Below are 576,716 nucleotides of genomic sequence, written 5' to 3'. Positions count from 1 at the left end.
CCTTTCTCTATTTTTCTCCTCCCCTCTGGACTCCTCTGTCTCCATCCTTGTGACCATGTGCCTTCCTGCTGTCTGCTGCCTCCCCTTCCTCATTTCTCTCCTGCACTAACAAAACCCTGATTTTTCTCAGTAAGAAGCAAATCAACCTCAGTTATGGGTGGTTGATAGCTCTTCACTCTGTCAAGTCAATTTGCATTTTTACAAAGGGCTGCATGTTTATATATTTTTAAATTTATTTATTTATTTATTTATTTATTTATTTATTTATTTAGAGAAAGAATGAGTTGGGGGAACACAAGGGGAGGGAGGGGAAGAAGAAGAGAATCCCAAGCAGACTCCTCGCTGTGCACTGAGTTTTGAGCCCAAAGTGAGGCTGGATCCCACAACCCTGGGATCGTGACTGGAACAGAAACCAAGAGTCAGATGCTTAGCTGACTGAGCCACCCAGGTACCCCTAACTTTGCATTTTAAAATAAGCTGTATGGATTTTTAATGAGTGCTGGATCAGGGGTTTAAGAGAAATGACAACTTTCAAGCTTTGCGATACGTAACAGTTAAGGAACTGAAGAAGAAGTCAGGAATTCTTGAAGAAGCTGGATGAAACAATACCTGTGACATGATATGAGCTGGGCTTGGTAAGACAAGTAGGACTGGATCAGGTTGCAAAGAGAGGGTGGGGACTCAATTTTTTTAGCTTTCAATCTTGAAATAATTTTAGATTCACCTAAGAGTTTCAAAGATAGTACAGAGAGTTCCTGTACACCTTTTGCCCAGCTTCTCCTAATGTCAGTATCTTCTTTTTCATTTTATCAAAATGAAATGAGCAATAGTGTAATACCATTAATTAAACTACAGACTATTCAGATTTCAACAGCTTTTCCAATAATGTCCTTTTTCTCTGTTCCAGGATCTAAGCATAAGGTCCTCCCACAGCTCCACCATCTTAACTCCTCCTCTATCTGTTATGGAATTCAGTCCCGCATACTACATTGCATTTAATCATTGCCTGTCTTCTGAGTCTCCTTCAGACTGGTGCAATTATTCCATGTTTTAGAAAGACTCTTTAGCTTTCATAATCCAAGCAATGGTAGGTATTTCTATATTACAAGGCCCATTTTATAGATGAGAACACTGGGGCTTAGAAATAAGAGGTGAATGTTGAGGCTCACATATAACTAGAACTAAGACTGCCCCGGTCTGAGTGCTCAACCTAGGGTCATTCCACCATGCTAAATTTCTAGTTTTTCTTCTCTTGATACTTACTCTGTCCCAACTGTTTTCTCTTATCATTTTTCCCCTGATCTTATCCACTATATGCTTATTTCCTTCCCCTCTAGGGCTTTTCCCTTGCTATATATAAGATGGGTAGGCTACAGATGTTGACGAGGATGCAGAGAAAGGGGAAACCTCGTACACTGTTGGCGGGAATGCAAACTGATACAGCCATTCTGGAAAAACAGTATGGAGGTTCCTCAAAAAGTTGAAAACAGAGTTACAACCCAGCAATTGTACTACTAGGTATTTACCCAAAGGATACAAATGTAGTGATCTGAAGAGATCTGTACCCGCAATGTTTTTACCAGCAGTGTCCAAAGAGCCAAAATGGAAAGAGCCCAAATGCCCATTGACAGATGAATGGATAAAGAAGATATGGTATATATATTTAGATATATATAAATATATAAAATGGAATATTGCTAAGCCATGAAAGAATGAAATCTTACTATTTGCAAGGATCTGGATGCAACTAGAGAGTATATGCTAAGTAAATTAAGTCAGTCAGAGAAAGACAATTATCATATGATTTCACTCATATGTGGAATTTAAGAAACAAAACAAAGGAATATAGAGGAAGGGAAGGAAAAATAAATCAAGTTGAAATCAGAGAGGGAGACAAACCATGAGAGACTCTTAGGAATCTCTATGAGACTAGGAGTCTTAGGAGTCTAGGAGACTCTAGGAAACAAACTGAGGGTTGCTGGAGAGGAGGGGGATTGGGGGGGGGATAAAGTACCTGGGTGATGGGGATTAAGAAGGGAACGTGATGGAATGAGCACTGGGTGTTATACGCAACTGATGAATCACTAAACTCTACCTCTGAAACTAATAATATACTGTATGTTAATTAATTGATTTTAAATTTAAAAATATCCCCTGAAACTACATAAAAAAAAAAAAAAACAAAGATGGGCAGGCAAGGCTGAAGATGAAATAATGTCATCTAGTTTGTCACTTCTATGACCTAGCATAAGGGCAGTCCTGTTTAGTGTCAAACAGCCTGGACTAGCACAAACCCTGGACGAAAGATTGAAGGTGAGGAGGAGATCTGCTTTTCATTGCAGCTGAAAGGAGGACATTTTCCCAAGCCAGAGGAGCCCTCAGGCCAGATGACTTTCAACCATGAAGAGATTTCTTTCACCATTGGTCACATATCCCCTTTTCCCCTCATGCTCTTTTGCCTTTATTAATTTTGGCCCAGAGCTTTCTTTCTTGAGGTGAATAAAAACGAAGGCGCTGCTGCTCCCCACCTGGAATGCTAGACTGTGAGTATGTCCTGGAGGAGGATGGCATATTTCCAAGATGACCATCGGCAGCCAAGGCATTATAGGGCTTTGTACCGTGGGAGGATGTAAATCATGCTTCACACCTGGCCCCGTCTGTTTATTAGGAGTTATTTGCAAGGGTCTCTGCTTACCCTTGCATTCTGCAGTTAATAGCACTTTCCTTCCTGGAACAAATTTCCTCTAAAGCTAAGACTGTACAGAGTCACCATGAGCTTTATTTATGAATGCAGCTCAGACACAAAGCCTGATTCAGGGAACTCATGCGGAAAAGTCTGATTAGCACAATGCTAAATGAACTTAGAGACCTTCACCCCGCCCCAAAGATCGCTTGTTAGAAGCAACAGGGAGTCTATGGACCTGGGAGCAGGGGGTAAATGGATGACATTGCTTTTTGTGCCTGAGGCTACTTCTTTCTATTTTTACATTTTTTTGCTCTCCAGCCTATGATAGGCTTATAATCAGATGCTGATAAAACACTAGGAGAGGTAGATTCTCAAAGAGGATTATAAAATGTGTGTGTGGGGGGGTATGCATGTAGTATGTGCTGGAGAAAAGTGATGGTGAGTAGGAGCAGATCCTCTTGAGAATCAGCCCTTTGAACTAATCCAGTCAAATCCCTTCATTGAGAGAAGGGGAACCGAGGTCTGAAATGGGCCCTGACTTATACGAGGGTCTTTCATCTGCAGAATTGATTACTCCTTCTGGAAATTGTGCTATGATAATATTTAAGAGGCCAAGTTTACTTCAAGCTCAGTCCAGTGAGATAAAGAAAATTGAGCACTTACCAGAATCTAGTAGATGAGCATGGCAAGAGGATGGATATTCTCAATAATATCAGTACCTCGTTCTCTTCCCAAATTGAAGCCTGTATTAATATCCCTATGTAGCAGAGGGTTCAGGGTTCTTCCCAGATTATACCAATAGTTGCTATGACCAGGTCTTATAAATCAAAGCAAAGTGCTTATATCACTAAAATATTGTCTCTGTAATGTACCGACAAGCTCTACTAGGGAAATAAGAATGTCTATTTGGGTCACTGTTGTTTCTATAATATCAAAAATTATTATTGTGGTTCTAGCACTATCTTTTTTTTTTTTTTTTTTATCTTTTGTAGACCACATCACAGTGGCACTTCTGCATGGTTCGCGTGCCTATTTCACCAATGTCTAACTCTTTCAGTATATATTAAATGTCTTGAGTTCATGGATTAAATTTGTTTCTCTTCATTGTATTTCTAACTCCTAGCAGTATGCTTGATCTATTTTATGTACACAATGTAATTTGGTGAGATGAATGTGAAATAGGGTGTGTACATTTCAAGAGAGAAAGTCTATATTTTAAATCTAGCTTTAATAGTAGTTATAAGTCCTTGGGTCAGTCAACAAGCACCTCAATGTTCAGCTTTTCATCCGTAAAATCACAGTAGTGGCAGCCAGCCACCAAATAGCCAGCCACCAAATATTTTCCAGCGCCAACTTGCATGGACCAGGTCCTGTGTTAGGGCCTAGGGACAGTGCTTCACAAACTTGCCCTTGGCCTCAAGGAATTTAGTCTTCTTGGTTATTTTGCATGGTGGCTGTGAAAAATCAAATGGTACCAATCATTCATTCGACAAATATTTATTGGGTACAAACCATGTTCTTGGCATTGTTGTAAGCACTGGGTAGATAGTAAAGAACACAACCAAGTTCTTGATCTCATAGGATTTGTATTTTAATGGGAGAGGCAAGAGCAGGCAGGCATGTATTTTAAAGCAAAAACAAATTAGGAAGTGGCCAAGGGTATTCTTGAGTCATTGTGGCTGAGACTTTCTGGGAGGTGGAATTTGTCTGAAACATTTGGAATCCAAGACCTTTAATGTTTCTTTAAATCCAGACATAGGTGAGTTTTATCATCTGTATGGCCAGTAAAAGAGAGACTTTATATGCGTGTGTGTTGGTCTCATCTGGATAGTGTCTTTTGGTCTTGTCTGGATATTGAGAGCAGAGTTTCAGCAGTGGGGGGCTTTTGCCTCTGCACAATCAAGTTTTCTGGGAATTCAGTCTTTTGTTCATGGGGTTCTGACTTTTATCTGACTTCTATGTATATTTCAGTCTCAGACCTACATACAGAAAAACCACATGAGATAAGAAGGACCCAGGGCCAGAATTACCAAGCGATTTCCTATCTTTCATATCACTCTGTAACAGTGTCTGTGTATACTGTCTATTCAGAGGTTTTTTGGCATCCCAAATTATCAAATATTTTTGTTTTCACTAGCTCCACGGTAGATTTGGCTCAATAGTCTCACTCTCAAGTTAAAAAGTGTACCAATATACAACACTGTCAAGTATAAATAGATAATAAAAAAGTAAATCAGTAAAGAAAACTTTGTGATTGGAAGGTATTCGGTTTATAGGCAAGTTTTTCATTTGTACTAATCCAAATAGAACTTCTTAACCATTTATAGACAAAGAGAGTTGATTTTTTCTCTATATTTTTAGACTAAGAGATGGTGTTTCTTCTTCAAGCAAATGCTCTTAAACTTTTTCCCTTAAACTCATACATGAAACTTGTTGTGGGCTCTCCATTTGGCAAGACAAATAGTCCTGTCCACAAAGGGCCATGTGAAATTAAACTCACCATATAAATATGTGAAACACCCTTCAAGAAACCCAAGAATATAATTCAACCCCTAGGGAATTAGAGGGAGACAAATGGAGTCACATAAACATCTTCAGAAGATGAGTAAAGGAGAGCTTTTTGTTTCCACCGTTGGTGACAATGCTCGACTTAAATCAAAATTGTGTCAAAATAGTCTAGAAAAGCTATATTACCAGGAACTTTATTTATTTGAAAGAGAGAGAGAGAGCACAAGTGAGGGCAGAGGGAGACAGAGAATCCTCAAGCAGATTGCCCAGTGAGTGCAGAGCCCAGCATGGTTTCCATTCTAGGACCTTGAAATGGTGATCTGAGCCAAAAATCAAGAATCAGACACTTAACCGACTGAGTCACTCAGGCACCCCCAAGGGCACATTTTTTTCCTGACTTGTGTTAGGCACTTTATCTTTTTAAAAAAGATTTTTATTTATTTATTCATGAGATACACAGAGAAAGAGGCAGAGACATAGGCAGAGGGAGAAGCAGGCTCCTTATGGGGAGCCTGATGCCAGACTTGATCCCAGGACCTCAGATCACCAACTGAGCCAAAGGCAGACACTCAACCACTGAGCCATCCAGACGTCCCTGTGTTATGTACTTCAGTGAGAATATTATTCAACCAAATTTTGACTGCTAAGCTAAATGAAGAAAGATCTCAAAGAATTCATATTCGATGCTTCCCAAGAACAAGCAGGCAAATTATTTTCCAATTCTAGTTTAAAAGAATTAATGTTCATATTTAAGATAATGATAAAAAAATTGTAGTGATAAAATTAGTTTGTTCATCCTTCGCTAAGTGACCAGACAGCTTCCATGAATAGAATCACCAAACTGTAAGGTGAACCTCAAGTCGACAAAATTGAGACACAACTACAGGATCGTAAAGCCTGTGGAAACATACCACCCAGTCTCTATTCATCAACAACTGAGAGCTCTTCCTACAGATTCCTAAATCTACAGTTAACATGATTATTTTAGGGATCCCTGGGTGGCTCAGCAGTTTAGCGCCTGCCTTTGGCTCAGGGTATGATCCTGGAGTCCCACATCGGACTCCCTGTGAGGAGCCTGCTTCTCCCTCTGCCTGTGTCTCTGCCCCCCACCCCCCCACCCCATGTCTCTCATGAATAAATAAATAAACTCTTAAAAAATAACATGATCATTTTAAGCTTGAGACTAACTTGGTATCTAATATACCTATTTTCTTTTTTTTGAAGAATAAGTTATTTCCAAAATATATTTGAAATTAAGACTTTAAGTGCTTGAGCTGAGTTCTATTTGACTTGTCTTGATTATTTTTCCAGAACATTTTTAGCGTGATCATCTTCACTACACTAAAAGATAACTGATTCACCAATTGTGCAGAAATGGAGGAGGGGAGACCAAGAATAATTTCTGCTGGCCTTTAATGTCCTTCCCCAGAAGGCATTTATGAGAAAAAGACTATAAGGTTTTTAGACACTAGTATATCTTTCAAAGAGGAGACCTTTCCTTTTACTACTCTAGTTTCTTTGCTCCAGCCATTTATATGAACAGAATGGCAGCAAAGTTGAAGGTCAAAATAATTTCAGTAAGAACTTATTATATTTCACAAAAGAATACCCAATTCAAAACTAGGTTTTGGGGGATCCCTGGGTGGCTTAGCAGTTGGGCGTCTGCCTTTGGCCCAGGGCGTGATCCTGGGGTCCCGGGATCAAGTCTCATGTTGGGCTCTGCATGGAACCTGCTTCTTCTCTGCCTGTTTCTCTGCCTCTCTCTCTCTCTCTCTCTCTCTCTCTCTCTGTCTATCATGAATAAATAAATAAAGTCTGGGATCCCTGGGTGGCGCAGCGGTTTAACGCCTGCCTTTGGCCCAGGGCGCGATCCTGGAGACCCGAGATCGAATCCCACGTCGGGCTTCCGGTGCATGGAGCCTGCTTCTCCCTCTGCCTGTGTCTCTGCCTCTCTCTCTCTCTCTCTCTGTGTGACTATCATAAATAAATAAAAATTAAAAAAAAAATAAAGTCTTTAAAAAAAAAACAGAACTAGGTTTTGTTGGGGCACCTGGCTGGCTCAGTCAGAGGAATATGCGAATCTTGATCTGGGGGTCATGAGTTTGAGCCCCACATGGGGTGTAGAGATTACTTAAATAAATAAAACTTATGAGAAAATGCTCTGCATCACCTGCCATCAGGGAAATACAAATCAAAACCACAATGAGATACCACCTCACACCAGTGAGAATGGGGAAAATTAACAAGGCAGGAAACAACAAATGTTGGAGAGGAGGTGGAGAAAGGGGAACCCTCTTGCACTGTTGGTGGGAATGTGAACTGGTGCAGCCACTCTGGAAAACTGTGTGGAGGTTCTTCAAAGAGTTAAAAATAGAGCTACCCTACGACCCAGCAATTGCACTGTTGGAGATTTACCCCAAAGATACAGATGCAGTGAAACGCCGGGACACCTGCACCCCGATGTTTATAGCAGCAATGTCCACAATAGCCAAACTGGAAGGAGCCTCGGTGTCCATCGAAAGATGAATGGATAAAAGAAGCTGTGGTCTATGTATACAATGGAATATTCCTCAGCCATTAGAAACGACAAATACCCACCATTTGCTTCGATATGGAGGGACCTGGAGGGTGTTATGCTGAGTGAAATAAGTCAATCGGAAAAGGACAAACATTATATGGTATCATTCATTTGGGGAATATAAAAATTAGTGAAAGGCAATAAAGGGAAAGGAGAAAAATGAGTGAAAATATCAGTGAGGGTGACAAAACATGAGAGACACCTAACTCTGGTAAATGAACAAGGGGTAGTGGAAGGGGAAGTGGGTGGGGGGGTAGGGGTGACTGGGTGATGGGCAATGAGGGGGCCACTTGGCGGTATGAGCACTGGATGTTATGCTATATGTTGGCAAATTGAACTCCAATAGAAAAATTAAAAAAAAAATAAAGGCAAAAAGAAAAAAAAAGGAAAAAGAAAAAAGAAAAAAGTATTCCTGACCACAGCTATTACCAAAAAAATCCTTTAAATAAAGAGGTATCCTTGGAAAAAAATAAAAAACAAATAAATAATCTTTAAAAAAAATAAATAAAACTGGGGTTTTATTAATTATTTATGCAAAGTAGCACAAGCTAATCTCAGTTAATATGTCAATTAATTAATTATATCAATCAACATAAACTAGGTACTGAAAATATACAGAGAAAAATGACATAGTCCTTGACCTTGTGAAAGTACAATTAGATATGCTATGACATTGGTAAGAGCAAAGTGAAATTTTGGGATAGCATGAGAAGTGAGAAGGAAAAAAAAACCCATTCAGAGGAAGTGTCATTTGAAGAAACAAATAATCGAGTCATCCTTCGTTGGAAATTTTAAGCAGTTCCTCTAGGTTTATCTCACTTGTGGCCACTTCACACCATACAATGGTGGGGAATCTGGGCTAGAACTCCAAAATCCTGGACAATGTCCATGGCTCTTCTGGGAACTGGCTTTTCACTCTTGGAAAAAACTCATTGCTCCGCTTTACATCTTTGTGCATTTTTTGGAGGTTAAGGGAAAAAACCTGACAAGGGACAGTCCTTCCCATTTTTCTTTTTCACTCCCATCTTCACTTCCTATTTCACCATGGATGTGATTTTTATGCTGGCGCCTTCACTGTGTATCAGAGGAAGAGTGGCTATTCTAAATCTCTACTGCTTCTTCTGGATTCCCAGATGCACAATTAGCACTCTGAACATCCCCCTAACTAATGTTCTAACTCCGAACATTAGATTTGTGGCTTGTTTAATGATGGTTTCCACTGCCAGACAGTAAGCTCAGTCAGGGAGTGAAACATGCCTATCATTGTCCCTAGTGCCTGACCCATAGTAGATACCTCATAGGAACGTGTTGGCTGCCTAGCTGAATGGATAAATGGAATGAATTGCAGATGACATTTTAGGGACAATCACTCTTGGACACCGACTGTTCCTGCAGAGAAGTGGAACACTGTAGCAGAGAATGACTCTCATTCTTGTGTGATGCACTTTACGTTCAAATGGCTGATTGCGGCTGGGGAAAGTGTGAAAGTCCAGGAGAGAAAGAAGGAAACAACGCATTATTTCTGTGCCTCGCTGCATTTATAGTTGCACACAATCTTTACGATAACCCAAGAGCTAGGTGTTAGCTCAATTTTATGGCTGAGAAATTTGAGGCTTTGAGAAGTTAAATTTTTTTGCACAAACTCACAGGACAGTGATCTGGGAGATGTGACACCGGGGCGATGCCTGGTGTCTTTCCCAAACTATGTAACTGTGAGATAAGAAAGATAAACTGATATTTAATGCAGTATTATTTATCACTTTTTCCTGGCCATAGGGGGCCATAATGCATACTGATTACATTTCAGCAAATGTGGTTGATTGCCTCCCTAAAGCAATTTATTATGTTTTTTTTTTCTCTCCTGTCTCTTCTCTTTCTCTGATAATACTGTTAGCTAGGATAATTAATTAGCTATGATAGCAAATTAACAGTGCATTAAAGGTTGTGAGAATTTCTACAGAAAATAAACCCACTTAACTTTGTTTAACATGATTTCTAAACTAATAAGACCACAGGATTTTTTTCTAATGAAGAATTTGCTAGTATTTTAGAAGATAGTAGTCCCTCCTAAAAACATTTTATTTTCAGACACTCATCAACACTAGACTTGATAAGTGACAATGAAATTGTCTCCTTAGTTTAAATATCAAAACCTGAATTGATTTCTCATAGCATTGCATTCAGAAAAACCCTTCGCTCGTAGCACACAATTTTGACCCTGGCCAACAAACAGAGCAAAGGTAGATATGCATGACATGCCAAGTGTTTATTTTCATTCCTCTTCCTAGTTCTGTTTATCTGAAGAACAAAAGTAGAGAAACTGACTAGTCAAAAGAGGGACCAACAGCCTCTCCTGGACCCCTTGTCACCTTACTGAATGAAGATGGAGCCACTGACTTCTCCCATTTCACTTATCACCTCTCTTCCTCATCATGAAGGAGTCATCATATCCAAGCAGCTTTATAGTCGATTCCCCAGGCAGAAAGCAAATGGTGAGGGGATGCCAATAGTTGGCAGAGGAATTGGTCTGGAGGCTTCTCCGTGGGGGTGGCTCACTAGAATTTTTAACCACCCAATTGGGGGAGTTGTTTCGTGTGAACCAGTGGTCAGAAACTTAGATCACTGTTCCCAGGATAGGATCTCTCCCTCACCGTCTCTATCTTCTGGATTCCTTACCTTGAAAGTGAGTTAACACGTTTTATTACAGATTGTTTTCTTCTGGGCACTAGCTTAGCCCGCTCTATGCTTAACAAGTTTAACTAATGCACTTTTAGTGCATTATAGTCCCCAGCTAAGCAAATGACTTTTCACATTATCATTCTCACACCCACTGATTCATACTCCTAAGCAATATTTCTAGAGCATTCATTCCTGAACTGGAAGCGGAGCAGAATCATTGCAAAGTCTTTTGGGTAAGAAAAAATGGAGTGGGGGTTGGGAGGGGTCTCTGTGAGTTAAGGTTAGTCCCAGAGTTGAAGGTCTACAACCACAGGAATCTCTAAGATATAAACAAAACAAAGGATGGTTATCATTTTATTTAGCTAAAGTGCAGCCCAAAAGGGACATCACAGATTGTAAACAGATCCTTAATAGTTAAAAAAAAAAATATTTTCCAGTACTCCATCCAAAGACTTGTTTTCCAGAATGTTCTCTCCTCACAGCCATGAGGGAAAAAAATTCTAGATCATCTAAAATTCTTATGAATTTCATGTAGTTTAAACCCTGATTAAAGCCATCCGCTTGATTTGCAATCTTAAACTTATTGTAAGTCAGCTGCTTAAGTGGGTGAACAATTAGAAACTCAGACAAATGACAGTTTACGATCAGGCAAGCTCCTTTATACTCATTTGTATCATATAACCAAAGCCATTTAATTAAGAAAAAGAATATTTTATAATCCAGTTTTATCACTGTAGATACTCCATTTATTATCACACTACTACCTTAGTGAGGTGGAGCCTAAGGGAGAAATAGTCACTAAGGAAAATGGCATGTTTCTTTATGAACAAGAAATTAGAAAACATATTTTCAATATTACTCTTTGCATTTCTACAGAGCAACAGTGGGAAAGTTACAGTTCCTTTTTTATTTTTTGGAATGGAATTTATATGTGATGAATCAGCCTATTACTAAAGTTTCATAGAAGTTTTGGATGGATTTGCAGGGAAATTCTGATAGGATATGATTTTTTAACTTACCAGTAGTGTTACTTTACTTTTCTGGCAAACTTAACCTCATTTATATAGAGACATGCCAAATGCTACTTTTTTATGGGACTTAGGACAGTTACATCAATGCCTCAATGACTATAACACCCTTTGCACCTGCTTCATTGCATTTTTTATTTCTTCCAGTTGTACTCAAACCACTCTCACAGATAACTTGTTTCTTGGGTGCTGTCCTGCAAAGAGCCCCAAACACTATTTTTCGAATATCTTCTTTTTTGTAATCTCTTGAAAATCTTAAGTACATTTTTTTTCAATAATGGGAGGTCATTAAAACTGAGATGCTTTACAGTATTTTTATGATTGATAACGCTTCAAGTTCATTAGTTTATCATACCTTATTTTCGATGACTTCTTTATGGAAAGTATTTTGCTGAGCTGAGAATATCCCAAGCAAAGCAGAAAAATAAACCCATCAAATACCCTGCCACTGAAAAGATGATAACAGATGTTTCTCATCCCTGGATAGCTCTGGGGAGGCAAACTGAAGGGCTTCCCATGTTTCCCAGATGCTGCGTGATATCTCTGGGTTCCCAGGATTCATCCAAATGAGGACACATTGAGATTTGCAAATAGGAATTCCCCAGCTGAGAGACTCAGTGTAGGGGAATAGGGCTAATCAGGGCAAAGGGGATGCTAAGATGTCCTGGGATGTTTTGTGTTTGAATTTAGGTCACTCTCTCTACATTTTCAGTGTGGCCAATAAAGGGGCCAGCTGAGTTCTATCAGCTGCTCTTAATTTTCTCTTTTCCTTTAAAACTTTCCTTATTATTTTAGAAATGATAAGAAAGGGTGAAAAATATCTGAGAGGACAATAGGTGATATCCAAAGTTAAGGGCCTGAATTACCCAGAATTCTTAGTCTTTCTTACCAATGTTATATCTCCACTCAATTCCAATAAATATCATATTTATATATAAGCAGATTGAAAGCATAAATACAAAAAAATGTTGGCTTCTCAATTCTTCACTGTGCTCATGCTGGTATGTGATTCCTCCATGGGTGAATGTCCCCAAATATATGAAGATGGAGTTGTATTATGTAGGCTTCTATTCTAAATGCTTTATACTCATTAAACCATTCAACCCTCACAAGAGCTCTAGGAGATAGACACTATTAATTTTTCCATTACACAAAGACGAATTTAGGCTATAAAGGTTAAGCTACTTATTCACTCACACAGCTAATAAATGGAGGCATCGAGTATTGAAACTGAGCAGTCTAATCTCAGGGGCCAGGCTCTGAAGGTCTATACTGTCCTGCCTGATTCTGGATTGATAATACATCTTCACATATTAGGTTTTCTGTGACATTGAATCAAAATAGAAATATATTAGTTGCAAGTACAAGAAGCCAAGAATGGCTTTCCCAAGACCTAGGTGCTCTCTGTCACAGGTGAATTTAGTCATCTTAGCTAAATAGCAAATAGTCTTCTAAGCCCTGGATTTATCATCTGTGAAACTGGGGTGGAGGAAGGAGACTGGAAAAATATGTAAGTTTCTCTAGCTCTCTAATTTTAAGATTCTTGGATCATGTATTGAACATCTAGATAACTTTGTATGCTGGTGGTTATCCATAAACACCTTTTAATTACTACTTGGAGACCATAGCTGTAATTTACCAAAGCAGCAGAGGAATGGTATATATAAGACCGGTTGTCATGTTTGGTTCAGCCTGTTACATCATCATCTGCACAAAATTAAAAAAAAATAGAAAATGAGTATTAAAATCCATTATGTCATTCTTCGAGGAAATTTGTATCATTGATGTAATCTAAAAAGAACTCTCTCAAACACAAGGTTGTCATAGAGATTATATCCTCCAAACAACCACTTCTCAGCTACTGCTGTTCAGAGCTGTGATTTTGGATTTATCTCATTTGAGGGTCTTGATTAAATGCCAAAGAACAACTGAGAAATATTATTCTCTTGTGAAAGTACTTAGAATTGCCTTCCTCAGAGCACTTTACAATCAGGTCTGTAAAAATCTGCTTCTCGGTTAATCTTAGTACATGTGATAGATTAGAATTTTTCTTTTCAAGTGCCCCCACCTGAAGTGGTTAGAAAAAAAAATTAACACAATAGCACAATCAAATTATGAATATGGTTATATTGACCCACAATCCAAATAATTCACCAAACCCACATATGCAAAAGGGAACTTTTCTTGCCTGAGCTCATTAGCCCCCATTTCTGGTCCTTCACAGAATAACATATTTTTTTAAAACGTATTTGTTCAATCCAGTGCTTTTTGGATAAATTCAAGGTTGCTTCCTCAGATTCAGCCCAGTTCAAAGCTTTCCCTTTGATGTTGCTTTTCTTCTGCTTTACCTCAATACTCAATTCTCAAGAATGAAGCAGAGGGGAAGAGAAGGGAGTCTTTCTTGCAAGCAGGGGACAATTTCTTCATGACAGGCCATACACTTATATACTGAAGGTGGGATTCAATTTCTACTCTTGTCCACTTCGTGTGGATGAGGATACCAATGGTTGCTCTGCCTGGCTATGTCGAGTGGTTACTTCAGTTTTGACAGAGCATTCTCAACATCGTTGATTCTCCTCAGACTTTTCAGTGACGAAACCAACCAGTAATACTCTTCACACCTGCTTGGGAGATCTCACCTCTTTTGCCAGTGTTCCAGGGCCTGTGACCCAAGGCTTATCGTCAACTGATATACATGTACCTTGTCAAGCGAGCACTCTGAAACTCCTCTATTCACTTGTGTGTTGTGGGTATTGGAGGTGTTACTAGATGGACCATGCTACCTTCTCTTTTTTACCCTCTCTCATGTCCCAGGGCCCTGGGATACATCTACTGTGCTCTCTCTCATCATACTTCATCTGTGGAGAAAAATCTTAGCCTCTTCTACCTTGTGGGTTCTTCCAACCTAAAGGGGATATCAGTTGGGTGCTCCCCCACTGCCTTCCTACCTGAGAATCTCATCTTCTAAAAAAATCTCCTTCCTTTACAAATAAAGTATTCTTCCTCCAACTCAGGAAGTCATATATGCTCCATCTGCGAGAAGGAGTGATGGGAAGTGATGGGATGGGGTAAGAGGAATGTGAAGAGCCAGCTCTCCTGGTTTGTCATATCCTCTTTATTTCTTTTTTCCAAGGAATGCATCAAATTCATGATAGCTGAAAAAGAAAACACTGTTTTGGGCTTGAAATTATCAGACCACACAACACGGTGTGCTGTATGGGAATGGTTCTTTCACACCCCTGATGTTTCCTATCACTTGGAGGAAGCTCTGCTAGTGTAACCTTCCTGGTCTCTCCTGCCTTCTCATCTACTGCTCTGGAGGGGAGGAGGGAAGACTTCCTTATGGGTAAGTTAAGGAAGAGGGAAGTAGGCATACTCAGCTCACTTCACCCTTTTTCTTTTCCAGGTAGCCTGCCTACAGAGAACAAGGGTTCGTTTTATTTCCTGCCTGCTCCCAGAGAGGAGGTTATGGTGTTCCAGAATGTTCTGTGTCTGGATGAGGATGCCTGCCTTAATTCTGGCTCAGTATTGGTAAGTCCACTTTCCCAAATATATTAGCCACTGCCTCCCATATCAGTTTTATCAGTAATGAAGGCCATCTTTTGCCATCCCATTGCCTTATTCTTATTTGTTAATTCCTTCAGACCTTGGTCAATGAAGAGATTTATTACTGGCTCTAATTTTAACAAATACTTTATATATCATCCTTTCACTCTGTTAACGTTCTTCTCCCTAGCTGGACCCTGCATCCCACTCCAAATCTGACCCAGAGTGTGAAGAGTTCAAGTCCAGTTCTGGCTATGCTGCATACGAATAGTGTAACCTCAGGCAGCTTATTATTTACTCTCAGTACCCAGGCTGCTTCTTCTAAAGACTATTTGTAGCTAGATAGGTTTTTTTTTTTTAAAGATTTATTTATTTATTCATGAGACACAGAGAGCGAGGCAGAGACATAGGCAGAGGGAGAAGCAGCCTCCCTGTGGGGATCCTGATGTGGGATTTGATCCTAGGACCCTGGGATCACGCCTCGAGCCCAAGGCAGATGTTCAACTGCTGAGCCACCCAGGCACCCCACTAGATGGATTTCTAAGGGCATCCAATTCAGGAGCTTTTGTTTCTTTATGGAGGTATTTCCTCATTTTTAAAAGACTGGGATGTGGATTTATAATGTTCCAACATCACATATCTCAGCCAGAAACCAGGAAGAGAAAAAAAAATGAGTAAGTTGTCTGAGGACTCTATCCAAATTCTTGTTGCACTTTGGGAACCTAAATATTCTTCCTCCTTCTCAGTCTGAGGCAGAGACTGTGAGGACAGAAGAGGTTTTATACGAAAAAGACAGAGAATTTGGGTCACCGGGAACGAAAGGCTGTCTATGTGGGCTGAGCAATGCTATACCCTGATTTATGTGGAGGGGGAATCCATGTCTCTTTCCTAATAGACAAGCACAAACTAATCACCAGGACAGAGGAAAAAAAAGTAGTTAGAATGTTTTGGATAAAAGGAAACTTGGAAGAGACAGGGAAACCTGTTATTGAGAAATTCTCTATAAGAATAACTTTAGATAAATCATCTGATACTGTATTAGTTACCTAACTTCCTTAGAATAAGTTATCGAGGTAGCCCCAAGAGTTCTTTATCAGCCAGGCTAGTCTGGACAGTGAATTATCTGGGTAGCAGTTTAGTTTCTGCTTTAGGGAAATACACTCAACGGAATTAGCTTACTCTACTTTCATGTATTTATTTTGATACAAGTAATTTGAACTAAAAAGTTTAAATAGAAAATTAAAAAATAGAAATTAAAAATTAATCATCATCTTTATCATCCTTTTCCCACTGTCCCTGTATAACTACTGCCTACACCCTGTTCACTTTGCTACTGACTTTATGTGTATACACACACAAGTCCACATGAATACGTATAAGTAAACACACACACATAGTTACTTCTATAGTTACTAGAGTAGAATCATAAATGCACTGCCCGATAACCTGCTTTTTCACTTAACAATATTGAAACCACTTTTCATATCATTTCATTGTGATTTATATCATTACTTTCATAGCTATATTGTTTCCTTTTTTGAATGTACCATAATGTATTTGACCTATTTTTAATTAATAGGCTTTTAGATTGTTTCTAATTTTAACTGGAATGAAGAATGCCAAGTTGGAATCTTTTTAACTACACCTTTGCATAAATACTTGTCTAATCCATTGTTTGAATTAAGTTCTTAGAAGTAGAATTAATGGATGGAAGAGAATGCATATTTTTATAGCTTCTCATACCTGTCACCAAATTGCCCTCCAGAGAAATTGTACTAATCACTACTTTTAACAGGGGAATGTGAGAGCAGACCTGTTTTCCAAATCCTTGCCAACACTGGGTGTTCTCTTCATTTTTAATGCCTCACAATCTGATACATCTCTTCTTTAAATAGTCTTCAAACAGAATCCAGTAATTGACCGCTATAATCTAAACTATAGCTCAGGACTAACAAAGAGTGCCATAAGAATGGTTTTGGAGGAGTTAAAAATCGATAAATATGCAAATTTGTACCCAAATCTGTTGGATTAGTTTGATTTTACAAGAAATTCTGTGGAGCCAATCTCACAGCTGGAAATTCTGTTTTAGACTACAGGGATATTCTGAATTTGAGCTATCGATCAAGATATTAGTTCTGCATGCTACAGGAAAGCAGAACAAAGCTAATGAGCCTAAATATTTCATGACCTCCATGGCAACTCCTAATGAAAGGTTTATATTTGTTTAAATACCACGTATAAAAGTTGTAATTGGAAATAAATTAGTCATGAGTTCGTTATATCAATATTGTGGAGGGAGATTTGGACTGGGAATTGGAACACCTTTATCACTACTTCACTGATTCAAATGACGAAATGGCATTTGACATTTAAGCAATGCAAGTAGATTTAACGTGCCATTAAGATGTGGTCATTGTTAATCTGGTGCCAAGATACTGGCAATGTGATTTGGACTCTGATTCACTTTTGTATGTAACTGGCTGATAGTTATGCGATACCGTTCAAAGATGAGTGAGTTATGTGAAACCTACTTTTCCTGGAAGATGGGTTAAAAAAAAAAAAAGTCTGTTCCCAGGTATCCATCTATAGTGTGTTAATCTTATGAAAACATGCAATTTGATCGTCTACATCTGTCAAGTCTCTTCTAACACCACAAAAGAAGCCTTTTACACATTCTAATCTAATAAATCACTTAATTGAAATAATTGTTTTTGCTTTCAAATTTGATGCAGCATGCTATAGGATCTTATGAAGACAGACATCATAAGTGGTCACACTTAATCATTCTCTATTTCTCTCTATAATGTAAATGACCCAAAATCATCATCGCAGAAATCATACACGGGAGAGGCTGGAGGTGGAGGCCTGCTATGGTGGGAACGCCTGCCCGGCCACGTGAGAGGGCAGCTTACGACTTGGAAAACAGTGATGTGGTCCCTGCCTGCATGTCCACGTGTGAGAAAATAAATCATTAATTTCTAGTTGCAAACAGCAAAAGGAACCTCCTCTCTGGCTCTCAGGGTTTAAAGGAAAACACACAATAGTGATGTAGTGACCTGCCAGCTGAAGTACATTTTTTCATTTATCAAATCATTAGTCATAGCGGTGGAGAGAGCTTGGACTGTTCGGGCACTTAGGTCATCTGGTTTCCCCTCCCTGCTCCTGCTGACATTTACAAAGCCACCCCCTTCTATTGAACTACCCTGTTCCCTGAATGCCGACTTGGTGGGGTCTGGCTGCTGCCTAGTATTAGTTCCTCTGCCTCATGGATCCTTGTTCACTTGATTTCTGATGATCCTGCCACACTCAAATGTTAGAGAAATTCCCATGTCAGAGAGTTGCTCCAATGCCAACAGAGTGATCAGAAATAGATCCATTAAAGAAAACAAACCACCTAGAATAACTCCTGACTTTATTTCTGGATATGCTTTTCACTGTGGCTATGAAGGGAGAGTCTGCATTTCTGCCCCTTTCTTGTGGCGGATTGATGAGCACAGTGGCCTCAGTTGTTCATACCCCCTGTATCCACACCCACCACAGTAAGGTGTCGGACCTCCTTTGAACAGGTGGAATTGAGATGGAAGGGAATACTCAATACTCAGGGGAGGCTTTGTATATCAAAAGTGGGAGGGGAAACTTTTCTGGAAAAGAATTTTAAAAGGAGATAAGTTAAGGTACAAAAGAAATGTGACATGAATTAAGAAAACAGTTTTGACCTTGTCACTCCATTGCTCACAAAATTTCCATCCCTCCACCATTTTTGATGACTTTGGAGGCTGCTGAGGGTGGCTATTATGGATTACGGGAGTGGTAAAAGATTCTGGAATAAGCTAGCAGGGAACTGAAATTTAGATTCAAATAAAATCAAATATGTGTTTCCAACAGAAACAGTCTTTTGTAATTCTGTGGCGTGAACATGACTGTCTGATTGTACAGGGTAAAAAACTTACAAATGGGGATGCCTGGCTGGCTCCAGCGGTTGAGCATCTGCCTTTGGCCCAGGGCATGATCCTGGGGTCCCAGGATCGAGTCCCGCATCGGGCTCCCTGCATGGAGCCTGCTTCTCCCTCTGCCTGTGTCTCTGCCTCTCTCTGTGTCTCTCATGAATAAATAAATAAAATCTTTAAAAAAAAAAAAAAAGAAGCTTACAAATGGGCCAAGGGATTTACCCCTGGTCATCCTGCTAATTAATGACCGTGTGGTGATTTGAATTTGGTGTCCTGATTCCAAGAGCTTCTTTAGTTCTATGACACCAGAGTTGTGTTGTAGCTTTGATGTGTTACTATGTTCTCCTGGGGTGTCACTGAGTCATTCAAATAGACTACGCACTGGGTATTGTTGATAGTAACCATGAGCAGGCATGTGTCCTGCCCTCATTCTTCTATAATGGAAAGAGAACATAATTGGGATCAAAAACAAAAACAAAAAACACCGGGGTTTGAGTCCTGGTTCTATATCTTACCTTCTATTTGATCTTTCCCCAAAACAATGTTGCTGGTAAAATAAAGATGATCCCTCTGTCATATAATCCTTGGTATAACACAAAAGTCAATGAGATCATGTAAATTAAACAAGGTAGTAATTAATAAAGCACTGCACGTTAATAAATTGGATGTTGCCTAGTGTTTTCCTTGATCTGTTATGCACTTTCCTATTCTATGAAGCTTTACCTGAATTCTATCTCTCCCAGCCCCACATTTACCAACCCCAGTAGTATTAACCACTCTTTCCTTATTACCTTTGCTGTACCCAGAACCTGTTTGAATCACAACACCTAAAACTCTTGGTCCAGTTATATACCAAGGAGGGGATGAAACCAAAATATTCCTGTGTCCTCCACACTTAGGAAAATAGAACATATTCAATAAATATTACAGCACAAATGCATGAATGTGTATAATGTAAAGCGTGCTATTATTATTTTGGATCACTCTGTTGAAACTTTCAAGGAAAGGGCAGTTATGGGTCCCTGGAAATTTTCTATAAACTTTAAAATCAGAAAACTGCCTTTCACCTAAATTGAGTACTTCTATTGCATATAGATATTATATTGTAAATAGCTTTTAAGTTGCAATGTAACAACTTTTTTTATGTGTCAAAATTTTTTATGTGTCTGGGAAGAAAATTTCCAGTGTTCATTAAGCTGAGGGACTTAACTCCAAAATAACGAAGCACCCCCAAAAAACACTTACTTAAGCACAGAAGTCAGACATAGTCACTCTGTCAAACAGTTTAAAACTTGGCTAATGATACCTCCAAAACTTAGCTAATTTTTTTTTCTTAAAAAGGTGATATTTGAAGATTAAGATTAGAGACTATGAAGGCAAGTATTTCAATTATTTGAGGCAGGAAAAGAACAATCTTGATAAAATATGACAACTATAAACTTTCCCCTTTCCTTAGTGAGGGGACAAACTTTGTGTCCAGAATCCAGTGATTCAGGGCATCAACTGTAGCAAATTCCTTAAGTGTTATGATTGATCAAAATAGGAAGCTACAACAGGGGTTGCCACTCATGGGGAAAACCTGTCAACTTTCCAAGACTGGTTGTTGGAAAAGAGCCCAGGGCAGCAGCAGGCTCTGGCAACCCTTTATTGCAGCTGGGGCCGCAGCCTTAGAAGCTTGCACAGTAATCAAAAATTAGGATTTTGTTTTCCTTTGAAATATACTCCTGAGATACACATCTTAAGCAACTCTGAGATCCTATGAATAGTTATTCCCATTCCATCCTTGGGATTCTAGGAAATGCTAAGCCACAGGCAGCCTCCTGCAATGGGTGAGCTTTCTTACCTCATTGGAGAGAGACAGGCCCATTAGGTCCTCCCATCGCTAGGCTGATGGCTGAAAGAGGTTGGGGAGCCCTAGGGAGCCCAGGAGTGACTAGTCCTGATTTTGCCTCTTTTCAGCAAAAGAAATGGCTTGCCTACATGTCAGTGCACAGGACTGTGGAGGCAGCCAGATTTGTGTCCAAATCCCAGCTCTGCCATTCCTAGCTGGATGGACTTCACTTTGCCCTTTTAAGGATCCACATCCTTGTGTTTAAAGTAAGGGGAGTACAGATTCTGACCACTTAAAGAGGAACCATGGGAATGAAGTGTGGGATTATTCTAAGTAAAGCTCTTAGCTCGGTGTCTAGCATACAGAAAGCACAGAGTGACAAAGCAGAAGGGAGGGAAAAGGGAACATTTAGGTGAATGAGTAGGACCTGGGTCCTGGGCATGAGACATCCCCCTTGCACACATTGTCAGCCACAACCAACATGCTCATGGTGGATGTTATCTTGGGCTTCCTTAAACATAATCAAGGCAAGCTTGTTCTTCCAAAAACTGCAAGGGAATATCTGAGGGGAGGTAGTATAGGGAGGAATATTGAGAGAGAAGAAAAATATGGGACTGGATATCAAGTCATCTGGATACTAACAAGGATTTGACCATGAAACATTTTGTGAATCTGGAGAAGCTAATTAATTTCTGGGCCTGGGTTTCCACTTCTGTCAATGAGGAGTATGGAATAGTTGACTGCTCTTCAGACTGTATGTTTTGGAGCTGTAGGATCACATGACTGAGTGGAGGTCTCCTGTGGGAGGAGGGGGAGTGAGGAAACAGTGGAGTCTTGCATTTCATGGGAGATCAGGAAAAGGCAGCTTCACTCCGATCTCTTTTCAGTATGGGTGATTCCTATAACATTTCCTTGAAAAATGAATCCTGTCCTTTAAATGATGTTTGAATAGCACTGGACTAATCACTTTTTTTTTTAGTTGAAATAAAAAAAAAGAAATCTTTAATGAGTAGCAGCTACAAAATTTGTGGGGGCTCAGCTCAAGATGAAAGTGTTTTAAACCCCTTGTTTAAAAAACAGTACAAAGGTTTCCCCATGTCTTTTGTAGCCATTCTTCTCCTCTTTCTCTCTTTCCGATGGTGGTTTAAATTTTCTATTTAAGCACAGGGTCCCTTGGGCACAGGGACATTTCAGAGTGAGTCAGACCCTCACAGGCACTCAGGTCCCTACCCTCCTACTCAGGACACAGAGCATGTGCACCTGATCTCACCCCGTGCTACTTAACACTCAGGCTCTGAGGTGGAGGTTGGCAGTGATGGTGGGTCGGGGCGGGGGGATGGGGGAGAGGAGCAGGTGGCTAAGAACATATCCTGGAGAGGCAGGAAGGCAGAGATTAAGGCAGAGATGGAGGCAGAGGGAGGTGATTTTCTTGTGGGCTGAGGCTGCAGGCCCTTGGCGCATGATCCACTATCCTGTCTGATTTGACCTACAACACTTCAATTCAAAGAGAGAATTATTAAGAATTTCAAGATGGTGTTCCTCAGAGCATTAAACCTCAAGGAGGGGCCTTCTAAGTGTGGGGTCTGGTGCAATTGCATAGCTTGCATATCCATGGAGTTGACTTTGGCTTTAATATTGATAAATTGAAGAACTGAAAATGAATCTCAAACTAAGGGGCACCTGGGTGGCTCAGTGGTTGAACGTTTATCTTTGGCTCTGGTTGTGATCTCGGGGTCCTGGGATCAAGTCCCGCATCAGGCTCCCCACAGGGATCCTGCTTCTCCCTTTGCCTATGTCTCTGTCTCTCTCTGTGTCTCTCAAGAATTAATAAATAAAATCTTAAAAAAATCTCAAATTGTTCTAGTGATTTGAGTACATTTTTGCAAATGACTAGACTAAAGACACAGACTATTGGGGTTTCTGAGTACCAGTTGAGTATTACCAGTTGGGAGAAGAGAACAAAATAAAACAAAAAGATTCAGCCCAAAAGGAACACCCCCAAGTCTTAACAGTAAGAACAACTACTATTATCTGAAAAACCACCTAAAGGGTTAATATTAGTATAACTCCCAAAACCCCCATTCTGGCTTCTGTAATCCTCTTTGGTTCTCCCTATAAAAATTTTATTCTTTCCCTTCTTTCTTCAAAATTGTCTCAACTAAGTCCCTTATACTATTTACCCTTGCTCTTGTAGCTTTCTGCTAGCTGGCTACCTTCCTACCGTCTTGTCCTTCTTCTTCATTCTTCTCCTTGAATGAAATAGCCCCAAACCTAGGTTGTCTCACTGTACCCCAGCCCATCCATCCTTCCCTAGGAACACAGAGCAGTTTAACTGCTTTTGATCTGTTGTTCAGTTGTCCCTCATTAATCTCCTGGTTGATAGTCCAACAGTCACTTTTGCCAATATATGCATTTACCTCCAACACTCAAGAAAGAAGGAAAGCCCAAAAGCCTGAAATCCAAATACAGATATTAATGTAGAGGAGGTGATTTTTCAAAATATGGCTTGGTCTAACCAGTGTGCATGCAGCAGTTCATATTTGAGTGCTAGTTAACTGCAAATAGGCTTATCAATCCTGTCCAAATGGAAATTGGCATTTCTTATTATATTATTTCTATATAACAAGCTATATAGAACTCGGAGACTTATTGGCTCTGACTCTAGATATATAGGATAAACAATCACTTCTCCAACCAGTTCCAATTCAAGCCCAGCCACAAGGTTAAAGACTGAATTGCTCATGTGTCCCTCTGTCTGAATCACTAACAGGCCTCATCAGAGTATATGCATATTTAAATTGCATTTGAAGGGTACTTTCTATACTTTCATTTGGATCCACATCATTTGATCTAATTGCAGACCAATCTATTCATTGATAAATAGTCTGGTTTCTACACATAGACTTTAATATAGATATGCATATAGCATTGAAAAATTAAAAGCAAAAAAAGCAAAAAAAATTAAAAGCAGTTCTTTTATTTTTGTTCTTATATTTTATATGAATCTGATTAAATTTTTTTCAATAAGGTGATATAGATATTAATAGAGTTTCATTTTATTGGCATATCTTGAAAAAAGCATGAACATTTATGTAATTTCAAATGGATACACCAAGTGATTCAGATAAATATGCAGAGCAAATAGCTATCCTTTTTAATAATTTGTTTTGTATTATTTTGGATTTTATATATATTTTATATTTTCAGAAATATATCCCATTCATAGTATGTGATGGCTCTGAGCATGTGTGTGTGTTTTCAAAGAGGGCCTTTATTTGCTACTGAAAAGCAAAATGAGAATATCAACAAATATTATTTCACAGTACCTATTAAGGTCTCCACTGGGGCAGCCCGGGTGGCTCAGCAGTTTAGCGCTGCCTTCAGCCCAGGGTGTGATCCTGGAGACCCGGGATCAAGTCCCACGTCGGGCTCCCTGCATGGAACCTGCTTCTCCCTCTGCCTGTGTCTCTGCCTCTCTCTCTATCTGTGTCTCTCATGAATAAATAAATAAAATCTTAAAAAAAAGAAAAGTCTCCACTGGATAGAGAAGACTTAAGATCATATAAATGAAGCCAAACATGCTAGTAGAAGTTTCCTTCTATTTCATAACAATTAGCATATATCTCTTATGAGAAAATGCCTGCTTCGTTTCTGAAACTTGAAGGTTAGCAATACCTGAACACTTGCCAAACGATGAAAAATTATACGCTCTTCTCCGGTAATAAACATCCACACCTCACAATGCTGTCAGGATGCTTTCATGTGTTGGAAATATGAAGAGCAGACCTTGAGAAACTCAAGCACCTTTGCCTCTATCTACAGTAATTAGTCTGAAAAGCATTTCAGATGACACGTGACTTGTGAGAGGACAGATGTAATTTCACTCCTCACTTCGAGAAGTTTACCTGTGTGTGGATGGCTGGGTATGTCATAGTTTATAAACTGCTGCATCTCATGCACAATTAAGCAAGGAAATTGGCTTCTGCTGTGTTTGAAAAGAGATTTATGGCTGCCTACCCCTAACTCATTGGAAGAATCTCCAGCCTGTCCCTTCTCTTGTCCTGCATGGGATGAGCATGGGTCCCTACATACTGGGAACTCTTAGACTCAAAGATGAAAAACTGGCAGGCTGCCTGGATGGCTCAGTTAAGCATCTGCCTTTGGCTCAGGTTGTGATCCCGGGGTCCTGGGATGGAGCCCAACATTAGGCTTCTCTACTCAGTGGGGAGTCTCCTCCCAATCCTCCTGCTCATGCTCTCTCTCTGAAATAAATAAATAAAATCTTTAAAAAGGTAAATAAAGATGAAAAACTGTCAAGGCTACTCTAAGACAAGGCAGTATGACACAGGGATTAAGAGTGTGGACTTTGGTACTACATATGCTTTGTATTCAGCCCCGACCCTGTCCCTTGTAACTGTGGGACAATGACAGTGACTTAACTTCTCTGTGTTTTGGTTTTCTCACCTGTAAAGTGTAGATAATAATAATTCTGCCTCACAGGGATCTTGTTGGTGTTCAGAGGACGGGGCCTGGCAAACGGTAAACCTATAGCCAGTAGCAAGCACAGTTCATAATGCTGTTTACTCTTTACCTTTTTATCTGATCTTGATTGAGCACAAGACATCTCTCAAAAGGAAGAGGAAAGTCACTTTAGTTGCTTGTCTATTGTTCTTATGCTAGTTCTTAATGGCCCAGAATAAACTTTAGGAGCAACTTTACACAAACACCCTTTTTTTGCTTCTAAGTGCTTCCTACAACTGGCAGCATGCACCAAGCAGAAATGAATAAATATTTTACAAAGGGTAGAAATGGTGGCACTTTAGAGTATGTTTCCAATTGTAGGTGCAGCAGTGTCAATCCTAACTTTCATGGGGGATTTCATGGAAATTGAGGCTATCTATTTAAAAGATCAAATATATGAGGGGAAAACCCCCCACACTTTCTTTCCTTATTCTCCTCCAGAGTGCTGCATTTATCCTTTTTGTTTTCACCGCCTCTTTCCTTAATATTTCCTGTATATTACAGGGCTCGGAGAATTATATTTTGCAAGGATTCAAATATAGTTAGTTGGCCATCAAAATCATGTTCATCTTTGAGACTGTGAACCTTGTAACGAAAAATGCAATTTAACCAGAGTTGCACAATGGATGACAAACTTGAATGCACTTTGTATCAGTCAGGATTGCCTGCCGTAAAGGATTTAATCACGGTGACAACTAATGCGAGTTGAGTACCTCCTGGGTCTTGGGCTCTGCTCTGAGTGTGTTGCATATGGGCACTGCTTCAGTCCTCACAACAGCCCTGGCAATGACTTCCCCATTCTGCAGATGAAAGACCTGAGGTTCGGAGAGTTGCCCAAAGCAGCACAGCTACTGATTAAGCTGAGCCAGGGTTACAACCCTGCTATTCTGGTCCCAGATTGTACAGGCCAAACTACTAAGCTTTATGCTACAGAGAATAAAGTACTTCAAGGTATTTTCCAAATTCCTGAAAGGACCAGAAAAGCTGTGCCTCCAGCATCGACTTCTAGGATAACACTGCAGAACTGACTTGCCAAGGTGATGGCTAACTCCAGTCCAGGCAGGAGCTGGAGAGTTGGAAATGATGCCTGCCTTTGGGATAACGATACTCTATGGCAAGAGATGAGTGACCTCTTCTAAAATTATGATCTCCAGAGCGATGCTGTGTTTCCTCTATTGCACAAGTGAAACGAGTGTCTCGCATCCCGCTGCCTCTCTCCGTACTTAATTCCATTTGGAATTCAGTTTCTCTGCCAATCACTGCACCCAATTGGCAGAACTTGAATCACATCTGGAACCCAGCTTTGCAGCCTCTGAGCCTGGAAAACACACCCAAGGAGGATGGAAAAGATGTTAGGCAAGTCAATCTCGAGTATCATGCAAACCCTTTAATAGAATTTCTCCTTTGCTTCAGCATTTTCTCCCTGTTCACATGAAGTATTACTTCAAGTAAAATAAAGTGAATGCTTATCAAACAGAAAGAGGGAAATTTTAGGAGTGATTGAAATAAGATGTTTTATTTCCAGCTACCTTCCTTTAACAAGCTTCGGTGGCAGATAACAGATAAAGATCCTTCAGTCTTGCTAAAAGGGACAGTTTATATTTTTCAAGAAGGAAATAACTGGTGGTGGTAGTGGAGAGGATATCACACCAATGCGCTTTAATTTTTTTCCCTTGAAATGGATGTGAGAGTAAATATGGTAAATAACAATAGAATGTGAACAAGTGAGAAGTGAGCTTATCAGGCAGTTAGATGTGATGTAGATTTTGTACTTTAATCAAAAATGGCACTCAGAGAATGCTTGTCAGTTTGTTCTTTCTCCTCACATTAGGATAAAGTCATTTCCTGTATAAGGACGGAAAAATAACCTTTTCTAGACTCCCTCTTCTGCACATGTTCCTTTCAACATGTCACTTATACCCAACTTCCCTCTCACCCTCAAAGAGCCATGTGTTTGATTATGAGTTCTGAATGGCAAGGAAACCTTTTTAATCAGAGGCATCCTTTCTGGAGCAAAGTGGAACGTTCTTTCTGGCTTTCATTGCATGTCGCCCTCCCCTGGATGCCCCAGGCACACATGGCCTCAGGGAACAGCAGCTAACATAGTGGATCTAGAAGAGAGCAGGAGAGATGACACAAGAAATGGAAGTGGTTGTTCCAGAAAATGCTCAGACCATTCAGGCTTCTTCATGGGGCTCCGTACCCAGCTCCTTGCCCATCCCTGGAGGTAGGGCTGGCTGGCTGGAAAACAGTACCCATCTCTCATCCACATGCCTCCTACCAATACCATGGATCACTTTCTCTCATGTAGTAATAGGGGAGAAAACTTTACTTTGGCTTGGGCTCATCTTCAGAAAGAATCCTTATGATTTTATTTTATTTTATTAAAGTCATCTTTACACCCACCATGGGGCTTAAACTCAGAACCCCGAGGTCAAGAACTGCCAGCCAGGAGCTCCTCCAGAACACTTATGCAACTCTCCTCTTCAATATCCCAAACACTTCCTAAGCTTAATATTTCCAAAACTTAATTGATGGCTTTCTAATACTCTTGAACCTGTTTCTTATCTCATATCCTTGTGGTGACAGAGGGTCCACCCTAGATCTGGCTGCATAACCAGAAGCCTAAGAGTCATTGACATCCGCTTTGCCTTAGCCCACAGTCATAGTCAGTCCACGCCTAGTCCTGTGGATTTCACACCTCCCGGGTCTCTCCTATATTTGCATTTTCCTTCTCAATCTCAAACAAAACTTTATTCTGAACTATGATTATCTTCCACATAAACTTCAGTAGCAGATCCTAAGTGGTTCACTGCATGCTGTCTACTCGCCTCTCTCCAAAATCCATTTGTCACCCACTAGCCAGAGTAGCCTTTCCAAGCAGCATAAATCTGATCAATCGTCTCCTTTGCCTTAAAGCCCTCATCAGTGTCTTCCTGTTGCTTTTAGGGAAATGGAGAGGATTTGGCTCTTGTAAATGTGAAACAATGACATGTGATTAGATTACACTAGCCATCACCCAGTTGTCACTGATGGTCGAGGCTCATTGTCACAGTCTTCCTGTCATTGAACCTCTCTAGCCTCTCTAGCCACAAACTTCCTTCAGTTTTATAAGCTTCCTATACTCACTCATAACATAAGGTCTTAACATATCTTGTTTCATCTCCCTGGAATCTTCTTCGGTCCCCCTTGACTTAATTTTCCTTTACCTTCCCCCAGATGTGAATCCTTTTTTCTCAGAGAAGCCATCAGGAAGTCCAGTCCTTTATGATGTGTGCTCATTGCACCATGGCTCTCTCCATAAAAGACCTTATCATAGCTGGAAACTTGTGTTTGTTTGATTATTTAATTAATGCCTCCATTTACTAGACAATTATCCTTCTAAGGGCAAGGACTAGGCTTTCCCTAGTGCTGGCACTGTTTTTGTATATAGCAGGAATTCAATGAAGTATTTTGAATGAATGAACGTTCAAACAGAGTCCTGGAAATGTGCGGGGTTAGATTTTACAATTCTCATACCTCCCAAACTGTGCCATAACAACTAGTGCCAGATCTAAAACCGTCTACAGAAAACAGAGTAGCTTCAAGTGCTTTTGGTCATCATTATCCCACTTGTCTGAGAGAATTTAGAAGATGTTCAATGACCAATTACAAAGAATATGTTATAATAAGAGCAAATACTCCAACTGTTCTTTGGTTATGTCTGTACAATGCCAAACATCTGCAAGGAAACGTTAAAATTTTGCTCTCCATAAAGTTCTAAGTTTTAAAGTATTTCACATTATGGAGACAGTTATTGCCTGGGTTTTCCAGATTACGTGAACCCAATATTCTCCAATATTTGCGAATATTTCTCCTGCCTAAAATCGTTAGTGACCCTTTCACTATTGACTTTTCATTTGTCCTGTGGTTCTGTGGCTATCGGTTTAATACGCACTTTACAGGCCAGGTATGGCTTTACATCTGATTTTCACAATAGCCCCATCAAAATGCTGTTCCTATTTTGCAAATGAGAAAATTGAGGATCAAGGTTATATAGATACCAAGAGTCAAGGTAGTATTGCATTTAAATATAGTTTATTTCAACACTTTAAAAAAAAACATTTTAAAAAAGATTTTATTTATTTATTTGAGAGAGAGAGTGTGCATGAGTAGGGGCAGAAGGAGAGGAAGAAGCAGATTCACCGCTGAGCAGGATCCCAGATGTGGTGCTTGATAGCAGGACCCCAGGATCATGACCCGAGCTGAAGGGAGACACTTAACTGACTGAGCTACCCAGGCACCCTAGTTTATTCCAATACTTATGTCGGTTTCTTCTGTTTAATACCACCTCTCACCTCTAACTTCCTTTCTGAGGAAGAGAGGAAAAGAAAATAGAGAGAATAATGATAATTCAAGAAAATGAGATATTCTCTACCCCTACCCCATTGCATTTTTTGGCTCAGAGGGTTCATGGAACCAGTAGTTTGTTGTTCAATATTTTTTCTCTCTCTCTTTTTTTAAAGGTTTATTTATTTATTCATGAGAGACACAGAGAAAGAGGTGGAGACATAAGCAAAGGGAGAAGCAGACTCCCTGTGGAGAGCCTGATGCAGGACTTGATCCTGAAACCCCAGGATCACGACGACAAAGGCAGATGCTCAACCACTGAGGCACCCAGGCGTCCCATGTTGTCCAATATTTTCTTAATCACCAAGCTATAAGTTCCAAAAGGGCAGGGAACCATCACTATCCTGAACAAAAGAAGCCCGCCTCAGCACCAGGAATACCAAAGTATTTCCTCTGAAGCTCTCAGGAGTGATTTATGAAAAATATCTCAGTTACAAGTGGATAGTCATCTTATTTACTCTCAGGACTATTCCTCTGAATTATTGGTATCCAAGAACAAATCTTTAAGACTTAAGTATGAGCTTTAACTTCTTTTCTGAGGATAATATACCGCAGTTAATTTTCTTCCAATAATCAGGAAACCCAGGAAACCCAGGTTTTAGCCATAGCATTGACAATAACTTTTCAGAAAAGATTTTATTTATTTAATTTGGGGAAAGTGAGAGAAGGAGAGAGGAGCAGAGGGAAAGAATCTCAAGCAGATGCCATGCTGAATGGGGAGAAGCCTGATGTGGTGCTCGATCTCATGACCCTGAGGTCATGACCTGAGCCAAAACCAAGAGTTGGACACTTAACCGACTGAGCCACCCAGGTGCCCCACTGCTGATAACTTTGGATTAGCAGGACATTAGACTTTGTCTAGTCAGACTCCCTTAAGTTACAAGGGAGGAGAGTGAGTTTCAGAGGAGAAGTCATTCCCATCTCACACAACAAGTCCTATCATTACCACCAAGTCCTTTTTAGCATTAAAATGCTTTCTTCTGCAAATAGTTGGTAGGACACACACCCTTAGCTTCCCACTTACTCTGACCACTATTCCCCAAGAAGCAGACCATTGTAGTCTACAAAATGTGCTTCCTTTATTTTCAGTTCCCACAAGTTCTTCTTTTACAAAGGACCAAATTTATGATGCAGAATAAGCTATCCCAGGCTTTTGGGCTGCATATACTTGTCAAAAAACCAAGTGTCCAACAGGATGTGCCTATGTAACAGAGTCAATTCAACAACAGTTAAGTTGACTCACTGGCAGTTTTTATGACTAGTGTCTCATTTTTCACCTTTCTCTAGACCCCAGAAAATATGTTTTACTAACATTTGCAAGTTTTGCCACACCAGAGGCCAAGAAAAGCCACAGTTTTGACTCCTTTGGCAAAAAACTCCCACCGAGACCCAGGGACCTACTTCAGCTCTCTGGAGGGCTCTCTTCCCCTGAATTGAATGTATTGGCCTCCTGTATACAACAGCTTGAAAACATTACAGATGCACCCAGCCAGGAAAGCGTCCCAAAGACATGTTCCAGCTTTGGATGACAGTGACAAAGGATCCTGAGTGCACCATGGAGACAACCACCTGCAAAACCTTCCTTCTTAAGTGGGGGTCAAAGTTCAGGCCCTCCTGCATTAGAGTAGTGGGTCAGATTTCAAAATCTGGCAATTTCACAAAGTTCAGGCACAAAAAATTCGGGATGTATATTAGCTGTCCATTGTGATGTTGTACTGTGAACTCCTTACAAAGGCCTAACTCTATCTACTTGCAGAGTGGCAGTTTTATCTATTGAAGTGGTCCTTAACTGGGGTGATTGTATCCTCTTGGGGACATTTGGCAATGGCCACAGATATTTTTGGTTATCACATTTGGGGGTAAAGGTGCTATTGGCATTTAATGGATAGAGGCCAGGGAACTGCCGAACACTGTACAAGGGCAGGACAGCCTCCTACAACAATGAATTATCTGGCTTAAAATGCCCTCACTGAGGGATCCCTGGGTGGCTCAGTGGTTTGGCGCCTGCCTTCAGCCCAGAGTATGATCCTAGAGACCCAGGATCGAGTCTCACATCGGGCTCCCTGCATGGAGCCTGCTTCTCCCTCTGCCTATGTCTCTGCCTCTCTCTGTCTCTCTCTCTCTCTGTCTCTCATGAATAAATACATAAAATCTTTAAAAAAAATAAAAAAAATTGTCCTCACTGAGAGTGTTGAGAAACTCTGACATAGAATTAGCCAGACAGACAATAAGTAGACAAGATAACTTGATGGAGTTCATGCCAGTCAGAAGGCCTATGGTGAAGTCCTTGTTCAAGATGTATCAACGTGAATAAGTTGTTGTTGTTTTTAAATCTGTCTCCCTCAGTTTTCTCATCTGTAAAATAGGAGCAGCAATGCATGTGTCCCTAGCACATAGAAAGTTCTCTATAAATGTTATCATTACAATTATTGATCCAAACAGCTTTTTCCTGTTCTACTTTTATTATTTACTGGCAACAAAAAAATGTATCATTTGATCTCGTGTCATGTAAGTTTTAGATACCTTATCTTATTATCTCATACCAATTCTTTGAGTTAGATCTTAGAAAAGGAAAATGAAGTAAAAAAAATACTAAACCACTTACCCAAATTTACGGAATTAATACATAACACAGTCAGGGTTTGAATGTGTTTGCACATTAAGGAGTGATCTCTGATTCATTCTATGGGATAAGTAGACCCCATATTTCTTACGTTTCTTTCTACCAGAGACACTTGGACTAGTTTATATGTTTCCTTCACTGATCTGTGGGATGCTGTGTTCTGTGACATGCACATTCCTGTGCTCTGTGCATCATGTATCCTGAAGGATCACACCATCCTGAGAGGTGGTGAAGGGCCTAGGCCTTCATATCCTGGCTATTTATCTGTTGATCAGAGATATAAATGACAATGATGTAATTGGATTTACATATTTGAAAGGGTGCTCTGGTAGCCTTGAATGACTAATTGTACTAAAGGATAAGTAAGCCTGACTGAGATAGTTAAAATGAGAAGAGTGTCAAAGACAAGGGGTACCCATGCCAGCAAAGGCTATTAGGTAAGAGGGTGCCACCAAACCTTGTGGAAATCATATGTGATCTAGCATGCTTTAGCCGCACAGCTGCCATTTTAGTTCATATTGTAAACAACTGACCTAAGACCTGTGTCCTATTTTCTTAAAAGACAAATGCTAAATCTCCTGCCCCACTGTTAAGAGGAGAAAGAAAAGCTGCAAACTAGGAGAAACTCTTTGCAAATCATATATCTAATAAAGGACCTATATACAAGATATTTTCAAAAGAATTTTTAAAGATTTTATTTACCCATTTTTGAGAGAGAGAGTGAGCACAAACAGGGGGAGGAAGAGAGACGAGTAGACTCTATGCTAAGTGCAGAGCCCAACTTGGGGCTCAATCCCCTGACCCCGAGATCATGACCTGAGCCAATATCAATAGTCAGACACCGAACCAACTGAGCCACCCAGGCACTGCCTACATCCAGGATATTTAAAAAACTTGTGAAATTCTACATTAAAACTAAACCCCCCAAAATGGGCAGAAAAGTTGAATGGAAACTTTGCCAGATATTCAACTGGAAATAAGCACCTGTAAAGATTTTCACCAACATTAGTTATTAGATAAATGCACATTTAAAACAGAACACTGCACATCTACTAGAATAGATAAAATAAAAACACTGACCATACTAAGTGCTAATGAGAGTATGAAAGAACTTGAACTCATATGGACTGTTTATAGCGATGTAAAAAATGGTACAATCACTATGGAAAACAGTTTGACAGTTTCTTAAAAACTCGATGTACACCTCCCATGTGATCCAGCTATTCCGTTCCTAGGAATTTTCCAAAAAGAAATAAAAGCATATGTCCATACAAAGGCACTTACATGAATATACATAAGTTTACTTGTAATAACCTAAACCTGGACGCAATCCAAACGTCCATCAAGTGAATGGGAAAACAAATTATGGTATATGATACAATGGAATACTGCTCAACAGTAAAAATGAATGAATATTTACATATGCAACATGGGTAGATCTCAAAATAATTATGCTAAGAAAGAAGCCAGACAGAGAAAGTTACACACTATCTAATTCTATTTCTATAACATTCTAGGAAATGTCAACTAATCTGTAGTGACAAAAAGCAGATCAGTGATTCCTAGGGAGAAGAAAGAGGGAGGAATTCTCTAAGGTCATAAGGAAATTTTGGGCGGTGATGGATAGATTTCTGATCTTGGTTGTGGTGATAAGCTCATGGGTGCATGCATTTGTCAAAGTGTATCAAATAGTACACTTGAAATATGTGTAGTTTAATGTGTGCTACTTATATCTCAATAAAGCAATTAGAAAGAAATCTGTTCTTGTCCACTATTAAATTATAACTTTATACACACACATTTTTATTTTTATTTTTTAATTTTAATTTTATTTTTTATTATTATTTTTTAAAGATTTTATTTATTCATGAGAGACACAGAGAGAGAGAGAGAGAGAGGTGGAGACATAGGCAGAGGGAGAAGCAGGCTCCATGCAGGGAGCCTGATGTGGGACTCGATCCTGGGACTCCAGGATCATGCCTTGAGCCAAAGGCAGGAGCTTAACCACTGAGTAACCCAGGCGTCCCATACACACACGTTTTTAATGTGCTATGTATCAACATATAGATTACCTATCTCTGACATGTAAAATGAGTCACTTTCTTCCTTTCAATTTTTTAAAAGATGAAACTTTTCTGAGTCAAATTTTTCATGAGACTTCAGTGTCTCTTGCAATACTATTGGCAAAGATTGTTGATGTGCATTTGTTGGATTTCACTTGACATCTTGTTGAAATCTGTTTATATCTCAGGACTAACACAAAATTCAGGCATTTTATTATTTACTTTAATCAGATACAAAAAGTCTGGAGAACAAATCACGGCATAGCTTCATGAAGTAGAAACCAACAGCATGAAACATCCCTGTGCAGCCACGGGTCAGTGGCTAGGACCCTTACACCTCACAGTGTCTCAATAGGGTCACATATTTGCTAAAGCAAAAGACTTAATTCTTTACAAAAAATATTATCTGTGTGAATCAACTGAGAATATTTTCAACACAATTAGAATTATAACATCAATATCCAGTACAGACGATTAAACTCTAGATTTGCAAAACCTGAAAATATGATCAAGAAAGAAATACACCTAAGACTTTTCCAATTTTATTAATACCAACATTGTGTATTTACTAATATCTGTTACTAATATTAATATATTATATATAAATATTATAGTGATATATAATAATATATAATATATGTATTAGGTTTATTGTATCTTATAACTACATTATTATTATCTACTTTATACATTATTAATGTTAGTAAAAATAAATACTATCATGTTAACTATATACTACTAATGATGATGGTTACAGTAATAATTGTTACCATTCTATCATTACCAGTTATAGGGTGCTATTATCCCCTTCATTTTACAAATGAGAAACCATGACTCAGAAAGATTACATATCTCTTCCCAAGCAACAGTTAATAAGTGGTGAAGTTGGGATATGGACCCAAGTCTGTTGTAGAGACCACACCATGGTTTTCAATATGGATCCAATGTGTTTCTTTGTCATCTCATATGAATTTAAATATGCTGAATACAAAGGGAACATTTAAAAGTAATAGAACATGCCAGTGCCAAGTACTACATTTTTTTTTTTTTTACCTTGGTCAGAGGGGAGAACTGAGTCCCATATTTGTCAGGGAAGGTGACATTAACTGTTAAACGCACAATCTTTATTGGCTTAGCACAATAAGCATTTAGTTTTTTTTTTTAATATTTTATTTATTTATTCATGAGAGACACAGAGAGAAAGAGAGGCAGAGACACAAGCAGAGAGAAAAGTAGGCTCCTTGCAGGGAGCCTGATGTGGGACTCAATCCTGGATCTCCAGGGTCACACCCTGGGCTGAAGGCAGCGCTAAACCGCTGAGCCACCCGGGTTGCCCCAGTATTTAGTTTTCACTCACATTATAGAGCAGATCTTGTTGAACCCAGGGGAGCCACTCATATAGTCAGTCAGAGATGTGGGATCCTTCCATTCAGTGGTTCCTCTCATCTCCAATGCCTTTAGATTGACCCTTGTATGCTCTGCATCTGGTTGGTCAATGACAGAAGGAAAAGAGTATAGAGGATTACCTAGGCATCTTTAAGGACCTGACCCAGATATGACATTTACTCACTCCTGCCCAGAAATCAGTCCCATGGCTTCACTGGACTTCAAAGCAGGTGGGAGTTGTGGCCTGTGTTTCTAGAACAAAAATAAAACAGGGTTTGGTGACTCTGTAACAGTATCTCTGCCCCATGTTCCTGTTGCTTTTTCACATAGGGTTGATCAAAGGACATGCAGCTGACATTAAGAAGGACCAGGGCAGGGAGTTTCAAAGTGTGCTCTGAGGATCACTGAATCAGAACTCCTGGGGTAAGTAAGAGTTGGTAATCGACACTTCCCAACTAGCATCCTGTGTGATTCACTCTGCACACTGAATGTGAGGAACCACCATCCTAGGAGTTATCAAGACCTGTGCCAGCAAGAACATGGCTATGGAATAAAATTGTCCATGCCAGTCATGAACGTTTAGATCACCATAAGTTATTCTCACCCCGAAAGATAGTTGATTAAGACAAGTGTAGTGCATCTGTCTCTAGTGTTTGGAGTCTCTACCAGGTCACTACTTCAGAGCTCAGGATGAGATGAGGAGCGGCTAGAGCCAAAAATTTAAAGCTGCTCTCTTTTAACTTCATGCAAGTACAAAATTAGCATATGAAACATTACAAGAACCTTTCAGAAACCAAGAGTGGGATTCTTCTAAAATTTTGTGGCCTAGGTAAAAATTCATGCCTATCTTCATATCCATTCTGATTCACCTAACTCTGCTCCTGATCCTTATCTTCAATTTATGGAATAATTTATTCATGCATGTACCATGTATTAATTAATTCAGCACATATCTACTTATCTATCTATCATCTATCAACTGTCATCTGTCATCTGTTGATCTATCGTCTCTATCATCTATCTATATATCTATCTATCCATCTATATCTATCAACAGGAACTCTACACATGTTTAAAGTTGTATCACATGTGTCTTGTTTTGTAAGTTCGTTCCTCTGGCTATATTTATGTCATTTGAAGTTTTGTGATATTCAAATTTTACACAATCGAGGTGTTCCATTACAAGGAAATGAATGCAAATTATGAGCACAAAAGAAGAAGAAAGTGAATCTTTACCAGAAAAGAAGCCACCATAAGGTACAATATGTAAAAATTGATAAGCGCTATAAACATTCCCCCAGCAGTCCACAGAAATGATATTCTTTGTTAAGTGTCTGACACCTCTACACCTCTACGCATGTTTAAAGTTGTATCGCATGTGTCTTGTTTTGTAAGTTCATTCCTCTGGCTATATTTATGTCATTTGAAAGTAATGGGCAAATATCTTTGGAGAACATTCTTGGTACCATAATATTTCTAGTGTGGTGAAAGAATCAGACAAAACTACACATGAGCATATAGATTAATCAAATAATTGTAAGAAGCATTGAATACTAAGTGTTTGATGTTCAGATAGAAAGTAAGGGATAGGATCTAGAGCAAGTAGTGTGGTCATGAAAGACTTTTTTGAGAAATTTGAGACATGTAAGTGGAGAGTCAAAGCATGAGAAAATAAAAAAATGGATGAAAAGCATGGACGTGGATGTCCAGAAAGTAAGATGTGCATATTTTAAGGTACAGAGGTGGATATCTAGGGAAGGCAGATGGGCTGAACATTGGCCAGTGTGCCTAGAACTTGGTGAGCAAAGCTCAAAGTCACACCAGATGTGGCTAGAAAGTTTGGAGGGAGAGGCAGATCATGCTGGACTTTGAAGACCATTGCCAGGTCTCTCAGTTTTATTTCAGATGCAAAGGAAACTTAGAGGAAGGCGTTAGGCCGGAGAGTGGTGTGATGCAATTTAGTGTTCAAAGAAGACCATGTCTCTTGCCCATCATCAAGTTAATGACTCAGCTTCCCTAAACTTGTTCCTAGCAATTTTTAAGAACTTTAGTTCTCACACCCACACGGCTGTTTCCTCTTTTTGTTACCTTGGTTAGAATATCCTCTGTCCCGGGAGTCTGACATGGGCCAGTCCTGAGGTTCTGCAAGGTTAATGTAAGGAGTCAGGTTCTCCCAGGATCTATGTGTTGATTGCCAGAGGAGGGAAAGCCTGAGAGGATGTGGTCTGGGAGTCAATGATTCAGATTAGAGGTAGAAGATGAGGTCATTGGGTTTGGAGGAGGTTGGAATGATTCCGACCCCATGCATCAGCCCCGTGCATCAGCCCCATGCATCATGTTGGAAACTGTGTTGGGGGGCAGGGGCAGCAGGAGCTGAATGAACTGCTCAAAGGAAGCTCACCATGCCGCACAGAAGCACAACCCATGCACGACCAGCTAGGACTGGGTGACAGAAGGTACAGTGGACAGAGGCAGAAGCAGACCTAAGTTTTGTGATATTCAAATTTTACACAATCAAGGTGTTCCATTACAAGGAAATGAATGCAAATAATGAGCACAAAAGAAGAAGAAAGTGAATCTTTACCAGAAAAGAAGCCACCATAAGTTATAATATGTAAAAATTGATAAGCGCTATAAACATTCCCCCAGCAGTCCACAGAAATGATATTTTTGTTAACTGTCTGACACCTCTATAATTCTTTTTTCTACACTTCTTGGCTACATGCTCCTTGATCATTACCTATTCATAGGACATTTTCGTGATTTTTACAGTAGAGTAGAAAGATAGGTCAGCCTTTGCTTTATTATAACTGATCAAAATTTCATTTTTATTATCAATAGCATGCATAAGACATGCAACTTTAGTTATAAACATACTCATTCTTTGTAGTATCTTCTGGAATTATGCCCTTATAAACACAGAATTATGATAAATTTCACTGTGTGTGATTTACATGTGCGAGACAAAAAGCATATGGAGCATTTATAATTATCTGTGTTACATCATCAAGTATATTTTTGACAGTGGAGGGCTTCTATTTTCTCTAGGCTTTGATGAAACCCAAATCCTCTGCTTGTAATTTTACACATTTAAAAAAAATGGTAGAATTTTCCAGAATTGGCTCCTGAGTGATGCATTTCAAACTCGTTTCTTCTTTCCTTCCAGCCATAGAATTCTAGTTCTGCATGCCGGACGACCCATTAATATCACATTAAGTCATCTGGCCTGGAACTCCATATCACAATACTGTGCCAGCAGATGGGGCAGCAGAAGAATTTCTAGAAGCCATTTCTATGCCGAGTGGCTAGAAATATATTAATCATAACACAGAAATATCTACAAACCACATACTCAATCCAAGCTAGAGTCCTCCAATTCAACTTTCTCTTAGATGGATCCCCCAAATACCCTTAGCCATTGCAACACCACTAGACACAGGGCTATATATGACAGAGCAGCAGAGGAAAGAGACAGCAGGCTTGACTAATTGCAGTTTAAATATATGCTGTAAATATTATGAAATATAGACGCACGGGAACACATTGTTAGGGCCCCGTATGGTGTCCTAGAGCACATCTGCCTCTGGGTGAGAGGGTAAGGCATTTGCTCTCTTTTTGCATAAAATAGATGATTTTTCCATCCTAGGAAGTCTTAAGCAAAACATCATTTTGGAATCTCCAGAATGTCACAACTTTGGGTGAGTTGGGAAATAGTACTCTTGATACAGTTAGTCGCATTTCCCAGAAGTCACGAACAACCAACAGCACAATGTACCACCCTAAAATGATGACTTCATTGGCAAGGTACCTTAGTGTGAATGAGGGATGCAAGTTGGAGGAAGGTGGGTGGCTACCATGGAAGAGCATGAGTCATGAGAAGATTTTATGCAGGGATGAGACTCACTCCAGGGGCTTTCCCAAAAATTATTGGGGAGTGGGCCTTTGTCTTGAACTATGACATATATATTATTTCTGTTAATATAATATCACTAAATTTACACGGGCAATTGAGTAATGCCCACTCCATTTCCAAATCCCAGAGTCAGTCTACACCATGTACCAAATGGATTTAGATAATGATGAGTGCCAGGATATCTCATGCACTATATCCCTGATGTAATCTTTGCCGTAACCCAGATGCTATGTTCTGAATTCAACCACCTCCTAGGAGGCAAATAGACACCTGTCCAATGTTGGCTTTGGCCAAATATCAAACTAAGACCTAAACAAAAGATGAGCAGTCTTATATTTGACCCAGTCCTCATTCTAAGACCTCAAAACTACAAGAACTGCCTCTCAACCAATTTTGTATGTACAGTGACCAAGGAGCATTTGTGTAGCCAATGGAGTTCCATCTGAATCTCCTGGGAAACAGACTAAGTAGAGCCCTTATCCCCAAACCCCTCTCTTTTCTATTCTCCTATCATCTATCAATAGGACTTGGTTCTGGTTCACCCTCTGCTCCTAAAATACAATGTATTTCATATATTGAAAAGGATTCTTCCAAAATTATATTGCAATTAAGTTTGCATGCATTGCTCCATTATTATTTACCAATTGTTCCACTTCAACGCTAGCATTCTGTCACAGATTTGCCCCATTGTCTTTAGCCACTTGCCATTTCATTGGGCAAATCAAATACTAACTTAAATATACATAGAGGATACCTCCTCCTGGCCCCAGAAACACTAATAGAGAACAAGAAAGAAAATAAAAGTGGAAAAAAAATCATAGCAAAGAGTTTATTTTCCTTTGGTCAGAATTTGGATTCATGTTTTCTTTCCCACCAGTCTAGTTCAGCATCTAGTATGGGCCAGTTGCTTTACCTATTTCTTATCACTTGATCATTAGGACAGCCCCCCTAAATAAGCATTATTATTATACCCAGTTCAAATATACAAAAACTAATGCTCAGTGACATTAGGAAAAAGAATTACCCTGAAGATCAGTAATTGTGGATCTGGGATTCTAACTCAAATCCACTCCCTCTGGGACTCTATACATGCTGCAGTCTCCAGATTGTTCTTCAGAGAAAACCCAGTCCTGTTCAGTGTTAGCATTGTTTGTTTTTGTGTATGTGTTTGTTGGCCAAGGGCAGAAAAAACATTTTAAAGGAATTTCAACTAAAAGGCAAGTATATAAAAATGTGCCTGTCTCCTTCTGACCCATATACTGCCAGCAACAAGCTTTGTTCTTTCCCATTTCTTTAAAGAGGACTTTCTTTCTTTTTTTTTTTAAGAGGACTTTCATAAGCAGAAGAGACACATGACAATAAAAATTTTCTAAAAAATACACAATTTTAAGCTACCATTTATTTCTTGAGGACTTACCAAGTACTCTCTGCATTTTAAAATTGCATCCTTCTCATAACGACCCTGTGAAATAAATATGATCCATTACACAGAAGAAAGTCAAGGTTTAAAGGTTAAGTAGTTTTTACAAGATAGCCAAAAAGAAGCTGAAAAAGGGAACTAATGCCTGTCTGACCCCAGAATTCATTCTCTGAAGTATTACGCTAAACTTTCACACATACATGAGAGTGACTCAGGTGTGTCTTTCATACGTACTAATTTTATGCCAGCCTAGAAGTCAAGGATTTCTCTTCAGTATTCATCTCCAAGGCATTGCCTCATGAACTATATAGCCTGACCATGGTCTTTGGAGCCAGAATGCCTGTGTTTAACTCCCAGCGATACCACTTGGTAATGTGTGAACTTGGGCAACTTAATGGATCTCTCTGCCTTGGTTTCTTCATCTGCAAAATGGATGTAGTCCTAGTGCCTACATTATAAGTTATTATTAGGGTTAAATGACTTTAATATGTAGAAAGCAACCCAAAGAGTGTATAATGCATATTAAGAACTCTACTAGTGTTTGTATATACGATGCATAGTAAGTACTAGGTCAATATTTGCACAGAGGATCACCTGGGTGGCTCAGTTGGTTAACTGTCTGCCTTCAGCTTAGGTCATGATCCCAGGATCAAGCCCTGCAATGTGCTCCCTGTTCAGCGGAGAGTCCGTTTCTCCCTCTCCTTCTCACTCTCCCCCTATTTGTGCTCATACACTCTCTCTTTCAAATAAGTAAATAAAATCTTAAAAAATATATTTGCACAGAAGAATAAATGAGACATAGTAAGATCTAACCTCCTATGTTTGTCCTTGCCAGTTCTTGGCATGCCACTGCAGCATGGGCCTCAGTGGTGGCTAAGTTTATGTGGACATACTTGCTCAAGCCGCACTGCCTGTCTTTCATTTTCTGCCCTGGGCCTCCCCTGACACTAGAGTGTAACTCCCCTAGTGGCACCCACCAGGCATCACGCGTGGAGGTGTGAATGAATTGTCTCCCTAGGTAGCAACACTTGACCAAAATGGAATGAGAGGTGCTGAATAAATGCTTACTTTTTCCATTTCTCAGGAGATCCTCCCATTCAGAGGATCATCTCACAGAGGCCTTTGATGTGCATTGTGGGTGTGAGATTTGGAGACGGAAATGATAAAATCCCAATGAATAAATGATCTGAGCCTCTGGAGACTTCATAACAGAAGACAAATTTCCACGCTTGCCCTATGGGAATCTGTTATTCTTGGTGCCAACATGTTTCCCTCTCCATCTCGTGTATAACATGTTGCTAAGTAAAGCAGAACAGCAGAGAAATAAAATCCATTGGATCATATCCCACAGATGGGATCTTGTTTTCCTTGGCCTAATATGACCTTAGTAATTTGCTTCCAGTAAGAAATTGACCCAATTCAAGAAGTACAGTTTAATGCATGAGAAATCAGCAGACATGAACTCTAAATTCATGTCTACGTTTAATCAGTTTTATAACCCTAAGAAGGATACTGAACCACTGTAAGTCCCAATTATTGTTCAATTAAATAAGGGAAGAGAATTATCAATGTGATGAGGACATCTTCTGGTTTTGCAGAAATGTCCTTTCTTCCTGCCTATATGGTAAAATTCTTGAGGTCACAGATAAGTGTCTTGTGTAGTGTTTTGTGTTCTCACTCTAGACTTTTACACAAAAAGTGCTAAATAATTAGTCACCAAATATATGAGTTATTGAGCTATTAATTGGGACTGAGAATTAGGAACAAATTTATTTCCTGTAGGATTTCTTCCTTGACTTGCCAGTCGCAGATAGGGCAAAATGTTTCTCTGCTCTAATCACGCCAAGCTTATTACAACATTTGTTATAAAATATTGGAATACTCTCCGGGTGACTCTGACTTGATAGCCCTTGAAGTATATGAAAGGAAGCTCTGATGTTTAATCATCTATTTGTCTTCTGCCTCTCGAATGTGGTAAATAAAAGAAATATGTGTTGAATCAACACATGAATGAAAGAAAGAATTAGGAAGAGAGAAAACAATTTGATAATTTGGGGTTTATTAATATTATGGCGTTATTTGAAGCTGGAGAGAGTAGTGGGATTAGAAACACAGGAACTAGACCCTTGGGGATGTTCACAGTTGGGAGGGGAAAGAAGGGAGGCATAACAGAGGAGTCGCTGAAGATCAACAGGGAGAACCAGAAAAATGTGAGATCATGCAAATAAAGAAGAAAGTGGCAAACCACTCCCATGGTCTTTCCATTACGATGTATTCATAGGGCCTTAAATAAAGTTTGTATTTAGCATGGATAGAGTACCACTCTAAGTTGCCATTGAACATCAGTTTGAACTTGTACAGACATAGCCACAACCTCAGAGAACCTAAAGCAAGTGAGTCTCTGGAAACATGCAGCTTTGAGTCTGGCATTTCTAATCCTTGCTGTGTGGGCTGAAGCAAATCAGCCTGAATGTGTCTCAGTTTTGTTTGTACGGCAAAAACATCACCATCTCCCTCATTGGGTTGTTTTATGCAATCACTAATAAAACATTATGATAAAGCCCTCTGCAAATATGAAGTGCTATTGAAATGTAGAGCAATACACTGGACATCTTTGTATTCCATCAGACACATCCCAAGAGACATTTCCTTCCTTCCAGAACATGTACACTCAATGAGGTGTCCATCTGGCAAGTTAGACTCTGCCAAGAGTGGAAAGGCAAATTATTATAAGGTAAGCAGCTGAGTGCTAGTGTGCAAAGGTGGTAAAAGACTTGTAGCCCTGCTTGCATTAGGGTTAAGAATAGGGATTAAGATGCCCCAGAACGTGCAATGTACTTGATATTTTCCCCAGGGAGAATGAAGGCAGGGAAAGTTTCTGGCTACCTGGGCCCCTTTGCCTTCCCTCCAAAAACATTACACTTGGCTAATGGAGCTGTAACTTTGTTTTGATTTCCTGAGTGGTCTTGAGTTACCTAATATCTGGCTTGCTTCCCTAAATGGTTGCTTCTTAGATCTCTCCAGTAAAATCATACTTAAACCATTTTCATTAGGAACCGAGTACTACATGATCATAAAGTACCTCATGAAATGCCTTGATTAGCAGAGATCAAAGACTGAGCTTCATTAGTTTTGCTTTCTTTCCCCTCCTACTTTGCCTTTGCGTTAAACTGCGTTAACCTGACTAGCTCCACTCTCCAAAGTTTGCACAATCTGGAAAAGATAACTTCTCCTGAGAAGTCTGGCTTTTCTTTGGAGCACATGGCTTACAGGTTTTCTGTGGCCCAAGGCATAGTCAACAAGCTGTCTATTCCATCTGTTCTGCAGAGAGAAACAGCCCATACTCAGCAAGTAGCCTGACTGTGGTTGTTTCTGCAGTGCTCTCAGGGTTGAGAAAGACTTGGATTAACACCGTGGCCAGAGGTTATGAGCCCATGAGCCTGGCTTTCCTCACCAAACTGAGTCATTTCAAACTCACCCAAGAGTCAGATTGTTAACAAAACTGTCTACTGTCTAACTGTGAGTTCGGGTACACCTCTTGGAGCTTCAAGTTTCTCACATGCAAATTTGGGGTATGAGTGTTGACTTTACAGCCCTGTTGTTAAGACTAAAATGAGACAACGTTTACAAAACACCTACCAGAGCCTAGCACACAAAAAACCGTCAGTAAGTGGTGGCATCTACACATGCCAATTCAATGCACCCTTACAATTCTAGAAAGGAGAAGGGCTAATGCAGAACTCTAACATGCTATTTTCTGGAAGGTGTTTCCAATTGCTCAGCCACAGCAGCCTCCAATTTTCTTTTGGATTAATATCCCAGTAAGGAATGGAAGATGTTTCCTTGGATTAGCTATTTGGAGCCAGGCAAACCTCAAACCTTCCCAACAAACTCATGGAAGAGGATGCCTACTCTTGGTCTAAAAACAAGAGACACAGTGGATAATCTGGCTTTCTGCATTGTGAGGTTGAGTGACATGAAGTAGAGACAAGGTAAGCTTTTTTCTAAATAGGAGACCTATGGTAAAATTTAACCATTTTCGAAATGGAAAAAGCAGACTTTCTTCCTGAGATTCTGGTTGAAGTCTCATTTGACAATGTCAGTTTGTTTTTCTATATCTCTGTTTTTCTTCATGAATTTTTTTGTATTATGATAGTGTAACTTTAAAAAGCAGTAATAATTTTTAAATCACCAACAATTGTCACGAGCAGTTAGTAACACTCACTGAGTGTTTACATTGTGCCAAGCACTATAAAAAAGAAAGACATCTATTTAGACTTAGTTTAATTCATGTGATAAAAGCAAACTAGTCAAGTGGGTCCTCTGGTTCAGTAACCCCCCAGGTTTTAGCATATGTAATATTTGCGTCATCCCTAAAAATTAAATATGATCCTCATTCCCATATTACAGATGGAGTAATTAACCTCAAGGAATTAAATACCTCCCCAAGGTGTCACAGCTATTCAGTAGCAAAACTGGGTTCCCATTCGCATCTCTCTGAATCCAGAGCTCAAGTTCTTTTTTTTTTTTTTTTTTTAAAGGTTTATTTATTTATTCAGAGAGAGAGAGAGAGGAGAGGCAGAGACACAGGCAGAGGGAGAAGCAGGCTCCATACAGGAAGCCTGATGTGGGACTCGATCCCAGGTCTCCAGGATCACACCCCGGACCACAGGCGGCACTAAACCACTGCACCACTGGGGATGCCCCAGAGCTCAAGTTCTTACCTGCTCCACCTAATTATCTCTCAACCATGTTTTTTCATAACTTAATAATTTTTCTTTCCAAATACCACCATGCTAAGGGCTGCAAAGGGATGAGGGGTACATAAGACAAATTTTTAGTCTGAGCTCCCCTCCTAAAAAAAAAGTTCACTTCTCAGGAAAGACATGTTAAGTGGTCTACTCCATCCTTTGTCTCTATCTATCCCCACCCATTTTACACTAGATTTTAATTCCAAATTCATGGCTGAATACAATTTGACTAATCCCTGTAGTGCTTAGTACTCTATACATGAGGGAGGTATTTTTGTTTTATTGGTTGGCTGGATGAATGAGCCCCTTCTGTACTGCCTCCGCCTCCTAGTCCCACTGCATCAAAGACGCTTGTAGAGAAACTGAATAGGAACCTTACCCTCACTCCTCCAATTTCCAATTCCTCTGAACGTATAGAGTGGGGCATAACTGAAGATACATGCTTTGTGGGATACACCCAGTGGAAAACTCCAATGGGGAGAACCAAAACTCACAGAAGTTAATCCATGCTTTTACCCTGGGATTTCAAGACTTTCCCTATAAAGATGTGGCTTGAGCTTGGCTTCCATTTATAAAGTGTAAAACCTCTATATTTTAAACATACTAATGAAATACTACAGGTTTCAATTATTAAGGATCATGGAATACTTTCTGAGGACAATTTTTATATTATATTATATCATAGGCAATAGTTACATATCAATGTGACCAACAGATTTTGCAGTCTTGAGGATAGGATGGTATTTATTTACCTTTGAATATTCAGCTTGTTATAGTGCCTAGCACATGGAGGCCAGTAAACATTTGTTGATTCACTGAGGGAATAACTACATGAATGAAGTTTGTCAATGTATAAATCAGCCGTCTTAAGGATTACTGTGATGGCTATTTTTATGTGTCAATTCAAGTGAGCCATGAAGTGCCCAGATATTTGCTTAAACCTTATTTTGTATATATTTGTGAAGGTGTTTCTGGACGAGATGAACATTTGAGTCAGTTTTACTCTCAAAATATTCCTCAGCCATTAGAAATGACAAATACCCACCATTTGCTTCAATGTGGATGGAACTGGAGGGTATTATGCTGAGTGAAATAAATCAATCGGAGGAGGACAAACATTATATAGTCTCATTCATTTGAGGAATATAAAAAATAGTGAAAGGGAATAAAGGGGAAAGGAGAGAAAATGAGTGGGAAATATCAGAGAGGGAGACAGAACATGAGAGACTCCTAATTCTGGGAAATGAACAAGGGGTTGTGGAAAGGGAGGTGGGTGGGGGATGGGGGTGACTGGGTGACGGGCACTGAGGGGGGCACTTGATGGGATGAGCACTGGGTGTTATGCTATATGTTGGCAAATTGAACTCCAATAAAAAAAAATGGGTAGGCCTCATCCAATTCACTGAAGGCTTGAAAGAAGAAAAGAGATGAGTAAGAAAGAGTTTTCTCTCTTTGTTTAACTGTGTTCAACCTGAGGACATGAGTCTTCTCTTGTAACTCAAGTCATAAGAGCTAACACTCGGGCTCATACTCAGACCAGAATTTAAGCATTGGCTTTCTTGGTTCTCAGGCTCCTCAACCTATACTCACATATAGTAATAGTTTGCCTGGGTCTGGACTTACCTGTCTCTATAGTTGCATGAGCAATCCTTAGTAATAAATCTTTTTCTGTCTCTCTTGGTCTCTCTGTCTCTCTCTCTCTGTCTCTGTCTCTCTCTCTCTCTATATATATATATATATATATATGTATACACATACATACAGTTGATCTTTGCATAACGTGGGTTTGAATTTCAGAGATTCACTTATATGTGGATTTTATTTTATTTTTTAGAGTTGACAGTAAAAGCCACAAAGCATTTATTTATAACTGCCTGCCTGAGTTTTCACAAGATTGAATACAAGGTGACTGGCCCAGAGATCTTACCTGCTGTCCTCTGAGTACCTGCGGAGGCCAGCCAAAGCTTTTAGCAAGCTTCAGGGCAGGACCAGGCAGGGCTGTGCACAGGATGGAGTGGTCCAGTGAGCAATTCCAAGAGAAAATCCAAGTTCTCAGGGCTGCTGGCCTTGGGCACTTCCTAGGGTGGCAAGGACCCTTCCCCTGGTGGTACTGCAGCCTGAAGCTTCCAGAGCCCAGGCACTGATGTGTGTTAGCAGCTGCCGCTGGCCACTGACTGGGGGTACACCTCCACATGAGGAGCAGCTCTATGTACTATGCCTCTCAGCCACCATTACCTCCTGTGGGTCTGCCCTGGGCCTGATGCTGCAGATCCGGGCCACCAGCCTAGGGCCAGGCCAGCTGCCTCCACAGTCTCTGGTCTACCTGGGCACCTACAGGCAGATTTTTTTTTTTCAATAAATACACACACACACAATATTCTAAATGTATTTTTTCTTCATTTTGATTTTCTTAATAACATTTCCCTAGCTCGCTTTATTGTAAGAATACAGTATAATACATATAATAAACAAACTATGTGTCAATCAAGTATTTATGTTACTGATAAGGCTTTTGGCCAATGGTAAGTTATTAGTAGTTCAGTTTTTTTTTTAAATTTTTATTTATTTATGATAGTCACAGAGAGAGAGAGAGAGAGAGAGAGAGGCAGAGACACAGGCAGAGGGAGAAGCAGGCTCCATGCACCAGGAGCCAGACGTGGGATTCGATCCCGGGTCTCCAGGATCGCGCCCTGGGCCAAAGGCAGGTGCTAAACCGCTGTGCCACCCAGGGATCCCCAGTAGTTAAGTTTTTAAGGGGTCAAAAGTTATATACAGATTTTCGATTGTAGGAGAGTGTTGGTGCCCCTGATCTCCACATTTTTCAAGGGTCAACTACTTACAGTATAGTATAGTTATCTATCAGCATGCAGAACTCATTCATCTTGCATAACTGAAATTTTGTACTCTCTGAGCAACAGCTCCTCATTTTGACTTCCCCACGGTCCTTGGCTACTACCATTCTACTCTTTGCTTCTATGAGTCGCCCATGTGACTATTTTAGATTTTTTTTATGTCAGTGGTATCATGTAGCATTTGTCTTTCTGTGTCTGGCTTATTTCACTTAGCATTATGACTTCCATGCTCATCCATGCAGTTGAAAATGGCAAGATTTTCATATTGTCTATCAATCTCACTTCTGGATATGTATCTTAAGGAGGTGGAAACAGGATCCTGAAAGGTATCTGAACTCCCATATTCACTGCATCACTATTCATATTTACTAAGACATGGAATCAACCTAAATGTCTATTTATGAATGAATTCATTAAGGAATGTGGGAGCACCTGGGTGGCTCAGTGGTTGAGCAGCTGTATTTGACTCAGGGTGTGATCCCAGAGTCCTGGGATTGAATCTCACATCAGGCTTCCCATAGGGAGTCTGCTTCTCCCTCTGTCTGTGTTTCTGCCCCTCTCTCTGTGTCTCTCATGAATAAATAAATAACATCTTAAGAAAAAAGAATGTCGTATATACATTAAGTGGAATATTACTCAGCATTTAAAAAGTTTCCTTTCTAAATGAAATTAATTTTTCTTAACCATGTTGTTTAATATTTGAATGAGGTAACCATGCAAATTGCTAGGCCCAGTGCCTGACATTTAGTAGATACTGAGAAGGAATTAGACTTCATTGTGACACTAGTAGGGATTTTCTTTGGAGCTATTCTCAGCTTTTCCCCAAATGTGCTTCTACCAGTTTTGGGAGGGGCAATCATGGAACTTGTATTGTGTGAGGACAGAGATCAGAAATTAATCCTGGAAAGCTGCATATAAATATACATAACATAAATTTATGTAACAAACTATGGTGGCTATTGCAAAGGCAGTGTAACAAAGGGGTTAAGCTTCAGCTCTAGAGTCAGATGATCCAGATCCTTGTTCTAATACCTGTGTGATTTTGTACACATTGCTTAATTTTTCTACATCTCATTTTCCTCACCTGCGAATACAAATAATATTAGTATATACTTCATAGGATTATTTTAACAGTAAGAGTAGGTTCAGTGCTTTCAGCATTTCTGACACATAGGAAGAACTGAGTTAGTGTTTGTGATTATTAGAACAAACACATTTTAGAAAGGAAGAAGCTAAAGTTTAGAAAAGTCAAGCAACTCCCCTAAGATGACACAGCCAGAGAGTAGAAGAATTGAGCCTTATTTTATTTTTTAAAGATTTTATTTATCTAATCATGAGAGACAGAAAGAGAGAGAGAGGCAGAGACACAGGCAGAGGGAGAAGCAGGCTCCTCACAGGGAGCTCAATGCAGGACTTGATCCCCGGAATCTGGGATCATGCCCTGAGCCAAAGGCAGATGTTCAACTGCTGAGCCATCCAGGCATCTCAAGAATTAAGTCTTGAACCCAATTCTATATAATTCCAAAACCTGTGTTCTTTTCCATTATTTGTGTTTCTCAAATTTAAGTAATGGATAGACTCCTTCTGAAAGAAGCAAGAGTTCTGGTTAATATCAATGTTGATTTAAATTATTTTTGTTATAATATTGCTAAAATATATGTAATTCTAAACCTAGATGTAACTTCTTATGCCTATAAATCATTTAAACTATAAAATTTAAACACATTTACTAATTACATGCAAACAAAAGTTGCAACCCAGTCAAACTCAATTTAGTAACATTTATTTAATGTGATGGATGTTGTTTTCTTGAAATTAAAACCACTCACAAAGGAACATGGTACTCACTGTTAAGGTTCAAGTTCTTTTGCAGCCATCATGCCCATACATCTGTGGGCTGTGAGATCAGTCATTTTTTCCGCCACTCTTCTCCATTCCAACTACTGTGAAACCATAACATGATGTCATTTGGCCTTCATTTGGCAGAAATGTACCATTTACATAGTGATTCTGCCTCCATTTTTTTTTTTTTTCACTTTAGTTCAGGATGAAGTAGAACTACTTGGGTACAACAAACTCAAAACAAAAACACTATTGAATTTAGGGACAATTCTTGGTTGTGAGGTTGCCATCAGATGGTCAAAAATATGCTTCTGTACATATTTTTAGATTGCCATTGATATGAAATTCCCAAATTAAAAATTCTCATGGACCCCTGGGAATGTACTCAAGGATCTCCAGAGAACAAAAGATCTTAGTTTAGGAAATTCTGAACTGTTCTCTGTTGGTTTCACTCCTTTCCCCTCCTGTGTGGAAGGAGCATTCATTTCTGCCATAAATAATTTAGAATAATGTTTGAGTCACGCTGAAGTAGAGCTGACTGGAAGGAAGGAAAAAGCAGCAGTGAATTACCTTTTCAAGTTTATGGTCAATGGAAGTTGACAGATATTTTTTTCTGAATATATAGAATTAAAAATATTGAAGAGGGATGATTTTTGTTTATGACTTGCTTTGGTGGTTTTGCAAAACGGAGTCATGATCATAGATGACTATTATTTTACTCTTTTTAAAGGGACCATCAGTGACTAATGCTTATCTGGCATGTTATCATTTATAAAGGGCTTTCTCCAGCTTGATTATCTTCCATCTTCAACCACACCCAGATGAAGAAATTTCTCAAAGCGATAATCATAAATTAGGGAGTTGATATTTAAACCAGGTGTCCTAAATTTGAACTTCCCTACTTTCTGCTATATCACCGCCACCTCCCATGAAGAGTGCATGCTGCTGCATGCATTCTCTTTTGGACACAAACAGGAGAGGAGGTATCTATATCTTTCTGAGTTTCTTCTTCAGAGGCAAGGAGGCTTGAATTTTCACAAAAGTCATAACAAAATGTTAAGAGTATGAAGCTCTGGACTTACATCTTTATCTTTATCACTTACTGGCTCTGTAACTACGGAAAAGTTATGTAAATCCTTCAAGTTGCAGTATCTTCATCTGAAAACTAAGAAAGCCATTCACATTGCATGTGTTTATTTTAAAGGTTAACCAAGAAAATATATTTTAAGGGCTTGCAGCAATACCTGTATGTAGCACTAATAATGTATAACATATAATGCTAACTCTGCGAAACAATCCTTATACGCTTTACATATTAACTCAATTAAGTCTCATGTAACAACCCTTTGGGTTAGATATTATTTTATTCCCATTTGACAGATGGGGAAACTAAGTGAATTTTCTCTTGTAGAAAAGTTTTCATCCTTAAATTGTTGTATTCCTATACTCTGAAGATATTTAAAACAAGTTTTTGTGCCTGCAGTAGAGACTACAGAAGCTAATACAAAGAATACTGGTCTTTTGACAAAGCACTTGTGCAAATTTTGATACTGTATTAAAACTATTTTTTTAAGTTCTGCATAAAACTGAGTATCAAGTATATGTGTTCATCTTAGCAATGGTAATAAATTATTTAACCTCAGTAAAAAAAAAAAAAAGTTCTTGCAAGTTTTGGAGGTGGAATTTGAACCCAGGTTTCTGAACCCAAAATCTGTGCTCCAGCATCTGTGCTTATCTGAGGGCTCTCCACTACTTCTCCATGTTTGCTAACTCTTAATATTCTAACTAGAGAAAGGGGTTCTCTTTATTTATTTTCCCATACTTCTATTTATCTCTATTTCCACGGCCACTTTTGAAATCTTCTAATGCTCCTTCCTGAAATACTGCAACGTCGCTCAAATCTTTTACACAATTATAGTCTTAGCTCCATCTAATCTATTTTTATACATTGCAACCAGTACCAGGTTTAATATGACCATTCCTATTCTTCATTATAACCTCTTAAGGTTAATCATTACCCTCAAAATATTGTCATGATCAGAGCTCTGCTTCCCTTCCCATCTCATCCCCTTCCACCTCTTCCCATTTGACATTCTAGGAATCCAGACTCTTTATAGTTTTCTGAAAATGCCCTTCACTTTTATCATACTCTGAAGCTGTTTTCCTATTAACTTGACTATATTTCTATGAATGGGTAAATTCTTTCTTATCCTTTAGAATTCATTTTAAGCATCCTCTTCTACAAGAAGTCTTTTCTGATATTCTTGCTCATACTTCCTGAATTTCAAAGAAGTATTCTAATTCTCAAAAAAAGGCATCCTCAAATACTGGTACTATCAATTACTATGCAGAACTGTGACATCATGGAGGGTTTTTTTTTTCAGAGTCAGTTTGGGCAAATGCTAACTAGCAACTGAACCAGATATTATCACCAGATTTCCTGCTGGAACAACAGCAGTGTTGAGTGAATCCAGCTCTGGTGGTGTTCATGTATCAAAAAATCTTTGTATAACACTGTGTGATCATCAAAGCTCAGAACAAGTTTTCCCAAGACCTTCCCACCTTTTCTTTCTCCCTCCCAATCCTCATTCCCTTGTTATTAAGTTCATGTTTGTTGAGAAAAAATTGGCTTCTATCTATCTGATTTGTTTACACTTGACTCATCAAAATGTTTGTAAAGAGGTTTGATGTCCAAAAAGCCTCTTGAGCCTCTTGGTGGTTCTCTAAGACATTTTTTTTTTCTTAGAACTGACTGTTTCTGGCCAATTCCAAGTAAATGGGAACTTCAAATAGCTTAAGACTATTAACTATTAAAGGGATCAAAATATATGAATGAACACTCTGGCATATGCTCTCTGGTCCTTAAATTACATATTCATGTGCGAGGAAGGTTTTCAGTTTCTCCCTAAAACTGAAATATGCACAACATGACCTAAGGAACCCTTCTTAAACTATTACACAGTTCCTTGGGCCCTACTGGGATTTTTTTGTCCTTGATGTCACTAACATTTCAAAATCAGAAGGTACCACCTCCCAGGCAATAACCAATCTAAGGATTTCTTCCAGAATGACCTTTGGCTTTCTGCCAGCTAAGGTAAAGCGGGATCCCTCCTGCCGAATCACCTGCATTCCTGCTTCCTGGCTATACCAGGTAGTCTCACCCAGTCTGTGGAAGAGCAAGCAAGCCTCAGAAAAGATAATGCAATCCATGTGTCCCAGCATAAATGTCTCTGTTTTTGCCACATGGCCGTAAGTCATTTACTCAAAGGTTCCAAATTATATTTTAAAAGTTCAACAAATAGTTCATTGTACAACAGACTTGGGCACTTAATTAGAAACTGCAATACTTTGCTCATTGTATGTAATATTAAATGGCCCTTGCCTTCCATTATCCAAATGTTGTAGGTAATTTATCATGTAAGATGTCTTGTGCAGTACACTATGAAAGTACTGCAACTATATACAAGTTACACAATTATGGAATCGTTTGAGAAAAGGGTTTTCAAGAACACTTCCCTAATAGCTCTTCCTGGTCACTTTTTCTAATCCCTACCAAACCACAGGATGTCCTAACTTTAAAGCTTACCACAATGGCAACAAAGCCCCATCTAGTTACTAAACACTCTTGGAGGCTTCCTTCTTGGAATTCATTTTCAGTTCTCTGCCATTGCAAGTCACTAGAGGAAAATCATCTTATTGTTTCAAAGCCAGAGAACAGAAATTGAATTCAATCGCCTCTTTGGATGTGTTGACACCATGACACCCTGATTTATCATTCCTAAACCCTTTTCCTCTCTTGCACCAGTTAGTAACCCTTAGAGGAAGGAAGATATGGCCATATCGTCCCTGACTCTACATATCTGAATGAGAACTAGAAACTTAGTTACCTAATGCCAAACAGCTGGATATGTGAATATATCCTGATGTTTCTCTGCTTTATTCCATTTTCAGCCAGATGTTTGGCATCACAGAGACAACACCTAATGTTTCTAAAAGGAGTTTCAAAAATATTATGACTCTTCGGATTGGGAAGATGGGAAAACAAAGACCGAGTAAGATATAATTGAAATCTATACAATCACGACAGATTTAAATAAGTTGGCTGTAACTCATTCATGAGATCTCAGAATACTAGAAACATCCTTTGAAATTTGAGAGACTTTAAGAAACAAACTAAAGAACAACTGAGTTGAGAATAAACATATGGAACTTGTTACCCCAGAGGTAGGGAATGAAGATACACATTTAAATTCAAAAATATTTATATACATTCACAGATGATCAACAGAGTTATTAAAGGCAGCAAAAATATTTGGGGTACATTGTGAACTTTTGGGTACTGGTGTCAGGGAGGACAATTCTGACTTTTCACACACACTCCTTGGAGTAACTTTCTGTATCCATACACTGGGTTGGTTGAAATCCAGTCTGGCAATTGTTACTTGGATAGTAGCTGCTTATAATTATTTGTCGAATGAATATTAATATGTATAGTGCTTGAAAGCACTAAACTTGAAAGTACATAAACTCTTACATATGCATTCTCATTTTATCCTTATTTTAACGCTTTTATATTGAAAAGGAGCAAAATTCCCAAAAGAACTGAGATGGAGGTAACATGGGGAGACAATGTTATGGCAGAGTAATTATAGTTTTGAGCTCTGCAGTCAGAATCGTCTAGAACTCTGACTGTACAAATCACAGTCTTTATCACTTTAAACAAATTACTTCAACTCTCCAAACCTTAATTTCCTTGTAGGTAAAATGAAAATAATGAAAAGCCTACCTCAAAGGGTTTCTGTGAGAATTAATGAGATAGCCCATAGAAAGCATATTGTCCAGTGCCTGGCACGTAGTAAATATTCAATAAATATAAGCTATTTCAGAGATAAGAGAGTTTATTTGTTATTTACCTAGGTACCTAGTCTAATTAGGTCCCACAAAACATGGCTTCTTAATTATAATACTAAAAAAAATCAAACAGAATTTTTTGGAATCTGAACCCTGTGTTCTTTCCATGTGCCTGGCATAAGCTATTTGGCCAAAGACAAAAGACTGGATTGAGTTGTCCAAGAAGAAAGAACCCTGGCATTTGGTGTCTGAATGAGCTTTCCCATGAAATGACAAATATAAATCATTAAGTATTCTATATTTTAGGGATGCCTGGGTGGCTCAGCAGTTGAGCATCTGCCTTTGGCTCAGGTTATGATCCCGGGGTCCTGGGATCGAGTCCTGCATCAGGCTTCCTGCAGGGAGCCTGCTTCTCCCTCTACCTATGTCTCTGCCTCTCTCTGTGTGTCTCTCATGAATAAATAAATAAAATCTTAAATAAAGTATTGTATATTTTAAATGGAATTCTGTTTGCTTTATGATAAAAAATAATCAATTTATTTTTGATTGATGACAGTCAACCATACGTTTGAATTTGTGAGCTTACCACAATTATCCTGGCAATGTTTGCCATATATTAAATAGATTCTGTCTATAGTTTGAAGTAACAACAAATATTTGCATTTATAGAAGATGTCTTATGATTAGAAGAGGATTAAACAAAATGCTCTGAAGGGAACATTGCAGAAGTGCTCCTTAACATCCATTCGTCCAATGTGGCGAACATTGTTGAGTAAGTTTAGAATGAAGATTAATTCATTTTCTTTCCAAGATGTCTTACAAAATAAGCCAGCTAGTGTATTTGAATAATAGAAAAAGAAGATCTTTTATAATATCCTTTTTAGTAAAATACAATCAACAAAAATATTTTATCTACCACATGATTATTTGAATTAAGGATAGAATGTATTTAGCTTCAGTTGAATTCATATTTCTCTCATTCTAAATAAAAGTAAATCAGATTATTACATAATATGGGGCACACTTATCTCAATTGCTTATCTTTTTTTCACTATACCACCTCCTTCTCCACCACCACAACCACTATGCAGAGTAGGCACCTGGTGGTGCAAACCCAGAGAGTATATAATACAGAGACCAAAGGTGGGAATTGTGCCAGTTAATCGTTGCTGGGTAATTATTACCCCAAAACATTTTGGCTTGCACAACAAAATTTATTATTCCTGACAATTCTGTGAGTTGGATCAGCAATTCTAGTCTGGGCCCACTTAGCAGCTCAGCTGGGGCTGGGTGGTCAGGATGGCATTACTCACAAGTCTGGTTGTTGGTTCACTGTCAGTGGGGTGACAGGCCACATGTCTCTCATTATCCGAGAGCCTCACCCAGATCTATTCACATGGTGATGGTTGCAGGATTCCCAAGAGCAGCGAGGAGAAAGTCCCGATAAACAAATGATTTTCAAGCCTTTATTTGTGTCATATTGTTGATTGTCTCATTGGACAAACAAGTCATCAAGGCAAGCTCAGATAGAGGTGTGGTTAAGTAGACTTTGACTCAGTGGAAGGCTTTGCAAAGTCTCATGGCAAGGACTGTGATATTAAGAAGCATGAAGCACTGAGGTGATATCTTCCACTACCATAGACGATGTCTGACACTACCCCATCAGAACTCTCCACCAGAAGTTGTTCTACACTTCACAAGGAACTTTTACAACCCTTCTTTATTTCATCCTTTCACAAATTTTGAAGGAAAGATCAATGATGAAATAGGCGTTTAAACAAATTAGTTGTATGACTTAGGTCCAGCCATTTACTACTTCATCGTTAGATAGAATTACAACAGCTTCTGTGTCCTGGCATTGCTCAGAGAATTAAACAGAGAAATGATTTTGTGTATATTATTTAGCACAAGCTCAAATTATTGAATTTTAGACTTTTGTTAAACATTTAAAAATGCTATCTGGGAACTTAACACATCCCTATGAGTCACTATAGAATATTCCTAAGAATTTCTTATAACATTTTTGAGCCGAATGATCCATACCTTACTCAAGCTTTTATCCCTTTAAACTTTTAAAAAGTATTTTAGTATAGTTGACACAGAATGTTACATTTCTAATTTTGAGGCAAATTACTTAGAATTTTGGATTTTACCTATGTTGTTTTCCTCACTTGTGAAATACAAATGAAAATAATTATATCTGCCTCCTAAGATTGCTATGAAAATTGCATATAAGTAACCAGAGAAATATCTGGCACATGATAAATACACAACAAATGATTATTGTTGTTATGTCAGGGTACTAGCTGTATAAATACAGAGAGATTAACAATGTTCATTAAACATATCATTACATATATTATAGCCTATTTGAAGAGTAAGACATTTAAAAAGTTAACACATAAATAACTTATAATTGCAAATCATGATTAGTACCATGATAGATAATATTATGAAAAGTAACATAGGGATGAACTTCTGATCGTGGGATGGTGACAGGTCGACAGGTCTCTTCAGCAAAGTACCATTTCAGCTAAGAATTCAACAATCCAAGAAATTTGAGATTTTTCCAGGCAGAAAAATTAAAGGTCGGAGAGATAAAGCAACTTGCTCAAGGTTGTACAATGAGAAGTGGATAATCCGGGAAGTTTCTCTGCAATAATACAACTGCTCTAAATATTATTGGCCCTGGGGACAAATGTTGCCAAACTCTCAGGGAGCTTGATAGCATCTCAAAATGTTAAACTCTTCTCATCTGCTTGTTACCCTTCTATTTACTTTATTTGGGTCATGGAAATTTTAACCTGAAGACTGAAAAAACCTCAACTCAGTCTTTTGAAATTAAAAGTTAGTAATTCTGTGCTTCCTTGTGGCCCATAATCCTGCCACGTAAAATTTTAAAATATTCTTCATATTAAAGGGCAAGGGTTGTCGCAGTGCATACAACTCTAAGTCCCAGCTATACACTGTCTATGCTATCAGAGATACAACTTACATAAAAAGGACACGAGTAGGAATTAAGAAAGTAAGCGGACATGCAAACAGTAAGCATAAGAAAGCAAGAATTATTTTATCCGATGTCAGAAATTTTAAGGCAAAGAGTATTACCAAATTAAATATAGACATCCTATAATGATGATAAAGCCAATTAAACAGAGTCCATAAATGCGTGTATTTAATACCAAAATTTCAACACTGACAGAAAGAAAGAGGGAATAAACAATCCTATAATCATAAATATTTGATTACCCTTTTATCAACAATTGAGAGGATAAAGGAACAAAAACAGAAATTAGAGGAGTGTTTGCGTGGCTCAGTCACTTAAGCACATGCCTTTGGCTCAGGTCATGATCCCAGGACCCGCATCCCCGCTCAGCAAGAAAATTGCTTCTCCCTTTCCCTCTGCTGCTCCCGCTGCTTGTGTTCTCTCTCTCAAATAAATAAATAATATCTTTAAGAAAAAAAAGATATTAGAAAAGATAGAGATAAGATGAACAACATTAATTGGTGCCCTAACTGACAATTATGCAAGAATAAACTCAATTAACTGTCAAATACACCTTTCTTTCCCACTTGCTCAAGGTATACTCGTCAAGATGTTAAAAAAATATGCTTCCAAATGATACTTCAAAACTAGTACCATGTGGGGCCATAGTTTGAGTCTCAATTAAAAAAAATTAATGGCATGCTTTCTTTACACATGAAATTAAATTAGAAGTTATTAATAATAACACATCTAGGAAATAATCCCAAACATATGGCTAATATAAGCATACTTACTAAAAACCTACTACCAAAAAAGAAATCATATATATATAACTCCAGTCTAATCATGAGGAAAATATCAGACAAATCCCATCTGAGAAACATTTTACGAAATACCTGACCTGTACTCCTCAGAACTGTCAAGGTTCTCAAAACAAGGAAAGTCTGAGAAACCATCACAGCCAATAGGATCCCAGGAAGATATGATAATTAAATGTTAATCATATTTGGAACAGAAAGAAAAGCATTATGCAAAAACTAAGGAGATGTGAATAAAGTATTGACGTTAGTTAATACCAAAAATAGTTCCTTAATTGTACCAAATTTACCAACTAATTAGATGTTGATAGTGGCAAAACAGAGTGTGGGGTACATGGGATTCTCTGTATCATCTTCTCGATTTTTCTGTAAGTCAAAAATTCTCCAGAATGTAAGTTTATTAAAAAGAGAAATGACGGGATCCCTGGGTGGCGCAGCGGTTTAGCGCCTGCCTTTGGCCCAGGGCGCGATCCTGGAGACCCAGGATCGAATCCCACGTCGGGCTCCCGGTGTATGGAACCTGCTTCTCCCTCTGCCTATGTCTCTGCCTCTCTCTCTCTCTCTCTCTCTCTCTCTCTCTCTCTATCTCTGTGTGACTATCATAAATAAATAAAAATTTAAAAAAAAAAGAGAAATGAGAAAATAGTTTTAAATAAACAATAATGCAAACAGGTATCAAAATTTGAGGGATATAGCTAAAGCAGTGCTCAGAAAGAAATGGATGTCTTTACATGCTTCCAGTAAAAAGGAATAAAAAAGAATTAAATTGAAGACCTAAGATCACACCTTAAGAAGGTAGGAAAAAAAGAGAACATTCCTCCAAAATAAGAGGAATGAGGGAAGTTATAAAGACGACAGCATAAATCAATGAAAAATAACCATGTTTAATAGATAAAATGAACAAAGCCACCTGGACTCTCACAAATTGTTGGTGGAATATAAAATAGTACAAGCACTTTGGGAAAAAAATCTGACTCTATTAGTGTAAAGTACACACCTACCTCATGACACAGACATTCTACTCCTAAGTCTTAGTCGAGAAAAGTGAAAATAAATATTCACAAAAAGACCTGTACAAACCTTCATAGTGACTTTACTTATTATAGCCCCAAACTGGAAACAGCTTAACTGCCCATCAATAGAATAAAGAGATGCAATCGATAACAATCAAAGAACAACATCCCAATACATGCAGTATATATTTCCATATAGTACCTCTTTCAATGTCCATAACTCTGTGACATATCATTATTCTCCTTACTCCAGATATAAGAAATCTGAGGCACAGAGATGACAATTTGCCCAAAAGTGGATAGGTAGTGAGGGACTGACCCAGGACTCAAACCCTGATGTGGTGTCAAATACTTTGCTCCTAAGCAATATGTTGTGCTTCTCTGGGCTCACCTAAAACAATCAGATCCCTGGAATGACATGTAGCACGAAAAAGTTTTCTTGGAAAACTGTTCTAAAATACTTGCCTCTATACCTTGCTCCTAAGTAATTGTAGATGTAGGGGGAAGATGAGTCTGCAGCATAGGGTCTTACTTGCTCCTAGAAGCACAGACCTATCCAGGCAAGAGAAGGCTGAAGAAAGATCGAAATATTGCCAGTTCTAATGTGGCTGTACCAGACTGGCCCTGGGGAAGAATCTGTGCTGACAGATTGTTAGATTAGATATCAGGAGATACAGATTCTAAGAGCTTTGCTTGTAGGTAGCTGAGAATTAGGGTAGGTCACATCACCTTCTCTGAACTTTGTCAATGATTAAGGAGGCAGAACTTGATGAGCTTCAATCTTTTAAATCAGAAGATTCTAGGGGCACCTGGGTGGCTCAGCAATTGAACATCTGCCTTTGGCTTGGGGTGTGATCCCGGAGTCCTGGCATGGAGTCCTTCATGGGGCTCCCTGCATGGAGCCTGCTTCTCCCTCTGCCTGTGTCTCTGCCTCTCTCTCTCTCTCTGTGTCTCTCATGAATAAATCAATAAATAAATCTTTTAAAAGGCTTTAAATTAGGGATTCTATGTCTCTCTTCCTAACAGATCAAATTCTACTTCTCCTTTCTCATTCTTATTGCTCATTTCTAATAATTGATTATAATAAACTAGCATCTGTAAGGACATGCTTTACATAGAATAATAGATTATTTGCAATTCAATGTCCAAAAAGACTTTTTCCTACTGCAAGGGTTGTAATCATGGCAAGGGGATGCTTATGATATAGTAGCAATAAGGAGAGGCTTCTTGGTGGTAAGACCAACATGGTTCAAGTCCCAGTTTAGAGCTTTCTAGCCACATGAACCTGAGCAGTGCATCTCCCGTCTCTATTTTCTCATCTATACATTAAGAATGTAAGTGCATATCTCCACGACTTCCTGCCTGCTCTGCCTGGACAGCCTTGCCAGATCCTGCCCCTAATCCATCCTTTCCCAAAGTAACTCTTGACTTGCTGCCAAGAAGACCCCCTTAGTAGCCACCTCTCTCTGCTTTAAGTTGCAAGGGCTAGGGGAGACTAGATGAACTCTGGCTTTATTAACACCATGGATGTGATGAGATCGGCTCGTTTAAAGTAGCGAGATTATACTATAAACTCAGCAAGGATAATCAGTCTCTGCTTGTAGCATCACATCTTCAGGAATTAAAAAAAAAAATTTTAATTTTGAAATAAAAGGAAGAGATGGAGACCTGGATGTCCCTCTACTATTTCAAAATCAAGTAGGAAATTTAGTTTATAGGTGGGTTCAAGAAAGGATTCCTATCTTCTTTGGACTATTTAAACAATTTAGCTCATATCCCCTCTTCAATTGCAATTTGTTTGTTCTTCTGTTTAGTGCTTATGTTTGTGGAAGTCCTCCGGGACATCCCTCCCTGTCTCCCTTCCTCCTTCCTTCCCTCCCTTTCTGCCTCTCCTCTTCCTCTTTCTTCCACTGTAGTGTGAACCTTCGAAAAGCAGACCTTGCTTTGTGCCCTACCACTCAGCACAGATTTTGTCATATGATAGGTGTTCAATCACTGTTTGCTCATTTAAATTGATCACTATAAACAAACTCTTTGCAGCTGGTATGGACCAGTGCCTTTTTCATTGGAAGCTCTTCCTGAAAAACACACGGAGCATGGGGAAATGAGCACAGAGTAAGTAATCTAACCTAAAAGGTTGTGAAGCCCCATGACACACCCAGAATGCAACAGTCCAAATATGAATTCAGTCCTTGGCTTATTTTTCTTTTCTTTGTTGGCTTCAATACCGACCTTGAGTCATGGGCCAGACTGTGATACAAACAGGACAATTTTTTGTTGTTCTTGCATTTGCTTTCATATTCCACACTAAAATCCAGAAATGCTTTATTAATGGATCAATAATAATAATAATAATAATAATAATAGGAGAGTATGGTAAAAAATTAAAACAAATATATAAATACATAAATAAACAATAGTATTAAAAAATGCTCTAGGGGCTTACCAGAGTCTTTTAAGAGCTTTCTGACATCCATACTCTTACCCTTAGATTTATGTAGCACAAAAGAGACAATGGTCATGCTGTAAATTAGAGGATTTTAGTATCTATGACCTAAGGATGAATTGAGAAACTTAAGTATTTTAAAATAGAATGAAATTTTGTGAAGGTTACATACACACACACATGCATACATATTTATCCCTACACTATTCAGTGGCAGTAGTCATAGATACTAGTACTATATATCAGTATAATAATAAAACTATATATTGGATACACATTGTCTGCTGGGCATTGTATTCAAGCTTGTGTATTATTTAAACTTCAAATAAATTTATGAGATGGAAATTTGAGGACATTAAATTGACAAAATTGTTCACATATTAAGTAGCATGGCCAGTATTCAAACGCAAAAAGTCCAACTTCAGAGACCCATCTTTATTGCTACAATGTGTTTGGTATATTTAGTATATATAAAAACTTTTTACTCCAAATATTGTAAAATTGCATGTAAATTTAGGAAATTCCCTGTATACATGAATTATGATTACTTTTTAAAAAAGATTTATTTATTTGAGAGAGTGTGCTCAAGTAGAGGGGAAGGGCAATGGGAAAGAATCTCAAGCATACTTCCAGCTGAGCTAAATGCCCCCTTGATGAAGGGCTGGATCCTAGGACCCTGAGATCATGACCTGAGCCAAAAATGAAGAGTCCAATGCTTAGCTGACTGAGTCACCCAGGTGCCTCTAATTACTTATCTTTCACTTTTTAAATTTAAATTAAATTAGCCAACAGATAGTACATCATTAGTTTCAGATGTAGAACTCAATAATTTATCAGTTGTGTATAACACCCAGTGCTAATCACATTATGTGCCTTCCTTAATACCCATCATCCAATTACCCCTTCCCCCCACTCACCTCCTCTCCAGTAACCCTCAGTTTGTTTCCTATAGCTAAGAGTTTTTCATGGTTTGTCTCCCTGATGACTTCTCTTTTTTTTTTTTTTTCCCTGATGACTTCTCATTCAATTTCCCCCTTCCCCTATGATCCTCTGTGCTGTTTCACATACGCCACATATGAGTGAAACCATATGATAATGATCTTTCTCTGAATCATTTATTTTTTAAGCATAACACCCTCCAGTTCCATCCATGTCATTGTAAATGGTAAATATTTTTTTCTTTGTGATAGCTGAGTAATATTCCATTGTTTATACATACCACATCTTCTTTATCTATCTTCATCTATTGATGGATATCTTGTCTCTTTTTATAGTTTGGCTATTGTGGACATTGCTCTATAAACACTGGGGTACATGTGCCCCTTTGGATCATTACATTTGTATCTTTGGGGAAAAAGAGGTGAGGTCACAACTAACACAAGGAGATACAGTTTAAGAACATATTATGAGCAACTATATGCCAACAAATTAGGCAATCTGAAAGAAATGGATGTATTCCTAGAAACTTATAAACTGCCAAAACTGGAAGAGGAAGAAATAGAAAACTTGAACAGACCCATAACCAGCAAGGAAATTGAAGCAGTAATAAAAAATCTCCCAACAAACAAGAGTCAAGTGCTGGAACGCTTCCCAGGGGAATTCTACCAAAGATTTAAAGAAGAACTAATACCTTTTCTTCTGAAGTTGTTTCAAAAAGTAGAAATGGAAGGAAAACTAACAAACTCATTCTATGAGACCAACATTACCTTGATCCCAAAACAAGACAAGGACCTCTCCAAAAAGGAGATTTACAGACCAATATTCCTGATGAACATGGATGCAAAAATTATCACCAAGATACTAGCCAGTAGGATCCAACAGTCTATTAAAAAAGATTATTCACCACAACCAAGTGGAATTTATTCCTGGGCTGCAAAGGTGGTTCAACATTCACAAATCAACCAGTGTAATAAATCATATTAATAAACCATATGATCCATGTAAACCATATGATCCTTTCAGTTGATGCAGAAAAAGCATTTGACAAAGTACAGCATCCTTTCTTGATTAAAACTCTCCATAATGTAGGGATAGAGGAAACATACCTCAATACATAAAAGCCACATACAAAAAGCTCACGGTGAATATCATTCTCAATGGGGAAAACTGAGAGCTTTTCTCCTAAGGTCAGGAACATGACAGGTATGCCATTCTCACCATGGTTGTTCAGCATAGTACTAGAAGTCCTAGCCTCAGCAATCAGACAACAACAAAAATGCGTTCAAATTGTCAAAAAAAAAAAAAAAAAGTCAAACTCTCACTCTTTACAGATGACATGATACTTTATGTAGAAAATCCAAAAGACTCCACCTCAAAATTGCTAGAACTCATAAAGGAATTTAGCAAGGCAGCAGGATATCAAGTCAATGCACGGAAATCTGTTGCATTTCTATACACTAACAATGATACAGAAGAAAGAGAAATTAAGGAATCAATCCCATTTACAATTGCACCAAAAACTGTAAGATGCCTCGGGATAAACCTAACCAAAGACGTAAAGACTCTGTACACTAAAAACTACAAAACACTCATGAAAGAAATTGAGGAAGACATAAAAAGATGGAAAAACATTCCAGGCTCATGCTACCCAGAGCAATCTACACATTCGATGCAATCCCTATCAAAATAACATTGACAATTTTCACAGAGCTGGAACAAATAATCCTAAAATTTGTATGGAACCAGTAAAGACCCTGAATAGCGAGAGGAATGTTGAAAAAGAAAGCCCCTAATTACTTCTTATTTTTTAACAAAAAACTGGGTGGACATTAAAATACGGGGCTTCTTCTGTTTCTTATGTAAATTTGCCAGTGTATGGTTGTCAAAAGCTGAAGCAACCTTGATTTTAGTACGTGGGCAGAGTTAGCCTTGCTGGCCGATGGTGAAGTCTCCATGCTTCTCACTCCCACCTCTGAACTTTTCACATAAAAATAATTCACCTAGACTAATATAATATGCAGAGTCAGATGAAGAGTTTAGAAAAATGTAAACACTGAGAGATTATGATAAACAAAAAGAAAATAGTACTAACCTAGAAAAATAAAATTAATAGGAAGGCAAAACCAAATAGTTTTATTTTCTACCTAGAACTTTTAGGATTAACCTATCCTAAAAACTCTTATCATCTGTAGGTTCCTAAAGAGTGTCTTCAAATGTGGGACATGTACCTTCGGGGAATGCTTAAGATGTTCCATTGGGTTGAAGGAAGAAAATACTAGAACTTCTGGTTGTATTTATTTGTAAACATAAGTCCAGTATTTTACAAATATTTAAAACATAGATGGACAATAGAGGTCTCATTCAGGCCACCAGCAGATGGTCACATACTACTCAAGAAATGTCCAGAGGGAAGAGAAGAAGTCTCAAAATGTGGAGGGATTGGCAGTGGAACTTTCATTTTTCTCTTTTCTCATGTATTGCAATAATTTATAGTTTACTTTTACCTACTTGAGTGCATTTATAAATTATATAAAAATAGTTTTAAAAACTCTAATGCAAATGAAATTTGTAAGTGGCTTAAAATATTCCTATTAAGAAACTGGAAATTGAAGATGTATCAACAATCGTAAGCACAGCAGTATCCAAGAACATGGACAAAGAAGCGAACCCATTCTACTAGGATAAGAATTTTATCTCCCACACCATAAAATAAAAATGTTAACCTGAATATTTAAAATTATTAGGGAGACTATACCAATGATAGATTTGAGTCAATTTTAATTAATTATGAAGCTCCTCTTGAGGGCATATTGTGACTTGATCGTTTTTAAGTCAATAACGGCATGATGCCATCATTACTAAGATATAGCCCTTCGATTTTTCTAACAATGCTTTAAGATGTTTGGAACTAAACTAAGCACTTTTCAAAATTTCTCTCAAGGTCAAATTAATAACAAAGGAAACATTTTTGAGATTCTTTACTAGCCGAAACCTGAAATCATTAGAGAACCAGTTACTTTGCCTGTTGCACAGAAATGTCTGCAGGAAGTAATAGACAACAATGGGGTCAGAAGGGAAAATGTATACCCTTGTCAGGCAAAAGAGTTTTAAGGCTCATAGAACAATCCAATTCTCTCCTCCTGTTCAAATCTATACATCCTTATGAACTAACTTTTTCAGCAATCACAAGCCCTTAAATCCAGTTCTGAAATGATATATAAGTTGAAGAGTCTTGCACTAACTTCTGAGACTGGCCCTTAAAATTCTGTGTTGAATCTTTTAGACTTTACTTCTCTCTTTAAAAAAAAAAAAATTATTTATTTATTTATTTATTTATTTATTTATTTATTTATTTATTTATGAGACACAGAGAGAGGCAGAGGCATAGGCAGAGGGAGAAGCAGGCTCCCTGTGGTGAACCTGATGTGGGACTCTATCTCATGACCCCAAGATCATCACCTGAAGCAAAGGCAGATGTTCAATCACTGAGCCACCCAGGTGCCCCTTTACTTTTCTTTTTAAAAGTGACTTTGGAGGGGCACCTGGGTGGCTCAGTCAGTTATGTGTCTGCCTTCGGCTCAGGTCATGATCCTGGGGTCTTCGGATCCTGGGATTGAGCCCCAGGTCTGGCTCCCTGCTCAGTGGGGAGCCTGCTTCTCCTTTTCTCTCTGCCACTTGTGCTCTTTCTCTCTCTCTCAAATAAATAAAATATTTTAAAAAATAATAAAATGACTGTGGAGGGTCCACATGTGGCTGTGTTGCAATATGAACTCAGCCTTAAGTTACATGAGAGAAAATCGCCCAGAAAGCATACTGACATTGGACTTTAATATGAGCCAGAAATAAAATGTATTATGAGAAGCCAATGAAAAGTCAATGCTGTTACTACAGGGGAGATAGTACTATTCAGATGAATGTAATTGCTAATACTATATTTTAATGACAGCAAAATGCTTTTGTATATTGTTAAGCATAATACAAATTATATTATTTTATTTCATCTTGATGTAATAATTTTTAAATGTCTGTTTTTTCATATCATGTAATGTATATGATATATTTCCAAGTGTATACATATATTTGGGTTGTATGATATTTTTTTCTTGATGAAAAAGCAAGCAATCAAAACCATTTAGAGAGAGTTAACTTGAAATATATGATTAGCTAAGAAATTGTCACCATGAGCTATATAACATTTAATTCACACTCTATTTAAGGGTATCAGTAGGATACCTTCAGACTTGTTATTTTCACAAATCTAATTCATATATCTAGAGCATGAAAGATAAGAAATGAATGTTAGTTGCATCCTGCTTCCATTCGTCTCTTCTGATCTGCACCCAATTTTAGTTGAAATAGGTCACCATAGCCAACTAACAATTTCAAAGAGAGTATTAATACCAAGGGATATACCAGTTAGTATGCATGGCTGAAGATGGTATCCTTTGACACACTGATATTCTTGAAGTTCTGTAATGTATAAGCATTGTGTCTGAGAAATAAAAACAGAAACGATTCCATTTTATGTGAAAAAAATGTTAAAAAATAAGTAAATGTGAATAGATAGATATACATCTCCACATAAATAGATGACTAGATGTACACACGCACAAATATGTATGTGTTCACTTACACACATATTGGGTCTTTACTTTATAGAGTCAGAATTTTTTTTATCCAAGAGACTCATTTATCACTTGAACAAAAAGTAATTGAGGTAAAATTGAAGTGAATCTTAGCTGCAAGGAAAAATGAGGGTCTTGGGTCTCATTTTCCTGAGTTAAATCAAGATCACATGCTTCTTTCCATGGTTTGGTAGAAAATTTTCATCCTTTTCCAGTTACCAAAGCCAAAGAGTCAATTTTCCAGCTCTTAACATCTATGCGTCTTTCAAGAATAGCTGGTAAGCTCACAGAGAGTGCCTGAGGGCTCACTTCAGAATGTATCCATTTTGAAAAGTTTGTGGCTCTTAAAAGTCTAGAATTAAAAGCAGTAGGAAGAGTGGCCTTTGAAATCTTTGCAACTGTTGACAGCTATTAGCTCTCTGGGACTTTCCGGCTACAATAACATCCACCGAGTGCACTTTTGGCCATGTCTCACTAGAAGTTCTCACCTTATCATCTGATCAAAAGTTTGACCTTTTAGGTCACTTTGTGAGAGTTTCAAATATTCTTTTAAAAAGGCAAGGCCAACATTTCCACACAACTCAAGCTAGATGAAAGTGTTTGGGGTAAGTGATGGCTCCCTCTCAACTTCAAGGAAACCCTTCCAACAGTAGTGCTTTGCCTCATTATTTTTTCAAAACAGTGCTATGGACTGAGTATCTGTGTTCCCCCCAAATTCCTGAGTGTAAGCCTTCCTCCCCAGTGCAATAGTATTTGGAAGTAGGACTTTTGGGAGGTAATTAGGTCATTAGTTTGGTGGTCTCATAAATGGGAATAGTGCCCTTGTAAGAAGAGCTATGAGATAGATGATGACACTCTCTGTCATGTAAGGACACAGCAAGAAGGCAGCTGTCTGCAAACCAGAAAGAGGGCTCTCACCAAACACACTGAATCTACTAGCTCCTTGATCTTGAACTCCCCAGACTCCAGAAATAAATGCTTATTATTTAAGCCACCCAACCTATGGTATTTTATTATGGCACCTAAGACAAATGGCAGTCAATCAACCAAGCACTCTTAACATAGCAAGCTACTTGGATACAAACTTTATGTTATAAATGTTGGAAGTTGATAGCACAGTGTTATGAAGTCAGTTTTGTAACTGTCACCTTTACTTCTTAGGAGTGATTCAGTTTGTATCAATAATTGTGGTGAGAGGAACTATACATGTCCTCTCATCTCTCTTGGTCAGTGGAATTGTCTATTCATTAGAGAGATGACGTTTGGGGGGATGTCATCTATTATTACTCAATGTAGAGACCTTTATAATGGTATCTCAAGGCACCAAGGGACAAATGGTCTCTTGGCATAATAAGGTCATGCTTATTCATTCATAAGAATTAGTAACAAGGTTTTCACAGCAAAGTGCATATGACTTTTTTTTATGTCTCTGGATTATTTGGGAGAATTTATGTTGCTTCAGAAGGAAGTGGCAAGATGTGTTTGATTTTAGGTGCTCTATAAAATACCAGATGTAGCCTCATGTGCATGTTCTCATCTCATCTTTGCTTCTAAATAAGTGAGCAGGAGCCAGGAAACCACTAAAAACAGAGTCCATCCCTGGCCCTTATGGAAGAGCTTTTATTAGACCAGGGAGGGAGAGCCCGGAAAGCCACTGACATCTAAGTCTGCAGCATTTATAAGACATGAGAATGGATTAACATGGACTGAGATTTTATTATTTGAATAAGTAAATTCACCCCCCTCTGCTGACCCACACAACAGAAAAAGGAGGAAGATTTGGTTAAAGGGGAGAGAGTACTTCTGCACATGAGGTGGAATGGCACAGGCAAATGTCTCTAAAGTATGTCGCACTCACAACAACCACTCTGAGAGGGTTGTAGCAATAAACCAATATCTCTAAGAAGACAGGGAAAGAAGGAATGGCTGCATGGTTTACATCATGCAGTTTCTCTTCTCTATCTTGAAGGTTTGTTTGAGTGCTTAAAAAAAAAAAAAAAGATTATGATAGGGATTTTAGCTTCTTTGAGTGCCATAACAGAATACCAGAGATTGGGTGGATTAAACAGTGGAAATTTATTTTCTTACAGTTTCGGAGGCTGGAAGTTCACGATCAAGGTGCCCGCAAGGTTGGTTTCACATCTCTTCCACGCTTACAGTAGCTCACCTTCTCACTGTGTGCTCACTTGCAGGTGCACAGAGACAGCTCTCTGGTTTCTCTTCCTCTTCTTACAAGGACACCAGTCCTATGGGGTTAGCGCCCCACCCTCATGACTTCCCTTTGTTAATGATCTCTTTAGAGGCCCCAGCAATACAGTCACCTTGATGGTGAAGATGTCAACATGTGAATTTTGAGGGAACACAATTCAGACCCTAACAGTAGATGTCATGTTAAATAAATTAAAACCTTAGCAGATAAAAGAGTATAATAGCAAATGAAGCCAGGGATTAAGTTACTGTGAATAAATGTATCTAGTAAGATCCTGACTAATTACAGTAACTCAAGGTAACTGCATCTCCCAATGACCAAAACAAAGAGGTAAACATCAGGTATAGAGCTCATGCTAAATTCTTACCTGCTACTCAGGGGAAACAAAGCTTTTCTTAGAGTCAAGTCCTAAAAAATATTCCCATTTCAATTACACTTGTAGAGTTCAAGCAAAAGCCAGTTTAATAACATTGCATCTTACTGTATCCCTCACTGCTAGCTGTGGGAATAAAAGCAAATCAAACATCTGGTAAAAGTATTGCTGTGAAAGGTCCACACACTGTGTGTCAAACTCACAGCTATTGGGTGACACTCCCAATAAGAGAACGGTTCAATAATTGTTATTCATATATCTAAAATAAGTAATAATGAGAAATATAAAATTAATTTCCATTTTTGTCCCTTATTAAAAAGTTACACTAAGGTACGTCTTAACCAAAAGGAAAAATAAAAAAACAGATTCAAACAATATGGATATATTTTTCTTTCTATGTTTATTCTCCATCCAAATGTACAAGGTAATTTTTATTTTACGAATTTGGGAGGGCAGTAGGAAGACTGCAGAGGAACTTGTGACCTGCGTACCCTGTATCTGAGTTGCTTGGGGTTGCATAAAAGGGTGAAGAAGTAAACGCATGGGTAAAGTAATTGCACAAAAGGTCTTGAGCATTGGAAGGAATGACTCTATGGCTCAGCAGCCTCGTTTATAAATCAGAAGCTCCTGCGCTGAAAGATTGGCTTCTAAAAGGGAAATGACCATTTCTGTGTCGGTTTAGTACACAAATTAAAATGTTATACTAATCGCCATATGTCATTGGAACTTCAGTACCCAGTAGATACTGCTCTAGATAGTGACGTTATGCACAAAGGAGGCTTGTGGATGGAATCCAGGAACCCCAGGAAGCTCTCTCTAACCTAAGCCCCCACCACCTCCCTTGCAAACATGTTCACTTCACGTGCCTCATAATCACCAATAGGGAAAAATTAAAGTAGGTTGGGGGCACTAGCTCCAAGGGGCAAGATCAAAATACATGTTTTTATTAGTGAGCATGTGCATTCCTAGCCCTTTAAAAATTTTGACCTCTTTTTTATTTACTTAGTAACTATCGTTTCAAAGTACAGGGAAAACCTCCCCCATAGATAGATCATGGAAAATGTACACAGGGTGTTAGGAGGAGAGCATGTGTTTCTCAAGGTAGAAGAAGGCCCTGATCAGAGAGTATCGACTCCAGGTGATGGGTCCAGGATCTCCTCAGTCAGGTCCCCAACTTTCCCTGCTCTTTGCTCTGCTCATGAAATACCAGGTAGGAGGTAGCCTGTTCAACTTCCTGTCTCCAGAACACATGTTAAGAGGGTTTTTTTTTTTTTTTATTTTGTCTTGTTTTGTTTTTTACAGTTGGAACCTTCTCTGAAATTTTGATATTAAAGGCACTTTGGCTGCCATGTGACCTTTTGGACCACCTCAATATTTTATGATTTAATCGATATGTGTTTTCATCTTGTTGAAGCAGAATGAAACTCCTTTGGGACAGTCCTTTGTCTCACCCTTGTTTAAACTTGCTGTCCTGCCCCTGAAGAAACAGCCTGGCATTGAGAGAAGTGGGAGTGGGGGATGGAATATATTCCAATTCTCATTCAGCTAGTCCAATCATTAGCTATGTGGTTTCTGGCCTTTTATTTAACCCTCCCAAGATATCATTCTATTCCAAGAACACGCGGGGTGTGTGAAAGAGTGGAGTTAGCAGACTCGCTACCAGTGAGTAAGAGGTTTAGAACAAACAGCTGATCCCATTCACATGGGTTTGAGGTTTTAGTGTTCTTGGCCTTGTTTGCAGAAACCTTTCTTCAGAGACGTTCAGCTTTCAATACCTTTAAGAAAATGCCTTGAGAAGATCAAGGGAAAGATCACTTTTAAGCTGAGTGCAAAACCCAAAGCTCACTTAGATATCCTTGGCTTATTCCACTACTGGATAGACTTATGTTCTTGGGCAAAGATGACTGTTTTTCCTGGCTCTCCTTCTCAAATATGCAGACAAATCCTCGATGGCAGCAACACCTAGAGAAGAGTTTATAGCCAACTCTGTTAAAGGGAAGTCGGTAATAGGAGTGCTGTTTGCTGGTGCCAAATGGCATGGTTGTTCTAATATTGGGGAAAAAAGTTCAGCATCTTGGGTTGCTATTGATCACCGTGAGTGATTTCATTCTTTCTTGAATTGAAGTTGTTTGTCGCAATGGTTAGGGTAGGTTTTGACCAGGGTAATTTTGAAAAAAATAATGAATAGTGGCCTTTGTTTATTTGTTTGTATTTTTAAGACCTGCTTTTATAGAGTTGGCATTACAGCTACCAACACACAAAAGAGGTAGTCTGTCAAATGTACTGAAAGAGTTGTTGGAAAAGAGGCAAAATATTAAAATGAAAAAAGAGAAGATGGAGAAGAGGGCAAAAGGGTGTATTTTATATTTGAACTGGTATAACTAGCTGATTATTAATGGTAATTCTGTAAAAACCTTGGTTTGCATTTTTAGGGGCCAGTCTTAGTCTTCTAGTCTTGGTCTTGAAAATCCTCCCCTCCTCCACTCTCATCCCAGCTGTTGTTACCCATTGTAACTGTGAGGCTTCTGAAATACAAGGTTTAATATTTTATAGTAGCTTAAGATTGGGTTTGTTTCTTTCTGTGACTATTATGTTGTCATGGCAAAACTCTTGTGTAACATGAGAACCATAATTTCCATTTCACAAAGAAAATAATGATTCTTCAAGCTGACTTAAAGAGCTCAACAATCAAAACGAACAGCAAAGAACCCATACTTACATATCTCTCAATTGTACTTGATTGGTATACACTAAGGAAGTGGTCATTAATCAATGTCCTATGCTATAGCATGCTCTTATCTCCTTGGCACTTATTATGGAAGCATTTGTTCATTTTTTCATATCACTGGTCCTTTTAACAACATGGAGATCATTTCATTAAGAAATTCAGAACTTTCACCAGGATTTATGGAAAAACACATTCCTTTATGCCCTGGTTTTGAAATTCCTTACTGAACCTGAATTTTTGGAATTTCCACAGCTTAAAGCAACTGTTGTAAAAGAAACTTAGTACACTCCTTGATGTTCAATCTGCTTTGCTTTCTGGATGAATGCAAATTTAATGCTTTTGGTGACAAATTATCTTATTTAGAATTTATACATATTTTTGCCAGAAGTAAAACAAAATAAAAAATATTGCTCTACTGGGTGTTATACTATATGTTGGCACATTGAACTTAAACAAAATATATAAAAAAAGAAAATATTAAAAAAAAGAAAATATTGCCTTTACTATGTGCAAAATAACATAGTTCAAATTTTTTTTTTTTTTTTTTTTGCATGTCCTTTGGAGTATACAGACTCAAAAAGATAGATCCCTTTTTGGAACAGCAATTTATTTTTTTCCCACAATTCCTTAGGCTGAAAGGCAGTCTACTGGTCTTACCTGAACTCTCCTGGGCAGTTGCAATCAGGTAAGCAGTGGATTGATTGGCTGAGAGAGCCAAGCCAGTTTCATTCATATACCTGGGAGATAGTGCTGTCTGCCTGTCAGCTGGGGTACCTTGTTCTCCTCATCTGGATTCCATCCAGAGGACCTCACAAGATAGGTCTTATCCTCTTCTTTGTCCTTCGTCACACTTCCTTTCCTCTTCCAGTTTGCAGTCCTTAATCCTCAGGTGCTCGTGATATTTTTTAGCTTCTGTAATCCATTTGTCATGTGGAAGATGTGGACACTTCCTGCCTTTTCACTTTTTTGTCACACTTGCTAGATTCCTGCTGTTTTCTTTAGCTACTTTTATTCCTTGCCACTTATTCTCACAGCTTTGATCACCTCTGGGACTAGTTTGTATTTCTGGTCTGTGTCTATTCATTCTTTGGAGAGAATCTGCAAAATGGAAAAAAACATGGCAAATTTTCCATAATTAAGTACTGAATTTGCACAGTCCTGATTTGTGTACTATGATTCTTTGCAAAGGACTTTTTTTTTAACTTCTGTGCCTTTTAAAGTGTTCTCTTTTATTTTCTATTTTTGTTTCTTTTTAAGATTTTTTTTGAAGATTTTATTTATTTATTTATGAGAGACACAGAGAGAGGTAGAGACATAGGTAGAGAGACAAGCAGGCTTCCTGCAGGGACGCCGATGTGGGACTCGATCCCGGGGCCCTGGGATCACAACCTGAGCCAGAGGCAGTCACTCAACCGCTGAGCCACCCAGGCATCCCTAATTTTGTTTCTTTTTAAATATCAAATATGTCTCTCTACTTTATTTTTAAATATGTATTTCTTGATGTCAACTAAAAACATCCTACATTTCCATTGTCTTTTTTTCTATATTTTCCCTCTCTCGGTAGGGAAATTAGATGCAATGGTTCACTCCAACAAAAACACAATTGGATCCAAGTGAACACAGTCTCTTAAATCTCCTGCCAAGGAGCCACACTCTCTGCTGCTGCTCATTTAAGCACTTTGACACCCACCTGGGGCTATTGTCACAGGTGTTTATTCTATACGCCATTCAGAATCATGGTGTCCAAGACTAAATGTAATCAACCTACTAAGAAACAAAGGGAAGCACCCAGCAGAAACCATCTGAAAGTCTATTATATCTATCATCATGAAAGCCACATTCCTAATTATTTTGGCTTAGGAAGGGTAAGAGTTGTAGAGCTTTTAAAAAAAGATCATGTCCCTGAACAGTAAATATTATGAAAACCTCAAATCATCAAATAATAAATAGAATTGTTGTAAAAAAAGTCCTCTTATTTTAAGTACAATTGTTCCTAATCACAATAAAGACAATATGAATGAAAATTGCCTCTTTGAATTTACTGTAGTCAGATGTGACTCATATGATTATCTTACCTTGAACATCTTTACTGCTATTTATTTTAAAATTTTTATTGGATGAATTCTGTTCATTATCTCTTAAGTGACATTTATTTTTCAGTTCTCAATGCAAAATTTTATTTGTCTTAATTCATGATTACAATGACATGGAGAATTAAATATAGGACCTTTTCCTTCAAGGTCAGAATAAATTGAGGACCAATAAAAGGGAGAAATTAAGAAACCTGGTTTCCTTTTGGTTTATTACTTGAAAATAGCAAAGTACTCCATCTGTCTGGAGAACTCTCCAAGTAGTTACTGCTACTTATGTTTATTATTTCCATTAACTTTTCCCAAGAAGAACTCTGGGATCTTATAATAATTTTCATATTTTATAAGCAAAGAAAATAAGTGCATTCAAACATGTTGGAAAAGAAATGGATAGTTACTAAGAGTATAAAAGAAAATATTAAAATAAGAAAGACAAATAGAAGAGTTTGAAACTCAGTTGAGTAGTGATTCAGGTTGAACCCTTTCTTGTGGAGATAACTGAAGATCTGAGTAGATACGGTCTCAAGGGTCACCTTAGCCTCTGAATTGAAAACAAAACCCTTTGGTCTCCTGGTGGTTAATTGAACCCTTTCCACACCAGACCACACTGCCTTCCCGGAATTTACATGGCACTTTCATCCTAAGCACTGGCACACTCCAGTGTCCAGGGTTGCCTCCAGGTCCTTAGGTTTGGTGGGTGGTCAGTATTATTTTACAGAGAGAGAAAGAGAGGTTTCATAGGAGTTAAGTGACTTGCAAAGTGTCAAACAAGACTTCTGAAGGCTGATCTAGAAACTCAGGGCACAGCTGAGATATTCTTGAAAAAAAGTGATTCTTACTTATTTTGAAGAAAAATAATTTTGAGGGCAAATAGATGTAAAAGAGCTATGTTCTACATTTACAAGGGATTACAAAACACAGCAATGATGACTTTGCAAATTATTTCTCTAATTTGAAACGTGTGGGGATTTCACATTTTAAAAGACCCTTTTAAATAATTTTCCCCGGGTTTTTGAAAGTTCTGGAAGACTGATACACTTACAAGGATTAATTTACCTTTGCTGATCCTTATTTCTATGATATCTGCTCTGCTCTGCAGAGTGTGGAGTTAAGGAGAAGACACGCTACTTATCCTACAAGAAAATTGGAAAGATCTTAGCTTTGAGATGTAATGTTTCCAGATGGTTGAAATCGAAAGCAGACTTCCTCTTCTTGCCTGTTCAGCCAAAGTTTTACGCAGCAGTAAATAAGCTCTTATTTGCTTGTTGTGCATTTTATTGCAGGATACAGAAGGATTGAGGTGACTGATTTTGGGGAGAATGATTCCCTTCTCTGTATATTTGGAAGGGTAGATACTGCTTCTGCCTTAAAACAGAAATACATAGATCACAATTTTAATTTCAAGAATACTACAGAATTCTGTTGATTCTTTGATTTCATTGTTTTTTTTCCCCTAAGACTTTTCTAAAACTTGCAGAATGCTCTCGATTTCTATTTCACAGACCGAGGCAGAAAAGCACAATGATTTTTCTTGCCCTTAAGCTTTAAATATTAAATTTATTCTCATGTAAGTAAAAGCTCAATACATTGATTTTTTATTCCATATACAACAATAAACAATTTTAGAAAAAATAATGTTCTTGGAAATCTAAATTAGATTTTTTAAATGCCAATTTTCTCATTGATGGCTTTGTGACCATAAAGGAAACAGTTGACAAATGGGTTGGAGAGTTGGTTATCTAGTTTCCAAAGGTAATTTCAGTTTGTTTTCTGGCTTATAATTTCTCTCCCATTTTTGGTATAAAATCATGGTAGAAATGGTGGAAACCATCTCAGCCATGATCTTTGCTGGATAATGTTTCTGGGCCTTCCCCAATAGACTGAACAAAGAGAATATGTGCTGGTTACATAGTGGAATTAATAGAACTAGCTTGTCAAATAACAGTAGTGTAGGTGAAATCTCATTCTATAATATGATGAAATTTAATTATTGTGAGCTATGTTATATGTTCAACCTCTCCCAGTCTATCTTTAAGATTAAAAAAAAAAAGGATGCAATATTCTTGCAGAGTCACCTCACTGCTTTTTTTTTTTTTTAAAAAAAAAAACCTCTATTCCTACTGAAAGTGAGTAATTGTTTTCTTTATCTTCAAATGTGTGAATGATCAAGACTGAATTTTCCAAGATCTGCAGAAGTCAGGTGCTTAATTTAGGATGAAGTGAGAACTCAGCAAGTACTGAGAATGGTGGTTGGAAAGAATATTGGTTATACTCGCTTTGACATAGTTATAAATATCCTCATCCACAGGCAAGTGGGAGGGACAGAGGGCAGGCACTACACACTTGGGATAGAGGGTAGAACACGTGAACACCTCTGGTTCATTTCATGGACATGTGCTGAATGTCTATGGTGTGCTGGATACTGCCCTTGACATCTGCTAAGGGCTGAATGTTTGTATTCCCTGCAAAATCACATGTTGATTCCTAGCCTCTAAGATGATGATATTAAGGAGTGGGGCCTTCAAGATCTGATTAGGATCTCGAATGGGATTATGAAAGAAGCCCTAGAGATATTTCTTTCTTTCTTTTTTTTTTTTTTTTATGATAGTCGCAGAGAGAGAGAGAGAGAGAGAGAGAGGCAGAGACATAGGCAGAGGGAGAAGCAGGCTCCATGCACCCGGAGCCTGACGTGGGATTCAATCCCGGGTCTCCAGGATCGCGCCCTGGGCCAAAGGCAGGCGCCAAACCGCTGCGCCACCCAGGGATCCCCCTAGAGATATTTCTTTCCTCTTTCACCATATGAGAATGCAGTGAAAAAATGCCATGGATGAACAAGGAAGTGAATCCTCATCAGATATCATATCTCCTGGGACCCTTGATCTTGCATTTCTCCGCCTCCAGAATTATGAGAAATAAATTTCTGTAGTTTACTGGGGTTTTGTTTTTGTTTTTGTTTGTTTGTTTTAAGTAAGCTCTGTGCCCAATATGAGGCTTGAATTCACAAACCGGAACCAAGATGTGCATTTTCTACCCACTGAGCCAGCCAGGCAACCCATACATTTCTTTCATTGAAGTGGATGGTATGGTATTTTCTGATAGCAGCCTGAATAGACTAAGACAGCATCTTTATTCAGTGATTAAAAAGACACAGTACATGATCAAGGAATGAAAACCCTAGTTGGTTTGCTTTTAGACCATCTTAGCTTGTGTTTGGGTTTCTTAAAGAAAGGATTCTTAAAGGGGGGTTAAACCCTTAAAGAAGGGTTTCTTAAAGGAGGGCTTCTTGAAAGTAGTACAAACCAAGAGAGAAAAGATGGAAAGAAGTTCAAGCGGAAGGGGCAACGGGAACAGAGGCACAGAATTGTGAAACATAGCACATACATAGGTGACTAGAGGCTATAGGCAACTTTAATTACTACAACCCAAAATCTGGAGGCAAAGTATAAGAAGTAAGTGGTCATAGTCACAAATAATCTCTTTTTCTGTCTCTTTGTGAGATAATAAATGTGATTATGGCAGCGGATGTGCTTGGTTCATCCTGAACGCCCCAGTGTTTTGCAAACACCCGATAATATCTTATTAACAAGCAATCATTTATTGATGTCTAAGTGCATGACCTGAATAAAAGCGGTGTGAATCAGTTCAGAGCAAGGGATCGGTTTTTAAAATATTCAATATGTCAAAATACTGAGCCTTGCCAATCAAAATTAAAAACAACATCCAAGTACCTGTATTCATTAGATCACATGTACTCCAGGACAAGGCATAGCATAGTGTTAAGGATGTAAAGTCAGGAATGATCTTAGCTCAAATCCTGGCACCCTTACTTCCTAGCCATGTGCTCCCAGGCAAGTGATTTGATCCATCTGTGCTTTGGGTTGCTCAAATGCAAAATATAGTACATACCTCATCATGTGGTTCTGAGACTTACAGGAGTTAAATCCCATAAAGCACTTAGAACAAAGCCTGGCAGACAGCACATACTCAATGAAAAGCTCAGATTAAAATCTCATTAAGTTATTAGCAGTGACTGTTTCATTGCAGGGAGGTGACTTGACTTTTAAATTTCAGCAATACCTCTTCTTTCAATCCTCACTCTTTCTCTGAAGGCTGTCACTGTCTTTATTTAACAATCTGCTAAATTCACACAGATAGCCAGCACCAGAGCTGGGTTCTGAGCTGGAATGGTTTCATTCCCCCATAGCATTTTTTACAGAATCTTTTCAAGGGAGAGCTCACAGCTCAAATATGGTGGTAAGGAAGTAGTCAAAAGTCCACTTTTAACTACTTCTGTGAACATATGTTTTGGCAAGTTGCATCAGACTGAAGACCCATTCAACCAGTGCAGAGGTACCTGTTCTTAACTGATGCCAACACCAAGAGCTTTAGGGAAGTTCTACAAACATGTGATTTTTGTTATAGCCCATTAAAGATCTGTCTTCCATAAATTTAGCTAAAATATTTTTATGCCTAAAATGAATTTTCTTTGACCATGAGTTCCACCTTTACTTGAGATTCTAGTATAAGTGGTTTTCATCTGCTTATATCTTCCTCAACTTGGAGAGTTTGGTGTTCATCATGTACTAATCTTTATATCACTTGTCTTGTAGAACATTAGCAAAAGCACAAGCAAAATTTTGGAAAAAATAAATATGAAGGTAGAGAGGACACTTTAGGAGTGAGGATTTTGCAGTTCAGCTTTGGGATAAATACAACAAATTTTAAAAAAAGAATTCCACACTTTAGGGATGCCTTAGAGGGCCTGACCACAATGATGAGCAGAGTCCTGTGGAGGGAGCCTCATAGGGCCGGGCCACTGTGCACCGTGGCCCAGCAAGGAAGGGAAATTGCTCACGGGAATTTCCCAGCTCACTCCTGGCCACTGGATTAAATCGAGGTCCTCCAAATCTTTTTCTGACAAAAGTTACTTTCAATTACTAGGAGGAATAAAGAAAGGATTTAAATAAGATGAGTCAAAACTTCATAAAATGTCTGAAATGAATTGAATATATGGACAAGGAATCCAGCCCTAGAAAATAAATAGGTCCCTTGGGAGAGTCTTCTCTTTTGGTCTGTGAAGAGGGTTGATCCCTGAGGGTTCATTATCTGTCTGCCGAAGAAAGATAGACATTGAGAACAAGCTGTAAGAAACTTGTACAGCAGTTTGGAAGTAATGTTATATTTGTTTCATTTGATTGTAAGAAATGACCATAATGTATGCCTTCAGTTTCTTGTGCTCTTTTTTATTTTGTTTTGTCTTATGAATTTACTTGCTTTTTCATTTTACATTTCTAGTGATCCATTCTTTATTTTATTTTACATAAGTATCAGTCAGGGATGAATAGGTGAATAGGCGAAGGAAAAAAATCGACACCTTTCCATAGATAGTTTGACAAGTACTGTTTTAGATTGAATGTTTTTTTTTTTTTCAACAAAGTGTAGCAAATTTACAATCACCACATTAAAACTCTGGGGGAAGGAAATTTAAAAAATTTCTACCAAGCAAGAGAAGGTAAGTGGAGGTTAATTTTACATTGTCCAGTATTCCCATTTTATTTTTATTTTTTATTTTTTAAAGATTTTATTTATTTATTCTTGAGAGACACAGAGAGAGGCAGAGACACAGGCAGAGGGAGAAGCAGGCTCCCTGCGGGGAGCCCAATGTGGGACTCACGCCCTGAGCCAAAGGCAGATGCTCAACCACTGAGCCACCCAGGTCCCTATCACTGACAATCTTATTAGGTAATATGTTGAATTTATCCTTTTAATTTGATACACATACAATATATATTATAAGTGCTTTGATAGTTGCATTTGTATCTATATCTTCTAATCATAACAATATCACATAATTTTTAACAGCAATTTCTTTGCAAGAAAATTTTTTGGGATTATAGTCGTTCAGTCGAGAGGACGATACAGCATTTTATATTTCTAGTATGTACATCTTCTCGAGGTTAGATTTCCTATATGTTAATTACTTATAATGTTTACACTAAAGCCTTTTGTTTTTCCTGAATTTACTTTCTTCAAAAATACAATAGGTTATGTTTACATTAGAGGAAAAGTTTTTTCATCTTTTCCAGTGTTCTCAATCCCTGAGATATTTCTATTTGGTTCTTGTTAGAAGCTGTGAGGGAAGGAAGTATGGTTCAGTGATTAATTTTTTTAAATAAGTCAAATATATGAAAAATGTTAAACTCCACTTTTACAAAGGAATCTAAAATACCAGCGTTTTCCAATATTAGCAGTACTGAAATCAGACCTGGGCAGGTAGGACCCCTGCCCTGACACACCTAGAGGTTGTGTCCACCCACACACATCATTCTAGATGATGCTCTGGGAATACGGGAGTTTGAGGTTCCCTGCCCCAAAGGTAGAGCCTGATTCCTGGCCTGTGTGACCATCTTCCCTGAGTCTGTAGCCCTGAGGTGACTGCAACAGAAATGTGAGCAACTAAAGGCCCAATGAGTTCCAGGGGCATCTGTGGGGGAAGTGGCAGACACTGATCTGAAGTGTGGTCTGGGATGTCCATATGCCCACAAGACCTAGGAGGTAAGGGACTGAGCTTGGTAGGGATGGTGGTGGAGGAAAAAGGGCCCTGACCTTATAATTTTAGGTACAGAGCTGACTCCAGAGTTTTAGGTACAGAGCCAAAAACAAGACTTCAAAAAATTTGTTTAAAGATATTATTTCTTTATTCATGAGAGACACACAGAGAGAGACAGAGACACAGGCAGAGGGAGAAGCAGGCTCCACGCAGGGAGCCTGACGTGGGACTCGATTCTGGGTCTCCAGGATCATACCCTGGGCTGAAGGCAGCGCTAAACCGCTGAGCCACCCGGGCTGCCAAACTTCAAAATTCTTAATGAACTAACCATTGTACAACATTTTCTAAGGGACCATTTGCAATACTGATAAAAGTCTTAAATTCACATCTCCACTTTTAGGACTTTGTCCCACACATATTCTCTAAATAATGTGCAAGAAAATGCCTTTCTTCACTGAATCACTTATTTCAAATATGATTGCATATTTCCTTTGTTTCAGACACTAACAGGTGTCAAGGATATAGCAGTGAACAAAATACATACATATATACATGAAGTCCCTGTCCTTAAGAGATCACAAGTTAGTGGGGAAAGCAACGTATAAGTAAATAAACTGAGATAAGGACACCTGGGTGGTTCAGTGGTTGAGCATCCGCCTTCGGCTCAGGGTGTGATCCTGGGGTGCTGGGATCCAGTCCTGCATCAGGCTCCCTGCGTGGAGTCTTCTTCTCCCGCTGTCTATGTCTCTGCCTCTCTCTGTGTCTCTCATGAATGAATAAATAAATAAATCTTTAAAAAAATAAAAATAAACTGAGAGAAATATAATTAGATAAATTTATAATAATATAAAAAGGATAAGACTGCAAATTGGAGGACTAAATGGAGACGTTATATGTATATAACATATGTTCATATATACATATGTTTTCATTATAATAATGCAATTCATATATGTTCATTAAAATAATGCTACAGTAGCAAAAAATAACAGGAAACAACTAAAATGTCTGCTCATATGGAATTGGTTGAAAAAATTAGAGTACTGCTAGGTAAATAATGTTTATCATATGGCTGTTAAAAAAATGAAATTAGGTTTTTTTGCAAATGCTGATGAAGAACTATCTCCGATACAGGGAAAACCCCCCCCACAAAATATTGTATATTGTATATTACAATAATATGCTTCATTTATTTAAAATAATCAAAAGAACATATATGCATATATATATGTATATACACATATACAAACACATGCACATGTGTACCTCTGTTTATATATCTTCATGAAAAATTTCTAGATAGCCAGAGCAAGAAAACCAATAGTGGCCTCTTTGGTCAAATGGAGAAGGAAGTATGTTATTCATTAAATATCTTTTTGCCCTGTTTCAACATTTTACCATGTGTATTTATTACTTTTCAACAAATGGTTGTTGTAAAGGCCCAGATTCAGTTAAAAAGGAAGTGTTCTCCTGTAGGCTGAGAGCAGTGGAATTCTGAGCAATGCATGAGCTATGGCAGTGGGGGGGGGGGGGGTGCGGGGGGAATGCTCCCTCTGGGTGAGGGAAGTGTGAACAAGGGAGAGAAAAATCCGGGAGGTCGGTGTGGATGAAACTCCAGTAACTACATTTCCAGAGACACACCTAAAGTGGGTAGAAGCAGCTGAACTAGTTTTGAAACAGGAGTATTTGCTGTAACATCCAACTGAGAGTAAATTAAAATCATCCGAGGTTCCAGGTTGGGAAGCGGGATCATGGCAATGAAAAGTTGTGGTTTGATGATAACAATGTTTGATGGGTTCGAGGGCTGTGGCATTGCCTTCTCAATAAGCTGTGAGCCTGGAATGTAAGACAGAAACAGATGTTCTGGTTCCAAGGTGTTGGTCTAAATTGGGTGAAGCACCAGTGGAGGAAAGGTGAGTGGGACAAGGAGCCTCCAAAGTCTAGAGTCAAGAGTTTTGATACAGGCAGCATCCAAAGGCAGCACTATGGAGGAAGCTGAGATCTCCTCTCTGAAGAGACAGGGTGCAGGAGGCTAGGCAGAGAGAATGAGAGGTCAGGACAGAGCCCCACATACAGAATGGAGGCTAGAAGACAAGTCTGGGGCTTGGGAACCTCTAAGACCTTTGCTCTGAGCCCTCGGCTGGTGCACAAGAGCACCGGTTCCGAGTGTTGGATTCAGCACCAATGTAGGAGCCCACGGCACCTTCCATCTCCTGCAACTCACAGTTGTGCCCCTTTCTCATCTTGGCGCTCAGGTTCCGGTCCAAAGCAGACCAGCCCTTGGGTACCAGTTTAGGGGATTTGGGGCATCTATATTCGGAGAAAATTTGGTATGAGATAAAGCGTTTCCCGAATCAGACTTCTAGGGGTCAGTCACTTCCTGGTTTGAGACCTCAAGCAAGCTATTTATCCTCTCTAAACCTCAGTTTCCTCATCTGCAAAATGGCATAATAATACTACCTACCTCATAGGGTATTTACATTAGCATTAAAGGAAATAATGTACACCAAGTGCCCGGCATGTGGTAAATGCTCATTACATGATGATCGATAATGACGATGATATAGCAGCATTACACAGGTCAGGCCAGGTGTGCATGACATTACTGCATTCGACCTTTCCTTCCAGGTGAGGTGTATCCGTTTCTATCCCTCAGTGATCTGGCAAGAGCAGAAAGTGCTAGAAGTATGGATGAGGGTCATGAAGAGGAAGCCAGCTGGAGTTCTTGCAACTTAGCCATCTAGCTAGTGCAAATGAGCCATAGAATTATTATTCTTAGCTCTTCCCACTGCACCCCTCCCTCCACGTTCTTGTATCCCCAGGCTGGGAAACATCTGTTATATAATCATTCTCATGAATATGGGGTAGTTTATCTGTAGTTGCATACATTATATCCTTATCATCCACAGCCATACAGAGCCCAAAACTAGCTGTGCATCTTATCGTAATTAATCTTACTAATTAGGTTTAGTGTCTACTTCCTTTGTTTCCTGCTTCCCATTCCTTCAGAACTGATGCTGGGAATTTTATACTAGAAAGTTGCAGCTGTGTTCATATGCCATGGAGCTCCAGTTACAGAAGGGACATCCATGGCCGTGTGAGTTGAGTAATAATAACTCCCATGTACATTAATCCTTACTTTGTACTGGAGGTAACTCAAATTTTCTGCCCATTTGAGTGCTCAGTGAATGCTTTCTTGACTGATGTGGTATGAAAGTATTGGGGTGGTTATTTGCTTATGGTGCTTGGGAGTTAGGATATATTTCCTAGAAAGCTTCAATTAGTTGTACATTAGTTTTCTATTGTTATTATAAGAAATTACCACGCACTTAGAGGCTTAAAACAATGCAAATTTATTATTTCAATTTCTGAAGGTCAAGTTCTGGGCAAAGCAAGGATCAGCTAATTCTTTGCTTAGAGTCTTGCAAGCCTGATACCAAGGTATCGGCAGGGCTGTACAACTTTCTGGAATGTCTGCAGGTAAATTCACTCAAACTCATTCCGATTGTTGGAAGAATTCAGTTTCATGTGGTTGTAGGACTGAAGTCCCCATTTTCTTGCTGATTGCCAGCAGGGAGTTCATTCTCATCTTCAAGAAGCTACTTACATTCTTTGGCTCCTGTCCCTCTATCACTATCGTCAAAGTCAGCAATGGTGAATCAAGTCAAACTTCAAATCTCTCTGACCTCCCCTTCTACCACATCTCTCTGCCTGGTCTTCATTTTCACAGCTCAAAAATTTTACTTTTGCTCATTCTCAGTATATTCAAGGTCCAACAAACTAACAAGACCAAAACAGGAGCATAGTAGATTTCAACTCTAACTCAGTGCTAGTGGCTGCCATATATGCTGTGTGGAGAAGAATACTGAGTCTCTAACAAAGTTCAGCAAGACCTAAGCCGTAACAAATACGTAGTGACATTGACTATGTGTACTTGTGTGGATCTACAGGTGGTAGATGGAGAAAGTCTTGGCATATGTGTCATTTGCAATCTAGCACCTAACATATAACTTATCATATCTACAAATTTTTTCATAAATAGATTTAAATGTTTGTTATCTGAGATTTTTTTTATATATATATATATTAGAGCTCCTTAGAAAATGAAATCACAATAAGAAGTTTGCTCCAGTGATGCTGGTCAACTCTAACTGTTCTCTTGGATCTACTGTCAGACTGTTTACCTTGACACATTCTGTCTTGTTGTTTATGCCATGGTGCTAGGATGCTAATACAACCAGCTGAGCAAAGCTGTGTGTTGATGTCTTGGTTGGTGATATTCCCTGGCCCCATTCTTGGAGTTGCATCTGCATTGTAGGCTCTTATTTCCAGTTCCCTATTTCTTTCCAGTTGTATCCTCTTCTCCAAAAGACCACTCACTGGTTCCTTTCCTTTGAGTTCTCTGGGTCTTCAAATATGTTGTTCAGTCATCTATAATGCTCTTCACCCACATTTCATTGTTTGTAATAATTCGTTCAAGAACCAATCTCGAATGTCACCTCTTCAGGAAAATTTGTATATATCATCATAATAATGGTTAATATATTTTAGATAAAAACTAGGTCAGACACCAGTACCTTTAGATGATCTATAGAAATCAATTCTTCTAATGAGTCCATAAGGTGAATATCATCATTCCTATTTTTTAAATGAAGAAACAGACTCAAAGTGATTAACACATTTCCTAAAATGAGTCCAGTTAGTAAGAGCAAAGTCAGGTGGCAAATCCACCTGGGTTCAAATGTGAATCCCTTGTTTTTAATTTATGTCATGATGCTAAAATGCTCTGTGTCTGAGACTCCTTATGTTTAAGTTAAGTCTTTCCTTCATGACCCCATCTCAAGATCACTGCCTACACAAACTTTTTATCATTCCTCTAAGTAGATGAGCCTGGGATTTGAAACATCCTCTTCTCTTATTTACTCTACTCGGGGCACTGTTGTCATTTCTCTCCTTGTATTACCTTGTATTATCTTCTCTTACTCTCTTTGTTTCTGGTGGGCTGCTGTGACCCCTCTGAGGGCTGGACCAGGACTCATTAACTCCCTCTTATTTAAAGGACCTAGCATTCTTCTGATGAATGCCTGCTAAATAACCAAAGAATTGATCAACACTCCTCTGAGTAGATTTTTAGAAAGCCTGACATGAGAATGATTCTGCTTATTTTAGGAGAGTGTAAGAAAAGATGACTAAGTAAGGCATGCACTAGTTACCTTTAATCCCCTTAATTGAGGCTTTAGCTTAAAGTTAAATTCCAAAATGATTAAAAGCGCATTACTGATCTCACACACCATTCCGGCTGTACGTCAATGCTCACCCACTGGGAGTATCAACCTTCCGAAGGGTAAAGCTAATGTTTGAGGGAGGAGCACCACCAGTTAGTGGTGCCAGAAGACTTAGGCCTTGGGGATCTGCATAAAACAACCCGCCCCTTTCTTCACACAGCGATGTTACCACTTGCTAATCAGTCAACAACTGGCCTCTGTGATAGAATTTCTTCTCTGGATTTACACAGTTCATAAAGACAGAACTGTCAGTAGACTTTTTCTTTACTAGACACCGTCTATTTCCATGAAAGTGTTTATTTAGCTTTGGGGACAGGAAATTACTGCAGTCCTAAAGATGGGGAGATAGTGTGATGCTGCAATTTCCTTTTCGTTATATGAGGCAAAATTGAGAAAACATTATACCTCTATATGTTATTTCAAAACCTTTTTGATAGTAAATATCTATATGTTTTTGTCTCTATATCTCCAATGGTTTGCAGAATTCTTTTTATATATGCATAGTAATTTATGAGAGGTTCTTAACTCTGTCCAAAGAAGAGAAGACTCAGCTGAAAGTGATTCAAACGTTGAAGAAATTGTGATCTCACATAGCAGTGTGGTTAATATAAAGGGTCATTTAATTCTGTGGTCCCAGAGAGTCATCAAGGATCCAGGCTGCTAATATCTTTTTGCTTTGTTATTCTCAGCTTGGTACACTTTGTCCTTGGTTTGCCCATCCAAGATCTCAAAGTGAATGCTACTGCTTCCAGTTTCTTATTATCATACAACCAAGTCAGAAAGGAAGAAGGGAGAAGAGGGTGGTGTTGCATCACTGTTAGCTGGTGGAGCAATTTGGTTAATTTCAATAAAGAATGAAACTCTGGCATGCTAACTAGTTATGCAACCCAAGAGCAGTTTGCGTCCTCCAACTTTTTAAAGGGACAAGTGGCATTCAGCCACCCGAGATTGAGCAATATCAGGTCTGTGATGCCCTCAGATGTCCCAGCTGCACGCTACTGACTGGCTCAGTGTACACCTACCCTACCCCAGCAGGCACAGGTAATCCATTAAATCCCATTTGTGATGGGGACCCCAGATTGACGAAATGCATATAAAATATTATTAAAATTTGTTTACTAGTTTCTAATTCACTACAAGTAATACAAGTTTAGTCATGCTTAGAAGGGGAAGAAGTCTCTGGTTTAAAATGTTTACCTGAGGGTAAATCAGTACTTTCAGTATACTGATGGAGGGTGCATTTATTTAGTTATGGCTCCAAAGTTTTAGAAAGTACTAAACAGCCAAAAACTGTTACTATATTTTCTAAACATTTTAATTCTAGATGGAAGTCTTCACTCATAAGCAGGCTGTTTTGACAAGTACCTTTTAAGATCTTAGTATTCATTGTAATAATATTGTGTTAGGTTAATTTATAAAAATGAGCACACATTAAATTTGCTTTAAGTTTATAATATATTAAAGTCAAATAAACGCTGTCACTTTAAATAAACATTGTAAATTTATTCTGTTTTATTTAAAAAATGTTTTTTTAACGTCAATGAATATTTTCTAGCAATGAGCAGCAAGAGACTTCAACTACTTATTAGCCAAGACAAATAATTATCATGATTGGAAGATTAATGAAGATTCACCTCCAGGAGTAAAAGAGGATTTCTGTTTCCCCTAATGTAAATATCTGCTGCATACCTAATGAGTCCTGCTTCTTTGACATAAAGGGGGAGAGTGGGTTGCTACATCTGCCATATATGCATCATTCTTTTTTTTCTTTTATTAATTAAACTCTACCCCCAACATGGGGTTTGAACTCACAACCCAGAGATCAAGGGTCATATGCTCTACTGACTGAGGCAGCCAGGCACCCCATAGTCATTATTCATTTATATACCTCATAATGGTGCAGTATGGAGGATCTGTGTGATAGGCATTGCTAATGCCCACCAACATGTGTGATTCTCCTCTGTTTGGCTACAGATAAGCACAAGATTCCATGCGTATTGAGACCAGGCCATGTGACTCATTTTGCACAATGAAATTAAAGTGTGCATGACTGATACTACTCCTGAGCAAAGAGTGTTTAATTACTACACTAATTGCTAGTGCTCCCAGCCTTCCTTGGCAGTGTAGCAGCTGCTGTGGAAATGGAGGCATGAACAGGAACCATCCCAAGGAAGACAGCTTCTTGGGGGAGTCTTCCAGATATATAGCAGATTACGAGTCAGTGAGAGATAAACCTTCAATGTTTTAGGCCACTGAAGGTATATTTTTACAGCAGCTTAATTAAACTGCTAGAACTAGTTAAGTAGGGTTATCTCCATTTATCTCCATTTTTTTTTTTTCTGGTGAAGGATGTTAGCTGTAAAAATTATGTAACTTAGTTCTACCACTTATCCATCTGTCCTTCAACTTAGACCTCCTTACCTTTCTTTTTTTGTAGCTACAGTAACAGTAATCTTAGTTATTTAAGGGAAAGGTGGCAGCTAGATAGTTTGTTCTAAAGACGTCAGATTCCATAAATATTTATTAAACACCCATTATATTGCATTATGTTGTTACATATACATTATTACATATACACTGTTACATTTTAACTGCACACACACAAAAATCTGTGGAGAGGAAAATATTGAAAAAAACATTGCACAGAAGAAGACTCTAGTTCATAGGGTGGTTAAATAAATTCTTCAAGACCACTCAGCTAGCAAATGGTAGAAATGAAACACAAATCCAGCTTGTTTAGCTGTAATTCAGATATACTTTTCATAATGCTATTCTACAGGCTTAGAAATTCAGTTCAAATAAGAAAAGTAGCCCCAAATGATATGCTATTTTAAAAGACATGATGGGAAAGAGTAAATAATATTAAAGAGTTTAGACAAATATGTTCAAAGCTGGAATGCATGTACTAATGGTTCTTGAAATAATTTTGGTGGTATTAAGGATGCCTGAGAGGCTTAGTGGTTGAGCATCTGCCTTCGGCTCAGGGCATGATCCCAGATCTGGGATCGAGTTCCACTTCAGGCTCTTTGCAGGGAACCTACTTCTCCCTCTGCCTATGTCTCTGCCTCTCTGTCTCTCTGTGTCTCTCATGAATAAATAAATAAAATCTTAAAAAATTTTGGTGGTATTCAACAAGATGTTCACTTGTGCTTCATATCACTAAGTATAACTAAATCACTCAATATTATACAAAAACAAGGGATGAGCACTGGTTGTTATTCTATATGTTGGCAAATTGAACACCAATAAAAATAAATTTATTTAAAAAATAAATAAAAAATAAAATAAAATAGAACTAGAATAAAAAAAAAAAAAAAAAAGACAAGAAGATCTGAGGAGTGGAGAGATGACAACCTGACTAGTGACTTGATACCCAAGGAATGATATGCTGGTGAGCTCCGTGGGTCTTCTTTTTGCCTCATGGGTCCTATACTTGGAACCAAAGAAGGTGGTACTACCGACAATGTTTGTGTCCTCTAAAAACCATACAGTGAAACCCTAACTCCCAATGTGATGATATCAGGAGGTTGGGTCTTTGGGAAATGACAAGGTTGGGGGTGGAGCCCTCATAATGACATTATAAAAGAGACCCCAGAGAGCTCTCCCATCCCTTCCACTAGGTGAGGACACAGTGAGAAGATGGCCATCTGTGAACTCAGAAGCAGATCTTTATCAGACACCTTATTTGCTAGCACTTTGGATTTCCCAGCCCCTGGAATGATAAAAAGTAACACCAATAAAAAATAAATTTATTACATAAAAAAGTAAGGTTATATGGTTTATAAGCCACTTAGTCTATGGTATTCTTTCATGATAGCCTGACCAGACTAACACAGCTATAATCTGGAAATGTCAATGGATACAGACACACACACAAAATCCCCCAAAAGGCTCACTCTCTTTAGTCAAAGAACCGGGGGAAAGTGAGATGAGCAAGATAGAAAAAAACTTTTGGGCAATACTCCCTCTACTCCAGCAAAACACCACAGACAAAAATCTCTGATTCTTCCTCCACCCACATCAGCAAAGGCAAAATGAAGAACAGAGACTTTTATCCTCGTGAGGCCATAATGAGGAATCCCAACACCTCCACCTGTATGGTGGTAGAGATGGTAGTAGGTGGTGTAAATGACTACTAGGGAACCTGAACTTACACCTTCATCCATACTAATTAGGCACCCCTTTACTTAGCCATCAAGATGGTTTCAAATGAAGCCTAGTAAAGGATCAAGACTTTCATTATCACCCAGTATTAATGAGGCACTCACCACCATGGCATCAGTGGAGCCCACGTGGGCATCTGGAACTAACCTCCCAAACCACCAGTAATAAGGAATCCTTTTTCTTATGTGTGAGGCAGAATGAGGAATCTGGATTTCTGTCTGACTCCACCAGGAAGTAACAATGTGGCATCCCTTCCACCTCTGCAGTAGGGGCAATATTATGAAATGCCAGGTAAAACAGAAGGTTTACAGAGATCTAGAGTCTCATAATGTAACATAAAAACTTCTGAATTTCAATTAAAATTTATTTATATTACTAAGAATCAGGAGGCTCTCAAGCTGACTGAGAAAAAGACAATTAGTAAATGCCAATTTAGAGATAACACAATGTTAGGATTATGTGACAAAGATTTGAAAGCCCTCATCATAACACTTTAACAAGCAATTATAAATATCCTTGACATAAATTTTTAAAATTGAAATCTCAGCAAAGGAATAGATTAAATAAAGAACCAAAGGTAAATATAATTAAAATATATAATAACAAAAATAAAAACATCAGTGGATGGGTTCAACAATAAAATAGAGAGGACAGAGGAAAGAATTAGGGGACCAGTAGACAGAACAATAGAAATCATCCAATCTGAACAAAAGAGAGAAAATAGAGTGAAAAGAAAATGAATAGAGCCTTAGAGACCCCGAGACTATAAAAAAGAGATACAGTATTTGTGTCACTAGGGTCTCAGAAGGAAATGCTAAAACAGCACAACTGATAAAGTACTCAGAAATAATGGCCAGAAGTTTCTCGAATTTGGCTTGAGACAAACCTAGAGACTCAAGAAACAAGTTCTAAGCTCGATGAGCCAAAAGAAATCATTCCTAGACACATTATAAAGGACTCTTTGCAAACTAAACACAATTGTGAAAGCGGCCAGAGAAAAGTGGCACCTTTCTTTAGGGGAAAAAAATTAGAATGATAGTCTATTTCTCATCAGAGAGCATAAAGGTCAGGAAAAAGTGGTACAGTATTTTTCTAAGAGCAAAGAATCCTAGATTCAGTGAAAATTCACTTCAGAAATGAAGGGGAAATCAAAACATTCTCAGATGGATGGGAACTAAGGAACTTTGTTATCAATAGACCTGCCTAAAAAGAATGACCAAGGGAAGAGGTCTTCAACAGAAAAAACAAAAACAAAAACAAAATAACCTAGGAAGGAAGAAGAAACACAGTAAGCAAAAATATGTGTGACTACAATAGACTTTTTTTGGTCCTCCTGAATCCCTAAATCATGTTTTCTAAATTATGCCATTTGAAGCAAACACTATAACGCTGCCTGATATGGTTCTGAATATTTGTAGAAGAAATATTTAAGAAAATTATTTTACGAATGGGAGAGAGTAAAGCGTGGTAAGCTTTCCATACTTCACAGGAACAGGTAAAATGAGGAAACAAATAGACTGTGATCAGTCGTATATAATGTAATGTGATGCAATGTAACACTCAGGGCACCCGCAGAAAGCTACAGATTTTAAGTGTAAAATATGCACTAAAAAACACTACAGATAAATCAAAATGAAATTCTAGAGAATGTTCAAGTGACTTATAGGAAAACAGGGAAAAGAAAACAGAGACAAAAAAAAAAAACAAAAAACAAAAAACAAAGAGAACAAACTGAAAACCAAGGTAATATTGAATTACATAGTGAGAAAATCTCTCCCTTTTTCTTTTTCTTTTTTTAAAAATTTCTCCATTTTCAATGCCTCTCAAACTTCTGATCAAATCAGGCAGAAGTCCTAGTCCGATGACAGGAATCTTTAGCACTTCTCTAATATTGCTAACCTTTCCTTCTCTAACCTAGAGAGAGTAGGTCTCAGACTTGGAGATGTGGCTGGTGACAGTATTGGGCCACAACTGTATAACACTGCATTTATTTTTCAGGAACTTTCCTTTATGGTAAAATATGGAAGTTTCTATATATGAATCTTATAAAATATCCTTTTTTCAATAATTGGGAAGAGATCAACCTATGGAAAAATAATAAATACATGATGGTCATATATTCAAAAAAATAAATATTAGGAAGATGGTGTTCAAGTGACCAAAGTTTGAGAACTCATTTTGGTGAAGTGACAAAGCTATTTCCTATCATGTATACATTAATCAAACATTTCTGTACTAAATATTTATTATCTGTATATTATGTGTGTGTATATATATATATATATATATATATACACACACACACTAAAAGAAGTCACCTTTTATTAATTTTTTTATTGAAGTAAAGTTGACATGCTATTTATGTATTTTTAAGCCCACTATAACGTGAGCTCCTTTAAATCAGAAAAGATGTCAATATTGTGTCTTTAGCACTTAGCATTATATTCACCACATAATGTTCTCAATAAGTGTCTGATGAATATCTGATTGAATAGCTCCAAAGGAAAGTATAGAAAAATAAGAGTGGGCAGCGGGTGGCTCAGCGGTCTAGCGCCGCCTTCAGCCCAGGGTGTGATCCTGGAGACCGGAGATCAAGTCCCACGTCGGGCTCCCGGCATGGAGCCTGCTTCTCCCTTTGCATGTGTCTCTGCCTCTCTCTCTGTCTTAAATGAATAAATAAATAAAATCTTAAAAAAAAAAGAAAAAAGAAAAAAGAGTGAACTCAGTTCCTTTGCTATGCTTTGCCGATGGTGGGCCAGGAGGATAAACGTTGCAAATAATTTACATACTTGAATTTTCTCTAAGCATGGGTTTATCTATGCATTGGGGTATTGGGTCTAAAATGAAGGAAGATGGGAATGGATGGTATGATAGCACTTCACCAACATCAACAGGAACAAAAATGTAAGAGAGTGCTTCCTGATATTTCAAATCTAGCTTTTATGAAACTACATTTAGTTGTCAGAAGGATTAAATATTTATCATAGACCTGTGTCCATTTATGTTATAATTTTATCAAGTACTATATACCAGGATCTCACAATTTTTTTTAATTTGGGGGGTTTTAGGTATGAGGTCTCTTCTTGAAGAACAGTGATATTTTATGAAAATTATTATTATCTAAATTGATGAAAAAGAAATTCTGCATGTATGTGTATATATCCGTGTGAATGTATTGTGTATCTAAAACATTAAAGCTCTTCTTTTAATCAGTTCCTTTCTACTTACCTAACAAACTTAAAAAGTGGAGAAAAATCTCTCAGAAGCTGAACTTTTATTATTTCTGGAAATAATAATATTTTCTCTTGCAATGTTAAATTATCTGAGGATATGAATAGCCATTTTTCACAAAGAGAAAAGTAACTTTGTGTGTTAGCGTGTGTGTAAACAGCAAAGTTGAATTTATCGCTTAGATTGTATGGCAGTACTTTCATACTTAAGCAAGTTTGTTAATTTTCTCAGACATAAACAATAATAGAGATTAATTACAAATTTTCCAGATGTGGTCTGAACAGATTTACACTGGAAGTAGGTAAACATCTTGGAGTTAACATCTTATCATGCTACAAATTGCTATTAAGTGTGTGAAATCAGTTCTTTTTCAAAATATCCTGTTTGAAATAATCTTGGCAATATTACCTGTTTAGCAAACTTCTTTTCTATAGATAAATACAAAGGTAGTTTGATCTGTTTCTGTTCAAAAGACCACAGATTTGGAAACTGGTCTCTCTTATTGTAGTGTATTGCATTGTTCTAAGATTTTGCGATGCCTTAGGGAGACACAACAAATAATTTACTTTGGAAGAATAAGAGTTGTATTTTTGAAGAATAAAGCAAGAAGTTAACTTTTACATTTTACTCATCTGTACTTATAAAGAACAATTCCAGTTAATTTTTAAGGAGTGAAATTTTATGATATACTATATATACTATGGAGAAAACATTACACAATGTCCTGAATAGCATATTCTAACAATTTCATATTCTCTTACTTCTAAGAACAATGGCTTGTTTCATGTTTTACTCCAATGGCCATTTCAGAAAAACAAAAGACTGTATTTGTAAGAAATGACATATCAAAACTGGGATAAAGGGAAGAGCATATTCATGAGGAAAGAATGACTCGTTTTAGAGGCATAGTTATTTCTGATGCCCAATAAATCAGAGATAAATATATAGTTTATTTCTTCATTCAATTAATAATTATTGAGAGTCTACTTTGTACGAAGCTCTGTTTTATCAAAGTTACTTTGGTGAGCAACCAAAAAAAAATTCCTCCTCTATACAGGGCTTACACTTTATGGAGAGGAGTCTGATTATAAACAGGGAAAACTGTAAGTTCATGTAAGGTAATAACTATAAGGTGATAGGTAAATCATGAGAAGTACTAGAAAGAAGATAAAAAAAGGGTGATATAATAGCAAGTGATTAGTAGAGAGGAAGTTGCAGTTATATTGGAAGTCAAGGAAGGTTCTATGGTCCAACTGTAGGAATTTAGATCAAGACTTGGTACGTTCGCAGTCCTGAATAGCACAACAAACACGCACACACACACACACACACAAATTTGTTTAAAACACACACACACACACACAAACACATGGGTTACTTTGCAACCATTATTGCAGGCACAATGTTGGCTTTGACCTTAAACATCTACCTTTGTGACTAGTGAGATTCAGGTCCCTGGTAAAGGTTTCAATTCTCTTTGTCTTTTGTCCCCTCAAAAATAAAGTGGAGGCTTGGCCTAGTTCACTGTGGATGTTGAAGTGGACACTGTTTTGGAGTCCATGGAGGATTTAAGCAATTGAGCCACGTAGGTAAGAAAAAATATAAATTCTTCTAAGTTAAATGCGTAGATTCTCTCATAGAAAGAATCATTTCCTAGTGCAACGGTACATCTATATTCTTGCTATTTGTTTTTTAGTTTTTGCTTCTGGATGTTTCTGCAAGTCAGGGTAGTAGTTGCAGTATATGCATATACACATGCATCTATCTATCTATATCTATATATATTACCTGTGTCTATTATATATACCTGTGCCTGATAGATCTAATGTAATATGCATGATATATCAATTTTTTACATTGAGAGATAGTCTGTAAACTCTAGAATTGAAAAAGTTGTAATTTTATTATTTGTTACTTATTTAAATATGTAAATTTAATGTTTACTTACTCCAAATTTATTTATTTATTTTTTTAAATTTTTTAAAAAATTTTTATTTATTTATGATAGTCACACAGAGAGAGAGAGAGAGGCAGAGACATAGGCAGAGGGAGAAGCAGGCTCCATGCACCGGGAGCCAGACGTGGGATTCAATCCCGGGTCTCCAGGATCGCGCCCTGGGCCAAAGGCAGGCGCTAAACCGCTGCGCCACCCAGGGATCCCCAAATTTATTTAAATATATAAATGTTTATATAAAATTTAAACATTTTATATAAAATATATAACTATATAATATATAAATATTTATATAAAATATATTAAAATGTCATATAAATTTATTTTAAATTGATAGCCATAAGTTATTATGTGCCTTTGTCTTTCTCATCTTAATAATTTTAGTTAAAAAATAACTGTTTAAAAATATGACACATAATATATTATTTCTGATATTTATGTTTGAAATGTTTACAATTTTGACAAAAACATATTCAAATATTATGTATTTTAAATATATTCAAATGTGGTATACTTCAAATAAATTAAATTTTACTTTTGATCCTTTTAATCATTATAGTGAATTCACTCCAAATTGTACAAACACAGTGAATGATGTTGCTTAAGTGAAGGTAAGAAAATCAAATTCATGGAATTATTATATAGTAGTTTACAAAATATGTATGTCTTTATTCTATTACTAATCTAAACATCACCAGTCTTTCAACCAGAACACTGAGACATGCAATAATAATTACATTATATTCAATTATCTGATATTTAGCCCACCTGCAATCACATAAACCCTATTGTTCTACATATGTACAATGTAATTCTGTGTTACAAGGACATATTTGGAGGACATAACATAACATGACATAACATAACTTATTCTTTTTAGCTTGTTAGCTGGTCATTTAGACATGAGGTCTATGGGTTACCCTAAGCCCAACGAATGTCTGGGTAGAGGTCTACAATATGTCAGCTATGCACAGGCCTGAGAGCAATGAGAGAAAGATGCTTGGTGTGCTAGAAAAACAGCAAGAAAAGCAGTGTGACTAAAGCCCAGATATTGCTGGGAAGAATAGAAAAGAGGTCAAATGGGAAGCTAATAGAGTGATCCAGAGCAGATAAGGTTGTGGTTGACTCTAGATTGGTAACTGTGTAAGTAGAGGAAGATAGAATTCAAATATACTTAGAAGCATTGTTGACAAGATGCTGAAGATTCCATACAGGATATGAATAAAAGAATCAAGATGGTTCTAAGGTTATTTGTTGAGCAAACAGAAGATAAACTCAAGTAATGCATCCATTTACTGATATGCAATCAGTAATTACTCTGAAGATTGGATTACTACAAAAATGTGTAAAGGTGGATGGCCAGCAATGTAAAAGTGATAACAGTAACAAAAACAACGATGCCTAATGTCTGCACCTATAAAGGATTCATTTAATTGTTTCATTTGATTACCGCCACAATCCTGTAAGGCTATTTACTTTCTAAATTTTACAGAAATTATTATTATTATTATTATTATTATTATTTACAGATTTTATGTATTTATTCATGAGAGACACACAGAGAGAGAGAGATATTGAGAGAGAGAGAGAGAGAGAGAGGCGGAAACACAGGCCGTGGGCGAAGCAGGCTCCATGCAGGGAGCCCGATGTGGGACTTGATCCTGGGACTCTGGGATCATGCCCTGAGCTGAAGGCAGATGCTCAACCACTGGGCCTCCCAGATGTTATTGAAAAGATGTATTGCTTAAGTTTCTTACCTAAGATCCCAAAGGTAGAGACCTAAGAAAGGAGTGGAAAAAAGGAAGACCTAGAACAGAGTCTTGTCTCAGAATTTCCTCCTAATGCCAATTTCAGCAGTTATTTAACTTGAGTCTAGTGCTTCTGATCTCAAGTACTACTCTTTCTACTATGCCACAACCTTATTCCCATGCATGAGGAGTTGATCTCCTGGTCTTTCAGTTCTAAACGTCTGTAGTTTGTATTCTGTACCTTGGATCCAAAAGGTAACAATAAAAACCCATCAATAGAAGTTGCAGAGATTGACTACCCTTCCTATCTGTAGTGAGGAAGTTTCTGCCTTCACCTTAACCTTAGCAGCCCAAGCATTCTATTAACTCATTCATGTTATTATAGAACATTATAGGTTCTATAAGTAACCTTTAAAAACATATTTTTTGAGATTTGATTCTTAAAAATATTAGTCTTCAGGGATTAGGTAGGTCAAGCAGTACCAGCCACTGTCCATTGTTCCCTGACGTAGCATCACTGTCTTCAAATGAGCCTCAATAGATACAATAACAGGTGGCTGTGTTCCCTTATATTTCATGAAGATTTTTTTTAAGATTTTATTTATTTATTCATGAAAGACAGAGAGAGAGAGAGAGAGAGAGAGTCAGAGACACAGGCAGAGGAAGAAGCAGGCTCCCTGCAGGAAGTCTGATGTGGGACTCGATCCCAGGATTCCAGGATCACGACCTGAGCTGAAGGCAGACGGTTAACCACTGAGCCACCCAGAAGTCCCTGAAGATTGTTTTTTTTTTTTTTTTTTTTTTAAATGAAGCATCAGTTTTGTAGTATAGGAAACTGGGTGTACCTTCCAAAAGGCCATCAGAGTATTGTAATTCTTCTTACCAGGTCTTTAATCTCTGAGTAATTGATGCTGTATTTAAATACTTACTGTATATGACAACTAATAAGAGAAGGAGACTAACCACTGGCAAAATCTGATTATTTAAATAATGGCTAAAGTAGTAATTTGTAATGGTATTAAGTGTATTAAAGAAGTCTTAAAGCACAAGTTTTGACTGAAACAGACTAAATGGAAGGCAACTTTATATCTGCTCATCTTTATGTTTTCAGAAATGATAGCTTATATAATATTTTAGGAGTTCCTTCTATTATTGATTTGTGAGAGTTCTTTCCATATTCTGGATATAATCCATTTATACTTTCCAGGGTGCTAATCTTGTACAAATTCTTGAAATTTTTTTAAAGATTTTATTTATTTATTCATGAGAGACACAGAGAGAGGCAGAGACATAGGCAAAGGGAGAAGCAGGCTTCCTGCAGGGAGCCTGATATGGCACTTGATCCTGGGACTCGATCCTGGGACTCCAGGATCATACCCTGAGCTGATGGCAGATACTCAACCACTGAGCCACGCAGGCATCCCATAAATTCTTGAAATTTTGATCTCTAAGTATTTTATGCTTTTTGATGCAATTCTGAATGCATTTTAATAATTTGTTGGCCACTGCTCTGTATATAGACATACATTTGACTTTTTGGTATATTTACCTGGTAATCTGTGGTATTGATAAATTTGCTTTTTTGTTAGCTTTTTTTGTATATATCTAAGGATTTTCTTCACACAATGGTTCTTTCATCTGTGAATAAAGGCCGTTGTAATTCTATCTTTCAATCTGTATGCCTTTTATTTCTTATTTTTTGCCTTGTTACGCTGGCTAGGACCTATGAAATAGCTAAATAGAAGTAGTGCAAACAGATGCTTTGCTTATTCTCAATCTTATATGGGAAAACACTCCATATCTTCCCTGTTAAGTATGATACTAACTTAAGATTTTGTTTTTGTAGAACCCCCTTATATAATTGATGAAGCTTGTTTTATTATTCTTTGCTCAGGTATTTTATAATGGGTAGAAAAGTTTTAAAAATGCTTTTCCTTCATCCATCGAGATGGTCATCTGATATCTTTGAGGGTTTTTACTCCCTATTATTTGGAAAGTTACATTAATTGAATTTTGAATACTTAACAAACTTTGCACTCCTGGAAAACTTGAATTTAATTGTGGTATATTATTCTTTTAAATTATTGCTGCATTTTATATTTTTAAATATTTAATTAACATTTTCAACTATGTTCATAAGATATTAATCTTAGATTTTCTTGTTTATAATATGCTTGTCAGATTTGGTTATCTAAATTTTGGTGGACTTTTAAAATTAGTTCAAAAGTGTTCTTCAGTACTCTATTTTCTGAAATAATTTATCTAGAATTGGTGTTAATCTTCCTTGGGTGTTTGGTAGAGAAACCAATGAAACTCCATGGGACCAAAGTTTTCTTTGGGGAGGAGGTTCATTTAAAAATTCAATTTAAAAAATTCAATTAAAAAATTTTCAATAAAAAATAAGACTATTTATATTTCCTATTTCTTACTGTGCAGTTTGATAAGTTGCGTTTTTCTAAGAATTTGTCTTTTTCATCTAAGTTGTCAAATGTATTAGCATAAAGTTTCTTATACAATTCTCTTATCTTTTAATAACTATAGGATCTGTGGTGATGTCTTTTGTTTCATTGCCAATCAAAGAAATATGTGGCTTCTCTTTGGTTTTTAATGTGTTATTTATTAGGATTTTAAAAATTGTATTAATATTTTCAAAAAAGTAACTTTGACCTTTCAAATTTTTCTTTATTATTTTTTTTTTACTTTCCATTTTATCAATTTCTGCTGCTTTTTAAAATCATATTTCTCAGGGCACCTGGGTGTCTCGGTGGTTGTGTGTCAGCTTTTGGCTCAGGTCATGATCATGGTGTCCGGGGATTGAGTCCTGCATCAATCTCCTTGCAGGGATCCTGTTTCTCCTTCTGCCTATGTCTCTGCCTTTCTCTGTGTGTCTCTCATGAATTAAATAAATAAAATCTTTTTTAAAAATCATATTTTTCACTATTCTTTAGTTTGTATAATCCTTTTGATGTGATTCAGTGGACTTTTCTTCTATAGTGTTCAATTTACTGTAAGCTCGTCCAGTGAATTATTCATTACTGACATTCTGTATTTTCTCACTAGATTGTTTTTTTTTCACTAGATTGTTTTTTATGCAATCTTCTAATCTTTCCAACTACATCACGACTAAATCTAGAATATATTACATGCCTTGTCCAAAAGAGCTAAGAGATAGCTCACATTTATTTAAGCCAGAGGTAGAAATTCTGCTTAATCTCATCAATGTATATTAAATATCAAACAAACTGTAGCTCTTTTCTAATATTATATCTTATACTCAGCTAAGGAAAAAGGTTGGTGGAATAACATTTTACCATATTCATGTATTTTTAGTGTTGAATATACACCAAAATATATTCTAAGTGAAAAGCTGAATCAATTTTTAAAAAAGAACCCAAATGAAATCAAAGGATCATTCAAGGTGTTAAAATGTCTTTAGGCAGTATTTTTTTTTTTTTACAAACATCTGTTTCCAATATGAGATAGTTTAAGAAATAACTCACATGAGAACTAAGAACATTTTTAAAGCTTTTTGTAAAAAACTCGTATATGACCTAAACACATACAGTAAACACTACAAACCAATCCGACTTCAACATAAAGGGTGAGTATTCTCCAAGGAGGAGATGATTGCTTTTAGCACAGGGTATAAATGAATAATGAAATAGAAATTTATTCAGCCTGTATTTAGTGAGTGTATCTCAAACTTTAATCCTTTTGAGAGCCATTTGGAGAATTAATCATGTACATTTCTGGGCATGACTGAGTGGTTCTAGAGTGGCATCTAGGAATATTCACTTTTAACTAGACTTCCAGGTTATTGTATCTTTAACCACATGTCCTTAAGCCATTGAATTGGAGGCAATTAATACTAGATCTAATTTCATAGTTAGAAGAGTTCTATGAGACCAGCAGCACTATCTTGAATTTAAAATAGACCAAACTTATGTAAAGGCCATTAAAAGAGTGAGAAAGAGAGAAAAAAAGTTGTGAGCCCAAGTTTTTTTTTTTTTTTTTTTGTCTGTAATGACCATGGTCTTTTAGTGAACCACATACCCTGCTTTCCAGCCAGGCGTACAACATGCATCTTCTTAGTTTACCAGAAGTCTGAGTCCTCAAACCAATGTAGACCTCTTACAAACTCTTATTTCTTCAAAATACAATATTAAGAGTCATTTAAGTTAAACTTGATAACTTCTTCTACAGTGGTCCCATCCTTTTCCATTATCAAGTGGAAATTTAGACCTTACCTCATAAATATGTACTGGTAAGTTACCATCCTTTCTGTCAAAAATACCTCACTGATATCCACTCATATGCCTTTTCAGTATGTTGTCCACATTGCAGCTAAGTGATCTTTTCAAAATGGAAATTTAATCATGCTTAAAATATTTCAGTGATTTTCTTGGGAGATAACACAGTTCTTAACATGACCAACATAGCCCTGAATAATTTGGTCTCTACTTGTTTCTCTAGCTTCTTCTGTATCAAGATTACTGGCTCTCTCTCTCTCTCTCTCTTTCTCTCTCTACTATAGATCCTTTGGATCTTTGTAGCTCTAAAATATGCCATATTCCTTTCCATCACAGGGTCTTTGCACATGCTATTTCCACAAGCCGAAATTCTCTTCATCTTTATCTAATAAGCTTTCATTTTGGGGGTCTGAACTTAGTTATCCTCTTGGAAAGCTTGTGATCTCCCTGAATAAATCAAATACCCAGTTGTAAGCTTACAAAGCACCCTGCATCTATTCTTACTAATGTCGTCATTTTATATTTACATCTGCTATTGCGAGTCATATCTGTCTCTCAATTAGGTTGTAGACTTTATAAAAGCAGACAAACCTTAATTTTGCTCTGCATTTTCAACATTTATCCCAGTGCTTAGAACACATGAAGCATTCAGATGTTTTATGAAAGATCACACAAATTAATTAATTAGCTTAACAGTGAGTTTCTTGGCAAGAAAGACAATGAAGTTAAAGAAATATGGCTTTGAACATGCTTATTTTAAAAAGAAATTTAAGATTGCCTAGAAAAGAAATACTATAAAACACTATTTTTTTCATAGAAAATTACAACCTAGTCAGAATAATAGAACAAAAATTGTAAAGTATAAAATATTTGTGCCAACAACATTTAGCATTAAAATATAATCTAATTTAAAATATATTTATAAGATGTTGAAGCTATCTCCAAGAATAAAATTCCTATTATTTCCTAGAAAATATGGTGACTCAGGGGAATTAGACGGAAACCAAACAAAATCATCTTTTTGTGATTCAATATTGGATGGATTATTGGAATCTGTGACCAAAATACATCTGTGGATACAAACACAAACTCAGCCTTATTTTTTTCCTTGAGCCAGCCAAGCACTGCTTATAAATCACCCAGAAGCAGCAATAATGGTGTATGTCTTTTCTGAGGACCCACTGTTCATAATGAATTTTCCCTAGTTAGCCCTTAATATATCTATGAAGCAGATTTCTGAATTTTTCTATTTTAAAAATGAAGTAACTGTCATTTTAGTTATTTTGAAGTTGACACATAGTCCAAATAAAGTAAGTAAAGCACCACATACCAAAATATCTTCTGCAAGACATAAGCAACAGGTAAGATGTTAACTGCTGTCCTGTATTTGAAAAAAAAATTAAATTTTGATCCCTGATAAAAATAAGTTTATTTATTTATTTATTTATTTATTTATTTATTTATTTATTTATTTTAAAGATTTTATTTATTTATTCATGAGAGAGAGAGAGAAAGAGAAAGAGAAAGAGAGAGAGAGAGAGAGAGAGAGAGGAAGGGTCCATGCAGGGAGCCTGACGTGGGACTCGATTCTGGGTCTCCAGGATCACATCCTGGGCTAAAAGCAGCGCTAAACCGCTGAGCCGTCCTAATCCCTGATAAAATAAGTTTAAAAAGGAAACTCGATTTCTTTGTTGTGGGGCTTCCCAGAAATGTGTTTAATGTTTTAATATGCATTGTGATCCTCCAAAAAGAATTAAATAGAAACAGAATTTCCTATATTTACTTGGACTCCTAAAATATTAATGTAGTTCAAGAAATATTTCAAGAAATTTTCATGGTTTGTGGAGCACAGTTTGGGAAATTGTGATATTATAATGCATGTGGTTTAAAACCATGTAAACACAGTGTATTTCCTCTGACCTCAAGTCTCACCTCCTTTTGGCATGTTTGGAAAAGGTGTTGGACCAGAGGGGATTGTTTAAATAGAGTTTTAAAGTTGATGGTGGATATATTGAATTCCATAATTTTATAAATAATTTTATGACTTAATTTCCTTTTCTAAAGCCCTGGGAGATTAAAAAGACCTTGACCTCATTGACTAGTAATCAATAGGCACAAAGTTTTATTTTATTTTTTAAAAGACTTTATTTATTTGAGAAAAGGAGAGAGAGAGAGAGAGAGAAGCAGAGGGAGAAGCAGACTCCCTGCTGAGGGGGAAGCCCAGCCTAGGCTTGATCAGGCCCCTTGGGATCATGACTTGAGCCAAAGGCAGGTGCTTAACCTGTTAAGCCACTCAGGCAGCCCTGGGGATAAAATTTTAGTTAAGCAAGATGAATAAGTTCTGGAGACGCACTGTCCAATATTGTTCCTGTAGTCAATAATACTGTATAGTATACTTAAAAATGTTAAGAGAGTAGACTCATATTGTGTTCCTACTGTGATAAAATAAAATAAAATAATATAAAATAAAATAAAATAAAATAAATTGTGAGCTCAAGGTGCATGTAATTTGGAATCAAAACAAGATTTATCTTCAAATACTAAGTTTATATCTATTCATGGCACTGCCTTTCACTGGGAGGCAATTCCACATAATGGTTAAGAACATGAGCTTTGGGTTGTGATTGCTCAGAAATAGGTATATCAACACCAACAAAATGTATAAACTTGTGATTTACATAAACTATCTTAAAATTCATTTTTTTTCCCTCTATACAAAGAGACAAAAAATAGGATTGCCATGAGAATTAAATAAAATAACAAACATAAAAAGGTACAGTGAATGTCCCCAAATAGCCAGTACTACCTGTGGTTGGAGAAATTGTCTTAAAGATAGTTTTTATATGTAAACAAAATATGGAGAATTGAGATATTTATTTCAAAAAGTCAACAAATATTTAGGAAAAAAACATGTTAAAGCATTTTATTTGCAAATTACTTTGATCATTGTCTTTCGTTATTTGTTATTAGAGTTTTTTAACCTTGGTTAAAGAAGCTTACGACCAGATAGATTTTAGGAAGTCCATGACTACTGAATCATAAGCAAATTTTTATATGTATTTATATATAGACATTGTTCCTTTGAGAGAAGTTTGAAGACTGTTTCCGGATTCTTCAGCTCTGAAATTTATTAGTCTCTAACTTATATTCCATCCACATTATTTGTTTTGATACAGATTACATGTGAAGGTCTTTTTGTCCTATGTAAACGAAATCATTTCACAGAGATTTTCAAGGGTGTCAAAATTCCCTGGTCTTTTTCTAGAGCTGTATAAACTTTCAGGTACCACCTTTTGGTAGTTATTGGCTATACAGAAAAACTTAGATGGTATTTTGCAAGTACTTAAATGTCAGGTTGATGATCAAAGAGCCTACCTGCACATGAACACACCCCTGTGCACAAAAGAGTGATTCCAAAATGCCACCGTCTACTTGATTTTTGGTGAAAAAATACTAAAACTATGGATTCAAATGTGTAAATATAAGAAAGAATTTAAGAGGAATAGTTTTTATTAACTAGTTAGCAATAGAGTAAGATTATTTACTCTTATTGTCCATCCTTAAAGTGCATTAGCAAAGTAAATTAAGTAATAGAGTGTGATATTCATTTTGAACTCTGCTTTATGCCAGATGTTAATAATTGTTGTTGCTCAGAAATATCTTACACTGTACCTTGTACCTCACATTAAGACTCTCAGAAACAGTATTTAATAGACTTGTTGACCAGCAGTGCTCTACTAGGTTAGCCAATGAGAGGCATCCAATTGAGATCTGGATAGTGGAAGAGAAATAAGCCGTTAACTTTATGATAACAGCTATCAGTAATCAATTGGTCCATGACAGAAGGTGAATGTGGGGTTCGTTTTCTGGCTTCCTGATTCCTTCTAAGAATCTGTTACTCTGCTGCTATAGGAAACTGAGACCATTGGTGGTCACCTTTCACACTATCCTTGGATTTCCGGAATTCCTGAAAGTGCTCTCACCATCACTGCTCAGGAATCTAATACCATATACTGAATTACATTTTCTAAAGATATCTAGAATGGCTTTTATTTTCCAGAACAAGTTTTGATTATTATAGTTAGCATAATAAAAGTAGAAACTGAAGTGAGAATGAGAGTGAGCATAGCACTAAACTGGAAGCCTTAGAAACCTGGGATCTTGTGTTAATTTTGCTGTTAACTTGCTGAGTGACTCATGATTTTACCTTCCAGGGCTCTGTTTATTCATCTATAGTTTCAGATGATTTCAGGGGTGAATTTTTCCAAACATTGAAGGAAAAGATAACGTTAATCTTATACACTTGTAGCAGATAATTTAGAAAAAAAAAAAAAAAGGAACACTTCTTTTGAATCTTAAAAGAACATTGCAAGAGATGAAAATTCCAAGCTAATTTCTCTCTCATGAATATAGGCAAAAAAAACCTTTAAAAAATCTTAGAAAAATCAAACTTAGTCATATACAAATGGATAGCACAGCACAACAAAATCAGGCTCATTGCATGAAAGTTATAGTGATTTACTGTTTGAAAATAAGTCAATGTAATTTATTGTATTACAGAATGCAAGAGAAAAGAGAGGAAGGGCAAAGGAAGAGAGAGAGAGAGAAACCCAAGCAGACTCTGCACTGATCAGGGAGCCTGACTCCGGGCTCAATCTCATGACCCTGAGATCATGACCTGAGTTGAAACTAATTGTTGGATGCTAAACTGACTAAGCCACCCAAGGGCCCCTACTTATAACCATCTCAGTGAATGTAAAACAATGACAGGAGTTATAATCCACTTATGATTAGAAAGTAATTCCTTAGTCTGTTAAATGACAAGTTAAAAAAATCCAATAGATATTTTCTAGCTAAGTTTTAATGATTTCTTACTGAACTTGTGAGCAAGACAAGAATTATTATCACATCTAGCATACAACATTGTCCTAGGAAGGCAGAGCCAAAGGCCACAGCACCTGGCATAGCTCTTATATATATAGTCAGTTCTCAACTAATACTGAAGAAATGCTCGGTATTGCTATTTATATCAGAAAGGAGGTAAAGAATGAGAAATAACTGCTTTAATTTAGCTGTTGGAGGTATATTAAGGCTGTAGGATGAGAAAATAGTTTTTCCCAGTCACTTTATTAAAAATATAACATTATCTTTATAGCATAAATTTAATTTTAGGTCAAAATGCTTTTAATTTTACAGTTTTAAATAAAAATTCTAAAATAGTTTTTTAAAAGATTGCTGTAAATCACATGAATGAAGGAAAAATGAAAATCTGTACAGTAATATACAGACCATAGTCTGGGAGAAAAGCCATTTGTTGAACATGATCACTTAGCTGACACTGTCATTCAGCTAATACTATCACTCCAAAGTAGGAGCCCAAGATGGCTTGGGGTGGGAATTTTAGGCTGATTGGGGGATATGATTTAACAGAGCAGGACAAAGTTCAGAGGAGAGGTAGGTAAAGGTAGCCTCAATATTGGAATTTTGTAATACCTTTGCTTTAAAAAAGTGTGCGTTTCAGATGACCTGTCTCCAACCAAAGATAATATAGTAAAAGCCTTAATAGTGACACTGTTTATAAACACTAAAAATTTTGAAGATTGAAATAGATAAACCTTTGGTTTAAAAAAGCATGTATAGGGGCACCTAGATGACTCAATCGGTTAAGCATCTGCCTTTGGCTCAAGTCATGATCTCAGGGTCCTGGAATCGAGCCCCACATTGGGCTCTTTGCTCAACAGAGAGCCTGCTTCCCCCTCTCCTGCTCCCCCTGCTTGTGCTCTCAGTCTCTCTGTGTGTCAAATAAATAAATAAATAAATAAAATATTAAAAAAATAAAACAAAAAGCATTGTATATTTGAAAAATGTAGAAACAAACTATAAAATGGAAAATTCACTTATAAATCTATTCTCTCTAATAACTATTATTACCATCATTTCCTTGTGGTATTTTTCAAATATAGTCAGGATTACTGTGTGTTAGTATAAGTGCATAAAAAAAGGAAATGAGTTTGGATGTGACTTCTTCCTTTTACTATGAGTTCACAAAGTGAAGAAAGAGGTACTCACTGGTGTAAACCAGGAAAAATCCATAGGATCAGACATCAAGGTGAAGACAATATAAGTGCAGTGAAGTAGCGTGCACCTCTTGAATGGAAAGTCAATATTATTTTCCGATGAGATTGAATATGCTTTTATTTCAGGTTCTTTCAATATTCAATAATCTTTCAATATTCAGCTCAAATATAACTTCCTTTTGAAAGCTCCATACCTTTCTTCTTCTCCCAGGTCAAATTCCCCTTCCTCTGCACCTTCATGGTATCCTAAACAGTCTCCTATCATAAATTCCATGCTACTTCATTGTACTTTCTCATTCTTTCTGTATCAGCTTAAATACCATTCCTCAGGGAAAATGGTCAGACACCTGTGATGCAGTTAAATCTTCAGTGTACACTCCTATAGCCCCCTAGATTTTGCTTCATAGCAGTTATAATGGTGTATTTATGTACATAATTATCTATTTTATATCCTTTCCCAACCCACCTATAAATTGTAAGGGAAGAAACTATGTCACTACTTTTGATGTTTTTGTTCCTTTGAACCAATGCCTATCATATAACACACATTCAGAAAATATTTGAAAAAGAAAAGAGGGAGAGAAGGAAGGAAGGGAGGGAGGAAGAAAGGAAGGGAGACTCTAAATGGAGTTTGCCACCGAAGAAGATAGGTTGTGTGATCTGGTGGTTGAGGGGGGTGCAGAGCAAGGAGGACAAATTCTTGTAAACGGTCTCTAGTTGAAAAAAACACGCCAATAGATAACAAAAATAAGTAGTGAACTTATCAAAGGTACGGAATAATCCTGCATTCCTCTCTCATTCAAAAAAAAATGCACTGTAGCTGCCTCTGAAGTCATTTACAGTGCACCCATTCCATACATCCATCCTCTGCTGACTTCACAGTTTTGCACACCCCCTCAACATCTGCATCCGTCTTTGTGCAAAATGCTTGTTGTTTTCTTTCAGAATAGGTCATTCATGTTTACAAGAGTTGACCATGCTTTTTATTTATTTATTTTTCTTTAATTTTAATGTCTGGGATCTAATCTGCTTACTTGCACATCACTGAGGCTGGGTTGTGGGCAGACTGGGCTGAACAATAGCTACTGGGATTTCTAAGCCCCACACACAAAAAGCCAAGGTAGTCTGGGGAAGGAAGAAGTATGGATTTCATTTACCTAAGAGGGAAACAACACCAATATTAGCGTTTCTTTTTGCTTATAAAAGGGAGGATATAAAGGTGGTGAAAAATAGTTTTGCCAGTCTATCTTCAAATGGGTCATTGGGAGGCTGGTAGGAATTTTCAAACATAATATAACAAAATCAAGAAACAAAAACGTTCCTTTTCATCTGCACAGAGGCTCTGTTGAAGCTGGAAATACTTGTGGGATATCAGGAATGAAAAATGTCAGCATGCACGCTGCCCAGGCTTGCCTGGTTTATGGCTCCCACCTCGTGGCCGTCATTACTGTCCAGTAAAAGAACCTCTTTGTCCCTGGAGCATTGCTTTTCAAAGACAAGAACCATCCCCAAGCATCCTCTCACTTTCACATATAGGTCATGGCATTCAGAGAAGAATGTGAGGGATGGCCCAAGTGCCAGTTCTTTCAGTCATTGGGACATGAAGATATTTAGCACTGGTTCAGTTAAGCCTTTTTGCTCCTACGAATTTCCTTCCTGAATGGAAAGTCATTTTTCAAGTAAAAAGACCTGAGTTCTTCAGTGGCTAGAAATGCAAGACTTATAAACAAATAAGAGGCCAGAGAGGGGAGAGGTGGCGGGGAGGGACATACAGGAGATGGAGAAAGAGGGACATGTCATTTAAAAGCCTTAACCTAAAGCCTGTATGAGTGGTGTGTGTGTGTGTAGGGGGGAGGGGAGTGTGGGGTGCGGTGTGGGTGTGTGTTTTGAAATCCGCAAGAGGAATGCCAATCCCGTAATTCAGAGCTGAAATGATCCAGATATTGAAATGAGCACATTTCCTGATGTTTTGGTAGATTGAGAAACTTGGTTTATGGAGAGACACAAGATTGACATGGGTACTCTGCCCTTTTCCAGAAATCCCCCCACATGTCCAGCCTCAAGTCCAATCCTAGGGATTGGAGGGAGGATGAGTTTCTGGCACAGCCCTGGAATGCAGTGGTCTATTTCTTAGAGGTAAGAGCGCTGAACCCTGGCTCTCAAAGCAAGTCATTTTCAAGTCCAACTTGGTGGTTCACGTTTGTCAAAATTGTGGCACCAAAGGGGGGACAATTGCTTCTCTTTCTGGATGTCTGCTATGGATGCCAGCCAAGCCAATTTGCTGAAGTCAGATCTAACCAGACTTCCTGTGCCTAAAACCCGCTGAAAATAAGAAGAGTAGGTGATTTTTGAATGAGATCAGTCCTGATTGAAGTGGCTGAGGTGGCATGAATATGTGACATGTAATTGAGGATATGGTCACTATCAAAAGCGAAAACCCAAAAATAAGTTGAAGAGTCAATAAAGAAACCACGTCAGAACAAATGAATAACCCCTAAACACAAGCACTGAACAGCACTGGGCTTCGTTTCCACCTTCGTACCTTTAGACAGATACTTAACTTCTCTGTGACTGAACTTACATGCCTTACCTTCCTTTTTTTTTTTTAATTTTTATTTATTTATGATAGTCACAGAGAGAGAGAGAGAGAGAGAGAGAGAGAGAGGCAGAGACACAGGCAGAGGGAGAAGCAGGCTCCATGCACCGGGAGCCCGACGTGGGATTCGATCCCGGGTCTCCAGGATCGCGCCCTGGGCCAAAGGCAGGCGCCAAACCGCTGCGCCACCCAGGGATCCCCCTTACCTTCCTAAATATCTTGTTTTCTCCCAGAAAACAGAGGCTGTCTTATATTCTTTTGCTCCTTGCAGTGCTTAACAAATTAACAAATGCTATTTGTCAGCTATTGCTCTAAAATAATTGTTCCCAAACCATGTAAGGCGAGGTGCTTTTGTTATTTATATCTAATGCGTTCACATAACTTGTCAATGGCAGAGCAAGTATTCCACTAGGCACTATGTCTTCCCAGCTTGCTCTAACAAATAAGTCATAATAAAACTCATCATTTTCTTATATTGTATTTTTCCCTTACTTGTTTCATCACGATTACTTTTGAAACTACCACGCAACTTCAGAGGTGTAGGCAAAAGATGTAGATGTTGAAATAACTTCAGTCACCTTTTTTTTTATTTTAACCTCTTGCCCTAACTTTGAAAAGATTTCACTTATTCATGCATGAATGCATGCATTGATGGATGGATGGATGGATGGATGGATGGATGGATGGATGGATACGCCAAGCATCTTTTTGTGAAGGAAGTATGCCTTAAATGTTTTTCAAATACAAGTGTTACAGACTTGGAAAGTGGAGGACATATAGGGTTATGTTAAAATGAAAATGGTGTTAAATGGCCCCCATCCTCTGACTGGAGGAGAGAACTATATCTGTAGATCCTAAGATGGTGGAAGGCATTCTGCGTTTAGATGAACAGACCTGCCTGCTCTAATACCAATGGGTTTCCTCAGCTTGTGTAGGTCCACTGAGGGTGGAAGAAAGTAAATTGTAGTTGGAGAAATGATGTGATTCTTACTTTCCTTAGACCCAGAGGCAGGCAGAGGATGGTATCTTGCTCTCAGAAATAGTCTCCTCCATCAAAGCACTAAACAGAATAACTGTGGATGTCTGGTCTAGTTTGGTGTGACTGGAATTTCTTCTATTCCTTGGAAGAAGTATGTAGAGGCCACTTTTAGGCAACAGACTTGAGCAATGGAAACTTGAACAAGGAAAAGGCCCCACAGTGACCACCCAGCTGAGGCAAAGAGGCTCATTAAGCCACCCACCTGGAAGTACCCACAGGTCCTAACTCACCAATGGGTTACTTACAACCAGCCACGGATGGTTCCCAAGATTACCAAAGAGGCAAAATTTCATATGAACATTCTATAGATTCCCATACTACATCCTATTATTATTGCCCCCCATCATGGCCTCATGGCAGTCTCTCCTTTGCTGTCTTGACTGTTGCTCCTTTGCCATGTATTCAGTAAACTTGTATCTCTTTGTTCTGCCTTGGGCGAATCCTTTCACTTGCCTCTGCCACAAGCACCCAACCAGTGGGAAAGCCCACAAAGTAGACATTTCCATGTAAAAACAGCACAGTGTACAGTCAATATGCATAGATTTATATATTCCCACTACTGATGAATAAGTTCTCCCTATTCCATTGCTTTCTGACCTCATAGGCAATTTCTTTCCAGATACTGTCTCCTGTCTTCCTCTTCTCTTGCCTCTTCTCCTTCCAAACCCAGAAATCTTCTTAAGTAGGATTTTCTTCTTTCTTTGACTCTGTGTTTTCACCAGTGATCTCCTGAGCATTACCTCCCTGGCTCAGTCTGATCTGTGGTCTCAACTCCCTGACCTGGTAATAACAGATGGCACCCAGACAGTAAAAATCTGGATAAAGGTAGACCAAGATATGCTCTAAATTTCCTGAAAATGAATAATGAAGACGGTACCATTTTACATTTATATTCCTTGAAAATATTCAACAAATACTGTGCTACCACCATGTTCCAGGTGCTATGCAAGGACCTAGGAAGAAAATGGGGCAGGTAGATATAACCCCAGTTGACAGGAAGCTTAAAGACTAATGTGTTTGATCACTAACATTATCTGGTTATGAGCAACACTTGTTTTGTATTTTACTACCAACACTTTAAAATAATTTTTTTTAAGGTTTCATTTATTTATTCATTCATGAGAGACAGAGAGAGAAAGAGGCAATGACACAGGCAGAAGGAGAACCAGGCTCCCTGTGGGGAGCCACATATGGGACTCAATCTTGGACTCCGGGATCACGATCCGAACTGAAGGCAGATGCCCAACTGCTGAGCCACCCAGACGTTCCTTAAAATAATTTTTTAAAAAGATTTTTTTTATCAAGGGTTGCTGCTATGTAAATGGCAACGAATTTAACAGTATAAAACTTATGGCAGACTTTATTTCTCCTGGTCATTGTAGGGAAATATTGTAAAACTCTTATAAGTCTTTAGGATCTCAAAGAGACCCATGACTTTCTCCTTCGCTCAGCCTATCAATGCCTTACATTAAAATGTTCTTAAAACTGCTTAACGAAAATGTTTCTATTTATAGGTGGGTCAGTAAAGTTTAATTTTAACCAAATCTAATTTTGTAAACCAAACTGAATTCTGGTTATTTTGGGTTTATAAATTTATTTCTAACATAACAGCACAGCTATGGTATTTGCTCAAGTAGCATAAAAAATAGAAACCTACCTAGATTTACCCTGTAAACTATTTGGTTTCCCTTGGGTAATTTCTTGAAAAGAAACAAGTGGACAAAATAAAATGTAGGTAATGAGATATAAAACGTTTAGCTCCTTAACATTAGAGATATTTTCCAATTTTCAAAAGTCTATCTATAGTTATTGTACAGGTTTATGGGGTTAGTCTAAGATTTCTTAGACATTCTTAGTAAATCCAGTTTTTCTGTTAGTGAGAGGTATGGGACACCCTCATATTAACTGACTTTTTTTTTTTTATTGCTTTCTCTCAAGCACAGAGCAGGGTGCCATGCATGCCATGCATGTAGTAGATGTAACCATAGGTGTTAGCTCCCTTTTCCATCTTCTCATTAAAATAGAATTTGGTGGGACACCTGGGTGGCTCAGCAGTTGAGTATCTGTCTTCAGCTCAGGGCATGACCTGGCATCCTGGGATCAAGTCCCACGTTAGGCTCCCCGCAGGGAGCCTGCTTCTCCCTCTCCCTATGTTTCTGTCTCTGTCTCTCTTTCTATGTCTCTCATGAATAAATAAAGAAACTCTTTAAAATAAAATAAAAAATAAAATAAAATAATAAAATAAAATAGAATTTGGTGATGTTATACCTGTATATATCACAATACGATATTAGACATATTTTGTTAATACTGATACTTTTACATTTTTTTCTTTGATTTACTTTATGCTCCTTTTGCCTTTTCTGCTATTTTTATTTTGATAATGTCAATGGTGAGTATCACAAGGAACCCGGTTTCATTGGCCTGGAATAAAAAATTGGAATGGGAGCATAGTCAGGGGAGTAGAGGACAAAGAAATCATTAAAAGGATTGGTTTTCAGTTCCCTCCTCACCCATCTCCTCTGGGTGCTGAAGGAGAAAATGACAGTCTTCTATGACAAGGGTAAATAACTTAATCTCCTACCTTGTCCTGGGATGTTTGAAGTTATGGACTGTATTGTCTATCTTTGACGTCTCCCAAACTTTCCTTCCATATTCCTACTTTGGTTCTTCTGTTCCTTCTTAAATGTCACCCTGGAATCTGTTTCCCATTAAACTGGAGATCTTCTCACTCAATGTGACTTTTACAGCAATACTAAAAGATCAACCATACTCTTTCCAGAATTTGATGCCCAGTGGCTATAATATCTAATTTATTGCTCAAGAATTATGGTTTCTAGGGAAAAAAAATATATGCCTTGGTATTTCCTCACTTCCATATTTTTTGAAAGGAATATGTCCTACGGGAGAGAGAAAAGAGGAGGACTGAATTCAAATTTGGTTCTATCGTGAGTTAACTGGACAAAGGTTAGGCAAGTTACCTAACAGTTTCTTGCATAATTTTCTCAGTAATGCTGCCTTTTTTTGTGTTCCAAGATAAGATTATAAGAATTTAAGGTGGCATATGGCAGTGGTATTTAAAGTGTGGTATGGGCATGCATATATACCTTTGGGACACTTTCATGAGATCCACAAGGACAAAATTATTCTGTTAAGACATGATTTGTCTTTTCCTCTGTCGTTGTCATGTTAGTATACCAAGTGCAAAAATTTCATTAATCTGGTTTTAGATTACACGTTGCAGTTAATTGTTAAGGAAATAGCACCTGTAGAATTTTGATGTAGCATCAAAGAAGAACATCCACAATTACCTAAATAGGCTATGAAAACACTCTTTCCTTTTTCCAACTATATATCTGTATGGGACCAGATTGTTTTCATACACTTTAAACAAAATAATATGTTATATCTGATTGACTATAGAAACAGATATGGGAATTCAGCTCTTTACTTAATCTAGGAATTAAAGAGATTTGCAAAAATGTAAAACAGTGCCACTCTTTTCGCTGAACCTTTTTGCTGTTGTTTATTTTGTAAAACATATTAATTATTAATTAAACAGATTATTTATGTTCACATATATGGATTTATTATTTAAAAGAAATTAATAGATAACATTCTCGAAAATCTCTTTAAATTTTTGAATACAGTAAATATCAATAAATATAACACATATAAACAAAAGATCTTTGCTGTCTTCAAATTTTTTTTGAGAATGTAAAAGAGTCCTGAACAAAAACTTTTGAGAACTACTGATACAGAGAATGATGAGGTATAATTTTATATCATACTCACACACTTGTTAAACAAATATAGAAAATCTGCGCTCATATTTTGCCTTGGAAAACAAGAGAAAAGTTATTTTCCTTCCTTCCTTCCTTCCTTCCTTCCTTCCTTCCTTCCTTCCTTCCTTCCTCCCTTCCTTCTTTACTTCCTTCCTGTCTTTCTAGATCTTTCTAATGTCTTTACTATCTAAAATCTTTCTATTCTTTCTAATATATTTTCTAATGTCAGGCCCCTCAATTAAGAAAGTGTGCAGATGTAAAAAAACATAGTAAGAATTTGCTTTACATTTAAATCTTTATGTGTAAAAACAAAAATCCAGTGAAAAAAATCCATATTTAATGATAATAGGTCAATTAGTTGTATTTAGGAAGAAATTAGAGACAAATCAGGATACTTATTTATCAATCTGATATATAGCATGTAATGATAATGAGATGAAATTGAAAAAACATCTGGAAGAGGAGGAAAAATGACTTACCATCATTGTGATTTTGCCAATTTGGCCAATTTGCTGGGAGAAATAACACAAAAGGCAAAAGATTAAGGCATATTCTATTTGTTTCTCTGGTATGAGTGCTAATCAAGTTAGTTCTGAAATAGCACCACACATTTGTAGAAATAGAGATCAAGAAAGAGGACTTTGGAGAAGAGAGATACAAAAGTCCAAGAATTACAGTAGAGGACATATCAAGGATTATAAAACCAGTCACTAAAACTTGCAGGAAAGTCCTGTTTGTCATATAAATGCAATGAAATGTAGTGAGGAATCTATTGACATTCAGAAATCATGAATATATTCTAATTTCACACACACACACACACACACACACAAACACATCTGAAAATTCCTCCATCTTTACTACTTAATTAATTAATTATTTATTTAGGATTTATTTGTGATCTCTCCCTCTAAATAGATATAATAAAACTGATAAGCATTGTAAAAAAATAAGAAAATAAAACTGGAACCCTTCTTTTTTTTAAGATTTTATTTATTTATTCGTAAAAGTCACAGAGAGAGGCAGAGACATAGGCAGAGGGAGAAGCAGGCTCCCTGTGGGGAGCCCAATGAGGGACTCAATCTCAGGACCCCAGGATCACGACCTGAGCCAAAGGCAGACACTCTTCCACTGAGTCACCCAGGTGACCCAAACAGGAACCCTTCTGCATCAAGGGCACAGAACTTACCAGGATTCTATGACTCAGGTCATCTGTCTATATTACAATAGTGACAACAGTTAACATTGAGCAATTAATATATGTTTCAGGTACTTTACGTATGTTGCTTTGTTTTGTTCTGGTTGCTGACTTAAGCATCAGGTTCAATTATTCCCATTTTGCAGATGAGGAGACTGAAGAACAGGGAGCTCTTAGAGCATGTTCAAGTTTGCATAGTTAGTAAGTGGCAGTCTTGAGCTCTTGGTCACTGGAGGGTACTGCTCCTAAGGATCCTGAATTTGTAGCAGTGGCTGGGAGGCAGTAGTAATGGGTGATACCAGGGCCCTGCCCTCAAGGAACTTATAGTCTCTTGTATCTAGCCAAATAACCAAACAACTAATTCAACTCAGACTGTTATCTAGCTTATAATCAAATTATGAATAATGAACTAAAAACATAAAAGAGAGTAAATAACTCCTTAAAGTAGTCTCTGTATGTAGCTCTAGTATCCAGCGTCAATACTGACTAGATGACAAGGCTATTGAAGAATATTCTTAGAGGTAGACATCTGAATTTGGCCCTTATGAGTCAGTACCATTTCTCCAGAGAGGAAATGGGAGAGACCATTTCATTTGGACATTAAGTAGTATAATAAAAAAAATCCACATTTCTATTATTAATAACCAAAAAATAGTATTCACTGAGTCCTTGCTCTATGTCCAGGGATATACTGAGCATTTTTATGTTTTCGCATCTAACATCCATTGGGACAGATACTATCACACCCTTCCTTAATGGACAGGAACATTGAATGAGACCTGGCAACCTGAGAAATTTATCACAGCTAATAATTGTTTACAGCCTAAGCTGCCTGAATCTGGCACCCATGTCCTTTGCCTCAGTGGCATACATTCTTTTAAGAATGTCACTTTTTCCTGTGGTGTCTTTTTCCCCTGCCTCCCCCCTAGACCTCATCTTCCAGGTCTCACTATCAGGTCAACACAACCTCCTGGCACACACTACTGGGAAAGCCCTGGTTCCCTCTTGTGTTCACTGTACTTGATCTGTACATGTTACTTGTACTTCATCTTGGCTCCCCACAGCCTTCCTACTGCAGGAGCTAGAATGGAAGCAAAGATAGGGAAACCCCAGTGGCAGCAGGAGCAGAGCTGTTTGTAACTGGAAGCCAAACAAGCCACTTAGCTTTGAAGGCACAAGAAAGCCTTCATTTAGATACGAGGCAAAAAAGATCAAAGCTGAGAAGGACAAACATGCCTGTTGTCTGTGGCAGGCAGCAAGTTACCAGAAGGGAGCCCCACATCCTTTACTGCAAAGCAGATGCAGTACATCTGAGAGGGTTACCATAAACCAAATAAATACTGCCGCAGAACCTTCCCTTGAAGTCTCATGGAAACAAAAGCATGGGGCTTTCACCTGAAACAGAGAGGGGCTTGCTCTCTCTGCAGCTGGCACATGGCCTTCTGCCCCATACTGCTTATAGTGTCTTAGATGAACACCGAACATCTACTAATAAAATCACCAAAAAGCACAAAACCATTTTATATATGTCTGAGAGGACAAAACATGATTTAATTTAATGTATCCTCTGGGAAGTGTGATACAATGAGTTCTTTGCAAATCACAAAGGTTTCAGGTTTAGAGAGTGGGCAATTAAGAGAAAGACTTGCTCTGCTTAAGTGAAGCCATCCATGGCTCCTGTAAATGAACACAGGAAAAGGAGGGTGCTTTTCACACTTCTTGTTGAGGAGCTTCCTAAAGGAGGAGGGACACATAAATGCATTGGGCATCTATGCTACGGCAAATGCTATTTTAGATTTTTAAAAAATTATGTTAATTCCATGAGAGTTAACATATGGTGTTATATTAGTTTCAGGTATGTGATGCAATGATTCAACAACTCTATACATTACTCAGTGCTCATCAGGATGAGTGTGCTTTTAATCCCCTTCACCCATTTCACCCAACCCCCTACCCACCGCCCCAATCAGACACATGACAGTATCTGATTGCTATCATAATCCCGTGAATTTGGAATGACTAGATCTATAGATGGAAGACCATAGTGAGTTTTTCCTCAAGGTCATATAATAAATGGCAGAACTGGGGTATGAACTCCTTTCTTCAAAAATACTAGATTTGACTTGAAAAGTTACTTGTAATGATATCTACCAGCTAGGAAACTGAAACTTCAGTAGGGAAATTTATGAAAATGGCCCTAAGTCATTAGCTTTGGGAAGAAAATGTTTCATCTGTTAATTTGAAGGAAAATGAGATGGGTTTAAGAGCTTAACAATTAAAGACTTGTAACAAACAGCATATTGAACGAAAGGAATTTAATCCTCAAACTTCATTTTTAAACACAATTTTGAGTGCATGCCAGAGTTACCAACTCATTCTGACTTGTTCAGGAGTGTCCCAATTAGACCTTTTGTTTTGTGCTGGAGATTCATGGTAAGTAGGAATAGTCTAATTGCTAGTCTATAATTGTTAGAGTCAACAGAGATTAATGAAATAAAATCCAGTGGTGATCAGAGTTACTAAATTAGTTATGTAGTGTATTAACAAGGGGACTTGTGTTTAGGGACAGCTTCCAGTGGAAGTGACATGAATGACAATGTGAAGAATCTATAGTTGTTAGCCAGATATGAAGGGGTCTGTGATGAGGGAGATTCCAGGCAGAGGGAAAAGCATGTGCAAAGACAGGATGACAGAAGGTTAGGGACGTCGGTACCTAGGAGCAAGTAGGGAAAGGAAGGATTCCACAAGGATAGAGTAAAGAAGAACAAAGTGCAGGGGACATTCATAGGTAGGTGGGGCAACCAATTCAGAGGCTAGTAAATTGAATGAAAAGTTTGGGGGATCCCTGGGTGGCGCAGCGGTTTGGCGCCTGCCTTTGGCCCAGGGCGCGGTCCTGGAGACCCGGGATCGAATCCCACGTCGGGCTCCCGGTGCATGGAGCCTGCTTCTCCCTCTGCCTGTGTCTCTGCCTCATTCTCTCTCTCTCTGTGACTATCACAAATAAATTAAAAAAAAAATGTTTGGGGTTTTACCCTAAGAAAAAAGAGAAGCCTTTATGGGGATGGGAAAAAGTGAAAGGAAGGAGTGGAGGTGAGGGTTGACATATTACCGTTTCTATAGTGAAAAAGTCACTGCAGAAAGAATAGAATGGATGAGAAGAGAATATCCAGCAGACAATGCTGCAGACCAGAAGGGAGGCTATAGCAGCTGGCGGGTCAGTGGTTGTAGCAAAAGTTGAAAGAAGAGGATGATTATGTCTATTTCTAGATGGAAAAATGGACTGACCTTGACAATTAATTTGATGTTGAGGTGAAATAGAGAAAAATGTCAAAGATGATGCCTATACTTCTGGTGCCTACAAATTGATGGATAGTAGAAATTTATGTAAGGTTTAGTTTTAATGTCTACTAATTTCTGTTAGTGTTGTAATATAGATGTTCTTTCAGTACTAATATCAGAAATGCATGGATCTTTCCCCTGACAAAGGATCTGTAGTCCCCTGCTGCCACTTGTTGACATTGTGCCTTAATGGTAGAGAGATGTCCTAGGAGGTTGGAAAGATCTTACATGAGATCTTACATGCTCAGTCATCAAGTATATAACTTATAGCACACTTCACATATGGACGATGATAAGTAAAGTTATAAGGGATAATTAATTTTAGAGTTCCCTCAGGCTGAAGATGAGTTGAGAGGAAGATCCACATGAGTTAAAATTTTTTAGAACTAATTCATTTTAACCTGTCTTCATGACTTTATGAGTGATAGGAATTATCCAAGAGCAGACTAGTGGTGGCCAGGGGGAGTGAGGGATGAGCAAAATAAGTGAAGGGGATTAAGAGGTACAAACTTCCAACGACAAAGTGAATAAATCACAGGGGTAAAAAATACAGCATAGGAAATTAGTTCATTATATTGTAATAACATTGTATGGTGACAGATGGTAACTATACTTATCATGATGAGCATTGTGTAATGTATAGAATTAGCTAATCATAATGTTGCACACCTAAAACCAATATAACATTGTATGTCAACTATACTTAAATAATAAAACCTTTTTTAAAGTTAAAAACTACTTTAAAATTATTTTTGCATCATCCCATGGTCAGATTGTAGCTTATAATAAAATCAAATAATAATAATAAGCAATTTATTCATAAATAATATACCTGATTATATAATTAGGTATATTATTTATATACAGCACATTATATGCATATTATATGCTAATGTAATAAAATACATAATAATATATTAAAAGAATACATGTATTAATGTTTAACATACTGTATAATACACAGTACATAATAATATATATCATGCGACAGAATATATAAGCTGATATTATACTTACATTAAAGTAATAAGTCATCCTCACATGCCATATTTTCCTTTCTTTTCTTTTTTTAAATATTTTATTTATTTATTCATGAGAGAGACAGAGAAAGAGAGGCAGAGACATAAACAGAGGGAGAAGCAAGCTCCCTGCAAGGAGCCGGATGCGGAACTCGATCCCAGATCCTGGGATCACACCCTGAGCCAACGGCAGGTGCTCAACCACTGAGTCACCAGGAGTCCCCATATTTTATAGTTTACAAAGTGATTTCACATATATTTTCTCACAGAGTCTTCACTGTGATACAATAAATATCACTGTGCTTCTAACAAAAAAGAGGAAATTGTGGCTGGGACTGGGTGGTCATAGTGAGCCTGAGAGTACAGGATGGGTGATGTAATATCTCTATAATGTGTAGTACATCGTATATGATACAAAATACATCACCTGCGGTAGATTACATTCACATATATTCTCTCAGTGAGTCAGCCCTGGTTTGGAAGTATCACTGTGCCCTTCTAACAGAGGAGGAAATGAGGTGATTTGATAACGTGCCCCAGTTCACTCAGCTAAATTAACCGGGCAGATTTAGGACTGAACCAGCTTTTTAGAAAGGCAGTTCCAGTATTCTTTCTATCACATGACAGCTGCCTTAGATAATTGGCTGGCTTTTGCTGTACAGTTTTTAACCAGCTCCTCAATGGCGGAGTCAGTTATAGGAATATGCATGACATTATCCGATTAAAAATGACTCAACTAATGACATCCAGAAGCAATCAAGAAAACTGAATGTGGCTCACATGTCAGGTTCTGAATGGGGACATTAACAAGTCCAGTAAGCATTTGTGTGGGGTATGTCCTTGGCAAGAGTCAGACTCTCAGGGCTGAACTGCATCGTGTGCAAGTGGTTTTTGTCATTCTTTACCTTTTGAGTAATGCAAGGAGCAGCCTAGCACTCTGGGCTCACAGAACTGGGACTATCTTTGCAGATGGGAAGTGAGGGAGCAAGTGTCCTGGCCTGACAACCAGGCACAGTATACCGTCCTCTGAAAGCGAAGGTCGTTAAGGTTTTAATGACCTCCAAAGAGCCCACCCACCCAGAAGAACAAAGAGTTTTCCATGTTCCCGGGGAGACAGAGAGAGACAGAGGAATGGTGTGAGTGTGTGTAGGGGGTTCCTGTGTCGGGGGTGGGGCTGACATCATTCTCTGACTTCATGGTTTCAGTACAGTTAACCCCAAGAAAGCTGAGAGGTAAGTCAAAGCATTTAGGGAATTCACAGGCAGTGCAGGGGGAAAAAAATAAAAAAAAATTTAACCCTGCTGTTGCTTTCCTCCATCTGGTGCTCACTCTTTGCAGTATCAAAGAGAAAGAAAACAGAGAACAAAGCAAATACTCACACACATATGTAGGTATGTATGTTTTTCCGTATATTTTCCTGACTTCTAAGAATGTAGATAATGCATTTCTTTGGAAAAGGAACTGTAATCTAAGTAACTGTTGCTGATGGCAAATATTAACGTTTAAAAATTTCTTTTTGGGGGGGGAGATGGAGTAAAAATTATCCATAGAAAAAAAGAGAAATTACATCAAATTATTATCCTGCCTCTTAGTTCTGCTGACTTCAATCTATCTTCTCCTCCAGCATGTGTACACACACACACACACACACACACAGGTACACACGCTCACACACAGGCACACAGACTTTAATTTTATTTAGGTAAAAAAGAGGAGGGGAGTTGTTATAATCTGCCTGCCTAATTTGTATCTGCATTTAATTTATGTGATCTCATTTATTGCTCCACTAAGTTTGAGAGGATAAGGTTCCCAGTTCCATGTTACAGATGAGGCTGATCCTGAAGCAGATTAGTGACCTGCTCAGGGTTTCATATGAACAGATGTTTGTCTGGCTCCAAAGCCATCGCACACACTGCCGTCTTTCATGAAACAGCTCAGGCCCGACGTTTCTCCATAGCTACAAATCAGAGAGCCAAAGATGCCTCACTTTAAAAGAATTGTTTTGAACCACAATATGTTTTTTTCTTATTTTCCCCCTTCTTCCCCCTGTCTCGTAAGAATGTAGATAATGCATTTCTTTGGAAAATGGGCTACAATCTGAAAATGTTCACTGATGGGAAACAGTAGAAATGAACTTCTTAAAAAGGGTTTTGAGAAGATTGAGTAAAAAAAAAAATTAAGAGGGAGAGAGAGAAAGAGCATGAGTGTGTGGAGGGGGAGGGGCAGAGGAAGAGAGAGAGAATCTTAAACAGGCTCCATGCCCAGCACAGAGTCCAATGTGGGGCTCAATCTTGTGACCCTGAGATCAGTACCTGAGCCAAAATTAAGAGTTGGTGGCTTAACTGAGCTACCCAGGCGGCCTGAGGAAAAAATCGTTATAAGAAAGAGACATGACATTCATTATGGCCCCTTCTTTGGTCCTGCCTGACTCCATTTCTGTGTTCTATTCAGTAGTTTTGAGGAAATAGTCCTGAGATGTGCTGTATCACCATCACCTGGGAACTTGTGATAAGTGCAGACCATGGGTGCCCCCCAAACACACTGAGTCAGAAACCCTGGAGGTGAGGCCCAGCAATCTATGTATTAACCAGCCCTCCAGGTGACTGAGCTGCCCACTAAACTTTGAGAATTGAAGTACTCAATTGTCTGAATGATCTTTCTAAAATATTATCTATATCACCTCCCTGCTCAAAGTTTGTGTTTGGCTACCCAGCCCTTTTAGAAAATTCTAAACTCTTTAAGTGGTATATGAAACCCTCCCCATAACCTTTTTTGCAGTTACAGAGCTACTTATAGGGCCCTATGTCTATACAAAGTCTAATCCTTCTGTTCAGAATGCTGTTCACTCTTGGATCTGTCAGCTAGAAAACCGCTAGAACTCACCACCTCTATGAAGATTGCTCTGGATTCACTAGGCAAGCAGTGCTACTGAGTGACCTTGTTCCATATCTCCATTATATTTCTTATTATTTTGGTAATTTTATGGGTTTTCCTCCTCATTACTTGAGCTCTTTTAGGGTAGAGAGCAAACTTCATACATCATTATGTCACCAGAGCCTTGCACTGTCTTTAGCACATAGTAGGCAACCAAAAAAGAGTTGTTGCATAAATCAATTGATAATTGAGTCAAAGCCAAGTGGAACACACTAAAAATTCTACCAGAGTATTTATGGTCCTGGTGACATGAAGTAGCATCTAATGCAATTATCAAAGGCTTTTTTTCCATCAAGTATTATGGATCCTCCCTGTTTTCTTCAACATTCCTGATTCTTTTCTATTCCTACCTTTTTAGAAGAATAACCCCCTTTTTACACAATACCTTGGGGTTTGTTATTTGCAGACAAAGGACTTGGTAACACCCACATAAAGAGCTTATTTCTTTGAAACAACTATATATTTTCCCAAATGTCAAATCTCTATTTTAATCATGATGCCCCACATGATGTTCTGTTTTCTTGTAATCTATCACCAAAGTAGAACCATGAGGCTAATTACATGAGGAAAGGGGAGGGCAGGTACTGCCTGGTCCAAAGTTTCCTTTATCAACTTTGAGTTTTAAATTCTTTAGACTCTAAACTACATGAGAAGAGTGACTTCTTTTTTGTTGTGGTTGTTCTTTACTGCTTTGTCTTGGCAAGTAGAAGAGTGTTTAACACATAGTATGTACCTAATGAATTCTTACTGAATGATTAAGTGAGGAGCACGGATACTCTAGATCTCTTTAGCATGACAAAAGTAATAATCACCGGACTTTCTTGAATAAGAAAGGATTTTCTAACACTTCTTCAAATTTCTTTTGAATCTAGCAAAAGGCAGGCTCACTAACCACATTACGGTGCTAGGTGTAGGGGGACGTAGATTATGAAAAATAGGAACTAGAGAGCCCAAAGCCCACCCTTTCTTATTCCAATATAGTGGGAAGTAGAAGGGGAAGAGAACGAAGAGCATCAGGTGATCAGAACTGTATTGCAAGCTTCCTTGTGCAGATCAAAATGGGCAGAGAGAAAGTAGGCTAGACGGTTGGGGGTCGTGCCAACAGGGGAAGAGCTTTAGCTCTACTTCTTTTTGGACATTGAAAGCCTATCTCCTGGCAAACTGTTCTTTCCCAACCTTGAGGTAGCTGCACCAGGTAGGATGATTCACTGTGATTAGGTCAGGGGAGAATTTGAACTTAAATATACAGAGGTACAAAAAATATACAGAGGTACAAAGGGTACCTGGTCACATTGGAGTTATGTGGATCAATGAGTTTGTTACTTTGGGTTTCATTTTGTTTCATTTTTTGTTTGTTTGTGGGGTTTGGGAGTTTTGGTTTTTGTTTGTTGGTGCAAATGTCCCACGCAATGGTTGGGACAGGCTTGTGCTAAAAAAGTTCAAATTCACATTCAGCACGGCATCCAGTGCCTTAACTGGCAAATCTACTGCTGCCAATTTTTATATGTAATGTATTCAGGACTCCTTTGGGGCCTCACCATGAGGGCATGTAAAAGTTATTTAAGAGCTCCCTGGGGATCTTACCAGACGGTATCACAGAGTACTGAAAGTCAAGGTGTGGCCAAGTTTCCAGGAAAGATTGGTAAGTTCTAATCAAGGCAGAGAAGAAAAGATCCCAAGTTATGTCAGTCTCATGAGAAGAAAGTGACAGACACCCTAGGAATGGCAGCAGTTGCCCCTCGGCAGTGTCATCTGTCAGGAGAGAAGACAGCTGAGACTGAGACCAATACAAACCCAAGAATCCAAAGAACTTGTGGAAGCGATGGAAGTGTGCCACTCAGAGCTCTGTTCAAGATAGAACTCTCTATTTAGTTGCAAGGAGAGTAGTCAGCTGACAGCTTCCTTAAAGACTTGAGTATCAGTTTGCCTTTGGAGACCAGAGTACTCTTCCTGGGGAGCCCTTGCAATGACTGAACACAGCAGGGCTTCCAGGGCCTGGCTACTTCTGCCCAACATGAGACCCTTGTAGCAGTGACTCTCTCCTTGAGCGTTTGCTGTTGGATTAGATGGGCCAGGGCCTCTGTCATGTCCGCACGTAGCCTTCCTACCCAGTCCTGCTTCCTTCCCACTTCCTGCACACAGGTACACATCTGCAGTCTGAAGGCCTTCCCCGTCCAGTCCTGCTTCCTTCCTATTTCAGTTTTCACCGGCTCTGTCAGGAAGTAAATCCCTTGAACTCCTATCATTTCCGCATCTGCTTCCCAAAGGTTCCAGCTAACGCAACTGTGTTAGTTTGCTGTGAGGCCATGTAAATTACCCTCCTCCCATAATTTCAGCTGTTTTCTCTGAGAGAAAGAGAAGAAAGCACCGGAACTCTGGTATTTGGTGTATTACCGAAACCACCCCAGCAGAAAAATAGTTAATATTTTTAAATCAGAGTGAGAATACCTAGCTGGAAGAAATTTGTCTCTCCAAGTCAACTACTTAGTAAGATGTGAGCTCACCAAGGAGATCAAACTAGTTGTAGAGAAATAAAGAAGTCACTTTGTCTTCGCATGTTTGATTGTGACATGGAAAAACTTACAACCCTGCACATCAACTTCAGGGTAGAATCAGACTTTTCTGATTAATGAGAGGGGAAAACAGAGATTAGGGAGAGGTGGTAGGAGGCGATGGGTTACAGGGAGGAGAGATAGGTGAGCTTCGCAAACATTTGAAATTTCAGTGTCTGTCAGGGGAGGATGCCCTCTGACCCTTCATTAACTTCAGGGCTAGCTTTCTATCTTGGGAAAACATTGGTCAAGTTAATTTCAAAATCACAGCCTCTACTTTGTCCTGGGAAAATGACCAAAAGTTGTTTCCTAGCAAGTACCTGAAGAGTGGGAGAAGGGGGTGAGCTTCCTGTCAGCTCTTGTGTCAGCTCTTGATCAACTTCCTCATCTACTTAATCTCACAGAAGCATAATACACCTTCCAGGAACACTTGGCTAAAGCAGGGTTTCTCTCAAAAAGTTTTAGGTTGCACTGCTCCCAGAACAAAGGGATTTATGGAAGAAAAATATATCAAATATGCTTTAGAATCAGAGCTCTTTAACCTGCATTTCAGGGGAATTCACAAGTGTAACCTAACTCATCTTTGTTCCCAAAGGCCCTTACAGTAAGTTCCTGCCTGATAGACCTGCTTCAATACTCATAATTTTCTTGGCCACAGTTGTCACAGATTTCTTTCTCTCTTTGAATGATTAATGTATTTATTTTCTTATCATTCATTTTTTTCATTCACTATATATCTCCTTATATTTTACAAGTAATTTTTCTACTTAAGTATCTTATCTCATCAATAAAATATTAAAGTTGTTAAAGAAAAAGATCATATATTTTTCTTCTAGGGTAAATAGCATCTATTAAATGCTTCGAAAGTAGCTGTCAGCTGATTCTGAAAGTTTTCTTGGCACTAAAACAAGTTATTTCAGGAAAATCACAGGCATGAGTGATTAAGTCAGGGTCAAAGGTACATAATGTCATTGGAAGGGGTATATAAATATTTTTCCATTGTGCTCTTATTCCTCAAAGAAGTTTTGAACAATAAGAACAGTAAATGGACTTGAGCCAACTTGGTTATGAATAACTGTCCTAGTGACCAACAATGAATTTTGAGGTAAGTCAGAGCTATCTACTTCACCTATGGCCTTGCTACTAGTTATAATGAGATGAGGTCTCAGTCAAAATTCTGCCATTGATACAGCAAAACACATACAAAACAAGGCTTATAAAGCTGAAACAAAACTACTTATGCAATCTGTTCTGTTGGCTTGAGGAAGTCTCAGCTCACTGTCCTTTTAGGTACTATTTTCACAAATTGCAAGAAAAGTTCACTTGAGGCAGACAGAGCAATATTCTAGAAGCAGACATAACAACATTCCAGAGCCAGGATTGTCACCGTTATAGCTGAGTCAAACAACCAGAATCCTCCAGAATCCAAGGCTGGACATAGGAATCTTTGGGGATTTAGATTAGGACATCTTTTCCAAGGGTGTAGGCTACCAACCCTTCTCGAGTTCTTTTTGTTCATGCATGTGTGGAAAGTGTCTTCTAAATATTTTAGCCAAGATGCACATGTTGAATATTTACATTTCTATAATAAAAATTCACTTTTAACATTAATCATTGTTGTCAAGAATCTGCTGTTTTCACCAATAAATACCCCATTTCTGACATACACCATATTAATTATTAAAGTAGCAGTGATTGATCCAAATACAAGTAACAAAACAGTCACTGCTTCTGGAGGATAAACTTCCCGAGGTCCAGGATCCAGTTCTAGACTGTGCATTCTTGATTAGTACATTCATTGATCATCTCCAGATTGGATATTCTGCATTAAATACTAGAAGCACAGGGGTTACAGGCTAAACAAATAATATATTTGTTTTCCCACATAGTATCTGCTGAAATATTTAAATATAATTTATAGATACTATAGTCAAAACATTAATGAACATTTCTGCTTGGGCTTCTTTTTTTCTTTTGAAACTGGTTTATCTGGAGACCTGGTGTCATCTTCCCACTTGCACCTGCTAGCAAGACACTGTGTCTTTAAAACAATGCTACTTAAAAAATTTTTTGACTTTTGTCATTAGGCTTCCATGTAAGATTTCATCTGAAGAATAGAAAGACTTGATGGAAAAAATGTTGAGATGAATTAGTCTGCTACTCCTGTTCTGTTCTTTCTCGGTGATAAAACTACTACCAAGAGGGTGTAGAGAGAAAATTTGAGGTCTACTATTTAGTTGTAGAGATAGGCCCAGAAAAGCATTTATGGTAGGAAAAATGTTGCATTAAGACCCTGTGACCTCAGTCTAGTAGGAAAGTAGGAAAGGGCCGTGAAGAGTTCAGATGTTGTAGGTGCTTAAGTCAGTCCATTGTATGAATCAAAATTAAAGGTAGTAATTGAACAAAAACATAAGAAATGTGATAGCCAACTCACTAGAGTCCCTATTAGGAGTTACTCTCTCCCACTCCCCACTGTGGTCCTCCATAAAGCTACAAAATCTGAGAACAAACCCTATTGCATCTCAGTTTTTATTTCCTTGAGTTAGTCCTCATGCATATTTTGGCATTAAGCAAAGCCATTCTGATACTATAAAATAAAACAAATGCAAGTAAAGTTAAAGAGCTATTTGAATCACTCAAATAACTTCGTTATTTCTAGATTTCATTTTGAGTTTATCATAAGCTTTCTCAAAGTATTTAAAAAATATGTTCCTAAAAAAATGATTGTAATTTACTCCTTTCCAGGGATTATAGCATTTTTGTATAACTTTGTGATGTTGGTGAATTTTAGCAATACGTAAGTCAGCATATTTTCATGCTTCCTATTTGAATTTTAAAAGAGTATTTAAGGTGGGCATTTTTGAGACCCCTAACACATAACTGACTGTATTGTTTTACATTCCCAACTCTGATGACATGATTGCACAAGGGAGGCGGTAAAAGTGGGAAAGGTCATGGGAATAACGTGGATCCATCTCATCACCAAATTACATCCATGTCTTAAAAAGCCTTGTTCCAAAGTGGATTGGGTTTCCTCTGAGCTACAAAGAAAGAATAAACAAACAGGAATGTTTTTTCAAAAAGAAGGAAAATAATTACCAAGCAGGACCCATTTAATTGCACCACAAATAACACAAATTAATTTACCTCAAGTCAAAAGCATATTTTAGTGATTAAAAAAAAAAATCAAACTTGGGAAACTGCCCAAAGTTTTCCTCCAAAGAGAGTGTTCCACCAAAGTCTAAATTGTGCAAACACACCCTGTCATTATCACCAGTTGGGAACCATGGACAATTCTTAATGCCAAAGAATGAGAAGGCATTTTAGCATCACACACCACCTACGTGTTCAAAGCTATTTGACAAATTCAAAACGGCCCATTTACAAAAAGTGTAGTACATACAGTGCTTGTTTTCATTGCCATCTGTTCCTTTAGATATTTCTCTGAGCTTAAACCTGCCATGCTTGTTGGAGGTAGCTGAACAGGTAAGGGACAGACAAGTCACTCACCTTGTCAGTGACAGATCTTTTGTTTCTCAAGGCTATCGTGTAGTCAGGTTTACCACACCGTTGTCTTCTATAAATACAGTTGATTTTGAATGGTTTTAACTCAACCTAAAAAAAAATAATATAATAGTAGGGCCCCCCAAATCTGCTTTAGCTAACACTCTATTCCAGCGGGGGGAATATCTTATGTACCACTTTGCCCTGTTATGTTAAGTTTCATCCCTCATTATGAAGGCTGCCCCTTTATAAGAACAAATAAAGATTCTAGTTCTCAATTCCTAGAGGTAAATATATGGGCCATGCATCATGAAGCCTGCCTGTAGTTATAAATAAGATGAAAATACAACAGCCTTAGTTTGCAGACTACAAAATCCCAAACTCACCTGATTTTACTAAACTGTCCTCATAATTAAGCTCAGATATTCCTATTATTAATATTTACTAAATTAGATAAACTGTCCTGTCCTTGGCTTCATGTAGTTATCATTGACTTGGGATGAATGAAAAAAGAAATTGTTCTGGTGACTTTTATAAAAATCTGACTTATTAAGCTTTTCAATTTGTCTAAATTTTGATTTTTTTCCTTCATCTATGTTTTCTTTTGTGATGAGATAAAATAATAGACTTTTAGGACTTGAAAGTTTCCATCTTTTATAGAAGACTCTGAAGACTGGAAAGGTTAAGTGAATTATCTGAGGTTACACTCTTAATTAGTGGAACAACCGAGGTCAGGATTTAGGTCTGCTGATTCCCAGTTTAGGATTCTTTCTACACAACCAGATACTTCATATTTCTAATAACCTCAATGTTCTGTTTCATAAAAACTCTGAAACACAGCAGTATTATTAAACAGAGGAAAAAAATCTTTTCTCGTATACCGGAGGTCTTTTATCCCTGCAACTGAAATAATTGTCAAGCTAAAAACGTGATGATGACAGAAGCACAGAAGTAAATATCATATGAGATTGTCTAAAACCTTACTGCATTAGATTAGGTCTACAAAAATGAAGAATGAGGTGTATGTGTATTAAATGAAGACAAAAAATTTTTCTATCCTCAAGAAGTTCCAAGTTAACATAGTCTAATGACTGGACTGTGGGAATTGTGGGAGAGGAGGGAAGAGTAGAGAGAAAGGACAGCTCATTTCCAAATCACGTCCTCCTCTTGCGTGCAAATGGGTGACTCCAGTTAATAAGGAATATCCATCTGCTGTTACTGCTTTGTAGAATAAGGTCCTCCACCCCCTGCATTGGAAATTACAGTTCAAGTATCACATCCTTCTAAACTCTCCTTCCTATGTTTAAATGATTATTGAATGGAGGGCAGGGTCTCTTCCAAAGACACATCCATAACCAGAGGCATTTTAAGAGATAATACTGTCGACCTCCTAAGCTTTCTTTTTATTTATTTTTTAATTTTTTTGCCTAACAAAGGAAAGGAGAAGAGGCTGGGCCCAACTTGCTTTTTAAAGTGTGGTTTCATAAATTTGGCCTTTCCATAACAATGTGAGCTGTTCATTCAGCCTATAAAAATGCCTCATATTAGACAGCTGTTTTGTTTTTGCTGAGCTTTGGAATTGGGGGCATGGTATTTACACTGTGTCCTATTATAAGCTAAATAGGCTCACACCCTGGAAACAGTTACTGCTTAATGAAAATAATATGCTATAACCAAGATTATATTAACATCTGACAAGAAGACCTCCCTTGTACTAAAATGTGTCTGTTCTAATAAAAGTATATGCAGATTTAACCTATTTTTCTGGTTTTACTCATGGGCAGTAAATACAATATAACTTTTCTTTATATGTTTTATCTAAATTCAAGAGAAAAGCTTCTGATGACCTTTGAAAATGTTTCCTACTTTGGTAAGATGCATAGCCCTGAGACTTTAGAGGCAGACAGACCCAAGAGGATTTGAGCTGTGCCATTAAGTTGCTGAATCACCTTGTAAAAACCGCTTAAGTTCTATATGGCTCAATTTTCTCATTTTATAAGTGAAATAAATACACATAACACATGGCATCCTTATGAAATTCCAAGACAATATCGAGGACCTAGTTCCATGCCAGAAAAAGAGCAGGTATTCATTCAGTGTCGTATCATGGTTATCAGCACAGGTCTGGGAGTCAGTCTGAGATCACACCTTTGCTATACTACTTTCTTTTGTGGCTAGGTCTTTGCTCTTATAAGTTAGGCATAATAATAATAGCTATTGGATAGGTTTATCTAGAAAGATTAAATAAGATAATATACATTTGGCACTTAGAATAAAATCTAGTACATAATAACATTCCATTAATAATTCTACAAGTATTTCTTTTTTTTTTTTTAAGATTTACTTATTTATTTGAGAGAGAGAGAGAGCATGTGTCAAGGGGAGGGGCAGAGGGAGAAGCAGACTCTCCCACTGAGCAGAGAACCCAATGTGGGGCTTGATTCCAGTACCCTGGAATCATGACCTGAGCTAAAGGCAGATGCTTGACTGAGTCATCTGGGCGCCCCCAACAAGTATTTTTATTGAGCACCTACTACATGCCAGATTTTTTTTGAAGGTTTGAAAGAGTCAACAGTGAGACAAATGGTCAAAAGTACACAGCCTCATGAGCTAAATTTCCCAGAAAGACATACAATCAACAAAATAAATAAGATTACTATTATGCTTTAAAAGTGAAATGAATGCCAAGGAGATTTTCAAAGAGCGAGGAAATGGGAACAGGATTAAAATTTCAGTTAGTCAGAAAGCACTCAATAAAAAGATATGATTCAAGCAAAGATCTAAATGTTAACAGTTATTATTGTTATTATTATTTTCTGCCTTTCTTACTCCGTAATCTCATAGAATTCAGTCAGAAATTAGACAAGAAAACAAACCATTCAAAGTGGAAGATATCGAATTCAGAAAATTAGGTGCTTATAAAACCATTGAAAGATATTAAAAAAGTGAAATTTAAGTGATGCTACTGCTTTCTTTCAGGAAATTAGGATATTATTGAAATTCTTACAGACCAAAAAAAAAAAAAAAATGAAAAAGAATTTCCTGGAGACCACTGCCTTGACATTAAAATGGTAATTATTAGTGAATCTCATTAAAGCCACTGGCAAAACCTCATATTTGTCTCTTACTGAAGTTCACACACCACCTGTCTCTGGGGGAGGAGTTATATGAATTTTTATCTATTTTCTGCCGTCAAAATCTCCCATATGTATGTATCTCATTAAAGGATTTAAACCAAAATAGTGATGGCAATGGATTCTGGGAGATGTAGTTTCTATATCTCCAGTTTGTGATAACAAAGAATGGCAAACAATGGAATCTGGGTAGGTATCTCTTCAAAAAGGAAAAAAAAAAAAAAGACTGAGAAGCAAGGCTATTTACTGTGTAGCAGGAATGCTAAATTATTTATATTAATTTATTCCCCACAAAGCTATTATTTTCTTAAAAGATTTTGTTTATTTATTTGAGAGACACAAGCATGAGTGGGGGGAGGGGCAGTGGGAGAGGGAGAGAGAATTTCAAGCAGACTCTGCTTTAAGTGCAGAGCCAGATGCGGGGCTCCATCAAGAGTCAGTAGCTTAATTGACTGAGCCACCAGGTGCCCCTATTTATTATAAATAGTGATATATTATCTTCCTCAGTTCAGAGATAAAGAAATTGGAACTTAGAGCGATTCAATAGTTTCTCCAAAGTCACACACCAGTTAAATGCAGAACTGGGATCTATTTCTAGTAAGTATGATTCCAGAACCTGCATTTCTAACCACTCTGCTTTTATTTACCTATACTCTTTATCCCTGGAGAAAAGGGTGAACAATGAGGCTAATTGTATAATGATCCAAAGAATATCAATCATACCTGACTTTATTTGTAACTGACTGAGTTGGAAAGAAGTCATGGAAATAGCAATTTAAAAACAACAAGACTAGTTCTGAGGCAGAATACAGTAAATATTGCTAAGGAGAAGAATGAAGAGATGGGCAGGAATGTCCTATAGCCCCATTTCCACAAATATTTTCAACCATTCCATTTTTGGGGCAAGACCTCTTCTCCAGACTGAGATCTGGAGAGAATTAGAATGTCAGTTCTAGAAGGACTCTTAGAAATCAATTCACCCCAGATGACCACCAAAACCATCAAAATTAAGAGACTGATTCAAAATCACACACAGGCAGAACTGAAGTAAAAAACTTCTAGACCGTGTTTTAGTCTGTTGTTTTAATTATTTAATATCTATGATTTTTTTTTTGTGTCTGGTGGTTAAAACGGTTAAGTAGAAATCTTGTTTGCTATTCTTGGCTCTTCTGTGAACTTGCTGGCAGCTATGTCATGTCTCATTCACTTCATCCAAGGTTTCCAGAAACTCCATGTTACCATATGTGGAATAGGAGTCTCATTAATCTTCATTCAAAATATTAAAAGGATTGGACTGTAAGTTAATTTGTATAAAGTACTTCGAGATTTTTGGATAAAACCCATTGTATAAGCAAAGAAAGGGGACTATGTGCCGTTTCTGAATCATCAACCAATATTTTGAAGAATGACAGATTCTAAATTCAATAATAAATGCAAATGTTGTTCTTTGAAACCTTACAGTCAATTTTGGAACAATTTCAATATCCATGAAATTTCAAAAGTAATCATAAAGTGAGCTTGCCTCCAAAATCTTCCTGTGTAAAAGTAGAAGCATTTTTAAATTACTTCTGGGATATTTCTATCCTGAGGAAACAGCTGGCCATACTCTCCATTTAACTACATATTCCCACGCCATCTTTGGAAAACTAAATGCTGTAATTTACTTCAGCCATATTGTATTAATATTTATTATTCAATGAAGAAGAACAAATAACCACTGAATATTATTTATTCTTTAAGAAACACTATGTTCCTTAAGATTTATAGGTGAGGATCTATTTGTGTGTCTTACTTTGTTTACCAATCTGTGTCAATCCCCAATAACTGAAAATATTTGTTCTGTCAGAGTAAAATCCACATTTTTCCCTGTACTTTTGAATTAAATATTTTAGGGGTGAGATGCCTGGGTGGTTCAATCAGTTAAGTGTTGCCTTCAGCTCAGGTCATGATCCCATTGTCCTGGGATCGAGCCCAGCATTGGGCTCCCTGCTTCTCCCTGTCCTTCTGCTCCTCCCTCTACTTGTGCTCTCTCTCAAGCACTCTCTCTCTCTCTCTCTCTGCCAAATAAATAAATAATTAAAAAAATTTAGGGGCACCTGGGTGGCTCAGTTGGTTAAGCATCCGACTCTTGATTTTGGCTCAGGTCATGATCTCAGGGTTGTGAGATCATTCCCCGTGTGGGGCTTTGTACTGGGTGAAGAGCCTGCTTAGGATTCTCTCTCCCTCCTCCTTTACCCCTTCTCCCTGACATGCATTCTCTCATTTTCTCTTAAAAAAAAAAAAAAGAAATATTTTATTTCGGTTAGATAACATCACTTACCTCATCCCCAATAGAAAGAAATAGCCATTTATTTCCTTTTCTTTGAAGCAAATAATTAATTATATAATGTGAAATTTAGCAAATGCCCACACTGAGAAGCACAGTAAAATTCTTTTTTAAAAAAAATATTTTATTGGGGATCCCTGGGTGGCTCAGAGGTTTAGCGCCTGCCTTTGGCCCAGGGCGTGATCCTGGAGTCCCGGGATCGAGTTCCACTTCGGGCTCCCTGCATGGAGCCTGCTTCTCCCCCTGCCTGTGTCTCTGCCTCTCTCTCTCTCTCTCTGTCTATCATGAATAAATAAAATAAAATCTTAAAAAATATATTTTATTTACTTATTTGAGAGAGAGAGTGAGAGCTCAAGTGACAGGGGCAGGGTCAAAGGGAGAAGGAAAAGCAGACTCCCTACTGAACAGGAACCCTGATGTGGGGCTCCATCCCAGAACCCTGGGACCATGATCTGAGGTGAAGGTAGACCCTGAACTGACTGAGCCACTCAGGGACCCCAGAGGAGCAGAGTAAAATTATTTTTTTAAAGGTTTTATTTATTTATTCATGAGAGAGACAGAGAGAGAGAGACAGAGAGAGAGAGGTAGAGACACAGGCAGAGGGAGAAGCAGGCTGTATGCAGGGAGCCCAATGTGGGACTCGATCCTGGGACTCCAGGATCATGCCCTGGGCTGAAGGCAGGCGCTCAACCACTGAGCCACCCAGGGATGCCTAAAATTCTTAATTAACTAGTCTATTCCTTTCACTAGGCTGTCATGAGAAATATAAAGAACTAAAATGACGTAATTTTTAAACACAGTAACTGAAAAGAAGAGAATGATATTTTTGCTGTCAATACAAATGGCATTTGCCACCTCTTCCAAAACAACTTAGGGTATTTAGCTTATCATAATTAAATCTATCCAAAAATGCACATGAATTAACTGATGGAGATTCTACAGTTTGGGGCTGCTTGTTTCTCCACATCCTGCCATCTGGGTCTTATTTCCACTGTACCACTGAAACTGAGTTGATGAAGCCATCAACAAACTCTTAAACACTAATGTCTTCTTGAAATGAACTTTTTCCTTGGTGTTTTGGATTTTCTCCTAGGTCCTCACTTTATATATTCTCCTAGGGTGATTCCATATATTCATTTCCTATTTTCCATGACTTCAATTATGTTTATGTTTTGAGCCACATGTGTATAGTCCAGATATCTGTGCTGAACATCAGACCTATATATTCAATTTCATATTAGGTATCTCCATTTGGATATCTGATCAAAATCTCATATCCAACATTCCCAAAACTGAACTCGTATTCCTACCCACCACCACAAACTGCATTTTCATCTGTTCTCTGCATTTCAATGAGTGCCATCCATCAATCTTTCAGTTCCTTAAGCCATAACCTTCACAGTCTTCATGATTGCCTTTTTCTCCTTTCCCCAACACCTACAATCAATTACCAAGTCCTCACGATTCTGCCTTTTAAATACTTTTTAAATTATCCATGATATATACGACCTCTATTGTTTAGACCACAGTCACCTCTTGCTTGGATTCTTACAAAGGAATCCCAAATGGACATTCTGTATTCAATTTTATCTTTTTTCCAACTCATTTTTTATGCTGAACTAAAATTACATTATGACTCTATCATTTTTCTCCCTTTGTCTTATATTTCTACCATCCAGCTCTTTGCCAAGGCATATAATAGGAGTTCATTAGTATGTGATTGAAAAAAGAAAGGAAGGGAGAGAAGGAAAAATGACAATTGGGGAAGTCATATTGGTTGTCTTTTTTTTTCCCCAAAAGAAGCTCTGTTCTTTCATCTTTTAAGTCCCAAGAAAAGAAAACAATTGTTTCTGAAATGAGTAGGTACAAAGGTGGACAAAGACAAACTCTATGTATGAGACATCCAACAGTAGGGAGGAAAACAGGAAGGTATATTGTAAAGAAAGGGAACACAAATCTTCCACTCCACTGCACTTGCCCTTTCCCCATGCCAACAGAAACCATTACCCTGAGTGGTACTGAATCCTTCCAGCCCAGACAGAAACCATTTATTCCAAAAAATCATTATGAAAAGGAAAAAACAAAACAAAACTCAAAACCTTAACTAAATTAATAATTCATACTGATATAAAACTGCTAATCTAAGCTTTTTCTTTATTTTTTTATTTTTAAAGGTTAGTTGGTCTAAATTGTGGCATTTTAACTGCAAGGAAGGAGCCCAGTTCTAGGTTTTAGCACTCAAATAAGTCAGAAACTTTCAAAGACATTGAGATGAAGCTTGTGAGTTGAGTGAGTTCACCTAACCAGACTGATATACTACCTGAAGCCTAACATCATCTCCACAAAAGGCTGGCTGAACAGAGAGTGCAGAGTAGTACCACGGCAGGCTGCTGTTCCCATGAGTGGAGAAACATCATTTGCTATTTTTTTTCAAACATGGCAAGAAGGAAGGAAGGAAGGAAGGAAGGAAGGAAGGAAGGAAGGAAGGAAGGGAGGGAGGGAGGGAGGGAGGGAGGGGAGAGGAGGGGAGAAGAGAGGAGGGAAGGGAAGGGAAGGAAAAAGGGAGGAAGAAAGGGGGAGGAGGGAGAGAGGGAAGAAGGAAGGGAGGGAGGGAGGAAAGAAGACAGCAAAATGAGATTTGATTGCATTGTCTTTTTTTTCTTAAAGATTTTTTTAATTTATTCATGAGAGACACAGAGAGAGAGAGAGGCAGAGACACAGGCAGAGAGATGAAACAGGCTCCATGCAAGGAACCCGACATGGGACTCGATCCCGGGACTCCAGGATCACACCCTGGGCTGAAGGCACTCAACCATTGAGCTACCCAGGCGTCCCTGTCCATTGTCTTTTAATGTCTCACTTTTCCTACTGCATTTCTTGTCCCAGAGCAGGAGGACCAGATGTGCAATGATTCACAAGCAACGTGAGGTGACAGTTCCTCCTTGTCTGGAAATACTAAACACATTTCAAAGACACATTTTCAGTTGTGCCAAACCCATTTGAAACCACCCTTTTTAAAAATGACATCTTTTCTTCTTATTAAAAAACTTTTCCCCCTTAGACTCAATGTACCTCAAACTGAGCTCTCTGGGTATTTGAAACTGACAGTATTTTTTAAAAGCAATTTTGCAACTAATGAAAGAAAAGAATGATTTCAATTCTGGAAAAGTCAACTCAACGTACTCCAATATTTAATATCCCTTTATGTCCTTAGTTTTCTCTATTGTGTGTCTCCACACACATTTCAGGATATTTTTTTCAAACGAGCACCAAGTCCTCCTTTGTAAAAAATTACTTTCATTTTTCTGATTATATACTCTATGGAGAACATTAAAGAAATACTCAAATAAAAATGACTCATTTTCCCATTAGCTAGAAATAACTTCACTCTTAGATATTTTCTTCACACGTTTTAATATAGCTAAAGTCATAAAACTGCTACATAATTTTCACCCTTATTGTTTCACCCTTATGATAATTTATATGCCATAAAAATATTTTCAAAAACATTACTTTTATTACTTAGCGATGTTGGATTTTTAGGTATTTTTAAATTTCTTCAGTATTATAAATTATGCAATCATGTATTTCTCTACATTTCTGGAACACAGTGTCACAAATAAATTACTATATCAAAGAATATATATTATATATATTTTGAGGTGTTTGATTCCTCTTTTGAAATAGCCTTTTAAAAAATGGTGAAGTTTACTTTCCCACATGCAATATTTAAGGACAATTATTCCCTTTACAATTTTAAAGGCATCAGGCATTATGTGTTTTACTTTTCAAATCTGATGGACAAAATGGAATATCCTTATTATTCTACTGGCATTTTCCATTATCAGGATTGTTGAAATTTTATATTCATATTTCTCAATATCCACCAACTTGCATATGCACAAGGGTGTGTCCCTTATATGGTAATTTTATTTATCTTTCTGGGTCTGTCCCTAGGGTTTATATTTCTATGAATGTAATCACGATGTCTGATTTGGTTGAGAACTCCACCCTGGGTTTGAACTTAGGCTCAGATGTTCTAAAAAATGCTTCACCAAGAATCAGATTTCCCAACATCACTCAATAGAACCATATCTATTTAGGCTTCTCTGACCTCAGAAATGAGTAGCATTAATTCAGAATGTGTTCTAAAAAGCTATTCTTATGTTATATAAAACCATGGAAGGGGGAAGCCTGAGTTTATTAAGTAATTATTCCCCAAGGAAATGGCAGCCAATGCTGAGCGAGAGATGAGATCACTCTTATTTACTATCTGGCCTGTTGGATCAGTTCACTCTGTTCCTTTAAGGGGCAATAGAATAATGAACTGGAGCATCCTGAAAGACTTCATTTTATAACCATATGTCCTTGTATCTATTACTAAGTATGAGATCAGAAGGCCATATGGACTGACTTGGAGATGATATTTTAAAGAATTATTAAAATGAATCATAGTAAGTGCAGTGGATAAACAAAAAGACATGAAAACTGGGATCATTAATATTTTGATAATGTTTTAGACACAGCTACAGTTGACAGGACACATCAAGGTGCTACAGAAGAAGCAAAGTGTTTTAAAACAGCGAAAGATATGGTATCAGCAAATAAGCAAATGGCAAGGACAAAAAATCCATAGCTTTCAACAGACTCCCCCAAAGATCACAGTTGTCTTAATTCAATACCACTAGACTAGAAAGAATGATCATTAGCATTGCCACCTCATGCAATGCTCGTCTAACACCTCTACCCTATACTTGTAACACCTCATAAGCCAACGTTGGCAATGTCTAACCTTTTTCCAGCTGCAGGAAACTTGCTGGACCCTTCCTCTCCAGAAAAGAGTATCACGTTCCACCCCCTCCAGCATAGGAGCAAGAGATTAAAACACAACAACCAGTCTTTCCAAAAACACTTCTGAGCTTTTGTATTCTGGACTGTTTGCTGACCTCCATCCTGACCCACCAAACCATTCTCAATGGTAAATTGATATAAATGGTAAATACTCATGGTAAATTCCCCTCATTTATTTTTATTATATAACTATGATAGCTTCCATTAATTAATGCACTAAGCAACATGATAAACATTTTTTAAAAAGTATAAATATATTCTCACAACCCATGAAATAGATTGTATTATTATAACAATTATTATTACTAGATATCATTTATTCCACACCTACTTTTTCCAGAGTCGAATGTGTTATAATAACACTTATAATTTTCTCAATAAGTCTACATGATAAATATCAAAGTTATTTCATAAATAATGAAGTTGAGATTCCAATTACATGTGAAGCACTTACTACAGTGCTTGACACCTAGAAAATGCCCCAAAATATGACATTTTATTATTAGCATTATGTATTTTATTATTTATATGAATTTTGATGTCATAGGACATGTTCCTTTCCCCAGAAGGTATACCATATACAAAAAAATGTTTGTATCCATGTGCTCATCTTATTAATAATTCTAATATTATTAATGCTAGTAATATTAAATATTATTAATAAATGATAATAATAACCAATTTTATTACTATGTATGTGCAATATATTATAGTACATTAATAATACATACTATATTAATACTGCATGATATATACTGAAAATGCTATCACTGTTAATACCATTATATACTATCATAATACTGATACTATTAATAAAATAGCTTAGCTTTTTTGAGCATCTACAGTGTGCCAAACAAGGAGCTATATACCTCACTTTAATTTTAAAAAATTCTGTTCAACAAAGTCGTGTGTTACTTCTTGACTTTCAGATGAAGAAATCAAGTGTAAGAAAGATAAATTAATTTGTCCAAAGTTGCATGACTTGTATAATGAGGGCCAGAATCTGAATTTAGGTCATCTGACTTAAAAGCTCTAGGTCTTAATCACTAGCATTTTATAAATTATTTCGTATTTAAATACTTATTTTACATATGAAGAAGTTATGAAGGAAGTAAATTGCCCATGATCACACAACATTTACTGGCCTCGCTGAAACTTGGTACTAATAATTTTATTGTTTGCTTACTATGCCCAGCCACTGTGCAACCATTATCTTATTTATATCCATGTAAGTTAGGTTCCCATATAATCCCCCTTTTTACCTTAAAGAAAACTGAAAATCAGAGAGGTTAAGCTACTTGTCAAGTCCAAGGCTGTAAGAGAAGCTGGACTCCTGAACCTTTGCCTTTAACCACTATTAACTTCCTGGGTTAGCCATCTCTCAATCCAGTACCGTCTCCAGGTTGCCATGATGGTTTCTGCTTCCTCCCCAGAAGCAGTAGTGTGCTGGAGCCCCATCAGACCAACTTGTAAGAGCCAATTTTTAAATATTCAGGATTTTTGTGAGCTGGTGGTCAAACATAGTCATTATTAAAGGTAAAATGTAGCCCAGTTAAATAAATTATGCTAAAAATAAAGGTAAATCCTTTTGTACTTTTGTGATACATTTTATTTGTAATACTATTAATATTAATGATAAAAATTTAAAATATAATATTTTAAATTTAAAAACTATTATTACTATTAATACTTTACTATACTGTATTATATTAATACATTTCCAACTCCTAATTTTTTTTATTACATTTTACTATTAACTAGCCTCTTGAGATTATGCATCTATTCTTTCTACATGGGGGAATACTATATAATGGTATGCTACCGTACATCTTTTCCCAACTCTGCCTTTAGTGATTTCACATAGGTATCTTGAAACTGGCCATGGTCAGACTATTTATATTACTGAAATGGGCAAATGCTTCAAATAGGCATTGTTAAGCATTTACCAGCAGCACTGCTAAACTCATGATTTTTAAAAAGTCACCAAAAAAATGTTTCCTAAGCAATTTAGTTTACATGAAGAAACTTCAAATTTATGTCACACTCATTCAAAACATGGATTAATTGGATTAAGATAAATTAATTGTCTTAGTGGTATTAGTGATACCTTATGAGTGCAAATATTTCAAAGTGACAGTTTCTAGAGAATTTTAGTGGATATTTGAGCTAAGAGGCTTATACATATCTTCATGAAATAAGTCTCTCTCTCATCATGTAAGAAATTTAGTATGAGTCAAAGGATGGAAGGAAGATAATATTCTAAATTTACATAACATACTACATTGTGGACCATCTAATCAACCATTAGTTTCCAATGCTAGATGCCATCTGGAAAAGGGACAAAATATAGTTAAAGAGGATGCTAAACCCACAGGCCAGAGGACAAATCCTGTCAAATGTGAAAGGTGCATAACCTAAGAGGTGCAAACCAGTTCATATGATCCACCTAGTTTAGTAGTATAATGCTTGGTAATTTTGTCTCGTGGGTCACTGGTCCAACCAGCTTCTGCCTGCGAGTAGATGAAAGGTGCTGGCAGGAGCAAGTGATTTAATGCTCTGAATGAAATGAAACAGTGAGCTCAGCTCAGGTCTGCACGGACTCTGCTTCTTCCCATAGTAGTAGGCAATCATTAGTACCCTTGTTGACAGTCTCTGCAGAAAGGCCAAGATCATAGTAGGCCCGGAGACTAAATCACATTTCACCTTGGTGGTCTCTCCAGCACAGAGCTGAAGAGGTGAGAAATTTGTTCTGCCATTTGGTCTCATTAGAGATCTTTAATTTCCAGTAATATGCTTCTTTCTCAAGGACCCTGGAGTCAAGAGTTCAGAGGAGCACTAGAAGGAAACAAAAAATGTTTGTAAAGTCTCTTTGCTCGGTCATTTTTCTTTCGCAACGTTTCTAAGGACACAGTCTTAAATCAAATTCTTTTGGGGACATTTTCAGTAGAGGAAAATTTTGAACAGCTGAATTCTGTTTGAATTTGTAGGATTTATTTTGAAATCATTAAGTTGGAAAGACAATAAATTACAGTGTGGAATTTTATAAGACCTCATAATGGTAGAAAAGTAGAGCTGAGCAAAGTGACCTCTCCCTGCTATTTTAAATATTTAGATCTCTGGTGAAAAGGCCAGGTGGTGTCACAGAACCAGGGACTGGAAACTGCAAAGGACAATAGTGCAAAGGGCTAAGAGGCATGCACCTTAGTTCCAATTTTGCCATAAAAGCATTATGAGCATTATGAGCTTCAGAAAAATAAACATGTTGAACCAAATGGACTTCCATCTCTGACATCCTATGGTGCAGAATTTTTTTAAGCAGAAAAGATATTTCTATACATTTTACCGATGAAATATCTACACATGTTAATATATGTAAAGCACTTGTACAGGTCTGGAGTATAATAAGTGCCATGTAATTTTTTGTTTTCATATTATTTTTGTTATTACTATTATTAAAAATGTTAAATTACCCAAAACACATTATAAAGGAGTTTTAAGAAACTAAAACTCCAGCCCTGGTCTGGACACTTTTTTTTCTATTGAAATATAAAAAATTGAAATGTCATACCTACAAAAAATTGAAATGTCATACCTAATAGGTGTGACATAGTTAATTTCCCAAACAGTGGTTCATGGGAATAATAACCTTTCAAGATGCTTCTTTGTAAAATCATTCCTTATATGAAAAGAAAATTGGGCAGATGCTGCCTTCTTCCTCTTCTTAGATAGTAACAAGTGCATATTAGCTTATTAAAGACTCAGAGTATTCTTGAGGTAAGAAATCTATTCAACCTGGCATAATTTAGCATTCCCAAACTTATTGGTGACAAAACCTCATTAGTGCATAATATCTACATAGCTCTTCCACTGAACCACACAGACCTTTTCCAATTGTAGAGGAATTAAATCTTGGTCTCAGCATTTGAATCTTCCCAGAACCTTAGACAAGCACTTACTAGACAAGCCAGACCCTGTGCTATGATATTTACAGTAATTATCCCAATTAAAACTCTAGAGGTCAGTGGCTTCATGACCAATAAGCAAGGGGAGACGCAGAAGCCCTTAGTAACTCATATAAAATTATACAACCAGGATAGAACTGTCATTTTCAGGACCTCTAAGACATTTGGAATGACTCTAAGTAAATGAAAGAATGAGCAAATGCTTCCTGACTTGGGCTGAAGTGAAGGCTGAGCTTGGACATGGTGCCCACTGAGGGAGCTTTGAGATGCTAAATGATCCAAGAAGGTGGAGCTAAGGAATTGAGACAAGGGAGGGGAAGCCAAGCTATAGAATCCCTGTGTCACAGCCCAAACCACTTAGAGAGGAGGTGAATTCTCCATTTGTGGAATATATAATAAGAGAAATTGCAGATATCACTTTGCCACATTCCTTCTTGTCTTCACTTATGTGTTCTATGTATGTTTGCCCAAAATAGAAGTATAGATTCAATTAACTCCTAGCTAAAAGGCCCTATAATATATTTAGCTAATGGGACATTTGCCATGCTAGGAATGCCACCCATATCAGAAAGGCTGGTTCTCACCCGGTTGTGGTCTCAACAGGTCGGATCTTGCTGATATGGCCTTCTTCTTGCCATAGGTGTTGATGGTTCATCCAGGCACAGAAACTTCTGTGACAGTCATGTGGGGTGATGGAGGAAGGGGGGGAACCTCAGCTCTAAAGTCACTGACAAATTCCAATTGCTTAGCTGGAGTCAGGTTTATAGTTTTTATAGAATTGTTTATGATGATCAGAGGCCATTTATCCATGGTGAATCCAATCACATAATATAGTTAATTTTCTAGTTGTTAACAACAAAGGAGGAAGTGGAAAGTTTAAATGCTAGATTTCATTAGCAGATAAGCTGTGAGATTTCCAAATCATCCTCAGATATGACCATTAGTTACTGTGTAGGAAAGTAAATCCACTTTCTCCAGATATTCTGATTGTTCAAGAGTAATCAGAATACTATCCTGATTTGCAAATATACTGTCAATTATTCTAAATTTTATGACAATTTCCTCCAGGGTAAGAAAGCCATTTGTTTCATCTGGCTCATCAGCTAACAGATAGCAACTTTTACTATATATGGTTTTCTTTATTTGTGTGTGGAGCTTAGTCATGCAGAAAGAATCTTTTGTGATCATTATAAGGTCTTAAGTAAAAGAACTCCATAAGTATTTTAAATGTTGAAATTATGAGTTCTAGTACTTACAGGATCAAGACATGAACAGAACCAGTCGAGAAACACCACCTAAAGTCTTATTTATAAAGCTTATTTATTTATGTCTAGGTACATTACATGTTACACTTGGCCAATATATTTAACATTTTACATACCTCATCTATTCATCGGTAAACTCAGTCTATAAGATACCCAAATATACTTTGATCTAAAATTGTATGCTATTTGAGATTTGTACACAGATTAAAAGAAAAATGCTGTGGATTGCATGCTATCAATGGGTAAATTACCTCATGATGAGAGTTTCTCCACCAGATACAGATTCTCTAAAGTGTAAAAATATAAGAAAGTCAATAGGGATTTAACTCTTGTTTCTTATTCTTTTATTTATTGCAAGAGGGAGAGAAAGAGGGGGGGGCGGATGGGCAGGAGCAGAGGAAGAAGCAGACTTCCTGTTGTGCAGGGAGCTCAATGCAGGACTTGATCTCAGGACTCAGGATCACGACCTGAGCTGAAGGCAGATGCTTAACTGACTGAGCCACCCAGGCACACTGTATATATTGACTTCTATATATTTTTGATCTACTATATGTTTTTTGATAGCTGCACAGTATCCCATAATTCAGATGATCTAAATTTATTCCATAATTTGTTCCTAGTCCATAATTTGGAAGCACTAATTTTTTTGGACATTTTTCTACTTATAGATATTTGTATTGTTTCCAACCTCTTAAAATCAAAAACATGCTGCAATTATTTTTAGAATGTGATAAACTGATTCTGAAGTCCATGTGGGAGAAAAATATGTAAGAATTATCTAAAGGTCTTAAAACACAATAATAGTGATATGGTGAGAGGATTTATTGTTTATTGAAACTTAATATCAAGAACTGAATTCAAAAGCCATAAAATAATCCATTTGCCAAGGAGAACTTAGTCAATGACACAACTCGACTCCAAGTCAAGTCGGGGAGGGGGGGAGTTTTGGATTTACCAGCAATTAATATTAAGGTAATCACTGGAAAAAAAATAAATGAAGCCCCAGTTATGTGTCCATAGACAAATATAAATCCAATAAAGAAGTTTCAATCACAAAAATAAATGTATTAAAAAATAAGTTTCAAACATACATAACTTTGAAGTAAAGGGAAGCTTGATAAGGAAGATGGAAACAAAAATATATAAAGGAAAAATAAAATGCTAGATGAAATCATAAAACAATAAAACAACAACAACAAAAAACCCTTTTTTAATAGGAATAAGCAACTTAATCAAATTGAAAGAACAATTACAGACTGGAAAAAAATATTCACTACACCCACAAAAGTGGTTAATCCCCTTAAGATACACGTGGTTCTTCAAATTAGAAAGAACAATGTATATAGCAAGAAGAGAATTAATATTCAGGGAAATGAAAAAAGCAACAAGAAAATAAAACTTCTGGCCCTTCACATTGGCAAAAATGTAGGATTGTGTTAGTGCCCAGTGCTCATGGTGTTACAAGAGAAACAGTACTCTCATATACCATTTCTCAAAAGCAGTGATGAGTCTGGAAATTGCTGTAATTTTTGGAAAATAAATCTGGCTACATAACTGAAGTGTGCTATCATTTGATCTAACACCCCACTTCTGGGAAATTATTTTTCAGAAAATACTTACAAGTGTATGATTCTTTTCAAATAGGAATTTGGTTTATTGTCTCCTGGATAAAATAACAAACATACAAAAAACTAGGGTTCCTGCACATAACTATGATGTCCTTTTGATGTTTCTGTTTCTTTGTACCAGAAAATCATAGGAGAAAAATTGTTAACAATGGGAGCCTTTGCTCTCCTTACAGATGCTAAGGAAAAAGAAAAGATAACGTGAGGAACTTGGGCAGGAAGCTAAGGGTTTGCAATACAGCAAGGATCATTGGCTGAAGCAGGTACAGAACAAATGAGTGAAATAATTCTGCCCTTCGCTAGTTTGCAACTGCATGAAAGACAGACACGTGTACATATGAGGCAAAGAACTAACAAAATATCACAATAGATTACTTGGAAGAGCAGTCACAGTGCAAATATAAGCAAATTCCAGCAGCAAATCCTCAGCAGTTTAATTTCTTAGTTGACTTTTCAAGAGATACAAAAGCCAATCCAATTTTTGGCCATACTGTATATAACCAGAAAAATAAAGTCACAGTGGTCAGCCACACAGCCTATCAGGGATCCCATGTATTAATTCAATCTTTATTGAGTTAAAAGGAAAAGATAAACACACACACGCGCACACACACACACACACACACACTTCAACAAACCAAAATACCTCCTGATTATTGAATAAAGAAATAGCACTAAATATATTGTAGTGTTTGTCTGAATGAAGCTGATTAAATATGAGTAACTGCTATTTTTCATGCATTTTGGATAAAAAGATGAAAAGAGGGGCACCCAGGTGGCTTGGTTGGTTAAATGTCAGCCTTTGGCACAAGTCATGATCCTGGGGTCCTGGGAAAGAGCCCTGTGTCAGGCTCCCTGCTCAGAGGGGAGCCTGCTTCTCCCTCTTCCCACCCCTCCTTTGCTAATGCTTGCTCTCTCTCTCTCGCTCTCTCTCTCTCAAACAAATAAATAAAATCTTAAAAAAAAGATGAAGAGAATCAATAACTTTTATCATGAAAGAATTGTATCAAAATAGATTCATATATCTACATCCGCTGATGACTTACAAAGGAGAAAACTGGGAGCTGAATTAGAGTGGTAAAGAAAAGGTATAAATCTGCTCCTTTATCTCTACTATGTTATCCCTAATATGTCTGATTCAGCATTTTCGTCCTCTAGATTCTCCTTAGAGATATAAGACAGGGTCCCTTTCTTTGTCAAGAAGCCCACTTTCTGCACATTTCCTCAGTCTTTTACTTGTTTTACTGGTCACAAGTAACAGGAACAAAATGTCTGCTCTTTACTGAGTGTTTATGGGGTCAAGGACAGTGCCAAGCATTTTTATATAAGTGAACTTCTCTCATTTCCACCACTGTGAGGTTTGTATTTTCTGTATTTTATAGATTAAGGAAACCCAGAGGCTCAAAGTTATTAAAAGTGTGGGAAGGATCATATCGCTATCACATGGCAGAGATGGTCCTCAGACCCATGTACTCTCAACTTCAAAGCCCATGTTGTATTAAAGCATGTTGATAGTCTGCCTCAAGACAGAAGAATATAGACCACTCACTTCTCTACTTCATGACATCTTGGCTTATTTTTTCTACCCCTTATGGCTTGGTGGTTAGTTTGCATGACTATTTAACTCAGGAGTTAATGAACTAAAAATTCTCCACTGCTCTTTGCTTTTAGAGGATCTAATGTCAAGAATGCTGTTAGAAGTCAGGAAGGTAAAATAAAAATGAAAATATTTAGAAGTTGGTAAATTACAGGTCCTTAACTTAAAGGAAGATTTGATTTGCCTATTTCTTCCAGAGAAAGACTAAAGACACACAATGCCTGACTGGTTTTGATGTCTATTAGATGGATTTCTCCTGAGAAGTTCAGATAATCTCTGATATTTATATAGTGGCAATCATATCCCTGGCACTTAGCAATGGCCAGAGAGAGATTAGATAAAAGACCCTTAAGAGATTAGTGTAATATAACCCAGACTTTGATGCATCTGTTCTCTGTTGGCCTGTGAAGTCAGGCCCCACATTCCATTTTTCATAGTAAATCCAAGGTAAAATTTTAGGGTCCTATACTATGATTATTTTTTCTAATAAATTGCTCTTAATATCATAGTCTTGGTGCCTGGATCTTCCTTGACATGAAATTTTTAAACATTTAATTCTATTTTATTTTATTAATTCAATATCATAATGTGAAAGCTCTTTAATTATGTACCAAACTATTGAGAAGGACCTCTATCCTAGCCACATACTTAAAGAAAAAAAAAAGGACTAATTAATTTCATCTCCTTATCCTCAGACTCTAGCCACATTTTTTCAAAACACTCCATTTCTCTTCAACCTATTTCGTTTCTCTTCAACTCACAGTAATTGGGGCAAAAGGGATGCTTGGTGATTGGCTGAAAGTGTTGGGATAAAAAGCAAGCCTTTTCACAACACTTTGATTATTTTCACAGATTGGCCAATGCTCCTTTTTAAAGACTGCTACATCTCTTAAAAGCCCCAGACTGATTGCTTGTACTAATCCTAATGTATATCTAAGTATTGGCCTCTTGGCCCAGTTTCTGAGTTTGAAATTGAATGCACATTGAACCCTACCAGGTTCCTTGCTCTTCCACTCCTTCATACATCCATTAACACACACACACACACACACAGGTTGTTTTGGTCAGTATATGTTCCCTAAGGTTCAAAGCATCCCATTAAAATACCCACACACTTTCTTAACCACTACCACCCTTATTGGCATCAAAAGGAATGCACTCCTTCCATACGCTTTTCTTACAAAGATAAATATATATATCAGTTTACAACCAATTTCTCCTTTATAATATTTTTAGTTTTATGTCCAGTTCATTACAATCTCAATCATGTAGCACTTTCTTTCTGAAACAGTGTCCTGAATGAAATATTTCACATGAATCTTGGCATCTAGTAATATTGTAACTTTCAACCTGCTTATTTTTTGAGTGACCCATTTATTTTCATTGTAATTATTATTAACTAGTATTAGTTCAATAAAAGTAAAGTTACTAAGAAGAGTGTGAAATCCTTAAAAGGGGATTATACTGAAATTTTTTTTTCTTCTTTTGACAAAGAAAGCAGGCAAAAAGCTACACTGCCTCCTCTGAGATTTGAACTCAGAACCTTCAGATTATGAGACTGACATGCTGCCTCCTGCACTAAGGAGGCTAACTAGAAGCTCCTTTATCTATGTACAACTCTCTGCTGACCTACGAACAGACAATGGCATTTTCCTTCAAAGACTAAAACCAGTAGAACACTTGAGTCATCAAGTTTCTTTTATTGTCTTGAAAGTTCATTTCAGTTATGGCTCAAATTGTCATTCAAAACCGAAATTGGGGATCCCTGGGTGGCGCAGCGGTTTAGCGCCTGCCTTTGGCCCAGGGCGCGATCCTGGAGACCTGGGATCGAGTCCCACGTCGGGCTCCCGGTGCATGGAGCCTGCTTCTCCCTCTGCCTGTGTCTCTGCCTCTCTCTCTCACTGTGTGTCTATCATAAATAAATAAAATTTAAAAAAATTAAAAAAAAAAACCGAAATTGCTTTAATTATGTTCATGCAATTTTCTAATGTAGAGATTCAATACACCAAGGAAAAGTTAACCAGTGTTTTCATATGACCTTTCTCTTATACTAAGCTTCTTGTTCTCAAAGATCCAGGAAAGGATTGAGACCATAGTCAGAACATTTTTGGAAGAGGATGGCTTGCAAAATGTTTATTGTCCTGATATTTAATGTTACTTAACTGTAAAAAATATAGTTCTATTTTGTTCCTTATCCAGAAACAATAGCATTCTCTTGAAGATCAGTATTTAACTTGCTAACACGGTCTTGGTTGAACAACAATGCCATGCCAGCCAGGTTATATAAAGTAATTTCTGTAGCCTTCTAAACCTACTAGTGGTTTAGGATGCTTTTTCCCTGTACATTTTTCCCTGCTTTCCTCACTGCCTCCTTAAGGTGAAAAGAGAGACTAAGGTGTTTCTAGTCCTAGCAGGTAGGAGAATCGCTAGGTGCAAATCCAGGAAATGGAACAAAGAAACTCAGGCTGGCAGATCTGGGTTGAATGAGGAAAGGAGTTTCTTTTTAACATCCCTGCAGGGCCATATGTGTGTAAGATGGAAGGTCAATGTGAAGTTAACTTCATGGATGAAGGGCATTGATTTAAAAGAGACCATACACTAGTTATTTAATTTTCACACTTACATATCCTCAAGATTCCTCTTTTACTTTACAAAATAGAGCATTAATTGTTTGCCTTTTAACCTATAGCTGCCTGAATTGTCATTTTGAAGATACAGTTTCATATTGTCCAGTGGTATATATGCAGCATTGTCTTTTAAAAAGTTCTGAATTTAAAGTTAATTTGGCAGTAAGTTGGTTTATCAAAATCTATGCTGTCCAGAGGTCAGGTAAGACTTAATTGTTTTGTTTGCTGAAAGAAAAAAAGAAGTATATGACCATATCATTTTATAGAACTCATATATGCTCTGGAATGCCAAAAACAAAACACCAGGAATAGATCACAGAAAAGAAAAAGAAATTCAGATAAGGAACATGACTGAAGATGGACACCCTACCAGGGAGAAGGATGGCACTGTGTTCAGGTGCTTTCTTATTCTGGAGAATAACTGATTTAATAAACTGTGTTATAGATAGAAATCCCAACCATGACACCATCAAATATTTCTATTGTTTGTTGGAGGACCCTGGCAAGGTTGATGGATCAAGTTGTTCAGTTTTCTCTACTGAACTAGAGTGTAAGCTCCTGTAGGTCAGGAATTATAGTAATTTTTTTTTCTCTACATCTCTTTTAGAAGCTACTTAAAAGACACTCCGTGCTCCACAGACCTGTAAAACGGCCCTGCCCAGATCTGCCCTCACTCAATTCCCTAGACACAATCCTGATTGGGGGCAGAGGGCAAATTGGACATCAAAGAGTTGCCAAAGGCTTTTCTGCTGTGGGATCCTGAGGAGCTCTTGGTTCTTTGATCTCTGCTTCCATCTCCTCCCCCACCCTGCCCCCACATGTCCCTCAGGGTCGATCTTCCTTGGCCCCACCCGGTGTCTCTGGTATCCTCAGCGCCTCTCACCGAAGACCCCTGACATTCTGGTCTACATTAAGGAAAAAAACTCAACAAGAGTGCAAACAATCAACCTTCTAATCCAGACAAGCTGCTATCCTTAGCCTTTGGCTCCCTTATCTGAATAGAGAAAACATTTGGTGAAATGAAAAATCAGAAGCTTTTTTCCCTGTCTTCATTTAACATAGAACCCAGATTCTATTGCTAGTGCTTTCTTTGGCTCACCTGCCAAAGAATCAAGTATAAACAGTTCTGGGGAACCAAATCTGAAGTTTATATGTGTCCACCTATGTAATTCTTGAAAAGCAAATTTTAAAAATTAAAATGTAAGTCTATTGTCAATGAATCCATCCTGAAAGTGAAGTATTTCATTAACTGCAATGTAGAAGCAAATGATAGTTTCTTTTAAGAACAAAGTGATAAGGTTATAGTCAAAAAGTATCCAAATGTCAGAATCTCTGATACACTCAAACATGCAATAAGAAAAGTTGGAAATAAACTTCACTTCCATCAAGAAAGGTTTGGTTCAATATGAAATATTGTCTTAAATGTATGAGATGTTTTAGAATCTACTTTAATGAAAGAGAATAATCACTAGCTTTGATGTTATAGATTTCGAAAGCCCAGAGGAAGAGAACTAACCCTTGTGACCTTCTGGGGACTCGACTCTGTATGGGAAGGTCAGTCAGGTCCTGGAATCAGCAGATGGTGTCCACACTGGATTGGTCCCTTAAGTCAAGGCTGGCATATCATATCATTCAAGTCAGTTCTGCTAAATGTACTTGAATAGCCTAATCATCGATATACTTCCCCAAAGATTGGGCATTGATTAGCTCTTTTAAAAAAGATTTTTATTTATGTATTTGAGAGAGAGAGAGAGAGAGAGAGAACAAGCAGTGGGGAGGGGCAGGGGGAGAGAGAACCAGACTCACCACTGGACACAGAGACCAATGTGGGGCTCAATCCCAGGATCCTGAGATCATGACCTGAGCCAAAGGTGGACATTTAATGGACTGAGTCACCCAGGAACCCTTAACTTGATTTTTATTCAGCTGACCTGCACTTCTATGTACCAAGTTCTATGGCAGGTATAAGGAATAATGGATCAAAATTGAAACATATACTACCAAATTGTATTTAAAAGTGTAGTTGCATCCTGTTTTTTTTTCTATTATTATATGAGAATTAAAAGATTCATAGACGTCTCATCATGTAGAACAATCAGTTCTTTCTCTTAAGGAGAAATTGGTTTTCTTAAGAAAGTTTTCAATGGAGCTTTCAGTACTAGGCTTAACTTCTAGGCAGGGAGGTGTTCCGATCAGATAAATAGTATAGTATATTCATCTCTAAATAGTGTAAAGCTCTTTCCTTTGTTCCTTCATAACTGTTCTGGCACCTTGTAGCCATTAGATGTAGATGTTCCTCAAAGTTCTACTTTTGGTCTTCAGATATTGGATAGAGAGATGTTTTTCTTATCCATCCACACTCCATCTATTATTATTTCAAAGCAAATGGCTTCTGGTGTCTCTCTTTCTCAGATTTCTATGTCTACCTCTCTGATGTCATCAATTCATCCCTCAAATAGCACCTCAACTCAAGGCCTACCTTTACTACCTTGTTTAAAATGACAACTATCCCTGCCACTGCACAAATCCTGTTACCATGCTCTATTTTTTCATAATATTTAAATATACCAAATAATCCAAGGATTGCTTACTTTTTACATTCTACCTTTTTCCTGCCCGTTAAACAATGTAAGCTCAAGGAGAGCAGGGATTTTGTCTGGTTTGTCTGATGTATAGCAAATATCTTAGAAAAATTCATGGCATAGAATAGCCCTTCAAAAATATTCTTTGAATATATGAACAAAGCAACTCCAACCCCTGAATCAACTATTTTTAAGTGTCTTACTTCCTTATTAGGCTCAAAGTTTGGTTTCCATATCTGACTACTTTTTCATTTTTCCCAATTATCTCTTGTGAGTCAACAGATGTTGACCATGTTTCCTTAATGATGACTCTCATGTCTTTCTTTTGAATTCTATTCCCACTGCCAAAGCCTCATTGAAAATTTCAATTTTGCTTTCCTGCTTGAACACAACAGCCTTCTAACGGGTTTCCTTTACTCCAGTCTTTCTCTTTTATTACTCATTTTATACATTGCTGTCTTCCTCAAACATAGCCTTGACCATGTGATAGCAGTTCATAGATTACTCCACCAATTATTTATCAAGAGCAAATATGTGCCAGGCAAGGACTAAAAAGACAGAATGTCTCTTCATTCATAGAATTTATCTTCTCAGCTCATTAGCCTTCCATAAATCCTCATGGTCTACAAAGTAAAGTCTGGCTATTTTTAAAAAATGTATTTATTTATTCATGAGAGACACTGAGAGAGAGGCAGAGACATAGGCAGAAAGGAAAAGCAGGCTCCCCATGGAGAGCCTGATGTGGGACTCAATCCCAGGACCCCAGGATCACTCCCGAGTCAAAGACAGATGCTCAACCACTGAGACACCCAGGTATCCTAAAGTCTGGCTATTATGTTGACATGAAGACTCTCCACATCTGATCTCATCAAACCTTCCAATCTTTGTTCCCATTACATCCCTCTATGTATTCACTCACTAGTCAAATCATACCATATATGAGCAATCTTGTTCCATATCTCTGAGTTCACTCTGGCTTATCCCTGGGTAATAAACTCTAAATCCCTCTATCCCATAAGAATCCTACCCATGTCTGATTCCATCATCTCCATGAAATCTTCTCTGATTAATTTGGAAACTATTTTTTCTATATTTCTTCTTGTCTGTTTTTGCCTCTTTAAGGATACATATTATATAGTACTTTGTATGCTATTTATTAATCTACATGTCTTACCTACCACAATAGATTAGAACTTCCTTGAGGTCAGAGGAGACCTGCCTCAATCCCTGCTCAATCTTCTTGAACTTCCACAGCACTTGGTGGCCTGCCTTATACCTAGGCACTCAATAATGTTTATTGAATAGAAGAAACAAAAGATATCTTTTATTTCTTCCACTCTGTTATACTGAATTTAAACTCAATATTAGTTAGAACTATTCACCTTTAAGTAAATATTGCAATATCCTGATCCAGATATCCTGACAGAAATTCTATTAGATGGCTAAGAATCCAAATTTGTAAGTCAAAAAATTTTTGCTTTATTCTGGCTTCATCACCTACTGTGTACTTTTTAAAACAAGATTGATTGATTGATTGATTGATTTGAGAGAGCACACTTGCATGCACAAGCAGGTGGGAGGGGCAGGGAGAGAGAATCTCAAGCAGACTCCTCACTGAGCACAGAGCCCAGTGACATGGGGGTGTCATGACCCTGAGATCATGACCTGAGCCAACATCAAAAGTCAAGTATTTAACCAACTGAGCCACCTAGGTGCCCCACTTACTGTGTGCCTTGAACAGTTATTTTTATCTCTCTGTGCCCCCTTTTCCTCATTAGTAAAGACTGGCAAACAATTAATACCAAACTCTCAGACTTATTTAATACTTAAATGAGGTAATGAATATATGACCATTAGCATAACATCTGACACTTATTTCATGATAGCTATTATTATTACTGCACTAATAGGGTCAGGGTCATCTCTTTAGTCCTCAGACCACTCCTCCTTCTATAGTTGTTACTCCTGATTCCATTATTGTCATACTTTATGCCCTCCCTTCCTGCTTCTTGTCCCCCCAAATGAAGAACCATCCTCTTTTCCCTATTCCAGGCATATGCATCTAGTAGAAAACAGCTCAAACTTCAACCTTATTCATGGAACCATCTTGGTTTCTTTAGCCTATACTGAGTTCACTCTTCTAGCTACCATAAAATTTAGGAAGATATACCATTTCATAAATAGAAATTGTATTAATCACTGTTATTACTATTACCAGTTAATTAATTAATTCCTAGATAAGCTGGCATGAAGCAGAGATTGATCTGTGAAACCACAAATTCCATTTCACTGAAAACAACTGAATGTGTTGTATGCTATATATAAAGTTTCTTATATACATATTTACTTATTTTCTTTTCTTAATTTTTTTCAGTAAGTCCATGAGGTTTCCTATTTGCTTTGTAATGAGAATAAAAGCAAAATTAAAAAAAAAAAACTTGTTATCTTGTGTCTGGCTTTAATTTAAAAATCATTTTGTCAACTGAAGTGTTCAGAAGGACAAAGCAATTTTTTCCTATCAATGGGGTGCAGTAAATCTGTCCTGAAAAATGAAACCTTTCAAATGAGCATTTCCCAAAACTCCCTAAAGTTCATTACTGGTTTAGAATCTTTTTGCTATGTTGGCTAAGAACCTTTGAGACAGGACTCTTTAATGCCAAGATTACTATGGAGATATAGTAACACTTTAGCCTTCAAAATGCCACATTGGTGGTTTTGCACTGTTGAATTGAATAATGCTGAGATGATCTCTACTTGCTTTGTAAATGTCTGAAGCAGACAAAACAGGATATGGAAGAAAGAAACTGGTGTCTTCAATTGTCAAGAGTTGGTTCATCTGTAATGCAATGTTGAATTTGCTCTGTTCAAAAATTCTACATTTCACCCTTACATCCTTGCTGCTTCATCACAGAGGGCACAAAAAAATGCTTTGCAGGCCTGGAAACTGGAGAGGGACCACTTTAAATAGTGCCCAATAAGAACCCTATGATTCTCAACTTTTAGATAAGACACAGAAAGTGTGAGCCAAACAGGCAAAGAGCTTCAATATATCTCTTGACTGGCAAGTGAAAAAGTATCCTGGTTTGAGATATATTCTAAATTATCTCATGTTTTCTTTCATGTTATTCTATTGGTCACAAACTTTGAAAGTACTCTTGAATGCTAATTTCTGAACTCTTCTGTAACTCATTTAAAAAATGGCTTGGATCCTTTTACATATCAGGTAACTAACTAGGTAAATTTTTACCAGAATACCTTTACAATTACACTTGTATCATGAAAACATTTCCAATTATAATCAATTAAAATGAGCGTGGGGTGCCTGGCTGGCTCAGTTGATAGTGTTGGACTCTTGGTTTTGGCTCAGGTCGTGATCTCAGGGTCCTACGACTGAGCCCTGCATGGGCTCTGTGCTCAGTGCAGAGTCTGCCTGAGAGTCTCTCCTTCAGCCTCTTCATCTCCCACCCTCCTCCCCATCAAATAAATGAATAAATAAAATCTTTAAAAAAAAGGAGTTTGGATTGAAATCCATCTCTACCTTCTACTAGGTACCTTACCATAATCAATGTATTTGCCCTATATGGATTCTATTTTCCCTTTTTATTCCCTTTTTATTCCCCTTTATGGCTATTGGAAGACACTGGCAGGAGATTTGGAAATGGGAAGAAGTACAAGCCATGGTATGTTTTTTCTCCACTCCCTCCCTGCTCATGCAGTGACTATGTCCTTTCATGACAACAGCACATGTAGGTCAGAAGCTTTTCCATGGCTTCAGATATCACCAGGTTCTCATAATATTTCTTTCCCCCTCTCAGGCAGCTTCCTTTTATGGTAGTCTCCAGTTGCCCCACACTCCTCATTATTTCCCTAATGTTGTCCAGATTTTATTTTATTTTATTTTATTTTATTTTATTTTATTTTATTTTATTTAAGATTATTTATTTATTTATTTATTTATTTATTTATTTATTTATTTTATGATAGACATAGAGAGAGAGAGAGAGAGAGAGGCAGAGACACAGGAGGAGGGAGAAGCAGGCTCCATGCCAGGAGCCCGACGCGGGAATCGATCCCGGGACTCCAGGATCGTGCCCTGGGCCAAAGGCAAGCGCTAAACCGCTGAGCCACCCAGGGATCCCGTTGTCCAGATTTTAAAAGAAATCACTTCATTAAAGTCCCTTGCTCTGAAAAAATAAAATAAAATAAAATAAAATAAAATAAAATAAAATAAAATAATAAAATTTAAAAAGTCCCTTGCTCTGTTTCTTGCTGGGACTCTGCAATATACTGGACCTGTCTTAATTCCGTTCTTATTTTAATAGCAATGGAAGCCACTGGCCACCATGAATACAGAATGATAGGAGCCAGGCTAAAGGATGTTTAAGGCGGATATATAGGATAGACTCTGAGGAGGGGAGAAGAGGACAACCAAAAATAATTTTAATATAAAAAATAGAATCCTAGCTGACCATTTTTAATGGTCAGAGAAAGAATGGTAAGATATGGTGGTTTATAAAAAGTATGTGTATATGGTCATTCAGATGACCAAATTATATTTCTTGTATGTATCTTGTTTTTATCCACGGTTCCTGGCTCACAGCTCCCTTAGGATTTCCTGGGTGATAAGAGAAATAAGAGCATCTTTGTTATACTATTTGGTCTCTTGTGCTCAGTTCCTGCAAATACTTCAGGGCCAGAAAGGTGAAATGGGTGTCTTGTTATTCAAAACCAACCCTCCCTACCATAATTGGGTTTATGTTAAAAAGGGGACTTTTGAAAAGCACCAAACTGATGGGGACTGGTTGCCAGAAGGACCAATCACCTATAGAAGGTTGAAACATCCAGTCCCATCTCTTTATTTCTGGAAATGAGAGAAGGTCTAGAGGTCAAATCAATCACCAACAGCCAATGAGTTAATCAATCATGCCTGTGTGATGAAACATATATAAAAATCAAAAAAGGAGGGGGTTTGGAGGGCCTCCATGTTAGGGGACCAGAATGCTTCCACATGCCACCATACTGGGCCTCAAGCCCCATAATGACAGAAGCTCCTTTGTTCTGGGCCTTGCACTATGTATCTCTTCATCTAGCTATTGATTCAAATCCATTAATATACATTGTAATAAATCAGTAATCTAGTGAATACATGAGTTTCTTGGTTTTCATGAGTCATTCCAAGTAATTAATTAAACTCAAGGAAGGAGTCATTGGAACCTTCAATTTGTGGCCAGTCTGGCAGAAGCACAGCTAATAGCCTGGGCTTGTGATTGGAATTCAAAGTGGACAGCAGTTGGAGAACTGAGCCTTTTACCAATGGGATCTGATGCTACTTCTGATTAGATAGTGTCAGACCTTAGCTGAATTGAGTAGAATCCTCAAATATCTCACTGGTGTAAGAGAATTGCCTGTTGGTGTGGAGAAGCTTCACACACACACAGATACACACACACACACACACACACACACACACACACACACACGTTGGAATTGGGTCCAGGAACCTAAAATAAGTGATGAGTGGTCATCATTGCCAAATATGGTGAGCAGTGAGAGAAAGAAATAACGAATTCAAAGATGACATTTAGGTATATTAGCCCTTATGCCAGATGTCTGATTTTTACCCCGATACTTACCAATTAAATTAAACCTAAAGAGTTTTTAACCACTCATCAGAATTTCAGTTTGTGCCAGCAGAGTGAGAAGATTGTAGTTTTCACTAACTTTTATTACTTGAGTAGATTCAAGGGAGAAAGAAAGAAACTAAAAAAGTAAAGTCTGGTAAGCTTAGAGAATGAATATCCAGTGATTACAGAACTGATATTTTGAGGTAAAATCCCAACTCCTGGTATCCAAACATCTATTAAATTCTCATTCTCATATTAACAATTTTATGAAGTATGTTGTGTATTTTTATATTTATTTAAATCTTCAAAATTCTTTTCACCATTGTTAAAGAGGAGAAACAAAGGATAATGAAAGTTAAGGTGTGTGTTATATGTATATATGTGTGAGAGAGTGTATTTTATGTTATTTCATATATTTCTGTATGTGTATATATATTTCCGTTTTTTCTTCTGGTTATAAAAGCTTTGCTCAAAGCAGAAATTTTGAAGCCACCGAAAAGCACACACACACACACACACACACATACACACAAACAAAAGTTAGTTAGCCATAATCTCACTCTGAATAGTTTGGCAAATTTTTCTGCATTCTTGTGTCTAGAGAAATATAGAACTCAGGTAATGTGTACACCCATAGACATGCACATGTATTTTACTATATTTGCATAATACATATATTCACATACATGTAAACATATGTGCATATATTCACATAGTTAAAATTATACTGTAACAAAAATTTTGTTGTCATTTTTTTTTTACTATTATTTACTATCATTCCCTGGGTCATTTTTTTTTAATATACAAATTTTATTCTGTGCTAGGCATTGACTTTGGCACTGACTCAATTCTAATTGGTAAATCTGAGAACTGGAAATACACTTATGAACACAAATCTCATATTCTTTCTCATATGTTGCAAGTGCCTTTAGTCTCATGCCTTCCGTCCCACTCCTTAAACCGGTACAGCCTTAATGCCAATATGTTGAACTGCAGGCTTGTTGTTGACCAAAGATGTCTCCACATTATTTAACATTTAGTAACAGTTATTATGGTCCCTTCCCCCATTCCACACATCGCACCACACACACTAAATATCTCAATTTCACTAATTAAAAACTTTGGAGGATTTCTATCACTTTCCCCAGCAGCTTGCTATTATTTAGCCTTTACCTGGAAGTCCATGCCTATATGGTTATGAAGCAGTTCCAAGAGAAAAAAAAGCAGGATGGGGTGCATCTGTGGTCTTTCCCCTTATGACTATTTGCTGCTTAGGATTGACACTCCCAGATTTCATATCCAATGACAAAGTAATCAGAGATGGGTAGGGATATTGAATATGAGATCTGGGATGGGCTCATGCCTGCTGCCTCAAGTTCAACTAATATTTTTTTCTCTTTTTTGGCATTTAGACTCTGGTTCTTCTTCCAAAGGCATTATTATAGGAGTTATATACTTTATTATAGGAATTATTATTACTGTATATAGTAATACAGTTAAGTTTTCTTAGATAATTACAATTGCATATTTCTAATAGGCATAGAGAAGGGAAGTACTTGCACTGCTGGTAAGGCTGGGTAAGGATGGGAGAACAGCAGAAAGGAGGCTTTAAATAAAGATGAGAGAATAAAAGATAAAATCCTGGGTAGCTGTGTCATGTCAACATCATTTCTTTCAAATAAGATGAGACATTTAAAGCACAGCACCTGGAAAATAGTAAGCGCACGGTAAGAGGCATCTATAAATTCTCTCCAACTGATAGCTATTTCTAAAAATGCAAACCCGTTTTTGTCCTATGAACATAGTACAATGTTAGATAAAATATAAAACATTGAAAAAGAATAACATTCATAATCACATCACCTGAAATTTAAAGATGATTGCCACTTGTTTACATTCCCCCTCATTTCTTTTTTTTCAAAAAATAGGCATTCACTTTTGCATGACCTAAAAAAATGTAGATGTGTAACGTGTCCATCCTCTTAATGCCTATTTTAAGTCACAAATATTGACTGTGGGGGGACAGGTGACTGGGTCAGTTAATGACATATATTAGCGTTCAAAATATACCCTAAAGGACCACAGAATGGTATGCACTGAGCAGAGAATATGACAGACCTGTTGTTTATTTGTTTAACTTCCCCATAAGAACATCAGGTTACAGATGTGTGTCTAAAGACTAAGAATATCTCCCCACATTCTAAAACTATCCCTGCCTGTGTGCCCTCCTGTCATACTCAGAGCCAAAATAGGAGTAAAGAATCCTTTCACCTGAGTTGAAACTCAAGCCTGGGTGAAACTGCGAAGAACTGGCAAGGAGAAATAGCTCTGAAATGCAGTGTCACAGCCTTATTTTAGACAAAATATTAACATGTTTTTTTTTTCCCTTTTCAGCAAATGTGCTTAGCAATCCTTGCAAAAGTCAAATGAAATTTGACTAAAGTTAAGAATAGGATAAATTTACCTTTGATTATTAGATGACTGGAGTCTGCTATTTACATATCATTTAAAAACAGGCATTGACATATTTCTTCATGGTTTAACGTAGCATTATGGCTAACTTCATTCTAATACATGCTCTGCCTCTTGTATACTATGTGACTTTGAGCAGGGTGTTTAACCTCATTATGCTTTGGTTGTTGATCTGTAAAATGAGATAAATGAGATAATATTACCTAGCTCATAGGAAGGTGTGGATTAGGTAAAGTAACACATGGATTATAGATACATTATATTTGTATAAAGAGAAAATATATAAGTATGTGTATATGTATATAGAACTTTAGCAGTGTGTGGCACAAGATCAGCACTATCTAAATATTAGGATATATTTTATTGCCATTTTTCTAATTATTGTTCCCTTTATTTAACAAGGGCCCTTCATTCATCCTTTTATCCTTTGAACTATAAAATAAATGAAACTCTCAGTACCATCCAGGAGTTCCCCAGTGATTTTCAGCATCAATCTCCATTTTTCACATTGAGTTAATGACCCCTTTATGCGCTTGTTTTACCCGTATTCCAATTTCGGTGTGACAGTCCCACTGGTTACCAAATAGCTTTAGACCCTGCCTTCTTCCTGGCTGGCAGAGAGCCCGTACTGATCACATAGCTATTCTCCTTTGTACTCAGAGTGCCTCTCCCCGCTCAAGAGTTGAATGGAAGCATGACCATTCTAATTCAATCATGGTTCATTCAGTTGATTAGATTTATAATTGATTTGGTGAATGCCACGTGGCCCAACTCTGCCCAATGAAAACTAAGGAGAAGCCTTGTGGCAGGGGGTAGGGGTAAGAGTGAAGGATGCAGGGGTGTGGGGAGGAAACAGCTTAAGATTTTCCTCCATGATGACAAGGAGCTGTGGGAGACAATGTCTCTCTTCTACACTGTCTTCTGCTGTGAGGCCTAGAACTTACATAATTCAGAAGTTCTCTCTTTTTTTTTTTTTCAAGTTTGTCTCCTCTGCTCTACTAGTAGTTCTCTGAAACCGGAAAGGGTCACATATTCATCTTGGTAACACCACCTTACACTCCCCCATCACAATCTCAAATCTAGTGGGTGATGCACAAATGATCCAAACCTACTCTTTGAAGCATTCGCTGATCCCAATACCATGAATTACTTCCTCCATGTTCCTTATATGTTCTGTTCAATTTGAGCAGTAGAACACCAAAGCAGATCAAGGGCTGCTCTAAAATCAAACTGCATGGGTTTGAAGATGTACTCAGCCAATTATGTCCTCCCATTTTACCTCAGTTTCCTAGTCTGCAAAATGAGGATATATGTAGTAATTATCTTTTAGGACTCATGTGAGGATTAAATGCGTCCAGGATTGTAAAACATTTTAAATAGTGCTTGACATTTAGTAAATACTTATTAAGTCTGAGGAATAATACTTTTATTATTATTATTATATATTATTATTATATGTGATTTTCATAAATGAGTTGCTTATACACCTGTTTTACCCACTAGATTGTGAGGGTAGCTTGATCTGGGATTTTGTTTTCCATTGGCTAGCAGACTGCTTGTTGCACAGTAGGTACTCCGTTAATGTTTCCTCAAGTGAAGCATAAAGGAAGGAAGGAAGGAAGGAAGGAAGGAAGGAAGGAAGGAAGGAAGGAAGGAAAGAAGGAAGGAAGGAAGGAAGGAAGGAGAAATAAAGAAGAAAGAAGGAAAGAAGAAAGAAAGAAAGAAAGAAAGAAAGAAAGAAAGAAAGAAAGAAAGAAAGAAAGAGAAAGAAAGAAAGAAAGAAAGAAAGAAAGAAAGAAAGAGAAGAAAGAAAGAAAGAAAGAAAGAAAGAAAGAAAGAAAGAAAGAAGAAAGAAAGAAAGAAAGAAAGAAAGAAAGAAAGAAAGAAAGAAAGAAAGAAAGAAAGAAAGAAAGAAAAAAGAAAACAGAAGTTGGTATTTTGTGGGTTTTCCTCCTCTGGGGTGAGGGAGAATTTACTAACCTATAAAGTGAATCTAGTTACCTACTTCTACCCATATCTAGAATTCAAAATCTGTCCTGAGCATCCCAAAGAGCTACCAACTGTGAAAGCTGAGCTATGAAGGCCTATCATTTCTACACTGTACAAGTGATGCTTTCAGCTGGACAGTGCCATCATGACACAATGAACTCTATATTAGGGGTGTGCAAAGCCTGTGGACATAGAAAGCCAACTGAGGCTTCTGACAACATCTCTACTGTGTGGTCACACAGCCTGGCTGGAGCCCCAGAGGAGCTGATTATATTGTAGAGACTGGTCTTCCACAGAGCATAGAACTCCCCCTGCCATGCCGGGCTGCACAAAATGATCATATTCATGAGGTCCACACAATATCACTTGTTTGAGCGTCGGAGAGCTCACCCCACACCTGGGTGCTTAAACATTGAGTTCATGGCCTCTTAGACTCTTCATAATGGAAGTATGAGGAACAGCCAGACTCATCTCACAGGAAGTGGTCATTGGAACAGTTCCCCAACACATCAAAATGAGGAGAATGGATTCAACTTGGTAGATTACAGTAACTGATCTGTGTTTTTGCTCTTGTTCAAAATTATTTGGGAAGAGCTGACATCAGATTCTGGAGCTCTGGGCTCATTCAAGGATATGAACAAGCCCATATGTGGTCTACGACTCAAGTGAAAAGACTTCATCTTCGTTGTTCTGATACTAGTGGAAATGATAGCTTCTCCATCGTGCAGATTTTAATTTCTTTGCACAAACCAGAGAAAGCAGTTATATCCTCAGAGAAGCTACTCAGATTTTTGTAGCTTATCTGTAGTCATGTTAACCTCCTTTGTTCTGTCTGCATTCTTTCTGCGATCTTGGCCCTACCAGGCTAATTCCAACCTTCTCCAGTAAAAATAGGTCCCTCGTATGATATTCAATATGATCCAATGTCTCTTTCATCCTCTTTCATAGCCTCCTGTTCTGTTCCTACAGTATACGTGACACTATCTGTAATTACAGTTTGTAATCTGGGTGTTTGTTTGAAGTCTCTCTCTCTCCACATTGCTCTGAGGACCCTCTCTACATAAAGATCCCTGGAAGACTTATTAAAATGCAGACTCCTGGATACTATCCCAGAATTTCAGAATCTTGATTACAGGAGGTTGTCCCCAGCTATTTTTTATTGACACTAAAGTTTGAGAGCTATTTTACAAAAGTTTATGGTTTCTGAGGACAGAGGTCACATCAGTTGTCCTGAGCTCTGATATTCTAGCATGGGACTTTGTGGCTACAGGTGCTTAATAAACCCTTTTTACATGAATGAAACTTAAAATTTGGGTTTCAAAAGGACAGTTATGAGTCCATCCTATTCTAAATGGAGAAACTGAAAGACAAAGAGTTTAATTAGTCTTTAATTCTACAATTATTTAAGCTTGAAAATAGAGTTGCGTTTGATACCTTTTATCACACACACAAAAAAGGCCTAAAAACCTTCTAGGTGGGAACTCCTGCATTTCAACCAAGAAGTTGATACAGTGGCAAAGAAACAGATTTGGCAACCATCTAGACTTGACTGGCACTCACTAGCTATGTGGATTTGCCAACTTATTTGAACTTTCTTAGTTTCAATTTTTTTTTCATCTGTAAAGCAATAGCTATGTTAAAATGTGGTTGTGAGCACACAAATAATTTATAAATAGAGAACTTGCACTATGCTTGGCCTTAAAGAACAGTCAGTGAATGATGGCCCTTGACTGCCTGATTTCCTGGTTCAAGCAAATTGCTTTAAATACAACCAGGGAACACTTTGACCAGCAGTTAGAACCCTCTGCCCTTTTGCCATCATTCTAAGTAATGTTTAGGGACCATGGTAGTTCTTAATTGGAATTTTAAAGGATAACGAATTCAGCCCTGAACTTGAATTAGCAGAACGTGTTTTCTTGATCATGACTATTTTGGGACTATGAGTAGCTTAGCACCAATCAATGTGCCAGAGATCTGACTTGGAAACTGAGGCTGGGCTGAGAAGATCCAATTACAGAGATAGTTTCTCAGTGGGGAGTATGACTTCTGGCTACATCGTGATGATGTACACTTGAACACAATAAGATAACTCATAAAAAGAAAAGCAACTAACAGGCGTATTCAGGACTGCTGGAAACTACAGTTGTACCTGTATTTTAATAGTGCCACAAATATAGAAAATATCCAGCCGTGACAAAGGAAAGAAAATAAATAGTCTTTCTTTCTCCCTTACTTATTACTTTGGAGAAGGCATTCTAATTGTTTTAGCTCTTTACTGGGAGAAGAAAAAAAAAAAAAAAGATGAGACTTGAAAGGCTTAAGAAAGCTTTGGCAACTCCATCTTTTCCAGCTGTGTTAACAAACTTCTGTGAAACAGATGGGTGGCTGGTTAAAACACTCAGAACTGCAAACTCCCTTAATCGATTGACACTTCCCAGTGCTATGAAATCCATAATAAAATTAACCCTCCCATCACTGCTCCAGGAACATTTGGGGTTTGTTATGTCTTTCTCATTTTCACTCCAACTATTAAAAGGAAACTCATTTCAATAGCCCTTATCCTTTCTCTGTGAATTTTTTTTTCTTTGTACATGTGGATGGCAAAGTCTGTGGCAGAACTTTTCTTAAACAACTGAGTCCTGTCACTTTGGAAACAGATGATTTCTGTATCCTCATATACTTTGGATGTTAAATAACACCCGATTCACTATAGATGCTTGCTAAATTACATGGACCTACAATACAGTAGAGAAGTTTCTTTGTTCTTCAGTGATATGTAAATAATACAGAATGTTTATATGGGCTTGATCATTTTCAAGGAACTTCCACACACAATAGTGTCTTTGAGTATGTGGGCATTATATAACAATTTTTATGAATATTCCAGTACGGATGTTGTCAGTGTTAATTCCATACTTCCTGCATTGTTTCATTTGGTGGCATTCCTTGCCTTTCTAACCCTGGCTGGGCACATGGCCGGGGTGAAGGATAGAGTGTGGACAATAGTTCACATGTCATTGTTCGTTCCTAATTATGGGTCTAACTATTCGGCTACACTCTGTGGGACAGGCTTTAGTGTGCGTGAAGTTAAAATGAGACTTGGGTGGTTAATAGGATGATAACCAAATTGAGTGTTGCAGTTTGCCCAGGACTGTCTTAGTTTTAAATATAAAAAATCCAGCATCCTAGGGACCTCCTTAGCTTCAACCAAACTGGAAGAGTTGGTCACCAAAATCCATGGTAGGTAGCATCTTTATTGAATAAAACACAGAAAGGTCATTTTAATGTGGTTATGAGTATTTGTTCCTAAACAGAGCATCAGAAAGTTAAATGTAGAAGAAATGTTCACCTGCACAACTATCAAATGCCTTTTGGTTTGGGTTCATGACTAGAAGGTAAGTTCTCTTAGTCTATTCTACTGGAAAAGTCTTTAACGAGTCTATTTTATTTTCCTACTGTGATTTTAATATATAAAATGAAACACTGAGATATAAGTATCAGGACATTAAAAAGTGACATCTCCAGTATGTCTAGAGCTCCTGACAAAGTTAAAAATAATCACTGAGGTTAACAGTTATCAAAATGAATGCTGTGTTGCAATGTTAAGAAAGGTTCAACCATAGAAGGAGATTTCACTGGGCAGGTTTAGGTGGCATCCTATAACCTTATCTCCCACGCTCTTATCTAATACCAATAATAATACCTAGTACCTTTTTTCTAGTACAGTACTCCTCCTCTTTTTATCCATGCTTCCCCTTTTGGGGGCCTCAGTTATGTGTGGTTGGTTAAGGTCAGCTGTGGTCCAGAAGCAGATGATCCTCCTTCTGAAGAATCATCAGAAGGTCAATAGTAGGGACTCCTGGGTGGCTCAGTGGTTGAGCATCTACCCTTGGCTCAGGGCGTGATCCTCAAGAACCAGGATCGAGTCCCACATTGGGCTCCCTGCATGGAGCCTGCCTCTCCTCTCTCTGCCTGTGTCTCTGCCTCTCTCTCTGTGTCTCTCATGAATAAATAAATAAAATCTTTTTTTTTTAAGGAGGTCAATAGTAGCCTACATCATATAGCCTACATCATTCCCCTCACTTCATCTTACCACATAGGCATTTTATCATCTCACATTATCACAGAAAGAAGAAAAAGAGAGAAAGCACATTCACATAACTTTTATTCCAGTATATTGTTGTAATTGTTCTATTTTATTATTCATTGCTATTAATCTCTTACTGTGCCTAATTTATAAATTAAACTTTATCATAAGTAGGTATGTATGAGAAAAAATATAGTATACACACACACACAAACACACACACATACACACTACAATACCAGTCCCTATATATCCACATATGTATATATAGGGATTGGTACTGTCCGTGGTTTCAGGCAACCACTGGGAGTCTTGATATATCTCTTGCAGATGAGTGAACTACTGTACCTAGCTGTCTATGCTTACTGTTTTTACCCAGTATTAATGTTAATAAAAGTAGTTATTCCCTATTAAACACAAAATGAATGATGTTCAGGACTCCTAGATAATAACATTAGAGCTTCATGTTAATGGATATTCAAAAGACTTTTTCTCTTACCCTTGTAGCATACCTAAAAGGTAAAGGTTATTAATCCTATTTTGTAGGTGAAAAACCTCAGAGATAGTATTTAAACTTTGGTTCAATTACACTCATACTAAAAACAGTGCATATTCGATCCCGAGGTCACTTATGATGAACATAGTTAATTTGTCACCAAAAATCTTCTCATTAGAGAACTTCCTCTCCTCTCCCAGCTATAACTTTATCTGTCAGAATTTGAGAATTGCCAGGTGAGGAGAGACCAAGATTATTTTGGCCATGAAACTTTAAATGGTTTAGAAATGGTCACACTATTTGAAGGACAGGAGTATGTGGTGTTTTAGTGAAACCCTTCAAAAGGAATTCTGATTTTCTTATGAGATGTTGGAAGACTCTCCATATTGATGTGTGTCAGTTCACTCATCCCCTAAATCTCATTTTGTAACAGTGCAGGCTAGCTTGTGCATAATTAGCTCCATTAGCACCATGCCCACAAACTTCCTCATATGCACTAGATTTCAGTCCCAACTCTACATCAGAACAATCTGCGGAAATTTCAAAAACAAAATACAAACACATTCTTAGATCCCATCCCAGGATTCCCAGGCCTATTGATTTGAGAGGTGGCAGTTGTAGTTTCAAAAGAATCATAGGTAGTTCTGATGCATAATTAAAACTGAGGCTTGATGCACGCTTCAAGCAATACATGGCATCTTGTTGGAATAAAAATCTTGAAGTCCATGCTATATTTAGTTGATTAAGTTGAGATGCTGATTTTAAAGGTCACTTGGCCCAATTTCCCAGATGTTAAACATTAGCTGATGACCTCATTTCATTCCTATCATTTTTTGATTTCCATTTCTCTTCATTATCCTAAAATACTTTGGATATTCTATTATAATCTAAAGGTGCTCGCTCATTCTTTTTTTTTTTTTATTTTAAATATTTATTTATTTGAGAGAGAACATGAGCAGGGGGAGGGCAGAGAGAATCCTTAAACAGACTCCCCACTGAGCACAGAGCCCTAAGCAGGGATCCACCCCAGGACCCTGAGATCATGACCTGAACTGAAATCAAGAGTCAGACGCTTAACTGACTGAGCCACCCAGGCACTCCTAGCTCATTCTTGAAATAGGACTTGGTAGCTTTCTCTTTAGCAAAGACTACAGAGAGATTCTCTTCAATGAATGGAAGTGGGAGGAAAGAATATGCTGGAGGCAGTGAGTCTGGGTCCTTGCTCAGCTGTGAGGGCTGAGGCTCAACCAGGAAGGAAAGTTTGCTAACATTCCAGGTTCCTCCTAGAGGCCCTGAGTGGACAGGGAGGGATACCCTCATTTAAATACGTACATTGCCATAAAATACAGTATTCAGAATCTCAGCAGAGAAAGCCCATGTTAGGATTTAAATTAAGAACAGGAGCTTTAACTTAACTCCTGAGTAAAAGCAGAAATTTAGTGGAAGGGTCATCAGGCTCTAACTGTGGGCTAGAGAAATATCTTTTGATGCTATGTAGGTATCAGGCATTAAATCAATCAAAGCAGGGCATAGATCACCAACCCAAAGGCACCACTCTGATAAGATAATGTTAAAGCGAAATAATGAGAATAATAATAATGATAGTAACGCTAAATATTCCCCCTAAATCCTTACTGTGGCAGACCTTGTTCTAAATGTTTTACATGCATTCTATCAGTTTTCCCAATACCCGTATGGAGTGAATATTATTATTATCCCCATTGTACAGATGAGATGTCTGAGCTTCTGAAAATTTGAGGCATTTACCTAAGGCTGCACAGCAGGCAGGAGTCAGAGACAGGATTCAAATACAAATCACTTTAAAAATCTGTAACTTCTATTTTCTTGTTGCTTGCTTTCAAAAGACCATGTTTTATTAATCAGGGATATCAGGGAAAGAGCTCAAAAATGTGCTAGAATGCTAAAAAAAAATTTTCAGTACAAAGGGGCCCCTAAAATCCATCCAAGAAAGAACTATTACTAAAGGATCAGAATGATCTTTCACTGGACATTCTGAAACACAGAGCCGGAAGAGTATATTATACCTAGAGACTTGTATGTTATGAAACTTTCAGTTAATTCACTATTGGTTTATTTGCTAAGCGGCTTCCTACAACTAGCAGCCATCTTCCTCCTAGGCTTTTTTTTTTTTTTTCCCTCCACAAGCAATAGTCCCTCATTTTGAAGAAGTATGTTTTTCAAGTCAGATTTTTATGTCTGTGTAAGATTACTTGAATCAGCTCAGTTCTCTAATAAACAGAATTAATAGTATTGGGATGAGCTTCTAACAAATTCCAAACAGTATGCTGCTCTGCGCTATAACTCTTCTCTGACAGCTCACCAAGATGGTGCATTTAACAGTTCCATAAATTTGTGTAATGGTAAACAAATGACTAATAAATGTCTGGATGTTCAATGAAAACATTCAAATGAACATATTGCAGAAATAAATAAATGGCCATTAAAAGCTTAACAGTGACCGCCATACATGTCAACCCATAGACCGGAAAACATGGTGGTTTGGGAAAATGGACAAATGGACCAATTATTAATGGGGGTGTTTTTAAAAATGGATGTTTATTCAGCAACATAAATAGGGCCTAAATCCAAAGAGGAAGTCTCTCAGCTTCTGGCGATAGCTATCATAATCTTATAATAATTAAATAATAGAGCCACAAAACTCCAGTGAATTTCAACAACTGGTCTATTCTGCCCCTTTAATTCTTCTAGATTATAGTTTTAAAAAAGTGTTCTTTAAAAAAAAAAAAGGGTTCTTTATATCTCTAGGGGAGTCAATTCAAAATCTGCCCTAATAATAAGTTGCACTGCCCTAGAAGTTTAATAAACATTATAGGAGTTTAATAAACATTATAGATCAACTAATAAAATGCCCCTTGCCTTGCTATCATTTGGTTAGCTTTCTCATTTTAGTTTTCTTTCTGTATAACCATCATGTTGCCTCCCCTGTATTCCACACTGTGGCCAGTCCCCCAGATTAGTGTCCCACCCCTGCTTACCAAAGAATTTTTTATAGTCTCCTAACTGATGAATTCCTTTCTTGAATCCTTCTCTTCATTAATCCTTTTCCAAGTTAGCTAGCTCCCTGGGTCAAATGTCTAATCTCAGTCCTCTCTTGCTCAGAAATACTCAATGACTGAGGACAGACTAAGATCCTAAAGTCTTAGCCTGAAATTAAATGCCTTCAATAACTCAGCTCTAAACTATTTTTATATAGTAGTTAGAAGTCTTCAGGTTCCAAGTGATAATCTAATTCAAAATGGCTTAAGACAGAAAAAGAAGAAATAAATAACAAGAAGAAAGGAAGGGAAGAGAGGGAGAGGAGAGAAGGGAAAGAGGGAGAGAGTGAGAGAGAAGAAAGAAAGTTAGGAAGGAGTTAACTTATTAATTCCAATGTTGGCCTCAGCCACAGCCTGATCCAAGTGCTTCAGTGATGTCACTGGATTCTCTCCTGCTCCTTCCTTTGGCTCTGCTTCACTTGTGCTGGCTTCATACACAGGAAGGCTCTCCAAAAGAAGGAAAAAATGGCTCCCAGCACTGCTGGCTTCAGATTCCATCCTATAGCAACCCCAGAAGAAGCGGTGCCTCTTTTAAAATCTTGCCAACAAAAGTCCAAAGTCGTTGGTAGCCTTTTTCTGAATCAATCACTGTTGCCAGGAGGAAGAAATACACTGGACGGTCAGGACCAAATCACTTGCCCAATTTAGGAGACTAGGATTGGACCAGCCCCAACCCCTTCAGAAGGGCTGAGAGTGGGAGAGGCATGGTTCCCCAAAGAAATACTGTTGTTATTATGAAATGAAAGAGATACAGATCTTAGTCAGATAAGAAAAACAGATATCCACTGTATCATTCTGTCCTTCTTTCCCCTAGCTTTACCTCATACTTGTTGTGGGGTCCAGTTAAACAAAAGTACCCATTGTTCCCCACAGATTTCTCCCAGCGTTTCTTCCCCTTATGTTTTCCCAGAAACACTACCAATTCCTCCATGGTAAATCAGGGTTAAAAACAAAAAACAATTCAAATACTAACATGTGACTTGTTAATAGAGTTCCCAAACTACAAGATGCCCAGTTATATTTGAATTTCAGATAAACAAATACCCTTTTTAGTATAAGTATATCCCACACAATATTTGGGACATACTTATACTGAAACGTTATTTATTGTTTAGCTGGAGTTTTTAGTATAAGCATGTCCCATACAGTATTTGGGACATACTTATACTAAAATGTTATTTATTGTTTATCTGAAGTTTAAAAATAACTGAGTGTTCTGTAATTTTATTTGCTAAATCTTAGCACCCTACTCCCTAAGAAAAGACACAGAGTTTTCCAAACCTATCCCCCTCTCAAACACATACCACAAACCATCCCATATAGATGTTGCACAGGATTTGCTTCAAGAGAGGTTGTAGTAATTTATGTTTCATCAACTTAGCAAAAATTCAGCACTCCATTCTATGCAGTCATTTCCTTCCAAGGGTAGTTTTCTTGGCCACTGCCCTATGAAGTGAAATTATTTTCACTGAGGAAAGAGCTCAAAGAAGGAAGATAACACTTTTCTTATAAAAAAAATTATCTAAAAAAATAGAAATTAATGACTTACTTAGCAAACAAAAGCTGGGAGGTATTTCATATACTTGCCCTTGACTTGGTGAGCCTACCTAGGGCTGGTGAAAAATATTTCTAAGACCCAGGAAAAACTTTATTTTATTTATTAAAAAATGATATCTATTGAGCAATGAAAATGTTCATCTCTTCAGTTTATATGACACTGAAAGCAAAGACCTACCAGGTATCTCTTAGCCCTCCATGATATGTCATGTCAAAAGGACCCACTGCAGGCTATTTGCACATGTAATTTAAACCATCCTTTAAATTAGAAGTGTGTGTATGTGTATGTACACATGAGAAAGACTAAGAAATGTCTTTTCAAAATTATCACTAAGAAGATATTTGTTTAAAAAATACTCCAATGTAAACAAACAAACAACAACAACAAAAAACTCCAATGTAAAAAAAAGAAACACCACTCCAATGTGAGGTTTTTCTTTAATATTTTTCACTATGTTATTGAAGCTACTTACTATCACATCTGGAAATGGAAATGTCTGAAAGAAATGTCATTCATTGCAGAGGGCAAGAAGCAGAAACCTGAGATAAATATGCCTCTGTCAAACGGAAGCAGGCAAAATTACTCAAGGAAAGAAACCAGACATCCCCTGGTGTTCTTTCAGGTAATAATTTATAATTGCCAAAGTTTTCGTCAAATAAATAATAAAATAGACATTTGATCCAGTTACACTTACAGGTTTAAATGCAAAAGGAAGAATATGAAACAATTAGATCATAAGAAAAACTATGTTTTTGGTGTCTTCATTTCCTATTTGGGTCAGTAGACTGTCCTTGATAGATAGATATTGGGGAACTCTCTGTAGATCTTTACATGCTCGAGAAGTCCTTTGATTCTAAGAGAAAAACCATGTAGATGGTTGAATCCACTTATGCGATGGGGGCTTAGAAAGTCCTAGTGGGTAGAAGTGCCTGTGATAAGAATTATAAACTGTAGAAGACCCTGTCCTTTCTTCTTTCGTCTTTGCCTTTCTAGACTCTGCATCACCTGCTCCTGACATTGCCTTTCAATTTATTGTTGTGGTTCCTTTTGACTTGGTAATTTGTTGGGGTTCTTTGTGATTACAAATGAGGACACCTAGTAAGCAAGCCTTACATGGGCCACTTTTTAAAATACGTATTCTAATTCATTCATATTTTAATGTTCCTTTACCATTATAGAATACTTTACTAGATGATTTATGCTTTTATTAGTTATCACTTGGAATAAGAAGTAGTTATTTTAAAAAAAAACAAAATCTTGTGTAGAGGGACAGTTAATTTTTGCAAGGAGCTTTCAACATCTGAGATATAAGGTTCTGTTTTCCCAAGAGTCATAGAAGAGGAGGACTAGTCTTCTGCTCTCTATTAATTTTGCACTTTGTGCAAATTTTCCTAATAGACAACAAGGCCCCGTAGGGCAGGGATTATGTCTGCACTGATCAACATTAGCACAGTTCTTGACACAAAGTAGGCACTTAGTAAAAACTTGTTACATGAGAAAATGAATGAATAATATGGAATCCAGAATGGTTTCTTGTAACAAAGTAGATTTAAAGAAATTGGCTTTATATAGGAATAGTTTTAACATAGTCAATAATTATTATTGGATGGATTATCTAAGTTATAAATCAGTCATGATTTATTTTTTACTTCATTTCTCTCATCGGTCCTCTCAGTCCATTTACTTCTAATAGGTATTTCCAAGAGAGAAAACACAAAGCCATACATTTTCTCAATGTGGTTTTAGTATTTACCATCATCGTGTTGCCTTGGAATTTTTTTCTGGAATACTTGAAGCAAACAATTGCTAAAGTACCATTCCATTCTTTAAGTATGACATAAGTTATCATAATCATTACCTTTGTTCTTTTGCATTGTTTTAAAAGGTTTTTTTTTTTTTTGCTAATATGCTTATTTATGCATTGGTACATGTGCACACTTTTTCATTTATAGGAATATTTTAATGAATGGTACTAAGTGATGAAATTAATGCATATTGTTAATTGTTACTTTAGCTGATACAAGTCAAGGTTTTTCCTGACTTGTTTTAGCATTACCATTTTGTTTAAAAAAATTATTAAAGTAGCACTTTGAGAGATTCCACTGCATAAATATGAGCTGTAATACCAAGAGTGCTATCAGAGAAAATAATTTTTATGCCCTGTGGAAATCAGTTAACTTTCTTAATGTAAGCAGAACTGAAGGCTATTTCTAGACCATTAAAAATAGCTTTTACTGTTTCAGTGTGACAGCTATTTTCATTTGTGGGAAAAAAATCTCTGGTAGATGTCAACATTTATTTTGGAGAATTTGAGGGAATATCAAAGTACAACACTAAGCTGTAGAAAAAGCCACTTTGTAAATGCAAATTAAATTTGATCTGGTAACAAGATTTATGCCTCAAAAAACCAATTGGTATATATTATTTATTATATATTGACATGTATTTATTATACACTAGCATATTTTGATTAGTTAGTAGCTGAAATGTATTATGTATCAGTTTTTTGCTTTTAAGAAATGTGTGCTATCTGGCATGAATGCCCAATTACATAAAGCATGGAAGGATGGACTGCCTAGACCATGACTTCACATTTCTTTTTAGTAAAGGAAACATTCCTTAAAAGTTCCAGATTCTAAAACCTCCACATTTGTGTAATGGAGAGAAATAAAAATGAAGCAGGAAAAAAAAACTGAAAGCAAAAACAGTTTATGCTGTTTTATAATAAGCAACACAATAGTGGAAATATTTGAGTCTCACAGACTTGGATTAAATCACTGCTCTCCCATTTATAGATATGTGACAATGGATATACTACTAATCTAAGATTAAGTTTCTCATCTCTAAAATAGAAATATGAATGTCTACCTCACAGAAGATGAAACTGGATAATAAATGCAAAATGTCTGAGTTTGGAAATCATCCTTCATCTTGCCACTCATATTACTTATTGGATTTAATTCTTAGAATGCCCACTTTACCAAAATTAAAAATACTCTTCAGGATAGAGTTTCTATGTAACCCAGAAATTTCAGTCCTAGGCATACACTCAAGATAATAGAAAATATATTTCCACACAAAAACTTATATGTATCTTCATATACTATTTATAATGAGCAAATTGTTAGGGGAAACCCCAAAAATGTCCATTGACTGATAAATGGATTAAAAAATCAGTATCTTTATACAATGGAATATTACATAGTGATAAAAAGGAATGAAATACAGATATATGTCACAATATGGATGAACCTTGAAGACATTGCAGTAAATGAAATAAGACCACGTATTGTACAATTCTATTTATATGAAATCTCCAGAATATGCAAATCTATACAAGCAGAAATTAGATTAGCAGTTGGCAAGGGCTGGGGCAGAAGAGGAATGAGGAATGACTACTAATAGGATCAAGGTTTCTTTTCCAGGTGATGAAAATATTCAGAAATTAGACAGTGGTGATGGATGTACAATTATATGAATATACTAAAAACCAATGAATGATCTGCCTCAAAAGAAGAATTTTATGGTATGTGAATTATATCTTAATAAAGCTGTTATTATAAAAATAGAATGTTCAATGTCATGCCTCATATCTATGAAATCACATATTGTTTCTCCCAGCAAATAATCAATAATTTCTAAATCCTCATTCCAAAAAACAAATTAGCAGATTAAAAAACCATATAACATGTATTTCTAAAATTTTTCTTTAAAGGTTTTTTTTTTTAAGATTTTATTTATTTATTCATGAGAGACACAGAGAGAGGCAGAGACCTAGGCAAAGGAAGAAACAGGCTCCCTGGGGGAAGCCCGATGCAGAACTCTATCCCAGGACCCTGGGATCACGACCTGAGCCAAAGGCAGAGATTCAACCACTGAGCCACCCAGGTGTCCCTAAAATTTTTGTTTATCAACAAACATTGGTCAGTTTTCTTTCCAAAGATACATTCAACAAAGTCATAAGTCATCTCTGAAGTTATACAGATGTCTAAATGCACAGCAAAAATAGACAGAAATAGTTTCTTTGGGGACCCAAAGTCACTTGGTTCACTTTCCCATAAAGATGTTCCGAAATATGAAGATGAGTAAGCTTGTGTCTCCTGAAACACCTTTTTCATTTCTACATTCCATGTATTCTTCTTTTGTCTAAGGACCTGCCACGTATGAAGAATAGGGAGTCTCTGAAAGCATTGGCAAACTGCATCCAACTGAATTGCTATAGTTTCTGCTACCCTATGGCTGAAAAGTTTTGCTCACTAAAACAAAGACGAGAAATGCACCTCCTACTAGATCATTTCCACACCTCTGTGTGGCAGTTGTTCCTGTTTCATATAAAATCTAAAATCTCAGAGATGGTATTACCTGCCCAAAGACACCCAGTAAACTGTGAGGAGTAGCTTCTCCCTGCAGCGTTGTTCTATGGAATTACTTTTAATAGTGTGACTGTGGAAAGAGAGTCATTAGAGAATGTTGGCCAAATGGATGGAATTGAGGGTCAAGCTACCTGGTGTTGAAATTATCTCTGCCGTTTTTTCATTGGGTACTGACGTTCTCCTGCCTCATTTTCATCACCTGTAAAATAGGCCTGATGATGTACTCCTTTCCTAGAATTGTTTAGGAGGATAAAATTAGGTTCATTCATCCAATGAATATTTATTGAATACTTATTATGTACAGTATTTAAGATACTGGGGTGAGTCGTGACCCAAAACAAAGGCTAATATCCTATTCTCATTTTTTCTACAGCCTGAGGGTAAGAGACAATAAAGGAAATACTGTATGTTTGATGTCAGTAGATGCTATTAATAGAGATAATTTAAGCAGGAAAGAGATAAGGCATGCTGAATATTGCAGCATATGAAATGAACTTAACAGGATGACCATCAGAGTAAGAACAGTAAAATTAGAAATATTGAAATCAAAAACAGAAATGTTTATTTCAAATTTGCCATAACATGCTTTACCTGTAAATTCTCAATGCTCTTAATTCCAGGAAAAAAATAAACAAATAAAAATGAAAACACTGTGTAGAGAGATACCTATGAAGCATGAATTGGATTGGTCTCTGCCTTTGACTAGATTGAGAGAAAAATCCTTTCCAGTGAAGTGAACACAGGGCCATTCTTCATAGCACTAGCCCCACTGTGATCTCAGAATATGAGCTCCTTGTCTCTAAAGTTGCCCTTGAGTATTACAAGAGTGGAAGAGAAGATAGACTGAACATTTCCAGGGCAAAGCTCAATTTTCCTGAGAGGAGTCCCCATTGACTCTGTCGATGTTGGGAAAGGAAGTAAGGAGATCTCGTTGACATTTTTCAACCTCTTATATTTTTGAGAGAGTTGTGGGTACTGCTAGGTCAACTCATGACTTCTGCTTTGGATACTACCTATCTGGAAAATGTCATCACAGGATTGTTCTGCAAAGCAGGTGTAATGCAGCTTTCATCTTTCCTTCAGGCATTGGAAGGTAGGAAACCGGAGGAGGGCTGGAGCTTGAAAAAGCAATTAGGACCTCCTGAGCAATGGTTCTTAAACTCAGATGCCCATTGAAAGAACCTGGAAAGCTTTAAAAATACAGTGATGCATGGGCTTCCTCCCAAGATTCTGGTATAATTGGTCTTAGATGTGGCCTAGACATTGGAATTTTTCAGAGCCTCTTAGATGATTCCCTTGTGTAGCCAAGATTGAAAATCACTGATCTAGAATAAAGATTAAAGCAAGTGAACACCTGTGGTAGAAGACAACTCAAATTTTGCTAAAGGATCAAGGGATGTAGGCAGCAAGTAATGCCCAATAAAGCTTTGGGTTAGAGATGGGTAGAGAAGTTCTTGCAAAGTGGTAAAAGAAAAACTGAGAATGGTAATGAGAAACCTGAAGTGCATGGAAATGTAGTGATTCTATCGATGTAAATCTTGCTGTATACATAAAATTACAGTGATTATTGTTCTAATAAATTACTCCTTCTTTAAAGAAAAAGCAATATTGAGTGTTATATTCTCCTGACAACTTTAGCCATGGATGGTAGACTAACACATCCCTCCCCCGAAGATGCTCACATCCTATTCCCTGGGACCTGTGAAGAAGTTACCTTATGGAGCAAAAGGAACTTCGCAGGTGGGATTCTTCTAAGGAGCTTAAAATAGGAAGAACATCCAGGATATCTTGATGGGTCAAATGTAATCACAGGATCTTTCTAAGAAGGAGACAAGAGGGTGAAAGTCAGAAAAAGGAAATGTGACCACGGAAGTGGAGTTTGGTGTGATGCTCTTTGTAGAGAAAGAACATGAGCTCAGAAATTCTGGTGGCCTCTGGAAGCTGGAAAAGGACGAGGAAAAGGAATCTCTGCTGGAGCCCTCAGGAGGAACACAGCCTTGCTGACACCTTGATTTGAGCCTTGTAAGACTCATTTTAGACTTTGATTTCCAAAACTGCAAGATAATACGTTTTGTTTTTGTTTTTAGTTAGTTCATTTATTTTAGAGAGAGCACACACAAGCAGGGGGAGGGAGAGAGGGAAAAGCTGACTCCCACTGAACAGGGAGCCCACCGGATCCCAGGGTTACAACCTGAGCCGAAGGCAGACACTTAACCAACTGAGCCACCGGAGCACCCCACGTTTGTTGTTTTAAGCCACTAAATCTGTGGTAATTTCTTACAGCCGTGATAGGAAAATAATACCCATGTCTTTAGAAATACTAGCTCTTTAGATCACAAAGCTATCTCCACACCTCCAGAAAGCATCCATCTACCAATTGGCAGCTTATTACTGAATCGCAGGCTTAATGTTCAGGAGGAAATAGACAATGGAGTGCTAGCTTAGCCAGGCAACCCTATAAAATGCTGGCAAAACCCCAAACATCCCAATCATTGCAGAAGAGCACAGGACTTGGATTCAGTGCAGCTATTTAGGATAAAATGCACCTGGAAATAAATTCCATTACAATTAACTCATGAGCGATGCCAAATCTCCTGCAGGTATTCAAGCCATACCAAAAGAGCTCTACTTAGAGACTCTCAAACTTGGCTGCACAGTGGAATCCCCCAGGAGCTTTTAAATATCCTTAGGCCTCCGCCACACCCTAGACAAATTAAATCTGAAACTCTGGGGGTGGGACATAGTAATCCTTGTTTTTAACAAATCCTCCCCAGCAGTGGTTCTCGGCATTAATGCACATACTAATCACTTCAAGATCCTGTTAAATTACCCAAGGCTCTGCATTTCTAACAAGTACCCAGGTGATGTCCATGACAGTATCTTTGACAAGGTGATGTAATGTCCTTTTTCCCTCTGTGATGAGACCTTCCCTAGTTAACCAGCAATCCAGGAAGAATTATTTAAGTTTTTTTCTTTTTTCAGGAAGAATTGAAATAGCAGGCTAAGACATTGTGTGAGAGTTGCTAGTGGAAAGGCAGGTATTGCTTATTGCCTAATCTTACAAACATTAGTTTTTAGCTATCAGATATTCATTGCAGCTAAAAGGCAAGAAATTAACAAGAATTTTCTTGTTGTTTAGGGACGCCTGGGTGGCTCAGCGGTTAAGGGCCAGCCTTCGGCACAGGGCGTGATCCTGGAGTCCCGGGATCGAGTCCCCCATCGGGCTCCCTGCATGGAGCCTGCTTCTCCCTCTGCTTGTGTCTCTGCCTCTCTCTGTGTGTGTATCTCTCATGAAATAAATAAAATATTTTGTTTTTTAAAGAGTCTTATATGATGTTGGGGCATATAGCATTGAAGAATCTTCAACTTAATTCTCCTGTTGGCTGGTTCTCTATCCCTCAGTATATATGACAGAGTTTTATTACGTGAGCAAAACCCATTCATTGTGCTCCATGTGACAATACATAGTACAGGAAATCAAAGCTTATACAAATATTAGAGGGGCTAGAGAAGCTGCTTCCTGGGTTCCTGACATCAAGAAACGTGTATTAGATCTATGGGAAAACAAGAGTGATGGTTTCAGTTGCTTGTGGAGCCCCCAGGACTTTGCTGAAAATCTTCAGTGAGTTTCTGGAACTTCAGGAGAGCTTCCCCCTCAGTATCAACTGCCTGCAGCATCAAAGCACCACTGTGCCACTCTGGTCTGCTCTCTGCCCATGCATCACTTGGCAGTTGCAGTCAGGAATAATGGCTTTTTTCCTTATCTACCGTCTAGATCCCATAAGAGCACCTCTCCACTGGCAAAGTCTAACAGAGGAAAGAGATCTGGGAAATGTATCCCCAGGCTTTCCTGTTGGGATACAGAGCAGACTAGAGACAGGTTATGACAAGGCCAGGCTGACAACAGCCTGCCACATTCAGCTCTTCAGTTCAATTCAACAACTGTTTACTTGGATCCTACTTGGGACTAGACTATGTGGAAACAGAAGACGAAGAAGGGGTGGTGCTTCCCCTCTAGGCTCTCCCAGTCTGTTACAGGAGTCAGACATGCACTGATGTTCACTCCTGTTACGATCAAATTCAACTGCTTTAGAGGCTAAGTCAAAAGGATGTGCCTGGTGTTATTTAGGATGTCTGATCTCATTCAGATTTGAATAAGTCAGATCCGGGAAAACCTCTTTCATCAGCCTTTCACTGCCATTCTCCTATTTCTTCAGGAGGACAAGGAAAGGAGTTCACCCAAAATGCTAATACAGAAAGACAGAAAACAAACAAATGTACAAACAAACAAAAAGTATTTAGGCTTATGCCTGGCATAGAATAAAAACGTATAGGAGAAGGGACACAGATGATTCTGCGCCTATAACCTCTGAGCTACGCCGCCTCATGCCACGTAGGGAAAAATTGCAGTGTATGTTTCATGTGCATAGCATTCCTCTTAACAACAAGCACAGAACAAACACACAACTATTCATATATTATAATAAGAGGATTGAGTATATCTTTCTTTCTACTCAAATTTTTATGTAAACTGTGTTGAATTTTTTTCTAAGCATCTTTTTAAGTCACCAAAACCAAATTGGCATGTTTCTTTACTATTTAACTTGGGCCATTTTTACTTCAAAAACAAAATGGGGTTATCATTTAGTGTTTCTTGGACTACACAGCTCATTGTTGGCATTGGAGAAATGCTAACTAACAAGAACTCTGAAATAATCCATCATTATTCTGTTTACATGTGCAATAATGAGAGGGTAGTTTTAGCCAGTGGAACATGAGACACCTTATGAGTGGATACTCAGCTTCTCCTTGAGATAGTGTGAACATTTTGTCTTTTAGGAGGTCAATCTTTTTATTTAAAAATCTCAGGGAGCAGAACAGCCTCAGAAATGTTATTAATTTCCCCCCTAGTAAAGGATCCTGGAATTTAGTATTTCAAGGGGACTTCTGTGCAATGAACCGATTAGCTCCTTAGATTGAAGTTTATACCAGAGCCTCCATGCAGTGGGAATGTTTTCATTTTTCCCACCTGATTGGGAACCTAAGCTGCAAAACACAATAACAGATGTGAAGAGCCACTCGAGAGCATCTTTGAACTGACCAGAGTTAATGTGTCTCCATGATGACTCTTCCTGTTAGCAAATTCAAGACCAGTGGTCCTAGAGTTAAAGAAGTATAAGTTGCTATTAAAAATGAGTGCACCATGGAGAATACATTGGAAAAATATATTGCATTTAATTAAGTATTCCCAGTTATCTAAGCTTCCGATTCACACAATAAAAGTGGCTTTTGGAAGTTCAGCCAGTAACTGAACTGTATTTGGAAAAGTAAATGAAGTCCAAATATCATTTGGAAAGAAGAAAGTATGCCAAAATATTTGCCAATCCAAAGAAGGTAAGGTAGGTAAGTGACACAGGTGGGTACCAATACAAATAGCAAATTGATCATCAAGATGAGATGGGAGAGGTTGAAGAGAGCCTTTGTCTCTTGGGTCTATTTTTTTTTTCTCTAAATAGTTCTTAGAGGTAGATAATGGAAACCCAAACTGGATAAACTGTCATGGTATCTAAGTGCTTGCAAAATCTCAGAGCTTTCTAAAACATGGGCATTCTGAATCATATTTGGAGGCAAGGATACCAACTTTGCAATGAACTTGTAACTAAGAAACAAGATTTAATGAATAAGTACTTTCATCTTCAGTTTCCTGTTTTATTCAGTTTGAAAATATGTTCTGATTTTCATGGTCTATAGACCATCCACACTTCGTAAATACCATATCATTTACCATTTGGCAGTACTTTTTTTTTTCCTTGGCTATTGGTGTTATCTTCACGGCCAATCAATGTTTGTATAAATTTTCTATAAGGACAGGAAGACTGTATTTGTTTTTGTCTCAAAAGCAAAACAGCAGACATTTGGTACCTATCTAAATTCATCCAAATACAAGTCAGAGGTTTTCACAGTGTCGAACTTCCACAATCCAAAGCAAGAAAGGACACAGATGATGTCTGTATGTCTGTCTTCTTCACTCACTCCTCTTAGCTATTTCCTTTGGTTAGCTTCCATAGCATGACAGAGACTAGCATTCCACTTTTCAGATATTGCGATGTTTAGGTAATTGGCCATCATAATAAAACTGACTGAAGCTTTAAATCATGTCTGATTTTCCACTCTGTGAAATAACACAATAACCAGAGGCAGAAATCAGTGCATTGTTATTAGAAAGGAAGATCTAACAAAAAATGGTTTTGATCTGATAATAGAATATATTTGTTGTTGTTTTTTTAAGATTTTATTTATTTATTCATGAGAGACACACAGAGAGAGGCAGAGATACAGGCAGTGGGAGAAGCAGGCTCCCTGTGGGGAGAGCCTGATGCAGGACTCGATCCCAGGACCCCAGGATCACTCCCCGAGCCAAAGGCAGACACAAGTGGTTGACACTGAGCCACCCAGATGTTCCTCCGAATATATTTGTTGATGCTGTCTTGTTGGGTGCCTATAGCAGACATGTCAGTGCAGTGGTTCTCAAATCTGGATGTGTATCAGCATCTCCTGGAGGGCTGTTAAACCATAAGTTGCTCTGTCCCACCCTCAGAATTTCTGATCCAGTATATCTAGGATTTATCTTGAAAATTTGCTTTTGTAACAAGGTTCCATGTACTGCTGATGTTGCTTATCTCAGTACCAAACTCTTGAGAGCTACTGCTCTGGCTGCTGGTGCTCCAAATCCCTTCTTCAAGGCCATTGCACCCAGTCTCTACCTCCATCCCCTGGGTAGCAATGTTGGCTACTGATCACTCCCAGTTGTGATGTTTATTGGAAATTGCTGTCAGCCTCTTCTAAGTTTAGGGCCTCTCCCAGGGCTTGGCATGAAGCAAATTACTGAATAAATGAGAGAAACAAAGTTGCCTCAATTTGAGATAACTTAAAGGGTTATCCCAGTTACAGAGCTGACCATAGAATCAGCAGAGGTCTTAGTTTCAAAATCACATTATGGGTCAGTTTTTCCTTCTGCTTATTCCCACCTTATTTACTTCCTTACAGGTATAGCTCCCAAGACCACTCCCCAACAAATTTTTGCACAAAACTGCCCATCTCAGAATCTGTCTTAGTGGAATACATTATAAAACAATGTCAAATAAGATTTTGCACCAAAGTGATTTGAACTGTTGTTCTAAACATAATCCAAGTGCTCCAGCAAGCACATTGACCTCTATGCTTTCTACCATCATGGGAAATAGTATTTTACCATCTGGTGTGAAAAATACTGTTCAACTCTAAGTTGTCTTACCACGTCCTGTCCTACACCCAGAAGTTTTTTTATGCATTAAAGAAAAGGCGAATTTCATGCAAAAATAAAACTTGCTGAAGAATTTATAGTATCCAAAGGCACTTTTCTCTGCTTAGGTTAGTCCATTTATCTTAAACTGATGGTTAAGAAGTATTCTAGCCTGATATTTCCTACCTGCTAACTCAGGATTCAAAACTGGTAATTGTAGACAAAAATGTTGATTATATTTTTCAAAGTCACAAAACCCTATTAGTTCTTTACTGATCTTCCTGTTTCCCTTACACTATCAAATGTATTTTGGAATAATAGTATTTTACCTGTGGGAATAGACATGGTGATGAGGAAGCAACATAAATTATAGGGAAAATACAATTTAATTTCACTAAAACATATACAAATACAATCTATTAGGCCTCACAATCTTTCCTGGTTTACATCTTTAAAGCTATTTTAAGTGTTCCTCATTTAATATAACTCAAAATAACTGAAAACATACTGTTCTTATAATGAAAAATGAAGAAACAAAAAAAGAACTTTTTTTAAAAGAAAAATTTAAAAATACCCAAGTCTCTTTGAATCTGATTGGAATGGGCAATAATTTACCCACTTATTTTCTTAATAAGTAAATTCCAGCGTAAAACTCCCTTTCTCCAAGATCTCTTTTGAAGTAGCCCCACGCTGGAAACTCCCTGGTTGGCCAAAAGGATGTATGAAAGTGTCAATGTCTTCATATGCTTGTAGGACTTCCAAAATAGACACTTCCTTATCGTGTCAATTATCATGCTAAACTTAAGCTATAGCAAGAATAAGGGAATTCATTCTGAGAAGAAAAGAAATCGACAGAAGCAGTATCTGAGAAAGAAAAGTAAAAACACAAGGCTGTATGAAACAAGAGAATCAGCAAGCAAGGGTATATGGTCAAGTTACCTTGGCTTATCCCATTTTCTTTTGTGAGAATTTATATTAAGTAACTACTAGGCAACTCATATCTGTTGTGAACTAAATCTCAGCAACTCATGAGATTCTGCTGTGTTAAGATGTAGAACCCTCTCTATTCATCACATCTCTAGGTGAAGGTGCTTTTTCAAATGCACATAACAGGAAGGAAGAAGGTCCGGAACATGGTAGAGGTTCAGATGTGATCCTAGATATCATTTTAGCCACATCAAGTGCTTTCTTTTTTACTTTCTGACCGCCCTACATCTCTGCACACGCTTTGCCCTGATTGCATATTTCATAATAGCCAACACTCCATAGGAAGTTCCCATCAATGCAGACTGAAGGAAGCTAGATGCTCTGTATGATTCAGAGGGTACAATTTACAGGAGACAAATACTGGGCTAATTCCTACTTAGGAAACCAGGATGACTGTCCCATTGCTGGCACTGGAAAACTATGAGGAGGCAACCAAAGCTAGAATGATTCAGAATAGGTGACTATCATGATCAGGAGTGTGACATGTATGACTCTACAGCTTGAGTCTCTCTCATTGCTTATGCCAGTCTAAGAGGCAAAGCACCTGTAACACACGAATCACTGAAACCAAGAACAGGTGTCATGTCTCAACTAAAGAGATGTTATATGGGCTTTGTGTATATACCCATTAAGAACAAATCATCTTAAAACTGAATATAATATTTCATAGATTATGGGGTGGCTCAGTCAGTTAAGTGATCTGCCTTCGGCTCAAGTCATGATCCCAGGGTCCTTGGATGGAGCCCTGCATCAGGCTTCCTGCACAGTGGGGAGTCTACTTCTCTCTCTCCCCCTGCCTGCCACCTGTCCCTGCTTGTGCGCAGGCTCGCTCTCTCTCTACCAAATAAATAAAATCTTTAAAAAAATATTTCATAGATTATTTCGATATCCAGTAGATATTTGCTGAGAAGCAATTCCACCTAGCACTGATGACTTTCAAGGAGTTCAGGAAGGGATACCAAACAAGAGTTAAATAATCATATGACAAGGCACAACTGAATGAGAAAATTATAAAAGTGAAGTTGAAATGAGAGCAAAACCTCCCAAGAACAGTTACATCTTAAAGGCAATGCTTGATTTCTGTACTAATCTTTAGTTGTAGTCTTCCCATGTAGTGATACATTCAACACACATTCACCGAGCATTAGTATGTACAGGACACCATGCCTGGTCTAGGGATGTAATGATAGAGTAAAATAAAATGTACTGGAATTAGTGTTTGTTCCCATCTGGGCAAAGTTTAATCTTAACAGTTTGTTAAAATTATGATATATCACCCTTGAATAATGTAGTATACCTAACATGGAATGAGCTATCCTGGAATTATTCCTTATGAAATCTTTAAAACTCCTTCAGTTGTTGGGCAACAGGGAAATTTTAGTAGATATTTATTATCAGTATTCCTTGCCTAAGGAGTTTGTACTATATTGAGTGACCAATTTTCCCAGTCCTGCTAGTCAGAGATTGATAATAATAACAGATACCATTTGCATTTACTCTTTATGCCAGATACCACATTAGATAATGATCTCTTTTAATTTTCCCAGAAAACCTTTGTGGTAAGAATCTTTGTCTTCATTCTCCATCTAAGCTAAGACTTGAGGAAGTTAATTGACTTGTGTAAATTCATATAGTTTGAAAGAGAGGTGGGACACATGTCTAGGTCTGCCTGGTTCTTTGGCAGCTGAGACCCCAGTCCCACAGCACTTGCCTTGTGGCCACCCCAGTCTCCGTCTATACTCTCCATCTGGAATTTGTTGACTTTTATTCCCCTGAACTCAATTCCCACACAACTAGTACTGTCCTAACCCACTGTCTCTGCCTACCAACATCACTCTTTCCTGTAAGTTTTAAGAGTAAAGAGTGGAAATCTCAGCTAGAAGTATGATATTTAAAATACTTAATATGTGTTATAGCTCAGCCCTTGGTTAATCAGAAGTATGCCCGATCAAAATACACTAATAGTAAACAACCAGTGTGGCCCTACTGGCGTAAACACCAGCTGAATATCAACTGTGCCTGGCACACTCATACACTGAGGTTACTTTTTTCCATTCAGACAAAATCTTACATGGACAACCCACCTTGCTTACTTCAGAGAACTGTCATGAGCTATTATGGCTCTCCTGCTGAACACTTCTTACCATATCTTTACCTTTTACCTTATCTTTAATGTATGGAGCTATATTATTTCGGAGGAGGGGAGGAGAGGGTATAATAGCTTTATTTTACCTTTAAATGGACTATCCTACCTAATGGTATGCACACATTGCTCCAGAAACATAAAAATAGCTGAACTGTAAATTAATAGCCTGGACAAAGAGTTTACTAAGCTGCGTGAAACAATGAATGCCTAATAACTAAAAGTTTCAGATTTAAGACCTACACACTGTATAACAAAGAAACAGGGCAACAGCTTTTTTCATACATTAGTTCCTTCATCAGGCCAAAGGAACTTATTCATAATATTGTTAGGAACAGAAATCAGCGAGGGGGAATTTGGATAAAAACATTATATATTGTTAGTATATATTGTTAATATACCATGTACCTGCCACTATACTGAGAAGTTCTTTAAATCTGCCAACAACTCCATTGCACCCATTTTTCAGATGAGGAAACCAAGGTGCTGGAAGACAGCAGAAGCAGGATTTAAGACCAGGGAGTTTTACTCTAAAGCCCATTCTCTCTCATACAGGGACTAAGGACTCATAAAATACGTGGTTTCAAAATGGAAATTCTGGCCAGTACTTTTATTTATTTCTCTTTTAATTTTATTTATTTATGAGAGAGAGAGAGAGAGAGGGGCAGAGAGAGAAGCAGGCTCCATGCAGGGAGCCCGATGTGGGACTCGATCCCAGGTCTCCAGGATCAGGCCCTGGGCTGAAGGCAGCGCTAAACCACTGAGCCACCTGGGCTGCCCCTCTGGCCAGTACTTTAATAGCATTCCTTACAATAAGAAAAAAAATACCTTCTATCTTAAAGGAAAGATTTTTAATCTAGGCCTGGCTATATGTCCAGCCTTGTCTGTGGCCATTCCCCTACTTTGCTATTTATAGTGTACCTATTTCAAATAAACCATGGCTTCTTGTCCTAAATTTCTTTGGCCATATTTCCAATTCTCACTCTAACTACTCTCTGAATGCTATCTCCTCCAGGAGGCTTCCCTGGCTGCCTCCATCAAGGCATATTTTAGGGTTCCCTTCTCCTTGGTCCCATCAGACCTTGTATCAATTTGTTCGTATCTAGCATTCACCATGCTACACCTTATTTTCCATCTCTCTCTCTGTCTTCCCAGTATATCATGTCCTCCTGGAGGGAAAGGACAACTTCTATCTTTATGATTTAGTAGACGGTATTTACAGAATAAATGATTGAACAATCAATTAATTGATTATACCAGTAAGCATTCATTTTGTTAGTAGTAAAAGAAAACACAACTCAAAATAGCCTAAATAAAAAAAGAAATACTTCAGTTTATATAAAAAGAATATAGCAGAAGAACAATCTTGGTTTCATCCAGGAGTTTGTTGATATTATCAGCTTCTTCCAGCAACCTTTTCTTCTTGTGAACACATCCTAAGGCTCAGCTCCCCAGTTGGCTACAGTATGGCTGTCTACAATTTCTAGAGCTTTTTTCCTGTATCCAGGAAAAAAAAATCAATAATATTTTTCCTTAACCCATGGAACACTTGCTAGTTGCACTCTGATGGAAATGATCTAGGTTTCTTAGGACAAGGAAAATATCTTGTCCTGGTTAACTTAACCCTTGTTAGGTGCCCATTCCTGACCTAAGCATTGTCCCAAGAGCGATAGGATTAGCTTATGCACTTAAGACTCACCCTTAGGACTGAGGGTGAATCCATTCTGCCTCAACCCTGTGGTTCCTATATAAAAAGGAAGATGTGACGTAGATGCTGAGGGGCAAAGTCTATGATATGTGTGAATGAATGAATGGGGTTTTCCACTCTGAACAATCACATATGCTTGTTATTCAGCAGTGTAGTAGCATGGCATTCAAAATTATCCATTAGACAAGGAACCTTCTGATGCCAAAATATGATTTCTTACCAGGATACTACCAGTTTCTCTGTAGTTTAGTAAGCTACAGGAATTCTCCATTATCTCCATTTCCCTGATAGATTATCTCTACCCTGAAGCCTTAGCATCTGACCTGAGGATTCCTCTTCGAATCAGAAGAGATCCAAATTTCCCAAGGGGTGTCTGGGACAGAAAGGAAGTTGTTATTAATCAAATGACTCACATGCTGAGTCACAAAACAAGAATCATTTGGGGAAAGGTCGCCCCTTTTGGCTATAACTGCTGAGAGTGTTTCCAGTTAAGTAGACACCCCGAGGCCCTTTTAAGAAGAAGCCAGTACTGGCCAACATTTTCACAGTAGCATCACCAATGACTGGATAATAAAGGCCCACAATCCAAGGATACTTTCACCCTTCTCAGTTTCGTGTTCTCTGGGAAATCTTAGACTGAGATGGGAATTTCCCATGTGCCAGGAACCCAAATTGTCAATGGAAGTTTCAAGGAAAGCCCAGCGATTCTCTAAAGGAATAGCATTTAGAATTTAGAACAGCCCTCCCAGAAACTGGACAGCTAATTATTTCATTTTCTTTCTTCTTCTTAATAATTTACATGTGAATTTATACTACCCTAAAGATAGATGTTTGTTTGTGCCATGATTTAAATATTCTGATATTTAGAATGATAGAAGAAATTTTAGCTTACTGAAAGGTAAAACTTGGGAGATTAAGCTTGAATGAAAGACTGAATGTTGACTATTTTTACTTTTTACCCAGGTTTAGCATTCTACGATATGAGTATTCAATTTTTTCCATTTTAAGCATATCCACCAAGAATCCTCAAAGTGCTTCACGCATTTCATTATTCCTTCCATCCATCCATCCATCCATCCATCCATCCATCTATCCATCCATCCCTCTAGGTTTTCATTTAGTGAACACAAATTTATTAAAGGTCTATTATGTGCCACATACCGGTGGATCCACAGAGAGTACTGTGAACCAGCTGAATTAGCTCCTGACCTCAAGAACCTAGTCTACAGACCTGCTTCTCTTAGACATTCTGTAGGTGAATGCTTCCTTCATTTCATATGAGAAGGGGGCCTGGTGGAGAGGAGAGATCTGTGAGTTTGGAATCTGTGTTGTTGTCATAGCAACCTTAGTTTCTTTTTGGATCAGGTCCAGTACTCAGAGGGTAAAAGTTCCCTTGCATCTCAAGTGCAGGGCCATTTGCACTAACACTTACATTCAGAAGAGTGTATAACACCTAGTAGGTACATAGTAAATAATGAACACAACCACAGAAGTCAAGGCAGAGATAATAAGGTAACTTGCCACGAGTAGCACAGCCCCATTCTCTGCTTAATTTACATCCTTGGCTAGGGCACTTCTTCATGGCTTAGAGCTGTCTCCTACAAAGTGGACTGTCGTTATATAAGCTCAGTTATGGCCTTAATTGTTAGCCTTAATTCATTTCAAAGACCATGCTTCAGCAAGTCAAATTATTTTAACTGTATTCCAGCCACCTTGAACATCTACTTTTGGGTCCCGAAAAAGGAGTCTAATGCTTCTTTTTCAGTTCTTCTTTGCCCCAAATTAAATTGGCTTCCTCCAGGCTTAATCATTGTGTCTACTAGCCTGATACAGACAGACTCAGGAGTTATCCACATTTGAAGATTCAGCTGCACTTGGAAGGGGGAAGAGGGGAGGGAAAAAAAGAGGGATTTTTTTCTCTCCATAGAGCAGGGACCTTTACAATGCACCACAGTGTGTGAACAGAGCTACGTGCTGTGATACCATTTAGCAATAATGGATGGCTTGTGCTGCCCAGACTTAACAGGCCAGTGAGCAACATCAGGCTGCAGATGGAGTGCTCTGAGACTGCCATGCATTAAAAAAGGATGAAAAATAAAATTGTCTATGGCTATTGTCGACATATTTACCCCTTGTTTAGGGGTTCCCATGGCAACAGAAAGCTGTGACCCGCTGGTGGAGGTGGGAAATCTGCACTGAAGATGGTTAAGCTACTTGCTCAGAAATGAACCCTATCGGTGTGCAACCACCCCCTCTAGTGATAACTTGGTGAATGACAAGTCTTTCATAGTTTCCTTTGGCACGTTTTCTCACTGCCATATGTTATGGCTCTTAACTTTAAAAGCATAATATTGTTCTATTAAATTAGCATGACTTATTTTTGAGGAGACTTCTGAAAATCCATTGTTTTGGGTCCTTTAGTTCTTGTTTTCTAAGTTTTTGTTTTATTTCCGTATTTAAAACTAAATCTAGGCAATCCTCAAGCTGTCATCTAGAGCCAAACTCTTCTCCATGACCTTACCTATGTCCCCTGTGTTTGGAAAACCAAATAAAGAAGAAAAAGGACTGACGTGGATCTCTGAGGCCACTGTTCTTTCTCTCTTGGTAGAGGGTCTAGAATATAGTTATAAACTTAGGGATATCTCGGGCACCCTATTGTTTCTCTGCCCTGTCCCCAGTCTCCCTCTCTCCAGCTGTCACTTATGATAACATTAATGCTAAAAACTCTGATCCAGACCACCTAGCAACTCACTATACTTCAGGGGCAGAAGCCTCTACCCAAAATGTGCACACTGAAGGGGCACAGTAGGTTAAAACAATCTTCATCATCACTCATAAACTCCTCAAGAGCCTGGCAGATTTCATGGGAAGACCATACCCTTTCAAGAATTTGCAACTCAGGTGCCACCTCCTCACTTTCTCTCTCCTCTAATACCATTGACATGTGAGTTTGCCAAAGTGTTTTCAAGTCTAACATATATTCCTTGGGAACAAATACTTTGTCTTGAATGTCTGGATTCTTCATTTAGTTTTCATTGTCCAGTTAATTGTATTTTTCCACATGCAATGTGGTAAGGTAATATTTACAAAAACAGACATTAGCCAGTGGGGAATTCATGTTCTGGGTGTGATCCAGATTTCTGGAAGATCAGTCCGGCAAGACATAATACCTGAGACACACAGGAGCTGAGTAAGAAAGAAGGGAAGATATATTATAAAAGATTTCACTACATTGTAGATTCCTACTATGCTCCTATGACATAGATATGATTTTTCCAAACAGGAAAACTAAGCATCAGAAAGGTTAGGTAACAATTTGGATGCACAACATTACCAACTGATGTTAACAGATTGATTCTATTATATCTCATTGACTTTAAAAGAGGAATCCTCAAACGTTCACTGAAGAGAAGCTCCTTTTGAAATTTCTGGTCTTTTGGATCCTTGGGGGAAGAAATGAGGGATTTTCACCGAGCAAGTCACTAATGTTTGAGAAGGGATAATGGTTGCCACATTCACCCTTCTAGTGGAAATCAACCCTAAAAAGTAGCATAAGAAAAGTCAGCAGTAAATATATAGGCAAGGGTTGAAGATTAACTGGTAGGTATTTCTAGCTCTGTGTTTTATGGAACCGCATCCCCATTATATGTTTCCCCAAACATGAGTAGCATGAGCTTTTCTTCAAAAAGAAGAAACTGGGATCTAATATTTGAGAAGAACTGCATGTGAAGATTCAGAATGAGGGTTAAGTTCTGTGACTTAATAATGAAGGGAAAATTTAAGACTGTTTAACTTTGTAAAACCTCATGTTTCCCAAGTACAAACAATCATAGCTCCTGTGTATTTATGAATGCACTACCAGACTGCATCTGTGAAGCTAAGTTTCACGGATGTGAACACTAACCTCAAAGCAAGTACATGGAAGTTTGAGGCAAATAAGGAACATCTTAAGAATTTGGGCTTGGAAGCTATGGACTCTTCAATAAGGAAATCATATGAAGGAAATGAGGTAGGGTAACTAACCACTATAGATCGGATATATTTAAATCATTCATATAAGGATCCTATTTTGCCTCATAAAGTATAATGAGGAGACATAGAAGTTAAATCATCCATTGGCTTTGTTGACTATATTTTACGATTTAATTTAAGTGAGTGAAGCATTTTTACTCTATTTGTTCTCAAAGAGTACATTTCAAAAAATTCAGCATTGGTAATCCCCTCAGTACTTTGATTCAGAAAAGTTTCCATCATGGGACCATTCTTGTTTCCCCATCTTTCCTCTTCCTCTTAATTTTCTCCCCACCCCCACCACCAATCACACAGTATTGGTCTGTTTTATGTCTAGAAGAACGGGCTTAATTTATCTCAATGGTAATTTTTTTTTAATTCACTACTCTTTCCATTCTCTGTATATTTTTTGTTGTCTTTTTATTTCCTGCAAGATTTCCCACTTTGATGGTGGTAAGAACTTTGACAAAATTTTGGTGAGGTTAAAAAAAAGACTTGAATTCCATCTCCCATAATTACTAGATAGAAGACACTGAGCAAGTGACTCACTATCTTTTAATTTCAGCCCCCTTTCCTGTTAAGTGTACTTAATAATGCCTACCTTATAAGTGAAGTTTTTGAAATACATTTTAATATTTATCTTATATGTATATAAAACATAAAGTTCCAAGCATAGCCCCTGGCATGGTAAGTACCTAATTCTTCTCTCAGAACATTAGAAGACTGTTAAGCACTCTACATTCTTTTGCTCTTTGTTTATAACCACTCACTCAAGTGAGTTTAAGAAAATGGAAGCTCTATTTGATGATTCAGGAGACTTCAAGGAACCCAACAAGAATTATGGCCAGCCTCAGTGTAAATAAAAGATAGTTATCAGGCAGCTACTCTTTCTGTCTCTGTGCCTCATGGTTTCAGCTCAGATTACTAGCAGAATATGTTGCATAAAGTACTCATGCCTCTGTTTCACTTCTCTTCTTTGACTGACTGAGGTCTACTGAGATGCCCCAAGACATAAGAGTAGGGTTTTATCTATACAAAATTTCATCACGTTTCCCCAATCCACCATGATAAACCAACAAACTTGAGAAATAATTTTGGTGGATTTTATATGAGATTTCAGTCTACAAGTGGAAGGGAAATTCATGGGCCATAGGTAAACATCTCCTTTGGCAGAGGCAAACGGTTAATTCCAAAGAAAAATTAGATATTTCATATCATCTTTTATTCTTCAAGAAAATTGAAAGTTCTCTGTACTGTATTTAAAAACTCTGGGGACTTTTTTATTTACATGGGGATTGCCAGTATTTGGAGATCTGAATAGAGTGTTTATGTAACAAAAATATGCATCACAAAATCTAGGGATATGTGACACTTGTCCATCATTAATGAAGGTTATCAGGTTGAAGAGCTATAAGCAGGGTGATCAGAAGAAGAGAAGTATAGTATAAGATGCATTGATTACTATCAATCAATAAATCTTCTGTCCTTCTTAACCTCTTCAACCTATGACCCACCCCCACTCCACCCCCATCATGCTTTCTTGTCATGGTCCACAAAGCATATTTAACAAGGACATGGATGCAGTGATCCAGTAAACTTAACCAAAGTCCCCTATTCTTATGTTTTAATCCTTGCTCAGGCATTCTATTTCCAGGTGACCTCTGGCATTTTTGGAAAGGGGATTATAGTACTGATGTATTAAAGAACTGCTAATTCCTCTTTTAAAAGAACTTTGAAACTAGGAGGAAGATAAGTACTTGGCTGTAATAGGCTTGATCCTAATTTATCTTCCACAGATTGACATTTGCTAACAACCTGGATTAAGTCTATAATTAGAGAAATGCAAAAATATTACGTTAGGTTTTGTTTCAGCTCTTCACCTACTCAATTCAACACTTATTGAACATCTACTATAAATGAAGGCACTGTTTTAAGCTTTGATAGTATAAAGATGAGTTTACATCAACCAAGCTGTCAAGTTACTTAGGGTCTCTAAAGGCCCCAGGCAGTAGAGAAATGAATGTGATTGAATATGCGAGAGACCATATAGGTAAAACTGTCAAGGTATAGAACTTACAGAAAGGATCTTGGGCAAGAAAGGAGGTTAGAGACAATATCAAGAAGAAGAACCAAGATTTAGAGAATAAGAATTTGCCAGAAAAAAGTATTGAAGCCAAAGCAGTGATTGGGGAGTGGGGATGTTTTTAGATCTTCCAGAGGAGAGAAGAGTACATTTGAAGACAGTACCATGGAAGAAAGACAGGGTGTATATCCTGGATGTACTTGGGAGGTTGTGAATAAACAAAAGGACAGGCAGGGGATAGATCACAAAAGGCCTTATAAGTCACTTCTTGGAGAGTTAACTTTAATCAGAAGCCAATTGAAAGAACGGAGTCAGTTAGAGGGGATGTTAACACCAAAGTTTTCCAAAAGAGTACAAGAAGAGGAGAGAGGAGTATGAGACAGAAACAGAACATCAATTTTTAAGACTAGGAGATATTTTGAAAATGAAGGAGTTGAAGAATTTCTTATATTAGGGCCTCTATCAGTGAAGAGCCCTTCTACTGCAAATGATTCTCAGCTGAAAGTTTTCCTATACTTTTATTTCTTTCAAGTGATGTTGCTTTTTGAAACTTTTACTATGTTGCATTGATAAATACCTTCTCAGCCAATTGTCTCCAGGGAGCCTGCCCCTTCAATAGAAACAATTATAGATTTATTGTCAGTTATCCTGCTCTGGAACAGTGAGGTTGATAATTAAATTATGAAATAAGATCGATAAGTTGAAACGTTTGGAAAAAAAATCAAAGATGCTTTCCTCTCTCTCCATTTTTCTGCTTGGAAAAAGGAAAGTTCAAATCTAAGAGTAAAAGATTTTAAATTACTATATGCAATGATCTAGGGTCACTCATGGGAGATGATATGGGAAGAAAGGCCATTTTTGGTATTTAGAGTTAGTCAGATCTTTCTTCAGAGGTTGGGAGAAGAAAAGAGAATCCCCAAAGGCTTGCCATTTTACCAATAAAGCTTTCTCTCTAATCCTCAGGGATGTAATTCTGATAAGAGATGCTGTTTCACGGTGATACAGTAAGTGTCTGCATTCATTACAGGTCAGGTTCTCCTGCTACAGAAGGACGTGAGACATGCATCAGATTCCTCCTCCCCATTTCCTGTTAAAAAAAAAGAGGAAAGACTGTATTTCCAGGATAATTCAACTGATTCTTTTTTTTTTCATGGCAACTACAAAGATGATTCTCATCTTTTCTCAAAAAAAAAATAGAATTTGATATTCTGACATTGGTCCAATTTGTTATACATTTTTAAAAATGGATAGTTAGGGGACAGCAGTTTGTATGAGAGAGAATTGTATAAAGATAGTATATTCATAAATAAAAGAGCACGTTAGGACATTCAAGTTAAATAATATAATTTAAACTAAGTACTCTGTGTAAGGAGACAAGGATAACCAAATACTAACTTTATCTTCTTTTTCAGGAGACTTGTTTTTGCGTGCATGATGGAAGTGAAGTTTCCGCCATAATTGTTCACATTCCAGATCAAGATAAGAGACAAACAAATTTGAAGTGGAGAGCAAACAATTTCCTTTTAAGTACATGATGTGGAAGCTGTAGCCACCTCTCCTACTCATTGGCACGAATGAAGGACATAACCATACCCAGCTGCAAGGGAGGCTGGGAATCTACCTTATCCGTGGTTTTGCTTTCTGTGGATTCAAGTATCCCCAGTCAATGGTGGTCCAAAAACAAATGATCATCCCTCCATCCAGTCGTCAGAGGGTCAGTAGTGGCCTCAGGCTCTGTCCCAGTGCCTACGTCATTCCCCTTGTTTCATCTCCCCATGCAGGCATTTTATCATCTCACATCTTCACAAGAAGGATGAGTACAGTACAGTAAGATACTTGGAGAGAGAGAGGGGCCACATTAACATAGCTTTTATTATAGTTTAGTTATAATTGTCCTATTTTATTATGAGTTATTGTTTATTAATTAGTCTCGCTGTGCCTATTTCAAAATTAAACCATTGTAGGTATGTATGTATAGAAAAAAAACAACTATATATAGGCTCCAGTACTATTTGACCATCCAGATAAGAAAAGGCATGGCTAGAGTCTGGAAAATCAGTCCAGCATCTCCCACAGCTTGTGGAATGGTGATTTTTGGTTTGCTTATTTATGTACTTATTTTCTGCTTTTCCCTACTGAAAAGTAAGTATAGTGATGATGTCTAGTGTGAAGATAAAGAAACTTCATTTGAAATGGAGTTGGGAAACCAGTAGGGCTGAGGGTCTTGGAACATATTCCTTGTGGATAAGAGGGGACTAGTGTAGTTGTCAGGCAGGATATCATGTATCCTATTAAAATCTCTGAATACTGAAGAGAAGAATTTATTTGGCGAGGTGGGAGGCTTCTAGAAACTTCTACAATATGGAAGTCAATCTGAAGTTTAAAAAATAGAAAGGAGGGGCACCTGGGTGGCTCAGTTGATTATGTCTGACTCTTGATTTAGGCTCAGGTTATGATCTCAGCATTGTGAGATCGAGCCCCTCGTTGGGTTCTACTCTGGGCATGGAGCCTGCTTGGGATTCTCTCTCTCCCTCCCTAAAAAAAAGAAAAAAATAAAAGGATATATCTGGAAGGATGGCATTTTGATAAAAAGAATTTCAGTGGAAACAGATGGAGAGTGTTCAAGAAACAAGTGAAATATGTGATTGGAGCAAAAGGATTGTGGGCAAAAAATGGTAAGTAGGTTTAAGGAGGAACAGAATCCTTTCTGAGGCCATGGATCATGTGTCTCACTCATTATTTTATCCCCAGGATGCAGCAACATATCTGGCAAAAAGTGTGTATTCAACACATTTGCTATTGAATCTGCCCATTGCAAAGAGATGCAGCTTCCACAAATGCTAGGAATACTGTACTCACCACTAGAGACGTATAATGAAGGCAGGACAAAACATACCCTACAGCTTTGAGCCTATGGTCTCGCCAAGGATAAAGAGACAACAAGCAAATGACAATATACACAAATTCATAATTCCAAACTCTGTGAACAGCACCATGAAGTTAAAGTAGAGGGGACTATGAAGAGTGCAAAAGGTATGTGGCCTAATTGGGAGTATAGGGGAGCCTTCCTTAAAAGAGAAGACTTTGAGCTGAAATGCAGAAGATGGGTTGATGAGAGATGATGGGCAGGTAGGTGCCAGATCAGGAAAGGCATGACTAGAGTCTGGAAAAGCAGTCCAGCATCTCTCACAACTTGTGGAATGGTGATTTTTGGTTTGTTTATGTATTTATTTTCTGCTCCTCCCTACTGGAAAGTAAGTATAGTGATGATCCTAGTGTGAAGATAAGGAAACCTCATTTAAAATGGAGTTGGATGAGCACTGGGTGTTATGCTATATGTTGGCAAATTGAACTCCAATAAAAAAAAAATTAAAAAAAGAATTAAAAAATTTTTAAATAAAAAAAAATGGAGTTGGGAAGCCAGCAGGGGGAGCTCTCAACCTGACCACTTGCCCTCCATTGCAAACTCTACAGGAAGAGACCTACCTTGTGAGCCCATGTGGCTTTACTATGCCAGCAGGAGTAAGAAAAGTTTTCCTCCTCCCCCGGCAACAGTCCAGCCAGTGAAAGACAGTCACAACTCAGCCAATGAGAGTCTAGCATATTCTAAACTGCCAGTTTACCCCAGTGGACTTTTTGTTTATACCCTCTTCCCCACATCCCCCTTTCTCTGTAAAAGAGCACTTCTTTGTTCTCCAGACTTGATTATGGTTTTGCCAAATGCTTGCTTATCCTGAATTGCAATTCTCTGCTATTTCCTAATAAACCCATTTTTGCTGATAAAATAACTGGTAGTTTTATTTTTAAAGCTAACCATAGGTACTTCAGAATGGTAGTTCTATTGAATGAATGAGACATTTTAAGGACGCTGCCAATTATATGACACAATGTCTTCTTTACGTAGACATCCGTGAGAAATTTCTCTGAGTTCTCAGTTCTCAGTGTCAAGGTCAGGTGTGTTTCTCTTTAACAACTAGGGTGCTTTGTTTTGTTTTTAACTTACAGACTCTATCAATGGGGTTGACTTTATGTAAATGTGCGATTTCCTTCAGCCTCATCCTCAGAAAGTTCCCTTACTTTGATTTTAATGCTCTCTGTTTGCTGTTTTGAAATTTTTAATAATTTTATTTTTGAATTTATATTTTGTACATGTAAATGTATATTTTGTGGCTTGGGACAATGCAGCATGCACCAAGCTTGGAGCTTCAGCTCTCGAGCAGTCCCGTCTCCCTCCCACTATCTTCCTGCCTCCCTGGGATGGGCTCTTGGCTTCCCATTGTGTTGCCTTTGGTAGTCTGGCCCAGCTCAATTCCTCCTCCTCAGGCCCAGCCAGACACTGCTGATACAAACTGCTCCACTGCACCCCAGGCACTGTCAAGCCTTTCTCTCCTCTCTCTCTCTCTTTCTCTCTCTCTCTCAGGCCAGTGAACACTATGCATCAGAGAGAGTTTGAGCAGAGGCAGGGGCCATGGGGAGGGAAGGTGTAGGATGATGCAGACCCGGTGGTGCTGCAGGAGACAGCAGTGGTAGTCTCTATGATGATGCTTGTTCTATGTGCTTGGTGGCGCAAGCCTTCTCATACCCAATTCAGGTACTGATCACATCCCACATTCAACTGATTAGAAATCCCTTGGGTGTTCCCCATTCTTGGTGGGTTGAGGCAACAGGCCATTGGAAGGGCAGACTGGCTCCCTTGTCCCCAAAGAGGGCATAGTACATAGGTCTGGTGGGTGCAGGAAGGAGAACGCAGCAGCAGGTGGGCAAATAAGGGGGTGGGCAGGGGGAGGGGGAAACATAACTAGTGCCTGTTGAGAGTCTGCTTTACCAGCCAGTATTCCCATGCCCGAGGGAGTGAGCCATTAAATAACAAATAAAAAACACCATGACAGGTCTAGAGTGAGAGCGTGGAAGAAAGGAAAAAGTTTCATGTTTTATTACATTTAATGGCATTTTTCCTGCTTTTTGAATAAGGGGCCCCACATTTTCATTTTGCACTGGAGCCAGCAAATTATGTAGCTGGCCCTGCCTATAAATCACATACTAAATCATATTTTACTCATTACACTGGCTGCTAGGAAAATCAGAACAAAACTTACAACCAACTTTAGCACAATATCAAAAAATTTATGACATATATTTTGAATAGTGAAATAATCTTCTACTTGTCATTTTTCTTATTTTTCTTGATTTTATTTTCCTATATTTCTTTACGTACCTGAAGGGAAAGGATTGGGTTTTTCATTTATCTTTGAAAACTTTAATCCTTTCTATGTGCTCATCTAGGATAGAAATAATCACTATTTAAATAACAAGCTAATTGTATACTTAACACACTCTTACAGAGTGTTAACTCAATAAAAAGCTGGTTTGATAGGACTTGTGATCAATTCTTTTGGGTGGGAATTTGTCATCATTGCAGTTGGTACTGTTTTCATAGTTTCCTCTTTGTCACATTGATCAATGATGCCATGAATGGAAAATTTCAAATTCCATGTTTTACCCCAGCATCTCACAAAACACATGGTTAGGAGGGATTATAAATATTGGCTTCTTATAATCAAATGGCTACTTACTTTATGTAGTAAAAATGGCAGACAAGGTAATCTTCTTTAAAAAAATGTATAAGGATATTGACTGCTCACTATGATGATGGATTTCTGACTTCATAGTCCCTCAAAGGGATACTCCCCTCAACATTTGGACTGCTCTCTAGAATAATCCATTGACCAATAATTTTTCATTGATCAGCTACTAGATGCAAGGTTTTTCTAGGCATGTTTCTAGGCTTGTTTCCAGGAAGTTTCTAGGAAACTGATGCACAAATCAGAAGCTATCCCTGGCTGCAAGAGAGTTCAGTCCTGGCTGAAGAGAAAGACAGTAAACAAACCAATAAATAAACAATTTCACTATATCTTATAAAGGCAATGAACAGGATTATATGTTACAGGCAAAAACTGGGGGAGTCTGGGACCTTCATTTCATAGAGTGATCTAAGAAGGCCTCTCTGAAAAGGTGATATTTAAGCCAGAACTTTAAGGAATCTAGGAGGAGCTAGTCACACAACACACTGGCAGCAGAGTCTAAGTAGAAGAGGGGAAAAAAGACAGAAAGAAAGGGACGGGTACGGCTAAGGCATAGCAAGAAAAGCTGAGAGTTACCCATGGAGAGTCAGCCAGAAGTTGCCCTCACCTTCCTGCTTTGCCCTCACCTTCTTCTTGCTCTGCCCTCCCATCTCATTAAGGTCTGTAAGCAGCTCTCTCTGGTGGTCATCGCATGCAAACATCATCACAGGACAAAATCCACACCTACAGAACTATTTACAAAAATACCAAGAGAACAATGTTAACCAGGTGGGTAAGGAAACCAGGCAGGAAGAAGTATATACGGGAACAGGAAGTGGTCTCCAATTGGCCTAAGAGGGAGCAAAAGGGCAAGATAAAATCAATTAATGGTGACAAGGGACCAAAAGTATAGATGATTTATCCAACTACTTCTCGATTACCCAAATAATCATTGCAGTCAACATTAGCCTCTGACAAACCACAGCTTGACTCCAGTCTGTGATGAGACTTTAAGATTAAAAGTTGAACATTTCCCATCTCTTCTATATCAGAACGTCCCAAGAAAGAAGGGAAGCATCCCAGTTGTGTCTAAAGCACCCTTAATCAGACTTAATGAAACTCAAACTTATGAGACTCTATTGGCCAGCCCCCAATTCCTCTACTAAGGGTTCCCTCTGTCTGACTGACAGCTATAAGGAGGTTCTAAACAATTCTAAGCAGTTCTACACAATCTTTAACACTCCATATAAGGGACATGTATAGCCATAAATGTGATAATCATTTTATTTTTTATTTATTTATGATAGTCACACACACAGAGAGAGAGAGAGGCAGAGACACAGGCAGAGGGAGAAGCAGGCTCCATGCACCGGGAGCCCGACGTGGGATTCGATCCCGGGTCTCCAGGATCGCGCCCTGGGCCAAAGGCAGGCGCCAAACCGCTGCGCCACCCAGGGATCCCGTGTGATAATCATTTTAAAAGGCGTTCTGAAACTCTCTAAATGAACAAATGTTAGGCGTATGATGATAATGATGGTGGTGATGATGACAATGGTTGTATAATTGTACTCCTTTATCCAAGTGGTAATTTCCTCAAAAAAGCAGTCCTGGTTTTTACTGACAGAATGTCCTGCAAATAAGAATGTTCATTGCAAGAAGCAAAAGCTTCCACGGATTGCAGTAGGTGGCTAGCTTTGTGATTGAACTAACATCATCACATCCTTGCCTTAATTTAACCCCGTTAAATAGAAGAAAACCATGTGAGATCTTTTAGTCGGGGGTGGGGCAGGGGGTGGTGGAAAAAGGCTCCCTGAATGCCCTTTTTAACTCCAGGAACTCAAACCCCTCCAGGTTTCAAGGGTCTCAAGAACCCAGCCATAGTTTGACATTAAGCAAAGTTTTGAATGATTTTGAGGGGAGGAAGGGAGAGGGGAGGGATATATTTTGGGGTCAGATAAATCAAAGCACATTTGGCCAGACACTGCCCCCCTTCATTTCCAAGCACATGTGAATTTCCAGGGAAATTGAATCCATGTGTTCCTGATTCATTTACATTTAACTCTTCAAAATGCTTTGTAAGCCCTCCAAGAAGCCTTCAGTGTATCAAGCCAGGATGTTGGGCTTTGTTAGCTCTACAGGCACCTAATATGCTGAATGAGTGAGACTAGGTTTTAAAGACAGAACGAAGGAAGGTCAAAAGGTTTGCAGATTTGACCCAACATATTCTTCTTAATTCCTGGTTCCCACCGACCCGCCTCTTTCAATGGGGACACAGAAAGAAGCATTCCCCTCTATGGCACCCATCGAGCCGAGAACTGCTGGCTGGGACACCCACTTTCACACAAACCTAAGCCTCTCCGATGGTCAGGCAAGAAGAGCTGACATTTGATAGGAGCCTTGGGCTTCCCAGTGTTAGTTTTCTTTTCCCGTGCTCTACTTGCTTCCTTTTCTGAAGTGGGAAGGCTGCGGCTGCCACCCCTGAATCCTTGATAAGAATTGACGAGGCCCAGGGGAGTGTGGGAAGAGTCTCTGACTTCAGCCGCTTGGCAGAAGTTCCGCAGAGACTTTCTGATCTTCCTCCACATGCTGAAAATCCCTAGAAGTCCTTTGACAGAGAGGAGGTTCAGAAGGGCAGTCTTCCTGTCCTCATTTCTATTGGAAAAAAAAATCATAACAATAAAAGAAAAACAATGAGGGTAGCCACCAGATTACATCCTCAGAAAAAACAGACATAATAAAAAAGGTTGCTTTCTTTGAGCCGGGTAGGAAACAGAGAGCAGTCACCTCCCCCTCCCCACACATCTGAAATGCAGTCATAAGTAGACACACCCTATCTTTAAATTGCACAAATGTTTTGGCAAGAGCCTATGCTTCCTTTTTTTTTAATGTGATAATAGCTCAGATGCCTCGCTCACAAACAAGGCAAGTTTCTACAAAAGAAATTGCTAGAGCTCACGTGTTAGTATTGTGTGCAAGGTACCTCCATCTACCTTTCCTCTGGGTTGCTTCTCCATCTTCGGTATGTTCTGCTGTGTATGCAGAATCTGAGACTGTCTAGTCTCATTCCACCAAAATCTTTAATGGGTCAAACTCTGTTATAAGCTCTCAGAGCAATTTTACATCTGCTTGTGTGATTATGACAATAATGCCCAAGGTCCCTGCTAGCATTTTGTCTTATTGTGGTAGGGCTTGGACCTGCCACCATGCAGATGCTCAAAAATATTTATTGAATGAATTTAGTGAGACCTCACAGTCTGCCAGCCAGGGTGCATTAAATTCTATTTGGTGGTCACAATAAATGTAGGAGGTATATGTTCTTAAGATGCCCATTTTTACAGATGAGTTAGTAAGAAATAGGATTAGGATCCAAGGGCAGGTTTGTCTTGTAAGACTCGTTCCAGATAGGTTTAGTGACTATAAACTTCACTTTCAGTAAGTGAAATTCAATTTACACCATAGAAGGAAGTACCTAACTAAGATCCATGAAAGTCGCCTCACTAATTGGCAGAAAAATTCCTCTTGGTCCTCTTTGTCTAGCACATATTCCCTGAATTCTCCTCTGGAGCTTGCTCAAATCATTTACTTAATTTTTTGAGCGTACTAACATATATTAATTAATGCATATACTGATTAGGTGCATGCCCATAGTTTGCCTAAATTTTGATCTGAGATTCTAAACTCTGAAAGCTAGACATACACAAGGAATATAAAATTTGAGCTCTCATTGTTGGCCAGTTAGGTAAGGGCAGTGAAGCGATTCATAAGCAAATCTAGGACTTCAAGACACCCAAGAAATTTTGCAATCCTCAGTAAATATTCCAACTGGAAGCATTTCAATCTCAAGTTAACCAAATAATTTTTTTTTTCTCTCTGTGTGTGTAAAAATGCTATTGCAAACTGGAAGGCACTGTGCAAATTCCAGTTACAGTTGTATAAGGAGGGAAAGGTCACACTGCTGGTGAAGTCGGCCATGTGACTTCTGCTTTCGTTTCTTTGGATCTATTCATTTCTTGGGGCTCTGGGCTTCCTAGAACACACCAGGATGGTTCTTTTCCTGAAGCCCATTAGGAGTACAGACAGAACCACCTTCAGGCAACACTTTAAAACTTGAGAGAAGAATTACAATCCCTAAAGAGATTTAAGAACACCATGACATGATCACCCTGACAAGATAAGTTTTGGAGCAGAGTATTAGATTTGAAAACATCTTTAAAGCTTTTCCAACAAAGATTTCTATCTCTCAGTAGAGACATTTCACAATCTAGGGCAAAAATATTAATGTTCTGAATGGCTCTATAGCAATGCTTCTCACATTTCCATGTGTTCCATGAATCTCCATAAGATCTTGTTAAAATCCAGAGTCCAGTACACAAGGTCCAAGCTGCAGCCCAAGTTCTGCATTTTATCAAACTTCCAATTCCTGGAGATGATATTGGCACATGGGCCACACTTTGACTAGCCAGGTTCTAGAGATTGGTGCACTACAGCCTTTAGACTTAAGAATTAGCAATCAGGCCTTGAATTTAGACTGTGCGGCTTGAAATTCCTTGTCTGTCACTTACTATGTGATCTTGGCCAAAGAATTGTACTTCTCTTTGTCTATTCCACATCTGAGAATAAAGAAAATATTAGTACTTACTTCATAGATCTTTGGGACCAATTACATAACATATTTTTTGCAACTATACAGTAGGCATCATATCTTACATATAAGTAGACATGTAATAATATTAGCTATTATTACGACTCTCAATTGTGTCCGCAGAGAATGTTGCTTCTTCATAGGATCTCTCCTCTTCAATATTCAAAGGAAAGATCTAGTTTCTCATCTAAAATATAAAAGTTGTGATAATTTTCTTCCCAAATAAAAATAGAACATAGAAAAGGATCTTTAAAGTTCCTGTGGGCAAATACCGTCAAGTGACGAGTTGTGTTTTGTAGACACTTTTATGATAGCTTTTGATGTCTGAGCATTCTCCAAAGTCTATTTGTACATTTGTAGCCACTGCTTTACAATCCATTTTCCTTATTCAATTCCGTATTAAAATGGAACTCATTGTGTTCAAAGCCTCACTGGAAATTCTCACCAAAGTGACATACAACTTGTAGTTTTGATCCCTTTATGATCTGCTAGCAGAAACCAGTCACGCGAGCATGCTCTTACTTCACGGCACTCTATTTTGACTGGGTGTTCTCTTCTGTTACTCAAACAGTGGGAGAGGAGTAGCCTCCAATTTTACTGTTCTATTGGTTTGCTCCCAAATGAAAAACAGTCCTTTTCCCTATTTATCAATATTTATTTCAAAGAGAGCGAGAGGCAGAACAGACATACTCCTAGTCCTCAGCATTAATATATTTTTTAAGTACTTGCTATGTCCCAGGCACTGTTTATTCCTCTAACATCTATTCACATATTAACCCATTTCATCCCCACCATCCCCTAAGAAAAGATTATTTTTACCGCCATTTCAAAGAAAGAAAAACTGAGAGTGCAGGGTTAAGTCATTTTGCCCAAAGCCTGGCAGCACGAATAGAAAAAACTACAACACAGAAAAAAAAATGGGATTCAATCCAGGCGGTCTAGATCCAAAGCTCTCATACTTAATCACTGCTAGATCAAGTTACTTCTCCCACAGCCAGGGCTGGGCCTAAGGTTTGCTGAGTGAGGCGCTTACCTCAGAAGCACAATTGAAGAGGGCACAAAAAAATCAATAATTAAGATATATAATATTTTATTTTATCTTCTTTTATTTTAAGGGTTTTATCTATTTGAGAGAGAGAGAGAGAGTGAGCGAGAGATCGAGAGACTGCACAAAGAGTAGAGGGAGAAGCAGACTCCCCACTGAGCAAGGGGGATTCCATCCCAGGACCCTGAGATCATGACTTGAGCCAAAGGCAGACGCTTCAGCGACTGAGCCCCCCAGGCGCCCCAAGATAAATAATATCTTAATGTGATGATTTTAAAATAAAAAATAACTTTCAAAATCATGCTGAATAAACATTAATTTTTTAAGTAAGATAGTTCTGTGCTGATTCATATTGGAGACCTGAGGAAAGAGGGGAAATAAAAAATATTTTTTTATTAATAAATTAACTTTTTATTGGTGTTCAATTTACCAACATACAGAATAACACGCAGTGCTCATCCCGTCAAGTGTCCCCCTCAGTGCCCGTCACCCATTCACCCCCACCCCCCGCCCTCCTCCCCTCCCACCACCCCTAGTTCGTTTCCCAGAGTTAGGAGTCTTTATGTTCTGTTTCTCTTTCTGATAGGGAAATAAAAAATATTGATCCTCTCTTTAATCAAAATGTTGATACTTTCTTCATTATAGATTTCCTTGCGTGAAGTTTGATATTTTAAAACCTGTCACTAAAATATTATTTATTTCATTGATTGAGATGTTTCTGTGTCCCTTAAATTGCATATCTGAGGTGAAAGCCACACTCATCTCCCCCTAGTCCTGGCTCTGCCCGCCTCTTCTTGCTTGGTTTTAAACACTGCAGGTACAAGAGGGTCTTGAGGATGAAGTCCAGAGGTTGCTTACATTTTTTTCCTACTATAATAACAGCAACTGTGCTGGCCTCCCTCTTTTTTTAAAAGATTATTTATTTATTTATTCATGACAGACACAAAGAGAGAGGCAGAGACATCGAGGAGCCTGATGCAGGACTCAATCCCAGGACCCCAGGATCACAACCTGAGCCAAAGGCAAATGCTCAACCACTGAGCCACCCAGGTGCCCCAAGTCTCCCTGTTCTCCCTTCCTCTCTGTTTTTGATTTTCTTCTCTCACACGATTTTCTTCCCCTCTTCTCCTACTACCTTCCCCTCCCTGACTGGTCCTCTCTTCTCCTTCCCCTGCTTTTGAAGTCTCATGAATTTGTGCCTTACAGCTTCCAGCTCCGCATGGCCTCAACCTTACCATGTGGTAAAGAGACCCTTCCACAATTCAAGGCAATGTTTAGAATCACCCGGCTGCCTTAAAAGCAGGACCACCGTAGTTGTCTTTGTTTCAAGGGGTTTAAATTTTCTCTTCTGAGGATCTGAGGAAGGAGTTAACCTTCTATATAGTTTATACTTCTGAATTAGTATATATTTGATCATTTATCCATGTGACAAAGGAGAATTATCTGGACAAACAGTGACCAGTCCAGATATGCTAAGGAGCCTGAGGCAGCGCTGATCTGTGCTCACCTACAGTGACAAGTTTTGTGGGGAAGGGGGAGGGAGGCTTGAGTAAACCTGGGATTGAAATTAGTAATATATGCCTTTCAAATCTGTGATAGTTCTGAGTAAGTATCACCCTAAAAAATAGAAGGAACATGATTCATCTTTATGGGAACAAGTAGGTAAGAAGTTATATTTGATTACACAGTATTTTGGGGTTCTTTAAAGAAAGAGTCCCTGACTCTTCTAAATGTTTTTCTCTTCTACCACCATGTAAACATGTCCAGGCCAGCCTGCTGGGGGTAAGAGGCCTTACAGAACCAACTAAGTCATCCCAGCTGAGCCACCCTCCCAGTCCCCATCTATTCCCAGATGACCTAGATAACCGGCTTCAAGCACATGGGTCAGCCCAGCCAAGTCCAGTGAGCAGAGCCCAGATGACTGATTTAAATCATTAACCAGATAAATGGTTGCCATCTTAAGCCATGAAATTTTGAAGTGCTTTGTTACTACACAGCATAAGCTAACTGGGTGATACAGAAATATATTCATGGAAGTCTTAGCAGTGTCCTATCATGCCAGAGGCAATGGAGATGTTTTCACAGCTGTGGGAAAACCACTAGCCACTGGCTAATCAAGAGCTGGCTCTATTGTACCTTTCCTGCTGCATAGAGCAAGAGCTTTTTCTAATACACTTCTGGGATCTACTCTAATCATTGGCAACCTCCTTTTTGCAGTCCCTTCCATGTCTGTGACTTCCCTGAAACTGCTTAGTCTGATAATCAGATTCTCTTTTCAAGTTGCAAGATGTCCTGTGGGGAGTGGATCTATCATTTTGAGGGTTAACACTTCTTCTTCTTTTTTTTTTTTTTTTTTTTTTTTTTTTTTTTTTTTTTTTACAGCATCCCTAAGTAAAGCATCAACCACAATCCTCGGAAAACTATGCTTTTAGAAGCTCTGATCTATAGACTGGTGAAATGGAACTCCTCCCAGTTAGTTGAATTGGCGAGTTTAATACCTCACCCTTCTATTTCTTGCTGCTTTTTCAAATTGATTTTTCCTTACCACACCCCCACCCGCACCCCCACCACACAGTTCCCTTAAAACAAGAGGAGAGGTGAAAGATTTAATCTCAGGAAAAGAAAAGAGGAAAGACAAGTAGCATCTATTGAGTTGGTTATATGCTATATTTTCCCAATCTTATTTAAATCCTAAAATGCATGGAAAACACATGCTAAATGGACAAGTATTCTGACATATTTAACTGTATACATATTTATACTTAACTGAAACTATTTGGTGAGATTCTGTGAGGTAAGTAATATATTTTTTTTTCTATTTTAAAGATGAGGATGTTGAAGCATAAATAGATCAAGTAATTATATCATTGCAACAAGACAACTTCTTGAGGAAGAGAAGTTAAGAGATCCTTTTGGGGAGAAAATTGGCTCTGACAGGGAATTTGAACTTTAAGTTGGAAGGATATTTATATAACATGAAGGTGTTACAAAGTGAAGAAACCACTACCTTGAGTTGGTATGTTAAAGTTGTTAAAAGTTTTAAAATATCGTTTTAAGGGGAGATTAAGGAAGTTTATTTTGAATACAGAGAAGTGTAAAAGGGTAAAAAAAAAGGTACTGTTCTTTTCCTTCTTCCTTTCCTTCTTCTTCTTCTTGAAACTATTATTATTAATTTTATAAATCTGAATCACATATATGTGTAATTTGCAAACTCCTATCCCACATCCCTATCTCTCACTCATAACAGATAAATGAACAATGGGTTTCACTTAACAATTACGTGTGCTTTCAAAAAAGTTATTATCTCACAACTTGGATTTTCCTTTTTTGGTCAGGTCCTTTGTTACAAGGGCAAAGACAATAAGTAATAAAAGAGATGAAGTACACCAGAGACATGGATAATCCACCAAAGACACCATTGGTCCCTGCCTAATCAAGAGCTGGCTTTGTGGTCCCCTCCTGCTGGAAAGAGTGAAGACTTTTTCTAATACACGCTGGAATCAGCTCTAATCATTGACATCCTCCTTTTTGCAGCTGGCTCCATCTGTGTGCCTCTCGTGAAACTGCTTACTCTCCCACTCATTCATATCCCAGCTCACAGTTCTCTAACATCCTTTCTGATGTTTGACTATGTGTTTTTGGTACACGCTCTATCCTGTTATTTATAAAAGTGGCCAGTTTCTTGATGTCATTAAATCCTATTTCCTCTATTAAATCCTTCTCCTTTATCCCACACTGCCTTTGTGCTCATAACTACACTTCACATTTGTCATAGAAATGTTTTACTTAGAACTGGGTCTCATTTTGAAGAACAATTAGAAGGTTGCCATGACAGGCTTCTATCCTCTGACTCTCTCAACTTCCTGGCTCTCAGACTTTTTCATTTTTTTCCTTTTGAATTCAATATCATACTGCTAAGTGCTTCCCCATATGAATCCCAGCAACACCACCTTTGTGACTGTTATCAATGTAGTGAGCCTCAATTTACTTATCCAAAAAGTGGGAATATAGCAATGAGTGTGCCTACCTCCCAGAGTTATGGTGGAGATCAAATATATTTGGGTGGTGTAGCCCAGTATCTGGGGCATACTAAACTCCCATAAACACTGATTGTCAGTCTTATTATCTTCATTCTAGGTTCATGAATAGGTCACTGTAGTTAATAATTCCCAAGCTTTTATCAGGACCCAGAAATTCTGACTGTTCAGCATCTGCTATCCGTATGCTTCTGTGTTACCTTCAAATTTTTCCTCTGCCCACATCTATGAAATGATTCATAATAAATGAGGCTTGTAATTATTGACATATTCATATAGATGTCCACAAGTCAAATATAGGACTTTTTTAGGGGGGAAGGGGTTTCCTTCACCATATGTTCAATTTTTCTTCCAAATGTTTGCATCCTGAGAGAAAGATGCTACCCTCAAGAGGTAGAGAAGACGTAGTATCTGCGATGTGGAAGAATGTCTGTGGCAGGCCAAGTGCAATTACAGCCTAGTTTATCTCAAACGGTGATTCCTAAAAGTATCCAGCCTGGCACTCTATTGGAAAGCCATCTTTCAGATGAGGTGGATTTAATAGCTGGCACTGAAAACATCAATAGTACAGATGATGAGCTGGCTCTATGTATTATATAGTCTGTATATACCTTTGTATACAAAAGCAGGGGTGGGTAGAAGGAAAGTAGCAATGAACACACAGCTATGAGTGGAACTTGGCCAAAAATGGCAAAACAATAATATAGTCCTTATCTGGCCATATTTCAGACAAGACTCAAAGACCTGTTTTGCATAATAGATGGCAAAGAGCAACTTCCCCACACTCAGAAACATTTCCTTTATCCTCCTTGTAATAGCTGGGAGCTTAGGCTGTCTAATACAAGCAAAGCTGAAGCTCCCAGGTAACTCCAGTGGAAACTGAGGCTTAGTGAAGCTTAATAAATGGCTGATTATGATCCAATGGGTGTCAGGGATAGAATTAAGTCCAGATATCTTTGGAACCAGAATTACGGCCTTTGCAATTACAACACAAAGAAAAATCATAGGGGCAAGTTGTCTGGTGTGAAGATAGGAAGAATTGTTTGAGAGAATGGTCTGTAAGGAGCATGCTTATCCGATCAGCTCAGCAGCCTTGGTATTTCACAAAGATACATCTGATTGCTGGGCTGAAAATCAATCCATTTTCAGTAAATAAGATTACACAAAAAGATATTTTTTTCATGGATCCATCCTACCCCATGGTGTGAGGCAAAGGTGGAACATACTGTTTTCTGAGATCCTTTTTAAAAGTTGAAATATGGGTCAGGGTGCCTGGGTGACACAGTTGGTTGTGTCTGACTCTTGGTTTCGGCTCTAGTCATGATCTCAGGGTCGTGAGATTGAGCTTGGCATCAAGCCCCATGTCAGACTCCATGCTCAGTGTGGAGTCTGCTATGGGATTATCTTTCACTTCCCTCTGTCCCTGTTGGCTGTGCTCTCTCTCTCTCTAAAATAAATAAACAAATCTTTAAAATAAACAAAAAATAAAAGTTAAAATATGTGAAGAGGCTTTTGATTCAGAATAAATTCACTTAGCTTTCCTCATATATTTGATTTTATTCTACTTTTTACTATATGGTGCTTATTACATTTATTCCATAGAGATTGAAGTTTTATAGATATTTCCAAGGAATAATCTGACAAAATAATTCATCATACAATAGATCATTGTAAAATTGAGAATTATATAGCTAGTGCCAAAATAGGAGGAAAAAGTAGAGGCTACATCTGATTCTCAATTAGGTTCTTACTAGTAATAAAATCTGGTTGGTAATAACAATGAATATATGCTGATAATAGAGAAAGGAGTAAGAAGAGAAGGGGGCAAAGAAAGAGTAAGAAAAAAAGGCTGAAAGAGGAAGAAATGTGTAAAAGAAAAGCGAATTGTAGGTAAGTTTAGGTCAGTGTATTACAAAATTGTTGTGAACACTTCAAAAATATGAATGCACATTTGTACTCACATATACTCCTCAAATCAAAACTCTATCTGATTTCAGTGTCTATGCTCTTCAACATTTTGTTCTACTTTAAGAAAGAACGTAATCATCATTTGGTGGATAAGCCCCAATTTAGAGCAATTTGGGATCCTTGAAGAAAGATGCAGGGAGCTCTGTCATCCACACCTCTTTTATTCCTCTGCCTCTTCTGCTTCCCTCTTAGAAGAGGCCTTGTGATTACATTGGGCCCACACAGATGACCCAGGATAATCTCAAGACCCTTTGATTTATTGATGCAGTCTACTTTTCCATGGAAGGTAGGGTATTCATATATTAGAAGGTGGATGTCTTCGGGGTACCATTATTCTGCCTACCAGGCATGTCTTTCTGCTCTGTAAAATTTGTCCTCTTGATAATTAGTTAGCCACTCACTTGTTACTGATTCTCTTCCCAAGCTCTACATAAAAAGAAACATATGTTCTTTCATTAGCATAAGACATTAGCACAAGATGGAAGGAAAAAAGAAAGAAAGGAATAAAGAAATGGAGACAAGAAGGAAGAGCAGACTTTATATTTTCCCATGTTTGAAATAATGGGTGCTCAAAATTATTAGATATGATGCATTCAGTTATTCTGTAAATAATAAATTCTTATGATGAACAGAATAGTCTCCAAGGCATTGCTCACATCACCAAAAAGGGGCGGGATGGAGGAAGGGAAAAAAATATGATTGCTGTGCCTTTTATAAATTTATCATTCATTTGTATAGACAATGCAGGCATATGAAAACACTCCAGCATAGTGTAATGTGACACACCAGTCAGTGAATCAAAATAGTCTACAGTTTTTGGAGATGGGTGATAAGAGCTTGGTTGTAGAGTAATAGTCATAGGATTTAATTCAGTGATAGTTTCATGGAAGATTTGAATTGGATTTTTTATGCAGCAAATGAGCATGAAATGAGAAGTTACAGAGGTCATTTGCAATAAAAAAAAAATCAGAGTGAAAACACATAACCAAGGAAGAATTGATGGAAAATTTTGGTAAACGTTGCAACTTTGTTGGGGAAGAGCACATGAGCTTTGAGGCATATAGAACATGTATCCAGTTGAGGAAGTGATGAGTTGAGTAAGGAAACAATAAGACTAAAGGAAACAAACTTGGTAGTGTATGAATGGCCATTGTGCATTCTCAGCAGACAAATGAAATAATATGATTTTTGATCCTAATCATCTATCTAGACTTCCCAATATCTGATGAAGATGCATGTAGACTATGTATTCTATAGGCAAAATGGCTATTTTTTAAGTTCTTTTAAAGGCAATTTAGTCAAAGTTAGTGAGTTAAGCAATCTTATTTCTCTTGAGACTGATAATGTTAACCAAGAAGAAAGGAAAACATCAGGAAAGAAAAGCCAATGGGGGTTTAAGTGAAGTATAGATCACTGGCACCTCCTGGTGGCTAAAGTGAAAATCCATCATCAATAGAAACTGGATCATTTCAACAATAGGCAATGTAAAAAAAAAAAACAAGTGCATGTTTGATAAACAAACAAACAAACAACCCTCAGGCTACCGTGGAGGAATATATTGTTGCCGGGGGGATAAGTAGACTCAAAAAAGTCTGTAGTTTTAGATAATTCATAAATGACTGGGCTATTACTTAAGTAAGGTGGTGTGTTAGATTCTATGAAAAAAATAATTGGAATCAAGACTCATTTAGGGTCATAAAAACCAGCAGGAATACCTCAATTTTATAAGCAAGAAGGCTGAGGTTTATAGAGATGAAAGAAAATACCAAAAAATCATATAACTAGTAAAGTGAAGATCCAGGATTTAAACTCTAGTGTATCTGTTTCCAAAACCCTAGTCTTACCCAGTACACAACTACAACTCCATAATACAATAAGAAGGACAAAAAAAGTCCACACCGACTCACGTACTCTGTCTAGGTCCTGAAATTAAGAAAGAAAAGAGAAGTCTTCAAGCATTCAACGTTTTTTAAAGAATAGAACAAATTTTTTATAAAAATATAGTTTCTCAAAAGGTTTACAACAATCTTATTTCTTTGAGATCTCTCTCTATAAAAAGGTATTTATTGTAGTTGGTTTTGAAAGTAGAAGACCCCATTTACTTCTGTAGAGGCACATGAAGCCAATTATCAGTGAAGTAACATTTATGGAGAATCCACTCTGGGCAGAAAATTATGTAATGATATTCTAATGACATATTGTAGCCAATGTATGTACCTATTCTGGGAGTTTATCATCAAACAGAATGAGGGACCATAGGGAAGGTGCTGTAAAAACTTATGCCAGAAACATAACCACATGGACACACACACACACAGACACACACACACCTGTACAGGAAATACCAGCATGTAGTCACTAGCATCATGAGGCTATTGAGCCCTTATAACATGCAGTCCAAACTGAGATGTGCCAAAAGTATAAAAATAAGGGTTTTGAAGACTTACTGTGATAAAAAAGTAAAATATCTCATTAACAATTTTTATATTCAATACAAGCCAAAATGATAATAGTTTAGATATATTGAGTGAAATAAAATATATTATTAAAATTAATTTTATCCATTTCTTTTTACTTTTTCTTATTTTTTAGAGAGAGAGAATTGTGTGGGTGTGCAGGCATGAGCAAGAGTGGGGGAAAGGGGCAGAAGTAGAGAGAGAGAAAGAGAGAGAGAGAGAGAGAGAGAGACTCTTAAGCAGGCTTCACACCCAGCATGGAACCTGACAGGGGGCTCAATCGCATGACCCTGAAATCATGTCCTGAACCAAAATCAAGAGTTAGACTCAACTGACTGAGCCATTCAGGTGCCCCCCTTTTACCTTTTTATTGTGGGTAACAGAAAAATTAAAATTATATATATGAATTGAATTTGTAGGAAGACATTATAGTTCAGCCTGGCAGAACTGTTCTTGACATACTTACTAGAGACGTTTTAGAGATTATTGCCTTGAGCGGCATGATAACAGGTGGATGGGATGTGTTTGGATGCGTCCCAGGTTTTTGTATATCTCCCCTAAACATAGTCCTCTCTAGCCACTGTCAAATTTCTGAATTCAAATTTCACTGAGCAAAAAAACTGTTGCAGATTATTTGTCTATAGGTCTGCATGTTTGGGTTGCTATTATTTATTTTTAGTAAAGCCCTCGTGTTACATTCAAAGGTCAGGATTCAAATGTCAACTCTGCATTCATATCCAATGACATCTCATTCTTCTGTGGCACTTCAATGCAAAAAGAAATATGCTGATACCTATTATTTAAGATCTAAGTCGTTACCAAAATATATTACAAAGCACCCTATAGTCCCTCACCTTGGTCTTAAGCTATGGAAAATCATGAGATTATAGTTCTTGACCTCAAGGAGCTGAAGAGACAAGACACAGACAAATACAGAAGGTGAAAATACACATTATCATACACTGTGAAAAATGAAAAATTCCCAGGGTGGTATGCGAGTTAAAGATTGATGAGATAGTTGATTCATAGGGCTTAACCATAAGGATTTGAATAGAAGAGTGGGGATTGGATGCAGGAAAACCTCAGTGAGTTCACTTCCTTTCCACTAAGTGTGGAAAGCAAAAGACTTACTTTCTTAGAGATTAATTTCCTTACCAGCTACTATGACCCAGTACAGTGTTTGACTGATGGTCAGTAGCTTTCTTGAGTGAACACATGAATATGTCTAGAAAATGGAGGTACTAACTCATATATATTAAAGGTTTTACAGGCATTAAATTCAATGACTTTCTAAATTTTAGATCACAATAAATATGCCAGCTCCTTGTTCAGTATTGAACACCTACTGAGTGTCAGGCACTATTCTAGGTGACATGTATTACTTGGGTTTTGAAGTAAAGGTGGAGCTTAGGCAGTGCGGAGAGAAAAGTGTTCCAGGCAAAGAGAAAGATGTATCCCTTTGTGGATACATCTTTTATCACTTTAATGTGTTAACTGGTCTCCTTGCTTCCAATCCTAACCCCCTTAGAAAAATTTGTGTACATCTTGTTTGTGCCTTGGGGCAGCCGTGCCATGGCCTCTTGGGCACTCCTGGTTGCAGCTGCAGCTGAGGTGGATATTTCTATGAGAGCTCAGACTTGCCTTGTGATGAAATCATTCCTCAAGCACATTCCTCCCTTCTCCATGCTTTCTGCCGGAGTGCCTTCTCTGATGCCACAAGAGTCCAGTGGGTGTGCCCACAAGCGCATCCAAAAATACAGGAGATTTAAGGACCCAGGGACATCTCCCAACCAGTGGAGAACTGGAATCAGTGGATAAATTCTTCTGCTTCCCATCCTTGGATGGCACAATTCAGGGTTATGCTGTTCACTTCTCAGAGGTTTGGGTAGAATCACACTCTTGTTACCTACAGCAGCAACCTCAATAATAATTCTCTCATTTTACTTTTTCTCCTTCCTAGTTCTTCTCCTACTCCTTTATTCCTGCTTCCTGGAATCACTGACCAAATAAACAACTTTTACCCAGCACTGTGTCTCAGGCACTCCATGGGGGGAACCCTAAGAGAACACTGCCAAGACATTGCAATTAGGATATGAAGTGTTGCCATGTTAAGGCACAATTCTAATCTCCCTTCAAGTCCCAAGTGAAATATCACCCCTCAATGAAGTGTTCATAGCCTGCAGCTTCCCAGACTTAATGGTTCCCCAGTATCTCTGTTGCCTTATAAGTGGTGAATTTGCAGATATGGAATCCTTAAATAATGAGAACCAACTGTGTATTTACAGTACATATATATATGTTCAAACCTAGAACATAAAGCAAGAGGATTTTAAACACAAAGGCTATCCATGTTCCTTTTCAGACATGTCCAACAAAGTCACTCTATTACCAGTTTCCATTAGAAATCTAAGCACTACAAAATTTTAGGAATTTTCGAAGGTTTTGTGGAAATATCCAGGAGGTTATATCGATGTACCACATCCGTACCACATAGTCTTTCATCAACTTGCATACTGTCCTTATTTATTCTTCAGCTTCTTTTTAATTCTATTCCCTCTTATTTCAGAGAAGATAAAAATTTCTCTTTTTCTTGGAGACAGGATCTTTCTGATAAACTTGGTCCTGCTCAGGGTCTCCACGTTTCTGACTACTTAGGGGACCATGTGAACAATTCCTTCCCCACAAAATACAGTGATCTCTTCTTGACAGAAATCATTTCTCTTCTGCCTCATTAACGTTGTGTCATTTATTATAATGTTTAAAGCAGCTTTTCATCATGACGCTAACCCACTTATTCTCGGATTCTAGCATCCTACATTTCTGAGACTGGCTCATCTCAGGGTATGTATGCTGGTATCACAAGAGATTATATTTACAGATTTAGCAGCTACTGAGCATCCATAATGTTCAAAAGTCTGTACTAGTTGTTGATGGGGTTGTAAAGCATGAATGTGGCACAAGCCTTGTCCTTGAGCTCATCATCTATTGGGAGAGATACATAAAATAAAGCAATTCTACTAACAAAGCTGATTTTGGCCTAGGAGCATTGTTTCAGTAGTCACAAATATATATACAAATACAAATGAATATATTTGCATTTATATAAAATATAACCTCAATACAAGTATAAGGACTTTCTTTCCCTTGGGTTTATAACCTACAGTAGAATTTTCAGGTCAGAAGGTATATGAACATTTGACTTTATAAGATAATGCCAAATTGATTTTCCAAGTGGTTTCTGGTTGAATATATCAATTTATATACCTATAGCAATTTATCATTTAATTTTGAAATGCATTCTTCAAAATGTTAACTTTATTTTTGTTTTTTTACTTTCAAATATATTCTCCTCCTTATTCAAAATTTCTAGCTATGTCACAAAGAAATGTAAAACAGTTTATAATACTGCCTCTAGTAAATTCAGAAAGTAAATAACATTTTCCTATGCAATAGGAAAAATTATAATTATAATTAATTAAATTAAAATTATACTTAGAAATATAAGAGAACCTATAGAACCCAATATTCCATGGAAGAATGTCAGAAGTTCTTGAATTAAATGCAAAATGTGGGTTCATATGTGCATGGTTCTAGGAAAACACAACTTTCTTTAAATTCTCAAACATGTCTGTGTCCCAGAAAATGTTAAGAATCATGGCTAAAAGCAAAACAAACAATGACTGTACAGAATCCTGGAATAAAGTATTTGAAAAAGAAAAAAACAGGTATAAACTTCCTAGAAATTATACCAGAGGAAGGCACATGATTTGTTATAGAGTTTTCATAGGACAAAAGGAAATATACCAGTCTTTATCTTAATAATTATTCTTCGCTCTGTCATTTAGAAATCACATGAGTTTTTTTATGGCTCTTACTGAAGTTGAACCTTGAAGGATAGTGCAAATTTTAAAAATTAGCTGTTGATAATGCACCAAGTAAAGCCCCTGAGTCAGTAAAATGGAAAGTGATCTATAAAAAGAAGAGAGAAGCTGGAGTGAGCAAGACACAGAAATTATAAAATATTTCTAGCTAAGGAGCATGAGGCAAGAATTAATACACAGCACATGTGAGAGTTTTCTCACCCCGTGTTAGCAATAGGCAATTGGCAAAGGAGGGCCTCATCAATCGGGACTGCATGCTTCGCTAGGAAAAACAGTCACATTTGACCACCCTGGGAGAGGCTTATAAAACTCTTCCAAGCTAGTAAAGGAAAAGACCCAGACAATTAAAACAGGAAGTGCCAGCTGAGGAAAATCTCCACTGGTGTTCCCGAGTACACAGCCTCATAATGAACAGAAGAGTGGATGTTGCGAATCTCCCAAAAATCCTTCTTGGGAAGGGGTGAGCAGGTGGTCCTCATCAGGAGTGTTTGCTGCTTTGGGTTCATGAAAACCCATCAAGCCCCTGAGAGGCTACAGTCTCTTAAAATAAAAATAAAAGTAAGGCAAAGGGTTGGTTTTATGCCTTTGTCAACAGGATAGCGAGTATTTCCTCTGAGATTAAAATACATATATATTTTTTTTACCAGTGTCTCTGATTTCTGTGATATGTGGTTGTTAAAATTTCATGCAGGAGATTTTTCTCAAATGTTCATATCTCCTTACACATGTGTTTGAAGGAGGAGTCTCCCTTAAAATATTTGCTGTTATCAAGTCATAAATACAGAGAACAAACTGGTGGTTGCCAGAGGGGAAGTAGTTGAGGGAATGGGAGAAGTAGGTGAAGGGGATTATGAGGTACAAATTTCCAGTTATAAAATAAATAAGTCATCAGGACAAAACGTACAGCATAGGGTATACAGTCAACAATTTTTTTATGATAAATTTATTTTTTATTGGTGTTCAATTTGCCAACATACAAAATAACACCCAGTGCTCATCCCGTCAAGTGTCCCCCTCAGTGCCCATCACCCAGTCACCCCCACCCGCCGCCCTCCTCCCCTTCCACCACCCCTAGTTCGTTTCCCAGAGTTAGGAGTCTTTATGTTCTGTCTCCCTTTCTGATATTTCCCACGCATTTCTTCTCCCTTCCCTTATATTCCCTTTCACTATTATTTATATTCCCCAAATGAATGAGAACATATAATGTTTGTCCTTCTCCGATTACAGTCAACAATTTTGTAATAACATTGTGCGGTGACAGATGGTAACTACTCATTGTGGTGAACACAGTGTAATGTATAGAATTGTTGAATCACTATCATATATATCTGAAATGAATATAATATTGTATGTCAACTATACTTCAATTAAATATATATATATATATATTTCTGTTATTTCCTGGAATATTTTAGTAGAATGTAAATTAGGTAAAACTTTAAGAAATCTGATTGTGGAATATCTTAATTGCTGTGGAGAGTATAAATAAAAACAATATTTGAGAAGCTTTAGCACAATCTAAACAGTCTCCTTTTACAGAAAAAAAATTGTCTACCTGAGGAAAACAAATATGTCACTTCACATTGTGTGTCACCTCACATTGCTAACATACTTTGTTGCTTGGGTTTTAATCTATCTCTCTGGATCTTAGACCCTCAATCTTGTAATGAATTCTGTGGTCATTTTGATGAGTACTTTTGGGTATTACTGTGCACTCTGGTATGTGAACTCCCACTACTAGAGAAGAATGTTTCTGCACAAAAAGAGAGAAGGCATTAAATTTAATCAGGAAAGTAAGGTGAGAAACCACCCCCATGCTCCAGGCAGTCCTTATACTAGCTTCTTCAAGGACTCATCCCTAAAACCCACCAACAGTAAAAGTGGTTCTCCATTAGCTGTCAAGTGTTTATTTGAGATATCAAGAAAGAAGGGCTGAGGTAAAAATAACTCCTTATCAGAAGTCAGAAATAAATTTTAGTTCTGAGCTTTTCACAAATGGGAGGTGTAATCTTGGGTTTCTGTTGCCTCACCAGCAAAATGAAGGGGTTGGGTTTAGATGGAGTAGGTGTTTGAAAAAATCAGAGATGACACCTTTCTCCAACCTCAATCTAATTTATACTTACTTAAAAAAAAACGCACTGAGAGTCAACTTTCAGTCTACCAAGAGACACAGACCAAATGCTATCCTTTTGTCCTTTATTTTCTACTAAAAACATAGTATAGAAAATTCTATGATTACTGAATCCCTCTACAGTTGTATTTCTGATATTAAGTCATTTTAAAGATATGATTCAAAAAGAATCCCCAGCATCTTTTGTTTTTGTTTTTTTGGGTGTTTTGTTTTGTTTTGTTTTGTTTTTTGAGGGTCAAACAAAGAAGGTTCACTCATAGTCAAATTTGGTCGACATAACATAATCATTTGTTCACTGGGGAGATGGGATAGGGAATTTGATTGTATTCAAAATGATTGATAATATGATATCCAATTACATCTTTTTTCCTCCCAGAGACTGGCTTCTTTTACTCTCTAAACACAGATATTTCAGAGAAACAAGTATGCCAGAATTCTTATGACATAGAGCAAACATAAAGATTGCAGAACGCAGAACATAGCATGTTTTTTTATTCCCCTTTCTCCTTTATAATTTATATAAATTATCTTGGGAAGCATATGTTCCAAACTTTTGATGCACTATACTCTTTAGTGACATTTTAAAAGATTGTTAAGACAAATGACCAAAAGCCTGGGCCAGCAGAAAGAATATTCCTAGAGCTCTGGCCCACTGGAATATATTTATTAGATGAACTTAAAAGACTCTCTGGTTCCATGCATTCAAAATTTCGAACTAGAAAAGAAGAATATACAATTTTTAAAAAATAATTTGGTACATAAATTGTAGTAAGAAGATTTGCCACCTGTTACTAATCAGTGCTACAACCACCTCTAATTTGAGTTACCATATCAATTTACCAATTTTCATTAGCTTCAAGCCAAGAGTATGGTGAAAAAGAGGTTCTATAGTATGTATTAGACCATTATCTCATGGTAGAAAATGATTTCTTAAAATCATAAAGGAAAGATTGACAACGTAAGATACATTGAACTTAAAATCTTTTGATCATCAAGGCAGCATGGAAAAGGTGCCAAAATGAATGGCAAAGCAAGGAAATCCAAAAACCTGCTCCTGTATAAAAGCAATGAGAACACAGACAAAAATGTTCAAAACCAACTTTTTTAGAACTCTGGAAATTAACCAATGATGTCCAAATATTTGAGGAGCACTTCTTCAAGAAAAATGTCTGTCTCTTGGTATGGTAAGAATAGCAAGCCCAGTGGCATCTTAACTTGCTCTATTCTAATACTCATTCTTCAGTTCCAAAGAAGTCTTAAAAAGCAGTAGACAGCAGCTTAGCAGTCACTAGAATGGGAAGAACAGATTTGAACCTCCCCAACAGCAGCATTCTCAGGGAACTGTTGTTATTTGACCCGTTTGATAGTTCCTTGGAAGCCCCTTTGAATACAAAGAACTTTTTCTTCACTTAGATCTCACTCAGTGCAAGCAGCCTCTTCCCTGGAGGTGTTTGTCAAATTGTTTAGCATTGTAGCTGTGTGCATGCCCTGTGCTCATATCCAGAACAGACTCAGGAAAGCTCTGACTCTCACTTCTGATAGGCTCTACAAACACAAGAAGTAAAGGCTAAGTCAGAGGGATAGACTGCCTGCCTCAGAATTGAAGACAAGCCCCCCTACATGCACACCGAGCTTCTTGGTAAAGATTGGGACATTTACTCCTTCTAGGCATTTAAAGACATCTTTGTCCAGTCATTAGCTGACTGCTAAGCTAATTAAGCAGAGACTCCATTGTCCACTTATGACAAAGAATAAAGACTTTGCAATATTAGAAAAATCACTAAACAAACGATAACAGCAGCAGTAAATAGGAATGACAACAAGCTCCAGGGAGGAGTAGACTTATTTCTAGAATTACAGTATTATACTACTTAAAATGTCCAGTTTTCAACAAAAATCATAAGACATACAAAGGACAAAAAGTATGTCCTATACACAGTAGAAACTGTTACTGAGGAAGCCCAGACATTGGATGTACTAGACAAAGATTTTTAAATCTGCTATTTTAAATATGCTTAAAGAACTTAAGAAAACCATGTCTAAAGAAATAAAAGAACAAATGGAAAGGATGTCTCACCAAATAGGGAATATTAATAATTGATTTAATTATAGAAAAAAGAAATTATGGAGTTGAAAAATACAATAAGCATAATGAAAAATTCACTAGAGGGGTTCAACAGCTTATTTGAACCAACAGAATAAAGAATCAGAGAAATGAAATATTAGTCATTTGAGATCATCCAGTTTGAGGAACAGACAGATAAAGGAGCTATGGAACACCATTGAGCATGCCAATAGATGCATATGTGACTCCCAGAAGGAGATGAGAAAAATTAATAGGCAGAATGAATATTTGAATAATGGTTAATATTTCCCAAACTTGAGGAAAAACATGAACCTACCCAAAAAGCTCATCGAACTTCAAATAGGGCTCAAAGAGATCCAAACCTAGACATATCATACATAATCAAATGGTAAAAAAACAAAACCAGAGAGAGAATCTTTAAAACAGCAAGAGGAAAGCAACTCATACAACTGATCCTCAGTAAGATGGGCGCCCCTCTCCTACAGCTGCAAGAGGTTGGATTCTGAAAGAAATGACACAAGCTTGAAAGGGAAGCCTGAGCTCCAAGAAAGAACACAGCTCAGCCAACACATTGATTTCTGTCCTGTGAGGCCCTGAGCAGAGGACACAGCTAACCCCTGCCCAGATTCTTGACTCATGGAAACTGTAAGACAATTACTATATTATTTTAAGCTTCTATGTTTGCAGTAATTTGTTACCAGCACTAGAAAATGAATATAGTGTAGAAATTTGAGGTAGAAGAGGGCAAGAGTTATGTTGGGAAGGAATGCCTAGGGAGGATGGATTGGCTTCTAGACTATTGATTGACACTATTATTTGACTCTGGTGATTTCTACATTGGTGTTCCTTTTATAACTATGTGTTAAATATATTTTCTGTAATTAATCTAAGTAGGCATCCTTAATTAAAAAATAATTTAAAAAAAGATTTTATGTATTTATTCATAAAAGACACACAGAGAGAAGCAGAGACATAGGCAGAGAGAGAAGTAGGCTCCTTGCGAGGTCATCCTTAATTAAAAAAAAATTTAAGTATTTTTAAAATGCATTAAGTCAAAGCTATGATAATCAGTCAACAATTTTCAGTCAACTAATCAGAAAGAATAAGCTTGCTAAACTAAGTAGAAATCAGTAATAGGTTTGATACATCATCCAGAAGAAATTTAAGAATATATACACCCAATCATCATCCACACAAAAAAGGATACTGGTAAAAACAAAGTTCCAAAAAAGAGAAAAGAAATAGAAATGTGACAATTAAGGTGAATGCAACAGTAAAGACAATCCCCTTTCAGGAAATGGCAGAGATTTTCAGATGTTGGTTCTTTTTCAAGACTAACATTGCATCACATCATACCATTCATTTAGAAGAATGGTACTTTTTGAAATGCATGTTGGAGCAGATTTTTATCTCAGGAACAAAAGAAGATTCTAGCCCAATGTCATGAAAAGACAGCATGTTAAATCTAGAGTAGTTGAGCTACCAAAATGAAATTGAATGGCAGGTGTATACTTCCCCGTTTCTATGTGTCTACCTATGTTTGGGTCCCCTCTGTCCCCTTCTCCCCTTGCACCTCATCACTAGAATTCGAGGTCCCTCTCCCACTCCATACCACCACTTCAAAATAGCACCTCAGTATAGTTGGCAACTTGGTATCCAAGTTTGGGTCAATCGAACAAACATACTCTGTGTCAGGCTCTGTGCTAGAAGTGTGTTCAAACATGAAACTGATATCCATTCCCTGAAGTGCTGCTGTTCCAGAGGAGAAGAGAGGCAAAGTGACAGATTATTTTAATATTTATATGAGGAGTTGGAGAGATATAGTGACTTACTAACTCACAGCTGTTTTAATTATTAATATTTGAACATGAAGGATTTTAGAATGAAATGTTTACCGACACCTATTCATGCACCAGGGTGTTTTTCTGATATTGTATGATTCAAGTTCCAAGGCATCTAAAATAGGGAGCTTATCCTTAGAGTCTCATACTTGTCTTTTCAGTGATTTTTGCTTCCCTCAGATAATGTTCCTGCTCATGAATTGCCTACACTTAACAAAGAATCCTGTTAAAATGTTGTTAGAAATTTAGGATGTAAGGAGTCACCTCTAGCTAAGGATTTATGCATATGAACAGGAAATGGCTAAAGCCTAAAAGCTGTTTGAGGAAATAAAATCTCATTATAGCAATAGTTTAATACAGATGAACTCGATAGTTCAACAAATTGTTACACAGGAACTGCTACTTGTCTGGCACTATTCTAGGGTCCAAATATCCCATCTAAGTAGGATATAGCAGTGGCTCTTACAAATGGGTTACAAATGGGTACCTGGGTGTTAGGATAAAAGTGAATACAAAGTGCTATAAGAGCTCAGAATGAGGGCCCTTGAGCTCAGCTTGTGAATGGAAGAAAGGAATGGAAAGCAGGAAGCATAGAGGCAAAAGGCAATAAAGACAGAAATATTAGTTAGAAAAATCACTAGACTAATAATCTATAAGAGCTATGAAGTTTAAGAGCTATAAGCTCTTAGTTAGATATTAGTTAGAATCACTAGATATTAGTTAATCACTAAATATAAGTTAGAAAATCACTAGGCTAATATTCTATAAACTCTATAAGAGCTGTAAGCTATAAGAGCTCAGAAAGAGAGCACTTGAGCTCAGCTTGTGAATGGAAGAAAGGAATGGAAAGCAGGAAACATAGAGGAAAAAGACCATGAAGACAGAAATATTAGTTAGAAAATCACTAGACTAATAACCTGTACATGAATGAAGCTTCATTGAAGTGTAGCTAGGGTCTCAAGTGGAACCAGCCTCTTCTACTATGGAGCATTCACACCTCTCATGTTTATCTCCCCAGCAGGTAGAGATAGAGGGAAAAGACCTTAACTCCATTTAACTAAACAAAGTTCTTCTCACCTCATTCATTCACACATTCCTCATGTAGTGAGAACAAACTTTATGCCAGGTGCTTTCCAGATACAGAGCTTTTGAATCTTGCCATACCAAGGTATCTTTTTCCTAGGTAATCAATGTCAATTTCAAGTTATTTCTCTTATTTGAATTACTAGCAATTTAAAACTTGCAGCTTTGGGAATTCCAAATGTTGTTTAGCTGTCACATGAGGTCACTCTCACCCTTGCAACTTAAATAAAAAATAGGTTTCATCTCCTAAGCCCAGCGTCCTTCCTTGGATCTATCTGACCTTAGGTTTGTTATCCCATTGATCTCTTCCTCTCTCTTTTCTTCTCACTTTCCAAGGACATTTTTCTTTCCCAATCTATCCAGAAGCAATTCAGATGTTGACTGTAGCCCATTTGAATGATTTCTCCATAACATCTTTCAGATAAGAGGGTGGCAGACTTTGCTACTATTTTGATCAATAGGGCAGGGTTATATCACAAAACCAAAAATGTGAAACACTAGACTATTTTGATTATTCTTTGGAAAGTAGTAATGTATTCCAAATTTAGTGGCTTAAGGGAAACATTTTTTTTTTTCAGTTATGCTATTTTAGGCCAGGAATGGAGAAAGGACTAAACTGAGCAGTTTAATCTCTGATCAACATCAACATGGAGTCTTTGGCAGCTGGAGATGGAAGATTTTCTTCCAAGGTGGCTGTTTCATGCAGATATCTGGCTCCTTGAGGCTCCTTGGCCTTTCTACCTATTAGGAGTCACATTCCTCAAGGCCTTTGAGCTTCCCACAGCAAAGTGACCTCAGGGTAGTTGTACTTCTTACATAATGGATGTGTTCTGTGGGAAATCTAAACTTAATATACCTTCCTGAATGATGTCTAGGGAATTGACGATTCACAGGTACTATGTAGGTTTTTGAGGGGCAACCATAGGAGGTACTGACAAAGAATTATGAACACAACAGTGAAGTAAGCCTGATAAAGAATTAAGAAAAACGGAATATCAGAATGGGCTCAAGGTAACTAATGATGCAAATTGAGTTATCTGCTGGCTGTTTACTTAAAGTAGGATGATATGCAGCAACTGTAACTCTGATTCCATATAAATAGAACTGAAAATCCACTACAGTTTTGCAACTACTTTGCTGGCTACCTGCTTCCATTTGGGGTATATATTTTGTTCAATTATAAAATCAGTTAATTCTGTATTTATGAACTGGCATATCCTTTTAGTCCTGATTTCTGTACCAACACCCCCCCCCCTTAATACTTCTAAGAGACAGAAGATAGACACTGCTCGGCCACATAGGGGCTATTCAGGAATTGGCACTTCAGTCACAGGATGGACACATCACTTTGATGAAGAGCAAATAGGGAAGAGATATTATTCTAGCCATCTCAGGAAAAATCAAGCTCCTGCAGAACCATCCATTCTTACCAGAGTTGCTAGTTACTCTTGCCTCTGAAGTTTCTCATTGATTGATATTTCTGGAGAAGGTGTCACCTTTGCTGTCCCCTCCCCTCTCTTTCCTTTCTCCTTTTTCCTTCTCCATCTCCTTCAATCTCAAAATTATCATAGCTTCTTGGACAGGTATGGTTTATTGGCTGATTAATGAGTATTTCTTCATCTCTATCACTGAATCATCTCTGCCACTCCCAGAGGCCTTATCTTTATAAACACTTCCATATACTGCATTTTTTTTTAATGAGAGAGAGCAAGAAGAGCAAGAGAGAGAAAAAGTGGGCAGAGGGAGAGAGAGAATCTTAAGCAGACTCCATGCTGAGTGTGGAGCCAGATGTGGGGCTTGATCTCACAACTCTGAGGTCATGACCTAAGCCAAAACCAAGACCCCATGCTTAACCAACTGAGCCACCTCAGTGCCCCCATTACACTGCAGTCTTTTTTTCTTCTCTAATATTTAATTAATCTATTTACTTGAGAGAGAGAGAGAGAGAGAGAGAGAGAGAGAGAGCGCGCATGAGTAGGGGGAGGGGCAGAGGGAGAAGGAGAACCAGATGGCTCACTGAGCAGGGACCTTAGTATGGGGCTCAATCCCAGGATCCTAAGATCATGACCCAAGTCAAAGGCAGATGCTTAATTGACTGAGTCAACCAATCACTCCTATACTGCATTCTTAAAGACAATTGTCTTTCTGAAAGGAATTCTGTGCTGGATACTAAAATAATAATTTGCACTCCCACATCATTTGAATCTCTTAAAGTACCCCACAAAAACAAAATTCAAAGTTTGCTTTTTTGTCTTTTGTAACTACTTTTCAATTAATAAGTAGTATTTATTAATATTATTTACTGTATTCTAAGGAAAACTATATTTGATTCTTGAGAATGCAAAACCAATTCTGAATTGTCTTTGTTCCTTTTTTTTCTCATTTATCCCCAAGCCTATTTTACTCTGTTTCTTCATGTATAGGTAGAAGCCAAATCCCAGAGGGAAAACAGGCAGACTTGAAGTTTGTATATTTGGGGCAAAGCTGTTTGTTATCAGCTTCTGCTGCTTTCAATCTATAAAGCAGTTAAGAATGGGGCAATTATGCATAGTAAGTTTTCCTTTCAAAGCTAAAACACAAAAGAAGCCCTTGTCAAGAATTATTAATGTCTTAAGTAAAGTTCATCATAGCCAAAGCCATTCAAAGGAATAAATCTACCCCAAATAGCGAAGTGTGTGTGTGTACTTGTGTAGAAGTAGTGGGGGAGGTGAGGGGGAGAAGAAGGTGAAGGACTCATTTTCTTACAAGGTAGAGAAAAAAATGGATATTTCATTGGATGAAAGAAAACACAACCCCAATAATAAATAAATCCTCTTTTAAGAAAATAAGCTTAAGTAAAAAGGGAAACAGGAGGTCAAACTGGAAATCCAAGTTTAATTCGGAGAAGAACGCCATGGAATGTTACAGAAAGAGCACTGGGCTTGGATCAGAGCTTGGAGTTTAAGGTAGGAAGGCAGAGCATAGGAAGGCTCTCCAAACAGGACCACTATTCTTCAAAAGTGGTACAAATACACAATTTGTTGGTTACCTGAAAATAAGTTTATACAACGAAAGTATTTTCAAATTAATTTATATATTATCTGGTGTTAAATCTTTCTTTTTGTTTTGGCACAGAGAATACATATCTGTTAAATGCAAACATTCAAAATGTTGTAGCACAGTTTTCTAACACTTATTCAGCTTTTTCTCTTTCAGTTTTTAATGAGGTGGTGCCTAAAAGCATAAAAGGAAGTTAGATCACTTCAGAGAACTGAGACACCTTGCTGCCACTTATTGGCTGTGTAAATTTGGGAAACATACTTAGTTGTTCTGCAGCCCAGTTTCATCACAAGGCAAGGAGAATTATCATACCTGTTTTACCTACATGGGTTGTCATGAGGTCTTATATGTAAATCTAAAAGAACATCAGAGAGGTCTTGTTTTTCACACTGCTATGAAATGTAATTGTTACAGAGAGCTACAGTCAGTGTTTAAGGGTAATTTTTCAGTCATCCAAGTTGTTTGTTCAGGAAATTCTGAAGCCAGAAGGTAGATCTGAGTTTTCTATCATTGTCAGAGAGGTTCACATTTCATAGACTCTTGGCCTCAAAGTCATCACCAGATTCAATGCTGATCATGGCTCTCTAGAGACTTCTTTCCAACAGACCTTTCAAAGAAGTTTTGCTGGAAATTTAATTTCTACCTAATAGTCTTGTTTCCCACATGACATTGAAATAAAATTAAAGATACAGTCTACTTAAGGGAAAAAGCATCCTTGGACTTAAAACACACACACACACACACGTCTGCAAGCATATACACACCTACACAGAGACACAGAGACACCTAAAATCTGTAAGAATAATCAAGAGATACAACAAGATCTATTAACTGATAGATCATTCTAAACATAAAAGAGGATATTTCAAGACCTGGTTCCCCAGGAAGTAGATTCTTATGGACAGGTTTATTTGCAAGAGTATTTTGGGTGCTCTTGGGATTAACACCTGTAGAGAAATGAAGGAATTAGGATTGGGCAGAGGAAAGAGTTAAATTGGGATGGACTTGAAGCAAAAGCCTTAACAGATCCTACAGGGGGCTCTGGAGTTGACTGACAACTTCAGAGTTGTCTCCAAATAGGGAAAGGGGGCAGGCCTTTTATACCCTTATATCGACTGGTTCCAGGTTGTCCCAGTGAAGAGGGGTGATGGGGTGGCCTTGAGCAAGATGACTTTCCTTAGTTGAGGACAAGTCCCAGAGAGGGACTCAGCTTAGCACTATCAGTTGTAAACACTCCCCAGATCCCTGGAGTTTAGTTCTTCAGTCTTGGACTAAAATCTGAGTGAACACCACACAGTCCACTCTGGTCTGTGCCTCATGCCATTCATTTCCACATACATCATATAATCAGTTACGGTAGCATTCACATTGCTCCTGGAGGAAGCTTACAAATAGATGGTTAATGGGATAAACTATAGTCACCACCAAGGGAAAAAACTAGTGTTGAAGCCATGCCTAATATTTATCATACCCCTGTTTCCCCCTGTCCTAGTCAATGTTCCCTTCACTCCCAGCTGACACCTCTGTTAGCCTCAAAGGCTTACTGATAGAAGGACCCAGACTCTCATTCCTGAGGGACTACCATGTTCTTTTCAAGCTTTAGTCACTGAACTTTTTCATTTACTATCAAAACTGGGCAAAGGAAAACCAAGAGGTACCCGTGATCACCTGAGTCCCAACTGTATTATTTGCTGCTCAGGTAAGGACCTCTCCACCTCCTCTTGATAATCAGAATCACTTGACAGGCTGGTGACTCCCTTCCTTGCTTGTATGTATGCTGTTCCTGTAGCATAAGAAGCTTAAAGTGACTGAAACAATTGTCAAAGCTTGAGTTTTAATGCAATTCTTACTGCGTTCCCTGGCAATTCTTACTTTCTCCCTCTGGTAACCAAGACCCAGAGTTGTAGTAATAAGGAATACAAATTCTCTAAGTGGGTCACTTGAATTTGAAAGTACTCCTACTTTCACTACTTGGTTCTAGGACCTATGTGTTCTATGTTTGGGGGACAGAACCATACATAGTTCTTGCCCTGAGGTATATACAGCATTTCCCAAAGAGTCTTCTCCAAACTGGTGCCTCTGCTATTTGTTCAACAGGCTGTACCACTACTAAAATGGTTGACAGCTCCTGGGGGAGGTGATATGTAGCAAGACCAATGAAAACCATGAGGATAAGCTAATACTAAATCTACCCCACTGTGGGATAGGTCACTTGATTTAATGTTATCTTATAAAGAAACACCTGTCAATGGGTAAAATATTCTATAAGTTCTCTAACTATCGTGCTGGCTGAGCCTTATGGCAGAAAATGTAAACTGATATCCCAAAGAGTGTGGATTTCAATTAATATAACTATCAGCATCTCCTAGGGTGGAAGGGGCCCTCTATAATCAGTTTGCCACCAAGGGGCTGGTTGGTCTCTTCATGGATTATGTCATATTTGAGGTTTAGCATTGCTCTCTGTTGTCAGCAGACTGAAATTTGGTAAAGGCAGAAGCTAGATCAGCCATGGTGAATGGAAAACCATGCAGTTTGGCAATGCACAGCCTCCACCCCTGCCATCAAGCATAACCTGTTTGCATGCCCAATGTGCCAGTTTCAGAGTAGTCGACACCAATTGGCTATCACTTAGTCTACTTGATTGTTTAGTGTCTCTTATATGGTAGATCTTCTCTCATGGGTATTGGTAAGCAGTAGAAAGTCCATCACACTTCATGCCCAATCCAGGTTTGGGTTATCCAAATGTATTTTCCATAGAACTCCTTGTCTCCAGGGGCACCTGGGTGGCTCAGTGATTAAGTGTCTGCTTTTGGCTCAGATTGTGATCCCAGGATCCTAGGATCTGCTTATGTCTCTGTCTCTCTCTCTGTGTGTCACTCATGAATAAAGAAATAAATAATTTTTTAAAGAACTCCTTGTCCCCAATCTTCTAACTCTTTCTTTTTCCAGATCCCTGACTAACCAACCAAGCCATTTTCCACTCCCCATGTGTCTGTATATAACTTCAGACCACTTCTTTTTTCACATAAAGTAGATGGCCAGGTATACTGTCCAAAGTTTTGGTCATTGGGATGATTTTCCCTGGCAATGTCTTTCAGTGCCAGCTCTAAATGGGCTATAGTGCATTTCAGTCCAATTTCAGTTTATACCTATATACTGAACTGGCTCACCCATGATTAAGCTTGATTTATCCCCTCCTCTGTCAGTTGGTCATAAGGGAGTCCCTCACATGACCATACTCTGAGCTAAAGGAGAGGGCTGGTACCAGAATGGTGAATAACACGAAGATCTGAGTCTGGGTCACCTGCTAGTGAACTCTGCCTGTGACTTCTGGTCCTTTTCTTGTCTGATCCCAACTGTACCACTTCCTTCTTACTATGGATTACTGCTGGCCTTGGCCAACTTTATGATGTGGTGAGTTTGCCTGAACTCTGCTCATGATGGAATTTCTAATTGCATGGTCACTTGCTGTTCCATGGTCAGGCATTATCTTTACCAGGTAATAGCACAATGGGAGGTGTTCTTCAGAAAGTTAATAATAATTCTTTGGCATATATTGCATGGTCTCATTACCTAACTAGATAAGTAGTAACTACCTAACTACCATCCTTTTAGGATGAAAGGTTATCTGATATCTAGGGTATGTTTCTCAGCCTTTAGGACCACTATAAACACTCCTGAACAAACCAAAAACAAAACAAAAAGATGAACTTAATATTTTGTTGACACATATATATTCTTGACTTCACTAAGGTGGAGGGATAAACCTCAGGGACACTCATGGTGTTGCTAACACTCGTCAAGGCTTACAGGACTATGGGCTGACAGAAACAGAGAAGCTTTTATAGGTTTCAATGGTACTTTTCTTCTAACAATTCTGATCATCTAAAATGAAATGTTTACAAAGTATTATCAGTGTCCTTGATGAGTCTTTCATATCCTAAAACTAAAGATAGTGTTTATTTCCACGAAGCTTTTAAACTTGAAGCAAATACAAATGCCCAAATCAATCAAGTAATTCCGCTCAACATGAGAAAAGGTGAACAATGAAAATCAGGTCAAAATGAGAACTTGTTTACCAAAGGTACAGACTATCTAAAAAAATATAATGGCGGAAGCCTAAATGAGTACTTGGAGGAAAAGTAGGGCATTATTTAAACAGGAATTACATGTGATATTGTATTATAGAACCCAAGACGGAGGAGCAAAACTTTTAAGGGGAAGGGATTTTCCTGTTCTTAAAGAAACATGTATGTTATTAGAGAAGTCTGAGCCCTGCAGACTTTAGTTCTCTGTAGCAGAAAGGCTCCGCAAAAGATGAAATCATCTGTATTATATTATGAGCAGTCAGGCCAGTTGAAAAGGGACATTGAGTTTGCAATGTGGTAGATATTAGCAAACACTTAAGAGAAACCACAAAAAACCTCGTGCATTGGCCTGAAGTAAGCCTTCAACATCTGCTCAGACCCTTCAGAATCTACACTGCTGAGAACATAAGTCAGTTTGTTGGTCATTCCTCTGAACTTGAAGCCAGATGAGCAAATCCAAGCCATTTTATGGTACAATCATTCAAATCATTCCAGTATGTTACAAGATTTTTTGCCTTTGCCTTGAGCTTCAAAAAGAATTAGGCGGCATTTGTAACACTTCACACATTCCAAGGAAACTATTGGATCCAATTGTGAAAGTTTTCAAGTTCTGATGAATTTTTAATATATAATTTATGTTGAGTATCCAATTTAAAATGATACTATGCTATAGAGTCATGGTGCTAAAGTACAGCAAGGCAGTAATTGCTATTTTTATAATTTTATCACATTTATGCTTATTATTTATTATTATTATTTAGTAAATACTTATTTTAAACTGATGATGATGCTTTCACAGTTTCATCATAGGCTTCATAAAAAATTCATTGATCAAGTTTAAAATTTAGAAAAAGGCACATAGAAACAACCACATAAAAAGAGAAATTCAGTTACATCAAAATTTTCAATAAATGCTCTTAAAATATATATATATATTTTAGTTCATGAAGCTTAACAACAATGGGGAAGATATTTGAGTTATTCTACTGAAGCCACATAACATTTTCTTGCCATCCATAAAATGACTCAGATGACATAATCTATACTTGGGAATCCTTATGGGTATAACAACACAGGGAGAGCCGGAAGGAAAGAGCATCCTTTCACTGCAAAATTCATCTCCTTCTCAGGAGCAAGCTACTTTATTTCATGTGTACCCAACAGCCTCAGTGTTTCCCAGGGAGATTGGGGTTTCCCTGGTGCTTCACCTATGAGACTGTTCCTGTCTGAGAAGGAGTGGGAGAGAGAGAGAGGATGGGGCAAAGGACTTGGCAGAAATTTTAAGTTGACTCCCAAAATGCCCTTTTATATGTTTCTTGAAATGCTGAGACATAGATTCTAATTCTTCTCCTCTTAGAGTTAGGATAAAAGCAACAGCAATATGTGGACCTGTCCTATGTGCCAGGAAGTGTGCTCAGTCCCTTATTTGCCTTATCTTTTTTTAAGACACACAACAACCTCATGGAAGCTCAGCTGCTGTTATTATCCCTCTGTCTTTTTTGGGAAACTGAGAATTACCAAAATCAAGTAATGATCTTGAGCTTGTACCCCAAGGTATCTGTAAGATCCAAAGGTCAAAGTCTAGTCAATTCTAACTATTCTTTTTTTTTTTTTTTTTTTAAGATTTTATTTACTTATTCACAAGAGACTCACAGAGAGAGGCAGAGACACAGGCAGAGGGAGAAGCAGGCTCACTGCAGGGAGCTCAATGCACGACTCCATCCCAGGACCCCGGGATCACACCCTGAACCAAAGGCAGATGCTCAACCACTGAGCCACCCAGGTGTCCCAATTCTAACTGTTCTTGAATAAACAGCTAAAAAGAACCTAATCTCTAGTATGATTTTAAGCATATTAAAATTCACATTCTGGGGGCACCTGGGTGACTCAGTTGGTTAAGCATCTGCCTTCGGCTCAGGTCATGATCTCAGGGTTCTGGGATTGAGCCCCAAGTCGGGCTCCCTGCTCAGCAGGGAGTCTGTTTCTCCCTCTGCCTCTGCCCCATCCCTGCTTATTCTCTCTCTCTCTCTCTCAAATAAATAAATAAATAAATAAATAAATAAATAAATAAATAAATAAAATCTTAAAAAAACAAATAAATGAAATTCATATTCCAGGAGCCAGAACACTAGATCCCAATGATACATAAATCCCTTGGATAGTTAACTGGGTTAACTCCCAGATACTGTTGTTGTTTTTTTCCTGGAGAAGTTTTTGGTTTGTTGTTTTAAGAAAAGAAAAGGTAAAGGTAGGCCTTAGTAATTTGGAGTTGACTTAAGAGGCCCTTGAATCCTGTTCATGCAGCTGTAACTATCAGATGATTAGTTAGATCCGTAGAAATCACAAAGGACTTGGCGTTTCCTGCTCCCAAAGAAGTAGCAAAGGAATTGCTGTTCTGTTCTGTTTCTCTGCTCAGTTGAACATTTTAGGATGCCAGCATTTTCTTATGAGCCTTGCTGAGAAAGTGGCTGAAATATATTTGCAAAACCTGAGTATATTGTGATAACACACTGATATTTGGGACTTAAATACTTGATGCTTTACACAACACCCAGGAAACTTAGGGTTCTCAGAAAAATGTTTCATCATTTTTGACACTAAACTTTTTCTTCAAGCCAATTCCTAGGACTATATAATGTCATAGTTCCAAGGCACCTCAGAGAGCATCCAGCTCAATGTCTCCTTACCAAAGCCACTTGAGGAATTGACCAAGACTTCCCAGGGAAGACTACAGAAAGGCTGGTTTTAATGGAAACACATTTCAATCTATCAACTGTGCTCTTTCCCAATGTTTACCTGCCTTGACCAAGGAGACATCTGAGGTCTGGGAGCTTATCTGTCCACTTGTCTTTCACAATCAGTCTTTGCCTGGCTTACAAAATAAAGGCATATCTCACTTCCATTTGAAATCTTTCTCCGGTGCACTGCTCAAGGAGGTAAAACCCTCTGGGAAGCTAAATAGAAAGGCAATTTGAGGATGCAGAGCTCCTGAGGGCAGAGTTACAGGAGAGCAGAGTGTAAGAATGTTCACAAGTACGTCTCATTCTCATATAAGGATGAAAAAAGTGAATGTCAGAGAACTTAAGTAACCTATTGATGATCACAGAGCTACAAAGTGCAGGGCTTGAGGTATGAAATAGCTTAGGTCTGCTGGCGGCAAAATCTGCCCCCTTCCTTCTTTACCACATTGCCTCAAAACAGATCAAGACTGGTAGGTGTCTGGCACTCAATTATCAAAGTTCAGTATTTTTTTTTTCAATTTCTTACCTCGAGTATCTATGTCTCCAGTGGAAAAGGTCATGAAAAAGTCACACTCTGGTGAAATTAAAACTATAGCCACACTCCTTCACTACAGCCGATGTATGGCATTACCCTCTAGATTAATACTTCTTTCTTTCTTAGAAGTATAAAAGATAGAATTACAAAGGGTCATATTACACATGCTCTAAGCATTAACTGCAAGTGGGAGTTTAATAGCTAGTTTTTTGAGCCAATTTTTGCAATGGCAATTTTCCTCCCTTTCTGTACTCTCTGACCATTTCTCCAACCTAATTTGGTTTACAAGCAAATTGTACCTTTAATTGCCTTCAGTTAAGCTGAGCAGGTAGGTAAATGAGAGTCATTTTCAATTTATTTCCTGTTGTTTGCCTTTTGAGAGGACTACCCAGAGCTGTGTCATGTGCCTCCCATCTCCCAAAATCGCATTCCTCCAAGCAAGCCCTGCCAAAACTAGGTAGGGAGAGATTTCCCTTCAAAACCTGGGTACCAAGCTTAAACAGTTTTCTGACCCAAGAGAAGTATATCAACCACCTCCTCCTTTAGTGAGTTATCCCATATGTGGTATGATTTAAAAATGGAAGAAAGGAGGAAAAGAAGGGAGGAAGTAAAAGAGGCCGAGAATGGGAGAGGGAGGGAAGAAAAACTGAGACCCAGTGGTCTGAATTGTGATTTAAGTTTTTTCATCCCTTCTCTGTATGCAATTCTCTTTACCTCTCTTGTTTTCTGCTCACAATAATTTGTAAAATTGAGTTAATAATTCCATCTTTATAAGTTTGTTGATAAGTTATGTAATATAAATTAATCACATAGTTCAATTTCTTGTACAGAATACATTGCACAAATAAATAAATTGGGACTTACTGTTGAGATTGACTCTGAGCGATATTTCATTTACTCAGCAAAACTGACTTAGAGAACACATTTGGCTTCTATCGGGATCCGCCAGGTGATGGGATAGTTCTTTATCCAAGAAACAGACTAACCTTCCCTTCTCTCCAACTTGTACATAATTATTCCTGGAAGAATTATTATTTAGTAAAACTAGCTCAAGCTTCCATTTCCCAACGGAGGGATGCTGAGACAATGGTGAGAACAGGAGAAACAAGGAGTGGATGCGTGGCTAAGTTATCATCAGCTTTGTGAAAAAATATTCAAATAAATGACTGCTGACAAAATCAACCCACTAAAATGCAATATATATATATTAGTGTATATATATTATATGTGATATGTTTGAATTGGGCTTTAAGGAATTTATCATGCTGCCAATCTTTTATCTTAAATAGGTGATAATAATATTGATACCTACCAAAAACTCATTCTTTTCTATATTTATTAGCTACTTTATTTGTATGAATTTATTTGCTCTGTACAACAACCCTTTCAGATTGGTAACAATATTATTCCCAGTTACAGAGGAGAGTTTGTGGTCCAGGAAGTTTATGTGATTGACTTTTTTCTTATTCTGCCTATAATTTTCAAGACAATTAGAGGTACAAAATGTAAAATAAAACAAACAATAAAAGAATAGCACATGTCTGAGTGAGCTTGCCTATGGAGCAATTTTCATTAAGATCCTTTCTAAGTGACTATTACAGTGAATAAAATATTTTATGAAGATAAGAATTTACTGTTGTAGGAACTTTATGACCATTCCTTTGAAACAGATTACCTTAAAGACAAAGAAGAATCGGTCTCCAAATGTAGTCCCCCAACCAGTCTAGTACTCCTTCAGAAGAATTAACATGCCTGAAAGGTAAATGTAGAATTCGCTTGTGTGTAAATAGTAATAAGAATAACAGTAGTAATTCTTGGTTACTGATTCTGGAGGCATAGAAGTCACAGTGTCCCTGTTCTATTTACAAGGTTTCCAATTTATTATTGAGCATCAAGGATGTGAGAAGAAGACTACTCTGCTTAGGTCACTTTGTACTTGGCCACAATTAAATTGCTCTCTATAGAATATTCTTGGAAAGTATAGAAGAAAAGTTATGATAGCAGAATCATCTTCTAAGAAAATGTACCTAGAGCCAGAGATTGGATCAGGGCCACTCTTATACAGACTGAGCCTGGATCTACTAAAATAGCAATTGTCTCTCCATCGAGGACTCAAATTAGAGTGTCAGACATTGTCCATATGTTCGTTGGGCAATGAACTGAACATGCACAGCAGCTGTTTTCACAGAATGGGTGTAGAGTGTTCTACAGAATTGTCCTTTCACCAAAAAGCACAAAAAAGGCAACAGATTCAACAGTTAAGAAGTTAAGCCCTTATAGATCTTTCTTCCAGATTGTTGAGCATTTTTGTCCATCATTTCATTTATTTCTAAGAGTTTTCCAACAATGTACTATCACTTTAGGATATAACAAATTGTCGAGTTGAAACAAATGGAGAGAGAAATTCTTGTGGCCTGGAATCATTGCCTCCTTGTTTCTGGATTTCCTAATACCTTTATGCCAAATTTGGTGGTGAATTTGTAAAATAAATTAATTTCCAGAAAGTTCTAATTTTAGTATATGTGCTGCTGAAGCGAGCACTTCCGGAAAGCTCCACCAAACAAGATCCAAGAATTTCCTACCCATGGATAGAAGATGAATTCAGTTTAACCCCTTATCAGCTGAGTTATCTGGAGAAAGACACCCACCTTCTCCAAGCTTGTTTCCTCAGCTGTAAAAGAGGGATAAATTAACACCTAACTTCAGGGTTCCTGAAGATTCGATGGAATAATGATGTAAGTAGACAGTTCAATGGCTGACACAGAGTAAGCCCTCAATATACACACAACCTTAAATTCACTGAGCAGCTGTCCAGGTTGATAATCTGTTCTCTCTAGGCCAATAAGCCATAGCATTCTGGGTACAAAACAATTCTAACTTCATTTTACTGATATTTTGTGACTTCTTTTGATTTTTAAAGAGGTAATATGCTGGTGTGAAAATATTTCTGGGTTAAGGTCAAATACCTGGGCTCTAGTCACAGCGCTGTCACAGAACAGGAAATTTGAATGACTCCTTTTGTTTCTCTGTGTCACCATTTTTCTCATTATCTAGAATGAAAATCATGCCCTTGTAAATGTCTTTTGGGAAGAGACTGTTTAAATAAGAAAATCAAGTAAAATCTTGAGTAAAATCTTTCACCTTTCAATGGCCTACAAAGACTAATGATCCTGGCCCAGTAATGAGATAGAATTCAGTAATCTAATTCAATACCTTCTAAATTGCTTGTCATAATGACCACGGACTCTTGGTTAGCTGGAGTTAAGTAAGCAACGAGTAGACATGGGACTTAGTAATGATAACTGAATTATATGAGAACTTCATTATGACCCCTGTAAACTTCCTTAGGGAGTTTTCTAAACCAATAGAAACTCAGTAAGATGTACAAGAATAGACATTGCAAGAAATATTTTGGTACCTCTATCATTCAGAAAAGGAAGGCGTATGTGTCCCACTTCAGCTTAATTATTAAAGCTATTATAGCTTTGCCAGCTGGCTACACATTGCAGTGGAGTGAGCATGATGCCTGAAATTCCAGGTTCAGGATTCGAGTACCACCTCTGCAATCTTCAAGAGAGTTAAATGCTCAATTTGTGCATTCTAGGGTAAAGGAAGTAAATAATACTTCTTCAGGGTATTGCTATGAAGATTAATTGGCAAAGTACATGTAAAAATTTTAAACTAGCTATAGCTCTTAAAAGATAGTTAATGTTAGTCCCTTTCCTTATCTAAGTAAGGCTTCTTTGAGAACAGCTGAGTCTTATCACCCAAGTTTATGGAATAGGAAAAAAAATGAACTTTAGGATCAAAATAATTTTTAATATCAACTTAATTTTGTTTGCATCAAACTTTTACCCTCAGAATTATATATCTTTGACTCCCAAATGTTGGTAGTTTACAGAAACAGAGAGGTTGTTGGTTAGTTATAAAAGTGGTTAAATTTTTAAGAGATGTTACATTCAAGATCCAGATATTAGATAATTTGGCTAGTGATCTATATGTCCGGAGGCTCTATTATCTTATTTTTCCGTCCTTGACTTCTACTAATAAATAACCTCTTTCCCATCTCTGATACTCATTCATGCTCTATCAACTCAAGACAGGTCAATGTTTTATAAGAACATCATTACACACACACACACACACACACACACACACACACACTATCCTCAGGTATTGTTCATGCTGTGCTTGATGGAAGGTGTGAGATTCTCTCTCAGCTCCATCCATAATTAATGCTGCTCTCATTGAATCTGTTGAGGAGACTCTTCCAAAATCACCCAGCTATTTCTTTTGAATGGCTCACTTTATGCATACCAGTCTTTCCCAGTTGACCAAAATTTTAGTAACATCATTTACTTGTCCAGTTATCTTTTATTCCACTTTAAATTCCATCAAAATGCTTAGCATTACACCTGGCATATAATAGATTTAGAATAGATATCTGTGAAATTGATTTAATCATAGGCTCATTATTAAAATTAATTTCACCTACTTCTTTTTGCTTTTTTAATTTATAGCAACCGGAAAATTTAAAATTTTATATGGTCTTACATTATATGTCTCTTAGAGTGTGCTATTTTAGAGCATCTCAGGCAGAAATTCACTCATTCTGTCTTACTCTAGTGAGTAGGTCAGTGATTATTTGGATAGCCTATCACCATAAAATAGTTCTATTCATTGAAAAAAAATTTATATTTTTGGATTTGCTGTCTTCTGCATTCTTCCATTAAGGCTTCTATTTTAGTCTCCCTGGGGGGAAAAATAAGGATTTTCCTTTTCCATGTGGCAGCCCTTCAGAAACTGAAGAGAGTTACAACAGCAATAATAAAAGTAATATAAACTGAGCATTTATTGTGTGCTAGGCATTGGGCCATATGCTTGACATAAGTTACCTCATTTACTCTTTGAGATAAGCAATGATATCATTCCCATCTTATGGATGAGGAAACTGAGGCTGAGGAGTGCTCAGTTTCCCGAGCAAATGAGCATATGAGCAAAAGCATATGAGAAGTGCTTAGCATGCTACCTGGCACACAGTAGACACTTAAATGTGAATTGACACCACTGCCATCATTAATACTTTTGCTGCTCTTTGCATTGGTTCTAGCTATTCCAGAAATGACACAGAGCCCCTTTCTTCTTTGTTATCAATCAATAGGTGAATTCCCCCTGCATTTCCGTGTTGCTTATATGAGCACAAGAACAGTCTCATGTCTTAGTACCCCAGGGAAGAAAGCTCAAGGGGCACAGTATGGACACTAGTCAAGGTGCTGTCAAGTTTTGGCTGCAAGATTTGGTCCAAATCCACACCAGGTCAGTCATTCTGGAAGTAGCAGGGCAGGGCTTGGAATAAGTGGCCAAAAGAGAAGTGCAGCTAAATGATCTGAGGCAGTTATGCAATGGGTGCCTGACTCAAATGAGTGGGAATGGGTTCCATGACCCCTAGTGGTTGTCTGAAACCACAGGCAATACTGAACTGTGTCTATATTATATTTTCTCCTATACATATGTACCTGTGCTAAAGTTTAATTTATGAGTTAGGCACAGGAAGTGATTAACAGCAAATTTTAGAAAATAGAAAATTTATTTTCTAAATTACCAACAAAAGAGGGATCTAAGTAAGCAAAAAACTTTGTGGAAAATTGAATGACTGTGTGGAGAGATGTATGGTTGAGTGTGTGTGTGTATAATGTATGCATATAGAGTTATCACATGTTGAACCTTTTCTATGCATCAGAAACTATGCTAAAGCACTTGATTTTCTTTACAAAATGTTTTTAGTTTCATGGCAACCCATTATGTTGGTCATATTCTATTCTATTCTATTCTATTCTATTCTATTCTATTCTATTCTATTCTATTCTGCCCTGCTTACAGATAAGAAAACTCAGTCACAGAAAAATAAGTATTTTGTGTAAGACACGTGGCTAATAAGTGGCAGAGCCAAAATTTGAAATGAGTCTTTTAGCCTCCAGAGTCCCTACTCTTAAATGGACTTAAATGCCATGCACTGACTCTTTGAAAGACTAAATTGTACTGGTTACCATTTACTGAGAACATAATACCATCCAGGGTGGTATACTACTTCTAAATCTGAGAGATTGCTTTCATGTCTCCATTTTACAGTCAGAGGAACTACGGCTCAGAAAGGTTAAAAAACTAAGAAAATAAAAGAATGGTGGAAATAAATCTTCCATCTGAAAAACTTCACAGACAGAATAAAAACTGCAAACATTTACAGAGGGCATGCAAAACTGGTGAGATATTTATAGATGTCTGCTGCTGTTGGCAGAGTAAGGCCAAGAGCTACACATAACTCATCGGTATGAACCTACATTGGAGTGCATAATTCTAGTTGTGCCATATTTATATCTATACGTGTGATTACAGATGACAACTAAACTACTAAGAAAACTTAATCCTTCTCATGTAAAAAAAAAAAAAATCCCTAAAATATTTTCCGCAACTTTAGGCTAATGAAAAGGTGGTGCAATCACCAATGAAAGTGGGAGGAAAATTTTTTTTTATATATTTATTTATTATTTATTTTTTAAAATTTTTATTTATTTATGATAGTCACAGAGAGAGAGAGAGAGAGAGAGGCAGAGCCACAGGCAGAGAGAGAAGCAGGCTCCACGCACCGGGAGCGACATGGGATTCGATCCCGGGTCTCCAGGATCGCGCCCTGGGCCAAAGGCAGGCGCCAAACCGCTGCGCCACCCAGGGATCCCGGGAGGAAAATTTTTTGTTCAGAGCTGATTTCTCTGTAAATCTGGTAGGATAAATAACACGTTAATAATAGGCTTGGGCTGGTACATTTCAGTAATTTTTTTTGAAAATGAAAAGGGAATTTCTACTTCTTCAGACTTTTAGTAAATACTTATGCCATAAGAATTAAAGTTATAGAATAAAATGGAACATTTCCGATTCAATGCTCTGGCATATTGTATTCTATTTGATTTAAATATCAGGGGAAGTATCACACAGATGTGTACAAAAATGCAGCAAAATCATGTTGTAGAGCCTCTCCCTGTTCTATGGATGTGATTGTAAAATCAAATCAAATCATGCTTTCCATGTATAGCATAACATTGCTGTAATCACTCCTGCCTAGCATTAGCAGGGTTCCAGTAGTTGAAAGCATTGACCATGCATTGCTTTTCACAAATCCTGGGGAGTGCCAGCATGGTCCCCAGCCTGAAGGACCAGAATACATTTATAGAAGGTTAAGTCATCTGATAGTGCCAAGTGTATCAGTTGAGGTGGGCTAACAGACCCCAAAATATGTAATGGCCCAACAACAATAAAGGTTTCTTTCTCACTCATGAAACAGTACTAGGCTAGTGCACAGATCAAAGTGATTCCCCTTCTCTACACAGTAATTTAGAGACAAAGGCTAATGAGATCTGCTACTGTCAACAAATGGATTCTAAAGTCACCTTGAAGATTTAATCCATTTCAGCAGGCCAGAAAGGAAAGAGAGCATGGAAGACTGTGCCACTGACGTGCAGGCTCAGAAGAGATACTTTGCACTCCTGCTCATATTCCATTTACCAGAACTCAATCACAGGGCCACATGGAGCTACAAGAGGGTGAAAATAGTAGACGATCCATGTTTCCAGGAACAGATATGGTTTCTCATCTCCCAGTAAGTTACAGACTAAAAAGACACTATGAGCTGTCAAACACACCTACACACATCCAACAGACAATAGTGGAACAAAGATGGCAAAACTATAATATGAATTCCTATTTGTGAAATGGGACACATGAAATATATTCAGATGTCATTGGATTATGTCAATGAGGGAATGCTGCTGGGCAGGTATTATGAAGCACTTCTATCCTAGGAGTAGGGAAAATTCTTTGATTAGGCCCAGGTTCCTTTCTTTGGGAAGAGCTCTCAGGACCACTATTCTCCACAGCCCTATCTCCCATCATTGGGAGGTACGTGCACAAGGCAAACTTGCACGGTGCAAGCAAGCCTTGAGGAAGCATAGCCTTGTGAGCATGCCTCTTGCTTCTGAGGCTTATAGGTCCAAAGTGGTTTATTTGTTTGTCTTTGATAATCAGAGGCTTTTTGAGGCAAGACCCATGTTTTAGCCAGTTCCAAGAGACAACCAAACCCAAGGTTTCTTCCTGTAGGTGTTCCAAGAGTCCATTCTTTACCTCCTTACTCACATGCCACTTTTTCTTTTTTTCTTTTTTTTTTTTTTTCAAATTAATGGTGGCTTCCCTGAAGCCTGTAGAACAACAGGCTTGTAGGGGGAGTGAATGAGTAGGGCAGGTAACACCACCAGTCTGAACTTTGCTGTGGGGAATAGATATTTTTTCTAACTGAAGTATCAGTGGGCTCTTGGTGCTCAAAACCTTTTTTAGTCCATGCTCATCCACAGTTATGGATCTTCCACAGTGACATTTCCAACTCCTTGAGGACCCACACTTCTGGACTCTCCCTTCCCTTTTCATTTCTGTATATAAAGTGGGAAATTCAGAGCTCAACTCATACACGAAAATTCTGATTTACTTTAATAACTCCACTTAAGGAAGCTCTGGTACTAGGTTTGCTTTTTCAGAAATCTAATTTACCAAATATTTTCCCTAGTGGGATAAATAACACTATTAATCAAACATTTACTCCTCCAACTCTATGGAAGGAGTATATACTTCTGGCCCATTGATGTTAAGTATGGACACATGACTTGTCTTGGCCAGTAGGCTGTTAGTAGGTATGACATAAGCAGATACTTGTAATGTGCTTTGCTTTTGGGCTTGCCCTCTTGCACCACTACCAATACCATGTCAAAACCTTCCCCTGAATAGTTGTTGCCTTTCTGGTCAGGCCCCAGAATGAATCTATGTGCAGTACACTCAAGCACAACCCTAAACTAAGATCCAAAGCCAGCCAGGCCTCCAGATTGAGGTAGCATGGACTACCACATCGAGTCTTGAGCAGCTGTCTCTCAGATATGTGACCCACAGGTGTGTGAGTGGGAGGCCATTGTTGTTGAAGCCTCTGAGTTTCAGAGTGGTTTGCTATGTAGCAATAGCTAACTGATAACACTTTGCATAAAATGGGTATTCATCCTTATGGTCTCCAATATCTGTTTCCTTGCTGTCAGTCACCTATTGCCTTACCCTTAAGCCAATGCACAAATTTTTGATATGTTACATAAAATTTAAGATATAAATTCAGGAGTTAGCCGCTTTAACAACAACAACAACAGAAACCCCCAATATATGTGATAGCCCAAGCCTATTCAATAGGATTGGGCAGGCAAACAAGTTGAAGTTTAATATGGTTTTAAAAAGTTGTTCTTAGAGTCATATTTATTAGATCGAGCCCTGAAATCAGGATGGAAAATATATCAGAGGTTTTCCAATCTAGGACTGGAAGTGGTATACATAATTTCTGCTCATATTTTATTGGCCAGAATTTATTTGTACACACCTACCTGTGATGAAGAATGGGAAATAAACTCTAGTTGGGTGCCCAGGACAAAAGAGTATAACATGTATTTTTGGTGATTAGCTTACAATCTCTGCCACATCACATATAGCCCTTTTCTGAGAGAAGGAAGAGAGCTGATGAGGTCATCCTTTGCTGTGTCACTCAGGGATTTTGTTCTACTAAGATCAATATCACCATTGCTGCTGTTTCTATACCTCCTATGTAATATCTGCTTCTCTATTAGCTCCTATTCCATACTACCTTTTGTTAAACTCTGACTGTATTCTTTTTTTTAAGATTTTATTTATTAATGAGAGACTCACACAGAGAGAGAGAGAGACAGAGACAGAGACACAGGCAGAGAGAGAAGCAGGGAGACACAGGCAGAGGCAGAGATACAGGCAGAGGGAGAGACACAGGCAGAGGGAGAAGCAGGCTCCATGCAAGGAGCCCGACATGAGACTTGATCCCGGGTCTCCAGGATCACGCTCTGGGCTAAAAGCCCAGAGCCTGAGCCTGACCAGAGAAGGAAGAAGGATTATAAGACAAAGGATTGGGCCTTTCCTGCTAAACCGCTGAGCCACCCGGGTGCCCCTCTTACTGTATTCTAAGCACTTAATATGCTTATTTTAGTGAGCCCTCATGTTACAAATGAAAAATACTCATAAATAAGAAGGGGAGTCAGGAAAAAAGTTTATGTCAAATTTCAACATGTTATACAGATATATATATCTGTATACAATCAAGTTCATTTAGATCATCTCAAGTGTTTAAGTAAATGAACTACAATTCTTTACACACACACACACACACACACACACATGCACACTTACCTATCTATACCCAGATAAAAGTTTTAAAAAATAGAGTGAGGTGAGGCTATGAGGGTTTCAAAATTTACCCAAAATGGATATTCTTACTGTAGAATGAAACTGAGAGCCTATTAGGCTCTTTGCAAGGGAATTTTAAAAAGAAGACTAGCACAAAGAATCAATTAGAGCAGGTAAAAGGCTATAAGAATTAGTAATACATTAGTCAGCAAAGACTTTGGAGAGTGTTATTAGTACATGGTTTGTCCCTAGTCCTGCTGGCTCATTCTGACTTCCAAATTGATCAAAAAGGAAATAAACTAATTTAAGAATGACATGGGTTAGCTATTCTCTTTGAAAATATCGTTCATTGTACTTGGATGACACTAAAGGTCAAATATGTAAGCATGTCATTTTACTTTGGCTTGAAGATCTAGCCAAGAGAATGGAAGAGTGGCCTTTCTTCTCTGGCCTTCAGATCCCTTAATTTTAGAAACTCATAACAGTTTTCTGTACCATATGTCCTGACCACCTCTAAGTTTCTCATTATTACTCTGGATCTAGTTCAAGGCAGTACAATTTGGAGAGGGTTTTTTTCTTTTTCTTTCAATAAAAAAGTGGAGACACCTAAACAAAATATTCATGTAATGTCTAATAATCAATTTTATGTCCAAGACCAATTATTGTATCAAGACATTGGTTGATATCATTTCTTTTGGGGGATTGTTTCCTATACTATCTAGGAGATGAATCCAATGATATAATTATGTTTTCACATTTAAAATTAATGGAATAATTAAGAAAAGTAAGCCAAGAAAACAAAGTTTTACTTGGAATGTTATAATTTGAGGCATTTACTTTTACGAGAGTTGATATTGCTGGCCTCACTTTAAAAATGAAGCTTGTTGAATAACAATTGGACAGTTATCAAAAAATCTTGAGCCAAATTCCAATCCATGAGCAGTAAAGAGAGAAGGAAGAAGGATTATAAGACAAAGGATTGGGCCTTTCTTCAACCACTTCCTATCTGGAACACCTGAAGGATCCAATCACTTAGGCATCAGATGCCTCATTTTTAAGACAATGATAGTCACACTTTACCAGTCCATCACCAGAGGGCTAAGCCATTCTCTGAGGCCTCCTCTAGTTCTAAAGTCCAAATCTAAACTTTGGTAAAAACTTAAAGAATGCAGGTGACTAACCACTGATACCTCCATGACAAGTGGAAGTTAGTGCCCTGAAGGCTTTCCATGCTTCCTCTGTTCCTTCTAGGTTGGATCATTAGATATACTAATTACCAGTTATGGTGGATTGTATTACTCTTGGCCAAACAGTCTAATTTTGCTGCTCCCAGTAGAATGATTATGTTATCTCTACTTTATTAAACCCAGGAGTATCCATGTGATATATGTTGGCCAAGAAAATGTAGGCAGAAGTGGTTATGATTACTTCATGAAAGCAATGCTCTCTAGATAGTGAATAATTAATGTAGGGTTTTACTGTAGGGTGACCAACTATCCCTGTTTACCCAGGTCTGCAGGATTTTCTAGGATGTGGGACTTTCAATGCTAAAGCCCAAATGTCCCAGACAAACCAGGATGAGTTGCTCATCTTTGGTTTTATTGATAAAAACTCCCCAATTTATCTGGATACAATGTTGTTTCATGGCTGTTAAGGATTTTCTGACTGATTTATTTTTAATTTGCTTTCATGCAAACTTAACAGTCCTGTGTACCATTTGCTTCTGTAAAATGATTCTAGAAGACAAATCCGACACACTAACAATCCATATAAAGTCTTCCCTTTCTGACAGCATTGTCAATTTAATAGGAGTCTTCAAGGAAATAGAAACATGAAGGTGAGAGATTTTGGAGATGGCAGGAAAATGCTCAGCCATCCTCACCAATATTTACAGCACACTAATATGTACAGTGGATATAGGTCTGGATTTGCATACCTTGGATGTAGTTTTAGGTTCCTTGTTTTCCACACAGAAATTCTATGACCTTGCAGCAGCCACTTAATCTCTTGGAGTTTGGTTTTTCATATCTTAGAAATGGGGCAAACATGAATAGCATTTTATGAACTGTACAAGGCTATAAAATAGTGTTATTACTATGCAGTACATTCATAAAGACTGACCATATATTGTTAAATCACATTCTATCCATTCACCAAAGTAGTTTTTATTTAATGATCCCTTCCCTTCACCATAGCTTATGCCTATGTGTAGCAAAAGAAGAATGGGCAGATGGCATCTACCCTATACTCACAAATATGGACATGATGCCAACTTATACCAGGGAGGAATTCCAACTTGGTCAACTAAGCATGGGTAATAACTATTGGAAATGCATGTTTGGCGGTGTAGCGGGTGGGTATAGTATTGGTGATGAGGAGGAGTTAAGGTAGTAGAAGGAAAAGAAAATACACTAGAGCTCCAAAGAAGTTCATTTTCATTTTAAAGGGGAGCAGTTAATATCCATGGCTTTACCCATTCATGCTGCTATTATGAAATATCATAAAATTGATGGTTTATAATTAGCAAGCATTTTTATTTCTCATAGTTCTAGAGGCTGGGAAGTTGCAGATCCAAAGTACTGGCAGATTCAATGTCTGGTTCATAAATGGCCATCTTCTCTCTATCTTCACATGGTGAAAGGAGCAAGGAAGCTCTCTGGGGTATCTTCTACAAGGGCATTAATCCTCTTGTGACCTGATCACCTCCCAAAGGCCTCACTCCAAATACCATCCCATTGGAGGTTAAGTTTCAACATACGAATTTTGGGGGGACACAAACATTCTGTCTACAACATCCCCTCAAGCCACTTTGAATTGTACAGTAAGACTAGTTTGAAAGGTGATTCAATAACTAACTAGTTTGTCCCTCCAAACCTGCACCCCATTTTCTCCTCCCTGTTCTGCACCCTTGTATAGATTACATCAATGGGTATCTTTGCTATCTGGCTCCAATGGGAACACTGGCAGAAATTAGAGGAAGGGAAGTGAGATTAGGGTATTCCCCTCTGATTGAACCATTTTGTTGAATGATTGTTGAGAGGTTGACTATATCCCTCCACTGAAACTCACAGCTCTGGTCAAGGTAACCCTCTCTGCGTGACGCACACCAGCTTCACATTACCACTGGTTTAAGGTGACAACAGCACTTTGATGTTACTATCTCGGGGACATTATGTTATCAACTTGTGGTTTCCCTATATTGTGTTAAACCATCTTCAAAAATTCATTTTGAGAACACCATTTGTTTCCTACCAGCCCCTAAAGCATTCAGGTACTTTATCAGTCCTAATACACTTGTTTAGATATTTGTGTTCTGTTTATTTTTAAAATATCGGTAACAGTTATTATTTTCATGTATTTATAGTAACCCTTTGCATTGATTATTACTTCATTGAAAGAGAGTACTTTTCTTGACTCTGCTTTTTTACTCATGATAAAAAGTAAGTTAGACTTACAAGAACCAGTTGCTCTACAGAACACACTCTTGACCAGCCTCTCTGGACATTGGTTTTAATGAAGGCTACTGAAAAGCTCAGAAACAGAGTCTCCTTCCTTGTGCTTTTCTGCAAGATAAGTGAAGCTGATTGCTGGATAGTTTCCAAAGTGCTGTTTTTAAAGGCCTGGCTTCTCTCTCCTCTTAGACCATTTCCAACTAACACATGTGAACAATCTGAGCCTTGCCAGTGTATTTCCTGGCAGACACAGCATGTGTCAGTTTTATTGCTCATTCAGACTTGGGAATTGAATTGAATGCAACAAATGCTTATTGAACCATAATTTTGTGCAAAAGCACTTTGTTAGGTGCTGTTGAGAATACAAAAGTAAATTATTATCATCAGGAATGAAAATTTTGGAATTTAGGAAACATTTTTAAATTGAAACAATAACTATTAATTGTTATACAACTATAATGTTCCCAAATTTCCCTAGCTACTTATTCATTATTTTATTCCGTTTAAATTTCAGAAAAATGTTGGAAAGGGAGCAATGACTTCTATTTTTATGAATGAAAAACACAGAGACTCAGAGATGCTAAGTATGTTACCCATAATCATACAGGTAATAAGTGGAGAAATTAGGATTTGGATCCACTGATCTAGGCGTTCCTGGGGCCAAAACAGATGTTGATCACTGTAACCCTTAAAAATGGTACTAACCTTATTCTGTATTCAAAACAGACAAAGGAAATCATCTTCCAAAATGTCAGCTGCCCGTTTAATGCTAATGCTTCTCCCTTTGAGCAGCTGCCAGAACACAGGCAAAATTAGACTATGAAATGTGTATGGCCTCCTGCAAGGGCAGTCAGGAAGAAGAGGTGGAGATGGGGGTGCAAGTCTCCTCCTTGGTTGGATCAGCCCAGTGGTCAAATAGTTTTTACAGACTGGCTCTCAGAGTGAAGTGAAGAGGCTTGGAGAAAATATAGTATGCTTGCATCCAAATGGAAAAGTGTAGAAATCTCCCTACTGTTCAGTTTTATTGGATGCATAGTTGTTTGTAAACAGATTTAGAACATGAGGGCCTCTTTTTAATGCACTAGGAGAGCTTATGAATTAAGACAAACTGCAGTAATTTCTTTAGTTGCACAAAGAATTCTTTTTTTAATATGAGTCATCCACTTCATTAATTTTATTTCACATTGTTACAAAGAAATGTTTCTTTGTCATTATCACACATTACTAGTGTGTCTTTTCCTGGTTACATACTATATTGGATGCAATTATATCTCAGAAATTTCCTGTTTAAGAAAAAGGACCCTAAAATAGAATAATTAAATAATTGACGCTGTGATAAAGCTAGAGCTCTCTGTTCCAGGACAAAAGACTGCTCCTGGGAAAAACCAATTCCTAGTCCCTTCCTGCCACAGGAATCTGGTTGTGTCTGCATCATAATTCATGCGATAAGTGATCTAAATTCATCATAGAGAGAAAAAAATCTCAAAGGACTCTCTCTTCTGCTCCACTCTTTTAAAACAGGAAACATATTTTGCTGCTTAGCCTAAATGACCACATCATTTGCATCTTGGGAAGCAAATGAAGTTTCTTCCCAAAAATAAATATTATTCCTTAAAGGAGCCCTCCATAATTAATGAGTAGAGCCAGATGTCTTTTCTATGAGCCATCCTTTGTCAAGATGAAATTTGGTTTGAATGGCAATAGGTGGATAGTAGAAATAGCCAAATGCACACGCGATTCAGAAACAGAAGACAAGCAAATCTTTCCCTTCTGCATGCTCTTGTTTTTGTCCACTACTTTTGGAGCCAGGAGGTTATCCCCGTGTTTTAAATAGTACCAAGCATGGGCCAAACACAGTGGTCCATTGTATACGTACTATGGAGCACAGAATCCTGTGAGCAGCAAAAGTCTGCTGATTGTGATTCCATACAAGCCTTACCATAATGCACATTCCAACCCCCCTTCTTTGGTTCTGTTAGCACTCTTCTTGCCTGACATGACGGGAGACAAAAGATTGAGGCAGGACATGAGGATCCATGTGGCTTTGGGTAAGTCATTTCCCTGAGTTTCAGGTGTTTCCTGTGTAAATTGGATGAGCTGAGATTAGACAAACCTTGTTTTTCTCAAGCTCTAATCATCCATATACCAAAAAAGCAAGAGCTTTCATAGAATTTTTCTTCATGTCAAAGTCATGGCTTCAGAGGAAGTTTCTAAGTTGCCAATGTAAACCTCAGAATTTCTTAGCATGGAATACAATTGCTATCAAAATGATGATGTCTGGATCACTGTTGTTCTGGTTCCTAATCTCATATCTTGTTCCATGTGAGCAATGGCCAAAGTTTATGCTTTGGAAGAGCTGAGATATTGATGACCACCCATGGTGCACGTTGGACATTGTGTCTAAAACAAAAGAAGATATATCACTGTACTTGGAACATAAAAGTTTAATATGAGTTCATGTCACAAAAGGGCAGAGAATATTGCATAGACATTGTAACAGAGTTTGGCCTTAGACAAACAATGCCCAATGCTAGAATTGGCCTGAGATATATCCTCCAGACTTTTGGTCCTACAGTGGTGATGTCATCATTTGACCAAACAGTTAAGCCACAGTTTTATGTTTCCAAATATCAGTCATTCATATGTCACCTGCAGGAATTTTGTGAACTCACATTTTTATTTAAATAGATTCATCATTTTAATGTCATTAATTTACATAAAATGACATTTTCATTATCATAAAGAGAAAACTGCAAGTAGAAGTAAACCATACAAAACAAATTGTGGAAGGAGCCTCGGTGTCCATCGAGAGATGAATGGATAAAGAAGCTGTGGTCTATGTATACAATGGAATATTCCTCAGCCATTAGAAATGACAAATACCCACCATTTACTTCGACGTGGATGGAACTGGAGGGTATTATGCTGAGTGAAGTAAGTCAGTCGGAGAAGGACAAACATTATATGGTCTCATTCATTTAGGAAATATAAAAAATAGTGAAAGGGAATAAAGGGAAAAGAAGAAAAAAATGAGTGGGAAATATCAGAAAGGGAGACAGAACATGAAGACTCCTAACTCTGGGAAATGAACTAGGGGTGGTGGAAAGGGGGTGGGCGGGGGGTGGGGTGACTGGGTGATGGGTATTGAGGGGGGCACTTGACGGGATGAGCACTGGGTGTTATTCTATATGTTGGCAAATTAAACATCAATAAAAAATAAATTTATAAAAAAATAAAAAAGAATAAATAAAATGTTGCTACTAAATATTAAAAATTAAAATTAACCAAAAATTAATTTTAAAAATGAGCAGTAAAAATCTCTTAACATAGTCTTTAAACCCTGTGCAGGCATGCTCTACCCATCTACCTCTTCAGTTTTCCCAACACACTATCTTGCTTGTTCCACACCAGCCACAGTGAACATCTTCTAGTTTTTAATTACCCTGGCTGATCTTCATGAGGGCTTTCACAGGCTGTTTGCCCTATAAGTAGGGCTCTTCCAAATTTTATTCCTAACTTTCTGTTCAATCTTCAGGTTTCAGACCTCAGTTCAAGGTCATTTCCTCAAGAAACATTTCCCTGTCTCTATGACTGAGGCAATTTTTCTTATATCTGAAATCACTGTACTATTCCCTGAGTATGTCTTATTTTGTGGCAATTTTACATTTCTTTCACATTTCTTTATTTATTGTGTGTCTCCCCCAATAGACTGGAAGTTCCACAAAGGCATGTCAAACCACAATAAGGAATGGGATATGAGGGGAAATATTAAAAGAGAGAAGCAGTTTTGTTTTCCCTTGTAAGAAAGCAGCTATTTCTTCAGGTAAGAGGGACCAAATAGGAGTGGTTCTGGGTGGCATTTGGGGATGGGTTGAGGGGAAGGCAGGAGGGTTGAATTTCAGGGTTCTCTGCATTCTCAAACCTTTAGAATTTAGCCATTCCAATGGTGAGGATCTCATTCTTTCTCAATTCTTATTTTTACATATAAATACCCTGGTAACTCGGTGGGCTTACATTAAAATAGATATGGATCTATTAAATAAACATTCATGAACCACCAGAGATCATCTGGTATACCACCAATGGTACTTACAACACACTTTGGGCAGCCCTATTAAAGTTAGCATGGGGTTAGTATTCCCAAAGTCCAGCCTCTCTTTTATTACTTTTCTGAACAGAGTAATTTAAGGGTTTTACATGTCTGCAAAATCAAAAAATTTGAGCAGACTTTAGGGCCCCGCCCTATCTTTGCAACTTATTTCCCAATTCTATTTACTACATCTCTTATATTTCTGACAAGCTGAACATTCCCTAAACATTACCTCCTCTGATCTCACACTTACACTTTTCTTTCTATTGGGAATGCTGTTAGCTCCACAGTGTTTCTTTTCATGATATTCCTAATTCTTTTTCAAAGCTGGTCTTTAATATCGTTTTTAAGGACAAATATTACATGGTCTCATTCATTTGGGGAATATAAAAAATAGTGAAAGGGAATAAAGGGGAAAGGAGAAAAAAATGAGTGAGAAATATCAGAGAGGGAGACAGAACATGAGAGACTCCTAACTCTGGGAAACGAACTAGGGGTGGGGGTGACTGGGTGACAGGCACTGAGGGGGGCACTTGATGGGATGAGCACTGGGTGTTATGCTATATGTTGGCAAACTGAACTCCAATAAAAAAATATATATCGCTTTTTTACTTAAAGATTTCCCTAATTCTCCTTAATATATTTAATCTCTCCCTCCACTGAAAAGCATAGGAGCTTTATCTAGTCTCCATCATGAAGTGTATCACTTTTCACCTTGCACTACTTTATTCCCATACCATAATGTCACTGATAAACAATCAAATAATTAAACTACATGCTCCTTGTGAAGCAGGGGTTTTGTCTTACTCATATTTTAATTTCTTATTGTGCCTGGAATAGTATAGATAGTAAGGCATAAAACTGTATAAAGAAAACTGGCATGTTCCATTTTAGAAAACTGCTTAAACCTTCTGGGCCTGACTTTAAAATCTCATCTTATGTGTGTGTGAGATACTTTGATGTGGTCAATCCTTCTTCTTTCTTGTATCTCAGTTTCTCATAAGGAGTGTTAAGTAGAGAGAATGGGCCTCTCCTTGATCAATTTTCACAGTCTGGCTGGGATATTAATACCAAGATATAGCTTGAGAGGAGAGTCCAACTGGGAAGGTACATCAAGCCAAGAGAGGAGGAGGAGGTAGAAAATGCATCATAGGACTTTGGAGATCAAGAGCAGCCATATTCTTTGATAAGCTATGTTGAAATTTAGGAAGCATCCCTCAAAGTGTAATGTCCCATCCTTAGGTAAGTTTATTTTTTCCTTTTTTCTTTGTTAATGTACTCTGAAAAGTAGAATTAAATAGGTGATAATGCTGATAGAAAGCTGTTATTTGGCAACTCACAATTATTAATGTTTCAATTTCATGCAGCTACCCTACTGATGTAATGTCTGCAAACCTGGCCATCATGTTGGCTCTTTCTCTCATCCACTAGGCATTTGTGGACTGCTGTCAAGACAATCGTGCTCCAACCTTCATACCACTCCTCCTGAAAAACCTTCAAGTGCTGTTTCTCTCTGCTTCACAATTTAAGATCAGTCTTTAGCTTGGCATTCAGTGTCCTCTGCAGTCTGGAACTAACTGACTATTCAGTTGCCCATACTCAAGTTCAGAAAAAGCAACCTGACAGTCTCTAGACTAGATTGCTTCTAAAATATTTTGATTGAGTTGATACTATTGAAAATGTTGGGACAGCCTGGGTGGCTCAGCGGTTTAGCACCACCTTCAGCCCAGGGCATGATCCTGGAGTCCCGGGATCGTGTCCCACATCAGGCTCCCTGCATGGAGCCTGCTTCTCCCTCTGCTTGTGTCTTTACCTCTCTGTCTCTCTCTCTCTACTCTCTGTGTCTCTCATGAATAAATAAATAAAATCTTTAAAAAAAAGAGAAAATGTTGTGAGTTGTCCACGCTTCAAAATCAGAAGGAAGCACATGAAAATCTAGGATTCTGCCTTTCTCAAAAATTTCAGAATTTCTGGCACCACTAGGTCTTCATTTTCATGTGACAATGTTCTCAGGTATCACCAAGAGGCCGCTGTCCTCTTTGGATAGCTACAGCCTCTCCAATTCTCTGCAGACTGTGTCATTCCCTATGGCTCTTGCATGAACCAGCTTTAGTCATTTTTATCCTCTGTCAAACCTCTGCACACATCTGCATTTAAAGCCCCAAGTGTAGTCACACCAGATAATTTGCTATCAGGCTGTCTTGTCCCCACTCAATTGTTTGAACTGTCCCCTCTATATTGGTAACCCTGCCTCACTCTGCCTCTCATCAACAGCCAATATCTTCATAAATACCTTTCTAATGCACTCTTCCAGACATGCTATAACCTTTTCTTCCATCTTCATAATATAATTTATTTCATGGAATTCTCTTTGTCTATTTTGAGTGATGGTTAATTAGAAAATGGTTTTTGATCCTTCCTCAGTTAGCACTGGACAGGTGACTAAGAACACAGACTTTATTCTTAAACCAACTTGATTCAATTCTGCACTCAGCCACCCCCTAGCTGTATACTACAAAGTTAGACCTTTTATGTTTTAAAATGCTGGTTTCTTTATCTGCAGCTAAGACTGATTCGTTTTGGAGGATTTTGTGAGGATTAGAGGAGACAGCACCTGAAGAGGGCTTAGTACAGCTCCTGGTACCTAAAAAGCTCTCTCCAAATGTTAACTCTGCTAACTCTTATTATTAATATGACAGCATTCCTGGCAGTTATTTAAAGCAAAGAAACTTTGCAGCTGAATAATCAAGAGGACAATGACCCAGTCTTATTTGCAGCCTATGAAACAAGCAGTAACAAAAAAAAATCTTATTTCATCTCTTTTACTAGATAGTAAAAGATTAATATTTGACATTTACATAGCACCTGCAAAATATAAAACAGCTGGGGTTGGTGTTTCATAAAGGAGCCCTCAAAGGGTTCTACCTTCAGGACAGATCTCATTAAAATCAAAGCAACATGACATTATCACCCTCCTTAAAGGAATGACCGAATTATGCATTTTCACAGAGAAACTGACCATAATAGAGCATAAAAAATTATCTACTCCTTATATAAAATTTCCTCACCCTATTACTCCTTGGAATACCACATGTAGGCCAGATCAAGTTCCCTTAAGAAATAAATAATCAGAAATTAAATTATGAAACACATAAAGAACCCATTGTATGCATCAAAATAAATAATGAAGTCCTTGCCATAGGGAAAGAGGACTGAAGAGGAAGGAAGGGGAGAAGGAGGAGACATACTTAACACTCCCAAGCATGTGCTTAGTGCATGATCTCACATCATCCTAACAACCCTAAGAAGTAGGCACTAAGTATACTCTTCAAATGATAGATACCAAAAAACTAAATATAACTGGTTCACTGTTACATAGCCAGTGAGTAGTAGAGATGAGATGCCAACTCAATTCCCTTTGTTCCAAGAACTGTATTCCAATTCCCTACATTATAATACTGAGGGCACTCTGTGAAAGTGTCTAAACAAAAAAAAAATTAATTCATTCAATAACCATTTATGATCTCCAGGACTTTCGCTAAATTTCACATCACTAGAATTGAAGAAAACTTTTGGATACAAAAGAATATACATGGAGTTTCTACTAAACTTTACTGATGTCAAAGAATAGCAAACCACCCTTAAGGAATTTTAAGGAGGCTGTGAATAGTCTTGAATGTCCTTAATAGTTTAGTCTTGAAATGCCATGTTGAATATCCAGAAATCTTATTTGGATGATTCTTGGATCTGATCCTCTGAAGTATTTCTCTTTTCAATATGATCTTAGTAGAATGAATGATTGTTGTCGTGTTGATTGGGCACAGTCACACCTACTGTGACTGTAATTTAAATTTGAGATAAATCCAAGCGTGATCCATTAGCATGTAGGGGCAGAAAATGAAACCAATTCTCCCTTTTGGGAAAAAGAAAGACTAACATTAGTATCTCCTGCATGTCAGTTACTTACACATATTATATAATGTAATTATCAAAACAAACCAGTGAAGTCAGAATTATTATCCCCAGAAGCAGAAACTGAGTCAGGGCAAGAGGAAAGAATCTGCCCCAAAACACATGACTCATTCATAACTGAGCTAGTTATTCAAATTCTGGTCTCCTAAACTACAAAGCTCATAAAGTCCAGGAAAATATGGATAGTTTCTCTCCACATTTTGAAGAATGATTTTAATAGTAATAAAAAAGTTCCTTTTTTTTTCTCTTTCTTATATTTTACTTTCTAAAGAAATAAAAGATCAAACATTGGGATTTTTAAAATCTGCCACAGTTTCTACGATCAAGGGTTATAACAGTATTTGCCACAGGTAGTAAAAGTCTACTTAGTTTGGGGAAATGCTTCAAAGGCCTTTCAGTTATGGAAACTTCATTTGTGCTGGAAAAGCACACACTTACCTTCTCTACGTATCGAAGCAAGTTGGTGTTTTACTTACATGAAGATGTTCTTCTAATGTTAAGGTTTTTTAAAATTTTGTTTTGTTTTGTCTGCATTGAAAATGGAGACAGAGAGAAAGAGAGAGAGAGAGAGAGAGAGAGAGAGAGAGAGAGAGAAGTAACAGGGGTCATTGATTTAATACTTGGGAAGAGAAAAGAGTCTGAAATTTGAGATAAGTAGAACCACAACAATGATGACAAGCAGTGACTACTTAAGAGGGAATGGGACTTGGGGAGAAATAATAGTATGGTACCGTGGTACAGTGTTTTTACTATTTTATTTTTTTAAGTTTTATTTATTTATTCATGGGAGACACACAGAGAGAGGCAGAGGCATAGGCAGAGGGAGAAGCAGGCTTGCTGCAAAGAGCCTGATGTGGGACTCGATCCCAAGACCTCAGGATCATGACCCAAGCCGAAGGCAGACCCTCAATCACTGAGCCACCCAGATGCCCCTTTTTACTATCTTATTAATTTCTTATGCTATCCTAAAATTCTTTTTTTTTATAAATTTATTTTTTATTGGTATTCAATTTGCCAACATATAGAATAACACCCAGTGCTCATCCCATCAAGTGCCCCCCTCAGTGCCCATCACCCAGTCACCCCCAACACCTGCCCACTTCCCTTTCTACCACCCCTAGTTTTTTTCCCAGAGTTAGAAGTCTCTCATGTTCTGTCTCCCTTTCTGATATTTCCCACTCATTTTTCTCCTTTCCCCTTTATTCCCTTTCACTATTTTTTATATTTCCTAAATGAATGAGACCATATAATGTTTGTCCTTCTCCGATTGACTTATTTCACTCAGCATAATACCCTCCAGTTCCATCCACATTGAAGCAAATGGTGGGTATTTGTTGTTTCTAATGGCTGAGGAATATTCCATTGTATACATAGACCACAGCTTCTTTATCCATTCATCTTTCGATGGACACCGAGGCTCCTTCCACAGTTTGGCTATTGTGGACATTGCTGCTAGAAACATTGGGGTGCAGGTCTCCCAGCATTTCACTGCATCTGTATCTTTGGGGTAAATCCCCAGCAGTGCAATTGCTGGGTCGTAGGGCAGGTCTATTTTTAACTCTTTGAGGAATCTCCACACAGTTCTCCAGAGTGGCTGCACCAGTTCACATTCCCACCAACAGTGTAAGAGGGTCCCCTTTTCTCCACATCCTCTCCAACATTTGTGGTTTCCTGCCTTGTTAATTTTCCCCATTCTCACTGGTGTGAGGTGGTATCTCATTGTGGTTTTGATTTGTATTTCCCTGATGGCAAGTGATGCGGAGCATTTTCTCATGTGCTTGTTGGCCATGTCTATGTCTTCCTCTGTGAGATTTCTGTTCATGTCTTTTGCCCATTTCAAGATTGGCTATCCTCAAATTCACGTGAAAATCTAATACACATAGGAACCTTATATCAGACATGCTTCAGAAGCTCTGTTTACCCATGGAGCAGGACGGCAAGCACTAATATCTAATACTTCCTGGATGCTTACATTTGTGATGATCTCTGTTCTCATCTATTTATATGTGTCACCTTCTTCCACAGCAAGCATGGGAAGGAAGTGCTTGCATTATGTCCATTTTTTTTTTTTCTGTAGAAGCTGAGAGCCAAAGAGATGACATTTCTTGGCCATGGTTACATAGTGAGTAAAAGTTGGAGCTGAGATTTGAATCTGAGGCTTCACTCTTAACCACTTTCAGTGATAATGATACAACTATCCCCATACTTCCTCTTGTCAGAAGCCATCACACTGATAAAGTATATTTTTCAAAAAAGTAGTTGGGGGTTTTCCACAATGCACACCAATCCCTGAGATTGAGTGATTAGTGGTAAGTAGCAACCACTGAGAGTAAAGAAGCTGTTGATAGCTTGGATCTGATACAAAAACTCATGTCCTCAAATAGTCTGTAGCAAGCAGTGGGGTGTCATTAAGAATATAGGAGGGAATCAAGCATCCCATACCAGAGGTATAGGAGAATGGTTAAAGTACGCTACCATTTCTCTCATTTATTTTTCAAGACATCTTGGACGACCTTGCCCAGAGAACCTCAGCAATCTCACACTGGTTGTGCCACATAGAATTGCTTTCTTCATTCTGCCCACAGATGTCATCTCTATATATTTCAGCAGAGACTAAATGAATCAGGGATGTGGAAAGCTAAATCCTATTGCTAGAGATAACTCTGGAAACGTTAGATTATCTGCAACTTTGGCTTTAGCATTTGCCAACTTCTTATTCAACTCATGTCTTTTAATTCTTTCTACTACAGTCATCCTCTCCCGTTCTTACCCTAACTATATAGATAGTACTCTGCATCCCACCCCTAGCCCAAGAGTTATGCACTTCAAGTATTTTAATTTGCTATCAAAAAATATGTTCATCTTCCTGCTAATACTATATTGTAATATGTATAATCACATGATAACATTTATATATATTATATATTAATACATATATAAATATATTAATGGCTTCAAAGCCATTCCTGTAATAGTGTCCTTTCTACTCACTAGCTATGGCAGTTTTCAAGTGTGGCTACAAATCTCTGATTTTCTTACTATTGAGAAGTGAAGTCTATGTCCCCTCACCTTGCACTTGGATGGGAATTGACTACTTCCACCAGTGGAACATGGCAGAAATAGTATGTGCTTCCAAAGCTAGGTCTTAAAAGGTCATCTGACTTCCTCCTTACTCACTGGAACACTTTCTCTGGGAGTCCAGAGAAATAAATAAATAAATAAATAAATAAATAAATAAATAAATAAATAAAATATTTAAAAAAAAAAAGAATGAGAGAGAAAAGGATAGAACAACAGTTGCTATTACCTTGGAACCTACACATAGAAATATGTCTTGCCAAAGGACATTAATTATCAGTTATATCTCAACAGAGAAAAGATTGAAAACTCCTGCCTTATAGTTTTTGAGTCTACTGAAGGAAAGCCTTACCATTCCCCTTCTTTACCAACACATCTCAAAACCATCATATCTCATGATGGACAAGATGTTGAATTTCAAGTACCAGAGATGCAATTCAAACAAATTTAAATTTAACAGAGTGTTTTATTGGCTCATATACCTAGGAAGAATAATAGATTAGCACTTAAGAATCAAAGAGCTGCCTGGAATAGGACATGGTGTCAAGAGACTCAGATCATCAGGACTCTCTCCCTCTGACTTCCAATCTCTGATTATCTCTGTTTGACTTTATTTGACTGTTTGACTGTTTGACTTTGTTTTTGAAAGTGATAACCAGCAACCAACTTCTTAACCTCCAATCTAGCAGTATTAGCAGAACACCACCATCAACAGAAGGAAAGTTTTCCCAGGAGTCATTTAACAATCCTATAAAAGAATCCTGAGTTGACTTATTGAATTACAGATTTACCCCTTGGGCTGATTATTGTCAGGAAGGGTATTATTATTGGTCCTGCCTGAGGAAGGTCATCCTTGTGCTGAGGCCTAGAGGAAATAATTTGCAGCCCCACGTCGGCCACATGCAATGTGGGAAAAGATTCCCAGTGGGGGCACTTTGACTATAATAAGAAAGACTGTGCTGAGGCTGCTGCTTCACCAAGGACTAGTCTCTGTCCACCCTACCCCACTGTAAGAACTGGATTATATTCATAAGTTCTTCCTTTATCTTTCTTCTTAAGTTATATTCTAAAGTGAATGGAAGGGTACTGCTATGGTCTAAATATTTGTGCCCTGTGCCCCTCTCACCAGTGGCCACCAATTCATATGTTGAAACCTAACTGTCAATGTCATTGTTTTTGGAGTGGGGCCTTTAGGAAGTGGTCATCAGGGTGAAGGCCTCATGAATGGGATCAGTGCTCTGGTAAGGGAGGCCCCAAAGTGACCTCTTGACCCTTTCAACATGTGAGGACAGTGAAATGACAACCACCTATAAGAAAGCAGACTCTTACTAGACACTAAATCTTCTGGCACCTTGATCTTGAAATTCATAGCCTCTAGAACTGTAAGAAATGAATTTGTTTTTTTTTATAAGCCACCTACTCTATGGCATTTTATTACAGCACCCTAAATGGACAAAGACAGGTACATAAGTTTGAGTTGCATGATTATTCACTTGGGGGGAAGAAAGCTGTTAATGATGATGACGTGAGAAAAGAATACTGAATGTGGGAAGTTGGGAAATATTTCTTTGAGGATTCAAGGAATCTGCTTCTAAAAGTGGTTGGATCTGGGGATCCCTGGGTGGCGCAGCGGTTTGGCGCCTGCCTTTGGCCCAGGGCGCGATCCTGGAGATCCGGGATCGAGTCCCACGTCGGGCTCCCGGTGCATGGAGCCTGCTTCTCCCTCTGCCTGTGTCTCTGCCTCTCTCTCTCTCTCTATGTGACTATCATAAATAAATTTAAAAAAAAAAATAAAAGTGGTTGGATCTTCTGAAAGAAATGGAGATGCTGATTGGTAGGAAGCTGCTCAAGAGAGTCCTTTCAATTGAATATTCAAATCAATGACCATTAAAGATATAGTTACTGATTTCTTTCTATAAAATAATGCATGAGGTATACAAAGAATTAAAGATAATAGAGGGTACCATGAAGACTGCAAATTGGCCACAGAATGACCCAGAATAAGAGACCAAAGTGACCAATCTATAAAGAAGTGACTTACAGACAGTTACATGAAGCAGCCTGACCTGAAGAGATTTTTGTCAGCAGGAGCATTGCAAAAAGTTTCTATAGGTGGCTTTACAGGTTTGGCCTTAGAGAAATATGGTGTGCTCCTGTGTGACCCACGCCTTCTGTGGCCTGAAAGTGACACTCGCAGTGAAAATGTTGACTCATTTATGCTACCGAAGCTAACCTAGGGGGAATTATGACCATGGAAACCTCAGTGTAGAACATCAGTACTCAGGCAGGGCAGGCCTAAATGAAGTACTTCCTCAGAATGGCCTGGAATAAAAATATGCAGTGTGAGTTAGAAGAAGATAAGGCACAGATAAAAGTCAGAGAAATTCCCGGGATGAAGGTCAGGGAAGTAAAGTGAGGGTATAAACAAGAAGTAAGTGTTGAAAAGATCAGATACCAATCAGGAATCAGAATAAATTGTAAATACTTGGAAAGGGCAAACCATTAGAAGACAGACAGTGGGGAAATGGTCCAGGCCCCCCGCTCTCTTCAACCACGTGTGGACTTTAAGGAATGGGGACAAATAAACTTATCTAAAGATACAAAATTTAATATATACTTAGAGGATTTCAAACCATTGGATTCACTCATTTCTTCAATTCCTGATAATATGAGTTTTATTTTGTTTTCATGAAAAGTTATTTTTGCATATTGTGGCCAATAGAGTTGTAGCAGAGAGATTGTTCTAATATACAAGAGGTGGCTCAAGATTGCAGACACGTCTATGAAGTAAATAGGGACCCTTTATGGCACAGACATCTCAGAACTAAGGTTTACACCTGATTCTCCCTACAACTTGATTTATGGACTGGTTAACCTATTCTTACAGCAAGATTCTTCTCTCATAGATCTGCCTAATCTGTTATGTTAACAGCATTTAGTTAGTTCCAGCTGTTCCCAATATTTAGCCACTTCATACCCTGTAAGCCTGTCCCCATTATGCTTGAAACAGGTAGCAACTTTGGAAACACTGCCTTACGAAAACCAGAATTGGCTATGTAGGAACACTCTGGGTAGGCTGAACAACACATCCTTTTCCATGTGTCTAACACCATCTGGAAGCATTTTATTTTTCATGAAAATGCAGGTCACTTGATTATCCTATGGTTCATTGCTCTAGAAAATGTTTCCTAAATAAAAATAACTAACAAAAAACCCTCAAAAAATACAGAACAGAACATTTTAATACGGTCCTTTATTAGGATGATTTCAGTGGCCAAGAATTTAGAGAGATCAGCTCCCAAATAAATCAACATAGAAATGATGTATTTGGGCCAGGGGGTATTTAAATACTAATTGACAATATGGCAAAGATTAAAAAGAGTACACTTCTAAAAAAATCTTTGAAATGGATTTAATTCCCCAAAGCCACTACCATACCCAAATCTGATCATGTAAAACTCATGCTTAAAAATACTTGAAAAAATGTAGTAATCATCATTTGTCTCCTTTTTTACCTCTAAACTTTCAAAAATTAATACCAAAAGAACTTTTACTCGTGGGTTTTGGTTTATTCTACTAAAGAGAGTAGAAACTACACCTTAGGTTTTCACTGCATGAAAAAGATGAACATGGAGCTGGAAGGAATTTTAAAAATCGATAACCAAAGCTGCTAAAGTATGGAATTAGTTACCTGAGAGAAAGGAGATGAGTAAAGAATCATATTCTAGAACAGATCTTCAAAACTCAAAGACTGGGAGCTAGACTTACACGTGAAATAGTAAGATGTAAGCAATATGGAGAAGTGGAGACAGTGAAACCTGGAGAGTGTGTTCTCCATCTATTGAAATTCAAAATCACACCACTTCAAACACTATGGTGGGATCAAATCAAAGTTTACTGTACCTTGAATATCATCAGTATTTGATGAACACTGAGGACTTGCTACTTTCATTGTGCTGCAGTAGATAATCATTATTAGGCACTGTGCAAAGCTCTTAAATACTTTCTATACTTTACTCTTCAGCTCTCTGAAGTGACATGATTATTTTCATTTCACAGAAGAGGAAACTGAAGTGTAGTACGGGGTGTAGGGCAATTCCTGGCATGTAGGCATTCAACGAGTGTTTGTTAAAAGTCTAAATAAATAACAAAATCTTCTCCTTCTAGATTTTATGCTACAATATGGGGCTAAGACTGAAAACTTATTTTTCATTTGTTTGTTGAATTCTTATTTTTCTTTCTCTCTTTCTTTCTTTCTTTCTTTCTTTCTTTCTTTCTTTCTTTCTTCTTTCTTTCTCCTTCCATCCATCCTTCCTTCCTTCCTTCCTTCCTTCCTTCCTTCCTTCCTTCCTTCCAACCTTCCTTCCTTCCTTTTCCTATTAAATTTTGTCTATAGGGGACCTTAGAAGGGCTGAAAGGCAGGAAGAGGGGAGAGAGCTTCCTCCTTGAGTTTGCCATTCCATTCAGCATCACATAACAACAACCCTCTTCCCAATACCAGCAGTTGGTTTGGGTCTTCAACTTTGACGCTCCCAGAACCAGCCCCACTGCATCCCCTCAGAGCTACCAGCAGCAGCCACACAGGGCCTCCTGCTGGGAGGCCCTAGCCCTAATTCTGTGATGCCTATTTTCTGAACTCTTGAGGGATCAACATCAACCAGGTGTCACCCCTTCCTCAGAAGTTTGAGTCTTTAGCTTCTCAGAGACTCCTGTGAGCTCCTAAATATAATACCAACCTGTTAGCTTCTTCTCCTCAGAGTTTTAGATCTGGCTCTGTGAGGTCTCTCTTTTGAGTTTCTAGACCCTGAAAACCCTCTTCTTTTCCTTTTACTCCAGCCTAGGGATAGAAGCTCCTTCTTGTGTTACCTCAGAGCTTCCTGTTTTGCTAGTTCAGAATTCCAATCCCAGATTAATCAATTCCCAATATTCTTCCCATCAAAATACCTGATGTGATTCTTGTTTTCTGATACAGGAGAGCTACCTTGTAAGACTGTCTTGGAGATTAATTAATACCTGGCTCATAGTAGATGCTCATTAACCATTATTTGATTTCTCACTTAGAACAAACCACAACATTACTTCTCTCTCCAGGTTAGTATCTTTGACATATTTGGTAAGCATACCTTCAATGCCTTCATCCAAAATAAAGCCAATAATGTTAAACAGAAGAACTAGGCTAACAATGAAACTATTTCATGTCACTATAACCCCCCTTCAAAATTTGCTTCATTCTTTTAAACAATATTCTCTGGGTATGTTTCCTGGGCAGGTATTATTTTCATTATTAGATTATAAAAGAATAAAACTATTTCCATTTTCAGAAAAAAAAGAAAAACATTTAGTGCTTTACACAAGTTTTGTCCATAACATAATGAACTGAAAAGAGCACTGGCATGAGAAAATTAATCTTAGTTCTTCTGGTAACTAAGGTGTGATGGCAGGCAGGTTCCTGACCCTCTCTCCTTTCCAGGTCCCTTAAAAGGAAAATGGGGAACTTCAATGAAGCAACCTTCAAGAATTCTTTAAGCTTTCTTACTCTAAAATAGGAAATAGTGTTACCTCTACATATTTCAGATCACTAAGATATTTCTGACAATGAAATGATTCTCAACTGACTATATTTTCAGGAGCAAGAAGTTGAAGTTGGGAAGCAAATGGTTCCCTCTTTAAGGAAATGTGAAGCTAGTTCTACCAAACCTGGAAAAAAAATCCAAGTGAAATTAATTTCTTAAACATGTCAGTACTTCCATGGTCAATTCACTTTTGGAATTCAAGTCTAAGGAGTCTAAGAGGAAGGGAAGCTAGTCTAGCCAAAATTATAATTATGAGGAAGCTACTATGCCTTCTTATCATGACAAAGCCTCTTTATAATAATGGCAGGGCTAGTGGTATGATGTGATCATAACACTATCCAATTATGTGGGAGTAGAATATGTGTTAAACTTGCCAACTAGAACATCAAGTTCAGTTAACAATTTTTTTGTGGCCCTCAAATTGCCACTGTGGCATCCATCTGTCTCCTCACCAGGGACTTCAAACAGTGTAGCTGATGCCACAGGCAGCAGCTAGCTGTAGTTCCTCTCCTACGGGTTTAGAAAGAGATAACCACAACCACTAAAGCCAAAGAATTTTTGCAGCTTCACTACTGTCCAAGTAAATATCCTCATTCCAAAGTCATAAATTGACAAGAACCTAAAATATCTGCAGAAAGAAAAGCCCAGATTAGAAAAGACAAAAATTTTATTCCCATGATTGCCTTCTAAACAAAACATTTTTTTTCTGGAGGTCTTGGTCCTTTTTATCCCCTCCTCCCTCCCTTCCTTCTTTCTTTCCTTTTTCCCCCTTCTTTGTTTCCTTGCTTCCTTTGTTCTTTCCTGCCTTCTTGCCTTTCCTTAAAAAATAGGTGGCCTCTATATTTATGAGGCTATTACAGTATTAGGCACTACTTGAACAAAAATGAAAACCATAGTCCCTAAATTCACATAGCTTTCAATCTAGAAAAATAAAAATAAAATCACATATGAGAGTAGAATTGAGTAATATTTGCTATAAAAAAAAAGATAGATATTGGATTCTATAACAGTACAAAGCAAACCAAGGTGGGAAGTTGGTGCCAGAAAAGAAGGGGTGCTTTATATGGACCATGAAAAGTAAGTCAGAGTGATGTCGTAGGAGAGAGAAGAAAAAAAAGGACATCTAGACAGAATGTGTAGCATGTGAATACTTAGACACATGAGGAGAAGCCCAGCAGCTCCAAAGCCTATGAAACAAGCACCTGGGCTGTTAGGGTCTAAAGAGAAAGGTCAAAAGAGAAATCTTTGAAGAGAGTTTGATGTGACTGATTTACATTGTAGAAAAATTATTTTGGGATCTTTGTGGAGAATAGATTAGAGCAGGTGAAAGTGGAAAAGGAGGGGAGGACATTAGACACCAATGTAGCGTTTCAAGGATGACCAAGGGGCATTTGGAGCAAGATGGCAGCAACAGGAGTAAGCAGGAAAGGACAGACAAGAGATTGCAGAGAAATGGAGTTGAAGGACTGCATGCTGGAGGGTGTCAATGAAAGGGAAAGAGGGGTCCAGGACGACTCCTAAGACTTTATTTTGTTGTTAGTTATTTTTTATCTTTGCTGGGTCTCAATTGTATATGCTCAAGAGCAGGAATTGAGACCTATATTTTTTGGAAAAAAATCAGACTGCTATTTTTTCTCTCATTCATAATTGTGGTACCTAAAATCCTTTCACTGTGGAGACTTATTTCTGTTATTTCGAAGGTGTATTGTTCCATAGGAATTCCAAAATACCACACACAACACCCCAGCTAAGACTAATATCTTAAGCCCATTATTTTTTTTAAGTCTCTTCTTCTTCATTATTCAGAGAAGTACTCCTAAGAAAAAGAAAGTAAATATTTTTTTCTCAGAGAATTGCTGGACATAATATTTTTCTCCTATGTTAATGTTAATGTAGCAATAATATTTTAATGACAATATTTTTCACTAGCCCCTGAGAATAATTATGTTCTAAGAATACATATCAAGGTTATCATATGGCTTTTTATAGCCTTTATACTATTACGTATCCACAAAGATAAAGATTTCCCATTTGATATGCACAGCCTCAAGTGGTTTTTGGGAGAAGCTCTCCCTATTAAGGAGAGTGATTATAGTTAGATAAGCTAGATATAAATCGAAGGGAGGAATATTGGATATTAGTGGTCTAGTACCAGGAGGTAGAGAAAAAAAGGGAGGGCGAGATAAAACAATATTTGATGTAAACTTCTCCTTCAAGATCTTTCCATGTTTATCACATCAATTAAAATGGAAAGAAATTAAGGCTACAGATGCATATCTGGGAGTCATTAGACATTGCTCAAAGAGAGGAAAAATAAATAGGGCAGGAATGAAGTCCTGTGAAATTCCAACACTTAAAGGGATAAAATAAGAAGCTTTGAACAAAGACTTGAAGAATTTAGACAGTTCGCTGTGTATCTAATAGAAAGTTATTCTAGGCTAAGAAAGAGGCAATGCAAAGTCCCTGAAAAGTGCCTAGGAAGTGTGAGGAATAGCAAAAATGTCAGTGCAGCTGGAGCACAGCAGGCAAGCAGGGGACCAGAAAGAAATGGGGTCAAGATGTGACGATGAAGGGTCATGCAGAGCTCAGTGACCATTGTCTGGTCTCTGGCTTTTCCTCTGAGAGAAAGGGGATGCTATCACAGGGTATTAAGCAGAGGACTGAAACACTATAGCCACTATGTTTGGAATAGGCTATAGGTTTGGCAAAAGCAGATACAGAGTTATTAGTGAAAATACTTTTAAGGCAAGAGATAATTATGACTCAGACTAGGGAAGTAAGAGTAGAGGAAGTAAGAATTGGTTGAATTGTGAATATATTTCAAAGGTAGAGCCAATAGGATCTCCTTATAAATTGTATGTAGGTATAACAGAAAGAGAACAGTCCAGGATTACTCTAAGAGTTTTTGCCAAGGATCAAATGACTAGTATGTGAGATGGGAAAGGCCATGAGTGCAGCAGGTTTCAGAGAGAAGTACAGAATTCAATTCTGGACATGGTAAGGTTGAGATAAATCTCAGATATCCAAAAGGAAATTTCATGAAGGTGGCTGTTACATGAGTCTGGTGTTTGTGAGATAGAGCTCATCTGGAGCTATAAACTTGGATCATTGGCTGACAGAGGGAACTCAGGCTATGTAACTAGCTGAGATCAACAAGACAGCTAGAGTAGATCAGAGGAGGACCATTGAGTAAGCCTTGCAATCAGAGGAAGACAGAGAAAGAAGGAAAAAAAACAAGAAGACATGGAAATTGATGACTATATGAAGCATATGTAGAAGGAGAGAAGTACGGTATGTCAGATGCTACCAACATGTCAGGATGTGGCCTGAAAACTGGCAACTAGATTCAACAACATGGAAGTAATTAGTGGACCTGACAAGAGAAGTTTTAGTGGAATAGTGGTGATGAGAAGCTGATTAGAAACAATTCTTTCAAGAAATGTTTACATAAATGGGTATAAAGAAATTGGGCAAGCTTGTAGGGAAAGTATGGTAAAGAGAAGTTTGTTTATATTTTAAGATTGGAGAAAAATAGCATGTTTATATACTGATGGGACTATATGAGGGGTGAATGGAAAGTGAAATAGAGATAGCGATATTAGAAGACATGCATAAGGACCTTAAATCTGGGGAATAAAGAGTCCTAGGAGGGTTTATACAGAGGGTCTCAGGGGCAATGGTAGTTAGAACTTTTTTTAGGGATAAGATAAACTAGAGGGTAGGAGGAAAAAGAGCCAGTAGAATTAAAATGGTTTAACATACAGAAGAAAAAGAAATCATACACAGAACTAGTCCCCAAGGATATGAGTGGAGAGAGGATTAGAGTGTAGGTGGAGACTTGATCCATACACACGGGGATAATTCTTCCTCTGATCTGGAAGGAAGAATTATACAGATGAGATGAAAGGTTAAATCAGGAGATGAAAGTGAGGATGTATGTACTTTTGTGGTGCTGCAGAAGGTGAGGACATTTGAGAAATGAAAGGTGAATGCTAAGTGCAAGAAAAGAGTGAACTCTGAACCATTTTCTGAAGGTGGGAAATGGATCATGGCCAAAGATAAGTGAAAAATGAGTTAACTGGCTGAGATTAATGTCCCACAGAATTTGAAGAATCATACATTTATAGTGTCACCAATTCATATAATATTGTGATTCTTTCCCTGCAGTTTTCTTTATAGCTTGATTATAGGAGGTGAGAAGGCAGACAGTGAGTTGATAGGTCCTAGTTTGTGAGGCAGGAGCTTTGGAAATAAAAGGGATCAAGAGTTGGTATTCAAGGTGTGGCAATGATTAACCATGATGTCTAGGTTCAGTAGTGAAGTAAACGAAGTCAGGAGGTGACAAATGGAAACAAATGGAAAGACCAGGAATAGACGGTTCCTGGAGGTAAAAAGAGCAAGTAGCTGTGAAAACTGGAGAATACTGGCATAGACTGATTCCAAATGACAAGTTTAGGGTGCGAATACATAAAGTGAAATGTTCAGACAGCGTAGATGCCTTAGTAAATTCGGATGGGGTCATTTGCATTGATTCTCGAGTCACTGAGGATATTGGTAGAATATGTGACAGAGGGGAAGCTTGTGACCCAGATATTTAAAGCTTGTTTTTATTTTGTTTTGTTTTGTTTGACAGATCCTAAGTTGGTCACTGATTCATTGTAGCATTCATGGAGTTTGCTAAATCCTACGGAAGATCTACTGCTAAAAGTCTGCTAACCTGTGATATAATGTTCCCTTGGTGTGTTGAAATAATTTAATTACTTCCCTAAGCACCTGTCATATTATAACATAAGAGTTAGGAACAAGAGCGAAGAGAATGATCCCATTAATATTGCTCCATAACAAGCTACCCCAAAACTTTATTTCTTTCTCCTTTTTTTTTAAGATTTTATTTATTCATGAGAGACAGAGAGAGAGAGGCAGAGACACAGGCAGAGAGAGAAACAGGCTCTATGCAGGGAAACCAATGTGGGATTCAATCCCAGACCCTGGGATCATGCCCTGAGCCAAAGGCAGGGGCCCAACCACTGAGCCACCCAGGTGTCCCACCAAAACTTTATTTCCTAATTTTTTATTGAAATTAAATTTAGTTAACATATACTCTATTATGAGTTTCAGGGATAGAATTTAATGATTCATCAGTTGCATATAACACCCAGTGCTCATTCCATCAAGTGCCTTCCTTAATGCCCATCACCCAATTACCCCATCCACCCACCAACCTCCTCTCCAGCAGCCTTCAGTTTATTTTTCCTTCCCTTCCTCCATGTTCATGTTTTGTCTCTTAAATTCCACATATGAGTGAAACCATATGGTATTTGTCTTTCTCCAACTAACTTATTTTGCTTACCCTAATACCCTCTAGTTCCATCCATGTCATTGCAAATGGCAAGATTTTTTTTGATGGATGATTAATATTCCATTGTATATATAGGCCACATCTTCTTCATCCATTCATCCAAATGGACATTTGGGCTCTTTCCACAGTTTGGTTGTTGTGGGCACATATAAACATTGGGGCACATGGGCTACCATGAATATGTTTGTATCCTTTGGATAAATGCCTAGCAGTATAATTGCTGGGTCATAGGGTAGCTCTATTTTTAACTTTCAGAGGACCCTCATACTGTTTTCTAAAGTACTACCCCAAAACTTTTTGACCATTTTATTAAGTTCAAGATTCTGAAAGTCAGGAATTCTGAATTCAGGAATTCAGAGAATTCCATGATGTCTGAAGAAACTCAGCAGCTGGGGATGACAGCAGCAGTTGGGATGAAATTATCAAGAACTGTCTTAATTCACATACATGTTGATCGATGCTATCAGCTGGGACCTTAGCTGGGGCTGTCAACTGGAACATCTACAGGTTGCCTCTTTTTCTTGGGCTTCCTCACATCATGGGAGCCTCAGATGGTAGATTTTTTTTACACATTTTTTGGCTTCAAAGGTGAGTGTTCCAAGAGCACCATGTAGAAACTGCATGGCTTTTCCTGACCTAGCTTTGGGAGTTACATAGTGTTATTTTTTTTTAAAGATTTTATTTATTTATTTATTTATTTATTTATTTATTTATTTGAGAGAGAAAGTGAGTGAGTGAGCAAGAGAGAGAACACAAGTGGGCAGGGGCAGAGGGAGAGGGAGAAGTAGACTCCTCACTGAGCAGGGAACCCATCATGGGCTCGATCCTGGGACTCCAGGATCATGAACTGAGCTGAAGGAAGACACTTAACTGACTGAGCCACTCAGGTGCTCCAATAGTGTCATTTCAGTTACATGTCCTAGTGACCAGTGAGTCATTTAAGTCAGCCCAAATTGATAGAAAGGGGATACAGACTTCACTTCTCAATTGGAGAAGAATAAAAAACTTGCAAACACGTTTTAGAGCATCTAAGTGATTCATGGGGACTGCTTAACACTCTCCCAAGTCTAGTACTAAATATTTGCTGAGTCCTACTAAAATCTTCCTTGGGGCTCCTGGGTGGCACAGTAGGTTAAGCATCTGATTTTTGGTTTCAGCTCACATCATGATCTCATAGTTGTGAGTTTAAGCCCTGTGTGGGCTCCATACTCAGTGTGGAATCTGCTTGAGATTCTCTCTCCCTCACCCTCTGCCTGTCCTGCTCATGTTTTCTCTCTCTCTCTGTCTTTCTAATAAATAAATAAATAAATATTTTTTTTTTAATCTCCCTTACAGGGTGCCTGGGTGGCTCAGCTGGTTAAGCATCCAACTCTTGATTTTGGCTCAGGTCTTCTGCTCAAATCATGATCTCAGAGTCCTGGGATTGAGCCCCATGTTCAGTTCCATACTCAGCATGGAGTTTCCTTAAGATGCTGTCTCTCTCCCTCTCCTTCTATCCCTCCTCCTTCTCTCTCTCTCTCTAAATGAATAAATATAATCTTTAAATTTTTTCCCCTAAATTCTAACTATATGATGTTTTGGAAATGTCAAAACTATGGAGACAGTAAAACAACCAGAGGTTGCCAGGAGTTGGAAAGAAAGAGATGAATAGCTGAGCTGGAGCACAAAGGATTTTTAAGGCAGTGGAAATACACTGTATGATGCTACCATGGTGGATATACATCATTAAACATTTATTCAAACCTATATAATGTACAACATCAAGAGTAAGCTCTAGTGTAAACTATGAACTTTGAGTGATTATAATATGTTATTGTAGGTTCATCCTCATACTAGATGTACAATTGCAGTGGTACATTGAAAATGAGAGAGGTTGTGCATATGTGGGGGTAGGGGTTATTGGGAGATCTCTGTACCTTTCTCCCAATTTTGCTCTGAACCTAAAACATATCTAAAAAATAAAGTCTTAAAAAAAACTAAACCATGATGGAAATTATACATAGGTTAAATTTTAAAAAGACAAATTCTTCCTCTGGTGTCTTTAGTAAATTTGAGATTTCCCAATTTTCTAGCCAGTGCTTGAATGTTCTCACTCTCATAAAGTGTGTTTGGGTACATATTAGTAATTCTCTTCATAACTGAAAAACCATCAATTATATGCTGCACAGATTTATAAAAACCACCAGCAAAACCACAGTTCTTCATAGGAAAAAATGCTCATCCAGAGTTTATTTCAACAAAGGTGGCAGTAAACAATACAGAATCATTTTCTCCATTCTTTTTCAATGCATGTGTCTTCTTGGCATGTTGCAAGTTTATGTTATTTCAGTTGTCCTAGTAATTCCTTATGTTTGCTTAAGAACTGCCTAATGTTTATCACTAAGTATAGGTTACTGTGTTGAGTGGATATGCTTTATTTTTATTCTGATGTAATTTAAAAATAGAACAAGTAAGTAAAAGATAATGGTTAGAAGCCAAGGTTCTCTAAAAACTGGATAATACCTTGCAATGGTATTTGCACTGTATGGGAGAATTGAATCAACTACACTCATTCATTTCATAATAATCTCCAGTTAGGACATAGACTGTCCACTATATTCTGAGGTTCACAAGTAACCAGGGAGTTCACAAAAAACAAGAGTGTATTTACATAACTGAATCAAAGTTCTGGGTTACAGGGTGCAATGTGTTGTAGTGTTAGCTACCCTCACCTTGGTGGCTGTGAAATGGAGTTGTTTATATCTAGTTCACCTTTCTACCAGAAAATGACAACAAGATATGGGCAAAATACAAAAAATTAACTGTAGACATCAGAAAAATGCCAAGATGGTCAATACTTGGAGGAGTAAAGATTACAAAGCAAGGGGAAATGCATTGACATGAGCCCCAGATCTCTACCACTTTTTTTCCTGAGGTATTTACTCATTTGTTGGCAGTAGAGCCTGAAGTCTAAGCAGAAAATGGCAGCTAAACATCTTCAACCTTCAGTGATTGATACGAAGATTGTGAAGACAATCCATGTAAACACTTAGCAGAGTTTGGAACATGGTAGGTACTCAATACATGTGTAACAGTACTAAAATAAACACACAGAGGGTCTTCTATGTTCCCATGTCTTCTCTCTTTGCCTTCCCACCCACTTTGTTACGTGTTTGCTATCTAATGCCCTCATCCCCATGGACTTTGACTATCTGATAAACCACAAAGCTTCCAAAAACTGAGCTCTTGGAAAACACAGTTCTGGTGGGTATTGTGATAGTACCAAGAATCATAAGGACAGATGACATGGAGCATCTTTTCATATGCTATTTTACATGTCTGTATCTTCTTTGGTGAGGTGTTATGGTTCAGTTTTAATAACGACTGCCACTGACAATATCTTTTTTAATATCTTTGGCAATATTCTAGTTAGGTATTGTTATAGCCTTAACTTAAGACAGTTATTGTTCATAGACATGGCTTTGATGATACTTATGACTCCGGAAATGTTACTTCACCTAATGTTTTAGCCTCCTCATCATTAAGATAAGAATAATAATACCCACTTCACAGGATTTCTTTTAAGATTAAATATGATGCATGTAATATCTGCACAGGTATTAGCACATAATAAACACTCAATAAGCACTATTATGATGATTATTGTATGTGAGATACTGAGGGTTTGGGGGGAAGTCAATGATAACCCAATTACACAGTTTCTATGTGTCAGAATTGCAAATCCAACACTCTCTGATTCCAGGATCTGTAAGCTTAATTACTACGCTGTAATTACCATATTGTAAAAATCCAGAGTTCTAGGACAGTGCCAACAAGCATACCAAATTTTGTGTAGGGGGTTAAATGGTGGCTTCAAAAGATATGTTCATTTCATAATCCCCAGAATCTGTGACTATTACCTTATTTGGAGAAGAGGTCTTTGCAGATATAATTAAAGATCCTGAGATGAAGCAATCCTGTGTTATCTGAGTGGTCCCCAAATCCAATGATATATGTCAGTATAAGAATGAGTCAGAGGGAGATTGGACACACACACACACACACACGCGCGCGCGCGCGCGAAAGCCATGTCATGGCAGAGACAAAAACTGGAGTGATGGAATCACAAGCCAAGGAACACTGACAGCTACCAGAATCTGGAAGAGTCTTTCCTGGAGCCTCTGGTGGGAACATGGCCCTAACAACATCTTGATTTCAGATTTCTGGACTCCAGAACAATGACAGAATAACTTCTGGTAATTTGTTATGACAGCGCTAGGAAACTAATATACCTTGCTTCAAGACTGATGTAAATTTAAATTTAAAAGTCACTTATTTACCTCAAGTCCCACTTCCATAATCTTGCCTAATAGACCTACTTTATACCAGCTTCATTTTCTCTCAACTTCTTTGTCAGTGTAACTAGTAACTTAATAATATTTTCCTTGATTTTTAGCTTATATGGGTCACAGAATTTGAAATTCAATTTTCTTTTCTTTTCTCATTTCTTCATGGTTAGTTTGTCTCTCCAACCGGGATGCAGGTTCCCCTGAGTTGGAATTCTCTAGCAATTTGTTTATATCTCATTCACATCATGATAAAGAAGCTAGGTCTCATCAACCCTCAATAAACACCTATTTATTGACTGAATTGTGATTGGTCAAATAAATGAGAGACTAAGAACTTCCATAAATATAAGAACAATGGGCTATTTAGGAAGTAGTAGAGACTTCAAAGTCAAACACCCCCAAGTTTCCATCTTGTTTCAGCCAGTTACTAACTTTGTGATGTGGTGGGAGTTAGTTACACACTGAATTTCAAATTCCTTATCCATAAACAATCATATATACTACTCTCCAACCTGGCTGAGGCAATTGAAACAGTGTAATGCACAGATATTGGTTGTTTTGTCCTTCCCTGTATACATTCATACCATCTTACAGTAATGGCACCTAATTTTGTCCCATTAGTTAAGGCCTCCACTTAATGATAGCCAAGGCATCATCTGCTTCTGGTCAATTGATAGTCATGTGTGCCAGAACAGGCTTTCAGACTTTCTTCTTGGAATTTAAATCTCGAAACCAGTGTCTGAAAATGAGGTTCAGGTTAACCTCCTAATGCATGAGCCCTAAGATAATCCATCATTTCTTAAGATCAAGAACACAGGAACCTTATAAGGGATGGGAGCTTCATTGGTTCCTGTCCTTTCTGATATCTGGCTCTTTATTTTTTTCTTCAATCATATGATTCATTTTATAGAACTGAATTTCCTATAAGTTTCCTTTGTGCTTACATTTATCAGAGGATTCAGTTTTTGTGCTTTTATTTTTTGATTTTTAAAGGATTTTATTTATTTTTTCGTGAAAGACACACACACACAGAGGCAGAGACACAGGCAGAGGGAGAAGTAGGCTCCATGCAGGGAGCCTGATGCAGGACTCAATCCCAGGACCCCGGGATCACAGCCTGAGCCAAAGGCCAACACTGAACCACTGAGCCACCCAGGTGCCCCAGTTATTATGCTTTTAACCAAAGATTCCTAAACAACACATTTTTTCCAGTGACCAGGGCAATACATTGAGCCAATATGTAGCAGCAATTACTACCAGTGACATTGAGCGCAGAGTCACATGCAAAATAGACCGGCTGGTATAACTTCCAATTGGTATTTTCTTCCTCTCTGTCTCTCCTGGAGGTGATTTTGTGTTCCAAGGGACATTTGGCAATGTCTGGAGACATTTTTGGTTGTCACAGCTGGGGAGCTGCTACTAGGCCTCTGGTGGGTAGAGACCAGGAATGCTGCTAAACCTCCTACGATGTAGGCCCCACAACAAAGAATTATCTGGTTTAAAATGTCAATAGGGCCAAGATTGAGAAACCCTGCTTCAGAGGAAGCGGGACAGCACACTGTAATTTCCAAGGAGTAAGTGGCATTATTTAGACTAATTAATCCTTGTGTTTAGAATCAGTTAATTTACTCCTGGAGGAAAAAAAAAGAGAATCAAGACAGTGATTACCACGAAGTTAAGAAGATTTCAAATTCTTTCTCAGCAATGTGCCTACCAACATCTGATCACGGCACTTAAAAGTAATTCGATGTCCTGGTCTTTTTGATGATTTCTTTGAAATGTATAATCGGCAGTATCTTTCCTCTTTTCCTTAGCTCTATGTCCTCCATTTCCTTAAAGAAACCTCTCCTCCTTGAATGTGCTCCCACACATATTTAATGAGTCTCTGGCACCAATTGTTCTTCCTTTGGGAATGACCTAATCAACAAAATCAGTCTATATAACCCCCCCCCACCCACCCCCACCCCCCCACCCCCCCCCCCTCCCCCGGCCATAAGAGGGAGGGTGCATGTTTCAGGGAAAACCAATTAGAGTCTTTGCCAACCAAATGTTCTTTTTACATCCAAGTAATCTGTTCTCTATTTCCCTTTCTCTGTCACTGTATTGCCCATCAGCATTACATGGTTTTAATAATGATGATGATAATGAGATGAACTTCAAGACGGGTTACAAAGTGAAGAAATAATTAGAGGAAAAAAAATAAGACCCTCACTTTGGAAGGGAACGATTTTGGCTTGTATGATAAAGGAGCTTAAGTCATTCAGCTGGGATTGGTAAGAAAGGGACATTTTTAAAAATGAGCTTCAGACACAAATTCTAATTCTTGCCATGGGGTGAAAAACATTTTATATTTTGAGTCTTCTTGCTTCAGGATTTTTTTCTAATATGTGCTTTGTTATTGGAAAGCTATAATGATTTTAAAAAGAAAGAAAGAAAGCTACAGTAATCTACAATTTCATGATTACTCATAAGGACTCTTGAAGGGCTGTCCCTACTGGGTTTCACAAAATTGTGAGTTTTAAATGATCCACTCAATAGAGAAACACTAAGCAAAATGGCAGGATGAAAATAGCTTCAAATAAGTTCCCAGTGCTAGGAACATCTCCCACTGAATATTTTCATTGCTAGGATATTTACTGCCTTGACTCTCCTTAAAGTATAACTATAAACTCATTTTAATTACCTCAAAAAAAAAATCCAGACTTGCAAAATGTTTGGTTATTTTCTGAGCTAACTACATCCAAATGAACATTTATTTTAACTAAAAAGATCTTTCCCCTCATGGTGTTCTGCTGCAAATGTAGGAATGAAAGAAAATAGACCCCCATTTCCTGTCATTGTTAATGACAATGAGAAAAGAATACTTCCTGGATATTAGAGCTCATTAGAGCCGCTTAATCTGTGATAATGTGGGGATTATCCATATAGTTCTCCACCTCTGTAAGTAGGAAACAGCTAGATCATTTGTAGACAGTCTTTGCTGAAAGGTGTGGTGGGAAGAGGAAGGTGGAACTCACTTGTTATCTCTACCTGCCACTCACTAGTTGATCTTGGGAAGTACTAAAGCTCTCTGAACCTGCTTCCTCATCTATAAATTGTAATGTCCATCCGGTTTTCAGCCTACTGTTGTTGGCAAGTTCAAAATGAAATATAATGTTTGTGAAAACTCTTTGAAAAGCTGTACCAAGGTAAATTGCTATAAATACTAACAGCCCTGGGTGAAAAGAGAACTTTTCTATGTGAATGGTTAATGAATCTCTTTTCACTGAATCACATTTCAATTACTGCAGTCTAATCACTCTCTGATGAAAAATAACAACTGAATTATTGTCTTGTATGTGTGTAGACTGACCAATCAAATTACCACTGGGATATTCTAATTTTCAGTGAATTCTAGTTTTCATTTTCTGCTATATCATGTTTCTGGATCCAAAAATCCCAGGGCCACTCCTAAATCTGTCACCTACTAGACATAGAACATGACATAAATCAATTAAGGCCTCATGAATGCATATGGGAATGGTATATAGAATGTATGGAGTGTTGCAAGGAGGCTCTAATTATATAAAGAATGTAAAGTGTTACCATAATAATGAGCACTGAGTTCCTGTTAGGGTTTTGAAGAAATACTGCCTGCATACTTAGAATTCTCTCCAAGTCTATTTTCTTCAACTTCCCTGTGTAGAGATGGTTCAAATACCACAATTCTATGAATGGACAATAATCAAATGATGAATAACATGGATGACAGTTTTGTGGTGTCTAAAAAAAAATCAATCAATACAAACTTTCTTACTAAACTTCTAATATTTGTTCCGATTGATTGTTTTCCATTTGAAATTCCTGTCTAACTGAAAGTCTGGTTCTACTACCAGAACCCACAGTTAATTGAGCATATAACAATAGTAAGCAAGTACCCCCAAAATTTATTTCTTTAGCTAGGAAAGAAATGCCACAAATGCCCACCACAGATGACTATATCCAAGCATTGTTCCTTCATGTCTTGTAGAATCAGACTAAGACTAATGGCTGAGGCTCAAAAAACCCACTCTCTCTGTGGAAAGCTCTATTTTGGTTGGGCCTGGGTTTCAACTGCACAATATTTAGCTTTGTTTTACTAACCATATGTTATCTGTTGCCAAGCTCTCTCTTGAGTCCTCCCACAGTCGTATGAGTGCTTCTCTTAATGGTAAACCAGCACCATCAATGCAAGCACACCAATAATTCCACAGCCAGCACTGGATCTTAGCACTCTAAAGAGAAGAAATCAATGGGTCTTCAAAATATAACTTTCTCACCCATAGTTTTTTTTTAAAAGATTTATTTATTTATTCATGATAGACACACAAACACAGAGAGAGAGAGAGAGAGAGAGAGAAGCAGGCTCCAGGCCAGGAGCCCGACAGGACTCCTGGATTGTGCCCTGGGCCAAAGGCAAGCGCTAAACCGCTGAGCCACCCAGGGATCCCCCACCCATAGAGTTTTTAACCAACACTATTTTGTCTACATGGGCCACTAAAGCAAGTAGATTGAGCATAACTCTATTTTTGCGCTTCTGTGTGATTGTGATCAAATTAATATCAGAGACAAAAAAAAGTGATTTTTTTTTTTTTTTTTTTTTTTTGTCAAAGGACAGTAAGATGATACTGACATTTTGGGCTTGACTACAGTGGTAACATTTGGGATTTTTTATTTTTTCAAAAAAATTTTTTAAGATTTTATTTATTTATTCATGAGAGAGACACGGAGAGAGGCAGAGACACAGGCAGAGGGAGAAGCAGGCTCCATGCAGGGAGCCTGATGTGGGACTCAATCCCAGGTCTCCAAGATCAAGCCCTGGGCCGAAGGTGGCGCTAAACCGCTGAGCCACCCTGGCGTCCCTAATTTTTCAAATGATCACAGAACAATCATTCCCCATAATGTAGAGAAACCTGATCGTGTTTACTACACCTGACACTCAGATACTTGCCAAGTAAGGATCCAGATCAAAGTAAAAACCGACATTGTTATCTTTATGTGTTCCTAGCAAAAATATTTTATGCTTTTAAGATTTTTAAGGAAAATTTAAAAGTAAGAGTATATCTGATTTAGTACCTTCTATCTTTTTTTATTCTTCCCCCACGTGAGCATGGTGCATGGTTATATGATCACCATAATATTTCTCTCACAATTGCAAGATAAGTACTACCCCACATACACACACACACATTCCTCTTCCTCTCAAAACCCAGCACAAGCCTGCATTTACTCAAACTCAATATCTCTAACATTTAGATATAATTTACATAAAGTGAAATAAACAGATCTTAAAAGTACAGTTTCATCAGTTTTGGTAAATGCAGACACGCATGTATCCCAAACCTCTACCGAGATATGGAATGTTTCCATCATCCCTGAAGTTCTCCTCATGCCTGTTCCCACACTTCCTCCCCACTCATACACAAAAGCAGCCACTGCTCTGGCTTCTGTCATTGTGGATTAGTTTTACCTCTTCCAGGATTTCATGTAAATGTAATCCTACAGTAACCAAGAAGTAAGTAGGAACTCTGTTTGCATCTTGTTTCTTTCACTCAGCCTAATGTTCTTGAAATTCACATTAGGTGTATTAGAGGTTCTTTTTTCTTGCTAAGTACTTTTCCATTATATGAATATTCTACAGCTTGTTTACCTATCTTCCTGATGATGGACCAATGAGGTGTTATGAATAAAGCCGCTGTAAACAGTCTTATACCAGACTTAGTGGACATATGCTTTTATTTCCCTTGGATCAATACTTAGAAATTGATTTGCTGTGGGGCAGCACTGGTGGCTCAGTTGGTTAAGTGTCTGACTCTCAGTTTCAGCTCAGGTCATGATCTCAGGGTCCTAAGATTGAGCTCTGCCTTAGGCTCACTTGGCACAGTTGGCTTGTCCCTCTCCCTCCCACTTGGCTCCCCTATCCTGCCCCCACCACTCGCATGCTCTCTCTCTCAAAGAAATAAAATATTTTAAAAAATAGAAAAGAAATCCATTAGCTGCATCAGAGTAAATGCAGGTTTAACTGCTACAGTTAAATGGTTTTATTAAGAAAGCCAGTTTTTCAATTTATGTAATAATATATATAAATATTTATATAGTGACATGTCTCCTTAAGTTATGTATGCTGTATATACTATATATACTCATACGTATTAAATACATATTATTAAACATATATATTTATAATATTTATAGTATATAAGAAAATATATAAAAATACATACATAGTGATATGTCTCTTCTAGTCCTCGTCTTCTGCTAAGCTTTATATATATATATTTTATATTTATAACATATAAATATGTATTTTATACAAAGTGATATATATTTTTTATATATAAAATAATATATATATTTATAATAGTAAGAGGTATATATAGGGGTGCAAGGTTAAAGAATCTTTATTTTAACAAGTACAGCTGGGATGTGTTCCCAATTTGAGAAACAGTGCTCTCCAGGTCACAAGAGGAAGCTTAACATATAAGAGGCCCCACTTTATTCAGCAATTTATTCCTGCTCAAAACCTCTTTTATTCCATCTTAAAGTGAAATCCTTTCTGATCTGTGTCAAGTACAAATTAGAGTCCACATAGATATATGATACAACCACTACTGGAGCAGGAGATGTCAGAAAGAGAATTTATGTTATGAGTACCATTAGTGAAACATTTACTATTCCTTGGCACTATGCTAAACACTTCTGATGTGTAGTTATTGCTATTATATTTAAGACTTATAACAATCCTAGTGGCTATCATGTTCACATTTTAAAGATGAAAAAACCAAGTTCACAGAGATTAGTAGTGTTGAAATAAATTTTGAGGCTCAAGATGGAGTCACTCCTGCCCAGGGTGCCTCTTTTTTGGTTCCAGGACCCAATTCCAATATGAGAGTGTTTCCCCACACACACACACACAACACTAGGTAATTCTTACATACTAGCAGGGTAACCAAGAATTCAACTCAATTCTAACACTACTTTCCAGAGATAGCATCAGATTTCACAGGTTATAGGTTCAATCCAACAAGACCACCCCCATACCCCACTTCAGACACCAGTCACAAGCCTCAGCTGTTACCCGTGCTTCTGACCAACCAGCTGCAGAGGAGAAGTTCCAATGACTTCATCCTTAGGTTCTTTCAATTTGCCACAGTGGGCCACAGAACTCAGGGGAACACTAACATATGTTTACCAGTTTATTAAAATATGCTAAAGGAGACAATCAACAGCCACATAAGAGATACACAGGGTGAGGTATGAAAAAAGGACTAGGAGCTTCCACATTCTCTCCAGGTGTGCTGCTCTCCCCCAGTGTTCACCAACCTGGAAGCTCTTGGAACCCAGTCCATTTGGGTTCTTCTTCTTTCTTCTTCTTTCTTCTTCTTCTTCTTCTTCTTCTTCTTCTTCTTCTTCTTCTTCTTCTTCTTCTTTTTTTCTTCTTTCTTCTTCTTCTTCTTCTTCTTCTTCTTCTTCTTCTTCTTCTTCTTCTTTTCTTCTTTCTTCTTCTTCTTCTTCTTCTTCTTCTTCTTCTTCTTCTTCTTCCTTCTTCTTCTTCTTTCTTTTCTTCTTCCTTCTTCTTCTTCTTCTTCTTCTTCTTCTTCTTCTTCTTCTTCTTCTTCTTCTAAAAAGATTTTACTTATTCATGAGGAACATATAGAGAGAGGCAGAGACATAGGCAGAGGGAGAAGCAGGCTCCATGCAGGAAGCCCAATGTGGGATTCAATCCTGGATCCCAGGATCATGACCTGAGCCAAAGGCAGATACCCAACCACTGAGCCACCCAGGTGCCCCTTCATTTGGGTTCTTATGGTGAATGCATAATATAGTCATCATTGACTAAATCACTGGGCACTGGTTGATTCCACCTCCAGCTGCTCTCCCCTCCCCAGAGTTCAGGGTCCTCTGAATGACCAAATATATATTTCTTACAAATCATAATTTCACAGTGCCACATCAACAAACCAAAACTTAGATAACTTTCCTGTCCGAGTAAATTCTCTGCTTGACCCAAAAGTGCAATATATATCAAGTTGGCCAATCCCTAAACACCAAGCCAACTCTGGGCCTTTTTACCCAAACAAGGTTGACTCCATTGCCTCAGCCAACAATATATTTTCCTTTTTCTCTTCTTTATTGTTTATTCTCTATCCTATAAAATCTTTCTGACTTCCCCATTTTGTAGCTCTCTAAAAGGAGATTATCCACTTCATGAAGTACTAAGTAAAGTTTGTTTGTATTACCTAAGCTGTCTTCTTTAATAATTTTTTAACAGAAGTGACTTAAGTTAGTTTTATTTTTTTCGTTGTTTCTAATCTTTCAGTGTTTTATTTTTTGTTTTTTTAAATTTAAATTCAATTAGCCAACATATAGTACATCATTAATTTCAGATGTAGTGTTCAATAATTCATCAGTTTTAAAATAAAGATTTGAATCCAGATTAGTCTGATTGAAAAGAACGTGTTTGTAATCTTTGAGATATATTGTTCCTCAAAAATCTAAAGGTTTATGTATGAAGTAACCAGGCCCAATTTTGCTTTTGTCTAAGATTTAACTCACTTTTGTGAGAAAAATATATTCATGACAATTCCTTACATGAGAATCCACGTTTATTCTCATTTAATCTGAAAACGACTCTGAAAGATAGATTTAAAAATGACATTTCTTCTTGAATTTACAAACAAGGACACTGAGACTTGGAAGGGCTGAATTATCACCCAAACATTCACAGGCTTGCATGTGGTTGATATGGGACTGAATTAGATTTTCCCAGCTTGAAGACCTCTTGTCTTTCAACTATACCATCAACCATCCTAAGTTTGATTTTGTGCTTCTCCATCCGGTGGGTACAACTCAACCTCTCCAAATTGCTCTCAGGACCAATACATAACATATTGGAGAGCACTTAGTTGAGGATGTGACATGCCACTAGAGATGCTCTCAAATTATGAGTGAAATCTGAACCCAAGTGGCTGAAGGACAATAGGACAGAGTAATATTTAAGTGCTCTCAAATGAAAAGTTCCAGTTTTCTCTATTTCCTGATTAAAGTAATAATCAGAAAACCTTTCTTCAATTTATTTTGGGAACTCTTTTTTATTTGAAATTTATTCTTATTTGTTTTAATTATAAGTCCTTTACCTTTCTGCCTTAAGTAATCAGCTCAAGTGCATTCTTTTTCTTTCTTTCTTTATTTTATTTATTTATTTATTTATTTTTTATTCCTTTTCTTTAAAGCTTGAAGCTTTAGTTTGGTGTTTCTGAGGATTAATAATTCTGAATTCTGCTGCCCAAAATTATATATAAAGAAGACATAAGTAAACAGGCCAAAGTCCAACGTCCATCCTTTTTTTTTTTTTTTAATAAATCTCTCAATTTGTTTGTTTGCTCAGATCAACTTTCTTCAGATGCTATAAAACAAGAACAAAAAATCCAAGCAATTAATGGTTTGGTTTGGCTGGTTTCATATGATTAGTCAAGGCTTTACTATACTTAACAGATAGAGGACAAAGGGTAACATTTCAAGAAATGGTTCACTGACATTACATGTGTTTTAACTTGGAGAATCCTGTTTTGAATTTTAACATGTTCAGATTCCCAGACTTGAGTTGTTTCGAAAGCTCAGAGTAATGTTCGCAAAGGCAAAACCCACCTAGAGACTATGCAGTTGCTTTGACTTTGGAAAGCAAACTAATTGATTTGGGATCTAAAACCTCAAAAGTTTCACTTGGATCCATTGTGTATCTGAGTTCTAGGAATCTTCTACTGCTAGGTCCAAAGGCCAGGAATGAATGGGTGCTGGTTCCTCTGTAGACAAACCATACATTGGCTGAACAGCAGGAAACTGTTCTGTGGAGACTTAGTGAAAGAAAAGGAAGGGAGGGACAGAAGGCAAGAAGGGGAAAAAAAAAAGGAAAAAAATCTCAAGAACTAAAGGAAGGAAAATATTGTTTAAAAGTTTTTTATGTATAACTTCTAGTACTTGAAATAACACTGATTTCTAATATTTTTCAAAGGGACTTCACAAACTAGAGCAGCTATTCTTAAAGTGTTATACCAAGACCAGCAACATCATGTAGGAACTAGTTAGAGATACGAGTTTTCACTTCCCATCCCAGGTGTACTGAATTAGGGACTCCAGGGGTGGAGCCTGAGACTATGATTTGATAAGCCCTCCAGATATGATTCTGGTGTACCTAAAAGTTTGAGAACCACTGAACTAGATAATTAGTTATAACTAGATAGTTATAAGGTCATAAGGAGTGTTACATCCAAGGTGTTAACTAGGACCACTGGAAAATTCTACTTGTCATGCTGGAATAATATTTTCTGGCAGGAGTTACTCCATTTGTTGAGACACAAGCAAAACTAAGTGCAGGTACTTAGGTAACTTAGAAGATGTCAGGTTTAAATGGGGTTAATGCTAGAAGTACAGTATTAGTGACCGAATTCTAATCAAAGCAAACAACACAAGGAATCAAATGAGCAATCACAAGCATAACAAAAACAAATATCTGACAAAAAAGACGTGATTGGAAACTAAGGTTTCTGTACGGTCATCACAGACCACTCACCTGGGCACAGACTTGTATCCGACAGACTTCCTATGGAGGCCTAATTCCCCACTCCACATTTTCTTCCTCACCATGGTAGACAAGCCCCAACCAGTCTTGACAAACATGGCCCTGCAACGCAAGGTCTGATTTTGTCACAAACCTTCCTAGATGTAGCAGTTCTGGCTGCAAAAATCAGTGGCCCTCCTCAGAGGAGTTTACAAGCCATGCACTGTGTTTCAGCCAGGATGCTTTTGACCTGCCCTGACTTTGAAGGCCCCAAAGGGTACTCAATTTACATATCTGTCAAAATGACCACGTGATCTGATTTTACCTAAGCTTCACCAAACTAGATGGTCCTTATGAGATCATATTGTAAACAATATCCTAAATTTCTTACCCCAATCCGCATCACACGTACCCCTAGTCTCCTGAAAATTCTGTGCTATCCCTACCCACCTCTTATTGGCTATGTCTAGAAATTCACATGTATATTTGGCATATCTTCCCCTGTTCCACCCCTCCCTTACTACAACCAAAATCTATTGCCACTGCGCTGGATCATGTCTATGAACATTTTGTTTCCCGAAGTCCCCAGGCTTGTAAACCCCCTAGGTGCCTTTTGGGCAGATTTGCACATAGGGAACATAAGCCTAAAAGTGACAAGTGACGTTCTGGAAGCACTAGAGACATACCAGTGGTGGGGTTTGGGGAAAGGAGGAGCGGGGAGGAGAAGCAATGGAGGATGGCATCAGTGGAGATAAAGCAAATCAAGTGAGGCACATAGGAACCCTAGCAGGAATTAAAAGAACACAGAGTTCAAAGAACCAGGGGAACCTGTGCCCTGAAAAGGAAGAGCCAAGACAGTTTTAAGAGAGTTGAAATGACTGGTCAATAAAAGCAATGGACTGCAAAAAAAATCCAAGCGGTATTATGTTTGGGAAATAGGAAGACTATCGGATTTAATGACAGCATGTATGTGATTAATCTGCAAAAGTACTTTTTGACGAACGGTGGGATGGTGGAGGGTAGCAGAAATTGGTATTTAGTGTACAAAAGAGTGAAGGAGAAGTGGGAGAGAGGACAATGAGTCCACTCCACTGTTTCAGGAAGGATAGTGATGAGGGGAAGGAAGAAAGGAAAAGACAGGAAAGACTTGAATGTAAGAGATATTTAGAAATGTTTCCAGGTAGAGAAGGAAAAACTTTCAAGGAGGGTGGTTGAGGAAGCCAGAGCTGAGCATCTTTGCCCTTGCACCCCAGAAAGGAAAGAGGATGGGCATGGACCTGAGCAACAGTCCAGAGGCGTTGGGAGGGAAGCTGAGAGAGTTTGTGCCTGAAAGCCACAATTAATTTTCTCAGCATTATAAACATTCTGGGGGTCTTGGCACCAACGCACACTGGAAGCTAGGGAGTTGGCGGAAATTATTTTTTAAGACATTAGACCAAAGAAACTAATTGCCTGGCTCAATAAAACCACAAGGATCTGACAAATAACAAAATGATTAAGATGGGAGAGAGATAGGGAGAGATGGTTGGGGCAGGGGTGAGAAGAGAGACAGAAGAGAAACAGAGGGATGGAGGGAGAGAGAGATTCAGGGAACAGAAGGAGGAGGCAGGGTGCCGGAAGAAGCAGAAAAGGAGTAGAAAAGAAGGAAGCTAATGAGAGAAACAGATGCCATCACGGAGCATCGAAATGCCTCATTTTGTACTTAAGATTCCTAGAAAGGGGAACCTAAACAAAGCCTTAAACCTTTAAACGTTCTTGTTGACTAGCTGGCTTTCAACCAATGATGAATTCTAGGCTAGAGGTTTGGTAAAAGTTAATGCAAACCAGGGCAAAGATTTCGATCACAGAAGTAAGTATCTTCCCAGGCTGGAGGGCTGTGGAGCATTTCACAGGGGAAATCAGGAAAAATTCTGCTCAGAGCTGCAGTGCACATTATTTATAAAGGTCAGAGGGGAAAAACAATATAAGATATAATTTTCCTGTCTTCTGACTACAAATAAACCCAAGTACAGTGGCTTCATCATTCTGAGCAGATACTGGCAGTTGCTGTATCAGTGATTTGGTTTTCCTTTCACGTGCATTCTAGCCGAAAGCAGGCCCGGAGGTGGTCCTAGCCTGGTCCTAGCCTGGTTGACAGGACCTGCCTGCATGCAGAAGCTATACCAACTGCCTTGGATTTCACCCTCTGTCCAAGGTGAAGACTGTTCTTGCGGTGATTGCCCAGTGCCCCAAGTGGGCAACTGCTTTAATTTTCCCTTCGTCCAGAGCCTTAGCAAGAGCTTCCCTGAACTGTGATCTCTGACCTTGGAGAATCCTGGCAAGATTGTGACTCTCCCAACTCCCTGATATTTGGGCTTTTGTTCAGTGACTTGTAAAAGTGCTGGGAGCAGTTACAAATGCTGTTTGTATTTGCAAGATGGCTTGGTTCCATGGTTTTAAATACAGGGTTACTAAAATAAGTACCTTCGTAACCAGCAACATATTCTGAACGTATTATTGTGGTAAGGATTGGAGTCAGCATGGTATAGTCAAAGAATCAAACGAGATGGTTGTGGAGTCAGATATTTTTAGGTTTGAACCCACTTTCTAGCTATATGGCCTTAGGCAATTTACTCACAGTCTCTGGACCTCAGTTTCTGGTGTCCCTTAAATGTTACCAATAATAGTATCTACCTCAGAGAGTTGTTGTGAGGATATAAATCAAATAAAGGGTTTAAATATTATAGAGACTTGGATGGGGACACTTTGGGGAGTGCCTCCCCAAAATTCATGCCCATCTGGACACTCAGAATGTGGCCTTATCTGGAAACAGAGTCTTCGCAAGGCCCTGCTGTGTCAACTTTGATTTCAGGCTACCGGCCCCCAGAACTGTGAGAGATGTTGTTTTAAGCCTCCGACTTTGTGGTAATTTGTTTCAACAGCCCCAGGGAACCAGTACAAGTATATAGTGAGTGCGAAACACAAATTGCTCAGCATCAGGAGGGTCTTACTCTACGTCCTGGTAATTCATCTTGCAGCCCTTGGATTGGAAACTCACTCTGGTCCTACATTACTAGTATTGATCCCTCCAGTTCACAAACTCGGCCACTTATTCACCTTTCTTAGCAGCCTGCATTTTTTCTGTGAGCTCTGCCTTTGGCTCTGTAACCCCACTTATATGGCCCCGCCAATTCAACTCATTCATCCATTCAATAGAAATTAACTAAACACTATGGACCAGTTGGTCTATAAAGAACTCAGTATAAAGTAGTGAATAAAAACACAAAATCTCTCTTTTCAAAAAAAAAAAAAAAAGATGTACTTTCTTTTGAGAGGAGAAAAAATGACAAACAAGGAGATAGGTGAATATATAAAATATCTGATAGTATTGAATGCTGTGAAAAAAAAAGGCAGGATGTGGGTATGTAGAGCTGGGGCAGGATACACATCAGTGGGACAGAGAAGGTCTCTCTGACGAGGTGGTATTTTAATATTGACTTAGATTAAGCAAGAGAAGAATAAAGCGACACCTGGGGTGGGGGTGGGTAAAATGAAATAGGGGCTTACAGCCTCAAAAACCATAGGCTTGGGCTTTTGCACGGAATGATGTAAGAAACCAATGGAGGATCCAGGATAGAGGAGAAAATGATCTGCCTTATATTTTTAAAGGATCCCTTTAGTTACTGTTTAATAAACCAGCTATAAGAAGACAACTTGGAAGCAAGACTAGTTAGAATAGGTTTACTGCAGTAAGCCCAGGCTAAATGTAATTTTGCATTTCTTTCTGACTCTTTCTCCAGAGCAACAATAAAAGGCAGGTGGAAGTGAAAGCATTCATAAGTTACTAGAGTCTGTTTATGCCTTGCAGATAGCCAACTGGATTTTTTTTTTCTTAATGAACTGAGGTGATTTCTAAGAGAAATCAAGGAAAACTCCAAATAGGTTACTGAGCTAGGAAAGACCAAAAGGGAGGATATCTGGGGGTGGAGAAAGGAGGTAGATTAAATGTGCAGAATCCAGCAGGTGTGAATGCAGAATGGATGGATTCTCTGCCCCTCCCTGGCGTCATGACCCAGCTCTCAGCTGGTGAAATACAAAAGGTGTCAAGTAAAGTTAAGGAGACTCACCTACTTTCCAAAACCTGGGAAGTCTAACTGTGCCTTCCTAAAGCATATTGTCTTAAATATATTTTTAATATGTTAAAATTACATGATCATGTGGTTATTTATAACACCTCATACATGATGTTCCTCCCAAACAAAAGTACAACAGGCATCAGAGCACCTGGGTTTTCTTTCACTGCTGCTTCCTTCCTGCCTGAGTGCAGAAACTATATCAAGTAATGCTGATATAGGGGACCTCCTAAAACCCACCAGTCCAGACCTGGGTCTACAAAGATATCACTTGAGGAAGTGACAGGGCCAAGGTGTTGAGGATGAATCAGAGTCTCTTGGGTTGCCAACAAATTTTTTATCTGCTACTTTGAATCAATGGGTCTAACTCTTGTCCAGAGTTGCCAACTCCTTCTTCCAGACAAAGCAGTTCAGTATGAAGAACGTAGCAATTAAAAAGTAAAATATCACCAACTCTTTTGCGGGTAAGCTGGGGAGGGAGTGGGGAGGGAGGGGAATCTTGCAAAGCAAGATTTTTCACACCAACTCTGTCTTTAGTGGATGATTCCTTTAACCATGAGAAATTCTTTGGGTAAGCAGGGCTACCAGTACAAGGTCCTAAGTAGTAACCCTTTATGACTCCCTTTGCAAAAAAAAAAAAAAAAAAAAAAAAGTGGATAGAGAATAAGGAGACTGCTTAGAAACATATGTTCTTCAGGGAGTCTTGCAAGTCTTGCTCTAAACTCTGAGCCAACACAGCTGTGAGGGAGCAGAGGTCAAGACTTCACAGAAAAGCCAGATGCTGCAGTGAGCACATATTGTTTTACAGACATATGTGTATATGGATATGTGTGGTGTATAAATATATACATCGACATGTGTGTGTATACATTGGCAAACCCCCTCCCCACTTCCCATCCTTTTAGGTAAACTGAAGGAGGAAGGGAGGATTTCCTGTGAAAACAATGTGTAACCCCGCTCATCTGGTTAATGTGTTTGGCTGGATTCAACGTAACCAAATGAAAAGGAAGAATAGGAAAAAAAAAATTGGTGATAAGACAACTTCACAGAGGGTATGTGATCTGATTCAATTCAATTCCTAAGTACTATTTTTTGTATTGTTAGTACTAAGGGGTGAGGGGAGATGCAGAAATCATTAGCAAACCAGTCATCCACGTATAAGCAGTGTGACCTTGGTCCAGGCACTTCTCTGGTGAGATAACTTTGAGTGGGACCATCCCCTATTCTACCTTCCGATCCACTGGATCCTTTACAGAGACACCCACTGTATGACATGGGGCAAGGAGAAATGGGCTGGGATTTTAGTTCCAACTCTGTCACTAGTTTGCTGTTACTGAGACCACTTCATCTCCTCCCACTTCCTTAAAACTATCCACAGAAAGAAATGATTTCTTTATTGGAAAATAAGATGATTGGATTATAAAAAGGGTCACAAAATAACTGCCTATAAAAGAACCAAGTGGGTCCCAAGTATTCCAACAGGGAGTAAGGTACCTTTATATGAGAAGCTACTAATACAGCTACTTTCCACCATTGTCTCACTGCTGTCTTGTGGCAATATGGCCTGGTCTAATTTTTAAAGGAAGCTTGGCTATCTGTATTCCTATATGAGATTGAGCAAGTCCTAAAAACTGTATATGACAAACAAAATACATCTGAAAGCCCAGTCCTTGCCCACATGCTGCCAGTTTGTAACCTCAGGATCGGATGCTTATAGCATATCTTTTAGTTCAACAATGGGTGAGTGTCTGGCATGGCTGTTCCAAGAGTGCCCATTGTATCTCCTGCCACTGGCAGAAATTGTGCCTGAGAGACCTTAGTCCCTGAAGAGGGGCCTTCCAAGGGCTACTAGCTCCTTGGTCTAAAGCTCTTCTGAAACTAGGCTGCCTAATTTCAAATCCAAAGGAATCTCTAGGCTGCCTCAGCATATTCAAAAGCTATAAGCAAGGCAATAACACTGCCTAGAATTTTTAAGAGGACATTTCCTGACCTGGCCCATGAATCTTTTCTCAAAGTCTCTGACTCTATATCCACTTAAAAGAATCAAAGACTTTAGTTCTGGAGGCTACATTTGCCTCTGCAGCCCCGAAACCTAGAAATGATTCAGCAGCATTCAGATCCCAGAAGATCTAAACTTTTTGTGCATCAGTACTGAAAAATGAAGAAATTGAATCATTATAGAGTGTTCACCACACACTTGACCTGATTCAAGGAGCTTTCACATAACCCAAAGTGGGGAAACTACATCTGACATAAGTAAAAGTAAGTGCTATATTGCCACACAAAAGAATGGCTGGGTAGGGGTATACTTAAATATATGAAAGAGATAGATATCTCTAAGAAGTGGTCCTCAATTTTTTTTCTTTTTCCACTTAGTCTTGACCTATTATATGCTATACATACCTATCTTTACACACTTAACGCCTAGAGAGACAAACAGATATTGAAAAATGAATTATAAAGAGAAAAACAAACTTAATAGAATACTGGATTTCAGAGTATAAGTTAGTTTCATGGGATCGTGTAATCTAGCTTGAGTATGGGGGATTAGCTTAAAACATTCTTTCCTCTTCTTTTTCTTGGTTACTTATTCCCATACAGAGAAACTGGCCACCCAGCGAGAGGAGAAACCAAAGCAGTGTCCAGTTACTGAGAGATGGAGAGACACGCAATGGATTAAGAAAGAGAGAAAGTGTCATGAGCTAAGAATAGAGAGACAAGCATGGTCAAGATGAAGTGTGGTCTTCTAGGGCACGTCAAGACTTTATTTGAAAGTCAATAGGAAGCCACGAAAGGTTTTAAGCAGTTCTTAGTTTGTGATTTATTCCTTTTTACTCTGAGGAGATGTTCTCCATAGGCTCAGTGAGTGAAAGTAGTGGTTTGGTCAAGGATGATGACAATAAAAATGGAAAGAAGTGAGTGAATTTGAGAAATATTTAGATTTGCATTTTTTCTATCAGCAGAGACCAACCTAAAAACCATAGCGTGTGTTTTACAATGTGGGCAGCTTGGTTTCTCATACTATCATATTCCACATTCTTCCACATTTCCAGTGGATAATTTCCCCCCTATGGACTATTAAACAACTTAGTGGATGGTATGGTTACGGATATTAACATCGGATGGCCTGTGCAGACTATTCTATATTTAAGGACATTTTCTTCCATTTTTTACCTCCCCAGCTACTGATTAACTGGAACCCCTGAGGTAAAAAAAACTGAAGTGAGGGAGATGTCTTTTTCCTTTTTTGTTATACTTGGTTCAACATCAATAGCGTGGGTCCAATACCTTATAGAGTTTTATAATGATTTTCTAATTTTAATTTTCTCACAACACTGCCAATAAGGCCCAAAGTGAATATAATTTTGGAGAAAGTCAGGAGACAAACTGAAGAAACAGACATTTTTTTTCCATAATCAGAATCACTCCTCCACTTCAAAGCCCACCTCTTGTTTCAGAGTCATGCTTAGCTCACTTTTTACTTAGGATGAGTTCCTATGAGAGCTCTCAGCTATTCATGAATATAAGTTATATTTTTTAAAGATTTTAATTATTTATTAATGAGAGACAGAGAGAGAGAGAGAGAGAGTCAGTGACATAGGCAGAGGGAGAAGCAGGCTCCATGCAGGGAGCCTGAGCCTGATGCAGGACTTGATCCCAGGACCCTGGCAGACACTCAACCACTGAGCCACTCAGGCGTCCTGTGAATATAAGATTTTTGATAACACTGCCTCCTTCCTAGTTCCCTCTGATCCTTGGCAGGGTTAATGAGGTAGCCTCAAATGGAGTTTCTACTACTTCGATATGTGACTATTAGAAGCCCCTTATCTATTTTTAACATATATGCCTGTACAAAGGTGCTACATTTATACAATCAAGTTGAGTGTTGCATTTTATATTCAGTTCTATGTTGTAAAAGAAAAGTTGTGAAAAACTTTGAAATGAATCAAAAAGATTACTGTCTGACTCAGCTTTCAGATTATCTCAAACTTTTATTGCCCTATAAATTATGGAGAGCTTATAATAAAGGCAAAGCATTGCTTGCTGTCCATCAAAATGGAAATCATGTCCAGAGATATACAATTGATTGTTGCCCTATGGGTATCGAACAATTTTACCAGTTTTGCATCTATCTATAATTTTTTTGCTGTATTCTGAATGTTTATATATTTGCCAGTTCTTTGGATTCATCTTTGTACTCATTGTAACATTTTATTAATTAAAAAGTCAATTAAAATCTGTGACCTATTTTTATTTTATACATGTATGTGAGTAATTGTTTTACCATTAAAAGCTCTCCTTTAACAATAACTGTCCATTTTTACTTGTTACTACCACATAATGTTGACTTTGATTTGAATTCCAAATACTTTACGGTATCGGGCTAAAACCTAACAAAATTAAAGGTGTCAAGGAGCAGTAACATATGACAAAGAGTTCAAGGTAAGTGTCTTCCAATATATTGTTGAGTTAACTTGTTGTAAATCTATCTGCTACCCCCTGTCCCCAAATGTGTAAACTAGGGGTTGAGAAAACTTTTTCTATAAAGCGCAGACGGTAAATATATTTGGTTTTGTTGTCCATGTGATCTCTCTTACAACTATTCAACTCTGCCATTAGAGCACAAAAGAAGCCATAGACAATATGTAAAGAAATGAGTAGACCTTGGCCCAATAAAGCTTCATTTACAAAAACAGATAGGGAGCTGAGTTTGGGCTACACTAACTCTCGGATACCTATTTCATGAATTTTATGCTTGAAGAAGAAGTTATTTACTCTCTTTGCTGTTGGGAAGTCTTAAATATACTTTGGAGTAGAGTGAAACATTCCCAGTTTTACAAACTCCTCTAAAGAGTGTGATGATATAGGAAATGAAAGTAAATGACTGTGAGATCTCCTTCCTTTCCCCTTCCCCTCCTCCTCCTTCTTTTTTAGCATGGCACTCATACCTATTACACAACGACACTCTTTTCTTTCAACCTAAAATGCCCTGTTTCATTATGACCATGAATTAATAAGAGATTAAGAGATAAAAGGTAATAATGTTCTCTCCTTTCTTTATTATAAACATAGACATTGGCATCCACCCATACAATAATTGAATATTCATTACAGAAAGGAGGAATAAAGTAAAAGGGAGGAGAAGAAACATATCAAACAACTATAAATTTCTGAAAAAAGTCACCTCGTTTTTATGCCTCGGAAATAATACAATGAGTATTTTGTTATATATTTCTACAGTCCTTTTGTCAGGGTCCATGTTTCTTTAATATGTTTGTGAGATATTGTATATATAATTTTGTATATTTTTAAAAATTTATTTATTTATTTATGTGAGACAGAGAATGACCACAAGCAGTGGGAAGGAGCAGAGGGAGAAGGAGAAGCTGACTTTCTGCTGAGCAAGGAGCACAATGAGGGACTTGCTCCCAAGACCCCAAGATTATGACCTAAGCCAAAGGTAGATGCTTAACTGAGCCACTCAGTGCCCCATTTTTGTATATTTTTTTCAATAACAAGTATTTCCCATAGGTTTTCCATTGCATAATTTTACTTTATTTTTGATATAACAATGTAAAAAAACATAGGACATTTTATTATAAAGGTAATATACTCAAAAATATCCATTGCATAATTTTAGATGATATAATGTCCCTATTAGGTGGGTATACAATTTTTGTTTACTCTTCTCTTGTTCTTGAACATTAAAGTTTTTATCAATTTTTAGTTATCACAATATTGAGATGAATATATTATTATTCATTTTCATATTGTCTTTAATAGTTAAAGTGGAGTCTCTGCTCTAGAATTACTAAAGCCAAAGGCACACATATTTTACAATCATATGAACCAGCAAGATCAATATATGGTGCACAATTTTGCAATAGGGAAATCTAACATTTTTCAAATACATTATAATAATGTATGGATCTAGGGAGAAAAGTACAGAAAAATATAAAATGAAAAGTAAAGTATTCTTTCTTCCTGACCACTAGTCATGACCCAACAATAATGAGTCTTAACAATCTGTTGGATAGCTTTACGGGAATTTTAATGTTCATAGAAATATACACACAACATCCTTTCAAAAACCGCAATAAGATATGGTATACACAGTTCTTACACATTGATTAAATCATGAAGACATTTAGTACTCTCCTATTGAAAGAAATTCAGGTGAATGCCAACTTTTTGCTATTATAATAATGCTGCAATAAAAACCTTTGTTTACATTCCTTAGAAGATTCAACACAATATTGCTGGACCACAAGTTCCTGGAAGTCACTTACTTGGTCCAATTTAAGAGCAATTGCCAAATCACCCTCTGGAAAGGTTGCACCAATCTATATCCTAGGGGAGATATCTTAAATCATTTCAACAAAACAGTATTTATTGAGTCTCCAATTTGTGCAAGTTATTTTTTACTAGGCAGGAAACACAAAAGATGAATACGGTGTGGTCCCTCGGCTACAAGAGTAGGCACAGGCAAACTATGGCCTGCAGACTAAGTCCAGCCTGCCTCTTGTATTCCTAAATGTTGTTGCATACAGAAACCAGACCCATGTAGAACTTCTGACCTTCATAATATAATATATTTCTGTGTTTTGAGCCAGTACGTTTGTGCCAATAAGACACACCCGCTATAGGAAACTAATGGCAAGAATCGAGAGAAATAATGAATCAGTTACTGCTACTCCCTGTTATAGCTGAGTTGCATGTGTGTTAAGGGAACATAGGGCCTAAGCAATTATGTGGGAGGGAAAATTCTCCCAGTAAGGGATGTCATGTATTGTACTTCAGCATTTAGCAAACTTGCTTTATCATCCAAGGGAACTCCTCCACAATTCTTGCAAAATGGATCGAGCTGCTTGCTTTGAAATTTAAACTCTTTTAGGGAAGGGGGCCTTTTCTGACACAATCAACCTCATTCTGTTGAAGGCTTGCAAGCCAAGGGTACAACTAAGGAGAAATGAGAATGCCCACTATAAAACTGTTTTTGGAATGCCATCAACCCTGTTTATGAGGTCGAGTAATTTCCCTTTATTAATAAAGCAGAATGCTGAAATTATCTGAAATGAATAGAACTATGGACAAGCAAACTTCTAGGTTTGGCTTTTGTGAAGGAATATTTCATTCACTTACAAACTGTTGGTTTTCTTTGGAGAGACAAAGTGGAAAGGCAATAGTTAATACCAGAATGCCTGAAATAGCCGTTAATTTGGTTGAAAACAGAATATAATCCCAGCTCTCCCTCTGGCAGTCTCAACTTCAAGTTATTTCTAACAGAATAAATGAAAAAGGGGCACCTGGGTAGCTTAGTTGGTTTAGCACCCAACTCTTGATTTTGGCTCAGATCATGATCTCAGGGTCCTGGGATCAAGCCCCACGTCAGACTTTGTGCTGACATAGAGCCTGCTTAAGATTTTCTCTCTCCCTCTCCCTCAGTCCCTCTGCCCCCATCCCCTACTCACGTTCTCTCAAATAAATAAATAAATAAATAAATAAAAGATATTTCTTACATTTGTTCTTGGAAAAATATTCATGTGAAGTAACACATTGAGTACTTTTCTGATTTGAATCCAAACTCTCTCCGAGAAAGACCTCCTTCCAACCATGTACATCTTTCATATATTTGTAGGGTACAACCATTTCACTTAGTGGTTGTCTTTTGACTTGAGGTATCTATTTTGGCTAATAAAAATACAAGAATATTAACTTTTTTCTTCTTGCATTCCTGCTATAAAAAATGCTTGTTTTCCCTGAAGCACACCTTTGGACAAGTCAGGACATGTGGGAAATAGAAGCACAAAGAATAATACTTTCAGAGCTTTTCTTGCTATCCACGGAGTTCTAGCACAGATTCTTCCTAAAATATCTGGGTACCAACACCTCACCATTATCACCCTTAAAGGAATTTTTTTCACTCTCATTCTTCTCTTGAAAATACCTGCCCGGGATGCCTGGGTGGCTCAGTGGTTGAGCATCTGCCTTTGTCTCAGGTAATGATCCCGGGATCCCAGGATCGAGTCCCACATCAGGCTCCCTGGAAGGAGCCTACTTCTCCCTCTGCCTGTGTCTTTGCCTCTCTATCTCTCTGTCTCCATGAATAAATAAATAAAATCTGAAAGAAGAAGAAAGAAAGAAAGAAAGAAAGAAAGAAAGAAAGAAAGAAAGAAAGAAAGAAAATGTCTGCCCAAGTCCTAATACCTTCCTCAACAGCCTTATAACCTACAGTCTTCCTTCCATAATGTGTCATCCTACCTATTGTCTAGAGTTGAGGCATCCCAAATAAGAGTGGGTTCCCTAGGGCAATGTCTCAGGATTCCAGTGACCCAATCCTCAAACTACTGAATTTGCATAATATTTGTTAACATTTGCACTGCACCTGAGATAACTGGGCACCTCCTTTAAGCTCATGCACACATCCTCTTGTAAAGGATCTTAAACATGCTCTGTAACTAACTTGTATAATATGGCTCTAGAGTCTCCATGTATTTCTCACCATGTCAAAAATAGAGGGTTTTTACTATTATTTTTTCATCTGCCATTTGCACAGCCCAATGTAGAAGGTGACAGGAAAATCAGCCTCTCTTTCTACTTGAGTCCAATAACTCATCAAAACGTACCACAGGTCTGAAAGATTTACCTGTGTAATATATTTTAGTTGTGGGGCTTACACATGGTAAGTGCACAGGAAACATTCTTTCTGATTATTTTATCCTATTCTATAAATTCTTTAAAGTGAGAAAGGAGCTTCAGCATCTTCTCCATATGACATTTTTAGTTGTAAGAAATCCTTATTCCTGTGTAGCGGCATAACACAAATACAATGGAGATTCATTTCTTGTAACAATATATAAGTGTTTTGGATGGGCAGGTAGTACTCCACAGGATTCAAAGGCCTACAGTTATTCCATCCTGACACTAAGTTGTCAGATCAGGCCTCAGAATCTTCTACATTCACTAGGCAAGTGAAGAAGAGCAGGATAAAAAGGAATATCCACATCTCATCTTGGCCAGAGTCACGGCACATTTCTTGTACTCCTTTCCATTGGCAAGAACCTGGTATTACCTAGTTGCAAGGAAGACTGGAGAATCCAGTTCCTGGTGTACATCCACTTCCTAGCAACGTTACTAAATATTGAAGTCGAGGCCTCAATCACTGGTGATCAGTAAGTCTCTGCCATAGAATTCAACTTACATTTGATATAAGCATATTTATGTATATGCACACAAACACACATCTCACATAGGATCTTGCATATCTTTTCCCACCACATATCTCTATGGCAAAAAGGCAATGTGTTTTATTTTACAGGCAACATATAAAACCTTGAAGCTCATCCAAATCTATAATTATCTGATAAGCCCTTTTCCTCAATTCAGGATACAAAATATGTTCACATCTGTTGTAGATTCAATTACTGGCCTTGATTCTTCATGCCTTTGCCATATAACTTTTTGTTCCTAGGAGGAATATATTTTCCTGCTTCTTCCCTTTGAGCTCAGCTGTGTAACTTCTTTGGCTAATAGGATGTTAGAAAATATGACACAAGCAAGGGCTTAAAATGTACATGTGCATTTGAATATTCCCTCTGACACCACTTTTAAAGAACATGCCTCAGCTCGCATGAGGGTACAGAAGGCCGAGACACATGTAGAACAGGGCTGTCGCAACTGACACAAAATTCTGCAGTGAGAAGTAGAGTGGCCTGGCTGAGCTCAGCCCAGATCAGCTGCACTCTAGTGAGCTCATAAGTCCGGGAGGATGCTGATTGCTAAATGCTACCGAAATACCATGATTATTTGTTACACAACATTATTATGGCAAGGGCTAACTGATACAATGTATTTCAGTGTTAAATTTTTTGCTCAAGTGCCAATATTCTTATATTATCACAAAATCACTTTTCCCCCCCTTTCTGGAGGCGTTCTCCTCCCCTGAATTTTCCAACAACAGCTGGACTTGGATGGTTTAAATGGTGATTGCATAGGTGTTCTTCCAAATGCAGGTAATGAGAGAACTGGAGAGTGAGCAGCAGTCCACTACTATTGCTGCTTGCTGCCATTAGATTTTGCTATTGAAGACTGTCCAACATGATCCTACAAATCTTTGTGATATCATTGTTAGTGTAGATTCCCAAACTAACCATAAGATTCTTGAGGTTTGGGTTTTAAGAGTATTAATCTTTATTCATACCTACCTTCTTAGCCATTGTCCTCTCCAATCATACCCTCCAAGTCAATGTGGCTACAATTTCAACACATTGTGCTACAACTGGCATGCTTCCAGAACTTCTGAGCCCATGTTTGAGACCAGCGAAGACTCCCTATGCTCATTTTCCACCAGCCAAGTCAATTCCAAACTACCAGAGAGTTTCTAATAATCAGAAAGATCAAAGCAAAAGAGATACTGATACTTGTCTCCTCAAAGTCATTGTCATCTCTGAACATTTCATCCTGCCTTTTCCAAATTCCAGCTCTGATAAGCAAACAATATTTTGAGAATTGCATTTTTCAAACCAGAGAAGTTTTTTAATATCCTTTCTGCAATGCATTTATATATCTGCTCCAATTCCAGTGATTGCTCCATACTAATAAATCAGCTCCAAGCTACTGTGTTACCTCCATGAACAAAGGGCTGGCTAGTAGGATTTATAAAATTATATCCCATTTTCCACCACATTATATTTAGTATTCTGTTTCAAATATTAGTTAAGGGAAAACCATTCAGGAGAAAGAGCTATAACACAGGGGACTTAGGGTTTATTGAATATAAGGGCTTAAGGTATCACACAGCTACTAACTATCAGCTAAAGTCAGTCCTCAGCCAAGGAGCTTGCAGATAGATTTAGCCGAGCCAGCAAATGTCTTTAGGTAGGATATGTCTTCTTGTTTTAAATCCCTGTCATGTCCAGTCGCCTTATAGCAGACAGCTTCTCAATTTAGCAGTATCTCCTTTCCTTTATCCATACATATGTAAAGACATTTGAATTCAGGATCTCTGTTACAGATCATTTCACAGATAGAGAAAGTGAAGTCCAATTCAATGATGTGGGGTTTTTTGATAACTGATAGAGCCAAAGGTGGAATCTCAGCCTCTGAGCCTTGGACCATATACTGAGATTCAGAACTCGTACAGATTGAAAAATGAATTGACAAGAGGTGAGCTCAGAAGACATTATTTTCATCCCAAAGCAAAAATCAGTGCATCCAGGTGTCAGGCAGGCCAGAGTGCAAGAATGATGGAATACCTATGGCCAGAATAAGGGAGAACAGGCTAATGGGAAGAGAAACAAGATTCTCTACTTCCTCCTCCAGGACTGAACAGTTGCTGAGGGATGGTAAATGTTTCCTTTTTGGAATTAACTCTGAATGAACTAAAGGTGCCAAAAATATAGATGAAAGGAAAAACATGTCGACATCAAGACTGACTCTCTTTGCCCAAGGAAAACAGATGGCTGGAAAAAAGTCAAAGAAGCTGGACTGAAAACTAAATGGGTGGTCCCAGGGGAGGCTGACATGTTGTATTATTGACAAGTCCAAGCTTCAAAAAATAGTCCACAATTAAACCAAATTAATTCAGATTGCCCTTCCTCCAGGCTGCTATCAGACTGCCTGAATGAGGACCTAAAGAGAGAGATTGCCAGTGGACTCTGTAACTTGAAAGAAAATAATAAGAAGAATGTGGTAAGGGAAATAAGAACACAAAACCTAGAATAACTTGTATTGGTGATTCCTATTGATAAGAGAAAAAAGAAAAAATTTCTATTAGTAGCTATGTAGCAAGTGGGAAAGGGAGAAAAAGGAAGGATTAGACTTTATCCAGGTCTTACAAGGTACATGTTAATATGATGCATTTTTGGATCTCAGTGGGAGGTACACTGGGAGAGAGGAATAATCTGAGAATGGAGAGGAACATGGGTTAACTGGGCTTTCCCCTCCTACAGGAAAGGAGTGCTGATGGCCAGTTATATAAGCCCTTTATAAAAAAAAAAAGATTGTATTTATTTACTGAGAGAGAGAGAGAGAGAAAGAGAGCACAAGCGGGAGTGGAGGGAGGCAGAGGGAGAGAGAGGGGCAGATTCCCCGCTGAGCAAAGAACCTGAATCAGAGCTCCATCCTAGCACCCTGGGATCATGACTTGAACCAAAGGCAGACACTTTACCAATTGAGCCACCCAGGTGCCCCATATATAAGTTTTTATGATCAAAGGTCAAAGAGGTATGGTCACTGATTCAAGAGTTCAGAACTTGTAGATAGGCAAGACTATAGAGACCTCCAGGAGCAATAATTCTCAAGACTGGGATACGGAGAAGGGCAAGATTGAAGAAGAGCTATAGTTTTTAGTTGGGAAGAGAAGGAGGATGAGGAGAATGGGATCTAACTTTGAGGAGAAGGGGCTGGTTCAGTAGTTGAGATATCAGGAATCCAGATTAGACAGCTAGGATAAAGATCAGAGCTCTAACTCCAAGTGAGAACTAAATTCAACAGAAGGTATTGGGACAGAAATCTAGATGCTTCTTCTCTGACCTAAACCATAGAGTTTAGAGCTTCATCACAAGCCTGTGGCTTCTCATGAAAACTGGCCTACTGATACATTTCATTTGGAATCTAAGATTTTAAAAATATATGAGTTCTTTGCCAACATTTCCAGATCAAGAATTTTTCATACAAAAAATATGAATTCCTGGTTTCTCTTTAAAAATTAGAAAATCAAGCAACACCAATCATGTGATCTGTGAGAGGACCCAATAAATCATACTTTTGTTTTTCTCATTTGAGTTTATGAATAAACTGAAAAAATGAGAGAAAAAAAGGGCACTCAATAAATTCTTGTTAAATACCTGAACAAAGAATCAAGAAAGTTGTCTCAAGTAAGAGGCTGTTTAGAATAAGTGATAAGGAAACATTTTTATCAATTAGAGGCTATTTTTATATAGAAAGCGTAGAGATAAAAGTCCAAGAACAGCATCTTAAACTCTAATTCCTTTGCAAAACTTTCCCTGATCTTTCTACCATCTGAACCCCAAGCAAAATTGATCAAACTGTCATCTGTGACACCACTGTTGCTTACACCATATAAATATTTATCATACTATATAATTCACTACACAGAATAAACTATGTGATTATTTGCATATTAAAAGTAGACCCACTCACTTCTTTTAAAAATTATATTCAAGAGGAGGAAGACAAACAAATATAAACAGATGAACATATAAAACGTAGCAGATTGTTTAAATGCTTTGAGGCAGACTAAAGACAGATTTTGAACAGAGAAATATCCTATGACCACTCTGTATGCCCCACTAACAACAGACACTAGAAGATAGATGATAGGTAGGTAGGTAGATAGATAGATAGATAGATAGATAGATAGATAGATGATATACTGATAGACCAGTTTAGGAAAATGTTTTGAAAAATAGTAGTAGCTTGGACCAGGCTGATTGACACTTAGTGGACATAATGAGAAGTGGTTGGATTTTTTAAAAATATATTTTGATGGAAGGACAATGAGATTTGAATGTGGATTATAAGAAACAGAGAGTCGTCAAGGATCCTTAGATATTTAGTATAGGAAGGTAGTTGAATGGAGCAACCAATTACCAACACAGGAGAAGAATGTGGCTGGAACAGGTTTAGTTAGGAAACAAAATTAACAATTAACTGTTTTCTTGTCTGCCTCCTGCACTATACTATGGAGTCCTCCATGACAGTTTTGTCTTCTTCTCCTTCATGTCCATAATACCTAGCACAATGTTTGACACAAAGGTGCTCATCCCTGTTCTTTGTGCCTAAAGAATGAATGATTGACTTGGAAACATACAATAATATTCTTACTTCTTGAATTTCATAATACTATAAGCTCCATTGGAGGCATAGATTTCATTTTGTCACCACTGAACCCCCAGCATCTAAAACAAAGCCAAAATAAATAAATAAATAAATAAATAAATAAATAAATAAATAAATAAATAAAACAAAGCCAACACAAAATGTTATTGAATAAACAGATTTTGTTCAGTTCTTCCTACTGATATTTCTGGCCTCCGTATCTGGTTTTGGTTAGTCTGAAGGAAATAAAAAAGGAAATTAATATGTGTGTGTTGGCATATATTTTATCACTTAATTGATGAAAAGTTGCTTTGGAAAACAAATTTTATATTTCTTATTACCAACTGATAGTCATTAGTACTGGCAAATCTAACGGTTTCAAGTATCAAAATCTCTCCCTGAACTTTTGGCCATTACATGTCCTTTTCCCATTTTACTAGAATTTCATTTAGAAAGTCACTAGAATGTCAGGGAATGCTTCCAAGCACTCAACGTGTTCTTGTGGTTTAAAAGAACAGATATCTGGCTCTGCATTTAAATCTTATTAAGATACTAAACAAATTATTGAACTGATTCTAATTTTCTATAGTTTAAAAATCACTTTTAAACATCCATCTTTGTCCTGGACAGTTGCCAAAGCTAGCAAATGCATCTCAGCTGGGGAACAAGCTGCCACTTCTTCCTTCAGATCCTCTTTCAACACTGGAGATTGGCTCACACATGGCGAGGAGCTAAAAGTCAGACCTGTCCTTGAATCTTCCTTTTGTCGCAGGGCAGATTTTCTAAATTGCCTCTTTCAGAACACCACAACCTGTGAAAATAAGTTTTGGAAATTGTAGTCTACTCCCTCTGAGAGATTAATAATGCATTTAAATGCATTTAAAAGAAATCCAGTGCTTTAACATTTTAAGTTCAGTGCTTCTCAAGCCCAAATGGCTACAGGATGCTTTTATAATGGAATATCATTAATAGGTTGTGAGAAATTTGGGCTACATGGTTCAGTTTCACAGATGTTCTTCCAGAGACAGTCTGAGATAGAAGACCCTTCTTTCTCATTAGCTCAAGTTTTCTGGGCTCTTCCCTTTAAGAATGGCTGCAGAAAATGAGAACTCTTGGGTTAGGCACTAGTCTCCACCGCCCACAGAATGGGACAGTAGAAAAAAAGCCTTGGTTTGAAAGATGTTTCAAGACTTTGTCTGAGCTCTGTCACTTGCTACTTACGTGATTTTCTTTTGTAGTTGTTTTACGTTATCCGAGCCTTAACTTTCACATTTTAAAAACTAGGAATGGTAGGTTATAATCTACTTATCATACATGACTGCCATGAGAATTAAGTGTATATTACAGAAATTTATAAAGTGCTGCAGATTATACACATGAAAAGCATAATTGCAAAATTTCCAGAAGGGGTATTTTATCAACACTGTCCAGCAGAGACATAGTGGAAGCCAAATGTGTAGAAAGATAGGGGTAAAATTAAGTCTAACAATGTATTTTATTTAGTCTAACATACCTAAAATATTAATATAAATAATCAATTTAAAAATAATGAGATATTTTACATTCTGACTTTCTGTATCGATTCTTTGAAATCCAGCATGTGTTTTATAGTTATAGTAAATGTCAATTCAGACTAGCCACATTTCAGGTGGTTGGTAATACATTTTGCTAGTGTGGCTATTAGCACAACTCTACACCAAATTTTTGCCTGCAGAGTCCGTGATTTTGTTCTAGTAGATTCCAGAGTAATAGTTTTCACATTATTATAATCCATTCTGGAGGCTTTATAGAAGAATACATTTTCTTGCCCTCTACACCTTCTAGAATGTGCCTGTGTTCCTTGGCCCATGTTTCTCTTCCATCTTCAAAGCCAGTAATACTCAGTTGGGTTTTTCTCACATCACGTCACTCCAACACTGATTCTTCTGCTTTCCTCTTCTACATTTAAAGACCCTTGTAATGACATTGAGCCCATCTAAATAATCCAGGAAATGTCCTTACTTTAAGGTCAGTTGATTAGGAACCTTAAATCCAACTGCTACCTTAATTTGCCTTTGCCAAATCAGGTTCATTCATAGGCTGCAGGGATTAGAACATGGGCATCTTTGGGAGGCTGTTGTTCTATCTACCACACTACCCTTGTCAAATTACGTGTAAATTGTTTTTCTCTGACTCTGGTTGAAATCTGAGGCAGGTCACATAGATGTTTCAGGTTCCTTAGTAATTTAAAAAAAAACAACCCCCATGAATATTTTCAACGTTCCTAACTGATACTCAATTTTAACTTCTCTTACTTCACCATTTCGTCCTGAAATAGGCCTGGAAATCTGGAGTGGGTACTATCTCTTCCCCGTATCACTAGCTGTTGTTTCCTATCTAGCCATGATCATAGAGGAAGGGCAACATTTTATGGGCTTGAACCTCTGGCATTGATGTTCTTTAATGTCAGATGCAATTACTCACCCCTTGAGTCATTGAATGCTTGTGTAGGCTCCATAAAGATCCTCTACCAGGAACATCTGCCTGCAGTCCGCATGATACAGTCAGTTAGTGCTTCCCTTTGGTTAACTGCTATAACTCCCCTCACAGTCCTAGGGTTCCAGCATTCCTCTATTCCATTATGGTCGCAGGGATCCTCCAGGTAGTCAAATTGGACAGTTGACCCTGGGCTAGCTTCCTTTCATGGTAGGAATGCCGCTTGCACCCCATGCTGCTCTTAGAGCAATCTAGTCATAGCTTATGACATTAGACTTTCCAAGCTTCACTCATAATATTTAAGTTTGCCAAATTCCAAGTTGTGTGAATCACTCCAAGTTATCCCCTCAAAGTTCTTTTCACTGGCTTAAAGCAAGACAGAAATACACTCCCCTGCCAGGGGATATGGTAAAAAGAAGAAATATAACATAGAGCACCACTTTTATAACAGTCCCTTTAGTTTGTTTACTTCTTCACATGCAGCTTAGAGTTGGGTAATGGGATAGAACTGAGAAGAATTTGTTTTGGTATCTCTTATTACATTAAGAACATGCAGTAAAAAAAAAAAAAAAAAAAGAAGAAGAAGAAGAAGAAGAAGAAGAAGAAGAAGAAGAAGAAGAAGAAGCAGTAAAGCACTCAAGGTTATGTGATGGCCCTCAGCACCTATTGAATTGCTCTTGGTCTTTGGTATCTCAAAGGAAAGTGAGATATATTTCTATCTACATCTTATAGTAAATTCTTTAAATTTATGCAACTATAACAGGGCATTTAAACAAACTGATGGAACATAGATACTTCTAATATAAAGAGCCCTATCCTAAGGATCTTTTTTGAGTTAACTGAAATACACAAAACATTTGTTTTATAGCCACAGAAAAAGGACAAATTTGCATATGGGGTCATGGAACAATGGAAAAGGAATAGGAGAAATAAGGATAATAAAGAGGAAGAATATGCAATAGTTTATGTCTCATTCCCAACTTCTTGTACTACCATTTCTTCTTCTCTGGTATTTAGAAGAGTGTTTGCCAACAAATGGAGAAGATATTCTGTTGGAGACTCTGGTCAAAAACAACGTCTCTTTGGGGCCAACTTGACAAAATTTGGTAGAGATTAGGAAAAGAGATACTTTTCTTACTTCTCCTTAGAATCTACAACCAGTTTGGCATTCCAAGAATTTGTAATCTCATGAATGGGAGATAGCACCCCAGACCTGGGCGTTGTTGTTCCCACATAGGCATCCAAAGCACTGTTAATAGGACAAGCATTCCACAACAAATCTGAATTAAAAAAGACCGAGTACATCCTGCCTGCTGACTACACACTAAGGAATAGGGAAATCCTACATGGTAAGGTAGGAAGTTTAGTGGTACAGACTAAATTAAGAACCTTTGGCTTATTGATGTCAATGTGATTCTATTTGTGCCCCTAAACTGGGAAAGATAAGGGCATTTGTGGTACATAAAATTTTAAAGTTTATAATGGATTTACTGTGTTATTTCAAATAACTAAGGAATAGGCAGATTGTTAAACAAGCTGATGAAAGACAAATTATGAAACTATCAGCCCTAGCCATAAAATTGTACCAAGGCTTTAACATTGTACATTGAACTGACAATGCAAGATTTGTTTCTTTTGCTCCCCTTGGGAGCTCTTCCTGAGGATCATATTTACGTGACCCCAACTTTCAAATAGAAAAAAAAATTCACTGAGTGATGCAGTTATTTTAAAAATAAGAAGCACTCATAACATAGAGAAACATTTTTAGATACAGAACTGAATTTTTCAGTTTTTGTCCAGATAGGCAACATAACACAGCAGGGATCTGTTCTGAATCATTGTGGGCAGGGATCATTAGACCCAGATATATATACATCACCCACATCTTATTTTAGCCCCCCCTTTGATAACATTTGGATATTCTGCCTACCATCCAGAACTAAAGGGCTTGCAGGGGAACTAAGGAAGTAAAAGGAGTTTCATCTATGTGGTGTTTGAGGAATAGGGAGAAAGAACATGAAAAAAAAAAAAAAAAAGATGACAAAGAAGAGAGACTGGCACGTGTTCAGCATTAAATAAACATTTTTTCTATTTCTATTAATTATTGTTAAATATTCTTAAACTATAACTCTTCACCTCTTGTTTCTAAATGCCTACTTCTATTTCTATGCTGCTCACTTCTCCTGTCCACTTCAGATTCTCTGACTTCTTTCTCAGGGCTGTGGCTTGTCACCTCTTATTAAATATCATCACATTTCAAATTTCCCTGCTCTATCCTTTTCTCTTCCCTCCTAAGCAATATTTCTAGGCAGCGTTTCACACCAATGATTAAACCCTCAGATGATCCATAAAGATAAACTCAGCAGAACCTATCACGTGCTCACACTACCATCTGGGGCCCATCATCTCACCATTTTCACAAATTAGCAACCTCTGAACAGCTTCATCTATTTCTTTTCTTATAACCTCCATAACCAGTTAGCCAACAAATCCAACTGATTTTACACCTGCGTGTGATATGTAGGTTTTCCCTCTTTTCCATGACTGGTATCTGTTTCATGGTACCCTACCCTCCACAAGAACTTCCTAAATATTGTTCTGCTTCTCATCATCCTCCCTTAATTATTCACCTAATACTGATATGACCTGTTGAGTTCAGCCTGTGATGGCTTTCCATCTTCTCTAATCAAAAAGCACAAGTACTCAACATAGTCTTCAAGAGCCTTCATGTTTGAAACCTAAATTGCTTTCTTTATTAGTACTTCTCATTATCATTCTTGTGGGCACTCTTTATTAGTCCTGCACTATTGTGAAGTTCTCACCTCAGCTTCATTCTCCTATTTATCCTCCACCTCCAAACAAAAAAATGTGCATAATACCTTAAGTCCTTCTGAGTTCATGTTGTTTTCTTTATGTGGGATATTTAATTAGCATACAGACAATAAATAATAACTAGAGAAACAACTACATTTATTGAGCACTTCCTACTAGCAGGTACTGTTCTAACAGGTTGCCATTTTTTAAGTCATTTAATCCTAACTCAACCCTCTGAAGAAAGTGGTATGATACCCACTTTATAGATGAGAAAACTGAGGCACAGAGTAGTTAGTTAATTTATCTGAAGTCACAGGGCTGACAAATTCTCTTTTTTATTTATTTCAATTTTAGTTATTTAACATGCAGTGCAATATTGGTTTCTGGAGTAGAATTCAGTGATTCATCACTTACATACAATACTCAGTGCTCATTACAACAAGTGCCCTCCTTAATACCCATCACCCATCTGTCCCATCCCTCCCCCATCAACCTTCCTCCATCAACCCTCAGTTTGTTCTCTGTCATTAAGAGTCCCATATGGCTTATTTCCCCCTCTCTTATTTTTCTTTTCCCCCATCCCATATGTTCATCTGTTTTCTTAAATTCCACATATAAGTGAAGTCATATGGTATTTGTTTTTCTCTAACTTATTTCACTGAGCATAATATCTTCTAGTTCCATCCATGTCACTGTAAATGGCAAAATTTCATTTTTTGATGGTTGAGTAATATTCCATTTTATATATTATAATATATATATATATATATATATATATATATATATATATATATATATATAATATTTTCTTTGCCCATTCATCAGCCAATGGACATTTGGGCTCTCTCCATAGTTCGGCTATTCCCGATAATGCTGCTATAATGGTGAACATAACCCTTCAAATCTGTATGTTTGTATCCTTTGGATAAATACCAATTGCTGGATCATAGGGTAGTTCTCTTCTTAACTTTTTAAGGAACCTCCAAACTGTTCTCCAGAGTGGCTGCACCAGTTTGCATTCCCACCAACAGTGCAAGAGGTTGCCCCTTTCTCTGCATCCTCACCAACACCTGTTGTTTCTTATGTTGTTAATTTTAAGAGCTGACAAATTCCTATTGGAATTCTAAATAAGCGTTTCATTTCATTTCATTTTCTTCTTAAAGCAATGTTATGAGGTAAGTATTATTTCATAAATTTCACAGGAAATTGGAGTTTATAAAGGTCTGCCTCCAAAACCTTTGCTATTTCCATAATAAAATGCTTCCTCTCATCTAAAGGAAAAACACAAGCTTTATTGTTAAACTGAAATTTGTGGCTCTCCCACTTAAGGTAGTATTATTTTCTCCATGATGCTTTTAGTAGGTTAGCCAAATGATGATGCTAAGCAGGCTTGGGTTACACATTTTGTGATGTGCCAGCTGGAGCACAATAAGCCAAGGCAAAGAGGTTTGTAAGAACAACTAAATTATGAATCTGTCTGTGACATCCAACTAGCATAGTTTTGATAGCTTCGTTGGCTGAGATACATGTTATATAATATCCAGTTTATGGACTATAAAGACAGTTCTTTGGGAAATTAATACCTGAGACATTGTTTAGAGCAACTGATTTCAAATTTAATGTTTTCCTATTTTTAATATTTTCTTCTTCTGGGTAAAACAGTATGTTTGGTTATGAACAAGGACATTTTGGCTATCATGTTAATGAAGGGCATTTTCTTCCCCAGTCATGTGGGAGATTCCTCTTGCCTCTTCTACTGCACAGCAGAGGAAATCAAACCACTGAAGCATTAAACAACCACACTTCTTTTCTCCAACCTGGTTGCTTTACCCAAGTAAATAAACACGACATTTTGCAGCTCAGTGTCAAAGATCAAAACAAAAAATGAAATCACTGTAGACATGTTGCTTTATGTAAAATGGAAAAGCTACAAACTCACCAATAATATCCTGCCTTTTAGTCAGTGGCCAAAAATGAAATAACGCATTTAGCAAAAAAAAAAAAAAAAAAAAAAAAAAAAAAAAAAAAGAGCCAATTATCCAAGTTGTCTGGGAGATTATAGATCACTTGAAAGTTTTAGAGTGCCTCTTTCCAGCATTAATATTTGAGACCGATGTTAGTGAGGACCAACGGGTTGTGTGCACTTCAGTACACCCATAGTAATTGCTGGCAGATGTATCATATGATTTCTAATCCGAATTTCAAAGTAGAGACATTTAGTTCAGTCCTACCGATAATGATGAACTTGTACAACAACTATACCTCTAGATTCTGGTTTGTATGATGAAAGGTGTAAAGTCCCATCAAACCACGACACAGACTGCAACCATCATTACACTAAGCCTTGGTGTCTAAGAAGCCCTCTCTCTGGTGAATGTCATCTGTATTTTCCTGTCATTCTTCATACACATTCATCACATTCTTACCCAAACTCTTGTGAGTCTTGTTCCCTCTCCCTCTCTTGGGATAGAACTTCATTATGCTTCTAAATAGACCTTTTTATTTTTCTTGAGGTTTTTTTTTTTAAATAGATTGGATTAGAGATCCCAGTGTTCACCGCTGAACAAATATCACTAGTTATTTTCATACTATTTTTCTAGCTTTGTCACAGAATCGCAACAAATATAAAGGAACTATTTTTTTAATTGAAATTCAATTTGCCAACATGTAGTACAACATCCAGTGCTCATCATATCACCTGCCTTCCTTAATACCTGTCACCCAGTTACCCCAACCCCCCACCCATCTTTCCTTCCGCAACCATTTATTTGTTAAAGAAACTGTTTTAAGGAGGAGCATCTGTCTCAATCTAAACATCTCAGTAGTTTTTTTCTTTTCTTTTTCAAGTCTTCCCACCACTGTAGTCCATATAATAACTGTTTTTCATCAGTTCACACATATAAATCTATTTTCTACTTTTCAACTAAATATTTTTCTATAAAATGATTTGTAACATAAAATTATATTAAACATTGCCATATACAGTTATATGGTATATATAATTTTTATTTTTAATGGTTGTGCAATATTCATGAGGTTAATATACCCGTTTGTATTGAATTACTTTTTTAATTATTGGATAATTGCATTGTTTTCAATTTTTGTTACTAAAAAAGACCATCATTCTTCACATTTCTTTTCAATACTAGATGAAAGGACAGGATTCATGATATAAATTGCCAAATTGCATGTCATACTTTTTGCATCAACATATGCATTTCAGATAATGTGTGAGTATATGATCTATATTTTAAAAAATCAATAAGTCATATTTTCAATGTAATTCTTAAATTGCATATACTTTTTTCTCATAATTTTAAAAAATTTAACCATGAGGACCTGTTTTTTTTTTTTCTAATCAATTTGTATGAATATTTTGTGTAATGTAGAACCAAACCTTTATAATTTTATAAAAATTTTACATGGTACTATTTTTCATTCTTTGGAAGTTTAAAAATTGTATGACTGGATCAGTTGATTTTTGTTTTTATTTTACTTCATAACTCAAAATGTTGCTCCACCAGATATCCAATAACTACTTAAATTTGTTTTCCATGATTTTGTTTTGCTTTATAGCTAACTCTAATCCATTTGGAGCTTTCTTAGGGTTTGTTCTGTGGCATATTCCACAAATACACAGAATCACCTGTGGAATTTTATTTTCCTAAACAAAAAAGAGGAGAACAAACCCCTAGAGTTCTATATTTAGTAGGTTTGGGATTTAAAAACATACATATTACTTACATGTTGTATATACATACATGTACTAGTAAATTAACTAATGCATTCTTTATAGTTATAATATATTGAATATAATTATATAAATATACTTAATATGATTATTTATTATAATATATCACCCAGTTTAGAAGAGTTGCAAGTGAAGGAGAAGTAAATAAATAACAGAGAATAAAATAAGGTTTGGCCCATTTTTTCCCCTCAGATTGGTGGTTTGTAATTTCTTACTTAATCAAAATATTACATAACCTTTCTTTTCCCCATTGGTTTGGGCTACTGCTTTTTCATATATGAATATTTCTTATGTAAAAGGGAGTCATAATTTTCTCATCTATCTGGGGAAGGTCCACTTAGTACTCTTCATCTCAACCCTATACCCAGCCCCTCAAGCTCTTTGATTGAATAGACCTTGAACTTTAGCAAGCAATGTCTCCGAACATAGAAAGAGCAAAGATGAAATTGCAAAAAGCAGTTGCAGAAAGCAGCTAACTTGAGAAAGCTGGGTCTTGAAACACAGTGCTGGCTTGTTTCTTTATCTGTTGACCTGTTCCCAACACTAGCACAGTGTCTGCCCGCAGCTGTCCTCTTCTAAATCCATAGGCCTTGGCTCTCTTGGACAGGATTAGAGCATGGTGTTCAGAAAGGCCTCTCTTGAAGAATCAAGAGCCATGACCACCTTCCCTACAATGGCAGAGAATGAAATTATTAAAGGTGCATGTCTCCCAGCCAGAGAGCCTCTTTCCCAGTCTGTTTTGCAGATTCATGTGGCTATATGACTAAGTGTTTATCAAAGGAAAATGAACACAAGTGAGAAAGGCAACTTGTGTATCACTTCCTGAAAAGGAAACCACTGTCTTCTTATTTCCTCTACTTCCTATTTCATGTGTACTAGTCCATACAAATGATGGTGAGTCAGTTTCAACCATGCAGGTAAGGACAATATCATAGGGAATATAACAGAATGAATGAAGAAATCTGGGCCCCTGGATAATTTCATGGTGCAGTGATGCTTACCTGACCAATATACCTGCTGACATCCAAGCAATAATATGTTGGCATATTTTTGTTAGAATAGTGTATATAGGTGCAAATTAATATACCTATGCTCTCAACACTCACCTTCCCTTAACCTTCCTCCATCTTTCCAAAATCTAGATTTAGATACATACATACCCACACACATAAACACACGGAAAAATATAAATCCATACATACAAGTGAGTGATGTTACTCTCAGTGACTCTCATTATACACAAATTCATCTTTCTGACGATGCCGTTCTCAGGAGTTCCAAGACGATTTACAATTTATCAGGGCTGAGGACCCAAAGAATAATGAGGTCCCCAGCTAGTCTTCTAGAATGACTACCTTCAAAGATGTACAAGGTACTTTTCTGTACATTATCTCTCTACTCGGTAGCAATAGCCTGCCCCCAAATTTACTTCCCATTCCACTAGTTTTCCTACTGAAATCTTTCTTGCACATCATGGTGAAATTATTTTCCTAAAAAAATCTGTGTCAACACTTACCATAGCACCCACTTTAATTATAACTTCAATTCATACCTATAGAATGATTTCTTAGCTGTCTTTAAGAGACAGAATATATGCTATTAAAAAAAGAAAAAACAATAGTAACTAACAGGTAAATATACATTCTTTCTGTTGCTGAAAAATGCTATGGAGAAAAAAGAAACAGCTCAAAGGGAATATGAAGTGCTAGACGGCAAGTTTTGTTGTTGATTTAGTTTGTCAGTTAGCTAGTTAGTTAGTGTTTGTTTTTCTGTTGGGTGGTCAGGGAAGACCTTACTACCAAGTTATCATTTGTACAGAGATCAGAAGGAAGTAAGTAGCAAACAATATAGACGTCTAATTTAAAAGCATTTCAAGCAGATTAAAAGCAACAACAACAAGTGCAAAAAAGCATGAAATAGAAGCAAACTTGGCATGGCTAAAGAATACCAAGGAGACAAGTATGGCTGAAGCAAAATAATTAGAAGAAAAAATAGCAGATGAGTTTAGAGCAGCGGCCAGAATTCATACCACGGGGGCATTTGGTAAAGAGTTCGGAATTTCACCCTGAATAAAATGGGAAACCATCAAATATCATACTATATATTAGGCATGAAGATGTAATATCACATTCTTAGGGAGTTGACAACCACCAGGGAGACAGTCACGTAGTCAAAATATCATTGTCTATGATATAGTACTATGCTATTGCTCTTTCCAGGAAGCAATTCTGAAGGCCACCTACCTCATCAGAGGGATTGATATCTAATCTGAGGAAGAAGCTGAGATATGGAATCAATCTCATCCTCCTTTTCTCCTCGCAGTCCTAATTGTTAATGGGCCCTGATGATTCTAATACCTGGGTCAATGTTGGAAGGATATCCAAAGCTTATTTCATAGATACCTAGAAAGTCTTAGAATATATTGCTGCTCCAGTTCTGGTAACCTAGTTCTTCATGTATTCTCCAAGTTTCATCATTCTGACTCCCTGACTTTCTGTCATCTTGGAAAAGCCTATTTACTTGGGCTACAGTTTCTCTGATTAGCACTCTATTTCCCTATTAACTTTTGTCTCTCCCTTTATCCAGGAGCAATCTTTCACTAGGACTGTCTATCAGTGTAGGTTCAATCAAGGAAATATAAACTGTTATAGGTATTTCAGGGAAAGAATAATTTAATACAGGAATTTATGTGCAAAATATTAGGATGGATAAGAAATAAAAGAGGAAAATTAATGGTACCCAGGTGTCTGTGAATACAGGGAGCCTCTGCTTTCACTACAGATTGCAAGAGATGGCATTCTCAACAACACTCACACTCTTGATGCTAATCGGGAGACCATGAGTCTACACACATCAATGTTGGTAACAGTACTAGAAATGGCATCTACTTTTTTAAAGTCTTCTAAACCTTTGTGAGTGCTTACCACTAACCTAACAGAAATATAGTGTCCAGTAAAGTGACCAACTCATTGCCATTTGCCAAAGACTTTTCAGGGTTTTGTTTTTGTTTTTATTTTTAAAGATTGTATTTATTCATTCATAAGAGACAGCGTGAGAGAGAGAGAGAGAGAGAGAGGCAGAGACACAGGCAGAGGGAGAAGCAGGCTCCATGCAGGGATCTTGACATGATACTTGATCCTGGGTCTCCAGGATTACACCCTGGGCTGAAGGCGGCACTAAACCACTGAGCCATCTGGGCTGCCCCAGACTTTTCAGGTTTTAACAGAGAAAATCTCACAACCTTAGAAATCTCTGGTCCCAGGCAAACTGGGCCTATTGCTGCCCAACTGCCAAAGGAATCTAGAAAATGTAGTTTTCAGGCTTCCAGCCTCAGCAATACAAAAGAAAGTAAAGAAAAGTTACCCTGGGGCTGAGTACTAGCAGAGAGTTGTCTGACAGAGTCCCTTTAAAGAAAATACAAGGGCGCCTTGGGTGCCTTGGTGGCATAGTCAGTTGGGCATCTGGCTCTTGGTTTGGGCTCAGGTCATAATCTCACAGTCATGAGATCAAACCTCATGTCCTGCTCCATGCTCAGAGGCACAGTGGAGTCTGCTTCAGACTTTCTTTCCCTCTCCTCCTCTTCCCTCCCCATTATTGCTCTCTCTCTCTCTCTCAAATAAATGAATAAATCTTGTAAAAAAATAATAAAAATTAAAGAAAATACAGATGACTCAAAATCAGTATGCCACCAGTACTTAAATGTGAGCATAACCCATTACTTGGAATTCCTGTTGCTATGTTACTATTAGACATACTGATAGGAAAGATTTATTGATTCACACCGAGCTGCTATGGTGATGTAATTCTGACCCTGAAGAAGTCAGATTCTAAGTGTAAGATTTTTATGAGATCAAGTGAGATTATTATTATATAAGGTCCATAGCACAGAAGAACTATCCAATAAAAGGAGTTATTACTACTGCTACCAATACTACTACAATTACTAACAGTGACAATGGTAACTGAGATTAGTTGTCTTTACTCTTCTGATAAGCAAAAACAGGCTGTAAAAAATAATGAAGCTGAAGCCAAGTGGAAAAATAAAAATAAAAAACAAATTCTCTAGTTGACTTTTCCAGTTTCAAAGGGTATTGAATACATAGTGTGGCTATTTCCTACCAGAGTGTAGTTCTAGACGTTTTTAGCCCCTCTCAGAGGATAAAGTAAGCCCTTCTTCCTGGAATAATTGTGGCTGTAGGCTTGACTTATTATAAGAACTAAGAGCTGCCTCTTATTCCTTTATGCAAAAAAGGCAAAGGACACTCTTACTGTCAAATCACTCGATAAAACAAAGGGTAAATACCATTTTAAACATTAAAGAATTTTATCCCATTCCTTGGTACCAACAGGAATTCACTACATGTCCATTGGGAACATAATCCTTGTGCAGCTATGGTATAGTTTTGCTTGCATGGCTTTTAAAATGTCACATAAAATGTATTTACCTTTAGTCTTTCATTTTGTGTTATCAAGTGAACATAGGACAATTAAACTGACAGGTGACGAAGCATTCTTCAGGCAGGATGGTGGAATCTAGAAATGGCTGCCTATCCCTGGAGAGAAGATAATTCCATGCTTCTTTGGTTCTGCAAAAGAAAACTATGCAGAAAAGGGCTTTCAGAAGCTAGCACCGCTGACTCTCAGGATGGAGCCCAGGGTTAGTATCTTAACCAGGGCTTTCATCATGTGTTCTCAGTTTATAGTCCCCTATGCTGGCTGTCAGACTGGGTACTCACACTTTCTAACCTAAACAGAGACTGCACACCTATCCATCCTGGGCCTCTGACAGCTGAGGCCCAGCAGCGATTACACCTGAAGAATGGACTCCAGAGGCACTGTTTGGTGGCTTCTTTCGGGAACAATCTCCAGGGAGGGACACAAATCCCTTTCAGAGAACAGGGAAGGGAGGCTCTGGAGCTAAGGCTGCAAGGGAGTTCAACAGGGAAACGCTGGCTGTGCACATATGATCTGGGGTTGCAGAAAGAACTGAAGTGTTGATAATGGACCATTTACTTCTCAGACAGGACAATAACAGGGTTGTACATTTTCTTTTTAAGACACATTAAAACTGCTCTCTGCACTCTTACATGTGCATACCTACATGTGCTCAGTCGGCTCTTTTACATTAAAGCTCTGTTTAACTTTTCTCATTAGTTCATTTCATTCATTCACCCATTCATTCACTCTCTCATTGGTATTAAGTGCCTGGACTGCATTAGGCACTATACTATGGACTTGGAGCACAAAAAGGAATGGAAAATATTTCTTTAAGAGGTTCTCTATTCTCTCCTCTGTAGTGGCAGACAATGGCAAGAAAATAATTAAAATGCATTCTGAAAAGCCAGTATAGAGGTTCAATACATAAAGTCTTTACAGGGAAAACTTCCATTCATCCCGGCACCCAGTCCAAGGGTAAACATGTGCTGGTCCTTAAACCATCAGAGACTAATAGACCTGCTTTTTGATAAAATGGTGAAGTGGGTCGGGGCGGGGGAGGGCACAGATGAAACAAGTTGTCTGACAAAAGATAGAGTTACTTCCCAGGGGCCAGATATTTTGTTTCTATCCATAAAGCAAAAGGTTCAGCTCTTTAGTACACTGTTGGCACAAATTCAACTTGTGGTCAACCAAATCATGACCACATCCACCACCACAAGTTTTAGGGAATTTTGTACAAACTGTGTCAAAACTGCTCCCCTCCCTCTTGCACTTTCTCAATTAACTCAAACACACACACACACACACACGCACACACACACACACACACAAATGGTAAACTTTATCATTTTTTCCTGTTGAATTTCATCCCATTGGTTAGATCCAATCTTCAAGTCTGATGAAATCACTATGAATTTTGCTTCTGTCATCTGTTATTATAACTACTCCACCCAGCTTTATGTCATCTGGAAATTTCACAAGCATCCCCTCTTTCTCTTTGCCTCCATCTAGTCCATCTACCACACGCAACCGGGGTGATCTTCTTAAAATAAAGATCTAAACTTCTTATTCTTCATCCACACACAGTTTAAATACAGTTTCCCATCATGGCAAAGAACCTAGCATTGGAACTCAAGGACACAACTTGTTCATAATTTGCCCTTGTTTGGTTCTTCAATTCCTGACAGGCATCTTCCCTTACCTCTCAAACATACTGAACTATTCAGAAGTTCTCTGAATTAGCCCTTTGCTAGACAGAGGCAGAGACCCAGAGATTTTGACAATGCAACTAATCTAGAATTCCTGAAGTTCTTCATCACATGAAATGGTATAAATATAACTGACATTTAGATGTCCCCCATATTTTAACAACCATGTGGCAGTAGTGAAAACTGTGAAATACTTCTGTGTAATAGTAAAAAAAACATACCCCAAACCTCTTCTCTCTTGATAAATGTTTTGAAATTCACCTCAAGATTGAAGCCTTGGTGTCCATGGTCAAGTTGGTACAGTGCTATAGTAAGATGAGCAAAGAGAGAAGTCTGAGCCTCAGTTCTGCCATTTTTTTGGTGGGGGGGGGAATGCAATATTTAACAAACCCTTTAACATTTCTCTATTTCTTTTTCTTCCTTTAAAAAATTAAAAATGGCAATGACAACTCCTCTGCCTACCCTGTAGAATGAAAATAATCAAATAAGGTCATGTGAGGGCCCTTTGTGTTAACCATAACACAGAACACATGTGGGAGGACTACTATGCACCAGAAATTCTATTTGGTATTTTACATCCTTATCTGATCTTCCTCCACACAATGTCATTCAAGAGAAACAATCAATATTCCAATTTCACAGATGAAGAAAGTGAGATTGTGAAATATATTACCCAAGATCCTATAAATGAGGTTTGGCAGAAGGAAGGCTCAATCGAAGATCACTCTGACTCTAGGATTCAGCTAGTTAGTAAGGCATTAGAAGAGATATTAAGAATAGCAAGATTTTCCTACAGTTTCACTTTCAAGAACCCACATAAGCACTTAGACAAAGGTAATCATGAGTAAGACCTTGATTGCCAGGTAATATCTTGGGCCACCTGGGTGGCTCAATTGGTTAAGCATCTGCCTTTGGCTCAGGTCATGATCTCAGGGTCCTGGAATCAAGTCCCACATTGGGCTTCCTGCTTAGCAGACTCTCTCCCTCTCCCTCTGTAGCTCCCCCTGCTTGTTCTCTCTCTCTTTGTTTTAAATAAATAAATAAATAAATAAATAAATAAATAAATAAATAAATAAAATATTTAAAAAAAATAAAAATCTGATTCTTGGGGGGGAAAGTGTCAAAATAGAAAATCCAGGGGTTTTTTCGTCCATAGACCGTATGCCTTATGTCAGTCTCCTAAAACACATGTGATAACTCTTTTAACAAGACCAGGACACACAAATGTTTTTGATCAAATTTTCCAATTTCTGTATTCCTCTGATGACAAAACATGTTACAGCCATTTTTCTGGGACTTGGTAAGATTCTCTCTGGTCAAGGTGTGTTAGTAGGAGAAAGGCTCATCTGGCAACATCTATGGACTTAATGGGAAGCAAAGCAGCCTTAAGCATTGAGCCCATATGTTTACTCTACCAGTTGGCTTATCTCCCCATCTGAAAAAATATTGAGGGCATGGAAAGTCTCTGACCTTGAAATAGGGTAGGACACATGAACCCATGCTGACCACAGATTCAAATGACCACGTTGAAGCAAACCAGGAACAATGAAAAAAAGAATTCTAGGCAAAGTCTAGCTTAGTCCATAAACTATTTTGAGAAAAAGTTTCATGGTTATGACCACTTCAGGAATGTAATGGAATCTGTTAAGATTTGTTCTTTTTCTTGCACTTAAGCATACCTGCTACTCTAGTCGTCTTCCTCTACGGATGGGCACACAAGGTTCTCATACTCTTTCCCCTACTTCTATCTAAATCTATTCTCAAGAAAAGATTTGATAAATTCATGGAGGGTAGGGTGGAAGCTTAACTTAAATAAGCTTAATAATGTTCTCCTTCCTGGAGAGATTTACATTTTTAATGAGCAAGGCAGCTGCTACTATAGAATCATCATCTAAGAAGTCAGTGATGTGAAAAGTATGAGGGATTTCTGATTAATGGATCTGAAATAACATTTATATTTTATGGCCCCACCTAAACTATTTTACTCTCTGCTACCTCATGGAAGGTTTCTAAATAAATACCAAACTTATAATATATAAAACACTTCAAAATATCTGTATTGTACTCAGTGCTTGAAATTACCTTATTCTTTTTACCTTATTCTTTTTCCTTCCTGCTTTCCCTAAAGATAGACCTCAAATATTGACTCATCTGTGAAATTTTCCCTGACCTCCACAGAAGCCTGCTCTTCTGTGCTTCTATACTATTATATAAATCTAACTTTGTCAAATCTACCCATTCATTTGTGAGCTGCTAAATCAGACTTTTTAATCTCTGAATGCCAGGTTAGGAGTTCCTGGTCACATAGAAAGCACTTAACACTATGAGAATGACAAGGGATATGTACTGGAAGTAGGCACAAAGGTTTATCTGTCTTGCTTAGTTTCAGAAATGGACTTGGACTAGTTGCCAATATTGAACAACAGGGATACTTCACATGAAAATCTGTATTCCCAATTTTGCTTTTAAAAAATGTCTGACAATACTGTGCTCAATAAGCTACAATAAACTCAATAAATCTAATACAAGCTGAAGCTTATATTATCACCTTCCCTCACCCTGTGAAGAAAAGAACTTAGAATTATTATTTTTTTAACCTTGGAGTAGAGAACTTATTCTAACAAAAGAACCACACAAAAGATAATAAAATTGACCAAAAAAGCAAAACTCCTCTGTATAAAAATTAGAAAAAATAAAAATAAAAAACAAATATCACAAATTCTGAGAGAAAAACAGGTGTATGCATTTGCAAGAGGTCTATTTTCCCCAGATACATAGGATTTCCACAAAGCAACAAGAAAAACCTCAATCATTGCACTCCCCACCCCCAAAAATGGTATGTGCCCTTTAGATGGTATATGTGCTTTCTTTTTTAAATTCAACCTTGAAGCACTTCATTTATTAATTTTAATGGCTTGACCCTTGTAGGAACTTGATTTTTCCACCTTTGCTATAAGTTTAGTGTGGGAGCTTTCTACTGTGTTAATTTAACTAAGCTGGGACTACAACTTCCAGAATTCCCTTTCCTGCATTTTCAGAATTAAGGTCTGACAATAGAGGAATGTTCATGAGATTTGGAAGTCTGAAATACCACACATCTGTGTTTACATTTGGAAGGTGGATGTTGGGTCTAGCACTGTTGCAGTTTACTAAGTAGGTGTGCTGGGTCACCTTATTGATCAGAGCTGCAGTCAAAACTCCAGCTTCCCTAGTCCCTAGGGTCCTCCTAGGGTGTCCTATTGGTGTCCTCCTGCACTTCTCTAGATCCTCTACTAGGTTCACGTACAGCTCTGTGGTAACTCATACTAGGTTTTGAAATGGGAGGCTGCCTGTTGGTGAGCAACCTCTGTAGGTTCCAGTCTCATTATAGGTTCCAGGTTGTCTTCTCAGGTTTCAGGTAACCCTCTCACATTTCATACCCATCTTTGCCCCACTGATCCCTAACTCTGGGGACCTCAGGCTACAGCACCTGAAACAGGTTAGAGTCATTCTTATATATAAACTGTTGAACCAGGTTCCATGATTGTGTAAGGTCAAGCCACTACAATAAGTCATGATTGTTCTGCTTCTCTAATGGAACCCTGATACATCTCCCATGATTCTAAACCAGAATTATTGATCATGATAGTGAGGTCCTTGTTGAGTACCAATTTATCAAAAAGATCCTTACTTTTCTAATGCAAACATAGAATAATCATGATAATAGTGGGAACAACTCATATTTATATATCACACTATTATTTACAAAATGATTTCACATTTTCTATTTCATGCTCAGAAAAATACTTCATGGCATTTAAAACTATCCCTGTCTGATAGATAAGGAAATTGAGACTTCAAAAGTCAAAATAATTTGTCCAAATTTACACAGCTAGACTAAGCCTCAAGGCCAAACCCTGAATACAGTTGGCAAAGTGTCATAGTCTCACTATCAGATTGAGAATTTTACAACATCCCTTTACCAGCTGTGTGATCATGGGGATATATATATATATATATATATATATATATATATAGTTGTAAAAATGAAATGAAATAATACATTAAAAATAACACATAATGGTATTTAGAACGGCACCTTGCATATAGTAATGACTCAACAATTGTGTCAGTTGTCGTAATATTAATAGTAAAAGAAGAAATTCACAATGTAAGCTAATCAGTAAATTCATATTTTAAATAGATAAAGACTAAAAGAAAGCATAGAGGAGTCTTCCTATGTCATCATGGGCAAGTTGTGAGATTTCTATAATCCCTGTTTTCATGGTCTGTAAAGGGGAATGATGCTATCTATCAGCCCGTGGACCTCACCCTCCTAGTACTTACTTATCTACTCATATTTCCCTTCCCTTTCTTTCCTTCTTCCTAATTATGTTGTGATACCCCCTCTTATACAGTAATTACTGACATTCTTTTCTTTTCTTTCTGGGACTCTAAGCCACAGTTGTCAGAATCATCTCCTAATATTTTCCCCAGGACTCTGTTTATCCATCTTCCCTCTCACAAGACTGCTGGAGAGATTTTCTTTTCAGTAAACATATAATTGACACATCCTTCTCCAATCATCTCAGTAACCTCAAATTTCCAGGCACCTCCACCCTAAGCTGTATTCACTAAGATGACAATAACTCTTACTGATTCATCACACAAGACCACAAAGACAAAGCTTAGCTTGGAAAAAGAGGATAAGCTTTTGGCAGCTTGCTTTGACAAGTGCTTTCAGTTCTGTCCATGGTGCCATTTGCTCTTAATTTCCACATTGACATTTCAGTACTTTGACTTCTTACAAAAATACCTCCACATACAATTGCCACTACTGTTAATTCTCCTAAAAGTACTGCTAACAGGTCACAAGGCAAAAAGAATACCTCATCTACCTAAAAGTAGTTTAATCTGGCAAATTTCAACCTAGCCCATCCTCCACTCGTCTTCCAGAACATAGGAATGCTTCAAGCCCCGTTGGATCTTAGGCATGCCCCAGAACACCCATCAGAGCGCCATCCAGCCTCAGATCCCTGGCTTCCAAACGCCACACCTGTTGCATTGGCCATCTTTTATTTTGACATTTAAGGTTTCTTTTCTTTTTAAATGAATTCCATTTTTGCTTTGTGTAGTATAAAGCCTTCTGTTTTCAATAGATTTTCTTTTGTTAATCATCTACTTCAAAATATTCTCTTTAGCTTTCACTTTATTTCCTTTCATCTTCTCATTCATAAATCTCAAAAGCTGCTTTGCTTTAGTTATTTTTTTAAAGTATAATCCAGTGTACTTCCTTTGTCAATGTATTTGCAGTGTAACCAGGCTTGGCTTCACCCCTTCTTGCGATGAAGACTTCCGTCCTATGCAAATATATACACATAGATTTTCTAAGACTCCACAGAGGTTTCTAAGAGTTTTCTGTGTATAATGAAATCCATTTAACAGATTGGGGAAGTTCAGGGGTGGTATGTGAGTTGGTGTAAAAATAGCAGAAATAGGTAATGTGCTCAAATTAGGTTAAATGATAATAATTTTTATCCCTATTGTCTACTATTAGATTCATGTCATCAACAGAAATTTACTGAAAATCTGCTATATGTCATGAGCCATGCCAGGCACTATTTGCTGCATGTGGAGCAAAACAGTTACTGTCCTTCCCCTGATAGTACTTATAATCCAATAGCAGAGACTGATAATAACCGAATAACCAAACAAATAAATGAAATATATTAGTTCCTTACAGGATGGGCTGAATTCTGTTGTAGGAAATGACAACAACAATAATATACTAGGGGTTAAAGTAACAAACACTTGTCACTCTCATTATGGGTCCTGAGTGGGTTAGCTGGGGATCTGCTCTTCATTTTTCTCTCTTTGGGACATAGGCCAACAGAGCAGCCATTGATTAATGCATGTTTCTTATCTCTGTAGCAGAGGGAAAGATAAACTCTTTCCTTTCTCCTAAAACTGACTCACAGCTCTTCTGCTCAGATCTCATTGGTCAAGGCAAGTCATGTGTCCACGCTAAGTTACAAGGGGATAGTTAGGGGTAGTAATAAGAAATGCACTTCTACCACATGTCAGAAGGAGAATAAATGGAAAGCTTATAAAGAGTTCTAATAAATACTGTAAGAACAAATACCTTCAACTATATGCCTATTAGCATGCTTTTATTATAACGGAAAACCAAACTCGATGTGTCTGAAATAAGAAAGAAATTCACTTTCCCATGAAGAAGTAGGCTAATAATGGGACAGACTCCAGCATGGATTGATCTAATGGATCAAATCATCCAAGACCCAGGTTATTTTCATCTCTCTGACCTACCATCATCAATAAGTTAGCTTTACCTTCAGACTGGCTCCTCTCTTAGTCTCAAACCAGATGCAGCTCTTCCCAGGTAACACATTGAGGTAAGAAAATGTATAAATTAATGATTCCTTCCTATGTCTCCTTAAGAGAGGAAACATGTGAAACCTTAGATTCTTCCGTCAAGTCCCATTGGGTCTTATGCTGGTTCCCAATCCAATCCTCTTCAAGGAAAGCAAAACTACTCTGTCTGTCTTAGACCAAATACTTGGAGATGAATGGATGATGGGGAATGTACCACCCTGTGAATTCTCTATGCCCACCATACCCTTCGGCACATACCGGACCTTCATACCTACTTGTTAAGACCACGCCTAAATAAGTGCATGACAATCACATATGCAAGACATTTCACTTTAGACTGCTTTCTATGATTGCCTCTATAACTTTCGGGTTTGATGTTATGGTCTTACTGTATAACTACAAGGTGCTATATTAGTTTACTAGAGCTGTCATGACAAAGTACTACACACTAAGCCATGTAAACAACAAAAATTGTCTAAAATCAAGGTATCAGCAGCCTTGGTTTCTTCTGTGAGCAAACAGTCTGTCTTAGGCCTCTCTTCTTGGCTTATGGATACTTTATATTCAAATGGCACCCCCAATATGTGTGCCTGTGTCCCAACTTTCCCCTTTTATAAGGACACTGATCATATTGGATTAGGGATCCACCCTATAATCACTTTTTTTTTTTTTTTAAAGATTTTATTTATTTATTCATGACAGTCACAGAGAGAGAGAGAGAGGCAGAGACACAGGCAGAGGGAGAAGCAGGCTCCATGCACCGGGAGCCCGATGTGGGATTCGATCCCGGGTCTCCAGGATCGCGCCCTGGGCCAAAGGCAGGCGCCAAACCGCTGCGCCACCCAGGGATCCCTATAATCACTTCTTAACTAATTACATCTGCAACAACCCTGTTTCCATATAAGGTCACTTTCTGAGGTGGGTGCTGGGGCTTAGGACTTCACCATATGAATTTTGGAGGGGACACAATTTAGCCCATAATGAATGCTATGACAAGCAGCCATAGGAAATTGGCACTTTTCCCTAGTTGTGTTTGTTTTTTATTATTTTCCCTTACAATGACTCCCAAGAATCATTTCTTTTATTTTGTAATGCCATTGTAAACTCAGAAACTTAAATCTGTATTTTTATGTTACTGACAATCGTGAACCTTATAACTGATCCTATGTCTCTTCTGCTGCAAAATCTTTTCTTCTATATTCCTCTATATAACACTATACTTCATTTTGCTTCAACTTTTTAATCTTTTTCTTGATATATATTCATCTGTTTTTACCCTATTATTGCTTTTAAATAATTCATACCATGAGTAGAGGAGGGGAGAAAAAAAAAAGAAGGAGGAAGTGAAGGAAGGTGAGATATCTCACCTTTGGATATCTAGAATATCCAAAACTATAATAGCATTTTAGAAAACATCAGCATTATTTTTTTCAGATTTAGCAATATTCTAAATAAGTCTATGTTTTTTTTTTTAAATTTCCCTGCAATACATAGATAAGGTTAAGATATAAAAACTTAGGAAAAATTCAGTACAATAAACTATTCAGATTAAGGGATAAAGGTGAAATGAAGTAGTGACATTCAAATTATGGTGTATTCATAAAAGAAGATAGCTTTTTTCCCTTTTAAATCCCTGTTCTATCTTGAAACAGGACAGCAAGGTTTTAGCAAATAAAGACTGCTTGAAGATACGTTTTAATGAATACATAGGAATAACTGTTAAAGCTATGAAACTATAAGTGAAGGTTTTGGTGCTTGGAAAATGGGACACCTGGGTGGCTTAGCAGTTGAGCCTCTGACTTTGGCTGAGGGGGTGATCCCTGAGTCCCAGGATCAAGTCCCACATCAGGCCGGGCTCCTTGCATGGAGCCTGCTTCTCCCTCTGCATATGTCTCTGTCTCTCTGTCTCTCTGTGTCTCTCATGAATAAATAAATAAAATCTTTTTAAAAAAGTGTTTGGAAAGTAGATTCTTTTAAATTTCAATAATAAAAACCACTAATATTTATTTTTTTAATTTTTTAAAGATTTATTTATTTATTTATTTTAGAGAGAGAGCACAACAAGGAGGGGCAGAAGGAGAAGGAGAGAGGTCTCGAGTAGATTTCATGCTGAATGCAGAGCCCCATGCAGTGCTTGATCTCATGATCTTGAGATCACAACCTCAGCTGAAGCTAAGAGTTAGATGCTTAATTGACTGCACCACCTAGGTGCCCCAAACCACTAATATTTATTAAACACTTTCTGCATGCCAGCCAATATATACTACGCAGCCTACTTACTGCACTTCGTATAAGCCTCACAGCAAGCCTATGAATATGAGCCAGTTATTACCATTTTATAGATAAGGCCAACCTGTAATGTTTCTTCCCAAAGTCACTGAGCTAAAAATAGGTCAAGTTAGGAATAGAACCTGTCTGTCTGACCTGAAAGTCCACGCTATTAAAATCTTACTCCTCTCCCAAAATGAAAAGTCACCGGTCTTTAAGATTTTTACTATTATTGTCTCCTTTCTAAATTACCATACATATTTATCAAGTGCATCTTTTATAATATCCTTGGAAGCTCATATCTCAGTAAACTAAAGATAATTTAAAAATGAGCTTGGTAAAAAAAGATCATCATATTCTCTTTGTATTTAATTATATAAGAAAAATAATAAAATAATAAGGAAAATCTTAAATACTGAAATTATTAAAACTCAAATAAAATATCTCTAAATTATTAAATAAGTAATGAGTTAACTTCACTAACATATTTTTATAGTAGGTTTATGCTTCATATGGCACTCTGCATCTGTTTATCTATTGCTATATAACAAATTACCTCCAAACAAGTACTTAAAACAACGAATATTTATTATTTCACAATTTCTGTGGTTAGAAACCCAGGTTCAGCAAAGTTGCATATCTGGCTCAGGTCTCTCATGAGGTTGCCATCAAACTGTCAACTAGGGCTGCAATCTCATGGGAAGTATCAGCTTATAAGATCACATAGAAGCTCACATTGTGGGGAGGATCTACTTCCCATCAGCTTGTTGGATGGAGAGGCTTGAAGCTCAGTTCTTCAATGGTCTTGATGAGAGGCCTTCCTCAGTTATTTTCCAGGTGAGCCCCCTCACAGGGCAGCCAACTTCCCTCAGAACAAGCAAAGAAGAGAGCAAGAGAGGATGGCCAAGATCCAAGATGCAAACCAGTCTTTTTGTAACCTAATCTCAAAAAGACATCTCCTCTTAATTGCTGTGTCCTATTTCCCAATGGTGAGTCAATAAATCCATTCTTATCTACTCTAGGGAAAGGGAGAACCTAACGATGTGCATATCGGGAGGTAAGGATCATAGGGGCTATCTTAGAAGGCTCCTATCACAATGGCTTTACCTCATCCATTACCTATATGCACAACCTCTTGATAGTAATCACTGGCAAAAATCTACATTTACCCAAGTAGGTAATAAAAAAATTTAAATCAATTTTATAATCGTTCAAAAGTTTGTAATGGTTAGAATTACATTGCAAAATAATAATAGTTGTTTCACTGACATGCAATGTTGAAAATTTTTGTGATACTTCAAATGAACTTTGATTCCAAACTTTTTCCTCGTGTATTTTTAAACAATGATAAATCTCAAACTTGCGAAATGTGCACCAATGGTGCAATGAAAATGGATACTACCAAATGGGCATACAGCTTCACACACTCAGTAGGAGCCAGTATATGAAGAGGTAAATACTTGTGGCTGCCTCAGGGAGCCTTGTTCATCAGGAGCTCCCGCCTAAATTCACATCCTACTTCAGCCTGTCACACTGTGGTCTGTGCACCAGATTCCTTAGACAGTAGGACATGAAATTCTCTGGCAGCTCCAAGATCTCTCATTCATGGTGGTCAGTAGCCATTTCACAGCTTGCTGCTGGAATATGTTCAGGGGGCAAAGCACTTATTTGAGCTTATGTACAGTAGGGTTTCTCTACCTTCCTTGTGCACACAAGTCACCTGGCCATCTTGTTGAAATTCAGATTCTGATTAAATAAATCCAGCATGGGACCTGAGATCAAAATTGAATACTGAAAACCGCTATTGCTCCTTTTTATTTTTTTGCCTGGAACATGAGGGGATATTGCCAGACCCTACTTCTCAAGACTATAATCTGAGGATAAAGTAGGATATAGTTGTTCTACCTTGAAACCTTTTGATCTCTTTAGCGTTCTGTTCCCAACCACCTACTTCTATGGGTTTCACTACTTAAGGCTCACACTCTGCAACTTTATTCAGAGGATTACTCACCTACTCTGCCCTCACTTACCAAGAGAGCCAATAGTGCTCAGCAGTTCATGCCTACCATCCCTGGCCCTAGGTCAGCCTGTAGCTAATGACTATTGCAGGAGTATGAAAGCTGAGCTTCCTTCAAGGTGAAGCAAAACCCAAGGTGTACCTTATGCTCCAGAGCTCCCTGCAGGATCAAGCTGAGTTTGAGACTTCACTAGAAATTTCCACCTGCTCAGGTTCTCCCCCTTCTCTGTCATGCTTCCCCCACAACCTTACAGGTTACTCCTGAGCATACTCCCTTACTAAATTACTCATACACAAATCTTCGTCTCAGGTATCCACTGGAGGAGGATGCTTGTTGCTTAAGACAACTGACTATGTCACCCTAGATCCTGCCTTCCTTCCTAAGGGCCTAGGACAGTAATACCTATGGCACATTTTTGACTGGCACACTCTTTGGAAAGCTCTGAGCTGGAGAACCAATTTTGTACATAAATACACTGTGTGGCAAGAAACATGGACCCATAATGGTTTACAGCCTCACGCCTGTTCACTAATCAACGAGGCAAGACATCCACCTGTTTCTGCATTTGTGGGCCTCATGCTACTTACACGGATGTCACAGAGCCACCACATCCACGTCTGAAATTGTAGAAAAGCAAAAAATGCAGGACAGATGTAAAATTATTTGTAGGCTTTCCCAAATCTTTTTTTTTTTTTTTTTTTTGCCGACGATTCCTAATTTTTTCAGGAAGCAATTTTAGTTGGCATGTGTCCTCCAGCCTTTGCAGTTTGGGCTACAGTGTGTGAACAAGGATGGTGAAGACATTAACAACTTTATTTAAAGTAGTTGCATTTTACTTTAAAGACAAAACAGGAAGCCCTTAATTTTGCTGACAGACTTTTGGTGTTTGAGTTCTATTTAAAGTGAATTATGAAAAAAGCCTACGTTGGGAAAGAAGCTACAAATAGCTTCATGTGCCTTATGTAACACTCTAACATCTCATTATCCAACTACGAGTTTGTTCCAACTAGTGGATAATTCAAAGCAACTGCTACTTCCTTTAAATGCCTTGTTATTCTTTAATAAAATAGCGGACCCTTAATTCATTGAGACTCACTGATTTTTATTTTTTGCTTCCTACTCTGATTCATTATGTTTTGCCATTAAGTTCAAATAAAGAATTATGATAACTAAAAATCAGTAATAGGCTGAGAACTATTGCTTAAATGTAGATATATTTCCCCCTGTTTGAGGAAGTAGCTTTGGACCTACTCTGTTTCCTGCTGCAGATTTTAATAACAGTAGTTAAGTTGGGTGTTTCTTTCTGCAGTTAATCAAAACTACTCCCCACAAGACTGAACTTAGCTTTTCCACATTTGAACTGCAGCTGTTTTTCATATGGTGGTGTTCCAGGAAGGATCTCCTAGCCCCACGAGAAGGTGGGCAGAGTATGAGAAAGTTCTGTCTTCCACCATTTCCTGCCTTTTCTGTTCCTGGAACCCTCAAAACAAAATGATAAGTAGTCTCGTCCTTCAGAAAATCCTTTCCTCTGGGGCACCTGGGTGGCTCAGTGGTTGAGCATCTGCCTTCAGCTCAGGGCATGATCCCAGAGTTCCAGGATCGAGCCCCACATGGCGGGGGGAGGGGTCCCTGCAGGGGGCCTGCTTCTCCCTCAGCCTGTGTCTCTGCCTCTATTTGTCTTTCATGAATAAATAAAGTCTTAAAAAAAAAGAAAAAAGAAAATTCTTTCCTCCATTTTTTTTCTCTAAGCAGGTCAGGCACTCAGCAACCAAGTTTTTAGCTACTCATCTCTCTCTAGGGGAACGAGAGGTAAGTAATATTTTCTGTTACTGTCAGGCTTTTACTGTAACAAAGTGATGGAGGCAGTGACAGACGGTACTCACTTCTTTTACTCAGTGGTTATTTGTTCTATGTCTATCATGGGTCATGGGTCTCTAGGCTAGCACAGAGGCAACAAGGATGAACAAGGCTAAGTCCTCCAACCTCGCAAATTCATGATTTTATTTGGGGCCATAGACAAATAAGCCAGTATTTGCAAAACAGTGAGATTAATTATTTGAAATATATCTAAGATCTAATGTGATCTAAGCACAGAGATTAAGTTAATTGCCCAAGTCACATATTTTTAAAAGTGACAAACCAAGAACTAGAACCCAGTAACATCACAAACCCAAGCCTGTGCTTTTTCCAGCACTACTGCACACTGCCTTTCTATTAAGTCATTAATATCATGGTTTTGAAAATATTAGCTTATTTTTGAAATGAAAGAACTTTAGCCTTGTTCATCTCTGTGTCCTCTATGTGTCTTAGTTTCCAAACCTGGGAAATAAGGATAAGGCTGTAATACCCTGATTTTAAAGTATTATTGATAAGTGTGGTGCAGTCAGTTGAGCGTCCGACTGACTCTTGGTTCTGGCTCGGGTTGTGAGCTCAGAGTCATGAGGCTGAGCCCTGTGTCAGGGCTGCTGGAGTTTCTCTCTCCCTCTCACTCTGACCCCCTCCCCCTACCTCTGTCTCTCCAATTGAAAAATAAATAAATAAATCTTTTTTAATTTTACTTTTATTATTTTATTTTATTTTATTTTTTTATTGGTGTTCAATTTACTAACATACAGAATAACCCCCAGTGCCCATCACACATTCACTCCCACCCCCCACCCTCCTCCCCTTCCAACACCCCTAGTTCGTTTCCCAGAGTTAGCAGTCTTTACGTTCTGTCTCCCTTTCTGATATTTCTCACACATTTCTTCCCCCTTCCCTTATATTCCCTTTCACTATTATTTATATTCCCTTAATGAATGAGAACATATAATGTTTGTCCTTCTCCGACTGGCTTACTTCACTCAGCATAATACCCTCCAGTTCCATCCACGTTGAAGCAAATGGTGGGTATTTGTCATTTCTAATAGCTGAGTAATATTCCATTGTATACATAAACCACATCTTCTTTATCCATTCATCTTTCGTTGGACACCGAGGCTCCTTCCACAGTTTGGCTATCGTGGCCATTGCTGCTATAAACATCGGGGTGCAGGTGTCCCGGCGTTTCACTGCATCTGTATCTTTGAGGTAAATCCCCAGCAGTGCAATTTCTGGGTTGTAGGGCAGATCTATTTTTAACTCTTTGAGGAACCTCCACACAGTTTTCCAGAGTGGCTGCACCAGTTCACATTCCCACCAACAGTGTATGAGGGTTCCCTTTTCTCCGCATCCTCTCCAACATTTGTTGTTTCCTGCCTTGTTAATTTTCCCCATTCTCACTGGTGTGAGGTGGTATCTCATTGTGGTTTTGATTTGTATTTCCCTGATGGCAAGTGATGCAGAGCATTTTCTCATGTGCATGTTGGCCATGTCTATGTCTTCCTCTGTGAGATTTCTGTTCATGTCTTTTGCCCATTTCATGATTGGATTGTTTGTTTCTTTGGTGTTGAGTTTAAGAAGTTCTTTATAGATCTTGGAAACTAGCCCTTTATCTGATATGTCATTTGCAAATATCTTCTCCCATTCTGTAGGTTGTCTTTGAGTTTTGTTGACTGTATCCTTTGCTGTGCAAAAGCTTCTTATCTTGATGAAGTCCCAATAGTTCATTTTTGCTTTTGTTTCTTTTGCCTTCGTGGATGTATCTTGCAAGAAGTTACTATGGCCGAGTTCAAAAAGGGTGTTGCCTGTGTTCTTCTCTAGGATTTTGATGGAATCTTGTCTCACATTTAGATCTTTCATCCATTTTGAGTTTATCTTGGTGTATGGTGAAAGAGAGTGGTCTAGTTTCATTCTTCTGCATGTGGATGTCCAATTTTCCCAGCACCATTTATTGAAGAGACTGTCTTTCTTCCAATGGATAGTCTTTCCTCCTTTATCGAATATTAGTTGCCCATAAAGTTCAGGGTCCACTTCTGGATTCTCTATTCTGTTCCATTGATCTATGTGTCTGTTTTTGTGCCAGTACCACACTGTCTTGATGACCACAGCTTTGTAGTACAACCTGAAATCTGGCATTGTGATGCCCCCAGATATGGTTTTCTTTTTTAAAATTCCCCTGGCTATTCGGGGTCTTTTCTGATTCCACACAAATCTTAAAATAATTTGTTCTAACTCTCTGAAGAAAGTCCATGGTATTTTGATAGGGATTGCATTAAACGTGTATATTGCCCTGGGTAACATTGACATTTTCACAATATTAATTCTGCCAATCCATGAGCATGGAATATTTTTCCATCTCTTTGTGTCTTCCTCAATTTCTTTCAGAAGCGTTCTATAGTTTTGAGGGTATAGATCCTTTACATCTTTGGTTAGGTTTATTCCTAGGTATCTTATGCTTTTGGGTGCAATTGTAAATGGGATTGACTCCTTAATTTCTCTTTCTTCAGTCTCATTGTTAGTGTATAGAAATGCCACTGACTTCTGGGCATTGATTTTGTATCCTGCCACGCTACCGAATTGCTGTATGAGTTCTAGCAATCTTGGGGTGGAGACTTTTGGGTTTTCTATGTAGAGTATCATGTCATCGGCAAAGAGAGAGAGTTTGACTTCTTCTTTGCCAATTTGAATGCCTTTAATGTCTTTTTGTTGTCTGATTGCTGAGGCTAGGACTTCCAGTACTATGTTGAACAGCAGTGGTGAGAGTGGACATCCCTGTCTTGTTCCTGATCTTAGGGGAAAGGCTCCCAGTGCTTCCCCATTGAGAATGATATTTGCTGTGGGCTTTTCATAGATGGCTTTTAAGATGTCGAGGAATGTTCCCTCTATCCCTACACTCTGAAGAGTTTTGATCAGGAATGGATGCTGTATTTTGTCAAATGCTTTCTCTGCATCCAATGAGAGGATCATATGGTTCTTGGTTTTTCTCTTGCTGATATGATGAATCACATTGATTGTTTTACGGGTGTTGAACCAGCCTTGTGTCCCGGGGATAAATCCTACTTGGTCATGGTGAATAATTTTTTTAATGTACTGTTGGATCCTATTGGCCAGTATCTTGTTGAGAATTTTTGCATCCATGTTCATCAGGGATATTGGTCTGTAATTCTCCTTTTTGGTGGGGTCTTTCTCTGGTTTTGGAATTAAGGTGATGCCGGCCTCATAGAACGAATTTGGAAGTACCCCATCTCTTTCTATCTTTCCAAACAGCTTTAGGAGAATAGGTATGATTTCTTCTTTAAACGTTTGATAAAATTCCCCTGGGAAGCCATCTGGCCCTGGACTCTTGTGTCTTGGGAGGTTTTTGATGACTGCTTCAATTTCCTCCCTGGTTATTGGCCTGTTCAGGTTTTCTATTTCTTCCTGTTCCAGTTTTGGTAGTTTGTGGCTTTCCAGGAATAATCATATTAAGTATATTTATATATTTCCTAATGCTTTGCTAGATTGTCTTCTTAAAACTTAGACATGGCAGTGATCTAGACCTATAGCAAATTAGTTGGAGATGTTGAAACTATCCATTTCTTCTAGATTGCCTAATTTATTGGCGTATAGCTGTTCATAATATGTTTTAAAATCGTTTGTATTTCCTTGGTGTTGGTAGTGATCTCTCCTTTCTCATTCATGATTTTATTAATTTGAGTCTTCTCTCTCTTCTTTTTAATAAGGCTGGCTAATGGTTTATCTATCTTATTAATTCTTTCAAAGAACCAACTCCTGGTTCTGTTGATCTGTTCCACAGTTCTTCTGGTTTCGATTTCGTTGAGTTCTGCTCGAATCTTTATTAACTCCCTTCTTCTCTTGGGTGTAGGATCTATTTGCTGTTTTTTCTCTAGCTCCTTTATGTGTAAGGTTAGCTTTTGTATTTGAGTTCTTTCCAGTTTTTGAATGGATGCTTGTATTGCGATGTATTTCCCCCTTAGGACTGCTTTTGCTGCATCCCAAAGATTTTGAATGGTTGTATCTTCATTCTCATTAGTTTCCATGAATCTTTTTAATTCTTCCTTAATTTCCTGGTTGACCCTTTTATCTTTTAGCAGGATGGTCCTTAACCTCCACGTGTTTGAGGTCCTTCCAAACTTCTTGTTGTGATTTAGTTCTAATTTCAAGGCATTATGGTCTGAGAATATGCAGGGGACAATCCCAATCTTTTGGTATCGGTTCAGACCCAATTTGTGACCCAATATGTGGTCTATTCTGGAGAAAGTTCCATGTGCGCTTGAGAAGAATGTGTATTCAGTTGAGTTTGGATGTAAAGTTCTGTAGATTTCTGTGAAATCCATCTGGTCCAGTGTATCATTTAAAGCTCTCGTTTCTTTGGAGATGTTGTGCTTAGAAGACCTATTGAGTATAGAAAGAGCTAGATTGAAGTCACCAAGTATAAGTGTATTATTATCTAAGTATTTCTTCACTTTGGTTAATAATTGATATATTTGGCAGCTCCCACATTCGGGGCATATATATTGAGGATTGTTAAGTCCTCTTGTTGAATAGATCCTTGAAGTATGATATAGTGTCCCTCTTCATCTCTCACTACAGTCTTTGGGGTAAATTTTAGTTTATCTGATATAAGGATGGCTACCCCTGCTTTCTTTTGAGGACCATTCGAATGGTAAATGGTTCTCCAACCTTTTATTTTCAGGCTGTAGGTGTCCTTCTGTCTAAAATGAGTCTCTTGTAGACAGCAAATAGATGGGTCCTGCTTTTTTATCCAGTCTGAAACCCTGTGCCTTTTGATGGGGTCATTAAGCCCGTTCACATTCAGAGTTACTATTGAGAGATATGAGTTTAGTGTCAACATGATATCTATTCAGTCCTTGTTTTTGTGGATTGTTCCACTGAACTTCTTCTTAAAGGGGAATTTTAAGAGTCCCCCTTAAAATTTCTTGCAGAGCTGGTTTGGAGGTCACATATTCTTTTAGTTGCTGCCTGTCTTGGAAGCTCTTTATCTCTCCTTCCATTTTGAATGAGAGCCTTGCTGGATAAAGGATTCTTGGTTGCATGTTCTTTTCATTTAGGACCCTGAATATATCCTGCCAGCCCTTTCTGGCCTGCCAGGTCTCTGTGGAGAGGTCTGCTGTTACCCTAATACTCCTCCCCATAAAAGTCAGGGATTTCTTGTCTCTTGCTGCTTTAAGGATCTTCTCTTTATCTTTGGAATTTGCAAGCTTCACTATTAAATGTCGAGGTGTTGAACGGTTTTTATTGATTTTAGGGGGGGATCTCTCTATTTCCTGGATCTGAATGCCTGTTTCCCTTCCCAGATTCGGAAAGTTTTCAGCTAGAATTTGTTCAAATACATATTCTGGCCCTCTGTCCCTTTCGGCGCCCTCGGGAACCCCAATTAAACGTAGGTTTTTCTTTCTCAGGCTGTCGTTTATTTCCCTTAATCTATCCTCATGGTCTTTTAATTGTTTGTCTCTTTTTTCCTCAGTTTCCCTCTTTGCTATCAACTTGTCTTCTATGTCACTCACTCGTTCTTCCACCTCGTTAACCCTCGTCGTTAGGACTTCTAGTTTGGATTGCATCTCATTCAATTGATTTTTAATTTCTGCCTGATTAGCTCTAAATTCTGCAGTCATGAAGTCTCTTGAGTCCTTTATACTTTTTTCTAGAGCCACCAGTAGCTGTATAATAGTGCTTCTGAATTGGCTTTCTGACATTGAATTGTAATCCAGATTTTGTAACTCTGTGGGAGAGAGGGCTGTTTCTGATTCTTTCTTTTGAGGTGAGGTTTTCCTTCTAGTCATTTTGCTCAGTGCAGAGTGGCCAAAAGCAAGTTGTATTGGTAAAAAGAGAAAAAGAGAGGAGAGAAAGAAGGAAAGAAAAGAGAAAGAGAAAAAAAAGGGAAGAAAAAAAAAAACGAAGGAAAAAAAAAGAAGAAAAAGAAAGAAAAAGAAAGGAGAAAAAAAAAAGGGGGTGGGGGAAGGAAACAAATCAAAAAGCAAAAAAAAAAAAAAAAAAAAAGGACCACGGGGAGTATCTTCTGATTCTGTGTACTTTAAGTCCCTTGGCTTCTCCTGGAAGTTGTCCGTCTAGCTGGTGTTCTGGGGGAGGGGCCTGTTGTGCTGATTTTCAGGTGTTAGCAGTTGGGGGAGCTGCTGTGCCCCTGCCTGGTGCAGGGCTCGGTGGGGGTTGTTTACCCCGTGAGGCCGCAGGAGGAACAGCCCCAGTGGCGGGGCAGCTCTGGAAACCTGGATTCAGCTCCGGCAGGAACTCCGTCTGCAGGGCCTGGAGGCTCCGGGGCGGGGCCGCTGATCTGCTCAGCTGGGGCAGGAGCGTCCTCGCTGTCCTGGGCCCTCCCGGCCTCTGCCTGTCCCGGGGGAGGCCGGATCCTGGGCTGTGTCCCGGCGCCCTGTGCCCCGGAGCCTGCGCTGGTGGATTCGCGCTCCCGCCCCGCAGCCCCCTCCGCGGAGCCGCCCCCGAGCCCCTTCAGCTGCTCCGGGTCCCGCCGGGTCCCGCCGTGCGCGCTGCAGCCCTTAGGGAGCTCGGCGCACTCTCCTGGGCGCGCAGTTGCTGTTACTGTCCCCGGGAGCCCAAGGGCATCCCCGCCCTCCTGGGTCCTGCTCCAACTCCCTGCGAGCCCCTTTCCCCCGGGAAGGTCGGTGCAGCTCCTGCTCCTCCGGGACGGGGCTCTCCTGTCCTGGGGACACTCGCCCCGGCCTCAGCCCGGCTCCTCGCGGGCCCCTCCCCCTTGGAGGCCTTTGTTTCTTTACTTCTTTTTCCCCGTCTTCCTACCTTGATAGAAGCGCGAACTCTTCTCACTGTTGCATTCCAGCTGGTCTCTCTTTAAACCTCAGGCCGAATTCATAGATTTTCAGGATGATTGGAAGGTTTTCTAGGTAATTTGGTGGAGACAGGTGATTTGGAGACCCTGCTCTTCCGCCATCTTGCTCCTCCCCAATAAATCTTTTTTTAAAAAAATAAAGTATCATTAGCTTTAAAACATCTTGTTTAATAATGGGTTGTAACGGGAGAAAAAACACTGTATTAAATGTACACATGGCTGTCAAACACTGTAACTGGTGAAATTAAAATGTGAAAAAATTTGAATATAAGAGATATATAACCAGTGCCTCAGGAGATTGTTGTGACAATAATTTAGAGCATTTATAAAGAACCTTACTCATCATCTAATACATAATAGGCATCTTATAAATGGTAGGGATTACTGCCATTATTGTTACTGAACTAAATTAAGATAGTATGTAAATATGAAGGGGCTTAATTATCTGACTCATAAGATAAAGATTTACAGTAGATTAATAGGTAAGCTGACTCTTCTAAATTACTATTCAGTTTCATAAGGAATGGATCTGCATTTGAAGGAAAGGGGACAATAGACACAGAGGCACACCAGTATGCTGTTGTCTAGGAATCTAAATTAGTTTGCCACAGCTAGACTGCAAGGTGTGCATAGAAAATCAACCACAGATACAGCTGGAGCGGGAAGCAGAGCCAGCTCAGGAAGGGTCTTGAATGGGCCTTGGATGGCATGACATAGAATTTGGGTAAAATGAAAAATAAACATAGGGCAAAGAATACTTGAAATTAAACTTCTCTACAATTTCATTTGTTGCTGTTGAAGAAGGTAATTCGTTTCTTTATTCTAGTTCCCACACGGAGATACCTTAAGAGTTCTATAGTTTTTTTTTTTTTTAAGATTTTTATTTATTTATTCATGAGAGACACAGAGAAAGAAGCAGAGACATAGGCAGAGGGAGAAGCAGGCTCCCTGTGGGAAGCTTAATGGGGAATTTATCCCCAGACCCTGGGATCACGATCTGAGCCAAAGGCAGACGCTCAACCATTGAACCACCCAGGTGCCCCGAGTTCTATAGTTTCAACACCTTTAACACTATGGTAATTCCACAACAAGTGATATCTTCCACTCATGTGGGCTTTAAAAGTCACAGAGCCCTTTCTTATCATAAGATCACTCTGTACTGTGAAGGGGGGTGGAACAGACTCTATCACAATTTATTTCTGAAGACCCTGATGCTGGGCAGATGACTGAATGACTCATCCAAGATCCTAAAGCCAATAAGTGGCAGATAGAGATTCACACTCATGGCTTTGACTTCAGATCAGAAGCCTTTCTGGAAAAAACTTCTGAGTCTTTCATCCTATCAGAATTGGGCTGGTCTATTCTCTTTTCCCAAATATTTTGCCTCTTGAACTTTCCTCACATAGATCTTCCTACCTAGAATCCCCCTTACTCCTCTCCTCATGATTTTCTGTTTATCCAAAATCTAACCACCGGAAAATTGCTAATTCAGGTTCTTCCCCATCTGGGAAGACTTTTCTGATCCTTTTAGCCATAGAGGACTTTCTCTGTGGCACTCCCTTATCCTCTTATGTTGCAGGACCAAAGTCTAAGATTAATCATCTTTGAGCTTGCTTTTCTGTCATTTTCTTCCTAATCCTTTTCCCTCAGTGATTCATAGACATCAATCTTACCTTGAGTGAAACTGGAATTTTAGAACAGGAATTTTTAAAAATGCAAGAAGGGCTTAATGTTTGTTCATAATTTTACTTTTTGAAATAGGCTTTTTAGTCTAAAGAAATTACCAAACAGGCTAAAAAATAAATTGGAAATGGAATAAGAAAGAACCAGATTTTCAATCCTCAATTCCCACATCTGTAACTCCAGGGAAACTACTGGTGGACGATGTGGAGATGTCAGCAGGGCTAACATCCTGGTGTTGCCAACAAGCATGAGAAATCAGTACAAAGTTGAAACATGGATATTTTTGGTCATTCAAAGAAGTACCTTATTTCACTCCAAAGAAAAGCCAAATTAGAGTGACTTCATTGTTGTAGGGCATGGACCATCTGCAACTGCCCTCTTTAGTTGCTAACAAAGCATCCAGAAGAATCCAGAAGAAGGAAATCTACAAGCCCCTGGGGTTTTCCCAAACTGCATTAGAATTGACCATAGTCCTTTGTCAGTGGTCCAGGACAACATGAAAATTGGACCCCTAAAGTCTCATGATGCTGTGGAAATGGCCTAGAAGGATTCCTTACCTTTAAGCCAGCTGAATAATTTTAACCCCAAGGAGATGATATGGTGGGATATGCATGTAAAGTTCCATTCTGGAAAATGGGTGAGGTTGGAGAATGGTGAAACCTAATCCCATTACAGTTTTAAAATCTATATAGCTATTAAATTCTCATATATTTATGTCTTCACTAGATTATGAAATACTTTTTGGCTAAAACTAGTCTTATATCTTTATGTATCGCTAGCAGCACTTATAGAAGGTAGATGCAAAAAATATCAATTAATTGATAAGATGATAACCTTTCCAAAGTTATTTATGTACAAATAGATTATAGTGTCAAATTTTATATTTGAGGGGCAGCCTGGGTGGCTCAGCAGTTTAGCGCTGCCTTCAGCCCAGGGTGTGATCCTGGAGACCCGGGATCGAGTCCCACGTTGGGCTCCCTGCATGGAGCCTGCTTCTCCCTCTGCCTATGTTTCTGCCTCTCTCTCTCTATGTCTCTCATGAATAAATAAATAAAATCTTTAAAAAAATTTTTATATTTGAGGTTTCTGGCCTTCTTAAAATAGTTTCTCCAAAAACTCTTATTAATTCATGAAGTGAATTAAGTATCAATAGATATCACACATTTTTATATCACAGGAATTATTATAACTTTTTAAAACATGCACATGCATTTTGTCCTTACCTTTTACCCAAAGTCAGGATTGTAGGTAAATGGGAAAGTACATGGGCTAGAAGTCTTGGGAATAATGCCTTAATGAAGTCTTTCTTGACCAACCACAGTCATGCGGAGGAAATGTCCTTATTAATACCTTATTTTTACCATGTCAGTATTTCTATCATAATTGTTATAACACTTTCCTACTTATATATTTCACTTTCTCTAGAACAGTGGTTCTCAACCAGGAGACAGTTAGCAATGATGAGACATTTTTAGTTGTCACAACTGGGGGTGAGGGGAGGTAGGAGTGATAGTGGCATCTACTAGGCAGAGACTAGGTATGCTACTAAAAGTCATACAGTACACAGGACAAGCCCTCCCAACAAAAATCTTATCTGGCACCAAATGTCAATAATTGTGAGTTGAGACTTCAGAATATAGTAATTTATCAATATTGTGGTAATACATTAAATATTTTTGTAAAAAGAGCCTCCCTTTCAGGTTGTCTCAGGGCTGTGTCTCCATCTTGAGTCAGATAGATAACTGTTACTTCTTTTTCTCTTTGCAGAACCCAGAGCTTTATCTGTCTTCCAAGGAAAAGCAGTAATAAATATGTATTAAATGCTTACTTATGTGCAGGCACTGTCTCAGGCAGGGATAAAGCCTAAATAGAAAAAATTCCTGCAGCCTATGGTGATACCACCCTGAACACACCCATCTCATCTGATCTCAGAAGCTAAGCAGAGTAGACTCTGGTTAGTACTTGGATCAGAGAAAAAAATGCCTGTCCAACTCTTCTGCCCTGTTATACCCAAATAAGGCCAAGACATTCTTAATGATACTTTAAAGCTTTTTTAAAATGATCAATTCAAGAAGTTTAAAAAAATTATTACAGAAAAGAACAAGCATAGTTAGTTGGATGATATTTTAGGAAAATGTAAGATGAAGGAACTCAGATGTCAGTGAGGCCAGACTTCACATAGATTGATCCCCCAAATTCCTGGAGTTCACCTTTAACTTCTCATGTTATCCATTTTTGCAAGTGGGTGGGAAGATTATCATTGCCATGCAGGTAAAGAATCTTTCCACAATAGAATATACTAGAGTGACCATCATGGGGCAAAAGGAGAACTTGAGGATAATTACATAATTGGGGACATACTATAAAGAATATATCAAAGGGTCTAGATGTCACTCTGGTCAATGAAGGATTGTTTAAGAACTATAGTTAACTCTGAAGCTGGAAATCTGGTCTTTGTTCATATGTTGGTGTAATTCTGAAATTAATTTTCCAATGAGACAAATATTTCATTGACTTGAAGAGCACCCTCCAGTAGAACTTTCCACAGTGATAGAAATGTTCTATAATATACCTTCTGTGGAGGAACTAAAAAGTTACCCGACAAAGGCTATGCAGCAGGAAAAGCTTAAGGATAAAGCCCAACAATTCAATCTACCTTATGGTCCTATATTGGTATCCAATAGGGCAGTTACTAGCCCCATAGGACTATTGAGCACTTGAAATGGATAGTGGTGAGGAATTGAATTTTTTATTTAATTTTAATTAATTTAAACTTAAACATTCTTTATGGCTAGTGGTTCTGATACTAGATAATTTAAACTTAGAAAAATTTACGTTCTAGATTAGCATTGTCTAATAGGAATATAATGAGTGTGATATATGAAATTTAAAGTTTACTAGTAGCCATATTAAAAAGAGAAAAATAAAATTATTTTCTTTTTTTAAAGATTTTTTAATGTATTTATTCATGAGAGACACTGAGAGAGAGAGACAGAGACACAAGCAGAGGGAGAAGCAGGCTCCTTGCAGGGAGCCTGATGTGGGACTCGATCCCAGGACCCCAGGATCATGCCCTGAGCTGAAGGCAGATGCTCAACCGCTGAGCCACCCAGGCATCCCTATTTTCAAGAATATATTTTATTTAACCAATTTATGCAAGATAGTATTTTATATTTAATACGCATAGAGTAGATCACTTACATTATTTTATTGAACTAAGTCTTCAAAATCTGGTACATATTTTATACTTAATAGCACATCTCAATTTGGATGTCAGATTTCCATTGGTTAACATGGAACATAGTCCTACAAAAACAAATATAGAGATATTTTTATGCTGCTTCCATTTTTTAATTTAAAAATACATTAGTTAAGATGAAACAACATTAAAAATGTCCTTCCTGGGTCACACTCACCCCATTTCAAACACTCCGTGGCTACATGTGGCTTGTGGCTACTGTAGTGGATAATGGAGTTCCAGACAAACAAAAAAACTAACAAAATTTAGAGGAAATTTATAGGAGTTGATTTTGTGTAGTGAGACAAGACAATAAGGCTGAAGAAAAGTTGACACTCTTCAGATTCAGATCCTGGGATTTCCTACCAGAACAAAAGTGGAAAATGAAACAACTTGCAGAAATGGAATGTCCCCATTTCCTGTTCATATTCTCATTCTCCAGTTTGTTCTTTCAGAGGTTGCGATATTTCCAGCACGTAAATTTGGCATGTCCTGCTCCCACATGTTCCCTCTTTCTCCACTGAGGAAAACCTCTCTATAAACGAAGAGCTCCAGGGACTCAGCCCAGCCCGTGATAGGTCTTCACACTTAATTCTGCGTCACCACAGCATCCTCAGCACAGCATCTCCTGCCTCCATGGAGCCATCACTATCCTGGCTCATATTACTGGTATCTCCTTCCTTCCCTCTGGGTTAAGCAGCTGTTAAGAAGTACAAAAGAGTACTATACACTCTGGATTCACCTTCCTCTCTTCATTCCCCGGTCCAGAAAGATCAGATGTAAGAAACTGCTTGTTCAAAGAGAAATAGGGCTGAAACTGATCTCCACATTCCTATATCCAATTTTCTCCCCACCTTACTCTCCCAAATATTAATGGAAAACCTTTTGGAATGGCAAAGGGGGAGACAGGATGTGACCTCTAAAAGGGCATGCTATCCCTCAGAGTTTGAAGAAATCAGAGTCTCTAACATGTGCAGTCCACATCTTGTGAAGGTTATCCATATCCAGATGCAAAGAAGGCCCCAGAAGGATGGAACTTCTATTAGAGAACCACTGCCAATTGTTCCTTGGAATATCTTTCCTTGGAAATGAGAGTCTAGCCCCAAGATACTCACTATTAATCAGCCAACTGGCACATTTCAAATTTTCTATTCCATTTATAGTCTAATCTTGTCAGATGTTGCAAGGGCTTTCTGTAGGGCATTCTTTTTCTTAATAGATTTCAGGTGCAGAAGGTGGAGTTCATCGTTTTCCTCAGTTCATAATATTTTATTATATTTGGTTCAGACAAGTCCCACTTATTTACGTATTTGTTCATTCATTCATTAATTTTGCTATAAATATCCTTTTATTCCCTTTGCTCACTCCTAAATCTCCCCTCATAGGCAACGTGCTAGTTAATATCTTCTCTATTTTAGTGTATTATACAAGATGTGTACTTTCTGTGTGCATGTATTTTAAAACTATCTATGTTGTTCATTTTATATTATTTACCTCATTTCTTAGCTTTTCGCTAGTGTCTGTATGTTGAAGATCCCTCCATGTTGCTATGTATTCCACTTACCCGTTGCTTCTAACTATTGTGTAATACCCATGGTGTGCACCCACTATACTTTGTCAATCCTCTGTCCAAGTGGGAGGTACTCAAGCTGTCTCTAATCCCCATCACCACATATAATTCTACAATGGCCTTCCTCACCCCATGTTCCTTTATATAACTACATGAGAATTTTTGGGGGATATTGACACGGGGGAGAGGGCAGTCTTGTGTATTTGGCTTGGCATTTTTGCCATGACATCTTTCACTTTAGAGGCCAGAGAACCAATATGGTTCTGCAAGCTGCTAGGTAGATCTATCCCAATTATGTACTGAGGCACTAAAGAAATAATCATAAGCTGAACCTATGGACAAACCGGACCTACTGTGACATGCACTTAGTCCCAAATTCCATTTATCATTCAGCCTCTCTATATCCTCATTCAAATAGGAAAGCTATGATGAATTCTGGGTTCCTTGGTGGCAGTGTCAGCTATATTCAACATCCCTCAAGTAGTCTGGGTGTTACTTTCCCCACAAGGTAGAGTTACTCTGATAAATGGTTTAGGTGCTGAGGATGAATAGGTGAAATATTTATTTTATATGCTTGCAAAGGTTGCTTTCTGGAATGAGTAGGCTCTAAGTATAAGAAGTATCTCAAATTTAGAAATTAGATGAGAAAGCACAATTTTTCATTTTAGTAGCTAACATCAGTCTCTGCTGGATTTTTATTTTTCCAGTTACGTAAGTCAGTCATTCACCCTACCCATTACTTGTCCCTAGAAACAGTATAAATTATTTACTCTTATGTCACCACTTTTCCCCTGACATTCAGTACTATCACCTAGCCTCTATATTTCCAGGGTCCTTCTCCATTTCCACTAGGGAGCCAAGTTCTGAGGCAGCATCTGCATGACAAACCATGACTAGGAAAGAGAGAGAGAAAACTCTGGATTTATAGTCAGGTTGCGGGTCTCACATAGTAAACATACTCAAACATTCTCAACTCTCTGAGCTTTTTGACTCTTCTGTCAAGATAGTTTCAACATCTCCAATTAATTTGCTATAGGTCTAGATCACTGCCATGTCTAAGTTTTAAGAAGACAATCTAGCAAAGCATTAGGACCAGCCTTAAGATGTTAAAGCCATAGTCATGGGAAACTGTTCCTAAGCCAACAAACTTTTACTTACCTGGCCTTATATCCTATCCATTCTGTATTAGTTTCCTAGGGTTGCTGTAACAAAGTATTATAAACTGAGTAGCTTAAAACTATAGAAATTTATTCCCTCACAGTTCTGGAGGCTAGAAGTCTGAAATCAAGGCATTGGCATGGCATCTTATCTCTGAAAGCTCTAGGAGAGGATCCTTCCTTGCTTCTTCCTAGCTTCTAGCATGATGCAGCAATCCTGAGGCTTTTAGACATATCACTCCAATCTCTGTCTCCATTGTCACATGACATCCCTCCTGTGTCTCTCTGTGTCCTTGTGTCTTCACATTGGCTTCTTATAAGAACATGTTTTATTGTGTCTAAAGTAATTCATATGATCTCGTCATAACTTGATTACATCCTTAAAATCCCTATTTATGAATCAGGTCACATTCATAGATACCAGGGGTTAGAACTTCAACATATTTGTACAGGCGACACATTTCAACCCACAACCTACTCTATCCCAAGTCTAGACCAACATCTTTAATACCTGTTCCTTTATGTGTTCCTCTGTTTGATGTTGATATACATTCCCAGGTCCTGCAACTTTTTTAGTAAAAAAAAAAAACAAACTATTTTCTTCCAGTAAAGGAACTGTACTTTCCTGCTCATGCTAGATTGACACCATTCCCAGTCATCAATTTGCAGGCAAGAAGGGGAGGCAAGTGTAGATGTTGAGAGCAAGCATCATCTTGCAGGGCATTTATCCAAGGTGAGATTTTGCATAACTGTAAGGCTATTATAACAATGAGAAAGAGGGGATGCCTGGGTGGCTCAGTCCTTGGGCGTCTGCCTCAGGCGCAGGGTGTGATCCCAGGATCCAGGATCAAATCCTACATCGGGCTCCCTGCATGGAGCCTGCTTCTCCCTCTGCCTGTGTCTCTGCCTTTGTGTGTGTGTCTCATGAATAAATAAAGTCTTTTTTTAAAAAATGAGAAAGGGGTCACTTCTGCCACCCAAAAGACTCAGAAGAATTTGGGAGTTCAAATATGCTCAGCCAAAGAAAAACATGAACAAAGAGCTAATGTAAATCAGGAGAATGATGTATGAAACAATAGAGAATATCAATTGATATAATTATAAAAAAATAACCAAATAGAAATTCTGAGAAGTAACAGAAATCAAAAAATCATTAGATGGATTTAATGCCAGCTTTGAGCACACAGAACAAAGAATCACAAACTTAAATGAAGATATGATCTATTTTAAAGAGAAGAAAGAAAAAATAATAAAGAAAACAGAGCCTAAGAGACACTGGGAAGCCATCAAACATACCAACATAAGCATAACGGGAATCCCATAAGGAAAGGAGAAAGAGAAATGGGGAGAAAGAATATTTGAAGAAATAATGGCTAACAACCTCCATATTTGATAAGAGAAATTATTCTACATATTTAAGAAGATCCATGAACTCCAAGAAGAAAAAGTCCAAATAGACTCACCCTGAGACATGTTGTAATCAAATTGCCAAAAACCAAAGACAAAGAGAGAATCTTGAAAACAGTCTAGAATAGAGCTTCTGTTCTGTGACTAGGATCTGGCTGCAGGAAAGGAGTGCTCAATCTCTTGGCTGCATTAACCAAGAGTTTAGTCTCTTCAGCTTGGAGGTGGAGGGGCTAAGGACTGCTGGCAGCTTTGTCTCTTCTAATGAGATACTGCAAGCCTTGAGTGGGAGCTGATGGGAGTGAGAACTCCCTATTCTTGGCTTCATCCACCCAGAGTGGAGCTTCCCTCAAGTTGAACACCAGAGAGGGGTAAAAGGAAAAAAGGAGATTGTGGCTTCAACACCACAGACTCTCACAGTTCTCATGGAGAGTTAGTTAGATATTCTTAAATACACATTTCTACCACAGGACAATTTATAGAGAGTTTAAATGATGTGTGTGTGTGTGTGTGTGTGTGTGTGTGTGTGTGTGTTTATAGTTTTTGCCAGGTTTGCTTGTTTCTCAAGGCAGGGGCAGGGGGAGTCCATGGAGTTCCTCATGCTGTCATAAAAAAGTGGAACTCACCAGTGCAATACTTTATATACATTCTAAGATCTCTTAAGGAAACCTCAGTGACCAATCTGGAATACGCATGTAGTAGTAGACTTGCACCAAACAAACATTTCCATTTGACTTTATAGAATGCAACAGCACTTTCACGACTTTTAAAATGTTAATTATCCTACTGCTAGTTGATGTTGAAGCCACACTTTGCCACCACTGCAGGTGACTTCCCCATAAAACACAGATTTAGTACCATGGCCACTGCCACTCAAATGCTACCAAACTTGTATTTTCTGCATCCTCACTACTCCTAGCCACCTAGTGTTTATGAAGAAATAGGGAAACTATCCATGCTTTCTCACACTAGACCACTTTTTTCACTGAAATGGGCACTAAAGGAAACATAGTTATGCTCTGTGTAATATGACACCCCTAAAAAATATGCCTCCATGATCTGTCTGATACCTCACTTTGCACATACATAGACCTGACTCCATGGAGCCAGACCTGAAAACCAACCTCTGAGACAGGTTATCATTAGATCCCCAAAATATTAGTTCCTCCCTCTTTGCCTTTACACATACACAACCCTAATAAAAATCTTTAAAGAAATCTGGTCATGATGGCTTCTTGCATTAGTTTATTAAATATGCATATTTTTGCTTACCCCCCAATAGAAATTCAAGCTCTTCCTAAAGCAAGAGTTGGCAGATTTTGGCCTGTGAGGCAAATCTGGCCCAACACCTGTTTTAATACAACCTTGAGTTAAGAATGGCTCTTACAGATGAATTATTTGTAATCTATTTCATAATAGAAAATGTTAACTTTGAACCCTCACTAAGTGCAATGTTATTCCCTCTTAAATTAATTCTATTCTTCTCACTAATAGGCATACTACGAAGATGTTTGTACTTAATTATTATATTTTGAATTTTACCATTAAAAATATTATAGAAATGTGCTTTTTATATAATATCATATATATTAGCCTCAAATTGTCTTGTTGCTCCACAAAGTCTAACATATTTATTATCTGTCCCTGTAAAGAAAAAGTTTTCCAACTGCTACCCTAATGGATGCCCAAGAGAATCTGAGTTTGAAGAATGCTAGAGAAGAGTACAAAGGTGTGAAAACTGGCACACTTCTGCACAGGATATAGTGTCCTGGATCTGAATGAAAGACTGTGAGAGCTAGTGACAGAGCTGTAAGGCCCAATAGCACAGCCACAGATTTGCAGCAGATGTGTCAATTTACTTCTTTCCTGACCAGATGGAGACTATAAAGTTGGAAGCAAGGCAACCTTCTTTGTACCAGTTCTTTACACTGTCAACACATAAACTCCAAAAAATAGCAGGCACCTTGCTTTCTTCAGGGCAAAACACTTTCAATGAATTTTTATTAGCCTAATTCTCACCCATATGCATGGCTAACTCACCGTGCAATGTTTTTTATGCTCCAGCCACCTGCACAGTAGCATGCTATATTTAGGTCAGAGGCAATAGGACTTGGTAGAAACTTTGCAAAAAATAGAAACTTAAAGGAAACTTAAGGATGTCCCTTAACCTAATCTATTAAATGATTTAATCTACCAAATCCACTGTTTTGTCCTCTATAAAATGCAAATTATAATACATAACTATTTCCAAGGCCAATACTTAAAACATTAAATGACCAATATACCACAGGCATTGATCAATCAGATAGAATGCTGACCATGAAGAGCAAATAAACCACAGAAACCAGACTTATTCATAAGTTGTATGGCTACTAAATGACAATCTGTGTGTCACGTGCTCAGCACAGAGTCTTAAAAAAGAGTAAGTTCTTCATAATTTTTGCTACCATTATGATGATACAATTTTTTTCTTCCTTAATAATGATTTCCTACCTTCTTTATAAATTGCACTGTATTTCACATATAGTGATGTATTCATAGTGTCAGGTCTTCTTTTTCTTTATTTTGGGATAATTTCACACAATAAAGAAATGAGCTCTCTTTAAATAAATATCTGGAAATTGGTAATGCTTAATGTTGGCATGATTGGAAGCCTTTTGGTCCCCACTGCTAAGAACCATAATTGGTTGTGAGATTCTTGCTAGAAGCAAATGAAGTTAAAGATTCTTAGGTCTTAATGAATAGCTAATTTAACAAGAAAGGCTTGTGGTAAATTTGATAGGCTTTACCCAAGTCATGAGCACATGGAAAAAACCCTCAGGCAGGAAGCCTTCATTATTTCTCCCTGGTTTTAATCTGTATATTTTTTCGGCTGAAATCAAGATATTGAACATTTCTTAGCATCAGTGATTAGGAAGGAGATCAAACAAGATCAGCAAAGTTTTATCTTTTGATTAGTTCCACCATGATATGTAATAGAAATGATTACTCATTGATAATGGATGCAACATGTTAGATAATATTCTAATTGCTTTAAACACATTTACTTATATAATCCTCACAACAACTCTATCAGATAATATATTGGACATCTTTCAGTTATCATTTCACATTCTCTTTGTCTCTCCTTTCCAGTGTTCTCCACAACCAAAGCGACCAGTTCTGCCTGGATTCCCACTAGCTTTATGTTGTACAACTGATAACAGCAACCAGCTTCAGGCCACCTGCCTTGATTCAGGCTGCAGTAACAAAGAACCATAGAGTGGGGGGCTTATCAACAACAGAAACTTATTTCTCACAGTTCTAAAGGCTGGGATCATGGCCTTTGAGTGAGGGCTTTCCGGTTCATAGACAGCCATCTTCTTGCTGTGTCCTCACATTAGAGGAGCTAGGGAGATCTCTAGGATATTTTTTTTATAAGGACGCTAATCTCATTCATCTCCCAAAGACCTTACCTCCCAATACTATTACATTGTGGGGAGGTTAGGATTTAAATTTATGAATATGAGGGAGACACAAACATTCAGTCCATTGCACTACCTATTCCATTTGCTTTTTATCTCCAACCCCCAAGACTTCTCTTTTGATGTCCCAAAGTAGGACACCAAGGTAACTAGATCAGTGCCTGCATCTGCAACCTAGAAATAAAAAAAGGTGTTAACCTCCAGGCAAGTCTTTATTCAATGATGATAGGAAGCTGATAGGTTAATTTTTCCCCCAATATGGATAGTTTTCAAATGTTTTTCATATGGATTCTTAGTACTGCAGAATTAAGCAACCAGTTAGCATATAGCAATGGCCAACAATATATCTTTGTATTGGCTCTCCCCCCTTTTCTGCTTCACTGCTCTCTTATTCTTCTTCCCCATGATCATACTCTCACAAAATATGTTCATACATATCACTAATAAGACTTTGTCTCAAGGTCAATTTTATGGGGAACCTGGTAATATCCCAGTTAGTACCAAGAGTGGACCTAGACAATAAACTCTCAAGATGAAATTTTGAAGCCTAATCACTCACCAGCCTGACAGCAGTAAGATCCCTATTGCTACTGGTAATTGGGGCAAGCATTACCATTGGGATTCAGTACAATTAGTATTAGAATATTTAAACTTTTACTGTTGTGGTTTTGGTATATGGAGCCAATGATAATTATACAATAGACTGGTTTTCTTTTTTGGAAGTCTTGAAAAAGCAAATAAAATCATAATAGCCAATTTCAATCAGGGCATTCTGCAAAAGCCTCTCGATCCTCTATGGAGGATCTATGGAGGATCAAGTTTCTATGGAAACTTGAAAAAGACCCTAATTTCCTACAGCTGCAGGGCAGATTGTGCTGAAAATCATGCCCCTGATCTAATTGTAAGAGTGGCAGAGCTTTAAGGGAGATTAAATGCAATCCTCAACAGATCACTTATGTCAAAGTGAGGGATCCTGCATGGAAAAAAGTGCAACTGTGTGACCTGGTACTGGTAGGGGTACAGTTAATGGATAAGTCTGAGACTGGTTTTTGTTTTTTGTTTTTTGTTTTTTTTGGTAAAATAAGATGTATTGAAATATATACACTGAATTTGCCCCTTTTAGTATACAGTTCAATGAGCTTTGACAAATTCATGCAACCATTACCACACAAGATACAAAATATTTTCATCATCCTAAAAATTTCCCTCGTGTTTCTTTGCAGTCAATCCTCTCCTCCCATTTCCAGCCTCTGCCAACCTCTGAATTGTTTTCTGTCTATATAGTTTCACATTTTCTAGAATGTCATATAAATGGAATTATATGAGGGTTTTTCTCTTCTTTCACATGTTTAAAATCCATCCTTTTTGTACAAATTAATAGTTGTTCTTTTTAATTAATAGCATTCCATTGTGTATATCACAGTTTGTTTACAAATTAATCTGAGCCTGGGAATCTTGAATCCCCAGGTTTCATTGGGCCATTCATGTCAGAAAGGGAAGTCCCTTTCCTTCTGCTGGAGACCCTATACTATTAAGGGGCCACACAAAATCAAACAGGGAATTTCAGTCCCTGCTTTAAGAGGAAATAGCACACACACCAAAGGAAATACTAGAATCTGGATGTGTTAGACAGAAAAATACCCCACCCCCAGAATGTTCATAGCCTAATCCTTGAGACCTTCGAATATTACATGTCAAAAGTACTTGGTAGATGTGATTAAGATTAAAAACCTTATGGGATCCCTGGGTGGCTCAGCAGTTCATCACCTGCCTTTGGCCCAAGGCGTGATCCTGGGGTCCCAGAATCAAGTCCCGCATTGGGCTCTCAGCATGGGGCCTGCTTTTCCTTCTGCCTGTGTCTTTGCCTCTCTATCTCTTTATGTCTATCATGAATAAATAATAAATAAAATCTTTTTTAAAAAAAACCTTACAATGGGAAGGTTTTCCTGGATTGGCCCAATTTAATCACAGGAGAGAGGAGAAAGGCAGAAGAGAAGGTCAGAGAGATGTGGCTGGAGAAGGCCATGACTCACTTTTGTTGACTGTGAAAAGGGAGGAACAGTCCACCAGCCAAGCATTATGGTAGCCTCCAGAAGCTGGGAACAGATTTCATCTCACAGCCAGTAAGAATATGGGGGCTTCAGACCTACAACTGCAAAGTATTAAATTCCACCAACAACCCAAATGAACAGGAAATATATTTTTCCCTACAACCTCCAGAAAGGAACTCAACCTGCCAACAATGTGATTTTAGTCCAGTGAGAACCATACCGACTTCTGACCTACAAAACTTTGAATAAAGTTGTGCTACAGGAATTGGGGGAACCGAGTGTAAAAGTGTGCCTTAAAGATATTAGAAAGGAATGTAGAACAGAAAATAAAGCCTATTGGGGGGATAAATTGATATTGGAGCACTTATACATGACTTGGAGTCACTATTCTGACAGATACATGAAATCTCTTCTAAAACTCTCCCAGAGGATGCCTGGGTGGCTCAGTGGTTGAGCGTCTCTGGCTCAGGGCATGATCCTGGGGTCCTGGGATCAAGTCTCACATCAGGTTCCCCTCAGGGAACCTGTTTCTCCCTCTGCCTATGTCTTTGCCTCTTTCTGTGTGTGTCTCTCATGAATAAATAAAATATTTAAAAAAATAAAACTATGTCAGGATCACTCCTTAAAAGTTGACATGGAAATGGCCAAGTAGATGCCAAGACTTCCTGGCACAGTCTTGAAATTTGGCTAAGAAGTAGGAATTTCAGAAGGGGTTTATTTTGTGAAACCAGAAAGAATCATAGGATACTACTTTCACTAAAACAATAAAAAATTATCTAATGAGGGTAACTCTCAACATTTAGAAAAAGTTTGATTGTGGTTGTCCTCTGCAGGGCAGGGTAAATGGCAAGAGATCTTGACAATGTGCATATCTGAATTCTAGAAGAGCAGAAACCAGGTGGCACACTTAAAACTTTAAGTTAACTGGATACAGTTTTAATAATGTACAGTAAACTAGGGGTGCCTGGGTGCTCAGTTGGTTAAGCATCTGATTCTTGGTTTCAGCTCAGGTCATGATCTCAGGGTCTTGGGATCAAGCCCTGCCTTGGCTCTGTCCTCAGCATGAGTCTGCTTGGGATTCTTTCTTTCTCCCTTCCCCTCTGTTCCTCCCCCTGCCTGTGCATGTGCTCCCTCTCTCTTTCTCTAAAATAAATAAATAAAATCTTTAAAATAAACATAACCTACAGTAAATCAGACTGGTTTGCAGGAACCTGAAGGAACCTGTAAGGGCTGCTTCATGCTGTCCCTAAGGGCAAGATAGAAAAGCATACTGTGCTACTTCGCTTTTACAATTTAAAAACAATAGCAATGTCAGATAAATAGAGGTCTGATGTCAGCAGCCATAATAAAAAAATTGTAATGCTTTCAGAGTCATTGACATAGGACTTTGATGAAAAATTATGATTCTTTATTCACTTTTCAGAATTAAGTCAATTATCGAAAGGGCAAGAGGACTCTGGAATGCCTCAGAGTAACATATGGTAAATATCCTCTTAATCCTTTCCCCAAAGTGACCTATGCCCATTTGCCAAGGTAACTTACGTATTGGAGAAGGGCAGTACTCAGCATTCCAATAACTGTTAGATGCAGTGTCTGAGATGACGACAATGTCAGGTGAACCAAAACACCTCCACGTTCCTACTGCTAAAAAGGAAATTTATGGAGGCTAGGTGATAAGTAGAGTTTTGTCCAAATCTGTCTTATACTATTGTAACGGGTCCATGGAATCACCCTGTGGTTATTTCCCTGGTCACGTATATACCTAGGATAGATGTTGTTGGAAGGTAGAAGAACCCTAAATTCAATTTTCTGTTCTGTAGATTAAAGGCACTTGATGGGATGAGCACTGGGTATTATACTATATGTTGGCAAATTGAGCTTCAATAAAAACAAATTTAAAAATACATGAAAAAAAATAAAGTTGGGACGCCTGGGTGGCTCAGTGGTTTAGCATCTGCCTTTGGCTCAGGCCATGATCCGCAGGTCCTGGGATCGAGTCCCACATCAGGCTTCCTGCTCCCCACAGGGAGCCTGCTTCTCCGTCTGCCTATGTCTTTGCCTCTCTCTCTCTGTCTCTCATGAATAAATAAAATCTTTAAAAAGAAAAAAAAAGTAAAGTCATTATGGTAGGAAGGACCAAGTGGAAGCTTCTGAAAAGCCCTTTTATCACTAGTCCACATAGATGATGAGAAAGAGTTTTTCATCATTGAGAAGAACCCTTCATCCACCATCATTGAGAAGAACCCTTCATCCACCCTTCATCCCACCATCAAAGACTTACTCAGGGAATTTGACAAAATGTAGGAGTAACTGTCCCCATTGTAGTGCCATTCAATTCACCTGTCCCATCTCTGCAAAGCCATATGAATTGTCACAGGTGATGTTCAACTATGATCATCTTCATCAAGTAGTAGTCCCAATCTCAGCTACTGTGCTAGATGTGCTACTTGGTATGCTACTGTCGGTCTGGTGAGTGCATTCTTCTTGAAACCTACAAGTAGGGAGGATAAAACCCGTTTGCTTTACAAGAGAGGAAAACAGTAATATTCATGGTTTGCCACACTGCTATGCTGACGCTGCTGTGCTCCACCACAAAACAGTTCACAGTAACCCTCACTGTATTAACAGTTCACTCTAATGTAAAAATCTCTGCTAAGATTAGCTCCAATTGTTGCATCTTACGTGTTTTGCCATTAAGAAAGATGAGCCACTTTGGATTTTTGAAGCAACATATACTACACTTGGGAATATTCATAAACTCATTCATTGCATACCCTAGAAGCCACTGCCAGTTTCAAGTGAGATCTGAAGTTCAAACGGGTTTTCTTCCCCTTTTTTGGGTGTGTGTGTTCTTCTTTTAAAAGATCTTCACAAATGTGCTTATGCTTCCTCTTTTATTTTCAGTAGCCATCTCTTTTCTCCCTCTCTCTTCTCTCTCCCTTTCTTTTTGTTTCTCTCACACAGGCCTTTTTTTTTTTTCAAATTTTACTTCCTTCTCAAAGAATGATTCTGTTTGGAAATCACTAATCTATGCTGTTAAACTTAATAATTCTTTTCATCTGTTTCATTTAGTTTTACTTACTAGTTCTTTTATTTCTTTCTAAAAATGAAAGCTTAGGTCATTTATTTTGGATATTAGTTTTCACCAAATGCAATAAAGGGTATTAATTTTCCTAAATATCACTTTGACTGCATCCTGTTGGTTTGCATTGTTACTCATTTCTAAACAGTCAGTGATTTCAGTTTTAATCTCCTCTTAAAAATTTAGAAGGGGTTGGCATGCTTTTGTTGCTAATGTCAAAGTAATTGAGTTTTATTTATTTACCTATCATTTGTTATATTTTGTTGCTCATACACAATTTTTGCTAATACACAATCCATATTTCATTTAAAATTAATTTTAATGAAATATGGATTATATGGGCTCATATTTTTAAAATATCTTTCAATCTTCTTGGCAGCATCATAATGCGTAACTTTAAAACTATTCCACTGGTGTTTCAAAACCAAATATATTCTCCTAATTGGTTAAAATAAGATTAAATCAACTCTACTATGATTCATCCATCTTCTTTTCATTTGTACAGGTTCATTTTTGACTATTTAATTCATTGGTTTCTGAGACAAGTGTGGTAAAACTTTCCACTAATATGTTCATGTGAAAAAACATGTTCATGTGGATTTTTCTATTGCTTATATTTCTAATACCTTTTACCATATATATATATCATGTATCTGTGTATGCTTGTGTTTCTTCTATTATTTATATTTCTAGTATATATTTCTCCTAAATAAGATTGCATTCATGCTTCTGGTGGATTACAATTTTATCTCTATAAATCATTACTTTTTCTGTGTAATATTTTTCACCCTGAATTCTATTTTATCACATACATCACCATTCTTTTTGTTAACGTTTTCACAAAGTATTCATTATTTTTCTTTTTCTTTTGGAAATGTTATATAAATAGAATATAACCAAATTTGATGGTTTTGTTTATCTAATACAAGAACCTTGAATTCACTAATTTAATCTTCTTTTTTCTTTTTGCTACTCAGCTAATCTATTAACTTTTTATTTCATTGCTTATGCTTTTAATTATGAAGACTGATGATTCCCTTTACAAGAAACCATTTTTGGTTGCTTTTAAGAATAGGTTACTCTCTGGGATTCCTGGGTGGCGCAGCGGTTTGGCGCCTGCCTTTGGCCCAGGGCGCGATCCTGGAGACCCGGGATCGAATCCCACATCGGGCTCCCGGTGCATGGAGCCTGCTTCTCCCTCTGCCTATGTCTCTGCCTCTCTCTCTCTGTGACTATCATAAATAAATAAAAATTTAAAAAAAATTTAAAAAAAAGAATAGGTTACTCTCTGATACTTATAAAACTATTATTGATACCCATTTTTTACTTCCTTCTACTTTCTATGCTAAAGCTAGATCATAGGACTATAGTGCTTCTGCGAGATTTCCTATTTCACTTTTACATGTTGGAGCTCTGCAAAGGTTTGGTACCTTTTATTCATCAGGACAGAGTGTTTATTTTGCATAATATTGTAACTAGATTTTATTTCCATGACCTAAGTCATAATTCTCCCTTTCTAGGCAGACAATCCATAGTCTGACTGCATGAGTCCTACATCTGAGGATTGTGTAGAATGTGAGGTAATGGTGAATGTCAATATGGCATGTCAAATTTAGTTTTTAGTCCCATGTCCCTGTGTAAGCTATAGGTTTCCTGGTGGTACGCCTCTTTCTGGAGTCCAACAGGCCCATTTTGGCAATCTCATATATTAGAACTACCGCTTTCATCTCTATCCCACCTCATACAGCTATTTCACTCTTTTCACTGACCAGCTTGTTCTGCAAAATAACAGAATAAGCCAACAATGATTGGATTTTTACTTCCTCTAGAGAGCAGTTAAACTAAACTAGAGCATCTCATATCTAATCAGATAAAGGTTTTTATTTACCAGTCTTGGGTAAGGTAACTACCCATGCACCCATGATTTGTAGCCAGGGAGTGAGTTTGTACTGCCGTAATGGCTCCGAGAATAACCACATAAATGAAAGGGTATAAGGGGAAAGCAGGAAGCATCAGTTACCAGAGGAACTCCTTAGAAATAGGGCAGGTGATGGTGAAGAGAAAAAAATGCCACATACTTTGTGTGGGATAGATATTTTGTGATTGAATGAAAGAGAGAAAAGGAGGTTAAAATTAGCAAAATAACAAAATGGTTACATAAACTAGAAGGAACAATGCCAAGCAGGCTCTCTCGCATGATTCAACAGCTGCATAAATGTGAACCTTAGAATGCATTACAATCTAACATGTACATGATTTTTGCAGTTCCAAAAGTATTAAATGATGCCTGCTTTCCATCTGGACTATGCAGTATTTATATGTATATTTATAGATAGTTTATCCTCACCCTACTTCAAAAAGGTTTTGCGTTGGCTTACCATGAAAGACAAGCACATAATCACATTATTTAACAGTAGAAACAGAAAACACAATAGACTCCAAGGGAAAATAAACTGATCAGAAACATAGGTTATAGCTATTATGACTGAGCATTAATTCTGGCTCTGGGCTTCTTGTCATCCAAGGCAAAATATACTCAGAGTCTGAATAACAGAAGATACTAGTTCATTAAGAGAGACAACTCTCCTGGGAATGAATTTATCTTATCATTATTCAAAAGATAGTAAAATGTACAGGGAAACCTTCAAGCAGATGCAGAAGCATTTTTTATAAAAATATTTTCCTCTAAACCATATGTTAAAAAATCAGAGTCTAACATTGAGGCCTTATTTAGACAAGGCATCTCTTTAGAAGCCTAAGATATTATGGTCTTTGTATGTATGCCCTCTTGGACATCGTTCTACTCATCTTCTGTACATAGTTAATTTCAACTGATCTGTTTATATTTATTGTCATTTTTCTCAAAGCTTTAATTTAATCACCCATTTGCACCTTTTATATAGGTTGAGTCAGGGGTTATTCCTACATACTCTGTAGCACCACTGCCTATTTCCATTGGAAGCATATGCCTGCACCATAATAAGGGATTATAATTTTCCCATTGCTAGAGTCAATGCTTACTTTTATGTCTATCTTCCTCTAACTCCAATGCCCTCAATTATGATTCTAAAAGAATATTAAAATCAAACTAAATTTTTTGGCTTGCCAACTTTGAGAAAAGCTACATGAATTGGATATTAGATGTTTGTGCTTCACAAGGAGAGTAGGACACATCACCTCTGGAGACTCTTCAGACAGGATCAACATTTTCCTCAATAAATAGATTTGGATATGGCTATACAGCTCTCATTTACTGAGTGATTATTATCTTCAGTCATTCTCTAGTTGGTATCATTGGGTTCCATAGCTTTAGGATATTTGTATACAGTGACTCCCAAAATTTATACTTCCAGGCCCACACTACTCCCCATAAGCATCTTTAATTCATCCAGTTGTTCATACCAACCATCTTGGAGTCATTCTTCACTCCTCTTTTTCTTATACTCCAAATGCATTTGCTATTACCAAATACCATTGCTGGATCATATGATAACTAAACAATGTTTAGTTTTGTAAGTAACTGCAAAACTGTTTTCCAAAGTGGCTATACCATTTTGCATTCCCACCAACAATGAAAGAGTTTCTGTTACTGTATTTCCTCACTAGTATTGGGTATTGACAGTGTTTTGGAATTCAACAATTATAACTGGTACTTACTGGTATCTAATAAGTACTTGTTTTAACTTAAATCTTCCTAATTATATATGATATGGAGCATCTTTTCTTGCATTTACTACCTGTATATTTTCTTTGATAAGGTGTCTGCTCAGGTTTGGGGCTTATTTTTTTTAAAAGTGGGTTCTTTTTCCTTACTATAGAGTTTAAGAGTTCTTTGTATATTTTGGATAATAGTTCTTTATCAGATGCATGTCTTGCAAATATTTTCTCTTCATTGGGAGTCTGTCCACTCATTCTTTTGAGCTTGGATTTTGCAGAGCAGTAGTTTTAATTTTAATAAAGTCCAGCTTATCTATTACTACTTTCAAGAATTGTGCCTTTGGTTTTCATCCAGAAAGTCACCATCATATTCAAGATCATCTGGATTTTCTCCTATATTATTTTCTAGGGGTTTTATGTTTTTCATCTTACATTAGGTCTATGATCCATTTTGAGTCATTTTGGGGGGAAGGATGAGAAGGTCTGTGTCTAGATTTTTTTCTTTTTGCATATAGATGTCCAGTTGCTCCAGCACCATTTGTTGAAAAAAAGCTTATCTCACACCACTGTAATGCTTTTGCTCCAACAAAGATCAGTTGTCTATATTTATGTGAGTCTATTTCTGGGCTCTCTGTTCTGTTCCATTGATCTATATGCCTTTTTTTTTTTTTTTTTTTTTTTTTTTTTTTTACCAATACCATACTCTCTGAATTACTGTAGCTTTATAGTAAGCCTTAAAGTCAGGTAGTGTCAGTCCTAGACTTTGTCGTAATCCTTTAATATTAAGTTGGCTACTCTGGGTCTTTAGACCATCCATATAAACTGTAGGATCAGTTTTCCACATACACAAAATAATTTTCTGGGATTTTCATTAGATTGTGTTGAATCTATAAATCAAATTGGGAAGAACTGACATCTCAAAAATAGTGTCTTCTTATCCATGAGCATGGACTGTCTCTCCATTTATTTAATTCTTTGTGTTTTTTTTCATCAGTTTTGTAGTTTTCCTTATGTAGGTCTTATATATACTGCGTTAGATTTACACCTAAGTATATCTTTTAGAAGGTGTTAAATTAAGCAGTAATATGTTTTCAATTTCAAATCCTACATGTTCATTGCTGGTATATGGAAAAGCCATTGACTTTTGTATATTAATTTTGCATGCTGCAACCTTACAATAATCGCTTGTTAGTTCCAGGAGTTTTTTGTTTTGTTTTTTTTTGTTTTTTTTTTTTTATTGGGGGGTAGGGGTTGGTTTGTTTTTAATTTGTTTTTGTATTTTTATCTATTCTTGAATATCTTCTCTGGGTTTGAAATAAACAACTAAAAAAATAAGTAAAGTCCATTGCTTGAATCATTAATAAAAAAAGTCTCCACTAAAAAGAGAGGAAGAGAGAGAGAGGACTAAATTTATTAGTAAGGCTTCCATTTAACTCCTTAACTAATATGTAACAAAAGCAAAAATTTAATTTTTTTCACATAAAAATTTATTCTGGTAGCCAGTCCAGAAGAGCGAAGGCTTCCTCACAAGGTCATCACAGAACCCAACTCCATTCTTTCTTGTTCTCTGATTCGCTAAAGTATTTTCTTTGTATGTCCTTAAATTGAAGGTTGTGGGAAAGAGGAAGGAAAATCAGAATGCAAATGGTCTCTTTCTAAGCTGGTAATATGAAACTTACATACATCACTTTTGCTCACACCTCATTGGTCATGATTTAGTTATAGGGCCATATCTAATTACAATGAAAGCTAAGAAGTATGCTTATGGTTAGCCAATCATGTGTCTGGTTAAAATTTGGTGGTATGAGGAGGGATCTAATACTAAAATCAAAAAGAGAATGGATTTTAGAGAAAAATTATGAGACATCATACCACACAATAGATAGAAATAAAGAAGCAATCTGTAAAACTTACAGAACCCATAACTTTATAGGTTCTATAAATTTAAGTCAGTTTTAATGAAGTATGAGAATACCAAAAGTTATAGGCAGTGGCATTGTATAACAATAGAATATTGTCTCATATTTTTTAAACCTAGAGTATCCTAGGGATCCCTGGGTGGCTCAGCGGTTTAGCGGCTGCCTTTGGCCCAGGGCGTGATCCTGGAGACCGAGGATCGAATCCCGCATCGGGCTCCCGGTGCATGGAGCCTGTTTCTCCCTCTGCCTGTGTCTCTGCCTCTCTCTCTCTCTCTCTCTCTCTCTCTCTGTGTGTGTGTGTGTGTGTGACTATCATAAATAAAAAAAATTTAAAAAAAAAACCTAGAGTATCCTAAAGTGTGCTTCACTCTAGTTAAAATGAACAATTGACAATTATGTGAGGTGTTTGGACACATCTATGCTTTATTCTAATAGTTATCCCTTTATTTATTGATTACCTTATTTTTATGGCAAGCTATCTTAGCTTTTCATTTACAACAAAGACATAAAATTTGTTCTAAAAATGTATTTAACCAAAAGCAGAGAATCACATTTAAAGAAAAATACCGAAATCGAGACCAGAAGAACTGTGGAACAGATCAACAAAACCAGGAGTTGGTTCTTTGAAAGAATTAACAAGATAGATAAACCATTAGCCAGCCTTATTAAAAAGAAGAGAGAGAAGACTCAAATTAATAAAATCATGAATGAGAAAGGAGAGATCACTACCAACACCAAGGAAATACAAACGATTTTAAAAACATATTATGAACAGCTATACGCCAATAAATTAGGCAATCTGGAAGAAATGGACGCATTCCTGGAAAGCCACAAACTACCAAAACTGGAACAGGAAGAAATAGAAAACCTGAACAGACCAATAACCAGGGAGGAAATTGAAGCAGTCATCAAAAACCTCCCAAGACACAAGAGTCCAGGGCCAGATGGCTTCCCAGGGGAATTTTATCAAACGTTTAAAGAAGAAACCATACCTATTCTCCTAAAGCTGTTTGGAAAGATAGAAAGAGATGGAGTACTTCCAAATTCGTTCTATGAAGCCAGCATCACCTTAATTCCAAAGCCAGACAAAGACCCCGCCAAAAAGGAGAATTACAGACCAATATCCCTGATGAACATGGATGCAAAAATTCTCAACAAGATACTGGCCAATAGGATCCAACAGTACATTAAGAAAATTATTCACCATGACCAAGTAGGATTTATCCCTGGGACACAAGGCTGGTTCAACACCCGTAAAACAATCAATGTGATTCATCATATCAGCAAGAGAAAAACCAAGAACCATATGATCCTCTCATTGGATGCAGAGAAAGCATTTGACAAAATACAGCATCCATTCCTGATCAAAACTCTTCAGAGTGTAGGGATAGAGGGAACTTTCCTCGACATCTTAAAAGCCATCTATGAAAAGCCCACAGCAAATATCATTCTCAATGGGGAAGCACTAGGAGCCTTTCCCCTAAGATCAGGAACAAGACAGGGATGTCCACTCTCACCACTGCTGTTCAACATAGTACTGGAAGTCCTAGCCTCAGCAATCAGACAACAAAAAGACATTAAAGGCATTCAAATTGGCAAAGAAGAAGTCAAACTCTCCCTCTTCGCCGATGACATGATACTCTACATAGAAAACCCAAAAGTCTCCACCCCAAGATTGCTAGAACTCATACAGCAATTCGGTAGCGTGGCAGGATACAAAATCAATGCCCAGAAGTCAGTGGCATTTCTATACACTAACAATGAGACTGAAGAAAGAGAAATTAAGGAGTCAATCCCATTTACAATTGCACCCAAAAGCATAAAATACCTAGGAATAAACCTCACCAAAGATGTAAAGGATCTATTCCCTCAAAACTATAGAACACTTCTGAAAGAAATTGAGGAAGACACAAAGAGATGGAAAAATATTCCATGCTCATGGATTGGCAGAATGAATATTGTGAAAATGTCAATGTTACCCAGGGCAATATACACGTTTAATGCAATCCCTATCAAAATACCATGGACTTTCTTCAGAGAGTTAGAACAAATTATTTTAAGATTTGTGTGGAATCAGAAAAGACCCCGAATAGCCAGGGGAATTTTAAAAAAGAAAACCATATCTGGGGGCATCACAATGCCAGATTTCAGGTTGTACTACAAAGCTGTGGTCATCAAGACAGTGTGGTACTGGCACAAAAACAGACACATAGATCAATGGAACAGAATAGAGAATCCAGAAGTGGACCCTGAACTTTATGGGCAACTAATATTCGATAAAGGAGGAAAGACTATCCATTGGAAGAAAGACAGTCTCTTCAATAAATGGTGCTGGGAAAATTGGACATCCACATGCAGAAGAATGAAACTAGACCACTCTCTTTCACCATACACCAAGATAAACTCAAAATGGATGAAAGATCTCAATGTGAGACAAGATTCCATCAAAATCCTAGAGAAGAACACAGGCAACACCCTTTTTGAACTCGGCCATAGTAACTTCTTGCAAGATACATCCACGAAGGCAAAAGAAACAAAAGCAAAAATGAACTATTGGGACTTCATCAAGATAAGAAGCTTTTGCACAGCAAAGGATACAGTCAACAAAACTCAAAGACAACCTACAGAATGGGAGAAGATATTTGCAAATGACATATCAGATAAAGGGCTAGTTTCCAAGATCTATAAAGAACTTATTAAACTCAACACCAAAGAAACAAACAATCCAATCATGAAATGGGCAAAAGACATGAAGAGAAATCTCACAGAGGAAGACATAGACATGGCCAACATGCATATGAGAAAATGCTCTGCATCACTTGCCATCAGGGAAATACAAATGAAAACTACAATGAGATACCACCTCACACCAGTGAGAATGGGGAAAATTAACAAGGCAGGAAACCACAAATGTTGGAGAGGATGCGGAGAAAAGGGAACCCTCATACACTGTTGGTGGGAATGTGAACTGGTGCAGCCACTCTGGAAAACTGTGTGGAGGTTCCTCAAACAGTTAAAAATAGACCTGCCCTACGACCCAGCAATTGCACTGTTGGGGATTTACCCCAAAGATACAAATGCAATGAAACGCCGGGACACCTGCACCCCGATGTTTCTAGCAGCAATGGCCACGATAGCCAAACTGTGGAAGGAGCCTCGGTGTCCAACGAAAGATGAATGGATAAAGAAGATGTGGTTTATGTATACAATGGAATATTACTCAGCTATTAGAAATGACAAATACCCACCATTTGCTTCAACGTGGATGGAACTGGAGGGTATTATGCTGAGTGAAGTAAGTCAGTCGGAGAAGGACAAACATTATATGTTCTCATTCATTTGGGGAATATAAATACTAGTGAAAGGGAAAATAAGGGAAGGGAGAAGAAATGTGTGGGAAATATCAGAAAGGGAGACAGAACGTAAAGACTGCTAACTCTGGGAAACGAACTAGGGGTGGTGGAAGGGGAGGAGGGCGGGGGGTGGGAGTGAATGGGTGACGGGCACTGGGTGTTATTCTGTATGTTAGTAAATTGAACACCAATAAAAAAAATAAAAAATAAAAAATAAAATAAAATAAAATAAAGAAAAATACCAAGCAAATTATAATATAGACATGAGATTAACATGACAAAAAATGCTAAGGTAGTATACAAATAACTTAATCTATACTCCTTTAAGTATAGTATAGTATAAACATAAAAATTTCATTTTTGTTGATATTTCCAAATAAATTCATCATGGCTGAAAGCAAATAAATTACAGTTTACTTCAAGGTGTTTTTTTTTTTTTTTCGGAGTTTCAAACTGTTCATATATCTCACACTTTGATAGTATAATGTACTCCCATAATGAGATACAGTACATCATGGAAAATCATTAAGTAGTGAAATAAACACAGAAAAATTTTAGTGTTGAATTCTTTTCCATAAGTTACCATATACCGGTTTACAACTCTCTGAGCCTCAATTTTTGTCATCTATAAGATGGGATATTAATATCTGACCTCGCTTCTCAGATTTAAGGAATCTTAAACTGTTCAGCTGATACCTAATATAAATGAACCTACAAATATAAGGCACAGAGTCAGCAATAGTGACCATAATCCCAATCTGAGTAATGCCATCATACTCAAAGTACTCCTACTCTGAATTTGACCACTGTCATGGTGAAAAGTCTATCCATGAAAGGTAAAGAAAGGTACAGCCATGAGAACTCATGGTCAACATAGTCAGAATCTGATTCAGAAGAAGACTGTTCTAGACTGTCAGTGGAAAATTTCAGACTTCAAGAGCAAAATCAATCCCAACAAAACAAAGACACAATATTGAGAATTATCTTAATAAATGTCACTTTGGGGAAATAGTCTGGGGGAAATGGTGTTTTCGTTGCTTTTAAGATAGCTATGATAATAGTGTATATTTACACAATACACATTGTACAAATCGCTATTCTAAACAGTATCTAAACTGCTCTACAAACGTACATATACATACACACAATCTTTTAGGTATTTTTTTCTTTTTTAAGAAATATATCATTTTCTCTATTATAGAAAAGAGGAAAGTAAATCTCAGAATTCAAGTGCCTTGTCTAGGATATGTAACTCCAACAAGGCAATACTTAGAATGTCTACCACATTTATAGACACTCAATACATGTTTATTTGATAAATGAATGAATAAACAAATTAGTTAAATATTGAGAAAGGAACTGAAAAAGTTCAGCTCCTAAAATGAAGACCTGTTTTATGACACTATATTGTTCTCCCATTTTCATTGAGTCACAATTCCAAAAAGTAGAAAAAAGTGATAACAATAAAATGGAAGCTTATATTATAAGGAAATTTGCTGATGGCCGAGATACTAGTTATATCAAATTTATAGTTTCAAAATTATTTCATGATTTTTTTCTGCCCCATAATGACTACTTATACCACTGCAGGTTGCCATCCATCAGAACACTGCCTACTGCAACTGCCAATATTCAAATCGCATTTAACCCACAGACCCCTTATAGGATCAAAAACAGGATGTTCAAATTAAGTAACATATATGATGTAAAGGCTGTTTTATGGATTACTTAAAAGTATTCATGACTATAAATGTTTCTATCCTTTGATCTGTGACTTTTTATTCATTGGCTCCATTTTTAAGATCTCCAAAGTTTCTCCCCACAAGGGGCCCAAGTCTGTGGTGATGAATCATGTGAGGGAGCTCTGTTTTTAATTCAGGTTCCTCCCTGCTATGAGCTTTCAGATCATGTACACAGAGCTCAGCAGCCAATGAAATTAACTTATCTGAGAAAAGAGGTGATATATGGAAATTGCTCAGCACCAGCTCTGTTTTCTCTATCTCAACTCACCTGGGGTCATACATTTCCAGAGATAGTTGCTATGGCCACTTGGTAGGGTTGAAATTATCACAACAACTTGGAAAATTAGATATGGCAGTAAATTTGAATGACTTTCAGTGTTTTTCAAATATTATTTCTAGATCTCAGGTATATAGATCCTATTAGATTTCTGTTGTGCCCTACTCAATTGACTCTCGAAATAGAAGATTGCAATGCAAACATTCCTATTATTTGCTCTATGACGTTTAGTGTTTGGTCTCTGCCTATCTTAAGGTGCCATGGCAAAGCAGATGTGTTCCAATAACTTTCTGGAAATTCCTGGTTTAGAAGCTGATTGAAAGATCAAATTACTTTTCATAGGGAGTCCTATCAATGATCAACTCCACTACCACCTTTTCATTAAGGCTAAATCTGACAAAGAATTCAATCTTCTTTCTGAATGCCTAAAAACTAGAGAAACCCAGCCTTGATAGAAAAATCTACCATTAAAAGAATGTCAAAAGAGTGAAGTGCCAAGAAAAAGAGGTAAAATCAAGTCATATGGCAAGGAAGTTGCTGCTGCTTTTTAAAATTATTTTTAGAGATTTTACTTATTGAGCATGAGTGAGGCAGAGAGGCAGAGGGAGAAACAGACTCCCTACTGAGCAGGGAGCCTAATGTGGGGCTCAATCCCAGGATCCCAGGGTCATGACCTGAGCTGAAGGCAGACACTTTAGCTAGCTGAGCCAGGGAGACACCCCTGTTGCCTCATTTATTGCTTCCTGTAGCAGGAGTGCTATTCAATTCATCACCAGTTGAGAGTGGCTTTGGGTGTGGATTGGGTTTTTTTTTTTTTAACACATTGGGTAAAGATGACGACCACAGGCACACTAAAACATGTTGACTAAGCACATTAATTATGTGCAATAAAAGTGCAGCTACTATGCCGTTTGTTTTAAATAATAGACATAAAATCAGTCACCAAACCAAGAGCCCATTCCATTTGCATCACACAGAAAGTCGAAGATGCTTCAGATGCTTCCATTTTATCCTAAGAAAGTCACGTGGCAGCAATGATTGAAAATTGGCATGTGCTTTCCAGAGAAAGAATAGTTAAGTAGCAGTTGAAAATAGCTCTCTTGACTTAAACTGCTAAGATTTGATTCTCACTTGTACCAAATTATTTGTGACTCGGTTAACTTCTATCTGAAATGGGGATGGTGATATTTCCCATCTCAGATTGTTACAAGTATTAAATGAAATAAGAAATGTTAAGTGTAAGGGGAGGAAGGCGGGGGGTGGGGGTGAATGGGTGACAGGCACTGAGGGGGCACTTGACGGGATGAGCACTGGGTGTTATTCTGTATGTTGGCAAATTGAACACCAATAAAAAATAAATTTATTATTTTAAAAAAAAGAAAAAAGAAAATAAAAAAAAAAGGAAGGTTAATTGCATGGTATACATTAGGCACTTAATAAATGCTGGCTTTTAGTTGGGGTTCTTGGAAATACTGGAGACATTGCTCCCATGTCATAGAAAAACACTGTAGTTTATCTAACACTGCTAAAAATCATGGTCAAGTCTTTCTTATTTGGCTTCATCATTCAAAAATACCAAACCTTTCTTATGTTTCTGTTCTACAGATGCATTTATTTCCATATTACTCCTCAACAACCATTCTCAAAATAATGTATTTAAATAAAATCAATCTCTCAGATTCCAGTATTTTTCTATGTCCTACAAATAATGAGTGAAAGGCTTGTGTCATTGTGGACAATCTTCTAATCTTTTCTAAATATTTTGTGCCTATCTAAAACTCTTAGAGCTGATTTACTTTATCCTCACATGCTGCTTTTATCTTGTAAAATACCCTTCTTACAGATTCATCTCACATAAGGATTTTATGTTTATATTTTTTGTAGGAGGTAATCTTCATTTTTTTTTAAGATTTATTTATTTATTCATGAGAGACATACAGAGAGAGAGAGGCAGAGACATAGGCAGAGGGAGAAGCAAACTCCATGCGGGAAGCCCCATGTGGGACTCGATCCCAGGACTCTGGGATCACATCCTGAACAGAAGGCAGACACAGAACTGCTGAGCCACCCAGGCAGCCCGATCTTCATTTTTGTACTGCCATGAAGCAGCATGCACTAGATACTGCAGAGGACAGTTCAAGCCTGGCTAGCTGGGCTTGGAAGCACAACTCCTGTTAAGTTAAACACAATTCATAGACTGCTGTGATCAGTCCCATTCCATTTGTCCCAGACAGAAAAATCTGCTCATTTTTCATTTCCTTCCCTACATACAAACATAGTCACATGGCCTTAAATCTCATTAATCAAATGTTAATTTGTTACAAGTTATGTCTATTTCAATGCAACAAATTGCTAATCCCCAGATGACCAAAACTGCTCATTCTCTTTTTCTTCCCTTAATATGCTGGTGCCTGATATTTGAAGTTAATGAAGGTTTATTGTATGCAAGCCATCTACATAAAGGGTAGTCAATTCATATCAGGGCTCATTCTGTGCAATGCGGTTTGCAATGAGGCTGTTTTCAATAAGATGACTTTGAAATTCCCAACCATATGTGTCCAGATGATCATGAGAATAGGATACGTGAGGAGAGCTGGAAATGTGTTTGACTTGTGAGGCCAAACTTCTAACACATCATGGTGGTCTACTCTGGAAAGCATATATAAATATAAAATGCATATATGAAGGAAAAAATCTGGACTGCATTTCTTTTTTAAAAGTTTTAAATGCAAAACAGAATTTGCCAAATATTAAGAATAATAGACAAATTACCACACTAAACGGAAAACAGCTAAACATTGGTATCAGACTTCACTATTCCTAAAGTCCAGTGAGCATTTCCCATAGCTCATCTCTCATACCTGAATCTTCAGCCACATGTGGAAGGCATTGTTTACTCCATCTCCAGAAACAACTTCTTCCTTCCTGAGACCTCTAAACTCTTACAGTCCAGGGCTTCTAGGGCTAATATTAGTATTAATATTCATGTTCCCTTATTATTTGAGGCAACTTAGTTCAGTGTTTTCTCAAATTCCATCTCCAAAATTAGGCCTGTGCTTTAACTGAGCATATTTCTAAGATAAGTTATGTAAATTACATACATGATCAAGCTTGCATTTTTTTCTTACCCGAATTAGGTACTGAAAGGCCACTAGTTTAAAATGTAAGTTCAACAGCAATAGTAAAAAAAATATCCGTATCAAGCATTTAGCGTGGTGTTTTGGATTTCTATTGTTATGTAATGAATTCACACAAATAGCAGAAGCTAAAAGCATCATGAATTTACTATCTATCAGTTTCTGGACGTCAGAAGGCTGAGCACAATATAAGTGGGCTTTCTGCTCAGTCTCACAAAGCAGAAATCAGGTATTGGTCAAGTTGGATTTTCAACTGGGGCTCAAGGTCTTCTGAGTTCATTCAGCCAGTTCCTTGTAGCTGTAGGTTTGAGATCCCTGTTTTCTTGCTGGCTCTCAGCTGAGAGGATTGCCTTCTGCTCTTAGAGATGCCTTCAGATGCTAGCCGTGGGACTTCATCACAACAAGGAAGCTTACTTTTTCAAGGCCAGCAAGAGAATCTCTTTCATTTGGAATCTTTCTGACCTATTTTAAGAGCTCACGTGATTGTGTCAGGCCCATCTAGGACAATCTCTTTCTTTACTAGCTCAAAGTCAAGTGATTAAGGACTTTAATTATATCTGCAGATCTTTTTATCTTTGTCATGTAGTGTAGCCTAATCACAGGAGTGACATAGTGACATCCCATCACATCCACAGGTCCTACCAACAACCTGGAGGAGAGGATTTTACATCAGAGGATAGAATCCCTAAAGCCATTGTAGAATTCCTTCTACCACACTTTCTGGGATGTAAGGCACCAGATATCCATAAAACAGAAAAAAAAGCTTAAAAATTTACATAAAGGGAAATTATACACCAAAATTCTCCAGGCCCAGCCCAAAGAGTTGAATTCAATTAGAAGAAAAAGAGGACTTAAATATGTGGAATAATTGAAACAGAGAGACCTTATACAAAGGAATACAAGACAGAGAGGAAGGTAAGGACAGGGAGGACCTAGATTTTTTTAAAGGGGAATAATAAAAATCCTACATAATGAACAGTGTGACAATCAGCTCCCACCCAAGTACAGAACATAGGCAATCAAACTTATTATCTCTCAATCTCCCCAGCCCACTGGCAAAAGATTAGAGAAAATTTCTCTAGAAAAGTTGAGCCATTCCTGAACAATGGTCTAGAAATAGAATGAGAGCAGTTCCCCAGAGTAATAGCTAAATTCACCATTGATACGCCTCCATCCAATCATCCCCATTGATGCTGACATTTTAATGTCTCAGTGTTATGTAAGAATAGCCAGCTACAACTTGGTATTTCCAACACTTGGAATAGTTCATGGTATATAATAGCATGCAATAGCCATTTGTTGAAAGGTTGAATCAATGAATAAATGAATGGATTATACAGCACTAGAAAATCTAAGTCATACTACCTTCTAAATCACAAAATAAAATTTACTTAAAAAAAAAAAAGAAGAGTTAGCAAAGGATTACTTAACTAATCAAATGAGATAAGGGCCGAAAGTGATTCACAAGTAAGAATATGATGTCATAAAAAGTGAATAATCAGAAAATAAGAAATAGCCCCACATAAAAACAAAATTACTAAAACTTAAATTCAGAAAAAAAACCCAGAGAAGAAAAAAATGATGAAGATATCAAAAACAGGAAAGAAAAGATAACTCAAGAATCAACCCAGGAAGTCTAACATCTAACTAACAAATGCCCAAGAAATGAAGTATCAAATTAAATTCTACAAGAACATTTCCCAAAAGGTAAAAAGAATCCCTCAATTTTTTAGGAAAAAGGAATCCATATGACATCAGAACTTTAGGAAAAATTGTAAACAAAAGGTCACAAAGAATCAGTTATCACAATGGCATAAGACTTCTCAACGAAATACTGACTGGAAGACAATTGAAAAAGAAACCTTTAATATTCTAAGACAAATGTGGTTTTCAACTTTAGAATTCTACAACATGTCAAAGTATCATTCAAGGGTAAAATTAGAATAAAGACATTTTTAGATTATGGTTCACAAGCTGCCTCCCATAGAATCTTTCTTGGGAAATTACTGAAGAAGATATTTAATAATATAAGGTAGTAAAATAAAGAAAAAGAACAACATGGGATGCCTTATTTCCAACATGAAATCCCACAGCTTCCCTCAAAACAAGTAGCTAATTTTCAAGCCAAAGTGGATCTACCTTATATCTCCTCACCTAAAAGCAGTTGCCTAAGAGAACATGGAATGGCCTACTACATTCTCAACCAAGATGTGGGCTCAGGTTCAACATCATCCAGGGTGTAGGATGTACACTAGCCTGCTGTGTGTTAGTCATTAAAACACCTGTGTCTGGGAGCCAAAGGGTTGAGGTAGGGTTGGTCTCTCTTAACTAGTACCAATCACCCTCTTGCAGAATCTGTTTTTCCCAGCCCCACAAACCTAGACTCCACTGGATCAGAGGTCCTAATTCCTGGATGAAGGATGCAGGTTTGAAAAAGCTTCTTGGGGATCCCTGGGTGGCTCAGCAGCTTGGCACCTGCCTTTGGCCCAGGGCGCCATCCTGGAGTCTCAGGATCGAGTCCCACGTCAGGCTCCCTGCATGGAGCCTGCTTCTCCCTCCTCCTGTGCCTCTGCCTCTCTCTCTCTATGTCTATCATAAATAAATAAATCTTTAAAAAAAAGAAAAAAGAAAACGTTTCTTACAGCTAAGAGTGTCGCCTGGTCACTTAGCGGTAGGAACAAGGTAACTTGTTCCAGTAGCCTCCTCTATTAAGTCTTTTATAGAGATGTCAGCCAGCTACTACCTTGAAGTCCGATGACAGGTTGCATTTAATAGAGGTACAAAGAGCAGTCTATATTGTATACTTCTTGTTCCCAGCCTTTGATGCCAGCCATGGCTGAAGCAGCTAGTTTTAAACAATGTAATGCGTACACAACTGTACCTTGACCACACCTCACCTCAGCTGTGCCACATATTTCAATTTCCTTCCCAGGGCTTATCTGATGTGAGGCATCTGTCCAGCACTCATGTACATATATTGAAGAAACGTGAGAAGATTAATGACCTATGAGGCAAACCCCAGTCATCAAAGATCAATAAGGAACCAGTGGATACACTTTTCCTTCTCCATTCCTTTTGCAAACAATTCTGGGGCACCCCCAACATGACTCCTCAGTAGGTTTGTGCAGGACTAGGAACCATTCTCTACACTGTACAACCAATCACAGATTAGCAAACACTCCAAAATATCAGGATGGAGGGAAGGAGGGAGGGAGGGAGGGAGGGAGGGAGGGAAGGAAGGAAGGAAGGAAGGAAGGGAGGGAGGGAGGGAGGGATAGGAAGGAAATAGGAGATAGGAAGGGAGGGAGAGAGGAAAGAAAACCAACAATCACAGAAAAACAAAATTATTCAGGAATGTAAATATAATCATATACAGTACATGATTTCATAGTATATGGGAATCCTTAGGTGGCTCAGCGGTTTAGTGCCTGCCTTTGGCCCAGGGTGCAATCCTGGAGTCCCAGAATCGAGTCCTGCATCGGGCTCCCTGCATGGGGCCTGCTTCTTCTCCCTCTGCCTGTGTCTCTGCCTCTCTCTCTCTCTCTCTCTCTCTATCATAAATCAATCAATTAATCAATCAATCTTCATAGTATATAGTTTTTACTTGACCATAGTAATGAAAACTAATATGGATTTAAGAAAAATTGTAAAATAATTATCATGAGAGAATAGGGAGGGTCAATGGGGTGTAAGAGGTAAAAATCTTTACACAGCATTATTGGAAGTCTCTAGATTATGTCTAAATGAACTAGGTGTGAAGAAAATAGTTATTTAGAGACATAGAGAAGTACATGTTTTTAAGCCTTTCAGTCTATTGGATTTTAAAGTTGTGGTGTAAAAACAAAAAACAAACAAGACCACAGAACATGAAATTTACTACTTTAGCCATTTCTAAATGTATTATTCAGCAGTATTAAGTATATACACACTTTTGTGTAACCCAACTCCAGAACATTTCTTGAAAAACTCTAACTCAAACTCTATATCTGTTAAACAATTCCCCATGTCCTCTTGTCTCAGCCCCTTGCAGGCAACACCACTCTCCTTTGTGTTTATATGAATTTGACTACTCAAGGTACCTCAAGTTAGTGGAATCACAGTATTTGCCTTTTTGTGGCTGGCTTATTTCACTTGGCAAAATATCCTCAAGTTTACCCATATTGAAATATATTTCAAAATTCCCTTCCTTTTTAAGGCTGAATCATATTCTATTGTATTTATATGTCACATTTTATTTATCCATTTTTTCCATCGTTGAATAGTTGAATTGTCTGTATATTTTGGCTACTATAATAGTGCTGCTGTGAACATAAGTGTTCAAATGTCTTTCAGATCTTGCCTTTAATTTTTTGAATATATATCCAGAAGTGGAATTGCTAGATTATATGGTAATTCTACTTTCAGCTTTCTGAGAAACTGCCATATTATTTCCATAGTGGCTGTACTATTTTGCATTCCCACTAACAGTACACAAAGTTTTAACTTCTCTACATCCTTGCAACACTTGTTATTTTCTATTTTGTTGTGTTTTGATTTTTGATGGTAGTCATCTTAATGGGTATGTGGTGTTATCTTCTTGTGATCTTGATTTTGTTTGCATTTCCTCAATGATCAGCGATGTTGGGAATCTTTTCATGTGTTTGTTAGCCATTTGTATAATATCTTGGGATAAATGCCTATTCAAGTACCTTGCCCATTTTTCAATTGGGCTAGTTTGGTTTTTGTCGTTGTTGATTTACAGGAGTTCTTTATATATTCTGGTTATTAACACCTTATTAGATGCATGATTTGCAAATATTTTCTCCTATCTATAGGCTGCCATTTTTACTCTGGTGATTGGGTCCTTTGGCGCACAGAAGTTTTAAATTCTGCTATTGTCCAATTTGTCGCTTTTAAATTTTGTTATCTGTGCTGTTTCTTTCTGAAAACACTCAATTTTAATGCTTTTCTGTAATTAAAAATAGTTTGTAAAATGTTGTCAATGGTACATTGTGAAAACCTTATGAGACATCAAAAAAAGAGGAAATGGATATTTAAATCACACTGCAAGGAACAGGCAGGTGGTCAGGGATGCTTAACCAAAAGGGCAAAAGTAGGCCCTGAAATTTAAAGAATGAGTAAAATTAATAATTATAAATTATAGGAAAAGCTAACATTGAGTATTATAGCCATTATGCTATGAATTATATATATATATACATATATGTATATATATATATATGTATATATATATATATATATGAGAGAGAGAGAATGGTTTTATACACACACACACACACACAAACACACACAGAGGGAGGGAGTTCTCCTTTAATCTTTCTAGTGACCCCACAGTGACATAAGCACTATTACATTCAGAGGAGAAAACTAAAGTTCAGAGCAGTTAAGCCACTTCCCCAAATTCTCCCAGATGGTAAGCAGCAAAGCTGAGAAGTGAAACAGTCTAATCGGAGGACAAAACATGACAAAGCACATGCTCTTAGCTATTCTGTCTCTTTTAATAAAAGAATTTGTATAAGGGATTCCAGGCAGAGGGAGCAAGATGAGACAAGCACAGAAGTATGATACAGCATGCTCAGCTGGAGAAGCTGTAGGAAGTTTGAAGAGCTGGACAGCATTCCAATGAGAGGCTTAGATCCTCACAGAGTCTTGTGTGTAGGGAAGGCCTTTAAATGTGTGAGTGCAAACTGTAGGAACTATTAGAGGATTTAGGAAAAGAGGAATGATCTGGTAAATTTGTCTTTAAGAAGACTCATTCTGATTGTGTAGAAAATGGACTGGAAGGTGGACAGACTGGAGCATGAAAACCATGCAGTTACAAAGATGGTGCAGGGAAAGCCTGATTTAAGGCAGAGGCTGGGGATCCCTGGGTGGCGCAGTGGTTTAGCGCCTGCCTTTGGCCCAGGGCGCGATCCTGGAGACCCGGGATCGAATCCAACATCGGGCTCCCGGTGCATGGAGCCTGCTTCTCCCTCTGCCTATGTCTCTGCCTCTCTCTCTCTCTCTCTCTCTCTCTCTGTGACTATCATAAAATAAAAAAACAAAAAAAATTATAAGGCAGAGGCTGTCCGATGGACAGAGGATGCTTATTTTTGAGAGTCTAAGGTATGAATGAGATCGAATCTGCAGGACTTCATGCTCAAATGTGTATGGTACGTGAGTCAGAGAAAAGGGATAAGGGCAGTGGTGTGGGGGTAAATGTTTAACAGCCTGCTTTCCAGGAGAACAAGAAACACTAATACCCATGGGTTTGTAGCATTTACCAATGTCCAGGGTATGACTACTGAATATACAGCAATCTCACCATACAGAAATAATAGAAGTAAATTCCCTCAAAAACACAGAAAACAGCAAAATTAAGTAGAATAATTAGAACATAACAAAACTATTTTCTTTGTTTTGAATATAATTTGTTTAGTCGTAAGTTTATACAGTTTGGGTTTTTAAATAATGGCTGTATTTAGCAACTGGCTTACAAAATCCCTGAAAATTTCACCATGAGCCAGTGTGGGCCAACTCCAGCACACGAACTGGAAGACACTCAAAGTTCTGGTACCTTAGGTGTGATCGATCCCCTCCAGGAAGCCTCCCTTAATCCTACCACAATAAGGAGAGAAGTCCATCTCGGGGCTCCCATGGCATCTGGTGTAGAGTTTTACCGTTGCTTATTTCACACCAAAATTTCATGGCCTATTTGAGTCTTATCTTCTCACTAGTGACATTTTAGTGCTTAGGAAATAAGTTCCAACTTTTTCAAAATATTTTTCTGCCACAGCTGGGCCCTGAAGTACAAAGACAAATAAGAGATAGTTCCTATCTTCAAGAAGTTCATCATCCAGGAAGAGAGACAGATAGTAAACATTACCAAAAATCCACTCTAGTAAGAACTATGATAGAGGTCAAAATGGGGTACAAAGAAGGCACAGATGGATGCCAGCAGACCCAAACCAATCGTTGGTCAGTCAGAAGAAGGATCCTGGAAGTGCTGACATCCAATACTCACGATTCTATCAACATTTTCAGCCTTAATCTTTAACCAGATAAATAAAAACAAGCAAACCAACAAACCAAACCAAAAAAAAAAAAAAATTTACATGAACAGCAACCTAAAAGCATTAAAGCTAAAACACTAAAGCCAATTTGAGAGTTAATGGAGAGAAAGCCCTCTGAGTATTTTTTTACTCTTAAGATTCTATATATTTAAAACAGTCCAGATTTCCAGGGATAATTTTGTAGTTCCTTCATTTTCCAGAAGGAAGTATTGGCTTGAGTCAGGAAAAAGCTTCTGAATTCTCTAAACACAGGAGTAAAGAAACAGGGTGTTGATCTTCCCCCCGTCTCAGTACCCAAAATCAGGCCTCAAAAGAAAATTTATAGGAAACTCTCTTAAAAGTCTAAGAGGTTTTCTTGTCTTCTTTCCTCAATTAGAGGAATGAAGCAACTCGACCCCTATCTCATGCAGGGATGCTTTGGGGTAATTGAGTCATTACTGTCACTGCTCCAGACACCCTCAGCAAACATTCAGTTGCTGGGGTCCTTGGCAGGATTCTCATGCCAGGGGCTCATATGCAAAAACTGAGCACCAAAGTGAAAAGCCATTCGTCCTTGAGAGAGGGAGCTCCTTCAGGATTGTGGACCATAGGTCACTGCAGATTGGGTATTTTGCAGTGTTCAAAACATATTTAGTGCTACTGATTTTTTGCATATGTGTGCTTTATCAGGATAAATAGGGACCATCTTTCCAGAAAGGTTGTGAGGTCCACAGCACAATGTAGGTGGGATATCATTGTTACCAAATAAGTCAATTTTCTGGCTTTTGACACTACAAAGTCTATTTTAAATTTCTCAACTAAGTTTAAGCTCAGGGATGCTATCTAACTAGTTATCTAAACTTTTAAAATGTCTTTTGAGAGAGAGAGAGACAAACCAAGAAACATACTCTTAACCATAGAAAACAAACTAATAGTTACCAGAGAGGAGGGGTAAAATAGAGGATGGGGATTCAGGAGTACTCTTGCAGTGGTGAGGACCAGGTGATTAAAATAAAACACTTAAAAAAATAAAAACAAAATTTAAAAAGTCTTTTAAATTCTTTGAATCTGCTTCCTTATTAACTCAGAATCTCTGTTTACGAGACTTTTGTAAAGATTAAATGAAATAATATTGAAGAGTAAGGAACTAGTATTTGCTAAAGTAGAAAATACAATGTAGATATAATGTATGTTACTAATATTATTATTGATGCTAATAATTGGTAATCATTTAAATATCTGTTTATAAAACAGTTTCATACAATTATAAATTAAATTGGAATATTGATACAAAAGCCAGAAAACAGAAAGAATGATAGCCTTTATATCATAAAAATTTGAAGTATGAATTTTCAAAAATTATAAATGGAGCCAAGAGATAAATAATCACCAAAAAAATTGTATAGGATACATACAAAATATTATATTTCTATATGTATAATAATAGACATATAGTTCAACATATAAGATATAGAAAAAATCATTACTAAAAATATTCAAGTTTTTTGTAATCATAGAAATGACATAGTGAAATATAGAGTTTTAAATCATTTTAGCAAATATTTAAAAAGGATGATACACTAGGCTACAAGTGTGAGAAGGAAAGATACTCTCAAATCCTGTTCATAGGAACAAATTAGCTATTCTCAAGGGCAGTTTGGTAAAATATATAACAAAATTTATACACATCAAGTCAATTTCCAGAAATTATCTTTTTTTAATCCTTTAAATTTAGTGACATTTTCAATTTATTTTTTAAGTCTCTGTTTATTTCCAGTTAGTTAAAATACAGAGTAATATTAGTTTCAGGTGTACAATACAGTAATTCACACTTCCATAGAACACCTGGGCTTATCACAACAAATACACTCCTTAATCCTCATCTCCTATTTCACCCATCCCCCAACCCACCTCCCCTCTGGTTACCATCAGCCTTTCTCTATAAATGAGTCTGTTTCTTTTTTTTTTTCTTAAATTCTGCATATGTGTGAAATTGTATAGTATGTGTCTTTCTCTGACTGACTTTCTTTGCTTAGCATAATACTCTCTACCTCCATCCATGTCATTGCAATGGCAAGTCCATTGACTGATGAATGGATGAAGGAGTTATGGTACACACACATATATAATATATGTATATTATATATATGCATACAATAGAATATTAGCCATTAAAAAATAATTCTTGGAAATTATCTTAAGGAAACAATTAGACAAGTTAAAATATAAATAAGATGTGGTTTACAATGTTTAAAATACTAAAAACTGCAGTATTAGTTATATTAATTATAATATAGTTATAGTTTATTTAATGAAACATGCAGCTATTACAAATATCCCTATGCTTCTATATTTATTGACATGTTATATTAAGATGTTCCTGGTATATTATGGGCTATTCATAACATATTAACAAAAATAGTTTGAAACTGTGTGAAGAATTTAATTGAATTTTTACAATTACTATGATAGAAAATAAGATGTTATACTTGGTAACAATAATAATAGTTAATGTTATTAAATTATTTTTCAATAAGCCTGTATTATTTTTATTATAATAAAGGAAATATTTTTACTTCAAAGGTATAATTTTTTTCTTATCTGTTCTTTATCCAAACAAAATAGACATTTTATCTTTATTATAAATTATCTTTTTCTCTCTTGATCCTATATTTTCTGTCTGCCTATTGCATCAATTGTTCAGTGATGCTACAATTCAATGTTGTCACAATTTGTCTTCATCATAGGACTTGTTACATCACAAAGGCAAGACTCCTCTGAGTTGAGGTCATAGTGACCTTAAGAGAAAAATCCCTATATATCAAATATTTTCTTTTTAACCAATTTATGAAGAAAATGAAGGTGGAGGGAAGGAGGAGGACAACTCAAAGGAGAGAAATAGAAAGTAGTTTGTATGAAAATTGATGGTATTTTATTTATTTCATTAGCCAAAATAGACAGTAGTGTTTGTAGATGAGATCAGTGCATGCATATGTCCAAGCAATGTGTATCTGTATCTTAGAGAAAAGCACATTTGAAAAACAAGACAGTTTTTTTGAAATGGGAGCGTCCTTTTGGTCCAATTTGTGACAGACCTGTAGAAAATATTTGCTTTAGGGACACAGACTAGATTAACTCATATGTATCAGCTCAAGTGGTCCATTGAGACAGATAAAAGAAAGGTGAATATTTGTTCATATATTAAGCAAAGAAAGAATATATAGTGAAAAGCAGGGACATGATCTAATTCTAAATGCTTTCATTGGTATGTTCTAGAAATCCATTTTTTGCATTCTTCTTTTTGCCATGTACATATCCTGCCTTGACTATTTCACTTCTCCCATTGCTTCAGTTCTTAGCTAAGAGACACACAATTATCAATGGCAAAATGAACCTATTTCAATAGACATAGTAAGAACAAAGGAGTTCTGAGGAAAAAGAGATTATGTCTGACGTAGAATCCAAGAAGGGGTAATGTTGCTGAGTGTTTGGAAATTGGAAGAATTTCCTAGACCTGGTCATAAATGGGGAAGATATTACAAATACGTGTAAGGGCCAGAGCACATGAAAAGTTAAAAAGAAGAAAACACTGAAAAAGTTAAAAAGAAACCCAGTAAACTAGTTTTACTGATGTAAAAATACGTGTTCTGAAATAGGAAGAGATGATGCCAGAAAGATAAACTAGGGCTGGATTTCTGGAAGTCTTGAGTGCCAATTAAGAATCTGAAACAATAAAAACAAAAACCATGATAATCATAATGTATTGATATTTCTCTGCCTTTTTTCTGCTTGCACTTCTCCTTGGTTTACTCCCACAATTGTTTCTGATATTGTTATTGCATAAGATGGTGATTATTACATTTTCTGAAAAGTGAAAAAATAAAAACCCATCATTAATTCAACCAAATAAGTGCTGTCACTTTTAATCTCCTTAATTACACAGGTTGAAAGGCATTACGGGAAGATTTGGCAACATTTGGAAAAACGACCACTCAGAGTTAGAGAAATAAGTCCAAATGATACATGATTTTCAGGGAAATTTCTTAAATCTTTCCAACAAGAATGGACATGGCCCATTCTTCATCCAGGCATGTTGACTATTAACGTCACAATCCATTTGCAATGGAAGTAAACGTTCAGGGCTAGAACAGATTGCTAGTGAAAGCTTAATGACCAGAGGTCTCAGAAAACTTGGCAACCAAATGCTAAGTATGCTTACTGAGGCTGGAGAAGAAAAGCTTTAATTAGTGGTCATCAAAGCACAAAGCAAAGGGTCAGCACACCTACTTAGCCAATGTCTCTTTGAAGTAAAACCTACTGGGCTGCTGATTCCCCACACATCCCTGCAAACAGGTGCCCATGCTTCCCATGCTGATTTACTCTCCTTTTCCCTCTCTGTGTGTGAATAGTCTGCCAAGTGGAAGGAGACCTGCCAAGATGCTGAGCTTGAACCTGGACATACACTCCCCAAAACTTACAAGGCTTAACCTACCCACTCCAACAGTATGCTGATCCTAAACCAACCTATGTTGAAATAGGCCAAAATTGTTCCTATGTTCTACCTTTAACTTGTTGCCATTTTTTTGAGACTTAAGAATTTTATTTCACTAAATTTAAACTCTAGCCCAAGGAGATGATGCTAGATAAGTTATTATAGATAGGCAGTCCATCAGTGGGATGGGAGTAGGAGTAAGAGTATCTGTAGGTGAAATGGATTGGTCACATAATATGCCAGCAGGATTGGCTAATTCTCCTTGTTTCAAATCATCTTCTCCATCAGCTTGAAACTTCATCATTAGAAATTAATTTACTTGAGTCTTAAAGTTCTCCACTCTTTAGGATACCACTACTAAAGTGCAAATACCTCTGAAAGCACTAGCACCCCAGGTTTCATCAGCTGCCCCTTCAGGGGAGTGGGATGCAGGCTGGATAACTGGTTTGGAGGAGGGAGATTACAATAGGAAAGACAGAGATATTAAAAGAAGTAGTAGAATGACAAAGGCACTATTTTCCTCTGCACCTTTCTGCGAGAGAATAGGAGGAAGGCACCACTGTTTCCAACTTAATCTTCTCTACCTCAGTAATTCAGACTTCTGACATTTCTTGAATTCTAATCACCTGGCCTCACCTGAAGAGAACCTTATTAAAAGCAACAAGAACACCATAATGGTGGGAAGAAAATCAGAACATATTTGAAGCATATTTAAGTTGGAGTCATAATTGGAAACTTTCTTGGAGTGAAGTTAGGGCTGGGAGTACAGGAAGGCAAGAGATGCCATGTGTGATCACTACATGCTTTTGTTTTTCTAGAAACATAGGTTTTAATTTTTCTGGGATAAATGCCCAGGAGTTCAATCACTGAGTCCTATGGTAAGTGTGCGTTTAGTTTTTTAAGAAGTAGCCATGGTATTTTCCCCAAAGCTGGTAACATTTTACATTCCCACTAGCAACATATGAGAGATCCAGTTTCTCTTCATCCCAGACAGAATTTGGTGTTGTGACTATTTTCTATTTTAGCTGTTCTAACAGGTACATAGTCATATCTCACCATCATGGTTTTAATTCCCATTTCCCTAATGGCTAGTGATAAATGTCTTTTCATGTGCTCATTTGCCATCTGTAGTCTCATTTTAGTGAAAAGTCTCTCCATGTCGTTTACTCATTTTCTAACTAGATTTTTTTAATGTTAAGTTTTGAGAGTTCTTTATATATTATAGTAATAAGTTACTTGTTCAGGTTTGTGGTTTGCAAATATTTTCTCTAGGTCTGTAGCTTGTTTTTTTCTTTTTTAAAAAAAATATTTAAATTCAATCTGCCAACATGATATAACACCCAGTGCTCATCTCATCATATGCCCTCCTTAATGCCCATTGCCCCATTACCCCATCCCCTTACCCTCCTCCCCTTCTGCCACCTTTTGTTGTCCCTTTTTTAATTCCTGAAATTCTGTATGTCATTGATGTAATAAAATAGCACACATTATTTCGTGGTAGTTGGCACCATGGGTACTGCATGAGGTTTACGCATTATTTTCTTTGTATTTGGTCAACATTCCATTTGTCTTCATGCATAGAAAAACCAATAAATAATGTCTTCACTTAATGAAAAAACAATCACTGACTCAATAAAAACTCCTGGCTTGGACTGTGCAAGGCAGGTGCAGCCCCCCAGGGACTAAACACTGCTGCCTTCTTCGGGATGGGATTTTGTCCCCATGGACTCTCCTTACTGGGCTCCAAAAATGTGTGATGAGCCACGAGCACTGTTTCAACTGCAGGCCACTCCCGTCTCTGAAGGAGTTGGATCGCTTTGAAACGTGGAGGAGAAAGCAAGAAGTGACCCTGCATCACCCCCACCCCCAGGTAGTCCTCAGGAACCCAGTCGGCAATCATTGACACTAGGAATAATCTTCTCCCTGGAGTTGTGCATGAGAAGCCTCTGCTGGGTGAACTTACAATGAGACAGTTAGGTGATCTGCCTAATGATTAGATGACCCAGGTCATTGTGCCACACTTTTGGAGGACCCTCGAAGTTCCTGAAACCTTGGATCATTCCTGCCTTTCCTGGTAATCCACATAGTTCATGGAATTTAGTTATTTAAAACTAAATAACTTTATTTAGTTAAAATAAAGTAACCCCCCCTTGTTGAGGGCCTGGTAGCTCAGTCGGTAGAGTGTCAGTCTTTTAATCTGAGGGTCAAGGGTTCAAGTCCCTGTTCAGGTGAAACATGCTCTTCTTATTTCAGCCACTAGTAGAAGAGGGACTCTGCACTGGGCCCAGATAAACTCCGTCTTTGCCAACTTTTTAAGGGCCTTTAGCTCTTTGATTTCTGGGGTTCCCCAGCTCTTCACCACATGGTAGCACATAAGTCCTGCACACTCTGCAAAACATAGTTGATAAACTAAAGTCCAAACACGTCTTGAAATTGTGTTAGCCAACCGCTTTGGACGTTCATTAAAAAGCTTCTCAGGGGCACCTGGCTGGCTCAGTCCGTAGAGGATTTGACTCGATCTCTGGGTTGTGAATTCGAGTTCTTCGTTGGGTGTGGGGATTACTTAAAAATAAAATCTTAAGAAAAAATAGTGACACTCTTTCTGGGATTTAAATATGATGTAAACCCTCTGGAAGTGGAGTTCTCTGCATTTGTTCTGTAGACAGTACCATAGATTTTTCTAAGATTTTAACTGATTTTTGGACAAAAAGTCAAGGTTTTCACCTGATGGGTACTGTGTGTGTGAAATATGACTATATTTGCTTCATCATTGTTCCACTTGTTTCCACCATGTCATATATCTGCAGGAGAAGAACACCTTGTCTGAAAAGCTGTGTATGTTTTTTTTTTTTATCTTCTTAATAGGGTCTTAGAGCAAAAAACAATATTTTAGGGAAACACATTTTGATTTTTTTCATTTATGAATAATGCATAGATGTTTATGTCTAAAAACTCTTTACCAAACTTTAGATCTCAAGTATTTTCTCTATGCTATCTTCTAAAAAGTCTTATAATTTTACATTTTATTATTTTTAAAAGATTGCATTTATTTATTTATTTATTTATTTATTTATTTATTTATTCATGAGAGACAGACAGAGAGAGAGGCAGAGACACAGGCAGGGAGAGAAGCAGCCTCCATGCAGGGAGCCTGATGCGGGACTCGATCCCAAGAGTCCAGGATCATGCCCTGAGCCAAAGGCAGACCCTTAAATGCTAAACTACCCAGGCGTCCCTAATTTTATATTTTATATTTAAATTTAATCCTATTTGAGTAAACTTTTGTATGAGGGATGAGGCGTAGGTTGAAGGTTTTGTTGTTGTTGTTGTTGTTGTTTTGGGGGGGGGTGCCTGTTGATAGGTAATTTACTCCAGTGAAACTGTCTGGGCTTTGAGATTTCTACCATGAGAGGTTTTAAATTATGAATTCAATTTCCTTAATATTCAGAGGATTATTCAAAAATCTTTTTCATATTGAATTAGCTGTAATTTTCAAAGAATTGATTTATTTTATTTAACTTGTCAAATTTTCGTGGAGTTGTTCACAGCATTCGCTTACCATATTTTGGATGCCTGAAGGATCTGTAGTGATAGCTATTGTTCCATTCAGATATATGTCTTTTTTTCTTTGTCAGTCTTGCTAGAAGTTTTCTATCTTATTGATCTTTTCAAAGAACATTTTTATTTCTTTGATTTTCTGCTTTGTTTTCCTCTTTTCAATGTAATTGCTTTCTGCTCTTGTATTTATTATTTCCTTCTTTAGGATTTATTTTGTTCTCTTTTTCCTCTGGTTTCTTGAAGTGGGAGCTTAGATTATTGATTTAAGACTTTCTCTTTTCTAATGTAAGCATTTAGTGCTATAAATTTTTCTCTCAGCCTGGGGGCTTTAGCTGTGTCTTACAACTTGTAGTATGTTTCATTTTGATTTCAATTCACTTCAGTGCATTTTTAAATTTCCTTTGAGACTTTTTCTTCGATCCATAAATTAATTTTAAATGTGCTATTTAGCTTACAAGTATCCTTAGATTTACCTTTTACTTTCTGTTATTGTTTCTTATTGTGATTCCATTGTGGTCATAGAATATATTCCATATGACTTAAGTTATTTTAAATTTTTTGAAATATTTTTATGGCCCAGGGGTTGGTTGGGATACATCCTTACCTCTCAGCAAAGGCAGAAGGCTAGACTCTTCACTTGACCTCTACTAGCAGGGACAGGCTGGAGGCAGTTTTTTCCATGCAGGTGGCTGAAATAAAGTGGTTATTGTCTACGAAATGTCAATTTTTTGTCTTTCTAGGCCATCCCTTTCCTGATTCTTTGGCTAAAGAGAACAGATTTCTATAAGGAGATTGGTTTTTGATTGTTTGTTTTTTGCCTATGTTCATTGGCATTTCTGGGTTTCTAGTTTCTCTGGTCTCTAGTATCTAGATATATGAAGGAAAAAGAAAGCCCAGGAAACTCACCACCATGTTGTTTCTTGGTTCCTAAGGTACCTCACTGGTCAGCCTTCTCTTGAACTTTTAGTCTTCAAGTCTGTGTTTTATATATAATGATCAGAATTTTCTGTTGTACTTAGTGGGAGGAATAGGAAAAACTATGTCTACTTCATCTTTATAAAAGTGGATGTCTAATTATTATTTTATAATGTATGAATAAATATTTTTAAGTTTGCCTAAATTTCTAATATGGTAAACATCAATAAATATAACCCCATAAGAAAAAATTTTGAGGTCCTCAAAAAATTTTCAAGTGAAAAGAGATCCTGATCGCCCCCAGATTAGGGAACCATTATCATAAAGAAATGTTTTTTAAGATGATTACTGAAAAATGCCAGTGTTTTAGCTACATATAACTCATTGGTACATAAAGGGAGTAGTCTCCATGGAGATACAGAAGAAAAAGCCAAATCTAATATCCCTCTTCCCAGGACACTGAGAACAATATGTGATACATAGGGTGACTATATATCCTGCTTTTCCTGGGAAAGTCTATTTTTTTTAAGGTATAATTATCAATTATAGTTTCTTGCATTCTCAGAGTATCCTGCTTTGCATGGTAAATTATATTGTCACCCAGATTATACAGATCAAGACTGTGCCACCATCCCTCTTTACTCTTGGTCTCGAAAAAACTTCTCAAACCTCAAATTTTCAAATACCTTAGGATACAAACTATAAATATAATATTTAATTTTTAAACCACATGTTGATGCTACCACTTTTGCCAGGCAAGCTAAGTCTTTGCCTCAGGATCACTGCCAAGACAGAACTGCAATCACTTCCCTCCCTGTCTCTAAGTCTTAACTGTGTGAAGATATCTCTTCTACAATTTTAAGTTTGCCTTAAAGCTTGAGCTAAACATGTCCCCTTAAGTTTACATCGAGGACCAACCTCAAAAGGCATAATATCTTGAAGAACTTCTCAGATCCCTGGCATTCTTTCAGTCATGTTTTCTCACTGTTACTGCTAGCTCATCTTCTCCATTATGGGAATCAAGAAAAAAAATCTCAGCTATGACAGAAATAGTAGAAAAAGTTTCAATATTTGGATGGCTAATCCTAATGATAGATCCAATTCATTCTTTATCCATTGATTTAAAAAACATTTAATGGGAACCTACCCAATGCTCTTGTCTTGAATTTTATAATCACAGAAAATAGCAAAAACAAACTGGAAAGTACTTATCTCCCTCAAAATATTCTTTCAAAAAGCTTTTATTTATTATTTTCTATATTATTTATTTATAATATAGATAATATTTATAATATTTATATATAATATAATTCATGAGAGACACAGAGAGAGAGAGAGAGGCAGAGGGAGAAGCAGGCTCCTCGCAGGAGCCAGATGCGGGACTCGATCCCGAATCCTGGGATCACGACCTAAACTGAAGGCAGACGCCCAACTGCTGAGCCACCCAGGCATCCCTCAAAAACAGTTTTTAGAAGACGAAAGCAAACGTGTAATTTTCCATCTCAACATGTCCTAGAATATCTTCTCTACACTAATTTCACTATGAACAAACTATATTTTAAAAGAACAAAACAATAATCTCATATACATAACGTTAAGAATTTGTGTGGCAATCACTTTGAGGAGTTATGTAGAGGGGAAACATTTTCCTATGAGCATATGAATTTGAAAAAGAGTCTCATTATTGCAGAGACTCTTATCCAACAACTAGATTTTGAGTTTATTGAATCAATTCCTAGACAGTCTCATAAATACAGGCTTTCCCTCTCACCAAATTTGAACTCTAAAGAGAAAGTGGGAGTCTAACTTTCAGAATTTAACAAAGAAACGATGTCACTAAGTTTATGTTTCTTTGTTTTGAAAGAGAAATCTCTCAGAGACCTAAGACTAGCACAAACCCTGAAAAACAAATGAATTTCAAATGGTGCTAAGTCTCTCACCCCATATTCGATGCACAACATGCCAGTGTTAGGCAGCGCCTTGCTACAAGTCAGGCTTGAGCAACATGGAGGAGGAGGTGTCAAGACATTCTTACCAATAGGGAATATTGCCACAAGAGAAGAACAGGGTCTGAGTGGCTATACTGATCATACTATTAACAAATATTACCAATATTAAAGATTTGTTTGCCAGTTTGGGCAAAATAGTAGAATAAAAGAGTTTTTCTCTGTCATGTGGTTAACTTAGTTTTCCTCTTTATGAACCAGCTTTTTCTTCCTCTGGATGCCTGTAATTTGCTTTATTTCCAGGGAACTTGCTTAGAGTCGTCATTCAACTTCTAGAAATTATTGAAACTAATATGTGGCAAAGGAGCCAACATTCATCCTGCTAGAGCCTAAGTTTGACATCACAGCATACTACTCCACACAGCCCAGATTTAGCCTCAGTATCCTCCACAACACAGTATTCAAGATATCCTCTATCACTTGCTCTGGGTTGACATGAAAGCCCCATTTTCTATCACTGCCCTAACATGAGGTTAACCACATAAAAATATTCACACTTCTAGATTGTGTCTCCTTAACTACTCATAGTCATACGCTTCATTACTATCTCACTTCATTTCCCTCTCTCACCTCCTCTCTCTCATCCACTTCTTTCACCACCTCCTTTCCTCATTTTCTGTCTTAACTCAAGATATTTGTCCTTCATTAAAGTGTATCAGTTTTTCCTGACCAACTTCAAAACCTACCACCCCCACCAAGGCTTCCCAGATATTCCAATCAAAGAAATGCAGGAGCCTGGACTTACTATACACAAAAGCACAAGTTTGCAAAAATTTGCCTTTCAGTATTATACTTGAACATGTACATCCTCATGACCCAAATGGAGATGATAGCATATCATCTATTGAGTGACCCAGTGAATAAGTACACATAAATGTATGAATAATATCAGTATAATGCATACTTTTAACAGCAAATGAAACATTCTGTACAAGTACAGTGAAATCTTTGAATATTTGACTGCTTACCTGCATAGTTTTAGAGCAGAAGAAATAGATTATCAAAGCAACATACAGAAAAACTAATAAAAATGACAGAACCTAAGGAAAATGGAGCAAAGCTAGCACTTATAATATGAACCAAACATAAAATATTTATAAAAATATTAAAGAAATATGCACAGATGGGGCACCTGCATGGCTCATGAGGTTGAACATCCAGCTCTTGATTTCAGCTCAGGTCATGATCTCAAGGCCATGGGATTGAGTCCCATGTTGGGCTCCACACTGGACGTGGAGCCTGCTTAAGATTCTCTCTGTCTCTGTCTCTCTCCTTCTCTGTAAAAAATAATGAAAGAAAGAAAGAAGGAAAAAAATAAAGAGAGAAAGAAAATAAAGAAAATATGCAGAGCCCCTATAATAAAGATATCTCTAAAATTTTAATGAGGCCACAAAAGAACAAAAGAATTAGAAACATTTCTTATTTCTTATTATGTTAAGACATTCCATGTTCCTTGATAAGAAAACTACAATAAAGATGTCACCTCTTTCAGGCACCTGGGTGGCTCAGTGGTTGAGCATCTGCCTTCGGCTCAGTTTGTGATCCTGTGGTCCTGAGATCGAGTCTCACATTGGGCTCCTCACAGGGAGCCTGCTTCTCCCTCTGCCTATGTCTCTGCCTCTCTCTCTGTGTCTCTCATGAATAAATAAATAAAATCTTTTTTTAAAAAAAAGATGTCACCTCTTCCAAAATTAGTTTTTGATCTTAGCACAATTCTGAACAAACTACCAATGAAGAATTTTGAGAGTAGGTAAGTAATTTGGTGGAATAATTTTAAAGTTAATCTAGAAGTAAGAAATTGATGCAACTATGGAAAAAAATGAAAAAGAAAAGTAACATGATATTTGATATTAAAAATAAATTACTTCTGGAGCACCTGGATAGCTCAGTCTGTTAGGCTTTACTCTTGATTTCGGCTCAGGTCTTGATCACAGGATCGTGGAGTTGAGCCTCCCTGTAGGGCTCTGGGCTCAGTGCCAAGTCTGCTCAAGATTCTCTCTCCCTCTTCCTTCCCCTCTGCACCTCTGCATGCACTTCTCGCTCCCTCAAATAAATAAATAAAATCTTTAAAGATAAATTACTTTTATTACTGAAAACATTAAGATAATAATAATAGTGTATAATAATATTAATAGGAGTTATTGGAGGACTATTAATTGGTAGGCTTGAGTAAACACTTTACAACATTATTTAATTTCCACACAATTCTCTGTTGAAGACAATATTGTGCCAATCTTACAAATGGCTAGGTTAAGTCACTGGCCCGAGTTCAGATGCAGGGGTAGAACAGACTATTGGACAAGAGCATAGGCTCTGGAATCAAAGAGGTCTGTATTCCAATCCCAGATGTACCCCTTGCTAGCTGTGAGATTTGACCTTGTGATTTAACATCCTGAAGCTTCAATTCCTAATCTGCATTTTGAGGATAACAATAGCCCTCCTCTACGAGCAATATATGATGAAACATTATAAATCTCCTTGACAGAGTCACTGTCACATAGTTGATGCTCAACAGATGCAAGCTTAAAAATACAACAACAACAACAACAACAAACCATGTTGGAACAAATATTGAAATTCAATAATAATAGCTAACACATAATGAGCAACTACAATGTTCTGGGCACTGTTTTTAATGTTTTCCATGCATAAATTCAAACATTAGAGTCAGTCACTATTATAACCTCCATTTTAGATATCATGAAACAGAGGCACAGAGAGTTAAAATAATTTGCCCTGGGAGTACAGCTAAACTGAGGCAGAGCTGTGATTAAGCACTGGGGTGCTCTAAGCCACCATAATCTACAGCACTTCCTCATGTGTGATCCCACTGATAGAGGTCAGAGAGGGAGTAGGATACAGTGGGAAAGCCTGAACACAGGCTGTGGTTAGGACCCCACTCAATACCCTAGGTTTAAGTAGTGAAGACATGGACAAGAGCAGAAACCACAGAATTAAAAAGGAGAGAACATGGGGCACCTGGGTGGCTCAGTGGTTGAGCATCTGCCTTTAGCTCAGGGCATGATCCTGAGGTCCAGGAATCGAGTCCTACATAGGGCTCCCTGGCAGGGAACTTGCTTCTCCCTCTGCCTATGTCTCTGGCTCTCTCTGTGTCTCTCATGAATAAATAAATAAAATCTTTAAAAAAAATTAAAAAGGAGAGAACTAGTATGGCACCTTTATTTAAGAACAAAAAAAGTATCAGGATTGAAAAAAGCAACCAGTTATAGATGAGAGAAGAGTTCCATTTCTGAGTTTGAGAAACAGGAGAGTGATGATGTTCTTGGTCAAGACAGTTGAAGCAAAGAAGAAAAAAACAGCCTTAAAAGAATCTTGCTCAAATTGGCCATGCTGCATATGCTACAAAAAAATCAATAGCAATATTTTATTTAATATTAACTATGAGTCATGGGCAATTTCACAGCAATGAAATTCCCTCCATTAATGTGTGATAAATAAAGGCAAGTTTAACATGAAGACAACATGATGAGTACAGACAGTGAAACAATGCATTTTGGAGATTTCTTGGTTTAGTTTATCCAAGCCAAAGTCTTATTTTGCCGTAACTTACATACAAACAAGGTTTGCAAGTCTTTGGGAAAATTAGGGGAAAACCAAATATAATTGCTTAAAATTTTAAAGAGCCAATTCTAAACAAATTACACTCAGAATCTTGTCAAATTTAGGCTATTTAAGAAACTTTAAATTCTCAAAAATGTAGGGTTTTTATTGGTTAACACATTATGTAAAATGTCTGGGAATATTATGGCACAACAGCTTTCACAGGTATATTATATTAACTAGAAAGTTTCCTGTACAGGCATCATTATGGAAGTCATCCCTAAAATCCCAAATAACCCTTTTCCCAATCTTTCTTGCCTTTTCTTCTACTTCTATGTTAATATCTGAGAGTGAAAAAGATGTTACCAGCTTCTTGACCTGAGAGATTCCAACTCTAACTTCTCCAAAGAAAAGAGGCTATGGTTTATAAAGGCATTCCAGTGTTCTAGGCCAAGGAAGAGGCTGTGTTGGCTAACTGCCAGCTGGTGCTTTAAAAAAAATCATGTCACAACAGAACACAACATCAACTCTCTTTAGCTTTATCCCCATCAACACTACCATCACCAACAAGGCAGTGTCCCACACAGCCTCAGACTCCCCTGAGTGTTCTTGAATTCTGTTATCCAACAAAAGACAACAGAAAAAAATAATGAAATAAAAGACAATGGAGACAACATCATGAAAAATGTCATGGTATGGGGAAAAAATGAGTACCTACTGTACTCAACTTCTGAGCCTTGGTTTATCTAACCAAGTCACTTAAAGTCTCTGAGATTCAATCACCTCATCTATGAAATTGAGAGCTAGATGAAGAGGCTCTCAAAACTAAACACAACGGGGGCACCTGGGTGGCTCAGTCAGTTAAGCATCTGAATCTTGGTTTTGGCTCAGGTCATGATCTCAGGGTCGTGGGATGGAGCCCTGTGTGAGGCTCTACATTCAGAATGGAATCTGATATTCCTTCCCCTTCCTCCCCTCTGCTCCTCTGCTGCTCACTCTCTCTCTCTCTCAAATAAATGACTAAATACAATCTTTTAAAAATTTTAAATAAATAATAAAACCTAACACAATGGTGACATTTACTTAACTGCTCCTCCATCTCGATGTGGATTAAAACATTTTAGATGAGAGAAGGACCCAGAAAGTAAGCCCTGACTGTTCTCTTTAAGGTTGACCCCGGATCCCATGACTCTCTCTCTTAGAGTTATCCTACCCTGAATGAAAGTTCTAATAATACACAACAGCACTGGTGCTGCTGCTATTTTTCTAGAATCCCTCAACATTCTGAACTCTTTTATCTTTTCTTCTCTATCTCTGTCTCTCCCTTTCTCTCTCTTTTTTTTTTCCAAAGATTTTATTTATTTATTCATGAGAGACACAGAGAGAGAAGCAGAGACATAGGCAGAGGGAGAAGCAGGCTCCATGCAGGGAACCCGATGAGGGACTCAATTCCAGGACCCGGAAAGGGAGATGCTCAACCACTGAGCCACCCAGGCATCCCTCTCTCTTTTTTCTTTAAGTGTGTCTTCAGCATCCAATATGAGCAATCACAACGTCAGCCCCGAGGGACAGAGTGGTGCATAAAATGGACACAGAACCAGCCCACATGGAACCTAGGATCTAAGACCAGTTGGCTCCTCCAAGCATAGCATAAGATCAACATCATACCACAACAGAGCTAATGTTCAAGGGTGCAAATTTGAGGGGAATTCTCACCAAAATTCATAGACTCATTGGTACACAGAGAGTGGAAAGGAGTTTTAGACTTCATTTATTCTAACCTCAAGTAAACACACTGGAATCCCTGACACGTGGTTACCCAGCTTCTCTTTCAGCACTTTAAGTGACATGGCACTCACTTTTCATAGGACAATCCATTCCACATCATCAGTACCATATAATACATGACACATGATGTCCCTTTTCTCCAAGAAATACAGAAAAATCCCTTTTAAACTGGCCAGCATGCCCCTGGGGGAGAGAGATTTTGTAATGTTTCCCCAAGTTATTATTTTGGGAGGTCATCTAATAATCTTGATAATTAAGAACACATAGTTTGAACTGATTAACATCTTGTATTGGCACAATAAATATTTCAAGCACAGCAAATATCTTGTGAAAAGACTTTTTTGTAGTTATGTAACAGTTCAAGTTTAATATTTGTTGTTTAAAGAAAGAGAGACAGGATTTAAATGCTTTGTTTTCATTGTACTGTTTTAAAAAGAATATTTTTAAAATATGTATACATGGTGGGCTCCTTGGAAAAGATGGAAAGTTGAATATACTTATCTACTTTTGATCTTTTCCAAAACCTCATTAAAATGACAATAAAAGATTTTTTAATGCATAAATCCACAAAGATTGAGAGAAATCGGAGAGGAAAAATAACAAAATATTAGAAAATGCAAAGTAGATGGTTTGGTATCAAATGACTTAGCAAATCCAAGAAAATTAAATCTTAATATAGAACTGAGTAAAGCCATGTCCAATTTAATTTTCCCTGAATTCCCTAATGTATAGGAACTACGAATAGTTTTGAAAGTGGAAATAAAAGGGTTAGCATAATAAGGAGAGTTGATAGAAAGTCAATTAGAGGAACAGATATCCAGATCTTGTCGCAAACTGCCCACAGCTGGAGACTGGTCAGATTTCAGAAATTTAGTCTCAAGAAAGGATAAGGAGTCCTTACATGAGAAACCTTAGGTACATTTGTCAGCAAAGGTATCACTCTCAAAAGAGGAGGAATCAGTGGACTCCCATCAAACAAGCCTTCGAGAGACCTAGAGATCCACCCAATAAACAAGTGGGCTTTTCTAATCTTAGAGGCAATGTTATGAGCCTGAAAATGGTTCAATACATGTCCTGGAGTGGCCAACTTACGGATAAAGAATCACCCAAGATGAGTCATCACCACAGACCAAGGTTGATCCTAACACAGGAAGGAGAAAAAGGGAGTCCTTCCAGGGATAGTGTAAAAATTAGGCTGAGGGACCGCCAGTCTAAAGAGGAGCAGAAAGAATGAATACTCTGGCAAAAATTCCATCAAGAATAGAAGCTGGTAGGACACCTAGTATTTAATCTGAGGTTGCGTTGTGCTAAATACATAAAAAGCGAAGCAAACAAAATACCTCAGGAAGAACAAAACGTTTTCCAGAGGGGAAAAAAAAGGTTACCATAATACAATGCAGAAAATTATGCCTGCCTTCATCTCAGATAGTTCTTAAAATTATATATATATATATAACTATATATATATAATATATAATAAAATAAAATATAAATAAAATTTTTATAAAATTTATATAATAAAATTATATATATATATATTTAATATATATATAATTATATATATATAATTTATATATATATATATATATATATATATATAAACACACAGAGGATATCAAACCCAAGGTCAGCATGACTATTCTGTTCATGTCATAAAAGGAAAATATTAACTATTAATTGGACTAAAATATAATATAATTATATTAAGAGGCAGGTAAAGCGGAAGGTAGAGGAAGTAAATGAATAAAGAATGCAGGGGAAGGAAATCAAGCTAAATTCTCATCTTCTATGGTAAAACAAAAACCAAGTGACAATTTCTGAAATGAAAACATCAAGAAGTAATATATAAGCAAATTATTTAGAGATACGGAAGTAAATACAAAAAAATATCAGTGAAAATATTTGAAAGGTCTTGCCTCTGAAGAGGACAACAGGGGAAGAGAGCAGAATAGGGATATTGATTTTCATATCAATGGGTACTTTTTCTCAGGATCAATCTGACTTTTTAAACTATATAAATTATGAACTGTATAAATTAGATGTTAAAATAAGAAAAATTAATGGGCTCTCTACAAAACTCCAGGGCATCTTTTAACAGCCAGAAGAATCAAAAAGGAAAGTGCTTTTCCCAGACCAAAACTCAGAATTGATTCAACAAAACCTTGCAGTCTAGTGCAATTGGCAGAGTCCATACTCACCAGGCTGGAAAGAGACAACACAACATCTGTCTTCCAAACACTGAATCCATGTTTTACCTCCTTCCTACCTGCTCTGTCAAATATCTAGAGGCTGTAAATGTACCGTACTGTGGATTGAACTTGATTGCCTATTCTTATTTTTAGCACATGTAGGCAGAAGCCAAGATTTAATGCAAAGAAGAAACGTGTCTCAATATTTTGCTTTGGAGATCCCTAAAATACTGTAGAGTCTATAGTTATGTCAGATTCAGGTTAAATGGTTGACAGGGGGATTAAATTAAGGCTACTGCTGTCCAACCAAATAATCTAAGTAGCCCCAGAGACCAGCTGTCAATCTGACGGTCTTCAAAATGTCATGAGATTCTCTCTGTCATACACACACACACACACACACACACACACACACACACACAGAGAGAGAGAGAGAGAGAGCTGAGATTGACTACAGATTTTTTTCTTAGTATAATTTAGTTGGCTCTGTCCAATCCTATTGGAACTAATCAAAAGGAATCTGACCTGTGAAAACAGTATGGATATTTCTCAAAAACAAATAAGAATAGAACTACCAGGGATACCTTGGTGGCTCAGCAGTATAGCATCTGCCTTCGGCCCAGGGCCTGATCCTGGAGTCCTGGGATCGAGTCCCATGTTGGGCTCCTGCATGGAGTCTGCTTCTCCCTCTGCCTGTGTCTCTGCCTCATTCTCTCTCTCTCTCTCTCTCTCTCTCTCTCTCTCTCCCTCTCATGAATAAATAAATAAAACCTTACAATAAAAAAAAAAGAATAGAACTACCATATGATCCAGCAATCCCACTTCTGGACATTTATCCGAAGCAGAGGAAAGCACTATCTTAAAGAAACACCTGCATTTCCACATTCACTGCACTGCAACATTATTCATAATAGCCAAGAAATGGAAACAATCTAAGTGTCCATTGAGGGATGGATTTTTAAAATGTAAACATATTTATATCGATTGCTAGAGAAAAAAACCCTATCTATCTACATACATAAACATACACTCACATAATAGAATATCACACCAAAAAAAGGAAAAAAAGGGGAAAAAAGGAAAATCTATTTGTAACGATGGGTAAAGATGAAGGACATTATGCTAACTTAAATAAGCCAGATAAAAGTAAATACTATATGGTATCACTTCTATGGGAAAAAGAAAAAGAGAAAAAGAGAGAGAGAGAGAGAGAAAGAAAGAAAGAAAGAAAGAAAGAAAGAAAGAAAGAAAGAAAAGAAAGAAAGGTAAAACACAGAAACTGAAGGTAGAATGGTGATTGCCAGAGGCTGAAGGATGGCAGAGATGGGGGAAAGGATGGTCAAAGAGGACAAATCTTTAGTTATAAGGTGAGTTTAAGTTCTGAGACTCTAATGTATAACACATTGTGTCTACACACCAATAGTGTATTGTATACCTGAAATTTGCTGAGCGTAGGTCTGAAGTGTTCCCACCAAACAAATAAATTTAAAAAGTTAACTGTGAAGTAATGGATGTTTTGATTAATTGTGGAAATTATTTCACAATGTACATATATAGCAAATTATCATCTTGTACACTTTAAATATATTATAATTTGTCAATTATATCTCAGTAAAGCTTAGGTGGGGGAAGGAATCCCCACCAATTCATTCCCTCTCAGGTTTAAAAAGGTCCAGGTGTTTGCTTGGATCAACAGGCAAATGACAAACCATACCTAGGCTTATAAGGGAATTTCAAGTGACTCTAGCAAAACAGCCAACTAAAAAGTAATAACAAGTACCAGCAAAACTTGTTCACAGGGCTTTTTAATGTTGTTTCCTGCTTCTTTAGTTCTCCTATTTTGGGTCTCTGAATCAGATACGTTAGAGGAAGCTAATCTTTTCCTGGAGGCATTTTTACCTGACTGAGAACAGGTATTAAATAGAGCCCCCAGGATTCCATTTCCTATTAAATCACAATGAGCCCAAGTAAATGATTGTGCAATTGATGGTGCAATAGCATCTGTATGCAAGATAATTCACTCATCTTGTCAACATTGGCTCACTAAGGTTCAATTTGAACAAAGCAGGAGGCCCAGACTCCAAGCTACTGCTGAGTTCCATGTGTACTTCTCTAACGCAGCATTAAGTGTGTCCATGAGAGTGTAGATATGCTTCTAAGACCATCATATTTTTATCCTGTAGTGCCTCCCACAAGTATGCAAAATTTGCACATTCTGTTTTTGTATGAATTATAATTTTTGAGTGAAATCTGAAGATTTATTTTAATGTTTGCCTCTTTACTTTTAGCTTCTTGCTTATCCAGAGCACAGGAATTTCAGCCATTAGCATGGGATCAAAAGTTTCCCACCAGATGAATTAGACTCTAACCAAGCAGAGTCCATCATTGATCACTCCATTTAATATCTTTTTTTTTTAAGATTTTATTTATTTATTCATGAGAGACACAGAGAGAAAGACACACACACACAGGGAGAGGGAGAAGCAGGGTCCACGCAGGGAGCCCAATGCAGGACTCGATCCCAGGACTCTAGAACCACGCCCTGGGCCGAAGGCAGGCGCCAGACTGCTGAGCCACCCAAGAATCCCCCATTTAATATCATGTTTAAATTTAGATTTGAAATTAGATTTGAAATGTATCATAAAATAAGAAGACACATATAAAACTTGTATATCCAAACTTAATGATTGGGAACTGGTCTCTTAAATCAGATAGAACTGACTTCATATCTTTGTTCTTCACTTCTTTTCTCTATGACCTAAGTCAAACTTCAGCTTTCTCATTTAAAATAAAGTTTAAAAAATAAATAAAATAAAATAAGGTTTAGATGAAATTAAAGACAGTATCTGGATGAGGTGCCCGGGTGGTTCAGTTGGTTAGGGAGCCAACTCTTGGTTTCAGCTCAGGTCATGATGTCAGGGTCATGAGATCAAGCCCTACCTCTGCACTGCGGAAGTCTGCAGTGAAACAGTCTGCACTGCGTGTGGAGTTCGCTTGAGATTCTCTCTCTCCCTCTCTCTCTCTCTGCCCCTCCCCCCTTCATCCTCACACTCTCTCGTGCTGTCTCTAAAAAATAAAACAAAGAGAGTATCTGGAATAGTAAACACTCAAGAGATGTTAGTTATTATAATTACATTAGTAGTAGTAGTAGTATTTTTACATAGTTCCACTTAGAGATATTTTTCAAATGATACATTTCTCAACAAATTTGACATTGTTTATCAAGCCTTCTGAAAATCAGATTAACATTTTTTGTCATCTTATACATTGGTATTGAGTACAGGCACTATTTTTTTTTCAGAGATCTTGATATATATTTTCTTAAATGAATAAATTACTCTTATCTCAATTGGTTTTTTTTTAGCAAGAAAAAATTAACATGTCCTAATAGAGAAATAAAAAGTTAGTATTGGAAAGTTGATAAATGTAGTAGATTTTATTAGTTTTCATGTATACACTGTCTTCTCTATAAAAAGAATATATAATTCTGTCCCATGGCCACCAGACTTGGTTATTTTAGTTACTTCAGCAAAAGAAATGTAAAAGGAATATAAGCTACAATTAAGCAAAAACTTTAAGAGCCATCAGGTTATTTCATTTTTGTTCTTTTTCCACCTCTTCAAGATTAGTCTGGAATTTCTCCTTCAATTCTGTAAATCTAAAGGAAATACTTGTGAAGCATAAATGCAGTCAATCCATAAGTGATAGCATCAGAGATACAGGCAACTTTTGATATATGTGAGAAATAAATTTTTATTGTGTCAAGCCACTGATGATGGGGGATTATTTGTTACAACAGCATAACCTAGAAAAAGCTGGCCAATACAGAAATAGTCTGGAGTAAGGTACTGCCGTGATAGGCAAGCAAAATAGAGGGCATTGATCTAACGGGTAAAAATTTAAATAAATAAATAAATAAAAACACAAACAGAAAACAAAAAACAAAACAAAACTTATTGAAGGCTAGAAAAATGAGGAAAAAAATATTATGCAGTGATAAACTGATCTGCAATAACTTGGAAGATAATAAATAAAATATCCTGTAGCTTTAGGGAAAGACATTGAAAAACAGAATGCTACTAGATTTACTTAATTGCTTTTAGTTGCATTTGATAAGTTATTGAAAAAATATGAAATCAGAAACAACTGGAACTGTTGGCAGGCAGTTGCCATATGAAACTGTTTTCCCTCTCCTACTAGCCTAAGATCAATTTGAGAAATACTTTGAAAAACAGAGTCCAATGAAGACTCAACATCATGGCGATGTCCAATCCAAGGGTTGGGAAAACATGTCTATATTTGCAACCTCTCAATTCATTAAGGTAGTGTTTATTAAGATATTTCAAGTGATAAAATGGCTCAGAAAAAAGATATAAAAGCCGTGGTTCCCTCATGGAAACATAATAAGCTTGATTTACCTTTAAGCAAATCTAGGAAACTATAAAGATAGGTTTCAAAAAAATTGTACGAGTGGCTTCCTGGAGTAAAATAAATTAAAACAGTTGTAATTCTAAAGGAGCCAACAACCTAAATTAAAAGAGACTGACCATTTGAGGCTTAAACTGTGTTTTGCCACTTCCACCTTCTGTAAACAAAAGTAGAATGAGAAATCTGTTAAGACCCCAAATAAGGCATTTTCTCCAATGCCTCACTTGGATTGTGCAATAGCATCTGGAAAAGAAAGACCATAGAAAAGGAGGAACCTTCCAATAAATGTAGCCAGAGTCAACAAGAACAATGGACTAAGGAGCTAATTCCAAGGAGCAGGAGCTGGATCTAAAAAGACGGGGTTTTATTTTAATATTCTTTCACAGGAGGCCCTCTGATTGTCCACCTAGAGGGTATTATGCTAAGTGAAATAAGTCAGACAGAAAAACAAATACCATATGGTTTCACTTATATGTGGAATCTAAAAAACAAATGATTGTCTACTCGGTATGATTTCAGAATTGCTATGAAAGAATGACTCCTGTATATCACCATATGTTCCCTTCCCAAATGGAAGAGCCCTGTCTGCCTTTATATGTAGCCCACAAATGTGTGACCAGATATTTTTTTGGTCATGTGGTAGAAATTGGCACAATATTTTAGATTGGGTCACTGCTAGTATTGGATGCAAATTTGGTGGGTATTCCTTATAGACAAGATCAGTATAAGTAAGGCTGGGAAACAGCTATTTGAAATGATGAAAGAGAATAGAAATAGTTTCTTATTATTGCTCTTTATTCACTGTCCCCTCTAAAAGAATATTTCACTTTCCTACCCAAATGGTATGAGGCTTAACAATTTCACTGCATTTGCTTTGACCAATGGGATTGTTAGTGATGTAGGCCATATTCAAGCAGATGCTTTTAGAGTGATTATGTGGTTCTGTTGTTATTACTATTATTTGATTTAGTCTCTCTCTCTCTCTGTCTCTCTTTCTCTCTTTTCCCCCTCTTGAATGGAAACAGCATGTCCAAGATACCAACAGCTCCTTAGCCTGGATCAAACAATGAAGAAAACATATAGAATGTAGAATACAATTATGGCCATCGCAAAGTGAACAGTAATAATATTACAGATAACCTCACAAAGATGATGTTACATGAGTAAGAAAGAAAACTTGATTGTTTTAAGACACTGAGATTTGGGAGTTATTTTTATCACAGCCTAACTTAACAAAAATTGATTAATAATATGTAGGAGTATTGCATTTAATAAGATATACATAGATGTTTCCAAGAGTGAAAAAGAACATTGCCTAATAATGATCTATTCGGGTGTATATAGATTTATCTTACTTATGAATTACTAATATGCAATAATATTTCATTTGTGGATTGCTAATGCATAATAATATAATAATATATAATAGTATTATGTGTTTTGAACAGCCTTGTTATACTTTGTCATTTCCCACATTATGAATCCTGTTCTTCTGGAGTAGAATTCAGGAAACACCCTTTCAATGCAAATGTAAACATATGACTTAATCCTTCCAATCTGATACAACTATATGAAACTTGAATTTGGAATGAAGCAATAATCTATGGAAGCTTCATTCAGGGAAATTGATCTTTAGCAAATTTGGGACAGAAATATTTAATTGTTTATTTATTGTTTTTAGATTTATTTATTTATTCAAGAGAGGCACAGAGAGAAGCAGAGATACAGGCAGAGGAGAAGCAGGCTACCTGCAGGGAGCCTGATTCAGGACTCGATCCCAGGACTCCAGGATCACGACCTGAGGCAAAGACAGATGCTCAATGGTTGAGCTACCCAGGCATCTCCATTTACTTGTTTAGAAATGGCATTTGGGGGCAGCCCCGGAAGCTCAGCGGTTTAGCGCCTGCCTTCAGCCCAGGGCGTGATCCTGGAGTCCCAGGATCGAGTCCCATGTCAGGCTCCCTGCATGGAGCCTACTTCTCTCTCTGCCGCTCTCTGTGTGTGTGTGTGTGTGTGTGTGTGTGTGTCATGAATAAATGAAATGTCATGAATAAATAAGTAAAATCTTAAAAAAAAAAAAAAAGAAATGGCATTTGGTGGGATGTCCTGCATGCAGCCCTGAGTGTAAGCAACTAGACAACAGTGACTGAAAAGATCCTGCCTTGTTGCTGTATATTGTACCTGGTTTCACAGCTTTGGAGTCCATATCTCTTTGTCTTCTAAATGGCCATTAATAAATTATTTTAAAAATTAAGCTAGTAAGGGATGGCTGGGTGGCTCAATTGGTTAAGTATCTGATTTCAGCTCAGGTCATGATCTCAGGGTCCTGGGATCGAGCCCCACAATGGGCTTCACACTCGGTGGGGAGTCTGCTGAGGATTCTCTCTCTTCCTCTCCCTCTGCCTCTCCCCCACATGCTCAAGCTCTCTTTCTCTCAAATAAATAAATAAATAAATAAATAAATAAATAAATAAATATTTAAAAGATTTTATTTATTTATTCATGAGAGACAGAGAGAGAGAGGCAGAGGCATAGGCAGAGGGAGAAACAGGCTCCCTATGGGGAGCCTGATGCAGAACTTGATCCCAGGAGCCTGGGATAATGAATATTTTTTAAAAAATTAAACTAGGAAGAGATAGTTCTGTTGCTTGCAAGCAGGTCTCCAAACAAATACATATGTAAACAGAGAAATGCTGTACTTTTTTATAATTTGTACATGAGGGGAGAACAATTCATATTCCCAACATAAGCCAAGTTCTCCTGGAACATGACATCCTCTACGACTTTCATAGGTCGAGCTTCAAAGAGAAGAACTTCATTACAGAAGTGGATAGTCTAAATTTCTTCTCATGATTCCTGCACCTCAGCTATAGACTTCTGAAAAGCATCCCCTGTGTCATCTTACACCTGAACATCTTTGTTTCAACACACCACCAAACATACCTTCCCATGCTTGCATGTGTAGAAAATTGGGAAGAATAAAAAAGAAACTCTATCATCTTTCAAAAGAAACCAAATACTACCTGTGTAGAGAGTTTTTCTGATCTCTGTGGGAGAATTTATCACCCTCAAAGCACTGTGTACCTTTCTTGGAGTGTTTATTTTTATTTGCTTGTATTGTTTAATTTCTTCACAGATCTCTACATACACACTACATGGTATGCTCTTATAGGGTCATGATTGAATAATTCTGTAAATTCAGAGCAGCAGTAATATGTTTGTCTTTTATAAGTATTCCAAGGAGTATACAGATAGAAAAGAAATAGTTCTGTATAGAGTAGAACAGATGATAGAAAACAAAATATGCATTTCCTCAAAGTTTGAATTTCTCTTCCTAGGCCATAATAGCAGCAACAAGTTTTGTTCCAACATGATAGGGGAATCTATAGAAAGTGATGAGTTAAAAATGTTTTCAGGAAAGATCAGATCACTGTGATACCTTTAGGGGAGAAAAGACTCAATTTTGATGTGCATGTTTTATTTATTTATTTATTTATTTAATTTATTTATTTATTATTTTTATGTGCATGTTTAGACTCTAGATCACCAAATGACCTAGAATGTATGGAAACGGGAAAGGAGCAAAGTTCAGCTTCTTCCCTAAGTGTGATTCCATCAGTGTTTGATTATGGATTGAACTATTGGTATCATTTTATTTTTTTTAAGATTTTATTAATTTATTCATGAAAGACACAGAGAAAGAGAGAGGCAGAGACATAGGCAGAGGGAGAAGCAGGCTCCCTGCAGGGAGCCCGATGAGGGACTCATCCCAGGATGATCATGGCCTGAGCCCAAAGCAGGTGCTCAACCACTGAACCACCCAGATGCCCCTATTGGTTTCATTTTAAATACCTAAGCAAGAATACACTCAGACAAGCTTTTCTTTCAACAGGGAGGAAAAGTTGATGTAAAAGGTTCTAATTGCTCAGTGAATCTGGACCATGTGAGGACAGCCCTATGAGTCCAGATAGAGTAAAGTGTGTTATAGTGCGATTCTGTAACTGACATCTTTGTCCCAGGTAACAGAATTCCTCTGCCATATTCTAACGAAATCAATTTCTTCTAACGAAATCAATTTGTTTAAAACTAAAACTTCCAGCATAAATTATTTATTTAAAAATACTAATCCCAGTAACTAGGAAAAGGTGTAGAACATAATAAGTGTTTGATAAAGACTTGCTGAATTGTATTGAATTGCAAATGAATGAATGCCTCTTTACACTCCTCCCACCCCATCGCAAAGGATAAAAAAAAAATTAACCTGCTGCTCTAGTTATTTTATAAACGTAACCATCTTGAACTATCTCTTATATCCCAAGTTAAACTCTATGTTTTTATGATGCCAAAATATTTAATTTGTCAATCAGTCCATCATCTGGTTTGATTCAAACTATTAACTCAATTGACTATATTTTACTGACATTAGTCATGGTCCATATTTCCTTTTGTTGACCTTCTCTCTCTTTTTATTTCTTCAAATTTGGCTTTCTACTCAGATGAGGATATATATCCTTAATGTTTTTTAAACTATTCCTTTTCCAAATCAGTCAGCTTACAAATTCTTGACTTCTATAACGCTAAAATATAAAGATTAAATCTCCTTTAATTTAAACTAAAATCTAACTGTCTAGAACCTAGAACAAACTGGAGAAGGCTTCAGAGTCTCATAATGCAAGCAATTGTTCTTTATACTAAAATTAAATGCAACAAAGAAGAAGCAATGAGTTCTCAGATACCCACAAGGGGGGAAAGAGGGCATTAATTGGTGTGTCTCAATCTGAAATAAAGTAATATTCTTTGGGGGACAATCTTTTTTTGTGAACTTCGTTTGTAATTCATCAGCTTGGCAAAATCAAAATGCAACATAAGGGAACAGTCAAATAAGAAAGTTATATATTTTTGGAAAATAAAAGGAGATATTGAAAGAGCCATGATTAATACAGTGATTGAGAAGAAAGAAATTTAATGAAACAGCTGTTCCGGGGGGTTATGTTTTTTGGTGGTTTTTTGCCTATTCTGGACATAAATATGAAAGTGTACACTCCTGCAAAACAGAGTAATTTTTGCTTTCCCTAGAGTAAAAGAATCTATGTTTATAGTTACATAAAAATAACAAGTAGCGATTCATGTGCTATTATTCAGTTTTAGATCATGAAAGAGATTAATTATCATAAAAATATTCATCCCTTAGTAGTAATATGAAAAACACACCCAGATATAACTGAAATGGAAAAAAAGCTCCAACTACTCTTCATAAATATTTATGAATATTAATTTTTCCAGTCTGCATAAAATAGAATTATACTTCAGTTGTCTATCAACTAAGTAGTGTGTATCTATTCATCTGACAAAAAAAATGTGATTCAGTGGAAATAACAACAGGTTGAGAACAATTAAGTTCATTATGTTCAAATCCTTGCTTCTTCACTGTAAACTTCATTGCATTTGTGTTGATAATTACTGAGCAATACTGCATTTAGAAAATGTACCTATCACTATACCTACACTATATCGATATACACTGAATTATTTTAAAGATTTTATTTATTTATTGAGGGAGGTGGTAGAGGGATAGGGAATCTCAAGCAGATTCCACATTGAGTGCAAAGCCCCACTTGGAGCTCCATCTCATGACCCTAAGCTCTAATCAGGAGTCCAAGGCTAAACCAACTAAGCCACCCAGGAACCTCTCATATTGAATATTTAAGAAAAAAAATGAATCTAAGCACGTGGGTGGCTCAGTGGTTGAGCATCTATCTTTGGCTCAGGTGGTGATCCCCAGGTCCTGGGATGGAGTCCTGCAACAGGTTCCCCACAGGGAGCCTGCTTCTCCCTCTGCCTATGTCTCTGCCCCTCTCTTGTGTCTCTCATGAATAAATAAATAAATTCTTAAAAAAAAAAAAAAAAGAATCTGTTGGAAAGGTTTCACTAAACCATAGAGTCAAAAGCCAATTTTGACTATTTTTATAAAATAATTTGGCCCCAAATCTCTCTTTGGTATAACAAAATACAATGCCTTTTTTTAACATAGAGTTTTTTATTAGTACATCAAAATATAAGATCTTCTATTATTCAAACTAGTGACAAATGTGAACAGCATGTCAAGATGCCTGCAAAAACTATGTCACATAAAAAGTAACTGATTTGTAATACAGGGAAGGTAACAGGCACTGCTTTTACTAATGTGATTTATTGTCAGCATTTGTATTTAGGAGTAAAGCTAAATTTCAGCTCTATTAGTGAGATTTCTGTCATATTAGTGAAAATGAAGATGCAATATTTTCCCCCAGGTTTACAGATACTCCTGATTTCTATCCAGTTTAAGTTAAGAACCTCTGTTTGGGGGCTAAATTCTAGACACAGTCAGGACATCCCTGGAAAGATTTAGAGAAGAGGCACAAGCTCGCTCAGCGACCCTCTCTACAATGCAGACAGGTGTCTGTGCTGTTGCTTTCCATGCTGTGTTCATAGTGGTTGTTGCAGATTCCCACTCAGGAATTGGATGTTCAGGACCCATTGATGAGATACTTGAGAACAAGTTCATCAATCTAAGTTTTCATTTTCCTGACAGCAAACAGCTTCCGGGTTGTATCAGATTGCCAGCTAACTGGAGGTATTAAGGTATTAAGGGGAACAATTAGTTTCATTGTCTTCCAGCTCAGAGGCCAGCAGGGTGCGGCGCTGTGGAGCTACCAGGGGCTGGGGCAACGTGTCCCCTGTGCGGATGGGACAGTCCTAGGGACCATCTCCTTGGCCAGCCACCCTTTCTTCTTCAATGTGCAGGCTTCCTTATATGGTGTCGAGATGGGGGAAGGGATGTGGATGGAGTGGTGGAGTGTACTTGTACTCTGATCCTTCCTCTAGGGCCAGTGGGTAACTGCCTCCCAAACAATAGCTCAGGTCCCTACAGGTCACAAATGGCACAGTGATGTGAGTAGGACCACCTAACTTGTTGAAATAATGGATTGTAAGAGTAGTCCCGCAAGGGTTTGGTCCAGAAGGTCAGGTCCAGAAGGAAGCCCTCAGTGGAGTCATAACCCTGACAGACAGTGAAGGCCCCTGTGCTGGAGTGGGGGCTGCTCCTGGGCTTGGCACACAGCACACTGGAGATGAAGAGACGCAGCTGGCTATAGCTCAGGGTCACATCCTGAACTCCAAAGATCTTGGCTATAGAGCAGCCCCTTGGCTGCAAGATATGTATAGCAATGTTCAGAGGTACTAGGGGGATCTAGGCCTACATATACTTATCCACATCATGGAGCTGGTTACATTGGGAGCCCCATCACACACCATTAGGTCCACAGGGCAGCCCTCAAAGTCTGGATGATCCTGGCAGTGGATGACTGGGTGACGTCCCCTTGGATCTATAATACACCTAGTAATGAAGCCATAGCCTGATGATCCACAGCCTTCAGGAACTCCTCATCCAGTTGTAGCAGCTTGACAGCACTGTGGACATGCCAGCCATCCTCCTTGCCCAGGCAGGTAGTAGACACCTCACTCGTCCAATGTCCATCCCATCTCACATGCTGTTTGCCCAGGGACCTGGCAACAGCAAGCTCAGCTTTTGGAGTGAGGAGAAGGGGATGAAGGAGACTGGTCTGTGAGCTTCTTGAGCCTCAGCGAGGGCACAGACCAGCCAGAAATCGTCAGGCTTCAGGTTGTGTTCTTTGTCAATCTGAGTGCCTGTTGCACATGCCCAAGGGCTCCCACAGTGTGGGGAGCCTGTCATCATGGGACCCCAAGGCTCAGGCGCAGCACAGACCCCACCTGATCATAGCACAATGCCTTTTTATTTAAGTTGGAGAGGGAAGAGGAGTGGGAGGAAGGAAATTAACTTTTGACAAATTCCTCCTGTTTGCTAGATATTGTGGTTGGTGTTTCACGGATATTATTTATCTATTCAGCACAAGGCAGACATTATCATGCCAAAATTATATATAAGAAAACTGAGAAGAGATTATGAACATATCAAATGTTTTATAAGTGGCATAATAGAATAATATCATTGAAGTTTCAATGGAGACACCAAGATAAACAGATACTGCGTTCCAAAGTGCCAGACCAAAACAGAAACTCAATATTAGTGGTCTAGACTGTTTTCCCCAAACCAAATTGAGTATATAAAAGTTTGATGGAGTGGAGAGAGAGGATTTAAAGAGACTTATGCCAGCTCTGAGTCATGTAGGAGCCACCGTTTCACCGTTGGCCTCGCAAGCGAACGCCCCCTCCCACCAGGTCTCCTTGTAGAGCCTCAGATGAGTTTGGTAGGCATGGTGGGCTGAGCTCTGACTCTTGCTGGAAGGCTGGAGGAAAGGATACATGAGTGAGCAAGCTACATTGCCAGCTAAACTTTGGTCGGGTGTCTCTAGAAAGAAATTGCACTTCCCCTTTGAGGTGGTACAAAAGTATGGCATGCTTCCCATGGACCAGTTTTGTGGCCTTGAGGGAGAGAAGGCGAGCCTTTTTTTTTTTTTTCAAACTTCTGTCCAAGAGAGTCTTCTAGAAGGAATATTGTGTTTCCAAAAGTGAAGTACCCATGGTAAGGTCCGCTGAAGAACCAAGGGCTGTGAGGAAACAACCAAAGAACGGGCATCGCCCTCTGAATGGAGGAGCTGCAGCTGGAAATGTTCAGGAAGAATGGTACCTAAAAGCCCACAAAAGCTCAGAGAGAGAAAGTGAGTTCCACACACCTGCGAGACTGGAGAAGAGACAAAGTCATATTCTGAGGGCACAGATCAAAAATCCACTGTTTCTGTACCCCCTCCTCCCCCAACCCCTAGATTCCTGATTTAGATGGGCAACAGTAGAAGTAGAAGCTAGTTAGTTGAGTGAAGTAGGAAAAGAAAGTGTGACCACACCCTCACTCCCAACACAAGTTGCCAGACACTAGTCCACTCCAGCTGGGAGGGCAGAAAAATTAATCTTCACTGAAGTTCCATATTTTGATGATTTTCTGGGCTTAAAAACCCATATTTAGAAACTGAACTGAGTTTATAATTTGAAGTAATATTGGGATATTCTAGGTGACCTGCAAGATGCGCATTTTCTTTTCCCTCTCTGGTTTCTGAAGAAGTGTTATGACTTCTTTCCTGTCTCACATCACTGCACCGTGCAGATTGACAGATGCCACAGCAGTAAATACCAAGGTGTTTCCGAGACACCCCCACCCCCACCCTAGGGCCACCTAAGTAAATCTTCATACAGCTTGGTTCCCACCAACTGCCAATTATTTGACATAATGTGGGAAGATGTGGGAAGGCCGAGAAACAAAGCCAGCGCCTAAGGGAAGAAGGGAATTTACACAAGGTAAGGTGGTAGGATAAAAAAATGACACTGCTCCCTGAGAAACAGGGAAAGGAAATAAAAGTGCATGTCTTCACCTGCCAAGAAATGCCCAGCGCGCAAATGCCCCATACTGGTGTCAGTCCTAGGTGTCTTTTCCTCAGCTGAGAGGAAAAGAACAAGCTGTGGGAGATCCACCAGTGTTAAAAATGTCTTGGCAGCAAAATTGCTTAGATATTGACACACTTGGAAAAGGAATACTCTGGTCTTCTTCTGTTACTTTAGAAAGACTATTCACTTTGTTATTTCTCCAAACCAACAAGCTAGAGGTACACCAGGGGTAACTTGAGAGACTGTTGTGCACCTGCTACGTAGTAAATATTCTGCATTTGTTGAATGAATGAATGAATGAATGAATGAATAGGAATGTAGATCTGTCAATGACCCTAAGAATATTCTTTTTCGGCAGGGGAGGAGCAAGATGGCGGAGGAGTAGGGTCCCCAAATCACCTGTCTCCACCAAATTACCTAGAAAACCTTCCAATCATCCTGAAAATCTATGAATTCGGCCTGAGATTTAAAGAGAGAACAGCTGGAATGCTACAGTGAGAAGAGTTCGCGCATCTATCAAGGTAGGAAGACGGGGAAAAAGAAATAAAGACACAAAGGCCTCCAAGGGGGAGGGGCCCAGGAGGAGCCGGGCTGAGGCCGGGGCGAGTGTCCCCAGGACAGGAGAGCCCCGTCCCGGAGGAGCAGGAGCTGCACCGACCTTCCCGGGGGAAAGGGGCTCGCAGGGAGGTGGAGCAGGACCAGGAGGGCGGGGATGCCCTCGGGCTCCCGGGGACAGTAACAGACACCTGCGCCCCGGGAGAGTGCGCCGAGCTCCCTAAGGGCTGCAGCGCGCACGGCGGGACCCGGAGCAGCTCGGGGGGCGGGGGGGGGGGGGGGGGGGGGGGCTGCGCGGCCCCGGGAGCAGCTCGGAGGGGCTCGGGCAGAGGAAGAGGCTCCGTGCGGAGGGGGCTGCGCGGTTCCAGGAGTAGCTCGAGGGGGGCTCGGGGGCGGCTCCGCGGAGGGGGTTGCACAGCCCGGGAGCGCGAATCCACCAGCGCAGGCCCCGGAGCACAGGGCGCCGGGACACAGCCCAGGATCCCGCCTCCCCCGGGACAGGCAGAGGCCGGGAGGGCCAGGACAGCGAGGACGCTCCTGCCCCAGCTGAGCAGATCAGCGGCCCCGCCCGGAGCCTCCAGGCCCTGCAGACGGAGTTCCTGCGGGGGCTGAATCCAGGTTTCCAGAGCGGCCCCGCCACTGGGGCTGTTCCTCCTGCGGCCTCACGGGTTAAACAACCCCCACTGAGCCCTGCACCAGGCAGGGGCACAGCAGCTCCCCCAACTGCTAACACCTGAAAATCAGCACAACGGGCCCCTCCCCCAGAACACCAGCTAGACTGACAACTTCCAGGAGAAGCCACGGGACTTAAAGTACACAGAATCAGAAGATACTCCCCGGTGGTTCTTTTTTCTTATTTTTTATTTTTTTTGTTTTGTTTGTTTGTTTTTTTGTTTTGTTTTGTTTTGTTTTGCTTTTTGATTTGTTTCCTTCCCCCACCCCCTTTTTTTCTCCTTTCTTTTTCTTTCTCTTTTTCTTCTCTTTTTTTTTCGTTTTTTTTTTCTTCCCTTTTTTTTCTCTTTCTCTTTTCTTTCCTTCTTTCTCTCCTCTCTTTTTCTCTTTTTCCCAATACAACTTGCTTTTGGCCACTCTGCACTGAGCAAAATGACTAGAAGGAAAACCTCACCTCAAAAGAAAGAATCAGAAACAGACCTCTCTCCCACAGAGTTACAAAATCTGGATTACAATTCAATGTCAGAAAGCCAATTCAGAAGCACTATTATACAGCTACTGGTGGCTCTAGAAAAAAGTATAAAGGACTCAAGAGACTTCATGACTGCAGAATTTAGAGCTAATCAGGCAGAAATTAAAAATCAATTGAATGAGATGCAATCCAAACTAGAAGTCCTAACGACGAGGGTTAACGAGGTGGAAGAACGAGTGAGTGACATAGAAGACAAGTTGATAGCAAAGAGGGAAACTGAGGAAAAAAGAGACAAACAATTAAAAGACCATGAGGATAGATTAAGGGAAATAAACGACAGCCTGAGAAAGAAAAACCTACGTTTAATTGGGGTTCCCGAGGGCGCCAAAAGGGACAGAGGGCCAGAATATGTATTTGAACAAATCCTAGCTGAAAATTTTCCTAATCTGGGAAGGGAAAGAGGCATTCAGATCCAGGAAATAGAGAGATCCCCCCCTAAAATCAATAAAAACCATTCAACACCTCGACATTTAATAGTGAAGCTTGCAAATTCCAAAGATAAAGAGAAGATCCTTAAAGCAGCAAGAGACAAGAAATCCCTGACTTTTATGGGGAGGAGTATTAGGGTAACGGCAGACCTCTCCACAGAGACCTGGCAGGCCAGAAAGGGCTGGCAGGATATATTCAGGGTCCTAAATGAAAAGAACATGCAACCAAGAATACTTTATCCAGCAAGGCTCTCATTCAAAATGGAAGGAGAGATAAAGAGCTTCCAAGACAGGCAGCAACTAAAAGAATATGTGACCTCCAAACCAGCTCTGCAAGAAATTTTAAGGGGGACTCTTAAAATTCCCCTTTAAGAAGAAGTTCAGTGGAATATTCCACAAAAACAAAGACTGAATAGATATCATGATGACACTAAACTCATATCTCTCAATAGTAACTCTGAAAGTGAACGGGCTTAATGACCCCATCAAAAGGCGCAGGGTTTCAGACTGGATAAAAAAGCAGGACCCATCTATTTGCTGTCTACAAGAGACTCATTTTAGACAGAAGGACACCTACAGCCTGAAAATAAAAGGTTGGAGAACCATTTACCATTCGAATGGTCCTCAAAAGAAAGCAGGGGTAGCCATCCTTATATCAGATAAACTAAAATTTACCCCAAAGACTGTAGTGAGAGATGAAGAGGGACACTATATCATACTTCAAGGATCTATTCAACAAGAGGACTTAACAATCCTCAATATATATGCCCCGAATGTGGGAGCTGCCAAATATATCAATCAATTATTAACCAAAGTGAAGAAATACTTAGATAATAATACACTTATACTTGGTGACTTCAATCTAGCTCTTTCTATACTCGATAGGTCTTCTAAGCACAACATCTCCAAAGAAACGAGAGCTTTAAATGATACACTGGACCAGATGGATTTCACAGATATCTACACAACTTTACATCCAAACTCAACTGAATACACATTCTTCTCAAGCGCACATGGAACTTTCTCCAGAATAGACCACATATTGGGTCACAAATCGGGTCTGAACCGATACCAAAAGATTGGGATTGTCCCCTGCATATTCTCAGACCATAATGCCTTGAAATTAGAACTAAATCACAACAAGAAGTTTGGAAGGACCTCAAACACGTGGAGGTTAAGGACCATCCTGCTAAAAGATAAAAGGGTCAACCAGGAAATTAAGGAAGAATTAAAAAGATTCATGGAAACTAATGAGAATGAAGATACAACCGTTCAAAATCTTTGGGATGCAGCAAAAGCAGTCCTAAGGGGGAAATACATCGCAATACACGCATCCATTCAAAAACTGGAAAGAACTCAAATACAAAAGCTAACCTTACACATAAAGGAGCTAGAGAAAAAACAGCAAATAGATCCTACACCCAAGAGAAGAAGGGAGTTAATAAAGATTCGAGCAGAACTCAACGAAATCGAGACCAGAAGAACTGTGGAACAGATCAACAGAACCAGGAGTTGGTTCTTTGAAAGAATTAACAAGATAGATAAACCATTAGCCAGCCTTATTAAAAAGAAAAGAGAGAAGACTCAAATTAATAAAATCATGAATGAGAAAGGAGAGATCACTACCAACACCAAGGAAATACAAACGATTTTAAAAACATATTATGAACAGCTCTACGCCAATAAATTAGGCAATCTAGAAGAAATGGACGCATTCCTGGAAAGCCACAAACTACCAAAACTGGAACAGGAAGAAATAGAAAACCTGAACAGCCCAATAACCAGGGAGGAAATTGAAGCAGTCATCAAAAACCTCCCAAGACACAAGAGCCCAGGGCCAGATGGCTTCCCAGGGGAATTTTATCAAACGTTTAAAGAAGAAACCATACCTATTCTCCTAAAGCTGTTTGGAAAGATAGAAAGAGATGGAGTACTTCCAAATTCGTTCTATGAGGCCAGCATCACCTTAATTCCAAAACCAGACAAAGACCCCACCAAAAAGGAGAATTACAGACCAATATCCCTGATGAACATGTATGCAAAAATTCTCAACAAGATACTGGCCAATAGGATCCAACAATACATTAAAAAAATTATTCACCATGACCAAGTAGGATTTATCCCTGGGACACAAGGCTGGTTCAACACCCGTAAAACAATCAATGTGATTCATCATATCAGCAAGAGAAAAACCAAGAACCATATGATCCTCTCATTGGATGCAGAGAAAGCATTTGACAAAATACAGCATCCATTCCTGATCAAAACTCTTCAGAGTGTAGGGATAGAGGGAACATTCCTCGACATCTTAAAAGCCATCTATGAAAAGCCCACAGCAAATATCATTCTCAATGGGGAAGCACTGGGAGCCTTTCCCCTAAGATCAGGAACAAGACAGGGATGTCCACTCTCACCACTGCTGTTCAACATAGTACTGGAAGTCCTAGCCTCAGCAATCAGACAACAAAAAGACATTAAAGGCATTCAAATTGGCAAAGAAGAAGTCAAACTCTCCCTCTTCGCCGATGACATGATACTCTACATAGAAAACCCAAAAGTCTCCACCCCAAGATTGCTAGAACTCATACAGCAATTCGGTAGCGTGGCAGGATACAAAATCAATGCCCAGAAGTCAGTGGCATTTCTATACACTAACAATGAGACTGAAGAAAGAGAAATTAAGGAGTCAATCCCATTTACAATTGCACCCAAAAGCATAAGATACCTAGGAATAAACCTCACCAAAGATGTAAAGGATCTATACCCTCAAAACTATAGAACACTTCTGAAAGAAATTGAGGAAGACACAAAGAGATGGAAAAATATTCCATGCTCATGGATTGGCAGAATTAATATTGTGAAAATGTCAATGTTACCCAGGGCAATATACACGTTTAATGCAATCCCTATCAAAATACCATGGACTTTCTTCAGAGAGTTAGAACAAATTATTTTAAGATTTGTGTGGAATCAGAAAAGACCCCGAATAGCCAGGGGAATTTTAAAAAAGAAAACCATATCTGGGGGCATCACAATGCCAGATTTCAGGTTGTACTAGAAAGCTGTGGTCATCAAGACAGTGTGGTACTGGCACAAAAACAGACACATAGATCAGTGGAACAGAATAGAGAATCCAGAAGTGGACCCTGAACTTTATGGGCAACTAATATTCGATAAAGGAGGAAAGACTATCCATTGGAAGAAAGACAGTCTCTTCAATAAATGGTGCTGGGAAAATTGGACATCCACATGCAGAAGAATGAAACTAGACCACTCTCTTTCACCATACACAAAGATAAACTCAAAATGGATGAAAGATCTAAATGTGAGACAAGATTCCATCAAAATCCTAGAGAAGAACACAGGCAACACCCTTTTTGAACTTGGCCATAGTAACTTCTTGCAAGATACATCCACGAAGGCAAAAGAAACAAAAGCAAAAATGAACTATTGGGACTTCATCAAGATAAGAAGTTTTTGCACAGCAAAGGATACAGTCAACAAAACTCAAAGACAACCTACAGAATGGGAGAAGATATTTGCAAATGACATATCAGATAAAGGGCTAGTTTCCAAGATCTATAAAGAACTTATTAAACTCAACAGCAAAGAAACAAACAATCCAATCATGAAATGGGCAAAAGACATGAACAGAAATCTCACAGAGGAAGACATAGACATGGCCAACATGCATATGAGAAAATGCTCTGCATCACTTGCCATCAGGGAAATACAAATCAAAACCACAATGAGATACCACCTCACACCAGTGAGAATGGGGAAAATTAACAAGGCAGGAAACAACAAATGTTGGAGAGGATGCGGAGAAAAGGGAACCCTCTTACACTGTTGGTGGGAATGTGAACTGGTGCAGCCACTCTGGAAAACTGTGTGGAGGTTCCTCAAAGAGTTAAAAATAGACCTGCCCTACGACCCAGCAATTGCACTGTTGGGGATTTACCCCAAAGATACAAATGCAATGAAACGCCGGGACACCTGCACCCCGATGTTTCTAGCAGCAATGGCCACGATAGCCAAACTGTGGAAGGAGCCTCGGGGTCCAACGAAAGATGAATGGATAAAGAAGATGTGGTTTATGTATACAATGGAATATTACTCAGCTTTTAGAAATGACAAATACCCACCATTTGCCTCAACGTGGATGGAACTGGAGGGTATTATGCTGAGTGAAGTAAGTCAGTCGGAGAAGGACAAACATTATATGTTCTCATTCATTTGGGGAATATAAATAATAGTGAAAGGGAATATAAGGGAAGGGGGAAGAAATGTGTGGGAAATATCAGAAAGGGAGACAGAACGTAAAGACTGCTAACTCTGGGAAACGAACTAGGGGTGTTGGAAGGGGAGGAGGGCGGGGGGTGGGAGTGAATGGGTGACGGGCACTGGGGGTTATTCTGTATGTTAGTAAATTGAACACCAATAAAAAAAAATATATATATATATATATATATATATATATATAAAATAAAAAATAAAAAAAAATAAAACTTACCACTAATCACAAATAAAGTTTATCACAAAATATAAAAAAAAAAAAAAAAGAATATTCTTTTTCATTGCAATATAAATAGAGCCTCTAGATTTCTGTTTGGCTGCTGGTTGTTGTTCCGTTGTGGCCTTATTATTCCTGTTCTTGTTTTTCATAGTTTAAAGGACAAAAGAACACACCTGGCCCGTGGCCTTACGATTCTCAGGCTTAAAACAAAAGAAGCAAACGCAAAGCCAACCATGGTGTGGGAAAGAAGGAAACAGTTGAACATGGGAAAATCAGACTACCAGAATCCTAATCAAACTTTCTTTACAAATAATAAGTAGTAGGAGAACCAGAGTAAATCAAGGCATGGGAGCTATGAGAATAACCTCCCCTTCAGATTCCTGTCTGAGGGGAGCCAAAGAGCTAAGCCCCCCAGCAGCAACATTCTGGAAATGCATCAGAGGCCTCCCACAGCTTGCTCCCAGTCTCGACTGGCCACAGGGGTCCCAAAGAAGGCCCTTTACTGGGAGTCATGGGACTATGGGCCGGGTGAATTTCTAAGACTTCCCATTGGCCTTGCTGAACGCTCATAGTACAGACATTGTGGTCTGAGGCTCTTCCTCCCAACCAAACTTTCTTCCTTCAAAGGGTCAGATCAGACAATCTCTCAGCTGACTGAGAGAGCTGGCACTCTTGTGACTTCTCACAGCTCTCTCTTCTCTCCACTCTGGGTTCTCAAAAGTCTGACCTGAACTAGCAACTATGGAGAAGCTAGAGCACTACAAGAGTGTGTGCCCAGGCTACTGCCCAGCGGTAAGGCAAAAAGCTCCTGGCAGCTCTGTAAGAATGAAACCTAGAGTTGCAAAATATTTCTGGAGACAAGTCCACATTTTCTTTGTGTCAAAATCAGGAGTTTTGAATATTGGTTCAAATTTCTTTTAAAAAATCATATGCAAGCCAAACAATACATCCACCATTTCGACTGAACCATTGCCAGCCAGTTCGTAGCTTCCAGTCTATAGCATAATTCCTCACCGGTGTAATTTGTTATCTGCCTCTGCCAGGATTGGCTTTATTTTGCTTTTTGCTATTCTAATTCCCCTGTAGAGGGGAGAGGATTCTAGACATTCAAACAAAGGCAGTTCTCACAAAGCCTTGAGCTGAGTACCTCTCAGGACTTAGAGAACCCTTGAGAGGTGGAGATGCTTGGAGGGACCTGTTGTCTTTAAAGCCACAGAAGCAGAGCGAACACTCATTGTTGTCCCTGAGTTCAAAGACAGCACAGAGACAGCCCTGCCTCCATCAGGGACTGCTTCTGACCTAGCATTTAAATGTGCCTTCAAATGGCCTTTGAAATTTGAGAAGGCCATATAGTACCCCTGCTATAAAGTCTACTTAGCCCGGAAAGCAAGTCTTTAATGGCAATCTCATATCCTCTGGACAGCTACTGTAAGCCTTCTCTGTAAATCACTACTGCTTATGGGCTTAAATTCTATCATGGTCCAGTTAGTCTTCATCAGGATGAAAAGTCTGATTTGCTTAGTTTTCAAATTCAAAGTTTCTGTCTTGTTAGAAGACAAAATCAGTATTTATTTGCCTTCTGCAAATGTTAGGTAATTGGAGGTCCCCGAATGCACATTCATTTTTGTTGTGCAGAGACAGCTACAGAATAGCATTAAAATGGATTTCCAGACTACATTTGTGGTAAGGTTGCAATGACAGACCGGAGTTAGTAAAATTTCCTCTCACTGTCCAAGCTCTGAAACATCCTCGGGCTTCCCTTGTTGTATTATTCAGAGAGAATTCAGCCTTAGGGACTATGAACACAGGCCATGTCATTGCAATCAGTAACAAATGAGTTTTACATTATCTGGTTCTTTCCTACTTTATTCAACGATGCTGTTGAGTGTCATTTGCGCGTGCATCTCTAAATTTCAGAGTTGCCTTGGATGAGGTTTCTGGGACTTTCTAGCTGGTAATAACTGGCAGAACCCCAAAGTGATCCCCTCTTCATTTCTAGCCACTTTGACAAATGCTTTTTTCTCAAAGAAATCCATGCACAACTGCTGACATTTTTTTCCTCTCTCTCTATGGACTTTTAGTCTAGAGTTCAATTCTAAAATACTGTTTTCATAGCCAAAATTCTAGCACAGATTCATATACAAAGAAAACTTAAATTATTCTATCCATAGATTAATCATGAGAGATTTAACTCACTGCCCAGCAGCCTGGATTGTTATTACAATCCTGCCCATAATAGTTGAGTCCGAGAAGTAAGAAATTATCTCTAGACCAGTGTTCTCATGTTTATAATAAGAGTGTTATACCAAATAATATCTAAGGCCAGGGACAAATCTGGTTTTGTGAGGCATGAAGTGTATACAATTTAGGGACTCTTGGTAAGAAAAGAAAACTCAAGATTCAAAAGGTAGATATAAAGGAATGTTAGAAGAAAACAAAACATTTATTTATAGTAAGAAATAACAAACTATTAATTTTAAAAGGATGACCACCAATATCATACACATCACAAAATAGGGGGGAATGAAAAAAACAGTTTTATTACCTGCCTGGCACATATCTACAATACTTTTATCTACCTATTTTGGCTGCATAGTCTTGACTAATTCTTCCTTTGACAACGATTTTATAATATTATTGCCTACAGAGAAAAGAGAAACACAATTCAGTCTTTCTTCTATCAGAGCTAATCAAAATCTGTATTGTTTATAGTTCATTATTTCAAAAAATTTCTTTCAGTTTCAACACACATCATTAGTAATCTCATGTAAACATTTAGTATGTTAATAAATTTGGGGAAACTTGTATCCAATATTCTTTGTATATGAGCTATAAGATTCAGAAGAATCTTCCATAGAACAGCTTCTGCTTCTCAATTTTTGAAACTTTTTATCTTCTACACTATCCACATGCTCCCAAGCCAGATGCCAAAGACACATTTAAAATGCAGCATTATTTCCAGCACCTTTGAGACATGACCCTGAGTGAGTCAGAAAAAATGGTCAGTAGGAATATTCCTGAAAGCCATTTCTATAATGAGATGGCTAGCAATAATTTAACAATGCCTGGAAGAGACCACAAATCCCATAAATATAGCCCATGAAGCTCAAACTACAATTAAATGTATCTTACTGTTTTCAAATTTTATAAAAAAATATATCACCATGTGACAGTATTCCCGGGATGCTTCCAGGATGTAAGTGAGGAACCCTAATGCTTATACTTAAGGTAAAGCATAAATCCATTTCTAAGACCTTCCTAATTCCAACAATGGTTCTGAAAAATTAAAGCTGCTAAAACTCAACACAATGTGTTTAGCTGAGAAAAAAGGGAGAAAGAATAAAAAGAAGGAAAGGATAAGGAATAGTGAATGCACAGGCATATGGTCTTAATTATTTTGAGATAATGCATTGATTTCAGTCGCGTCTAGTCCATTTCTACTGACCATGAGCAAACAAGAATTGGTTGTAAAGTCCTCTTGTCAGTTAAACTAGGTAAAGGTATAACCTGTCTTGCATTATTTAAGGCCTGAATTGACCCTATTCTGAATATAGTGTGGACATAGCTTACATTTAGTAATTTAATATTATTCACTGGAGTTACTACCTTTAATTCTGATACAAAATTGGGTTTAAAAATAGGCATCCATCTGGCAAAAAGAGTGTCAGTGATTCTTCTTGTCTTTTTTTATTTAGAGTGTTTGCTTGTTTTTTAGTCATTATGGAAACTTACAAGTTTTATGGTAAACTCTGAAATGATCATAGATCTAAAAATAACAACACAAGTATAAACTGAAATGCTTGTCTTTACAGAAACTTTATTAATGAGAAAAGCCCTAGACTCTTATTCATTCATTTAATGAACTTTTATTAATACTTAGAAATAATATATGATGGCAGGCACTGTGCTAGGCAGACGCGTGCGTATAATTTGTGACTTTGACAGTCATTTACCAGTTCTCTGACCATGTTGATTTCATTCTTGCCTGTCTGCAAGTCCTCAGAGAGTTGTGGGTGTGGGAGTGAGGAGGTAAAACAATGATGCTTCCTACTGCTGTGTGATCTTCTTTCCATTGAATTATAACAGATACAAAATGCTACAACCTCGAGTAAAAATCTGGCTTTAAATGCCTTCTCTGGGGGCACCTGGATGGCTTACACAGTTAAGCATCTGCTTTTGGCTCAGGTCATGATCCCAGGCTCCTGGGATTGAGCGGGAAACCTGCTTCTTCCTCTCCCTCTGCCTGCTGCTCCCTCTGCTTGTGTTGTCTCTCCCTCTCTCTCTCTGTCAAATAAATAAATAAATTTTTAAAATAAATAAATAAATGCATTCCTTCTCTATTTCCTATTACCTGTGTGAATTAGGCTGATGGTCTTCAAAATGTTTTTATGCTCCCTAAAATGTGCAAAATTTGGCTTGAAGTCTCAAATTTTTGAAATCAAACGTTCGAATAGGTAAAATGTCTGTGATTTGGGATATATTATAAGTATTGATATTGTAAAATAATATGGGTATATCACCCTTTTAAGTGTGTCCAGTAAATCTAAATAACCATAATGCTAGATACTTGCCATCATACATTTTAAAAAACATATAAACAAGATCTTTCTTAATGATTAGTAATTTTACTTCATTTCTTTTCTCCTTGCACCTAATTCCCCTTGCCCTTCACTCACACACACACACACACAGTATCCTAACATATTTTTATATCTAAAAGTTCACCTTACTATACTTGACATACTAATCATATTCTACAACAAAAATACTTATATATGGGGATCCCTGGGTGGCTCAGAGGTTTAGCGCCTGCCTTTGGTCCAGGGCATGATCCTGGAGTTCCAGGATCGAGTCCCATACTGGGCTCCCTGCATGGAGCCTGCTTCTCCGTCTGCCTGTGTCTCTTCCTTTCTCTCTGTGTCTCTCATGATAAATAAATAGAATCTTTTTTAAAAAAATATGTATATAAATTTAAAACAAACATTTTTGCTTTAATTAAGAAATTTCATCTAGATTCTCTCTTAGTTATCAGTTGTCCACAATTAAAAGAACAAATACATTAAAATTTTGAAATTCAAACAAAAAATAATTTTTAGAATTCTATCTCTTAAAGGTTGTTTTTTTTTTCTGCAATTAGCTCATGTATCCATGGATGAGTATGACTTGTCACTAAAATGAGACAGTTTTCCGTATCATGTCTGTTTTTCTTTTTTTTTTTCTTTCTTATTTTTCACTTTTATAGGCATAAATTCTGAAAATAAATTTGTTCTTACCACAAGCTGAATGGGATGCAAGAATTTCTTATTGCAATATCACCCATTTCTTTGAATTTCCCCCAAGTTATATGCCAAAATCCATGTAGTGATCTATCATCTAAAATTATTTTTAATAGTCTCTCAACTGACAACTTAGTTATTTCCTTCTTCAATTTTGTTGAAAGCCAAGAATTGGAAAGTACCTGACCTGTGAAATGATTTGTTATCCAGTCATCAAAGTCATTCACTTTCTTAGTTTCTGGGAAATATACCAAAAAGGTTTTAGTAAGTCTTGTTGAATGACTCTTGGTTTTTCACACAGTGGTACTTTGTTTAACCCAATACCCTCAGGAAGTTTTGAGAATATAAAAATATTGTTATTTTCAATACATTTTGGCAATACTTATTTTTAATAAAATAATTTTGTCTTATCAAATGGCTTAAATATGTTTTCCCCCAAACCTTGGCACTACAATTGAACCTGTACAGTTTTTAGAAACTATCCACTATATAATCTTACTGGCCAAGTCTGTCCACATTGTCTAACCAATGTATTGATCCAAGACTTAGTGCCTATAAAAAAAAAGTTTCACTTCAGTTATCAATTCAAATAAATTTATTGTGTCCCTATGACCACCAGCTAACTTCTAAATTATGTTCTTAAAACAAATACACAAACCATGGCACTTTGCCATGGTTTTTCTTTTTAAAGACTTTCTTTTTGCTTTATGATCATGAAACTCTCTCTCAAAAACAATGAATATTTGACAATAACCAGGTACATGGTAGACTAACAAAAGTTAGAACATTGGCTAATGCTGAGGGACAATGGGGATATAGAAGTCCTTGAGACTTGCTGGTGTAACTATAAGACTAGTGTAGCCATTACACAGACATTCCCCCCATGAATCAGAATCTCCACTCTCAGATGTATATCCCCAAAACATTATCACCTAAGTGGGACTGCATATGAGGATGATCACAGTCACATTGTGCTGGAGATAAGGAGCTAGGAGCTATATCAGATTGTCACTGGGAAAATAGATAGGTATAATGTGGAAAGGGTCACAGTCCAACAGATGGATCTTAATAGCATTGAGAAAGAAAAGAAAAGAAAAGAAAAGAAAGAAAGAAAGAAAGAAAGAAAGAAAGAAAGAAAGAAAGAAGAAAAAAGCAGAATAGATAAATTTTATAATACTTATAAAAATGTAAAATACATTAGACAATACATATTTACAGGAACACACAAGAGATGAGAGATATTAAATACATTAGAATTACTGTTACATTACAATTTATTGAATGCTGAAAGGTTGATATTTTATATATTTTACAAATATATATATAAGAGATGATCATCATTAACACTCTGCCTTCAGATACTACTCCACCTGAAATAGGATCAGCATCTACACTTAAGAAAACTCTTTTGTTCTTTCTTGAATCTTTCCAGGTGGGATGATTGAGGAAGAAATTTCCAAGGTAAAATAAATTATCCAAGGGGAAGGAAGTCAGCCCTTCAGGAATGAATGTGGTCTTAGAAGAAAAGAGGGAAGTTAAATTGAAATCAAATCCTCGATGAATAAAAGAGGAAAGACTAAAGGAAGAGCCAGAGAATCTCCCTCTCTCCTCTTCCCCCAACACAGTTTCCTTCTTTCCTTTCATACATTCCCACAACTTGAGGACTTTACCTGGGACCCTTGAGGTAAATACAAATGACTAATAAAGAAAAGAAAAGCTGTTAAATCTTGTTACAGACTGAATGTTTGCCCCCCAACCCCAGTCCTGCCAATTCATATGTTGACATTCCAACCCCTTGTATGCCTCTATTTGGAGATGGGAGCCTCTAAGGGAGTAATTAAGGTAAAATGAGGCATAAGAATGGGGCCTTGATCCAATAGGATGAGTGTCCTTATAGAAGAGACACAGAGAGCTGGTTCTCTGCCTCTGCATTTCTCCTCCACACCCCTCCTCACCCTTGCATACACACACATACACACACATGAAAGCCATATGAGGACAGAAGGCAGGACCAGAAGACAGCCAGCCACCTGCAGGCCAGGAAAAAAGATCTTACTAGAAACTGAATCAGCTGGGACCTGGATCTTGGACTTCTATAGCCTCCAGAACTGTGCAAAAACTACGTCTGTTGTTGAAGTCACCACGTCTGTGCTATTTTGCTATGACAGCCTAAGCAGACTAATAGAAACCTCAAATGTACTCATGGAATTGGAAATTAAAACAGTAACTATACATTTTGAAAAGTTTTAAATAAGAGACGGGTATGAGTCAGAATACTTTTGGAAGAGTCGTTTAGTGATGGATAATTAGATTCCAAATTTTAATTTAATATACAACTCTCTAGCTCCACTTACAATGTAAATGATTTAACTTATATATGTTTTAAGAATAAAAATCATGATGTAACAAACAACAAAGATGCCAGTATTTAGTTATTTTAAAATAGCCTGTTAGGTCAGTAGACCAAAAACATATGGAGCCAATATGGCAATATTATAACCCCTAGTGACTTTAAAATAGGTTATGTAACTTCTCCATCATGGTGAGTAGAAACTGGAGGAGATACAGTCAAATCTGAATCAGTTCATTAGTGCCAATGAAAGACTGAATTCTTCTATTAAAAGTAGAGGGGAGCAGGGCACCTGGGTGGCTCAGTCAGTTAAGGGTTCAATTTTTATCTTAGCTCAGGTCTTGATCTCAGGGTCCTGAGTTTGAGCCCCACATTGGGCTCCATGCCCAGCTTTAAAAGAAAAAAAGAAAAGTAGAGGGGCAAATGGGCAAAAGGTTTGAATAGCTGTTTCACAAAAAGACGTATATGAATGGACAATAGACTCAGAAAAACTGCTTAACACCATTCGTCATCAGAGAAATCCAAGTTTAAGGAAAAAATCACATACCCCAATATACCCACCAGAATGGCCAAGATGAAAGACTGACAATAATAATTTTGGCAAATATGGGAAGCAACTTAAACTCTCAAACATCAAGTAGTATAGCCACTTTGGAAAAATATCTGGTGGTTTCTTTGAAAATGGAACATATACTTCTCCTGTGACTTCTGTGTATCTACCCAAGAGAAGTGAAAGTATACATCTATGAAAATCCTAAGTTTTATTCAAAACAGCCAGGAACTGGATTAATAAGAAAATGGATCAAGACACTGTAGTACATTCACACAATGGAATTCATAGCAACAATAAGCTATGGATTATCAGGGGCGCCTGTATGGCTCAGTTGGTTAAGCATCTGTCTTCAGCTCAGGGCATGATCTCAGGGCCCTAGGATCGAGCCCCACATTGGGCTCCCTGTTCCGTGGGGAGCCTGCTTCTCCCTCTTTCTACGCCTGTTAGTCCACTTGCTTGTGCTCTGTCAATTAAATAAATAAAGTCTTAAAAAAAAAAAAAAAAGATATGAGTTACCGAGTTACCGATACAGGTAACAATATAGCTGAATCTCAGAAATGGTACACTAAGTAAAGGAAACCTGGAACAAGAGTAAACATGTATGATTCCATTAATATGAAATTCTAGAATACCAAATAAAAATCTATAATGAAGAAACTAAGAATAGCAGTTGCCCCTTAGGCGGACGAGGGTAAAGCTTGGCTATGAAGGGACACAAAAGCTTTTGCTGGGATGATAAGGTGCTGGGTATAGTTTTTTTATGTGTTGGTCAATATTCACTGCCTATTATAATGCTGATTTATACATTTTGCCAAATTTAACTCTTACATCAGAAAAGCATCTATAAACAAATACCTAAATTTAGTAATAATTTGTGTCCCAAAGTTTTTAGTGATGATGATGATATACTGATGTCTTAAACTTATTTGAAATGCATTTTAAAAAATGGTGGATAGATGTATACAGGCATGGAGGTAAATAGATAACCTGATAAAGCAAATATAGCAATTGGTTAAGATATAGGAGGGAGGATCTAGGGCAAACATGACATAGTATCAATCTGAATGGTGGCACCAGATGGTGTCTTATGTTATTTTTATACTCTTATTTTTTAGTGTACGCTTGAATGTTTTTCAATTATTAATATATTTGCATGAATCTTATGTTACTTATGTAGTATACAGAAAATATTTATGCAGACATGGTATCAGAGATCTTGGATTGCAACGACTCTATAGACTATAGGCCCCATCCTTAAAAGTCCCAAGGTGTCATTTTGGAAATGACCTTAAGTCTTTGGAATCCTGCTATTAACTTCCTAGGTGTGTTGATATATATGCTTAAACAAATCGTAAGACCAGAGTGACAAATGTATAAACATATCCATTCTTGGGTAGACTGTACTTCTATTCCTAATTGTTCACTCCCTCCTTCTGTCAGAGGATTACACCTCCCCCATTATCATGTGACTTGCTTTGGCTGATGGCATTTGAATAGACATGATCTATGCCATGGCCAAGGGAAAGCTATGAGAGTGTTATGGGCTAAACTGTATTCCCTAAAAAATCATATGTTGAACCTCTAAATCCCCAGTTTGTTGGAAGGTGACTGTATTTGAAGATACAGCCTTTAAAGAGGTGATTAAGTTAAAATGAGACCCCCCGAGGGTGGGTTCTAATCCAAACTGACCAGTGCCCTATAAGAAAAGAAAATGTAGACACACGAACACTAGGAGCATGTGCTCACAGGGAAGAGACCATGTGAGGACACACTGAGAAGGTGGTCATCTAAAAAAACCAAGAAGAGGGACACCTGGGTGGCTCAGTCAGCCAAGTGTTTGTCTTCAGTTCAGGTTATGATCTCAGGGTCCTAGGATCAGGCCCCTGGGCAGGGAGCCTGCTTCTCCTTCTGTCTTCTGTTCCCAACCCCCAGCCCCGCTCCCTTGTGCTCTCTGGCTTACACTCTGTCAAATAAAAAAAAAAAAAAAATGAAATCTTTAAAAAATAAAAAAATTAAAAGCCAAGACGAGAAGCCTCTGGAAAAAAAAAATCAATACCAATACTTTGCCAATATTTTCATGTTGGACTATCATAGTCTTGGGATACAGGAAGATCAATAACTGCATGTCCCACTTCAGGGCCCCACTTCAATCAGGGTCCCAGAATTGCAAGCCAGGTGGAGCGACATCAGCTAACTTGTAGTTACCAACATATACCAGGAGAGTAAATGCTTACTGTTGCAAGACAAACAGGCACATGTGTATGCATGTATGCAGGCATGCACACACATAGTAGAGGTGTAGGAAATATACTTTTTGGTTGAGCACCAAAGGGCAAAGAGTTAAAATTTGTATTGGACCACAGCCTACCTAGAGTTGAATCACCATCATGGAAGAAACCACTGGAACATAGAAATAAATCTGAGATGTTATTTAAATTTATCATTGTTACTATTATTATTTATTAAAAATCACACTGGTGGCCAAATTTTAGGACTTTGACCTTGTAGTGCAGGAACCCTGATTCCTCAGCCCTGCCAGGTGCCTGACTGCACTCATGGTTACTGAATTGCATGTCAACAATACAAAATGGAAACTTAGTTCAGTTGCCTTGGGAAGGAGCAATTTGGCTGGTGCTATGGTACAGAGCATGCTAACAGGAAGTTGCCACAAAGTTATTAAACTTTCCCTCCCCCTCCATAATCAAAATAAAGCCTCCCTAGGCTCAAAACAATAGGGAGTTTTCTTCTAAAAGCATTCTTGTAAAGCCTGCTGTTTTGAAATTTGAGTGAACAGAATGTGTTTGGTGTGGGTTTCCTTGAATCCATTTCCTCTAACACTGGCAGATTTTATAATAATGAATATACATTTATATTTCAATGGGCTAATAGAATTTCATGAAATAAAGAACATTTCTCTTCCTGCCCTTAATTTTTTTTAATTTATTTATGATAGTCACACAGAGAGAGAGAGAGAGAGAGAGAGAGAGGCAGAGACACAGGCAGAGGGAGAAGCAGGCTCCATGCACCGGGAGCCCGACGTGGGATTCGATCCTGGGTCTCCAGGATCGCGCCCTGGGCCAAAGGCAGGCACCAAACCGCTGCGCCACCCAGGGATCCCGATAATTTATTATTTGATTGAAACATTATATATTTAGATATTAATATTCTGTATATTTAGATATTGACAACAATTTAAACGCTGTAAGTACTTACACTCCAAGGAAGGCCAACTGAAAGTTTCACAAACAGGAGCCCTGGGACTCTTCCCAAGAGGCTTTCTCTAATCACTGGAGCCCACTCAGTCTGTGCCCAAGGTAGACACCAGAAGAACCAAGGCATTATGACACTCTTCCCACCCTCAGAATCCCTCTATCAATAACTAATAGGATGTGATGGATAAACTCTTCAGTTTAACCTCTCAGCTGGGAAAACTCTGGGCTATGATCTACTCTAGCCACCAAACTTCAGCAGCATTGAGTCCCAGTTGTCCAGTAAGAATAAATTCAATAACATACCCTTCTTGGTTCTGTTTCCTTTCCTGTATCATTTCCCACTCAGCTGCTAGAGTTTTATGGACTTACCTCTCAAATAAACAACTGACACTCACATCCTTTTCTCAGATTTGGCTTCTGGGGGAACCGAACCCAAGAAGTACACAATCATGAAACCACACACACACACACATCAGGAACACTGGAAAGGGCACAGAAGTGTGATCCGTTATAAGCCACTAGTTTCAGGTTTACAAAGGTGGACACTCCCATTTTGATCTGAAAATTTTCAAATCTGTATCAGTTGCCTATTGCAGACTTGAAATGACAATGATTTATTATTTATCACAATTCTGTCCATTGGTTGTGCTCATTTCACCTGGCTCACTCATGTAGTCACCCTCAGAAGACTCCGCGGGCTTGAAGATCCACTCATGTATGACAATTGATGTTCCCAGTTGGCTGAAGTGACTTGATTTCCCTGCGCATGGCCTCTTATCATCCAGGAGACTAGAGCTAGCTTCTTCACATGGAAGTCCCAAAATAGCATTTTTAAGAGGACAAAGACAGAAGCTACAAGGCCTCTAGAAAACTAGGCTATAGAACTAGCAAGGCCCTCTTCAGCCACATTCTATTGGTAAAAGCAAGACATCAGGGCTAGCTAGCATGGGCTGAAAATGTGGGGTTATAGCTTTCATCTCTTAATGGAAAGAGATGGAAAATATTATTGCAATGTTTTCAGTCTACCATAAACCCAACTATCCTTGTGGAAGAAATCAGTTAGATGCTCACCAAGCCTACTTCTACTTTCTGGATATGAAAGAGTGCCATACTTCCCAGCATCCTTGTAGGTAGGTTGAATCCGAGTGCTTGCATCACAGCACTTCCAGCTACAGCAATATACCTATGGTCTGTCTCCTCTGCTCCAGAAATAGCATGTTCTAAAGATGGCAACATCACAAAATGGAAGGAGCATGGATGATCCTCTCAGGATTTTTTTTTTTTTTTGAAGAAAAACTATCTGATTTTCATTGAACTTTGACAGAAACAAGAAATAAATTTCTTATTACATTAAATTACTGAGATTTAAACATAGTACAATTTAACCTACCCTAACTAACAAAATTTTGAGAACTGAAAGAATGACTCTCAAAGAATGGAATGTAGGGCATGGCAAAAGTCCAGTGATACAAGAGTTTTTTGTTGTTGCTGTTTGTGTTGGGCATTGGGAAAGTTTCCTCCTCATTTTAGACCATATTAGCATGGTCTACTTTTTAGATCATCTTCCCTGATGATATCTTGGACTCTGTTGGTTCCAAGGCAAATACAGATGAACAGACTTCCTACTATGGCAGAGATTGCACTTGTATGGTAGAGGATTCACTCTCAAAATTAAATTACTGCTATTCATATGGAAGAGGCAGCAGCTAGGACCATATGCAAACATCTGGGAAGTGAGCTCATGACTCACTTGGGAAGACACTATCTTCAGAATAGTGTCCAAAATTATTCTCCTTTTTTTTCTCCTTTTGTAATATCCTTATCTCTCACCTCACCTTTTAAAGATTTTATTTATTTATTTGAAAGAGAGACAGAGAGCAAGAGGAGGGGCATAGGGAGAGGGAGAGAGAAAATCTCAAGCAGAGTCTGCACTCAATACAGAGCCCAATGTGGGAATCTATCTCATGACCCTAAGATTATGACCTAATCTGAAATCAAGTGTTGGACACTTAACCTACTGAACCACCAAGGTGTCCCTCATCTCACATTTTAGATACACTCTTTCGGAATGAAATTTGTAGAATTTTACTCTGAAGGATGTTGCTAACTCTTTCAGATGCTAGTTTTACCTTTGGTTCACAGCTGAGGCGACTCCGTCATATAATAAAGGATCAAATGGGTCACTGGGAAATTTTTATCCACTTTCTGAAGCAAAAACTCCTCCCAAGTGTTTTAAAGATGTAAACCTGCCCCTTTTCATGTCTGGCAATGATGCTGCTGATGAGAAAACCCTTCCCAGACCAGGGTGATCTATCCAAGATCTATTTATGTTTCCATAATCCCTCTGTTTATGTGTGTTCAAATGACTAATGAGGCCAATCTGGAACTGGCAGATTTTGCCACAATTTAGACAGATGGTTTCAGTATATGTGCATAAAGAAAGTAATGTTGGAAATGTGAAAATAAAGAATATATTTTATACTATTCTGAGTTTTTAGTTTTTCTAAGAGAACAAAGATAAAATGACCAGGGGGCATGGAAAGGTTTCTGTGTTACTAAACCACACAACATGATCTTCTTAACTTAGGAGCCTCTTGAATAACTACTGAGAATCATTGCATTAATATATAGATGATTTTTTTTAGCCCAAACACTCAGGAAAGTCTAAACATATGTTCTAGTCATTGCTTTAGAAAGCTTGTATAAGCAATATTAAGTGAACTGTTGCTGATAAAAATGTGACCTCACTCCAAACCTGAGCCCTTCCTAGAACTGAAGCAAAACCAAATATTTCTGGGTAATTTGAAATATAAACAGGACTGACCATTTTTTAGGTCTTTCTTTGCACAGATGACGCATTTCTGAACCTTCTACTCTAATCCAGTTTTCCAAATTTTAGTATGGTCTCTCTTAGATGAGAAAACTTAGAAGTCTTGGTACATTTCCAATTTATTGCATAGATCCTAGCAATCTGAGGACACATTCATTCATTCACATATTCTCAACTAATATTTGTTAAAAACTTATTTTGTGTTAAGACAAGATGATTGATGCTGCAAAATTCTGACAAGAGTGTACCCATAAGCCTGGTCTTCAAGAAACACAGATTTCAGAGGATGTAAACAAATTGTTGTAGCATCATATGATAAATGTATACAGCTCCTCAGAGAAAAAAATGCATTGTTTTTGCTAATAATACCTGTAGTGATAACAAGAAAGAAGAAATAGAATGGAGGAGATAGAAAGAGGAAGAACTCAAGTATAATAGGTTGCCCTGAGATATGTTACCCAGAAATGTGTGCCACACTAGCATCATTAATGGTAAGTTGCTAAGCAATTAAGCTGTTTGGCGGTGGTGGCAGAGACCAGGGTTGTGTTGGATCTTGGATGTAGGAGTAGAATATCTACACATGTGACAAGGCCCTTTGGTGCAGGTTAGAAATAAGACTAAGAAGGAAAGGCAGATGTGCAATGGGTCGCAGGCTGGCTACCCATGGCCTGTTGCAGCAAAACTCCAAACAAATTTCAGGATTCTAAATTTTAACTTGGATATCCAGGTCATCACGAAGATATGTTTTTAAAGTAAAAGACAGAAAAAATATTATTTACTATTTTGTTAGCTACATGTGTAATTTTTAAATGGCTTGCATACTAAGAGCCTTTATTTCTATACTAGTCTCAATCCCACCCACAGACTGTGGGTATTTGGAAGCCTAGGCATCAAAGAGTCACACAGGATCCTGCAGGCCAGGCTTCTGGTTTCTTCAGTAGTGGTATGTCCTCCTGAGCTTTGTAGACATTTGACCTATTTATTTCCAGTTAGTTCCTTACAAGTAACCACAGCCAAAATTTTCCTTCCCATCCCTCTTTCCCTCAATTTCATTGTATCTACCTTGAGATAATTAGAAATACTGGGTTTAAAGGGATAGACGATGCCGTTTCACTGATCTTTGCCACTAGGCTGTCTCCTGATTTCTGAATAACATATGATAGGAAGGAGGTGATAATGGCTTAAGTAAAAATGGCTTCATTAGCACTACCCCTAACAACTCGACTGATAACTCAGAGAATTTTGCTAAATTTGGCAAGGAGAAGGCAGAACACGTTAACACTATAACTTTTTTTCAAACAAATTTGGCTAGATAGAAACTTCTACTGGCATATGACCTGCCCTACAAGGTATTACAAAGGAGTTTTAATAAATGCCTTATTAAAACACATATGGATCACCAGCTTTCCAGCTTACAATATATGTGCCCTACCCCTCAAGACCAGATGCTAACTTGGGAAAGCAGGAAAGGGGCAAAACAGCGCAGATGCATTCATCTTTAGGATAAAACACAGAAACAGCACATGTACTTTCTCTTTCCATCCAACTGGGCAGGACTGATTTACATGGCCACACCAGACCACAAGGGCAGCTGGAAAATGTAGTCCCTACATGTATAGCCATAGATCCTGCTAGAATGGGGGATTCTATTCCTAAAGAAGGGAGAATGTGTAGTGATGAATAATCAGCAGTCCTCCCTTTTGTCTGCTAAGAGGGTGTTTCTCCAAATTATACAGAAACCCATCTGCCACTTGGAGGTTTCAATGATTAGTCTCATTCTCCATTGTTTATTAGACACATTCAGTACAAATAAGCAGGCTTTCCTGTGAATATGAGTAGGAGTTCAGAGGAGCTCAGAGAAGGAAGGTAACTAATATAATCTAGAATTGTTTTTTTCTACAAAAGAAGTAGAACCTCAGTGACTGCAAAAGGAATACAGAAGGGCAGATGAAGGGAGTCAGGCTTCTGTGAGGAGTGATCAGAGGCGATGCCTCCACTACTCAGAATTTGCAGGTCTGTATGACCTCAAAGGATGCTCAGAGTCGGGTGACTGAGAAGGACCAGTGTACACAATAAAAATCCTAAGTTGAACTTCAACTAGTTCCTTAACTTGTCTGTTCCTCAGTTTTCTCATCTCTGAAATGTGGACATTTACCACATAGGGTTATCTTGAAGATTTCAATGAGAGGACATATACAATGTGCTAAGGCACTGCATTCTGCAAATGGTGAATGTTTAATAAATATTACCAAAAAACATCGTGGTGCTCTTATTTAAAATCATTATAGAGAGAGGATATAAAAGATAGTTTATCCATAGTAATATTTTTTACTGCCTCTAACACTATGCCTGGAACACAGCAATCATTCAATAAATGAATGAATGAGTAACTGAAAGCATTTTGAAATCCGTGAAAGTAACCACCCTACACAAGGTTTCCCTAGCTTCTCAAGTTTCTTAGTGGTTCTTAAATAGTGGCTCAAAAATGAAGAAGTTAGGTTAGAAATGCGAGCCAATGTATATAATTCTATCTGAACAAAGAAAGTCAAAACTGCTTATTAATTTACAGTGAAGCCTTCGTGTCAGTCTGGGAAAACCAAACGTATAGCAGCACTGAGAATTTCTAGAACACACACACAGTAAGAGTTTCTTTAGGAAAATGGAGCCATCTACCGGCCAAATCAATTTACTATCAAACAAATGCATTTCTTGACTTGGGAATCATAGAACAGGAACGTTTTTCCTTTCATTTCCTATGTCTCTTATTTTTATTTCTTGTTACTCTCATTCTTCTCCTTTCAAATGTATAGCTGTAGTTCTAAAGTATATCCAGAATATGACCAGTTTTTACTACCTCCACTACCAGTTTGTGCCACTATCACTTTTCCTGGATCAATGTGATAACCTAACAACCAGTCCCCTGCTTCTGCCTTTGCCTCATTACAGTCCATATACAACAGAGTCTGGAATTCTTTCAAAGTAAATCCCTAAAGTATCTGTCCACTGAATTTAAAATTAATGAATGGTCACTGTAAATCAAACACGATTCCACGTATGGAATGGTGATAAAGTGATTACAAAGACATGGAACCCATTTTGCAAAGAAAATGGAAAAGCTTACAGAAAATCATTAAATCCACTATAATAAGCACAAGAGCAGAAGGACTGTTGAATAATGATACAACTAATTCCCTTAAAATGAGAGAGCATTGAAGCTGGTTCTTGAAGGACAAGTAAACTAACTTCTTACCTTTGGTCTTTTCAACCAAGTAAGAATAATTTAGGAATAATGCAACAGCTGCCATTTATTAAGGATTGGCTACTTACAAGATGCAGTGCTAAGTACTTAGATGTATGACCTCACTTCATCCCTGAAACCACTCAAAATATTAGGCATGTTATCCCATTTTCCTTATGCAGAAACTGAGATTACAGAGGTTAAGTAATATACCTAAGGATACAACTCTAGTCAATAGTGGATTTGAAAGCTGAATCCAGCCTGTTAGGGGAGCCTGTGCTCTTAAGGACTAGGCAATACTCCCTCTGTGAAAGGAAGAGACAGAGATTCTGGTGCCAAAGCCACAGCAAGAGCAAGAAGTTTCTCAGTATCTATTCAACAGGCCTTTCACTGGGCATAGTTCTGGAGCTTTAAGATGACTACGATTATTTAAGATTATTTAAGTGAATGCCCTGCCAATCTCTGCCTCAACATAAATTTTGGCCATTGCAAACACATATACACACAGAGAGATATAGCTGCTGCATGAGAAAATGACCCTAAGAGCTTATAACCACAGCATGAGCCCCATATGGATGGGCACTATGTCTTGTCACCATTCTGTCCCCAGCGTACCATGGTAGGCATGAAGTGGATGCTGAATAAATGAACAGATGAACTGAGACTTTAACTGCATTTTAAATATCCAGTTAAAAATTGAAGGTAAAAAGTATCGTCAGAGGACAGATTGCACAACAGATTGTAGAGGATGCCCAACAGTTGACTGCTTTTATTTTAAAGGATCTGAGCCTTAAGCAGGCAATTGAGTGAGGATTCAGAATTAACTAAATTAGGTTAGACTTCAGGTGAGTCTTGTTCATTTGATTTTTTAATCTAAAAAAATTTAGATTTTTTGGTCTAATTTTATAACTGTACCTATCACCAACTTCGGGCAGGGACCTGCATAATAAATATATGCTTTGCTGGTCATCATTCAAGTAGAGCATTTTTTTTTTTTACCGATAGAGCCAGTAGCTACCGTACCCAAGGGCATGGTATAGTGACAGCAGCCGGCCTTGAGTTCCAAAGGTTATGGTGAAGAGAACAAAGGCCTCAAAATGAGAGGAAATGGGGCATTTCAGAGTTCAGGAACACCAGCCCACCAGTTTGGAGTCCCATCAGGACTCATTCAGTTTCAAGTAACAGCAATTTTTCTCAAACTGGCTGAAATAATGATTGCCTCCTGTAATTGATATGTTCAAGGGATGTGGCCAACTTAGGAACCACTAGGCCTAGTGCCTCCAAAAAATGTCATCAAGGCATTGCTGGTCTCTCCAGCTCCTGCTTCAGCATTTCTCTGCATTTGGCTGCATTCTCAGATAGATTCCCAGTCGAGCCAGCAAAAGCAGTTTCCAGCAACTTCAAACTTAGATCCATTCACTTAGCAAGCTTGGTGGGTAATAGGGCCTTTTTTCTAATCATTTTAGCTGATAAATTCTTGAATTCCCTCTGATTGGCCCCGCTTTGTCACTTGCACATCCCTGAATCAATCACTCTGGCCAAGATCATGCAGCCAGCTCTCTGATACATCAGGATAGAGACATGTATACCTATGGCTGGAGTCCAAGGATGGGGTCATCCCTGCCCAAATGATATAGAGTAGAAGAGAACTCATTCTTTAAGTAAAACTTGAGATTTCTTTTACTAGAACAAGGGATGCTGGGGGTATGTGTGGAGAGGGAGCAATTGACAAAAGGCTATGAATACCAGGAGCTTAAAATATGCAAAAGTATGTTGAACATGACCTGACTACGACTAACTCTCTGAGTTAGTTTGGGAGTGGAGAATGGGAGAGGGAAAGGGGGTATTACACCTGTTAAACCACAAGGCAGTTACTAGGCATCACATTAAGGAGAAAGTTTGAGTAAATTGCAACTTAGTGACAATGCTTCAAAAGGGCATTATTCACTCATTTATGCACATAAAGGATGGAATGAAAGAATAAACAAATGCAGAACAACTTTTTGTGGTAGGCATTATCTATCCCATTTAACAATTAAGGAAAATGAGGTAGAGAGGCTGAATAATAGTTAGGTTCTCATAAGTCAGCAATCAAGAATTTTAGTGGAGGACTCAACTTTGAGGTCACCATTCCTATGTATACCCTCAAAATGGGGTGCATTAAAAGAGGCTTATTATTGTGAAATTTTTTTAGAGAAAGAGAGAGCAAGGATGAGGGGCAGAGGAAAGAGAGGGAGAGAAAATCCAATGCAAGACTCGATCTCACAACCCTGAGATCATGAGCTGAGCTGAAATCAAGAGTTGGACACAACCAACTGAGCCACCCAGGCACTCTAACTGTGAATAATTCTTAATTCTAAAATTCAAAATGGTGGCAGAAACGTTCATAATAAAAATAAAACTTCAATCTGAATTCTGTCTTTTACTAATCAAGGGGTTCTAGGACAAACTAGTTCATCTCTCTTAGCCTGTTTCCACAGCTGTAAAATAATGATAATGATAATGATAATCTCCTTTATTGTGGAGATTAAATGAGATAACCTATGTAAAAGCACCTAGATAACGTCAGTGCAATTAAATAAATAAGTTATATAATACTAATTAAATGAATGTGAGATTCTTTTTTAAAAACAAAATAAAAACCACAGTCAATGCTTTAAAATAAAACAAAAGAACACCAAAAAAACAACAAGTAAACACCTTTGTTTGGGTTTTACTGTATCCCAAGTCCAAATCATTCCCATGCTGTTACTCAAGTTAATGTAATTATATACAAGGTAATGAAGAGGCACTTCCTAAGCATTCAATGCATAAAAACAGCCCCAACTAACTCATTGGATCCTGAAAGCAATTTGGGTTGCATTTTACACCATCTGCAACCTTTCAGACTTCAGAAGCTTTGAATCAGCACTGTGCCACCTTGCCATAGATTGGACACAAGTATAAAAAGAAAAAGAAAAATCAAACCATAACCTTGGACTCTATCCAGGGTCTTGTCTTGAGGTTAAAGTCTTAGAAAATGTCTCTCTTCTGTGAAATAAAGGAGTAATCATATCCTTGCCCATGTCAGACCTCGACACTCTTTTCACTGTTTTCCTGTTCTGGTGTCAACTCCCTGACCCCAAGTCATGACCTGTCTAGCCTTTGTGACAGCCTCACAAATAAATTCTCACTCCCTTCAGTCCAGTGACTCTCCTCACCTCCCTCTTCCTCCTATCACCCATCAGCAGCCAGAGCTGCCTCGCACATGTCTACCGCCCAGCATGTGCAACAGGCAACAGGACAAATAAACACCAACATAGGGAAATATTGATAAATCGAATGTAGTAAAATTAACTATTTCTGTTCATCCAAAAGTATCATGAAGAGAGGGAGAATGCTGGCGGATATATCTACAACATAGAAATCTGACTGAGAACTTATATTCAGAATTTCTAAAAAAAGAAAAATCTTTTTTTACACTAATAAGAAAGGACAACCCAATTTTTAAAAATAGGTAAAAGACTTCAGTAGATATTTCACAAAAGAGGAAATCTAAATGGCAATAGGCACATGGAAAGATGCTCAACATTACAAGACTTTAAAGAGCTGCTGATTCCAACCAAAGTGAAAGCATTGTACATAGCCACAAAACTGGCAAAAATTTTAAAATAGCAGCTGAACCGATCAGTGTTAGTATGCCCAAAACTGAAACTTTCAAATCTTGGGAGTGAAAATTGGTACAACTACTTTAGAAACTATTTGATGCTATCTATTAAACCCGGTCATAACTTATGACCCAGTGATTCTAAGTATTTTCCCAAAAGAAATGCACTGTGTTCACTGAAGTGCAAATGGCATATATATATATAAGAATAGTCAAAGCAGCATTATTGTGATAGCAAAAACAAGAAACAACATAAAAGTCCATGAATAGTGGAAAATAAAATTTTGGTAGTATGGTCACATAATAGAATATCAAACAATAAAACAGAACACATTCCTGCTATACACATGGCATGAATGAATTTCAAAAACATAACATTGAGCACAAATACATATTATAAGATCCCTTTTATGTAAAATTTAATGAAGGAGAAAAACTAATGAAAGGTAACAGAAGCTAGTACAGTGGTTACTTCTGGTGGCATAAGGGGTTGACTGGGAGAAGCATGAGCAGATATAGTTTGGTGCTATTTTCTCTATTTTATCTGGAGCAACACTAGTATTACACAAGCGTGTTCACTTATGGAGTTGTAGCTTGAGATCTGTTTAGTTTACCAAATGTTGTCATACACCCATAAAAAGTATACTAAGAAACCCACATCCTTCTTGATCCCTCTAATTGAGGCTCATGAGTTCCATACAACCAACTCTGTGACTTTAGAATAAACTTATAAATATGATTGGAATTTGCCCATCTACACAGAACATTTCCATACCCACAAAAGCACTGTAAAAAAATACATCTATTTTATTGTGGCAATTCAGCTTTCTCTGAGCAATGGTTTATAGGAATCATGATGTGCAGAAATGAGAGGCAAGAGGCCAAGAGTTCCTAAAATAGTCAACATAATAGTAGCAAATATAAGTGGATTACTTACTACACAATTAGCAATGTGTTAACAACTTAAGGTGTACTATTTTATTTAATACTTACAACAAACATTTGAAATGAATACTGTCAGTATCCCCATTTTACAGGTTAAAGAAACTGATCCAGAAATGTTAAGCATCTTGTCTAGGTCCACACAGCTAATGAGTGGCTATGCAGCACAAATGAAGTTTTTTACAAAGTCAAGCCAAAACATCCAGCTTGAAGAGATAACTTAGAACATACAAATGTAAAAGCTGCACAGGAGAATGAGAACCTGATTTATATAGAAAGAGTGTCTGATTAAGAATCCATACACCTGGGATGTTATTCCATGTTTGCCATTCCCTAGCCACAGGGCTATAAAGGTATAATTATACCCCCAGAACTCTTAAGACTCGATGTCTGACAACCTTTCCAATTTTAAGACACTAAAAAGCTTGATCAAGAACAACAAGCTGGCTGAGGAATATTCCATTGTATACATAAACCACATCTTCTTTATCCATTCATCCTTCGATGGACACAGAGCCATTAGAAATGACAAATACCCACCATTTGCTTCAACGTGGATGGAACTGGAGGGTATTATGCTGAGTGAAATAAGTCAATCGGAGAAGGACAAAATTTATATGTTCTCATTCATTTGGGGAATATAAATAATAGTGAAAGGGAATAGAAGGAAGGGAGAAGAAATGGGTAGGAAATATCAGAAAGGGAGACAGAACATAAAGACTCCTAACTCTGGGAAACGAACTAGGGGTGGTGGAAGGGGAGAAGGGTGGGGGGGTGGGGGTGAATGGGTGACGGGCACTGAGGGGGCACTTGACAGGATGAGCACTGGGTGTTATTCTGTGTGTTGGCAAATTGAACACCAATAAAAAATAAATTTATTATTAAAAAAAAAAAAAAAAGAACAACAAGCTAACAATGACCGACTTTCTCTGCTTTGGTCAGAGTTAATTCACATGCTAATAAAGATCTGTCATACACAAAGCCCTTTCCTCAGGCCAGGAAGAGAGAGCCACAGCATTTCTAAGAAACAGTTTTAGGGACACATGAAAAATGAATATTGGCTCAGAAGCAAAATAGAAAGGACACTCTCTGGATGTCTCACCCTCTGTGAGACAAACCACATGAAGTAAGTAAGAGGAGATGCTTTTTCTTACAAGAAGAGTCAAGTTAACCCCCCCAAAACAAAACAAAAAAACAAAACAGGACAAATTAAAAGTCCATTTCAATGCAAAGCAGTTTTATTTAGGAGCAGTCAAATGGTACCAAGATCTTGCTGAGAAGTTCCACATGCAAAATAGACAGGAATTTTAACTTTACACGTGTGGTTTTCTATTCCCAATTATTGATATTTGTAATTAGCCTTGGTTGTCCTTTCTGGCCTGAGTTAGAACATTGTTTGGTTTCAAAACCAGGAATTCTCTAGTTTATATTTTGGAATGGGGGAGGGGTGACATTGAAATAATAAGTAAAGGAAGGCTGATGAGGATGGTACCTGTGCTATCAGCATTAGGGAGAGGAAGGGACTGTGAAAGTCAAGTTTAGTAGGATCCCTGGAAAAACTACCATTATGGCCTCCCCAGGATGTTAACTGGGAACACAATTTCACTTAGCAACACCTCTAATAGTCAAGTAAACTGCTTGTATCTTTGGCAGCCCAAGTTCTTTAACCTATACCCTATTGTCCACTGTTAGCATGATTGAATTATATTTTTTGCCCCTTTTTCTGTGTGACTTTCAACTTCTGAAAACTCATGATGCTGTCTCCTTAAGCCCCTTAGTCAGATATTTTCTAAAGGGAGGATCTGAACGCTGCTCCAGTGTTGACATCCTCTCTGATCATTAGAGCATTTACATAATACCACTAAGTGGGTTGCTGGCCAGCCTGTGGATTGTTCACACTTGAGTCTCCACTCTGGTTCTATCAGCTTTGGCCAGAGTAGAATGGTTAAATGAATCAACATTGATATTCACAAAAGAAACCCCTTGAAAAGATATTATGGGTGAGGCAGCCACTCTTGAGACTTGGCCTGTCCCGGACATAACTAAGGCCTCCTTGGATAAAACGGCTTTCCTGATTTTAAACTGGAAGAGGGTACCAGCAACTCCAGACACCTCTAGGCATATCTTCAGTTTTCAGCAATTCCTCAAATGCCTCAGTGACTTCTGCCAAAAGAAGGTTACTTCTCCATGTGTTTTCTACATCTGTCAGCTGTATTGGTTAAACTTCAGTATCAGTTGGCTAAGTTGTATAATACTAACAATGTTCCCCTAAATCTAGGTTGCTTCCAAAGGGTGATTTCCCTCTCGTGTGTGTCCCTTATGGGTTGGCTCTGCTTCTGCTCCATGTCATCTTCTCCCCAGGAGCCAAACTGACAAAGCAGCCTCTATCTGAACTACACATTCCAGTTTATCCAACACAGTTCTACTCATGCCTCTTGTCCCAGATAAATTATTAATAGCCTATCTTTTCACCCTCTCACTTTCAAATATTCCTGGTTCGGACAATAAGTTACACATCATCTTTCCTACCAAGATTAATGATGATTTCCTGGCAAGGGAAAAAAGATGTGGCAAAAACACAAACTGGCTCTGAAACGTTTCTGATCAGGAATGACTGGAGTCACCTGTGTCTACACTTCATTGGCTAAAATCACTCCTGAGTTCAGTATGGTAAGAACGTATAATTGTCCCCAAGGAGGGGAAGCAAATATTTTTTCAGCAAAATTCAACCTACCAAAGAGAACAATGGACATGAAGACAAAATGAAATGATATAAACAGTTTGCCCAAGGCATGTGTGTGGAAGGGGTAAAAGGGTGGACTTAGAGTCACTGCACTTTGGGGCTTTTACAATTTTATCAATTTTCTAAGCTTGTCCAATGCCTTGATTTTACAAGATGAAAAAAAAAAAAAACTGCCCAGGAAGGGACGTAACTTGTGCAAGTTCCCAGAAGTCTGTAGATCAGTCCATGTCCTGCTAGTGTGAGAGTTTAGGTGTCAGATGGAATATAACCACTTATGGCTATATAAACCATATATATCTACATCTAAAGCAATCCCAAGCCACACAAATTACATAATATTGACAGAGGTAAAATTGGCATGGCACAAAACACAATAAATGAGAGAGTGCCCAATAACAAAAGAAACTTTGTAAGAACTCAAAAATAATTCAACTTATCTTTCATTAGAGGATTTCAGAGACTGTTCTCACTTTCTATTGAGACATTTATGACAATTATGAGCCTCACCTCCTTGTCATTAGGTGACCTGACTCCCTTCCTCTGTCCCAGGGCCCAACTTCACGGAGATCAGTAGTCCTCAACTTTGGCTGCAGCCCCCATCTCCACCTCTTCCCAAAGATTCTGATTCAGTTGTTGGGAGAAGAGGTGCTGATAAGTGGTACTATTTAAAAGTTCCCAGGTTATTCTAATTTATATCCAGGATTGAGAATCACTGATGGAGGATTTTTTCAACATTCCATGGACAGGATGATAGATTTTTGTTCTAGCAAACCACTCCAGTAAGGAGATTCATATACTGCTTGTTATGGACTGAATGTTTGTGTCCTCCCAAAATCCATATATTGAAGCCCTAACTCCTGATGTGATGGTCTTTGCAGGTAGGGCTGGGCAACTAACTTAGGGTTAGATGAGGTCATGAAGATGGAACCTGCATGACAGGATTCGTGCCTTTAAAACAAGAGACAACACACAGCTCTATCTCTATCTCTATCTCTATCATCTCTATCTCTATCTCTATCTCTATATATATTCACACAAAGAGAAGGTCATGTGAGCAAAGAGCAAGATGGTGGCAGCCTGCCAGCCAGGAGAAGAGGCCTCAGAGTGAAACTATCTCACTGGCACCTTGATTATAGATTTCCAGCCTCCAGAACTGTGATAAATAAATATCTGTTGTTTAAGGCACCCACTCTATGGTATTTTGCTAGGGCAGCCCAAGCTGACTGCTATCTATCATTTGACTTCAAAACTTCCCAGTTCTATTTCTCACTGCTAGAACTTCACATACGTGCATGTGCATGCACACACACACACACATTTGGTTTGTGTGTTTCATTTTGTTTGCCTGAAATACATTTTTAAAAGCATTTTTAAATAAGGTAACATATACCATCCAAACCACTTTGTGAGAAGATACATTATTTGTTCCAAACAGTCTTTGGTATTTTTAGTTTGAAGACTCAATGTTCCTCTAATGAATATAATGCTAGAGGTTAGACAAGCTTTGGTCTAAAGCTGATTCCACTGCTTAACTGGCCATTGGATATTGGCTGGGTCATCACTCTACATATGACTTTCCCAACATAAAGAAGAGAATCAAAACAAATGCTTTTTGAAAGTCCTTCTTCTGGGGTAGGAATCACACAACCGTCTATAAGGCAGAAGTTCTAAACCACTTTATAAAATTGTATTAAGCTTTTACAAAACTGAGAAGGCCCAGGGATTCTCCTCTTCTCCCCAACCCCAATTTAATTAAGGGCAAGTGAGGTCATTGTAGTGCTCTTTTTAAAAAATCTCTCCAGGAGAGTCTAATGAGGCACCAGGTTTGAAAGCTATGAACTATTTACAATTTTTACCAATGAGAATATAGACTCAGGTGAAGTCATTTCCTCAAGATCACTTAACTTTCAAGTGGCAAAGCCAGAACACAAACTCTGGTTGTCTAGCTATAAAACTCCTTCCAGTGTATGTGGTACAAGAGCTCCTGGCATGTTATCAGCTGCTTGATGCTATTTCCAGAACTCTGGTTGCTCCTATTTGAGTCTACTTGGCTGACAAATCAGCCACACTCACCCATCAGCTGCTGCAAGGGTTGAGTGGAGCTTGGTTTCATCATGGAGCTAGGGTCAGGATATTTTTCCATCTGTGCTGAGCAGGATACACTGGTCTTGCATATCTGAGGTTAAAAGAATAAGATGCACGGAGACTAATTGTGAATTATAAATAGGAATGTTTATAGATCTTTCTGGTTTGCCTTTCCACATAGAACTGTTTTCTGGTGCACAACATTGGCATTTTGATTAATGTTACATTCTTGGCTTGTTCTTCAGTTGCAGCAACACACAGATTTCTGTCTACATGTACTATTAACTGTCATCTGAGCTTCCCACGCAATGCAGCTGATAATTACACATTCTGGAAGCCGAGTGTCACAACCAATTAACTTGACAGGCTCCACTGATTTAGATGGAAATGGAGGCTGTACAAATCTGTTTTGTGGTGTCTCAGTATAAATAGAGAAGTGATTAAGTGAAAAGATGACAATAAAGTAATACTGGCTCAAATCCAGGCACATAAGGAGTGGGTAGAAAGATTCTGGGTGTTAAAATCATAGAGACCAACATTCAAATCCCTGATCTTGCCACTTACTAGTTGAGTGGATTCACACAAGTTACTTAGATCTACTTTTATTTTTTTATTTGTTTTACTTTTATTTTTAAACACATATTTTCCCAAAAAGTACATTTAAAAATGTGTATGCTTCTTAAAAAAATAATAAATATCTTTGTGGTCAAGACAGCCTAAGAAGTAGAACTGACCAGCACTTAAAGCTCCTGGAGCTATACTGGTTCTCATACCTCCTTTCTGCCCAGTGGTAACTTTGAGACTCTCTTCATCACCCTCTTCCCCTCTTGTATAGTTTCCCCACCTGTATATGTATCTCTAAATGTATTTATATTCTACTTACCTTTTCTGAACTTCAAAATCATAGATGTATCTTCTGTGGCTTACTCCATTTATCCCACATTGTATCTAGGACTAGTTTACACTAATGTACCTGGCTAGAGATCATTTTGTTTCACTACTATACAGCATTCAACTAATTGAATATTAAACAATGTATGTAACCATCCTGCTGGCAATTGCCATTTCAGATCCTTGGTATTACAAATAATATTACAAGTAATATTAAAAGAAAGATTTCTGTACAAATTATCCCAGTGTACCATTGTCAATTTTTCTAGAGTAGGAGTTGACAAACTACAGCCCATGGGCCAAAACCAGCTTGTCATCAGTTTGTGCAAATAAAGTTTTATTGGAATATAACCACATCCCCTCATTTGCATATCTCTTATGGCTGTTTTCCCACTACTACCCACAAGATCCCATGTGTTCTCCTGAATGGCCTCTCCTTTCCCCAGTCCTCAACACAAAAATCCTATATCCCTCCACTCTTGTTTTGCTTTTTTTATTTTTTAAAAAGTTCTAATCTTCTCAGTCTCTTAAAGAACCAGCCTAAATTACTAGCAACTGCTTTTACAAAATAACTGCCTTTTCTTGAAAGCAAGAACATTAAATTTCAAACACTCTGAAAGGTACAGGGAAATCATTGTGTCCATCCTGGGGACTGTCGTTTAGATATGACAGTTGAGAAGAGTAAAGAATGCTGTTTGGAAATACAGGCATTGCTGCTTTTACAGATTTCTACCCTCTGCTTCCTATAGTCCATGCTTGCTCTCACTTAGGGGCAATCATTCCTAGAAACAATCCCATTCCCTCTCCCTGTAGCAATTTGGTCTAGAAACCACCAAAAGATGATTCCTTAGGAAACCAGATGTGTGGGCAAGTCTGGCCAAATGTGTGGCTACTACGAGAAGAATGCCAAGAATCTCACATCATGTGAGCTCTGGGAAGGGAATTTGCTGCCTCCTATCTTTACAAGAGATTCTAATCCCATGCCTCAGAGCATCACTGGGCAGTCCCAGAGGTAGCTTCATCTCGAAGCCGGTTATTTGCTTCCGATAGAAATATGTTATTCCTCAATAAGTAGTTAAAGTGTAGTTTGTGGAAAATCTTTAGAATTTAATGCCATAGAGACTAGACCTTGGGAAATCTTTTATCCCTGATACCCAGACTTCTCAGATAGGTTTAATGCCTAGTTCTTGCTCTGACATGTTTTAATTACGTCATTTGGTTACTCATTTCCATTATTTTTTCAGCAAGTACTTTGAAATAAGCAGTCACTAGGTGAAAGACATAGTGCTGGTATAGGTAAAGATGAATTTGAAATAGTTCTTGTCCTTAAGGACAGCATAACCTATAATATTTGTAGAACTTGGTACAAAATGAAAATGCAGGGATACTAGTCTGAAAACTCTTAAGATTTTCAAGATGGTGATAGGTGATGGCATAGCACTCAACCAAGTATGAAGTCCTTTTAAACATGGGGCACTGTGTAATTCATGTCCATTATGCAGCCTTCATAATCTAGTAGATAAAATTAGATACACAAAAGCAGCTCTTTGTAAAGCAAGAAAGAATGACAATAATGTTAAATATCTATACAAGTAATATGTTATAGCCATGTATTTTTAATGGTGAATCAGAATAAGCAACCCACAGTATGAGTATTTAAACTGCACCTTTATAGGTAGAGAGTATGACCAAATGCATTGTTAACTGGGAAACATCAAAATAAATTTTGTGATGTGATAATGTTCACTTTGACAGAATAGAAACCACAAGGGTTAGAATGGAGAGTGCTCTAGGTGATGTGGTAGTGCTGAACATATAGAAACGTTACTTGAGGTCAAGTACAAAGGTGTCCTGGGACCCTGAATTCTTTAAATTTGGATTTTATCTTGAATTGTATATTCTGAAACTTCCAGAATTTTTAAGAAGAGGAATAATATGATCAGTTCTAGATTCCAGAAAGAAAATAATTCCAGTTGTAATGTAGCAAATGGATCACAGAAGACAGGGACCAGAGATGGAAAAATATTAGGAAATAGTTAATAATATCCAAGGCAAGACAATGATGCTCTGTATTATAGATGAAAAGGATAGATGGAAGACACACTGCAGTGCCCTTCATTCTTTGAAAAGAAAAGGGGGGAGACCTCCAGGAAAGATGGCAGATTCTAAGTTCACCCCATCCCATGGATACAATTACCTACATTCATATCAGTGTATATAAACCCAAAAATAACTCAAATTCTGGCAGAAGAGACTCTTCACAGCTAACAGGGACCTGCACCACCTAAAAGTGACTCCTGCCCAGGACAGGGGGGAAGATAACCACACACACCAATCCAACTGGCTGCAGCAGTGCACTGAAGGCAGACATCAGGTCTGACTGCAGGCTCCAGCCAATGAAAGCTTGTCAGGAGACAACACAGGGTAAGTGCCCTGCAGTTTGGTGCTACTGCATCTCTGCTAAATGCCTGGTCTGACTCATCTTGAGCCCCAAGTGGCTCCAGACTAGCCCACTAATAACACAGGAACCAAACCCACAACATGCAAAGAGAGCCTCTACAGACAACTGGACTGAAGGCAAATGTGGTTCAGCCACAACAGTAGGGCTCACTCAACACACATAGAAAATACCCCTGAAGCACCAGGTTCTGGCAAACAGAGGATATTGCACTGAAGGGCACTACAGGATCTCTTCTTCATAAGGCCACCACTTTCAAGAGCAGGAGATGTAGCTGACTTTCCTAACACACAGAAACAGACACAAACAAATAAGACAGAGGAATATGTACCAAGTGAAAGAACAGGACAAAATCACAGCAAGAAAGATAAATGAAACAGAGATAAGTAATATGCCTATTGGAAAATTTAAGGTAAAGCCTATAAACATATGTACTGGACTTAAGAAATGAATGAAGGACTTCAGTGGGATCTTCAACAAAGAGATAGAAGACAAAAAAAAAAGTAACCAACCAGGGATGAACTCAATAACTGGAAATAAAAATCCACAAAATGGAATAAACAGTAGGCTAGAGGAAGCAGAAAAATATATCAGTAACCTGAAGAACAGAGGAATGGAAAGCAATCAAGCTGAACAGAAAAGAGAAGAAAAAAATAATAAAAAATGAAAATAGACTTAGGGAAATTAGTGACACCATCAGGCATAATGACATTCATCTGATAGGGCTCCCAGAAAGAGAAAAGAGAGGAAAGGAAAAGGAAATTTATTTGAAGAAATCATAGTGAAAAACTTCTCTAATCTGGGAATGGAACAGAAATCCAGATCCAGGATGGACAGAGAGTTCCCAACAAAATCAGCCCAAGGAGGTCCACACCAAGACACATAGTAATTAAAATGACAAAAAGTGATAAAGAATTTTAAAAGCAAGAACAGAAAAGAAAACAGTTACATACAAAGGAAACCCCATAAGGCTATCAGCTAATTTTTCAACATAAACTTTACAGGCGGTAGAAATGCATGATGTATTCAGAGTGCTTAAAGGAAAAAAAAAAAACCTGCAGCCAAGAATACTCTAAACAGCAAGGCTATATCATTCAGAACAGAAGTAGAGATAAACAGTTTCCCAGACAAACAAAAGTTAAAAGAATTCATGAGCACTAAGCCATCCCTACAAGAAATATTAAAAATGACTCTTTAAGTAGAAAGGAAAAACCATAAGTAGGAGTAAGAAAAGTAGGAAGGACAAAAGCAGTAAAGTATATCTATAAAAATCAGTCAAGGGATTCACAAAATAAAAGGGTGTAAAGCATAACATCAAATAACTAAAACATGGGGAGGAGAGTGGTAAAGAATGGAGTAAAACTTAAGCAACCAACAGCTTAATATAGACTAATATATGCATGACATATTATATATAAAACTAATGGTCACAAATCAAGTAATAGACATGCAAAAAATAAAGAGAAAAGAATGCAAGTATATAACTAAAGAAAGCCAGCAAACTGTAAGAGAAGAGAGCAAAAGAAGAAAGGAACAGAGAAAAACTACTAAAACAACCATAAAACAAGTAACAAAATGGCAATAAGTACATACCTATCAATCATTACTTCGGGTGTAAATGGACTAAGGACTCTAATCAAAAGAAATAGGAGGATGGGATGAATAAAAAAGCAAGACCCATCTATATATGCTGCCTATAAGAGACTCATTTCAGACTTAAAGACACATGCAGATTGAAAATGAAGGGATGGAAAAGCATTTATCATGCAAATGGAAGTGAAAAGAAAGACAGGTTAGCAATTCTTACATTGAACAAAATTGACTTTAAGACAAAAATTGTAACAAGAGACAAAGAAGGACACTATATAATCTTATATCTAACAAGAAGATATAACAACTGTAAATATTTATGCACTCAACATGGGAGCACCCAAATACATAAAGTAGCTAATAACAAACATAAAGGAAATAACTGATAATAATACAATAATGGTATGAGGCTTTAACATCCCACTTACAACCAAACAGAAAATCAATAAAGAAAGAGTAGCATTGAATGACAGATTAGACTAGATGGATCTAACAGGTATATTCAAAACATGCTATCAAAAAGCAGCAGAATACGCATTTCTTTCACATACACATGGAACATTCTCAAGGACAGATCACATATTAGGCCATAAAACAAGTCTCAACAAATTCAAGAAGACTGGATTCATACCATGTATCTTTTCTGACAACACCTCTTCAAACCTAGAAATTAACTACAAGAAAAAAATCTCAAAAGAACACAAATACATGCCACTAAACAATGGAGAGGTCAATAAAGAAATAACATGCTACTAAACAATGAATGGGTCAACAAAGAAATCAAAGAGGAGATCAAAAACTATGCTGGAGACAAAGGAAAATGAAAACACAACAATCTAAAATCTTTGAGATCAGCAAAAACCATTCTAAGAGGAACACTTATAACAATACAGGCCTACTTCAAGAAGCAAGAAAAATCTCAAACAGCACAACCTTACACCTACAGAGCTAGAAAAAAAGAACAAACAAAACCCAAAGCCAGCAGAAGGAAGGAAATAATAAAGATTATAACAGAAATAAACAAAATAGAAATTAAAAAGGAAATAGAACAGATCAATGAAATCAGTGGCTGTTTCTTTGAAAAGATCAACAAAACTGATAAACATTTAGCTAGACTCATTAAAAGAGAGAGAACTCAAACAAAATCAGAAGTGAAAGAGGAAAAATAATAACTGATACCACAGATATACAAAGGATTATAAGAGAAAATTATAAAAATTATATGCCAACAAATTGGACAACCTAGAAGAAATGGATAAAATCCTAGAAATACATAACCTCCAAAACCAAAAATTTCTTCTTCCAGACAAAATATAAAATTTGAGCAGACTGATTACTAGTAATGAAATTGAATCAGTAATCAAAACTCCCAACAAACAAATGTCTAGGAAAGATGGCTTCAAAGTAAATTCTACCAAACATTTAAAGAAGAGTTAATACTTATGCCTCTCAAACTATCCCAAAAAACTGAAGGGATAAAAATGCTTCAAAATTTATTCTATAAGGCCATCATTACCCTGATACAAAGATCAGATAGACACTACAAAAAAAGACAACTACAGGTCAATATCTCTGATGTGCATAGATGCAAAAATCTTTAATAAAATATTAGCAAACCAAATCCAACAATTCATGTAAAGAATCATTCACCACAATCAAGTGGAATTTATTCCTAAGATGCAAGGGGTTCAATATTTGCAAATCAATCAATGTGATACATCATATCAATAAGAGAAAAATAAAGACAATACGATCATTTAAATAGATGCAGAGAAGACATTTGAAAAAGTACAATTTCCATTCATGATAAAAACTCTCAACAAAATAGGTTTAGAAGGAACATACTTCAACATAATAAAGATGGAATATGATGTTAGCTCATATTCTGTGGGGAAAACAGAGCTTTTCCCCTAAGATTAGGAACAAGATGAGGTATCTACTTTCATCACTTTTATTCAACTGTGTACTAGAAGTCCTCCTAGCCACAGCAATAAGACAAGAAAAAGAAATATAAAATAAATCTACTGGTAAGGAAGAAGTAAAACTCTCACTATTTACAGATGACATGACACTATATACAGAAAACCCTAAAGTCTCCACCAAAAAACTACTGGAACTGATAAAAATGCATTCAGTAAGGTCACAGGATACAAAATCCATATGCAAAAATGCACTGCATTTCTATAGACTAATAATGAAGAAGCAGAAATGGAAATTATGAAAATAATCACATTTATAATTGCACCAAAAATAATAAAATACCTAGGAACAAACTTAACCAAAGTGGTAAAAAGACCTGCACTCTGAAAACTATAAAATATTAATGAAAGAAATTGAAGACAAGACAAATGGAAAGACATTACGTGCTCATGGATTGAAAGAACAAGTATTGTTAAAATGTCCATGCTAACCTGGAACATTCTACAGATTTAATGCAACCCCTATCAAAATATCAACAGCATTTTTCACAACACTAAAATAAATAATCTAAAATTTGTATGGAACTAAAAAAGACCGCAAATAGTCAAAGCAATCTTGAAAAAGAAGAACAAAATTGGAAATATCATAATTCCAGATATAAAGATATACTTTAAAGCTGTAGTAATCAAAGCAGTATGGTACTGGCACAAAAACAGACATTTAGATCAATGAAATAGAATGGAGAGCCCAGAAATAAACTCACGATTATATGGTCAGTTAGTTTTCAACAAAGGAGGCAAGAATATGCAACTGGAAAAAGTCTCTTCAACAAATGGTGTTGGAAAAATTGGACGGCTACATGCAAAAGAATAAAATTTGACCACACTCTTTCACTCTACACAAAAATAAACTAAAAATGGGTTAAGGACCAGAAGCCATAAAAATCCTAGATGAGAGCATACACAGTAATTTGTGACACTGGCCATAGCAACATTTTTCTAGATAGGTCTCCTGAGGTAAGGGAAACGAAAGTAAAATAAGCAACTGGGAATACATCAAAATGAAAAGCTTCACACAGCAAAGGAAACCATCAACAAAATCAAAAGCCAATGGAAGAAGATATATGCAAATGGCATATCTAATAAAGGGTTAGTATCCAAAATATATATACAACTTATACAATTCAATACCAAAAAGCCCAATTAATCCAATTACAAAATGGGCAGAAGACATGAACAGACATTTCTTCAAAGACATACAGTTGTCCAACAGACACATGAAAAGATGCTCAATATCACTAATCATCAAGGATACTAATCAAAACCACAGTGAGATATCACCTCACATCTGTCAGAATGGCTAAAATAAAAAAATACAAGAAATAACAAGTGTCGGTGAGCATGTGGAGGAAAAGGGAACCCTTGTACACTGTTGGTAGAAATGCAAACTGGTGCAGTCACTGTGGAAAACAATATGGAGGTTCCTCAAAGAGTTAAAAATAGATAGAATTACCATATGATTCAGTAATTCCACTACTGGGTACTTACTCAAAGAATAAGAAAATACTAATTCAAATTGATATATGCACCCCTATGTTTATCACAGTATTATTTACAATAGCCAAATTATGGAAGTAATCCAAGTGTCCATCAATAAATGATAAAGAAAGTGGGAGATTTATATATTTATATATATTGGAATATTACTCAACTGTAAAGCAGAATGAAATCTTGCTATTTGCAATAACATGGATGGATCTAGAGGTTATCAAGCTAAGTGAAATAAGTCAAAGAAAGAAATACCATATGATTTCACTCATATGTAGAATTTAAGAAATAAAACAAATTCACAAAGAAAAAAGAGACAAACCAAAAGACAGACTCTTAAGTACAGAGAACAAAGTTGCCAGGGGGGAGGTGAGTTGGGGGATGGGTGAAATAGGTGAAGGGGAGAGAAAGAGTACACTTATCATGATGAGCACTGAGTAATGTGTAGAATTGCTGAATTATTACATTGTACATCTGAAACTAATATAACACTGTTTATTAACTATACTGGAATAGAATAGAATAGAATAGAATAGAATAGAATAGAATAGAATAGAATAGAATAGAATAGAATAGAGTAGAGTAGAGTAGAGTAGAGTAGAGTAGAGTAGAGTAGAGTAGAACAGAACAGAAAAGAAGAAGTGCTGGGAATTTATGTTTATTTTTTTTCTTAAACTACTGAGGTATGATTGACATGTAAAGAACTGTGCATATTTATGTATTTGACTTGATGAGTTTGGAGATAAGTATACACCCACAAAATCATCACACATCATCAAGAACATACACATATAAATCACTTCCCAAAATTCCCTCTTGCCCTTCTTTAACATTATTATTTTGTGTGTATGCATGTGGTAAGAACACTTAACATAACATTTACCCTCTGAGGAAATTTTAAGTATACAATACAATATTGTCAGTTATAGGCACTATGCTCTATAGTAGATCTCCAGGATTTACTTATCTCGCATAACTGAAATTTAATACCCTTTGACCATTACTTCCCCATTTACCCCTCGCCCTAGCCCCTGGCAACCATCATTCAACTCTGCTTCTACAAGGTTGACTATTTCAGACTCCACATCTAAGTGAGGGGTAGATGGGTTATAAATATTCATGCAGCTCTCCTGGAGAACTCAATGCCAAGCTAAGGAAGATTGTTCTGTGCCTTGCCAAGCAATGAACAAGCACAGACCCCCACTAACACATTCTAGGCAGGGGAGCTGTCAGCAAGGTAAACTCATGGATGTCATGATAGGGAATGGAAGGACCTACCCTGAGCTGCCCATGTCACTGTGTGTCTGTTCCAGGCAAACTGCTGGGCTGCTGAGATGCAGACAGGTTTGAAATACATAATCCTTGCCAAGAGCTGGGCAAGCTCAGGTTAACTCACCCAGAAAATCTTTTTTCGTATTTTCCACAAAATACCAGGAAAGCATCTATTTTTAAGTTGATAGGTGGGTAGGAACCAGAAAAACAATTTAAAAACTGCCCATGTAGTGGGTGATGGGCATTAAGGAAGGCACTTGATGTAATGAGCACTGAGTATTATATGCAACTGATGAATCACTAAATCCTACCCCTGAAACTAATGATACACTATATGTTAACTACATTGAATTTAAAGAAAAAAGGGAAAAAATGCCCATGAAGGATCTGTTTAATTACCCAAAGCATCACTTTGTCCGGGAGAAATTTAACAAAAGTGTAATGTTTTTGGTACAAAAATAGAGGCAAATATGAAAATATTGGTTTCTGGCCATAATTCAAATCGAGATAACTGCAGTGTATCAGAGCAGAATGGTTGTACAGAAAGAGCTTGGTTCAATTCATGGTTTTGCAACTAACTTTTTTTTTTTATATAAATTTATTTTTTATTGGTGTTCAATTTGCCAACATATAGCATAACACCCAGTGTTCATCCCATCACGTGCCCCCCTCAGGGCCCGTTACCCAGTCACCCTCACCCCCTGCCCTCCTCCCCTTCTACCACCCCCCCCCCAGTTCCTTTCCCAGAGTTAGGTGTCTCTCATGTTCTGTCACCCTTTCTGATATTTCCCACTCATTTTTTCTCCTTTCCCCTTTATTCCTTTTCACTATTGTTTATATTCCCCAAATGAATGAGACCATATAATGTTTGCCCTTCTCTGACTGACTTACTTCACTCAGCATAATACCCTCCAGTTCCATCCACGTTGAAGCAAATGGTGGGTATTTGTCATTTCTAATAGCTGAGTAATATTCCATTGTATACATAAACCACATCTTCTTTATCCATTCATCTTTCGATGGACACCGAGGCTCCTTCCACAGTTTGGCTATTGTGGACATTGCTGCTAGAAACATCGGGGTGCAGGTGTCCCGGCATTTCACTGCATTTTTATCTTTGGGGTAAATCCCCAGCAGTGCAATTTTTGCAACTAACTATTGATCTGATCTGAGACAAGTAATTTAGTGTCTCTTGTTTCTCATCTTGAAAATGAACATATTATTTGCTTTGCGAACTTCCCAAGATTATTATACAGGGCAGGAGATGAATAGGTACGCAACCATCGTTGAGGAGCTCCAAAGCACTCTAGAAATCCAAGATCTTATTAGCAGTCCTACAGACCTTCATGGTCTAGAATTTTTTACTCCAAAGTTTTAATTTACTTCCTTTTAGCAAATATACTTCCAAGAAAATGTGGAATAGAAACCACTTAAGACCTTGTGTGTGTTTTGTTGTCGCTGGTGTTTGGGGACAAACATATAACAAATATTAGCAGACATCATAAGAGACTGCATAATACAAGGAGTAAATAGGAAGATCTGCCAGAAACTTCAGTATGTAACCAAGAAATATATTCCATGTATGTTGTCTTCTGAGCATATGGGAAATGTTAAAATAAGTGAACCCAACAAATACTTGTAAATCACATTTGTTTCTCGCGCTTCCTCACCCCCCAACAAAAAACATTCATAAATCATCCATTTTATATATAAGCACAGTTGTTACCTCCTACTTGGCTGCTTTTGACTGTATAAACTGGCCGTGTTAAGTCCAACTGTTCCTGGCATGAAGAACTCAGCTGGCTCTTGCTCCCATATGTCTTAGGTTCACTAAGTTTCTATGCCTCCATCTCCCACTAGAAAGAAAAGGCCTTGAGGGCAGGGACTGGCTTCTTGGTTGTATCCTTCGCAACTAGTCCAGTGCCTGACACACAACAGGTGCTCAAACAAGGGTGAAAGAAAGAAAAAGGAGTGATGAGTTCTTGGAGCAATATGCACAGCCAGGTTTTCATCTCCATATGACTACCAAATTTGCATGGGCAGATTTTTCCTCTGCCATGAGTATTTCTCCAAAGACAAGAAAGCATCCTTGTGTGCATGTGTGTTTTTTGAAGATTTTCTTTATTTATTTGAGAGGGAGCGAGCAAGCAAGAGTGCACAAGAGTGCAAGAGCAGGGGGAAGGAGAAGGCTTCCCACTGAGCAGCGAGCGCAGGGCGCTGGGATCATGACCTGAGCGGAAGGCAGATGCTGAACAAACTGAGCCACCCAGGTGCCCCATACTTTTGTGTTTTTTTAAATAACACAACTCTACCTAATGTACTATTTCAATCTTTACATGGTTGTAACTAGTATTAAATGGGTTTACCCCCTTGAAAAGTTTAGCATTTAAGTGCTATGTCCTCAGTAAGCTAAAAATTGTTTATTTATGAGAGAAGAGTAACTCTGAAGCCAGATTACTTAGAATCATATTCCAATTCTGCTACTATTGCTATGTGATCACAGGCATATAACTTACCCCTCAATGCCTCATGGCATTAGTTCTATGATGGGGAAATGATACCGCTCACTGTCGTAGCACTGCTGTGAGGCTCACATGAGATACTATGTTTGAAGGTAATATAAGAAGATGGAATCCATAATATGGTAGTGGGAACATAGTAAGTACTCAATAAATACTAGAGAAAGAAAAGAAACCCAAGAAACATTTGTTAATCACCTGCTACATACAAGAAAGTCAGCTAGCTGCTATGGCCAAGACCCAATCCCAACCGTCATGGAGTTGAGATTCTAGGCAGAAAGGATCTGGGGAATAATTGAAAACAGGGATAATTAGGATTTCCCTCTACTTTGGATCAGCACATAATTGGGAGAAAAGGGATTTTTACAGGAGCCATGTAAGTGGGATTTTAAATGCCTCCAAATACTTCAGCTCTTGGATGTAAGTTGGATATAAATAATAATAGCAAGAATAATAACAACAGCCACCTGACTGCATTGAAAATTTTATATTCGACCCTGCTTACCCCTTACAACAAAATTGCAAAGTAAGTATGGCTCCCCTCATTTTACAGTTTGAAGTTCAGAGAAGACAAATAATTGCCCAAGGTCACATACCAAGTGTATCCCATAGTTGTGTGCCTCCGTACTTTCCCTGGCCTTTTGCCAGAACTTGGCAGCCACATCAATAAGCTTGCGGGAGGCATATTCTTTCATTATGAACATGTCCTGAGCAGGGGGATTGCCCACTGGCTGGGGTTGTTGTAGCTCTGCTTTTGCTTTCCTTTGTATCAGGGGTCAAAGGCTCAGGGCATTTCCTCCTCATCTCACAACTTCCCCCTCTGAGGTTCTCCTCACTTTCCCAGGAACCTGTCTTTCCAATCAGACCTTAATCTGTGCCAGTTTGCACCCTTCTAGCTTTGCAAACCGGTGCATTGAGTTCTCCCACTTACCACCAGCTCTCCCACATTGTTGGCCAGCTCTGAAGCTGTGGAGTGATGGATGCATGCACATCTTTCTCTATCTCAACTCTTCCCACTTTTTAACTGGAGCTTCAGCCTTTAGTCCGGCACTGGTGTCCAGCCGAACTGGCCACAGTAGAGGCCAACCCACCATGCAGCCGTGGTTTCCATTTGCTAGGCATGCTCTGCGAAGGGCTTCCAACAAGCACAACAGACCAGCCACGTTTACCCATTCGTAGTTCAGTAATCATATCTTGTCCACAAGCACCTAAAATATGGATCACCTCTCCTTACAGAGAGATTGCCAACCAACCCAGGAGTTCCTGCAGATGCCTCTTCCTCAAGACCTATTTCTCTGTCTCCTGACTGGTTCCCCATGTGTTGGTTTCCAGCCTTAGCAATTTCCCAGAGCAAATCTGAAATCATTCCCTCACCCTGTACGTGAAAGACAAGCAGAGACCAAAGAAAGTCAGACCACCCCTGATTGGTGGGTGGCAGTATTAGTAAGCAAGGGAACTTACATGTGATGCTTGTCTTCAGTAGCCACAAGACAAGTAGATCTCCACACCCACCTGCCAGGATCCTAAAAGTTTATATAGAGGCCTTAATAGGGTTCAGTCATATACACTGACCAGAGAGTCTCAACTGCACCCCACTCTTTCCAGGCTGAGTTCTTGAAATGGCTCAGCCCATTGGAGTGGTGGGTGGATTGTACATTACAAGGATGGGAGGGGGGTGGCCCAGGTGGCTCAGCGGTTTAGTGCCACCTTCAGCCCAGGGCCTGATCCTGGAGTCTCAAGATCAAGGCCCACCTCAGGCTCCCTGCGTGGAGCCTGCTTCTCCCTCTACCTGTGTCTCTGCCTCTCTCTCTCTCTCTCTCTCTATCATGAAAAAATAAATAAAATCTTAAAAAAAAAAACAAGGATGGGAGGGGATGAGGAGCCTCCAATTGCCCCAGGGCCAGCTTATAGGTCAAAAGGCTACCTCCTCTCCATGACCTCCTACTGCATCAAGTGTAACTGCTCTAACAAACCCAAAATTGTGTAATGGCACAGACACAATGGAAGTTTATTTCTTGCAGGGCACTTGGGTGGCTCAGTTGGTTAAGCATCTAACTCTTTTTTTTTTTTTTTTTTATGATAGTCACAGAGAGAGAGAGAGAGGCAGAGACACAGGCAGAGGGAGAAGCAGGCTCCATGCACCGGGAGCCTGACGTGGGATTCGATCCCGGGTCTCCAGGATCGCGCCCTGGGCCAAAGGCAGGCGCTAAACCACTGCGCCACCCAGGGATCCCAGCATCTAACTCTTGATTTCAGCTCAGATCATGATCTCATGGGTTGTGAGGTAGAGCCCTGTGTTGGGATCCATGCTCAGTGGGGGGCCAGCTGGAAGATTCTCACCTTCTGCTCCTCCCCCCTCATTCACCCCTTTTCTCTCTCAAATAAAGAAATAAATCTATTTTTAAAAAGGTTATTTCTTGCTATGCAACAATACGGGTTGGTGAACAAGATAGCAGAGATCCAGATGACCAGATGCTCTGTCAACATGTATATTCTAATAAAAAAGGGAAGAGAAAGAGGATGGAGGACAGGACATGGGAGGCTTAGTGAGCCAGGCCTGGGAGTGGCACGTGTCATGTCTGCTAAGTTCCCATAGCCTCGAATTCGGTCACATGGCCTCCCGTAACTCCTGGGAGAAATGGCAAATGTCTTTCTGGCTTGCCAGCCACCTCCTGGCTATGGAAAGGGGAGCACAAATAGTTGTGAATCTTTAGCCTTCTCTAGACAAAAAAGCAAGCACTAGATCTATGATTTCCATCCAGGTCTCCCTGCCTCCCAAAGTCCAAGCTTCTAAACTGACAATTATAAGAGCCATGTAGGGGCTCAGTATTGCCCCTCAGTGCTGAACGTGTTCCAAATCATTTCATCCTCACAACAACCCTATGAAGTGAGTTCTGTTATCTGATGGGGGGAAAAAAGCATGATCCAGAATTAAACAGTTCTCCCCTGACAGCTGGGTGATAGTGATAGAGTATGTGTTTGATGAGGGCCTGTACCTCCTCAGACTCTGACCCGGACAACTTCCCAGGGCCCTTCCAGCTCCGCGGACAGCCCCTTAAAGCCAAATTCTGAGATCACTTCACAGACTGTCTTCTCCCAGTTACCCCAGGAGAAGAATTGAGCTGTCTCCCTCACGATGCCACCAAAGGCCCCAAGATGTCCTGTGGGCTGTTATTTTGGCCTGTATGATGCCATCATTGGATTATCCCACTTTTCCAGATAATCCTTGCTGTGGGTTATCCAGGAATTCCACAATAAAACACTCCACGGAGAGAAAAGGTTTTGGCTTTTGACACAAAGATTTAATATACTTGTAGCTTTTGGAACACAATATTTCTCCCAAAAAACTTTACCATCAAATGGTGACATTTGTCAAGACTAAAAAGCTATAATTCTATTCATAGTCTACTTTGAAGTCGAGCACTAAAATTGCATTTACTGGACATAGATTTAGAAACCTCTATTTTCAAAGTAACCACAGACCAATTTTTTATGGTGGAGTCTTATATCAGAGGAAATTTCATAGTGGTTCTCCTTCTGAAAGGATTTCACGGCATTATGCTTGTGAGCTCAGGCTTTGGAACCAGTTGCACGTGTTTAAATCCCAGCTCCAGCACTTATTCTAACTGTGTGACCCAGTATTTCCCAATCTGTAAAATGGGGACAAATCAATGACTCTTTTTTTTTTTTTAACATACAGTGTTTTGTTAGTTTCTGGTGTACAATCTAGTGATTCAACGATTCCATACATCACCCAGCGCACATCACAGCCAGTGATGCTCTGAATGAAGAGTACAGGGCCCAGAATGTTAGACACAATCACTCAATATAATGTCTGGTCTGCATGAGTATTTGCCAGATTGTGTAAGTGATATAAGGTGATATGGCATTTTATTCTTTTCCATTTAGAACCCTCCCAGTGATCAAACAGAAATTTCCTCGTACCACTCCCAGGCTATCTTTCAACACAGTACTAAAGATCAATGCCTAGGTGGAGTTCAATTCTGATTCAGTATCAGAGCATACCCCATGGCTCCAGAATGTGCATTCCTTCAGCTAAATGTACTCATGATTGAGGTGATGCCAATTTGTACTTCCACAACTAAAGGGTTGTGGTAGTGCAGTTGTCAAAAGCCCAGCTTTAGGGCGCCTGGGTGGCTCAGTGTTTGAGCGTCTGCCTTTGGCACAGGATGTGATCCCAGGGTCCTGGGATCGAATCCTGCATCAGGTTCTCCGCAGGGAACCTGCTTCTCCCTCTGCCTATGTCTCTGCCCCTCTCTGTGTTTCTCATTAATAAATAAATACATAATTTTTTTAAAAGCCCAGTTTTAGAGTCATGCAGACACATATTAAGGGTGTCACATTTTGTGTGGCCTTGGACAGGTAGGTCTCTGAACTTCTCCACTCCTCAGCTTTCATATTTTTAAATGGGCTTTACAATAATCCATCTCCATAGTCTTACTATGAGGATTAAGTCTGATGTGATAGACACTGCGCTAAACACTTGATAAACATCGTCTTGATAAACACTATGTCTTAAATGAGTTCAGAAATCCCTTAAGGCTTTCAATGGATTCTCACTTTTTTTTTTTTTTTTTAACTAGAACGTAGCAAATGTAAATGTAAAATGGTGCGGTAACTATGGAAGTTTCTTAAAAAATTAAATATAGGATTACTATGCGATCCGGCAATTCTATCCCTAGGTATATACACCCCCCGAAAAAAATGAAAACATGCATCCATGCAAAAACATGTACACAAATGTTTATAGCAGCTGGAGTCATAATACCCCAAATGTGAAAACAACCTAAACATCCATCACCTGATGAATGGATGAACACTACCAAATACTATTCAGCAATAAAAAGAAATTAAGCACTAATACATTGTACAACATAGACCTCTGAAACTTCATGCTAAGTGAAAGAAACCAGACACAAAGACCACATGTTGTACAAGTCCATTTAAAAGGCATATCCTGAATCTACAGAGATTGAGTCGATTTGTGGTTGCCTAGAGCTGGGAGGGAGGAGACGAGGAGCCAAGCTGCTGTGGGGTTTCTTTTCTGGGGTGATGAAAATGTTCTAAAAGTGATGATGACTGCATAACTGTATAAAGACACTAAACACCATTGATTTATACACTTAAAACAGGTGAACTTTACAGTATGTAAATTATATCTCAGTAAAGCTATTTACGAAGAATATGTGTAATGGTAACTATATATATTTTAGGTTCTTAGCTTGGAATGTCCAACATGGCTTTGTGTATTGCAAACATTGCAAATGTAGCTATTGAATAAAGAGCCGAATAGAGAAGCCTAACTTCTCCTCTGAAATGTTCTGCTATTGCTAGAGTCTCCACTCTCTTCCAAACCAGAAATCAGGGTGAATCAAGCGCCAAAGCAAACCTAAAGAAGCTGGAAGTGGAAAACTTTGTTCCTGCAGTGAGGTGTTGGTGTAGGAACTAGACCCCATGCTCCATGGTTCTTTGATCTAAAAGAGTGATAATTTCTCACCTACAAATACGTTCTCTTTCATATGCAAACAGTCTCAAGATCATAATTATGTTTTAACAAGGCCATTAGGTTAAAAGATTTTACTTACTTAGTCACACATTGTTTGAGTGAATTTTTCCCCTACACTTATGAGTTGTTTCAGGAAAGTCACCTAATTTATTCATTCGTTAGCACTTAGAGATCAGCTACTCTGCACCAGGAACTAATCCAGGGAGTTGTTAGATATGCTCAGATTATTGATCTATTTGGGCATCATCAAACAGGCCCAGGTATCCTTATGGAGGCCAAACAGGAATATAAAGTTAATTAAATTAAAGTTTGGTCAGCCATCCAGAAAAACTAAAAAGGACACTTTGGTCTCCTACGATTTTTAAGCAAAGAATGGTGATGTACTACTGTCCACTGAGAAACCGTCTCTTATTACTCTGGTCCTATGTCTTCTACATCCATTAAAGTAGTATTGATCCAAAGAGAAAGTTGAAAAGGATTATTTTCCAATGAAAAACCCAATTCTCCAAACTCGGATTCCAACTACAGTTTCCAACACAACAAAAAGGGAGAAGTGCCACAGGAGACAGCACGATCCACTGAGGCGCCAAGCCTGAGTCCTCCAGCCTCCTCTGCGCACTAAGCTTTTCCTTGGCTGTTCCCTTCGGCTTTCAACTGGCTTCAATTACCTCTAGATTTAGCTTGAGCAAACAACAAAGTATTGAAAACTCAATTTTCCATTCTTCAAAGTACATTACTAGAAAAAGTGAAATGCAAGGCAACAAAGAACATTTAATCATTAGGATCTTGCCCCTTGCTGCGGTGAAACCGCACAGCTTGGCCCACTTCCAAGGCTAGAATTAATGAATGAGCAGGATTCTCAAGGAAAGCCTTTAACTACAGCCTGCTTAGCCCACAGAGCCTGCCCCTTTATTGCTCTTGGCATGTCTGCCTGTGTTTCTAATGGATCACCTTCCCTCAGGAACATGCACAGAGAGAAAGGTACAGCCTTATGAATTCATGTTTCCATTTCTTGTCTTTAGAAACAGACTTAAGGAGATTTAATTATGCTCCAGCAGAAAAGTCTTAAAACAAAGCAATTGTGTTCCTCCTTTGCCATTTCTCAGCAGTGGTGAATTTGGCATTTGCTTGTGGCCATGGTCCTGGGCTCCAGTATCTTAACCCCAAATCTTCCCTAAGGTGGGACCTATGGGCTCTCAGGGCATCGGCACCATAGGTCTCTCTCTACTTACCTCCTCTTTCCTTAAGAAGGGACTGTCATAGAGTCAGGACCAAGGGCAATGCTGGCTACATCCTGGGGGCAGAGACGTTGTTAGGCTAGAATAGTGAAGAGCTTTTCGGCTTCTATCCGCCCCCCCGAGTCCTCTCCTGATTGCTTCTGTTGGGCTGCCCTAATACTGGAGCGGGAAACAGGCCTGATCAGCCTTGTGACATTTGCTGCGTGTAGGACCCCCCAATAGTCACACTCTGTTTTTATACGAATGTCATTCCAGTTTCCCTGTTGGGAGTTCCTTCTGACCTCTCCAGACACAGCCTGGGAACCGTCAATGAATCACCCTACACATCTCTGACCAAAGGGCAAGCATATGACATAAGCTCAGGTTACATATGTCCTCCCCACAAAATTCAAATCTTCAATGATAAAAAATGATAAAATGATGACATGTATCACACAGATCACAATGATTTAAAAAAGGAAACTAGGGCAGCCCTGGTGGCGCAGCAGTTTGGCGCTGCCTGCAGCCTGGGGTGTGATCCTGGAGACCCAGGATCAAGTCCCGCATTGGGCTCCCTGCATGGAGCCTGCTTCTCCCTCTCCCTGTGTCTCTGCCTCTCTCTCTCTGTGTCTATGAATAAATTAATAAAATCTTTAAAATAAATAAAAAAGGAAACTAGACACAGTTAAAATCTTTTCTCAAGGAAAGGAGTGTTTAAGGGAAAATATTTAATTAGTTCCTGCTCTTCCCCTCCCACTGCCCCCCACGCGTACAAACAGCTGCTCCAGGCCTTGCTCTTCGGCCTCCTTTCTGTTCCTTGAGCAATACCATATCCTTCCAGTAAATTCCCTCTTTGCACAAGTTAACCAGAGTCCATTTCTGTTACTTGAAACCAAGCAGCTGCATAATAGGGTGGATTTTTCTCAGTTTAATAAAGCCAACTCAAGGATATAACTAAGAATCTGGTCTCTAAAGATGACCCATGCTTCCAGTCCTTCAGGGAAATCTTTAGAAATGGATCTTATACTTGTGTAGCACTTTACAGCCTTAAAGCACTTTCTCTCCTTTTTCTCTCTTTCTCTCCTTCCTCTTTCTCTCTCTCTCTCTTTCCTTCTCTCTCCTTCCTCTCTCTCTTTCTCCTTCTCCCTCTGTCTCTCTCCCTCTCTCTCTGTCTCTCTCCTTCTCTCTTTCTCCCTCTATCTCTCTCTCTTTTTTAAAGATTTTATTTATTTATTCATGAGACACACACAGAGAGGCAGAGACTTAGGCAGAGGGAGAAGCAGGCTCCCCGCAGGGAGCCCGACGCGGGACTCCATCCCAGGACCCCCAGATCACATCCTGAGCCAATGGCAGATGCTCAACCACTGAGCCACCCAGGTGTCCCCCTCTGTCTTTCTCCCCCTCTCTCTCCCTCTCTGCATCTCTCTGTCTTTCTCCACACACACATATGGGTATGTACATATATATATAAGTACATGCTCACTTATACATACATGGAGAGAGAAACAGGGAAACAGAGGACAGAGAAACAGAGGATCATTCTTAATTGAGACTAAACAACCAAACAACTCTGTGACATAGGTAGCTGTTGTTCACAGAAATTATAACTGAAACATAGGGCAGCCCCCGGTGGCTCAGTTGTTTAGCACCTGCCTGCAGCCCAGGGCATGATCCTGGAGATCCAGGATCGAGTCCCACGTCGGGCTCCCTGAATGGAGCCTGCTTCTCCCTCTGCCTGTGTCTCTGCCTCTCTCTCTCTCTCTCTCTCTCTCTGTGTCTCTCATGAATAAATAAATAAAATCTTTAAAAAAATAAGGCTTTAAAAAAATTATAACTGAAAGAAATTATATCACACAAAATGTAAAGTGAGCTGCTCAGAAAGCCAGTGGGGTTGTAAAGTCCTCAGATTACCTGGGTCCAATGCAGAAGGCTTTCAAGCAAACAAAACACAAAAGGATACAACTAAATGTTTTAATGCTTACAAATGAAGCACTGTAGATGCCTTATCTCTATTAATCCTCTTCATGGCCCTCCTAAGATACTTTAACCCTAGGAAGTAACTGAGCGTGTTAAGTAAATTGTTCTGTTCTCAACCAGCAAATTACAAAAGGTGAGAAAGACCACGGAAGCCCCCAGAGAAAGGAGTTTGACTGTAAAGTCTGTGTCCTACACCCTATATCATAGCGATTCTCTGCAATGGCGGGGGAGTGGGGTGGGGGGGTGGGGGGTGCCAGAGACCATTAATGGATTTAAATCAGAATGAATTTTCAGTAAACGTTACTTGGTAATTGGTTTAACTGTGAGGGGAGCAGACCCCTACTACTGAACATAAATCAATATTAATTCAGTGTAGATTAAAGGGTTTAATGCTTAAAAATAAAACAATAAACCAAGTACAACAAAATATAGGCAAGATTTTTCTGCTCTCAGAGTGAGGAAAGCCTTTCTAAGCAGAAAAACAAAGAAAGCATCTCAAAAGAAATTATTGATACGTTTGACTGCATACCAATTAAAACCATCTGTAGCACAGAAACTACTATAAATTGAGTTCAAAGACAAACAGGAAAAATATTTCCAAAATACATGATGCAAGGTAAATAGTTTTAGTATATAAATATTTCTCCTAAATATCAGAGAGAGAGACAGAACATGAGAGACTCCTAACTCCGGGAAATGAACAAGGAGTAGTGGAAGGGGAGGTGGGCGGGGGGGACTGGGTGACGGGCACTGAGGGGGGCACTTGGTGGGATGAGCACTGGGTGTTATGCTATATGTTGGCAAATTGAACTCCAATAAAAAATTATACAAAAAAATATTTCTCCTAAAACAAAAAGAAATCAACACTTCAATTTTTTAAATATATGCAACAGTTGCAAATAGATCAGAGGAGAGATTATATATATATATATATATATATATATATATATATATATATATATAGGCAGAACACATCTAATTAAAAATGTAAGTACTCCTATAATAAATATAAATTGAGGAAATACAAACTTCTATTTCTTACTCACTACACTGATAAAAGTTTCTGAAGAAGCATCAATACCATTACAACAGGGTAAGCAGTCAAGGGCACGGAGACAGCATAGTGAACCCTTGAGGAATTTGTACCCAATGTCTTAAGTGATGTCTGTATGACGTGTCTCCCTGGGGAAGAGTTTTAAAATACACTTATATGATAAAAATGCGATGCAGTTATTGGGTGACAGGATCATTTTTGTCTTCTTTTTCTTTTAAGATTTTATTTATTGATTCATAAGAGACACAGAGAGCGACAGACACAGGCAGAGGGAGAAGCAGGCTCCATGCAGGGAGCCTGATGCAGGACTTGATCCCAGGACCCCAGGATCATGCCCTGAGCCGGGGGCAGACGCTCAACCACTGAGCCACCCAGGCATCCCTGTCTTCTTCTTTTATATATATCTATATGTTCTGAGTTTTTACAATGAATATCTACAGGAAAAGGTGTGTATTCACACATATATACACACACTGCTACTTTTATGTGTATGTGTATAAGCTTGCACACATATAAATAAAATGTTTAAAATGTAGGCATATTTAAGTTTATATGTATTTGAGTGTGTGTGTGTGTGTGTGTACTGAGGAGTTCAAATTCAGTGGGGTAAAAACAAGAAACCATTCCATTCTCATCTGTGAAATCTCCCCTTTCCCTCCATTTTGACACCCTAGGCATAGTCTACAATTTCTGAACACTTTCAGTTATTTGAAAACTCGGTCCTTTCACTTTATTTTTGTTAATTATTTATTTATTTATTTATTTATTTATTTATTTATTTATTTATTTATTTATTTATGAGAGAGGGAATGAGTGTGGTGGAAGGGAGGGCAGAGTCAGAGGGAGAGAAAATCTCAAGCAGACTCCCTCCATGAGCACAGATCCCAGAGCTGGGCTCAATCTCATGACCCTGAGATCATGACCTGAGCTGAAATCAAGAGTCGGACGCTCAACCGACTGAGCCACCCAGCCACCGTGGTCTTCTTGTTTTAAAACAGAATTTCTCCTCTGATTCAGTGCTCTCCCTCGATCCAACACCAGGCAGTGTCCTACCTCAGTTGGAGAGGGGACCATAGTCTGCATTTTCTCTAAGTTGGAGTGGGGATGGAGCCTGGTTGGCTTGGCTTCTGGGCCATTTACCTGCTCTCCCTCTTTTGGACCTAGCTCTTTTTCTTTAAAGGACAAAGATGGTGATAGATATATAAATGATAGATAGATAGATAGATAGATGAAAGGAAAGGGAAGGGAAGAGAAGGGAAGGGAAGGGAAGGGAAGGGAAGGGAAGGGAAGGGAAGGGAAGGGAAGGGAAGGGAAGGGAAAGAAGGGAGTGGAGGGGAGGGAGGAGAGGGGAGAGGGAGAGGAGAGAGAGGGGAAAGGGGAGGGAAGAAAAGGAAAGGAAAGGAAAGGGAAGGGAGGGAAGGAAGGAAGGAAGGAGGGAAAGGGGAAGGGAAGGGAAGGGAAGGGAAGGGAAGGGAAGGGAAGGGAAGGAAAGGAAAGGAAAGGAAAGGAAAGGAAAGGAAAGGAAAGGAAAGGAAAGGAAAGGAAAGGAAAGGAAAGGAAAGGAAAGGAAAGGAAAGGAAAAGGAAGGACGGACCAAGACTGACTGGCAGGTCCAAGTCGCACTTTGTGGCTCTCCCAGCTTTGCCTGCGCAGCCCTGCTGGAGTGCACTGCAGATCCCTCCTCGCCCGGCTCTCTGATTCGCAGGGTTTGGCTGTGCATCCACTTCTTCCACCCCCTTCTCACCCATTCCTCAGATGTTTCCCCAGAGTTCCTTGCCCAGCCCGGGTTTCTACCAGAGCAACTAAGCGAGGCCTCCGGGCCTTACCCATCATGGGAGCTGAGTAAGGGAGCCAGAACAAGGAGAAGCTCTTAACCCACCAGTTTCTCTCAATTCCTGCCCCATGAGCTTTCTACCCCCCAGTGCTCTGCCTCCTGCTCCCTCCCTCCATTCTCTACCTGCAGCCCGAGAACTTACACCCTGTTGCCTCAAAATTTTTCCAGGACCTCTCACATCCTTAGGATGAACTCCAAACCTATTGACAGAAGATGTGAGGTTGGCATCTGGCCTGTCCTTACCCTGGACCGACATCTCCCCCCACCCACGTCTTCAGCCTTGCCATGCCAAATGTTCACCGCCCCTCCAGGGGGCCCCACTCCTTGTATTTGGTCTTCGAGTGTGCATCCCCTTGCTCTGGCACACTCTCCGCCATCCCCAGGGCCCCCACGCTTGCCTCCATCCTTCACCCAATCAATCCCTGCTCATTCTTTGTATTTCAAGTCAAGCCTCACTCTCTCAGGGAGGCCGCCACCCCGAGGCAAGAAAAGGTCCCCAGGTAGTCTTTCCTTACCTGTCACACACCTGTTGCACACTTTGCAATCCCTGATTTAATTTCTGTGCTTTCATGGAGAGTTGGAATTGTATCTGCCATGGCGACGGGGCTAATACCCCCAGACCTGGCACCTACTCACCCCCAGACCTGGCCCCATAATAAACGCTTAAATATAAGTGAATTCACAAACTCAGACTGAGTTTGGGCTTAATGCTGCTTAAGAGCATCTGCCTGGTTCTCTGTAGGGCCCAAGCTGAATAAGCCAAACAAGTTGAGGAAGAGGAGTATTTTCCAAACAGTGGGCACAGCTCAAGGAAAGAACAAGGGAGGCGCAGCATCTGAGGACAGGGACATGCTGGGGGGCATAACGGGGAAGGAGAGGGAGCCCCAGTCAGGATCTACTCAGAGGAAAGGCCATATGGAGAAGGATGCCTGAGCAGGAGCCATGCTAATGGGAACCAGGGCTCGGGAGGGGGTCAGGGGGTCAGGGGGCCAGAACGCCCAATGCTCCCTCCTGCCCTGCCAACTCCTGCCAGTGTCTCCCAGTAGCAAGCAGTGCAAAGTCACAGCACACGGACTGCAAGGATGTGGTCCACCTGGGCCAGGTTTTCGGGGCCCAGTGCGAGTGGAAGAGAAGAGAGAGCAGATCTGGAGGGAAGCCAGCCCCAGCAGGGACAGCCCTCCGCGTTGCCTCGGTGCCCAGAACACAGGCCGTGGGCATGAACACCTATGCAGATGGATTGGCCGAATTTAATAGAATGAAACTGAATTGAAATAAGTTGCTTTGAGCAGAATGGAACCAACCAAACTGCTGAGTAGTTTCCATGTCAAGGGTTGTCTCATCTGGGGCGCCTGGGTTAAGCATGGTCGTGGGTTCAGGTGGTGATCCTGAGTCCTGGGATGGGGCCCAGAATGAGCCCCACATCAAGCTCTCTGCTCAGCGGGAGGGAGATGTGGGTCCACGGTAAGGACAGGTCAGATGCCAACCTCACTTCCTCTGTTTACAGGTTTGGAGCTCTTCCTCAGGGCGTGGGAAGCTCAGAGGGAGTCTGTTTCTCCCTCTCTCTCTGCCCCTCCCCCTGCTAGTGTCCTCTCTCTCACTCGCTCTCAATCAATCAATCAATACCATCTTTTTTTTAAAAAAAGAGTTGTCTCATCTTCCAGTTATAATCATGGATATTGCATTCCTGAATTCCCATATGTGCACTCTAAGCCTCCTGCTTGATTGAGCCCAGTTTGAAATGCACCCCATCCCATGTTGTTAAAGCAATCCCAATGCATCTTGCAATTCACTGCTACATAACCTTTTATATGGCTTGATGTTTTATCTTTCATTACTGGGTCCCTCCTCCCCCCTAAAGTTTGCAAAGCATAATAATTTGGGCAAAGAAATATTGTTTCTACTCGGGGTTTCAAACCCTAAGAGATAATATACTGTTAAAGGTTCATAGACTGTTTTTTTTTTTTTTTAAAGTGCAACTTTTACATGGGATTTCCAACATTTTGCAGCAGCATCTGTGCAGCCTCCAGGTGCAGGGATTGGCTCACACACAGCAGCGCCTCATGAACACGCAGCTGGCAGTTGGCTCTGTGCAGCTTCTTGGAGCACAGAGCCATCTGAAGAGCAGCTAATGCCCAGGGCAGGTGGTATGCCCGCTGGCATCCCATTAGGAGGGCAGTTAACTGAGTCCTGGGGTGAGAAGAGTCACTCAGACCAGGTCAAGCCGACTCTAAAACAACTGGGCCCCAAATCAGTCATGTTAGTGGAAAAAATTGCCATTTCTAGTAACAACCAGATGATTGGCTTGTCCCCTGCTTACCCAGCCATGTTATTTTAGTTTAGGCCAAATCTTAAAAAAAAAAAAAATTTAATCCAGTAATTAAACGTAAACTCCATGAAAACAGTTGGACGAGAGAGTCCTTTACGACTTGGGTATTGAGAACAGAACCCAAACTATCTGTTATAGGAGAACTACCCCTTGTCAGACTTTCGGTGTAAAAATGAAAATCATAATAATGATCTCACCCAGTTCGAGTATTCTGTGTAATTAAATCATGCTTTATAATGGGATTATGGTGGCTGTAATGGGATTACAGTGGCTATATGTAGGCTAAAAAATCACCTACCTTGATGTCAAGTTTCTCTCAGTCCGGACGGATAGGACACAGAAAACCCCCACCCCACAGAGAATTAGCGTTTGATCAATCAATAGCATGGTGATCTGATCAGCTGTGTAATGCGGAAACTCCAAAAAACAAACCAAAAAAAAAGTACATCATTCACTAAAACCCAGTTGGTCTGTTCATTGCAACAGCAGGGTAGAAAGAGAGATGAAAACATAGAACAAAAATTCCAAGAAACAAGTAGAGGCCGAGACAAGCACAATCAAATTAAAAAGACAAACCGAGAAAAACACAGGTCACGGGAATAAACTGGGAAACTACAAAACCCAACTTCTCTGGGGTAGGAGCACCATCTTGTGGATAGTACAGATAGTGCAGCCGAGGGTTTCTGATCCTTTCCTCCTTTTTCTCAACTATGCCTTTATTGCAAACCCTAACATCACTTTCCTGGTACATTTGCAATGAGCTGAGTGAAGTTAAATAGAGGGAAAGGCCACTGTGTGGACTGAGCTTCCCTAATTCTTCCTAGGAGAAACAATGGCTCCTAGAATATTCCAAATATTAAATATTAAAAAGGTGGATATTGTAAAACAAATCAAAAACAATGAAGTTTGTCTATAAAGTTTTGTTAATAACAAGTTTCCCACAACTTATTTCTGTTTCCTTTACCTCAATTAATTCATTTATTCGTTCAGCAATAAATATTTATTGAGCATATATATAGTATGTGCCCAGGATACCATTATGGGCGCAGGGAATACAGCAGTATTCATATTGCATTTATACAATATATTGTATTTATATAACACCAAGGCACTTGCTGCCTGTGTGGAGCTTTTGTTTCAGCAGGAGATAGACAGTCGGGAAATGAGCGAGCAATCACAAAGCGTAAATGGTATTCAATTTACCATCGAATGGCAATGAATTCAGTTTGCCACTGAACTGGCAGGGTGCTGCAGACAGGACGTGTGGGGAGAGGGAGGGGCTTGCTGTTTCACAGAGGGCAGATAAAAGTAAAATTGAACAGAGACATAAAAGAAGTGAAAGAGTGAGTTCTGTGGCTACAGAGTGGAAACAGAACCAAAGCCGACTAATGGGGTTGAGTCAGACACCCCATTAGAACCCCAGCTCACCAACCTCATTTACCAACTCTGTTACTTGAGCTCTCTCAGCTTCAGCTTCTCCATTGACAAAATGGGAATAATAATGCTTTGCTTTCCTTGTGACACTGTGGGAGGATCATATGGGGATTCAACGTTGTAAAGGTTAAAGGCCTATAAAGTGCTTTGCACATTGTTAGGTACGTGGCAAGAACACCATAAACATTAGCCAATAGCTATCTTTATCTTGACCCTATGAAATTAGAGACACAGCTACTTGAAAACAGCTTCTTGACTCTGATATTCTTCATGGGACTTTTCAATAATGATAGCTCATATTTATTGAGTGCTTACTCTATTCGCTTTATATTAAGTTGTCAAGAAATGTTAAAAAGGGGTAATAGTATTTCCATCTTGCACATGAGAACACTGAGGACCAAAGAAGTTAAATTGCTCACTCACACTCCCTGCTCACTCACATAGCCAGCATGAGCCAGGATTCAGACCCATGGTGCCTGACTACAGAATCTGTGTTCTAATACAGTATTGATATTTTTGGTTCCAAATCATAATTTATGCAGAAAATTCTAAGATTATCAAAACCATCTTTTACCTCATGTCGTGTCTCTAAAAACTAATCCTCAACAGGCTGCACACACAAGGCAAGTGACTGAAGCCAAAATTTGAACTCTGATTTCGCACTTCTTCCAGCTTCATGGAACTCTCATTCCGAACTACTGGATTTAATCACACTGTAATTCAAATCTGAGAGCTACACCCAAACTGCACTTTTCTGACACCAAAATAATTGGTCAGTGAAAAATAAGATTTCAAATCACTGAGTCCAATTGTTTTTCACTTTAGGGAAAATAGAGAGCAACCCATTAGGGAGTTGTGAAATCGATTTGGTCAATTGCAACCACTTTCTTTTAAAAAATGGAAAAAAATAGGGATGCCTGGGTGGTTCAGCGGTTGAGTGTCTGTCTGCCTGTAGCTCAGGGCGTGATCCTGGAGTCCTGGTGATCGGTCTCCTTGCATGGAATCTGCTTCTTCCTCTGCCTGTGTCTCTGCCCTTCTCTGTGTGTCTCTCATGAATAAATAAAATATTTTTTTAAATGGGAAAAAAACGTAAGACATCACATATAGACACAGATAGTAAGGAGAAGTATTTTTAAGTAAACCTTTGTTTCATGTGTGTGTGTGTGTGTGTGTGCATCCAGACACAACACATGCCCATACATATGTAAGTACTTAGTCCTGTCTGTATTGTAATATAAAATGCATTTCTTACAGTGGGTCTCAAACTATATATCTTGGAAAACACCCAACTAGGTGATGCTCAGTGATCTTCTCGAAGAAATGATGGGTTGTCCAATTATGCTTTTTGCTTTGCAATCTTCTCTGTTGAAATCAGGTATGGACATCATAAGATAAATCACCAACTTGAGCACTGGGCATAGTTGTAACAGCAGAATGAAACAAGCCAAATAGTGACACTAACTCTGTGGAAAATACAATGGAAAAGAATGTGCTAGGCTGAGAATATCTCCAACGAGCACATCACAGAACAATACATACAGCATGATTCTGGTTACTAAGAGAAACAAAGCAGGGAAGAATAAAAACAAGACAAAATCAGAGAGGTAGACAAATCATAAGAGACTCTTAACCATAGGAAACAAACTGAGGGTCACTGGAGGGGAGGAGGAGGGGTTGGGACATCTGGGTGATGGGCATTAAGGAGGGCACATGATGTGATGAGCACTAGGTGTTATATAAGACTGATGAATAGGGGATCCTTGGGTGGCGCAGCGGTTTGGCGCCTGCCTTTGGCCCAGGGCGCGATCTTGGAGACCGGGGATCGAATCCCACGTCGGGCTCCCGGTGCATGGAGCCTGCTTCTCCCTCTGCCTGTGTCTCTGCCTCTCTCTCTCTCTCTCTCTCTCTCTCTCTCTGTGACTATCATAAATAAATAAAAATTAAAAAAAAAAAAAAAAAAAAAAAAAAAGACTGATGAATAACTGAACTCTACCTCTGAAACCAGCAATACACTATATGTTAATTGAATGTAGATAAAAAGAAGAAACAAAAAAAATAATAAGATAAATCCCCAAGATGGAGTTTTCATTCTTTATTTAGACATGTTGCTGTCACTGACAGACCCGCCAACTGTTTACTGATATGTTATCCGCAAACCTGCACCACGAGCAAAAATTTCACTCCTTTCGGTGCTATTACCCTCTCCAAAGACCTGTGGGATATTTTTATCTATCATTGAGAAGACAAGTTATTGTAGCATCAAACACATATTGCCTCATTTTGCTAATTATGAAATGTGTGTCACATACTGGAAAAAACAACAACAATTGCAGGCCTTAAAGGGACGGCCTGAGTTTTCAAACAGTAAGTGAATTTATAGACCATATGTTCAGCCGTCCTCAGGCATTTTTCAAAGTTGGAAATGTCAGGCATTTATATGGTTTATTTGTAAAGCACTAACAATAATTAGAACATTATGGTCTGATTATTTGCTAAAGTAATTTATTCAAGCAATTCAAGTGGTTGAAATTTAAGGGTGCAAAAAATATCATGCGACACCAAATAAAACTTTATTACTGTTTTTGCACTTACATAACTTAGAAACACCTATTAAAAATTAAAAAAATAAATAGCTTCCTCCCTTATAAAAAGTTTAATCTTAGCTCATACTTTTAGAGACACAACACAAGGTAAAAGATGGTTTTGATAACCTTAGAATTTTCTGCATAAATATGATTTGGAACCAAAAATATCAATACTCCAAAATAATCAATAATCAAAAACATCAATCAGTTCTGGTAGTATGGATATCTGAATCAAAAACCAAAAAATGGAAAAGCTTAAATGTGTTGGATATTTTAGTTTCACGGTTGGCCTTTCTTGGCATCCTTCAATCAGTGTCAGAACAATTTCTAGAACAAAAGAACAGGAGTTTCAGAGCTCCTTCTCCGCTCACCCCTTCCATATCACTACCATCTTTCACCCACTATCACCATGCTTTCAATGCATAGAACCTTCTGTGGGTAAAGCAGGGAGGACCCAGGCCTACCACCAGCCCCAACAGCCTCCACGTATGCATCATTTGCTTCTCTCATGCCTTCTGTGTCTCTGCAGTTCTATTCACAAACCCCAAAATATTGACTTCCAAGAAAAGACCTACCATTTGTCTCTACGGCCCTGATTTCCCTGATAATTTCTGATCTCAAATACTTTGCGATTCAATCCCAAGAAACAAGGATGCAATTGTGCCATTACCCCCCCCACCCCATGTAGCTTCTGTGATAGTTATAATTGATCCATTTTTCCCACTGAGCCCAGACACAGCTTCAGAATCCTCCTCAACACCGCAGTGTGGGTTACCACTACCAGCCCAATAGAGTGGACATGAGATTAAACGTATTTGCCCTTCTGATCATTCACCATGACCATATCTAAAATCAATATTTTGGGATTCAAAATACATCTTGGACTGTCCCTAGCGCTTGAAAAAGGACCAAAAATCAATGGTACACAATGTATTTGGTTTTAATGTTTGGATGAGATGGTCATAACATACTGCATAAAAAAGGAACAGATTAGCTTCTCTGGAACAAAGTCGTCATAATTTTTTTTAAGATTTTATTTATTTATTCATGAGAGACACAGAGAGAGAGAGAGGCAGAGACATAGGCAGAGGGAGAAGCAGCCTCCCTGTGGGGAGCCCAATGCAGGACTCGATCCCAGGACCCCAGGATCACGCCCTGAGCCAAAGACAGAGGCTCAACCACTGAGCTACCCAGGCATCCCAGTCGTCATGATTAATATGACCAAACAATGGGAAATCTACTTAGTCCCCATTTCAAAGGTTTTGTTCCATTGATCAACTGGAAATCAAACTTTTTGTCAAATCAATGGATATTAATTTTTAGGCCTAAACGAAATTGACAACTTTAGCAATAATAATGTATTCTTTTTTCCCGGAGGATAAGTGTAGTTTAAGCCACATCTCAAAGGGGGAACCAAAGGAGTTTGCTTCAAAAGGATTTGACTTCAAAGAATCTTCAGCTAGGGATGCCTGGGTGGCTCAGTGGTTGAGTGTCTGCCTTTGGTTCAGGGCATGATCCCGGGGTCCTGGGATGGAGTCCTGCATTGCACCCCCCAACACACACACACACACACACACACACACAGGGAGCCCGCTTCTCCCTCTGCCTCTGTCTCTGTCTCTGTGTCTCTCATGAATAAATAAATAAAATCTTAAAAAAAAAAAAAAGAATTTCAGCTAGGAGAAAATAAGAACTTTTCAGTAATGACAAGATAATACATGTAATTTACTAATTTATATTTTATATTAGGCTACACTAAGGCATTTATCCCTCTCTTACTCAAAAAGGAGGCAAGCTTTCACGTTTTATCCCCTGGAGAGTGGGCAAGATCCCCACAAAAGAAACAGAATATACCATATGAAGAAAAGATCTGCTCTTCCCCAACATCAGCATTACACAGAAAACAGTATTTGAGTTTCTTTTAGAAGAGAGAGGTTTAGTTTAGATGTACGTTGGATACATTGATTTGGGGAGAGCAACTGGATCCCCCTCTCCCAACTAATGACACTAAATGCAGAAAAGTGACAGGAGCATAAACGTGCCTGAGTTAACTAACAGCTCTCAACCTACACGCTGTGCCTTCGCAGTCAGTGCACTTACCTAGAGTTTGAGTCTTCATTTTAAAATGGAAAAGGTCATTTTGAGGATTAGAAATAATGTACACAAAGTCCGTAGCACATAGTAGGTGCTTGTGTCACGACAGCTTATTAAAATAGTATTAGGCTTTGCTCCTATTGCTGCAGGGCCAAAAAAGTGTTTTGTCAGGTTCGCTGCACTGAACAACTCCAGGGGGCTCCACTGACAGCCTGACTTAGGCGATTGGCATCCCATGGGGTCAGCTCAGTCTCACCTTCGTTCCTGCACATGAGATTCTACTGTCTGGCACACAGAGCTATTACTTTCTCAAAAAGAAAAATTAACCCCAAAACCAGACATTGAGAATTAAGAGGAGGCAGGTGGCTTTCCCTGGAATAAAAGATGGAGAAAGCAGTTTGGGGGTTATTTCCACAAAGGGCAGATGCCCTCTCCTCTGACACTCCCAGCCCCAAAATGACATGCCCTCTTTTGTGGCAGCTCAAGGATGTTAGAGCATGGACCAGTAAGAGCCACAGCCCGGGTTTATCTGAAAGTAATCACCCTCAAGACACCTCATGACCCGAGACGGGACTAAACTCAAGGGTATCCTTCCCAAGTCTTCTGCACTGAGAAGAGCCCCTGGAATATTTTCCTAACCCTGGAGTGGAAAAACACCTCCCAAATCCGAAGATTTTGTTTCCTGCTGGGCAGGCTGGGCCACAAAAGTGAGATTGCCTGAATTGATCCTACTGGATTTGGAAAATAAACACAAGTGGCATTTCTTACCCTTGAGTGTTGAGGAGTCAAATGTATGCTATTATGTGAGGTCCAGAGACCAAATCTGAGTTCCTGAATTTCCCCACGCAGCCAAGGACTCTATAGATCCCAGCGCAGTAGCTGGCATATTGCGGTCCCAATACACATCTGCTGATTGAATAAATGAATGAATCAGCAAGTCCCAATCTGGTGGGAACAGATTGTATTATGTCTGCCTCCCAAAGAATTCATATCTAACCACAAGTTATTCCGAGCCCCTCTGTTTACAATTGTGCAAATTTGAGATGTCAGAGACATTATAGTCTCTGGTTCTATAACTTTTGCTAAGTGTTCTGTATGCTTTAGCAAAATGGCCTGTTGCAATTCTCTGCCAATACCCTGGAATTGTTCTCTGTCTCCCACTGTAAGATATACGGGGATTTGTAGACCCCACACTACGGACAAAAGATAACAATTTCCAGGTGTAATCCAGGGGCTTCTTTCCCTTTAATGCCAATAAAATATTACTCTCTGATTAGTTCCATTCTTATAAAACTAAATACTTCCTTCCTCCCTCCACTTCCCCGCCACCCCAGAAGCCTAGATTTTCATGGCTTTGCTGCTGGAGTGTATTAGATTCCTTTGCAGATGTACAGCCAAGATGATTTTCATTGCTGAACCCATCACCTGTATTGTCCTCATTTTATATTATGTAATCATCTGCTGCAGTTCTTGCCATCACACCTTTCTGTTCTTAATTTCCCGTTGATTTTATCTTCCTTAATTTTCTTTTGTCCTATAACCTTTTATTGATGTTAAGAACCGTAACTTAATGCAAAGTATTCGTGGCTCATTCACTCAACACTATTCTATGGAAAAGAGGCCCCAGTATTTCTCTCTAGGTCTAAAAAAAGATCACAAGACACAAAAACAAAACAAAACAAAACAAAAACCTATCATTGTCTCGCAGAAAATGTTTTTTTTTTTAAATATATAAAAGGCAAAACCACATTCCTTGGGGATATGACAAAGGAATTTCTGTGATGAGACTTTAGCTATTCCTGTGGGACTGTTAAATTAGTTCTAAATAGTTAAAGGCAGGCCTTGATACAGTAATACAGTAATTAAGCCAAGACCATCAGAAAATGACAGGAAAATGCCTCTATGCTTGTCATTGGTCAGATTCTGCAGTAAGATTCTATGGCAATTCCTAACGACACTGGTAAGAAGTCTGCATGGGCAGCTCCCCTGGTTGCATTTATAGATATTGAGCATTAATGACAAAATGTCTGACCCGAGTTTATTCTCAGAAGAAAACAACATCTGTTCAGGAACCTGGGGTTATGTTTCAAAAACAAGCCATTTAGACCTAAAGAAGATCATTGGTAATGGTAGTTCAATCCAACACACAAGAATTCTCCTTTGATTCGGGAGATTACTCCAATGGAAAATGCTGCAACGTTTGCATTTCCTGCAACAGGAAAAAGAACTGCACCAATGAGCAAAAATAAAATCCACAGAGAGTTGTGAGAAAAGGAAATGTGGGGACTAGTGATAGCCAGAACAGGGCAAAGAGAAAGGACAGAGTCAAGGTTAAAATTACTCCTCTGCCTCCTCCTAATAGTAGCATTAATTGAGCTCTAAATTTGTGCTGTGGACTCTCCCACAGATTTTTTTTTAATATTTTATTTATCTATTCATGAGAGACTCATAGAGAGAGAGGCAGAGACATAGGCAGAGGGAGAAATAGGTTCCCTGTGGGGAGTGCCATGAGGGACTTGATCGCAGGACCCCAGGAACATGACCTAAGCCAAAGGCAGACGCTCAACCACCAAGCCACTCAGGTGCCCCTCTCCACCGATTCTATATGTATATTAATCTTATAAGAAATGTTATCATTTGGGAACCCTGGGTGGTGCAGCGGTTTAGCGCCTGCCTTTGGCCCGGGGCGCGATCCTGGAGACCCGGGATCGAATCCCACGTCGGGCTCCCGGTGCATGGAGCCTGCTTCTCCCTCTGCCTGTGTCTCTGCCTCTCTCTCTCTCTCTCTCTCTCTCTCTCTCTCTCTGTGACTATCATAAATAAGTAAAAAATTAAAAAAAATTTAAAAAAAAGAAATGTTATCATTCCCATTTTACAGATGAAGGAAAGAGGTAAACAAAGGTCAAGTAACTTTGCCCAAGGTTACCTAAGAACATGACACATGTTACGCACGTGCCACACAAATTTATTTCTGAGTCGGTTGCATGATGGAAAGTCGACTCACCCTTAGCTCTGGTCAGGGCAGAGAACCGGCCATTTCTAAAGCTTATACTACATGTGACTCGGGCATCACTTACTATCTTTCAGACTAAGTTCTCATTTGTACCATGGAGATGACCACTTCCAGTTTTCAATTCCACACGTAAGGATATTGGAAGTCACCACTCCAGCCTCACAAATAAAGAAATTTAAACAGACTGAAAAATCAACAACTCTCCTTGGATCTGTAGGAGAGGGGAGGACACCAGGGAAACCCACTGCCCCGGAGGTGGAGAGACAGGTGAGCGCAGGGAGTCACAGCAGAGATTCACAAGCAGAAAGCACTGGGAACCAGTACTGCCAGCGGCCTTGAGAACTGTAATTGATGAATTGCTGGAAACCCAGAGCAGACAACTCTGAAAGCTAAAACTCCAGGAGGAACCAACCATAAGGAAGCCTCTGAAGACTCTCTGGAATTTACCTCCTGGAGCTCAATCCACTCCAGCTTCTGGCAGTGGGAGGGGGAAAGGAACCATTTGAAATGCCCCAGAGCTCTCAGTAATTCTGAACAAAGCCTGCCCTCATGGGAAACTAGTTAACTGGAACCCGAATACCAGCATATTATCAGAGCCTCACTGACCTGACAAGAGGACACTTCCAACTCAAATGGCTCTAGCCATCTTCTCTCACCTAAGGGGTTGGGTGAGAAAAAGTCGAGAAACACTTGTGAAGTTCACAGTCCAAGACATAAGCTGACCAAAGTGGAGCCCATTGTGAGCACTCAAAGTGAAAGTTTGGCTTAACTTTACTTCTTTTATTGTTCTGAGCATCACATAAGATAGGACAGAAAAGACGTGCTTAGCAAATCTGAACATAAAATTCACCTCTTGATTATTGTGGCCATAGCAATAGATACCTTTTTTTTAAACTTTATTTTGCTTAATTTGTATTTTTCCTCTTGCCACGTTATTGCACATTCCCAAAACAGCTTGAAAGGTGTTTCTACTAAATGTACGTGTGTGCGACATTCACCGCAATGTTTCTAACAGAACTCTACCAAACATCTAGGTGAAATTGAAAATTATAAACAACTATTCACAGATTCCCACATATTAAAACTTGGCAAATCATGGTTATTTGGTAGAATATAGCAAATTAATTTTTGAATTTTGCCTTCATGAATTCCCAGTCAATATAGCTCAATAGACTTATTTATTTATTTATTTATTTATTTATTTATTTATTTATTTATTTATTTATATTTAAAGAGAGGTTTGGGGCAAAGAGAGAGAGGGAAAGAGAGAGAGAATCTTAAGCAGGCTCTACATCCAGCAAAGAGCCTGATATGGGGCTCGATCTTACAACCTGGAGATCTTTTATTTTTATTTATTTTTTATTTTATTATTTATATATATATATATATATATTTATTTATTTATTTACAACCTGGAGATCTTGACCTGAGCTGAAATCAAGTCAGACGCTTAACAGAGTGAGCCCATCCAGGCCTTCTCGAGAGACTTTTTTTTAAATCTTCATGTTCATAAAGTACAATTTTTCAGTGGAAAACACTTCTATCAGTAAAATAATAAATAAGTAATAAATTAGAAATTCAAATGAGGCCACATAGAACATGTACGCAAACATGTATACACCATGTGTGCAATATTTAATGTATTTAATATAGCTTCTGTGTATGTATCTTATCTTATATGCACACCTGTAAATATGTAATTTAAACATACACATGTAATCACACATCCAGCACTTGCTGTTACAAATACATTATTGAAAAAAGTAAACTTTCAACGTCTACAGTAATGTAGAAATCCTAATTCTTCAAGGCTTGGAGAAGACCATCAGCTTTGAAATGCTAAGCAAGGAAATGTCTACTAAGCAAATTCTGCTAGCAAGATCTAGAGAAACTAACTACTCTAAGAGAACAAACTTTTTCAGATATATTAGGATCTATTTGAATACGAGATGTTTTCATTTGCACATATAGAGTAATGGTACTGATTAAGGTGTTCAGCAAAATAACACAAAAAATTAGCTAGTGGTTCTAATGCATTCATAAGTACTGGGCAAACACCAAATATAAGTAATGAAATACCTTGGGGAAAGTGATGGTAAGATAGAACAGGTTAGTTACTAATTATATTTGCATACATAGCCCAATATTTTAACGTTGGACATTTTTTCCTTGCTAACCACTGCATCTGGGCCAGTTACTCCTTTTTTTCTCATAGGAGAGCCAAACAGATGTAAACTCATTTTTATACAAGCCAAAGAAAATAATTAGGAAATGGAAATTTCCCCTGTCCAAATCATATAATACATTCCAAAAGCAATTACCAAAGATCGGGATATTGTCTGCTATTTTCAATTAAGTGTCCCATTACTTTCTTCCACTGTCACAGATTTCTGAAAGTAGATAGTTTCACATTAATTTAGAACTCTTCACAATATATAATACCAGAGACAGCCATTCTCACTTGTGGTCTGAGGAATGTAATTCATTGACATTTTTGCAGATGGAAACAACTTGTATGATTAATGATGCTGCTGTTTGCAATCTTGCTCAAGATCCCCCAACAAAAGGCACAGAATATCATCTCAAGAAGATATCAGCTCTACCCCAACATCAGCATTTTGCTCAGAGAGAATATTCTTTGAGTTTCTTTTAGGAAAAGGGATAGGCTTAATTTAAAGAAACTATGTTGTGGTTAGTCGTTGCTTTTGTTTTGGGGGAGGAGGGCAATCAGATTTTCCACAATTAGTGATGCTAAATACAGGAAACGGACATGATCCCCTAGCAGAATAAACATACTTGAGTTAAATAACAGCTCTACAATTTCCATGTTGTGTGGTGTGTTCTTGACCAATATATTTAGCCTGAGTTTTAATGTCTCTTTACTAAAACAAAATAAAAGTTGTTTTGAGGATAAAGACAATGTACACAAAGCCCCTAGCATATCATAGGTGCTCATGAAATAACGGTTTAGTAAAATGTTTATTGGCTAATCCACATAGGCTCTTCTATTTTGGGGAGAAAATATATAGGACAATAGAGAAGAAAGCTTTCTCTCCACCACACTGTTTAGAACTGCTCAGAATGCCTCTGACACTCTGAATTCCCAGAGATGAGGATTGCTGAATGAGTAAAAAGTATGTTGCAAGGTCTTTTTCCAAACTTTACCACACTCAAATATACACAAACTCAGAATCACAGGATTTGCTCCTTCGATGATTTCGATGTCAGTAGCTAATCCCAAATTTTTAATACCACCAAAGTCCCATCACAATCTGCTTAATCTGTTAAAAAATAAAAAAAGAAAAGAAAAGAAAGAAATCTGCTTAATCACCACCTCCCTTCTTGCAGATGTTCTTTGGGAAATGACTATAAGACTTTCCCTGCCCAGTGAGTAAAAAAAAAGGCAAAGATCATTTTAAGTGGTTATTCCTAATTCTACAGCTGACTTACTCAAAGAAGTGCATTTAGTGTCATATCCCCTTATCAACAGAGCACCCACCACTGACCATTTTTGCCATTTTCAGAGCTCTTTGACACGCCTCATTTGACACGCCAGCCAGAATTTGGATGCCGGCTCTGTATCGAAGGAAGACCTGCCCAGGGAGGCTCTGAGACCCCTGATCAGCCACTGGTGTCTTACCTGTTGTAGGTGGCACCCCTACTGAGCAGCTAGGTAAAAGCTAAAAACATAGATGCCTGTTGAACAGACGCCAATCTATGGATTCCCAAAGGAATACACTGTATCAGTCAACAATTTCTTAGAGTAACCACAATTATATTCCCATCTATACTCTTAAAACATCCAAAGCTCCTGGAATAGTACCTAGTAACATACTGATTATTTAATAAGTATTTGCTGTAATTATTAAAACGGAGGGCAAAAAAAATTTATAAAGTTTTATTATTCAGGTTGCTTCTAAATAGGAAAATTAAATCATGTGTCTGAGTCAATTTATAGAATTTCAACATCATAGCTAAAATATTCTTCAAATAAAAAATGCTGTGTAGCTACTTAAAAATAAACCACAAGGAAAGTATCCAAAATTCATAATTTATTTTTGGAGCACAGAATTGGTTATTCCTAATTAACCATGGTAATAAATAGTCTTTAATCTAATTACTGTTAGTCTGCTTATGTGCAGCTTCTCAAAGTTTCTCACTCCTACCAGGAAATCCTCATTCCTAGCTAATGGGCAAATTAATGAAATGAGGCATGTCAAAGAGCTCTGAAAATAAAAGTACTATTCAGAAGAATGTTATCTATATTCAGCATCTCTAGCATCCCTAAATGACCAATCATTGCTATTCTACACATTGTACTCTCGCTTCACTTAAAAGTACGGGTGGACTGGGGAATGGAACTTTTAAAAGTTCAGAGTTCACAGAATAATACAACCCACACCCACTGCTCACCACCTGGAAATGTATAATTGTCAGTATGTCTACATTTTTTTTTAAACCTAGGGAATATATTATTATGGATACTGTTGAAATCTCTGCACATCTGCAAGTCCAACCCCTTTTCCTTCCTCCCTGCCCTGGTATATATTTTTCCCATTCATTTCTTCCCACTTCTACGTATATGTATCTGTGAAAAATATAAAGTTAATATGTAAACAGAGTATCTGCGTTAGTTAGGTTCCAAGCACACCAAATTAGGTAATTTGGTGGAGAATTTAGTAAAGGTATTACTTACAAAGTTGTGGACAGGGGTTAAGAGGCATCATGCAGGATCCTAAGGCGAGCAAAAGCCAGAAATGATTACCACCTGGGGCCTGAGACTGTGAAGGGAAGCTACGTGGAGAGGAAGCTTTGATTTGGGCAGAGGAATGCAATCAATCCGTGTGAGCTGGTGAGAGAGAGCTGAGGGAGTAAGTGCTCTAATGTCACCATGTCCTTGACTTTGGGAGTCCTGCTAATAATGTCCCCATTGTCCAGCAACTAGAAGATGGAGGGTTGGTCCCTTCAGGTCCCATCAAGGTCCCAGTGCATACACAGCACAAGGTAGGTAAGGACAGGGAATGGGTTGAGCTAGAGGTGGGAATAGGGTGAGTTCCTTTTTTTAGTTAAAGGAAATTCCCTTTTTTAACTAGTTGCCTGGGAATTTTTTTTAATGATGAATGAAGGTGAAATTTTGTCAAGTGATTATCTTTCTGTATCTTTTCAGATTGTCATGTAGTTTAATCTGCCAATTGTTAAATTATAACAGGAGATTCATATATGCTAAGCCATCCTTGAATTCCTAAAATAAATCCTGCTTTGTCATGCTTCATTTTTAAATACCATTACATCTAATTATGAATATTTAAGGTAGATATTTTGTATCTCTATTTATGAGTTAGGTTGGCTTAAACCTGCGGCTTTCAATTGCCCTTGTCCTATGTTTGCACCAAATTTACAACAGCCTTATAAAAGATGTTGAGTAAAATTTACTTATAAGAGTTCTCTGCAATTAAAACTATGTTGAACCCACATGCAGTACCTATAGTCAACCCAGCTGATGACTTTGAGATTTGTGACTGTAAATTTTACTTAACTGGATGTTTCAGACTTTTCATTAAGTTTTGGCAGTATACGATTACTTATACTCTTTCAAGGAATTATGTTTTAGTCTAAGTTTTAAAAGTCATTTTTATGACATTGTTTATAGTTGCAGATTTTTAAAATCTCTATTGTAACTGCTCTTACAGTCTCCTTTTCATTTCTCCTTTACCTTGATGTCCATAGGATTTGGTCTGTAATGACTTAATGATTATTATGTTCTAATGCTTTTAGTAATTTTCACTTTAATTTCAATTTTTTAATAAATTATTCAGAAATACATACTCTTAATATCCAAAAAATATAAGGCTGGAGACTGCCTTTTGATTAGAGGTTCTAATTTTTTAAATTGTGGTCAAAGACTGTAATCTAGAAGATACTAATTCCTTGGAAATTATAGAACCTCTTTTATAACTTGTTATGTGACCAATTTTTGTGAACTTTTCACATGTGCTTGAAAGGTATTAGATTGAGTATGCTAATGGTTTTGCTCAACTCTACTACCTTTTAAATTATTGGTCTGCTTTAACTGTAAGCTTTTGAGAGAAATGTGTTAAAATTACCCACTATGACTCTAGATTTATCAATTTGTCCTTGATATTATATTGAATTTGTGGTTTCATTATTTCAATGCTACATTGTTAAATGCATAGGTATCTTGAGTACTGTATCATCTTGGTAAGTTAGCTTTTATCATTATAAAATATTTCTCTTTGTCTAGGTCATTGTTTGAAATATATTTCTGATATTAATATGCTAAATCTTTTTTATTTTTGTTCTCAGTTTTCCTGGCACATCTTTCCTTACAACTTTTTTTAAACTAAATTGACCCTCAAAAAAAAAAAAAAACTAAATTGAGTGTGATTTGAGTATATCTTTTCTAAAGAGCACCTCACTGGACATTTTTCTTCTAAACCAAGAATATCTTTTAACAAGTTAGCTTAATTTTGCTTTATAATTTAGAGGATTGCAATTGTCTTAGTGATTATCTGTAATCTTTTAACACATATACAAACTTACCTTTACATTTTAGTTATAATTTGTAGCTTAATCAGTATCTCTATCCTTATCCATAAATTGATCAGAACCCAAACACTTAACTTTTCTCTGAAATATCCGCTGTCCATCATCCTTATTACTGTCTAGAATTTGTAGTTCCACTTTGTTTTCAAACATAAAAACTTAGTATTCAGGTGCCTGGGTGGCTCAGTTGATTGGGCATCTGACTCTTGGTTTTAGCTCAGGTCATGATCTCATGGGTAGTGGGATCAAGCTCCATGTCAGGCTCTGGGCTCAGTAGGGAGTCTGCTTGGGGATTCTCTCCCTCTAACCCTCTCATGCTCTCTCTCTCAAATAAATAGATAAAATCTTTTTTTAAAAAAACAGTAATTTCTATTTTTTGCAATAGACAACAAATTGTTTCTAATTACCTCACAAATTTCAGTTTTTCCTTCCAAGTTATTTTGTTTTTATTACTAACAGTTATTTTTGGAGAATTTCCCCCATTTCAACTAGATGTTCTTGCTTTATTAAGACATTGATGTTCTTGCTTTATTAAGACATTGTTTATTTGTTCATTCATTTATTCTACAAACCATAACTAAGTGACAATCATGATGATGTGTGGTGTTGGAAGTTGGATATATGAAGATGAAGAAATTAGCCTGTAGCCAGAACTCCTAAAAACAGAGGGTAGAATGGTGGTTGCCAAAGTCTGGGGGAGTGAGGGGGATGAAGAGATACTGTTCACAGGGTACAAATTCCCAGCTATAAGCTTACAAAGTTCTGGGGATCTAATGCACAGTATGGTGACTATAGTTATCAATACTATATTATATACTTGAAAGTTATTAAGAGAGAAGATCTTGAATGTCATCACTGCCCCAAAAAATATATAATTGTGTGAGGGATGGAGGTGTTAACTAAACTTACTGTGATAATCATTTTGTAATAAATACATGTATCAAATCATCATCAAATCATCATATGTGTACCTTAAATTAACACATGTTAAGACTATCTCAATAAAGCTAAAACAGAAAGATGAAAGATTTTCTTCCTGACAAAATGACTTTGTGCATGTATTCATTCACATCCACCACAATTATCTCAAAGGAGTATCAGTCATAATCATGGTAATAACTCTAAAGAACAATATTAGTAAAGGGAGCAAGATTTTTTCCCTTTGAACTTGATCTCAGGGCAGACTCCAAGAATGACCTTCAGATCCTATGCACACCCTTTAATTGTATCTAGGAGTTTTTTCTCCCTACATAGCTTCTTTTCAATGGTCATTATTTACTTTTAATCTCCTATAAATTAAGTTGTTCCAACAAGTATCTTCAAGAATAGAAAGGTCACTGCATGAGAGAAATCCTGGTGGCTTTATTGTTACTAGCCATAACAACAATCATGATCAAGTGCTCATCTATCATTTTCAAGAATGAGAGTGTTTGATTGGTTGCTCTATTGGAAAAATTCTGATGGTGGTATGGAGGGGGCAGAGAAGAAACAAAAGAATAATAGTGTAGGAGATGATAATCAGAGGGATGCCTGGGTGGCTCAGAGGATAAGTGTCTGTCTGCCTTTGACTCCGGGCATGATCTCAGGGTCTGGGATTGGGTCCCACATCGGGCTCCTGCAGGGAGCCTGCTTCTCCCTCTGCCTATGTCTCTGCCTTTCTCTCTGTGTCTCTCATGAATAAATAAATAAAATATTTTTTTTTAAAAAAGGGAGATGATAACCAGAAAGGTGAGCCCAAATTATTTATGTGCACAGCTTTAGGGAACTAGAGGGAGAAATTGTCACTTAGAATGGAAAAACAATACGGGCTGGAAGAGCAAGTCCATAAACAGAATATGTGAGAATCATCAGGGAGTAACTTTCCTCCTAGTTCTGGTTCCACAAGACAAATTTCTCTAATTCTCTTTTTTTAGTAATTATTTTTCTTTTTCTTATACTCCAGCTTTCTTTCTTTTTTTTTTCCCCTTTTGTTAGTAACCCAAGGCTATTATGTCAAGAACTGAGATCTGTGATGAGAGTATAGACTTGTCAAATCACTATGTTGTATACCTGAAACTAATAGAACATTGTGTGTCAACAACAATTTGGTAAAAAAAGAAAAGATCTGAGATGAGAAACTATTGTCCTGACAATACCAGGAAAAGTACCAGAGACCTAACTCTCTGATAGCCATTTACATGACCTATGGTCTCCAAATGACCCTTTCTCCTAAAGTTTATTTATCAAAGTTCCAGGAAGCCAACCAATTTGAATAGGTGGCAGTATTGTCTCTTAACAACAAAACCAATTGTCTCTGGAAGCCTTTTCAGGTAAAATATAGTCTGTTTGTTTGTTTGTTTAAAGATTTTATTTATTTATTCATGAGAGAGAGAGAGGAAGAGAGAGAGAGGCAGAGGGAAGAGAAGCAGGCTCCATGCAGGGAGCCTGATGCAGGACTTGGTCCTGGGACCCCAGGATCACGCCCTGAGCCAAAGGCAGATGCTTAACCACTGAGCCACCCAAGTGTCCCAAATATAGTCTATTTAAACAAATCCGTTCAGTCACAGATTCAGTCCAGCATCTATGGCCATTAGCAAGCAATAAATGCCCCTCCCCTCATATTCAACACCCCCTAACTTAGAATGTTGTGTTACTTTAGTCAGTAGAGTGTTCAAATACTGCCTGACCAAGAGTTCCCAAAGATGACCAGAAGTGATATAGGAGAAAATTAACTGTTTGTAGCAAACAAGTAAAAGAAAAAAAATGTGTATTGGTGACACACAGGACTGTCAAGGTTGCTTCATCAGGAATTGGTATGTATTGATCCTACCTTAATGTCTGCAACTAAAGAAACCTGTTCTTTTCAGCTGATAGGAGCACCTTGCAGAGATGCCAGAATCACATGGACATAGTAGGTTATCCTTCCCAAAGATAATGGGCTCAAAATGCAGAGGAAATAAAAACCCAATGTTGATCTTTCATGCGCCAATCAGTGGGTACAAATGGTGTTTGAGGGAGCTTCCAGCTTGTCTATCACCCTTGAAGTCACATCACATAATCAGTCATCTCCTTTTTCTTAGGTTAAGTTTAGTCTCCCAGCATTCCAGGGAACAGAAAATCACGTCTTCTCTTGTCCTGTGTTACCAGAAGGCATCAGTAGATGGCAGCAGTGGCAAATAACTGCATAGTCCAGGCTGGGATTTTCTTTTTTTTTCTTTTCTTGTCTTTTTTTTTTTTTTTTTTTAAGGCAGAGCAGAGAGGCACTCTGGAAAGTAAAGCAGTTTGTGTGGTGGAAGGTGAATAATTATTCTGAAATAGTCTTTCAATAGGCTTAAATTTTTCATTTTCTTCCATTGTTCCCCATCTGACAGCCCACTTGGAAAAGAACACCTTTGTGTATTGGGTCTGTGAGGATTCCAAAGAACAATATCCCCTGATGAACAGAATGCTGTAGAAGTGTTCCACTGCTATAGCACAGGCCAGTGACGCTCAAATGATATTGGAGGTATTAAAAAAAAAATACTGTAGCAAATATGGTCTTGCAGTAATCACTGCAGATCTAAGATGAGGCAAGGAATGACTTTTGACACATCATCAATCATTTGGTGAAAACATTTCACCTGAGTAAAACTTTGATAGAAATCGCTTCACGAACAGGACTCAAGTTTGCTGCCCTTCCACCGAGCCAAGGATAATGTCACAACAGGAGGAGGGAGGCATTTTTAAAGGAAAACTTGAACTAAATAAGTCAAGGTCCCCTGGGAGAAGAGAAATAGCCAGTAAAATGGGAAAAAAAGATTTATCTGAAAGAGTATAAATTGGTAACTGCTCCTTCACTTCTGCTGAGCTGGGCTGAGCTCTCTTAACCAACATCCTGCTCTAACTGGCTGATCACAATAGTCCTTCTGAGAAAAAAAGGAGCATGCAAATAAAGCCTCTGTGGAAGCAACAGGGCAATCCAATTATGTAACCCAACTGTGCAACCCCAGGTCCTATTGTCTTTGAAGGAAATCAGAGATCCACAGGTTGTTTCCAGCCTTGGAGAAAGCTCTCCAGGCATTGGATGTGTTAAGCACTTGAACTACACAGCATCTCACCTAGTATTCCCAAGGAGCATGTTATCATCCTTATTCCGTAGAAGAGGAACTGACATTCAGAGACATTAAATACCATGTGCAGGGTTCCACAAATAGGAAGGAGTAAAGGACTACAGGCCCCAAGGCCAAGACTCCTCCTCCAGGGTGGCAGACAAGGCAAAGTAAGAAAACATTCAGGACCACAGGCTGAGAGCTCTGAATTCTGCACTCCCACGGGTGGTTCCCCAAACTTTTTAGCTGATAGAAGGGATCAAAGGAGTGGGAGTTGGAGAAATGTGGGTCCTACTCAAAGCCAAACCCAGACCACAAGTCTGCAACAGCCCCCCTCCCTTCCACCCATGGCAATTGGGCAGCTACTGTCTGTGTTTACAGTGGAGAAATGCATCTTGGTCCTACTACCTTGTCCCTCCTCATAGTGAAACTACCTGCTGTTTGTTTTGGTTTGAGCATCACAGGGCTACTTCCATTGTAAATTTTCTGATTAGTTTTCACTTAATGGTTTGGCACTGATGACGGTTACCAAGACTCTATTTCATTTGAGTTAGCAGAAAGGATGGTTCTTTCCCAGCTTTACTGAGATATATTGACATACAAGATTGTGTAAGTTTAAAGGATACAACATGTTAATTCGATACATTTATATATTGCAAAATGATTATTACCCAGAATGGAGTTGGTTTTGTTTTTTTGTTTGTTTGTTTGTTTGTTGTTTTTTGTTTTATTTGTTTTGTTTTTTTTTTTTTTGAGAGAGAGAGCACATGCATGTGCACACGAGTGGATGAGGAAGGAGCAGAAGGAGAGGGAGAGAGAATCTCAAGCAGTCTCCATGCCCAACATGGGGTTTAATCCCACCACCCTGAGATCATGACCTGAGCTAAAACCAAGAGTCCCATACTTAACCAACCACACCACCCAGGAGCCCAGAATGGAGATTTTTTTTAGTTCTATCATTCCTCCCCCATTTATTAGCTAGAATTCCTCACTAAAGAATTTTCCCTCAATAATTGTTTGATTACCTGAAACAAATAGACAACAACAAAACAAAAAGGCAGGATAAATGCTTAATTCTTTCCTTTCACTTATTTTCAAAATACTGAGCTGGTATTACCCAACCTTCAAATGAACTTGTAGATTTCACATAGTTCATGTATTTCAATATGTTGTAGTCATTATTTGCTTTTATATTCTTCCCAAATTTGGCCAGTGGGAGGTCCTTCAAGTTGGCTCATATAATCTTGCTTTGGGACATAACCATATGTGTCAAGCTCAACTCAAACATTTCTTGCCCCAGAACTAGAATTGGCCATTTCTCCCAGGAGCTCTGGTTCCCTCACAAAGGAAATGTTACTCAGATATTATAGCTTTGTGTGGAATGATAATTAGAAGTGAGTTAGTCATGCTTCTAAGCTTTTTCAGTGGGCAGAACTAAGAAATGTGTGGTTTTTAGAAAGAAAGAAATCATAATTCAAACTGATATTTCTAATTCAAATCAAAGATTACAGAATGTTTATTGTAATTTTTACAATATTTTATTCTAAGTATATCCTTTTCTCACTCTGAAAATTTTATCTCCTAAAGATATTAACTTAATGAGTTGGTCGGTTTATTGTACTCTTTATAATACTATTCAAAATAATAATGTAAATATTACCACTAACAACCAGCCAAAAGAATTCAATCTAAGATGTCTTTACACTTTTTTTGTCGTTAGGATATATCCCTAGGGATATACAATCAAAATATGTGTTTTAAAGCCATTTGCAATAATTCTTGATATTATACCATGAATTGCTATAAAGTTAGGGTTTTAAAAAATTTATTTAGAATTGTTTTATTTCTTTTTTTAATTTTTAGGATTCTCAATATTTTGGTGTGTTTTCTTCTTTGATTTAACTTTGTTTTTTTACGTAAAATATTTACATAATTCCAAAGTCAGAAAAAAAAAAAGTTTGTAAAGAAGCAATCCTCATCATGTCTCCTATTTCTCTGTTCCCACCACCCCATTTTTTATTAACTTTGTGTTTATTCTGCTTTTGAAATTCTAAATAAATATGAATATATTACTTCTCTTCCTTTCTTAACTGTAACATACTCGAAGCGCTCTGCTACATTTTGTTTTTGTTACTTAACAATGTCTTGTGGCTGTCCTGTGTCAGTACATAGAAATCTTCCCTACTACTTTCCACGGCTGCCTACTATGACATATTGTGAATGCTCCGAAGGTTATTTAACTGGTCTCTCTTTGACAGACATTAGGGTTGTTTCTAACCTTTTGCGAATTAGTGCTCTACATTCATCTTATTTAGCCCTCCCAAGAGTCCAGCCAGTTTGGCTTACTCTTATTTCATAGAAGAGAAATGGCTGCATAAGCAGTTAAGGACTTGACCAAAGTTACAGAGTTAGGTAAGGGTGGGGGAGAGACAGGATTCTCCTACTGCCATAATTTCTCTTCTTTGCACAAGTAGGAATGGTTCATGTGGCAGTAAGTATCTGCTAACACCTTTATTTTAGAGTTGAGGGAGGGAGCAGGGTAGATTGTAGAGGAAAATTAAGCCTTAAGTTCAAGGCTGGAATTTCAGGTCTCAGCCAGCTTGTGGGAAGAGTATCTGAGGGAACAGCTGGCCTTTCTGGCACTGTCCCCAGTCCAAGGAATGCCAGACATCCACAAGCAGGTGGGTCTATTTTTGGCAAAAGGACCTTCTCAGTGCCTGCTAAAAATCACATCATGTCCCCTTCTATCACAGTGTACTTTGCTTCCAGGGTTAAGCCACTGAAGACTCTTGGAAGGATACAGAACAATCTATTCTTGACCCTTCCCTCATCAGTGGCTCCCCACTTCTTCCAGACCAGTGAAAAGTTACACATACTAAAACCAAACAGAGCAAGCACAGTTCTAAGCAAAAATTATGGTCTTTTAAGAGAAGAAATTAAGCTGAGATTTGAAGGAAACCTTAGGACTTTGGCCAGAATCTTTCACTAGTTTCCCTTCTTCCATCACTCTATTTTTTGTAAGAGCAAAAGTCAATTCTGAGGGATAATTAGTCCACACCATTATGTCATTTTAAAATGAGTTACTTTGGACAACTGGGTGGCTCAGTGGTTGAGTATCTGCCATTGGCTCAGATCATGATCCAAGGGTCCTGGGATCCAGTCCTGCATCAGGCTCCCCGCAGGGAGCCTGCTTCTCCCTCTGCCTATGCCTCTGCCTCTCTCTGTGTGTCTCTCATGAATAAATAAATCAAATCTTTTTAGAAAATAAAATAAAACAAATAAAACGAGTCTCTCAAGGCAGGGCCTTGTCTCAGAATACTTTTAGCCCAATGTCCTCCCACATTCTCCTCCCTAAAATAATCATGTTTCGGATAAAGACCAAAAACACTGTAAGATATGAGGATCATCAGCTTTTCAATTTCAAGACACAAATCATATTCAACTGCAGAGTTCTTACCAAGGCAGAACAGACAGCCACTGCATTTTATAGATATTTTCCAAGAGAGTTTAAACAAAGGAGCTTTCTTTTCCGCCTCAGTAGTTGGAATATGCTGTGCCCCGTGTAGTCCTGTTAATAAAGGTTTTATTGTGCCATTGCTAAGCTTCTGAAACCAAACAGCTCAAGCAAATTAGCCACAATATTATTGCACTATGGGCTGAGTAGCAGTGGTTAACCATGTGGGTCTGATCTCACTGTGAAGCTGACCAGCTTCCCAAGTTTGCCTGGCTTAGGACACTCTGAGCTCAGGTGTGTGGTCCCACTCAAATAAAGCCAGCACTTCATAACTCCCATCTCCCTCTTGTCAAGACACAAACTTTGACATCTGAGTCAATGCCTGAAGGTTCACTCACTCGGCATATATGAATTTACTTTCTTCAGAGTGATGGGGATGGGAAGATGTTTGTGAGCAACACACACACAATCCCTACTGTATGAGAGCCATAGGAAGAAACATAAGCATAGAAAAACAAATCTATAAAAGTTAAATGTTGCATTATGACCTCGGGTATATTTTTGAGCTCTTCATGCTTGTATTTATCCACTTGTAGAGGAGGGTAACAAAAGTAACTAAGTCACAAGGGTATTAGAAAGAGTAAAACACCTGGAATGTGTCTGGCACATGGAATGTGCTCCATTAATATGATATATAGTTAATGATTAAGTATCCCTCCCCTGAATCTGAAGCCAGATTTTTTTCCTTACCTTTCCTAAAGTCTATCTTCCAATATTTCATTTAATTAACCCAACAAACCTGTAATACTGACATTACCTACTCTGAAAAAATTGAGGCCACATTGTTGAATGGACTTATCCAAGTCATACATTTCATATAAAGTAGAGATGAGCCCCAGATCAATTCATATCAATTCAAGCCCCAAAGTCGTTATGCTTTTCACCCATACCTTATGTCATTTCCTTGTAAGAGTCAAAACCATCAGGCCATGAAAACACAGAGCATGAAGAGATTAATTCAATCAGGAGGTATTTAGAGAGGTTTCTTGCAGGAAGAAATTGGAGCACACAGTCTCCTGCTAAACTTTCCATGAATCCTCATTACAATAAAGCACATTTACTGAAACCAGAAATTCTTTTCTCCCTTTGGCCCCCATATGTAAGTCAACAGCAAGTCCTGTGAGTTATAATCACAAATTTTATTCCAGTACCTGCATTTTTTATATACATCTACTACTACCACCCTAATTCAAGGCACCATCATCTTGTATGTGGTTTCTCTACACCTGCACCTCTTCCTGCCAACCTATCCTCTGTTCCATACACAACAGCAACAGTAACCTTAAAATGCCAGCCAAACCATGGCACTCCCTTACCTTAAAGTCCTTCAATAATTATCAATTGTATTTAGAATTAAATCGAAATTCCTTACCATGGTTCTAGGTATGCATGACCTGGTGCCTGCTCATTTTCCCCACTTTCCTGAGGCATTTCTTCCTACTCATTATTCTGCAACTATAAATGCCTCCTTTATTTCATCTGACAGAAAATATTTCTATTCCACCTGAAGACTTTGTATTTGCTGTTTTCTCTGCCCAAAATGCCATTGTCTTTCCCTCCTGACTGGTATATTTTTATTCTCCAGATCTCAAATATCACCTCCTCAGAGAGATTTCCCTAAACACTCCATCTAAAATAGGACCCTTTCAGGGCTCCTCCTACCCCCACTGTTATTCTCTATTACTGCACACTGGTTAATTCCTTTAAGGTACTAATCAACTCTGTAATTTTAAAATAATGCATTTATGTATTGACTGGATACCTATTGGAATATAAAGATCCAAAGAGATTGGGGATTTTGCCTATATTGTTCTATATGATATCCTGGGCTTATAGAAGTTCACAGCATATTTATTAAAAAGGACAGAGGGGAGGAGAGGAAGCAAGGAAGATCCACTGCAATTTTTTCAGAAGCATAAGACTCGAGCAGGTATAAGGAAGGTAGGGAGGCAATCCACGGCAGAAGGAACAGCTTTAATCCAAGTCTTAAGACAGATGAGTCCAAGATTTGTTTGAAGAACTAGATTAATGTGCCCAGAAAGAAGCTCTACAGGGAAATTAAGAACACTAGCCAATTTACAAATACCTGTGAAATGTGTATGGCATCAAAAATACTGTACTAGAAATTCTAGTTATATATTGCCATATAACAGATTACCCAAAACAGTGGCTTACGGCAATCACAATCATTTATATTCTTCATAAATCTGCAATTTGAGCATGGCTCAGTAGGGACAGCTCATCTCTGGTCCATGTGACATTGGCTTGGGAGACTCAAATAAGGGCTGGAAGATCTATTTCCAAGACGGTTCACTCACATGGCTAATTAGCATTGACTGTTGTCTAGGAGCTCAGCTCCAGCTGTGAGCTGGGGTCCTTCCTTCCTCTCCAAGTGGGCATTTCTACAGACTGCTTAGTTTCCCTCACAGCATAGTGGCTGGACTCCAAAGAGCAAGGTCTGAAGAAAGAGCAGCAGAAGTACAAGGCGTTTTTATGATTTATCTTTGGAAGTAACATAGCATCCCTTCAGCTCTACTCTATCATTTGAGATAATAACAAAGCTCCCCCCAGGTTCAAAGGGAGGATATATAGAATCTGGGTAAGTGGCAAGGTTTCTAGAAGAGAACTTGAAATAGAAGACACTGTGGCAGCCACCTTTGTGAAATACAATCTACCACATAGGGATATATCAGTATACTGTGGAGTTATAGTACCGACCCTCTGGAAGCTCAGGCTCTAATGAAGAAGCTCAGGCTGTAATGAAGGCTCCATATATTTTTTGTTTTTTTTTTTAAGGTGGCAAATTCAATGATGGGAGAGGGAAAAAAGTGTTAAGCTAACACCAAATTATCTGTCACCGCACTCAGAATTTAGCAGGTTAAAATAAGAGTCAACTGCTTTTTCACGTTTTCGGGAATGAGTTAGGTTGTTCTGCTTTAGCATCTCTCATGGGTTTGCAGTAAAGACACCAGCCTGGACTGTAGTCATTTAAATTCTTCATTGGAGTTGGAGAATCTGCTTCCAAGATGGTTGTTAGCAGGAGGCTTCAGTTGTTTGCTGTGTGGACCCCTCCATAGTGCTGCTTGGGTATCCTCACAAAATGGCAACCAGCCTCCCCTAGAGTGGATGATCCAAGAGAGAGAGCAAGGAGGAAATGGTCATGGAAGTCTCACACCATCTCTTCTGTTATACTCTATTAATTAAGCCCATACTCAGGGAGGGAATTAAGCTCCACCTCTTAAGGAAAGATATATTGAAGAGTTTGTGAACCTATTTTAGAACTACCATAAACCTTATTCATTATGCAAGAGAAAGTGATTTTGGAAGAAATCATAAGCTGACCAGACGTAGTTTACATCGATCACCCTAGTGGTGATATACAGCATGGATTTGAGAAAGACAAGACTGAAGGCAGGTAGGCAGATAGGGAGAATCCTGAAATAAACCAGAGAGGGATCAAACAAGTCTAAGTCAGGGTACTGGGCTGTAACAAGAGAGGGAAAAATGGATTTGAAAAATAGTAAGGAAACAGATTGTGTTATGAGAAAAAGAAAAGAATTCAAAACTTAAATGTCCTATATTAGACTTCAATGTCTGAGTAGAGTGATGGCTGCCAATCAAGACAGAAAATCCATGAGATAAAGCAGATTGAGGAACAAGAGCAAGTTCAACACTGGAGGGAAATTTTGAGTTTGAACTTCAAAGTTTAGTGGGTAGTTGATGTTTTGTTTTGTGTTTTGTTTTGTTTTGGCACTGCAGCATTTATTCTTGCCTTATTTTGAGAACGACCTCCTTTTTTGAGGATGATCCTACACTCACTACTCTGCTTAAACAGGGCTATACCCAGTGGTGTGCTGATAAACCAGCTCTCCAAAATAAATAAACATATAAAGCCCTAAGTTGTGGTGTGAATACTCTCACCTCTTTCAATTTAATGCCACCAACAGTTTAACAACCAGCTCAGAAAATGACTGAAGTGTTGTAATCAACTGGCTCCGGTATGCGGGGGCTATGTCCTTGGCTTAGTAATGAATCACATGACCCAGACCTAACCCAGTCAGCACATTGAATTCCTTCCTATCATGGTCTTTGACTCAGAAATGAACATTTCAGCCAGTCAGAGCCAATGAGGTGCAATGGGACTCTTGGCATCCTGGAAAAAGGCTTTTTACTTTCCCTTGATACATGCAATTAAAAGATGTTGCAACTGCACTATTGCACCATGGGAAGTTGTGACACCACATACTGGAGCCAACTCTGTACAAAGCAGAACTGAGAGCTGAAAGGAAAGCAAATCTAGATGACATTTGAGCATAAATCTAGTTGTCACTAAAACTACCTCTACTTAAAGACATCAATTAAGGGAACCAATAAATTCTCTTTTACTTTTTCTTCTATTCTTCTAATTTTTCATTTTTATTTATTTTTTTTAGTGTAAGTAAATTTTATTTTGTCTTTCTTGTACATTAAGAGAAATCTCAACCAATAGACTGCATGACACCCAGATACTTGGTTGTATAAATGTGAAGCTCAGTGGATGAGTTCAGGTTTGATAGAATTCAGAGAACATTTAATCTGTGAGAAGGAACAAGTTCATCAAGAACCATTCTGATAACGATAATTTTCTTAAAATTCTAAAAAATCAGAGCTATTAAGTGAGCAACAGTAGAGATAATCTAATCTAACTCTTTCATTTAAAAATGACCTATCAGATAAAGGCCTAGTATCCAAGATCTATAAAGAACGTATTAAACTCAACAGCAAAGAAACAAACAATCCAATCATGAAATGGGCCAAAGACATGAACAGAAAACCCAGAGGAAGACATACACATGGCCAACAAGCACATGAGAAAATGCTCCATATCACTTGCCATCAGGAAAATACAAATCAAAACCATAATGAGATACCACCTCACACCAGTGAGAATGGGGAAAATTAACAAGGCAGGAAACCACAAATGTTGGAGAGGATGAGGAGAAAAGGGAACCGTCTTGCACTGTTGGTGGGAATGTGAACTGGTGCAGCCACTCTGGAAAACTGTGGAGGTTCCTCAAAGAGTTAAAAATACACCTGCCCTGGGATCCCTGGGTGGCGCAGCGGTTTGGCGCCTGCCTTTGGCCCAGGGCACGATCCTGGAGACCTGGGATCGAATCCCAGTCAGGCTCCCGGCGCATGGAGCCTGCTTCTCCCTCTGCCTGTGTCTCTGCCTCTCTCTCTCTCTGTGACTATCATAAATAAATAAAAATTAAAAAAAAATAGACCTGCCCTACGACCCAGCAATTGCACTGTTGGGGATTTACCCCAAAGATACAGATGCAGTGAAACGCTGGGACACCTGCACCCTGATGTTTCTAGCAGCAATGTCCACAATAGCCAAACTGTGGAAGGAGCCTCGGTGTCCATCGAAAGATGAATGGATAAAGAAGACGTGGTCTATGTATACAATGAAATATTCCTCAGCCATTAGAAATGACAAATAACCACCATTTGCTTCAACGTGGATGGAACTGGAGGGTATTATGCTGAGTGAAGTGAGTCAATCGGAGAAGGACAAACATTGTATGTTCTCATTCATTTGGGGAATATAAATAATAGTGAAAGGGAATAAAGGAGAAAGGAGAGAAAATGAGTGGGAAATATCAGAGAGGGAGACAGAACATGAGAGACTCCTAACTCTGGGAAACGAACAAGGGGTGGTGGAAAGGGAGGTGGGCGGGGGGTGGGGTGAGTGGGTAACAGGCACTGAGGGGGGCACTTGATGGGATGAGCACTGGGTGTTATGCTAGATGTTGGCAAATTGAACTCCAATAAAAATTTTTTTAAATAAAATAAAAATTATGAAATTTATGTCCCTAGAAGTTTCGATACTTTGTCCAAGGTTACTTTATGGCACAACCAGAATTAAAAGCCTGACTCCGTGGGCACCTGGGTGGTTCAGTGGTTGAGTGTCTACCTTTGGCTCAGGCCCTGATCGTGGGGTCCTGGGATTGAGTCCCACATCAGTCTCTCCACAGGGATCCTGCTTCTCCCTCTGCCTATATCTCTACCTCTCTCTCTGTCTCTCATGAATAAATAAATAAAATCTTTTCTAAAAATACCACAGAAACCCTGACTCCCTGACTCATATGTTTCCCTTTTCCAAATTAATGCAAATTCTGGGTGAGTCGGATCTAATTTAATTCAACAAATCTATATATTGTTTCATATTATGAATAATGAAATATGTAACACTTTCCAGCTTAATAGGTAGCACTTTACTATTTCAAAGCACTTTCTATAATCTAATCTTCTTGCCAATCCTGTAAAGTACGTGGGACAAATATTTTAGAGATTTAAAAAAAGTGGCATGCTGGAATGATTTTTCCATGATCAAATAGCCAGTAAAGAGTAAAACATACTAGACTATAGGACACATGATTCCTCCCTCCAGCGCTCTTATATCTGCCTCTTTTTAAACTTATAATGTTTCATTGCAAGTGCTTAAGGTATAAAATAGATAGCACAATTGCCCAGGATTTGAAATGACTTCTCATAAACTTCAGAAACACACATTCTAAGATGTTTGCTCTTGGCACTATTTCTGTAAGTCTTCAGGCAGCTAACACTCAATCTGCTTAGTAGTCAAGGTGTCAGCATAGGTGGTTTCACAGAAGTATGAATTTCCAGGGCTACCATAACAAGCACCACAGACTTACTGCATTGCAACAATGGAAATTTATTCTCTCACAGTTCTGGAGAGCAGAAGTCTACAACCAGGGTCATATTCCCTACAAAGGCTCAAGGGAAAATCTGTTCCATGTCTCTTTCAGCTTCCAATCGTTGCTAGCTTCCTTGGATTGTGGTCACATCACACCAATCTCTGCCCTCATCTTCATGTATATCTCTCATTGTGTCTGTCCTCTGTCAGTCTCTTATAAGAACATTTGGCAATGGACTTAGGGCCCACTCAGAGAATTCAGGATGATCTCCTCATCTCAAATTCCTTAACTTAATCACACCTGCAAAGGCCCTTTTCCAAATAAGGTAATGTTCACAGGTTCTGGGGATAAGGGTATGGATATTTTCTTTTGGGAGGGTCACCATTCAGACCACATGGAAGACAAAGGAAAAACTGTTATATATATAAAACAGTTTTTTTTTTTTAGAAGTTATTTATCCAAAGGGCAGAAGCTTTACAAGTGGAGTGAATCAAAGATCTGCACCACCAGTGATGACAAAGTATTCCTTTCCAGAGCTGGTCTTGAGCTCATTTACAAATTTTGAAAAAATCCAAGTGGTCTGTCTTACATTCTCTGAAAAGACGCCCTGCCATCATCTTTATCAGCTAGCTGTGGGTGATGGGCTAGAGGGTGAAAATGTATTCAACAACTAGTGACTTGCCTACATGCTTGGGCATGTGCTTTATTTATACGACTCCCTCTGCCAGAGTCCGCTTCATGCCAAGAGGCAAACTTGAAAAGCCACTGTTGAAACAAGAGCTCCTGTTTATTTCTGACCAACATAGAAAGTTCTCTGCATCACTCACTCTCATGGAGAGTCAGCCACTAAACTAGCTGTGCCCCTCCTGCTGTCCTTTAAACAAAGATTGATATGTGTTCATTTCCAACTCCAGAGCTCTGTCTGTGAGGTGTCACAATCTATAGAATGCACTGTTATTGACTGTATGAGATAGTTTTTCAGAGACTAGTAATACCTCTACACTATGCTTGTTCTTCCATGGGAAAGATACCCTCTTGTCCATGCTCTTGGGAAGGAAAAAAAGAGAAGGAAAATAATATTGAGCATGATGGATATGTTCAATAAACCCCAGATCCACTCCCCATCCTTCTCCACTCTGCTCCACAGTTTACCTCCTGTGACCTTGGTTGACTCCTTTACCAAATGGCTTCAAGTTGCTTGACCAATAGAGGGCCCTGGAGAAAGCAGAGGGAGAAAAGAAGGAATGGAGGGAAGCTTCAAGATTCATCTTCCATCCCCCCACCCCTCCAGGGCCACCACCACTGCCACCACTACCCAGGTTGCTATGGGAAGGCAACATCTCTCCATAGGTCTCAGTACCTCTCTGATAGCTCTCTCTGTACACAATCTTCTCCAGGTCCCAGGAAACACTGCTCCTACTCAGACCTTCAGGCCTGAAGGTGGTAGCCCCAGAGTTTTACACTATCTTTTGTGGTTTTCTTTTTTTTTATTTTTATTTTTTTTTTTTTTTAAATTTTTTTTTTTTTTTTTTTATGATAGTTACACAGAGAGAGAGAGAGAGAGAGAGAGAGGCAGAGACACAGGCAGAGGGAGAAGCAGGCTCCATGCACCGGGAGCCCGACGTGGGATTCGATCCCGGGTCTCCAGGATCGTGCCCTGGGCCAAAGGCAGACGCCAAACTGCTGCGCCACCCAGGGATCCCCTCTTTTGTGGTTTTCTTAACACCTCTCATATACATTTAAAAAAAATATATTTCTATTACACGTTCCTCAAACTTTCTTAATTTGAATGGATCATCTGTTTCCTAAAGGGACTCAGACTAATGAAGACCAATCCGTTCAAGATCTTTGCTAGATGCCCTGTCATTTCAGTGATCATAATAGTTCCATAGGGTAGGCTGTCTTAACCACATATGATTAGATGAGGAAACTGTAGCTTATACGGGTGATAGAACTTGCCTGAGGAGACACAGCTAGCAAGTGAGAAATTAGGATTTAAACCCAGAATCATCCAACTTCAAAGCCCTTGGATTTTCAACTATTTCTTCCCAACACTAAGAAAAATCTTAAAGATGCCTAGAGAAACAGGGAGATCTCAGGCACAAAGATGCCAGAATGGCTTAAATGGTTTATTCAAAGTTAAACTATAAAGCCATACTGAGGCCCCAATTCTCCCTACTACTGCATGCAGGAAGAAAAAGAAAAAGAAAAGAAAAAATATCTACCCAACAGCCACAATAATTGGAATGTAATTTACATCTTTACTATATTATTCTAGAAGGTCAAGAATATATACATTTATAATGCAGAGCCAAACTTCCAAAAAGCCTTTCTTTCCTTCATCACTCTCTCTCTGTATCTCATCTGTGGCAGCTACCCACAAAACCTTTTCCAACTCACCTCCAAGCTCTCAAGATCTCTCTCAAGAGGCTGTCTGTCTTCTAGTTCCCTCATCCTTTCTGGATTTCTTTTTGTCCCCTCCTGCCAATAACTCTCTGCCTTTTTCAGTGAAAATTCTTCTTATATTTTTCAGGCTTTTCCAGACTTCCTTTTGGCATTTTTTTTCCCAATTAGCACAACTAAAGAGCTAGATTGATAGGTACCAAAGCAATACACGCATCTTCTGGGGAGAGTGGGAGTCTCGTTAATATTTTAAAATATTTTTTTTCTACCACATAATATAGAGTTATTCAGTTTTCAAGGAGAAAAGATTTTGGTACCTCACATGAAATCTATACTAAGGATGAAATATAAATTATAAGTACCTCGAACAAGGGAAGGGTAGAGGGAGAGTGGAAAGGGAATATTTAATTCATATCATATCATGCTCATTTCTGCAACTTTCTAATCAGTTATATGAGGTACAATTATTTGTTTCAATTCAATTGTTTGGAACTCTACATTTTATTTGAGAAACAGCATTATAGGCTATATTTTTATCCATTATAAATTATGTTTACACATAAGATGTAATTATTAATTAAGAATGATGGGGATTAAAAAGTACATTTATCATGGGGCACCTGGGTGGTTAACATCTGACTCTTGATTTTGGCTCAGGTCATGATCTCAGGGTCATGAGATCAAGCCCCAGTCAGGTTCTGCGCTAGGCAAGGAGTCTGCTTAAGATTCTCTCTCTCTCCTTCTCCCCCTGCTTCTCCACTCCAAGCTCTCTCTCAGAAAAAGTACACTTATCATGATCACACTGAGTAATGGATAGAATTGTTGAATCACTATATTGTACACCTGAAACTAATATAATACCATATGTTAGCTACACTGGAATTAAACGAAAACACCTAAGAAGAAGTAAACAACAAAAAAGAATGGTATCTGTTTTCCTATCAATGAATTCACCATTTCTTCTACATTCTGTTCTCTAACAAGGCAACCACACAGCCATCCCAACAGCACCTCCAAAACAACCTCTACCTTCTGGGAAGTGATTATAAGGACCACTGCCCTTCACAGCTTTTTAAAAAGACCTTAATTGGTGGTGACTCAGTAAAAGTTAGAATAAATCTGCAGTCAGCCAAGCTATTTGCTGTAGGCTTTGTAAAATAACATTTATGGGTTGAAAGTGGTTCATCTGGAAGTATTCCCTTTGGCAAGGCAAAATGGAGAGAAGAAAAGAGATTGATTAGCTCTGGGATTTAAAAGGCAGACCCTCAGAGGAGCATTAGACAATAAGCTAATTCATCCTGAATCTACCTATAGTTCATAAGGATCACAAGATCTTCATTTTTGTGGCTCCAATAAAGGCATCAACCAAAACGGAGAAGTACTATTCCTTTTCTTGGACCCTGTAGGGTAGGAAGTAGGGAAGGCAAGAAAATGATCATTTGCTGAACCCCGGGCCATATATTACTATTAAGTTAAATTAATAACTTACCCTAATTCACAAAAGCAGAAAATACAAAAGCCAGGATTTGAAGAATGTTTGTATGTTTGTCTGGCCCCTCCACCTTCACTGTCTTATTAAATTGTAATGTCTATGGGAACAAGTAGCTTTGTCAGTCTGTTGTTGGATTCCCAGAGCCTGATCTAAAAGGAGTTCAATGAAAATATGCTGAATAAATGAGCAAATGAGCGAGTTCTCTGACTTCAAAGCCCAGGGCTATTCTACTCTACTTTATTTGTGGATAGAAAAACAAAACTCAAACAGCAGTTCCTTTTAGGTTTTGAGATGTTTCCTTGGCAGTGTACTGGTATCAGGATAGAGTTTCTTCCTTTGCAAACCAAACCTCCCCCCATATAAGTTATCATTAAGACTCCAAAGTGCCATCAAACTGGAAATTAGAAACCAATTCCCATTAGCAAACAAACACATTACCCTTAATGATGATGTGACCACTTAACTTCGACCCCCAGAGTTAACTTGGGAGCAAATTGGAAACCATAAAGAAAGTTTAGCAGAAACAATTACATTATAATGAAAATTTCCCATGTATGCCTCACGCTGTTTTAGGTTTACTTTGGCTATGTTTGCAGCCAAATCCCAGTCAATCAACCAATTGTTCACCTTACACTACACCAAAAGAGTGGTTTGTCTGATTTTTTTTTTTTTTTTTTTTTTTTTTTTGTCATTGAATTGATGAATTGCTTTGGCATCAGGTAACCAGCTTTTATCTTGGGAAATAATCATCTTCTACTGGGAGAGCTATTCAGCAGTGTGGTAGTGCTTTATCACAAGCCGTGCATAAGTGGTGCTGTTTGCAATTTGATAAATGTGCACAGAGGCTCAGAGGTCCCCAAACACAAGTCTGATATGTAAACACAATCAAATCATGCTATTAACCAAGGGAACAGATTTTGATTGCTCATCCTTCTCTGTCTTTTTCAACTCCTTGGCAAAATTTCCTCATACCTCATTCTGCACAAGCAAAGTGAGGAGCATTTTGCAGCCTTGGGTGGCACTCGAATGGGTGCCAAATATCTTCCACCTGTTATAAACTGGATTTTTAAAAAGATTTTATTTATTTATGTATTTATGTATGTATGTATGTATGTATGTATGTATTTATTTATTTATGTATTATTTGACAGAGAGAGAACACAGCAGGGGGAGCGGGAGAGGAAGAAGCAGACTCCCGGCTGATCAGGGAGCTCAGTCCCAGGAACCTGGGATCATGACCTGACCTGAAGGCAGACACTTAACTAAGTCACCCAGGTGCCCCATAAACTGAATTTTTGCCTGGTGAAAACCACACTGAAACAAACAATTTCATGAGAAACTGGAGCACTCTCAAACGCTTTTATGCTCCTTTCAAAATACTGGGGAGTACCTAAGGAATGCAAAAGCATAACTCATTCTTTCAAGCTGTCTCTACCAAAGCCATGGGAATCAGATCTTTAGGTTAGGAGGGAAATGCCATACAACGTTCACATACACCAATCTGCTCTCTAGATAACTAGAGACTAAAGCTAACTATTTAAGTTGATCCTTGCCAACAGTTGGGCAGTAGATATTATTACCATCATTTAAAGATTATTAAAGAAAAGCAGAAAAATGAAGCAATTTTCTACATGCTCTATGTTGGGTATGTGGCCAGGACTGGAACCCAGTTCCACCTCTGAGTCTTAACTACTATACTGCACCTCCTCTTCTCTATAATGTTTCTGCCAATCTAGGCTTGAATTCCTTGTTTGATCATAAACTCAGCCCACTGAATCCTCAGACATCTCTATTTGAGTTGTCTGCTCTGTAGTGAATTAAAAGTTGTCTTTCTGTTAATTCCTAGCTGCTGATCCTAGCTCTGGCCTGGGGCCTTCCTGAGTAAGTGTAATCCCTCTTCCCAGTGACAGGCTTTTGAATATTTAAAGCTGGGAGTCCTGTCACCTGAAGCCTTCTTTCTTTTGGGTAAATATTCCCAGATCCCTCAGCCCACCTCTCAGATAATATAGTTTTATTTTCTTGATTGCTTTCTATTTTATGTGTTCCTCTGAAAATGTGACCTAAAAGATTCAGCTGCCATCTGGCCTCACCTAGAAGACCAGAAATCTCACCATCCTCAATCCATTAATGCAGCAAAGATTAAATTAAAATTTCTACACTCTGCACCCAACCCCATGTTTTGAAACCTACACCTGATGGGCACCCAGCCGTGCTTCAAATTCCGCCCCCAACCTTCACATGCAATGCCAAATCTCTAACAATGCTCTCCTAAAAAAAAAATGCTAAGTAAATCCCATATGAAATTAATCAGAGCATCTGATGGGACTCTATATTATGAAACTTAATCTACTTAAATGTACTGCCTCTCTCCCCAAAGCCTCATGGCCAAGGCTACCCTATCTCTAAGGAGTTCATAAATCCTTAAGTGCCTGCCACAAACCCAGTCAGTCTTCCAGGAAAGTGGTCCCAAGTGGCTTTCCTTGCCAGAGTTGTCATTACTGTTAATAAGGTACAGACACCTGTCACCCTTGCCATTGTTGACGAGATCATCCATGGAGGGGTGCTTGAGCTCAAACGGCTATATGGCCTGGTTACCTCTGAAGTGGCTCTTGTGAACGACAGCAAAAAGGACATGTTCCTTATCAAATGGTGCCACAACAACCTCGTTATATATTTTCTTTAGAAAATACATAATCTCCAAGTTCATATGTGTGAGAAATGTTTGTTTTAATTTCGGAACTTTATTTCTATTGCTGGTTCCCTCTTTACTGGAGGTTTAATATTAAGGTTTTGGTGGGTCCCTCTCCTTTGGAAGGGGTTACCTGTAATTTGGGGGAAGTTTATGGAGTACACAGACATTGTTGGGGTGAGGGTACTAGGTTCAGGTTGTTAACCACACAGGCATCTCCCTTGGTCTCCAAGCACTGATTCATTCGCCTTTGGGGTATGTCAGCCCCATTCTCCACCATAGTCTTTCTCCTGGCTAACTTCCTAAGCACTTGGGGTTGTTCTGTGTACCTGTGCCACACAGGCCACAGGAACTCAATAGAGCTGTTCATACCTCTTTCCTTATTCATATTCTCCCCCAAAGATCTGGGATAGTCTGTTCCACACATGCCCAGATACCCTTGGAATAAGGACAGTTTCAAAATACAAAAATCAAGGAAAGATTCTGTTTCTCCTTCTGATGTACCATCATTTTCTTGAAACAATAAGCTCAGCTCCTCCTTTCTGTTGCCTAAATAGCAGAAAGAAATACTGTCAGAAAAGTTTTTTTATTTAATCAAGGTTTTTTAAAATTAAATTTAATTTGCTATTGCAAAAAAAAAAAAAAGTTTCCCACAAGTATAAATTGAAGGCACATAAGAAGTTGGGAAGACCACTCAAACTCAGTGGTTACCCCAAGTGAAACTAGAGGAAATATCCTGGTTACTATTATGATCCTCATTTCATAGGTGATCAAACTGAGACATGCTCAAATTCACATACTTACTAAATAGTAGAACCAGGATATGAATTCAAAAAATGCCATCCTAGAGCAGTGCTTTTAACTACTTTTGTGGCAAGAAAAAACTTCAGGAAGAAAAGCCATAATGGAGGGCCATAGTGAGCTAATTGTTACGAAGGAACAATTAAAGTGTGTAGGGCCACAAGAGTGTAAAATGACAGGGGAGGGAGAATAGCAGGTCTCTGATCTAATTTAAAGCCTAAGAATAGATCTCTCTGAAGAAGTGACATTTGATCTGAGAGCTGAAAGGTGGTATAAAAGCTAATTACTCACCAGGAAGCAAGAATAGCACATGCAAAGGCCCTGAGGCAACACCGATCACAGTCATCTGTGAAAGAAATCTAAAATGCCTGATGTAGAGAGAGTATGAGGGAGATTGGTGAATGATGAGGCTAGAAATGGAAGCAGAAGCCACCTCTGATAAGTCTAGCAAACTGCATTATTGATCATTACTGGAAACAGCCATCCCACAGAAGAGCCTCAAGTTCTGAACACATATCACCTCCCAAGCATCAGTCATTGTAGGTAAAACAATTTGGTAATAAAATACAGACACCTGTCACCCTTGCCATTGCTGACGAGATCATCCAGGGAGGGGTTTGAAACGTAATTTCAAACTCACAAGATATAGAAAAGGTTTGGCTCAACTTGGCCTGAGTATCCCCCCATTATCCAGTCAGTAGGAGGTACAGAGGCATATGGTGGCCGTGTCCACCAGTGTGAAGAAGAAGGTGAGGTCCACAACAAACAAATGCACATATCAGACTAGATTCCTGCCTTGACCAGCACCTCTGAAATAACAGGATTCCTAGACAAACTTAGGTTTACCTTGCCAGTAGGCTTTATTGTAAAGATAAAATGGGGCTTTAACAAAAGCTTGGCGTTCATTCAGAAAACATTAGCTCCAGCAAGTCACTGCACACAGCAGAAGTCATGTGATCAGTCTCTCAGCAGGCATCCAATTTGGATGCTCTGCCATTAAGGTTTCTCCAGGAATCTCAGGCTCTGCTTCTTCTATTATTATGACTTAACTCACTTTATGTCTTCTGTTCCAATTCCCCAAAAGCAAGGACCTGGCTGGGATGGACGGTCCCCTCCTAGTATATGGCTAGCATCCCTACTGGAAAGGAAGCTTCCCACCTATCATTGCATTTCCAGGGATTACCTAAAGGACGCTGCCATCACTCCAGTGCCAATTTCTTAACCAATCAGCTTAAGGAAACACAGTGCTGTGCATGAAGTACTAAACATTTGCATAAGGTGATGATTGCAACAAAGAGGCTGGAACCAGCCACACATATGGTCAGTTTGATTTGCACAATACTGGCTCCCAGAAGTATTTTTTTTAATCATCTTTATTTTTTATTTATTTTTCTTTTACTTTTGAGGTGAGGGCAGAGGGACAAGGGGAGAGAAAAATCTTAACCAGGCTCCATGCCCAGCACATAGCCTGATACAGGGCTCGATCTCAGGACCCTGAGATCACGACCTGAGCCCAAGGCAGATGTTTCATGAACTGAGTCAGTCACCCAGGCACCCACTACCTTTTGTTGTTGTTGTTGTTGTTGTTGTTAATATAATGTCCAACTAACATTTTAGAATAAGATTTCATGTGAAAACTGAGATTTCTAGTTCTCTTTAAAAATTTTGGAATATGAGAAAACACTAGCCACAGTCAATGGATTCTGTAATTCATTTAGTAATGAATGTAATGACTGAAATGATTCAGTAATGACTGACCCATTTAAAAGGCCCCTGTGAGCGGCCCAGGTGGCTCAGGGGTTCAGCACCGCCTTCAGCCCAGGGCGTGATCCTGCATGGAGCCTGCTTCTCCCTCTGCCTGTGTCTCTGCCTCTCCCTCTCTCTCTCTCTCTGTCTCTCGTGAATAAATAAAATCTTAAAAATAAATAAATAAATAAATAAATAAATAAATAAATAAATAAAAATAAAATAAAAGGGCCCTGAGTGCTCCAGCTCAGCATAGTTGCAGGATCTCCCCAGTGTCAACTAGCTTCACTCATTCACTTACATGCCTGTCTCCTGCAGATATTCAAGTTGGCAAACACTAAAGTGAGTGATTATGTGCAGTCTCTTTTCCCAAAAAGGAGTTTATAGTGAGGTAGGCATTTAAAAAGTCAGTGACTACAGAATGGTTCAGAAACTATGCCTAGGATAATTCCATTGCTTGTTGTAGTCCCTGAAACCAACTTTGAGGTAGTCTCTGAACACACTTAGCCAGTGTCCCTGCAAGCTACTGCCTTTATGCAAAAGATCCTTTACCATGATAGCCTAACAGGACTTGGCCTGAGCATCTAAAAAGGGGTAAGGATAAAAAAAAAATGGCTCCTAGGCATTGGATCAATCCTATCCCACATTTTAGGTCATCCTTCTCTGTCCTAATAATGCTTGTTACAAAACACAGTAATAATAGGCTCTCCTTGCCAACCTGCATGCTCCTTCTGGTTATCAGATAACCCAGAGGGGTGGATGGCTCATGCTGGTAAAATGGGCACTTGTACTCTTTAAACTAGCACATGCATGCTTTGGTCTTGAGACGCTACATCTTGTGGTAAAAACATATTTTACAGGCCAACTGGTGTCCACCTTCCTGCCAACCATATGACCTTGGGCAAGTCACTTAATCTTTCTCAGCCTCAATTTCTTCACCACAAAATGTAGGTAGTAATACGAGCCTCAGTGAATATTCTGAGGAGTAAATGCAATCATAGGTGTACACTTCCTTCTTCACCCATTTGGGCTATAAAATAACTTCAAACCATCTATTTGAATATTTAAATTAATGTAGCCTATCTAATTCCAGCCCTCACCTTGTCATTGTAAGTTTCTTCTTGCCTCTTCCAGGTTTCCCACTCCTCTGCAGGCCTCCCCCAGTCAAAATATTTAGCCCTGGTTTTGCAAAGAGGAGAGCTGTTCAGTGTTACAGGTGGCTGGATAATTTCAATGTTGCTGCAGCTGTCACTGTTTCAGGGTGAATTCCATCTGGCTTCCTTGGCAAATTCACTACCTAAGCGTCCCAGTGAGCTGCCACATGCCTCCAAGTATGCAACCCATGAGCCAGGGAGGGGCCCAGCTCAATGCAGCTGCTGCGGTCAGCATGCTGCCATGGGTGCAGAAATAACCTTTGTGAAGACAGGAGGTCTCTCTCCCTGGAGGTATATGCCACAGGGAGCCCCATCCGCCTATCCCCCCTCTTGCATCAGTTCCCATGTTACAGACTGTTAGGTACCAACTGCTTTTGCTGACACACACTGTCAGCCACTTTACCAAAGCACACCTACAATCTAGCATGGCCAAGTTAGAACTCAACACCGCACTGTGACAGAACCATTCTCTCTTGTGTTAAGTCCTCCAGGTCTTTAAACCCTCTTCCTGTCCTCAAGCCTGTCTTTTTCAACTGGATGAGTTTGTGTCATCCATAGGAAAAACCGCACAACCATGTAAAGGCCCTGGCCTACAGCCTGGGACGGAGTGGATGCTCCTGTTTGCCTCTTCTTCTGATCACAGCCACCCTGTGCCCCACTTAGTGCTACATGCCTTAAAGTACCAAGTGCCTTACAGACAGGCTAAGCCAAGGGCTATCTGACCACTCACATTTATGTTTTATGGCATTTATTCAGGGGAGTTGTTGCTGTGGTGTCTTGCCCTAACGAAATGATGACAGAGGTGAAGTCAGTATAGCACAGAGGGTGGAGTGGAGGAGTAGTGGTGAACACCATGAAAGTGGGTGACAGATCAACTAAGGCTGAGTCCAACTTTTGCACTTCCCAGGCCCTATGACCTGGGGGAGTCCTTAATCTCCCTATGCCTCAGTTTCCTCATCTGTCAAATGGGACTGTCATGAAGACTGTATAAATGAATATATGTAAAGCCCTTAGAATAGTTCCTAACATCTAAAACATGCTAAATAAGTTATTATTTTTTAAATTTGGTGGATTCTTGCCATCCTATTCTTTCAAACCCTAACTCTCATAGAGTGTAGAAATTTGCGTTGAGAAGTACTAAGGTGGTATCTTTAAAAGTTAGAAGGAGGGAGCTTCTAACTTTCTGTAAAAGAAAAGTTTCAGATTCTGTAACCAGCTGGGAAGACATGGCTCCCCAAAACATATTTAGACATTCTTCATTTTTACTTTCCATCAAAGACATAAATAAGTTGTTCTTTTTAATATTTGTGTATATTTTTAAATGCCTTTGTTGCTTGTTAATCAGAAGAGATGTTTTTATGATTGTTGAAGTTGAAGGGACCCCAAATAGTATCATCCTTCTTTCTGACCTAAGGTGAGAATCCACCAAGAGAGAGCCCGAGAAAAATCAGGTAAATGAAGGAAAAAATGCCTGATTTAATACTGATAAAGCTTATGCAGAAATGTTAGGTATGCAGCTGCACTGCATTTCCTCACTCTAAACCCCAGAACTGGACAGACCCAGTTGCAGGCAACTCTGGTCTACATCAGACCTTCTCCCTCACGACAGGGCTTTTGCTGCTCAGATGACATCATGGCCCAAAGGAGACAAGAAATTGTGCTTTTTTTCCTGGCAAGCAGTTCCCAAAGACAAGAAAGCTATGCAGTGCCCAGTTCCTCTTCCATAATCACCAATAAAGTGTCACCCCTCCATCCCCAAGTGGAGTGTCTAAGGAACAAAATAAAAAAAGACACCGATGACTCTCCATGTGGAAGCATACTTGGGAAATAATGTTCCTCCTAATGATGACATTTATGTATGACTCCAACCACGGGAGTTCAGCCATATTACTGAAACTTGCTGAATTTCACGACACTTTCAATGACACAAATAGCTTCCAGTGTGCTGCTTGTTTCTGAAGCCATTTCCCCTCTGACTCGGTCAGAGGCTCCTCAGTTTCCACAAACCCTCATGAAGGCCAGTGTTTCCCAAGCCCCTGTCCTTGGCCCTCTTCTGATGCAAGGTAGACTTGTTAGGTAGCCTTAAAACTGTGAGTGGATTCAACTAAGTATTTTTTTTTTAAAGATTGTATCTATTTATTCATGAGAGACAGAGAGAGAGAGAGAGAGAGAGAGAGAGAGAGAGGCAGAGACACAGGCAGAGGGAGAAGCAGGCCCCATGCAGGGAGCCCAATGCAGGACTCGATCCCGGGACTCCAGGATCACACCCTGGGCCAAAGGCAGGCACTAAAACGCTGAGCCACCCAGGGATCCCCTCAACTAAGTATTTTTATTTCTTGTCCCCAAATTTCTTTCTGCTAGGAGCCAGACTCAAGCAACCTACATCTCAGCAAGTATCTAGTCTTGCCTAACCACTCTGCTCCTCACCATGGGCTGTACCACCATCTGTGCATCTCTAAACCCTAAGACACTGACACACAGTAGACACTCAAAACAAAACAAAACAGGATAGAGAGATGATTAAAGAAAGGGTGCACTATGAAAGAGGGAGGGAGAACAAGATAGAGGGATGCAGGGAGGGAAAGAGGAAGAACACTGAAAAAGGAAGCAAGGAAATGTGAAGGACATTGCCTTCATTGGCAGTGAAAAGGAGAAACCATATGTATGATATTTACACATGATGCCAGCGTGCAATAGCTTTCATAACTTGGGTCAGTTCCATGAACTATCTGATCTTCTATTTTCTTGTTTATAAAAAGGGGATTATTTGGGTGCGGGGGGTGCCTGGGTGACTCAGTCAGTTAAGCGTTCACCTTCAGCTTGGGTCATGATCCCAGGGTCCTGGGATCCAGCCCTGTGCCAGGTTCCCTGCTTAGCAGGGAGCCTGCTTCTCCTTCTCCCTCTCCCTTTACCCCTCTCCCCCCACTCATGCTCTCTCTCTCTAATAAATAAAATCTTTAAAAAAAATAAAAAAATACAAATGGGATTATTTGATACAATATTTTTTTCAGTGTATTGGTTTGAGAATGAATCAAGCTAATGTCTATGTCTAGTACATGCAATAAACATTCAATGAATGTTAGTTAAGCATAGATGTAAGGTATGTATTTTAAATCATCAAGGTTTTGCCAACTGATTAAGATTTTTACAGGCTCCATTGGACTTCACCTCAGTCTTAAAACCCTGAAATTAACTATGATACACGGATTAGATCCACAACAGCCACCATACAGAAGTATTTTACTTAGGAATTTCTATAAAACGACATCAAATATATGTCTGGGCTGGCTTCAATCTCTCTTCAAGTGCTGGGGCACTCGTGCACTCCCTGCTACAACTATAGGGTCAGCTGAATAGTGGAGCACTCAATGCTTATCTGAAATCTTCACAATTATAAAAGGAGACATATAGTCTTAAATAGCTTCTGAAAACAGAGCAGCACAACAGCGGATGATTGAGTTTGCCTCAAAATAGCTGCCCAAACAATTTCCCTTTTAGGGTTCAAAAAAAAAAAAAAAAACTTCCTGACCTGAATTCCTCATTAAAATTCTTTGCAATTGAATGAGTTCCAGAACCTCTTCCATTACTGTGAGTCTTGGATGCCAAGCCCTGGAATTTGGCTTGGAGAGAGGAAAGGATACAACTAGAATGGAGCATCCAGGCTCCGGCATTGGCCTCTTCTGGACTGGAAACTGGCTTAGTGGGGAGCAAGAGGCCCTGAGTAGTGTATTTTACCATCAGAATAGCCAAGGGGTATGTAGCATCTAGGTGGCTCGGTCTGTTAAGGGTCTAACTCTTGATCTCAGTTCAGGCCTTGATCTTGGGGTATTATGTTCAAGCCCCACATTGGGTTCCATGCTGGGTGTGAAGCCTACTTAATAAAATAAACAGAAAACAAAACAAAACAAAACAAAAACAGCTAAGAAGTGCAACTCCCAACAGTCACTTAATTTTTTTTTTAAGATTTTATTTATTTATTTGAGAGAGAAAAAATGAGTGAGAGCGTGAGTGGGGCATGGGTGAGGGGAGCAGAGAGAGAAGCACTGAGAAGGAACCTCGATGCAGGGCTTGATCTCAGGACCCTAGAATCATGATCTGAGCTGAAGGCAGCTACTTAACCTATTAAGCCACCCAGGTGCCCCCGAGCAGTCACTTTAAAAAGACTATTAGCTCTTGTAGGACAAGTCTGTCTTACTATTTTGGAATCCTCACTTAGTACCAAGCCTCGTTCCTGACACACCATAGGTGAAAGGGGTTGTTGTCGGATAAAAGCATGAAAGAAAAATTAAATGAAGGAAAATGTGAGGAAAAAAGCAAATTAATAGCTTACTAAATAAATGAATGATAACAGAATTGGAGACTTCAATACAATTGCTTTTCAAAGGGCCTGTTAGAGAAGTGTCTAGACCTTGGGTTTACAAATTTAGGAACTAGATTTATCCACAGTGATGAGATGATAAGATGCTCAGGGTTTTAACCCACTTAATCGGATCCATAAATCAGTGATTAGTCAGTGGCAAATTGCTAATTTACTATAAGAAATCTTAACTTTTAACATATAAAAGTGCTTAGCCCAATTTCTGACTCACAGTAGGCATGTAACATTATTTATTGACTATGCATAATATTTAGTCAATTCAACAAATACTTAATGAGTACACAGTATGAGCCAGGCACTGGACTTAGCATGGGGCAAACAGTGAGCCGGTTTCTATCAGTGAGCCAAATCTATCATATGGTGCCATGAGGCAAGCTTCTCTAAGGGGAAGTCTGTATGGGAAACTCCTAAAAATGGAAAACGTTGCTTGTTGCATACAGAATCAGAGAAAACAGCATTTGATGATCTTAATGGATAATTTCGCCTAACTCTGATGAGTTGATATTTACATTTTCCTACTCTTTTTGATCTAGCATATCACTTTAAGAAGAGCTGGCACCAGGTACTTCAATCATGGCTATCATATTTTGTCCTGGATTTGCTTTTTTCCTGGGATTTTTTTTTTAGCAACAAGCAAGGTAATGTACCTCATCTCACTTTATTAATCTCTGCATCCCCCAAAACATTGCACAGTGCTTGGCATTTACTGGACATTCAGCAGTTTAAGAAAAACTACAAAATAGTGGCCATCTATCCAGAGCCAGAGACTTGTACACTCATATGTGTGGAGGGATTTATAAGGCTGACACTTGAAATCTCAACTGTCATTAGACTGGAAAAAAATCAAGCATTGTTGGGATGCTTGGGTGGCTCAGTTGGTTGAGCATCTGACTCTTGATTTAGGTTCAGGTCATGATCTCAGAGTCCTAGGGTGGAGCCCCATGTTGGGCTACACATTCAGTCGGGAGCCTCTTTGAAAATTCCTCTCCCTTTGCCCTTCCCCTGCCCCTCTCTCTCAAATAAATAAATAAATAAATAAATAAATAAATCTTTTTTAAAAATCAGGCACAGAGTTACTGAAACCAGACAGATGCTAAGAGAGACCAGAATGAGTTGTGACTCACAAAGAAATGATATGGTAAATAAGACAATATTGTATATCAAGATCCATTTCTACAAGTATATTAGTTTGCGAGGGCTTCTCTAACAACATACTTCAAATTGGGTGACTTACACAACAGAAAGTTATTGTCTCACAGCTCCAGAGGCTAGAAGTCAAAAATCAAGATGTCAGCAAGGTTGGTTCCTCTGAGGACTGTGTGGGTGGGCAGAAATGCCTCTCCCTAACTTCTGTTGGTTTGACAGCAATCTTTGGTATTCCTTGGCTTGTAGAAACATTGCCCAGATCTTTTTCTTCATCTTTACATGATATTCTCCTTGTGTGTCTGTTTCTGGGTTCCAACTTCCCCTTTTTATAAGGATACCAGTCATATTGGATTAGGACCCACCCTAATGATTTCATTTCCACTTGATAAGCTCTGTAAGGATTGATTTTCCAAAATAAGGTCACATTCCAAGGCACTGGGAGGTTGGGACTTCAAGATAACTTTTTTCAGATGATACAATTCATTCAACCCATAACAATGTGTTGGTCATTCGTGGAAGATTTCTGCACAAGGACTCAAGAAAATATAAACAGTGAGAAATTCTAAGGAGTTGGACTATGAGATCAGAGGACTTTTAGTTTTTGCTTTCTGTCTTTCCATACTATTTGAAAAGGTAGCCATGAGCATATAATCTCTTCCTGATTAAAAAAAAAGTACTATCATAAATGCCTAACTGAGGCTTTCTTCATTCTATTATTGAAAACAGGCCACAAGAATTTAAGAGGAAATATATAGCTGTCGAAGCATTTTTTTATGTATTATTATTATTATTATTATTATTTTTGTCAAAGCATTTTATGTTTGAGATAAATACTTTGGGATTTGGGTAAGTGGAAGGAAATCTAGATTCTGTTTCCAATAAACACAGTGCTTTACTAAGCCATATAATTGGGGTTGTGAGTTATCTGGACCTGGACTAGTTTAATCCCATTTTGGACACAATGCCCAGTATGTTTTTGGCCTTCAACCTGGGTAAAAAGCAGTATCTGTGTGTGACCCATTTTTGAGTCACTACGGCTTATTGGCTAATACCAAACAACATCTCTTCTGTTCTTAAAAAGTGGATTAATGTGGAATTTGCTGTCTCTGCTATGATCCCATAAAAGGGCTATGATTACAGAGCCAAGCAAGGCCATCTGAGGCAGAGGCTCACTCCTACTGCATGTACGCTTGGCAGTTTTCTCTGAGCAGCTCCCTGGTGCCATGCCTCTAAGGACCACAAGTGTGCCTCTCATGGGGCCTGGCCAAGGAACTCCAATGCTTGCCTTTCATCAGTACATTCAAAGCCAACATCACAGAAAATTTATTTCAGCTGTCTCATGGTTCAGCCCTTGCCTCTGCAGAGAGAAGAATCGGCTAATGGAAAACTTTGATTTCAGTGTTAGTACGAGACTGTGTTGAAAGAGAAGACTTTTTAATGTAAAAATAGAATCTCCTTAATCCTTTGGTCAATCAGCAACTTTAATTTTCTTTAAGATTTTGCCTAGTACCTGGCATTGGGACAGCATGTGACTGCAGTGATTAGTGACATAGGCCTCAGACTCAGAGACTTGGTCTGAGTGCTGACTCTGTCCAATATTTAAGGTCGAGCCACATGATATTCCCAGCATTCAGTCATCCTAAAATATGACTCAAGGCAGTGAGTGGGCATTTCTCTCCAGCATAGCAAAACCAGATTTTTAGTTTATAAGAAATGGGCTCAATGGTATGTTTATAGGAAGAAAAGTAATTTCTCATGAAGAATGATAAAAATGTTTCTAAATGAAAGTTTTGCTTGCCCAGTCCCTTTGAACATCTATTCTATAATGTTGTCAAAAACCAGGCTTTTTTGTTCCTCTTATCCCACCCTTCATATCACATGATTTCTATCCTCATAGTGGCAGAAGATCTGCGGCACCTCCAGCCATCACACTTCCAAGCAGGAAGATGGTAGGAGAGCCAAAGACTTTCTACCTAGCACAAGGAAGCCCTTCCCTTCAAATTTAAACTTAAAAATCATTGGTCAGAATCATGTCACATTACCACTGCTGGCTAGATCATGGCTAGGAAAATTGAATATTTAACCCTCTAGTCTATATGCTAGAGGAAAGCAAGAAAGAGGCACTTGAGAATCAGTGTTGAGTGAGCCAATCCTTAACTAAGGCAGGGATGAGGAAAGACAACGTTAGTTAATGAGTTATTTATTTATAAGCTATTGTTATCTCCACATGAAGATGAACAAGTAGGATTCAGGGAAGTTACAAATGCCCAACATAGAGGTAGAATTTAAGCCTGATTCATTCTGTCTTCAAAATTTTTGCCCTGAAGAACTTGGCTTGTGTTGGACAAGAATCTAGAGTTTTCCTTTAAGCACCTCAGGCTAGAGCAATGTTCTCTATTAAGATGTAGAAGTAAAAAAAAAAAAAAATGTAGAAGTAACAATCATGTCTGCAATTGGCAAGATACTGCCTTTACTGGCTAGGACACAGCGGGATTGACACTTTTGTTGATTATTCAAGGTAGAGTCTTGAAGATCCTACTAGACCATTGTAGCCACTGCTCTCTCAATCCAGTAGGCACAAATATGTCTATTTTGTCGCCAATGTCAAGGTGTCCTACTTGATTCAAGTGCCAGTAATTGTCTCTAAACTCTTGCAATGGGTTAAATTGACAAGTTAATATGTCTTTTACATTCATTTTATTGTAAACTTAGCAGAAGGATGTTTAAACTATTATCTCAGGAAGCAAAAAGATGTGTTTCTCAGAACTTCTACAAAAAGGTGACCAATAGGCACTTACCAACTGTGGTCAATAAAGAGGTTAGTGATGAATGGGGTTAGAAGGATTTGAGTTGGCCTCCTGATATTATAAACAATGAGTCAACTAGGGCACAAAGAATATGAGGAGCAGAATGTTAGATAAAATATAAATCACAAGTGCAAGTGTCTGCACATCATTCAAGAGATAGGGCTTCTACTTATTCCAATGCCTGGTGATTTAGATGGAAGGTTTATTTTCCCAGTGTGCTGCCTAATAGTTAGGAATAGAGTTCATGGAATGCAGAGATGCATCAATACAAGATAATACCTACCTTTAGAAGTCTCTGCGTCACAACACAGGGTGAGCCATGGAAAAAGCATAGCACTCATGTCCTTGAAAATGGAAACTAAACTGCATGGCATTTAGAATAAGGTGTACAGCTGCAGTCCTGGGAATGTAAGTAACAGAATCACAGCACTGGCTTTGGAAATTGGCCCATAAAATGATTCATTCATTTTATACACTTTAATGACCACCTACCGAGCTAATCACTGCGACCCTACTTGGAATAACTTGATCACTTGATCACAGACCAAGGGAGACAGTGGATTGCTTTAGAAGGAGGGTCTATTTAAATCAGGCACTATCTCACTTTTGAAAGCTAACCTATCTTATCACCCTTCCCAAGAACAAGAAGTAAATGAGCCCATTATGACTGGGCATGAAAAACTAGTTCTTACTCTGACTTCAAAAGGTTTTGAAGTCTTAACAGGCAAAAACCTTTCGTTAAATAATCAAACAATTAAGAGATATCTGAGAATTACACAAGGCTTATCCCAAAATAAGCAAAAAGCTATTAGTCAGCTGCAGGGTTATCCAATTGTTTATTCAACATGGTCGGTAAAGTAACCTGTGTACGAAATGAACTTTTGGAGGTATCAGTGGTTCTGGGGCATGAACTGGTGACCAATTTCCCTTAGCACTTTCTGAATTAAGCATTTATTTGAACCTGACACCAAATTCATGACTCCTTGTGCCCCAGCACTCATCTTCCCTAGTAGCAAATTTTGTATTCTATTTAAACAGTCTTCCATACTACATTATATGTTCTTTAAGGGATGAGAATGTTTCTTATTCATTTGTGTATACTCAGAAGTTAATACCAAGCCTGGCATATAGTAGATTCTCAATTCATGTTTTTAAAGATTGTATTTATTTATTTGAGGGAAAGAGAGAGAAAATGCACACATGAGAGGAAGAAGCAGACTTCCTTCTGAGCATGGAACCCAACACAGGTCTCGATCCCAGGACCCTGGGGTCATGACCTGAGCCAAAGGCAGATACTTAACTGACTGAGCCACTCAGGTGCCCCCTCAAATCATTTTTGAATACATGGCTATATAAGTTCATCTCTCACAGTTAAAATTCATAATCGGTTAGGAAAATGACATGTCAGAAATATATAAGTAAACTATTCTTAAATTACTTTAATAAAAAGACAAAACCCACAAGTGGGTGAATCAAAACAAGCAGAAGTATTGAAAACTTCTGCTCTATTCTTCTTGGAAAAAACAATAAGATCCCTTCATGTATTTACGAGGAGGAAAAACTGTCTTATGGTCAATCCCTGCTTCTATAAGCACCACACTGGGTGGCTTAAACCACAGACATTTATTTTTCACAGTTGTAGAGCTGGGAAATTTAAGATCAAGGTGCCAGCAGATCTAGTGTCTGGTGAAGACAGTCTTCTTGGTTTGCAGATTATCTTCCCATTGTGTCCTCACATAGCAGAGAGCAGAGGAAGGGGATGCAAACTCTCTCACGTCTTCTCATTAGGGCATTAATCCCATTCACGAGGGCTTCATCCTCGTAATCTAATTCTCTCCTGAAATCCTCACTTCCTAATGCCATCATATTGGAGGTTAGGATTTCAACATATAAATTGTAGATGGATACAATCAGTCCATAGCAAGTTGTTTGCTAAGGTGAAATCTTGAATGGTATCTTTGTTCCTAAGTATCCTAGCTACAACTGACAACTCACACAATGTATAGGACCAAGTCCATGAATTGTGTTCCATCATTTTACTGCAAACTTGTTAGATTTATATGCATGTTAGATAAGCAGGCACTCTGAGTATCTAGTAATTTGGTGTTATTTCAAATGAATGTTCAATACTTATTTACTTGGGCAGGGAGAAATAAATTTTTCTCTAAATAAAATTTACACTAAAATAGACTCACTTACTAATTCAAATTCACTTACCAAAGCACTGAAATAATTTGGCAAAACTTTTATTTTCTCTGCAGTCCTTATTTCTCTTCCATTTTCTTGTGATACTTAATAAACAAGAAATCTTGGGAGGTATATTTATGTGTGCAAATTTTAGATAATAAAACAAATTCTGGAACACAGCATTCTATTATGTATTATTCATTTTTAGAATTTTAACAGACTTTCAGCTATGCCTGGACATGTGAGTCACAACACTCAACAGAGGTAGTGGGTGATAACGAGGAAGCCTTTTCTCTTTTCCACTTGAGGAAGCTCTCTGTTTGTGCAAGAAAAGGTCTAATTAAGCCTCACAAGTCATATGTGGTAAAAATTGAGACATCATGCTAGTAACTTTTTCTAAGGATGCTTTACCTTCCTTGAGCCCTGGTCCCTGACTGGACCCAGATGCCACTTTTGGGGCATGCCACTTAAAATGGACTAAGACTTCAGAAAGATCTAAAGTATCCCCCATTTAGTAAAATAATAGGGCTTCAAAGGAAAGAAGATGGTACAAAGATATTTGCAGATGTGGCTTTTGATGAGCTGAACCCCATTAAGAGTCCCAGGAGATTCACAAAGTTTTTAAGAAAGGTGAATTGGCAGAAATAGCACCAGCTTGGATTGAAAGGAAGAGACACAGGCAAAATGAAAAGAGGTCTTTAGAAACCATGAGAATGCTACAAACCTGGAAACATGGCTACTCCCATGAAAAAAAGGATAACCCTAGAAGCAAAAACCCAAAAAGTGAAGCCAAGAGTCATAAGGAACTTAATCCTACTCAAGGCACTATCTACCAATTTGGGCCCTGCCGAATTTCAGAATTACTATGAGTTTATAACTCCTATATGCCTCCCATTATTCCTTGTTTGGAACAGGAGCATCTATAGCATATATTTTATAGGAGTCCCATTATTGAATGTTGGGTGTGTGTGTGTGGAGAAGGTAACTTGACTTTCTTCACAGGTCTTCAGCTTGCAAGGAGCTGTACTCAAAGAAATGTCCTTAAGGAACATCCTAAAAGGCACATTAACACCTGGGCCATCTAAATAAGAAGGACACTCTAGATGCTGAGTTGATGCAGTAGACTTTTTGAGGCCTCCAAAAGAGGTGAATATATTTTGTAGGAGTGAGGGTTATGAATCACTGGAAACCGTAGAGAAAACTGGTTGTCAGGTTTCAACAAATGATTGTCACCTTCTGGTATTCACGGATTTGTATAATCTTTTCCAAGTTGAATAAAGCTGGCTTATAATTGGTCAATAATCAGTTCTTTCTTAATTCACTCATTCTTTTCATCCCACATGGAGCACACACATAGTGAGAAGAAAGACTATGTGTTAAGCAACAAAGCAAGTCTCGATAAACTTAGAAGATTGAAATAATATGAAGTATCTTTTCAATGAAAGTAGAATAAAATTAGAAATGAATAGCAGAAGGAAATCTGGAAAATTCACACATGTGTGAAAATTAAACAACACATTATTAAGTGACCAAAGAGTCAAACAAAAATGAAAGGTAAATAAAAAACACATTGAGATATACGAAAATGGAAACACAATATACCAAAACTTATGCTGCAGTAAAAGCAGTGCTCAAAGGGAAATTTATAGCTATAAATGATAACATGAAAAAAGAAGAAAGATCTAAAATCAATAACCTTGGGGATCCCTGGGTGGCTCAGTGGTTTAGTGCCTGCCTTTCGCCCAGGGTGTGATCCTGGAGTCCTGGGATCGAGTCCCACGTCGGGCTCCCTACATGGAGCCTGCTTCTCCCTCTGCCTGTGCCTGTGCCTCTCTTTCTCTCTGTGTCTCTCATGAATAAATAAATAAAATCTTAAAAAAATAAAATAAAATCAATAACCTAGCTTTTCACTTTAAGGAACTAGAAAAAAAGAGCAAAGTAAAGGCAAAGCATGTAGAAGGAAGGAAATAATAAAGATTAAAGTAGAGATAAACAGGAATGCCTGGGGTGGGTCAGTCAGTTAAGCATCTGCCTTCAGCTCAGGTCATGATGCTAGGGTCCTGGGATGGAGCCCTGCAACAGGCTCCCTGTTCAGTAGAGAATCTGCTGCTTCCCCTCCCTGTGCCCCTCCTCCTGTTCATTCTCTCTCTCTCTCTCTCTCTCTCTAATAAATAAAATCTTTTTTAAATAGAGGTAAGAAAAATAGAGAATAAACAAAACCAAATTTTTTTTTTTTTAAATCTCAGCAAAATTGATTAACCTTAACCTAGGAATAGAAGGGAACTCCATCAACCTAATAAAGGACATCTATGAAAAATTCACAGGTATTATACTTAACATAAGAAACTTTACACCTAAAATAAGGAACATGGATTCTGCTCTCCCCATTTCTATTAAACATTTTACTGGAAGTTTAAGCCAGGACAATTGAGGAAGGGAGGAAGGAAGGAATAAGGGGAGTGAAAAAGTATCCAAGTTAGAAAGAAAGAAGTAAAACTATCTCTAGATGACATGATCTCGTATGAAGAAAACCTAAAGACTTCACACAGAAGCTATTAGTGCTCATAAGCCAGTTCAGGAAAATTGCAAGACACATCAATATACAAAATACGTTTTATTTCTACACACTAGAAAATGAAATTGAGAAAATAACTCTAGCATCAAAATCCATAAAATACTTAAGGATAAATGTAACCAAGGAGGTGCAAAACTAATACCTTGAAAACCACAAAACATGTTGAAAGAAGTTTAAAAACACCTAAATGAATGGAAAGACATTCTGTATTCATGCATTGGAAGACTTGGTATTGTTAAAATATCAATACTATCAAAAGTGATCTACAGAGTCAATGGAATTCCTACTTAATTAACAAGCTGAACCTAAAATTCATATAGTAGTGCAGGGGACCTTGAAGAGCCAAAACAGTCTTGAATAAAGGCAAAGTTGAAAGACTCACATTTCCCAATTTCAAAATTTACTTCAAATCTACAGTAGTCAAAATAGTATGTTTATTGGTATAAGACATATATATATATAACAAAAAAAGACATATATAAAAAAAAAAGAATAGACATATAGATCAAAGGAAAAGTATTAAGAGTCCAGGGATAAACCCATACATCTGTGGTCAACTGATTTTTTGACAGGGACATCAATACATTTAGTGGAAAAAGAATAGTCTTTTCATCAAATGGTGCACAGACAACTGGATAGGCACGTGCACCAAGAACGAAGTTGGACCTCTACCACACACCACATATAATAATTAACTCAAAATGGATCAAAGACCTAAATTTAAGAGCTAAAACTCTTAGAAGAAAACATAAGGTTAAATATTTATGACCTTAGATGAAGCAATGTTTCTTAAATATGACCCCAGAAGCATAAGCAACAAAAGAAAAAAAAGATAAATTTGATTTCAGCACAATTAAAAGTTTATGTACCTTAAAGGACACTATCAAGAGAGTGAAAAGACATCCAGACAATGAGAGAAAATAATTGCAAATCATATATCTAATGTATTGATAAGCATATATCTGACTGAGAATATTTAAAGAACTCTGACAACTCAACAACGGAAAGATAACAAATAATCCAATTGAAAGTTGGGCAAAGAATCTGTATAGGCATTTCTCCACATTTGATATATAACTGGCCAATAAGCACATGAATATATGCTCAAAATCATTATCATTGGGGAAATGCAAATCAAAATCACAATGAAATTCCACTTCACACCCACTGGAATGACTAGAATTTTTTAAAAAACAGAAAACAACAAGTATTGGTGAGAATGTGGTGATATTGCAACTCTCATACATTGTTGATGGGTCTGTAAAATGGTGCAGTAGCTGCCAAAAACAGTTTGGCAGTTCCTCAAAATCAAAACATAGGATCAGAGTGGCTGCACCAGTTCACATTCCCACCAACAGTGTAAGAGGGTTCCCTTTTCTCTGCATCCTCTCCAACATTTGTTGTTTCCTGCCTTGTTAATTTTCCCCATTCTCACTGGTGTGAGGTGGTATCTCATTGTGGTTTTGATTTGTATTTCCCTGATGGCAAGTGATGCAGAGCATTTTCTCATGTGCATGTTGGCCATGTCTATGTCTTCCTCTGTGAGATTTCTGTTCATGTCTTTTGCCCATTTCATGATTGGATTGTTTGTTTCTTTGGTGTTGAGTTTAAGAAGTTCTTTATAGATCTTGGAAACTAGCCCTTTATCTGATATGTCATTTGCAAATATCTTCTCCCATTCTGTAGGTTGTCTTTGAGTTTTGTTGACTGTATCCTTTGCTGTGCAAAAGCTTCTTATCTTGATGAAGTCCCAATAGTTCATTTTTGCTTTTGTTTCTTTTGCCTTCGTGGATGTATCTTGCAAGAAGTTACTATGGCCGAGTTCAAAAAGGGTGTTGCCTGTGTTCTTCTCTAGGATTTTGATGGAATCTTGTCTCACATTTAGATCTTTCATCCATTTTGAGTTTATCTTTGTGTATGGTGAAAGAGAGTGGTCTAGTTTCATTCTTCTACATGTGGATGTCCAATTTTCCCAGCACCATTTATTGAAGAGATTGTCTTTCTTCCAATGGATAGTCTTTCCTCCTTTATCGAATATTAGTTGCCCATAAAGTTCAGGGTCCACTTCTGGATTCTCTATTCTGTTCCATTGATCTATGTGTCTGTTTTTGTGCCAGTACCACACTGTCTTGATGACCACAGCTTTCTAGTACAACCTGAAATCTGGCATTGTGATGCCCCCAGATATGGTTTTCTTTTTTAAAATTCCCCTGGCTATTCGGGGTCTTTTCTGATTCCACACAAATCTTAAAATAATTTGTTCTAACTCTCTGAAGAAAGTCCATGGTATTTTGATAGGGATTGCATTAAACGTGTATATTGCCCTGGGTAACATTGACATTTTCACAATATTAATTCTGCCAATCCATGAGCATGGAATATTTTTCCATCTCTTTGTGTCTTCCTCAATTTCTTTCAGAAGTGTTCTATAGTTTTGAGGGTATAGATCCTTTACCTCTTTGGTTTATTCCTAGGTATCTTATGCTTTTGGGTGCAATTGTAAATGGGATTGACTCCTTAATTTCTCTTTCTTCAGTCTCATTGTTAGTGTATAGAAATGCCACTGACTTCTGGGCATTGATTTTGTATCCTGCCACGCTACCGAATTGCTGTATGAGTTCTAGCAATCTTGGGGTGGAGACTTTTGGGTTTTCTATGTAGAGTATCATGTCATCGGCGAAGAGGGAGAGTTTGACTTCTTCTTTGCCAATGTGAATGCCTTTAATGTCTTTTTGTTGTCTGATTGCTGAGGCTAGGACTTCCAGTACTATGTTGAACAGCAGTGGTGAGAGTGGACATCCCTGTCTTGTTCCTGGTTCCTCAAACAGTTAAAAATATACCTGCCCTACGACCCAGCAATTGCACTGTTGGGGATTTACCCCAAAGATACAAATGCAATGAAACGCCGGGACACCTGCACCCCGATGTTTATAGCAGCAATGGCCATGATAGCCAAACTGTGGAAGGAGCCTCGGTGTCCAATGAAAGATGAATGGATAAAGAAGATGTGGTTTATGTATACAATGGAATATTACTCAGCTATTAGAAATGACAAATACCCACCATTTGCTTCAACATGGATGGAACTGGAGGGTATTATGCTGAGTGAAGTAAGTCAGTCGGAGAAGGACAAACATTATATGTTCTCATTCATTTGGGGAATATAAATAATAGTGAAAGGGAATATAAGGGAAGGGAGAAGAAATGTGTGGGAAATATCAGAAAGGGAGACAGAACGTAAAGACTGCTAACTCTGGGAAACGAACTAGGGGTGGTAGAAGGGGAGGAGGGCAGGGGGTGGGAGTGAATGGGTGACGGGCACTGGGGGTTATTCTGTATGTTAGTAAATTGAACACCAATAAAAAATAAATTAAAAAAAAAAAAACAACATAGGATCATTGTAGGATACAGTAATTCCCCTCCTAGGTATATATACTCAAAAGGATTGAAAAGATATGCTCAAACAAAAACTTGTACAGGAATATTTATAACAGTCTTATTTATAATAGTCAAAAAGTGAATCAACCCAAATGTTCATCAAATGATGTATAGATTAAAAAGGTGGTATATACAATCAATGTCATATTATTCAGCCATAAAAAATGAGGTACTATTACAGGCTGCTACGGATGAACCTTGAAAGTATTATGCTAAATGAAAGAAACCAGAAACTAAAGACCACATATAATATGATTCCATTTATTTGAAATGCCCTGAGTAGGCAAATTCATAGCAACACCCAGGAGGCATGTTAGTGTTTGTCAGAAGCTGGGGTCAGGGGGGAATACGGAGTGACTGCTTAGTAGCTACAGGATTTCTTTACGGTAATAAAAATGTTCTGTGATTACATAGTAGTGATGGATATACTAAAAGCCATTGAATGATAAAAGTAAATTTTATGTTATGTAAATTTTGCCTTAGTTAATTTTTTAAGTTGATAAATACTACAAACATAACAAAATCTCAAAAAAAAAATAGCAAAACATACTGTACCTCTATTATACTCTTTTCCCTATAATTTTTGTCTAGGTGGTCTTTGTATAATTATCTCTTCATATGACAATAATTTTGTACGATCATTTTCTATGGAGAGAAGTAAAAAGCAACTCAAATGCATTTTTAAATGCCACTATTGAGCTGCATAATTGTTTAATCAAATTATACTATGTGCAATAAATTATGGGTGAATATGTGTAGATGTTTTTTAACAAGATATTTAGACTACTTTGCTGTGATTTTAGCATTTTACATGCCATTTTTTCTAGAATTGCCAGGTTTCACTAAGACAAAGTATATCAGGGGCGCCTAAGTGGCTCAGTTAAGTGTCTTTGGCTCAGGTCATGAGCTCAGGGTCCTGGGATTGGCCCCACAACAGGCTCCCTGCTCAGCAGGGAGTCTGCTTCTCTGTCTTCCTCTGTGCTCATGCTCTCTCTCTCAAACAAATAAATGAAATAGTTTTTGAAAAAGACAAGGTATATCAGATGTGCTAAGTAAGACCAATTCAATACATGGGAAGCATAAAAATGCTACTTCATAGTTTGTAATACTGCTTTATGTTTGTGCCCCCATAAAGGTAGGACTTATAAGTACTGTTTTGCCTTCTCATTTAACAAGTATGTTAGTGGAGGCAAAAATTCAATGGAGATGGCAGGAATTATTTAGACTAGCTTTCCATATGAGCAAGAACTAAGAAAGAACATCATTAACCTAGTCATTGCCTCTAAAGGCAAGAAGACTAGAAGACAAAAGTGTAGAACACATTCCTTCAAGATGTTCCCTAATAGGAAAATAAACAAATAATGGAATAGTGTGTTGAGGGTGCACTTGGGGACTGTAAGAAGTGCTACTGGCCTAGAGGGTCTTCTTGGCTAGAGACGGCTTAGGGTAGACACTGATCAGAGGAGCCTTCACAGAGGAGCTCATATCACAACTTAATTTTGAGGGATGAGCTGGATTTTTCCGCACACAATAGTTAAAGAATACTACCAACAGAAAATGTTAGATGGGTCACACATACAATAAAATAAAACAAGATGTCCAATTCTTGGAACCGCAACAGCTTCAGAGGGACTCAAGTGCGTCCAGTAGAACCATGAGAGATCCAAGTGAAGAAACAGGCAGAGGCCAGATAAAGCTCATTGCATTGTTTTGTTCCAGGAATAATTAGATTCACAAATTCATTAGGAAGAGGCATAAATATATATTCACACTTTTATCCAATTATCCCATTTCTGACCACTTTTTCCACAAAATAATCTAAAACACAGAAAGACATTATATACATGAAAATGTTTACTTCAGCTTTTAAATATAAATGCCAAAAAAGGTTAATTATAATTAACTTAAAAGCCTTAGGGGAGACAGAATGACTTAAAAAGTACTCCAATGCAATTATGTGCAACAATTTAACAAGTGATAGATGGAGGATTGCAGACTATAGAAAATATAACACAATGTTAAATGGAATAAAGCAGATGCAACAATATATATGGTATGATTGTAAATATGTAAAAATGCCCCTGTCCCAGATATGCTAAGTTTTGGCCAATTTCATAATAGGCCAAGCAGCATCATGAGAAAAGTATTATCTGTGCTTACTAGATTATATGTAATGCAATTAATAATATGCATAATCACTCATGACGCTACCCCTTCCATTCTCAAGAGAGTCCCAGAATGTACATGGATTGTATGGTTCTCCTCCTCATCAGAAGAAACTTTACCCTGAAGAAAGACAATCAAGACCCATTAGCCTTAATGACAATTATGGGTCATTAGAGCAGGGAAATGGTAAGTCTGAGGAACGAGAAGGTAGCTTCTCAGATTCTTTTGGTCCTACACCTCACTCCATCCTTCAAACTGTTGAGGCTCTTACCAAAATAAATTAAAAATTAGAGAGCAAAACTGTCGCTAATAAATTAAGATCACAAGGAAAGTTATGTCAGAGCTATAACACAGCATAATAGTAGAACGTGGAAGGGATAGTTTTCCAATCCCTGTGATGAGTCCTGGAGCAAGGAACAGAAATGCCGAAGTCCACCTCACCTGAATCAAAAAACCGGCAGAGAGAACACCACACACCAGATTATAATAGAGTCGAAGGAGTCAGGGCAAAAAGAAATCGATACATAGGGATGTGCAAGTTTTTGTTTGCACTTGTGTTTTTGTTTTAATGAACATCTGTGAAAAAGGACAAGAAGGTGAGGTAGTCACCTTACAAAGCAGTCGTTCTAAGGTAAGGGGATTATAAGTGTCTTTTTCCCTTTATCTAAAAATCTTTATAGCTATTCATTTGTGACTCTCCTAAAAATACTTTTATCTAAAATGTTACTGGTTGTATTAGGGCACAGCCCGAGAAGCAGAACCACTAGGGTTCTGAGGATAAATAAGGAGCCCCTCCCTCAATGATCTGATCACCCTTGTCTTCGGACTGGGTTCCTCACCCTCCACCATTCCCTAAATGATGGCTGATCACTCCAGCCTGTCTTCAGGAAGATTCCTGTCAGGTGGGATTAACCCAGAATCCTTTTTTCCCTGATGTTTCAGTTTAGTAATTCTTCATCCACTGACCCCCCCCCACCCCCCATAAGTTATCAAGCCCCATCTGCCCATGCTGTTTTTAGAGTGAAGCCCAATCTCTCTTTCCCACTGCAAAATTCCATCACAGTGGTCACCAAAGCCCCCTTCCTTGACCTTTGACTATTTTTTCTTTAACAGAAATTTATTATGAAAAGATGTCAAAACCATAGAATACCAGGCTTGAGTCTAGAAATCAGGAGAACAATGCCCATAATTATGGCACAGAACAGTTTAGACAGAGAATTACTATCACTGCTTCTAAATTCTGCACAGCCAACATCACTGATCCTTGACACTGGAACCCCCCAGTAGTTCCACTACCTCTGCTGTTCAGAGATAGTCTTGCTTCTACCACTGTTCCTGAAAAACAGCTTCCTCATGATCCCCATTTTTTTCAAGTCACTAACTTTTATTGCAGGTCTGCAGAGAATGCATACGATCAGAGAAGACTTTTATACCCACTCATCTCTTAGCTGCAGAAAAGGCTGGGGAAATGATTATCTACTATCCTTCTGAGGCTTACTAGTGGGGAAACCACACATAGGGTGGATTTCTGAAGCTGGGCAGACCAAAAGAACGAGAATATCCACTAGACATATCAAGCCAATAGGTCTGAGGACAGTCTCTGACAATGAATCCGAAGAGCTTGCAAGGACCTGGCTATCTAGAACTATGGAGTATCTACTGCTTGCCTAGCAGGATGTTAAGTCCTTTGCTGGGTTGAAAGAAGTCAGGGTCCCTCTGCCCTTAAAAATCACATTCAACCCCTCAAATAGTCAAGACTTGACCTTCCCCATGAGGTCAATCCTTTTATCACTGCCCAGTGTCCAGGGAGAGCAAATTTTCCCTTTTGCTTTCAGAAGACCTCATTACTGTTATTGAAAAGAACATTTTGGTCAGAGATAAACAATGGAATGTTTCCACTTCCGTGTTTGAAAAGCTATTTAGAGAAGAGGGAAGAGAGTGAGCAAGGCTTGATGGTGATGTGATGGATGACAAAAGCTTCTCTCCATGCTGCAATGGCCCAGAAAAGGCAACAGTCACACACGTAATGCTCGTTACTGTTAATGGGAGTTGGGTCTGGCATCCAGAGAAGAACATGCCCTTGGAGCTGTACTTCCCTCTGTGGACAAATTGACATTGAGAGAACCTTTGTCATAAATAATCCCTGCCATTCAAAAGAACATTTAGCCCATTTCTGCAGAGGGAAGACAAAAGAGTCATTGAAGTTTCACAGACTCTGGGAGCTCTCTTCAGGAAGACTCACAAAGGCACAACGGGCTTCTGAGCTGCAATGATGGATAAAAGAAGGGGTTCTGCATTGCTTAAACTTGTGATGCCTGTAGAATATACATAATGCCAAATATCTAGGTACAAAATTCCAGTCACTGTTCCCCAAAATAGACAACAGTCCATTGCTTTGTGTAGCATTTCCTTACAATAGAGATAAGTAAAATTAAAATAAATAAATAAATAAAACACTGTCACAGTCCATCCAACCAAGAATCCTGCCTCTGGAAGAATATTTAAAGGTATTTGGTGAATGACAATGTTGGCCCATGTTATGTAAATAACAAATAAGTGAAGGAAGATTGATCAATTGATTGGTTAATTGGTTAATTAAAAGGCTCAACGGCCAACTTCATTGAATCTCTTTGTCTCACCCATTTCCAAGAATCTTTAAATTCTGAAAGCATTGCAGATCAGTGATCCAAACTCTCCTCAAGCCTAAGTATTCAGTTTTGAGGGTAAATTGCATGAAACTGAGAAGTATGAGATAGAGTTCTTTCAGATAACCTTATCTAAATGGAGTACAGTTTATTGGAAGCTTCAGCTTAACAACCCGTACTGGTCCTTTCAACATCCTGGTGTCCCACACTCCCCCATGCTCATTATGCTCTGACCACATTGGGTTTTTCTCTACTCCCTAAATAGATGCAGCTCCTGTCTGCATCGGGGACTTTGAACATCCTTTTTCCTCTGGCTGTGTTTCAACCCCACCACCGCTCAGCCTTTCAGCCCCTCGCTAACAAGAAGACAGACTCTGGTCTCATCACAAGCATTACCACCGCTGACAAGACTCTTCTGATCACTCCATTTGCAGTAGACCTTCTCCCTTCGCTCAGTCCTTTGTCTTCTTCACAGCACTTCTGATCGTTTGTATTGATAGGGTTCAGAACATACCACCCTAAAGTATGCCACTTTGGTGTATGGGTTATTTTGAGCTAAGCGTAATCAGAACCAGCAAATACAGGAAAAGTTCTTTACCTAAAGTAAGTTTAGGTAAAAAAAAAAAAAAGTAAAAGTAAAAGTTTACTTGCCTAAAATGAAACATATATTTCCCCTTTTGTAGAGAAGATTTACATATTTAAAGGAAATTTTCACAAATAAAGATATTTGTACTAGGAAGAGATTTACTCCCAGAGACACTTTTTTTTTTTTTAACATGAGACTCTTATCTTCATAACAAGGTGAACTTTTTTTTTTTTTTTTTGCCATATAGTTCCTCCCTTCCCCTCCCCTAATTTACCCAACCAAGCACCAAACTTCTATTTCTTTCTGTAACCCAGGATAATATACAAGTCTCAATCATCTAGCCAGCTTCTTAAGTCTCATATTTTTGCAAAACTCCTGTGTGTGTATATACATAATTAAAATTATTTTTTTACTCTCCTGTTACTCTGTCTTATGACAATTTAATTCTTAGACTGGCCTTAGGAGCTAGAAGGGTGGAAGGAATACTTTTTCTTCCCTCATCAATATCTTTATTTGTATAGGTTTTTTTCTTTTTTCTTTTCCTCACACTATAGTGTGAGGAAACTTGAACTATAGTTCAAACTCCATGAAGGTAGGTGCAGGGTCTACCTGGATCCTTATTTTATCCTCAGGGCTGGTAAAGTAATTATCACATGATATGAAATAAATAAATAAATTTTGAATAAACAAATGGATATATTCTCATCTGTCTTACTACAGTTGTAAGAAAATGAGAACAAAAGAAAAGCTTATATTAATGGAATCTTTTAGAACAAAGTTTTTCAGGATATATCCTATGGACAACAAATATTTCATATTAGATCTTTTACATTTATAAGCAAACACTAAACAAGAATAGCTCATTTAACAGGAAAATCTTGAAAGGCAGTATAGAACTAACATTTATCTCTTAGTTATTCCAGGATCAATGTCATGTCTTGTAATTCCTCCAATAATCCTGGGATAGATATGAGTAGAAAAGCAAGTTTTATTATTTTATTATCTTTCCTCATCTGCATATGTGAGGCATTTAAAGAATAAACAGAAATGGGATGTGCACATATACATTAGGAAAATTGGAATCAGTATGGATGCAAATGGTTGGAAGTGGCTTTATAGGAAATGTGGGGTTTAAACTGAGTCTTGACAAATCAGGGACATTCAGAAGGTAGAAAGAGAAGATGGGTCCATCCATGCAGATAGAGAGCATGAACAAAGTACAAATAGTAAAGGAGTCCGCACAGAGAACTGGAAAAAACAGTCAAGAGATCACAAGTATGGCCCCTATCAGGAAGAAGTTTGACAGATTGATTCTATCTGCATTCTGGAATTTCTCAAACTCTAAGCTGAGGAGACCAGATTTTATGCTCCACATAAAAACAAACTGTAAAAGATTTGGTTACAAAAATTACAATTGTGGAAAGGGAATTTTTTCATGAAGCCAGAAAAGGGGCCAATTCTTAACAGAGTTGATGTTTCTATCCAAATGCTTGGTAGTGGAAGTAGAAACAGTATAATTTAATTGTATCAATCAGAGTTCATTCAGAAAAACAGAAATCACTCTAAGTACTTTAAACAGAGGGAATTTAAAACAAAGAATTGGATACAGAGACAATAGAAAAGCTCAGAAATAAAATGGAACAGTGAGACAAATCAGGAATTAATGCCAAGAAGCTGCAAGGTGCAACTACCTTCAAGGTGCAACAATGCAAAGAAGCGTATGACTGGAGTCTAGGATCTGGAACTATCCCTTAGAAGCTGGAAACAAAGAGAGCCTGTCAGGATGTAAAAATTGTTTACCATAACATGGAGCCATGGGGCAGTTCTAACTGGTGCTGGAGAAGATGCTTCCGAAAGAAAAGAAAGAAAGAAAGAAAGAAAGAAAGAAAGAAAGAAAGAAAGAAAGAAAGAAAGAAAGAAAGAAAAAGAAAATGCCATGACCTCTCCTTCCACCAATCTCCTCTATCTAGACAGAGGCAACTAGCAAGGTATCTTGGAGAATAAAGTTCCTTGCAAGTCAAAGCAGAAGAAGAGATTAGGGGATGAATCTGAGAGTTAAAAGGCAAAAGACCAGCACATCATTTAAAGAGAAGAAAACCTGGGACTACAGTCATGCCACTAAATGAAAATAAAGAAGTCAAGAGAAAAGATTTACAAGGAAAAGCATCTACATTAGTCACAGTTCTCCAGAGAAACAGAACCAATAGTGTGCACATTTGTGTAGAGAAAGAACGTAAGAGAAAAAAAGAGAGAGAGAGAGAGAGAGAGAGAGATCATAAGGAATTGGTTCATGTGATTATCCATACAAAGTCCCAAGATCTGCTGGGTGAGTTGACAAGTTGGAGACTCAGGAAAGCCCAGGGTGTAGTTTCAGTCTAAAGACTGGTAGGCTCAAGACCCAGAAAGAGCCAATGTGTCAGCTTGAGTCAGATGAGAGGAAAAATGGATTTGCCAATTTGAAGTCAGTAAAGCAGAAGGAATTATCCCTGTTCAGGGGGAGGCTCTTTGCCTTTTTGTTCTAGTTAGGTTTTCAGCTGATTAGATAGGCCCACCCATATTAGGGAGAGTAATCTGCTTTACTCAATCTACCAATTTAAATGTTAATCCCACCCAAAAACACCCTCACAGAAATACTCAGAATTATGTCTGGCCAAATATCTGGACACCCAATGGCCCAGTCAAATTGACAGATAAAATTAGCCATCATAGCATCTAAGTTGAGTCTGAGTTAACAGCAGTCTATGTGGAAATTCCACGAAAAGGTGTAGAGCTTGGGCAGCCCGGGTGGCTCAGCAGTTTAACCCCTGCCTTCCGCCCAGGGTATGATCCTGGAGTCCCGGGATCGAGTCCCACATCCGGGTCCCTGCATGGAGCCTGATTCTCCCTCTGCCTATGTCTCTGCCTCTCTCTCTGTGTCTCTCATGAATAAAGAAATAAAATCTTAAAAAAAAAAAAAAAAAAAAAGGAAAGGTGTAGAGCTCAAAGAAGTGGTGGTCAAGATTGGAAAAATAAATTAGGAGTTGTCCAACATACAAGGAACAAACTGAGTCATGGACAGAAATAAGAGAAGATGATAGTTAAAATCATGATCTAGAGGCATTATACGGGTCTCCAGCTAGAAACATTAAACAGTATTAGGTATATTATTATTACTAAGATAGATGGGTCTAAGTTATTTAAATAGATTTTCACCCACACAGGCTGAAAAGCTTTTCTTGTTGGCCTTAAATTAACCAAAACATTCTACTTACCAGAAAGCTAAGCCCTAGTGATAATGAAATCTTGCTATATTGTTTTTTTATTTAAACTAAATGATCTAATTCAATTCTCAACTTTGTATCCTTGATTCTGAGATTTAGTGAGCATGTCTGCACTCATCATGTTCACACCCTCATAGTTTTATAATCATTATCTGTATTATTTAGGACAGACCAATTATTGTAACATTGACCACAAAATCTCAGTGGCTTAAGATAATAAAAGTTTATTTCTTCCCATGTCATTCTCTGACACGCTGGTGGTAATGGACTCCGCTCCACACAGCCATTCCAGGGCCCAGGCTCTTTTCATCTCTCCCAATGGCCTTTGGAATTCCTTACTGGATCCTCAGTATCCAACCAGTAGGTGCAGAAAAAGAATGAACATGGTGAACTGAGGAGAAGGTTTCTGGGCCAGGCCCACAGATGATGTACATAATATGTTCTCACATGTCACTGGCAAGTACTCATTCATAGGGCCATACTTTTGTGGGGGAAGCCCGGAGTATAAGCTAGATATGTGCCTAGAAGCAAAAAGAAAATGGTATGGTGGGCAGCTAAATATGTTCAACCATGTTGATCTGTTCCTTCTTAAACTATTTTCCAATTTGAGGAGCTTTTGTTCCCATGACTGTATGACCACCCTCCCCTATACATTCCCCAGCTCAGCGATACTTCTCATGACCTGAGACATCAGATGGACATAGCATGCTAACAAGGATAAAGAGGAGGAGATGAAAGGAGAACAGAGAACTTCTGAATTGAAATGACCTGAAGAGAAATGTATCTCAAACATCTATCGTGCAGAAGAGGACACTGAGACCCAAAGAGGAAAAGTGAACTACCCAGGGCCACACATCTTTAAATGTAAACCCAGGACTTTAACCCAGCTCTCTTAACATTCTGACCGGGATTCATATCAATACACTGTTATTTCAAATGTGTGCATGCCAAAATTTGGTAGAAAGATGGAATAACATTTCCATGAGCTTTTAATACTCTGAAGCTATATAATAATGTTGGACATTTTGCTGGTGCTTTTGATACAGAAAGTACAAATTTGACAAGCATTCCTAGAAGCCAACCAAACTAAAAATCCAGAGCCCTTCAACTAAACCATTATTGTTAAAATTATTTTCCACAAAGTATTTACTAGGATGCATGTATGCCTTAAGTGGCCTTTTGAAAAGAAGTATTTGCAGTTTTTTGTTTTTGTTTTTAATTTCCCTGCTACTTGCTTTATCAGAATTCTTTCAATTGCTAACAATGGGAAACAACTCAAACTCGCTCAATTTTTAAAAAAGGAATCAACTGAATCATGTAGATATTGCAGGTTTCAGAGAAATCTGTTATCATCAGAGCTCTGTCACCTATCACTCATGTCTACTAATGTTTAATTCTCTTTCTAGGTTGGCCTGATTCCCTTTTCTTGCACACAGACTATTTCCACATGTTGAAAATGATGGCTACACGAGCCCAACAAGTTTCAACTTGAGATCCAGAGAGAAGAGTGAGTCTTTCCTTACAGCACCAATAGAAAAGCCCAAGTGGACTCTAACTGGCCCACCCTCAGTCACCTGCTTTGGATATGAGTGGGGTGCAGGAAGAAGGAGCAGATATTATGATTGACATCCCACCAGACCTACAAGAAGTGGTGAAGGATTTCCCCCAGAAACCAGAAAAGGGGCTATGAAACATGCTGAGCAGAGAAAAATAGTAACTATCACAGTCCATTCTGCTTGCTGATTAGCAAAAAGATATTGGAGATAGAAAAATAGAATCTATTTCTAATATACAACTAGACACATGATATATTAATTATATACTTCTATCTTATCAAAGAGCCGACATACAAAATCAGGACACTTTCCCTCCTCTCTTTTGAATTAAAAAGTTAGAACAATAGACAGCCCAAGATATAGTCTCTCTGTCAAATACCTCTTGTTATTTATAGGTATCCCATGACAAATATCAAATTTATAGTTAATATGGTTACTTATGCAAAAACTAATCATATGAAAGCCTCTCACTTTAAAAAAACAAAAGTAAAGCTAAGTATTGGGTTTAGGAAAGTCCTATGAAATTGTCCGGTTCATCTTTTTCATTTTGCAGATAATGGAACTGAAGACCAAAGAAGTGAAACTGCCTGGTTCAATTATGCAGCTTTTTATTAAATGAATCCTGGGTTAAAATTCAAGTTTCCTTTCAGGTAGGGAAGTATTTTCCCCCTTGTACATCATTGCTCAAGTTTTTTTACATGTTCCTCACATTGTAAAAGATGTAGAAGCAAACAGACAATTGTCAACTGAAAAGAGAATTTATTGGATCTGTCAATCATTCAAAAAAATTTAAATTTTTATGCAACAAGTTTTAACAGATATTCTCCCCTAACCATATTTTTGAATATACAATCCTGTCATATGTGGAAAAAAATGGTGGCTTGTATGAACCAAGGTTCAAACTGTGTGTTAAATGCTTGTAAAAATAATTACCACATGACATTAAAGTGACATGCATTCTGAGGAATGCTTTTCCTACTTGGCTTCAGAGTTTTGTTTGTGGGTTGTTGTTGTTGTTGTTGTTGTTGTTTTTTTTCTAAAAAGTTTATCTCCTGCTGTGTCTTCATGTAATTATACACAGCATGATTAGATGGAAAAAAAAAAAAAAAAGATTCCCTAAATACTACGAACAGCCAAAATACAGTTCTAATCAATTCACTTGTCAAATTGTTTCAAATGTATCCTGGGTACTAACACAAGCATTCCTAGCTTCTCTTCTTTTAGTAGAAATTAACATCTGTTTTCCTTGACCATTAAATTTCTGCTCACGATAAAATATTAAGATCCTTAAAACTCTAATCAGATAATCAGAAATGCAAATTAAAATGAGATACTACCTTTTGCCTTTCTGGTTCATAAAGATCAAGAATGAAAGTGTCTAGTTTAGCAAGAATGAGGGAGGGCAATTTTATATACTTCTAGGGCAAATGTAATCACTACACTTTAGGGTAAGGCCAATTTGACAACATATATTTAGGACCATTAAGAAATAGTCATGTCTTTTAATTCAATAATTCCACTTTTAGTACTTTGTTCTAAGGAAATTATCAAATATATACAAAAATGTTCATCACCATATTATATATCATAAAAAAGACATCATTAAAAATCAAAAAAGATGTACCTAAATAAATCAGTGATAGCATATATGATAGAATATCTTCTGACCAAAATGACTAAAACTAAAATATTGGCAAATAAATTTTGTCTATCAGTATGATAAAATACTAGGTTGCCATTTTTTAAAAGGTAGAAATATGTCCTAATATAATTGAATTCTTGTTAACTTTGTATGGCAAATGTATGTGTAGCTGTACATATACATACACGCATAAAAATAGATGAATACAAAATACAAGTATATGCATCAAAAATATTCATAGAAGTTATCTCTGCCTGGAGATAATATCTCTTTCAAAATGTTGATGTCATGATTCAATTAATATTTGTAATATTTATATATGCAATATATTATGCAATATATTTATGTGGCATATCTAATATATGCAATATATACTACATATATATAATATACAATAAGATATATATAATTGATACATACAACTATATATTCTTTATTGTATATATTTTATATATTTATTTATAATATTATGTGTATACATACAAAATCTCCTCATCAGAGGACCTGGGAAATAGTAGACTTTCAAAGAATGACAGTCACCTTCTTGCCTTTACAATGTTTTTCTTATGTGACACCCACCCCACACTATTCTACATCGAACATGATTTGGCTCCAAGAACACGATCAGGGATAGAGAAGTATCTCAGGAAGGGAAAAAAGTCAGGCAGAGAACTAATAAGCCTCTGGAGCTCTTTGCAGTGTCTCTGCACGTATCCTCTCAAGCCAAAGCTTTAAGCCGATGTCAGTTTTCAAATGATAACAGAATGACAGGGCTTCATAACCCAGTGTGTGATCTTAAAGTCTACCTTGCTGATGAATATAGGCTAAGGATAACCTTTTTATTCAGAAGGTGTTCTTATTACCTTTTAAAAGCATAAATCAGACCCCGGAAAAGATTAGGTTCATTACTTTAAAATAACCACGTGAAGGAACCCATGGCCACATATCCAAGCTTAATGGATTTTGCCCTCTGAAAGAGGCATAATTTTGGATTCTCCTTCCAGGTCCCTGTTGGGTTTCCATGGGAACAAATGTTTCAGGGTCAACTCTACTCATCTTGGGGTTGGGGAGCTATATGAACAAGTGAGAGAGACAAAATCTGTCTTCTTTGGGAGTTGATTCAGTCTAACTATGGGCCTATATTTGGCCATAACAGAGGAATGGAAGGTCTGATGCGATAGGACGTTTTAAGGCCAAAGCAGTGAAAGCTTCACTGAAGTATGACATAATTTTTAGTCCTTCAAATTGCTACCTGTTCCCTGACCACCTTTAGTCTGCTTTCCCTTTTGTTCACCAAAAGGGTAGATGGTATCTTATCAGGCTATTCAATACAAAGGAAAAAAGGACTCCCAAACCTCATCCTGCAATCTGACTTAATGGAAATAAAAGTCAAACTGAATGGAACATCGAGGTGTTAGTTACTTCACTGTAAAATAAGCTAATCCTAAACACACCCAATGCCCTACACTACTTGTTAACTCATTGTTGCAAATGCATAATCCAATAGGAACTTCCATTCACCCTCCAAGAAACTGCATTAGAATGCTAAGAGGTGCTTAGAGCATGAGTGGAGGATGCTGACTCCAAAGTAATTCTTTTGGCCAAAGTAGCAGATGTTGCATTCAACCACTTATTCCAGGGAAATATGTAAAGCCTGATTGGAAATGCTGAACATAGGTGAGAGAGGAGGCACTTCTACACAGGCCAAGTTCCACTCAGAGCTTTCTGGTGAATGCCAGTAAAAAGATTGCCTAAATCAAGTCCTAACCATAGTAAATACTTACCACTACCATATGCCTGTTCTTTTTATACTGACCCAATATTTATCACTTCTTATCAACCTCTCAGGAAGAAGGTGTTTGGACAAGTAGAGCAATAACTTTTCTCCTACAATTTAATCTATGAAAAGATCCTTAGAGTCTATAATCAAGGTTCCTGATAACAGCTTCCCCCCCTCCCCAAGCCACATCTTTTGTCAGTACATATGTCTATCAGGAGTAGTAAGTATAACCTTCATAACCTTGAAGTCTCCAAAACTGAGGAAAGCAAATTTCAGTGGCCAATTTGCATTTTAGGGAAAGAAAAAAGAGAGGAAGGGTTTGCTATGTCAAGGTATACCCTTAAAGACTTGGTAGAGTGAGGTTACTGTGGCCAAGCCTTTCCTCTTCCAAATTTCCAAAGCACTTACTGTTCTCTCTCTCACTTTTATTCATTCAACAAGAATTCATGTGCAACAGGGATGGGTCAAAGCTAAATGCTGCTACTTAGCTACAGACTGACATCTCTTGCCTTGCCTTGTAATTGAACAGCTGGTATATCTCTTCCCTCACAACAAAGGTCTGTTTCCTGAAGGCTAGAAACATGGCACATCGTTACCTAGAGAATAAAAATCTGACTGACTCACTTCTCCATGAAGCAGCAACAACCCATCTTCCCAGCACCATCCGCTTTACTTTTCCTGTCTCCTGTACGTCAAACAACCCCAGTTATTTACCATTATCAAATGAATTCTATATTTATCTGTTAAAATGTACTGACTCAGGCTGATTGTTCTACATGAATGCCATTGCTCAAACTTTTCCCTTTAATTTTATGCCCATTCTTTGGTGTCTTTCCCAGCCAATATCTTGTCCATGAAACCTTTGGAGGGGCCTCCAGAACCTGAATCACTCTTTTCTTCCCCTATGTTCCTATAGCACTGTTGTTTCAGTGTTTGCTTTTGGAACTTATCATGTTATGCCTTTATTTAAAGCCAGTGGTGTCATTTCCTCTGTTAAATTAGAAGCTTATTATTTAATAATTTTGTGCTTATGTGTATACTTCATGTTGCACATAGAAGACACTTAATAAGTATTTTTGAATAAATTCATCAATACTAGCCATCACAATGACTAATAATGTCTCAGCAAGCTCAAACTAATTAAATTAACCAATAACAAAGTGTTGCTTAAATAATTATTATACAGCCACAAAATAGAATACTTTGCAGTCATGAAAAATGAATTAGAAGATATTTCCAAGTTATCACTCTTTTTCTTTTCTCCTTAGTAGCTTTTTCAAACTACTTACACCACCCCAAACTCCCAAACTCACCACTTCTCTCTTCATTTCAGCAAGATGAATTTACCTCCTACTTCATGGAGCAAATGAAAAAAACATTTTTCAAAATTTTGTCACCAAACACAGATACTCACCTGCATGTGGTTCCACCCTGTTCTTCTTCCATGTGGTTATGTTGAAAGAGATTTTCATTCATGTTTTAAGACGAAATTCCCATGTGTGTGTACAATGTTATTGTCCACTGTATTCTCCTGTCCCTTGTTCTTTTGATTACCCCTTCAGATTTCTTTATCTTCTTGCTCACTCTCTCTCTCTCTGTCTCCTCCAATCTCTCTTTCTCCCCTTCTTCCCAATAGCATTTAAAGACACTCCCATCTTTGTGCTTAAGAAAATAATGATCTCATGTTACTCTGCATCTTGTTTATAGAAAAACTTTTTAATGGAGTCAGTTCTCTCCTGTTTCCTGAATTTCATCTACCATGTACTCCCCCTCGCACTAAGAGGTAGCTCCTCCCTTCTCCTCCACTAAAAAAGACAAACAACAACAACAACAACAAAAACCCAAAGAAACAAAAATGTCATCAAAATCATTACTTCCTTATCACTAGAACTTTTTATTTATTACTTCAACCTTTAAGCAGTACATGATAATTGGGATAGCTCCTTTGTGCGCACACTTTTTTCCAGGTGCTGTCAAACTATTTTATCATGGTTTTGCTTCTGCTTTTTTTTTTTATTTTTATTTATTTTTTTTTTAATTTTTATTTATTTATGATAGTCACAGAGAGAGAGAGAGGCAGAGACACAGGCAGAGGGAGAAGCAGGCTCCATGTACCGGGAGCCCGATGTGGGACTCGATCCTGGGTCTCCAGGATCGCGCCCTAGGCCAAAGGCAGGCGCCAAACCGCTGCGCCACCCAGGGATCCCAGCTTTTTTTTTTTTTTTTTTTTTTTAAAGCAGGCTCCATGCCCAGCATAAAGCCCAACACAGGCCTTGAACCCATGACCCTGAGATCAAGATCTGAACTGAGATCAAGGGTTGGATGCTTAACTGACTGAGCCACCCAGACATCCTGCTTCCTTCTTTCTTGATTCCCTACTGTGGAATCCCCTTCCTTTGACATCCCTTACATCTACTTATTTCTGAGGGTGTTCATCCAACCACTCTTCTCTTCCTACTCTACACATTACCCACAGGCATTATCATCCACCATAACTTCAATTACTATCTCTGTGTTGTGAGACATAGAGTCTACAGTTTCTGCCCAGATCCCTCATTTCAGCTCCAATCTCTTATATCCAACTGCCTACACATCTTATATCCTACACATCTCCATGAGGTTGTCTGATGAGCACCATTTCTCAACATTTTCCAGACTGAAGCCATAACGTCCCACCTCACCACACTCAGCGTGATCCTCTTTGTTTCCTTTCCCAGGGGACAGCCTCATCACCATCCAAGTAAGAGACTTAGGCAGAATTCTTAGATCCTCCCTCTTCTCACTTTCAATATTCATTCAATCATTGTAACATACAGAATCCACCTACTCCTTATTTCTTAGATCCATCAGCATCTCTCTATCCCCACTGACAGTACTCTATTTCAGGCCACCATCATCTCTTGCTAGGATTCCTGAAACTGTCTCAACAAGTTTTCCTGCTACAGTCATGTCACATCCCTTTCTGCTCCCTATATTACAACAACCATGGCATTTCTAAAATGTATGTTATATCCCTACTGAAAACCTTTTCAGTGCCATCCCATTGCCTTCAGAATAAGCTAAAAAAAAAAAACTTATTATGGTTTCTGGGTTCCATGTTAGTATGATACCTACTTACTTGTTTGAATTTTGCCTATAACATTCTCCTTTTTTTCCAAGATCACTTTCCTATACTTGCTAAGTGCACCTGGCTAACTCCTGCTCACACTTCATTTCTAAGATTAGATACTGCTTCTTTCAGATATTCTCATGCCTACAAGTCCAGTTTGGGGACCCCTTTGCTCCTACAGCATCTAGAAATTCTATCATAATACCTAACCCAAAATATAATAATTTCTGTTACCTGTCTACATCCTGTATTATAAAGTTCTTGAGAACAGATATCGTGTCTATGTTTACTATTCGTTGATTCAACAAGTAGTATTGTAGTACTGGTTCTAGAATTACAATCAATAGAAAGCAAAACCAGATATGAGAGTTCCTTCATGTCTCTCACAACCTATTCAAGGAAACAGATATTGATCAAGTGATCACACACAAAACTGAATTCTGGTCAATACTACAAAGGAAAATTAGGTTTGATGAAGCCTATAATGAGGAGCTTGACCTAGTGAAGATGGCCCAGGCAAGGAAAACCTCCTTGCCTTTGGAGGATATAATGACTGGGGGGGGGGGTGGGAATCTGAGACTGAGATGTAATTAATGGACAGAGAGGAAATGCACCCTTTCAGCATATGTCAAGGCCCCAGGATTAGATTCAAGGAACTGGAAGAGCTTCAGTGGAACTGGAGCACTAAGAGAAAAAATCCATATTAGTTAAGGCTGGAAAGTAAAAGTCTAAATATTCAGATGTGCATACCTGCCCTACAGCCATTAAAGGATTTCCCACAGAGATGATGTGATCAGACTTTTGGTCTGAGAGATCAGTCTGACTGTAGAACAGAGGATGGATTGGATGAACCCAGAAACGGATGTCAGTATGCCTATTAAGATTCTGACTATCAGGGATCCCTGGGTGGCGCAGCGGTTTGGCGCCTGCCTTTGACCCAGGGCGCGATCCTGGAGACCCGGGATCGAATCCCACGTCAGGCTCTCAGTGCATGGAGCCTGCTTCTCCCTCTACCTGTGTCTCTGCCTCTCTCTCTCTCTCTCTCTCTCTGTGTGTGACTATCATAAATAAATAAAAATTAAAAAAAAAAAAAAAAAGATTCTGACTATCGCCATAACCAAAATGGCAGATAATGGAGGCAGGGGTTACATTGATGGTGTTGGACAAAGAAATAAAGGGAAGACTTAAGAGATATTTGGGAGATGAAATTAGTAGGCTTGGTAATGTATTAGATGCGGGAGTTAGGAAGAAGAAATTCCCTAGAGTGGCATCTGGCACATAGTGGCATTACAACAAGTATCTATCCAATAAATATATAGTGTATGATATTTTTTACTTTTAAAAATATATACATATGAACCTAAGAACCAGTTCCAGTTCTTCCACATTCTAGACACCTTTAATCAAATCACCTTCTTTGTGACTAAATTTCCTCATCCATTAAATGGGGAAAAATATAGTAAAAAATGTATAGGTAATTTTCATCAGAATGAAATGTAAAAATTCACATTAAGTATTTAGCCCAATCCTTATTAGTAGTAAATGTTCAATATATGTGAGTTTTAAATATATATATACAACTGCTACATATTATTATTACATAAATATGGACAAAAATACATTAACCCAGTGTAGATCAGGTTTTAAAAAAGGACTATTTTGGTGGGTACATGAAGAAAGAAAAGGGAACCAAAAAGATAAAAACTATACTAGAAAAACGAAATACAATATGACCATATTTATGAATTATAAGATTGTGTGTCTAAACATACACTTTCAGACAACTGTTGAATGTTTTCAATAAAAATAAATGTCTTATTTATGTTGATCTCCTTTATGTATGTATATTTTAAAATCTTTTCTGTAATATATATGTTGCTTATAATAAGAAAAAATAATTTGAAACTACATTTTGTACTTCACCTTCTGAAAGTATAAAGAGCCCCTGAAGTGTCCATTTTTGTAGTCAGTGACTTTGAAATTTTATTCTCTTACCAGAGGAATCTAGCCATTGGTATTATCTAGTAATTCAGAGTTAATTTCCCTAGATTTAAGGGCATTAAATTTTCCCCTAATCTTGCCTGTATTTCTCTTTTATTTTTTAAAAAGATTTTATTTATTTATTTATGAGAGACACCGAGAGAGGCAGCGACATAGGCAGAGGGAGAAGCCGGCTCCCCACAGGGAGCCTGATGCAGGACTCAATCCCAGGACCCTGAGATCACCACCTGAGCCAAAACTAGACGCTCAACCACTGAGCCACTCAGGTGCCCAGCCTGTATTTCTCTTTTAAACATTCAAGAGCTGAAATACAAAAGAACTTCAAATAAGTGTGCATCCAGCCACATAGTGAAGGGAATATAATATTACTGAAGGCAATGACAGGGGAAATTAACCAAATAAAACAGACCTTTGTATTTAAACAGTGTGAACTCACAGCCAATGACAGATAATAGCCCCCCAAACTGATGTAATTAAATAAGAAAAAATATAGTCTGTAATAATTACCCCTCTTTGTTAATCAAAAGAACTCAAACAAATTCCCCCAAACAACAGTGGAAACTTGCTTTAATAGTGCATTTTTCAATCAAATGGACAAGCAGAAGGACAAAATTAGGAAATTATAATATTGAATATTTCATGTTATTTCCCAGAGCAGAGAAGTCTTAGGTTTATAAACACATATCTAAAGACTATGAGTGAGAACAAGCAATCTGATTATAAGAAGTATTTAAAAGAAAGCAAGCTGAAGGATATAAGCTAAACAAAATGAAAGTCAAAATAGAATAGAATAAAATAATCAGGGTTTTGAGTTCAAAGATTTTTTGAATAACAATCATATTCAAGGTACTCTACTAAGTACATTGCAATTGACATCTCACTTGTATTTGCACAAACGACTTTTGAATTATTCTATGAGGAATCCAGATAAAGAGAAATGATGACATGTGAATGAATCCAAGTCCTTGAACTTTCTCTTTGTTTCCACAGTATGAAGGTTGGAGAAGAGGAACAAAACTTCAGATTTCACTTGAGAAAATCTATGCAGAGTGTAAAGGCAGAATTGTAAAGTGGCATTTGGAAGTGTCCACCCATCCCCTAAGACCAGATGACTTTTTATGATTTTTTTTAAAAGAAGAAATTTGGAAGATAATCCTAGCATGATAAAGCTTGAACTCTGAGTGTTTTGGTTGTATCAGTCAAAGGACAGACAGGCTCAAAGAGTTGAACTGCAAAGAACTTAATGAAGAGGCTATTTCCAGAGATGAGGGAGGGTTTAAAGGAAACTGGTAAGGAACCCAGTGCCAATAGTACCTCAGCCTTGAGTGGTTGTCCTAACAAGCAGCCTGTCAAGAGCAGGTTATGGATCAATGGGGATGGAACATAGCCACACATTAGGAATGCCTTCACTGCAAATGTTTAGAGGGCTAGAGACATCATCTGAGAGAGAATGAAATGGAACACATTTCTAAAAGAACAAAAAATTTAAAGCAGAAATATCATATGTCCTCCTGGATTTTGGTGGATACTGGTATGATAACAGTAATTTTATCACAGAAAGATGGTATCTATTATTAATTCCAAATAGTTATTGGGAAAGTAAGATGCGGATACAATCTTTCTGTTGTGAAGCAACAGACCAGAGATTGGATCATCTGAAGATGTTAAAGGAACAGAAGCAAAATCCAAGAGATACTGAATTGGGTTGGGGCCTTTCCTGAACTGAAAAATCCACAATGTCTCATTTTAGGGATAAGTAAAAGCTGAAGGAAACAATGCTAAGTAAGGCAAAGCTAAATAAACATTTATAAGCAAATATTACTTAGGATGAAACATAGCTACAAAAGGGCTGGCCAGCAGTCTTAAGTAGCCTTCCCATTTAAGCATTATGTCATACATTCTGGTATCATTTTTACGTGGTTTAGGTAATAGCACAATATTATATAGGATTTTTCTTATTGTTTCCAAATGCAAATATTATAATAAATAAGAACTTGATCCATAAACACAGCTCTGTTCCCTTCACCCTTATTCAAAACTGCCAGAAAAGTAGACTACAAATGAAAATGCTAATAAAAATACAAAGCAAAAAGATATACCTAGTAGGTCAGTGGTGGAAATATGATAAAATCATGTAAAATTATTTTGGGCAAGAAAAGAGGAAAAAAAGCAACTGAGAATAGATGGGACAAAGAGAAAACTAGTTGTAATAACATAGTAGATTTAAATTCAACTATATCAATAATCACATGAAAAATAAATACTATCCCCCTCAAAAAAAGAAGAGATCAGGGATCCCTGGGTGGCGCAGTGGTTTGGCACCTGCCTTTGGCCCAGGGCGCGATCCTGGAGACCTAGGGTCGACTCCCACGTCGGGCTCCTGGTGCATGGAGCCTGCTTCTCCCTCTGCCTCTCTCTCTCTCTCTCTCTCTCTCTGTGTGACTATCATAAATAAATAAAAATTAAAAAAAATTTTAAAAAGAAGAGATCAGATTCTTTAAAAAAAAAAAAGATCCAATGTTATGTTGTCTATAAGAAATCTTCTTTAAATACAAACATAGGTAAAAAGAATAAAAGAATGTAAAAAGATATGTCACACCACAATCAAGAAAGCTGGAATGACTATACTAAAATTTCAGAACAAGGAATAGTATCACTAATATAAAGGTGCATTATCTAATGATAAATGAACCAATTCATCAAGAAGACATAACAATTCTAAATGTCTATACATACATCTAATAACAGTTTCAATGTACATGAAAGACAAACTATTAGACAGAAAGAACAAATAGACAAATCCATAATTATAGTTGGAGATTTTATCACCTCTTTCAATGTTTGATAGAGCAAGTATACAGGAAATCAAAAGGATATAGAAGACCTAACAGCACATTGGTCCTAACTGTAATGTATTTAATACTCAACCAACAAAAACATACAATGCATTCTTTGCAAATAAACGTGGAACATTGACCAATATAGACCATATGATGGACCTGAAAAAACGTCTCAATAGACTTGTACCTATTGAAGTCATATGAATTATATTCTCTAAGCACAACAAATTAATCTGGAAATCAATAATCAATATCTGGAAAATCCCCAAATATTTGGAAATCAAACATCACATTTCTAAACAACCAATGAGTCAAAGAAGAATTCAAAAGGAAAATTAGAAACTATTTTGAACTGAGAGAGAATAAAAATACAACATATCAAAAAATGTGCCTGTTGTTAAGGTAGTGCTCAGGGGAAAATTTATACTTCAAATGCTAAAAGAGAAAGAAAGAAGGCCTCAAATCAATGATCTAAGTTTCCACCTTAATAAACAAGGAAAAGAAAAAAGAAAAAATTAATCCTAAATTTAGCAAAGCAGAAAATAATAAAGGAAATTTAAAAATCAATGAAACAAAATATAAAAATAACAGAGGGCCATCAATGAACTCAAAACTGGATCAAAGAAATTGATAAACCTCTAGCCAGATTGATCAAGAATAAAGAAAGGACACAATTTGCTAAAATCAGTAATAAAAATAAGGATATCACTAAAGACCCTACAGGCATTAAAAATGATAATAAGTGAATATTGTCAACATCTTTATGTTAATAAATATCATAACAACAAATAACAACTTAGGTGAAATAGAAATTACTGAAAATACACATACTACTCTAAAAGAAATAATAATCTGAACACCTATAATCAAGAAATTGAATTTTTCATTAAAAACCTTCTCATACAGGATGCCTGGGTGGCTCATTGGTTGAGCACCTGCTTTTGGCTCAGGGCCTGATCCCAGGGTCCTGAGATGAAGTCCTGCATCTGTGCTCCCTGTGGGGTGCCTGCTTCTCCCTCTGTGTCTCTGCTTCTCTTGGTCTCTCATGAATAAATAAATAAAACTTAAAAAACAAAACAAAAAAAACCTCCTCATACAAAAATACCCAGCCCCAAACGGCTTCACTGGAAAATTCCACCACATACTTAAAAAAGGAATATCAATTCTACATAAATTCTTCTAAGAAAGGAAGAGAACACTTCCCAACTTGTTCTATGAGGCCAGAATTACCTTGCTACTAAAATCAGAATGTTATAAGAAAACTATACCGGGGATCCCTGGGTGGTTCAGCGGTTTAGCGTCTGCCTTTGGCCCAGGGCGCGATCCTGGAGTCCCGGGATCGAGTCCCACGTCGGGCTCCCTGTGTGGAGTCTGCTTCTCCCTCTGCCTGTGTCTCTGCCTCTCTCTCTATGTCTATAATGAATAAATAAAATCTTAAAAAAAAAAAAAAGAAAGAAAGAAAACTATACCAATAGCCCTTAAGACATCGATGCAAACATTCTTTGAAAATTTTTTAACAAATTGAATTCATCAATACATGAGAAAGATAATACATTATGACCAAATATTAATTCCAGGAATGCAAAGATGATTTAACATGTGAAAATCAATGTAATCCTTACAGTAGAGGAAAGAATAACATGTATGATCTCAATACATGAAAAAAATCATTTGACAAAATTTAACTGTAATTCATGATTTAAAAAAATTAAACTTTCAGCAAGCTAAGGATTAGAGGGAAAATTCTCTAAATAATATGAAGTATCTATAAAAAACCCACAACTAATATCATCCTTCATGCTTTACTCATAAGGGTTGGAACAAGGCAAAAATACCTCCCTCACTACATCTAGTCAGCATTGTACTGGTGGTGCTAGCTCATGCGGTAAAACAAGAAACAAAAATAAAATGTCTGCTGATTGGAATGGAAGAAGTAAAATTTCCTTATTTGCAGGATACATAATTGTCTATGCAGAATATACCAAAAGAAAATACTAAGTGAGTTTTGCAAGACTGCAGATAACAAGGTCAACACAGAAAATCAATTGCATATCTTATACCCTATTATAATTGAAAATTTTGTAATAGGCCATTTACAAAACCACAAAATCATGAAAAAATAAAATTCAATTTAAGAAAAATTATGCAAGACTTACAAGCTAAAAGTGACAAAGTAATGCCGAGAGAAATTAAAAATCTTAATAAGTGGAGAGATATACCATAGGTTAGAAGACTAATTAAGATGTCAATTCTCCCCAATCCATAAATTTAATGTGATCACATTCAAAATTCCAGTAGTCACTTTTGTGAAAACTGGAAAGCCTATCCTAAAATGTATATGAAATGGCAAAGGAACTCGGATAGCCCAAAATATTGACAGAGAACAAAGTTGAGGATTTACTCAACTGGACTTTAAAGCTTACATCCAAGGTATAATAATCAAAGCAGTGTGGTATTGGTATAAAGATAGATAGATATAGAGATCAATAGCATACAATAGAGACCCCGGAAGTAAAACCGTGCATCTGTCTGGTCAGCTCATTTTAAGAAAGATTCCAATGCAATTCAGTAGGGAAAGACATTACCGTCAAGAAATAATGTTTAAACAATTGAATATCCAAATGCAAAAAGAAAAACAATAATGAATCTCAACCCTTGCATCATACCACATGTAAAAATTGACTCAAATGAATCATAAACTTGGGCCTGAGAGCTAAAACTATCAAGCTTTAAGAAAAAAAAATAAAAAAAATAAAAATCTTAGCAACTCTGAATTCAGCAAAAATTAAATAGATTTCATAAATAACCCCCCAAAAGCATGGGATATAAAAGAAAAAAATTAACGAATTTGACTTCATTGAAATTTAAACTTTTGACCTTTAAAAGACACCATTAACAATAAAGAATTTTTACAATAATAAGACAAATAACCTGACTAAAAAATATAAATGGACAAAAGATTATAGCTTCCCAAAATAAAGTATACAAAGGGCAAACGAGCCTGTGAAAGTATGCTTATCATTCATCATTACAGAAATGCAAACTAAAACCACAATGAGGTATCTTTACGCACTCACTAAAAGAGCTAGAATTTAAAAGCCTAAGAATACCAATTATTGACAAGTACGTGGACACCTGGAGCTCTCTTACACTGTTCCTGAGAATGAACACTGGAAAACAGCATGATTTCTTTAAAAGTAATACACATCCCTCCCCTACACCCAGAGATTCTATTCCTAGGTATTTATCCAAGACATATGGGAACATTAATTGACACTTGTATTCAAAAATCAGATTTATTCATAATATTCCCAAACTGGAAAGAATCTAAACTTTCATCAATATCTGAAAGACCACAACAAATGTGATCCAAGTATGCCCCACTTTTCAAAACTGTGCCTCATAACACTTTGTTTTTATGAAGCAGCTGTATTATTACCTGACTTCTTGAACTGAAAGAAATCTGAAGAGGATGTACACTTTTATGACAAAAAGCAAAAATCGTGTTCAGCGTTGGTTTTGCAGCAGCCCTTATAAGAGACAGCTGGTGGGAGCATCAGCATCTCGGCATCAAGTTCCTGAGCTTTGACCTGTGTCTGGTGCTTTATCTCGATTTATTTTGTGCATGTATTGGCAGGATGTGTCCGAAGGGATCAGAAAAGTCCAAGAGGTGATTTTTTTGGGGTCTGAGAATGCTCAAAATTTTGTCCATATAAATTAATCACAATTGCCTCTTTGTTCTTATGCCATTTTGGCTTACAAAAGGTCTCATAGATGGTCATGGAAACCTGTACATACCTATAATGAAATACAGTGCAGCAATAAGAAGGAATGAACGACTGATTAAAAGCAGTAACATGAATAAATCTCAAGAACATCTTGCCAAAAGCATCCACCAGAAAATACTACATATCTTATAATTTCGTTCATGTAAAATTCTAGAAAAACCACAATTATGGTAAAAATTATGGAAAAAAAAGAGGTCCATATCTACCAAGAACCAGGAGTCAGGAATAAGAGATAGACTTAATTTTTTTTAAAGTTTATTTTATTTTAGAGAGAGCGAGAGAGCAGATGGGGCTGAGGGGGAGAGAATCCCAAGCCGACTAGTGCTAGATTTCACCACCCTGAGATCACAACCTGATCTGAAACCAAGAGTCGGATGCTCAAGATTGATTTTAAAGGCATGTAGATCAACTGTTTAAGGTGATGAAAATATCCTGATTACCATAGAGGTTACGCAACTGTACATAATTATCAAAACTCAATGATTTTTACACATAAATTAATAAATTTTATTGGTTGTGAATTACACTTCAATCATGTTGATTTTTTTAAAAGTCCAGAAAAAAGCGCCTACAGCTGTAGTGATTTGTCAATGGAAATTTTTTTTGTTGAAATTTAATGTCATTGAAATCCTCTTACCCATGAAAATGTAACCCTTTACATTTAATAAGTTACATGCAATGACACATGATATGCTAATGAAACTGTATTTGAAATACAGATCATTCTAAGGAGTCACGGTAACAATACAAAGTGTCATTGAGGATATAGAGTAACTACAACTCTCACTCCACTGCTGTGGGAGTTGTACCAAATTGGCACAGCAGCTCTGGAAAATTCTTCTAAGTTATCTATTAACCTTAAAGATAAACATACTTTATGACCCAATAGTTTCACATGTAAGTTTGTATGTAATAAAAATAATCTCTTCAGGGTGCCTGGGTGCCTCAGTCAGTTGAGTATCTGACTCTTGATTTTGGCTTAGGTTGTTATCTCAGAGTCCTGGGATGGAGCCCTGCATCGGGCTACCTGGTCAGAGGGGAATGTGCTTGAGGATTCTCTCTCTATTTATATCCCTCTGCCCCTCCTTGTCTCTCTCTGAAATAAATAAATAAATTTTTGAAAAATAAGCTCCTTTGTCCATCAAATAAAATATATAAGAATTTCATAGATGCTTTATTCATAAAACCCCCAAACCCCCAAACTCATGAAATGTCTAAAAGCAAAATATAAATAGTTGTAGTGTGCTCACAAAATGGAATACTATTCAGCAATAAAAAAATAAATGACTGCTACCCACAACAATATAGATAAATGTCATAAACAGTGTTGAGCAAAAAAAAGCCAGACCCCAATTCCATTCAAAGTAAGTTAGGAATAAACAAAATGAATCTAAGTTGGTAGAAGTCAGAATGATGCTATCTTTGGTGGAGAATATTATCTAGAAGGGGGCATGAGGGAGCCTTCTGGAGTGCTGAAAACATTCTTTCTTGGTCTGTAATATGGTTATATACACACTTGTAATGTAAAAATTCTTTACATCACACACTTAAAATTGGTGCATTTTTTGTGTGAATTATACCATAATGCAAAAGTTTTTGAAAGTTTAAAACATGCTTTAAAATTTTATGAAAAAGAGAAAAAAATCATAGTCTTAGACTGCTAAATATTATTCTAGTTCCATGGATAAGGAGCTGAAGGAAGAATGCTTTTGGAACATTCTCTTTGTAAAAATCCCTCTGGAGGGTGTTAGGGAATTCCCAGCAGCAGATCAGGGGAGCCTGAAAGCCATAACAGAAAAAAAAATGTGTTTTATTAAATTAAAATGTCAATGCTTTCCTGATTTCTCCAATAGTTATTTCTTTTTAGTTTCCCATAAGGATTGACAGTGGATATCTGTTGACTTGGCCTGACTAGGAATCAGCAGATTATCCTTCAAGTCCCTCTGCTTCTGAGTAGTGGTGCATACTCAGAGGGGTCAGTTATCCTGTGATTTCAGATTATCAATCGACAAAAATATTTTTACTAGCAGTAGTAAGTACATCTCCTAATAGCTCCTGAATAATTGTTATAAACTGCCTACTGTGCTGGCAACTTTGCACACAGTGTCTCCAATGTTGTGTGGTAGGTCTTACTACAGAGAGGCAATGTAAGAGTATGTTCTCTGGGGTCAGATTCCCTGAGTTAAAAACCTGGTTCTGCTTCTTTTCAAATGTATAATCTTGGGCCCTTATCTATTCATCTGTAAAATAAGAATAAAAAAATATCTTTCTCTCAAGATTCATATTAAAGCATTGAGAATATGCCCAGCGCATACTAACAGCTCTACATGTATTTGCTAAATAAAATGAGAGAAGTCACTTTAAAGATGAAAAAATGCAAGCTCACAGTGACAATAATATGCCCCGAGGGTGAGGCAAGGAGAGTGTTACCCAGGGGCAGACAAGGAGGGGGTGCATTACATGCTGGGCATTTTTTTTTTTTTTTTTTTTTTTTTAGAAAAAGAGGAAGAAGGCCATCTGGATGGCTCAACTGGTTAAGTCTCCTACTCTTGATTTCACCTCTGGTCATGATCTCAGGATTATGAGATGGAGAAATGGAGCCCCCTGTTGGGTTCCATGCTGGGTGTGGAACCTGCTTAAGATTCTCTCTCTCCTTCTACCTCTGCCTTCCTCTGCCCACCCCCACGCACATGCACATGCTCACTCTCTCTCTCTCTCGAAAGAAAGAAAGAAAGAAAGAAAGAAAGAAAGAAAGAAAGAAGAAAGAAAAAAGAAGAGGAAGAAGAAGAGTGAGACTTTTTATTACCACCATGCCCTGATATTTCAAATCAATATCAGAGATAAAACACTCTCCCACTGTTCCCGCAGGCACGGTGGACAGCCCTACATTGAGGTTTAGAAAAATCCCTGAGTGACACAACTACAGATCACTGAGCTGCAATTCAAACCCATATCCATCAAATTTCAAAGTCTGTACCAACTGAACCCCTTCTAAGGGCCATTTTTGTTCGTGGAATACATTTTTTTGAAACTCAAATCTTCTCTATATGATATCCATATCATCTTCTTCGAAACATTTTTTAGTCAAGAAATTAATAGTAGTACCTACCATGTCCTGGGTTTGGGGTTCTGTTCTAGCCACTGGGCATACAGCAGTGAACAAGGCAGTGTCCTCTCTCTCTTAGAGCTTACATTCTAGTAGGGTGACACAGAAAATAAATAAACGAATGCACTATTTTCAGATGACAATATGTCAATGAGGAAATAAACCAGGCCGATGGGCCAAAACTCTGCTGTCCAGCATAGTAACCTTTAGCCACATGTGGCTATTGAATATTTAAAATGTGATTAGCAGAGCACCTGGGTGTCTCAGTCTCTTAGGTGACTAATTCTTGATTTCAGCTCAGATCATGATCTCAGGGTGGTGAGGTTGAGCCCCACCGTGGATTCCAGGCTGAACAGTGCATTTGCTGAAGATTCCCTCTCTCTTTTTCCCTCTCCTTCTGCCCCTCCCTCATCCCCACTCTCACTCTCTCTCCCTAAAATAAATAAATAACCAAACAAATAAAATGTGATTACCTCAAATTGAATTACGATGTAAATGTAATCTACTTTGGATTTGTAATCCACATATGGATTTCAAAGATTTAGTACTAAAGAGAGTGTGAAATATCTCATGAATAATTTTTATGTATTTATTCATGTAGTTAAGACCCAAGAGTATTTTATGTACAAAACAACATATTTACCATGTCCAGTGTTCTTTAATATTTTCTATAGTGTAGATTTGCTGGTGATGAATTCTCCCAGAATGTGTTCTTCTGAAAAAGTCTTTATTTCTGTTTTGTGTTATTTTTTAAAGATTATTTATTTATTTGAGAGAGAGAGAATGAATAAGCAGGGAGAGTGGCAAACCAAGAGAGAGAAGCAGACTCCCCGCTGAGCAGGGAGCCTGACACAGGGCTGAATTCCAGGACCCCTGGATCACAACCTGAGCTAAAGGCAAATGCTCAACCCACTGAGCCACCCAGGTGCTCCTATTTTATATTTATTTTATTTTATTTTATTTTATTTTATTTTATTTTATTTTATTTTATTTTATTTTATTATTTTATTTTATTTTATTATTTTATTTTTTGAAGATTTTAATTTTGAGTAATCTTTATACCTGGCATGGGGTTCAAATTTACAACCCAGAGATCAAGAGTCACATGTTCCACTGACTAAGGCAGCCAGGCACCCCTCTTTAATTTTTTAAAGTTATTTCCACTGAGAAGCACCTGCACCACTGGGTGGCTCAATAGGTTAAGCGTCTGCCTTGGGCTCAGGTCATGATCCCAGGGTCCTGGGATCCAGTCCCATGTTGGGCTCTCTGCTCAGTGGGGAGCCTAATTCTCCCTCTCCCTCTGCTGCTCCCCCTGCTTGTGCTCTCTCTCTGTCAAATAAGTAATTAAGTAATTTTTAAAGAAAAGGCTGCGTTCACTGACTAGAGAATTCAGAGTTAGTGGCTTTTGTTCTTTTAGCACATTGAAGATGTCATTCTATTGTCTCCTGGCCTACATTGTTCCTGATTAGAAATCTATAGGCCCATATCTTTTATTTTGTATGTAATGTGTATTCCTTTTCTCAGGGTGATTTCACAATCTACTTTTTGTCATGAGTTTTCACAACTTTTATTATAATATGTGAGATTTCCCTTGCTCTACCTGCTTGGGGTTCTGCTGAGCATCTTGAATATATGGATTGACAGTTTTCCTCAGATTTGCAATAAATGTTGCCAGTGTGTTTTTCAAATACTTATCTCTTTTTTTTCCTCTCCCCTTTTTATGAAACCCTGACACATACGCTGACACTTCATATTGTCGCCCAGCCAGGAAAGCTCTGTTCATTGGGTCTTTTTACCCTGTGTGTTTCAGTTTGCACAGTTTCCATTGCAATGCTTTCAAATTTAGTGCTTTTTCTTTCCTTCTTAGTGTCTAATCAGTTGTTAATCCTCCCAGTGAAATTTTCCATTTTGGGTATTGTTTCATTTCCAGAAATTCCATTTTTTTAAATCCCTCATTCCTCTCTTCATTAGGCTTATGTTTCCCTTTAAATCCTTCAAGATACTTAAATTTGCTGCTTTAAGATCCTTGTCTACTAATGCCATTACCTTCATCATTGTTTATCTTGTGTGTAGTCCGTGATTGATGCTCCTCCTTGTAGTCGCATGTTTTTCCCTACTTCTTTATTTGTCCAATTTGTGCATTTTGCAATGTTGAGTGCTGGATTTTTTTTTAATATACATTCCTGCTCATTCCAGCCAGGGCAGCGCCCCGGGGTGGGGGGGTGCTTTGGGCACCCCAGCTCCTGCAACCTGGGAGGCGGCCCCGACTCTTGGAGCCGGAACGCAGGGACAGATGGACTTGCAGGCACTGCTGTCAGAAGTGCGAGGAGTCCAGCTATTGCCAGTCAAGTGAGGATGAAGTTGAAATTCTGGGACCTCTCCCTGCCCAGACTCCTCCCTGGCTGGTGGCCAGCTGGAGCAGTGACAAGGACCGGGACTCTGTCCACACAGCTGGTGAAATCCCTCTGACCCCTTGGACCAACTCCCCAGATCGAAGATGCTCGTCCTCAGCTCAGATACGTCTAAGTCTACGTACAGCCTGACCTGGAGGATTTCAAGTCTCACATCCAGACCACCAGCCACTTACTGATATTAAACCCATCGAGTTTGGCGTTCTCTGCACCAAAAAAGGAACCCATCCAGCCCTCGGTGCTCAGATGGACCTATACCCCAGACAACTACTTCAGAAAGTTCAAGCCCCAGCTGTACTCCCTCGACTCCAACAGCAACGATGTGGACTTCCTAACAGACGAGGAAGTCTTGTCCAAGGACCAGCTGGACATGCTGTGCCTCAGCACCCAGTATGACCTGCCGCACAGCCACCTGACGGTCTGGGTGATCGAGGCCAGGGACCTGCCACTGCCCATCTCCCATGACTGCTGGTGCCAGGACATGGCCCACTGGAGCCCCTTTGTCAAGATCTGTCTCCTGCCAGACCAGAGGAACTCTAAGCAGACGGGGGTCAAGTGCAAGACCCAGAAGCCTGTGTTTGAGGGGCGTTACACCATAGAGATCCCCCTCCTTGAAGCTCAGAGGAGGCCCCTGCTGCTAACCATGGTGAATTTTGATAAATTTTCCCACCATTGTGTCACTGGGAAGGTGTCGGTGCCTCTGTGCCAGGTTGACCTGGTGGAAGGCGGGCCTTGGTGGAAGGCGCTGGTCCCCAGATCTCAGAATGAAGTGGAGCTGGGGGAGCTGCTTCTGTCGCTGAATTCTCTCCCAAGTGCTGGGAGACTGAATGTGGATGTCATTGGAGCCAAGTCATGTTTTCAGACCGATGTGAGCCAAGGTTCAGACCCCTTTGTGAAAATCCAGCTGGTACCTGGACTCAAGCTTGTGAAAACAAAGAAGACATCCTTCTTAAGAGGCACAATCGATCCCTTCTACAATGAATCCTTCAGCTTCAAAGTTCCCCAAGAAGAACTTGAAAATGCCAGCTCGGTGTTTACAGTGTTTGGCCACAACATGAAAAGCAGCAATGACTTCATTGGAAGACTTGTCATCGGCCAGTACTCCTCGGGCCCCTCTGAATCCAGCCACTGGTGGCAGATGCTCAACACTCACCGACCGCCCTGGAGCAGTGGCACAGCCTGAGGTCCCCGGGTGAGTGTGACCACGTGTCTCCCGCCTCGCTGGAGGTGACCTGAGGGATGCAGGGAAAGCAGCTTTCCTTTGTTGGGAAAAAAAAAAAAAAAGAAGAAGAAAATTTAAGACAGAAATATATATATATATGTGTGTGTGTGTATATATATATATATATATTCCTTTAAAAGATATTAGACTTTATTTGGGCAGGCACTTAAATTACTTGTTATTCAGTCTGAGTTTTTTCAAAGTTTTCTTATAAGCTTTTTTTAGAGCAGGTTTTGCACATCCTTGACTCTAGAGCTAGCTTATTTTCTCTCGGAAGACATGACCCTCCACTGTCACCACTGAATTCCTCTGGGTTTCAACAAAGACTCTACTCTGGGTGACCAGAACTCAGACATGTCCCAGCCCTGTGTGTTCCAGAAACTCCTCCGTTTACAGTCCTGTGGTTATTCTCTGCCCAGCCAGCCTCATGGACTTTCACCCATCACAGCTGTGGTTTAGTACCCAACGTCCTACTCAAGGGGAGTATGTATAAAATACTCCAGACAGTTCCCTCCGCCCTGGTACGCTGACCCTCAAATTCCAGACACTTTACTCTTCCAAAATTCCAGCCTCTGTCTCCTGCCTGCACTGCAATCTGAAAAGTGCCTCCAGACAGAAAGCCCAGATGCACAAAAAGTCCACGTCGTTTGCTGCTCCCCTTCTCTCCTGAATCATAGTCCTGCGCTGCCTCTTGCCTAATGTGCAAAAACAGTTACCCCCGAGGCTTCGTCCAGTTACCTCATTGTTTACCGCGAGATGGTGCTCCCCTCATGGTGACTCCATAATGACCAGAGGCAGAAGTAAGCCTGTATGAAATATGACAGTTTATAAAAATAAAGATGTTTTATTTACTTAAAATTTTTTTAATGTTTTATTTTTAAAAAGGAAATGAATTCCAAGGGCGTCTCATCATAAGAAACGTCTAATTTAGTATACTGGTTTTCAAACTTGGTTGCAACTTGGAACAACCCAGAGTTTCCGATTTAAATGGTCTGGGATGTCACTTAAGCATCAGAAATGTTTAAAACCCCCTTGATCATTCTACTCTGCAGCCAAGCTTGAGAATCACTGAGTCTACACTGTGGAGAGGTGGGTGGAACGTATATGTGAGTGTAGGGGTGCAGGGCTGCACACATGACTGAGTATACATGTATACATGGAATACACCTTCCATCTGGCTCTCTGGATCAGTAGCTCTCAAACATTATTGTTGGAGAAACCCTGCTCAGGTTAAATGCCTAGCAAAGGATATTTTTCCAGTATAGGATGTGCCTAGCTAGGCCTAAGGAAAAAGTAGAGAATGCTGCTCAGGTGGTTAGGGGCCACTAAGAGCAGCTGTTTATGAGTAAGGGCCTATATTTCATGGATCAACCATTTGATCATCCTGTTCATTAACATGAGTCAGAGTGGCTACACCAGAATCTGACCAGTTAAGGCATATGTTTGGAATGCCAGGGCACAGAGGAGAGCTCATGTCTCTCTCCTCTACTGTCCAGTTCCTTAAGTTTTTCAGACCAAAACCACCATGTAAAGGAATATTGAGGGTTAATCTATCTACTGAATCAGAGATTGAATCGAAAAACTTCATACCCTAAGCTGAATTTTCTTCTCTGTATATATTCAAAAAGAATGAAAATATGGAGAAAATATACATTCACTGAGAGCCAGGTATTTCATACATGTCAGCTCAGTAATAGCACCAACCACCTGAGGGAATAGGATAGCCTCATTGTAAAGAAGAAACCAAGGAAAGCTTTAGAACCTGCTCTCTCATGATTTTATTCCATTAGCACAGAGGAAAAATATAACTGATGAAAGTATATCTGCCCTCAATGAAGCAGATGAGCCTGCCTACATCCAGCCTAGTGCCTCTTTGCTCCTCATGGAATCCCAGAGGCTCCTGAATAGAACTGCCAGGGCTCCACTGAGCACATACTATGAAAACTATTTACAGATAAGGATCATTCCAAGTTTCATGTCCTGTGACCCTGCTGTTACAGCATCTTGCCCAGGTTAGGCAGCCAATTAATGTTTATAGAGTGTGACTTTTTCTTTCTTCGTCTCACAGAGGGATCTCTCCCAGCTGAAGATACTAGCCCCTTAATTTTACCAATGAAAACTCATTCAGTCTGGAATTATACAAAGGACATAGGCATTGGACAGAGCCAGCTTCAAATCCCAGAACCAACTATTTCTAGCTACGTGAATGTGGGCATGTTACATAAAAATCTCTAAAATTCATTTATCCCATTTATGAAAGGAGAATGAAAACATAGTGTCTGGGTCACTCAAGGTAACAACAGGACACTGATGACATCCCACATTTGGTAAATGATGAGAACTTAATACAAGGACTATTCACAAAGGTGTGGGCAGGGTTTAGGGGAACCCATAGTGTGGAGCAATTATGGCATTCAGCCTGGGGGCAGAGGGGTGGTGCAGAGTTACTTGCACTTAGCTGTATGGAGAAGAGTGCCTAACAAAAGTGAATGTTCTAGGGGAGGGATGTAGCCAAGGCAGAGTGACCTAGAGAAGTAAATACCCTAACCTCACTCTCTTCTCACCTTCCAATCGCATGTCACTGCCTCACATTAACCAAACCCAACAGGAAGATAGAGGACAAAGGAGAAGGATAGAGAAAGTAAAGAATAGAACTTAGGGGGAGGCACATTAATAGAGTACAGGGCTGTGAGATTTAAATGAAATAGCCAGGCTGCAGTGGGTACTGAGTGTGTGGCAGCTCATTTCTCTTCCCTCTGGCACTTAGCTCCTTCCTCTTAGGTCATGTCTCCTGTCATTTTTCTCTTCCTCTGAATCTCCTCCCCTTCCCCCTGGCCCTAGTCTAATTCTTCCCAGAGGTCTGGCTCCAACCTTAACCACCCAGCCTTTACTACCTCCATCTGTTCTCGACATACTTGCCATTCTTGAAGAATTGTAATATCACATTCTTTTATCTGGAGGGCAGTCTATTTCTGGCTAAAACCCTTTCCCCCTCTACCCTGAAAATATCCACAATTGAAGTAAATGGGGAAATGGATGAATTCTGGCAACACAGAGTAAATAACACCCTTATTAAAACTTGTACTTTACTACGTGGACACAAGACTATTGCCACAGTTTTAACTTGTTCAGTTGTCTGATGTTTAGGCCAAAAAGATTAGCACCAGCAAAGAGAAAAGAAAAAACAACAACAAGAAGAAAGGAGAAGAGAAAGAAAGGGTCTGCAACCATGGTAGGAAAGATGATTAAGATCCAGACTAAGAGAAAAGAAAGAGACAGAAGAAATAAACAGAAGTCCCAAGGACATTCATGAGCAAAATAAAGATGTTCCAGTCCTTAAACAAAGATAAAATTATGTCCAAATTTGGCTAGTTAAAAATGCAGAGGGGCACCTGGGTCGCTCAATGGTTGAGCACCACCTTTGGCTCAGGGCATGATCTTCGGGGTCCTGGGATTGAGTCCCGCATCAGGGTCTCTGCAGGAAGCCTATTTCTCCATCTGCCTGTGTCTCTGCCTCTCTCTGTGTGACTCTCATGAATAAATAAATAAATAATTTTAAATGCAGGATATAATATAATGTTTGACTATATGATTTCTCTCAAAAAAATCAAAATTATATTGAAATCCACAGAAATATTGCCTAAATTGCCTGGAAAATTCACTCATGTCACATACTTCATAGTAAAGATAATTAAAGTGTTATTATGCTGTCTACATTGGTCATTATTATTTCTTATTTTGATCCTTTCTCCTTTGCTTTTGAGTGTAGAGTCCAAAGATTGACATCTTTGGGTCCCTCTGAGGCTACCATGGAGGTGGACACATGGTCAGTCTTCTTCATAGCAGAGGAATAAACAACTATTGAATCAGGCAAACTTGAGTTCACATCCCATCACTAAATAATATCAGTTAAGTCTGAATATGATTACTTGCAGATTGGCCCAACTGAAGGACAGGACAAGGGAGTAGAGAAGATAAAAATTGTTTCAAAACATGCCTTTTTGTAATGCACAAGTTACCTTCACTATACATGGATTCATTTGATAAACCATTATTGGAAGTCTTCTATTATCACAAGGGCATCCCTAGCATTTAGAAAGGATCTGGCAAGACAAATACCACAACATTTTCAAAAAGCAGTTAGGTCTTTATTCCCTGCCTGTCACAAATGGAAATCAATCAATAATAGATCATGAACAAAAAGGAGGAGAAGAAGAAAAAAGAAAGAGAGAGAGAAAGAAAGAAAGCAAAGAAAAGTAGGTTATGGTACATAGGAGTCACTTAATAAGCGTTCAGGTACCAGAGGTTTAAAGACAAATATGGGTCACTGTTATCTAAAGGTCTTTGGAAAGCAATGAGAAAGTGATTGGATTACCTCCATCCTTCTTTGTCACCCAGAGTCTTAAATACCTCCTCATCTCTCCTTTTATGCAATGTTAAGTGTGGATCCAAATGCTCCAAGACTCCTAGTCTGAGCTACTGGCTATTTATCAACATAATTCAGGGTTTTGTCTTCCTATTGGTAGGCCTGGTTTATCCTACTAATATATGTTGAGTCACTTCCTATCAGTGTTAAGTTGTGTGATCATATCCAAACCTCATGAAATAACATGCCATAAGAGATCATATTATTCCCAGTTTTACTGAACAGAAAATTAAGGCCTAGAGAAGTCAAATAATTTTTCAAAAGTCATATAACTAGAAATAATGGAACCAAGATTCCAACCAAACATCTGCTTTTCAGATACTCTAATTTTCATATCTCAGCCATAATGAAACAAATAAACTAGCTTCCCAGAGAACTTCTGAGCTTGGGGTCCAGGCATGACCCTTAGGGTATAAGCCTGGCTTCCAAAATTTATTCAGTTTGTTTTAGTCCAGATGCCAAAAAAGGTGACTAAAAGAATTGTGGCCAGAGCAGAGTTTATAAAGGTATTTGCAACAAATCAAATCCCAAGGGTGGGCGTCTACTCTAACGGAAAACAGAATTCAGACACCTGGTGTTTAGATCCAGTTGTATCAATTAACGTTAGATGGTGCTACAACTATTTACTTATTATTTTTCTATAATAAATTTATTTTTTATTGGTGTTCAATTTACCAACATACAGAATAACATCCAGTGCTCATCCCGTCAAGTCTATTTACTTATATTTGTTAGGAAGCTCTGATGACATAATGTAGAAAAAAATCACAATAACCACAAAATTAATTATTGTATTTTAAAAAGAAAGAAGAAAAGAAATATGATAGAAGTTTAAATAAGGTACTGTTTAGCCTTTTAGGAAAACATTTGGTGGAAGCAGTATTTTATACCATTGATTACAATGAGAGTTTTCATCTGTCTTTGGTTTCCATTTGTTCTGGCCTTTTTTTTTTTCTATCACTCATTAACATGAATCATTAAGGCCTACTTCAAGGTCCTGCACAAACTTGTGTATTCAGTAGGATCACAACTGTGTTAAAAAAAATAAATGATTTATTTAAAAAGAAGAAACTGGAAGGAAATACACTCCTCAAATTCTAGCATTGATTATCACTGAGTGATGAGTTTTCTTTTCATAAGAGCATTCTTTTCATAATGAACACATATTATTTTCCGAGTGAAAAAATAATACCTGCTTATTTTACGTCCTGTTAATACTCATTCAAATATGTGCTGTGAAAAAACAACAATGAAGTAATTGAACAAGTAAAGAGTGTCTCAGAAAGCTCTTATCCATAAATATGATCTACTTAGAAATAAATCAAAAATGAAAGGGAAAAAATTATTCTGCCAAATGTACTCATAATTTTTATAACTATGACTTTGTTTCTGGAGTGGTACTGATTCTCGAATGTGAAGGCAGGGACTTCTCCATAGGATACTTCAACATTGTACAATTTCTCAAATTATTACCCACCTAGAATTGTGACAGAACAGAATAATCCATAATCAGCACAAGCTATGAGCTATTTAGTAGAAACACCTGACCATATCTACCCTAGCCTGGGTTTTCTTGTGGGTGGCTATTCATTGAGCTGGACATGAAGGTAGAAGAGCACATGTTTGAAAGCTCTATGTACATATTCCATTTTCTTGGAATATAGGAAAGCATCCACAGTCCAGTCATGCGGACCAGGTTCAAGGTGCACTCTAACCCCTTACATGTACACACTACTGCTTTAAATACTCACATCAATTGATGCCCAGTCCTGTTGAAGGTTGGCTGAGGTTCTCTATCACTCCTTCATCAACTTCAAATATTTGTTCAGCTGCTACCTTCTAGTTTAAGCCATTTTTCCAGGAAAAAAAAGGAGAAGTATTTATATTTAAACCTAATTATCAAATGTTCTGGATGCTGCAATGGCCTATGTGAAATAGACCCAAAGTATGGGTAGTCACATGTGACTGGGAACACGTTTCAGTGATGCCACCATATTTGTAAACAATTCACCACCCAACTGGAAATTTAGGGTCAACTCATCATTACTTTATGAGATATAAAAATGTTTCATAAACACTGGTCATTTTTTTGCTGCTTGGTAATAAGTTTATTACTTGCCCTCTAACTCTCTTGTTTCCTGATAGAATATCTTTTCTCAGCAACTGTTTTGAACAAAGCACTGTCATCTGTTGTGGTAAAGAGAAGAATTAAGGCTAATCTGCTGGTACTTCTATCTTTGCTTCAACCTCCTAAGGGAATGTGAAGCATGTGTGATTCCTCTTTTAGAACATTTGCTTTACATGTCATTGCTATAGTGTACTGCCATCATTCCTTAATAATGACAAAGATATGAAAATTTTTAAATACTCCTCATAATTTCTCATGGAAAGAGAAAGATTATAAGATTATAACCCATTATGTTTATGATGTAGAGATATTACAGATACCCAAGCCATGTCTACATTTTTTATTCATTCTACAAACATGTCAAATACTGGGGAGTTAAATCCCTGGAGGGTGAGTCTTGACCAATGAAAGACATGAGACAGAAAGGAATCTTGTCATTTCCAGTTCAGGAAGATCCTGAACTCATCTCTTCCCAAGGACATCTATAGCTAAGTATGAAACAATTTCCTCTGAGAAGAAAAACAGCAAAAAGCTAACAGAATAACCCCTTTACATCGGGCAAATGAGAAAGAAACCACATTAAATTGGGTAGATAGGACTGAGACACAAGGGAAAAAAAGAAAAGAAAAAGAAAATGGAGAAACAAACAAAAAAAAAAGGCACTTGTTTCCTTTTTTTCCTTTTTTGGCAATGCCATCTTTGTACTCCTCAACTGCCCTGCTTCAGCCAGTGGGCACCATCTTTGCACTCTCCCTCTGCCATACTCTAGAGCACCACTATCTCCCAGAGGGGAGTACACATACACCAGGGTCTGATGCCCTGGTTTTTACACATGGTGACCTTGTTTTTGCAACTGCCATTGAGGAAACACCCCTTGATCACCTGGCTTTTGACCTCAGGAGGGTTTGCACTCTTGGCTCTCATGGGACTGTAACATTGGAGACACAGTTCTGGGTAGACTACCACTTCCAGGGCACTGGAAATACAATGCTTAGGAATACATTTAACCAAGGAGGTGAAAGAGCTATACAATATAAATTATAAGACATTGATAAAAGAAAGTGAAGAAGTTATAAATAAATAGAAAGATATTCTGTGCTCATGGATTGGAAGAATTAATATTGTTAAAATGTCTATTCTGCCCAAAGCAATCTACAGATTCAATGTAGCCCCTATCAAAATTCCAATGGCATTCTTTTTTGTAAAGACCTGGAACAAAGAATTCTAAAATTTGTATAGAATTGCAAAAGACCCCAAATAGCCAAAATAATCTTGAAGAAGAAAAACAAAACTAGAGGTATCACATTTCCTGATTTCAAACTATATTACAAATCTATAGTAATCAAAACGGTAGGATATAAACACAAAAACAGACACATAGATCAATAGAACAGAATAGAGAGCCCAGAAATAAGCTCATGCATATATGACCAATTAATTTATAGAAAAGGAGCTAAGAATATATAATGGTGAAATGGCAATCTCTTTAAATTGTTCTGGGAAAACTGGACAGTCACAAGCAAAAGATCGAAGCTTGACCATATCTTACACCATACCCAAAGATTAACTCAAGATGGTTTAAATACTTGAATGTAAGATGTGAAACTATAAAAATCCTAGAATAAAACATAGTAAACCCCTTGATATTGATCTTAGCAATGATTTTTTGGGTTTGACACCAAAAAACAAAGGCTATGAAAGCAAAAATCAACAAATGAGACTATGTTAAACTAAAAATCTTCTGCACATCAAAGGAAACCATCAACAAGATGAAAAGGACTAAATGGGAGAAAGTATTTGCAAATCATGTGTCCAATGAGGAGTTAATCTCCAAAATATATAAAGAACCCATACAACTCAACAGCAAAAATACCAATCTGATTAAAAAATGGGCAGAAGGTCTGGATAGGCATCTTTCCAAAGAAGATATACAAAATACAGATGGCCAACAAGTACATAAAAAAGTACTCAGCACCACTAATCATCAGGAAATTCAATAAAACCAAATAGCTATAATCAAAAAGACAAGAAATAAGCATTAGCAAGGATATGGAGAGAAGGGAATTCTTATGCACTATTGGCAGAAAGGTAAATTTATGCTGCCACTGTGGAAAACAATATGAAGATTCCTCAAAAAATTAAAAATAGAACTGCCATATGATCTAGCACTTGTACTTTTGGGTGTTTATTTGAAGAAAAGGAAAACACTAACTTGAAAAGATATATTCATCCCATGTCCATTGCAGCATTATTTACAATAGCCAAGATATGGAAAAACCTAAGCATCTGTCAATGGATGAATGGACAAGAAAATTGTGGTATGTATTTGTATGTGTGTGTTTCTCTGTGTGTGTATATGAATATTCAGTCATTTGTGACAACATGTACGGATCTAGAGTGCATTATGCTAAGTGAAATAAATCAGACATAGAAAGACAAATTCCATATAATCTCTCTTATATGTGGAACCTGGAAAAAAAACAGCTCATAGATACAAAGATCACATTGGTGTTTACCAAAAGCAGGGCATGGGAGCTGGGAAAAATGTATGAAGGCACTCAAAAGGTACAAACTTCCAGTGATAAAATAAATAAGTCACGGGGATGTCATGTACAGTATGGAGACTATAATTAATAATATGGCATTGCATTTTGAACGTTGCTAAGCATGTACCTTGCAACTTCTTACCACGAGGAAAAGACAGTCTGTCACTATATACGGTGATGAATGTTAACTAGACTTATTGTGGTGATCTTTCCACAGTGCATACAAATATTAAATCATAATGCTGTACATCTGAAACTAATATAATCTTGTATGAAAATTATACATCAATAAAAAAAGAAGGAAGGCATCTTCACTAAATTTATTCCACAAACACATAGTAAGCACCTACTATATTTTGGGCACTGTACCTGCTTAATGATATTACATGGGCCTTTCACATATGCCAGTTAGTCCTGTTTCTTTTTATGGTAAAAGACTTTTTTCTTCCTTCATCCTGGAAGCTACTTAAAAACTGGAGTCATGGGATCCCTGGGTGGCACAGCGGTTTGGCGCCTGCCTTTGGCCCAGGGCGCGATCCTGGAGACCCGGGATCGAATCCCACATCGGGCTTCCGGTGCATGGAGCCTGCTTCTCTCTCTGCCTGTGTCTCTGCCTCTCTCTCTTTCTCTCTCTGTGACTATCATAAATAAATAAAAAAAATTAAAAAAAAAACTGGAGTCAATGGGAATAAAATAAATGGGTTTCCATGCACAATATCTTTCCAAAACAGTCATTTGTCTTAGTGATAGCAAGTCTTGGAAATCTTGCTGGAAGCTACATGACTCTTCTAAATTACACAAAATCTCATCTTCCCATAATGATAGTATCAGGTGAAGAAATCTTTGGGATCAAGAGGATTACAAGGGTCAGGACATTTTTTAAAACTAAGAACCAACATAAAGATGCCAAATTTCCAATTTTTTGTTTCTAATAAGAGCATTCAAAAGTAAACTCAAAGTACTATTACACAATTTCATAGTATAAAGAACACCTTAACCCCAAAGGAAGGAAATTATCTCATAATTCTAGAATTCTGTTATAAACTTAACGTTATAAAAAACTCATTAAATATTATCTTCTCATTTCACTTCCACGCTGGTTGCCCTGATACTAGACCTTTCAGTAAGGTCTTAAACATGAGCTTTGTCATAGACTCTGTTTTCTAAGAAATCTATGCTTACGCTGTGCCGTTCTTTTATCCTCATTTTAGAGGTTAAGATAAATGAGACTCAAGCAGGTTTATCCAAGATTATAAAGCCAGCAAACTGCATCACTGGGGTGCAACTCCAACTGGTCAAATATGTCTGATTATTCTGCAATTTTTCATTGTTCCAATTTATATCTTCTGATAATATAAAATCATTTAACTTAAAATAATGGCTTATAAATATCTCTTTGCTTGGTGGTTGTGAATTTTGTGAGAAGTATCAGGCATATCTGGTGTATCTATGTTAAAATCAAATGTGTTAAGATTAAAAATAAGAAAAATTAGGGCAGATGCCTAACTCATATTTAGTTTCTCCTTCTTCCTTAGTAAAAGAGCCAAGAAATATTTTATTTGGGATATCTGCATATTTTTCGGCTTCCTTTACAGCTAAAGGTAGCTAAGTGATTGAGGAGATATAATTGGAAATCACTAGAAAAGAATTCTGGGAAAGCTCTCTAAAAGGAAACTCACTCAGCTAACATGTGCTCCTGACCTTTCACCTTTTTTCTTCATTCCACCTAGATGGAACTTGATGCTGGAAAAGGAGCATTCATCTTGCAATGCTAAATAACATTTTGCAAATGTAAACCACATGCCAAGCAATCCCTAACTGATCAATGATACAGATTTGCCTTTTAAAAAAAGGGAATTGTCAATAGATATAAATAGGACACTGCCTATGGTAGAAAAATGGAACCAGGGAGGAAGAAAAGAAAATTGTGCATATGAGTGACTAAAAGATCAAGAGACGGACTAGATGGTAGGTATTAAAAGCTGAAAACACACAACCTCAGCTATCACTGTCTAGATTGAATTAACATGGGCTTCTGAGTCCACGGGCAGAGGAGGCTTCCACCCAGCTTAAACCTAACGGGACAGCATGAATCAACTGATCATACTCTTCAACTGTATGTAATACTCCTTCTGTTCAACTGATGTAAAGTAGGTTGAACCAAATCTAGATTAAGCTGACGTGAAATGCAAAGACTGAGTCTGAAGTTACCAATGAAGATAACAGAGTGGGTGGGATCAAAAGCTGACAGAAATCAGGGCTCCGTCAGGCTTTCTTTAGTCGTTCAGGCTTTAGTTGATTCTTCACTCATTTATTCAATAAACCTATGCTGAGTGCCTGGCATGTTCTAGCAAAAGATGGAGATCCTCAAATACTGTCAAAACATGAGTTTCAAAAAGTTAAAAACATGACTCACATGATCAATGTATTTACCTAATTTAATATAGTATGATCAATTTATTAATTAACATAGAATAATGAATTTATTTGACTAATTTAAGAGGGAATCAGAAGAAGCGTAAACCATTATCAAAGAGCATATGAGGAACTGAGAATTTATAGGGATTAAGGAAAGAATATTCAAGTCAAATTGCTAAGTTAGATATAAAATGAATAAACTGTCCTCTGCTGTTAAATTTCGCTATTTGACAAAAATCTTCAAGTTAAAATGTAACATCACAGAATCAGGGCCCTGATCCACAAAAAAAAAAAAAAAGAATTATGAAACACAGGCATTTTCTCCTCAATTATTGAGTAGTCCTTGGGTAGGTCCAGAATGACACTGAAAGGACATGCAGTCCTCTTTGCCTTGTTTCTAAGTATCAGATAATTTTGAAAACAAAAAGCAGATTCTAAGGCTGGTCTACTACATTTTCCAATTTCAGGAAAGGAAAGAAAAGAGAGATTAAAAAAAATGAAGTCTTCGGTATAAATATACACCTGGAACTTGCATAAAACACTTCATTTAACTCATACCACCTGAACAAAGTGATGATTATTAAGCAAAGTTTGAAGATGAAAAAATTGAGGGGCACTTGGGTGGCTCAGTGATTGAGTGTCTGCCTTCAGCTTGGGTTGTGATCCCGGAGTCCTGGGATTGAGTCCAGCATCAGGCTACCTGCGGGGAGTCTGCTTCTCCCTCTGCCTATGTCTCTGCCTCTCTCTCTCTCTGTACTTCCATGAATAAATAAATAAAATCTTTAAAAAAGAAAAAATTGAGACCGAAAGCATTGAAATCACCCAATAAGAGGAGCCAGTTGCCTCAAATCCATACATGTCTGTTCCAACCTTCAAGTTCTTTCCACCAGGCCACATGGCCCCTCATGAAATTACCAATTTGTGAAGTCCATCACTCCTTGGTTAACCGGACAATATTTATTGACCTCCTGCCACACACTCAGCAACAAACTAAATATTCAGTCTCAGGGCAGCCCCGGTGGTGTAGCAGTTTGGCACCACCTGCAGCCCGGGGTGTGATCCTGGAGACCCGGGATCGAGTCCTGCGTCGGGCTCCCTGCATGGAGCCTGCTTCTCCCTCTGCCTGTGTCTTTGCCTCTGTGTGTGTGTGTGTCTCTATAAATAAATAAATAAATAAATAAATAAATAAATAAATAAATAAATAAAATATTTAAATAAACAAACACCGAGCCCCAGACCTTCACGTTAGCCAGCTGACACCACAAGAATTAACCACTGATATAATTTTTAAAAGGTGGGGGGCACCTTTTAAAAGGGGGCAGAAATATAAAGTGCTTCCTTTTTCTTTTTAGAAGCATGTTCCTCTTTCTGCCATTGCAGTGCAGACACCTGCCCCAGCGGCCTCTGCCTCTTGCTCCCTCATCTTCCCCTTCCCAAGCCACTTCATTCCTGACCTCAGAGCTGCAGAGCTTTCCTTGTAAGTCAGACAGACACCTCACACACTTGAGTCAAAGGTTTCAGATGCCTGAATGACTAGCAGCTGCTGGGGGGAAACCTGAGCCAGGAGCCCTTTCAAGCAGCCGCCTCACAGATGCCCCTTCCCTCCGGTGGTGGGTGCAGGGGTGCAGGCTGGGCCAGGGCTGGCCAGAGTCAGCCCAGGCTAGAGCTCGGCTTTCACTTAGGACACACGTCTCAGGAAGCTGTTCCCTATTGCAAAATGTCACAGCTACGTGGCCAGTGTGAGCCTAACTCAGGAGGCTCTCTGGGTGGTCAGCCACCACAAATTGCATCACTGGTGCAACAGAGCCCAAAGGCAGGCTCCAGGTGTGGAAGAGGTCCCTTTGTCACTTAAGGGGAATGCAAAACAGCAAGGGCATGTACCTTTACAACTCATGTAGACTTTCCTTACTTCCTTCGAAACTGGTAAAATGCATTTCCTGCCTCTGAGCTGCAATGATGTGATTGTGCAATGCTTGAGTGACAGGCCATAAAATTTTAGACCTGTAAGGACCATTGAGAGAGACAGAGAGGAAGGAAGGAAGGAAGGAAAGAAGGAAAGAAAGAAAAAAAAGAAAGGAAGGAAGGAAGGAAGGAAGGAAGGAAGGAAGGAAGGAAGGAAGAAAGGAAGGAAGGAAGAGAGAGAGAGAAAGAAAGAAAGAAAGGAAGGAAGGAAGGAAGGAAGGAAGGAAGGAAGGAAGGAAGGAAGGAAGGAAGGAAGGAAGAAAGAAAGAAAGAAAGAAAGAAAGAAAGAAAGAAAGAAAGAAAGAAAGAAAGAAAAAGAAAGAAGGAAAGAAACATAACTACTGAGGCGATGGCTGTATTGATTAGCCTCATTGTACTGATTATTTCATCAAGTTGTACACCTTAAATATTTACAATTATCACTTGCTCATTATATCTCCCACCTTCTTCCTCAATCAGCCACTGCCAAACTGTTTTTTTCCCCCCCAGGGGCATAAGTGAAATCTCTCAAACCACAGCTTGATAGTTCCTCTTTCCTCTTGTTCTGTGTTTTTGGAGATGGCATGAGATTGGTCAGTATCCACCCAAGTATAACTCACTGCAAACATTTAAGCGCAGACTTCTCTTCTGTAAATATCCTCACCCCCGTGTCTAGAATTACATTGCTGTTCTAGGTGAGCCACCAAGTCGGCCAAGAATCCCGTCTCACTGTGTTCCCTGTGTGTGTCTAAAACAGGAGGCTCTAACTAACCTGTAGGAAAAGGCCTGACAGGGCCAGGTCCACTCTTACAATTCCTGGAACAAAGGGTAGGAGACGAAGGGAGGCCCATGTGCCATATAGCAATATATTTTAAAGTGTATAATAAGATAATAAACTTTGTTAAGCAACATTCCTTCTTCCATCTCGGAACAGTATAACTTCATAATGCCAAAATTGAAAAATATTCCTGATACTGTTTATTTTAAAATGGCTGAAGTTCAATATAACATCAAAGATAAATGAATTTAATTCAAGCAGGGATGTTCTGTTGCTAAACTGCCCATGTGACAATGAGTTCTAAACCAAAGACCCACAATTTGTAAATTATTATTGTTTTTGTAAAAGTATTTTCTAGCCTTATTTCAACACATCATTAATTACATTGTTAAAGACTTTTCACATAAAGCTATACTGATAGCAAAGCCATATTAGACAGACTTCCTTGAGTCATTGTTATTGTTAGCTGGTTTTTTTTTAATTAACTTCAATTTACAGAAATTTTTTTCTTCTTGGGCAATAGCAATTATCAACAAATTCTTTAAGCAATACCTAGATTCAGAAATTAAAATTTTACATATTATGTTGAGACACTTGAATGTGGTCACATATAATAAATTATCTTTACAAAAATGACATAAAGTATCTTAATTTTATCACATAAGGTAGAATTGCATTGTAATTTTATCATCTCCTTATGAAATAGTCAAATTCATAAGATCTGTGTTTCCTTTAGCTATTCTAGTGAATCTCATGTGTTATCTAAATTTAATTTAGTTGCTTTAATAGTGTTTAGTCATTATTCTCAGCCTATGTCTGAGAATAGTTATGACATTAGTCCTGGTATGTGTTTCATCAAGATGTCTCTCCTTTGACTAGATCCAGAAAACACTGCATATAATCTCTGAATTGTTCCCAGTGTCATTACTATGAGCATTGTGGAGACCATTTTCCTAGTAATAAATTCCAATTATGTACCTTACAAGACACACAAAATGTTTCTGTGTTTTGGCCAACATTCTACTTTGCGCACATTTCCCCTTACCCACCAAGTTTATGCCATTATCCTGCACCTTTCCTTGGTGATCTTTTAATTATTATATAAGTTGAATATGGTTTTTTGTTAAATTGCATTACATATTTTTATAAAAATAAACTACTTGCAATCTTAGCTATAGTATCAATCTAATTGGCAATGTGAGTATCAGTTTCACACTCCATATTTGGTAAATCTAGACCAGGGGTGTCCACCAGAATTTTCTGCAATGATGGAGATGTTCTATATTTGAACTGTCCAACATGGCAACCACACAGCACATGTGGCTATTGCGCACTTGAAATGTGGCAAGTGCGACCAAGAACCTACACTTTTAATTTTGTTTAATTTCAGCTTATTTAAATTCAAATAGCCACATGAGACTACCATATTGGATAGTATAGATCTTGACCTACATAAAAACAAATTTAAAAGTAATTTGAATTTTTCATATTACAAAATATTTCTCAGTTGCCAATGTCGTGCTAATTTATAATTTATGAATACCTCTTTGTCCTTATTGGACAACCTCTTTCATTATGCAAAATCTATTGACTTCATGCTGAGATGAAGGATTTATAAATTAATTTATCTCTTACTTAAGAGTTTTGCTACTCAAATTATTCCCGTGCTGTGATATAGTATCCATCTCCACTGCATTGTCC

General features: G+C 38.1%; 5 long non-coding RNA genes, 2 other non-coding genes and 2 pseudogenes across 13 annotated transcripts; 6 read left to right on the top strand and 3 right to left on the bottom strand.

The window, feature by feature from the left end:
- Nucleotides 1-151,141: 151,141 nt before the first annotated feature.
- On the bottom strand, nt 151,142-151,214 carry TRNAM-CAU (transfer RNA methionine (anticodon CAU)). The gene has a single exon. It is a non-coding gene; the product is annotated as a tRNA-Met (tRNA).
- Nucleotides 151,215-253,559: 102,345 nt separating this feature from the next.
- Nucleotides 253,560-257,522, top strand: LOC144283250 (uncharacterized). Its single transcript, XR_013351682.1, has 5 exons — nt 253,560-253,643; nt 254,340-254,529; nt 255,304-255,418; nt 256,679-256,927; nt 257,053-257,522. It is a non-coding gene; the product is annotated as an uncharacterized LOC144283250 (long non-coding RNA).
- A 10,098-nt stretch (nt 257,523-267,620) lies between these two features.
- On the top strand, nt 267,621-275,212 carry LOC144282862 (uncharacterized). The gene is made up of 2 exons (XR_013351274.1): nt 267,621-267,826; nt 272,942-275,212. It is a non-coding gene; the product is annotated as an uncharacterized LOC144282862 (long non-coding RNA).
- Nucleotides 275,213-276,081: 869 nt separating this feature from the next.
- On the top strand, nt 276,082-296,131 carry LOC144283251 (uncharacterized). Its single transcript, XR_013351683.1, has 3 exons — nt 276,082-276,715; nt 293,589-293,735; nt 295,285-296,131. It is a non-coding gene; the product is annotated as an uncharacterized LOC144283251 (long non-coding RNA).
- Nucleotides 296,132-314,480: 18,349 nt separating this feature from the next.
- Nucleotides 314,481-490,954, bottom strand: LOC144283248 (uncharacterized). 7 transcript variants are annotated; one of them, XR_013351673.1, is made up of 9 exons: nt 490,378-490,954; nt 445,735-445,837; nt 391,939-392,083; nt 388,792-388,861; nt 388,490-388,574; nt 357,978-358,128; nt 321,933-322,016; nt 320,011-320,164; nt 314,481-316,233 (listed from the first exon to the last, which is right to left on the bottom strand). It is a non-coding gene; the product is annotated as an uncharacterized LOC144283248 (long non-coding RNA). The 7 variants fall into 7 exon arrangements; XR_013351677.1 differs by having other exon boundaries at nt 320,011-320,151; XR_013351676.1 differs by lacking the exon at nt 490,378-490,954 and adding an exon at nt 457,151-458,005.
- TRNAK-UUU (transfer RNA lysine (anticodon UUU)) lies at nt 386,486-386,559 on the top strand. The gene has a single exon. It is a non-coding gene; the product is annotated as a tRNA-Lys (tRNA).
- On the bottom strand, nt 409,397-410,293 carry LOC144282861 (tRNA (cytidine(32)/guanosine(34)-2'-O)-methyltransferase pseudogene; annotated as a pseudogene).
- On the top strand, nt 485,901-548,780 carry LOC144283249 (uncharacterized). The gene is made up of 5 exons (XR_013351680.1): nt 485,901-486,008; nt 517,047-517,151; nt 538,730-538,830; nt 539,433-539,529; nt 548,402-548,780. It is a non-coding gene; the product is annotated as an uncharacterized LOC144283249 (long non-coding RNA).
- A 7,625-nt stretch (nt 548,781-556,405) lies between these two features.
- Nucleotides 556,406-560,792, top strand: LOC144283832 (synaptotagmin-17 pseudogene; annotated as a pseudogene).
- The last annotated feature ends 15,924 nt before the right edge of the window (nt 560,793-576,716 follow it).

This window comes from Canis aureus, chromosome 14 (assembly GCF_053574225.1).
Source record: "Canis aureus isolate CA01 chromosome 14, VMU_Caureus_v.1.0, whole genome shotgun sequence".
Lineage (NCBI taxonomy): Eukaryota > Metazoa > Chordata > Mammalia > Carnivora > Canidae > Canis > Canis aureus.
Note: the sequence above shows the minus strand (reverse complement) of the source record. Positions and strands in the feature narration are given on the sequence as shown.